Source organism: Bos grunniens, chromosome 21 (assembly GCF_055505025.1).
Source record: "Bos grunniens cultivar Pamir isolate PY7600 chromosome 21, Bosgru_T2T1.0, whole genome shotgun sequence".
NCBI classification, from domain to species: Eukaryota; Metazoa; Chordata; class Mammalia; order Artiodactyla; family Bovidae; genus Bos; species Bos grunniens.
This window is the reverse complement of record NC_141185.1, coordinates 54,081,895-54,620,079: the sequence shown is the minus strand read 5'-3', so window position 1 is coordinate 54,620,079 and position 538,185 is coordinate 54,081,895. Positions and strand designations below refer to the sequence as shown.

Sequence of the window (538,185 nt, the reverse complement as noted above, 5' to 3'; positions counted from 1 at the left end):
CCCCTATTTTACCAAGAACTGGAATGAAGTTACTTGCCGGCTTCCAAAGACCCTGATGCTGGGAAAGATTGAGGGAAGGAGGAGAAGCAGGCAACAGAGGATGAGATGGTTGGTATCACCGACTCAAAGGACATGAGTTTGAGCAAACTCTGGGAGACAGTGAAGGACAGGGAAGCCTGATGTGCTGCAGTCCATGGGGTCGCAAAGAGTCAGACACAACTTAGCAACTGAATAAAAAAACAAGGGCAATGCTACAAACATATTTATCTTTTTAAAGCAATTGAATCTTTTGATGGAGACAAGAGATTGAGCATGAATCAGAATACAGCATTTGAGAGAGCATGGAAAAGAAAAGAGAATGGAAGGATCGTGTCATTACTGACCAAGATAGAGGCAGGATCATCCAACCTTTGTAGTTATGCAACGCATTCTATAGAACACTTGTGAGCTTTATTTGTGGAAGCGTGTTGGAAGTTCAGGTTTGTCATAGGGGCTTCCCTGGTGGCTCAGAAGGTAAAGAATCCACATGCAAGGCAAGAGACCTGGGTTTAATCCCTGGGTTGGGAAGATCCCCTGGAGAAGGGAATGGCTATCCACTCCAGCATTCTTGCCTAGAGAATTCCATAGACAGAGGAGCCTGGCAGGTTATGGTCAATAGCGTTGCAGAGTCAACATGACTGAGCAACTAACACTATAGTTTCTTAATAATGTGTCTCTCCTGCCTCCAGCTAGAGCAGCACTCATTTGAAGATGATCTGAATGAATTCTTGCTAGGCTTGGCATCACAAAGCCTACAATCATTGACATTTGCACTAGTGTGGTCTGGGAACTCAGGGTTAGCAATTAAACCTTTCTGACCCTGTATCCTCATCTGTAAAATGGGCAGGCAGGCTTCAGTAGTTGTGGCACATGGGCTCGGGATCAAATCCATGTCCTCTGCATCGGCGTGTAGAGGGTACTCTACAATACGGTTGGAAAAGCAAACAAAATAAGATTCATGAAAATTACTTGAGCATCCTGCACGAGTGTTAGTTATTATCCCTGGAGGAAAACCACTCTCCTCTCTTCCCCAGTGAAATGCCCGGCCTTAAGCAGGTGTATTCCTAGTTCCTAGTTCTCTCTCAAAGGGAATGGCAAAGGATACATGAATCATCAGGCAATACAGCATGCCTTTGCTTTCCTCATAGTCATCTTTCCTTCTTCTCCTCTTTCTACTGGCAACATGGCCTTCTAAAGACTGACAGTGATGCTGAGTGATTGGCTCACTTCTTCATGACCAGCCGGAAGTACTCTTTCAGAAATGGAAACACGCCTCCTTCCAAGATCCACACTGAAGGAGAGAAGTTGGGTACAAAGATAATAGAAAAAACAAAATCACAGGCAGGACTTCCCTGGTGGTGGTTCAGGGATTAAGAATCCACCTGCCAATGCAAGGGATATGGATTCGATCCCTGGTCCAGGAAGATTCCACATGCCCTGGAGCAACTCATCCTGTGTGCCACAACTACTGAGCCTGCCTGCTCTGGAGCCCATGAGCGGCAGCTACTGAGCCCGTGTGCAGCAGCTACTGAAGCCTGTCTGCCTAGACCCCGTGCTCCACAACAAGAGAAGCCGTCACAGTGAGCCCGGGCACTGCAACTAGAGTTTCCCCCACTCACCACAAGTAGAGAAAGCCTGCACACCGCAATGAAGACCCAGAGCAGCCAAAAATACACGAGCATTTTTTAAAGAATTTTTTTTAAAAATCAGAGGCAAACTGTCCAGTTATATCTGACCTTAGGTCATGTACATGCCCTCCAAAATCTCAGGGGCAAACACAGCACGCCTGAGCACGTGCACACAGGCTAGGCATCCTCAGTGTGAAAGGATGCCCCCCCATCCCATCTCACACCCCCTGTCAAAGCAAGGTCTCCAGCAACTGTCAGTGACAGTGGGAGGACCAAGGCTGGGACAGAAGCCCAGGTGAGGTCATTAACCAATAGTCATGGAACCAAAGCCTCATTGACAAAGCCAAAGCAAGGTTAGGAATGGGCTGAAGTCTTCTCAGTACAAGAGCAGGACTTCCTAAACTGTGACGCTGCCCCCAGTGCTCACGGGGTCTTGCCTCTCAGAGGACTGACCCAATATCAGCATTCCTGGACATGCTCAGGCAAAGTCTGTAAGGATAGGAAGCTTCACTTCCTGGATGACTTCTCCAATACCTTCCAACATCTGTCTTATTTCCACAGAAGACTTAGGAAGGAGGAACAGGATATCACACAGTACCCCTTATATGTGAAATCTAAATAGAAATTATACAAATGGACTGACTTACAAAACAGGAAGAGACTCACAGACAGAGAATGAACCTACGGCTGCCAGGGGACGGTTGCGGGAAGGGATAGTTAGGAGTTTGGGAAGGACAGGTACACACTGCTGTATTTAAAATGGGTAACCAACAAGGACATACTGAACTGCACAGGGAATTCTGCTCAATGTCATGTGGCAGCCTGGAAGGGAGAGGAGTTTGGGGGAGAATGGATACGTGTATATCCACCTGGTTTGTGTTCTCTTCTGTTAGTAATTTTTAAAATGTCTTGCCTTATTCCTATTTCCTCTTCTAGTTTCTGATTTTATTTTTTCTTTCTGTTCGTCTCAATTCTTATACTTTTTAGTGGGGGGGAACTGAGTTGTGCTAATAATCTGAAAAAAAAGAAGTTCAATATTTTGAAAAACCTCAAAGACACAGACTTTGGAATGCTAAATCCTTATCCCGGGAGCTTCTTTGAAGAACATGCCAAAGCTCTTGTCGTCTTCTGCCAATAATTTTGATTTGAAGCCATGCATTAACCTACCACTCATTTCCTTGCCAAGGAATTATTAGGGTGTCTCGAATACATTAACCTTACATATCCTAGGATTCTGCCATGGATTGGACAGCCTCTAGCTCCACACCTTCCAAAAGCACAATATTCAGAAGGAAATGTACAGTTTGACTCTTCCCAGACTTTTTCAGAGATTCAAAAGCCCCAGTTGCCTTTTTATTTTGTCTACCACCATGTTGAAATACAAGGATCAACTCTGGGGCTGAAAAATATGTGAATATAGTTAGAAATCCCTTAGGGGAAAAAATGGAAGTAAAGGATTAACCAAGGAGAGCCATTACATAAAGGATTAATTCTCTCTTCTGAGTGGTCCCACATGAAGTCTTTCTGCCCACTCCCAGCTCCCCTGCAAGCCATCCTCAATCAAAGCAGATGTCTGTACAGGGAGAAGAATGTCTGTTTTAAAAAAAGCTTTTTTTTTTTTTAATGTGAACCATTTTTTAAGTCTTTATTGAGTTTTTTTACAGCATTGGTTCTGTTTTATATTTAGGGTTTTTTTGCCCTGAGGCATGTGGGTCTTAGCTCCCAACCAGGGATCGAATCTGAACACTTGGCACTGGAAGGAGAAGTCTTAACCACTGGACCACCAGGAAGGTCTCAAGAATGTCTCTGTTTTTTAATCCCTGAAATTCAAATTCTTGACCTGAAATTATGAATCCTAGTTAATGATAGGCAAGACCTTGGATTGTAGGGGCCTATGAAGCAGAGTTTGGAAAACAGATCAACAGAATGGATTTGCCAGTGGCTTTGGTTATATGTCCAGCATAATTTTTAAACACAGTAAGTTAGGTCTATCGTTTTTTGCACGCCGCCAACTGAGTAGCACCTTACATTGTGCCTTACTGGGGATTTTCCTATAATCAGAGCCTGAGTGAGGAGTTCAGAACATGATGTCTGAATACGTAAGTGAGGGAATGGAGACAGTGAGACAGGGAGGGGGACAGAGAGGCTGCATTTTCAGTCACTGCAAAGCAGCAAGGCCGGACTCAAAGCGAGCTCTGGAGGGTGTACGAAACACGCCACAGCAGTGCGCTTGCACACTGACCCACTGCCTCCCCTTGTCCCTTGCACAGGGCTGCCCCAAGGGATGTAACTGCTCCCAGCCCCACTTCTTGCTGCTATTATGCAGACTGAGCCAGCTCACTTGCGGCAAAAAGTGGAAAGAGGCTCAGCGCATTGGAAGTGGGATGTAGACCCCGCCAACGGAACTGGATACATACCTACTCAACTGAGCCGCAGCAGAAGTCAGACGTGGATGGCCAGGATGTGACCAGTAATGCAAAAGAGTCTGCAACACGTAGATGCATATCATAACCCCTGTGTGCTCCTTCGACCTCATGACTCCTATGCAAACTCTATGGAGAGCAAGTTAGTTACATCTTTTCAAATAAAGAATATACACACTTGATCAGGAAGTTCCAATTCTAGGGGTTTGCCCTACGATTATTCATTCTTGCTCATGTGTGAGACGCCATATGTACAATGATGCTCACGGAAGCATTATTTGTGATGGCAAACAATTGGGAGGAAAAACCTTAGTGTTAATCTATATGGGACTGATCAAATAAATAATGATATGTCCATGGAACTGTGGAATCAGGGTGGTAATTAATTGTATTCAACAAGCTGCATGAAACTGTCACTAACAAATCAGAATGGACACTCAATAAAGAAGAGGAGAAGCCCACTGACGTGCCTGTACTGATGCACAGACTGTCAGTCAGGAACGGCAAACCACGTAGCAGGTTAAAAAATGAAACCTCCCTGCAGTCCCAGTGATACTCCTCCTTCAGGTCATTGTTCTGTTAGGAAGTTCAAGCAGAGGGACTTCGCTGGTGGTTCAGCAGTTAGGAATCCACCTTCCAATGCAGGGGACCTGGATTCGATCCCTGGTAGCGGAACAAAGATAACAAGATCCCACATGCTTCAAGGTAACTATGCCCATGCACTGCAACCACTGAGCCAGGGCACCTCAACCAGAGAGCCCACGTGTCCCAACTAGAGTCCCGTGCTTTCTGGAGCCCACGTGCCGCAACTAGAGAGAAGACCGCACATCCCAATGAAAGATCCCAAGTGCCATAACTAAGACCCAACACAGCCAGAAATTAATAAATTTTTTTTTAAGGGAGAAGCTCAAGCTGAAAGTTCAAGCATCATGCCCTCAGTTCCCTTTGCTAAATTGTTTGCCTTGAGAACAGCTCAGGCTTCGGTAGCACAGAATGTGTTGTTGCTTATCTGAAGGGTGAATGGGAGGATATATTTAATATATTAGGCATATTATGCAGTTATTAGTAGGGTTTGTTTTCCTCCTGTCCCAGTCTCCATTTTATTCTAGATGTCTAAGCAGTTGATCGAATTAAAAGCCAGAGTCCTGCGTGTGAACAACCAGACTTCACAGAGTTAAACTAATTTCTCAGCAGGATCACATCATCAAGAAGACTGATAAATCACACTCAGTGGGATTTTTTTCTTCTTCCTGATAGCTTTCTTCTCAACTTTAATCTGCAAACAAATTGTTTCAGCCTTAAGAAAAAGCGTTGGGAACCTGGACTCCTACTTGGACTTCCCCATGGAAACCAAGATCCTGGAGAACTATGTCCAGATCCCTGTGAAACAAACCTCCCCATCTGGTCTCCTTCATTCTCTGTCTTTAAAGGCAGACAAAACTCACCAACCAAAACCACACCATGCTTTTTATTCATTTATTTTATTTTAAACTTTTTATTTTGTATTGAAGTATAGCCGAATAACAATGTTGTGATAGTTTCAGGTGGCCAGCAAAGGGACTCAGCCACACATATACCTGTATCCATTCTCCCCCAAACTCCCTCCCACCCAGGCTGCCACATAACATCGATCAGAGTTCCCTGTGCTAGACAGTAGGTTCTTGTTGGTTATCCACTATAAAGATAGCAGTATGTACATGTCCACGCCAAGCTTTTTAAATCTCAGAAGGGATTCACCTAGGATCCCATGCCTACAATCATGGTTTAAATCCAAAGTGAAAAAAAAAGCAATTCTGGTCCTAGATTGAATCCTAGTCCTGTAGGCAGTTGGTTATCCCTATAGGGTCTCTCCAGCACCTACTCATGAGCCGTCCCCTTTTCGGCCTCAGTACGTGTTCAGCCAAGTGTAGGATATAAACACAGTAGAATGTACCCAAAACAACCATTATAGTTTAGACTGACAAGGAAGCAAAAAGCAGTCCCTACCCAGAGTTCTGTCTGACATTCTGCTTTCTTTCCCAGTCTGGAGAAATCCCTAGAGATAAAAAGGAAACCTCCCATATCAGGGTTAATTCCAGGAGCGGTAAGGATTCAGCAACAGTGTAGGAGTTACGTCTGTGTCCATTAAAAACATTCTTCTGCAGCTGGACATTTTATTAAGGACTGTGAATAATTCCATAACACAAAGGCACTTGCCCCTCTGTTTTCCAGCCATGGAGATTAGAGTTTGGATCCATGGTAGCTTAAAACAAAGCCCACAGTGAGAAGGCTCGTTCATCACAATGACAAGGACTACAGTAAAATTTCAAGGAGTTTGATGACTTTCAGTTCTGTTCAAAAGGCAGAATGTGATGATAAAACTTGTTGATTCCCGACTCTTCACTAGGGATATGGAGACAAAGGGGCCATGAGGAGTTCCGGGGCTTAAGGAGGAAGCAAAGGGGCTTGTGGGGAAGTAAGGTTCAGAGCAAACAGGACAGATGTGTGTGCTGGCATCTCTTTGGAGCGTCCAGACAGGCTTGTCCTATTTCCCTGTCTTGTCGCTGCTGTCATTGCTCAGTCACTAAGTCATGGCCGACTCTTTGTGACCCCATGGACTGCAGCATGCCAGGCTCCCCTGTTCTCTACCATCTCCCAGAGTTTGCTCAAATCATGTCCACTGAGTCAGTGATACTATCCAACCATCTCATCCTCCGTCATCCCCTTCTCTTCCTGCCTTCAATCTTTCCCAGCATCAGTCTTTTCCGATGAGTCAGCTCTCCCCATCATGTGGCCAAAGTGTTGGAGCTTCAGCTTAGGCGTCAGTCCTTCCAATGAATATTTACGGTTGATTTCCTTTTGGACTGACTGGTTTGAACCTTGCCCATAACTGAAACAGGGATGCTAAGCTCACATCATGAACTCTGGAAAGTCCAAAGTGTAGAAACACGGGTTAGTAATTTGCTGCCTAGATTTCGTAATTAATGCATGGGGAGATGCAAAAGAAGGGTTTTTTAAATTTTTGTTTTATAAATAAAATACTGTTTAAATTAGTAGAGGCAAATTTTTCTCCCATTAGGACCCTTATTTTCCATTTTTCATTAAAAGAATATTTCAGGTAAATAAAATGCCCCACCCCTACCCATTATATTTCCTTCCCTTTCCATGTCCCCCATGACAATTACTCCCAATTTGATGTTTATTTTTCCCGCTTATGTCTCCATATTTTTCCTGCATATTTCTCATACATATGTGTATGTATGTACTACTGAACAACACACAGTACTATTTCCTGTGCTTTTAGCTTTTAAAAAGTATGTGTTTTTCATTCTGCATTTGGTATTTACCCATATTGGTATGACTGCTCCAATTTAATCTGGCACCATTTAATAATACATTTTATGAATCTGCCACAATTATTTATCCCTTCTCCTGCTGGTGTATATTTGTTTCCAACTTTTCACTATTACAAAACTGCTACAATAAACATCAATGAACATCTTTGTACTTGTCTGTGCACATGTGAAATGGCTGTGACATGTTTTTAATAAAACAATACATCTTGGAGAACTTTCTGTGCCTGTACATGCTGCTATAACTCATCTTTTTAATGTCTAAACAGCATCCTAGAAAAATACAAATCACTAAAATGTATTGAAACGTGGATTGCTGGACCTTTAGATTGCTTCTCTCTTTAAGATGTAACAACAATGCTACATGTCTCTATGAGCTCACATGACAATTTCACTATTCTGTGTACCTATAATTGCAATTACTTGGTCAAAAAGTGTGTGGGGGGACTTCCCTGGTGGTCTAGTGATGAAGAATCTGCCTGCTAATGCGGGGACATCCCTGGTCCAGGGAGATCCCAGGTGCCGAGGCACAACTGAGACCATGCACTACAACTCCTGAGCCCGTGCTCGAGACCCCATGCTCTGCAACAAAGGAAGCCGCCACAGTGAGAAGACTGCACACAGCAACGGAGACCTGTTGCAGCCAAAAGTAATGAATAAATCATTTTACAAGCCTGCTACCCCCCATTCTCGCTCCCAACCCCACTCTCCCCAAAAAAGTGTGCATAGGCTTTCAATTTTGCCACCTACTGCCAAATTACTCTCCAAAAGAGCTTCACTCACTCACGCCAGCAGTGCAAGGGGATAGCCACTGCTCCACCACCTCACCATCTCCTAGTACTGTCAGTCTTACACATTTCTGCAACTTGATGGATTTGAAATGACATCCCATAATATCTAATTTCATTTGCATGATTACTTGTAAAATTGAACTTCTCACGCATTTATTGACCATTTGGTTTCCATCTTCCACTGACTGTGGATCCGTATGCTTCATCCTTTCTACTTCTTGGGCAACCATCATAAAAGTCTGTTTCCAATAATCCCTGTATCTATTTACTTTAGAAGAGGATAATCCATTGAAAGCTTGGTTGAGAAAGTCTAAGTGCATAACAAATAAATGACTAATAAGTAAAATAATTCTAACATGTAGTAAGTAAATGAATTATTTTCAATGCCTTGATTGTTTTGGCCATACTGTGCAGCATGTGAGTTGATCCAACCAGGGATCAAGCCCATGCCACCTGCAGTGGAATCATTGAGTCTTAACCACTGGATCACCAGGAAAGTCCTCTAATAAGTAAATAAAATTAACACAGATGTGCTTCTCCAAGCTTTGGAAACTTGACCATGGTGGCTGTTCTATAAGTAAGAGATATCTACTCAGATGCATGTGAGTAGAAATCCAACATTGCTCATGTTCCCTTTGCTAAGGGAATTGGGGGAAAAACTAGCATTATCAAATATTGACTCTGTACACAGATCTCAATGGATATCATCTCATTTAATAAATCATCTCATGTAATAAATGCATGAGAAGACTTACAATTTTACAAGCAGAACTGTGAAGGAAGTATTATTTTCCCCTTTTAGGATGAAGAAATAGACTTAGAGAGATTAAATTTTTATCCTGAGCAATGCAGGAGACCTGGGTTCGATCCCTGGGTTGGGAAGATTCCCTGGAGAAGGAAATGGCAACCCACTCCAGTATTCTTGCCTGAAGAATCCCATGGACGGAGGAGCCTGGTGGGCTACAGTCCACGAGGTTACAGAGAGTCGGACATGACTGAGCAACTTCACTTTCACTTTCATGAACCTGGTAATTAGCAAAGCCAGTATTCAAACTCAGGTTTATCTGCCTCCCAACCACATGCGCTTGCTACCGTACAAGAGAGTCATAATCATTATGGATACTCTAGTTTGAAGAGAGGGTTGGCATTTGGAATAATAGCCATTCTTCCAGGAATGATTATTTAGGGAGCTAAAGATGATGTCCCAATTTTTCTGAATCTAACCATTAGGAATCTTCAGAGGCACCCTTACCCCACCACTCTTTTCCTGAATGGAAACCGCAGCCATCATGTTATTGTTCAAACATTGTACCCTCTGTGGGGGGTTGGTATGCATTCTCATCTCCTTCCTTTCCACCTCCTGTCCTCCTGCTAGGAAAGGAGTGGTTAGTTTTTCAGGAAGCAATACCAGCTGCTTCCTCACGGGCTTGATGATGTGACAAGGCATTCTAAGGAGGAGAGATGAATCTCTTCTCCTCCTTAGTTTTGTTTCAAAGAGCAGTAGAATTTATCCTGAAAAAAATGTAATTAAGCACATACTCATTGAACATATTACACATTTTTTTAACCAATACTCTCTTTCCCAACTACAACTGTTGGATGATTACAGAGGGAAACCAAGTTGAGCCTCGACAGTATGCAATTAAGAGAACCTTACAGGAAGTTCTGAAGTAGTTTTAATAGCTCTTAAGATTCTTTGAACTCTGACAGACTTCCCATGAGTTTTAGGACAAAGCAAGTCCCTCTGTGTTGTATTAATGTATCATCACCTGGATATGATTTCAGCCAAAGCTCTGTTGGACAGTTCCCACTGCGTCTTCCCATCCCCCACCCCACAAGCCTTTTCCCACTTTCTGCCTTTAGATCCTTTTTTTTTTTAAATTTGTTTATTTTAATTGGAGGCTAATTACTTTACAATATTGTAGTGCTTTTGTCATACATTGACATGAATCAACCATGGGTATACATGTGTTCCCCATCCTGAACCCCCCTCCCACCTCCCTCCCCATCCCGTCCCTCTGAGTCATCCCAGTGCACCAGCCCTGAGCACCCTGTCTCATGCATCGAACCTGGGCTGGTGATCTATTTCACATATGATAATATACATGTTTCAATGCTATTCTCTCAGATCATCCCACCCTTGTCTTCTCCCACAGAGTCTAAAAGTCTGTTCTATATATCTGTGTCTCTTTTCCTGTCTCACATATAGGGTTATCATAACCATCTTTCTAAATTCCATGTATATGTGTTCGTATACTGTATTGGTGTTTTTCTTTCTGGCTTATTTCACTCTGTATAACAGGCTCCAGTTTCATCCACCTCATTAGAACTGATTCAAATGTGGACTTTCTGCCTTTAGATCCTTTCTGAAGTCAAGGAAGCTTGTTCAGCCTTTGTACAGAGCCAGAAATTCAAGACAGTTAATACCTCTGGAGGCAACCTCCACCCAATAGGAGATTAAGTCAATAAGTAAATGTCCCATCTCTGGCCCTTCAAGTATTCTACATCCTGTTTACCCATAGTGCTACTCTATTCAACAAGGAATGCACCCTTTCTTGGATTTTCTTCCTTCCCTTTCTCATTCTCCCTATTGTCTCAATACCCTGCTCCTGGAAGCACCTCCCTAATAAATTACTTACACTCAGGTCCTTTTCTCAGGTTCTGCTTTTGAGACTACCTGAAGCAAAACCCCCAAAGTTTCACACTTATCTATGTATCACTTTATTTTTTTTTTATTTTTTTTTAAACCTTACATAATTGTATTAATTTTGCCAAATATCAAAATGAATCCACCACAGGTATACATGTGTTCCCCATCCTGAACCCTCTTCCCTCCTCCCTCCCCATACCATCCCTCTGGGTCGTCCCAGTGCACCAGCCCCAAGCATCCAGCATCGTGCATTGAACCTGGACTGGCATCTCATTTCATACATGACAATTCACATGTTTCAATGCCATTCTCCCAAATCTTCCCACCCTCTCCCTCTCCCACAGAGTCCATAAGCCTGTTCTATACATCAGTGTCTCTTTTGCTGTCTCGTATACAGGGTTATCGTTACCATGTTTCTAAATTCCATATATATGCGTTAGTATACTGTATTGGTGTTTTTCCTTCTGGCTTACTTCACTCTGTATAATAGGCTCCAGTTTCGGGCATACACACTATGTATCACTTTAGATATAACCTCCTCCTCCAGGAAAACTTCCTTGGTTTCTTCTAAGTATAAAAAAGGTGTAGTTGAACTTTTATCACATCATGTTTTTATTGGTTATTCATTTTTTTTAATATATTTCTAACTAGATAGTGAGCTTCCTAAAGATAGAGACCATATACCATTGCATGCTTAGTCCTTAGCACAATATTGGGCACATAGTAGACAATAAATACCTGATGAAAAACAGAGACAATAATGTCTAGGCACTGGGCTAAGAACTTAAGAGGCATATACCAAGATGACAACATTCAACATTCCCTTTGGTCAAGAGGATTCAGCACACTGGAAGTGACAGATATGAAAACAGATAAGTTGCAAAGCTACAAGTTTTGCTTTCCAGTGGAGATATGAAAAAAGCATTGCTTAAGCTCTATCTTGAAAGACTAGGACAAGGCTCTCAGGAAAGATATTTGAGCAAGGACTTGAAGAAATTTGGTGTATCTTTATGAAATTAATCGATAAAAAATAATTTTTTAAAATAGCTCACATTTGTTAAGGTTCCTCATGCAAAGAACTTTTCTGGTATCATCTCATTTAGCTTCCATAGACAGAGATTCAACAGTTCCGTTTTCCAGTTAAAGAGATTGAGGCTGGTAAGGTTGAGAATTTGTCTCAATTTGCACAGGTAGCAAAAGGTAAAGCCAGGATTCCATGTTTATTTAATGTTATTAATGTTTATTTAATGTCCAGCATTTATCATAACCATCATCCCAGGTGGTGCTAGTGGTAAAGCATACACCTGCCAATACAAGAGACACAAGAGATACAGGTTCGTTCCCTGGGTCAGGAAGATGCCCTGAAGAAGGAAATGGCAATCCGCTCCAGTACTTGCCTGGAAAATCCTATGGGCAGAAGAGCCTGGCGGGCTACAGTCCGCGGGGCCACAAAGAGTCAGACACGACTGAGCGACTGAGCACGTTTATCATAACAAAACGTGCTACTCTAGAGGTTACAGTTCAAGATGTTGATACAAGAGGATCACAACTCCTACACATCGGGTGAATGAGACAAGACTCACAGTGAAGCAGGTCGGAGAGGCTGGGACACAATCTTGTCTCAAACCCCAACCCCAGCGCTGCCACCTACATTTGGGAGGGAACCCCAAACCTGGAGCTTCTCTTTGATGCAACAAGGACTTTGAACCCCACATAAGGCATCATCAACGTTTAAGACCTGCATCTCAGAGATGAGCCAAAAAAATCAAGCTTTGGAAACTAACAGGACTTATATCCATAAGATATAAGTCCAGGGCAAGGGAACAGGAAGATGGGATGAACCCCAAGGCTACTGCAGTCCAACAAAGAGTTCTTAAAAGACTCATGTTCAAACTCACACAGCTCGGGCTCGTCACAGAAAAGGCTGGTCCAGGGCACCCAAATTTGTGTGGGAGAGGCTCACTGGCTTGTCTCAGAGCTTGGACCTGGAAGGGGCATGCTCTCCAGACAGGTGTCATCTCTATATGCTCTCTCTCTGCCTTGTTCCAGCTGGGGAGAAACTTTTTTCTTAACTTTAAGATTTTTTCTCTCTCTCATTCTCTTTTTTATTTTCCCATCAGGCACCATCTATCTTCCTGTCCTCCTGCCTTGCTCCATCCAGAGGATACCATTTTTTTTCCTTCTTTTAAATTCTAGGCCTCTTTTTCTTCCCTTTTTTTATTGGAGTATAATTGCCACACAATGTTATGCTAGTTTCTGCCGTACAATGCAGTGAATCAGCTATCCGTACACATATATCCCCTCCCTCTGGACCTCTCTCCCACCCACCCCCACCCCTCCCCCTAGGTCATCACAGAGCACCCGAGCTGAGCTCCCTGTGCTATCGAGCAGCTTCCAGCTAGCTGTCGACTTTACACACGGTGGTGTATATATGTCAATGCCACTTTCTTAGTTCATCCCATCCTCCCTTTCCCTTGCTGTGTCCACATGTTCTCTACATCTGTGTCTTTATTCTTACCCTGGAAATATGTTCATTTGTACATTTCTTTAGCTTCCACATATATGTGTTAATACACAATATTTGTTTTTCTCTTTCTGACTTACTTTACAAGGTACAACAGTCTCTAGATCCATTCACATCTCTACAAATGACCCAATTCCATTCCTTTCTATGGCTGAGTAATATTCCCTCCTGTGTATATCACCCATTCTTTGATCTGACTTTTCCTGAAAAACAAAAATATATACACAGGCGTAGATGATTCTACTTGGAGTCATTCTTAATTCTTCGAGCATTTCTCAATTATTTTAAAACAGTCCTCAGTTGAGTTCAGTCGCTCAGTCATGTCCAACTCTTTGTGACCCCATGGACTGCAGCACACCAGCCTTCCCTGTCCATCACCAACTCCCGGAGTTTACTCAGACTCATGTCCATTGAGTCGGTGATGCCATCCAGCCATCTCATCCTCTGTTGTCCACTTCTCCTCCCACCTTCAATCTTTCCCAGCATCAGGGTCTTTTCAAATGAGTAATGTCCCCAAAGTATCCCTTATATATATAATTCAGGTGATCGTTGGTGGTCTTTCTTTGGCACGTGTGTGTGTGGTGTCAAACACACAGTCAGAAACAGAGAGAGAGAGAGGTGTGCACAGATGCACATTTTAAGAGGTTCTGAGGACTGTCTCTGTCTCTCCGTTTCTGGCTGTGTGTGTGACACATGTGTGACACACATGTGCCAAAGAAAGCTCACCAACGATCACCTGAATTATATATATGTGATACTTTGGGGACATTACTCAGTAATTAGGAGATAATGCAAAATATTTTAAGGCTAAATGTTCAAGTCTTCAAATTTCCTCTCAAAATCTGATCAACTCTGCTGCAGAAACAAATCGTTTCAGCTGTTTCATTCTCAGTAGAATCATAGTACTATTTTGTGGACTTCCTACAGGTGAAATATGCTTATTATGACCTATTACAGAAGTCATACAAGTGGGAAAGAAAGAAAGAAGGAAGGAAGAAGACAGGAAGAGAAAGAGAGAGAAGGGGGAGGAGGAATAGGGAAGGGAAGGAGAGGAAATGAAGCTACTTTTCTTCTAATGGGAGTAAGCGAAGCTGCTGAATAAAGAAAAATAAATGGGAGGGGAAAAATTCCAATTTCCAGGTTTCTTTTCCATTAAAAGAAAACAGGAAACTTCTTACATTGCCTCTGTTCTGCAGAACGTCAGACAGGAGGGGAAATTCCAGAGGAGGAAAAAAACATCTTTGCTCTTACTTGAAATGCAGCGTGGATAGATGAAGACGTCGAGATCTTCTAATGGTTCAGAAACAGCATAACTGATTAAGCGGATCCTGGAATTAAATGACTACTTCACCTTATGTTCTTTAAAGGACTGGCCCAGACTCAGAAGGCTGAGAGACTAGTCGCAGAGTGATGGGCAGTTATCAGTACCATATCAAAGGTCTGTTAATGGGATCTTGGGAAGAGAATTGGGCTGCGAGTTGGTTTAGTTGAAGACCGTTAAGAACCTCTTCCAGTAAGACGATAATCCCCACAGAATTGAAGAAAGTGACTTCACTGCATAAAACATGACCGCAGTTTATGGCACACTTTCTTGCAAAGATCTCAGGCAGCCCCTGAGGAATTGATAAATCTGTAATTCCACGTTAATTGACACAAAGGGTGCTGTTTGCCAGATGACCTCACACCTAATTGAATTAGGCGGACACACTTACCACATATCACATGTTTATTGCATGCATTATCATCATTTAGCATTTATCACCCTTTCCCAGTAGCCTGTAACAGCTAAGAGGGCTAGTTCTAAAACCTGATAGACTCAACCCCTATTGAAAAAAAAACAAAAGCATAGCTCTGTGAGTTTAATCATCTTTAAAAAGCAACTAAAAATAGCACCTTCTTCAAAAGGTTGTTGTGGGTGGGAGAGACTAAAGCATGAAAAATATAATACCTGGCATATGGGGGACATTTGTAAATATCATTATTATTTGCATTTTTTTGAAAGCAGCCTGGATGGGTTTATTAGCTAGACTTTGTTCCTTGTGCAAAATCAGCTAATTATTTTCAACCACCTATTTTGTATACAATGCTTTCATATATACTTCACTGAAGTAGATATTATTATTCCTTCTTAAAAGCCAAGAAAATCAAAGTTCAGGAAAGACAAAAGAATTGCTGTTCATCATTTGACTATAAAGTTGTTTGATTTGAGCTCACGTCTTCTGACTCCACAGCACAGACTCTTGTACTATATTCTACATTACAGTGGAATGACTTTTTACACACATGAATTTTTACAGTCCATATCTATGCGTGTTCTGATAAGCCAGTTCTCCCAAAACCAAGCCCTGTTTCATCACATTTGCCGGTTTCTGCGGTATGCATATTCCCACTGTGGCCAATTTCAACAACCAGCTTGGAAAATTCTTTGGTACTTAACAGTCTGCTCTAACTAGTCATTATAAGCCAGCTCCAGCCCACCTCTGACCTTTTTCTTTTATATAAAACTCACAGAAACAGGGAGTGGAAAAGTGGTTTCCAGGGGCTGGGAAGAGAGGAATAGACAGGAACGGGGAGAGATTGGTAAAGCTTTCAGTTATACGACAAGTAAGATCTGAAAAATCTAATATATAACACAGTTGACTACAGTTGTTAACACTGTATCGTAGGATTGAAATTTGCTAAGAAAGAAGGATTTAAATATTCCTACCAGAAAAGGGGGGATAAATATGTGAAGTGATGAATGAGTTAATTAACTCAATGGAGGGAATCCTCTGGCAATGTATACATATATCAAATCATCATGGTGTACACTTTGGATATCTTACAATTTTAATTGTCAACTATACTTCATAAGGACCTACTGTGTAGCACAGGGAACTCTATTCAAGACTCTGTAATGACTTATATGGGAAAAGAATCTAAAAAAGAGTGGATATATGGGTCCCCGGTGGCTCAGAGGTAAAGAATCTGCCTGAAATGCAGGAGCCCCAAGAGACGTGGGTTCGAACCCTGGGTCAGGAAGATCCTCTGGAGAAGGGCACAGCAACCCACTCCAGTATTCTTGCCTGAGAAATGCCATGGACAGAGGAGCCTGGTGGGCAGCAGTCCATAGGGCTGGAAAGAGACTTATATGACTGAAGCAATTAAGCACACGGATGTATAACTGGTTCACGTCACTGTACACCTGAGACACAGCACTGCAAGCAATTAAGCACACAAGCACACGGATGTATAACTGGTTCACGTCACTGTACACCTGAGACACAGCACTGCAAATCAACTATGCTCCAGCAAAAATTAGAAAAGAAGCTGTATCTCAGGACTTCCCTGAGGGTCTGGTGGCTAAGAGTCTGCACTCCCAGTTCAGAGGGCCCGGGTTCAATCCCTGGTGGGAGAACTAGATCCTCCATGAAGCCACAAAGATCAAAGATCCTAAGTGCTACTCCTAAGAAGCAGTGCAGCCAAATAAATAAGCAATATTTTAAAAAACTATACCTCAATAAAGCTGAAAAAGTGGGGTAATAATTAAATATTATTAAATTTCTGTGTGTATATATCCATATCTGGTTAGCACTGAAGTCAAACTTTAGACCAGTGGTTCTCAAACTTGACTCCACATTACGGCCACTGGCACACTTTTTCAACGCCCTGTTGGCCTATGCTGAGCCCCAGACTAGTTCTCTCAAAACCTCTGAAGATCAGACTCAGTCATCCCATATTTTAAAGTGCCCATGACTGAGGGAAGTTAAAGCTTGCCTATTGCTGGCCATGATCCTTTGCTGAGAGCATGGCTCCCTGGCTGTCTCAGACCTTGTGGGTACAGCCTTGGAACCCGCCTTAGAGGTGAAGTGTGTTAGAGGGGCCAAACCCAAACCAGGGCAGAGCCAGCCTATAAAGCAGAGCCAGGAAACATCGGAGAACAAGGCAGGGAAGCTAGAGCAGTGACTCAGAAAAAGGACAGGCAGCCAAGAGCAAGAGACAAGTCCGATTTCAGACACAGAAGATGGGCCAAGGAACTGAAGGGACACAGATGCTAAGTAAAAGACAATCAGATGGGAGTGGCTAAGCCTTGGGGTGGGGATTGTACCAATTGGTTCAGCCTTCTGCCCAGCCACTACTCACAGGGCACCCATGGGCAGCTCATTTAAAATCTATTTGCCTCCATTTCTTCTCCTATGAATGGGAGCAATAGGATCTTCACATAAAGGATTTAATGATGTAAGGGTAGCACAGTTTTCATATAGCAGTGTTAGTTTTAAAAGCTGGTCTAATTACTGGTCTGAAAGGCAACTCTGCCTCAATCAGGAAAGGCTTTTTAAATTTTACTTCATTCCATTTTTTAAGCTCAAGTGCACAGATTTGATTGTCCGCTTAAATACATGGCACACTTTTCTCATCCATCCATCTGTGGGTCTCTTTTTATTTATTTTTTTTATCGGTGTATAGTTGCTTTACAATATCGTGTTAGGTTCTGCTGTACCATGAAGTGGTTGGGCTGAGCTCCCTGTGCCATACAGCAGGTTCTGTGGGTCTCTTTCTAAATCGTTTCTCACTTTATTTCTTGTTCTAATCCCATTCTCTTTCCCTCATAAGCACCGTCCTGCCTGTATCTAGTATACATACTTCTAACCTACATGTGTTTATTCTTTTCTCTTCCTATCTATGGAAGTTATGGCTTGTGGGAGAATCCTTTAAATTTATGCAAAGAGCATCCTTTAAATTTACACAAAGAGCATCCTATTAGTTTATTTGGTGTGACATATCAAAATACCACCCAGATGTAGTGGCTTAAGCAACAGACGTTTCTCACACTTCTGGAGGCTAGAAGTCTAAGATCCAGATCTAAGCCAGCAGGGCTGGCTTCTTCTGAAGTCTCTGTCCTGGGTTTACAAGGGGCTGCTTCTCTGTGTGCATCACATGGTCTTTCCTTTGTGTGGGTACGTATCTGGCAACTACATTTCCTCTTCACAAAAGGACATCAGTCAGGTTGTACTGGGGCCCAATCTAAAAACTTCTTTTTAACTTAGTAACCTCTTTTCAGACCTTATCTTTACATCTGGTTACTTTCTTCAGTCCTGGAGGTTAGGGTTTCAGCATATGAATCTGCTGCTAAGCTGCTAAGTCACTTCAGTCATGTCCGACTCTGTGTGACCCCGTAGACGGCAGCCAACCAGGCTCCCTTGTCCCTGGGATTCTCCAGGCAAGAACACTGGAGTGGGTTGCCATTTCCTTCTTCAATGCATGAAAGTGAAAAGGGAAAGTGAAGTCGCTCAGTCGTGTCTGACTCTTTGTGACCCCGTGGACTGCAGCCTTCCAGGCTCCTCTGTCCATGGGATTTTCCAGGCAAGAGTACTGGAGTAAGGTGCCATTGCCTTCTCCATATGAATTTGAGTGGACGCAATTCAGCCCATAAGCATTACTGTTTAACTATAGTCAATTTTTGTAGTCCTGATCTTTCCTGGTGGCTCAGATGGTAAAGCGTCTGCCTACAAGGTGAGTGGACCCGGGTTCAATCCCTGGGTCAGGAAGATCCCCTGGAGAAGGAATTGGAAACCCACTCCAGTACTCTTGGCTGGAAAATCCCATGGACAGAGGAGACTGGCAGGTCCTGGCAGGTCCATGGGGTCACAAAGAGTTGGACACAACTGAGCGACTTCACTTTTGTACTTCTGGTATTAGCGCAGGTTTGTGTGCCCCATGGGCAGTGAGGCGAAACACACCAAAACGTCGGATTTTGGAGGAGAGAAAGGTTTCCTGCAAGGTCATGCAAAGAAACGGGTGATTTGTACCCTAAAATGCCCTGAAGTCCGTAAAGGGTTTCCAGTTTCAGCAAGACATTTTTGAAAACCAGGTAAGGGAGGCGGGGTCACAGAGTGGGTAATCAGTTCATTCACAATGCTCTGATTGGCTGCTGATGAGGAAACAGGGCGGTGTCGCAGGATTGAACTGGATCAGTCCTTAGGCTCCCAGAGGCCTGGGGCTATGTGCTCCTGGTTGCCTGCATGCGTGCTTAGTTGCTCAGCGTGTCCAACTCTTTGCGACACCATGGACTGTAGCCCACCAGGCTCCCCTGTCCATGGGATTCCTCAGGCAAGAATATTGGAGTGGGTTGCCGTTCCCTTCTCCAGGGGATCTTCCCGATCCAGGAATCCAACCTGCATCTCTCGCATTGCAGGCAGATGCTTTACCGTCTGAGCCACCAGGGAAACTCCATGTTCCTGTTTATCAAGTAATTAAATCTTCCATTTGGTGGAGAGTTTTCGCATCTGCAGAGCAACTCAGGAAGTGTGCAGCAGATAGTTGTCTAGGTTCTTCAGAGAGGAGCTCAATTAGGGGATCTGGGGTGGGGTGGGAGGACCATCCCAGGAAGGCCTCATAGTGTCCTGCTCAGTCACCCTGGCACCCAGTGAGCCACCCACCACCCTGGGACCATGCTTTCTTGTACCCTCTTTGTCACTGATTCCAGACTTGGCAAATAACTTACCCTGGCTAATGTGACATTAGCCAGTATGATCAAGCAAAGGCTTGGTAACTGCACTAGGGGTTTGCCTTCTCTGCTACCCTGTGAGAAAGCCCAAGCCAGGCCACAAGCTGGTGCTGACATGAGGCCCTCAGACATAAGAAGCCAACATCAGTGACTAGACGGACAGGTAAACCCGTTGCAGGCAACCTGGTAACAACTGTTCCAATCCCCTACTGACAGCAGGGGAATGAGTGAACCCAGGAGAGACCAGCAGAGCTGCTCTGTTCATCCCAGCCCCAAATGCTGACTCTCAGCCTCCAGAGCTAATAAATAGTAGTTAGAAGGCAGTGAGTTTGAGATGGCCTGTTAGCAGCAGACCTCATGGCAGCTATGCATCTCATTCTGTTCCTTTCTTTTTTCTCTCATTTAACATTATGTAGTTGAGATGTTGCTATTTGTAGATCTGTTTCACTCCTTCTCTGGCTGCAATGCAGCATTCTGTCATATGCACATGTCATATTTTACATATCCATTCTTCCACGGAGTAACAGTTGAGCTTCCTCCAATTTTTTACTCCACACACATCCTTGGAGACATCTCATTATCTGCCTGTGTGAAAGTTTCTGTGCACATGCTACTCAGAAGTGAAATTTCTGGGTTGCAAGGCATATGCATACTTAATTGCACTAAATATGGTTGCATTGGCCTTCAGAATAGCTATAGCAATTTACATTCCTTCCAGAAGTGAAGGAGGGTACTCTTTTTTAGGGGACTTTTATGTTTCCTATTAGAGTAGGAATCCTTCCCTGATGGTGGCTAGCTTTCAGCCTGCAAGAGAAAGTAAGTATAAGCCCTGAGTTGAGACAGAAAACAGTGGTCCAGAAACCAAAGATCAGCTTCTGCCATAGGCAGATCTTAACACTCATATAATTTATAAAGTCTAACATATACAGTTTAGTTAATAAAACTGTACCAATATTAGTTTATTCACTGTAATGGACATTACAATTAATGGATAGTTTTGAGGATTAATAGGTAGTTTTACAACATGTAAAACTATACAGAGAAACTAAAAATATATAGTGATTATTTAAAGGGAAGGTTAGAGGGTGTGTTCACAAGGGCCATGTAGGTATACTCTGGGATGCCTATAATGCTCTTTCCTTACCTGAATAAGGGGTACTACTACTACTAAGTCGCTTCAGTCGTGTCTGACTCTGTGCGACCCCACGGACTGCAGCCCACCAGGCTTCTCCGTCCATGGGATTCTCCAGGCAAGAACACTGGAGTGGGTTGCCATTTCCTTCTCCAATGCATGAAAGTGGAAAGTGAAAGTGAAGTCGCTCAGTCGTGTCCGACTCTTAGCGACCCCATGGACTGCAGCCTACCAGGCTCCTCCATCCATGGGATTTTCTGGGCAACAGTACTCGAGTGGGGTGCCATTGCCTTCTCCAGAATAAGGGGTAAGTGTGGGTTAAACAGATGTTTGGCTTAATAATTTTCATTAAGTTTTTTGGGCTTCCCTGGTGACTCATCAGGTAAAGAATTCACCTGCAATGATGAGATGCAAGGAACCTCGGTTTGATCCCTGGGTTAGGAAGATCCTCTGGAGAAGGAAATGGCAATCCACTCCAGTATTCTAGCCTGGGAAATCCATGGAGGAACTTTATTACTACATATTAATATATACATATCTATTTTATGTACATTTATAACCATAAAATTATTTTTCAAGTGGAATGTAATGCACTGCAATAACAAGGGAGATTTTCTCTGCAGGATGAGATTATGGATATTTTTCTTTTTCCTATGCTTTAAAATATGTTCTATTTTTTTTTACCATGCATGTGAATGCTATGTATTACCTGAGAAGAGTAAACTCTGCCTATTAAAGAAGGAAAGAAAAACAGACTATCAAAGTGCATCTGGCCAGAAATATCCTGTTTCTTTCCATTTAGAGCTTTGTGTGTGCTAAGTCACTCAGTTGTGTCCAACTCTTTGTGACCCTTTGGACCATAGCCCGCCAGACTCCTCTGTCCATGGGATTTTTCAGGCAAGAATACTGGAGTGGGGTGCCATTTTCCTCCTCCAGGGGATCTTCCCAATCCAGGGCTTGAACCCACATCTCCTGTATCTCCTGAATTGCAGGCAGATTCTTTACCCGATGAACCATCAGGGAAGACGATCTACGGCTTTATGTTGTGCTAAAAGTTGACTAGAAATATACCAGTTAAGGTCATCTAATTGCATGTCAAATGGAAATGTAAGGTAGCATATAATGCAGGAAAAATCTAGAACTGCTATAATAAAGTTTTCTATAAATCATTTCAATGCTTCAAAAGATTGTTTTCATAATTCCCAGTTCAGAAATGAGCTCACAAACAACAAAAATACAATGACTTTGGAGAAGACGTAATGACCCACAGAAAAGATAGCCAAAAAAATTCTTATCATTTCACAGCTTTTTCAGAAGCAATTAAGCATCTGGCCTGGTACTTTCATTTGCAGTGTTAAATACCAGAGGGAAAATAATAGATGAAATAGACAACAGCCCCTGCTTGATTTTGTGCAGGCATTTCAAGGGAGCCATTCACAAGACATATCTCCTTAGAGAAGTCCAACGTGGAGAACTTTCTGATTGTATGTGACCTTTACAAGTCATGTTAGCCTCCCTGGACCTCGGTGTCCTTGTCTGTAAAATGAAGGCTAGGAAGTAATGATCGCTACGGATGCTCCTAGTATTAAAATGTTATGACTGAATCTACCCAACATACAGGAGGACAGATCTTGCAGGAAAATCAATGCTGAAGATAAGAGATTTGACTATTCTGTAACATTTTAGTCTATATCTTCCAATCTATGTTCATTTTAATATGACACTTTTTAAATACTTTCCTACTATTTTAATACCATACTTTTCAGCCTATGTTTCATTTCAACTCATGTTCCTCCTCAACAACTTCTATTGATATTTTAAGTAGGAATAGAAATAACATGACACCTATTTAGAAATGAGAAAAAATGAAATAAATATTGACATCATGCAACAGACAGCACAAAATTTCAACGGGTTCTGAAAATGTAGGGTCTAGGAATATATATCTGTAGACTCTTACGCATTCTGGTTCTCAAGGTTTGGGGACTGTGTTTCTTTTTTATTCTCACCTGTAAAATGAGAAGGTTGAACCAGGTTAGATGATCTCTATGATTCTCTTATTTTATGACTAAAGCAAATTCACATTTTCCAGTAAACAGGCAAGGTCTTGATTATAAATGGTCATCTTATATAGCTCAGAAAACTGTAACGTGTGTGGAAATGGACTAGAAGTCACTTATTTGGAAACGCTTCATGGCCCCTAAGAACCCAATATTGTGCACACGGCTCTCTTCTCTGTCACTGAATTGAGTCAACAGAGACCCATGTTCTGATTCCAACTCGTGATCGCTGGGACCTCAGTTTTGAGATCTATAAACTTAAGGGCTTGAAAACACCACACACAGACCACAGAAGTTTTGTTTGACAGTAATGTGATGCCTGCTCCATGTTTTACAAGACAATAAGACCAGATAGGTATCATTCTCGGTGTGATATAGGGCTCAGCTCTGACCACCTGAAAGTTTCCAGCATTTACATGACCTATTAATAGACTCCACTGCCCCTCTCAGGCACTGGACTCTGTATCCCTGCCTTAACTGTCTTTCAAGAAATCGTGATTCTGGCGGTTTTTTTATTCTGTGGCCCTGGCCTTTGTGACAGTGGGTCTCAGACTTCAAGGGGCATCAGAACCATCTACAAGGACTGTAAAAACAGAGGGCTGGACTCCAGATTCAGACTTCCTGATTCATCAGGCCTGGGGTGGGACCCTAGAAATTGCATTTCTACCAGGTCCTTGGTGATGTCGATGCTGTTGGCCCAGGGACCACACTTTGGGATGCTCACTGATCTCACAGATCACTGTACTGATCTTTGGGTGCTGCTACAAGAGTAGGTAGAAGTAATAGTCAGCAAGTTTTTCTTACTGAATGTGACCTGGCTCCCTTCACTTTTTATCCATTAAAGAAATCTGCCCTTGTTCCACTTGACTGTGCTTAAAATATTTGAAGATTATTTTTCTGCCCAGACCCACACTCTTATGGTCATTTTCAAGCAGGTTATGATAAAAAGATGCCTGGTAAAATTTATTTTTCTCTAGTGTTGTGGAACAGCAGTGATTGAGTATGTCAATAATAGCAATTTCATTAAAAAATAAACGCAAGTAGTGAGGCTGTTTCCTATGGTTCTTAAATTTCTCCAAATTCTAGGACATATGTTTGAAAAACTGTCAGTATGCTACACTGTACATTGCGTTATTAGCTGTTAATTTGAGCATATCATCTCTCTGCAGGTGGATTCCACCAGTAATTATTGCTTGTCGTTCTGACCTGTCCAACTGCCTGCGACCCCATGGACTGTAGCCCACCAGGCTCCTCTGTCCATGGGACTTCCCAGGCAAGAACACTGGAGTGGGTAGCCAGTCCCTTCTCCAGGGGATCTTCCTGACCCAGGGATTGAACCTGCGTCACCTGCATTGCAGGCAGATTCTTGACTGTCTGTGCCACCAGGGAAGACCCAACTATCACTTACCCCTGGGAAAATTTTTTAAACTTCCCATGCCTCAGTTTCCTCATACAACTGTTTTGAGGACCAGAATGAGCATACATGTGTGCCTGCACACACACACACACACACACACACACAACACAGAACAGTGTTTTGCACAGAGTAAGCACTTACATATGTTTACTTATATGTAATAAATATATGTGTTTGTTCTTATTATACATTGCATAAGGGAAAGAACAACATAAATAGATACGTTTAAATAAATGGTTTCTTGTAAAGGAATTGATTTAAGTATATTCAATTAATAATAGGGGCTAATAGCTCACAGACTTAAAAATCTACAATCCTCACTTCCTAGGAAAATGGATTGATTTAACAGATCTAATGAGCTCAGTGTTTGCTCGTAAAGAGGACAAGCTGCTGATTTCCATGGGTATTTTTCATTTTCCCAACACCCTCGCCCTTCTTCCGACACCACCTAACACATCCGATTGCTCCATTCAGATGGCTGGCAGGTGAGCCCCCTGTCCCAAGGTAAGTCAACCAGAGTGCTGGCATGGAAATCTAAAAACTAGAACAGAGAAAGTCAGTCAGTCCTTGAGTGGTGGTTTACCATAGTGTGGGAGGCTAGGACTGGATGTGTATTCTAATTTCCTATGACATACCCTAGAGAAGTGAAGGAAACATTTGTACCTAAAAAGGAGGAAGAAAGAATGTGGTACATAGAGAAAATCATACATAAAAGAAATAGAAAGCCAATTCTAAGAGCATCTGTGTTTCTGATTCCAGGTTTGATGAGAACTGATAACACTTATGTTCTTAGGTTCTGTGAGACTCCCAATATCTTTTCAATAAATCTCATTTCTTCTTAATTCAGCTAGTGTGATTTTCTTCCACTAGCACCTAAATGATCCTAAACAATAATATGTCCACACAAGGCAACTGCTCTGGAGGTCACCATTCATTTAGGTGTAATTGACGCTATACCCAGAACTCTCCAGTGAACTTTGCACTTTGTTGTTGGTCAGTCGCTAAGTCGTATCTGGCTGTTTGCGACCCCATGGACTGCAGCACTCTGGGCTTTTCTGTCCTCCACTATTTTCTAGAGTTTGCTCAGACTCGTCCATTGAATCAGTGATGCTATCTAACCATCTCATCCTCTGGTGCCCGCTTCTGCTTTTGCCTTCGATCTTTCCCAACATCAAGGTCTTTTCCAACGTGTTGGCTGTTCGAATCAGGTGGCCAAAGTATTGGAGCTTTGACTTCAGCAACAGTCTTTCCAATTAATAGTCAGGATTGATTTCCTTTAGGATTAACTGGGTTGATCTCCTTGAAGTCCAAGGGACTCTCAAGAGTCTTCTCTAGTACCACAGTTTGAAGGCATCAGTTCTTCAATCCTTAGCCTTCTTTATGGTCCAAATAGTCAAATGACATAAAAAGTATAGGCATAAAGGTACTTGACTGAGATGTAATACCCAAGACATTCACTTCTCAAAAGCAAAAAAAAAAAAAAAAGATTTTGTGAAGTTGCAGAAGGTCAAAGTTTGACTCCTACGTAAGGCCTCAGTTAGCAGAAGAATTAATGAAAGAAACAGGCTTAGCCTAGGCATAACCAGGCTCACACTTCAGTTCAGCCCTGAGATTCTGGCTTCAGGATAAAAAACACATTCAGCTTTCAATGAGTTTTGTAAATTCAAGGTCTGTCCTATCAAATGAGGAAGGAATTCCGTAACAGACAACCTTGATCTGAAAGAAGAGGGAAAACAAATTCTAAGACCAAAAAAAAAAAAAAAAAAGCATATAAAAGACAAAGCTCCTTTTTGGATCTTCTTGAAAAGTCATTTTCACTCTCTTGACAAAGCAATCAGAAGACAAGCTTGCAGGGTGAGACGGGGATGGATGAGGAGCTGAGGGCCAGGCTTGGAGCTGCTCCCAAGAAGGCAGTGCCTCTCCCCTTAACAGACCCGAGGCTGTGCTTGTGCTACAGTTCTCATTGTCTAGAATTCTGTTTGAAGCTGCCCTAACAGGCACTTCCTGCAACTGACAAACCATAATCTGGGTATAATGGTTTCTTTTTTATCTTCAAAGAAAATTTACCAAAAATAATCAGGAAGTCTTGCCATGCAGGTCACGCTATAATTAGTGTTAGACTGTAGCTAATATGGCTTTAGACTCCAATTTTCAAAGGGAAAACAGGGCTACCCATTTGCTCTGATTGATATGCTCTGTCTCGCTGCCCCAGCTGACTGAAGACCTGAACTCCAGAACAAGTTGCACAGGGAGGATTTGAAGAAAACACAGACCTCCTAGGCTAGGATCTTGCTGTCAGTCCCGAGGCCTGTAAATGAGTATTTAGGCAGTATTAACCTTTCAGCTTCACTTTATGATAAACATCCATCATTCATTTATTCCCACTTTGTTGGATCGCTGCCTTCACAAGTTTGACTTTAATTGATACTTTTAATTGGTCTCTGTAGGATGTGAAAGTGCAAACTTTCCCACAGATTAAAAGAGAGTGTAGTCTGTCCCAGAAAAGCATTAGAATGGAGTGGGGGAGACCGAGATCATGACAGGGCTGTAGTTGGAGGTTTCCTTAAATTTTAATACCTCCATAAAATATACTTTCTTCTATCAGTTAGTTAGGGGGAAAATAATCATCATGGTATGACCCTCTTAATATAAGTGTTGAAGTGTCTAGAATATTAGGTGGTTTGTAAACCTTGTACATGTGCGTGCTAAAATGCTTCAGTCGTGACTGAATCTTGGCAACCCTATGGCCGGTAGCCCACCAGGCTCCTCTGTCCATGGGATTCTCCAGGCAAGAATACTGGAGCGGGTTGCCATGCCCTCCTCCAGGGGATCTTCCCAACCCATGAATCAAACCCACGTCTCCTGTGGCTCCTATATTGCAGGTGAATTCTTTACCACTGAACCACTGGGGAAGCCCTCGTAAACCCTAAGGTGCATATATGAAGGAGGTGATAGCTATTCTTTTCATAAGAGTTCTCTTCCTAAACTAATCAATCCTTAAAAGTGATGCTCCTTCAGGAAAGACACCGGGGAAGACGTCTACGAAAACTTAACTCTTATCCCTGGTTCCTAAAATCAAGGCTAAAGCTCCAACTCCACCAGTAACAACTTATATGACCTTGAAGAAGTCACCAAATTTTTCTAAACTTCACTATCATCATTCAAACACACACACACGCACACACAGAAAGAACCAATGCCTTCCTGCAAGGTGAGCTGCTACGAACTCATCCATTCATTCCTTCAACCAGTAATTGTAATCCAAGGTGATAACAGCATTTGATGGGTTTGTATACAATCCTGGGGCACAAAGAAGAAGCAATCGATTGCATCCAGAGCCATTGGGACAGGGTGCTCAGGAAAGGCAAACTGGAACTTGGAAGAGTCATCACGTCAACCATGCCTAGGGTCCATGTGAGCAAAGAGAGGAAGTCAAAAGAGCCGTGTGGGTTGAGAGAATAAGGCCAGGACCTCATCAATGGAGCCTCTCATGAGGGGAAATTGAGGGAGCAGAGGCTGGAAAGGGAGGTCGGGTCCAGATTATGCATCCTGGGAGTCAAATGACAAACTTCATTGTGGAAAACACTTTCTAAATGGAAAAATGAACATGTGATGTGCTCAGCCACTCAGTTGTGTCCAACTCTTTGTGACCGCACGGACTGTAGTCTGCCAGGCTTCTCTGTCCATGGCATGTCCCAGGCAATAATACTGGAGTGGGTTGCATTTCCTCCTCCAGGGGATCTTCCCAATCCAGGGATCAAACTGAGGTCTCCCACATTACAGGCGGATTCATCTGAGCCACCAGGGAAGCCCACATATTAGCCATGGTGAACCTCAATTTCCTCATCGATAAGCTGGGGTTGATAACACCCACTTTGCAAAGATGTTTTGGATGGTAGGAATCATTTATATAAAATGCCTGGCACATCCCAGGTGGTCATTAAGTGATAGCCATTAGCATATTTTTATTGGCAATGACGTATCTGAACTGCCAAGATCAATGTCTGGCTCAAAAGAGGTGTTAATAAATCCCCTTCATTATTCTCAGAGGTGGGAAGGGCAGTTTTTTTAATTAGCCTTATTTGTAAAGGGGTCAGAATTCCACTTTCCCCAGCAATTCTCCTCATCTGAAAATTTCCACTCTCAATCCTTCCATGAGTCATGGAAAAACTTTTCCAAAGTGTGTTTTCAAGCAAAATAGTTCTGTGGTCTGAATATGTGTTAGAAACATTCATTCTCATGCATGTTGAGTTGTGTCTGACTCTTTGCAAAGCCATGGACTATAGCCTGCCAGGCTCCTCTGTCCATGGAATTCTCCAGGTAAGAATACAGGAGTGGGTAGCCATTCGCTTCTCCAGGCAATCTTCCTGGCCCAGGGATCAAACCCGTGTGTGTGTCTTCTGCTTTCCTGCATTGCAGGTGGATTCTTTACCACTGAGCCACCTGGAAAGTATTAGAAACACATACACTCACAAACAGCCATGCTGCAGTTCTCAAACTTCTGTGACCACAGAACACAAGCATCTGTAGAGATGGACTCAGTTGGAGAAAAGGCAAATCAGGACTTGATCTGCATTCAGATGTCTTATCCAAAAGGAGATAAAACTTGAACAGCTGACAGTAGCAGTAGTGATAATATCCATAATTCACTGTCTATATATGCTTAGAATATTACATGCATTGCCGCATTTAATTAATGTTCATTACAGTCTTAGTAATAGCCTCATCTACCCAACACTATGTGCCAAGAACTCCAAGCATTTTAATAATTGTTCAATTCTTGAAATAATCCTATGAGGAGAGAGTCATTAGTATCTCTGTTTCACAAGTGGGATAACTAATGTGCAGTGAGATTAAGTGATTTGCCCAAGGTGACTACTTCTGAAGGGCTGAATCAGGAATCAAACCCAGGCAGCCTGGCTCCAGAATCCATGCTCGTAACTGTTGCATCACATATCCATCAATCCAGGGATCCATTGTTGGATGTGTAAACTGAGGCACAGCAATAGAAGAGACTCTTCTCAGGTGGCTCAGCCATAAAGAATCTACCAGCCAATACAGAGATGCAGATTCAATTCCTGGGTCAGGAAGATCCCCTGGAATAGGAAATGGCAACCGCTTGAGTATTCTTGCCTAGAAAATTCAATGGACAGAGGATCCTGGCGGGTCCATGGGATCACAAAGAGTCGGACACGACTAAGCAACTGAGCGTGCACACACACACTTCCCTAGGAAATCAAAAGAAGCTCGTGAGAACCATGATGAATACTCAGGGCATGCTCTGAAGTTTCTGGGCAAAGCTAAAAGGAGAAGTAATTACTTCTGCAGAGTGGGTTATGATGCAGTAGGGAGTTCAGTACACGTAAGGAGCCAGTCTCTCTTCCACTGGGCCATGGATTACAATTCACAAAAAGTGTTTAACAGAAAACCCTCAACAAAAGAAGTCTCTTCTTCTGACTGGACCAAACCCCTAGTTTTTTTTAAATATATATTAAATTTATTTCCTTTTAATTGAAGGATAATTAAGTGTGAAGTCACTCAGTCATCTCCAACTCTTTGTGACCCCATGGACTGCAGCCCACCAGGCTCCTCTGTCCATGGAATTTTTTAGGCAAGAATACTGGAGTGAGTTGCCATTGCTTTACAGTATTGTGTTGGTTTCTGCCAAAATCAACATGAATCAGGCATAGGTATACCTATGATCCCTCCCTCTTGAACCTCCCTCCCACCTCCCTCCCCATCCCACCCCTCTAGGTTGTCGCAGAGCCCTGGCCAAACCCCTGGTTTGCCATGAGTCTTCTGGAATCTAGTCATGGTACTATTCTCAGCAATGTGGCTTGATGCATGCACCCCAAAGAGACCAGTGGCTTGCTGCCTGAATAAAAGTGAAAGTGTTCGTCATTCCGTCATATTTGACTCTTTGCAACCCCATGGACTGTAGTCCGCCAGGCGCTTCTGTCCATGGAATTCTCCAGGCTGAATACTGGAGTAGGCTGCCATGCCTTTCTCCAGGGTATCTTCCCAATCCAGGGATCCAATCCAGGTCTCCCGCATTGCAGGCAGATTCTTCACCATCTGAGCCACCAGGGAAACCCATGAATACTCGAGTGGGTAACCTATCCCTTCTCCAGGGGATCTTCCTGACCCAGGAATCAAACCGGGGTCTCCTGCATCACAGGCAGATTCTTTACTGTCTGAGCCACCAGAGAAGCCCCAAATCTACCCTAATTGGAGAAAACCTGCCCAGGTGGTGGGGTCTACCTGCTGCTCCCTGTTGCAGTTTTAACACATCCTCATTAAATCAATTCTAGGTCCCCTTCGCTTACTGCTTTTCAATTTAACAATTGAGCTGATATGGCTCCTCTGTTGAATTGACAAAGCCACAGACTCAGTCCTACATTGACTAAAATACTATAGAGCACAAAATCAACTCAGTGAGACTGAAGCCAGGCACCCCGTGTCATTGTCATTGACAGCATCTGCGGATGGCTTTGTCTTCCTCCCACAAGCACAGTCACACTAATAGAACATGGGGGACTCTATTACTTTTCCAGCATGCTTGCTTGTCTTCTCAGGGAAGAGAGGATTTATGGGTTCTCTGGGGCCTCCAGGCCCTGAGATCCACCGCACCATCACTCAGCAGGTGCCAACGCTCTGAAACCAACGGGACACCAGCCCAGGTAAATGATGTCAGGCTGGAGGCTCCAAAACCTGTCCATGAAATAGTTTACCTCCTATGGTTCAGTCAGATGATGAACTATCACACAGTTACACACACACACACACAAGATTACTAGAAAAATAGTGTAGAAGTATAAAACAATGCTTTGATGTAAGAAAATTCTAAAAGGCAAAATTCAGAATGGCCCGTGTACTCTGGACCCCATGTGCAAAAGTATTTATGCAAGTGATATGCAATCCTTATACTCTTGTGTAGAAAAAGAAAATTTTAATTACTGCATATGCTTTTTTCTTAATATTTATTGATTTATTTCTATTGTTCAGCTGTGCTGCGTCTTCGTTGCAGCACGTGGGACCTCCAGGCTGCGTTGCAGCACGCAGTATCTTTTAGTTGCGGCATGCAGGCTCTAGTTCCCTGGCCAGGGATCAAACCTGGGCCCCCTGATTTGGGAGCATGGAGTCTTAGCCACTGGACCACCAGGGAAGTCCTGCGTATCCTTTTTTTATTTGATCAGTTTGACCAACACTGCGTAAGATTCTGAACATAAAGGAATCACATATTCCATGAGAGCTTTTCGAGGAAGTTAATAGCCATTCACTATGGACTATATGCCTAGGGAAGTACATACAATATTGCAAGCAACCCTTGAAACAAAATTGCAAGGTGGGTAATGTTATCTCCTTTCAGAGAGCACAAAGTACCTTGCTGATGAATGACTGCAACAGACAGAATTATGACCCTGAATCTTTACTCCATCTCCAATAGCAGGGTCACACGTCCAGATCCTTGGCCACATAAGCTGACAGGGGCCCTGGACTCTGAGTTCAGCCTCCACGACTTGTTTCGGCTGATGAGATGTTAGTCCATGGGATCCACAGAGACTGAAAGCTTTTGCAGTTGGACAGGCTCTCTTCCACCTCTGCTACCACTAGTGCCCTGGTTCCAAGGAGGCACGTGAAGAAGAGCCACCCTGGCTGAAGCAAGCCCAGGCTACCCCCTATCCACCCAACTCCCACACTGTCCTGCAGACACTGGAGCTTAATCAGTGCTTATTTGGGTACGCTACTGAGATTTTGCGATCAGTGTCACTTAACATTATTGTGGCCATGGCTGACTGAATCCGTGGCTAAGTCAGAACTTAGGCTCAGACCTCTCATTCCACTTCCATTGCCTTTTTGGTGCTGTGTTGGTTTCCTAGGTGGTGCAGTGGTAAAGAGCCCGCTTGCCAATGCAGGAAGCACAAGAGACTTGTGTTCAATCCCTGGGTCAGGAAGGTCCCCTGGAATAGGAGATGGAACCCACTCCAGTACTCTTGGCCGGAAAACTCCATGGAACAGAGAAGTCTGGCTGGTTACAGTCCATGCAGTCACAAACAGTCGGACACAACTGCATGACCTAGCAAGCACATATTACCATGTAGTCTGAAACTTTTACTAAAACTATACTTGATACATGGGAAATTGGGCTGAACCAAATGAGATTTGAACAAGCTTGTCTTTATCATCCTTTTTCTTTTCCCACTATGACCTTTCATGCCTAATATTCAAATTGGGCTGGTAAACAGCCTACAAATGACAATGAATTCTATCAAACATATTCAGTGCAAGCATTGCTCTGGACTCCTAAAGCGGGGCCAGATTTGGCTGGGTAGAAATTTTACATTGTAACGTCTGCAGTTAGGTAAACAGAATCATGGTCATTAAAGATTTTACAGAGAAGGAGTTGTATTGAGAAATAGCTAGATAAATGGTGCTACATCCAAACAATGGAATATTACCCCCTCTGTTTTATACATTAAAAAGCTAAATATGCATATGCATATTTGCTCATTTTTGCATCAGCATAGAGAAAAACATGAGAAGAATACACACTGTTACATCGGTTACCTCGGGGTAGATGGGGAGCACGGGTGTGAGTGAAAGATGATCAGTTTATGCAGCTTTATATTGCTTTGCTTATTACCATAATCTTATATAACTTCTAAGCCATTATTTGGCAATGTTTCTCTTCCTCCCTACCCACCGGTACTTCCATTATACATATGATGCTGTGTTGGATGGTCACCCCCCACCGCCCCCCACATTTCTTGGAGGGTCCATTCATTTACCGGTGGTGGGGGGAGATGCTGTGCTAGGACTTCACGGCAGCGAACTGGCTTCTCTAGTTGTGGTACGAGGGTTTCGTTGCCCTCTGCATGTGGATCTTGGTTCCCCGGACCAGGATCAAACCCATGTCCCCTGCATCAGAAGATTGATTCTTAACCACTGGACCACCAGGCAAGTCCCAAGTTCCATACATTTTTATCCATTCTTTTTTCTCTCTATTCTTCACCTTGCATAGTCTCCACTGAGCTTTCTCCAAGTTCATTGATTCTTCTTTCTGCCACTTCAAAACAAGTTTAGGGGCCCTCTGGAAAAATTTTTATTTCAGCTATGTTTACTTTTCAACCCCAGAATTGCCCCAGAACTTGATGATGTTACAATTTCTATTTTTTTAATACTCTCTATTTGTAATATGATCCTGCCTTCCTTTACTTCTTAACTCATAGTTTCATTTACTTCTGTAATCATATTAATGTTTACAATGGCCATTTTGACATTGGTTGCTGTCGAAGCTGACTTCTGGTCACTCTCACAAGCAGTTTCTATCTGTCTTCTTTTTTTTTCCTGGTGAATGGGTCATACCTTCCTATTCCTTTATATGCTTTATAATTTTTGTTGGTAAGTAGACATTTCAGATTATATATTGTAGCAATAATCTCTGGGTGCTGGTATCCCCCTCCAATGCTTGTTTTCATTATTCACTTATGTGAAATAAAATTCATATTTTATGTCAAGACAAGAAGAATTCAAACAAAAAAAAAATTGTCCCTTCCCTTTGGTCTCCTATCTCCCCCCAACAGTGCATTATGTGTCTACATTAGGCATGACCAAACCTCCCCCGTTGGCAGAAATACCTGCTCCAACATAAAAAGCTACATTTCCTAGCACCAACAAGGCAACTCCTTAAAAGACAGCATTCCTTCTTGATCTTGTACGGGACAGTTTAGCTCTGGATTGTGTAAACTGTCTAAAATACGTCCTTTGACGTACAGCCCCCATCTCAAAAAAACTTAGGTAACTGTGCCTTGACTTCTAACAGGTGGAGAGTTTCTCAGACTTTCTAGATGCTCTTCCTGGGTTATAATGTTCAAATTTGGCTCAAATAAGATTTTCCATTTCTTTATTAGATCCATTGATTAAAGTTTCATTGACACATTTATTTTTTAGTAACTAACTAAACTTTAGTGAAGGCCAGCTTCCCAGGTGGTGCTCTTGGTAAAGAACTCACCTGCCAATGCAGAAGATATAAGAGACACAGGTTCGATCCCTGGGTCCGGAAGATCCCCTGGAGGAGGGCATGGCAACCCACTCCAGTATTCTTGCCTACAGAATCCCATGGACAGAGGAGCCTGGTGGGCTGCAATCCATGGGGTGCCAGAGTCAGACACGACTGACATCATACATGCACATTCTTCCCATAAACAGAGAATGCTAAACCTCTGGTGTTATTCTAAGGGAGGTGCAGATTTGGGGAGACCCACAGTCACCCTAAGATGACTATGGTGTTGCCAGGGCTTACTTTCTCTTTCCCTGACCTCACCCGGCTGTTAAACTCTATTAACTGCCTATTGATTACTTTATTGCTTTCAACAATGCTCTAGGCCTTAAATTGCTCTGTGAACTAATCCAATCAAATCAAGGCTCCTTTGGAGGAATCATTTCTGATGTTCAAGTTTGATATTTATTCTGACCCTGGGAAGGTTCTTCCCAGCTGTCTTATTCCCCAGTTCTCTCCTGCAGTGTAGCCTGACTACAACCTAAACTGTGTCTTCATTAAATCCATGAGTATCCATCCAGTTACCATTTATCATGACCTTCACTATTCTTGGGGCTTCCTCAATGGCTCAGTGATGAAGAATCCACCTGCAATGCAAGGAGCCACAGGAGACGTGGGTTCAATCCCTGGGTTGGGAAGATCTCCCAGAGAAGGAAATGGCAATCCAATCCAGTATTCTTGCCTGGAGAACCCCATGGACAGAAGAGCCTGGTGGGCTATGGTCCATGGGGTCGCAAAGAGTTGAACACAACTGAACGACACACCACTGGTCTTGAGAGTGTGCTTAGGTTTGAACTTCTCCACACTCCACTGCAACTGGAGTCAGTTCTTTGAGGAAGAGATTAGGAGCTGTCTGTCTTGTGACCGGCTTCTCTCCCAGGTAAAATCTCGGAGCCACCTCTCTAGAACTAGAGGTGAGGAAAATAGCAAGCTTTGCTCTGAGTGACAACCTGCTCTATTTGCTGACCACTCGGTTGGGGGTTGAAAGAAAGGTACAATCTGAAGTCCTCTCGATTTGCCTCTCCTGGCCTGGGACCACGATCTCACAAGCCCTGGCAGGCAACAAGGCCCTGGGCTTCCCTGGTGGCTCAGGTGGTAAAAAATCCACCTGTGATGCAGGAGACCCAGGTTTGATGCCTGGGTTGGGAAGATTCCCTGGAGAAGGGAAAGGCTACCCACTCCAGTATTCTTCCCTGGAGAATTCCATGGCCGGAGGAGCCTGGCGGGCTACAGTCCCTGGGGTCCCAAAGAGTCGAAGACGACTGAGCGACTAACACTTACCTATTTAGTCACGGCATAGCACACAAAGATAGGCCACTGTCTAACAACTGGGGACTGGGCAGAGGAAGGAAGCCCCGCCTCCAACCTCATGCCGGGACTTAGCCTCAGCATCCGATATTTGGGAAGCAAATACTGAATACAGAAATGCTGGAGACTGTCTCTTCCTGGGAAGAAAGCCCCCTGACTGGAAGCAAGGGAGAGAGGGAGTTTTGTGTTCCTGGCTGCAGCATCTGGAATGGAGTCTCCATTTGGCTGAGCAGAAGTCATGAGAAAGGGGGTTCAAATACTACAAACTCTCTTTTTTATCAAATTTTCATAGATTATCTTGCAACCCTGCTTTTTCTCTTGATGTTTGCTCAAAGGACCATTTACAGAAGTTTTACATGATTGGCATTTTTTAAGTAATTCTCACAAGTTTCAATGGTGAACAGATCAGTGGAGCTTCTGGCACGATTGTACCAAAAGTCTTTGTTCAGTCAATGAACCTGAGATAGCATTCATAGTTCATGAAGATGTAAAGTGCAAAGAAAGCAGAAGGTCTGGGAGATGCTGAACTCCAAACCTGACCATTTACTGGTGCGGAAGCTGAGGCCCAAAGTCAATGGTCTATCCTGCTCATCCTTCCTTTCATTCTCTCTCCCCACAGCGGGGATGAGCTTGGGAGCTGAGGCAGATCCACAAGAGATGTGGCAACTGCAGTCTTGGAGGAAGACGAAGGCAGGAGGGTGAAAATCGTCATGACATCCAGCTCGACCTTCCTAGTTCAACAAAGGAAGGGGAGATTTTACTCCTCTGGCCCCGAGACCCCAACGATGCCAGCCAGATCAAACATCACTGTATAGTCAATTCCCAGATTTCCTTGGAATTATTACATGGAGTCACTGCTCCTTTAATCTTTTATTACTAAAGATAACTCTGCTTTGTTTGACAAAAATGCATCTGGAGTACAGACTCTTAAAAGAGAATATGCCCAGATGGTAGCAGTATTTAAGGAAATACAGTTTTCCAATATGAGAACACGTAACCCTCTCTGATTTCATTTGTATGATTTTCCAAACCTCCCCCTGTCTTTTTTGCCCATATACAGTTCAAGTTGCCAGGGGAGGTTTGTGAGGTAGTCATGGTAACCAAGAAGCCTCATTATGCTGCCCACCCACCCTACACACAGGCACACACTTCACACACTCTTACCCACTGACCATCACTTTTTCAAACTCTGAAAATCATTTATAACGCCAAAATGAGTTTGAAATAACAAATCACAAAGTTGTATGGAGCACCACATGTTGTATTTTTGTGGCTCTGCCTAATTACTATTCACACCATAGGTAAAAATATATATATATAAATGGGATTCAGGAACAGGTTGCTGGCAGTTGAGGACTTCCTCCTTAATGGAGAAGAGAGTGGGAGTTTGTGCGCTCCCCTCTCTGCTAGGAGAAAAGCTGAAATGGGAGATGGCTTTAAGGCATGTTCCTTCCCAGTTATTTTCGCTTTCCTTGCAGTAATAATTATTCTCGGCTAATAATGTTGGTTTTTAAAGCAGGTAATTAGTGCTTCCAGCACTGTAATTGAATTTCCTGAAAGCGAAGACCTGCATGCTACAATCCAGGACTCCAGTAGTTGACCATGAACTGCACCTCAGTGATAAGAGGCAAGAATTTCCCCGCTTCTGCTCAGGGGAAACCTGGTCAGGTCATACCTACTGGGAGGTCCAGAGCTCTTGAGACCAGTTTCAGAAGAGCTTTGATGGATAGGTCTGCATTCAGGTGCAGGAGACCGAGTCAGTGAACAGATCCATCAACTGTGTCTTAAAATTAAGCCCTGGGGACACTGAGAGTTTGGCCTAGAGAAGTGTGTGGAGTTGGAGATTGCAGAGTCTGTGTTTTGGGTGAAATCTGAAGAGCAGAGGAACTGCTCCTGAAAAAAGAATATCATTAACCAGAGAGTTGGTAATAATAATAATATACTAGTGGTGATACTCCCGTGCGCTCACCGCCTCTCCAAAGCAGAAGACGAGGGACGTGTCCTCACTCTGCACTGGGGCTCACTCATGCCCCGGCTCCCTGTGGAGACGTGTTACATGCAAGACATTCTCCCGGAGGAACGATCCCCATCCCCTTCTCACCCTCAGTCTGCTATTTCCCTAGCCTGGGTTACCCCACAGTAGAGCCTGAGATAAAGGCATATGTGAGAGTAGTTTATTTGGGAGGGTGATTCCAAGGGAGCAAGACTGAATGACAAGAAGAGTAAAAAGGAAAGAAAGAAAGAGGAAAGCGGTGCACTTGTGCTGTCTAACTGGTCCTTGCTCTTGAGCCACTTGATTGCAGGGAGTCCCCTGAGAAAACAGGGAACGTGTTTCCACGTCATCTGGGTAAGAGGGAGAAGGCATCTACCCTGGGCTCCGTCCCGAATGGCTCCAGGGCGTCCCCATAGGGGACCGACTCCCTCCGTACCAGAGGTCAGCACTGGTGGGTCCTGGGACATGCTTTGGGTGTGCCCTGCCACGGACTCCAAAACTCCCTCAGGCAGCAAGTGTGTGCCCAAGTGCTTCAGGCACGTCCAACTCTTTGCAACCCCATGGACTGTAGCCCGCCAAGCTCCTCTGTCCATGGGATTCTCCAGGCAAGAATACTGGTTGCCATTTCCTCCTCTAGGGGATCTTCCCAACCCAGGGATCAAACCCACATCTATTTCGGCCCCTGGATGGCAGGTAGATTCTTTACCACTGAGCCGCCGGGGAAGCAAGGCAGCTAGTGAGGGCTGAGGAAAGCTTTCAAAGCCTGTGTGGATTGATGCCCAGCAGCCATGATTGAAATAAGAGGTCGGGCCAAGAAGACTCACGGTGATGCCTCAAGGTATTCAGTTCACTCTTTAAAAGAGGAACAGTCAGGGCGTAGAGCAGCTGGGCCAAGTCCCAGACTCCTTGGTTACTCATCGGGTGTGACATGGTAAAGATGTGACTGTCTATTTGTTTTTTAAAAAAATATTTACTTATTTATTTGGCTGTGTCTGGTCTTAGTTGCAGCATGTAGAATCTTTGCTGGAATTTGTGGGCTTAATTGCTCCAAGGCATGTGAGATCTTAGTTCCCCAACCAGGGATGGAACCTATGTTCCCTGCATTGCAAGGTGGATTCCTAACCACTGGGCCACCAGGGGAACCTCTCGACTATCCATTTCTGACCCAGGGATGAAGTTTCCCCTTTCCTTCTCTAGCATCTTCTCCAACAAGATGGAGAGAAGATTATACTGTGAAAAGCAAAGGAGAAAAGGAAAGATATAAACATCTGAATGCAGAGTTCCAAAGAATAGCAAGAAAAGAAAAGAAAGCCTTCTTCAGCGATCAGTGCAAAGAAATAGAGGAAAACAACAGAATGGGAAAGACTAGGGATCTCTTCAAGAAAATCAGAGATACCAAAGGAACATTTCATGCAAAGATGGGCTCAATAAAGGACAGAAATGGTATGGACCTAACAGAAGCAGAAGATATTAAAAAGAGATAGCAAGAATACACAGAAGAACTGTACAAAAAAGATCTTCACGACCCAGATAATCACGATGGTGTGTTCACTGACCTAGAGCCAGACATCCTGGAATGTGAAGTCAAGTGGGCCTTAGAAAACATCACTACAAACAAAGCTAGTGAAGATGATGGAATTCCAGTTGAGCTATTCCAAATCCTGAAAGATGATGCTATGAAAGTGCTGCACTCAATATGCCAGCAAATTTGGAAAACTCAGTAGTGGCTACAGGACTGGAAAAGGTCAGTTTTCATTCCAATCCCAAAGAAAGGCAATGCCAAAGAATGCTCAAACTACCGCACAATTGCACTCATCTCACACGCTAGTAAAGTCATGCTCAAAATTCTCCAAGCCAGGCGTCAGCAATATGTGAACCGTGAACTTCCTGATGTTCAAGCTGGTTTTAGAAAAGGCAGAGGAACCAGAGATCAAATTGCCAACATCCGCTGGATCATCAAAAAAGCGAGAGAGTTCCAGAAAAGCATCTATTTCTGCTTTATTGACTATGCCAAAGCCTTTGACTGTGTGGATCACAATAAACTGTGGAAAATTCTGAAAGAGATGGGAATACCAGACCACCTGATCTGCCTCTTGAGAAATTTGTATGCAGGTCAGGAAGCAACAGTTAGAACTGGACATGGAACAACAGGCTGGTTCCAAATAGGAAAAAGAGTTCATCAAGGCTGTATATTGTCACCCTGTTTATTTAACTTATATGCAGAGTACATCATGAGAAACGCTGGACTGGAAGAAACACAAGCTGGAATCAAGATTGCCGGGAGAAATATCAATAACCTCAGATATGCAGATGACACCACCCTTATGGCAGAAAGTGAAGAGGAACTCAAAAGCCTCTTGATGAAAGTGAAAGCTCAACATTCAGAAAACTAAGATCATGGCATCCGGTCCCATCACTTCATGGGAAATAGATGGGGAAACAGTGGAAACAGTGTCAGACTTTATTTGTCTGGGCTCCAAAATCACTGCAGATGGTGACTGCAGCCATGAAATTAAAAGACACTTACTCCTTGGAAGGAAAGTTATGACCAATCTAGATAGCATATTCAAAAGCAGAGACATTACTTTGCCAACAAAGTTCGTCTAGTCAAGGCTATGGTTTTTCCTGTAGTCATGTATGGATGTGAGAGTTGGACTGTGAAGAAGGCTGAGCACTGAAGAATTGATGCTTTTGAACTGTGGTGTTGGAGAAGACTCTTGAGAGTCCCTTGGACTGCAAGGAGATCCAACCAGTCCATTCTGAAGGAGATCAGCCCTGGGATTTCTTTGGAAGGAATGATGCTAAAGCTGAAACTCCAGTACTTTGGCCACCTGATGCGAAGAGTTGACTCATTGGAAAAGACTCTGATGCTGGGAGGGATTGGGGGCAAGAGGAGAAGGGCATGACAGAGGATGACATGGCTGGATGGCATCACTGACCCAATGGACGTGAGTCTGAATGAACTCCGGGAGTTGGTGATGGACAGGGAGGCCTGGCTTGCTGCGATTCATGGGGTCTCAAAGAGTCGGACATGACTGAGCGACTGATCTGATCTGATCTGACTTCTATCTGTCTGAAATTGCCTGTGTCCTCAGACATGAATCCTGTCTCCCTCTGACCTGTTAGAATGCACAGAGCTGACCCAAGCCTATACTCTATGATTCCTTGGTTTGAAGGGGAAAAAAATTGTTTCATGTTTCGTCTATTCAGTTCAAATAACTGTCCTGAAAGACAAATGGACAGAGAGGATTCCAGCAGGTACAGTACAACAGGAGAAGCAGGATACCTTGTCTGGCCTGAAGGAACTGCACTTTTCCAGAATGTCCCCCATCTAAAAGTGAAAGTGAAGTCGCTCAGTCGGGTCCGACTCTTTGAGACCCCTTGGACTGCAGCCTACCAGGCTCATCCGTCCATGGGATTTTCCAGGCAAGAGTACTGGAGTGGGTTGCCATTTCCTTCTCCAGAGTATCTTCCCGACCCAGGGATCGAACCCAGGTCTCCTGCATTGTAAGCAAGACGCTTTACTGTCTGAGCCACCAGGGAAGTCCCCCATCTAAAAAGGAATCTATAATTGGGCATGTTTTCAGTTTCCTCCATTGAAGGACTCAGGATCACGGAACACACTCTCCTTCCGTGTTCCTAGATTTCTCATGATGACCTCATTCTTGCTTCTGTGGTCACCACCTGCTGTCCCCTTCTGACCTGGATTCATTCCACCTCCTGCCCTCCTCCTCACCGTCTGTGCTCTTCTCTTACCTTCATCTGATTCATTCTCTCTCTCTCCTCTTTATCCATCCTTTTTTACTCAGGGTAGGTTTCCCCAGGCAAAATCCTATATACAGTGCAAATTACAATTGCGAGCTCGATGCAAATGCAACATTGATTTTTAAACAAGATTATGTAAATTGTGGGTAGTCCATTCGTATGCTTGCTGAAATATCTTTAACAAAATTATGAAGTTCTTTAATATGAGGCAGGCTCAAATAGGTAAATACGTAAAATGATCAAATCATGAAAACATGTGATACCAAAGCAGTCTGTTGGTATCACAGACCCTGCATCCTGATTCTAGGAAACCCTAACATCCGAATTTTGGAAGAGACATACTTTCTGCTGAACTTCACCCAGGCCTCTTACATCGCTTTTCCACATAAGAAACCTGAAACTCCCTCAACCATTCTTTCTGGGGTGCATGGCTTACAGCGGCACGTTTCCTGTATGTTTCTAAGCTTCTTATAAACTGGATCTCATTTGCAGTAACCACTTACGTTTCTTAGGATTTTCTCCAGGCTGTTAATATAGGATTTCAAGTCACATTAAGAGCTTCTCCTGGAAAACTGTAATTCAAAAAGATACATGAACAACACTTAGGATGGATAAGACATGGAAACAGACTAAACGTCCATTAACAGACAGATGGATGAACACTGTACACACATACACAGCTGAATGTGTGGATGTGTGTGTTATACACACACACACAATGGAGTTTACTCAGCCTTAGAAAAGAATGAAATGATGTCATTTTCAGCTACACAGATGGACCTAGAGATTATCACACTACACGAAGTCATCGGAAAGGGAAATACAAATACCATTATGATATCACTTACATGCGGAATCTAAACTACGACAGAAATGGACTTCTTTACAAACCAGAGACAGACGCACAGCCCTCAAGACCAGACTTGCGGCTGCAAAGGCAAAGGGGAGGTGGCGGAGGGAGCACTGGGGTGTCTGGGATTAGCAGATGCAAACTGTTCTATGTAGAATGGATAAACAAGGTCCTATTGTGTAGCACAAGGAGCTATATTCACTATCCTGTAACAAATCATAATGAAAAAGAAAAAGAAATAATTTCTCCTGGTTTTTTCAGAAAGCGCACAGGGGTGCCACTTGTCGGGACACAAGTGTTGCCCTCATGCTCTTCTGCACACTCTGGCTCCCACTTTTGATGTTTAGCACGTCCTGTTAATACAAAGCCTCTCCTCACTGTCACCATCACCGAGCCTCTATGCACAGTCCTGCAGCCTGCTCGCCCAGGGCTCCCACCCAAGTCCGGGGAGGTGGCCAGTGACCAGTCTCCAAGACGACATTGTCTTCCTGCCCTTCCTTCCCCGGAACCTGGTGCACACAGCTGACCTCTGTTCTCCCCCTGCCAAAACGAACTCTTACCACGCCAACCAATGCTGGAAAGGTCCGTCTCGTGAAACACACCAGGACTCACACTCAGACACATCTTCACGTCCTTCACCCACCTGTCCTCTCTGGTCTTCTTTCAACGCCTGCTCATCTTTAGGTGGGGAGTGTTCTGGAAAAGCACGGTTCGTTCAGGCCAGACTTACTGCACCCCGATTTCCCTGTGGCACTCTCCTTTCTGGTCTCCTCTCTCTCCACTTGGCTCCAGGGAGAGTGATATGCACTGAATAGATGAAACATGCAACTATTTTGCATTTAAAAAAAGGTGAAGTTTCTTTTCGCTTAGAACTAAAGATTCAAGTAGAGGCAAAGGGAGGGAGACAACTAACATTTGCAAACATCAGATGAGAAAAAAGGGAGGTCCAGAGAGATGCCCCGCTTGCCCAAGCTAACCATCTAGCAAATGACAGAGGGGCTTCCCTGTGGTCCAGTGGTTAAGACTCCACGCTTCCATTGCAGGGGGTGCAGTTTCAGTCCCTGGTCAGGGAGCTAAGAATAAAATTAAAATTAAATAAATAATAAAGTAAAGAACCAGGACTTGGATCCCTCCATCTCTTTCTCTCCCTGATTACTTTCCTTCGTAGTTTTCATCGGCCTGACTGAAGTTTCCTGTCACCACTTCGTGGGCATCTTAGTTAATATCTGACTATAAAACTAGACTCCACTTTCTCTATGACTACTTCCCTTTTCTTTTTCCTTTAAATTATCCCTGAGTCCAGATTTCCCTCCACATTATGTTTACAGACCACCCGCTGCTTTTTTCCTTTGAAAGAAGCCAGCCGTGGGGGGAATAAGCAGAGGACATCCCGTCAAGTGTCTCCAAGTAAGTTTATTGAACCTCGCATGCACCCTCTTCTTTGCATCCTACCCAGATTCACATGCGGAAGATTCCATTTCCGTGTTTTACTTTGGTTCTCACTGTAGGAAATCAGAACTTGGAGGGACCTTACAACCATTGGTCCGCCTCTTCTATTTTAAAGATGATGAAACTGGAGCTAAGAAACCAGTCCAAGACCTCCCAGCCCTTCCCTAAATCACACAAGTTAAGAGTGGAGCCAAGAAACTGGGCACCCAAATGGAGCTTCTCTGAGTGTATCCAACTTCCTTTATGTGGATCAGATATGCTGAATAGACTTGCTCCTGCGAGCTCTGCTGGGATGGTGACTGCATGTGCTTAAACATGGTTAATGTCAGGAGCTGCTTCCCATACATGCATGTGTGCTAAGTTGCTTCAGTCATGTTCAACTCTGCGCGACCCTATGGCTGTAGCCCACCAGTCTCCTCTGTCCATGCGATTCTCCAGGCAAGAATACTGGAGTGGGTTACCATGCCCTCCTCCAGGGGAATCTTCCCAACCCAGAGATCAAACCCGTATCTCTAACATATCCTGCATTGACAGGCGGGTTCTTTACCACTGTTGCTGCTGCCAAGTCGCTTCAGTCGTGTCCGACTCTGTGTGACCCCATAGATGGCAACCCACCAGGCCCCCTCGTCCCTGGGACTCTCCAGGCAAGAACACTGGAGTGGGTTGCCATTTCCTTCGCCAATGCATGAAAGTGAAAAGTGAAAGTGAAGTCGCTCAGTCGTGTCTGACTCTTAGTGACCCCATGGACTGCAGCCTACCAGGCTCCTCTGTCCATGGGATTTTCCAGGCAAGAGTACTGGAGTTGGATGCCATTGCCTTCTCCATCTTTAGCACTCCCATATGTGGAAAAGCTCAACTTTTGAACAGATACATTATAAATATGGGCTCCCCTCGTAACTCAGAAGGCAAAGAATCCTTCTGCAATGCAGGAGACCTGGGTTTGATCCCTGGGTCGGGAAGATCCCCTGGAAATGGCACCCCACTCCAGTATTCTTGCCTGGAGAATCCCATGGACAGAAGAGCCTGCTAGGCTACAGTTAATGGGGTCATAAAGAGTCAGACATGACTTAGCAACTAAACAACAACGTCAGTCATCTGCTAGGGTGTTGCTAAGTGTTTCCACATGTTGTTGTTGTTGTTGTTCAGCCACTAAGTTATGTTGTTCAGTTACTCTATGCAACCCCATGGACTGCAGCACGCCAGGCCTCCCTGTCCTTCACTGTCTCCCAGAGTTTGCTCAAACCTATGTTCGTTGAGTCGAGGACGTCATCCAATCATCTCATCCTCTGTCCTCATTCCACATGAACATTTAATAAATGTTTGCTCAGTCTGAATCTAGACAGTTGCCCCCAACAAGTAAGTCCTGTTTCAGACCTGAGAATGTTACAAATGACTGAAGAACACTCTGATCCCTTGAGAAATTATTCTGGAATCATCTCCACTTTCACATGCATCCTAAAGAATAGAGGGAAATGTTTGTCATTTTACAAAAGCTGTCACATTGCACTTGAGGTGACCAGGACCGAAAGCTAACCACCCTCAGAGAATAAATGTCATACATCTTCAAGGTAGCTACCGCCCTCTAGTGTCCTGTGAAAACAGCAAAAAGTATACTTCGTGGGTGTGCTCAGTCATGTCCCACTCTGCGACCCCACAGACTGTAGCCCTCCAGGCTCCTCTGTCCATGGAATATTTCAGGCAAGAATACTGGAGTGGGTTGCTGTTTCCTACTGCAGGGGATCTTCCCAACCCAGGGATCAAACACGCCCCTCCTGGGTCTCCTGCATTGGCAAGCAGATTCTTTACAACCACCACCTGGGAAGCTCTCCCCATCTCTAAAAGGAAGAAAATAACATTCAGACCTTTAGTTTTTTATAAGGAGATATATCATATCTCATGTCATACAGAAAGCTTTCCATACATGTTTGCTAATATTAGGATCATGAGGTATTAATAGTTTAATGTATTCACCAAATCAAATCTTTCTACTACATTAACACACTAAAGAACAAAAACGCTTAGGTCATCAGAGCAATTCCACTTTCCAGAGACAGTCAGATGGAAAAACACTTAAAGGGAGAAGGAAACTGGAGCATGAAAAATGTGAAGAGAAAACAAAACTGACTTTGGTCATTTCACAGCCTCGCTTTAATCATTCAGTAGGTGCATTCATGATGTATGGTATTATTTACAGACTTCTCCAGACAGCTCTAAATGCACATACAGCAAAGCTTTATCCAGCCAGCTGTCGAGTCATTGTAAACCGGATAATGAGTCTCTTGGCCCATCACGTGCAGAATTCCTTTTCTTGGCTCACAGCTTGTGGCCCTGTGTCCTCCTTGTGGCCATGGGATTGGTCAGTATCTCACGCAACTGTGAAACAAACCCCCTCTTCGTCATCTCTGCTTGAAGCTGCTTCCAAAGAGAGATGGCAGGCTTCTGAAGAAGAGCTCCTTCCTCCGTGGGCCGTGGTTCAGCACATTTCATCAACAGCAATAATATTGCTTTCTATGTATGTATTAGTATTGTTTTATGCAGTAATATTGCTTTCTTGTATATACCTTTCTATAAATTCCTTCTATATCTACAATGCATTCTTTACAAATCTTAGAGCACTGTGCAGGACTACACTGGATACTTGGCAAGATTGTTTCTATTAACTTTGTTCCAGGCACCCAGCCAAGAGCCATAGTGGACATAACTACTCAACTTGTCACATTGGAAAAGTTAGAAGTGCCCCACTCAGTCAAAGGACTGAAATAGCCATGTTTATAGCAGTGACTATAAAACATATTCAAAACTACTGGTCAAACATTCAAGGAAGATCGTGATGAGTCACACGTCTGGATCCTGTGACCTTCCCCCAAAAATGGCCCCTCTCTAGCTCCCCTCCCACCAGAGGGAATAAAACCTCTTAATCCCCCAGCATTGCTTATTGCAGCCCAGAGGCTTAGTTGGGACTTTCTAAATTTAACCTACTACTCCGGAATTTTTTTAAAAAGGTTCTTAAGCATAAGTCAGTACGGGAAGATGGAGCAAAAAACTTGAACTTCTTTTCCTAATAACTCAACCCGCTTTATGTACGTACCTATCGCATCAAGAACAAAGAAGTAATAAGAAAGATAAAGATACTGTACTCAGACTGTTAGGGTTGGGGACCTCCAGAATTCAGACTGACCAAAAATCTGGGACCAAATGGAAATGCACGGATCAGCTATCTTTAAGTCTGGCCTATATGAAATGTAGCAGAATTGACAAGTCTGTGTCTAACCAGTTGATAAATATTTCACACTTTTAAACTTTAAAATAGCCTTTAGATCTTATCATATAAAGTAAAAATAGCCTGAATCAAAGCTGACTAATTGGTGGCATGTGTACTAAACAATAATCGATTTCCTCTCTACACATTGTGAGCATGTGTGTGCTCAGCTGTGTCTGACTCCCTGTGACCCCATGAACTGCAACCCGCCAGGCTCCTCTGTCTATGAGATTCTCTAGGCAAGAGTACTGGAGTGAGTTGCCATTTCCTCCTTAAGGGATTCTTGACCAGGGATCGAACACATGTCTCCTGGGCCTCCTGCATTGCAGGTGAATTCTTGACCATTGATCCATCAGGGAAGCCCCTAAGTTGTGGAGGGATATTTTTAATGTATATATGGATATTTTTATGTATATATGTCACAAATACTTCTATCTTACTTCTCCAAAATTTAATTTTTAAAAGTTGAGCTACCTTTCAAAATCATCAATTAAACCTATTGGTTACATATTTGTCTCTTCAGGACTACTTATATAATGTTCTTTTCCTGCCTCACTTGTTACACCACATATTCTAACATACATCTCAGCAACATACCATTTATATTCTGATAGAAAATCTTCAGCTTATGGTTTGATATTTCAACCGTAAAGTATGTAGAATGCAGGTTTCTGATGGTATCCTTATTAAAAATCATTAGCAAGAATATGGGCAAATTCGCTATTAGCAATAGCTATTTGTTAAAGTTGTTATATTTTAACAATATTTGTTAAAGTTGAGTTTTCTTGATTCATCCAGACCAACTCCAAATCGGAAAGAAAGCTGTTACCACAAAACAAATTTTAAATAAGTAGAGTTTTGCCACTTCCAAATACTTTTGAGGTTGAAAGAATTAGCTTTGTGATTCTTTGGAAGAAACGCTTTTGTAAATAAGGGTTATTTATATGCTATGTGCAGCCTGGGTGGGAGGGGAGTCTGGGGAAGAATGGATACACGTATATGCATATATGAGTCCGTTTGCTGTTCACCTGAAATTATCACAACATTGCTAATCGGCTGTACCCCAATACAGAACAAAAAGGCTTTGTGAGATAGTTCAAAGTCAAATTTTCCTGAAAGGCTATTTTTTTTGGTCTTTTGCACATATCCTATTGAATTCACACACTCTGATTTAGATTTAAAGAAATCTGTATTGCTGAGATTATATATTGTAGGTGTAATATTCATTGGAAGGACTGATACTGAAGCCAAAGCTCCAATACTTTGTCCACCTGATGCAAAGAGCCAAGTCATTGGAAAAGACCCCGATGCTGGGAATGACTGAAGGCGGGAGAGAAGAGGGTGACAGAGAATGAGATGGTTGGATGGCATCACCGACTCAACGGACATGAATTTGAGCAAACTCCAGGAGAGAGTGAAGGACAGGGAAGCCTGATGTGCTGCCGTCCCTGGGGTCGTAAAGAGTCGGACACGACTGGGTGTAGGTGAGAGGTGAACAGGATAGCTGGTTTCGAATAGCCTGCTTTCCTGAGTGACAGTCATGGAATTAAACAGACCTCCCTATCTAGCCAAATGACCAAATGTGGTGTAGGGGGTATCTCCTGAAAGAACTTTAATTTGCAGAGGAGTACATATTTATGGTCCCTGAAATTCGAAGACATTTGAAGCCAGCAGGGCCAGAAGTGAATGGATAGCCAAGCATGTCCTTTCAGGGGACATGGTGAAGAGTCCTCACTGCCCAGCTCATGGCTCGAATCTCCCGGAGTGTGTTACTACCATCCTGCTGAGCACATCCCCTGCTCATCCTGTAATTAACAACTATATAGCACTATATAGCACCATTTACTTCTCCATTTACTTTTGTGGATAGCTCTAGTCTTTGTTTCAGCTCATCATCAATCTTTTCAGAAACTTCAGTGCTGTCACAAAAGCTATGCATATAAATCTCCCCACCGTGCTTCTGCAAATTAAATAAAATGTGTTTTAAGCTTGCCTCAAATGCAAAGGCTTCATGTGATTTATTTCCACACAGTTCTTAGGGCTGTGCCGAAGCATGACTCAGCTACCCGCAAAAGCCCAGACTTTGAACATGGGGACAGTCACTTAGAGGCGGGGGCCTTGTAGAGCGTGGGACACACGTACCCATTCTGCAAATACGTGTTGGATGAAGTCTAAGTGGAGGAATTCTTCATATCAGTCTTTCTCTTTTTGAAAGAAATCTCTTCGCCTTTTTCTAGAGCTATTTCCATGCCAAGTTCAGGTTGACTGTCGCTGATCAAGTTCATATCTAGCCATCGCTTCATGGACAGCCATCAGTTACTAATGCAGTGCCCCCAGTTGATTGTCCCTGAACTTGAGGATGATGGTAATCATTTTTTCATGGCTTCTAGTTTTGAGAGTTTCTTTCTGATTTGGGCAAATTTTAAATGATCAGTACAATAGAACTTCTCCAACAAATCAAATTGGCAAATTGTTGATGCTGCTCTAAATATGATCCAAGGACTGAGGCCATCCAAGGACTTTTGACCACCTGGGAGTTGGTCAAAAATGCAAATTCTCAGATCCCACCCCAGATGGGGTGGGGCCCAGCAGTGTGAGTTTTAACTGCCACCCGCCCCTTCCCCCCACCGCCCCCAGGTGATTCTGACACATGCTAAGGTTTAAGAAGCATTGTCCACCTCTCCCTTCTCTTTTTCTCCCTTAGTGCCAAGATCTTCAATTTGGAGGACACGTGGCAATGTTTCCAGGTAAAGGTGGCATTTCCCAGCCTCCCCTGCAGCAAAGGGAAGTCCATGACATACTTGTGGAAACCACCAGAAGGGGCATCCAGGACAGCAGGTCCAAGAAAGGCTGCCTCAGCTGGGAAGTGTGGCCCCTTCGCCTATTGCCTTTCCTTGTGCTTCCCACCGAATTGTGGATGTGAGGGCCAGTGCTCCAACAGCTATCTCAGTCAATGAGACAGCTTTGATGATGGAAACAGCACTGAAAACTGAGCAGCTGAAAGGCAGAAGTCTGTTCCTAATAATCAGATTACAAAGCAGCCACACTGGCCATGGCTTTCAGTTCTGCATCCCCAGAATTGAGTGTGGAGACTGGCACACAGTAGGGGCTCAGTAAGGATTTGTTGAATAAACAAAATGAATGACTGAATGCATGCTTGCTCAGTCACTCAGTTATGGCCAACTCTTTGCAACCCCGTGGACTGTAGCCCGCCAGGCTCCTCTTTCCATGGAATTTTCCAGGCAAGAATACTGGCTCGGGTTGCCATTTCCTTCTCCAGGCGATCTTACGGATCTTATCGACCCAGGGTTGGAGCCTGTGTGTCCATGACTATACACTAAACCCTTTCATGTTTATACTGGTCCTTCCACTTTTTCTAGGTAAAGCAATCAAGTGGACTTTCAGTGAATAGTTCCCAGGTAAGTGTTGGTCATATTTTCCCATTCCTCGAAGACTATGGGAGACTCTGTAGTAATATATCAGTGAGCAACTGGTCCAGAACTAGATCAACTTGCAACCCACTTGTAACCACTGCAAGCACTATGTGTCACCTTGGTCACATCATTTAAGCTCTCAAGGTCCCCACAGGCAGCATAAGAAGGAAATGATTGTCAGCATCCCGTCAGCACATCCAGTCAAAGATTCCAGAAGAGACTTCAGAGTCTAGAAATAATCTTTAGTCTCAGTTCTTTAAGGCTTGATTACAATTACTTTTATTATTATTTTTAATGAACTAATACAAGGGGCCAGGAAACCCTGGGAAAGAGATTATTTATTACATGACCTCAGGGTTGTGCGCTATAAACGTCACAAGTAGGCACACCCCTTTCACTATTTATTTCCAGTAAAACAAAAGATCGAGAAATCAGCATCAAGAGATGACACAGTACAGCTGAGACCATTAAAAGCAACTCCTCCAAAACTGGGCATCATAAAAGTACATCATGAACTGCAAACAGATTTGCTCAACGAGGGACAGCTCATCCTTCTGATTCTCCACGAATGCCATAGGGAGTTTCTCAGGGTAGAATGTGAAATGAAAAAGAAGCGCCTGGCCAGGAATGCTGTACATTATCCCCCAATGACCTGCCAAAGGGACTATTTTTAAAGATGCATTTATCTCAGCAGGAGTGACAGCATTTAAGAAGTGGCCAGGTCCCAGTGCCAGACAATCTTGCGTGGGAAAAGTCTGCAGAGCATGACTGTACCTCTACAAAGGCCTGGGTGATGGATGGGATGTGAATTGCCCTTGGTTGGCTAGATGGTTGGTGTATGGAGCCATAAGGATAATGCAGAAGTGAAAACTTGGGAATCAAACGGAGTTTACCCCAAATCGTCACAGCCATCCCAACACTCAAAAAAGAATCAGGCTTTAGATTTACAAGATCCATCCTAACTAGAAATGCAGGCTTTTGCTGCCTTAAAAATTTCTTAAGCAGTAACTAACTGTTCATCAAATTGTACTATCCCACTGAAAAATCATGTTATAAGGGAGGTAGTAATCCCAATTTACACTGTTCTCTTTTATGAACCTAGCCAGTGTATTTTGTATCACAAGCAAGTATATTACAGCTATGTTACATTGATCCTCTCATTATTGATGTAGCACTGATGTTAGGTAACTCCTGTAACAAACTGAGAGAAACACTAATACACAATGATACATTTACACATCTGGGGGAGTCAGGATATCAAACCAGAGTCGATGAGTCTTCCTTCCCTGCACAGAAAAAAAAAATGGTGATCCAATTATCAGTGGACGAGAGAAGCAAAGAAAACCTTTTAATCATTAAAACTGATCGCAGATCCAGGATAGAGAGGTGCCAGGAATTTACTCTTTCTCCTCTCCACCTTCTATCCCAGAGTATAACCAAAGGATGGCTGGAAGCTATCACGGGGCCTAAGTGTGTCTCCAAAACAGAAAATACACTCAATGCTGCCATCTTTATTCTTCTTTAAATTTTTGAGGTTTCTGGTAGCAAAAGCCTGGCACTTTATAGAATTGAAAGCATCACAGATCAAAGGGCTAGTTCTTGCAGACTGACATCCATCTGGCCTCAGGGTTCACCTCCAGGACCCAGGGCTTATAGCTCACAGTCCCTTCCATGAAAGACGGTTCTGATGGGTGAAACAGTTGTTCTTTTTCCATGGATTCAAGACTTCAATCTATTACTGACCTTTGCCGAAGCAGTTTGTCCTGAGTTCCTCACCCCACCCCCACCCCACTCCCATTCACGTTTCATGCTAGACCTCAGGAAAGTGTTCCTTGTGAGGACTGAAGAAAAACAGATATGACAACCCCTGCGCTCCCCAACTCCCATGCCAATGTCTGCTTCAAAAAGAAGCAGAACCGAGACACACAGAGTAGATTTCCATGGGTCTGACCATTATAATAAACACGGTCGTGTCTCACTGCCAAGTCTATACTTTGAAGGCCTGCGGCTGCCTTTCCCCACCCCGCCCTCCATCCCCCATGCCCACCACATCTCATTCCTGCCTACAAAGACGATGGCAGGAGCCACGGAACACTTCCCGTGTTGCCTCTGGGGGAGCAGGCACGTCAAATGCTAGGATGGATGATGGTGAGCTTGCGTTTCACCAGCAGTCTATGTAAGAGAGGAAATAATTCCTCCCCCACGAGAAGAAAAGAGCCAGAACGAGATGAACAGTGCAATGTGAGCTCATGAAGTGCATCCTCCCGCCAGCAAGTTAAATGGCTATAAGAAATTGTGCTTGCACTTCACTCCATCAGCCCCAATTTCCTGGGACCTCAAACACCAACTCCTCTCCAAATATGGCTAAATGCTGGCAAATATTTGCAGACACCATTTCTGCAAATGAAACCCAAAGACAATTATGTACAAAGTTAGTTTACAGAATGCCTATCCCCTTAAGTGTTTTTGACTAGATCAAAATAGGAATAAATATTATTCTTCAATTTACCCCCTAATCATCATGGAAAACTTAGGACTCTTGGAGGGGGTGACATAGATTTCTACAGATATTGCTCAAATATTTGGTTTCCTATATCAGAGTATCTTCAATGCTATTGTGCCAATTTTCAAATGGAAACTATGAGAAGTAACACTTTAACTGCAAAAATATATGTATCATATGTACTTCAGAATTCAGATGATGACTCAACTTCCCCACCAAGTTCATTTGTTAAGTCCTTGGGCTCCGAGGAACTTTACGGAGGAACATGAGTGTTTCTCAAGTTCATTTTGAAATGCAAGAAAGTCCTTGTACCTTACTTGCAGAAATACACACCCCTTGCTTAGTGTGTGTTCCCACTGGGGGGTGCTCTCCTCCTTGGGCTGGGGACACTAGAAGCCAAGCATGGAGTTCTGAGATTCTACGGGAGGACAGCTCAGGAAACCCCCAAATCAGTCACCTGAGTTACAAACATACAGACAGCGGAAATGGGTGCTAAGCTAGGGGTCACAAGTTCAACTTTTCCTCCTGCGCTATCCAGGTGTCCACCAGACAGTGACAGACAGGAATTGAGGGCACTGCTGAGGTTCCCAGACGGGGTTCTTCCAACACTTCCTTTCCCCGGTAGGTGGTTCACATCAGGACCTGTTCTCGAGTCTCTGGCAGTCGAAGAGCAATCAGGCCACCCCCAACGAGAGAAGTGGCCGCCAGAAGGATGGGGACCACTTTGGTGATCCCAACGAAAGAAGCGAAGATGGTGTTTCCCAGGATGGCGCCAAATTTGCATAATCCATTGAGGATGCCAAAGGCTGTTGCCCTGTAAAAGAAGGAGAAAGTAAACCATTCTGAAGGATACAAACTAGACCGCCTTAGATGTGTGGGACTGGGTTCTTTCTTTCCCTTGCTAAAGAAGTAGAGTGCAGCCTGGACGGGAGGAAGTCTGGGGGAGAATGGATGCATGTGTAAGTATTGCTGAGTCCCCTCGCTGTTCACCTGCAACTACAACATTGCTTTCTAATCAACACATTCTTTTCTACCACAACACGAAATAAAAAGCTTTTTCAAAAAAAATAAAAAATAAAAACCCTGTCGGAGTGAATCCCTCAAGCAAATAATAAGAATAATAAAGAAGTATAGTGAAGGTGTGGGAGGGAATTTTTTCCCCTAAATATCAGAGTAACACATTCTTATTTTAGCCTAATTTGGCAACACAGAATAACATAAAGATGCAAGAATTTGTAACTTCACCACTGCAAGGAATCACCATTATTAACATTTTGGAGTATTTCCTTCCAACTTGAGTTGTTCACAGGCTTCCCAGGTGGCGCTAGTGGTAAAGAACCCACCTGTCAATGCAGGAGACATAAGAGAGGCAGGTTTGCTCTCTGGATCAGGAAGATTCCCTGGAGGAGGGCATAGAAACCCACTCCAGCGTCCTTGCCTGGAGAATCCCATGGACAGAGGAGCCTGGCAGGCCGCTTCCATGGGGGTCACAAAGAGTCAAACACGACTGAAGCAACTTAGCCTGCACACAAGTACCTGAGTATTGTGACATATTGCAAGAATGAAAAAGGATGAAGCAGAAAGTGTAAGTGTTCCCCATTAATAACTCCTCTACCTTCTTGAGGCAAAAACAGTTCTGCCTAAATAGCAGATCTCCAGATATAAGACTGTATTTCCCAGACTCCTGTGCTTCTGAGCCTAGCCATGTGAGTAAGTTGAAGCCAATGGGATATAAGTACAAGTGGCAGTTCCTGAGAAACTTCCTTAAGAGATGTCAAGAGTGGTCTTTTCCAACTGCATAGCACAGGGAACTCTAGTCAATGTCATGTGGCCATCTCGATGGGAGGGGCATTTGGGGGAGAATGGATACATGTAAATGAATAGCTGAGTCCCTCTGCTATTCACTTGAAACTATCTCAGCATTGCTAATTGGCTATGTGCTGTGTGCTTAGTTGCTCAGTCGTGTTCGACTCTTTGTGACCCCATGGACTGTAGCCAGCCAGGCTCCTCTGTCCATGGGATTCTCCAGGCAAGAATACTGGAGTGGGTTGCCATGCCCTTCTCCAGGGATCCTCCAGGGGATCTTCCCAACCCAAGGATCAAATCCAGGTCTCCCACATTGCAGGCAGGCCCTTTACTGACTGAGCTATCAGGGAGGCCCAATAATACTGGAGTGGGTATCAGATCAGATCAGTCGCTCAGTCGTGTCCGACTCTTTGCGACCCCATGAATCGTATCACGCCAGGCCTCCCTGTCCATCACCAACTCCCGGAGTTCACTGAGATTCACGTCCATTGAGTCAGTGATGCCATCCAGCCATCTCATCCTCTGTCATCCCCTTCTCCTCCTGCCCCCAATCCCTCCCAGCATCAGTCTTTTCCAATGAGTGAACTCTTCGCATCAGGTGGCCAAAGGTTGCCAAAGTACTGGAGTTTCAGCTTTAGCATCATTCCTTCCAAAGAAATCCCAGGGCTGATCTCCTTCAGAATGGACTGGTTGGATCTCCTTGCAGTCCAAGGGACTCTCAAGAGTCTTCTCCAACACCACAGTTCAAAAGCATCAATTCTTCAGTGCTCAGCCTTCTTCACAGTCCAACTCTCACATCCATACATGACCATAGGAAAAACCACTCCAATATAAAATAAAAAGTTTTGTTTTGTTTTAAAGAGTCCTTTTTCCTTCCATCTTGCTTCCTGGAGTGTAGACGGTCTCACTGCAGACCATGACTGAGGTCATGAAAGAGGAAGAAACAAGATAAAAAGAGCCCTCAGTTCCTATCTGCCTACATCTGTCTTATTAATATCTGGAGTCTCTCACTCATGGCAGAACCTAATCCTAAATGGTATTAACCACACTTCCCAGTGATAACTACTGTTAACCATCAATTGTCTTCTGACTCCATTTATGTATACAGGCAATACTCTAAGCACTATTGGAATTTTCCAGGTAAGAATACTGGATTGGGTTTCCATTTCCTTCTCCAGGGGATCTCCCCAACCCAGGGACTGAACCCTTGACTTGTGCGTCTCCTGAATTGGCTGTCTTTCAGTCGTTCAGTCGTGTCTGACTCTTTGCGACCTCATGAACTGCAGTACCCCAGGCTTTCCTGTCCTTCACCACCTCCTGGAGTTTGCTCAAATTCATGTCAACTGAGTCAGTGATGCCATCCAACCATCTCATCCTCTGTTGTCCCCTCTCCTCCTGCCTTCACTCTTTCCCAGCATCAGGGTCTTTTCCAATAAGTTGGCTCTCTACATCAGGTGGCCAAAGTACTGAAGCTTCTGTTTCAGCATCAGTCCTTCCAAAGAATATTCAGGGTTAATTTCCTTCAGGATCAATCGGTCGTATGTCCTTGCAGTCCAAGGGACTCTCAAGAGTCTTCTCCAACACCACAGTTCAAAAGCATCAATTGATGCTTCAGTGCTCAGCCTTCATTATGGTCCAATTCTCACATCCATATGTGACTACTGGAAAAACTATAGCTTTGACTATACAGACCTTCGTCACCAAAGCAATGTCTTTGATTTTTAATATGCTATCTAGGTTTGTCATAGCTTTCTTTACAAGTCACTAAGCTACCTTAGAAGCCCATGTTCTGAGCACTAGTCCGACTCAAATTAAGTAAACTGTCTGTATTTCATACCACAAGTTTATAAAGAATATATATATTTTTACTTTAAATTCTTTTTACATTTTTTCTATAACCATGCCACACTTTATCTTTATCCATTTTTTTCCAACTCCAACCCCAGTCTTTTTGTTTTCAGAATTTTTTGGATATTTTCATATGTGTATTTCTCCAAATAAACTTTACAGTCATTTTTTTCGAGTTTCCCAGGGTGGGAAAAAAAAAAATCTCATCGAGTTGTGAATGAATGCTTCAAAAGCTGAAAAATACTTAACATTTTTGTGAGGTTAAATCTTCTTAGATACATATTGACATATATTTAAGTTTTATTTCATATCTCTCAGTAAAGTTTTATGATTTCTTCACATAAGCTTTTCAGTTTTCTCATCAAATGGATTCTAAAATATTCTATGATTTCTTCCATTATTAATGAATTTCATTTTATTTTTAATATTTGATCTTTTTGAAGATCTATAAATTCTTATGTCAGTTTTATTATTGACCATTTTACCAAATTATTTTATTGTTTCTATTACTCTCTTTGTTTAATTCCCTTAGGTTCCCTGGATTTAAAACCACATATCACTGAAACAGTAACTTTCCACCTCTTATTTTTTGTAATAGAAGTTCTTTGATTAACAGAAGAGGTTTCAAATACAGTATTCTGTGCTTTTCCATAGCTATCTGTAATCCAATACCTCTGTTGTCAATCTTGGGAATATCATTATTTTCTGCAGAATTGCATTTACTTGCCTTCCACAACACTTCACACTTATTTCTGGCCCAAGAGCCACTCACATGCAGTCCTGAAAAATCCCCCCTCCACATACTATGAATCCATTTAAAATACTGAGAAAGTGACATGGAACAATCTCCAAAATACATGCCTGTGAGAATAAAGCATGGCATAGAATGTTAGCATGTTCTCATCTTGGTTTTGAAGGGCGGGATGGTAACATACACACAGAGATGGTAGCAAAACACACAAACACATACACACACAAACACATACACACACGCATTCCCATTCATGCAAAGAATATTTCTAACGAGTACACGAGAAACTGGTAGCAATTGCTGCTTCTGAGAGCGGAACTAGCAGCCTATGGTGGAAAAAAGATTGAACTTTTCATTGTAAATCTTGTTTTTCCACTGTCTGATTTTACACTGTCTGTGTAACTTATCTATTAAATAAAGAAAAAATCCACAGAAGAAAAAAATTCCCCCTCCATGAGAAGAAATTACCTGCTAAGCGATGGGCCTTGATTCTATGCCTTTAAATCAGACCTCTTCCTAAAGAGTGTGCATGAAAGAAAATAAACGCTGCGTGTTCCTGCCACATTCTCTGCAAATCCTAACCATCGTGCCTCATGCCACCTTTATTTCTGCTCCACGCTTTGTCTGTCCAGCTCTTCCCCTGTCTCCTTCATGTCCCACTGGCAGGCCTGTTCTCACCTCCCTTTGGGTGGCACATACATAGGTTTGGCCCTGGCTCCTCTCTCCTGGACAAGGTTTGCCCTGGTCCTTTACATCTTGCCATCCAACCCACTCTATCAAGCCTTAAGCCTTCCCAAGCCCAGGCCTATGCCAGCCTCTGGGCAAGAGAAACTCAACAACCCAAGAGACATTTGGTCCATCGAACTCCAAGAAGACCAAGACGGCCACAGTGGAGGATCTCGGGGCAGGCTGACTCCTGGCTAAAGAAGCCCAAGCAAGTCCCAAGGGAAGCACAGAGAGGAGCTGACCTCTGGTTGGTGGGATACAGCTCCACTGTGATCACATCCAGCGCGTTCCAGGCAGCAATGCTGGTCCCGCAGAACAGGCACTGCCAGCCGATCATCGCAGACTCACTGTTGCCGAAAAACAGGAAGAAGCAGCAGACGGCCGAGATGAGCATGGAGCCACCTGCCCAGGGAGATCAGAGGAGAAAGAAACATGAAACCCAAGTCAGACAACACCTGCAAAAGCAGGTTCATCTCCACACACAGAGAGCACAGCTTGGACCCCCACATGGCACCCCAGCCATGGAATTAGAGCCTTCTGCATGGGTCATGTCACCAGAATGAGCCCCCAGGAAGGATTTCAAGATTCTCCCTCCCTAGTACTGTCCAGTGGTCATGTATGGATGTGAGAGTTGGACTGTGAAGAAAGCTGAGCACCAAAGAATTGATGCTTTTGAATTGTGGTGTTGGAGAAAACTCTTGAGAGTCCCTTGGACTGCAAGGAGATCCAACCAGTCCATTCTGAAGGAGATCAGTCCTGGGTGTTCTTTGGAGGGACTGATGTTGAAGCTGAAACTCTGATACTTTGGCCACCTGATGCAAAGGGCTGACTCATTTGAAAAGACCCTGATGCTGGGAAAGATTTAGGGCAGGAGGAGAAGGGGACAACAGAGGATGAGATGGTTGGATGGCATCACCGACTCTATGGACATGGGTTTGGGTGGACTCCAGGAGTTGGTGACGGACAGGGAGGCCTGGCGTGCTGCGGTTCATGGGGTCACGAAGAGTCGGACACAACTGAGCGACTGAACTGAACTGAACTGAGTACTGTCCAGCCCAGAGTAACTGAAGACAAGGCAGAGAGGGTGGATCTTAGTTCAGAAACTAATATATGCCAGACTTCCTAAGGTGCCTGAAATTCATCAATGTCAGAAGACTCCATTCTTGGGACTTCCCCGATGGCTCAGTGGTAACAAATCTGCCTGCCAATGCAGGAGGCACAGATTCAGTTCCTGATCCCAGGAAACTCCCACAGGCCACAGGGCAACTGAGGCCCTGCTCCAGAGCCCCTGGGAGCCACAAATACTGAAGCCTGTTGCCCTAGAGCCCGTGTTCCACAACAAGAGGGGAGCTCCCCCTCGCCGCACCTAGAGACAAGCCGGCATGGCAACGAAGACCCAGTACAGCCAAAAATAAATAAATAAATGAAAAATTTTTTAAACCCAGGACTCCCACATTGCAGGCAGATTCTTCACCAGCTAAGCCAGCAGTATAAGTGAAAGTCGCTCAGTCTTGTCCGACTCTTTGCAACCCCATGGACTGTCCATGGAATTCTCCAGGCCAGAATACTGGAATGGGTAGCCTTTGCCTTCTCCCAGGGATTTTTCCAACTCAGCCACCAGGGAAGCCCCTTAATTTTTAATTGAAGGATAATTACTTTACAATATAGTGACAGTTTCTGCCACACATCAACACGAATCAGCCACAAGCATACATATGTCCTCTCCCTCTTAAACCTCCCCCAACTTCCCTCCCCATCCCACACCTCCAGGCTGTCACAGAGCATAGGCAATCATCTTTTTTTTAAGACTCCATTCTCATGGAGCTCAAGTTCAACTGGACACCGGTTACAGAAGAACACCTGATCAAGAGCCCCGCTGCGCACTCTTATGTATGCCACCTGCATCCCAGACATCTAAGCTACCCTCCTCAGCCCTGCCCTGTGCCCCAGGAAGCTAACCCCTGTGGACGGCATGCCTGCAGCTGGCTCCCTTGTCAGTTGCAGGGAGGAAGGGCTCGGGGTATTTCATGCCAGTTCCCAGCCTGCTTTATAAGCCCTTTTTGGGGCAAATGTTCCATCCCTCCAGGACTATAGTTTCTCCCGGATGCCTCCTCCTCCTTGGTTCTAGCTCTCTCTGGGTTCAGTTACTGCTGTTTTCTCCCTCTGTCCCTAGAGATAGAGCCTGCTGCCCACTGTCACTAGTATCTGGGGGTCTCATCAACCTCATCTATCCCCATAACCCTGCCCACACATTTAAATGCTGCTCCATCGTACAGTCTTCACCAGAACTATCTTGGGTGAATTCCTTTTCCCACCAGGACTCTGGGTGATACAGTTAATAACAAGAGATCCCCTTGAAAGAAGGCTAAGTCACACCCTACCCAAATTCAATACATCCAGCCCAGAAGAGCTGGGGAAGTCTTGAGTGGGTGCAAGGCAGGGATCAAGAGTATGTCAGGAAATATGGTGGGAATAGTTGGCAGAAAGGAAGAAAATAAGCAGGTCCCAACCAACCAGCTGGGAAACAGAGAGGAGTCCCCACCAGGGATCAGGAGCCTGGAGGAGGGAGTTCTTCAGGTTGCGAAGGAACCAGAATGCTGGTCTGGCCTCCCCTGCAAGTGCCTCCCTGGGTGGGGTAGGGGGGACACCTGTGCCTGGAGCCTCGCCATCAGACCCGGAGCCGCTGAGACTCATGCCAAACCCTGCTGACGAGCTGGGGGACGGTAACTGTCCAGCTGCATTCTGCTGATTCTGGGGAAGGATAGGGCTGTGGCTGGGTAGCATGCTAACCTCTTTCCAGCAGTGAGGAGAGAACTAGAGTGGGAGGAGACTGCTATCTACTGGACCACAAGTGCCCTGAGAACCGTATCGTCAACATGCATGCATTGCTCAAAGTGGCCAGCCGTGGGCTTTGGTGTACAATGTTTATTGAACACAAAATATTATCATCAAAGAAATCATAGGGAACCATTGCTGTTGTTCAGTTGCTAAGTCATATCTGACTCTTTGAGACCCCCCTCCCGCCGCTCGCTGGATTGTAGCCCATCAGGCTCTTCTGTCCTCCAGTATGTCCTGGAGTTTGCTCAAACTCATGTCCATTGAGTCAGTGATGCCATCCAACCATCTCATCCTCTGTCCCCCTCTTCTCCTCCTGCCCTCAATCTTTCCCAGCATCAGGGTCTTTTCCAGTGAACTGGCTCTTCACATTAGGTGGCCAAAGTACTAAAGTTTCAGCTTCAGCAACAGTCCTTCCAATGAATATTCAAGGTTAATTTCCTTTAGGATTGACTATGTTGAGTCTTCCCACTATAGATCCCCCTGGTCCCCAGTGCTTCCACTCTCATCATTAGTCCTTATTCTCCTTGTTTTGGAGAGGCCTGAGGTCAACCCCAGCTGCCCCTGTGTGATCTTGAGTCAGACACTTAACCTCCCTGAGCTGTCTCACTTTCCCTATCACAGGGTTACAGTGAAGGTTAAATATATTAATATTTACAAAATGCCTGGAACAAAATCTGACCTCTAATAAGCACTTCCTAAGTGTTAGTTCAATGAAATTTCTAGTTTATGTCTATCTCTCCAACAGATCATTTTTTCCTTAAGCACAAGGATGCTGTCTGTCTCAATTAGCATCGTATTCCCATTGCTGACCACACAGCCTGGTGGAGAACTGTCCTGGACAAATTAATGTTTATTAAACTGAATAAATGAGGAATAACAGGCTCATCAGGAAAAGTTTCTTCTCTGCTGTTAACAAGGCACAATTCTGGCCCGAAGAGGGCACAGTGGCAGAGTAAGCAGGATAAATGATGCTCCAGCAGACTTGACTGGGGGTTGTCTGAGGGTCTTGGGAAAGGCAATTTCAAAACAGATCACTCCACATCACATCGAGACATTAACTGAGTACTGGGTAGGTACTGGGCCCTGAGAATATAGCAGTTAATACTCTGTACACCAGACCTTTTTCTAAAGATACAAAAAGAACACTGTATGAGCTTTTAACAGTCTTGCTCAGAAATGAAACAGACATTAGTAAAAGATGAAAATATGAAGACAAAGGTCTATATATTCAAAGCTATGGTTTTTCCCGTAGTTATGTATGGATGTGAGAGTTGGACCATAAGGAAGGCTGAGTGCCAAAGAATTGATGCTTCTGAACTGTGGTGCTGGAGAAGACTCTTGAGAGTCCCTTGGACAGTGAGGGGATCAAACCAGTCAATCCTAAAGGAAATCAACCCTGAATATTCATTGGAAAGACTGATGCTGAAGCTGAAGATCCAATACTTTGGCCACCTGATGCAAAGAACTGACTCATTAGAAAAGACTCTGATGCTGGGAAAGCTTGAAGGCAGGAGGAGAAGGGGACGACAGAGGACAAGATGGTTGGATGGTATCACTGATTCAATGGATATGAGTTTGAGCCAATTCCAGAAGATAGTGAAGGACAGGGAAGCCTGGAATGCTGCAATCCATGGGATCTCAAAGAGCTGAACACGACTGAGTGACTGAACAACATATAAAGAATGATGAATGGTAAGTATTAGCTGCAGATATCCAGTTTGGGGAGTACGACTAGTTAGCATTGGAGAACTCTATTTTCAGCTGGGATGCATTCATGATGACAAGAAGAGACTCCATGGAGAAGGAAAGAATATGTGCTGTCTCCCTGCCCCGCCTGCTCCCTGTGCTCAGCCCTCCCTGCACCCTTGGTTGAGGGGGGCGGTCCATTCTCGTTCACAGGGGCACCCCCCTGCCCCCAACCCTTCATCCACCCTCATCTCCCAAGAACTCTTTCGGAGCTGACACAGAATTCACTATTCAACCCTAGGACTTAAAAGACCTGTGATAGAAATCCACTTCCCGGGGACTTCCCTGGTGGTGCAGTGGCTAAGAATCCACCTGCCAAGGCCGGGGACACGGGATCGGTCCTCGGTGCAGGAAGACCCCACATGCCTCAGGGCAACTAAACTTTTCCATCACAACTACGGAGTCTTCGGGCCCTAGAGACCATGCTCTGCCACAAGAGAAGCCACTGCAATGAGAAGCCCACGCACACAGCTAGAGAGCAGCCCCTGCGCTCCAGAACCAGAGCAAGCCCGCAGGCAGCAACAAAGACCCAGCATAGCGGAAAATAAAATAAACAAAGAAATTTTTAAATTAAGAAAAATATTACTAACCTGAAGCTATTATATATGGAATGGATAAACAAGGTCCTACTGTATAGGACAGAGAAATACATTCAGTACCTTATGAGAGAGCTTCCTTGGTGGCTCAGTGGTAAACAGTCTGCCTGCCAATGCAGGAGACTCAGAATCGATCCTTGGTCCAGAAAGATCCCCAAAACCATGGAGCATCTAAGGCCATGTGCCACAACTACTGAGCCTGTGCTCTAGACCCCAGGAGAGGCAACTACTGAGCCCACGAGCCACAGCTCCTGAAGCCCAGGCATCCTAGGGCCCGCGCTCTGCAGCAAGAGAAGCTGCTGCAATGAGAAGCCTGCGCCCCGCAACTAGAGAGCAGCCCCCAGGCCCTGTTGCTCTGTGTGCAGCAACAAAGACCCAGCACCACCAAAAATAAATAAATAAATCATTTTTTAAAAAAAAGAACAAGAAATTCACTTTCTTGTATGAAGATTGCTCTTTTCTTCTCCAAAACCGTGGGGTTTTTTCCCATAAAAATAGACCTGTCAGAGCCACTCCAATTGATTTAGTTCAAGTGCCAAGTAAAAATGTATGGCTTCAGTCGCCTGTTTTTCTTCTCTAGGTTGTTATTACACAGACTGACAGAGACTGCTTGAAACACGCTATTTGTCTAGCTCATTACATACTAATATTTCCAAAGTTTAAAAAAAGGGCCAGTGGCAGACGTGTCACACACTTACTCTCACTGGAGCAAACAGGTATTATTTTAACCTTCGTGGAAGAGAACCTCAGAGCAGTTGAGGAAGTCGTGCAGACTCACAAAGCCAGGGCCAAGATGGCCAGCTGACTCCCAGCCACCAGTCTCTGACACCACGCCACCCTGCAGGACCTTCCTGCTGAAAAACCTGGTGCCTCCAACTCATCCAGGAAAGAGGTCATCTTAGCTGATTCTGTCGGTCCCACAGCGCGACTCAGCCATGACTCAGTGGCAGACACCGAGCTGGGCACAGACATCACAGAAGTTGATAAGCCACCATCTTCCCGCATCAGGTTTCGGGTCTAACCAGAACACTGTGGCTGAAGAGGACACAGCTCAATCTGCTATGCCTGAGACATCACCATCATCTCGACGAGATTAAAAAGCAGAAACCACAGGCATGTCTTGGGCTCACCATTCTAAATATCCATGCAACTACTTATTGACAAAGAGACTCTGCAATTTATTTTGTGTCCTTTGAGGATCTTGGAATTAATTTTCCCTGACAACTACATCCCTGGGGCCGAACTCATGGCATGTGTATCAGCATACTGTCTGCTCCCCCTCCCCTGGCCTTGACTCATATTCTTTCTTTAATAATTTTATTAATTTATTTTTGGCTGTGCTGAGTCTTCGGTGCTGCGTGGGCTTTTCTCTAGCTGCGACAGCGGGAGCTACTCTTCATTGCAGTGTGAGGGCTTTGCACTGCGGAGGCTTCTCTGTTTCAGAGCACAGACTCTAGGCACGCAGGCTTCAGTAGTTGTGGCTCCCAGGCTCTAGACCACAAGCGCAACAGTTGTGGTGCATGGACTTAGTTGCCTCAGGGCATGTGGGATCTTCCTGGACCAAGGATTGAACCCATGTCTCCGGCATCGGCAGGCGGATTCTTTACCACTGAGCCACCAGGGAAGCCCCTTGACCATATTCTCCTGTATACATTTTCCCTGTGCTGTGCTCAGTCGCTCAGTCGTGTCCAACTCTTTCGTGACCCCATGGACTGTAGCCTGCCAGGCTCCTCTGTTCATGGGATTCTCCAGGCAAGAATACTGGATTGGGTTGCCATTCCTCCTCCCACCACCGATCCAAGGATTGAACTTGTATCGTTTGCATATCTCGCACTGGCAGGTGGACTCTTCACCACTAGTGCCCCCTGGGAAGCCCCACGTTTACCCTGGCTCTGGGTGTATATATATTTTGTTTCTTGTTCACCATGCCTGGCTTGTGTTTTGGTAACAAACTGCTGCAAATCTGGCAGAATGAAGCAAGGCAGACATGAGAACCTGCAATGCACCGAGCGCTAGGAGATGCTTTGGGTGCACTGTGTTAAATTCTCACAAACCCCTGCCAGCTCATCATAAGTCTACTTATCTATAAAATGAGGCCCAGGGAGGTAAAGCAACATGTCCAAAGTCAAAGACTGGATTCCAACATGAGCCTGTCCAACTCCAAAGCCAGAATGTTATTACTATTAAATAATAAAAAGTAACGAGATTCATCTAAGATGATCAAATGAAACTGATGCTCATTTAAAAGCATTTTAGTGTATTTTTCCACCAAGAGGAATACAAAGTGGGTACAGCAGACGTATTTAACATCCTGCTGCTGCTGCTGCTGCTGCTCAGTCGCTTCAGTCGTGTCCGACTCTGTGCGACCCCAGAGACAGCCCACAAGGCTCCCCCGTCCCTGGGATTCTCCAGGCAAGAACACTGGAGTGTTGCCATTTAACATCCTACTAAAGTGCTAATAGAATTGCTGAATCAGGAAACGAAGGCTTGTGCCTGACCTGGACTACGGATCTCAGAGATCTCCAAGGTGCCCTGGGGTTTTGCAGACTTGGTTCTATACCAGGAGAATCCATCTTACCTCCGTGGTTTCCTGTGCAAGTTTTCTTGAAAAAGAAAAAGGGAAATCCCACTGCTTTCCCTCCACTTTAAGCCTCTGCCCTAGCCCAGTAGAATACAGACGTGACATCCCTGACAACTCACCAATCATCTTGAGTCTTCCGACTCTGTCCATGAGCAGGGCAGAAATGATGTTCCCAGGCAAGACAGACAGACTGCCAAGGAAGCTGACGAGGTAAATCAGGAAGTCGTTGTCTTGCTCTAAGTCCATGTGGCAGCCCTCCTTCTGCTCCAGAAAGGTGACGTTGATAAAATGACAGTTGATGAATTTATGTTGATAGAGGTCTGCAGACAGAAGGAAACATGTGGCTCATGTGAAACAGGGATGGAGGGGGGAGAGTGCTGGGGAGACTGGGGGCGGAGGCAGGGATTGGAGTTACTCCCCTTCCTTGGGCAGGCAGCACCACCCCCTGGCCATCAGACAAAGTCAAGGAAACACGTGGTGATGACAAACCTAGACAGCATATTTAAAAGCAGAGACGTCACTTTGTGGACGAAGGTCTGTATAGTCAGAGCTATGGTCTTTCCAGTAGTCCTGTTCAGATATGAGAGTTGGACCGTTAAGAAAGCTGAGCGCTAAAGAACAGATTCTTCCAAGTTATGGTGCTGGAGAAGACTCTTGAGGGTCCCTTGGACTTCAAGGAGATCAAACCAGTTGATTCTAAAGGAAATCAATCCTGAATATTCATTGGAAGGACTGATGCTGGAGCTGAAACTCCAATACTTTGGCCACCTGATGTGGAGAGCCTACTCACTGGAAAAGATCCTGATGCTGGGAAAGACTGAGGGCAGGAGGAGAGGGGAGCGACAGAGGAGGAGATGGTTGGATGGCATCACCAACTCAATGGACGTGAATTTGAGCAAACTCTGGGAGATAGTGAAGTACAGGAAAGCCTGGCGTGCTGTAGTCCACGGGATCGTAGAGTCAGAGTCAGACGTGACTTAGGAACTGAAGGACAACAGTACCAACAGGGGGCAAGGTGGGGATGTAGCAAGAACTCTTTAAAAATGTAACAACTTGTGTAAGTTTCTCTAAGCAAGGAGAAATGAAATGAACATTCACTGAGGGACATGTGCAAGTAGAACATCTTTCAAGTCAGGTAACAGCCCTGTTTGGATCAACAATATGACGCTGAGGCCCACCCTGCCTGGGGTACTCCTTCAAGGATTCCCAGCTTACAAGAGGCAAATGACCAGAGAACTGGGTCCAGATTGAGCCAGTCACTCCAACGCCCTTGCAAAAACCTGAGCATGCTTCTAAATAAACACCATTGGCTCAGTGGTTGTGGAGGTTAGGCAGGAAATAGATGACTAGGTAGAGTAAAAATACTCTGCATGATGTTACAATGATGCATATTATCCATGTATCCAAGCCCATTGAATGGCCAACACCAAGAATAAAGACCTTTCCCTCCACCTATTGCTCTGGAAGTCTGTTCCTATCTGTAACTAAACTTTGAGATTTAGAAGCTTTGGCAGAAATGTGTGAGGAAAGAGGGAAAATGTGGAGTGTGGAATTTTAAATTCTAATTTACTCTTTTGTGGCAGGTGCTTCATAAATGAATGCACTAATATGTATGTGGAATCTAGAAAAATGCTACAGATGAACCTATTCACAGGGCGGGAACAGAGACACAGATGCAGAGAATGGGCGTATGGACCGAGGGTGGGGGAAGGGGACAAACTGGACGGTAGCACTGACATATACACGCCACCACGTGTGAGACAGGAGCTGTGGGAAGCGCTGGACAGCACGGGAAGCTCAGCTCAGGGCTCAGGGCTGACCTAGAGGGCGGGGTGGTGGGAGGGAGGCTCCGGAGAGAAGGTACGTATGCACGCATGGAGCTGACTCAGGCTGTTGTGCAGCAGAAACCAGCACAGCTTCGTAAAGCAGTTATCCTCCAATTCAAAACTTTAAAATTTAAAAACAAAAGCCTTACTATGCAAAAAAAGAATAAACCTTACCGTGAACTATGGACTTTGGGTGATGATGTGTAGGTTCATTCATCATAACAAAGGTACCACCCTGGTGGGGGATGTTGATAATGGCGGAGGCTATGGTATGTGACTAGGCAGCATATGGAAATTCCTGTATCTTTCTTCTAATTTTGTTGTAAACCCAAAACTTTTCTTTAAAAAAAATAAAGTCTTAAAAAGTAATAATAAGCATTCGCTTTGGAACCAGTTTCATGTTCTCTGGTACCTTCTAACATCAGCTGTTCTAGAAGAAACATCACTATATAGGCTCTCCACAAACCTGGGTTTGGGAACTGGCTCAGTGGCTGGCCCTCGTTAACCCCCCTGAGCTTCTGCCTAGAAAGTCGGAGGAAACACCTAATGATGTCCACTGCTTCCCAGCTCTGATATTTCATGACTACAAGTGTTTGCAAAATCCCAATCTCCCCACATGGCACAGTGGTAGAGAATCCACCTGCCAATACAGGAGATGCAGGAGACCTGGGTTCAGCCCCTGAGTCACGAAGATCCCCTGGAGGAGGGCATGCATTCCTGTCTGGGAAATCCCGTGGACAGAGGAGCCTGGCGGACTACAGTTCATGGGGGTCGCAAACAGTCGGACCCAACTGAGCTCTCACTCACTCACCTACCACGTTAGATGTTGCATATCTATGGCATATTAAGTTTAAAAAAGCAAATGTCACAACAATATGAGCTATATAATCAATTTACTTTTAAACAAACATGTATATTACCTATGTAAATAAACAAAAGGTTTGCAAGGACACTGTTACATAGCAGCTCCCTCTGGAAAAAGAGGAAACACTATCAGAAATCAAGTGCCAGATGGAAACAAAGCTTTATTTCAACTCTGCGTCCTTCCTAATGTTTGAATTTTTGCAATAATCATATATAAGTGTTATAGCTTTCTTAAATGCTAGGAAGACTAGTAAGCACAGACCCTACTAAATGAATTGATATGTTGGCCATGTCTCTACACACACGTATAAGTGTGAACATGCAGACTTGATTGCACCTGTGTATATATAATGGGTGCCGGTATGTAGTGTATATATGTTCGTGAATTGTGTGTAGTGTGTATGAACATCTGTGTCATATCGTGGTGTGTGGGAACATATAAACATATATAGTGCGTGTGTGTGTGCTAAGTTGCTCCAGTGTTATCCAACTCTTTGCGACGCTATGGACTATAGCCCTCCAGGCTCCTCTGTCCAAAGGGATTCTCCAGGAAAGAATACTGGAGTGGGTTGCCACGCCCTCCTCCAGGGGATCTTCCTGACCCAGGGATTGAACCTGTGGCTCTTATGTCTCCTGCACTGGCAGGAGGGTTTTTTACCACTAGCACCGCCTGGGAAGCCTATATATATATATATATAGTTCATACATACGAAGTATACAGACACATAAAGTTACTTGGGCTTAAGTGTCACTAAATTCTGTGAATATATATATTCATAGAATTATATATATATACATATAACGTTAATGAAATAGCAGATTTTATCTTGGAAACTCCTAAAATATTTTACATAAATAAAATGTACTTGCTGACATTGAAAGAAGAAAAAAATAAAAGATATGCCAAAGATGAAATGTACAAAACTCCCCAATATTTTTTTAAGTTCCATAATGGACTATTTAAAGACCCAGGGATATTTAGAGACCAGATATTGAATTGCTTGAGATTGGCGTCATAAAGGGGAAAAAGATGTTCTCGCATTAAACTGTGCCATGGTGCCAATGCCAGGGAGAAAGCATTGATCCGGACACAATGCAAGTATTTCAGAGGAAGACTCACAGACTTTACAGCTTAACAATTAAGGGATGAAGCCAAGCTTCCCCCACTTGTTATCTGTGGCCTTAATGTAAGTTGCTTAAGCCTCTGTTTCCTTAGTTGTAAGATGTGGATGTTGCTACATTTCTTACTTGAGACAGTATCGGTGAAGCCCCTGGTAAAGCTTAGTTAGTTTCCTTGTAACCCAGCTCCACTTGGTATTAATTCATAACGAGAGCAGTAAAAATAATGAGGAGTGAGAGAGAGGTGGAATTTTGTGATTTTTTTTTAATCATGGAAGTCTGAAATGGTGTAATTTTAAAATATTCTTATCTTATTTCATGCATGAAGCTTGAAAAGATGCAGTTTTTCCTTTTCATGTATTATCGTGAGAATTTTATAAGTTTCAAATTATGCTAAGTCTTCAAGAATGCACTTCAGGCATAAAATGTAACCCTCTTGGAATGCTATTTTTTTTTAATCTGGGTCATAATTTGTTCCTACCAAAGACCCTGAGCATACACTTGTTGAGATCAGAACACTTGCCCAGTGCTTCTATTTCTATTTTACGTGAGATCTTTGGCATGGCAACTTCTTTGTGCCCTGCCTGGGGCAAGAACCCAAGACTCAGCACACACACCAGTGAATACTTTACTATTCCTAAAGCTTATGGCTGAGCAGTCGGACAATTTCTAGACACCAAGCTTACCCTGTTCACGCTCTTACCTGTGTTATAAAAGATGGTCGATTCAATGGTGCAGTTTTTGAAATAGGTATCAGTCGATGTAACATCCTCAAAATAGCACTCGTCAAATAACGTGTCCTCAAAGAGTACATGTTTAAAGTACATCTTTGTGAACCTATGGGGAAAAGAAATAGCCCCCAAATGATTCATCCAGGAAAAAAAAGGAGACTTGAGACTCAAACACAAAACACAGAAAGGCAGAAGAAGGAGAAGTGCAAACTAAAAGGTTCTAGCACATTATTTTCAACCCAAACTAGTTCCCCTTTTCTTCACCGTGTATTTATAAACAGAGAGGAGCCTCAGGACCATGGGAGCTGATGTTTAGTCCAGGTACACACAGGATTCTAGGCATCAATCTATGATTCCCAAAAGCAGATTCATGGATGTTCTGCATCAGAATCATGGAACCATGAAATAGCATGACATGAAAATATTCATAATATCTCAGTTTAGGAGCTTTAAAAACAGGAATATCCCTTAGCTGGTCTTGAAAGGTTTAAAGGCAATAGATGTATGAGGGCCTCAGAATTTTTGTTTTTAAAATTGAACCAACAAAAATGTGGGGGAATACAGGCAATGTCGTCCACACTGGTGAACATAATTGGTGCAGGCTCTTTGGAGAGCAGCTTTGCAAAATTTGAAATGCACTATCCCTTTGACCTAGGAATACCACCTCTACCAATCTGTCATACACATACTTGCTCATGCATTCAAAGAAATCCATTCACTGATCTTCACTGCAACATTGCTGATAACAGCAATGGCTTACTAGAAAGATAGATGGAGAGATAGACAAACGATAGATAATAGGGGACAGGTAAATGACAGGAGAAACAGATAATAGATTACAGACAGGGTAGACAGATGATAGAGAGAATGGATAGATAGATCGGTACCACACATAGCCATCCACCTAATTATTATAACACCTACAGGTGCTCAGTTGTGTCCAACTCTTTGCGACCCCGTGGACCATAACCCATGGGGTGGCGCAGTGGTAAAGAAACCACATGCCAATGCAGGAGATGCAAGAGACCCAGGTTCAATCCCTAGGTCAGGAAGAACCCCTGGAGAAAGAAATGACATCCCACTCCAGTATTCTTTGGGAAACCCCATGGACAGAGGAGCCTGATGGGTTACAGTCCATGAGGTCGGAAAGAGTCAGACACGGCCGAGCAACTGAGCACCCATAGCCATTGTAATAATCAGGCAGATCTGTGTGTCTTAATCTGGAACCATGTTTAAGATGTATTGTTAACTGAAAAAAAAAAAGAAATGCAGCGTGATATTTATAGCATGTGACTTTCTTTCGTGTGAGAAAGGATAAGGCGACACACCTGCAAGTGCATAGCACACACCTGGAGAGAGTGCCGCAGACACGGGCAGGTGTGTGCGGCTCTGGGGAGGCACACGGGGGGCTGAAAGGGAAAGTGTTAGTCACTCAGCTGTATCCGACTTTTTGTGACCCCACAGACTGTAGCCCACCGGGATCAGACAAATTTTCTTTATACCAAGTGTATATAATACTTTTTCACTTAAAACCGAAACAGTCAATAAGAGGTAAAACCTCTGGATGATTGTGAGGCACAGCCCACATCTGGAGCTGTTGCACGTCTTCAACTCCTGCTGCTGCTGCTAAGTCACTTCAGTCGTGCCCAGCTCTGTGCGACCCCATAGACGGCAGCCCACCAGGCTCCCCCATCCCTGGGATTCTCCAGGCAAGAACACTGGAGTGGGTTGCCATTTCCTTCTCCAACGCACGAAAGTGAAAAGTCAAAGTGAAGTCACTCAGTCATGTCCGACTCTTAGCAACCCCATGGACAGCACTTCAACTCCTACATAAACTTAAAAGGAAAAAGCAACAGGACACTTAAAAACATAGACTCACACACAGGGACATCAGCCTCTACTGGTTATATTTCCCAAGGTTGGTTAAGCTATTAAGTGAGAAACCTTTGGCTGTGTCTTTATTTGTGAAGAATCTCAACCCTATTCATTCATTCATCTGTCAATTCATTCACTGATTCAGTCTTAAACAAAAGTTTTACCGAGCGTGGTATTAGGTGCTATGAGTACAGACAGAAAAGACATGGTCCCTGCCCTCAAGCCTAATGGGAAAAAGAAACGGAGCCAACAGACAGTTCCAGTTCAGTGGGGACCCAGTGACCGAGGCAGCACAGGGCACTGAGGACGGCTGCTGCTCTTCAGCGCCACCAGACCATTCCATCCACGAGCACACACGATGGCCAGCGGCCCTTACTCTTCACTATCAGCTATGTTCTGCTGAGAACCCTAACCTAGAACCACATCTTACTAGCTTTGACAAAAAGACCTCTCAGCAGTAAGAAGGCCTGGGCCAGTGCTTCTCAAGGAGACGTCGCCAGAACACTTGCATCAGAATAAAATAGGGAGACACGCTGGGAGAGTAGCATTGGCGTATATACACTACCGTGTGGGGGCTCAGATGGTGAAGATCTGCCTGCAGTGCAGGAGACATGGGTTCGATCCCTGGGTTGGGAAGATCCCCTGGAGAAGGGAATGGCAGCCCACTCCAGTATTCATGCCTGGAGAATCCCATAGACAGAAGAGCCTGGTGGGCTACAGTCCATGGGGTCGCAAAGAGTCAGACAACTGAGCAACTAATGCTTTCACTTTTCATGTGTAAAACAGATAGCTAGCAGGAAGCTGCTATGAAGCACAGGAGCTCGGCTGGTGTTCTGTGATGACCTTGAGGGGTGGGATGTTGGGGGGGCGGTGGGAGGAAGGCTCAAGAGGCAGGGGATTTATGTATACATAAGGTTACACAGCAGAAACCAACACAACATTGTAAAGCAATTATACTCCAATTTTTAAAAGTTAAAATAAACTGACGTAACTTAGGTACCAAAAAAAAAAAAAAGAATAAAATAGGAGGTTATTACGAAAGATGGGAGTTCTCTTCATTCCAACCTGCACCTCTTGAACTATAATCACCAGAGGAAGATGCCAGATTATTACACTTCAGAAAATGTGAGAATCCCTGATCAAGAAAGTCAAATTGTTTTCAACAGTTTTTCTTAGGGTTAAATTTGAATCGGCCTCCAAAAGCTACCGCTGAACTCTTCCTATTTCTATGGAAAAACTGATCACTAAGCCTTTTGTTACAGGAAGATGGCTCTGATTTCAAAATTAATGTAATTTGTATGCTGACTGTATTTACTCAGGAAAGCTATTCCTGGAGCCTGTCTCAGGTCTTTGCCCTTCTTAATATATCCTTCTCTTTAATACAGTAATGGGCTGGTGATGTGGCCTCCGGTGATATTTTAATGTTCTGCCGAAGGTGGGTGAGAAAGAAGGGCCATAAATCATAACAGGTCTGACACCGGCAGACCTTAAAATGTATCTCCAAGTGAGTTATAAAAAGCCAAAGTTATAAAAGGAGAGTTAAAAGGAGAAAAGGCCAAGGCATATTTTATGAGTCTTTTATATAAATCATCTCCTCCGATCCCTAATTTATATACTGAACTGGTCCAAGATGCTTCACTCAGGAGGTCTCAAAGGCTGAAAGAAAAGTTAACAGAAGTAGCTTGTGGAACGCTTCCTTTAAGGAAACAGAAGCCATTGGTGATCCAGAGCCTGCGGTGGAATTATTATTACAAGCACTTTATTTCAGTTACCCTCAAGCCCAGTGCTTCATCCACCAGGTGATCTAAACTACGCCAGAAGTCGCACCTACGCAGTCACCATGATTTCGACTTGAATGGGCTCACGCTCAAGAAACTCAAAACTAAAGAGGGAACAAGAAAACTGACAATTAAAATCTGGCGTGATAACTATCAAGCTCAGACATACGTAGGACTCCCCTGGTGGTGCAGTGAATAAGAGTCCACCTGCCAACACAGGGGACACGGGTTCAGGCCCTGGTCGGGGAAGATTCCACCTGCCGCGGAGCCACCAAGCCCTCAGGCTGCTACTGAGCCCGTGTGCCTGCAGCCTGTGCTTCACACAAGAGAGGCCACGCAGTCAGAAGTTCATGCACAGTGAAGGGCAGCCCCCACTCGCAGCAACTAGAGAAATGCTATGAAGAAAAACAATGAAGACAGCGCGACCAGATGTAAATTGTTTTTTAAAAAAGATTAGAGATAAGCTACAAGATCATTGCAAAAGGGTACTTATGATACAGTCAGGTACAGCATGATATTCGCTTTTCCTTAAGGATAAATAAAAGCTATCCAAGCCAAGACGCAGTGCAAGTGAATTCCAGGCAAAGGGAATAGCATATGCTAAGGCACAGAGGCATGATATATAATGTATACCCTTCAACTGACTTTTTCGTTAAGTGTAAAATTCTCTTTCACATCATTTATATCACCTTTCAGAGAGAAAATAAACAAAGGGTCTATTTTCCCAAAGCTCACACACACGGACCGTCCTACAGTAAGCCTTCCACATACAGTGAAATAAAAGAGAAACTTTTTCAGGAAAGACCCGGAACTCTAATTTCTCACACATTATCTCATATCAGGTCCTAATCTGAGATGAAGCAAAGCAGGAATGAGAAAACTGTCCACGTCAGGGGACTTCCTTGGCAGGCTAAGGCTTTGCCTTCCCTGGTCAGGGATCGAACCCACATGAGGATCATGCGGCCATGGCCAAAAACCCAAAACATAAAACAGAAGCAATATTGTAATAAATTAATAAAGACTTTTAAGATGGTCCACATTAAAAAAAATCTTTAAGAAAAAAAGAAAATCACTTCAGAAAATACATGCTTGGGCTCATTTTGCTTAAAGAATGAAGGAAACAGAGGGTCTTTTGTTTATAACTTCTATGCAACTTCTTAAATTCTCTGTATAACTCTAAATAACTTCTTAAATTCTCCACACATAGGCATCAGGCTTTAACTTCACCTCTGACACCACCTTTCAAAAAATGAAGAATAGAGTTCAACTTTTAGCACTGTCATTAAAAGATTTCAAGCAAGTCTCTTCTCTGCAGGCTTGTATTTTAAAATCATTAAAATAACATTATTGAGGAGATGACTTTTTCCAGCTCTAGTATTTGGTTTTATAAATGAGAGGTATCTTTACTATAAGTAGCCTGGGAAAGAAGAGTAGAGTGGAAATGGCCATCAAATGGTTGAAATACTATTTCATGGAGAAGCAGACGTATATGATGGGAAATACCGGCCCTGCATCTGCCAAACAGACTCTCTAAGGACACGTCCTTGTGCCTCGGGGGATCTGCCAGTAAATCCAACTTACTCTCTCCATCTTCTCTTAAGCTTACGGTCACCTAAGTGCTGAAATCACCACATCTCACCCTGTCTCTTTACACGGATCCTAGAACATTTTTAAAAAGAGGGTATAACTGAAAAGGAGCAAGATACTATGGTCCTTGCCTCCCATGTCCTCAGCCTCCCTTTTGTCTGTGGAAAAACTTTAGCCAAAGAATAAGTTCCATCAGAGAAGTGAAAACATGCAGAAACAAAGGAAAACAGTCAAAGGAGACCAAGTAATAATAGTTTAGCCATTACGCATAGTCAGGGACCCTTAGCTCCTTCTCAAGGACTATTCATAATATTCTGAGCCGTGTCCTGTGAGCTGACAGGACACGGCTCAGAATAGTGTCTGACACCCTCACCAGGTGGAGAAGTTGACGGCATGAAGACCAGACTGTAGCCGTGATATCAGCTGTCAGAATTCTAAGAATCAGCCTCAAAGAAATGGAAACAAACCAATCCTGGAACTGAAGATTAACTGCACTTAAAACGGTCAAGATACCACTGGTCAGACCCCTGATGACCAATTTCAAGGTGACTGTTGGCTGACTGTACTGTTTCTCCATATAGCCCCCTTCCTCCGTCTGTAAAAGCTCTTGCCCTCTGATTGTCAGTGGGGGCAGCTTGGCCTTCAGACAGATGTCCACCTCCTCCCCTTGCCCCAACACTGAGTTGCCGGCATCCAAAAGAAAGCAAACTTTGCTTTCCGCCAACCTGGCCTCTGTATTGGCTTTTGAGCAGTGAGCAGCCAGACCCCACTTTTGGTTACATAACCTTGGTGTGTGTGTGTGTGTGTGTGTGTGTGTTAGTTGCTCAGACGTGTCCCACTCTTTGTGATCTCATGGACTGTAGCCCACCAGGCTCCTCTGTCCATGGAATTCTCCAGGCAAGAATACTGGAGTGGGTAGCCATTCCCTACTCCAGGGGATCTTTCAGACCCAGGGATCGAACCCAGGTCTCCTGCATTGGTGGCAGATTCTTTATGGTCTGAGCCACCATGGCTCAGCTACATAACACCACATAACCTTGATACCAAAGATCAATAAGAACAGTATAAGGAAAATATACACCAATCCTATTTAAATGCAAAAATCCTAAATAGAACATAAGTGGTTCTGTGTGTGTGTGTGCACGTGTGTGTGTGCACACATGCATGCTCAGTCGTGTCCAACTCTGCGACCCCAGGGACTGTAGCCTGCCAGGGCTCCTCTGTCCGTGAGATTTTCCAGGCAAGAATTCTGGGGTGGATTGCCATTTCTTACTCCAGGCGATCTCCCAGACCCAGGGATCAAACCCACGTCTCTTTCATCCCCTGTGCTGGCAGGCAGAGCCTTTACAACTAGTGCCATCTGGACGTTAGGCACCATGCAGACTATTTCCACTGTGCTCTGCTTATTTATCCATACTTCCCTCTCCCCTAACCTCTGGCAACCACTGATTTGCATAGTTTTGCCTTTTTCGGAATGACATACAGCTGAAATCATAAGGATGCAGCCTTTTTAGCGAGGTTTCTTTCACTTAGGAACATGCATTTAGGTTCTCAAGGCCTTTGTATGACTTGATCCCTTACTTCTTTGGCACTAAATAATATTCCAGGGCCAGTATGTACCACAGTTGATTTATCCATTCACCTGCTCAAGGACATCTTGGATCATTGCTAGATAATAGGGTAGTTCCGGCAGATGGTATATGGGACATCCCTGTGGCTCCCTCTCAATTTCACTGTGAACCTAAACAGCTCTGAAAATAATCTTAACAGAATAATAACTTGAAACCCAATCTGAAATATTTGCACAATTTTTTGTAGAAAATAAAAAATAAAGGACATGTGTGTTGCCTCCACATTTTGACAGTTATGAACAAAACAGCTATAAACATCTAAACAACACAAAAAAGAATATTAGTAAATCAAATTTGTCGATGTATTGCTACTTTAAAAAAATCACATGGAATGATCAAGATATATCCCAGGAATTAAGTACAGTTGAATATCCAGAAACAATATTACTTTAATCTATCATATTAATAGGTCCAAGGAGAAAGCCATATGATTGTCATAATAGATGCAGAAAAGCATGTGACAGATTCAATATGCTTTCATGATAAACACCCTCAGCATACCTAAAAGAGAATTTCCTCAACTTTATAAAGAAGACCAATCAAAAACATAGCAAGTATCATACTTCAAAGGAAGACACCCAAATTACCCCCACTGAAGTCAGGATACCCATTAGCACTGACATTATAATCAACACAATACTGTACATCAACTACACCTCAATTAAAAATATTTACAATAAAAGAAGTAAATGGCCTAAAAATAACAACAAAAAAAACTAATTGCAAAATTTATAGTATGAAAATTATACATTCACATCTATAACAAAGAGAAGACTAACACAAGAGAAGACTCTACACATGGACATCACCAGATGGTCAACACTGAAATCAGATTGATTATATTCTTTGCAGCCAAAGATGGAGAAGCTCTATACAGTGAGCAAAAGCAAGACCAGGAGCTGACTGTGGCTCAGACCATGAACTCCTTATTGCCAAATTCAGACTAAAATTGAAGAAAGTAAGGAAAACCACTAGACCATTCAGGTATGACCTAAATCAAATCCCTTATGATTATACAGTGGAAGTGAGAAATAGATTTAAGGGCCTAGATCTGATAGATAGAGTGCCTGATGAACTATGGAATGAGGTTCGTGACATTGTACAGGACACAGGGATCAAGACCATCCCCATGGAAAAGAAATGCAAAAAAGCAAAATGGCTGTCTGGGGAGGCCTTACAAATAGCTGTGAAAAGAAGAGAAGCGAAAAGTAAAGGAGAAAAGGAAAGATATAAACATCTGAATACAGAGTTCCAAAGAATAGCAAGAAGAGATAAGAAAGCCTTCTTCAGTGATCAATGCAAAGAAGTAGAGGAAAACAACAGAATGGGAAAGACTAGGGATCTCTTAAAGAAAATCAGAGATACCAAAGGAACATTTCATGCAAAGATGAGCTCGATAAAGGACAGAAATGGTATGGACCTAACAGAAGCAGAAGATATTAAGAAGAGATGGCAAGAATACACAGAAGAACTGTACAAAAAAGATCTTCACGACCCAGATAATCACAATGGTATGATCACTGAACTAGAGCCAGACATCCTGGAATGTGAAGTCAAGTGGGCCTTAGAAAGCATCACTACAAACAAAGCTAGTGGAGATGATGGAATTCCAGTTGAGCTATTCCAAATCCTGAAAGATGATGCTATGAAAGTGCTGCACTCAATATGCCAGCAAATTTGGAAAACTCAGCAGTGGCCACAGGACTGGAAAAGGTCCGTTTTCATTCCAATCCCAAAGAAAGGCAATGCCAAAGAATGCTCAAACTACCACACAATTGCACGCATCTCACACGCTAGTAAAGTAATGCTCAAAATTCTCCAAGCCAGGCTTCAGCAATATGTGAACTGTGAACTTCCTGATGTTCAAGCTGGTTTTAGAAAAGGCAGAGGAACCAGAGATCAAATTGCCAACATCTGCTGGATCATCAAAAAAGTGAGAGAGTTCCAGAAAAGCATCTATTTCTGCTTTATTGACTATGCCAAAGCCTTTGACTGTGTGGATCACAATAAACTGTGGAAAATTCTGAAAGAAATGGGAATACCAGACCACCTGACCTGCCTCTTGAGAAATCTGTATGCAGATCAGGAAGCAACAGTTAGAACTGGACATGGAACAACAGGCTGGTTCCAAATAGGAAAAGGAGTTCGTCAAGGCTGTATATTGTTTATTTAACTTATATGCAGAGTACATCATGAAAAACGCTGGACTGGAAGAAACACAAGCTGGAATCAAGATTGCCGGGAGAAATATCAATAACCTCAGATATGCAGATGACACCACCCTTATGGCAGAAAGTGAAGAGGAACTAAAAAGCCTCTTGATGAAAGTGAAAGTGGAGAGTGAAAAAGTTGGCTTAAAGCTCAACATTCAGAAAACGAAGATCATGGCATCCAGTCCCAGCACTTCATGGGAAATAGATGGGGAAACAGTGGAAACAGTGTCAGACTTTATTTTTCTGGGCTCCAAAATCACTGCAGATGGTGACTGCAGCCATGAAATTAAAAGACGCTTATTGCTTGGAAGGAAAGTTATGACCAACCTAGATGGCATATTCAAAAGCAGAGACATTAGTTTGCCAACAAAGGTTCGTCTAGTCAAGGCTATGTTTTTTCCAGTGGTCATGTATGGATGTGAGAGTTGGACTGTGAAGAAGGCTGAGCGCCGAAGAATTGATGTGTTTGAACTGTGGTGTTGGAGAAGACTCTTGAGAGTCCCTTGGACTGCAAGGAGATCCAACCAGTCCATTTTGAAGGAGATAAGCCCTGGGATTTCTTTGGAAGGAATGATGCTAAAGCTGAAACTCCAGTACTTTGGCCACCTCATGCGAAGAGTTGACTCATTGGAAAAGACTCTGATGCTGGGAGGGATTAGGGGCAAGAGGAGAAGGGGACGACAGAGGATGAGATGGCTGGATGGCATCACCGAGTTGATGGACGTGAGTCTCAGTGAACTCCAGGAGTTGGTGATGGACAGGGAGGCCTGGAGTGCTGCGATTCTTGGGGTGGCAAAGAGTCAGACACGACTGAGCGACTGATCTGATCTGATCTGATCTATAACAAAGCGTGGTATTTACCTAAAATTTAAAGCACACAAAAGAATGCTGTACAGTGTTTACAGATACATAAATATATGGGAAAGTATAAAAACACACATGCGTGTAAAACACTGAATTTATGACCGTGGTGATCATTACTCCTTGGGAGGAAGAAAAACAACATTAAAAAGAGCAACCGAGTGAGTGATGTTTAATCTATATTAAAATCTGAAGTCAGTGTGAAAGTCGCTCAGTCGTGTCTAACTCTTTGTGAACCCATGGACTATACAGTACACAGAATTCTCCAGACCAGAATACAGGAGCAGGTAGCTTTTCCCTTCTCCAGGAGATCTTCCCAACCCAGGGATTGAATCCAGGTCTCCCACATTACAGATGGAATCTTTACCAGCTGAGCCACAAAGGAAGCCCACTGGAGTGGGTAGCCTATCCCTTCTCTAGGGCATCTTCCCAACCCAGGGATTGAACCCAGGTCTTCCGCATTGCAGGCGGATTCTTTACCAGCTGAGCCACCAGGGAAGCCCGAAGTCAGTGCATCACAGTTTATGATTTTACAAAGCTAATAAATAGGGTTGCTCTGAATAGGGTTGTTGTGTTATTCTCTACTCTTTGTATATTTGATATATTTCATGATGTAATAAAAAAGAAAAGAAAGGAGACAAAACAATTGTTATTGGCAGATGACAGGGCTGTTAGAGCTAATAAAAGAGCTCAGCTCAAACATCCCCAGATCAATAGGATTTCTGTTGATCTGCAATAATAACCTGGGTAAAGGTCTGATGGAAAAACAGCCACCCCATTTTTAGTAGCTATTTAATTGTAAATGGGCTTCCCACGCAGTTCAGTGGGTAAAAATCCGCCTGCAATGCAGGAGATGCAGGTTTGATTCCTGGAGAGGGAAGATCCCCTGGAGGAGGCCATGGCAACCCACTCCAGTATCCTTGCCTGAGGAATCCCATTGGACAGAAAAGCCTGGAGGGCTACAGTCCATGGGGTCACACAGAATTGGACATGACTGAAGCAATGGACTACGCATGCATGCACAGTTGTAAAATATTCAGGAAGAAGCTCTATAAGAACTATGCACAACCTAGATTAAATTTCTAAATTATGCTGGGGGTATTTTAGTAGTGGGCTTCCCTGTTGGCTCTGTGGTAAAGAAGACATGGGTTTGATCCCTGGGTCAGGAAGATGCCTTGGAGAAGGAAATCACAACACACCCAGTATTGCTGTGGGGGAAATGCCATGGACAGAGGAGCCTGGCGGGCTACAGTTCATGGGGTTGCAAAAGAGTCAGACACGACTTAGCAACTAAACAACAACAATAATTTCAGCAACCCTGAAGCATGATGGACATTTTATCTCAATATTATGACTTTCTGATGTGCAATCAGAGGCTTACACAGGTCATAGAGGGTTCAGTTAGTCACTGACCCATCAAGGCTTGGAACCTAGATCCCCAAGTCTTGGCTACTTCCTCAGACCTGAAGCCAGAAGGTACGTTTAACACATTTCCCACCCTTGGCAGCTTCATGGGGCGTTATTGCCCTGAAACACAGCCACTGCAGATGAAGAAAATTTTTACTGATGCCTCACTAAAAATAGCTTTTAACTGTGTGGGTAGCATGTCACTATGATGCGTGAAATCAACCTTCTCTCTTCTAGATTGACTTTCTTTCTCTTTGCTCTCCCTGCTAAAAGTAATCTTCCTCATGTGTGGTAGCTAATAAAGTAAATAATTTTACCTAGAATTTTAATCAGCAAAGTGTGGCTAAAGTCAAATGAGGACTACTGGTAAGAGTGGGGACAATGCTAACGAATGTGAAGAATTTAACTTGTCAAGACTCAAGATTCCCACAGGTGAGGTGTTTTCTGGTTTGTGACCAGCAGATGGCAGCATAACTCAAGAAAAACAAACAAACCCACGTTCAATTCCTTAGTTTCAAAGGTTCCTAATCTTTTTTGAATTGTGGTGCTGGAGAAGACTCTTGAGAGTCCCTTGAACAGCAATGAAATCAAACCAGTCAATCCTTAAAGGAAATCAATCCTGAATATTCATTGGAAGGACTGATGCTGAAACTGAAGCTCCTTGGCCACCTGATGCAAAGAGCTGACTCACCGGAAAAGACCCTGATGCTGGGAAAGATTGAAGGTGGGAGGAGAAGGGGATGACAGAGGATGAGATGGTTAAATGGTCTCACGGACTCGATGGACATGAGTTTGAGCCAACTCCAAAAGATCGTGAAGGACAGAGAAGCCTGGTGTGCTGCAGTTCACAGGGTCACAAAGAGTCAGACACGACTTAGTGACTGAACAACAACATATGATATTATCTACGAAATAATCAGCCTTGTTATCATGGTCATCACCATCGCCATTATAGTAACACCACAATAGAGTGTCACTGAACAGAGGCAATTTCACAGATAAAGTCTCTTTTAATGAATTTGTCTCTGCATGGAATAACATCATATCAGAGGGACATCTAGCCATCTATAACATCCCTTACTTTTCAACACTTCCAAAGCATTCTAATAAAGAAGGGCAACATTTCTTCTTCTTTTTTTTGGCGGTGTGGGGGGCGTCGCTGTGCTGGGTCTTCCTGCAAATCACAGGCTTTTTTTTTTTTTTTTTCCTCTAGTGCTTAATTGCCTCAGGACATGTGGGATCTTACTTCCTGGAGCAGGGATCAAACCTGAGTCCCCTGCATTGGAAGGAGGATTCTTAACTGCTGGATCACCAGGGAAGTCCCAAGAAGGGCAACATCTCTTCCTTGGCAATGCCAATGCAAGATCTCTGTGTTTACACTGAAGAGCCCTGACAGTGAGAAATCCCAGCGGGGATTACCATCCACCACCAACCATCAGCCTGGGAACTGCCATCCTTGGAGTGGCCACTCTCAGCAGATTCCAGTGACCCAAGTGTCCCCAGCGAAGGCATGTGCACACGTGGGCGTGTAAACGTGGAGATGTTTGTGACTGAGCCTCGGCATTTTAAAACATCATCTGAAAATCTGAATTCCATGTCTACTGATAGTCACGCCTAACTTTCCTTCCTCAAAGGCCTTATATTTATAGAAATAACATTCCTCTTTTCAAGTCACACTTTCTTTCTCATTCTAAATAACAGAGAACATTTGCTAAGGTCTGGCCAGTAACATACGGACTAGATGGCCCAAGGCCCCCGCCTTGGACTTCATCCAGACTCGTACCTCTTTCCCACAGCAGCTAAGAGTCAATGGGCACAGCCACTTGGACACATAGCTGGGTGCGGGCTGGAAAAGTAGAACTGGCATTGGAGGAGAGAATCCCTGGTGAGAATTCTTGCACAGGTGCATGAATGAGGGGCAGCATCTATCACCGACACTGAACTGCCTGGGCTGTGGGGTTTCTGGTGTAGCCCTCCCCTGACCCAGTGAGCTTGCTAAGGATAATTCAAGACGGCTAACAGCAGAGGTGGAGATGCTCAGCTTAGCAGATCACGTGGCTTGGAGGGAACTTTGTGCTGTCCTGACCCATCTGGGGCCATTGGAGGCAACCTCAAGGAGGCATTCTTAAAGCCCAGAGGTCTGGACTATCCATCTCAGTGTTCCAGGAGTAGAAAGAGGAGGGGTCAAACAGACTGAAGACAAGGTCTGTCTGCGAGCTTGCTGTTGTGTCCAACTCTTTGCAACCCTATGGACTATGTAGCCTGCCAGGCTCCTCTGTCTATGGGATTCTCCAGGCAAGAATACTGGAGTGGGTTGCCATTTCCTTCTCCAGGGGATCTTCCCGACCCAGGGATCACCCGTCTCTCCTGTGTCTCCTGCACTGCAGATGGATTCTTTACCACTGAGCCACCAGGGAAGCCCTGAAGAGGATATGGGCAAGACTTTTTTAACACTGCTCTAATTTTTTTTTCCCCAAAGGACAACAACACTCTTGATGGCAAAGGGCCATGCCGATAGACACTTGGAGGTAGGATCTTCCTGACCCAGGGATCAGACCCACATCTCCTGCATTCCAGGAGGATTCTTTACCCACTGAGCCGTCGGGGAAGCCAATAATAGGTGAAAGAATATCATAAAATAGAGTTATATTAGCCTTGGGCTTGCTGCTGAAGAAGCATCCAGAATCAAAGAAAAAGCTCACCAATCAGGCTGTGAGTTGGTGCCGGACCTCTGGGCACTCCCTCCCGGCAGGCATCATTGAGGGGCTCTCTGTGCATCACCAATAAACGTGTGAGGTCTCAGACAAGACAGCCTGGTTGACCCTCCTTGATCAATCAACCCTAGCCAGGATGATGGGGGACCGCACAGTATAGACAGGGCCACCAGGGGGCACTGTCGAGTCTCTGGCAGCCTAGGCAAAGTGTGATATTCTATCAGTCTCAGAGCTCAATCCCCACCATATTGAATTCTTATCTGGCCAATGCCTCCCTCCCCAAGACAGTACCCACACACACTCCTCTCGATCTAAGGAAAGTCCATGGTCCTGCACTTACTTGTCATTCACAAGTTTCCCGTGTTGGTGAATCTGATTTTCCATTGTGAAGTTGATTGTGACACCGTACACGTGCTCGTCGTGAAACACCTTCATTTTGGACTTGTACGCTTCATCTTGAAAATACCGGATCATGTCAGGGAACCAAACTGTCAGTCCATAGTAACTGTAATGGAGAAGAAAGAATATTGGAGCAGCAACACCATCAGAGTCTGCATTTCTGATATGATGTAAATCAAGCCCATTTTAAATGAGTCCATATGGTTCATTAGAAAATACAACTTATATAAGTAGACCTAATGGAAAAAAGTCACAATAGTCTCTACAGATGCCAAAAAGGCACTTGATAAAAAACAACATGCGTTCTTGATTAAAACAGCAATAGATTAGAAATTCATGTGTGCTTCCTTAGCATGGAAAAATACATATAGTGCTGGTGGTTTAGTTGCTAAGTTGTGTCTGACTCTTGCGACTCCATGGACTTAGCCCACCAGGCTCCTCTGTCCTGGGATTGCCCAGGCAAGAATACTGGAGTGGATTGCCATACCCTCCTCCAGGGGATCTTCCTGACCCAGGGATCAAACCCAGGTCTCCAGCCTTGCAGGCAGATTCTTTACTGACTGAGCCACCAGGGAAGCCCAAAATATACATAAATATATCCCAACTCAAAAGGAAGGATCTTCTGATGGGGAGAACACTGTGGCCACTCCCACTAACATAAGAAATAAAACCAGGATACCCATATCCTCACTACTATTTAACACCATGTTGTAGTGTTAGCTAACTCAGTTAATTAAGTTAGTCTTAACTAACTCAGCTACATAAGAAAAAACATAGGAATATAAAGTTACAAAGCAAGCAGTAAAACTATATTTGCAGATGGCATTTTATACCTAAAACCTCAAGATCACCAACTCTAAAAGATGGCCATGAAACACAAAAATCATGCTCCATCCCACTCATAACCCGAAAAGTGAAAATTAAAACCACACTGTGTTACCATTCTCGCCCACCAGACTCAAAACCTTGAAGTTTGCAAAAACTCTGCTGGTGAGGCTGCAGGTAAGCAGGTGCTCTTATGCATTGCTGGGAAGAGGACGGCATTTTGCAATACCATCTTCAGGTGAATTGGTCAGTGCCTACAACAATTACTGATGGATTTATCGCCTTTTGACTCCATAATTCTATTTCTAGGAATCTATTCCACTGATTAACTTGTCCAATACAAAGGAGCCCACAAAGAGTGACTCACTGTGGCCCTGTTTGCAACAACAAATGTCTGAAAACTTCCTAACAATCTGGGAACAGGGTCCTGGTTGAATAAAGTGTAGAGTTGTACTGTGGAGAGCTATGCACACATTCTATGCTACTGTAAAAAAAGAATGTAAATCTCTATCTAGCGGTATGAGAGAGCTCCAGAATATATTGTTGAATGCAAAAAGGAAATGCAAAACTGCTTTCTTGCAGTTCCTTCTCATAAGAAAACAATAAAGAAATTTGTAAATATACATACATTTGCTTAAATTTACAAAAAGAAATACTAGAATGATAAATAGAAAAATAAAAGATAATTACATAGAGGACGCAGAAGAGAGTAAATAGAGGGGGAAGGAAGCGAGACCAGATCTCTCTGAGGTTCCAACACTGGAAAGCCATTACCTACTTGACAAAATTAAATTAGACATAAGGAAATCTGTTAAAACTTTCAGTGAATTGGATCCAAGGGTCTACCATTCTAGCTTCTGAAATGTTCTGTGTTCTCGTCTAGCTTAGATGGGACAGGTGGACATGAGCAGTCTGCTTCTACATTTATCTGTTTGGTAAAGAGACTGTTTGGGCTCCATCAATATCTATTGGAAGACACTTGGTTAGATATTGGAAAAGGCAGGTCTTCACACATTCCTCCCATAATCCAAGAGGTCATTAAAGCCAATTGAATTCCTTGGGTTGAGGGGAATGAGTCTTTGGCCATGGGCGGTGGTGAACAAAATAACTTCATAGATGAAAGTTTAAAATCTCACCAAAAGATTTCAGTTGATAATAGCAATTTATTGAGCACTTACTGATGTGCCAGAAACAACTGCACTTTATCCATACAATGAAACAGCCTCTTAACACTATAAATGGGCCCCAAAACTGGCACGGAAAGAAGGGTCATGTTATCTGGAGGTGAATAAAATGACTAGGGTGAGAGACTACTATTTAAGAGAGGAGCCAGCTAATCATCGATCACATTATATTTCATTTACTTTATTGCTGTGGATATTATTGCAAAGGTTCTCTGTTTTCTGCATTTAATATTCACAAGGACACAGACAGCTGCTGACCCAACATTCATTCCCTGCTTCTTCCTTGGGAACAGGAAGTTGATTTTGTTTGGGTGTCAGTGCTCAGGAAAGCTAACGGTATCATCAGCTGAGAGGCAAATCTTGATTAGTCTGAAGTCATCGGGAAATCACATCCCGATCACCAGTGGCTAGTTTAGCCCTAAAGCATGTGACACACACATTTGGCTAATATAATGTCGGGGTGGGGAGTCTGCTGGCAGCTTCAGAGAAAGTTTTGAAGTGAAAGTGTTAGTCGCTCAGTCATGTCGGACTCTTTATGACCCTATGGACTGTAGCCTGCCAGGCTACTCTCTCCATGGGATTCTCCAGGCAAGAATACTGGAGTGGGTTGCCATTTCCTTCTCCAGGGGACCTTCCCGACCTGGGGATCGAACCCCAGGTCTCTTGCATTGCAGGCAAATTCTTTAACATATGAGCCACCAGAGAAGATGAGAAAGGTTTCCTTGATGTTAAAAAGTGGAGCTCAGGGACTTCCCTGTTGGTCTAGTGGCTAAGACTCCACATCCTCCCAAGGCAGGGGTCCAGGTCAGGTAACTAGATACCACACATCATAACTAAGACTTTCCAAGCCTCATCTAAAATAATAATAATAATAATAATAATCCCCCATGCAGCAACTAAAGATTCTGCATGCTATAATGAAGATCAAAGATTCCACATGCAGTAACCAAGACCCAGCAGAACCAAGTAAAAAGAAAATTATTTTTAAAAAGTCAATCTCAGAGAAAGGCAGCCTCTTCCTTGTTGGGACACTTTTCCATGTCCGAGAATGCCAAGAGCAGTTGCAGACATCTTGCTGGCAGATGAGAACTAGCCTGAGGCTGAATCCCCACCTGGAGGCTGCCTCTCCATGGAATTCTTATTACAAAGGATCAGAAATTTCCTTGTTGTAGAAGCCACTAGAGTGGGTTGCCTGTCATAGCCAAAAGCATCCAATCTGACACAGACTCTATATGAGTTAGAACCAATGGTAACCCTCAATGTACAGATGAGGCATGGGAAGCACAAGAAAATTAATGAACTTTTTGTTCAGTTGCTAAGTTGGGTCTGACTCTTTGCAGCCCCATGGACTGCAGCACACCAGGCCTCCCTGTCCATCACCAACTCCCGGAGCTTGCTCAAACTCGTGTCCATCGAGTCGGTAATGCCATCCAACCATCTCGTCCTCTGTCATCCCCTTCTCCTCCTGCCTTCAATCTTTCCCAGCATCAGGGTCTTTTCCAATGAGTCAGCTCTTCGCATCAGGTGGCCAAAGTGTTGGAGCTTCAGCATCTGTCCTTCTAATGAATATTCAGGGTTGATTTCCTTTAGGACTGACTGGTTTGATCTCCCTGCTGTCCAAGGGATTCTCAAGAGTCTTCTCCAGCACTACACTGTCTACGTTTGTCATAGCTTTTTATTAATTAATGAACTTAAGGAAGACAGAACTTACCTTAAAGCCATGGTAAACCAGACCACGGCCAGAATCAGCGTGTTCATCCTGTAGGGCCCCATCACACAGTACAGAGCGTTTTCCCAGACCTATAACCCACAGCAGAGATGGGTGGTTAGAGGCAGAAACTTGTGACTTGGAAGAACTCCTTTTTAAGATTCTCTACTAAATTGCCTAGGAACCCATGGAGAGAACAGGCAGTAATGTCTTCCAGAGGCAGCAATTCTGCTCAAGGAACAAGAAACCCTCTTCTGTTCTTATTAGCTGGTGTCATGCTCTAACAGTCCTGCAGCATCCACGAACACAATGATGCATGTGACCAAAAGCACAGTGAGTGGGGATGTCAGGGTGCTGAATAGCCTTGAGCTCTTCTCCCCGCCAATGGGAATGGATGCTATTTCAAACACTGAACCACCCTCCACCAAGAAGGTTATCCAGGCTCAGCTGACTCTGGCCGTTGACTACCTGAGTGTTTGACAGTTGGCTTGTCTCACAGGACCACTTCTCTGGAGAAATGGCCTTGCCCTTCATAAATATTTTCTCAGAGATCACTTAAAGGGGTCCTTTCTTTCACTCCCTCCCTCCTTCCTACAGTTTATTTAAAGAGAAAGTGCCATTGGAGTGGCATATCAGCAAGAATTTTCACCTGGTCTAAGACTCCCAGCACTGTGGGACAAAAATTGATCCTGAAATGTCTCCCAAATATGGATTGAATTTTGGGCCAAGAGGAGGAACTGATAAGTGGATTGCTGCCTGTCATACTGGTAAACAGAGGATGTCACCTTCATCAGTGACTTCAGCCATCACCAGAAGGCGAGCTGGTGAACCCTGAGGGAACTCAGAAGGGAAAACAATACCTGCCTTTTAGCAGCCACCAGACTGCAGCCTCTCCCCATGGTGAGCCCTGAGGAAACTCAGGATATGAAAACACAGGAAGGACATTCCCCAGATAGCTGAGGTGCATATAAAAGGAATAATTTCAGTGAGCCCAGACTTTTGCATCTTCCCAGGCATGGAAAAACACTAAATTCTTTAACGTGACATATCTAGTTTCCTTTCATTAACAATAAACTTTTGATGGTCAGACTACCTGCCCTTTGTTGCAAAACTCCTATATATCTGGCTTCCACCATCCTCGCCTCCTTGGATAGTTCTCTCAGAGTTACTTGAGCTGCTACCTCCTGGGCTTGAAGTCCTAAAAATTCCCACTGAATAAAACATAACTCTCAGACCAAAAGAAGAAGAAGAAGGTGCTAGAAAAAACGATGCTTTCTCAGACTAGACATTGTGTCTACATTCAAAATCTCTGCCTTTGGAAAGAAGAGCAAAGAAAAGAAACTAAGGATTAGACACTTTGTGGTTCAGGGCTCACAGAAGTTGCAGGTCGGTGTGGGCTAGGACCCAGCTGTTGCTTCCTGCCCATCACTGTGCCCTGGGTTGACAGGCGTGTTCAGAATCGCTATTCCTCATCCACTGTCATTACAACTCACCACAGAGCCTCCCTCTCACCCACCCCAGGTCTCCAAACATACCTGCTTGAAAGTGGTCTTGAATCTGACCAACCAGCGTTGATACCAAGTTCCTGTTGAACTCTGGATCTCAATGAACTCATCCATTTGCTTGGGAGTTTTAATGTTGGAAACCTGTGAAGCAAAGACGGGCTAGAGAATCTCAACCTTACTTTGACTTTTCAATTTTTAGTTGACTGTAACTGACTTTATTAACTTCCTTAGGGCTAGAGGAGCTTTTGGTGACCCTCTAGTTCAGTAATTCTTAACCAAAATTATACACAGCATCTCTTAGCGATCTTTCTCAGGTAGATATGTCCCACTGCAGACAAATGATTCAGAGTTTTTTTCACTCAGTTATGGCTTTGGGAAATACACTGAGGTCCTGTCTATATATTACTTGCCCATAATAGAGTTGACTGCACCTTAAAATTCACAAGTCTATCCTTAATGGGCATTAACATCAGAGAAGTCTAGAGCCTGCATACACAACAGTGTGTGTGTGTGTGTGTGTGTGTGTGTGTTCGGAGAGAAAGCTTGCTCTGGAAGACTTTTTTAATTATTTTTTTTTTTTTGTCTGTGCTGGGTCTTTGTTGCTGCACGGGCTTTCTCTAGCTGTGGCAGGTCAGGGCTACTCCCTGGTTGCGGTCTGTGGGTCTCTCATTGTGGTGGCTTCTATTGTTGTGGAGCACAGACTCTAGAGCATGAGGCTTCGGTAGTTGCAGCTTCTGGACTCTAAAGCACAGGCTCAATAGTGTGGCACATGGCCTTAGCTGCTCCACAATATGTGGGATCTTCTTGGATCAGGGATCAAACCCGTGTCTCCTGCATTGGCAGGTGGATTCCTTGCCACTGAGCCACCAGGGAAGCCCTGTGTAAGACATTTTTTAAACACAGCAGAATAAAAGACATTAAGTCCTCCTTCTGCACAGCAAAAGAAATCACCAACAAAATGAAAAGACAACCTACTGAATGGGAGAAAATATTTGAAAATCATAAATTTGACAAGGGACTAATATTCAAAATATATCAAGAACCCATGCAACTCCCAGCAAAAAAAAAAAAAATCCAATTTAAAAATGGACAGAGGATCTGAATAGACAGTTCTCCAAAGAAGACATAGAGATGGCCAATAGGCAGGTGAAAAAAATGCTAAGCATCACTAATCATCAGGGAAATGCAAACTAAAACCACACTGAGATATCACCTCATACCTGCTAAAATAGTTATTACCAAAAAGACAAAAAATAACACGTGTCCATTAAGATGTGGGGAAAAGGATACCCTTCTGCATTGTTGGTGGGGATGTAAACTGCTGAGGCTGCTATGCGAAATAGTATGGAGGTTCCCTCCAAAATTAAAAATAGAACGACCATATGATCTATGCATTCCACTTCTGGATGTTTATCTGAAGGAAATGGAAACACTAAATCAAAAAGATATCAGTACTCCCATCTTCACTGCAGTATTATTATAAAGGTGAAGATATGGAAACAACCCAAGTGGCCATTGATAAGTGAAAGGATAAAGATGTGATACACACACACACACACACACACACAGGAATACTAACCAACCATAAAATAGGAAATCTTGCCATTTGCAACAACGTGGGTGGGCCTTGAGGACATCATGGCAAGTGAAATAAATCAGATGGAGAAAGACAAGTACTGCGTGATCCCACTTATATTTGGGGAATCAACCAAACCAAACAAAAACAGAAAACCAAGCTCATAGATACAAGAACAGATCGGTGGTTTCCAGAGGGGAGGGGTGTGGGAGGGTTGGACAAAACAGGAGAAAGGGATCGAAAGGTACAAACTTGCAGCTATAAAATAAGTCCTGGGATGTAATGTAGAGCATGGTGAAAACAGTTCAGTTCAGTCGCTCAGTCGTGTCCGACTCTGCGACCCCAGGGACTGCAGCACACCAGGCCTCCCTGTCCATCACCAACTCCTGGAGTTTATTCAAACTCATGTCCATTAAGTCAGTGATGCCATCCAACCATCTCATCCTCTGTTGCCCCCTTCTCCTCCCCATCTCAATCTTTCCCAGCATCAGGGTCTTTTCCAATGAGTCAGTTCTTTGCATCAGGTGGCCAAAGTATAGGAGTTTTAGCTTCAGCATCAGTCCTTCCAATGAATGCTGCTGCTGCTGCTGCTAAGTCGCTTCAGTCGTGTCTGACTCTGTGCGACCCCACAGACAGCAGCCCACCAGGCTCCCCCGTCCCTGGGATTCTCCAGGCAAGAACACTGGAATGGGTTGCCATTTCCTTCTCCAATGCATGAAAGTGAAAAGTGAAAGTGAAGTCGCTCAGTCGTATCTGACTCTGAGCGACCCCATGGACTGCAGCCTACCAGGCTCCACCGTCCATGGGATTTTCCAGGCAAGCGTACTGGAATGGGGTGCCATCGCCTTCTCCAGTGAATATTCAGGGCTGATTTCCTTTAGGATGGACTGGTTTGATAATAGTTAATAATATTCTATATTCATTACTTGAAAGTTGCTAAGAAAGTAAATCTTGAGTCCTCAACACAATAAAAAACATTTTGTAACTGTGTGGTGACAGATGGTAAGGAGACTTATTGTGGTGATCATTTTGCAATGTATACAAACATCGAATCATTATACAGAACTCCTGAAACTAATACAATGTTACATGCCAATTATACCTCAATTTTTTTTTAAAGGGACTTCTCTGGTGGCTCAGATGGTAAAGCGTGCCTACAATGTGGGAGGCCTGGGTTCCATCCCTGGATCAGGAAGATCCCCTGGAGAAGAAAATGGCAACCCACTCCAGTCCTCTTGTCTGGAAAATCCCATGGACACAGGAACCTGCTAGGCTACATGCATGGGGTCACAAAAGTCGGACACGACTGAGCAACTTTTTACTTCACTTTTAAAAAAGAGACATTAGGTCTTCCTTGCTACCCCTGGTTTTCCTGTTGGAAATCAAAGAGATAGGGAATGGGAATAAGGCTGTGTGTAACAGGGAAGAACAGAATCTGACTTCATGTTGGATATGTTTCTTTAACCTTTGCTTTCTGTGGCTTTTGTTTCTAAAAGGATGCTGTCTACAGCTGTAAGCTTTCCCTGCCTGGGGAACTCTGCCCCTCTACGCGCATACTAAGTTGCTTCAGTCATGTCCAACTCTTTGTGACCCTATGGACTGTAGCTGACCAGGCTCCTCTGTCCATGGAATTCTCCAGACAAGAATACCGGAGTGGTTGCCAGGGGATCTTCATGACCTAGGGATGGAAACTTCGCCTCTTTCACCTCCTGCATTGGTAGGTGGATTCTTCACCAAGAGCCAGCTGGAAAGCCCACCCCTCTACTGACTTTAAACTAAAGTGTCTTTGTTCAGCTCACAGGGAAACACGCCAACCCTGCCCACCTGTGAATGGCTGCAGGGAAGAAGAAATGAACACATCCCCTCCCCAAGGCTGGCCAAGCCAGGAGATATTTTGCCAGATTTATGGTCTTTTTACTTTACTTCCTCATCTCCTCCCTGTCTCTATTCTATAAAAGAAACTAGCACCCAGAACCCTATAAGATGGTAGTCCACCACCTTCTTGGACACCCAACTTTCCAAATAAAGTCTCTCTTCCTTGTCTCAACACCTCCTCTCCCAATTTATCGGCCTGTTGTGTGGTGAACAGACCAAGCTTTGACTCAGCAACACAAGTACCCTGGAAAAGTGTCCATTTGTCCAATGTCAGCAGGTAGCTCCAAGGAGCAGTCCTGACTCATTAAGACAGTGATTTTCAGTTTAATCAGTGTTTAAGACAACCACTGAATTCTGTGACTAACAATCACGTTAAGGAGATTTCTGACCATACAGACTCTTAGCCAAGTTATCAAGGTCTGTGCTCGCAGACCAAATCAGAAGAAAATGGAAGAGCCTACTCAAAAAATTCAAAAACAGTTTCTAGCACCTCTTCCAACAAATCTTTCTTCTGGGGAGAAAAGGCTTTAGTCATAAGAGCATCTCCCATTCTTACTTCAACCAAGGGACTAAGGATGTAAAGAGACAAAGGAAGAGAGAGAGAAGTGAGGCTTAATATTACACAGGAAAATACAGTCACTGAAATAGAAACAAGTGGTTCTTTAATTCCCCAGCACCAAGCCCCGGATGGCGCGGCTTCATTTTTCTAAAGCTTGAACACAGTGGTTCTTAACTCTTGCCTGGGCTGGATACCCCTTTGAGAACCTAGTAAAAGCACAGGTGCTCTTCCTAAAACTGCAGGTATATAAGCACAGCAGAGCCTCCTGAGCTGGCCCTGCCACTCCTGGGTGTGTGGCCTTTGCAATCGCACTACTGCCTGGTCCAGACAGGGACACAGGAGAGGGAACCCAGATGGCCCGCATCATGGGACTCTTGGCTAGAGCTGATCTTCCTGTTATTAGATAACCCAAGAGGGCCAAGAACACAGCTGAAGCCAAAAGGGGCTGAGTGGAAGTGTTAAAAAAGTGTCAGTTGCTCAGTCATGTCTGACTCTTTGCAACCCCATGGACTGTAATCACCAGACTCTTCTGTCCACGGAATTCTCCAGGCAAGACTACTTAAGTGGGTTGCTGTTCCCTTCTCTAGGGGATCTTCCCCATGCAGGGACTGAACCCAGGTCTCCTGCATTGCAGGTGGATTCTTTACCATCTGAGCCACCAGGGGAAAGCTGACCCCAAATCAGGAAACACGTTACGATTCACATTCAGTGGGACCTCCCTGGCAGTCCGGTAGTTAATACTCCATGCTTCTACTGCAGTGGGTTCTGTTGGATTCCATCCCTGGTCGAGGAACTAAGATCCCACATGCCTTGTGGTACTATCAAAAAAATGCAAATTTTGTCTTTGCTTTCCTCTTGGGGAAAATAACACCCTATTCCTTAGGGATCTGGGAGTGGATGTGTTGACAGCTGCAAGCACAATTACTCTAATTTACAATTAACTAGGATGTTTGGCTTTGCTTTGGTCTAAACTATAATATGATCTGTGTTTGCCCCAGCCCTGCAGAACAGCAGTTCTCAAGGGAATATTTCAACACCTCTCCTTCGCAAAGGTATCCTAGGGACACCTGCTAGGGGGACATTTCAGAAGCTTGTGAGGCAGCAAACAGGGCTGGAGACAGAGGTGAAGCCAGGGCCCTGTAGGGGAGGAATAAGTTCTCCTCTACTGTCCTAGACTCCCTGACTGGGTCTGGAAGCTAAACTGGCAAAGACAGATTTAACAGGAGTAAGGACTTCCCTGGTGCTTCAGTGGCTAAGACTCTGTGCTCACAATGCAGGGGGCCTGGATTCAATCCCCAGTCATGGATCTAAATTCCTCACCTAAAAGATTCAGAGTGCTGCAACTGAGACAACACAGCTGATAAAGATTAACAGAAGTAAAGCACCCACATTTTACTAAATTTTTACGTATCTGTGGGAGCCTTCACAAGAGAATGAAGTCCCAAAGAAGTGACCAGTGCAGGAAGCTTTTATACTGTGTGTGTGTGTGTGTGTGTGTGTGTGTGTGTGTGTGTGTTACTTGCTCAGTCATGTCCAACTCTTTGTGACCCTATGGACAATAAGCCACTAGGTTCCTCTGTCCATGGAATTCTCCAGGCAAGAATACTGGAGTGGGTTGCCATTCTCTTCTCCAGGAGATCTTCCTGACTCAGGGATGGAACCCAGGTCTCCTGCATTGCAGGCGGATTCTTTACTATCTGAGCCACCAGGGAAGCCTTAGAAACAATAAATTTGTGAAGAACAGACAAAACAAAGGGATTTGGGTGAATAATGGTGAAGAAGTAATTAGGATGATAAGGGTTTGTTTAACAGGGTTTGTTTATATAGCCTTCTTAGTCTGAGGAACAACAGCCATAGCTCTTGAGAACAATGTCTTCTTTCCTCCTGGTTCAGGGAAAGCATCTTACACGTGGGAGATTTATGGCCTGTTTCAGGGAAGAAGGGGGAGCAAGGGGAGGTCAGAGTAACCTTTCTGCTTCTTCTGTTCTCTCCAGCTCCTTCAGCTTATGAGATACAATACGCTGAGGTGCCATAATCTGGGGCTGTTATATCCTGAACCCCATCAGCTCAAAGGCACTGAGGAGGGCCACACCCAGGGCTTCCCATGGGCACTGAATCCAGCCTGCCCGACGCTCTTCCTCAAGGCCACTGAGTACATTCACTGTGATACATCCACGGAGCGGAGCACACAGGAGCAGAGCAGGCGACCCCAGCCAGTGGGGCTGAGTATTCACTTCCGACTCCAGCCACAGCCCAGCGGTCTGAGGTTAGTAACACTTTCCAGTCATTTGTTTTTTCCTTTTTTCCCTGCCCCATCCAGTTATCCGTTTCTACATAATTAATATGATCATCAAGTCAGCATGATACCATGCAGGACCCTGTGGGGCTCCTGGGCATAAGGCCTTTCTGTGTCCCCCATTTCTTTGGTTACAGGAAAGAGCCTTCATTCAGCCTCCATGAGCTTCCCTGACTTCCAATGGGCAGTTCCAAGCAGTCGTTAATTAGGGAAGGGCTGAGAGATCAGGGAGAAACAATAGTGCGGCCTTGGAGCAAGGTCCTGTTTCCACATCAGTGGATACACGTAATGTCTTTGAGCTGTTTTACAGATCCTGAAATCTCCTCCAGGTAAGAGAAGTTAACTATTAATGATGATATGCTGCCCACAGCATGTAGACCCCAGACTAGTTGGACCTGAAGGTTGATGATGCTGACCAACCCATCACCCATCAGAAGAACGTCCAGGAGCTGATCACACCCTCTTTGAGCAATTACTATGAAACTTCTTACTATCTTCCCCAAGTTGGGACACACATTTCTGAGGGCATTGGTGTGCTGTGGCCCCCCTTTCCTGACAAAGCAATAAAGCTATTCATTTCTACTTCACCCAAAACTGTCTCTGAGATTCAATTCGGCACCTGTGTACAGAGAGGCTGAGCTTTTGGCATCAGTTACGGAAATACTGAGTCCATAACCTTTCTAATTCCCTTTTCCTGTGGAGGGGTGAAAACTACTAAAAACGGAGTTTATGCCCAAGGACTTGGTGACTGGCATGCATGTTGGAGAGAGACAAAATTCCGGGTCTCAGAGCCCTCTGCTCACTGATTCCTGCCTGAGCTTTCTTCTGGGGCATGCACACCCTTCCTGAAGTGAGGAATTCTGGTCCTGAAGTAAGGGCTCAGTTTCACCATTGGAATTCAGAGTTTTGATTGATTTTCAGGCCAAGAAAGATCTCATTTCTTAAAAGTAAGCTGTTTATGTTAGAATGGGTTGTTAAAAGAGAAAGTCAGACCACTTGTCTAAAAAGGGGTCCCAGGCAGGCAACCTTGTGGTTGGTTTATTTTATTTAATTTTTATTGGAGAATAGTTTATTTATAATGTTGTATTAGTTTCTACTATAAAACAAAATGAATCAGTCACATGCATGCAAAGTCCCTTCAGTCATGTCTGACGCTGCAACCCTATGGACTGTAGCCCACCAGGCTCCTCTGCCCATGGGACTCTCTGGGCAAGAATACTAGAGTGGTTTCCCATGCCCTCCACCAGGGGATCTTCCCGACCCAGGGATCAAACCCAAGCCTTCTGCAGCTCCGGCACTGCAGGCGGATTCTTCACCACTAGCACCTCCTGGGAAGCCACACATACACATATATCCCCTCTTTTTTGGACTTCCTTCCCACTCAAGTCTCCACAGTGCATTAGGTAGCCCTCCCTGTGCTCTACAGCAGGTGTTCATTAGTTATCTATTTTATACAAAGTATCAATATGTGGTTAGTTTAGAAGTGATCCTTCCAGAGGTAACCTGGGGAAGACCACCCTGTGTAAGGTCCTGCGTGGGATAAGCAGGGCAAGACAGAGGTGGAAGGTCAGGGAGATTCATAGTTACAGGGACAGATGTACAAATGAAGTGCACAGTGATCTACGCAAAGACTCCTCTCAGGAGGGTTCAGGGCTATTGTGGGACAGATACCGCACGCTAATAAACTGCTTCACATGTGGGAAAATCCTTGGGAAATGGGCTCAAACTCAAAAGACATAAGCTTCTTTGCATGAGTAAAGGAGAAAGATGTGTTTTATTCCACAGAGAGGACAGGGGAGGGGAGGGGACTAAAGAAGGAGAAAAGACGACGGGGGTGGGGAGAAGGAAGGAGGAGACCCTGTACTCTGAGAGGTCGATCCTCCGTGACCCTTCAGTCCATGAAGTCGCACAGAGTTGGGCACAACTGAATGATTAACACATACACATGTATAGGAAAATTTTAAGCTAAATGTTATACTATAAAACTCCTAGAGGAAAGCACAGGCAGAACACTCTCTGACATAAATCACAGCAAGATCCTCTATGACCCACCTCCCAGAGTAATGGAAATAAAAGCAAAAATAAACAGGGCCTAATTAAACTTAAAAGCTTTTGCACAATGAAGGAAACTATAAGCAAGGTGAAAAGGTAGCGTTCAGAATGGGAGAAAATAATAGCAAATGAAACAACTGATAAAGAATTAACCTCCAAAATATACAAGCAGCTCATGCAGCTCCATACCAGAAAAATAAACAACCCAATCAAAAAATGGGCCAAAGAACTACAGACATTTCTCCAAAGAAGACAGACAGATGGTTAATAAACACATGAAAAGATGCTCAACATCACTCATTATCAGAGAAATGCAAATCAAAACCACAATGAGATACCACCTCATGCTGGTCAGAATAACTGCCATCAAAAAGTCTACAAACAATAAATGCTGGAGAGGGTGTGGAGAAAAGGGAACCCTCTTACAGTGTTGGTGGGAATGCAAACTGGTACAGGCCTATAGAGAACAGTGTGGAGATTTCTTAAAAAACTGGAAACAGAACTGCCATATGACCCAGCAATCCCACTACTGGGCATACACACCGAGGAAACCAGAATTGAAAGAGACACGTGTACCCCAAAGTTCATTGCAGCACCATTTACAATAGCCAAGACATGGAAGCAACCTAGATGTCCATCAGCAGACGAATAGACAAGAAAGTTGTGGTACATATACACAATGGAGTATTACTCAGCTATAAAAAAGAATGTATTTGAGTCAGTTCTGATGAGGCGGATGAAATCGGAGCCTATTATACAGAGTGAAGTAAATCAGAAAGAAAAACACCAATACAGTATGTTAATGCATGGAATTTAGAAAGATGGTAACAATGACCCTATATGCAAGACAGGGAAAGGGACACAGATGTAAAGAACAGACTTTTGGACTCTGTGGGAGAAAGCAAGGGTGGGATGATTTGAGAGAATAGCACTGAAACATGTGTATGTGAAATAGATGACCAGTCCAAGTTCAATGCATGAAACAGAGCCCTCAAAACCAGTACACTGGGACAACCCAGAGGGACGGGGTGGAGAGGGACGTGGGAGGGGGGTTCAGGATGGGGGACACATGTACACCCATGGCGGACTCATGTCCGTGTATGGCAAAACCACCACAATATTGTAATTAGCCTCCAATTAAAATAAATATTTTTTTTAAAAAGGATGATTCTGAACACTATTAGACACATGTAGAATGTCTATGAGTGCTCTTAAATAATTTATATTTATATGTAAATATGGGTACATCTGGCTATCTCTATATGAATACAGCTAGTTTTTTCCTTTGCTATTTTTGAGCAATTAGTGGTACCAAGAAGGAGTCCATCAAAATACAAAAAATAATTATGATGAAGTAATATGATGCAGAATATCAGGGGCTTTATTTCCTTTTTGACAAATTTTCCATGATGTGCTTATGCAGTAAAATTATTTTTTAGCAAATCAAAACAGTGAAGAGGAGAGGCCCCCTCCGGCTGGCACAGGTGACCACGCACTCACCGTGAACACCTTCTCTGGGGCCCCCTTGGCCCTCATGTTGGTGTCGTGCACGTGCTTGAGAATCATCCAGGCTTCGTCGTGTTTGCCCACCTGGTAAAACCAAGAAGAGAGACATGAACAATCCTTTGCTAATTAGAGGTGGAAAACCCAACAGAGACAACAGGGTGCTGATGCCCGCGTCTTAGGCCACTGGCCAGGGATGCGTTACAATCTGCGGCTTGTGAAAAACCAACACAAGCTTCTGTTGCAGCCCATCCTGGGAGGCTAACCAGGCTGTGCCTTCAAGGTGTAAATACTGGGTATTATTATTGTCATAGGCTGTGAGTAACTACTTGTAGTTTTAAGGTTGAATAGACTGCAGGTGGGAGCCATGATCCTCTCTGGACGATTAAAGCCAAGACCCAACACATAACAGGTTCAATTGTGTCCCCCACGCCACTTCGATATGTTAAAGTTCTAGCCCTCAGTGCCCCCAGAAGGTGACTTTATTTGGAAGTAGGGTTGCTGCAGATGTAATTAAGATGAGGTCATCCTGGGGTAGGATGGGCCTCTAATCCAACATGATTGGTGCCCTTACAAGAAGCAGCCCAAGTGAAGACCTAGAGGCACTCAGAGAGAATACTTTGTGGTGACAAAGACAGATTGGAGTGAAAGAGCTGCAAGCCAAGGACCACCCCAAATGTAAGCAACCCACCCAGAACCTGGAAGAGGCAAAGTGAAGGTTGCCCTATGGCAGTGGCCCCCAACCATTTTGGCACCAGGGACCTGCGTCATGGAAAACAATTTCTACATGGACCAGGATGCAGAGGATGGTTTTGGGAGGATTCAAGTGCACTTCATGTATTATGCACTTTATTTCTATTATCACTACATCAGCTCCACCTCAGATCATCAGGCACTAGGTTCCAGAGGTTGGGGACCTCTGCCCAAGGACTTCTGAAGGAGTGTGGCCCTGCAAACACTTTTGGCACTTTTAGCCAACACATCTGGGAGACAACAAATTTCTGTAACTCTGAGACACTCAGTTTGTGTTCCTTTGTTACAGCAGTCCTAGAGAGCTAATACACATCAAAGCTTCTGAAATAAGCTTGGATTAAAAAAAAAACAAAATCTTTTTGCTGCATCTGCCCCTGACCAATGGGATGAAAGAAAACATTCAACAAGAAAGTCTGCGGAAAGTTAGAAGGAAGTTTGTGAGTGGACTCTGAGAACTCGGGCTGTAAGAGCCTTGGAGTCCTATCGCCCCTCCACCAGCCCGACCCGTCTGACCACTGCAAGCAGGAGAGCCCCCACCACCACCACCATCCAGCTGGAAACCTCACAGGACTGTGGGAGCAGCCTTCTGGAGGAGAGAGGTCCTGCAGAGGCAAGAGTCCTGCAGGGCTGGGGAGCAGAGAAAGATCGACAACCCAGTTCACTGCTGTAACATGGAAGAAACTCCATGCAGCTTTTTGTTTTGTTTTGGGCACTTTTTGTTTTGTTTTGTTTTGTTTTCTGCCTCACAGCCTGTGGACGTTAGTTCCCTGCCCAGGGATTGAACCAGTGCCTCCTGCAGTGGCAGCACGTTGGGGAGGACCACTGGACTGCCAGGGAAGTCCCGCTCATGCAGCTCCGAAGGTCAACAGGACCTCTGGGGAGCATGGGTACCAGAAGCATCTTCAAGAGGGTGCCCTCCAGCTCCACCCAGACTCAGGAAGCAGTGCCGCTGATCTGCACTCTGTGAGCTCGGCTCCCTCCAGCTCTGGCAGTCCTTGCACCCTGGGCAGGCCACCATCATGACGGGTTTAATGACAGGCCAGGTCAAAGCCGACCTGGGACCAAGGGGCTAGGAGAGCAGGCCTCACATGGGGTGGGGCACTGACTCACCTCCAGCAGAAACCTCGGGCTCTCTGGCAGGAACTTCAGGGCCACCATGGACACGGTGCAGGGCAGAGCGCAGACGATGACAAACACTCTCCAGCTGTGGAAGTGGTAGTTGCTGCCCATGCTGAAGCCCCAGCCTGTGAAGAAGCAGACAGACACACAGCACTAGTTACAACAGCCAGGACATGGAGGCAGTGCAATGTCTGTAGACGAATGAATGCATAAAGATGTACTATCTGTTCATAGTGGAACACTACTCAGCCGTAAAAAGGGACGAAACTGGGTCATTTGTATTGATATTGATGGGCCTAGAGTCCATCATACCAGGTGAAGTAAGTCAGAAAAGAGAAAAGCAGATATCATATATTAATGCCTATTTGTGCAATCTAGAAATATGGTACAAATGAGCCTGTTCACAGGGCTGAAAGAGACACAGACACAGAAGACAGACATGTGGCACAGAGGGGAAGGGGAGGGTGGATGAACTGGGAGAGGAGCACTGACATATATACGCTCAGTTCAGTTCAGTGGCTCAGTCGTGGCCGACTCTCTGTGACCCCATGGACCACAGCACCTGTCCTCCCTGTCCATCAACAACTCCCAGAATTCACCTAAACTCATGTCCATCGAGTCGGTGATGCCATCCAACCGTCTCATCCTCTGTCATCCCCTTCTCCTCTTGCCTTCAATCTTTCCCAGAATTGGGCTCTTTTCAAATGAGTCAGCTCTTCCCATCAGGTGGCCAAATTATCAGAATTTCAGCTTCAATATCAGTCCTTCCAATGAACATTCAGGTCTGATTTCCTTTAGAATGGACTAGTTGGATCTCCTTGCAGTCCAAGGGACTCTCAAGAGTCTTCTCCAACACCACAGTTCAAAAGCATCAATTCTTTGGCGCTCAGCTTTCTTCATAGTCCAACTCTCACATCCATACATGACCACTAGAAAAACCATAGCCTTGACTAGACGGACCTTTGTTGGCAAAGTAATGTCTCTGCTTTTTAATATGCTGTCTATGTTGGTCATAACTATGACATAATATGACATACCTATGACAACAAAATATGCTATCTATCTATGTTGGTCATAACTTTCCTTCCAAGGAGTAAGCGTCTTTTAGTTTCATGGCTGCAGTCACCATCTGCAGAAATAGATAACTAGTGGGAAGCTTCTGTATAGCACAGGGAGCTCAGCTCAGTGCCCTGTGATGACCTAGAGGGGTGGGACGGGGTGGTGGTGGGAGGGAGGCTCAAGAAGGAGGGGACATGTGTATACGTACGGCTGATGCACTTCATTGCACAGCAGAAACTAACACAACATTGTAAAGCAACTCTACTCCAATTGAAAATCAAGCAGTCAGAGTGTCTCTGACACTTGGTCTTAGAGCGACCTTCAAGAAAGTGAAAGTGTTAGTCCCTTGGTCCTGTCTGACTCTTTGCAACCCTATGGACTGTAGCCTGCCAGGCTCCTCTGTCCGTGGGATTCTCCAGGTAAGAATACTGAGGTGGGTTGCCATGCCCCTCTCCAGGGTATCCTCCCAACCCAGGGATCAAACCTGCATCTCCTGCATTGCATGCAGATTCTTCACCATCTGAGCCATCAGGGAAGACAAAGGAAAGCCAGAGCAGGGCCTTATGTGACCTAGGGTTTTGATGGGGGATTACTCTCACCCACGTCAAAGAGCAATGCCAGCTCTGGGTGATTCCAAAGCACGGGGCTTAGGACAACAGTTTGAAAACCACTGTCAGTCATAACGCTAATTTTTTTTTTTTAAGAAACTGAGCTTCTATATTCAAATGAATTCATAATCATTGAAACAGAGAGGTGACTAGCTCCAACTCAGCTTTCATTATATTCAACGTATTCCTAAAACTCATTTTTGGAAATTGCCTTTAGAATCTACAAAACGTTATTTCAAACATCTTTATAAGTAGCAAATTTCCCTCTTTCAGGGAACAATGACACAGTGGAAAGTGCCTGGATTTCTGCAGTCACATAGGTCAGAGTTCAAATCCTGGCTTTCTCACATCGTTATTGTTATGTTGGTGAGTTTTCACAGCTGTAGAATGCAGCTAATGTTACTTCCACAGAGTCACTGTGTGTGAAAACTCCCCAGCAATCAATAATAACTCACCTGCTTTGAGGGTAGCTTTGATTTGTTTAGAAATAGTTACATGACATTTAGTGCCAAAGATGGTGAGTAAAACGGGTGAATATCAGCAAAGATCAGCAAAAGAACTGTTTTCTTTTTCTTTCATGCCATTCAAAACAACCTCTGAAGACAATTCCAAGCGCATTTCTGGTTTTGGTCTTGTTTTTAAGGTTCTTTTTTTTTTTTATGGGGACCATTCTTAAAGTCTTTATTGAACTTGTTACAATATTTCTTCTGTTGTTTGTGCTGTGCTTAGTCACTCTGTTGTGTCCAACTCTGCGACCCCGTGAACTTAGCCTGCCAGGTTCTTCTGTCCATGGGATTCCCCAGGCAAGAATCCACTGCAGTGGATTGCCATGTGCTCCTCCAGGGGATCTTCCCAACCCAGGGATCAAACCCAGGGCTCCCCCATTGCAGGCGGATTCTTTACCACCACCATGAATACTGCAGGGAGAAGGCTATTCCTTCTCCAGGGGACCTTCCCAACCCAGGAATCAAATTGGGGTCTCATGCACTGTCCGTGGATTCTTTATCAGAATTTTGTTGTTTATGTTTTGGATTTTTTGGCCTCAAGGCATGTGGGATCTTCGCTACCCAACCAAGGATTAAACCTGCACCCCGTGTATTGGAAGGCAGTCTTAACCACTAGACCGCCGGGGAAGTCCCCCAACTAGCATTTCTTAAAAAGACCTAACTTTATAAATAAATATAGTGATTTCTAAAGTTCAAAGGGTAAACATTATTCTGCTGTAAAATCTCTATTCCATTTACTTGAAAAATACACTAAATGGCTAACTCCAGAGGTGGGAGGTTTATGTCCTTAAGTCTATTACTTACCATTGCAGTTCAATTTGTTGTACTTGCCAGAGACTCCTAACTAATATCTCTTGTTTCTGCAGATATTTCTAACTCTATTTTCAGAGTGAAGGACTGGCCAGAGAGAATCCCAGGTGGAAAAACACGGGACTGTGGCCACTTTTACACAATGGCCACAGAACATAATACACAGAATACATCCAGCCTTCTCAATCGGAATCAAACCTCTTTATGCACCGCCCATCCTCCTTCCCATGTCACTGGGGTTTGCTTGTTTATTTTAATTTTAATTAAAAAGCCTTTCCTTTCTCCTGGGAGTGACAACTGGAAGAGGAAGACAAAACCATAGAAAGATTTACACATTCTCAGCTCATGTTCAAAAACCATTCTGGCGTAATTAGAAATAACCACATAGCCATCCAACTCAGGTGGGTAACAAGAGAAGAACAGAAACAAGTATGTTTAGAGAGTACTCTGCCTCAGAGAGATATTTTTTTCTTAATGATAATATGTGCAAATTATCCAAAATCCATTATTCCCTCATGCCTCTCTGGTTTTTACGGTGACTTAGTAAACTGCACTTCATTAGGTACATCTTTGGGGCCTTAAATTAAATAAAATTAAATAGCGAACTACTTCCAAATATATGGAACAACCGCTAATATGGAGACATGGATTGTCTTGTTCACTGATCTTTTAGCTTGCCCTACTTTTTCTCCATCAGGATCTCACAAACAGCTGGTGCTGCTGACTACAGTGGGAATTAATCTTCCATAATATAGCCACATTTTTCAGGGCTGTGCCCATGACTTCCCAGAAAAACATTCTGAGCTTTGTAATTTTCTTTCTTAATGACTCCGTCACCCAAATTCCTGGTGCCAAGACCTCACATCATTTCATTCCAGCAAAAGCAATTAAATGGTTTGTACAAGCTACGTACAAACGTTCCGTCTCCTTTCTGGATCACCCTTGCATTTGTCCCTGCTGAGTGGGGGCGATGTGAGCGGATTAATGTCTTAGGCCTATTAAAAAATATCATCAAATAACTGGTTCACTGTGGACAAAACATCTGGTCCTGGTAAAAATGAGGCTTAAAATAAATAGTCACTCCTGTTACACTGTGATTCTAGTCTACCATATTTCTAGGATGGTTTGCCCTCAAGTAAATGTGCATTTCAAGCCTTCAAGCCTAATCATCCAAGAAGCCATTTTTAAATGGCATGTAAAAGCCACAGATTTCATACAAGCATCAGTTCAGTTCAGTTCAGTCACTCAGTCATGTCTGACTCTTTGTGACCCCATGGACTGCAGCATGCCAGGCTTCCCTGTCCATCACCAACTCCCGGAGTTTACCCAAACTCATGTTCATCGAGTCCATGATGCCATCCAACCATCTCATCCTCTGTCACCCACTTCTCCTCCTGCTTTCAATCCTTCCCAGCATCAGGGTCTTTTCCAGTGAGTCAGTTCTTCGCATCAGATAGCCAAAGTATTTAAGTTTCAGCTTCAGCATCAGTCCTTCCAATGAATATTCAGGACTGATTTCCTTTAGGGTTGACTGGTTGGATCTCCTTGCAGTTCACAAAAGCATACAAATAGGAAAATATCCCGTCCATTTGGAGTAGGATATTTAAGCACAAGCCCTGTTATCAGCCAGCAGCCTTATGGCCCCTCTGCCATGGGCATCCCATTTAGTCCTGATCAACAAGTTCCCAACCCGAATTAACTTATTGCTTCTTTAAAAACCAGACACCCAGACATTGGCACGTGTTAGTGGGTAAAGTGAAGTGAAAAAATGACACAGTTTGTAGTGACTACTGAAGGCTGCTACCCACCTCACAAAATCTTTCCAGTCCTTCTCCACTGGGTTGCAGACTTGTGGTTTGGGTGGGACTGACCCCACCCACAACGCCAGGGACGGGGAATGAAGTATATGAACCCTCAGTATCTGGCATCCTCTGGAGTTTAGTGATTGGCTGAGGTGAGCATATGACCTAAGCTGATCCAATCAGAGTGAAGCCAAGAACCTTTGCTCATTGGTTGGTTGTGCGGGCCATCCCCTTACAGAACAAGCAGTCTGCAAACAGGGCCAGAATTGCTAATACAGCTTGGAGGGAAGCCAGCCCAAGTACTAGAATCATCTCCAAAATTTTCTTGACATTCTTTGCATCCTAAGAACTGCTGGCTGTAAAGGCTGGCACAGATCAGATCTCTAGAGTCAATTCCCTTTGCTTCTTTCTCCCTTCATTTTATAGATGAAGGAACCAAGCCTGGACAAGCTAGAGTGACTTGTCCCAAATTACAGAGCCCTGCTATTTTGACTTAGCTTTTATCCAGAATCTATTTGTTCCCCTCCCAGCAAATTTTTCTAATTCAATTTATATGTAGAAATAGTTTCTTACTGTTAACACATTTGGACCAATGACCAGGGGAAATGATATTATATTAATAGCAAGGACAAAAGCAATTCCTTGGACCCATGTAACCAACAGCCTGGATAATTAAAGTGTGCCTTTAGGGGAAGGGTAGAATGCAGAGCCTAATATGGGGAATAATACAGTTTTGTATCTAAAATTATGAAAAACTGCCTGTGTGCACGTTTAGGCACTTCAGTCGTATCCACCTGTGACCTGATGGACTGTAGCCTGCCAGGCTCCTTTGTCCATGGGATTCTGCAGGCAAGAATACTGGTGTGGGTTGCCATGCCCTTCTCCAGGGAGAACTGCCTATGGTAACAGAATTACCTGGAAAACGTCAACTCTTTATTTCATTGTTTCTGTTCATATTTCTTTCTCTGTTTCTAATACAAAATCCAGTGGGATATGGTCTCAAACCCATTTCCTCCAGCTTCAGGGCACACAGCTAGGTTACACTGCCCGGCGTCCTTTGCCGTAGAGTGTGGTCGCATTACAGATGTGGGGCCAAGGGGATGTGAGCAAAGAGGATGTGATCCACTTCCTACCCTGCCCTTCAAAAGCACCCACATGCAACTGCCCATGCTGTTTTCCTGAACCAGCATGTAGGTTACATGCTGAAGAGGGGAGAGCACAGGCTGGGAGGAACCTGAGCCCTAAGATTACTGAGGAGCAGAGCTGCCCATAGATCAGAAAGACCAGCCAGCTTTGAAGGAGGGGAAAATATCTTTGGTGTCAAACCAAGATTTCAGGGTTGATCAGGTTCTCAGGGTAATATACCCAGCATCTCCTTAACTACACCAATCCAAGAAGATTGCTTCTTCTTAAAAAGATAATGCTGAAGCCTCCATTAGTCCAGAACAGACAACAGAGAGGTTTAGATTTAAAACAAGCATGCCAAGAGACAAAGGAACCCTCCTATGCTATTGGTGGAGATGCAAATTGGTACATCCTCCTATGGAGAACAGTATAGAGGTTCCCTAAAAAACTAAAGATAGAATTACCATATGATCCTGCAATCCCACTCCTGGGCATTATCTGGAGAAAATTCTAATTCAAAAAGCTACATGCACCCCAGTGTTCATAGCAGCACCATTTACAGTAGCCAAGACATGGACCTAAATGTCCATGGGACAGATGAACGGATGAAGAACATGTGACATATATTATGGAATACTGCATGCATGCATGCTAAATTGCTTCAGTTGTGTCTGACTCTTTGCAACCCTATGGACTGTAGCCCACCGGGCTCCTCTGTCCATAGGATTCTCCAGGCAAGAATACTGGAGTGGGTTGTTATGCCCTCCTCCAGGCTATTTTCCCCACCCAGGGATCAAACCCACATCATCTCCATGGGGTCGAGAAGAGTCAGACACAACTGAGGGACTTCACTTTCACTTTCACTTTCATGCATTGGAGAAGGAAATGGCAACCCACTCCAGTGTTCTTGCCTGGAGAACCCCAGGGACGGCAGAGCCTTATGGGCTGCCATCTATGGGGTCACCCAGAGTCGAACACAACTGAAGCAACTTAGCAGCAGCAGCAGCAGCAGCAGCAGCAAGAACCTACTATATAGCATAGGAACCATTCTCTATATTTTGTAATAAACTATATGGGGAAAGAATCTGAAAAAGAGTAACTGACACAATCCTGTACACCTGAAAGTAACACAACATTGCAAACAAACTGTACTTTAATAAACGCACACACATACACACAAGCACACACACGCCCCAAGGAGGGGAATGGGTGGAGAAGTGTTGGCTAACTTCAGGGGCAGTTGTCTGCTCTTCCCTATGGTCTGCAGGATTCTAGATGATGGCAAAGCCTACACCCATAATCTGTAGTTTGCCAAAAATAATTTTGAAGGATGTTAATGGCATTACCCAGAATACTCCAAAGGCATAATCAAATTCAAAACTGCTGCCTTCTCCCTACTTTACTCTTAATAAAATCCAATAGTGAAAGTTAATGTTGCCAAGTCTCTGTCCAGAAAATCCAGTTTTCACAATTAACCAAGATAATAAAATTGTCTCAGCTGAAACCAAGACCTTGTCTGTAAGGGCTGCTCCATGTCTGCAACCAAAAGAGGGACAGCAGGAAGTAAAATGGAAAATGCATGAGAGCACTGCGCTGCGAGGGAGGGGGCGTCAGGATTCAAGGTCATGCCAAGGCCAAGTCATCAATCTGGCCGAGTCACCAACTTCTTGGCCTCTGCTACACCATCTATAAAAAGGAGTTACTGAGCCGAATTCATTGTGAGGAGGAGAACTGGAGATGAAGTTTGCCTTAAAGGGCTTCCTGGGTGGCTCAGATGATAAAGAATCCACCTGCAATGCAGGAGACCCAGGTTCGATCTCTAGGTCAGGAAGATCCCCTGGAGAAGGGAATAGAGCCTAATTTGCTGTGAGGAGGAGGGCTGGAGATGAAAGTCAAAATCCCTTCAAATAAAAGAGAGGAAAGGAGAGAAGGAGGGGGGAGAAGAGGGAGGGTAGACTGTATTATTTCCAGACAGACGTGTACTGAGATTAGCAATGTGTCTCCAGTGCTGGAAGTTCTTTAGAAAGATCAAGGTTGTACTCAGGAACTGTGTATGAGAATGTGGGATTAAGGCTGAGGACAGGAAATGCTGTTCGGATGCAGGTGTCTCGGAACAAAGGCCCCTCGGCCCTTTGAAGCTTTCTGCACTCACCGTAGTGCGGGATGATGCTCCAGGCCATGGCAGATGCATAGATGCCACCAGTCATCCAGAAGATGCCCAGCCAACTGAGATGCTCTCCTCGCTTCTCCCGGGACAAGAATTCAGAAAAATAGGCAAACACGATGGGCAGAGCACCCCCAATACTGCAGAGAGAAAATGCCAGAAAGGAAGAACCAAGTCAGACACTAAAAACAGTCAGACCAGGAACCCAATTGCCGCGTCCCGCCCTTGGGCCAAGTGGTGAAACAACCCAGTAAATTCCAAAGACCAGCCTAAGGCAGCGTTAGGTTCTTTTGACCTTAAACACTGACTCTGCAACCTAACCCCTTTCTAAGATTCAACCTTAACACGGGATCGTGGAAGTCACACAAGAATCCAAGAACTTCCCTGGTGGTCCAGTGGTTAAGACTCTGCCTTCCATTGCAGGAGGCATGGGTTCAACTCCTGGTTGGGGAATAAGGCACCGCATGCCGTGAGGTACAGCCAGAAATTAAAAAGCAGAATTCAGTTCAAGGTTTTCTGGAGGACCACTCAGAGGCAAGGTACCAGGATGGATGGATGGCAGGAGGGGCCGGCTGAACCTCTGTGATTACGTACCCTATGCCTGAGATGAGTCTGCAGAAGAGGAAAGCTCCATATCCCTGTACGAAGGAGGAGAGGGAGGCAAAGGAAGCGTTGATGGCCAGGGAGATGCTGAGGACTCGCTTCCTCCCCAGCTTATCAGCCAGGCCCCCCAGGACGAAGGCTCCCCCCATCATTCCTAGGTAGACTATCAGCCCTGTGAGGAAGAGAAAGAGAGAGGGGAGGGTGGAGAGAGGAGACAAGAGATTAGAGACCGTGCAGTGTTTTAGAAAACCTGATGCCCATCTTAATGCATCCTAGAAATTCTGTGTCACAGACATAAAAGGTGGAGTGTGACAGATGTCGGCGGCAAATTAGACATGTTGGACAAATGCGACTTCTGAGGAACGCTGTTCAGAAAATAACAGCCTCACCAGGTTGACACATATGTACACGTGCTAAAATAGATCAACCAGAACTGGGTTTGACGTACCTTTCTTTGAAATGCGTAATGTGCAGCTGAAGGAAATTCTGTCATTTTTATTTTTAAACAAAAAAGTGGCAGTGCCTCAAATGTCCTTACCTGTGGGGTTATGCTTAAAGACAAATTTCCCAGGAAAAAGTGTGGTGAGGCAGGTATGGGGACCATTGGGAGGGCAAAGACGAGACTGATAAGAGCAACTACCAACAAGACAGTTTATTTTAGTAAACACCCAAGAAGGGCCTTTTCCAAGCCACAGCCAATGTTCAGATTTTTTTAAATTGGACTGTAATTACTTTAAATGTTGAGATTTCTCAGGAGAATGTAGAAGAGAGCAGCCATGAGCTAGCCTTTCTCCAACAGGCGTAACTACTACGTGCTTTGTAATACAATCAGTTACCTGGTAGTGGTTTAGTCGCTCAGTCGTGTCCGACTCTTTGTGACCCCATGAACTGTAGCCCGCCAGGCTCCTCTGTCCATGGGATTCTCCAGGCGAGCATACTGGAGTGGTTTGCCATTTCCTCCTCCAGGGGATTTTCCCCACCCAGGAATCCAACCCAGGTCTCCTGCATTGGCAGGCGGATTCTTTACCACTGAGCCACCGGGGAAGCCCCATCGGTTACCTTAAGATATAGTAATATAAATACACTGTTGTAGACACATTTATGGAATTCCAATGAACCCAGCATCCTCAGAGAGGTGGCAGATCTCTAGAAGCACACAGATAATTCTTTCCAACTAAAAACTGAATACTTACTATTTATCAACGACTGTTGCTAAGAATATATTGATACATTATATACTAAACCCAAGAAGGAAATTCTGGAGAACGTCTTTCATACAGTGGAAATCCTGAATACAAATTAGTTAAGTGTCCTTTTGCTCAACCTTGACTGTAAATCAGATGAAGAAGATCATTTATCTTTCATGGAAAGGAAGCTTCTCCTGACCCGTGGATGCTTTATTTAGGCAGATGTGTGCTGGGAAGGGCCCCCGTACAGCCAAAATCTTCATTAGCTGTTTAATCAACTTGAAGGGAGGTCCCCAAAAGGAGCAATGGAACTACGCTCTGCTTTACCTTCCCGGTGGCAGGTTTCCTTCTTTTATTATTTTATTTATGAGATGAAAAGAAGATAACTTTGATGCTGCCAATGGTTTTCACTAACTAGGATTTCCTTCACTCACACGCCTCATCATTTTTCACCTCCACACAACTCAAAGCCATGAAATAAGCCATTTCCTTTTTCCCTTCCATATATGACATCAATCAAGGAACCATGCCTATGAGTCTACAAGCATTCATTCAATGCCTGTTATTAGTTAAGTGCTATTTGGTGGTGCTAGTGGTAAAGAACCCACCTGTCAGTGCAAAAAAATAAGAAACTCAGGTTCGATCCCTGGTCAGGAAGATCCCCTGGAGGAGGGCATGGCAACCCACTCCAGTACTCTTGCCTGGGAAATCCCATGGACAGAGGAGCCTGGCAGGCTACAGTCCATGGGGTCACAAAGAGTCGGACATGACTGAAGTGACTTAGCCCATGTTTTCATTACTGGGAATACAGCAGGAGACAAATGTATGAAAATCCCTGCCTTCGTGGCCCTTACATTCTAGTTGGGGAAAGAGATGATAAGTGAGTGAATGAAATATACAGTAAGTGGGTTACTGAAAGTGATACAGAGAAAAATAACACGGAGGCAGAGACAGGGAGAATCAGAGTGGGAGGTGACGCTTCCAAACAAGACGGTTCGGAGGTCCCTCGGGAACCGGGACACTTGGGCAAAGACCTGCAGTGAGTCAGATGTGGGGACGTCTAGGGGAAACTGCTGCGCCTATGCTCCTGGGCTCAGGGTTTTTCTCCACTGCTATTTTACCAGTTTCTCAGCCCACAGCTTAGAAAATATAGTGAGCAATCTCCCACTTTATTAGGTCATTGACATTTGTGTTTGAGAAAATAAGCCAAGACTTGCAAACCCAGCTCAGGCCTGGGTCATGCTGTATTGTAATGATGTCTGGTTAGTGTTCCCACTAGACTCTGAGTTTATCTGCCTGATTCAGCCCTGACCAGCCAAAGGCTTTCAGCATCTGGCTCCTGGCAGACTTAATCTTTCCCAGTTCTTAGCCATTGAGTGTTATGTCTCAATGCCTTACTCATTGATGCTGCTGCTGCTGCTGCTGCTAAGTCGCTTCAGGCGTGTCCAACTCCGTGTGACCCCAGAGATGGCAGCCCACCAGGCTCCCCCGTTCCTGGGATTCTCCAGGCAAGAACACTGGAGTGGGTTGCCATTTCCTTCTCCAATGCATGAAAGTGAAAAGTGAAAGTGAAGTCGCTCAGTCATGTCCGACTCCTAGCGACCCCATGAACTGCAGCCTACCAGGCTCCTCCGTCCATGGAATTTTCCAGGCAAGAGTACTGGAGTGCGGTGCCGTTGCCTTCTCCGACTCATTGATGAGACTGTCTTAAAACAATCTTCTGTGGCCATGACCCATCTCTATCAAGAATGAATTGGGGGCTTCCCTGGTGGTCCAGTGGTTAAGAATCCACCATGCAATGCAGGGGACACTGGTTGGATCTCTGGTCTGGGAAGATCCCACATGATTCGGGGCAATTAAGCCTGTGTGCAGCAACTACTGACCTGCCTCCCTAGAGCCTGTGCTCCCCAACAAGAGAAGCCACCGGGTCGGGCGTAGCTTTCCTGTTACTCTCACCAGGCACACTAGTCTGCACGACTGGCTTTGCGCCTGGTCCATGCTAGTTTCCTACCAGCATCTGATGCCCCAACCAATCAGAAAAGTCACAAACTCTGCCCCTGCCCGACCAGGCCTTCCCCAGGAAAGAACCAGGTTCTAATTCCTCAGATTGAAACAACCTACCTAACACGACACCCATGGCCAGAGCCCCACTTATGAGATGCCCTGCCCTTCTTCTCCCCTCCCGGATAGACCCCTGGTTGGCCTCATTTTAGTACAACTCCCTGCCTAGATGCTGGGAAAGACTGTGGGCAGGAGGAGACAGGGGTGGCAAAGGAGGAGATGGCTGGATGGCATCACCTATTCAAGTGGGCATGATGAGTTTGAGCAAACTCTGGGAGGTAGTGAAGGACAGGGGAGCCTGGTGTGCTGCAGTCCATGGGGTTGCAAAGAGGACATGACTAAGCGACTGAACAACAACTGCCTAGAATTTCCAGCATCCCGTTCAGCCAACAAATGACTTGTGTTGGTCTCGTGATACCTGGTTAGTAAACATTTGGAATAAAGAAAGAGATATTGAAAGGGAGGAAGGGAGTCAATGATTTAGAATCCCTGATTGTCCAGTGGTTAAGAATCTACCTTGCAATGCAGGAGACACAGGTTTGATCTCTAGTCAGGGAACTCAGATCTCACATGGCCCAAGCAATTAAGCCTGTGAGTCGGGCTAGAAGGTCCATGAGCCTCAGTGAAGATCCCATGTGCTGCAAGTAAGACCAGACACAGTCAAATAAATAAATAGATATTTAGGGGAATAAAGGAAGGGAGGAGGAGGGAATTCCCACCCAAAATACAGCTCCATGAGCAAAGCAGATGATACAATGGCTTTAAGCCACTGAGTTATACAGGAATAGATAATGGGGTAGCAAGTATATACTTCAACCAGTAATGCTGAAGAAGATGAAGTTGAACGGTTCTATGAAGACCTACAAGACCTTCTAGAACTAACACCCAAAAAAGATGTCCTCTTCCTTATAGGGGACTGGAATACAAAAGTAGAAAGTCAAGAGCTACCTGGAGTACCACGCAAACTTGGCCTTGGAGTACAAAACAAAGTAGGTCAAAGGCTAACATAGTTTTGCCAAGAGAACACATTGGCCATAGCAAAGACCCTCTTCCAACAACATAAGAGAAGACTCTACACAGGGACATCATCAGATGGTCAACACTGAAACCAGATTGATTATATTCTTTGCAGCCAAAGATGGAGAAGCTCTATATAGTCAGCAAAAATAAGACCAGGAGCTGACTGTGGCTCAGATCATGAACTCCTTATTGCCAAATTCAGACTTAGATTAAAGAAAGTAGGGAAAACCACTAGACCATTCAGGTATGACCTAAATCAAATCCCAGCAGAAGTGACAAATAGATTTAAGGGACTAGATCGATAGTCAGAGTGCCTGAAGAACTATGGACAGAGGTTCGTGACATTGTACAAGAGGCAGTGATCAAGACCATCCCCAAGAAAAAGAAATGCAACAAGGCAAAAGGGTTGTCTGAGGAGGCTTTACAAATAGCTGAGAAAAGAAGAGAAGGTAAAGGCAAAGGAGAAAAGGAAAGATATACCCATTTGAATGCAGAGTTCCAAAGAATAGCAAGGAGAGATAAGAAAGTTTTCCTCAGTGATCAATGCAAAGAAATAGAGGGAAACAATAGAATGGGAAAGACTAGAGATCTCTTCAAGAAAATCAGAGATACCAAGGGAACATTTCATGCACAGATGAGCACAATAAAGGGCAGAAACGGTATGGACCTAACAGAAGCAGAAGATATTAAGAAGAGGTGACAAGAATACACAGAAGAACTATACAAAAAAGATCTTCATGACCCAGATAACCACAATGGTGTGATCACTCACCTAGAGCCAGACATCCTAGAGTGTGAAGTCAAGTGGGCCTCAGGAAACATTACTACAAACAAAGCTAGTAGAGATGATGGAATTCCAGCTGAGCTCTTTCAAATCCTATAAGATGATGCTGTGAAAGTGCTGCACTCAATATGTCAGCAAATTTGGAAAACTCAGCAGTTGCCATAGGACTGGAAAAGGTCAGTTTTCATTCCAGTCCCAAAGAAAGGCAATGCCAAAGAATGTTCAAACTACTGCAAAAATGCACTCATCTCACACGCTAGCAAAGTAATGCTCAAAATTCTCCAAGCCAGGCTTCAGCAGTACGTAAATTGTGAACTTACAGATGTTCAAGCTGGTTTTAGAAAAGGCAGAGGAACCAGAGATCATGCCAACATCCGCTGGATCATCGAAAAAGCAAGAGAGTTCCAGAAAAACATGTACATCTGCTTTACTGATTATGGCAAAGCCTTTGACTGTGTGTATCACAACAAACTGTGGAAAATTCTAAAAGAGACAGGAATACCGGACCACCTAACCTGCCTCCTGAGAAATCTGTACCAAGTCAAGAAGCAACAGTTAGAACTGGAACTGGACATGGAATAACAGACTGGTTCCAAATTGGGAAAGAAGCACGTCAAGGCTGTATATTGTCTCCCTGCTTATTTAACTTATATGCAGAGTACATCTTGAGAAATGCCAGACTGGATGAAGCACAAGCTGGAATCAAGATTGCCAGGAGAAATATCAATAACCTCAGATATGCAGATGACACCACCCTTATAGCAGAAAGTAAATTACAGAAGACCTAAAGAGCCTCTTGATGAAAGTAAAAGAGTAGAGTGAAAAAGTTGGCTTAAAGCTCAACATTCAGAAAAATAAGATCATGGAATCTGGTCCCATCACTTCATGGCAAACAGATGGGGAAACAATGAAAACATTGACAAACTTTATTGTTTTGGGCTCCAAAATCACTGCAGATGGTGACTGCAGCCATGAAATTAAAAAATGCTTGCTCCTTGGAAGAAAAGCTATGACAAACCTCGATAGCATATTAAAAAGCAGAGACATTAAAAGGTCCATCTAGTCAAAACTATGGTTTTTCCAGTAGCCATGTATGAATGAATGTGAGAGTTGGACTATAAAGAAAGCTAAGCACCAAAGAATTGATGCTTTTGATCTGTGGTGTTGAAGAAGACTTTTGAGAGTCCCTTGGACAGCAAGGAGATCTAACCAGTCCATCCTAAAGGAAATCAATCCTGAATATTCATTGGAAGGACTGATGCTGAAGCTGAAGCTCCAATACTTTGGCCACCTGATGCGAAGAACCAACTCACTGGAAAAGACCCTATTGCTGGGAAAGATTGAAGGCGGGAGAAGAAGGGAACGACAGAGGATGAGATGGTTGGATGGCATAACTGACTCAATGGACATGAGTTTGAGCAAGCTCCGGGAGCTGATGATGGACAGGGAAGCCTGGTGTGCTACAGTCCATGGGGTCGCAAAGAGTCGGACATGACTGAGTGACTGAACTGAACCAATCTGAAGTACTCAACACACTTAAAAAGCCTAATGCATCCTATAACAGCAGCAAAACAGCAAACACAGACTCAGCACTGGCCACTAGACAGGAGACCCGGATTTGATCCCTGGGTCACAAAGATCTCTCAGAGAAGGGAATAGCAACCCACTCCAGTATTCTTGTCTGGAGAATCCCATGGACAGAGGAGCCTGGCGGGCTACAGTCCATGGATGCACAAAAAGTCAGACATGACTGAGCAACCAAGCACACACACACACGTGTGTGTGTGTGTGTGTGTGTATGTATATATATATATATATATATATATAGTTGCTGTACAGCAGAAACTCACACATTGTAAAAGCAACTATACTGCAATAACAATTTAAAAAATAAAATAAAATTGAATTTCAGATTTTAAAAAGAGTTAGTCAGGGTTCCACCTTGGTGATGGGATATATCACAGGCGGGAGCAGACAGCAGGTGCAGAGACAGGGAGGCAGAAACAGCAGCTGATGTGCGAGGGCAACCACCTGCGAGGAGTTCCGTGTGAACAGCGTGCAGCACGCATGGGACACGTGGCGGGAACGGGGCAGGTGAGACCGAGGCCCGCTCATAAATGGCACAGAGGGTGTGTGTGTGTGAGAGAGAACATGCGTACACATGTATGATTGCATGCACATGTGCTGTCTACATGCCTGTGGGCCTACAAGTGTAGGAGAAGGGGAGACAGGAATCAGACAAATGGTCAGGACATTTGGTAAGAACCCATCTATACACCCGTGGAGAAGGAACTGGCAACCCACTCCAGTATTCTTGCTTAGAGAATTCCATGAACAGAGGAGCCTGGTGGGCTGCTGTCCATAGGGTCACACAGAGTCAGACACGACTGAAGTGACTTAGCATGCATGCATACACCCCATACCCTGGCCCCACCCCAGAGAAAAACACCAGAGTCCAAAAGAAGTTCTATTTTTCTCTTACTTCAATAAAGCTATCTTCAGCACTTCTCCAGTTTCACTATGTACACAAATCACGGAGGGATCTTCTTAATATCAGATTCTGATTCTCAGTTCAATAGGTCTGAGTTGGGGCTTAAGATTTTGCCTTTCTAGCAAGACTGGTGCTGCTGACCCATGGACCACACTCTGAGTAGTGAGAGGCTAGTGTACACCTACCCTCAGGGAAACACAGGGAGGGGTAGCAATGAGAATGCTGGTCCCCAGAACCCAAAGATCTTGTTCACTGGTTGCATAATTTGAGAGACATCCTCTCACCCTCCAAGGGCCTGACCACCACATCTGCAAACTGATTATTGAGGTAGCTAACCTCCAAACTGGGCTTCCCAGGTGAGACAGTGGTAAAGAACCTCCTGTCAATGCGGGAGATGCGGGAGACACAGGTTTGATCCCTGGATCAGGAAGATCCCCTGGAAAAGTAAATGGCAACCTGCTCCAGTATTCTTGCCTGGGAAAACCCATGGACAGAGGAGCCTGGCGGGCTACAGTCCACAGGATTACTAACAGTCAACTGAGCATGCAACTTCCAAGCTGCCTTCCCATTCGTTTGTAAAAAATATAAAAAGAGAAATATGAAATTCTGTGGATTTCTCAGGAAGAAGATTGTCAGATTATAAAAACAAACCCAAAGCAAAGAATAATATCCCACTGTATGGCTATACCACTGTTGACCTGTCCATTCACCTACTGAAGGAGATCTTTGTTGCTTCCAAGTATGAGCAATTATGAATAAAATTGCTATAAGCTTCAGTGGGTGGGTTTTTGTGTGGACATACATTTTAAATTATTTGGGTAAAGCCAAATGGCTTTTGAATTCTCTTAACTTTTCTATGCTGTTTGCTTTAGATATGTCTTTTGTAAGCATCTTATAACTGGAATTTTTAAAAGCTAGGTTTGTGCTGGGACTTCCCTGGAAGTCCAGAGGTTAAGACTCCATGCTTCCAATGCAGGGGGTATGAGTTTCATCCCTGGCCAGGGAACTAACATTCCCCTGTGCTAAACAGAGTGATCAAAAATCTTTTTAAAAATAAAAAATAATTTTTAAAAAGGCAGTTTTGTGGAGAGGTAGAAAATGAAGCAAATATATTAAAATATTAATTGTAGAATCTAATTAGTAGGTATATAAGTGTATATTGTAAAATTCTTTATATATGTTTGAAATTTTTCATAATAAATATTGGGGGAATAGTGAAAAAGTAAAAAACAAACATGAATGGATGATTAAACGTTTGTGATTGTCACACAGGACAGATGGGTCAGATGTGGCCCTACGTCGCTTCTGGGCCACCAGTTTGCAATCTCAGCAATAAACATTGAGCCAAGTATTAAGCTATTCCCTCTTAGCTCCAAAGCCACCCTTCCAGCCCCTCCATTGTCCACAAACGACATGTGCTTTGCAAGCCCTGCCAGTAGGGGGCACTAGAGGGAGGCTTAAAGGCTGGTGAAGGGGCAAGGACCTATGCTTTCTGCTCCTGCAAGTTTCACCTGAGCAACACTTTTTCACGCTGGCTGCAGCAGTTCCCTTCCGCCTCCACAGCAGCGGAATCCAATAAGAAGAACCATTGGAGAATGGTTCTTGGGGGAGAATGGACACATGTATATGAATGTCTGGGCTTCCCAGGTGGCTCAGCAGTAAAGAATCTACCTGTCAAGCCCGAAATGCAGGTTCGACCCCTGGGTCGGAAAGATCCCCTTGAGAAGGGCATGGCAACCCTGGCACCCCACTCCAGTATCCTTGCCTAGGAAATCCCATGGACAGAGGAGCCTGGCGGGCTACAGGCCATGGGCACGACTGAGGCACTAAACTAAGGAAGTAAACAATATGTAAGGCTGAGTCCATTTGCTATCCATCTGAGACTGTCACAGCATTGTTAATCGGTTAGGCTCCAAGACAAAATAAAGTTTAAAATGTGTCATAAAATTAATTATTAAATTTATTAAAAGCAGAACCAGCCACATCCTGCCTCCCCTCCCCTCACACAGCACCAGTCAGCCAGGACCCCTCTCCAGAGATCTGAGCTGTAACCCCATGGGAATGCTTTCTCTCAGTTTCTAAGTTACCATAATTCCAATTTACTCCTTCTTGCCATCCCTACCTCAGTATACGTTCTATAAACAGTTCACTTATATGTACTTAATTAATAGTTTTTTTTTTTTTACATTAAATTCTCTCTGTTCCAATAACTGGCATAATTTCTGTCTCCTGACTATACCCTGACAGATTCAGACACATAGGCAAATTGATGAATCTTAGAAATTAGACATTGAGTTCAATGCCTATGCTATACCGGGTGAGGAGGCTGAGTGCCAGAGAAAGCTAGGGGCTCACGGAGGCTCTCTGCTGGCCCTGCATACACTCTGGTCTCCTGGACCCGAATCTGGTACTTTTGCTACTAAACCTCACTGTCCAAGCCAAAGAAGGAACTCGAAAGAACAAGAAGAGCTTCTCAGAATGCTGTGGCAGGGAATCAGGATATGTGGCCTCCAAATGTGCCATTTTGATACAAGGAGTGTTTCAAGCAGAAGACAGCTGAGAAAGAGCAGACTCGAAAAAAAAGAAAAAGCTCCCTGTTCTCCACTGTTGCTTAGTCTCTTCAGTCGTGTCCAACTCTGCAACCGCATGGACTGTAGCCTGCCAGGCTCTTCTGTCCATGGGATGCTCCAGGCAAGAATACTGGAATGGGTTGCCATGCCCTCCTCCAGGGGATCTTCCCAGCCCAGGGATCCAATCTGGGTCTCCTGAACTGCATGCAGATTCTCTACCACTGAGCCACTAGAGAAGCCCCTGACCTCCCCTACATTTGCCTAAAAGCAGGCAGGCCATCTATGGGGTCGCACAGAGGCAGACACGACTGAAGCGACTTAGCAGCAGCAGCAGCAGGCTTAGACTCTAAATCATCGGAGACTCTTATCAACCCCAAGACACGACAAAGAGGAAAAATATCACTTGAAACAATTCTGTATTATTAATGGTTTGCTCCATATGTTTACCTTACCACAGTTTACCACTCTTGGAAGCCTAAGACCCTTTTTCTGTGTCTTGTCGCTGCTCTACAATGTATTGTTCTCTGTGAAGATGCTATCTAAATTGTAACCATCCCTAGAGGTACTCACAAGTATATGCATTGTGCATGGTAATGAAGTCTGTTTGTATTTCTCTTGCTAATCTGTCTTTTGTTAGTTTAAATCAAGGGCTCCTTGTCACCGAACCTAGGAAGGTAGAAGTTCTTCCCTGCGCTGTCTTGGGAGGCCATGAAAAGGAAGAAAGGAAAAAAGATGAACTTATCCAAGGAGAAGAAAAATAGAAAATTCACAATGCCTCTGAAATGGCTCTGCTGTTAAACTCATTTAAAAATCTGTCTTCCACAGAAGAAGTTAAGACAATAAATCTGGAAAATTAGAGTGCATTGGAGTTATCAAAAATTACTTTAGCATGAAGCTGATAAGGGACTAGTTAGAAAGCTGTTAATAAGAAGTCTACCCTCCTTCAACAAGCTCAGTGGCATTTTAAGGCAATGTCACCCCTAATAACACTGAGCTTTTGAGATAATTAAAAACCATGATTGCAAAGACTTCCCTGGTGGTCCAGTGGCTAAGACTCCACGATCCCACAGCAGTGGGTCCGGGTTTGATCCCTGGTCTGGGGACTAGATCCCATGTGCTGCAACTAAAGAACCCACATGCCACAGCCAAATAAATAAATATTAAAACAAACAAAAAAGATTGCTACTTTCAGAGTAGGGGGGATGGAAGTGAAAGGAGAGGGGTGCGGTGAGTAAGAAGGGCTTGCAACTGGCAAATAAAATGGACTAGGCTTCCTTGGAAGAGGGAGGAGCCCATGCTGGTAAGTTCCCATAAAAGGAAGAGCCCAGTCTTCACACATGACACTTCAGCTGGTCATGTCATAGTCCTGGCTCCATGGACGACCAGCAGCATAACCACAGGCACTGCACTCAGCTTCTCTGACCACTGCGCCTTCTTTGTAAAATTCAGACACAGAGTTATCTCGCAGAGTTATGAGGATTTTGTAAGACAGTGGGTTGCAAATATGTAACAGGATGCCTGACTCAAAAGTGATGCATTACCTGTAAACACCAGTTAAATATATCTGGTCTATTGTGTCATTTAAAGCTTGTGTTTCCTTATTTCTTTTCTGTCCAGATGACATGGGGTGGGGGGAGGGGAGAGTAGCATTGACATATATACACTCAGATCAGATCAGATCAGTTGCTCAGTCATGTCCAACTCTTTGCGACCCCATGAATCGCAGCATGCTAGGCCTCCCTGTCCACCACCAACTCCTGGAGTTCACTCAGACTCACGTCCATCGAGTCAGTGATGCCATCCAGCCATCTCATCCTCTGTCGTCCCCTTCTCCTCCTGCCCCCAATCCCTCCCAGCATCAGGGTCTTTTCCAATGAGTCAACTCTTTGCATGAGGTGGCCAAAGTACTGGAGTTTCAGCTTTAGCATCATTCCTTCCAAAGAAATCCCAAGGTTGATCTCCTTCAGAATGGACTGGTTGGATCTCCTTGCATATATACACTACCATGTGCCAAATAGCCAGCTAGTGGGGAGCTGCTACAAAGCACAGGGCGCCTCAGCCCCATGCGCTGTGATGACCTAGAGGGGTGGGGTGAGAGGCAGGTGGTGGGAGGGCGGTCCAAGAGGAAGGGGATATATACAGACACATACCTATAGCCGACTCACTTCACTGTACAGCAGAGACTAACACATCATTGTAAGGCAATTATACTCCCTCCCCAAAACTATTCAAACACAAACTTAAAAAAATAAATGCATAAGTGATCAAAATTGCTGTTGTTGCTATGAGCAGTCCAGCTTAGAATGGGGCTGGGAACTGAGAGAGCCATGGGATTGGAAAAATGACAACAGGTCGGTGATATTTTAAAATCAAACCAACCAAATATCAGAATTTGCAGAAAGGATCAAGACAAGCAGAAGAAACTTATTTATAGTAGCATGCCCTTTAACTGTACCTCCCTGTCTCCTCACCTGGAAAGGAAGCCAGATTCCAATAAAATGTTTTTTAGGACAGAAGTTTTTTCAAGTTTATTCTAACAAGACTTTGGCAGGGGACTTCTCCTCTGCCCCAATTCTCTTTCTAAAGTTCCCAGATTAAACATCATGTCCTAAGAGAGGCAAGCCTGATGTTCCAAACTGGGACTCATCAAACTTTCTCTCCAAAGGGTCAAAGAATAAATATTTTACTTGCAAATAATTTACTTTACAGATGTCTTGTGGTCTCTGTGACATATGCTTCTTCTTTTCTTTCTTTATAATCCTTTAAAAACGTAAAAACAAAAAATACAAGTCCTCTACATTCAAACAAGTACCGTTTCGCAAGCATGTTCATAAATCCAATTTGCTCACAAGTTCAACCAAGTTAGCCTAGGTATCAACTAACACAGTCAGCTATACAAACTGTACTGTAATAGGTTTATAATGCTTCTCACACTAGTAACACATAAGAAACACAGAGATAAAGAAAACGTTTGTGCTCTTACAGCACAGTGCTTGAAAAGTAAAGTAGTGCAGCACAACAGCTGGCGCCTGCGGGCTGGCATCAGGTGACCAGGCCCAAAGAGTTAGTGATGGAGGAGGGAGAAGAGGTGGGAGAGGGCAGAGCCGAAGGGTGGTCAGCAATAGGAGACGGAGGGCAAGCTGCCATGTCACTCGTGCCTGATGACGATGGAAAGCATATTCACATCTCTGAAAGTTCACAGTTTGAAGGGTCATATGTAGGGGATTGAGTGTAGCCCACAAGTCACAGCTTGCTGGCTCCTGTCCTGTTCCAAAGGAAATTCTGTCATCTCTGCCAGTCCTTCCACACCCTACCACCATTCTTTTATAGAACTTATGTCCATTTGCTCCGATGTATTTATTGGTTCAATGTTTGTCTCTAGAGGTGCTCTTCACACCGACAGAATATACCCTCAGCCCCAGAGGCAGCAGGCTGAGGAAACAAACAATCAGATTGTGCTGGCTTAAATGTGATGGGAAAGAAGAGCCCCCTGCAGAATAATCTTCTTTATTTAGCAATTAACCAAGAACAGCGAAGGCATTTCTCTCTCTTTTTTTTTTTTTTTTTTTTTTGCTTGAATGCATTGAAATTAAATGCATTAATATCCAAGGAAAATTCTGAGCTCCCTTTTTCTGAAACCACTCCAATATTTATTTGACTGCATGCATATGCTTTGAAGGAATAAAAATCAGCCTCTCCAAATGGAACCATTGCCATTCCACTTTATTATTCAACCAATATACTTTCCTGAAGGGTAATGTTCTCTTGGACGAGGGTCTGGAAGTCAGTGGTAGCTGTGATAAAGATTGAACATATAAGGGAATCCCCAGGAGAAGTCTCACTTTGCTACTAAGGCATGGAAGAACATCAAGATACCTATGCGCATACCCCTATTAAACCAGATGCCTTGGGTAAGTTGGCCAAGTGTTTTGTTTATATGACATCTGAATGCTTGGAAACTTCTGGGATGAGTAAATCCTTTCTCTTGAGTCGAAGTGCTTAGCACGGAAAAAGTTTGGAAGTTTGGCTTTAACGATTGGTCTAGTGGAAACCAACCTGGCAGTCACTGTAGTGAACTCTCCCGCTACTTTGTGTGCAAGTGCTCAGTCCTGTCCGACTCTGCAACCCCCTGGGCTACAGCTCCTTCAGTCCATAGAACTCTACAACCCCCACCAGGCTCCTTCAGTCCACAGAACTTTCCGAGCAAGAATACTGGCATGGGTTGCCATTTCCTCCTCCAGGGGATCTTCCCCACCCAGGGATCAAACCCACATCTCTTACGTCTCCTGAACTGGCAGGCGGGGTTCTTTACCACTAGTGCTGCCTGGGAAGCCCCAGTACTTTATGTGTCAGATAAACTCAAGTGAATGAATCTTTGGAAGTAGGTTAACTTGCCCTACTGAAGGGAAGTAGGTTAACAGTCTGCTGAAAATTGAAACTCTCCAAAAGGTCACTAAGACATTTGGAAACAATGTTTTTCTCTAGTTGCAAGGAGTTGAAAGTCTAGGGGTTGCTCTCTAGGTGCAGTGGGCGGGCCTCTCACTGCAATGGCTTCTCTTGCTGCAGAGCACAACCTGGGGGGTGGGGCACAGGCTTCAATAGTTGTGCACAGGCCTACTTGCCCCACAGCATATGGGAATCTGACCAGACCAGGAATCAAACCCATGTGCCCTGCATTGGCAGGCAGACCCTTAACCATTGGACCACCTGAGAGGTCCCACAATTTTATATCTAAGTAAACTGTTCCAATATCTGATGGAAGAAATCCAGGTTTATATTTGGGTGATTCATCAAATGATGAATTGTGTGCCCCAAATGATGGAGTGTGCTTAGCCGCTCAGTCATGTCCAACTCTCTGTGAGCCCATGGACTATAGCCTGCCAGGCTCCTCTGTCCATGCGGATTCTCCCAGGCAAGAATACTGGAGTGGGTTGCCATGCCATCCTCCAGGGATCTTCCTAAACCAGGGGTCGAACCCAGGTCTCGCACATGCAGGTGGATTCTTTACTGTCTGAGACACCAGGGAAACCCAGTGATGGAGCCGTCCATGAGAAAAGATGCATCAATACTACACAAGGGTACCAGGGCTGGAGGCACGTGTCGCTCCGCCTAAGGATGCGATGCAATCATTCATGCTTGGTCCTTCGGCTATAGAGAAGCCACAACCCCATGGAAGAGCAGAATCATCTGTCTTGGAAGGTCTAGGATCAGGATGTGGCCAAGAGACCCAGAGGTAGGGTCTGCAGGTGGATTGGAGAGTTAGAGGGACAGGGACACTTGTTACAGTAGCGTAGCGTAAGGATAAGGTCTTTTTAATAGATATTTTAATAGTCATTCACAATCTTTTTGGGGGTCTGTGTTGGGTCTTCATTGCTATGCAGGCTTTTCTCTAGCTGTGGTGAGTGGGGGCTACTCTCCAGCCGTGGTGCACAGACGTCTCATTACAGTGGCTTCTTTGGTTGTGGAGCGCAGGCTCTAGGGTGTGCAGGCTTCCGCAGTTGTGGCTTCCAGGCTCTAGAGCACAGGCTCAATAGTTGTGGGGCATGAGCTCAGTTACTCCACGGCATGCGGGATCTTCCCGGATCAGGAATTGAACCCAGGTCTCCCCCACTGGCAAGTGGATTCTTTACCACTGAGCCACTGGGGAAGCACATAGATAAGGTCTAATCCCAGGAAGAGGTTCTTTCTCCAGCCATACTTATGGGAAATTAAAGACCCTGCAAGGAAGCCCAGAGACTCCATCATCCTAGGTGGTGATGCAAAACCAAGCTCAAGCCACAAGGCAATATTCTGAGCTGGTAAGGATACCCAGGCCCCAGATCCCTGGCCATGTCTTTGGTGAGTAGAAGACAGGTGTACAGTCATGGTGGAAGCAACAGTAACAGAAAACATTCAGGATACCAGTGAGGTTTCTGCCCAGGGCTCAGACTAGCCCTGGGGCAAAGGGGTACCTGGCGTGTCCCTTAATCGCCTCTCAGGCTGATAGCAAGAGGCTTTAAGAAATATTCCTTGAGGATGCTGTGAGAATCCTAACATTGCCTTGTTCACATCCCCCGACACTAGAGCCATCTTAGAAAAGCAGAGATTTCCTTTTGTACCTCTCAGTGCAAGTGAGAAGACGTGTCATCTGGGCTAAAGCTGTAGAGGTGTGACACCTCGGACAGCTCTCCTGAGGACCATGAGCATCTCAGCCGTGACCACTACCCATGAGACTCGCAACCCCTCCTCCACTCCACCACAGCCCAGTTGTGGCTGCCACTGTGTTCACGTCCAGACAGTGGAACAATGTGCCTGATGACACCCAGGACTGGTCCAGGAAAATCACAAATAGAGCTTATTAACTGTAGAGTATTTTGGCTCCACGGTAAAGAATCTGCCAATTCAGGAGAAGCAGGAGACTCAGGTTCGATCCCTAGGCTGGGAAGATTCCCTGGAGGAGGAAATGGCAACCCACTCCAGTATTCTTGCCTGGGAAATCCCATGGACAGAGGAGCCTGGCGGGCTACAGTCCATGAGGTTTCAAGGAGTTGGGCACAACTGAGTGACTGAGCACATGGCTGAGAATTAGAAGCTGAGATGGGAGTAGCTGACATAAAATCAAGAAAAGAAACCACAATCTTCATGCAGAAATTTGCTCAACCCCATTATCTATATGTCAGTGAGTATGGGAAGAGGGCATAGAGATTAAATAAGCCCAGCCCAGTCCTCTGTTTCAAAAACACTCAAATATAGCTGAAATAAATAGGTGGACACAAGTTAAGTGGTAGAATAAGGCAGGGCCCAGAGAAAGGCCACAGCAAGAACTCTGGCAAGGTGATGGCAGGAAAGAGGGTGGGGGGCAAACTTGGCTGCCCTAGAATAAGCAGACGGTTGGGGTGATGGAAGATGGTTGGAGGGGGAGCAGCGGACCGAGCATCACACAAAGAATCAGAAGGGGATGAGGCTGGTTATTGGCAGAGGTCAAACTCATGACCTTCCAAAACGTGGATGTCTTCAAAGACAGGCCACCTTGTCTTCAAAGAACATTAGCCTCTATATTAGCGCAGAGTTGATTTACAACCGGGACTGGAAAAGATCTGTCTTTCTGTCTGGGACACCTAGAGGTCTGGCTCTGACTCATGGCCAAGATAAGGGCAATGAGATTTATGATGTGCTGTAAAGTCTGAAACTCCCATGGCAATCCCTACAGCTGGTTTGTTTACTCATGGTTTCAGTGGCATAACTGGTTATTCAAAATGGCAGAGCAAAAGCCAGAGGGATGAGCAAATCCCACTGACAACTTCTGCCTTGAAGTCTTCCCAAAGGGAAGATTTCTTGCACAGATCTTCGTGGTTTTACCTGGAGACAGGTTCATATAAGAATAGGACCCTAGTGACTATGCCTGTATATCTTTTGAACGTCCAGTGCTTGCCTACATGCTTTTTCTCACTTTGAATAAGAGCCTGTGTGACTGTGGGCTTCCCAGGTGGCGCTAATGATAAAGAACCCACCTGTCGATGCAGGAGACATGAGACACAGCTTTGATCCCTGGGTCAGGAAGATGCCCTGGAGGAGGGCACAGCAACCCACTCCCAGGATTCTTGCCTGGGGAATCTCATGGACAGAGGAGACTGGTGGGCTACAGTGCATGGGGTCACAAAAAGTCAGACACGACTGAGAAAGTGAACTGAACTGAGCTAACCAAACAATTATTTTCATCCACTGTTTGAGAATCCTATGTGACAGAGATCTGGGCAGGTTTTAATATTAGTATGTTAGGAAAGTGAGTATTCATGCTTTTGTTGAAATAAAATGTATCTCATGGATAGACCTCTTAATTTTTTTATTCTTATGACAGTTACTCTTTTCTCTTCACCTTTGGTGGCTCAGAGGGTAAAGAATCTGCCTGCAATGCCTGCAATGCAAGAGATCTGGGTTCGATCGCTGGGTTGAGAAGATCCCCTGGAGGAGGAAATGGCAACCCACTCCAGTATTCTTACCTGGGAGATTCCATGGACAGGGGAGCCTGGAGGGCTACAGTCCACGGGGTTGCAAAGAGTCAGACACGACTGAGCAACTTAGCACACACACACAAATGATGCTCTTTCCCATCTGAGTCTTCACACTGCTTGTTTCTCCACCTGGCATGTTCAGATCTTTGCATGGCTGGCTCCTTCCCATAGTCCAAGCCAAAGCTTCCCTGGCCGCCCATCCACAGGGGTCTCTCCCTCCAATAGACGGAATCACAAAGGCCAGTTAGAAGGCCACTATAAACCTAAGTGGGTGACACTGACCACTTGGGGCAGGGTGATCAGTGGAGCTGGATTCTGGATGTATTTTAAAGGTTGGGTCAAGTAACTTCCCTGGTCCCGTGGGTAAGAATTTGCCTTGCAATGCAGCGGATGTGAGTTCAATCCCTCGTCAGGGAACTAAGACCCCACATGCCACAACTAGAGACTCTGCGAACTGCAACAAAAGATCCCACTTACTGCAGCTAAACCCCAACTCAGCTAAATACTTAAGTAAATATTTTAAAATTTTAAATAAAGTCAAGAGAATGGATGGCTTATGAAGCAGAGATTAGGCCAGTTCAGTCCAGTTCAGTCGCTGAGTCGTGTCTGACTCTTTGCAACCCCATGGTCTGTCCATCACCAACTCCCGGAGCTTGCTCAAACTCATGTCCATCGAGTCGGTAATACCATCCAACCATCTCGTCCTCTGTCATCCCCTTCTCCTTCTGCCTTCAATCTTTCCCAGCATCAGGGTCTTTTCCAATGAGTCAGCTCTTCGCATCAGGTAGCCAAAGTATTGGAGCTTCAGCTTCAGCATCAGTCCTTCCAATGAATATTCAGGATTGATTTCCTTTAGGATTGACTGGTTGGATCTCCTTGCAGTCCAAGGAACTCTCAAGAGTCTTCTCCAACACCACAGTTCAAAAGCATCAATTCTTTGATAATCAGCCTTCTTTATGGTCCAATTCTCACATCCGTACATGACTATTGGAAAAACCATAGCTTTGACTAGACAGACCTTTGTCAGCAAATTAATGTCTCTACTTTTTAATATTCTGTCTAGGCTGGTCATAGCTTTTCTTCCAAAGAGCAAGTGTCTTTTAATTTTATGACTGCAATCACCATCTGCAGTGATTTTAGAGCCCAAGAAAATAAAGTCTGTCACTGTTTCCATTGTTTCCCCATCTATTTGCCATGAAGGGATGGGACCAGATGCCATGATCTTCATTTTTTGAATGTTGAGTTTTAAGCCAGCTTTTTCACTTTCCTCTTTGACTTTTATCAAGAGGCTCTTCAGTTCCTCTTTGCTTTCTGCCATAAGGGTGGTGTCATCTGCTTATCTGAGGTTACTGATATTTCCCCTGGCAATCTTGATTCCCGCTTGTGCTTCATCCAGCCCAGCATTTCAGATCTCCAAAAGAGTGAGGAGAGAGAGGACTTTCTCTGGCTGAGTATTGACACGTTCCAGTGTTAAAAGGTCCGGAAGATAAAGAGAAACCAGCAGTGGAGAATGAGAAGGAGTGGCCAGTGGAACAGCAGGAAAACTGGAGGCAGGGATATCCCAGATGTCCAACAAAGAAAGTGTATCAAGGAGGCAGGAGGGATCACCTCTTACAGTGGCTGCCGGCAGGTCAGGAACACGGAGGACTGAGATTGGACCACGTGGGGGTAATCTAAACGAGAACAGTCTTCTGAAGCGCTGGGGGAATGGGAAGTGAGGACTTGGATTTAGAGGGTTTTACTAAAATGGAAGGACTTGGATTTAGTGGGTTTAAAAACAGAAGAGATGTGTGTGAAGTCACAATCAGAGAAACAGTAGCATATTTGTGCACTGATGGGAATGACTCCAGAGAGAAAAGTCAGTGAGGGAGAGGAGGGTGAAAATTATGAAAGTGGTTGCCTGGAGAAGTGGAAGGGGACAGGCATGAAGCCTGAGAATGGACAGGTGAGCCCCACGGCTCGTCCACGGCCACAGGAGGAAGGGGGAAGACCCGAGGCAGCTAGGAAGCTGGTGTGGCGGTGGGCACTGTGGGAGCCCTTTCTGGACGCTCCCCTGCTTTCTCAGTGAAACAGGCACTGAGGTCATTATGCTGAGCAGGTGCTGGGAGTTGGAGAGCAGAGGGTGAGGCACGAAACAGGCATCAAGGAGCGTGGGCAGGTGAGTGGTTCTGGGAAATGAAGGATGATGCTGGCGGCAAAGGGCCCCCTTGAGGTTCTTGACGATGAATTTAAAGTGAGGCCAGTGGACGACGTGCTGTGTAGCTCACCAGCCGCATGAGGATGCAGACTCATGAAGAGTAAGGTGCAAGCAGAGCTGGTGAATGCGACAAACTAGAGAAGCACAAGAAACTGATGGTCTGTGCAGGGAATGGTTATGGTTGGAAGACTGGATAAGGTGAGTTACAAAGACAGAAGCGGGCACTCGATGTTGGGATTTTTGGAGGGGTTGGGGTTATTGATAATAATAAGACCTAGGGTAAGACCAGGACAGTAAGTGGTTGAGAGGGGGCTATCACTGCAGAAGACCTTAAGGAATAAAGAAACGTGGACATTGGAAAATGCTTATGGAAATCACCAAGAATTACAATGAAAAGAGCGACAGTAAAGCTGCAACTAAAACCCTCCAGGGGGACTTTCTTGCTGGTCCAGGGGCTGAGACCCCTTCGCTCTCGATCCAGGGGACCCGGGTTCCATTCCTGATTGGGGAACTAGATCTCACACGCTGCCACTAAGAGTTCACACAATACCAATAAAATATCCCACCTGCCTCAGCTAAGACACAGCACAGCCAAATAAATAAATAATAAATCTTTCAAAAAGAAAGAAAGGGCATGTCCAGAGTTCTCCTTTATCCATTCTCCTTCTAAATACTATAAGGTTGTAAGTAATGGCTTTTGCCTTTTACCCGGTGTTACAGATTATAAGATTTCCCTTTTTAGGACCCAACGAGAGGTGAGGAAGAGAGGTCAAGGAAAGGATGGGACTTCTTTGGGCTAATTGCTGCACATCACCAACGGAGATTGATGTATGCCTCTGAGTCAGCAAAATCTCCAGTGTTGAAACAAAAGATGCTCACTCTGCATATTTGAGCAGTCTGGGCCAGTCAGTCCCCATGGAGAGAAAGGCATTTACATTCAGTCTGCTCATGGACCCCAGAGGACATGTCAAAAGGTGTTACATTTCCAAGACCATCTATCTGACTCTCCCATCTCTCTCCCTTGCCCTGCTAATATCTGAGACTCTCTGGAAATTAAAATTCAATTAGTTGCAAAGAAAAAAACCAACTCATCTGGGCTTGTGCTGTGGAAGAATTAAAAATACAGAGCGATTTTACAGCCACTGGCCTGCAAAAGGGTATTATAGCTGTACAGTCATGAGCTCCACATTGGATGTCAATGTTTTGTTTGTTTTTAATTTCTAATTTTCTCTTTATTATTGCTATTCAGTCACAGAAAAGATTAACATCTCTCTAAGAAGTTTATTTTAGCATATGCCATATGTTGATACAATCGACATAATAATTTTATATGAAGAGAATCCATTGCAGAAGTAACTAAGGAGGTGCCCTTACAAAAAAACAAAGGAAAGGCAATAAAGAAATTCTTTCATATAAAGACTTCTGATGTGCATGATTTTTTCAAAATATAAAACCTTAATATTAGAATAAAACAGAACACCAAGGATTAGGAAATGTTCCATGCAGATGCTTGGCATATGTGGTATATGTATGGGTTGAGTTATAATAAAAATACTTATGTATTACAGTCAATTCTTATATAGAGCTAGAAACAGAAATTTTCAATCAAGCATGACTGGACTGACATTTTCTGTCTTCAATTACATGATGAATTACAATTGTATGGCAGTCACTTCTGGCCAGCAGTGTCATGATAAATGCTTCGTAAGATATAATATCTCTCCTTGTTCACTTGCAAAACATGGGTGCCTTTTTAAAATGTTCTACGAGTTCTGATGTTCCACGCTATCTGATGTGATTCCTGGCAGGGGGAGGGTGGAGAGGTCCTTGGTGCCTCCAGAGCTCCCTTGCTCTGGAGCATTTCTTGGGACCCTTTTCATAGGAGGATGGCAGTGAGGTGCTTCAGCAATACAGCGGCCTCTTCTGGGCTGACACAAGTGCCTAAGTATCAGATCACTGCAGGCCCCTTGCCTTCCTGATCCTGGCTGGGATGTGGACTACATCACCCTCCAGCTACAGAAATACGCTGTAAATGACTCCAGCACGCTGATGGAGGACCAGTGCCTAACTGGCAACTGCATCTTGACAGAGTGATGCGTTTTGCATAAAGGTAGCTCAAGGTTACGTACGAAGTGGGCACATAGGAACATGTCCCACAGAGGGAACGGCAAGGTAGAGGAGAAGCAATGGACTTTCAAGGCAGACGTAGCTGGTTTCAACTCCTAGAGCCGTCACTAACTAGTTTTGCTGCTGCTGCTGCTAAGTCACTTCAGTCGTGTCCAACTCTGTGCAACCCCATAGACAGCAGCCCACCAGGCTCCCCTGTCCCTGGGATTCTCCAGGCAAGAACACTGGAGTGGGTTGCCATTTCCTTCTCCAATGCAGGAAAGTGAAAAGTGAAAGTGAAGTCGCTCAGTCATGTCCAACTCAGAGACCCCATGGACTGCAGCCTACCAGGCTCCTCCGTCCATGGATTTTCCAGGCAAGAGTACTGGAGTGGGGTGCCATTGCCTTCTCCAGACTAGTTTTGACAAGTTACATTAACTTCTTAGAGACTAAGTTTTTTCCAAAAAAAAAATTTTCTTTAAAAGGATGCAAAGAATGCTTCCTTTGTAGGTTGTTCCAAGCATCAGAAATGTCATATTTAAAATAGTATAAAAGAGGTGGCGCTGGTGGTAAAGAACCCACCTGCCAATGTAGGAGACATGAGAGACACGGGTTCAATCCCTGGGTGGGGAAGATCCCTGGAGAAGGAAATGGCAACCACTCCGGTATTCTTGCCTGGGAAATTCCATGGACAGAGGAGCCTGGCGGGCTGCAGTCCACGAGATTGTGAAGAGCTGGACATGACTGAGCACCCACACATTCCAGTACACAAGAGTTTATCAGATTGTAACCATTGCTGCTGGTAGTAGCATGATTATTACAGTTTGCTTTTAATTTAAAAGAAAGGTAACAGAGTTTGCATCAACACTGGGAAATAATGGACCCTTTTTCATCAGTTCTTTGTTTTCTATGAAGAAATCCATATGTGAGAAAATAAGCCTTCCAACCTCATTGCTAGAAAGTCCCCCACAGTGAACACGAGCGGCAGTGAGCGATGACACAGGACAAGAGGCCTGCCTTAGCAACCACATGTGTCACTTAAGGCCTCCAAGCAGCACTTCCCTCACCCTGTAAACTGGGGATTTACCATTCTGATTGCCTCTCAGCGTCATTTAAAGATCAGATGTGAGTATCTGTGAAAATCACTGATAACCCCTGAAGCACTGTGCAAATGTAAACAAGGTCTTTGGGTACAGCCCCATTTTTTTCCTGCTGGTCAAGGTGTGTGCAAACATCCCATCCATCCCCACGGACACAAGAAGGAAGCCATCTGGGGAGAAGTCCTACACAGCACAGTAAGCACAAAGCCTGACAACTCAGCAGCTCCTGCTGACCCCGAGTCTCTGTGTCAGCCGCCTAATTCCCTATGCTGGCTGCACAACACAGTCACCAGACTGCTGCTGGTGATCCCAAAACGCTCCGCCACACCTCACCCGCAGGACTCTGACACCATTATTCTAGGACAGGGCTTGGTTGCTTTTTCCGTTTTTTAACAGCTCTTCAGGTGACTCAAAAGGGCAGACAGAGGAGAGAACCACTCACCTGGAGCACTGGTTCTCAACTGGAGGTGATTTCATGCCCCCAGGGGACATTTTGCAATATCTGGAGTCATTTTTGGTTTTATATATATATATATATACACACACACACTTGGAGCTTCTCTGGTGGGTCAGTGGTAGAGAATCTGCTTGCCATACAGGAGGCGCAGGTTTGATCCCTGGGTTGGAAAGATCCCCTGGAGAAGGAAATGGCATCCCAATCTAGTATTCTTGTCCAGGAAATGCCATAGACAGAGGAGCCTGGTGGGCTACAGTCCAGGGGGATGAAAAGAGATGGACACGACTTAGCAACTAAACAACAAATCACACACTTGTACAGAGAGTGCGCTAGGTATATGTATATGTATGTATTTATGTATATATATCCAGCACATGCCTGACCCTGCAACTTGCCCTCCATTCCTAGTAGATATAACAGTCTACTTAGGGATTTCTCCCACACATTCCTGCTGTATTTTCCACGATCTGAAGATTATATTTTCAAGTATGTGAGTTAAGCTGAAGCTCCAATACTTTGGCCAGCTCATGTGAAGAGCAGACTCATCGGAAAAGATCCTGATGCTGGGAAAGACTGAAGGCAAAAGGAGAAGGGGCAGCAGAGGATGAGATGGTATGGGAGCATCACCGACGGAGCGGACATGAATTTAAGCAAACTCCAGGAGCCAGTGAAGGACAGGGGAGCCTGGAGTGCTGCAGTCCGTGGGATCACGAAGAGCTGGCATGAGTCAGCGACTGAACAACAATGACAAATGTGGATTTAGAGCTCAGTGGACTTTTTCTAGTTCATTAAAGTTTTCCATGGTAGGGGCAAATATAGAGGAATCCATATAAATTAATAAATATCATATTTTTATTCCAAAAATTGGTAAACCATTAGTTAGCAAACATCTTTTATTTAGATCTTGAGAAGTGTGCTTACAACAGTGGAGGGAAAAAAAAGTCCTTCAAATCTTTGCAGGAATCATAGCCAAAGATGTTCTGCAAGCAGTGTAGACAGAATGTACTGAGACATCTTTGCTACAACAAGAGTTCAAACCAGTTAGAAGTGGAACCTCATCTGTTGGAGATGGATCACAAGGACAGAATGAGTATTAACTGATTACATACTGTGTGCAGACCCTGAGCTGGACAGTTAGCACAGTGGCATGGTAAGTCGATTCAGTCATGTCCAATTCTTTGTGACCTTATGGACTCTAGCCCCCAGGCTCCTCTGCCCATGGGATTCTCCAGGCAAGAATACTGGAGTGGGTTGTCACACCCTCCTCCAGGGGATCTTCCTGACCCAGGGATCAAACCTGTGTCTCTTACGTCCCCTGCACTGGTAGGCAGGTTCTTTACCACTCTCAGTCAAGTCTCCCAACAGCCCTGAGAGCTAAGGATTCCTCCTAGTCTCCCTCTGTCCCCTCCCCTCCTTCCCCTTCCCCTCTTTCCCTTTCTCTCCTCCTATTTATTCTCCCTCTTTCTTTACACAATGCTATTTACTCCATACACACAGAACTCCAAACAGCTTTGATTCAATCTTGATTAAAATCAGAGTAGAAATCCAGGATCTGTAAATTTGAACAAGTGGTTAATAATTAGCAGTTGTTGACACAAGTGTTTTCAGACTGAGGTAAGCTCTATCCTTTGATGTAGGACTTAGTTGAAAGGCACGTGCACACACACACACACACACAATAGCAGAGACAAGTGGAAAAAGTGCCTCACTCAAAGCTAAATCCATATTTAACATGTAGCCGACATCATAAAGATGATGATTTTGTTTCAAGACCTTCTCTTTGCAAGGATTTCTTAACCCCCAATGGTTAACTGTGAAATTACTTTTCATCTTGAAATTATGATGCTGATTTGGGGACTGGTTGATTAGCTGGTGGGTTCGTTGGTTTTAGAGGAAATTGTTTTTCTTCATTGTATGTTTGTTACAGAAAATTGAATTTACTCACTAGCTTTGTAATAGTCAACCCTCTGACTATGAATTCACTGATTTTATTACAATAAACACAACCAGCTGTGTAAAAATGTAAACCTCTTGAAGTTAAGAGAGCTTGTCTTCTTTGCATAAGTCATCTGTTTCTTCCTTGAATAAATTAAATAAGAAAAAGTGATGCTTATAGCAGAAATATTTTAAAGCTCCACATAAAAATCTCAATTTTTCAAAACACTCAAACAGCCTCTACTATTTCCTCTACATAATAGTCCAGGAATTGCATATTTCCCCTTGGACTACTCCAATAACCTTCAGCCAGCTCTCCCATCTGACAATTCATTCTTCATCAATGTGGGGATTTTGCTAGTTGCTAAATATATCACCTCCCATTAGACATTCCAGAACTGGGGAAATAGCCACAGAGTGGATGTGGGGACCTACCAGGCCCACTGTGAGATGGACCTGAGCCAAAACTGCATTGACCACCTGATTTCCATTGCTCCTAGTCTGACTGATAGACCACCGTGACGTTCTGAATCTCCTGGAATTAGTGTCAGTCCAGATCCCATAATCCTCAAAAGGTCTGATTGTTTCCTTTTCCCCAGTGCCTGGTAGAAAGCCAAAAGTCCCCTGGGAGAAACTGGGAGAAAGATTAACCAGAATAAATTTTGGGCAAGGGTACTGTGATCCTTTCCTTAAGGAGACCCAGCCTCCCCTTCATTCACGGATTTGGGGCTTATCAACTGGCTCAAACCTGGGAAATGATTGAGGAACTGTGACTGTTTTTTGAGACAGGTTAGATTTTTGCTCCCTTGACCTGGAATCTTTCTGTTTATACAGCTCAAACAAGAATTTAGTAAGCTTCTATGTATTTCATCTGGGGATCCCTCAGTCTCCAGGAGCCGGGCTGTCCCGGTCCCTGTCTGGCTCCGTGGTCCATTACAGCAACACGCCCTCCTTGACTTTGGTGGTTAGGTGATGCCGCTTGAGCCCTGCCACCCAGGGTCCCATGACTCCTCCTGCACTTAGGCTCCTCACTGCAGTGGCGGAAGTCCCCACTGTGAGGTCTGGCTTGCATTTAAGAGTGATCACAGAGGACTTCCCTGATGGTCCCATGGATAAGAATCCGCCTGCCAATGCAGGGGACACAGGTTTGACCCCTGGTCGGGAAAGATTCCACATGCCAGGGAACAACTCAGTCCATGCTCCACAACTGCTGAGTGTGCATGCTGCAAGTACCGTAGCCCCCGCCGCCAGAGCCCGTGCTCATCAACAAGGGAACCCCCACAGTGAGGAGCCCACATACCACAAGGAAGAGCGGCCCCCACTCACCACAGCCAGAGAAAGCAACACACAGCGACAAAGGCCCAGCACAACCAACAAACTAAACACTAAAGTTTAAAAAAAGGTTGCTTATCTTATGTAAAAAAAATAAGAGTGACCATGCTGCTGCTGCTAAGTCGCTTCAGTCGTGTCCAACTCTGTGCGACCCCACAGACGGCAGCCCACCAGGCTCCCCCGTCCCTGGGATTCTCCAGGCAAGAACACTGGAGTGGGTTGCCATTTCCTTCTCCAAGAGTGATCATAGAGCTCTTCAAGGATGTTAGGAGGTGGCCTCACAAATTTATTTCTCATAGACACAGTGAAAGATACATGCTGTGGACCCTCCCAAGATGGGTGCATAGGTTTTAAATGACAAGTCCATTCTAACATTCCAATCTCCCTAAGCCTCTGAATCTCTTCCTCTACATAAAGCCTAGGCAGGTCTGGCACTCAAGTTTATACACTGTGACCCAGCGTCTGGTCCATGTTTTAGCTACCCAACTAACCAAACCAGTAGAGCCCTTTTTAACTCCTCAATCTTCAATATTAAATGTTGATTTCTGTTTAGCAAGTCCATATCAATTAATGCAGCCCGATTCAATTTTATTTTCCTTCCCCATTACCCCACACCCTTAATATCCATTCCCACACATGTTTCCTGAACTTCTGTGTAAATCAGAAAACCAAGTAGTTCTTTTGCAGTGTAACAGACCTCCTCACAGGCCTCCCAGGTGGCTCAGTTGTAAAGAATTTGCCTGCCAATGCAGGAGACACAGGTTCAATCCCTGGCTCAGGAAGGTCCCCTGGAGAAGGAAATGGCAAGCCACTCCAGTATTCTTGCCTGGGAAATCCCATGGGCAGAGGACCATGGCGGGGTACAGTCCATGGAGTCACAAAGGGTCAGGACACAACTGAGCATGCATGCAATGCAAAGACTTCTTCATGGGTCTCACTTTGACCCTCACTTTTAAGGACCTGCAGTAACTTGAGTCTAGTTATACAAGTCCAGAGGAAAAGAGGGGGTTGAGGTCCTCAGGAGAATCAACAATGTCTTGCAAGGCAACTGCCACAAGGGAGGCAATTATAGCTTCCTCATCAAAGCAGGGTTACACAGGTGGAGAGGCTGCATCTACTGGCGAAGAAGACGCACCAAAATTTAGAAGTTCAGTGCCCTCGGCTTCATCAGGGTCTTCCCATACATCCCCATGCCAACCTCCAGGATCTCATTTCTTGCCTATCAACAGTAGACATTCTGTGAGGCTGGGAATTCAACTCTGCACTTGTAATTCAGTCACTTAGAGGATGGGATTCTGGGTTTGGTTGTCAGCAGCCTCAGGAGATAAACGTCTCCTTCAGGGCAGACACAGAAGATTCGGAGTCACTTATGCAGTGCTTGGTGCTGGGAATTTGAGCCCTGAATTCATTCATTTCTTTTCCCACTTTGTCAATGACATTAGGAGCAACCAGCCAATCTCATACTCATTAATTTGACAAAAATGTTAGTCTAACAAAAATGATGTCCCAGATCCTTGTCTCTTTTAAGTATCTGAACATGAGTATCCAATGAAATGTTGTATATCCCTGTGGCCACGTCATGCTGTGAACACAGAAGTGCTCTCTTTGCCACAGGGAATAGAGTCGATGCTGCCTTTAAATCTAACTGGGTCACAGGACCAATTCCAGAAGCTCCAGAATCAACTCAGTAAACATATCCTTCAGATTCTGTTCCCTTAGAACCACGTCCAGTACCAAAATCACTGAGTAGAGTTGTCATCTTAAATCAGCTTTTCACTCTCTTCCTCAAAGTCATTTAATAGCTCTCCATTGAAAGCTCTTCCATTGACTGTGCAATCAAGCCCTCACTCCAAAACATGGCAATCAGTGTGGACTCTGTTAAGGGTCTATTCTAAAGAATCCCATGATCTAAAAAATCATAAAAACAACTGATACAATCAAACACAAAGAGATTATATGAAAATTCCTAGTGGTGGATTTCACCATAATGAGTATTTGTTTCCATGATACTAAGTAAGTACTTATTGAGCACATGTTGTGTGCCAGGCTCTGGGGTATAGGCGGCCCCTCGTTTTAGGAACTGACACTCTGAATTCAGGGCTAAAGATAAAGCAGCTCATAAATCAAGTGTTCTGCCCTGATGCTCACTATGAATTTGCATATAAAACAATTAAAGGATAATCTTTCATGACAGTAGAGTAATACATCCATCTCTGAGCCCCTATGGAAATTCAGTGCACACTTTATTCTAATGAATCCACTCCGTCTGACATTGCTCCACGTCCTCCCTTAGCTCATACAGACATCACGCCCCAGGGGTCCCCTATTAGGTTCTAAATCACTGTCTGAAGCTGTAGGACTCCCTGAGCCTTCCCACTGCTGATGGCAAGAAAAACTAACAGCCAATAAAATACCCACAGAGCAACTAGACCCTTTCAGGAAATCCAAATTCTGAAGGCAAAAGTGGAACTGTGGCCTAAAAACAGAGCTCTCTTTCTTCTCCTCAGCATGAAGGTGGGAATCACCCACAGTTCGAGCTTAAGGAGTATTTTTTACAATTATAGGAAAACCTTGGTGGTAATTTACCAAATTCAGGCAGAGAAGGACACTGTTGGTTTGTTTCATGTGTCATGAATAAGTACTGTCCTGCTGCTGCTAAGTTGCTTCAGTCGTGAACGACTCTGTGCGACCACAGAGACAGCAGCCCACCAGGCTCCCCCATCCCTGGGATTCTCCAGGCAAGAACACTGGAGTGGGTTGCCATTTCCTTCTCCAATGCATGAAAGTGAAAAGTGAAAGTGAAGTCACTCAGTCGTGTCCGACTCTTAGCGACCCCACAGACTGCAGCCTACCAGGCTCCTCCATCCATGGGATTTTCCAGGCAAGAGTACTGGAGTGGGGTGCCATTGCCTTCTCCGAAGTACTGTCCTAGCTATAAGGAAATAAGGATTAGAGATGCCAACAATTTGATGTCATTTGAAAAAGAAAATGTCACGCCAGATAGTCCTTAACTTCCTATCTTCAAGTCATATTAAATGATTTTTTCCTGTATATAACCAGAAAATACATAAATAGTAACTAAAAGGGATTAAAAAGAAGTGTAGATTCATTCATCAACCACCTAAAATCATGGAAGTCTTCAAGAGGAAGACTCCAAAATCAGCACAAGGACACACAGCCACTGCACAGAAGAGCAGATGTAAAAGCAGGCCGCTCAACTCCACAACCTGCCAACCTCAGGTTCTGTCCCTTACGCTGTCTCTGTTTCCTTCACATCTGAGTAAAAGGGATAACACTGAACACTGCATTGCACAACTGCATAGTTTGGTATTCTATGTTTCTCGTGTGAACTTTATTTTCACCATTAGAGCAAAACTCACTGAGGGCTGGGACCTGCCTGCCTTGCATTGCCACGAGAGAATACTACACGGAAATGTTCAGCGATCCTTCTAAAAATAAGAATAACGAATTTAATTAACAGATGAGTGCCTTCTTCTTGTCTTAAAGGGAACTACCCGCTTCATAAGAGAAAGGGCTGAAGAAAAACAAATATAGTATATTAACACACATATATGGAACCTAGAATATATGGAACCTAGAACGGAGAAGGCGATGGCACCCCACTCCAGTACTCTTGCCTGGAAAATCCTATGGACGGAGGAGCCTGGTAGGCTGCAGTCCATGGGGTCCCTAGGAGTCGGACATGACTGAGCAACTTCCCTTTCACTTTTCACTTTCATGCATTGGAGAAGGAAATGGCAACCCACACCAGTGTTCTTGCCTGGAGAATCCCAGGGACGGGGGAGCCTGGTGGGCTGCCGTCTCTGGGGTCGCACAGAGTCGGACATGACTGAAGTGACTTAGCAGCAGTAGCATGGAACCTAGAAAGATGGTGCTGATGAACCGATTTGCAGGGCAGCCATGGAGACGCAGCCACAGAGAAGAGACTTCACACGGCGGGTAGCGGGAGGAAGGAGAGGGTGGGAGGAACAGGGAGACTGCCATGGAAACATACACACTGCCATATGTAAAACAGACAGCCAGCATGAATTTGCTGTGTGACTCAGGGAACTCAAACTGGGGCTCTGCGACAACCTAGAAGGGTGGCGTGGGGTGGGACGGAGGTTCAAGAGGGAGGGGACCCTTGTACACCTATGGCTGATTCTTGTTGTTGTATGGCTGAAACCAACACAATATTGTACTTATCCTTCAATTAAAAATAAATTTAAGAAAAGAAATAACTGCTGAAACTGTAAAAAAATAAAAAAGAAAAGAAAAAGAAACAGGGTTGAGCCTTGAATGCTAACATTTTTCATGGGGCTTTTTCTTCCCCAAATGAGACAGTTTTAGATGTGACCCACTAAAACACAACCCTTGAAGGAAGCAAACTTTCATCTTTCTAAAAGCTCAGCGAAGTGGCACAGCGGCACCTAGATATTTTTGTTACCTGGCCTGGGGATGCTTCTTTTATCTTCTGAATGGATTCATCCATTTCCAGGAAGAAAAATAACAAAATAGTTCATGATTTGAGGTCTGAATTTGGGAGTGGGAGGAGTTCTCCCTCTGAATTCTTTCCCTGGAACATTAACTAGGGTCAAGTCTAGAGGCATCACTTTCAGTGTCTTTTTTCCTTTTTCTTTTTTGGCGGAACTACATGGCTTGAGAGATTTCAGTTCCCCCACCAGGAATTGAACTCGGGCCAGGGCACTGAAAGTACTCAATCCTAACCACTAAACCACAAGCAACTCCTCCCGTTTTTTTTCTTTTTTAATAACAAGAGAGTTAAGAGAATGAGAAGACAGCTTACAGACTGATAGAAAATATTTGCAAAAGACATCTGATAAAAGACGGTTATCCAAAAACTACAAAGAACTCTTAAAACTCAATAAGAAAGTTAAAAAGCTAATTTAACAACTCCAGTATTCTTGCTTGGAGAATTCCATGGACAGAGGAGCGTGGTGGGCTACAGTCCATGGGGTCACACAGAGTCAGACACGACTAAGCGACTTTCACTTTCACTTTCGAAGACCTTAACAGACACTTCACCAAAGAAGGATGCTTGTTTAGTCACTAAGTCATGTCTGACACTTCTGTGACCCCATGGACCGTGTAGCCCACCAGGCTCCTCTGTACCATGGGATTTCCCAGACAAGAATACTGGAGAGGGTTGCCATTTCCTCTTCCAGGGGATCTTCTCAACCCAAGGACTGAACCCATGTCTCCTTCATTGGTAGGTGGGTTCTTTACCACTGAGCCACCAGGGAAGCTATACAGAAGGTATACAGATAGCAAATAAGTATATGGAATGATGCTCCACGTCATAGGTCATCAGAGTAATGCAAGTTAAAACAGCAAGATACCATATCACACCTATTAGAATGACCAAATCCAGAACACTGAAGACATTATATACTGGTGAGGATGTGGAGCAACAGAAACTCTTATACACGCTGCTGGGAATGCAAAACGGTACAGCCCCTTTAGGAGACAAGTTGGCAGTCTCTTACAAAACCAAACTTATTCTTCCCATACAATCCAGCAATCATACACCCTGATACCCAAAGGAGCTGAAAACTAACTATCCATACAAAAACTTGCACATGGACATTTATAGCAGCTTTGTTCACAACTATCAAAACTTGGAAGCAACCAAGATGCCCTTTGGTAAGCAAATGGATAAATAAAACTGTGGTACATACAAATAATGGAATATTATTTAACCCTAGAAAGGCATGTGCCCATGCAAAGACAGGGAGGAAACCTAAATGCATATTATTGAGCAAAAGAAGCCAATTTGAAACAGCTACATACTATATGAGTCCAATTGTATGAAATTCTGGAAAAGGCAAAACCTTATGAAGACAGTAAAAAAAAAAAAAATCAGTGGTTTCCAGAAATTGGAAAATTGATTTTAAAAAAAAGTAAAGAAACAAACTTAGCAATAATAATTACAACATCTTGAGCACCTATGATGGGCAGCCACCATTTCAGGCAAGTTAAATGCATTAAACTCATTTAGTCCTCAAAAATCCTATGAAGTAAGATATCCTTAGCGGCTCCATTTTGCAGAGAAGGAAACTGAGCACAGAGAAGCTAAGTAATTCCCAAAGTCACTCTCCTAAGAACTGGAGGAGGCAGGGTCCACTTGGCTGCAGGGTGATCTCAGTGCAACTGTGCCAAGTTGCTTCAGTCATGTCTGACTCTTCTCAACCCCATGGATTGTAGTCCACCAGGCTCCTCTGTCCATGGGATTTCCCGGTCAAGAGTACTGGTGTGGGTTGCTGTTTCCTTCTCCAGGGGATATTTCCAGCCCGGGGATCAAACCTATGTCTCCTGCATCTCCTGGTTTGGCAGGCAGGTTCTTTACCACTGAGCCACCAGGGAACTGCAACTCACTATAAATGCTGCAGGGAGACTATAATAATACAAAGTAACAAGAACTAACAGTAGTTTAGTGGCCATGGAGCTTACCAGCTTTATCTCATATAATCCTTGCAACAGATGTATCATTACCCTATTCCATATATAGGAAAACTGATCATTAAAGAAGTGATGACTTGCCCAAGACCACTTGCCAAGAAAGATAAATGACAAAGCCATTTGCCAAAACCTTGTTGACAGACACCAGTGTCCACACTGGCAACGTTCCCCACACCATGCTACCTCTCTGTTGGAAGAAATTTGTGGTGTTCAGGTACCCTATGGGGTGCCTGACAACTGGAGAGAAGTCTTCCCCATGGCATGACCTCCTTCCTAAAGACCATGGATGAAAGGAAAGGCTGTATGGTGTAGCAGAATGAGCACAGATCCTAAAATCAGAAAGACCTGGGTTGAAAGTCCAGCTCCAGCAATTACTATGTGCCGTTGAATACAGCTCACTGAGTCTGCTTCCTGATATGTACAAATGGGACGAAAATTCCTATAAGCACCATGGTGACTACGAAGCTGACATGAGAAAATGCATAAAGAAGCCAGCCTGATGAGACTCTCCAGTCACCCACCTCCCTGGATCCATTAAGGGGGCCCCACAAGTGCATATGGGAGTCCATCTCTGTCAGGGGTCTGCCCTTTTTGGGCTGAGTCATAGCATCTTCATCGTAAACACTGAAAGCAAAACTTCACAACGTGGGTTCTCCAGATTGGGACCATGTTTCCTCAATTCCCAGCATTTGCCCTGGGAGCCAGCTCTTAATGACGTTGTTGGGTACCAGGGTAGTGGAGAGACCAAGAGGGCATGAAATCATTACCGACATGCCAATTTGGACTAATACGAATCTAGGGTTTCAGTTGAGAATACCACAAAACAAAATAATGGTCTTGGAAATGTTTAGATCAACAGGCAACAGTTTCGTTTTGTCAGGGAGTTGGGATTCATTTTGATTTTGTCCTTTTAAAAAAGTCTATTGAAACTTGAAGAGACAGCAGAATTTTGCTGACAAAAATAATAATATTTTTTTTATTATTTTAAAATAATAAAAAAAAACTCTGGGTGACATCTTGCTTCTTGAGTCATTTCTTTTGTTTGTATATACTTGGTCTCTTTTGGTTCCCTGATAGCCATACCTGACAGAGATCTCATAATTTTAAAGGTCCCTTTAACTTTAATTAAACAGGAATAAATAAAAAACGTGGGTGTGTTTGGTTTATTACACTTAGTGTAACTTGTTTCATCCATGTTGTAGCTTGTGTTAGAATTTACTTCTTTAAGATTGATTATTTTTTTACATTTATATTCATTAGGGATAGTGGCCTGTATGCTTCTTTTTTAAAAATTTTATTGAAGTATAACTGATTCACAATGTTGTGTAAATTTCTATTCAGCAAAGTGATTCAGATATATAGGTCTCTCTATATATAGACAGGTATCTTTTCATATTATTTTCCATTACAGCTTATCACAGAATATTGAATATAGTTCCCTGTATGACCTTACAATGTATCATCCTATATATAACAGTTTGCCTCTGCTAATCCCAGGCTCCCATTCCTTCCCTCCCCTACCTCCACTTCCCTCTGGCAAATACAAATCTATTTACTACATCTGTGAGTCTATGAAACCATTTTTAAAAGCCTCCAGGGACAGTTTTTTATGCAGATGTTTTCTCCATTTTATACCCTAGTCCTATTTATTGTGGCTGTAAATCAGGGGCCAATGAACTATAACCCACAGGCTAAATTCAGCCTGCTACATTGTTTCTAAATAAAGTTTTATTGGAACACAGTTGTGTCCATTTGTTTGCATATTGTCTATGGCCTCTTTTTTGCTAGAGGCAGAGTTGAGTAGTGGCAACAGAGACCATCTAGACCTGTAGAGAAAATGTTTGTCAATCCCTGCTCTAAAGCAGGCAGTGGGGCCAGAATGGCACAAAATGTTTGAAAGCACGCATCCTTACCATAATCAAATAATTTTCTGTTTGTTAATACCTGTTTGTCCTACTTTATATAAGTTCTTTGAGAGGCAAGGACAACATCTACCTTGTTCAATATTTTTTCTCCAGGGCTGGAGCAGAAAGACTAAAACATGGTATACAAACAAGAAATATCTGTTGAATGCATGAACTAAATTTCTGGGTGGATTTTGAGTTCTTGAGGGTCATAACGGTTAAAATATTTCAGTCTTGAGTAAGAACCTGACTCATGGTAAGTTCTCTGACACTGTACTTTTGCTAAACAATCAATTGTATGGACTGTGAATTTAGAGAATGAATATGTTTTGTAGGACATTTAATGACCAAGACAAGCCCTTGTCTATATTCTGATGAATCTCTTCTATGCCACACTATTTATGCCCACACTCTCTCTAACTTCACAAAATTCTCTGTGCCTCAAGCCCTGATATCTGAAGTCTGGCTCTGATGGTGCTAGTCTCATCAAGGATTTGCCAAGCTCCCGTCCTCCATCCCACGGACTCCATCTGTGCTTCACAGTGTGGCTCCCAACAGCCTGCAGGGGCTCTGCGGGTGGCTCAGCCCAGCATTTATCGCCAAGACACACGGGCGTTCAGCCCACTAACACTTATATACAAGAGAAACCAGGAGCGGATGTTAATGGATTCTGGAAAGTCACAGAGAGGACTGAGTGGAAGAGACATGCACACACACAAAACGAATTTGTTATTTGGATATGGAAGATGATTTAATATAAAGAAGAAAGAAATCAGACTCTCAGGGCGGAGGAAAAGGAAGTATAACCTTTAAAATCTGTGAATCCCTATATTGTATGCCTGTAACTTATATAATATTGTACATCAGCTGTACTTCAATTTAAAAAAAAAAAGACTTGGAAAAAAGAACTAAAGTCTTGAGAGTCAATTCTCAGTAGGAACCTAAGCTCCAATATCTATTAGCTTTGTAAACCTGTGCCTATTAAATTCTCTGAGATAAAAACACCTTCATGACAAAATGGATGTAAAATGATGGTGCTGCAAGGACATTATGGTAGATTTAAGACGCCTAAGAGTGACAGGTGCTATACAAATTATACCGCTCTTTCCCGCTTCAGATTTTCACGCCACAGGGAGAATGAGCTCTGAAAAGTTCTACTTACCAAGCATTCCTTTCTTGGAACTAGAGAGACACATGTCCTTCTCGGCACTGGGCAGGGCAAAACTCACCACGAACACTTCCACCCCATCAGCCATCAGGGCCAAACCCAAAACAAAAAAGAGGGTCCACTGGAAGCGTCCGTGGCCACACTCATCAATGATGGTCTCGTACTGGTGCGCCAGCTGCTCCTCGTCTTCCATCCGCTCGGCCAGCAGGTCTGCCTGGCCCCGCAGGCCGTCGGCCCTGGAGGACGCCATCTTGGCCTGCTTGGCCTTGACGTCATCCGGGTGAGGGATGCCCTGGTACTCGCCTTCGTAGATCTCGTCTTCCTCATCGTGGCCTTCCGTAACGTCACTCTGCGCATCCTCTTCTGGATTGGACTCATTGCCACGATAGTAGCCATCGCTGGGGGCGTAGCCCTCATAGTTGTCCTGGTATTTGTAGTCATCCATTTCTCGGCTCTGGGGCTGCCTGCTTGCCTCTTGAGCTATATTCCCTTCACTGTGATAGAGGTTTGGGCTGTTTCAATAACCATCATCCATGCCACGTACAGACGTTTAAATGTAGACTTCCTGGGTGAATGTGACACCCTTTGTCTTTTGCATTCAGTGGCTATTGGAAGTCTTTGAAAAGTTGCAAAGTCTGGCCTGGTCTCCTTCAGCAGTCCAAAGGTGTGTTGAACGTTGATCAGAAATGGGTCCAGCTGTTCTCCTTGACAAGGAGCCCACAGGACTTGGCAGCTTGCTGACTGGCCTGATTTGTTCTGCCACTGAAGGTTATGCTCTGGAGTGAAAGAAAGAAAAGACTGTTATGAAATGTAGAAATTCTGGCAAATTACTCTCAGAATTGAACAAATATATTTATTAGTGCCAAGGTTTCATGTGTAAGGTGGAGGGCATCTTGATTAGACATCAGATTCATATCAAATGGATGAGCCTCAAATCAGTGAGAAAGAACAGTGGTCAGAGAGCCCTTGGAAGCACTGATTAACCCATGAAAGGGGTCAAGTCTTATATTAATACAAGAATGAAATGTAAAGTGGGCAAGACGTTTTTCAATGCAAGATGATTTTGTGTTATGGATTTTCTGTTAGAATTAATCAAGCTTTTGGCAACAGGGCAGGTTTATTACAGTTCAGCTTCTGTTATGAGAAGACCAGCTTCTCTAACTGTCAAGAAGTGTCTGTGCAATTTTATACCTAGAAATGTATGGCTAAGAAATATCTAGGACCATTTTTCCCAAGGCTCAGCTTACTTTTGATACTCAGCGTTGTGGTTCCAGGGCTACTCTGATGTCCTTGCACTTGCCTTAAATAGGTGAGAATAGTTCCTGAAGACCTAGAGTCAGAGAGCTTGTGTCTGAAATTCGATCCTGCCACGCAGTGGCAGTGTGATCATGCGCATGTTTCTGAGCCTCGATGCTCTCATCTGTAAACTGGAGATAATCAATAGCACTTAACTCGTGAGGTTGTGCATAAAGTGCTCAGGATAGTGTCAGACTCGCTTGGTAAGCACTTTTTAAGCTTTTTTCAAACTTTTTATTTTACACTGGAGTAGAGCTGATTAACAATATTATGACAGTTTCAGGTGGACAGGAAAGGGACTCATCCATATACACAAGTGCATCCATTCTCCCCCAAACTCCTCTCCCATCCAGGCTGCCACATAACACTGAGCAGGTTTCCCTGTGCTATACGGCAGGACTTTGTTGGTTATCCATTTCTAATAGAGCAACCCTATTTAAACATTGATGTTCTTTTGCTCTTTTTTCTTCCTAGCTCCAATTCTGGGAACCAGGACCCAGTATTGTCAGACCCAAGACCTTACCTTGTATCCCAATTCCAATCACTGGGTCCATCTGTTGATTTCCATGCCCAGCAGTGAAATATTGTTGCATGCATGTATGCATGCTCCATCACTCAGTTATGCCTGACTCTTTGCAACCCCATGGACTGTAGCCCGCCAGGCTCCTCCATCCATGGAATTCTCAAGACAACAATACTGGAGAGGGTAACCATTCCCTTCTCCAGGGTATCTTCTCAACCGGGGGATAGAACCGGGTCTCCCACGGTGCAGGTAGATTCTTTACCATTTGAGCTACCGGGGAAGCCCAGCAGACCCTGTCTTAATCACGTCCCTATAACCCCAGTGCTCACAAGGTCTGCAACCACCATTTAACGATGTCCCCTGGGCACCAGAAACTGTGCTAAATGTACCACATCCTTTATCCCTAATTCCTACAATGATCAGAAGGAGAAGAAAACTGTGCCTGTATCTTTATCTTACAGATAAATAAATTTGTATTAGACCATGCCAGACTGAACCATGTCAAATTAATATTCTAAATCTGTTTTTATTATATCTGTTTAGGACCACAGGAGGAATATAAATCACATGTAAACAGCATGAGAGCTTAGCAGAGTGCTATAAAAAATGGAGAGAGGATGCCAACTGCCTGAGATCTGGTGTGCTATTTTCATCCTGGGGGTTCTGCAAAAATGTCATGAACCAAAAATGATAGATATGCAATTCCAAAAGCACGTGTGGGAAATACCACTCGGGGCAAAGGTCCTGGGACTCACTTTGTGGAAAGAAGCAGATCTTTGTCAAAACGAATTCCTCTCGTCATACCCAGTTAAATGGACCGCTGTGAATGTCAGATGTCATGGAGTCAGGAAGACTATCATGTGTTGTGGGTTTTCTCCTCTTTCACTGAGAAATGCCAACTCATTTTCTCAGCAAAGTATTTTCTAGAGAATACAATAATTAATCATTTTCTCTGTTACAGATTGAGTTGGGAAAAAATGGTATACTGAAACCCTAACTTCCAGAACCTCATAATATGACCTTTTTAGGAACTACATCATTACAGAGGTAATCAAGTTAAAATCAGGTCATTAGGGTGGCCGCTAATCCAAGATGACTTGTGACCTTATAAAAGGGGGGAATCTAGATGTGGAGACAGACACGCATAGAGAAGATGCTGCCTTCTCTCTGTCAGTGGAAGGGTACCACTGACAAGACAAGGGATGCCTGAGGCCACCAGAAGGTAGGAGAAAGACATGGCTCACAGCCCTCAGAAGGAGCCAACCCCCCTCAGAAGGAACCAACCCCCCTCATCAGGACTGATCAAAACCAACACCTTGATTTTGGATTTCTAGACTGTGGCACTTTGAAACCATCAACTTCTTTGTTTAAGCCATTCAATTCATACTGCTTCGTTATGGCAACATTAGGAAATACATACATTTGAAAACATTAGCAAGTCTAGTGTTTATCAGCTAAACAGCAATAATAAAACAACCAGAAGAGCAGCTACTAAGATAAGCATGTTACCAGCATTATCTCATTACCCTCACAGCCAATAAAGGAGCAGTACTATTCTATCCATCTCACAGATGGAGACACTGGGGGCCAAGAGGATTCAAGAATGTGCCCAAAGTAACACAGAGAATCAATATCAGGGCTTGGATTTGAAGCCAGCCTCAAAGAGCATGTTAGGGATGTTAGGGATGAGCTTCTGATTCCCAGGTTCAAGATTGTTTGCCCATTCTCAACAAACATTCCCCAAGATCCTTGGTGCTTAAGGCAGTGTATTAGGTATGACATGACTTGATCCCCACTCTCAAGAGGTCTACCCCTCATGAGACAGTCAAACAACACAAAGCATCATGCATCATAAAAATGACAATCTTGATTATCAATAACATTATCTTTCATTTATTGGGTGCTTTGTGGCTTTGACCCAGGTACAGTGCTGAGTTTTGTAGTATCTTCCAACCAGGGCAAGAACCCTATGAAGCAGGGGCTGTTTTTACACTCAGTTTACAATAAATAAGACTGAGGCTGAAGAGGTTGGACAGATGCCAGTGTCCCGGGTTGTAGTTCTCTCAGGGGATTCAGAGAAGGGAGAGATCACTATAGGCTGAGTTCTGCCGAAATAGCATCCTAGAGGTTAGGGGCCTTCCAAGGGCAGGCAAGCGCTCAGAGAAGCAAACAACAGAGAAGGGGGCACTACGGGCTGGAGGACAGAGAGAAGCAAAGGCACAGAGTCAGGGATGGCTTCACTTGTGGCAGCAGTGAAGCATCCGCCCACAGCAGAGGATCCAAAAGGGGGCAATCACAGAAGATAGACTGGGGAGGTAAATAGCAATCAGTCTGAATGCCCTGCTCAGGGACTGGGAATTATCCTTTGAGCAAAAGGAGCCCTGAAGATGGTTGTTGAATTGAGTAAGAGTGGTGTGTCATGTAGAGCGGGAATCTGGAAAGATGTTGCTAGTGGGGATGCAAATCCTGATTTTTAAGTGAAAACCCAGAGACAACGAAACCAGGTAGAAGTTTTCATCTGTGTGTGTGTGTGTGTGTGTGTGTGTGTGTGAATAGCCCAGAGGTCAGGTTAGGCCTGGACAAAGGAGGTGGCCTTCAGACAAGAAGAGAAGGATAAACACAAGGAGAGGTTCACAGGAGAACGAGTGATATATTTCCTGGCAGGAGAGAAGAAACAGCAAGGACAACTGGGATGATGATGACTCTAGGGAGGCAAATTCTGGACTGGAAATCCTACAACTGCTATGCAGTTAAGACAAGCAAAAATCTTCTTTCAGGCCAATCCGCCTTTTTGGAAGGTGAAGTGAAAGTTATTCACTCAGTCGTGTCCGACTCTTTGTGACCCCATGAACTATACAGTCCACGGAATTCTGCAGCCCAGAATGCTGGAGTGGATAGCCATTCCCTTCTCCAGGGGATCTTCCTAACCCAGGGATCAAACTCAGGTCTCCCACACTGCAGTTTTTACCAGCTGAGCCACCACGAAGGTGGCAGGATATATACCAGGCTTCCCAGGCGGCACTACTGGTAAAGAACCCACCTATCAATGTAGGAGACATAAAAGATACAGGTTCGATCCCTGGGTTGGGAAGATCCCCTGGAAAAGAAAATGGCAACCCACTCCAGTATTCTTGCCTGGGAAATCCCATGGACAGAGGAACCTGGTGGGCTACAATCCCTAGGGTCTCACAGAGTCAAACACAACTGAACCGACTTAGCAGGCATGCATGCAGGGTATATAGCAGAGTGGTTCAAGAACACAGCCCGAGTGTGGTGCTGAGTCCGCGCGGCGGCGGGACCAGTCCAGGCGTCTTGTGCGGCTCTGGGCCTCTCAGGCTCCGCGGCCCAGAGTGCACCATGGACAACACGGAGTTAAAAAAAAAAAAGAACACAGCCCGAGTGTCAAGGCACCAGGTTCAGATCCTGACTCTGCCACTTCCTACTACCTGTGTGCAAGCTACTGGTCACTCTGTGCCTCGGTTTACTCATCTGTAAAGTGGCTGCAATACGAGTGCCCACACTGGGGATGTGAGAAGATAATACATGAAGACTGCTTAGCACAGTGCCTGGCACAGGTGTGACCAACATAAATTTGAATTATTATCATTGTTGTTGTTACGATTATTATCTGAGCATTGATAAGGAAAATGTAGCCAGGATCTCAGCTTGAGCTTTGCTGAACTCCACTTGAGATCTGAGGCCCATCTGGACTGGGCTGGGGAACCAAATACAGAGAAAAACAAACTGACATTTAGTTATTCAGGAAGACCATTGCTTCTCAAAAATGGCCTAGCACAAATCTCTTAAGCACCCTCCTTTAACTCTTACATTCTATTAACCTCTGCATCTGTGCCACCTGATTCAAAATCACTGTGTGGTAAACACTTGTTCGTAATTAAATATCACAGAGAACAAAGCTAAAAATATTACAATCAAATGATGTAATGCTTCCCAAAATGTGTTCTGCAGAACATTAGGCCTTTTAATATGCTCATTTAAGGGAAAAAAGAATTTCAAGAGAAAATGAGTTTAGGAAATGTTGTGTATACTCTATTCACCATTTGCTTTCAGAGACTAGTAATTCACATGGCTATGTTAAAAGCTGTGAGAAGACCTGCATAAAGATCCATTTCATACCACAGTGAGCTACCACAACATACACATCAGATTTGCTCCAATCAACAGACAAACGACAGCAAGCATTAGCTTGTATGTGATGAACTAGAACTAGAACCCTCATACATTGCTGGTAGGAATGAAAAATAATTCTCCCACTTTGGAAAACAGTTTGGCAGTTTCTTAAAATGTTCAACATATGCTTACCAAACAACCTGTTGATTCCATCCTAAGAATCTACCCAAGAGAAGTTAAGACATAATGCCCACAAAAAGACTAATACTTGAATGTTAAAAACAAAATAATTTACAATAACCCCAAATTGGGAACAATACAAATGTCCATAACTAATGAGGGATGAACAAAAGGCAGTCTATCGATGCAAGGGAATAACAATCAGAAAGAAAAAAAGAAAAACTCTACTGGCACATATTACAACACGGAGGAACCTCAGAAACATTACGTCAATTAAAAGAAAGCAAACACAGAGGGCCATGTACTGTGTACATGTGTGTGTATCAGAGCAAATCTGATATAGATTCCGTTATATGAAATCTCCAGAATAGGCAAATTTCAGTTCAGTTCAGTCGCTCAGTCGTGTCGAACTCTTTGAGACCCCATGGACTGCAGCACGCCAGGCTTCCCTGTCCATCACCAACTCCCGGAGCTTGATCAAACTCATGTCCATTGAGTCGGTGATGCCATCCAACCAATTCATCCTCTGTCATCCCCTTCTTCTCCCACCTTCAATCTTTCCCAGCATCAGGGTCTTTTCCAATGAGTCAGTTCTTCAAATCAGGTGGCCAAAGTATTGGAGCTTCAGCTTCAGCATCAGTCCTTCCAATGAATATTTAGCACTGATTTTCTTTAGGATTGACTGGTTGGATATCCCTGCAGTCCAAGGGACTCTCAAGTCTTCTCCAACACCACAGTTCAAAAGCATCAATTCTACAGCGCTCAGCTTTCTTTATAGTCCAACTCCCACATCCATACATGACTACCGGAAAAACCATAGCTTTGGCTAGATGGACCTTTGTTGGCAAACTAAGTCTCTGCTTTTTAATATGCTGTCTAGGTTGGTCATAGCTTTTCTTCCAAGGAACAAGCATCTTTTAATTTCATGGCTGCAGTCACCATACTCAGTGATATAATAAAGTCTGTGACAAATAAAGTGACAAAATAAAGTCTGTCACTGTTTCCATTGTTTCCCCATCTATTTGCCATGAAGTGATGGGACTGGATTCCATGATCTTAGTTTTCTGAATATTGAGTTTTAAGCCAATTTTTCACTCTCTTCTTTCACTTTCATCAAGAGGCTCTTTAGTTCTTCTTCACTTTCTGCCATAGGGTGGTGTCATTTGCATCTGAGGTTATTGATATTTCTCCTGGCAATCTTGATTCCAGCTTGTGCTTCATCCAGTCTGGCATTTCACATGATTTACTCTGCATATATGTTAAATAAGCAAGGTGACAATATACAGCCTTGATGTACTCCTTTCTCGGTTTGGAACCAGTCTGTTGTTCCATAACTGTTGCTTCTTGACCTGCGTACAGATTTCTCAGGAGGCAGGTCAGGTGGTCTGGTATGCCCATCTCTAAGAATTTTCCACACTTTATTGTGATCCACACAGTCAAAGGCTTTGGCGTAGTCAATAAAGCAGAAGTAGATGTTTTTCTGGAACTCTCTTGCTTTTTCAATGATCCAACAGATGTTGGTAATTTGATCTCTGGTTCCTCTGCCTTTTCTAAATCCAGCTTGAACATCTGGAAGTTTACAGTTCATGTACTGTTGAAGTCTGGCCTGGAAAATTTTGAGCATTTCTTTGCTAAGGTGTGAGATGAGTGCAATTGTGTGGTAGTTTGAGCATTCTTTGACATTGCCTTTCTTTGGGATTGGAATGGACAAGAAAACCTTTTCCTGTCCTGTGGCCACTGCTGAGTTTTCTAAATTTGCTGGCATATTGAGTGCAGCACTTTCACAGCATCATCTTTTAGGATTTGAAAGAGCTCAACTGGAATTCTATCACCTCCACTCGCTTTGTTTGTAGTGATGCTTCCTAAGGCCCACTTGACTTTGCATTCCAGGATGTCTGGCTCTAGGTGAGTGATCACACCATCATGGTTATCTGGGTCATGAAGATCTTTTTTGTATAGTTCTTATGTGTATTCTTGCCACCTCGTCTTAATATCTTCTGCTTCTGTTAGGTCCATACTGTTTCTGTTCTTTATTGTGCCCATCTTTGCATGAAATGTTCCTTTGGTATCTCTAATTTTCTTGAAGAGATCTCTAGACTTTCCCATTCCATTGTTTTCCTCTATTTCTTTGCATTGATCACTGAGGAGGGCTTTCTTATCTCTCCTTGCTATTCTTTGGAACTCCGCATTCAAATGGGTATGTATATCTTTCCTTTTCTCCTTTGCCTTTCACTTTTCTTCTTTTCACAGCTATTTGTAAGGCCTCTTCAGACAACCATTTACCCTTTTTGCATTTCTTTTTCTTGAGGATGGTCTTGATCACTGCCCCCTGTACAATGCCATGAACCTCTATCCATAGTTCTTCAGACACTCTATCAGATCTAATCCCTTGAATCTATTTCTCACTTATACTGTATAATCATAAGGGATTGATTTAGGTCACACCTGAATGGTCTAGTGGTTTTCCCTACTTTCTTCAATTTAAGTCTGAATTTGGCAATAAGGAGTTCATGATATGAGCCACAGTCAGCTCCCCATCTTGTCTTTGCTGACTGTGTAGAGCTTCTCCATCTTTGGCTGCAAAGAATATAATTATCTGATTTCAGTGTTGACCATCTGGTGATGTCCCTGTGTAGAGTCTTCTCTTGTGTTGTTGGGAGAGGGTGTTTGCTATGACCAGTGCGTTCTCTTGGCAAAACTCTGTCAGCCTTTGTCCTGCTTCGTCTCGTACTCCAAGGCCAAATTTGCCTGTTACTCCAGGTGTTTCTTGACTTCCTACTTTTGCATTCCAGTCCCCTATAATGAAAAGGACATCTTTTTTGGGTGTTAGTTCTAGAAGGTCTTGTAGGTCTTCATAGAACCATTCAACTTCAGCTTGTTCAGCGTTATTGGTCAGGGCATAGACTATGATACTGAATGGTTTGCCTTGGAAATGAACAGAGATCATTCTGTCATTTTTGAGGTTGCATCCAAGTTCTACATTTCAGACTCTTGTTGACTATGATGGGTACTCCATGTCTTCTAAGGAATTCTTGCCCATAATAGTAGATATAATGGTCATCTGAGTAATATTCACCCATTCCAGTCCATTTTAATTCACTGATTCCTGAAATACTGATATTCACTCTTGCCATCTCCTGTTTGACCACTTTCAATTTGCCTTGATTCATGGACCTAACATTCCTGGTTCCTATGCAATATTGCTCCTTACAGTATCGTACTTGACTTCCATCACCAGTCATATCCACAACTGGGTGTTGTTTTTGCTTTGGCTCCATCTCTTCATTCTTTCTGGAGTTATTTTTCCACTGATCTCCAGTAGCATACTGGCAAATTTATCAAGACAGAAAGCAGATAAGTGGTTGCCTGGGGCCAGAGGTGGGAGAGGGGAGTGACTGTAAGTAAATTTGAGGAAAGTTGAGTGTTGGGAATATTCTAAAACTGGATTATAGTGATGGTTGTTGCAAAACTATAAATTTAATAAAATCATTTACTCCAATGAGTGTATTTTACATCATGTGTATTTTAATAATAAATTATATATTAAATATAATAAATTAATTGTTCAGTCATGTCTGACTCTTTGCAACCCCATGTACTGTAGCCTGCCAGGCTCCTCTGTCCATGGAATTCTCTAGGCAAGAATATTGGAGTGGGTAGCCATTCCCTTCTCCAGGGGATCTTCCTGACCCAGAGATCAAATCCAGGTCTCCTGCATTGCAGGTGAATTCTTTACCATCTGAGCCACTAGGGAAGCCCTATTATGTTAAATAATTTTATAACGTATATTAGGTAATAAAGCTCCTATTCTCTCCCTTTTACTTCCTTCCAAAATCTATTTAACAGGATTTAATTGATTGAAACCAGTGTTTCCCATGATTATGGACCTCTTTTTTCTTGGAACCTGTATTAACCTTTATGGAATATAGGCTCTTCTAAGGGGGCTTCTCAGGTGGCTTGGTCATAAAGAATCCATTTGCCAATGCAGAAGAGGCAGATTCAATCCCTGGGTTGGAAAGATTCCCCGGAGTAGGAAATGGCAACCTGCTCCAGTTTTCTTGCCTGGAAAATCCTATAGTTAGAGAAGCCTGGCAAACTACAGTCCATGGGGTCTCAAAGAGTTGGACACAACTGAGCAACTGAGCATTCCTGCAGACTCTTCTACATAGTGAAGCACTGATTTTGTGCTTAGAACCTAAGTTTTATTCATCTTAGGATTTTGTCATGCATTGAAAGACCACTTGGCAGGTATCCCAGAATCTATCTGCATGCAGGACCCATTAGAAGTAAGAATTAGCTAAAAAGAAATAGCCTGGTTGTAGCCCAGTGGGCCACAACCACAACCTTCCAAGATTTTCCACCAGCTTCAATCAAATCAAATGTGGTACATTAAAAGCCCAGACTGTAGCTCCTTGGATGCAAACAATAATAGACAATGTCCCCTTAGCAAAGATACCAGTAGACTCAGACCACCCCTGGGAAACTGAGCACACTCCTTGGACTCTTTAGCAGGAGTCAGTAGCAGTGCCCTTCAGCTGATATTGGCCTTCACCCCAAAGATGCAGAGCAGAAGAACATGACAGATAGCCCACGCTAAGGAAAACGAGTGCACCAACACAGGAGATGGCTTGAGGACTCCTGAAACTATTTGGCAGAAATTAATGGGGGACTGAGACAAAGAGGGGTAAAGCCTGAGAAAAATGTTATTTAGAACCTTGGTGTAATTCTATCTTACATGAACAAGGATAGGAAGGTCAGCAAACTCAGTTGAGTTCACTCAGTCGTACACAGATGAGCACTAATGAGATAGCCAATGTGTCAATTAGCTTTGCATACACCTCTTACTTCACTTCCCATCCTAACTGTACAGGTCATGCCAATAATGAGTCCAAAGAGAAGGCAGGGGATTCAGTACAAAATATTGTCAGTAGTTTAAGAGAAAGACCACTGGACCCCAGGATACAGGATGTGAACTATATAGTCTTATGCCTGCCATCAAGTCATGGTGGGAACCTGGGTGAGGCATTCAGATCCATGTGTCTAAATGACAGGCTGCCTTGTCATATCTACATAATATATATGTATATATATATACATATATTATTGGAGAAGGCAATGGCACCCAACTCCAGTACTCTTGCCTAGAAAATCCCATGGATGGAGGAGCCTGGAAGGCTGCAGTCCATGGAGTCGCTGAGGGTCAGTCACAACTGAGCGACTTCACTTTCATTTTTCACTTTCATGCATTGGAGACGGAAATGGCAACCCACTCCAGTGTTCTTGCCTGGAGAATCCCAGGGACGGGGGAGTCTGGTGGGCTGTCGTCTATGGGGTCGCACAGAATTGGACATGACTGAAGTGACTTAAATATAATATATATATATATATATATATATATATATATATTATACTGTAATTGTGTATTTCATCCAAGAGATTGTGAGCAATTCTAGGATAGATGAACTCTGGATTTTACTAACTTCTTCATCTCCAGCACCAGTTACAGAGTCTGCAGAAGATCCTTGAAAATATTTGCTCAATAAAGGAGGTTAACAGTTATTCAGTGCCTAGAGGGTTAGAGAGATCACAAGTTATATATCTGCTCATGTGCTCAATCAGATCCGGCTCTTTGTGACTCCATGGACTGTAGCCCACCAGGCTTCTCTGTCTGTGGAATCTTCCAGGCAAGAATACTAGAGTTGTTGCCATTTCCTAGTCCAGGGGATCTTCCCAACCCAGGGATCAAACCTGCATCTCTCACATCCCCTGCACTGGCAGGCAGGTTCTTTACCACTAGCACCGCCTGGGAAGCCCTAACTCAGTGCCTGCCTGAAAGCAAATCAAAAATGACCCACGGGCCACAATTCCCCTGCCTTTGCTATAAACAGACCAGCTGGCTTACCTTTATCAAAGAAAAGTCTGATCAGTTGACATCCTGAAGATGCCACCTTTTATAAGGAGTCATTTACTCTTTTACTTCCCTACTGGCTTTTTACTGACACCGAGGTCTCAGTTGATATGGCCCAGGATGCAATGATTCTAAGGACAACTTGAGTTATTTGTTATGAACTACAGAAGATAAAACATGTTTTAACCACCTGCGATGCTCCCTGAAATACACTGCTTGATGTTTTTGTAGGAGGTTATATCTTCTATGAGCAGGAAATACCAAGACTTAATCTGGCTGGTATTGGAAGATGTTTTCTCTGAGGTTTCCAACAATCACTGTCCCACTTAAAACAGAATGAGCTCATTAGTGTGATATTAAAAGTACTTCTCTCCTCTTAGCTGAATCATCCTGCTATTCTACTGTGTTAAAACAGAAAGTGAGTTTCCAAGGTGTGAGAAATGATTATTAAGAATCAAACCACATGATCTTTTCAGTTAGAGGGAAATAACAAATATTTTAAAGTACTATCAAATCCTTTAGAGTAATGTCAGCCTTAATTTGACTGTTGAGAGGTTCTTCATTTTAAATACAAAAGCAAAATAAAAATTTATGGAGAAGAGTGCTAATCCAAGCATTATTTAGAACATCAAGCCTGGAAAACAATCCCTGTATATTAAACAACAAGGGCTACGTGGTTCAGTGGCAAAGAATACACCTGTGAATGCAGGAGACATGGGTTCTATCCCTGGGTTGGGAAGATCTCCTGGAGGAAGAGATGGCAATCAATTCCAGTACTCTTGCCTGGGAAATCCCATGGACAGAGGAGTCTGCCAGGCCACAATCCAAGGGTTTGCAAAGAGTTGGAAGTGACTTAGCAATTAAACAACAACAAAATAAATGTTGGCATACTTATACCGTTAAATATTATGGTGATATAAAAATTATAGGCTTTGAAGAATTTATTAGGAAAAAATGATCACCCTATACTAATAGATGATCACACTGTAATAGTAGTTGAATATGGTAAATCATATATTTAAATCACTATGCCAATAGTCCCTATAACATTCTATGTTGTAAATATGTGTTTATATTATACAAATGTATTCCTATCTGGTGGGATGGTCCACTAAGATGTTAATGTTGACCTGCCTGCTTGTGCTCAATCCCCAGGTAGTGTCCAAGTCATAGTGACCTTATGGACTGTAGCCCGCCAGGCTCCTCTGTCCATGGGATTTTCCAGGCAATAATACCAGAGTAGGTTGCCATTTCCTCCTCCAGGGGATCTTCCCACCCAGGGATTGAACCCATGTCTCCTGTGTCTCCTGCATTGGCAGGTGGGTTCTTTACCACTGAGCAACCTGGGAAGCTCAATCAATGTGGACCCAGTGATCCCTGAACTGTTAATTTTCTCTCTCTCAGATAAGAAAGCCTTCCTCATTGATCAGTGTAAAGAAATAGAGGGAAACAACAGAATGGGAAAGACTAGAGATCTCTTCAAGAAAATTAGAGATACCAAGGGAACATTTCATGCAAAGATGGGCTCGATAAAGGACAGAAATGGTATGGACCTAACAGAAGCAGAAGATATTAAGAAGAGGTGGCAAGAATACACAGAACTATACAAAAAAGATCTTCATGACCCAGATAACCATGATGGTGTGATTACTCACCTAGAGCCAGACATCCTGGAATGTGAAGTCAAGTGGGCCTTAGAAAGCATCACTACGAACAAAGCTAGTGGAGGTGATGGAATTCCAGTGGAGCTGTCTCAAATCCTGAAAGATGATACTGTGAAAGTGCTGCACTCAATATGTCAGCAAATTTGGAAAACTTAGCAGTGGCCACAGGACTGGATAAGGTCAGTTTTCGTTCCAATCCCAAAGAAAGGCAATGCCAAAGAATGTTCAAACTACTGCACAATTGCACTCATCTCACACGCTAGCAAAGTAATGCTCAAAATTCTCCAAGCCAGGCTTCAACAGTACGTAAACCGTGAACTTCCAGATGGTCAAGCTGGATTTAGAAAAGGCAGAGGAACCAGAGATCAAATTGCCAACATCCCTTGGATCATCAAAAAAGCAAGAAAGTTCCAGAAAAACATCTACTTCTGCTTTATTGACTATGCCAAAGCCTTTGACTGTGTGGATCACAACAAAGTGTGTAAAATTCTTAAAGAGATGGGAATACTTGACCACCTAACCTGCCTCCTGAGAAATCTGTATGCAGGTCAAGAAGCAACACTTAGAATTGGACATGGAAGAGGAGACTGGCTCCAAATCAGGAAAGGAGTATGTCAAGACTGTCACCCTTTTATTTAACTTATATGCAGAGTACATCATGTGAAATGCTGGACTGGATGAAGCCAAGCTGGAATCAAGATTGCCAGGAGAAATATCAATAACCTCAGATATGCAGATGTCACCACCCTTATAGCAGAAAGTGAAGAGAAACTAAAAAGCCTCTTGATGAAAGTGAAAGTGGAGTGAAAAAGTTGGCTTAAAGCTCAACATTCAAGGAACAAAGATCATGGCATCTGGTCCCATCACTTCATGGCAGGTAAATGGGGAAACAGTGGAAACAGTGTCAGACCTTATTTGAGGGGGCTCCAAAATCACTGCATATGGTGACCGCAGCCATGAAATTAAAAGACACTTACTCCTTGGAAGGAAAGTTATGACCAACCTAGATGGCATATTGAAAAGCAGAGACATTACTTTGCCAACAAAGGTCTGTCTAGCAAGGCTATGGTTTTTCCAGGGGTCATGTGTGGATGTGAGAGTTGGACTGTGAAGAAAGCTGAGCACTGAAGAATTAATGTTTTTGAACTGTGGTGTTGGAGAAGACTCTTGAGAGTCCCTTGGACTGCAAGGAGATCCAACCAGTCCATCCTAAAGGAGATCAGCCCTGGGTGTTCTTTGGAAGGAGTGATGCTAAAGCTGAAACTCCAATACTTTGGCCACCTGATGCTAAGAGTTGACTCATTGGAAAAGACTCTGATGCTGGGAGAGATTGAGGGCAGGAGGAGGACGAGAGGGCTGGATGGCATCACCGACTCGATGGACATGAGTTTGAGTGCACTCTGGGAGCTGGTAATAGACAGGGAGGCCTGGCGTGCTGCAATTCATGGGGTCGCAAAGAGTCGGACACAACTTAGTGACTGAACTGAACTGAGCAACTGAACTGAACGACTCCTCTGTGTTCTAAGGCCAAATCAGGGTTTTTCAAAGGATACCCCTCAAACCACCTCCAGGAGAATCACTTGGTGCCAAGTAAATACACTCTTCGATCCTATTTCAAACTTTCAACACAGAAGGGGGACAGAAATCTATTTTATTAGCAAGCTCTCCAGGTAGTCCTTGTGATCACTCAAAGTCAAGAACCTCTGGCTGATGCTCTTCTTACCCCTCGAAGTGGTTAACAATTTGTTTGAGATTCAACAGCAAATCCAAAGCCAGCCTCAGCCAAGTCTTCAGACAATTAGTTCCTTCCAGGAGCTAAACTAAAAGCTCCTGGAAGAAGGAGCGGGCAATAGGAGCTGGTGCTTTGACTTGTAGGGGACGTACCCAAGCCCTGAGAGAGGGGCACTCGCAGAGAAGGAGCCTGTGAGTTTCCTAAGAGAAGACAGAGCCCTGTCTGTCCAGCAGGCAGCACTGTGAATGAAGTATAGGCTGTGGGTGCCCAAGGAGGCTATTAATCCTGCACCCCAGGATCAGCAAAAATGGTCTCTTGCAGTAAAAAAAAAAAAAAAAAAATCAAGAATTGCTGGATGGTGCCACTGTATCCATCCAAACCAGAACCGCCCAGCAGATGGCAGAAAACCTGATCTCACAGGCAACACTGAGTAGCAGAAAGGACCAGGAGAATCTCTGTGGCTGTAGCCACGGACCAAGAACCAGGCATCCTCACAATTTGAGAGGGGCCTTAAGTAGTCCCTGGTGACTCAGATGGTAAAGAATCTGCCTGCAGTGCAGGAGACTGGGTCCCATCCCTGGGTCGAGAAGATCCCCTGGAGAAGGGAATGGCTATCCACTCCAGTATTCTTGCCTGGAGAATTTCAGGACAGAGGAGCCTGGCGGGCTACATATAGTCCATGGGGCGGCAAAGAATTGGACATGACTGAGCAACTAACACACACACACTTAAATAGTTCAATGGCGTGGGGAAGGGAGCCCTAACAAAGACTGATCACCGCAATCTTACCAACCCTACTGTTATATGAGTAAGAAAAACAGTTTTAAAGGTATTTCGTGCCTTGCTGTGATATCGTAAAGCAAATTCTTGGCCGTACACCTGCAGATTCTAGTTCTGCTCCTTACAAGCTCTGAGAATCTGAGCAAGCCATTTAATCTTTAAGCTTTGGTTTCCTCATGTGTGAAATGAAGAGAAAGTGAGTTCCTATTCATCGGGCCTTTATGAGAATTAAATGAGTTGATAGATTCAAAAAGCTCAGTACAGTGTCTACCACCAAGAAAGAGCTCAATAAAAATGGCTATTATTATATAAATGAATAACACAGAGATAGGCATTTCTACTGAAATAAGAAATGGCAACCCACTCCAGTATTCTTGCCTGGAAAATTCCACAGACAGAGGAGCCTGGCCGGCTACAGTCCATGGGGTCGCAGAGTCGGATGAGACTGAGCACGCCCACGGTGCATTTCTACATACCCACTAACCTCTGCAGCACTGCATAACAGAGCTAGAAGGACGGTGAGAGCCAGCGCAGACTGTGCATTTCTACATACCCACTAACCTCTGCAGCACTGCTTAACAGAACTAGAAGGACGGTGAGAGCCTTCAGCGCATCCCACAAACAGCAAACCCGCAGACTGTGAAGTGATATTTTCTAGGTTTTTAGCACCGCACTTGGCAGCAGCCCCACCCTGAGTCCCTGGCTAGAGTCCTGACCACCTCCCCCCATCACTCTGTACCACTTGCTCTCCCCCCCGGGACACCCCCCCCCGACCCCCATCCCTGCAGTCACCAGATGGTATTTTGCACCTGCTGTGGTTCAGAGTGGCTCCCTCAAAATACACCGTATTGATTACTTTGAATTGCAGTTACTTAAGAAACAGCCAGTGCAGGAGGGACACTTTGATCATCTGCGGTCCAGTTGAAAGCAGGAAATAAATCTCTCATGTGAAAAGTACATCTGAATTTAGAAGAACACCCTTATCGCCAGAGACAGGGAATTCAGGCAGAGAATTCGTGAATAAACCCTGTCACTTCTTTAATTGATGACACCAGGCCTAAATTCTAGATTCTTCACTGATTAAGCACCTAAAACCTAAGTCTCTATGTTGTGCCAATTCTTCCCAGATGTACTGTTACCTTGTCTAAAACATATAAAAGCTGCCTGCTTTGGGCCACTTCTTAGGTCTCATTTCTACCAGACCTCTATATGCTTGAATTAAAACTTGATTCTTTTTCTCCTCTTCATCTGTCTTGTGTCAATTTTATTACTAGTCCAGCCGCAAGAACTCAAGAGGAATTGAGGGCAAATTTCCCCCTTCCTGATACTCCCAAAGGACTGTTTCCCAAGGCCAGGCTCCCAGAGCGGGTGATGCTACCTTTGCTGGTATCTGATATGATTTCAAAACATCCCAGATGAATGGATAAAGAAGATGTGGCAAATATATAAATACAATACAATATTACTCAACCATTAAAAAGAATAAAGTAATTCCATTTGCAGCACCATGGATGAACCTGGAGATTATTATACTAAGCGAAGTAAGAGACAGAGAAAAACAAATCTCACATGATATTGCTTATATGGGGAGTCTTTTTAAAAAAATTATATGAATGAACTCATTTGTAAAACAAAAACAGACTCACAGACTTATAGAATGAATTTATGGTTACCAGAGAGTAAGGATGGAGAAGGAAATGGCAACCCACTCCAGTGTTCTTGACTGGAGAATCCCAGGGACGGGGGAGCCTGGTGGGCTGCCATCTATGGGGTCGCACAGAGTCGGACACGACTGAAGTGACTTAGCAGCAGCAGCAGCAGAGGGTAAGGAAGGAGAAGGATAAATAGGGGTTTGGGATGGACATGTACAACACTGCTATATTTAAAATGGATAACCAACATATATACCTACTGTACAGCACAGGGAACTCTGTTCGATATTACATAACAACCTAAATGGGAAAATAATTTGAAAAAGAATAGATACAAGTATACATATAACTGGACCGCTTTGCTGTATACATAAAACTAACACAATATTGTTAATCAACTATGCTCCAATATAAAATAAAAAAATTTTTAAAAGATAGATGTTCAACCATACCATTAAATAACATTAATTGCATGAAGAAAAAGTGCATTTTTAATGTTCTTTCTATCCCTTTTGATTGTCAGAGAAAAAGTCTCCTTTGGGGGCCAGCACACCTCTGTCACCTGCTTGCTAACTTGTTAAACTGCCTTTTTAACCAAAGTGAAACAAGCCTTAGATTCAGAGCTTTTAGCGAGGGTTAAACATCAATAACCTAATATTGTATTATCCTCACTGTTTTTGTTTTTCTATTACTTATAAAGTTTTATAGAAAGAATGCATCTGAGTTATCATTCTATTGGATAGAACAACTGAACAGTACTTATAAAACATAACTGTCCTTGAGTAATAATTATCAAAGGTTTTAATTGTACAATATTGACAAATATAGAACAAAATACAGTTATCAAAGGACAACTGCTCTACAATACTGTGCTGGTTTCTGCCATACGTCAACACGAATCAGCCACAGGAATATGTATGTCCCCTCCCCCGTGAACCCTCCTTCCACCTCCCACCCCATCCCACCCCTCTAGGTTGTCACAGAGCACTGGCTCGAACCCCCTGCGTCACACAACGAATTCTCACTTGTGTCTCTTTTACATATGGTAATGTACGCACTCCCAGGCTACTCTCTCCTTCACCCACAAGTATCCACAAGTCTGTTCCTCTGTGTGTGTCTCCACGGCTGCCCTTATGTTGAGGGTCATGCATGAAGAATGCAAGATTGGCAAATACCACTGAGACAGAAAACACTGCCTTCAAAGCAGAATGAAAGCAACATTTTGTTACCTGAGTACTTCAAGTCTATCATCTCTGTTTCAACTTCACCACACTACGAGATAGTTAGGCTTGCTTTTCTATTCCACAGATGAGAAAACAGACTCAGAGAGTACAAGTCACTTGCCAAGGTCACAGAGCTAACTTGAGAGTCAAGATTCAAAGTTTCCACCTGGACCAAGCTTCCTCCCCCACCCCTTAGTGCTTTTTCTGCTGCCAGATGAGTACCTCTTGGAAACCAATGCTGGTTTGATGAAAAATTAAATGTATATGGAAGTCTACTGACTACCTACTGCTAGGAGGGCCTGCCTGCCTGGTAACACAGACGCCCTGTCTCAGGCCCCTGGAATCCAGGCTTCCTCTATTCTGTAACAGAACACTCCTTCACAATTCCACTTTCCTGTTGCTGTGTTTTATTTTTGGTCACACCCCACAGCATGTAGGGCCTCAGTTCCCTGATCAGGGATGGAATCTGTGCCCCCTGCATTGGAAGGTGGAGTCTTAATCACTGGACCACTGGGAAGTCTCCATCCCATTTTACTTTATAATCAGACACACTCAACAAAGACTGTATACTCTAAGCAACAACTGAAAACGTCCGTGTATGTTCACTTAGGAACATATGTGCCCTAAGTAAACTCAGAGGCTGACAAAACTACGTAGCAAATTTGGGTAACAGAGGGGCTCAGATCTTTGGCGGGCATAATGATTAAATTGCCGTAGGACAAGTTAACAGGAGAAAAATAAATTTAACTTGATATGTACAGGTGCCTCATAAAAATATGAGACTCAAAGAGACGACTAATGCAGGCAGTGTTTATGCCTTGTAGGCAAAGAAACAACAAATACGTGAAGAACCGGCGTGACAAGGGGGTTTGGACTTTGGGAGGTAAATTAGTTAAGAAGTAAGAAGGTTTGCTTAGACAGCCTTCTTGGAGCTAAATTTCCTATTTCTTGTGAAAAGGATGCCCACTACCCTCCTGGTGCAGGGGAGTTACTTTTCATGCGAGAGATTTATTTCCTGCTTTCAGGGGAACAAAGGAAAATCAAGTGTTCTTCTTGTACTGGCAGTTTCTTAAGTAACATTGATTCAAAATAATCAATATGCCAAAGTGGCATTTTCTGCTTCCCTTTGGTATCATCAGGTTTTTTAATAATGGGAGCTCCATGGAGGCCAGTGAGCCCAGAGGGAGCTTGGAAGGCCTTGGGGAGGATGGCTGGAGATAGATGTGGAAATGAAGGTAAGGCAAGCTCAAGAAGGGCCTTGAGTGACGACAGAGGGTGCTGGACTCACTGACCCCTCAAAGCTGAGGTGTGACGCAGCGCAGGTGCATTTCATTTTACTTTAATTTCTGTTTTTTTAAATATTTCACATTTTTTAATTTTTTACTATTCCACCACAGAATGATGTGAAATATCTATATCTGCATATCCCCCCCATCAGCTCTCTTTAATTATTTTGTTGCTGATTTCAATTTCTTTTTTAAACATTTTATTTTATATTGGAGTATAACTAATTAACAACGCCATGATAGTTTCAGGTGTACAGCAGAGCAACTCAGCCATACATGTACACATGTATCCATTTCCCCCCCCCAATCTCCCCTCCCATCCAGGCTGCCACCTGACACTGAGGTACATTTTAAACTAGCCTTTTGAAAAATAAGTGTTTGCTTTGTTTTTCCTGAGAAGCAATATTTCCTTTGGAAAGGAAAGTAAGAGCTATTAAATTGACACCCTCTGTGCTGCTCACATCTACCTGGACACTCACAGAACACGGCACGAGCTTTTATCTAAGGGAGCACTGAATGGTGCGTCTCACTGCCGGTGGGCTTCCATTGCCCAGAGCAAGAAGAGAGATTAGAACCTGCTGGGCATTTCAAATATACCTTTTTTCCTTCCCCAAAATAGATTTGATTCAAAAATCATTCTACTGGTTGAAAACACAGCTTAAAGATAAGGAACAAATAGTTTAGAGTGTCAGACCAATAGCAGAATTGAATATCAGCTTGAAGACTTCTGTGTCCATCATCAAGAAAGCCAAACCCCCAGGGTGTCCTTCTTGTGTAGTTTACGGGTTTTGCCCACTGAGCCCATTAGCTTTTACAACTTGACACTGTGCCAGAGAAATAAGGTCTGGAGACAAGCCTCCAACCCACTGACACCGCCTCAGAACATCTCTCACCTGAGTTACCCCAAAGGAGTCGGCTCACCTCCCTATGGCCTGAGTACCATCTCTTAAGTGGTTTCTCAAGACCTTCAAACCACTGCCCTCAAATTTGGCCTTGAAGGACCAGTGCTAAGCAACACCCACTCCACCTCCCCAGCTATATTTTCTTTTCTCATAACTCCTTCCTAAGGGGATTAGTCTCACTGAACTCTCATCATCACTGTCACTCACCTTGCGGGGGTGGGGGTGGGGTACCTCCTGCTTGGTTGGTCTGTGCCCAGAGCTGGGGATGCTGTGTGTGTGTGTGTGTGTGTGTGTGTGCGCGCGCGCACGTGCACGCGTGCATGCTCAGTCACTTCAGTCGTGTCTGACTCTTTGCAACCCCATGGACTGTAGCCCACCAGACTCCTCTGTCCACGGAATTTTCCAGGCAAGAATACTGGAGTGGGTTGTCATTCCCTCCTCCAGGGGATCTTCCCAACCCAGGGATCAAACCTGCGTCTCTTGTCTTCTACAGTGGCAGTAGGATTCTCTACCCATGGTGACACCTGGGAAGCCCACTGGGGATGTTGAGAGGAATATAACAAGCTCCTGCCCTCATACCCCTTATAGTCTAGTTCACAGATATTTTACTGAACCCCAGAACAACAGATTTCTGTAAGGACAGGTTTCTTCACACATAAGATCATCTCCATCTTCTGGTGAGTTACAGTCTTTAGAAGTAGATCCCAAAAAGTAAAAATATAGAACTGGCATTTAACTTAAATGATTTGATACTCTAGTACAGGGCCATTGGTGGAAAAACTGGATCTCTTCCTAAAAGACTAAAAACTTTGTGGATACAGATTGGTGAGGAAAATGTGAGAAAAAGTGTGGCAGATGGAAAAATGAACAAAGGTGATAACGAGGAGGAGCCAAGACCGCCCAACGTGCCCCCAAAGGCAAATCAGAGGAAAAGGAGCCGGGCTGAAGGAGTTTTCCTTCATGTCTTGCTTTACCTCTTCTCTTGTCTTAGCCTCTGTCCATTTTTTTTCCTAAAAACTAGCCTGCTCTTCTACCATATGATCTCGCAATCCCACTTCTGGACATATAACTAGAGAAAAACGTGGTCCAAAGGGATACATGCACCCAAATGCTCATCGCAGCACTGCTTACAATAGCCAAGACATGGAAGCAACCTATATGTCTATTGACAGAGAAATGGATAAAGAAGATGTGGTACATATATAAATGGAACATTACTCAGGCACAAAAAAAATAATGAAATAGTGCCATTTGCAGCAACATGGATGACCTGGAGATTCTTGTACTAAACAAAGGAAGTCAGACAAAATAAAACAAATATCATATTATAGTGCTTTTATGGTAATCTAAAAAAAGATACAAATGAACTTATTTACAAAACAGAAACAGACTCATGGACTTAGAGAATAAAATTGTGGTTGCCAGGAGGGGAAGGGTGGGGGAAGGGATCGTTAGGGAGTTTGGGATCGATAGGTTCACACTGCTGCTGCTGCTGCTGCTGCTAAGTCGCTTCAGTCGTGTCCAACTCTGTGCGACCCCATAGACGGCAGCCCAACGGGCTCCCTCGTCCCTGGGACTCTCCAGGCAAGAACACTGGCGTGGGTTGCCATTTCCTTCTCCAATGCATGAAAGTGAAAAGTGAATGTGAAGTCGCTCAGTTGTGTCCGACTCTTAGCGACCCCACAGACTACAGCCTACCAGGCTCCTCCGTCCATGGGATTTTCCAGGCAAGAGTACTGGAGTGGGGTGCCATTGCCTTAAAATAGATAACCAAGAAGGACTTACTGTATAGCACAGGGAACTCTGCTCCTCATCATGTAACAACCTAAATGGGAAAAGATTTTGACAAAGAATAGATACATGTATGGGCTTCCCTGGTGGCTCAGAAGGTCAAGAATCCGTCTGCAGTGTGGGAAACATGGGTTTGATCCCTGGGTTGGGTGGATCCTTTGGAGGAGGGGATGGCAGCCCACTCCAGTATTCTTGCCTGGAGAATCCCATGGACAGAGGAGCCTGAGGGGGCTACAGTCCACCAGGTCACAAAAAGTCAGACACGACTGAACGGCTAAGGACAGCACAGCACAGCACAGACACATGATAACTGAGTCACTCTGCTGTATAACTGACACTACCACAACATTGTTTTGTTTTCTTAACGTTCTTGATTTTATTTTATTATTTTTTTAATATTTTATTTTTTTAATATTTTATGTTTTTACTTCACAATATTGTATTGGTTTTGCCATACATTGACATGAATCCGCCATGAGTGTACATGTGTTCCCCGTCCTGAACGCCCCCACCTCCCTCCCCATCCCATCCCTCTGGGTCATCCCAGTGCACTAGCCCCGAGCACCCTGTATCATGCATCGAACCTGGACTGGTGATTCGTTTCACATACAGCTATCCCCAACACAAAATGTTTTCAGTGTTTACAAAATTAAAAAAAAAAAACTTTCTAAAATGAAAAAAAATACAAAAAATAAAATAGATAACCAAGGGCCTACTGTATAGCACAGGGAAATGGGGTCCTTATTATATAACAACGTAAATGGGAAAAGAATTTGAAAAAAGAATAGATACAGGTATATGTATAACTAAATCACTTTGCTATATGCCTAAAACTAACACATTGCTAATCAACTATGAAAGTGAAAAGTGCAAGTGAAGTCGCTTAATCATGTCTGACTCTTTGCGACCCATGGACTGTAACCTATCAGGCTCCTCCGACCATGGATACTCCAGTTTAAAATAAAAAGTCATTAAAAAAAAAAATCTGCTCTTCACCACATTCCAGCCTTATGCTGAGCTAAGTTGCTTCAGTTGTGTCCGACTCTTTGCGACGCCACGGACTGTAGCCCACCAGGCTGCTCTGTCCATGGGAGTCTCCAGACAATACTGGAGAGGGTTGCCATTTTCTACTCCAGGGGATCTTCCTGACCCAGGGATCGAACCCACATCTCTTCTGTTTCCAGCATTGGCAGGTTCTTTACCACTAGCGCCACCTGGGAAGCCCAATCATGGACACGGCCCCTCCTCCAGGGTTGCCTGCAAGTAGCTGATTCCGCAGCTCAGGCCAATGGACTTATCACACACCACGTGACCAGGGGCCCCTGATTTCTGCTGCCCGGTTATGGCTGCACCCTGGGTCCCATCATCCTGCTGCTCTCCCCACTGCTGGAAACCTCCCCCACACTTCTCACTTTGAAGAAACTCTTCCTGGCTTATCTTGCTTTTGTTAGTCCCCTATGTTTCCCAAAAATAATATACATTTTTTAATTTACCCCAGTACACTTTTTTTCTTTTTACACTTTTTAAAATCACTTTAATTGAAGGTTAATTACTTTATAATATTGTAGTGGTTTTTGCCATAGATTGACATGAATCAGCCATGGGTGTACATGTGTCCCCCATCCTGAACCCTCCTCCCTCTTCCCTCCCCATCCCATCCCTCAGGGTCATCCCAGTACACTGGCCCTGAGCACCCTGTCTCAAGCATCGAACCTGGACTGGTGATCTATTTCACATATGGTAATATACATGTTTCAATGCTATTCTCTCAAATCATCCCACCCTCGCCTTCTCCCACAGAGTCCAAAAGTCTGTTCTTTACATCTATGTCTTTTTGGCTGTCTCACATATGGGGTCATTATTACCATCTTTCTAAATTCCATATATATGCATTAATATTCTGTTTTTCTTTCTGACTTACTTAACTCTGTATAATAGGCTTCAGTTTCATCCATCTTATTAGAACTGATTCAAATGCATTCTTTTTAACAACTGAGTAATATTCCATTGTGCATAGGTACCACAGCTTTCTTATCCATTCGTCTGTCACTGGACATCTAGGTAGCTTCCATGGCCTAGCCCCTGGTCTTTGCCACAGCACACAGACTTTCTCTAGTTGCGGCGCACACAGCCTCCTCTTGTCGGGATCCACGGGCCCTGGAGCATGAGGGCTCAGTGGTTGCTTGGGCTCTCTAGTCACAGCCCATGAGCTCTCTAGTTGTGGCACACAGGCTTAGCTTCAGCACGTGGACTTAGCTGCTCCACAGCATGTGGGATCTTAGCTTCCCAACCAGGGATAGAACTCACATCCCCTGCATTGGAAAGCATATTCTCAACCACTGGACCACCAGGGAAGTCCCTACCCCAGGACCTTCTAATTCTTGCCTCCGGCTCCTAATTATCCTGGGATGACTCAGTCTTCGGTGTGACTGGCCCCGTGGTCCTCCTCTGCACCCCACTCCAGGGTATGACATCTCTGTAATTAGTCTCCTCCTTCTCTCCGTCCTCGCCTCTGATTCAGCTTTGGCAATGTATACACTTTGTAATTAGAAAGGGCTCAGATGTTGCCAGGAATGCAAACAGATTTAGTGCTAGAGTCTAGAGTTTTATGCAGTTCTGGGCTCCACTCCAGACCCTAGAGTAACAGCGAAAGAAAAGGGGAGAGGAAGGGACCCTGTAATGAGCTTGTAATACATGTCAGGAGCTTTCTCACACACAAGTTCATTTCATCCTCTTGAGGACCTAAGGGGTGGATCTGGGTAACAAGAGTTTAGAGAGGCCAAGAGGATTGCCCAAGGTCACAAACCCAGAGAGAGACAGTCAGATTCACACCCAGGGCTATACTTGGCAGCCGCGGCTGTGGTCTTTGGGCTTCTCCACATTTTTACAGAATGTCACAGATTATCTCAGTCTGACACCCGACAAGCCTGGCTACTTGGGTGATAGAATTCCTTGACATGGCTCTTTCCGCTGTTTGACTCTCCTGCTGAAATGACTCCAACCTATTTGACCTATTTGGTAAGGAGAGATTTCAAATGATGTCAACACCTTAAAGAACTCTGTTTAAGCCACCCCACGCAGCATCCCTGCCCTCACTCACCCTTGGAGCTGACTGCCTGGATTGTCAGCACCTTGAAGGCAGGGTCCACCTTGTATTTGTCTCCCAGTGCCAGGCTGCAGAACACTGCACGCAAGGCAGTGTAGCCCACTAGGCTCCTCTGACCATGGGATTCTCCAGGCAAGGAAACTGGCGTGGTTTGCCATTTCCTTCACCAGGGAATCTTCCCGACTGAGGGATCAAACCCGGGTCTCCTGCACTGCAGGCAGATTCTTTACTGTCTGAGCCACCAGGGAAACCCCACTTAATAAATACTGTGTTGCAAAAGAAAAACAAAGAGAAGACTGGGTTTCCACTGATGCCCCTGAGCATCGGTCAAAACCCAAATAAATGATTCATCACAACATCCTTTCATCTGCCTGTGGACACCAAAATGAACTAGGAGGGCTATGTCCTGAACTCCTGAGTGAGACAGAAGGGAGGAGGAAGGGAAGAGGGAGCCATACTGGCTGGCAGGTAGTGCTTTTTCTTAAAAGATGCGTCTTCCTTGTCCTCCTGTTCCTAAACTGCCTTATTATTTAGAGGGTTGTCATACACCCTCTATGGGGAAAGATGAATTTTAAGAAGACCTGGCAGGGATATTTTCATGGGCTCCTCAACAGCTACTAGAATCATCCCAGAAACAGATGGCACATCATGGCAACATGCCGTGTGAAGGACAACTCCTGCTCCAGCATCATCCAGGATCCACCCCCAGAGCTGCCGGCTGCTACCACTGGGAGCTGTGAAGCTAAAGATGCCACGTCTTTCTGTGTTCCCTGAATGTGCTACTGTCTTTAGCACATTGATCTTTGGAAACTTTCACCTCTGAAATCAACTAACCCAGTGTTGTTTTCTTTTCAGAAGGGAAAAAAAAATACTTTCCTCTTCATCATAAACCACACAGTCATGATTCACCCTAGAGATCTAAGGGGGAGAAAGGTAATCTGCAAGCTGGTATGCACGTATGTACAGGCTTCCCAGGTGGTGCCACGGTAAAGAACCCACCTGCCAGTTCAGGAGGAACAGGAGACGTGGGTTCGATGCCTGGGAGGAGGAAATGGCAACCTACTCCGGTATCCCATGGACAGAGGAGCCAGGAAGGCAACAGTCCACAAGGTCACAGAGAGTTGGACACAACTGATTGACTGAGCATGCTTGCATGCGTGCATGTCCATATTTATAGAAGTGTAGATAAGAATATTTTTTCAAAATGGGAGAGGTCTCTGCTGGGGAATTTGAAACCAGCTGCATAGACACCAGTCAGTTTCAACTACTTCAGAAATGTTGCCATTGCTTCATCAGGGCTCAGGGACCCTGGCTTGACTGGGAAGAACCCAGACAAGCTTGACCATCAGGAAGAGCCCTGAGTCAGACCGAATATGGGTCAAATGAGATGATTGGCAAGAGACAACCTGGAAAAATTTCATCACCATAAAACCCGAGACTGCCAGCCACATGGCAGAGCAGTTCTCCTGGGTTCCCTCACTCTGATGCTCTCCAGCCAGGAGCCTCTTCCCAATAATGTCTCTTGCTTTGTCAGCACATGTGTCTCCTCAAACAATTCATTTCTGAGTGTTAAACAAGAATCCTCTCTCCAGCCCTGGAAAGGGTCCCCCTTGGTGCAAAATATGGCTATATGCATGGAGAACCTTTGGGAAATATTAACCAAATATTAACAGTAGTGACCTCTGGGAAAGGGGATCATGGGCACTGTATCCAGACAATAAGGCTTTCTGGAAGAAGAGGAGATAAGGGGGCAGCAGCAACAGGGAACCTGTGAGCTTCTTTCTGAAGCATGTGAATTACTCCAGAACACAAAAATTCGGGTCCATACTTCAGCCTTAGGTCAACTTGGTTGGCAGATGTTTGGCAAGTTTATTTAACTCCTCTCAACCTCAGTGTTTCCCACCTTACAGGGTGATGGTGAGGAGAAGAAGAACTTAGGGCTTCCCAGGTGGCACTAGTGGTAAAAAAACAAAACAAAACAAAACTGTAGGAGACATAAGAGACATGGGTTCAATCCCTGGGTCAAGAAGATCCCCTGGAGGAAGGCATGGCAAACCACTCCAGTATTCTTGCCTAGAAAACTCCATGGACAGAGGAGACTGTCTGATGGGCTACAGTCCATGGGGTCGTCAAGAGTCAGACACAACTGAAGCAACTTAGCACAGCACAGAAGAAAGGTGAGTGGATAGATAAACACAGCTGATGTGTGTAAATCTCCATAAATATTACATGATCTACTATCGTAACTCTCAACACATCACAAATGTGAGTTAGCTTTTCTTTTAAACCAACATCCCTACTCAAAACTAAAAAATGTTAGAAATTTAAAAGACACAAAGGCAAAACCTTCTGTCCAGTAGAACTTTCTGGGCTGCCTGTTACAGTAGCCACCGGCCACCTCTGACTATTGAGAACAGGAGATGTGGTTAGGGTGACTGTGCTTGCATGCAGTCACTCAGACTTGTCTGACTCTTTGTGGTCCTATGGACTGTAGCCCACCAGGCTCCTCTGTCCATGGGATTTGCTAGGCAAGAATACTGGAGTGGGTTGCCGTGCCCTTCTCCAGGGGACCTTCCCAACCCTGGGGTTGAACCACATTTCCTGCATAGGCAGGCAGACTCTTTACCACTGGGCCACCAGGGAAGCCCCTCTGCCTTTGTACACCTTTTCTTTCTTGCAGCTCAGCAGAGCTGCATTCTATTGCTAGATGAGATGCTGCTGTGTGGCTTTTAGAGCTGATGGTTGGAATCTAAATATTTAATATTTACTGCAGTTGCACAGACTCCAATGCAAGTCAAGAACAATGCAGTGTGACATTCTCCTGCTGTACTAAAGAACCTTCAGAAGGTGTCCTTAACACTCAGTGCGGGGACTTCCCTGGTGGTCCAATGGTTAAGAATCCACCTGCCAATACAGGGGACACAGGTTCCATCCCTGATCCGGGAAGATCACACACACCGCAGGGCAGTAAGCCCACAAGCCACAACTGCTGAAGCTTACGTGCAGCAATGACTGAAGCCCACACATCCTTGAGCCTGTGCTCCACAACAAGAGCAGCCACGGCAGCGCAAAGCCCACGCATCTGCAACAAAGAGCAGCCCCATTCACCGCAACCAGGGACAGGCCGCACGTAGCGATGAAGACCTAGCCAAAGAAATGAACAGACGCTAGGAGTGGCTATGATGCCAGGCAAAAAACCAAAAGGCAATCAGCAGACTGTAATCTATACGAAATGCTGTGTATCCCAAATTGAGAGGTGGTTGCAGGGCAACTTAACCATCATGGCTGTTATTTTCATAGGCATTGCATTGCTACCGATCTGAGGGATGTGCCTGGCTCAGGATCTGCTGAGTGATATTGAAGCTGTCAGAACTCACTGGTACAGCATCTGCAATATCTGCTTCAAGACACTGGACAGGCGCAGACTTCCTGACCATCCGTGTGCCCAACTGACATCCATGCTGCACAGAACGTAATCAAGAAGCATCTTGCAATCCCACCTGATGGAGCTGCCAAGAATGTAGCTTTGTAGGGATAAGACTAGGAAGTGCTGCTCACTGATAGAACCATTTAAAAAATAACCAGTTTAAAAAAAAATTGAATTGCTTTTTATAAAGCCAGTTAGGTCTTCAAATTTATTCAAGTTGAATTTTTGTTATTTAACAGTGCCCTGTATAGAAACAAAGCAGATTAAGGGCAACAGGATCCTGGAGCAGTGAGAATGGGCTGTTTCAGGCAGAGAAATAAAGGAAGACCTCATGATAAATTGACATGTGAGTAAAGAATTGAAGGAAGTAAAGTCACGAGCCGTGTAGATACAGTCAGCACTCTCCTATCTGCAGGGTCCACACCCACGGATGCAGAATCCACAGATATGGGACGGTTGGCTGTACTACACCATTTTATAGAACAAGGGACTTGAGCATCCTCAGAATTTGGTATCCAGGGAGGATCCTGGAACCAATCCCCTGAAGATACTGAGGAACAACTGTAGTTGCAGAAAGTAGTTCAAGTAAAGAGGGCAAGTGCAAAGTCAGGAGCCATGAGAGATACAGAGCAGAGGTGTGATGCGATTTGACAAATTTTAACAGGATCACTCTGGTCAGTGCTGTGTTGAAAATAGACTGGGGGTGTAGACAGGCGGTGGGCAGACACCCCACTATGTGGGGTGCAGGAAGGGAGGGAAGGGAGCAGGGAAGCCACAGGGAAAGGCTGGTCTTGCCATAACCCAAACCAGCAAGAGCAGTAGTTTAGGCTGAGATGGTTATGACGGAAGTGGTAGGAACTGTCAGACCTGGCTCTGTGTTGGAGGTACAGCCATATGGATTTGTAGATGGATTAGATGCTGGGGGTGACCACAAGAGAGGAGTCAGATGACTCCGAGACTTGGCACCCAAGCAGTGGGAAGGATAGAGTAGCCATGAACTGAGATGAAAAAATCTCCGGGAGGAGCAGCTTTGACTGAAGATGGAACAGGACCAGGAGATTACAGGGAGGCAATATGGCATGCTGGTGATGGGGTTCAGGGGCAGACTGTCCTGAAAGATGCCACTTTGGCATACTGATTATTTTGAATTGATGTACTTAAGAAACAACTGCTGTGAAAAGGACACTCTGACCCTCTTTAGTTCCCCTGAAAGCAGGAAATAGACCTCCCACATGAAAGGCACCCTGCTTATACCAGAAGGAAGAGAGACATGCCTATCACCAGAGATGGGGAGTTCAAGGCTGAGAAGGCTGTGCCAACAAACCTTGTTACTTCTTCACTAATTTACTACCCAATCCCAAACCCCTTTGTCTTGTCAATTCTTCACAAATTTAGTGTCTCTGTCTAAAAGGCATGAAAGCTGCCTGTTTGGGTCATTTCTTTGAGTCCTTGTTTATTTTTTAATGGTTTCCATGTACATACAAAATTAAATTTGTTTTTCTCCTGTTAATTTGTCTTGCATGCGTGTGTGCTAAATCGCTTCAGTCATGTCTGATGTTATGCAACCCCGTGGACTGTAGCCCGCCCGGCTCCTCTGTCCATGGGATTCTCCAGGCAAGAATACTGGAGTAGGTTGCCATGCCCTCCTCCAGGGGATCTTCCCGACTCAGGGATCGAACCTGCAACTCTTATGTCTCCTTCATTGGCTGGTGGGTTCTTTACCACTAGCGCCACCTGGGAAGTCCCATAAAAAACATACTATTTTAACCATATTTAACTGTACACTTGCTTCCTCATCAGCAAGTGAGCTTAAAATTAATAGCCTTTAGCCCAGAGTAACATGCCAAGCCCTCATCCCCATGGTGAATGTCCAGAAACTTCTACTGGGCCTCTGCTTCATTACCTGGCTTATCTACAGCCCCACCTGGGCACTGAAACGCAGGTCCCTCAATGGTTCTTCTCACCTCTTACTGCTTGTGGTACTGATTCAACACTAACAGGCTTGAAAACAAACAAGGACCATCACAGCCTGCAAAGTATTTACTCTGCTCCCAGAACCTGAGCACCTAACACCTGTTCAGAAGCACTACTTGCTCCCACTCCACGCAGGGAGGTCTCCAGGAGACAGAATAATATGCTTTGCTATCAATCGCCCACATCCTCATCATCACCACCAATATTCTGGTCCCCTGAGCATTCTGGCCTAGAGCATTGTTATCAACCTTTTTTTACCTATGCTCCCCCTCCTTCATAGGCTTCCCCAGTGGCTTAATGGATAAAGAATCTGCCTGCCAATGCAGGAGACACAGGAGATGTGGGTTCGATTCCTAGGTCAGGAAGATCCCCTGGAGGAGGACATTGCAACCCACTCCAGTATTCTTGCCTAGCAAATCCCACGGACAGAGGAGCCTGGCAGGCTACAGTCCAAGGGGGTCACAAAGGGTCGGACATGACTGAGTGTGTTAGGAACACTTTCACTTTCACTTCCCCCACCTTCAACAAATTCCACAGCCATTCATTTCCTAGCCCTCATTCTTCCCCTGTGGGTGTGATGGCTCCATTAAGAGTCACATTATTTTCTGAAAAATTTTCCCCTGAGATATGTTGAGTTTAGCTCTGTAATATACATGGGGGGAGAAAAAGAAAAAAGTATTATATTCAATATAGAAAAAAAATTTTTAAGTTTCTTGGTTTTATTTTTTAAATTTTACTTATTCATTTATTTTGGGCTGTGCTGGGTCTTCGCTGCTGCCTACCGGCTTTCTCTAGCCTCGGGGAGCAGGCGCGCCTCTCTAGCTGCGGTGAACAGGCTTCCCATTGCTGTGGCTTCCCTTGTTGCGGAGCACGGGCTCTAGGCCCACCGGCTTCAGTAGTCATGGCTCATGTGCTTATTTGCTCCATGGCATGTGGACCTTCCCCGACTAGGGATCAAACCCATGTCCCCTGCTTTGGCAGTGGACTCTCAACCACTGAACCACCAGGGAAGTCGAGAAAATATATCTGCTGATACCAAATATTCTGTTTCAAACTGTAAATATACATGCAAAACCACAGGAGGTTCAGCCAGTCCTAAAGGGCCATTTCACGTCTTTAGAATCACTATGGCTTATGTCCCCTCCACCAGATCAGGCCCCAGCACGCAGCAAGACTAACCTGGGTCAAACCAAAGTTGGCCACGTAGCTTTAATATTTATAATTAAGGGACTTCCCTGGTGGTCCCTTGGTTAAGATTCCGAGTTGCAGTGCAGAGGACCCAGCTTCGATCCATGTTCGGGGAACTAAGATCCCACAGGCCAAGAAGCAACTAAGCCCACAAGCCACAACTCCTGAGTCCACAGCCCAGGAGCCGAAACTTCATAGTCCACGCACTGCGATGGAAGATCTCACATGATAAAGACCCCGCGTGTGGCAACTAAGACCCAATGCGGCCAAAGAAATGAATATTTTCTAAAATAAAAATTATAACTAAGATCTCCAGCCACCCTCCTTGGGCAATATCACCTCAACCAGGTTACTGCTTCCCCACCAGCGTCCCCACTCACCCCTTACGGGGTGCTCAGCTCCTTAGGTCTAGGTCCACTCACCGACAGCACAAGCCCTTCTAATCATTAAGGTCATATGCTCTGCATTTCACTTAAGAAAATTGTTTTTTAGGTTTCTGATACAAACACCATACTCCATTTTGACAAATATGTTTGCTTCCCCTAACAGATCTCCAAACACACCCCCTACGCACACACATGCCTCCTGGATGAAGACCAAAACCTGTCAATCGGGAAGACAAAGCAATTAGGAACATTTTAATGCCAAAAGTAATGTTTTCTTTGAGTAGACCTGGGTGCCTTGATTAAAGCATCGCCTTTTAGGATTTTATTGTGTTAATGAAATTTCTCTTCAAATACAGAAATGCAAAGAGAAAATAATATACCATAATGAAAAAACATGAATTCATGGCCCAGACACATCTAATCTTAACTTTGACCTTGTGGACTTCTTGCTTTCAAAACAAAGAAAGTTGTTTGGATAAATTGAAGCTCCCCCATGTAGACCTTTCCCATACTGTAACATCTCTCTCTCTTCCTCCCAGAGATTCACAGGTTTTTATTATTGTTCAGTCACTAAGTCATGGCTCTGCAAAAGTCAGACTCTTGCAACCTCATGGGCTGCAGCACGCCAGGCTTCCCTGTCCTTCACTATCTCCCTGAGTTTGCTCAAACTCACATCCATTGAGTTGGTGATTCCATCCAACCACCCCATTCTCTGTGCCCCCTTCTCCTCCTGCCCTCAATCTTTACCAGCATCAGGGTCTTTTCCAAAGAGTCAACTCTTCACATTAGGAGGCCAAAGTATTTAGACATAAATGACAATGTATCTGTTCATATAACAATGTAACAATGTATCTTCCTACATAACAATGTATCTGTTCAATATGTTTTGCATGATTTTTAAACTTTATATAAGTGGTGTCCTATGGTAAATATCCTGGTTTTTTAGCCCAACATTATATTTTAGAGAGTTAGCCATAACATATATGTAATTCTAATTAATTTAACTGAGGTATAGTATTCCTTCATACCTTTCTCTGTAATGATCCATCTCTTTAAGGTGATTTAGGTTTTTTGTTATTAAAAACAATGATCATGGCACACACTACTGTATTTAAAATGGATAAGCAATAAGGACCTACTGTACAGCACATGGAACTCTGCTCAGTGTTATGGGCAGCCTGGATGGGAGGGGAGTCTGGGGGAGAATGGATGCATGTGCCTGCATGGCTGAGTCCCTTCACAGTCCACTTGAAACTATCACAACATTGTTAATTGGCTATGTTGCTGTTTAGTTGCTAAGTCGCATCTGACTCTTTGAGACCCCATGTACTGTAGCCCTTCAGGCTTCTCTGTCCATGGGATTTTCCAGACAAGAATACTGGAGTGGGTTGCTGTTTCCTTCTCCAGTCCGCTATACCCCAGTACAAAATAAAAGTTTATTAAAAAAAAAAACAAAAAACACAATGATCATGGAACTTCCCTGGTGGTCCAGTGGTTAAGACTGTGCCTTCCAGTGTTGGGAGTTACATGTTTGATCCCTAGTAGTCAGGGAGCTCAGATCAGATCAGATCAGATCAGTTCAGTCACTCAGTCGTGTCCAACTCTTTGTGACCCCATGAATCGCAGCATGCCAGGCCTCCCTGTCCATCACCAACTCCCGGAGTTCACTCAGACTCATGTCCATCGAGTCAGTGATGCCATCCAGCCATCTCATCCTCTGTCATCCCCTTCTCCTCAATCCCTCCCAGCATCAGAGTCTTTTCCAATGAGTCAACTCTTCGCATGAGGTGGCCAAAGTACTGGAGCTTCAGCTTTAGCATCATTCCTTCCAAAGAAATCCCAGGGCTGATCTCCTTCAGAATGGACTGGTTGGATCTCCTTGCAGTCCCAGGGACTCTCAAGAGTCTTCTCCAACACCACAGTTCAAAAGCATCAATTCTTGAGCGCTAAGCCTTCTTCACAGTCCAATTCTCACATCCATACATGACCACAGGAAAAACCATAGCCTTGACTAGATGAACCTTTGTTGGCAAAGTAATGTCTCTGCTTTTGAAGCTAGGACCCCACATATTGCTATTGCTATTGCTAAGTCACTTCAGTCGTGTCCGACTCTGTGTGCCCCGTAGATGGCAGCCCACCAGGCTCCTCTGTCCCTGGGAATCTCCAGGCAAGAGGACTGGAGTGAGTTGCCATTCCCTTCTCCAATGCATGAAAGTGAAAAGTGAAAGTGAAGTCGCTCAGTCATGTCCGACTCTTAGTGACCCCATGGACTGCAGCCTACCAGGCTCCTCCGTCCATGGGATTTTCCAGGCAAGAGTACTGGAGTGGGGTGCCATCGCCTTCTCCAGGAGCCCACATACTATGTGGCAAAAAAACCAAAACATAAAATTAAGTAATATTGTAACAAATTCAACAAAAACTTCAAAAATTGTCCACATCAAAAAGAATCTTAAAAAAAAAAACAATGATCACAGCATTCCTTTGCATTAACTGATACTGACTCTCTGGGAAGAAGTGTGATACTTTGATATGGCCATCCTTGCTCTGTCATGGATCAGAGGCAGGGCATATGGCCTTTCCGGTTCGCTTGCATCTAAGACCAGCATCTGTGAGCTGAAGGTTGCATGGCTGACAGGCTAAGAAGAGGGGCAAAGTCCCACAGCCCCGGGGCTGGGTGTCAACTTCCCCCCAGCAGGTGACATGCTGTGTAAACATCAGTCATCATTGCTATTTCCATCTACCCGGACCTGTGCCTAGCTAGACACTCCCAGCTGTCACCCCACAGTGCCAGTCCTGAATGGCACAGTGCTCATTTTAGTGCAATATCATTCCAACAGCAAGTTGCATGGGCCCACCTTGCTCAACAGGCAGAAAACTTCCTTGGATCTATAAGCAGAGGACAATTCACACCGTTGCTGAATGTTCTTCCTCCCTATCTCTGATGTTTATCCAGGGCATGTGCGTCAAATGCATATTTCCCTACAGAGTCCTCTCCACCCTCTGACTGCAGGATCAAATCCAAATTCCCTAACATAGCATCAAAGGCCTTGCAGTCAACGTCAGCCCCCCATCTCATCTTTAGCCACATCCCACATCCTGCCCCTCAGTCTGTGCCTCCCCCCAGCCGACAGGACCCTACACACCCATGCTATGCTATGCTAAGTCACTTCAGTCGTGTCCGACTCTGTGCGACCCCATAGATGGCAGCCTAACAGGCTCCCCCGTCCCTGGGATTCTCCAGGCAAGAACACTGGAGTGGGTTGCCATTTCCTTCTCCAATGCAGGAAAGTGAAAAGTGAAAGTGAAGTCATTCAGTTGTGTCCGACTCTTAGCGAACCCTGGATTGCAGCCCAACAGGCTCCTCCATCCATGGGATTTTCCAGGCAAGAGTACTGGAATGGGGTGCCATTGCCTTCTCCGCCTACACACCCAAGGGGTGTCCAATTAGCCTAGCAACCCCAATCCAAGCATCACTTCCTCTCCAAGGCTTTGGGGAAGCCCATCCAGACATAGCAGATCACTCCCACATCTGTGTTCCCATCATCTTTGGAACCTATGGAACTCTGTAATGCAATAGCACTTAACAACATCTTTTTTTTTTTTTTTGTCATGCCAGTATCTTGTTAAAATTCATGAAATGTACTTTTCATTTTCCTACTCTATTTTTATAACCATTTTTTAATTGAAGTTAATTTACAATGTTGTGTTAGTTTCAGGTGTATACAAAGTGATTTATAGATAGGTTTTACATATATATGTAAGATTATATATATAGAGAGAGAGTTTATATATATATATATATATATATTCACACACACATGGGCTTCCCTGGTGGCTCAGATGGTAAAGAAGCTATCTGCCATGCATGTATTCTTTTTCAGATTCTTTCCATTTTAAGTTATTACAGGTATTGAATATAGTTCCCTGTGCTATACGGTAAGTCTTTGTTGGTTATCTATTTTATATATATATATGCATATGTACATATGCATATATATATATATATATATATATATATATAGTGTGTATTAATTCATCCCAAACTCCTAATTTATCTACTCCCCCTCTCCCCAACGGCTGCTATCCCCTTTGATAACCACAAGCTTGTTTTCTATGTCTGTGAGTCTATTTCTCTTTTGTAAATAACTTCATTTGCTTTATTTTACTAGATTCCACACGGAAGCGATATCATGTGACACTTGTCGTCCCCTGTCTCACCTCACTTAATATGACTATCTCTAGGTCCATCCGTGTTACAGCATGTTATTTTAAGATGCTTTGTACACAGCGTTCATCTCCTCTAGACCGTGAGCACCGCATCACAGGGGTCCTAATTTATGTTATGCTTCATTTTATATTCATGCCTGGCCCTGAACATAGAGTTAATAAATGTTTCACAAACACATCAAATGTGATTTTTTTCCATGATACATTTCTAGCAGGAAGAGAAGAATTTTAGTATCTTGGCCTGTGTGTGAACTATTGATTTATTTTTGAAAAAAAAAAAAAGACTCTCAGCAGGAGATCTTTAATAAATTATTATGAACATAAAGTCTAAAGCACTTAAACAGTTTCCCTTGTATGGATATTTTCCTTGCCTGCAGACTTTTTTAAAGAGGTAGACACATTTTGTTCTAGATGTAACAGAATAGAACAGAACCCTAATATACTTTGGCCTCCTCATGCAAAGAGCCGATTCATTGGGAAAGACCCTGATGATGGGAAAGATTGAAGGCCAAAGGAGAAGAGGGTAGCAGAGAGTGAGATGGTTAGATAGCATTACCAGTTCAATGGACATGAATTTGAGCAAACTTTGGAAGATATTGGAGGACAGAGGAGTCTGGCAGGCTAATGTACACGGGGTCGCAAAGAGTCAGACATGATTTAACAACTCAACAACAACAACAGAGATGAAGCCCTCCCCCGGGTCCACTGATCCCCAGGCCCTTCAATCCCAATGCCGACAGAAGGTGTACGTATATAAGAGCGCCAGCATCTGTAAAACAACTACAGCAACAACAGCAAGCAAATTTCAAGGACTTGCATGTCAGGCCCTGAGTGGTGCTTTATCTGCACTTCAGCATTTAACCAGCCCAATGCCTTACAGCTCGTGATGGCTCACTACAGGGTGCTCACATTAAACCGGCTGTGTGCATGACGGTGTTTCCACAGCAGGTGAGTATTTGAATCAGTGGACTCAGTAGAACTGTCCTCCTCAGAATGGGTGGGCACATTAAACCGGCTGTGTGCATGACGGTGTCTCCACAGCAGGTGAGTATTTGAATCAGTGGACTCAGTAGAACTGTCCTCCTCAGAATGGGTGGGCACATTAAACCGGCTGTGTGCATGACGGTGTCTCCACAGCAGGTGAGTATTTGAATCAGTGGACTCAGTAGAACTGTCCTCCTCAGAATGGGTGGGCACATTAAACTGGCTGTGTGCATGACGGTGTCTCCACAGCAGGTGAGTATTTGAATCAGTGGACTCAGTAGAACTGTCCTCCTCAGAATGGGTGGGCACCATCCAGTCCAGCCCACTGAGAGCCTGGCTGGAACGGAAGATGGAGGAACAGGGAAGACATTCATTTCCTGCCTGCCTACTTGAGCTGGGACGTCAGACTTCTGCCCTTGGACTAGGATTTACACCATCGGCTCTCCCGGTTCACAGGACTTCAAACTCGGGCTGGAATTACACCACCCACTTTCCTGGGTCTCCAGCCTGAAGACAGTGGCAGATCACAGGACTTCTCAGCCTCTGCAGTTATGTGAGCCAGTTCCTCATAGTAAATCTTCTCTCTCCATCGATAGATAGATAGGTAAGATGGGCAGATAGATGATAAATAGGAGAGAGAGATAGATAGATAGATGTCTATGTGTTAGTCACTCAGTTGTGTCCGACGCTTTGTGATCCCCTGGACTGGAACCCGCCAGGCTCCTCTACCCAACAGGATTCTCCAGGCAAGAATATCGGAGCAGGTTGTCATGCCCTCCTCCAGGGAATCTTCCTGACCCAGGGATCGAACTCACGTCTCTTATGTCTCCTGCATTGGCAGGTGGGTTCTTTACCACTAGCGCCACCTGGGAAGCCCAGATAGATAGATAGACAGATAGTTATAGATAAATATGGCTTCCCTGATAGCTGAGCTGGTAAAGAATCCTCCTGCAATGCAGGAGACCCCGGTTTGATTCCTGGGTCGGGAAGATCCTCTGGAGAAGGGATACATTACCCACTCCAGTAATTTTGGACTTCCCTGGTGGCTCAGCTGGTAAACATTCTGCCTGCAATGTGGGATACCTGGGTTTGATCCCTGGCTTGGGAAGATCACCCAGAGGAGAGCATGGCAACCCACTCCAGTATTCTTGCTGGAGAATCCCCATGGACAGAGGAGCCTGGTGGGCTACAGTCCATGGGGGTGCAAAGAGTTGGACACGGACTAAGCCACAGCACATAGATAAATACAGATGAGGTAGAGACAATATAGCATCCACCTGTTTGCATACATATAAAGAGAGCATATATAGATGTATATAATATTGAGAATACTGGAAAATATATATTATATATATATAATACTGGCAAATATATAATATAATATATATAGATATAGATATAGATATATATACACACAAAGGGCATGGCAACCCACTCTAGTATTCTTGCTTGGAAAACCTGTGGACAGAGGAACCTGGTGGACTGCAGTCCATAGGGTCACAAAGAGTCAGATACAACTGAGTGACTGAGCACACATATGTGCTCGAGTGCACACACACACACACACACACACACTGGACCACCCTCCACTCCAGAGGGCCCTACATATCCAAGGAATATATATATTCTACCCAAAGGCGTTGTTCCTACTTATCTAAACAGGAAATGAAGCTCATGAGACCCAGAGATGCAGGTTGCCAGACCAAGGTCGTGCCTTTGCGAGGCAGAGTTAAGGCAGAGCGACACGTGCCCTGCTCTGTCCCTCGCCCAACACGTCATGAACCAGGGCCTCCTGCCTCCCCATCCTACCGTTCCTGCTTCACCAGGAAATGTCTTCTCTCCCCACCTCCCCTAGTACAAGACCCTAATTGAAACTGCCCTTGACTGACCCCAGCTGACTTTGCCTCAGTTCGATTCTCTCCTGTGCTGGCCATCCACTCCAGCATCTCAGTGCCTCAGCCAGGGTCCTGTAAGAAAGCAAGCCCCCTGATGATCAACTGCAAACACAAACGTAGGTTTACAACCCCACATTTACACTGTAGAAGTAGGGGGAAATTTTGCGGGTCCTTATTGGAGAAGGAATGGCACCCCAGTCCAGTACTCTTGCCTGGCAAATCCCATGGATGGAGGAGCCTGGTAGGCTGCAGTCCATGGGGTCCCTAGGAGTCGGACACGACTTCACTTTCACTTTCACTTTTCACTTTCATGCATTGGAGAGGGAAATGGCAACCCACTCCAGTGTTCTTGCCTGGAGAATCCCAGGGACGGGGGAGCCTGGTGGGCTGCCATCTCTGGGGTCGCACAGAGTCAGACATGACTGAAGCGACTTAGCGGCAGCAGCAGCAGCAGCATGGCTATTATTCAGGTTTGATAAACCTAAACATGCTGGAATATGGAGGAAAACAAAGAAAAATTTTTTTAGCTTGCTCTCTCTGAGATAGCAATAAGCACATTCAGAGCAGTTAAATCCTCTCCAGTGATCTATTTTGTGATGATTTTACAAGCACCCTGATAATTAATCCTCAGGTTAACATAAAGGGGCAGATATGAAAGTTGAGTGCTTCCTAGAATGAGGAGCTTTGAGAAGATTAGAGTTGCTTTCATTTTGTGTTGGCAAAATGTCCCTGTGCTTTTCTCACATATTTGGAGGTCTTCAAAGGTCTTAAAATTTGTAGAATGCGTAGGGTGGGTCCACTCTGAGATCTGCCTCTTGCTTTGACCTGGTAAGTGAAGCCACCGTCTGCTCAGCCTCAAGAAAGAGAAGGAAGTACAGACAGTCTGGGTTTTCCTATGGGGGTTCCCTGGCTCTGCTATTATTAATTTTTAAGTCTCCAGCTTGGAAAATGTCAGGGCAAAGCAAAGTGAATCCTGCTTCTTTGGAAATGAGAGGTTAACTATATGCATCAAGATCAACGGGTACATTTCTCAAATAATGTTTGATGAGGTACTGCTCCATGGTGGGGTGCCAGGCGGGCACAGCAAATAACCCCTCTGCAAGTTCACCTCCTGTATCCCTTACAGGGGCTCCTTCCCATCCTGCTGCATTCTCAGGCTCACCTTTCCTGACTCCCCCATCACTTCCAAGAGCTGGACAGGGCACGATACCGAGCAAACGCAAATGCCTAAGAGACAGATGTCTCACTGAGTAAAAGTGAGCACTATGTTTTACCAGATAGAGAACAAATCAGTGACCTGATTTGCTTTTCCACTTTAGAGAAGAAAAGCAGGGGAGGGAGGGGAATAGCGTACTGTGTAAATGCAGCCACAGCCTGAAAATGACAGGTTGGAACATTCCAGGCCAGCTCACTGCATCAGGAACAGCCTCCACCCTACCCGGCCTCTGGAGCCTGCCAGAAGGTGCCTGCAAGACTGTGCAGCTTTGTTTGAAGGTAGGAGTCACACAGCGGTCCCTAAGGCCCATCTCAGAAAAAGCAGCTCCTGTCCATAGCAAGAAACTTTCTGTGATTTTTAAAAATAGAAAAAGAAAATGAGTTAATTCTGTGACCTTGTGAAACAAAAGGAAATGTTACCTACTCTCCCCTTTTCTTCTCATCCTTTCTTAAAGGGAAGAATTTTGTCAAATATTTTAAAGCCATAGGAGGGGTAACTCAATGACCATTGTATTCAAGGTCAGAGAGGCCAAAGGTCATTTCCATGATGAACCTTGGCCCTCACAACAGAAGAAGTCAAGCTATCAAATTAACAAAGACTTAGAGAAAGAAAATGAATTAAGACAGTCTAGAATTTTGGTAGTTAAACTTTCCATTAAATGCAAAAGTGAAATAAAGATATTTTGAGTCATTCAAGGCCTTAGAAGGTTTCTAACACAAAGACTCACTTTGAAAATACTTTTTAAGAGGAATAGTGCGGCAAAAAGAGAAAATAAATTCTAGAAGAGTGCTATATACAAGGAAGAAAAAGTAAATATACCAACAAATTTTATTTTCTAAATAACTGACGACCCAAATACATACATATTTATGTATGTATGTATATGTGTATACCTTGAACTAAAGATCGATGCTATCATAGGGGTGGACAGGGAGGGCCAGACCAGAGTGAAGTGAGACTATGACAATGTATTGCTTTGTTTGTAAAGATAAATGCAGCTTTAATGATCAGAGGTAACCACAAGGAAACTAAAACTACAACTTTAAAAATCTGTAAAATAGAATTCAACATATGTATTAGAAAGCAGGATGGGAGGGGAAAAAAGATAAAAGGTATGCAAAACCAAAACAGAAAACAAGATAAAGCAACAAATCCTAATATAATAATAACTACAATTGAAGTTAGACAATGTGATTGAAATATCCTCAGGTTGCATTTTGAAAACTATCCAGCAAAAGATAAGATATTTGTTGCCTATAACAGATTTATTCAAAACAAAAGTTCATGGAGAAATCACGTAAAAGAAATATTTTGCACCACTTGGCAAAAAGGACAAGAAAAATTTTATCTGAGCTATTGCAATAGAGGAGAGAGACTCCACTGTTGAACTGAGCTCAACTCCAAAGGCAGCAAAGACAGTTGAAGCGTTACAGCCAGAAAGAAGAGCGAAGGAGTCAATAGATGGAAAATCACTAAGAAGAACCTAGCAAGACAATAAGGGTGGGGAAATTTTTGCAAAACTGGCTTAATAGGATTCTGCTAAAGGCAGGTGAAGGACTTGGATATCAAGGATGCAGGATGAAGAATTTGATCAGACATGAAGGATGGGGAGGTTCTCCCTAAACTCACTTATAAAGATTTTTAGCTGAAACTGGACTCTGAAGGCCAAGGTCAAACTCTAGACTATTAGGAGGAGGCTGGATGGCATCACTGACTCGATGGACGTGAGTCTCAGTGAATTCCGGAAGTTGGTGATGGACAGGGAGGCCTGGTGTGCTGCGATTCATGGGGTCGCAAAGAGTTGGACACGACTGAGCGACTGATCTGATCTGATCTGAACAAAAATTTGGTCAAAGTGGGAGTCTGCCAGATGAAAATAAAGAAATGGAAAAATAAGAACCCCCCAAAACCTTAATATCAGACTAAATAGAATGTAAGGTAAAAAGAATCATAAGGAAAAAAGACCTATGATATATACTGGTAGAAGCAACACTAGATCAAGAAACTATAATAATCATGAACATAACGCTCTAAATAACACAGTATCAATGTACATGAAGCATAAAAGATAAACCACAGGGAGAAGTAAATAAATCAATGATTATATCTGGAGATTTTCTAATACTTCCTTCTCAGAAAAAGATAAAGCAAAGAAAAAGTCATGTTGAAGAACTATATGTGTGTATATGTTTGTTGATATATATGAAATATTAGCAAAAATTTACAATGTACAGGCCACAACAGAAGTTTCATACAGATTTAGTTTCTGGCTATAAAGCAATAAAATTAGAAATCAACATCGTATGTCTGAAAACTAATAAAGAAGAAATAAAAATGGAAAGTTGAAGACACTTGGAACTGGTTAAAAAGAGAGCACTACAGGAAGCATTCATTGCCAAAACCGACAACAAACATCACGCTTCTTGAGAACATCTGACATGTGTCATTTGAGAACAGGAAAAAGTGCACATTTTACCACAACTGTATAACATAGTACTGGAGGTCTCCACCAATTCAACTACGCAAGAAAAAGAAGTAAAGAAAAAATAGAAAACATTGGAGATGAAAGGGCACAACAATTATTATTCGTGAATGATAAGATCATTCGTGTAGATTATTCATATAGATGTAACAATTCAAGGTTTATGGATAAAAGATCAACATATTAAAATAAGTAGCATTTCCCTTTATTAGCAATAACTAACAAGAAAATACAATATGAAATGAGATAATCTACACAATAGCTGCTGCTGCTGCTACCGCAGCTAAGTCGCTTCAGTCGTGTCCGACTCTGTGCGACCCCATAGACGGCAGCCCACCAGGCTCCCCGGTCCCTGGGATTCTCCAGGCAAGAACACTGGAGTGGGTTGCCATTTCCTTCTCCAATGCATGAAAGTGAAAAGTCAAACTGAAGTCGCTCAGTCGTGTCCGACTCTTCATGACCTCATGGACTGCAGCCTACCAGGCTCTTCCGTCCATGGGATTTTCCAGGCAAGAGTACTGGAGTGGGGTGCCATTGCCTTCTCCTATAAAAATCTAAAAAACTCTCAAGGAGTTATTCTAAAAATGAGTCTATAAGGCCTGTATGGGAAAACCTAAAATTTGACCCCAAAAATTTTAAAAGTCCTGAATATATGGAGAGATTTATCATACTCCTATAATGACATTACAACAGCATATATAAATGGGGCATTTTATTAGAATCACAATGTGTTGGTGAGTTAATTTGGAAAAAATTGACTTCTTTATAAAGTCAGAAGCATTGAAATGCATATAAACATGTATGGATATATGTGTTCATGTGCTCAGTTGCGTCTGATTCTATGACCCCAAGGACTATAGTCTGCCAGGCTCCTCTGTTCATGGAATTTTCCAGGCAAGAATACTGGAGCAAGTTGCCATTTCCTCCTCCAGAGGATCTTTCCAACCAAGTGATCAAACCTGCGTCTCCTGCATTGGCAGGCAGATTCTGCCAATTCTACACACACACACAGTCACACAAGGGTTTCCTTGGTGGCTCAGATGGTAAGGAACCCTCTGTGATACAGGAGACTCAGCTTTGATCCCTGGGTGGATCCCTGGAGAAGGTAATGTCTACCCACTCCAGTATTCTTGCCTGGAGAATTCCATAGACAGAAGAGCCTGGCGGGCTACATTCCATTGGGTCACAAAGAGTCAGGCACAACCGAGAGACTAACACTTTCAACACTTCCTTAAAAATAGCACTAACTGAAAAGCAAGAAACAAAACAAAACTATGGTGTAAAGTCATCCATGTTTGGTGCATATAAATATATATATATAAAACAATACATTTCAAAAACATACATAAATGGACTTAAACACATTGGAGTAAATCCCTCTGGGAGGAGGTAAATAAGGATGGAGCTAGGAAAAAATGTAAATGACTAAATAAACACGAAACACAGAGCACCTTTCCAAGGACCAATCACAACAGTGTGCCATAAATTAAATATGGTCCAAAAACCGAAGAGAGGTGAGAAAAAGGCATTTTCAGATAAAAAGGAAAGCTAACGTAACTCTTGCCTGGAAAATCCCATGGACAGAGAAGCCTGGTAGGCTGCAGTCCATGGGGTCGCTAAGAGTCGGACACGACTGAGCGACTTCCCTTTCACTTTTCATTTTCATGCATTGGAGAGGGAAATGGCAACCCACTCCAGTGTTCTTGCCTGGAGAATCCCAGGGACGGGGGAGCCTGGTGGGCTGCCATCTATGGGGTTGCACAGAGTTGGACATGACTAAAGTGACTTAGCAGCAGCAGCAGCAACATAGGGAAAACAGTGCAGATAAACCAGAGCTTAGTATCAGAATCTATCAAATCATGAGAACAAAAAGCAAGACAACCTGGAATATATGATGGGTCAGAGAAATAAGGTGCTTCTATGGTGGTAAACTGACTCGATGGACGTGAGTCTCAGTGAACTCCGGGAGTTGGTGATGGACAGGGAGGCCTGGCGTGCCGCGATTCATGGGGTTGCAAAGAGTCAGACACGACTGAGCGACTGATCTGATCTGATCTGATGGTGGTAAAGAACCTGCCTGCAGTGCAGGAGACCTGGGTTCCATCCCTGGGTCAGGAAGATCCCCTGGAGAAGGAAATGGCAATCCATTCCAATATTCATGCCTGGAGAATACAGACAGAGGAGCCTGGCGGACCACAGTCCGTGGGGACACAAAGAGTCAGACAGGACTGAGTGACTTTCACTTTCATAGAAGTAAAAGCTTTCAAAACAAATTTAGTTTTTCAAAAAGTCTTTAAATAACTTTCACTATTCAGGCCACACATTCATGTTCAAAGGAATTTGGCTTCCAAATTCTCTGGGTTCAAGAAGTTAACGCACACACTGAGTTGACAGACTTCTTCCTGGTATCTCTCTTGGCCTCTGTAAAAGGTAGGTTGTAAATCTTTAATAAATTTGTCTCTGATGGGTCTCTATAGTTATTCCTTTTAAAATGAGGCAAGTATAGGAAAACTTACTGACAAAATAACTAAATGAAAGCTAATATGTAGTCTTAATAAAATATGTTAAGCTTTCTCTGAGCCACTTGGGAAGCCCCTTTCAACCCCAAATGTATTAGTAATTTGTATTTGAATATTTTATGAGTATAAAATGACTTAATTACTATTGTTTATTATGGTATTAAAGCTTTAAAATTAAACCAAAATATACTAAATCAAACTGAGTTTAACTTTCAAAACTGTGGTTCAGTTCTTCTCAAAAGCTCTAACACACCAGTCTGAAAAGAAATATAGTCAGTGTTTTGCCAAATGAAAATTCACAAATTCCAAGTGCTACTTGAAAGTGAAAGTGAAAGTCACTCAGTCGTGTCCGACTTTTTGCAACCCCTTGGACTATACAGTCCATGGAATTCTCCAGGCCAGAATATTGGACTGGGTAGCCTTTCCCTTCTCCAGGGGATCTCCCCAAATCAGAGATCGAATTCAGGTCTCCCACATTGCAAGCAGATTCTTTACCAGCTGAGTCACAAGGGAAGTCCAAGAATACTGGAGTGGGTAACCTATCCCTTCTCCAGTGGGTCTTCCCGACCCAGGAATTGAACTGGGGTCTCCTGCATTGCAGGTGGGCTCTTTACCAACTGAGTTATCAGGGAAGCCCCCAAGTGCTACTTCCTAGAGGATAAAAACAGAAAATTATTGAACCAGTTATAATTTACATTCAGTAAAACTTACACAAAATCCACTTATCTTTGCAGTAAGAAGAAATTTGTATTTGTTGCCACAGAAAAAAAAATTGAAAAAAAAAAAACGATTTCAGGATTATCACTATTTTTCTAGGTATCAAATCAATGTCTGTTAACAGATGGTACCCTACAAACCACATGAAAATTTACTTTAAATAAATACTGTGAGGTAGTTTTAAATACTGGATTACATATGAGAATGAGATGCCTTCTAGAAAACAAACCCAAGGTCACTGATTTCATAAGCCGAAGCACTTTTTCAGCACCTTGGACAGTGACCTTTACCTGCGGTTTTCCGATGATCCTGGGGCATGCTCTACTCTGCTGTCAGGTAAAGAACTATTGATTAAATGTGAGACTCTGAAATTCACCTCTTATGGAGAAACATTTAAGAGCATTATAGAATTCATTTTACCCATGCAATAAATCTACTGAGAAATGATAAGGAAGAACCCACTTGCAAATATGGAGAAGTATTTCCTCAAGCAGTCACATCAGATAAATTATTAACCTCCAACAATATGCCACAAAATGTAATGCTGGTGGATTTTTTAATGCAGTGTTCACGCATCCAGGGATGGATGCTTGGGAAATGTTAGTGCCTATCAGTTTTTCTTAAAAGCATGTTGTGTGCGTGACTCAGGCCTTCTCCAGTGCTCATTAGAAGAACAGAATGTGTTCAAGCAATCATCTTTCTAGTGCAAAAAAAAAAAAAAAACAGTGTAGTTTTAAAAGATAAACAAGCTCCTCCAAATAAATCTCTTCTGTGTATTCGACTGGTATGTCATGCTTCCAAGTTAATTGCCTAAAAAAGACTTGAATCTCCTCTCATTTTTTAAGGTTTATTAAGCATCTAGATTGGAGAAGGCAATGGCAACCCACTCCAGTACTCTTGCCTGGAAAATCCCAAGGACGGAGGGGCCTGGTGGGCTGCAGTCCATGGGGTCACGAAGAGTCGGACACGACTGAGTGACTTCACTTTCACTTTTCACTTTCATGCATTGGAGAAGGAAATGGCAACCCACTCCAGTGTTCTTGCCTGGAGAATCCCAGGGACAGGGGAGTCTGGTGGGCTGCCGTCTCTGGGGTCGCACAGAGTCGGACACGACTGAATCGACTTAGCAGCAGCAGCAGCAGCAAACATCTAGAATCTTTTCACGTTTCTATAGCTTGTTCAGTAACTCCAGGGGTAGGTATGATTACCTCCTCTTAAAAATCAGAAAACCAAGCCTCAAAGAGGTCAAATGCCTTAAAGGACACACAACAAGCAAATTGTGGAGCTGGTCTTTGAAATTAGCTTTGACCAATTCCATGTTTATAGTTATGCTTTTCCTATCGTTCATAATGCTGCCCCACTAAAAAGTTTTACATATACTATTTGCTCTGTGGCTTATCTCACTTACAGACAAACATAAAGAAATAAATTTAAATTCCATCATTAGTCTTATTTACATAAAAGAAAACACATTTATGACAGTGATCTGACAAATAGGTCTCCTAAGGATCTGTTGTTACCAGCTTTGGATGTAAAAGAAATCAGTCTTTGCCTTTGTCATTCCCCATCTCACTAATAAATAGCCAGACTGGCCACAGCCTAATTTTTTTAGAAGAAAATAAGTGGGTAATTCCACACTAACACCCACACCTTTGTTCAAAGAAGGAAAAATACCACAGTGTAATAATCCCTTATAAACAATCTTCTTGTTTATGATGATAAAGAGAGAAGGAGCAGAAGTCCAAACACAGCCTCAGACAGGCAGCAGTCCATCAAAAGAGGGGTCTAGTCCCACCCCACTGGGGTGTCAGGATACACTGATAATAAAGCACCAGTCAGCCTCATGTTTGATGGACTAGTGCTGAGTGTGTGATTCAGAGACAGGCCACAGCCACGTGACCTCGGGCAAGTTACTTTACCCCTGAGCTTTAAGTTTCTTCACCTGGAAAAAAAGAGATAATGAGAACTATGTTGCAGAGTATTCTGAGAGTTCAATGAGTCCCTGAGTCCAGGGTAAGCTGAACAAATGCTAGCCATTATCATCACCCTAATCATCATATTTCTTTTCCGGTTCAGCAGTTTGACCTTCGAAAGTGCTCAGTACAATTTTCCTCAGAAAACCTCAAAGGACACTGACTTGTGGGCATGAAGGGCAGAAATGTCCGTGTTCCATTCTACTTATTCTCGTGTGTTTTTCTGGAGAAAATCAGAATATTTTCTCAAATAGTTATGAGCTTTGGACCAACAAGAGCGAGATGCTTACCGTCAATGGACTAGAGAGAGTTGCATAGCTTAAAGGCTAAGCATTCCCCCCTGTTTAAATGAAAGAAAGGAAAATATCATCCATATCATGGATGCCAAAGAACTACCTGCAAAAATTCAAGATTGCAAACAGATACATATCCACAAATGTGCTGCACATCTTTATAAATTAGAAATCAAAGTAATGTTTTCTCAAACATCTTTTAGTTGATATTCAACTTAATGGACAGAACATATGTTTCAGAAGGAAGCTCCAGTGACAGGATAAAATGATTCCCAATATCATACCTCTTTAAAAATGAAAGAAACCTTTAGAGATATTTGCCTGTTAAGCATTTTTATTGGAATACAGTTGATTTATAAATACTTATCTTAACTGAAGTAGATGCATAACAATTTTATTATACTAACATTAATCAACCAAGAATATATGCAGATTCTGTCATGTACATTTATGCCAAAGAGTCTGAGAAATCTCAAAACACTGTGGTAACATTTTGACTTAGAGTTCTTAAGCAAACATTTGAGGAGACAAAGGGCAGTTGCTTCTGACTGTTTGAATTCTGAATACAGTAGTGAAGGTCAGATACAAAGTTGGATGCCAATGATAAAATGAAGCATATGGCTTTGAAGTAACAGATAAGTCGTGAGTAGGCACTTTCAAGCTCACAAAAGAAGCAGCAGCTGACTAGCAGTGGAAAAAAACAAGGTAAAGAAGAAATAAATTGTGGAATAGAAAGTACTGGGTGATGAATCAGAAGGCAGTATAGCTTCCAATAGCAGGACCTTGGGAAAGATGCTAAGAAAAAGGGACAATTTAAAGAGCATAACCAGAGCCAAGAAGTAACTGGTATCTGTCCGTGAACTCTCACAACATCAGACATCCACTCGTGATGCCCAAATGAGGCATTCATAGGTAGCGTTTATTGGAAAGGTACTGTGTGCTAAGCATTTTACAAGCATTCTCTAATCCTAGGAGGTAGGAACCAATATCATTCCCATTTTTCAGATGAGGAAACTAAAGCTCTGAGAAGTTAAGTGACTTGACTAAGGACGTGCAGCAAATCATTGGTACCCAGATATGACCCCGGAAATGAAACTCAAGAGTCCATGCTTTTAACTTCAAAATTATATTTCTGGATCAACAATGGAATACATTTCTTGAAAGTTAAAAAATTCATACAGTTCAACCTAATGAAATGAAGGAGAACAGGAGTGTGATGGGAGAGGGTTGAGAGGGAGAGGATAGATGTATACTTATGGCTGAAACCAACACAACATTGTTAAGCAATTATCCTCCAGTTAAAATGTTTAAATAATAATAAATTTTAAAAGAAAGAATTCCACCTGCAACCTCTCTTCCTTCGATAATAAAATCTCATTATATTATGACTGATCCAAGTTCTCACCAAGTCATACCTTGGTTAGAATGGACATCACAGGAGAGTCTCAGAGCCTTGCAAATGAGAATTTCATAGCATCAGGAACCTTCTTAAGCTAGGTAGTGTTTTCTCCCGTTCCTCTTTATACATACAAAAGAATACTACTTCTTACTAAAGTTTAAAAAATTTTTTTATTTCAGCTCATTGTCTTTAAATAATGACTTACCCAATTAACCAGTTAGGTAACAGTGAACAAATGGAATACTCAGTTTGATGACCATCATGAAGCTGTCACTTCCTTGAGTAAAGGAGTTGTCAGATGTCACTCCTTTCATGTGAGAGTCATGATTGAACCTGTGGTGGATTATCTGTAAATTAATGTAGAAAACTTCACAGCATTTGGTCTTTTAGAAGGAGAAACACTTTAGTTCAAGCTAGACTGTATGTCTCTGCAATCTATATCTAGATATGATAGATAGACACATATATATAGATATATAAATACATACATACAAGGGCTCAGTCACTTCAGTCATGTCTGATTTTTTGTGACCCCAAGAACCATAGCCCACCAGGCTCCTCTGTCCATGGGATTTTCCCTGCAAGAATATTGGAGTGAGTTGTCATGCCCTCCTCCAGGGGATCTTCCCAACCCAGGAATAGAACCCACATCTCCTATGTCTCCTGCATTAGAGGCAGATTCTTGACCACTGAGCCACCAGGGAAGACCCAGATACATACATACCATACAGTTAAATAGTGGTAATCAGGAAATTTAAGATATGGGTGAATAAAGGAAGAGATTGGCTGGAAGACTAGAAGGACATGACCATTGCTTTAAAAAAAATTTTTTTTTCATTTCTTTTTACTTATTCAGCAGACTTGAGCCACCACAGACTGTCAACACAAGGGGAAGGACTAGAAGAAAGAATTTCTAGAGGAAGATAATTTCTCAGTGTAAGTATTTTTAAGAGCTTAATTCTAAAAATAAAGAGAGAAAATGGACCCTTGGAAATCTGTGCTTTTTCTTCTTTGATTTTGAAATACTTAGACATCTCAGATGTAAGGTAATCTATCTGTGTCTATCTTTCTAGAACCACATTACCACTGGCCTTCTGATTTAAATCGTATCCAAATGAAAAACTTGCTGACACTGCAAAATAAATTCAAGTGGGAGAAACAGGCCTTGTATGAAACAGAATAGGAATGTTTTTCCTATGATTAATTCAAAGCAAGGATCAGTTCAACAGGGAGTGCTTTCCTTTTTAGAAACCTCGCAAGGCCTGGTGTGTGACCGTCCATCTACCTGCCACTGTGATGGGGGCCTGCAGTGAATGAAGGGCTTGCTTGTGGTGTTTGGCACTGGCACACAGTAAGTGCTCAACTAATATTTGTTGAATGCACGAACAACTGATTAACCAAATAAAACATGCCTCAAAAACCTCAAAAACTAGAAGCTCCGATTTCAAGAGTCTGAAATGAGATCCTAAATGTATCAATCCAGTGATGATGATACTCTTCAGCCCCAGGTTGTGAACGAAATCACCCCAGAGGCCAATCGGCTGTGGCCATTCTGAGCCGCCACTCTGTGCCCTGTGCCTAGCCAGCCATCCTGCCAATGCATGCCACTGACTGCAGGGGCATCCAGGATGGGTCACTGTGGAGTCAGAGCTGGACAGATAATTCCAAGGGCATGTTTTTGTGGCAGAGGTCATGAGGACCTCTTTGGGTCCCTCATTTCAAGGATTTCATTTGAAGTTTCTTGTCCGTACCATCTTTTGAAATCCCATTCATAAAAGAAAAAAAAAAATCCACAACTCTGCCAGATATTAGTAACCACAAATCAAGCTCAAAAGCACATAGAAATGTCAAGTTTGGAAACTGCTATGGAGAATTATCATTCATATGTATGTCCATGGGCTCAAAGAGTCGTCCGATCAATTCACAGTTACTCTGAACAGCCTCTATGGAGCACCTCTGTGCCAGGCACGATGACAAGGCTGAAGAGACTGCAGACCCTGTCCTCATGAAGTACATATTCTAGGGGAGAGATAGACACTGCAAATATATAATCCTATAGAAGCAAAGGAGAAGGTGCCGGGAGCCGGTGAGGCATTCCACTCGTGACAAAGGTCATGAGGAAGGAGGCTCGGCATACACAAAGGCGGGATCGAGCCTCAGGAGTCCCCCTGGATATTCTCGAGCATCTACCCCCAAAAAACCAGAGTCTGCCTACTTTATTGCTTTGTGCTCTCACCTCTGACTTTACTGGGGGCTGTCCCCCACCACCATCTCGCTCTCTCTGTCAAAGAGTTAACTTACAGCTCCAATTAATAAAGTTCCTGGGCAATTAGGAGTGTTTAAATCCAAACACCTCAGATAGCTCTCTACCTCGCCTGACAAGCTTACCCGGTCTCCTACAGCTATGCATACGATTGTTTACGGTCTCTCAGCCTCGAGAGGCACGGGAAGCTTAAGATATTCAAATAGCTTAGAGCCTCTCAAAGAGTTAGAAACTGTCAGAATAAAGTAGTAAAGGATTTCATTGATGAGCCAATGCTTGCTGCCAAGTTTCCACATCCCCTGAATTGTATCCTTGAATGTGTATTAATTAATATAGTTGGTATGTAGAAAAAATAAGTAGTGGCCTTGGTGTTAGCAACTTTAGACCCTTAAGGTAATAATTCTTTCCTTTGTTGTAAACTCATGACACCTCTGCCCTATAGGAATGCAATTTTATCTAACACCTTTGGAAGATGGCACCAAACCTTAAAATAATTACTCTTAGAGAAAATAAGTCTTACAGTTGATAAACCTTTGTCAAGAGTCATAAAATGTTAATAGGCCTTCTGGCCAGAAGATGATGTAAATCACCTAAACCATTTGTATACGATAAATTTGCAGGAAAGAAACCCTAGTTTTTGATAAGGATCAAAGACTGCTGACTTTGAAGCCCCTATTATCCTCTATGTGTAACTTAGGGTATAAAAGCCCCTGTTGAAAATAAAGCTTCGGGCCTTGCTCACCAAAGCTTGGTCTCCCCATGTCATTTTTCTCCTTAATTTCCAGCTGACTCTCCATCTGGAGCGCGGAGGTCCTCTGCGACCATTTATTTGCCTGGGCTTCTAAGACCCACTCGAGAAGGTGTCTAAGGTGGGGTACCTTCTGCTATTCGAGAGGGCGCCTGCGGCCTCCGTGGTCAGAGCTAACCTGGTGTCACAGGTTATATTGATTTTCCACGTAAACCAAGCTACTCAGCCTCTTTTCTCCACTGAATTTGCCTACTGAGCTATCCTCATTCTATTACTCTTTATATCTTTGATAAATATTTAAATAAATAGGTTGCCAACACCATCTCCCCTTCGAATACCCTGGATCAGCTGCGGTGGACCCCAGCAAGAAGGGACTTCCTTCTCCTGGTGGTCCAGTGGTTGAGACTTCATCTTCTAATACAGGGGGTGCGGGTTCAGTCCCTGATCAGGGAGTTCCACGTGCCTCAGGGCCGAAAACCAAAACATAAAACAGAAGCAACATTGTAACAAATTCAATAAAGACTTTTTTTAAAAGGCAAAAGAGATCATTTACAAATCATTTGGAAATGGAGATCAAAAAGGAGGAAAAAAAGGAGATCAAAGCAAATCATTTGGAATATCTAACATGAGGACTTTACTGAGTTGGAGGAGATGGCCTTTGGGTAGGCTTTGGGTAAGGCAGAAGACTAACAAATAGCTATGATCACCATGTGATCCTGATCATACAAATCGAGATTACTTAGATAAGTTGGAGAAAGTCAGCCTTCACTTGAATTACCCAGACACCATGATTTTATTTTCTATTGTGAACTACTGAAACATCAAGTGGGAAAAATCAGAGCAATTGACCAAACTATCAGCCAGAAAACATTTTTTGCCTTAATTATATAGACTCTTCAATAAAAGCAGTCTGATAACAACTGCATAAACAGCTCTTGGGTTCTCCACCTCAGTTAGTGCCTTTACATCCAGTTTTATGACCCAGCGTAAGATTTATGACTTGTTCTAGGTCAAAACTTGGGGGTAAATTTCTTCAAAACTCTTTGCACAACATGGTAGATTCCATCATAGGTTATTGCCTCACTAGTAGGATGTCAATGAGCCTTCCCCGCAGACTAAGCTGCACTGTTGGATCAGTTCCATTGTACTTCATAGCCGTTTTGCTATATAATTCTGTGGGCATTCATCAAGATGACAAAGGAAATGAATACTCCAGTCCCAAAGCTGTGTGGATGTCAGTGAGCAAACAGATCCAAGAAGTAAACAAGCCAGATCCACATTCACTTGTGATTAGCAGGAAAACAGAGGGGGAGGAAACTGACTATTTGCCAAGGACAGGATGGAACGCAAATTGAATTTTCCTCCTGGCCTTTGAAAATGTTGACATTTTCATCTGCTCATCATTTCTGCGTGTCTTACATTCACAACTTGCTTCACACCCCAAATAACTGCCTGGGGCCAAAAAAAAAAAAAAACTGCAATTGCATCAGGACTTATTTAACTGCTGGTCTTGTAAAGAAGTTACTGTGTCTACTGTCATCTTTTGTGAAGAGTCTAGAACACCTGACATTCACAACATTGTGAACTCATAATGCTTAAGAGAAATCTAAAGACTGCTGCTAAGTCGCTTCAGTCGTGTCCGACTCTGTGCGACCCCATAGACGGCAGCCCACCAGGCTCCGCCATCCCTGGGATTCTCCAGGCAAGAACACTGGCGTGGGTTGCCATTTCCTTCTCCAATGCATGAAAGTGAAAAGTGAAAGTGAAGTCACTCAGTCGTGTCCAACTCTTTGCGACCCCATGGACTGCAGCCTACCAGGCTCCCCTGTCCATGGGACCTTCCAGGCAAGAGTACTGGAGTGGGTTGCCATTGCCCTCTCCAAATCATGGCTCATTTATCTCTGTAGCCCCAGTACTTAACACAGAGCAGAGCAGTCTCAAAATCCCATTAACAAGAGGTCCACTAAAACCCTTGAGCAGGAAAGCAAAGTAGGAGGCAAACTGTGGTCTCCAGAGTCAGACAGATGTGATTTTGAATCTTGACCTCTGTTTCCTAGCCACATGGCCCTGGAAAAAAATGACTTATATTTTTTAAACCTTAGATTCCTCATCTATCAAGTGGAGATAAGCATCTCCAACATCACAGGGAGAAGGTAGAAAGCAAATTAGATGAGGCACATAAACATCAGCACTTACTAGGAAATAAGGAAATGTGTGCACTCCTTCCTTTACTAAAACGACCCAATGGATCAACTTGTAGCATGTCAATGGTGTGGAATTTCTCTTTTATCTTTACTAGTGGGGCAAGGTAATATGATGGAGTAGACTGTGTTCCATTTGATAGGACAAATAATTTCTTGTCAAGTTACTTTTTTCCAGACTTGCTTTATCCTTGCCAGAACAGCACACTATATATTCATGTCTGAAAAGTGATCCCAGATGGTGACAGAGATATAGGGCTGATAAAGAGGATGCGATCCAGCCATAGTCTCAGAGACCCTCCCCATCATCATTATCACCTTCTCTGATGCAATGAACACAGAGAACTCCATAGTCATCCACCTGCCCTTGGCATCTCTTCTATGAATTACAGATGAAAAGGTCTCCCAGAGGGAGACGACTGGGTCTGAAATCACCCTCACTCTGCTCAGGGTCTTTGACTGAAGCTGACTCCTACATTTGGGATGCCAGTTGGCTCAGATGTTTCAATGCTAAGAGACTGGTCCATCCAGTGACCTGAATCATCTAATGAGTTACATAGAAATGTCACAAATCTGGAGAATTATCTTAGAAGAAGCTTTTCTTCTGCTATCACTACAATCAGCTTCCTTTTGCCACCTGAATGAAAACACTCTCCACGGGCTGCTCCCTAAGGTATAAACTGCCTAAGCTAGCCAGCACTCTTAGGCATGAATAGTGAAAGTGAAAGTCGCTCAGTCATATCCAACTCTGCGACCCCATGGACTATATAGACCATGGAATTTTCCAGGCCAGAATACTGGAGTGGGTAGCCTTTCCCTTCTCCAGGGGATCTTCCCAACCCAGGGATTGAACCCAGGTCTCCTGCATTGCAGGTGGATTCTTTACCAGCTGAGCCACAAGGGAAGCCCAAAAATACTGGGTGGGTAGCCTATCCCTTCTCCAGCAGATCTTCCCAGCCCAGGAATCTCCTGCATTGCAGGTGGATTCTTTACTAACTGAGCTATCAGGGAAGCACTTTTAGGCATGCTGGATCCCATTTAGTGTTGAATATTATTTAATAAGCAAGGAGATCAAACCACTCAATCCTAAAGGAAATCAACCCTGAATATTCATCAGAAGGACTGATGCTGAAACTGAAGTTCTAACACTTTGACCACCTGATGCAAAGAACCGAATCATTGGGAAAGACCCTGAAGCTGGGAAGGAATGGAGGGCAAGAAGAGAAGGGGGAGACAGAGGATGAGATGGTTGGATGGTTGCACCGATTCAATGGACATGACTTTGAGCAAACTCCAGAATATAGTGAAGGACAGGAAAGCCTGGTGTGATGCAGTCCATGGGGGTCACAAAGAGTCAGACCCAACTTAATGACTGAACAACATTATTTAATGAGAAGATAAAGGAAATTAGGATGTGGTGGTGAAGGGGGCTTATGCCATTAAGAGAATGTGATCTTTGGCTTAAAATTAAGTCATTTTCACCCAAAATTAAGTGATAGCACAGTATTCAACGTTCAATTTCCCACTGGGAATGGAAATAAAATATAAAGAGTACCTACTACATGCCATCAGACAGTTAACACAACCATCATTGCATAACTGTAACACTGGTGTTTGCAAAGTTCAATTATTAACCCCAAAGAAACGTGAAGAACGCAAGTAACTTGCCTAAACCACAAAGATAGTGAAGCTGAGATTCAAAGCCAGGTTTCTCACCTCTCAAGTCTAACTTCCTTAATCACAGACTCTTCTATTGTTCAGTCTTTAGTCCAAATGTACCCTCTTCACAGAGACCCACAACCCACCACACCAACCAAAAAGTCTCCTTTCCCCAGAAAATAATTACTCCCGAGCACATTACCTTCTTTTTCCTTTCACAGAACTTAATACAATGTGGCAGCATCTTGGTATTGATTTGTTCACTTGTTGATTATCTGACTTCATTAGGAAAAAAATGACCCTTCAAAGGCAAGCTCTTACTCATCATCTCAGTATATTTGCCAGACATTAGTGATATATATAACCTTTATTATGAGCTACATACTGTCATCAGTGTGTGTGTGTGTGTGTGTTAGTCGCTCAGTCACGTCCGACTCTTTGGGACCCCATCAACTGTAGTCTGCCAGGCTCCTCTGTTCTTGGGATTTCCCAGACAAGAATATTGGAGTGGGTAGCCTTTCCCTTCTCCAGGAGATCTTCCCAACCCAGGGAGCAAACCCAGGTCTCCCACGTTGCAGGTAGAATCTTTACCGTCTGAGCCTCCAGGGAAGCCCATATTAATCCACTTAATCTTTTGAGGTGAAAATTCTTATTTTCCTCTTTATCTTATAGGTAGAAAACCAAGGTACAGAGAGGTTGAGCAGCTTGCACCGAGTCACACAGGTTAGCCATCTTGACTGACAGTCTCCAGAGTCTAAACTCTTAAGTGCTCTGCTCTCTGACTTCTATGTGTTACAGGAAGGGTGGGAAACATCTTGGAGGGAGGCACGAAAGAGAGGCTCTGGAGAGCTTATTTATATCACCTGCCAGCATCCAGGCCCTTCTACCTGCTTGTGCTTCCCATCCTTTCCCTCCATTCTGAAGACCCCACGTGCCAGAAGAAGAAAATGAAAAGACTCGCTGAGGATGAAAATGCTCTGTGAGGGGCTCGCTCAGGGGGACCAAGGGAGGCTGGCCACAGCATCTCCACCCTTGTGGCTCTTGTGCATAGCGTAACGCCTGGCACACGGGGCATCTGGAAAGGAACGGAGAAGGGGAACTCCCTCACTGGGAAGGGTTGAGAAGAGATTTCCTAAAAGAAAAAAAGAGGACATGCAGCTGTTTGCGCTCCTGACTCCTTCTGTCATATGAAGTGTAATTGACATATGATACAATTGCATCAATTTAATGCTGTGATACTAACGTAGCTTGATGCATTTTGATGTTTAACCACCACCAGAAATATGATATTTCTATCACCACCCCTCAAAGCTTTCTCACCACTGAAGACTTTTAAGCAAAAGAGTAACACAATCAGACTAGTGTATCAGAAAGATGATCCTGGGGCTTCCCTGGTGGCCCAATGGCTGAGACTCCACGCTCTTACTGCAGGGCATCCAGGTTCCATCCCTGATCAGATCGGGGAACTAGATTCCACATGCTGCCACTAAGACACGATGAAGCCAAATAAATTTGTTAAATAAATAACTAAATACTTAAAAAAAAAAAAAAGACAATCCTACAGTGGGTGCAGACAGCAGGTGGATTAAAGAGGCAATGGTATCATTAAAACCCAGTCATTTTAGCTTCTGATCCTTGGAGCAAGATAGATTCACTGATAGGCAGCTACTTGAAAACACTCCCTGGAAGTGTTAATTCACAGATTTTGCTAAAATGCCAAAAGAAAAGAGAGGGCCAAACGACAGAAGTGGTCTGTGTGGGTTAAGCACAGAGCTTTTCCTGAGAGCAAGAGATTGTTGCCCGATCAATAAAGCCGCAGCATTCCGTACGCATCACGAGGAGAGATGATGGCCATTTAAGCTGAGTCTGAGTGTTTTATGACTTTGGGCACAGCCTCAGAGTCCCATTCCAACCAACTGCTCTGAGAAAATTAGCTGCCAACTTGACACACGACCGGCAGACCAGGCGAGGGTAGTATTTGACATAAACTGCAGTCTAGCGCTCAGAGTGACTGCAGAGGCAGGAAGGCAGCCTGGCCAGGATGTTCAGGACCACACTGACACCAGCCTGGTACTCCCACCAGCTCAAAAGACCAAACACACCCAAACTGTCTGAGCTTAGACCTGAAGATGGGAAGTTCATCGCATGGACTGCTGACTATATACACGTGCAAAGTCACTTCAGTCATGACACTCTGACTCTTTGGGACTTCATGGACTGTAGCCCCCCAGGCTCCTCTGTCCATGGGATTTCCCAGGCAAGAATACTGGAGTGGGTTGCCATTTCCTTCTCAAGGGGATCTTCCCAACCTAGGGATATAGGCACATATCTATATGTGTTGGCAGGAGGGTCCTTTACCACTAAAGTTAACTACAGGGCTTTCCATAAAAACTTAATTAACCATATTAGCTGAGGACTATGGCACTAATGCTAAAGAGGATCTCCTGCCAATGCAAGAGATAAGAGATGCCAGTTCAATCCCTGGGTTGAGAGGATCCCCTGGAGGAGGAAATGGCAACCCACTCCAGTATTCTTGCCTAACGAATCCCATGGGCAGAGGAACCTGGAGGGCTACAGTCCATAGGGTTGAAAAGAGTCAGACACGACTGAAGAGACTTAACACATAATTATTTCCATTTTAGAAGGGATTAAACAGAGGCACGGAAAGTTCAAGCCATGTATCCAATGTCATACAGCAAAGCCAGGACCCAAACCCAGGAAACGCAGCTCCAGAACCCAAAGACTGATCCCTAAGCTTCCCCGCCTTTGCATAGCATAACAGTTTAAGAGCACAAGTCTCCACATTGGACTGAGATACAAATTCTGGTTCTGCTACTAGTTAGCTGCATGACTTTGAACTAAACCTCTCTCCATCACAGTTTTCTCATCTGCAAAAAAAAGGCAGAGTTGTGGAGGATTTAAATGTGCTGAAACTGCTGACACAGAGCGAGTCCACAGTGAAGACTAGATGGGATAGTATTAGTTCAGGAATTTACAAACCACATTCCAAGATACATATTATTCAAGTTTCACTGTCAACTACCTACCTCAAAAAACCTGAACACTAATGAATTGTGCTGGTTTTAATTAGAGCCTTATTATTGCATTAGATCAGTAAAACTTCCCCAGAAGCATGTATTCATTTGACAAATGTCAAATATTTATAGCCAAGTGCTGTTCTTGTTTCTGAAAATGCAATGATGAGCGCAAGGTCTCTTACATAAGAGACCTCACAGTCAGGGACAGTTACGTTTTTTAACAATTAAGTTTCAATTAAGTTTCTATAATGTTCCTTTTAGAGGAGGAAATGGAAACCAACTCCAGTATTCTTGCCTGGAGAATTCCATGGACAGAGGAGTCTGGGGGGCTACAGTCCATGGGGTCGCAAAGAGTCAGACACGACTGAAGTGACTTAGCATGTACGCACACACGGAATGTTCTTTTTAATTCTTAAAAAAATCTAACAAACCAACATGTTTACCTCTTAGAAGGCTATAAGAGCAATTAAAAAAAAAAACCAGGGTCAAGCATCTTTATCTTTTGTCTGGTATTAGACAAACCATGTCTATGGACACTTCAATCTCACGAGATATCTATTGAATTAATCAAGGGTTTTTAGTTTTGGTGGTCAGACTCTGAAAACATGGACCTAGGAGACTAATTTCTTTAATCTTTGATGATTTTTTTAAAGCTGAGCTAAAACAAATCACTGGGTAGTCTTTCTAGGTCCCCTTTAATAATCTGAAAGGAACTGAGGAATTTCTCTGGCAGTCCAGTGGTTTAGACTCCGTGCTTCCAATGCACAGAGTATAGGTTCCATCCCTGGCCAGGCAACTAAGACCCCACATACTGTGCAGCACAGTGCAGCCAAAAGAATAAAATAATAACAATAAAGAAAATTCCAAAACTGAAAAGAAAAAAAGAGAATAAAGGAGCTTATTCTCCTTAGTCTTTTTAAAACATTTCTCCTATTAAAGTTTTATTTACACTTTTAATCGTTTCAATGAAAAGAATGAGCAGGTTAAGCAACAGGGAAACTCCAAGTTGGGATGTGATGAATGACCCTGCAGATGAATGAACGTCTGATGGCATCTTTCTCAAAACTCAGCTGAAACGTGACCTCTTCCACAGAGAACTTCCCTGATCATCCAAACGAACGCAGCCCCACCCCCAGGGTATATCCACAACCCTTTTGTTTCTACCTATCACTTATCACCCCCCGAAATGACCCCACTTGTTTATCTATTCCTCGGTTCTTGCCTGCCTTTCATATATTAGACGGCAAGCTCTGTGGCGCTGGGATTCCATCTGCCTCCCTCACTGCACCCCCAGCAGACAGAAGGCGATTTGTTCAGAGAATAGATGCAGGGCAAAGTGAGCGTGTTCCTTTGAAAGGGTCTCTCCTCTTAGCTGCAGTAAGGAAAGAAAAGCACGTACAAATTCATAAATTCTGGGGGTGGGAGGAATTGGGAGGTTGGTATTGATGTATAGACACTATTGACGCTACGTATAAAATAGATAACTAACAAGAGCCTACTGTACAGCACAGGGAACTGGACTTAATGCTCTGTGGGACCTGAATGGGAAGGAAGTCCAAAAGGGAGGGGATATATGTATAGCTGATTCATTTTGCTGTACAGTAGAAACGAACACAACATTGTAAAGCAATTATATGCCAATAAAAACTAATTTTAAAAAAGTCCTGCATTGTCCTTAAATAGCCTATAAAGCAGGGCTGGGGTGGGGGTGGTCTTGCATCCATTCATTCACTGAGCAGATACTTACTGAGAAACTACTATATACCAGGCACAGGGCTAAGTGCTGGGTAGGAGAGGGAAATACAGTCCAGGTTCTTAAGGAAGCCATTATGGAACAACCTCAAACCTGGAATGTCTGCAAAGTCTACACTGATGGGCTTATTTCAAAGAGACAGAGCATATGTACAGCCCTGGAAAATAGTAAGCACTCAAGTACTGTTGAGAAAGAAGAAGATGACCATGGCAATGATGGTGATTATTACTGCTTTGTATGCAGAAAGATAAAGGCACCTTCTGTAAACATCAGATGAGCAATAACTAGTTACTGGGATCCTTGAAAAATAGCAATAGTCTACCCCCAGGCTAACTAGGAGAACTCAGTATAGGTTCCTCCTGCAAATAAGAAGAATCACCACAGCCAAGACTATAATGATATATTTCACTTTCTTATCTAAAGCTGCAGCCACATCATCATTTATATTATTAATAATCTACCTGGGACATCCAGTTCTGGGGAAGATGGAATGCGTACACTCTGCTCTCTATCTCTCCCACTCATTACTGATAAAATCTCTGGACAAACTAGATAAAGCAACTATATGAGGATTCTAAAAAGTAAATAACAGCGGGCTTGCTGGGGAGGAAAATGAAAACTCAAAGAACCAATATAGCAGCAAATTTCCTGGTTTAATTTTTTAACTCCCAACTCTCCAGGTTAGACTTAGATTTAGGAGGACCAAATTCCAGAGCTGAATGGCAGCCACAAACAGGAAAAAAAAAAAAAATCTCCAAAAGAAACTTTCTTTTTCTGGCCAGGAGACTGGAAATGTGGGGTGAGGGGGCTGGGAGGCAGTCGTTGTAGGAACACCCCTGTCTCTTTTCCTCTTTTCCTCTCTGCTCCTGTCCCCAGCAAGCCCCACAATGAGCCTGCCCCTCTACAGGTGAAGCACTGTCACCATACAGGTGCCAAAAACAGAGAGAATCCTGCTCTGTGGCCAGAAGAATGGGATTATTATTATTATTTTTTTTTTTTGAAGTATAGTTGGTTTATGGGCTTCCCAGGTAGCTCAGTGGTAAAGAACCCTCCTGCCAGTGCAGGAGACATAAGAGATAATGGGTTCAATCCCTGAGTTGGGAAGACCCCCTAGAGGAGGGCACGGCAACCCACTCCAGTATTCTTGCCTGGAGAATCCCATGGACAGAGGAACCTGGCTGGTTACAGTCCATGGGACTGCAAAGAGTAGAACATGACTGAAGCAACTTAGTAAACATGCATAGTTGGTTCACAGTGTTGTACAAGATTCTGGTATATAGCAAAATTCAGATAGATATGGATGGATAAGTGTGTGCATATAGTCTTTTTCAGATTCTTGTCCATTATAGGTTATTACAAGATCCTGAATATAATTCCGTGTGTTATGCAGTAGGTCCTTGTTGATTATCTATTATATATATGTGTGTGTGTGTAATCACTCAGTTGTGTCCAACTCTTTTGCAACCCCATGGACTGTAGCCCACCAGGCTCAGTAATGGCGCCCCAAAAGATGTCTATGTCTTAATCCACAAAACCTGTGAATATGAAGTAGAAGGGGGGCTTTCCTGGTGGTCTAGTGGTTGAGAATCCGCCTGCCAAAGCAGGGGTCACTGTTCCATCCCTGGCCCGGGAAGATTCCACATGCCATGGAGTAACAAAGCCCCGTGCACCAAAACTACTGAGCTTGTGCTCCAGAGCCCGTGAGCCACAATTACTGAGCCCCCACACTGCAACTACTGAAGCCCACACACCTACAGCCTGTCTTTTGCAACTAGAGAAGCCACTGGAATGAGAAGCCCATGTACCGCAGTGAAGAGCAGCCCCTGCTCACCGCAACTAGAGAAAGCCCAGGAACAACAACAAAGACCCAACACAGCCAAAGATAAATAAATCTTCTTTTTTAGTGAAGTAAAAGGACAGTAAATCCCTTACATGATAAAAGGGATTCCACAAATGTGATAAAGTTAAGATCTTGAGATGGGAGATTATCCTGGATTCTCTGGGTGTGTTCAGTGGACTCACAAGAGTCTTTATATAAGAAGAGCAGGAAGATCAGGGTCAGACAATGACGATAAAATCAGAGGTTGAAGATGGAGAAAGAGGCCATAGGCCAAGGAATATAGAAACTTCCAGAAGATGAAAAAGACAAGAAAATACATTCTCCCTGAAAGCCTCCAGGAGGAACGTGTAGCCCTGCCAACACCTTAGACTTCTGACCTCCATGACTAGAAGAAAATAAATGTGTGCTGTCTTAAGCCAATAAATTTGTGGTAATTTGTTACATCAGCAATAGGAAATGGATGCATCATTTCAAATTACTCAACAAAAAAAAGAAAAATCTCATTAACTCTCAAAGAAAATACAACAGTTGCCAAATCTGAGTAAATTAGATGTGGAGATTATTAGACAAGGACTTTAAAATACCTACTGCAACAACGTTCCATGAAGGGAAGGCAAACACCCTTTGAGTGAATTAAAAAAGAGACATTTTCAGGAAAACAATAGAAACAACCAAAACAAACCAAATCAAATTTTACAACTGAAAACTATAATAAAACTGAAGTTTAAAATTCCCTAGATGGGTTCAACAGAAGAATAATGATTCAAGAAAGAGTTAATAAACTAAAAGATAGATTAATAGAAATTTTCTAATCTGAACAATACAGGAACAAAAATTGAAAAAAAAAAAAAAAAACAGGTTTCAGGGAGCAGTGTAATAATATCAAAAGTTCTAAAAATCTACATCATTTTTGTCTCAAAAGGAGAAGAGAAGGAAACTGGTGCAGGGAAAAAAAAAAATATTTGAACAAGTAATGCTGGAATGCTTCTCCAATTTATAGGATATAAATTTACAGACTCAAGGAATTCAGTGGATCTCTAATAGGATTAAGCTCAAAGAAAACCAGGACCAGATACTCTGTAATCAAACTGCTGAAAACCAAGCAGAGAGGGAAAAAGAGAGAGGGAAGGAGGAAGGAAGGAACCAGAGGGAGGGAAAGAGAGAGGAAGGGAAGAAAGAGGGTTTTTATGATACATTATATTAAGAACATAACAATGGTTCTCAGCTGGGGTGATTTTCACCCCCACCCCCCCAAGGACATTTGTCAATGTCTGGTGACATTTTTATTTGTTGCACTGAGAGTGGGATGCCTTGGCATCTAGTAAGCCAAGGAGGCTGCTTAACACTCCACAATACACAGAACAGCCCCAAAACAAAGAATCATGCAGCTCAAACTGTCACCAGTGAATTCCAGAACCCTGGTATAAGAGAGCAATAATTCAAGTTACAGAAGATTTCTCATTAGAAAGCATGGAGACAGGAGACAGTGCAACAATATTGTTAAAGTGCTAGAAAAGTTCTTCACCTACAATTCCATATCCAGCGAAAATATCCTTCAAGGATAAAGGCAAAATTAAGACATTCTCAGATGAAGAAAAACAGAGAATTTGTTGCTAGCAGATTTGATCAAAAAAAAAAAAAAAAAAAACTAAAGGAAATATTAGGTGGAAGGGAAATGGTGGCTCAGATGGTAAAGAATATTAATAATATCAGAAAGAAATTGGAAATGGTAAATATCTAGGTAAATATGATAGACTATTTTTCTCCTCTTAAATTCTTTAAAATACATATGACTATTGAAAACAAAAAACTATACATTGTCTGATGGTATTTCGATGCTCGGTCTTTTATTTCAGAATAGCATTGTTGTAAGATAGCCCCCAGTATTCTCTGGCCCTAGTGAGTACACACCTTCTCCCAGTTATTCAAACAGAAATCCATGTATTACTATGAAGGGCTTTTGCAAATCAGTTCACCTTAGGACAGAGAGATTTCCCAGGTGCACCTGACCTAATCACATGAACTCTTTAAATCTGGCTCTTAAGTTCAGAGACAGCAAAAGTTAGAGATTCAGATCATAAGAAGTATTTGACAATGCTATTTTGACTTAAAGATGAAGGGGACATGAGACAAGAAATGCAAGTGACCTCTAGGAGCTGAGAGCAATCCCTAAGTGACAACTAGCAAGGAGATGGGGACCTCAGTCCTGGATATTATATTGATGTAGCAAAACATATTCAAACACATCCCTATTTACAGAAATTCGTCAGGTTTCTATTTCTTGTTATTTTCAAAGAACCCCAAAAACATACAAATGCATTTGTCTTGATATATCGGTACTATTTTTTTTTTTTTCTGGAAGACAGATTGCAAGAAGAGTGATTATTTTATCAAAAGCATGTACTATTTTTTAAATTTTTATACCTCAGTTCAGTTCAGTTGCTCAGTCGTGTCCAACTCTTTGCAACCCCATGAATCGCAGCACCCCAGGCCTCCCTGTCCATCACCAACTACCGGAGTTCACTCAGACTCATATCCATCGAGTCAGTGATGCCATGCAGCCATCTCATCCTCTGTCGTCCCCTTCTCCTCTTGCCCCCAATCCCTCCCAGCATCAGAGTCTTTTCCAATGAGTCAGCTCTTCGCATGAGGTGGCCAAAGTACTGGAGTTTCAGCTTTAGCATCATTCCTTCCAAAGAAATCCCAGGGCTGATCTCCTTCAGAATGGACTAGTTGGATCTCCTTGCAGTCCAAGGGGCTCTCAAGAGTCTTCTCCAACACCACAGTTCAAAAGCATCAATTCTTCAGTGCTCAGCCTTCTTCACAGTCCAACTCTCACATCCATACATGACCAGAGGAAAAACCATAGCCTTGACTAGACGAACCTTTGTTGGCAAAGTAATGTCTCTGCTTTTGAATATGCTATCTAGGTTGGTCATAACTTTCCTTCCAAGGAGTAAGCGTCTTTTAATTTCATGGCTGCAGTCACCATCTGCAGTGATTTTGGAGCCCAGAAAAATAAAGTCTGACACTGTTTCCCCATCTATTTCCCATGAAGTGATGGGACCGGATGCCATGATCTTCGTTTTCTGAATGTTGAGCTTTAAGCCAACTTTTTCACTCTCCACTTTCACCTTCATCAAGAGGCTTTTTAGTTCCTCTTCACTTTCTGCCATAAGGGTGGTGTCATCTGCATATCTGAGGTTATTGATATTTCTCCCGGCAATCTTAATTCCAGCTTATGTTTCTTCCAGTCCAGCGTTTCTCATGATGTACTCTGCATGTAAGTTAAATAAGCAGGGTGACAATATACAGCCTTGACGTACTCCCTTTCCTATTTGGAACCAGTCTGTTGTTCCATGTCCAGTTCTAACTGTTGCTTCCTGACCTGCATACAAATTTCTCAAGAGGCAGATCAGGTGGTCTGGTATTCCCATCTCTTTCAGAATTTTCCACAGTTTATTGTGATCCACACAGTCAAAGGCTTTGGCATAGTCAATAAAGCAGAAATAGATGTTTTTTCTGGAACTCTCTTGCTTTTTCCATGATCCAGCGGATGTTGGCAATTTGATCTCTGGTTCCTCTGCCTTTTCTAAAACCAGCTTGAACATCAGGAAGTTCATGGTTCACATATTGCTGAAGCCTGGCTTGGAGAATTTTAAGCATTACCTTACTAGCGTGTGAGATGAGCGCAATTGTGTGGTAGTTTGAGCATTCTTTGGCATTGCCTTTCTTTGGGATTGGAATGAAAACTGACCTTTTCCAGTCCTGTGGCCACTGCTGAGTTTTCCAAATTTGCTGACATATTGAGTGCAGCACTTTCACAGCATCATCTTTCAGAATTTGAAATAGCTCAAGTGGAATTCCATCATCTCCACTAGCTTTGTTCGTAGTGATGTTTTCTAAGGCCCACTTGACTTCACATTCCAGGATGTCTGGCTCTAGGTCAGTGATCACACCATTGTGATTATCTTGGTCGTGAAGATCTTTTTTGTACAGTTGTTCTGTGTATTCTTGCCATCTCTTCTTAATATCTTCTGCTTCTGTTAGGTCCATACCATTTCTGTCCTTTATCGAGCCCATCTTTGCATGAAATGTTCCCTTGGTATCTCTAATTTTCTTGAAGAGATCTCTAGTCTTTCCCATTCTGTTGTTTTCCTCTATTTCTTTGCATTGATCGCTGAAGAAGGCTTTCTTATCTCTTCTTGCTATTCTTTGGAACTCTGCATTCAGATGCTTATATCTTTCCTTTTCTCCTTTGCTTTTCGCTTCTCTTCTTTTCACAGCTATTTGTAAGGCCTACCCAGTTAATCTCCAAAAATGTTGAATTGATTTATACTCCCCAGACAGATTTCATTCCCTCACACCCTCACAGATAATACTAAGTATTATCAAATGTTAGAAATTTTGCCAATCGATAAGTTTTGTTTCATTTCCATGGCTACCTAAGCCATGGAATAATACAAATAATCCCTATTTGTATTGTCATCTGTGAATATCCTTCACTGATGAGACTACAAACAAAATTGTTTGTCTATTTTAATTTTTATGAGGTTTTTATAAAGAAAAATTCACTCATCTGTTACACATGATGCAAACACTTTACCCAAGTCTATTATTTACATTTTTACATTTTAAATGTGTCTTTCACCATGAATTTTGTTGATTTTGTGCTACCAAATGTATATTTTTCTTAGTGGCTTTCCTATGACTTGTTTAAGAAAATATTCTTCATCACAAGTTCATAAACAATATTTTCTGATATGTTACTCCGGAATTTAATTATTTTATACTTTTCCTTTTTTCACTCTTAATATTGTTAATAGCTTTCTCAGTTGATTATTTTCACACCAAAAACTCATAGCGAATGTATGAAGCTGTACATGCCTGCAGTCCCAGAACACAGCCCTCACCCCAGAGCTCTCCGTGCCTGTGTTCAGTCCGTCCTGCTCCTATTCCAGTCCCCAGGAAACAACCGGTCTCTATAGCTTCTGCCTTTTCTAAAAATTTCACATAAATGGAATCACACGATACATAGTATTTTGTGTTTAGCATCTTTCATTTAGCATAACGTTTGTGAGGCTAACCTAGGTTGTTGGATGTATCGGTAGCTAATCCATTTTGTTGCTGCATGGTATTCCACCGTGTGAATAAGCAGCTTTTTGTTCCCCCACTCACCAGTTGGTGACCATTTAGATTGTTTCCAGTGTGGGGCTCCTCCTAGGTGATTATTTCATATGAAACTCATTCTGATTATAAGGTTTGAGGTAGGGGTCTGTTTTTTTTCCAAAATAGGTAACGGTCCTTCCACTAATAATTAATGAATAATATTAACCTCAATAATTTGGATTACTACATTTATCACACATTAACATCCCATATGATCCTTGGAACTGTTTCTGGACTCCCTCTTCCAATCCACTCCCTCTTCCAGTCCATTGATTGTTTTGATCGTAGTAGCTTTATGTCACATTATAATATATAGTATGGTAGGTACCCTCTAGTTATTTTTCTTCTTTTTCAAAGTCTTATTAGCTATTTTCACATATTTAGTAGGTGATGTGAAATTTAGAATACATTTTTCAATCTTCCACCTCTCCAAAAAAAGATAACACAATGATTCTTACCAGAATTGCATTAAATGTTTACACTGGTTTCAGAAAAATTTTTATCTCTATGATGTCACTTGTCTATCCAAGAATATGGTATATCCCTTCATTTATTCCTTTGATTAAAATTTATATTATTCTGTAAAAGTGTAGAGTTTTCTTCATATTGCTAATATATATTCTTAATCATTAGATATTTTATAGTCTTGTCATTAATTTTTACTCCATTTTACTTTCAAAATCATTTTTAATGGTGGAAAAGGGAAATTTATTTTTGCATAGTCATTGAATTTCCAGTTAAGTTATCTCATTAATTATAATAGTTTTCGTTTAGGCTCTTAGATTTTACAGGTATAAAATGATTTCAGAAACTTTTAGCTCCTTCTCTTTCAATATATGTCATTTATTTTTATGACTATATTCTATCATTAGAACCCTCAAATTTTTTGAATGATAGCAGTAACAAATATCCCTGCCTTATTCAAAACTTGAATAAAGATGTCTTATGCTACTTGGTATAGAGCTTGCTGTTCATTTTTAATAAATTTCTTTGTACTCTTTATGAAGTTTTCTTCTCTTCTTACTTGACTTGATGTTTTGTCAGAAATTGATCCTAGTGGAGTTGAGAAAGCACCTCATCTACTGAATGTGCTCAGAGATGCAAACCTAGGGGAGGAGGTAGATGAGGTCCAGATGGTGGAGGACACTGGATGCCCAGGCTAGTGAACCTGTTCATCCTTCAAGCAGAGTGGGCAAGAGCATGGACTCTCAATTCAGATCCCAGGTTCAAAACCCAGCTCTGCCACATATCACCTCTCTAACCTGGGACAAGTTAATTAAGTCCTTCATGTCTCCGTTTCCTCCTCTCTAAAACGGGGCTGATGCGGTAGGAAGTGGGAAGGCAGTTCAAGAGGGAGGGTACATACATGCACCTATGGCTGATTCATGTTGATATATGGCAGGATCCAACACAATCTTGTAAGGCAATTATCCTTCAACTGGAAATAAATAAATTTTAAAAAGAATAAAATAGTATGTACACCATGGTGTTGTTGCAAGGAATACATGAGCTAGAATGTTCAAAATGCTTAGAACTCTGTCCAGCATATTGTCAGCAACAAAAGTGTTTGCTTTATTATTATCTTTGATCAGGGGAGAGTCCTGAAAAAAGCTAAGTGTTCAGAGCATTACTCTGGCCAAAATTATCTTGGAGCCAGGGAGCGATAAGGGATGTGTGATGTGGGGAGGCAGAGAAGAGAAGGAAAAGGGGAGCAGGAGGTCTGCCTCTCCCAAGGGCGATGCAGAATACCTCTTCAGATGTCATGCCTCTCTTGATCCTTTATGGAGATGAGCTAATGCAGAAACCCTATATCTCTGTGCACGCAGTGATTGTACACCCAATTCCCCCAGAATACAGATGGAAATGGGGGAAAGGAGAAAATTCTCCCTGAATCCTGGTCTCATTTCCAAGTTCAACCTGAAAGTCCCTAACAGGCCCTCATGACATCACTGTCTAATACACACAAAACCTTAACCACGCCCTGACTATGGCCTGATCAGCCCTACAGCTGGGGCCAAGTTCAGCGACAGAGAGCCCCAGGCACCCAGCGATGGGCTTGCACCTGCACTTGTTTACTTGGGGTTTTCATTTCCAGATAAAGCATCTGTCCCGGTGCTTTAGGTAAGCACAAAATTCACCATTAGCAGCCCACATCAGGGAGGCAGTGTCTCCATGTGGCTCACGAAGCAAGGGAGCCGGGGTTACATACGAGAACAATGGGATGAAAGGACATTACACCTGGAGATTTTCCAGGCAGTGTTACTGGCAGGTGATGCTAAACTTCTTGGGGATTTTGGTTGTCACTCCGGCTTGATGATGAGTGTCTATCTGACTTTGCCTTTGATTAGAGATTTCCAAGTAGGAATGAGCATGTGTTCCAGTATGCTTAAGCCAAGCTGATGGCCATCAAGGGTGACAGGGTAGAGCCATCAGCATTAATCTCTCCTGTACATCTTCCCATCCATAACCTGGCTCAAATTCTACTTCATGTTCCCCCATCACCTTGCCCTTGGCTTCAGCTTACAGGTTCCTACTCTGCTTCAGCCATCCTGTTCAGGGTTTCGGCTTGATTTTCCTGGACTTTTATACACATATATTTATTTATTTATGATTGTGCTGGGTCTTCATTGCTGGGCAGGCTTTTCTGTAGTTGCAGCAAGTGGGGGCTCCTCTCCAGCCATGGTGCACAGGCTTCTCACTGCAGTGGTTTCTTCTGTTATGGAGCCCGGGCTCTAGGCGCATGGGCTTTGCACTTGCAGTGCCTGGGCTCTGGAGCACACTGCAGTACTGGTGGTGCATGGGTTCAGTTCCTCACAGCCCTAGACCAGGGATCAAACCTGTGTCTCCTGCACGGGAAGGGTAGATTCTTCACCACTGAGCCACCGTGGAAACCCTGCTTTTTCTGAGCTTTGATTCTCCTGATGTTTAGACACTCCTGCCCACCTACAACTCCAGGGCTCACGTAGCTCCTGGTGTCTGGTGCTATGTCCTCCACCACAGCTACATCCCTAGGGATTATAATCCCCTCAGACCCCAAGCTAGTCCCTAAGAAGGATCATTGGGAACCAGAAGGCTATGTCTGAGGTTCAGTGTGCAAGTCTCTCATCAGACATTCCTAGGTGCACACACTCATCACATGATCTCACAAGAGAACCCGTCTCTGAGAGGTCCTCAGTGATCATACCTGGCCTCTCACTCCACTCCAGGGAAGGATGGTGATTTGTAACCTTCCCTGAAATTTGGCAGAGACCATGCAAGCTTTCTGAGGCCGCTCCTTTCCCTTGGGCACTGCAGCAAAGTCTCCATGAGACATTTTCACCAAGCCCAGCCTGGAGTTATCTGGAGGCACCTATGACATGAACGGGCTCCCAGGTGGCTCAGGGGGAAAGAACTCGCCTGCCAATGCAGGAGACATAAAAGACACTGGTCTGATCTCTGGGTTGGGATGATCCCCTGAGAAGGAAATGGCAACCCACTCCAGTGTTCTTGCCTCAAAAATCCCATAGACAGAGCAGTAACCCTGGTGAGTTACCAGTCCACAGGGCTGCAAAGAGTTGGACACAACTGAGTGCACACACACACACATAAGACAGCTTCAGCATTACTTGTCTACATTCTGGGGGCCTCTCTCTTGCTTCCACCATATTCTTGGCAGATGTCCTCTTTTAAGAACCCACCAGAGGTTCCTGCCGATTTTGCTTTGACCTTTGTCTCTAGCAGCCCTGCTCTTACAACCTTGACACAGTAGGAACTGACCCTCAGCACTCAGCTGGTCCCTCTCCCTCGGCCAATTTAGATAGACATCTCTTGTGTCCTAGATCTGATGTCTAGAACCTACCCACGAGCTGACTTTTTGGCAGATACATGACACAAGCTTGTCTTGGCATCCTAGCTCACATCTGTGGAGAACTCTGTATGTGCCTGACACAGAGTCAGTGGTTTTCCATGGATCAGCTGGTTAAATTCTCAGAGCAATCATGAGAGGTAATAACAACTACTCTTCCTGTGGGACAGACGAGGAAATGGCCTTGGAGAGGTTAGACATCTGCCCCACGGTCCTACACCCGATCAAACCATTGATTTGATTCCATCCTGGGACCGAGACTCTGTAGCCAGCAGTCTCAGAGCACAAAACCAGTTTCCCAGGGTGTGAGTCACAGAATCCTGTTGACACCACAGATGAGAGGAGTGGTACCCAAACACGGCCTTAATACTGAATTCTGGAATGAGATTCCTCTATTAACTGTCTTTCATCTTTCTGATGATATCGCAGAGAAGGCCTGGGTTTGGTGCTGAATGGGATGTGATTTAACATCTTTCTGACATGTGTTGTTAGCCTCTCCACCGCCACCCTGTTCTTTAAAGGCAAGGCAAGCCTTGAGCTCAGCAATTTGACAAGAAATCACCTAGAAAATAATGATACTAGTCATCCTCTTATTTCTTTTTTTATGGTTACTTTGAATTTATGCAAGTGACACTGTTTCTCCTTTTATGGTAGTTATTAAAGGCTTCATTTTGTGATGCATTTATTTAAGAAAAAGATATGAATCTACTTCTTAAAAAAAAAAAAAAAATATATATATATATATATATATATATATATATATATATATGTCGGTAAGAGAACATCTGGTATACCCAATATGGAAAACTCAGGAAGGTGGGGTATAGGAGACCCCAGATTGGGGATGTATCCTGTGCTATGTCACCCCCAAGACTGGGGCCCCCCAGCTGCCATATCAGCCAAGCTGGCAGCTCCCACCTAGCTGCTTCTCAAATATTGTTAATGGTTTGTGTTCATTTAGACTAGATACAAGTTTTCACAGGCTTTGGAAAAACTGAAGAACACTGATCCCCTAACCATCACATTTTCCTTCCCAGAACCCCAAACTTTTGAGAAAGTAAAAATAAGCTCAGACTGGGAAAGTAAAAATCTACCCCTGCTATTCATCAGGCTGGGCTAACAGATAAAGATAAAACCAGCTGCAAAGTAATAGGAAACAATATTTCTCCCAAGGACACTCTGACATTATAACCTTCTTTGAGTAACTCCTGCTTTCTTACATCCAGAAAAACCTTGATCTCTAAAAGCAGAGACTACCAGAAATGTTGCTACTGGAAATAGGATCTGTAGGAATAAAACATTTCACTCTCCCCTGGTGAATGATCTTAGCCACTCTGACACAAAGATGGAGCCTCAATCTCCAGCCCAGGTGCAGAACTTCAGAGAAGGGGGCTCTGAAGACAACATTCATATGTATCATAGCCTCATTGTTTCCAAGGGAACAGAAGCCTGGGGCGAATTTACAGTCCACACCTGACACCTTTTTACACAGCTCTGCTCAGCTTTGAACCTTTATTTCCATTTCACTTAAACTTCACCCTTCTCCAAAATCCTATCACAATTCTACCTTTTCCCACATTTGCTGAGAAGACTCATGGTTCCCCTGAAGTGCAGCGTCCTCAAAAGCAGTGGACTGGTAGAGCTTTGTCAGGCCACAGAGGGTGGTCTTGGGCTGATTGGGTTAAGAGGGTCGATACTTAACTTCTGTTATTCCAGGCTTTTCTGCTTATTGTTTACCTTTTCAAATAAACGTAGAAATCACAATCCACCCGCTAAGGGATACCAGAACAAAATTTAAAACCTGCAACTCGTCTATACAAACCACCTGGCCACACTACTCCACCTTTCTGGGCATCCACTGCTGTGACAGTTGTCTTTTTTGATGGGTGTGGTTTGGTTTTGTTTCAGTTAGGAGTTCTGGCCTTGATCAGTGTTGCAAATAAACACACAGGCTTATTTGTGGCAACATGGACAGACCTAGAGATTACCATACTAAGTGATCTAAGTCAGAAAAAAGACACATATCATGAGATATCACTTATATATAGAATCTAAAAAAAAATACAAATGAACTTATTTACAAAACAGAAAGGGGTTCACAAACTTTGAAAACAAATCTATGGTTACCAAGGGGAGAGTGGGGGAGGGATAAATTAGGAGTTTGGGATTTACATGTACATACTACAGGCATGCTAAGTCACTTCAGTTATGTCCAACTCTTTGCGAACCTATAGACTGGAGCCCTCCAGGCTCCTCTGTTCAGGGATTCTCCAGGTAAGAACACTGGAGTGAGTTGCCATACCCTCCTCCAGGGGATCTTCCCAACCTGCATCTCCTGCATCTCCTGCATTGCAGACAGATTCTTTACCACTATGATATATAAATTAAACTACAAGGACCTACTATAGAGCACAGACAGCTCTACTCAATAGTTTGTAATAACCTATATAGGAAAAGAATCTGAAATGGAATATATATGTAAGTGAATCATTTTGCTGTACACCCGAAACTAACACAACATTGTAAATCAATTGTGTGTGTGTGTGTGTTAGTTGCTAAGTCGTGTGTGACTCTTTGCTTCCCTGTGGACTGCAGCCTGCCAGGCTTCTCTGTCCATGGAATTCTCCAGGCAATAATACTGGAGTGAATTGCCATTCCCTTCTCCAGAGGATCTTCCCAACCCAGAGATCAAACCTGGGTCTCCTGCACCGCAGGCAGATTCTTTACTATCTGGGCCACCAGGGAAGCCCATATTATCTGTATAAGAATCTAATTTTTAAAATGGAGGTGGGGTGTGGTGGTCCCTCTAAACAAGTACTCTGGAGGCTAGTCTTCTAGTCCTGAGCTGCCACTAACTCTGCTACCCTGGGCAAGTCATTTAACCTGTGAGTATAGCAGGACCAAGCCAGGGGCAGCAAAGATTTCTAGGTTCTAATCTAATTCCAAAAATGTATCTCAAAGAGGAGGGTAGTAAATAGATGGTACTATCTTTAAGATATGAGGGGGTACTAATTCAACATTTTTCAAAGTAAGGCAACTTTTTCAGCACATGAATTGTCAAGCTTATTAATCTTTCAAGACTATTTCTGTCTTACATAAAAGCTCTTTTTAGAAGAAGGGGTCTAATGCAACTTACAGGAAATACCTTTAAAGAATATTCTGCACATTATTTTGTGTCTCTTGCTGTAACTTTGGAGTTGTTTAAATTGATTTTATTAAGTTTTGTGGGGTTTTTTAACATGGACCATTTTTACAAATCTAAATTGAATATGTTACTATACTGCTCCTGTTTTATGCTTTGGTTTTTTGACCCCAAGGCATGTGGGACTTCGCTCCCTGATCAGGGATTGAACCCATGCCTCCTGCACTGGAAGGTGAAGTCTTAACCACTAGACTACCAGGGAAGTCTCTGGACTTTAAGTTTTTATACTGAAGTCTTTATCACTATACTTTAATAATAATTTAATTAATTAAAACACCACACACAAACATACGCATACACATATACACACAGGCTTAAGTTTCCATAAGCCTGCTTAGCTGTCCGTGTTCCGTGTTAGCACGGAAGCAAAGCTCCATCCATGCCCATCGTGGGGCATGGCCACCACTTGTTACACAAGCCCTCTGGACAAAGACTCATCTGGATGGAAAGAAATCAACTCCCCTGCCCAGCAGCATGTGTCAGGGAGGTTTCTTTAAGCAGAATCACTCCGCTGTCTTGGGCAAGGGAAGAAAGTCTAGCCCAGGGAAGGATGGGGGTGCAAGGTCCAGATTCCTTCCATCTGTTCTCTATGTCTGCTTCCCTGCTCATACCCAGCTCTCTGCTCCCCATACCTAAGACACTGACTTGGCTTGGTAGCATGCTTGGCCACTCACCCATGACTATTGCAGACTCTCATGGCCTCAGAACTGGAGTCTCAGGACAGAAAATATGATGAGATTGTTTCCCTCTCAGACGTGCTTCACCCCTATGCTCATCACAGCAGACACAAACACAGAGCCCTGGTCCTCCCTTCAGCAGAGGCTACGGGTCAAGAGTAATTCTAAAGGCAAGGATGTTATGGAAACATTTATGTATTAACTCAGCTATTGCAGCTACCTGTGATCCCTGGGTTAGGAAGATCCCCTGGAGAAGGGCATGGCAACCCACTCCAGTATTCTTGCCTGAAGAATCCCATGGACAGAGGAGCCTGGTGGGCTACAGTCCATGGGGTCGAAGAGTCGGACATGACTGAAGCGACTTAGCACGGATGCAGCTACCTGAGGGCTTTATAGCAACACGTCAAGAGCATGGGTTACCCAGTATAAGTTGACTTGAATGGCTCAGAAATATGACACCAGATCCTACTAGCAGAGGGGGCAGAAGGAAGGGAAGGAATGGGGGGAACAGTGGGGGTGGGGGCGGGGAAGTACTGACAAAAGGAAAAGGGAGAAAAGGAAAGGAGAGATGAGAGGAGAGAGATCAGAGGGTCAGTGCAACTCATTCCCCCACAGGAAAAACCACTTTCCACCATAGCCCTGGATGCTCATGAGTCAGCACAAGAAAAAGTGTCGCAGTGAATAATTATACCATTATTAATTCATACTGTGGCTTTGAAAGGTCATTTTCCTGGGGGGGAACAGCTGGGTACCACCGAAAGGGCACCAGATTTATCATCAGGTGGCCCCAGACTCCACTCTGTGTGACTTTTCCAGCTTTCTGATTAGGGCAAATTCCTCCCCGTCTCTGAGCCTCAGTCCTTCTCTCTTGAGGACAGTCCGCAGCACCACCTTGCCCAAGGTTGAAGTTGAACATTACAAAAGATAATGTGATTCACCCTCCCTTTGGGCTCCAAACCCATCCCAGACGGGGAAACCCCCACTGTGGTCCAGACTGTAACATCGACAGTTCAGACCCTGGAGATCCTGTTTGAAGAATCTTTCTTTGGTAGGTTGTTCCCAGAGAAAATGTCATAAGAGCACAAGTTCTTCTTCTGAGATCGAGTCCCAGAGGTTAAAGCATCTGGGACTTAGAATCAATCCCCAGCTTTAAATATTTTAAAGGTACGTGGGATGGTACAGATGAACCTATCTGCAGGGCAGGAATAGAGATGCAGACATAGAGGATGGGGGACACAGTGGGGAAAGGGGAGGGTGGAACGAACCGAGAGATTAGGATTGATATAAATACACGACCATGTGTAAAACAGACAGCTAGTGGGAAGCTGCCATACAGCACAGGGAGCCCAGTCCGGTGCTCTGTGACAACCCAGAGAAGTGGGGGTGGAAGTGTGAGGGAGGTTCAAGAAGGAGAGGATATATATATCTATACATATTTGTTTTTGTTGTTCAGTCACTAAGTTGTGTCTGACTCTTTGCAACCCCATGGATTGCAGCATGCCAGGCTTCCCTGTCCATCACTATCTCCTGGAGTTTGCTCAGATTCATGTCCCTTGAGTCAGTGATGGTATCTAACCATCTCATCCTTGCTGTCCACTTCTCCTTTTGCCTTCAGTCTTTCCCACCACCGGGGTCTTTTCCAGTGAGTTGGCTCTCTGAATCAGGCAGCCAAAATATTGGAGCTTCAGTTTCAGCATCAGACCTTCCAATGAATATTCAGGTTTGATTTCCTTTAGGACTGACTGCTTTGATCTCCTTGTAGTTCAAGGGACTCTCAAGAGTCTTCTCCAGCACCACAGTTCAAAAGCATCAATTCTTCAGTTCTCAGCCTTCTTTATGGTCCAACCCTCACATCCATACATAACTACTGGAAAAACTATAGCTTTGATTAGATGGATCTTCATCAGCAAAGTGATGTCTCTGTTTTTTAATATGTTGTTTAGGTTTGTCATAACTTTCTTTCCAAGGAGTAAACATCATTTAATTTCATGGTTGCATATATATATACTTATGGCTGATGTGCATTTCTATACAGCAAAAACCTGGAGAAGGAAATGGCAACCCACTCCAGTATTCTTGAACTGAAAAATTCCATGGACAGAAGAGCCTGGCGGGCTACAGCCCACGGAGTTGCAAAGAGTCGGACACAACTGAGCACAAAGCACAACAAAAATCAACACAACATTGTAAAGTAATTATCCTCCAATTAAAAGTTTTAAAAAATATTTTAAAGATAAGAAAGCATCCAAGTGCTTTATCCCACCCTGTGTGGCAGACTCTATGGGTTGATGTAGCTGATGCTGTCTGAGCCCACCCGTATCCCTTCATCTTACTACTCTCGAGTTCCTGCCGGACTCCCCATGCCAGCGCCTATTTCCAATGCCCAAGCCTGTTTGCCAGTTCACAGGCAGATGGAAGTGTCTGGGACTCAAATTCCCCCTGCATCCCTCAACCAAGGCCTACTGGACGTGTGATAACTCCCACGGGTACTTGCTACTCTGGCTCCCAGAAATGCTCCAGCAGGATGAGGCTCCAGCTGTCCAAAGTGATAGTCAACTTGATAACACCCTCTTTCATGGTGTGATGGTTAACTTTAAGTGTCAGCTTGACTGGGCCATGAGGTACCCAGACATTTAGTTAAACATTATTGCTGGGTGTGTCTGTGAAGGGATTCCTGGATGATATTAACATTGCCTAGGTAGGGTCTCCCCTGGTGGTCCAGTGGTTAAGGATCCACCTTCCAATCCAGGGGACATGGGTTCAATCCCTGGTCAGGGAACTAAGATCCCACATGCCACAAGGCAAGTAAGCCCATGAGTCGCAACTACTGAGCCCGCCCACCACAACTAGAGAAGCCCCCACATAACGCAACTAGGGAAAGCCCCATGCCACAACAAAGACCCAGGGCAGCCAAAAAAAAGCAGAAACAAAAAAACAAAACAAAGTGTTGCCTTGGTAGCCTAAGTAAAGCAGATGACCCTCCTAAGTGAGAGTGGGCTTCATCGACTATGCTGAAGGTCTAAACAGAATGAAAGGCTGAGTAAGAACGAGTTCCTTCTCTCTGCGTGGATGTCTTTGAGTTGCAAACAGTCTTCTCCTGCCTTTGGATTCAGACTCAGACTGGAGCTTACAGTTTTCTGTCCTGGGTCTCCAGTTTGCTGACTGCAGAGTTTGTATTGTCTCAGCTTTCAACGTCTGTGTGAGTCAGTTCTGTATTGTGTGTGTGTGTGTAGATACGGATGTGTATCTGTGTCTCATTGGTTCTTCTCTGGAGAACTCTTACTAATAAGCTAGAATACTATTCTCTTTGCCTCACTTCCCTACCACTTCTACCAGGCCTTACTTCACCGCCCAGACACACTGCGTGTGTGTGTATGTTCAGTCACTAAGTTGTGTCTGACTCTTTGCCACCCCATGGACTGCAGCATGCCAGGCTTCCCTGTCCTTCACCGTCTCCCGGAGTTTACTCAAATTCATGTCCATTGAGTTGATGATGCTGTCTCACCATCCCATCCTCTGCTGCTCCCCTCTCCTTTTGCCTTCAATTTGTCCCAGCTTCAGGGTCTTTTCCAACAAGTCAGCCCTTTGCATCAGGTGGCCACAGTGGCTACAGCTTCAGCTTCAGCATCAGTCCTCCCAATGAATATTCAAATTTTATTTCCTTTAGGTTTGGCTGGTTTGATCTCCTTGCAGTTCAAGGGACTCTCAAGAGTCTTCTCCAACACCACAGTTCAAAAACATCAAATCTTCAGTTCTCAGCCTTCTTTATGGTCCAACTCTCACATTCATACATGACTACTGGAAAAACCACACCTTTGACTAGATGGACCTTTGGCAGCAAAATGATGTCTTTGCTTTTTAATACACGGTCTAGGTTTGCCATAGCTTTCCCTCCAAGGAGCAAGCATCTTTTAATTTCAGGCTGCAGTACTGTCCACAGTGATCTTGGGGCCCAAGAAAATAAAATCTGTCACTGCTTCCATTGTTGCCCCTTCTATTTACCATAAAGTGATGGGACTGGATGTCATGTTTTTAGTCCCAAACTCACTACTAGTGTTCAAATCCTTGTACCAGAATCTGCTTCTGAGGGGACTCAGACTAAGGCTAACCCAATAGCATTCCTGACCCCCTTCGCTCTGGCTGTCTCCCCCAATCAAGGCGGGAAATCCAGTCTTTGCTTTCCCAGCTTCCTGTGCAGTTAGAGGCAGCTGTGTGACCCAGCCTTGGTCAATGAGACAAATGAGTTCATCTACTGGGGGGAAGTAGAACTATAAAATGCTATTTGATTTCTCATTAAAATGGAGAAATCTGGAAAGAAAACTTTTGTCTCTTCCATTCTTCTTCCTGCCCTAAATACTGAGATCATATCTGGAGTTTCATTAACATTTCAGCAACCACAATGAATTAATAGCCCCTAAAGGAGATCCAACCAGTCCATTCTAAAGGAGATCAGCCCTGGGTGTTCTTTGGAAGGAATGATGCTAAAGCTGAAACACCAGTACTTTGGCCACCTCGTGCAAAGAGCTGACTCACTGGAAAAGACTCTGATGCTGGGAGGGATTGGGGGCAGGAGGAGAAGGGGACGACAGAGGATGAGATGGCTGGATGGCATCACTGACTCGATGGACGTGAGTTTGAGTGAACTCTGGGAGTTGGTGATGGACAGGGAGGCTGGCATGCTGCGATTCACGGGGTCGCAAAGAGTCGACATGACTGAGCGACTGAACTGAACTGAACTGAACTGAAAGTCGTATAACTTCATAGGACTATAGAGGGTGTCAGAGGATGAGATGGCTGGACGGCCTCACTGATGCAATGAACATAAATTTGGGCAAACTCTGGGAGATGGTGAGGGACAGGGAGGTCTGGTGTGCTGCAGTCCATTGGGTCACAAAGAGTCGGACACAACTGGGCGACTGAACGACAACAAAGTCCTATAACATTTGCCATCTTTAATAAGACCTAATATTATTAATAATAATAAAACCTAATGATTTCTTCCTAAGTACTATGTATATAACATTTTAACATACTAACTCTCCTTTGCCACATATAAGCAAGTAGTGAATTTTGCACACGGTCACCCAGGAGAGGCTTATGGCAGAATAGAGAGTAAATTGCCCGAACGTGTTCTTAGTCATGTGTCCCAAAGACGGAAGGCCTTCAGTAAAGAGGAGTTCTAAGCATGGACTGGGTGTCTTAGCAGAAAGGGAGAGTTGATTTCATGCTGGTTAAAAAGAGAATCCCAGGGGATGGGGAAAGAGAGAGGCTCCAGAGAGTGGAAGAGATGTATAGCCTGCCACCTGTCATGCTCTGCTTGTCTGCCGCAATGTCACTGGCTGGTGGCAAGACCCAGGAAAGGAGTGACTGCATGGCACATCCGGGCAGGCCAGCATCTCTGTAAAATTCTGCATCTGGCTCACATCTCAGGGAGCTACGGAAGGAGACTCCCAGACTAGAAGGACCGTTCAAGAAGGGGCAGCGCAATTGGACTGGCAAAACCAATACTTTGCCAATGAGGCTGAGGAAGTCTGAGCGATGGGTTCAGACTCCTTTAGGGACAGACAGGTTAAGAGCTCAGGGCTGTAACGTTTGTATGCACTCAGGCCCGAGCCAATAATCAAACAAGACCAGTTCATCTTTCATTTTTTCAATGAACATGAGCTCTTACTATTACTAGGCATTAAAGACATGAATCAAATAGTAATAGAACAAAGTCTCTGCTTCCAGGGAGCTTACTGTCTGACAGGATAAACACTCACAGACAACTTGTAGGCTCAGGCACTGAGTTACAGAACGGAGAAGCCTCCCCAATGTTACCTGAATTAATTCAGACAAAATGCGTGTTTTGTGCCCCATTTATAGATGAACAAGTAAGACTTATCAAAGCCCACATAGTCGCTAGGGGGTCGCATTAAGACTCAGACCCAGCTCTGACTGATTTCAGTGAACAAGTCCCTTCTGCTTTTCTCATCAACCTCAAATGCCCACAGGGAGCCTAGAGGAGCCTAGGGACCACTCTTTATACCCTTGACCCTGACAGACAGACTTTATCAAGTAGAATTAGTCTTGTCTTGCTATTCAGTGTGAATGTTTCCCAAAGCCAACTGCTCCATCTGCTAAAGCGCTAGGTGACTTCCTTGAAAACCAGTTCCGTTCATCACACCTTAAGGGAAAACAGCAACCTCCTGTATGCACACATTAATTAACACAGCAGAAATAGGCTTGAGTTAATTATAGAGGCTCCCTACATTAAAAATGAAGAACAGGCCAGCTGCCAAAGAAGGCTCAGTAGCATGGAACAACGCGAAAAAAGTGGGAAAAGCCATTACTTCTGTACACTGTGTCTCTGCCCAAGAGATGCTCCTGTTGAGAAGCACAAGTTTAGCATCTAACACCTTGGAGCTAACCACGAACTCAGAAAGTCTCTCTCAGCTTTGTCCATGTTACATATTCCTTTAAGGAAAGAGCCTTTGTCACTAGAAAAGCTGGGTGCATCAGTTATTAAGAAGGGCTTATATCAAGGAAAAATCGTATGTCATTTTCCCAGCATTCAATTTTTTTCATTATTTATTACTAGCATCCATCTATTTGGGGAAGAATGAGCCAAAGTTTTTTTTTTTTTTTTAATTAATGAAAAGAACTGGAGAGATACTAGGAAATGCATTCTCCAAGGCCCCAAAACGATATATTTACCACTGAATCCCTTGAGAAGTTTTTTCTGCTTCACATATGCCAAGGAAAAGTGTACTTAAGCATGCCACATGCCCCAAATCACCCCAGTCCTGTGTTTACCCTTCCACTTTTAAAAAAATAAATGTGATATCAACTAAGCATCTCATCTTGATCCCTCTAGCTAGTTCCTGCAGGTGTATAAACATTATCGAGCTTCTTCAAAGGAAACTCTGTGTGGTCTTCTGGCAACATGAACAAGTATCCCTAAAATAAACAACACTTTCCATTACAAAAAGAAGGTGCATCCCAGATATTTTAAAGCCAGCTCAGTGTTCTGTGTTCTCCAATAATTAAACAGATACTATGTTTGACCAGTTGCCCCTGCCCACATGAATAAAACACTGTGATTTAAAGACTACAAGACAGGGAAGACAACTACCCCCAAGAAAAGGTAGAATTTATAGAACCTTGTGATAAAGGGGATTTAAATTTTTATTTTAAACTTTTTATTTTATACTGGAGTGTAGGCAATTAACAATGCTGTGATAGCTTCAAGTACATGGCAAAGGGACTCAGCTTTACATGCACATGTATCCATTCTCCTGATTGGAGGGGATTTTTTTTTTTTAACTAAATAATGTATTTTAATTGGAGGCTAATTACTTTACAATATTGTAGTGGTTTTGCCATACATTGAGATGAATTAGCCATGGCTGTACATGTGTTCCCCATCCTGAATCCCCCTCCGACCTCCCTCCTCATCCCATCCCCCGGGGTAATCCCAGTGCACCAGCCCTGAGCACCCTGTCTCGGAGGGGATTTTAATGATAACCTGTTCCAACAGTCTCCAAACCTTGGTATGCATCAGAACTGGCTGGAGAGTCTATTTTATTTCCTTATTTATTTATTTTATTTTTTCTGGCCACACAGCATATAGGATCTTAGTTCCTCAACCAGTGATTGAACCCACGCCGCCTGCATTGGAAGGTGGATTCTTAACCACTGGACCACCAGGAAAGTCCCATGGGAGGTGTACATTTTGAAATGCCACTGAGCCATTCCAGACATGCTGAATCATTGGTAGTAAGACACAGGCATCTGGATTTTGAACATATCTTCTCCAAGTGATTCTGATGAGCAGCCCTATTTGGGAACTTCTCATCCAAACCATTATCCTCACAACAACATCCCAGCCAAGTGGCCCTACAGTCTTTGCTTAAATGCCTCCTCCCAGGACAGTAAGCCAATCAGTCTATCCCTGGATGGTACTAACCACTGGGAAACCAGCCTCCCTGGAATGCACCAGAGCTGGCCCTGCTCTATCATGTAAGTCAAAGAGACCTGCACCTGGGAAGGGGCAGATTTTTGTTGCTTTCACGTGAGAAACCATATAAAGACTTACACCAAGATCCAAACTGCAGGTTACAAAAAAATAAGGGTGGGTGTTCCCTGGTGGCTCAGTGGTAAACAATCCACCTGCCACTGCAGGAGACACGGGTTCGATCCCCAGTCCGGGAGGATCCCACCTGCTGCGGAGTGGGCCGCAACTATTGAGCCTGTGTGCCACAATTACTGAGCACACGTGCCACAGCTACTGAAGCCTGTGCACCCTAGAGCCCGTGCTCTGCAAGAAGAGAAGCCACCACAATGAGAAGCCCACATACCACAACTAGAGAGGAGCCCCTGCTCTCCACAGCCAGAAAAAAAAAAACCACACAGCAATGTAGACCCAGCACAGCCAAAGACAAATAAATAAATAAAATTTCTAAAAAATCAGGTCTAGCCTAAACTTTATTATTATCAAAAATAATTTTATACTGAATTAGTTTAGCATAAGGGTACCCAGGGGGTACTAGTAGTAGAGAACCCACCTGCCAATACAGGAGACCTAAGAGATGCAGGTTCCATTCCTGGGTTGGGAAGATCCCCTGGAGGAGAGCATGGCAGCCCACTTAAGACAAAATATCATTTCAGAACCAACCTTAAGTTCTCTATGGTAGAAGAGGAAGTGATTAAGAATACAATGCAACCTAAATGTCCATCAACATAGGAACGAATAAAGAAGATGTGGTGCATATATACACTGGAATATTACTCAGCTATAAAAAGGAACAAAATTGGTCATTTGTAGAGACATGGATGAACCTAGAGAGTGTCACATACAGTGAGGTAAGTCATATCATGTATCAATACAAATATGCAGAATCTGAAAAAAATCAGTATGGACTACCTTATTTACAAAGCAGAAATAGAAACACGAATGAAGAGAACAAACATACAGATACCAAAGGTGGGAGGTAGGAGGAATTGGGAGATCGGGGTTGACATATATACTATGTATAAAATAGATAAATGAGAATCTGCTGTATAGCACAGGGAACTCTACTTGATGCTCTGTGGTGACCTACATGGGAAGGAAATACAAAAAAGAGGGGATATATGTGCAGTTATGGCTGATTCACTTTGCTGTACAGTAGAAACTAACACGACACTGTAAAGTAACTATACCCTAATAACTTAAAAAAAAAAGACTACAGTGCAAAGAATACAGGTCTTTCCATCATACCTGGGTTGGATCCTGGATCTTCCATTTACAGCTCCATTTAAACCCGCTGAACTTCGGTTTTCTTGGAAAATTGGGACAAAATCAATAGGGTTGTCATATCACACGAGACACTGGCATTCAGTAAATGGGCCCTTCCCTTCCCTTTCCTTCCCTTCGGTTTTCTTTCTCTGCTCAATTTGTTGTGAGCTCTTATTTCTACTCCTTGCATCCTGTTTTTCTCTCCATTACTAACACCACCACCACCACTTACATTATTGTGTCCGTATTTGTTCAGCATCTCATGGCTTAAATAATTAGGTTTGGATGGGGGTGAGAAATAAATTAGCATCTTAAAAGAAAGTTCCATAATTCTATTCAGGAACTAATTCTCTTTGTTCAGGAAAAAATCTTGCAAGGTCACTTGGGGCAGCAGAAACCCTGAGAGCTTGGGTTAGCAAGAGAAAAAGCAGAAAAAGATGTAGTAAATTGTTCTGCATTTCAAGTGAACTGGGAGAACTAAGCATAAAAGAGTGAGGAGGGGACACAGAACAGTGAGACTAAGAAACAAGGAAGAGGAGTCTTAGAGATGCTTCAGATTCGAGTTTAAGTTGTGTCCCGACTATAATATAAACTCACGTCCATGTCCCCAAACTTAGGTAAAATTTGCTACACAGCAAAGTTTTGTGGCAAGGAAAGGAGCTTCACAAGACAGAGGAAAAAACAAGAATCAGAGTAAAGTAAAGCAGAGTAAAGTAATCAAAGTTGATCTTGCAATGAAAGCCCCCAAGAGCAGCAGGAAATCTTGAATGTTTCCAACCACATCCAGCTCTGAAGAGTCAGAAAGCCTCAGCTAACACCAAGGCTGCACTAAGAGGTCTGCAAAAGTCAGGACTTCCCTGGTGGTCCAGCGGCTAAGACTCTGAGCTCTCAGTGCAGGAGGCCTGGGTTTGATCCCTGGTCAGGGAACTAAATCTCAACATGCTGCAACTCAGAGCTCACATGCCATAATGAAGATCAAAGACCCAGCGTGCCACAACTAAGATCTGGTGCAGCCAAATAAATAAAAAATAAATGCTTTTTAAATATTTTTTAAAAGATGTCTGCCATCAAAAAGTCTACAAACAATAAATGCTGGAGAGGGTGTGGAGAAAAGGGAACCCTCTTACACTGTTGGTGGGAATGCAAACTGGTATACCCACTATGGAGAACAGTGTAGAGATTCCTTAAAAAACTGGAAACAACTGCCATACGACCCAGCAATCCCACGGCTAGGCATGCACACCGAGGAAACCAGAACTGAAAGAGACACATACCGCCATGTTCATCGCAGCACTGTTCACAATAGCTAGGACATGGAAGCAACCTAGATGTCCATTGGATGAATGGATAAGGAAGTTATGGTACGTATACACAATGGGATGTTACTCAGCTATAAAAGAAAAAGTATTTGAGTCAGCTCTAATGAGGTGGATGGAACTGGAGCCTATTATACAGAGTGAAGTAAATCAGAAAGAAAAACACCAATACAGTATATTAATGCATATATATGGGATTTATATATGTAACGATGATCCTGTATGCAAGGCTGCAAAAGAGACACAGATGTAAAGAACAGACTTTTGGACTACGTGGGAGAAGATGAGGGTGGGATGATATGAGAGAATAGCATTGAAACGTGTATATTACCATAGGAAACACAGATGACCAGTGCAAGTTCGATGCATGAAACAGGGCACTCAAAGCTGGTGCTCTGGGACAACCCGGAGGGATGGGCTGGGGAGGGAGGTGTTGAGGGGGATTCAGGATGGGGGGACACAGGTGCAGCCATGGGTGGTTCATGTCAATGTATGGCAAAAACCACCACAGTATTGTAAAGTAATTATCCTCCAATTAAAATAAATTAACTAATTTTTTTTAAAAAGACCTGCATCTTTTCATCTCAGCCCCCTTTATGCCACTCCTCTGCTCAGAAGCATTGAGGGAGCCTTGATTTTGACATTCGGAGGACCCTAGACAGAAATTCTTTTTACTAATTTCTGTCAGAAAGTGTCCAACTTTTAAACATATACTCTTTATGTGCAGTATCACTAATTATTAGAAAAAAGCAAATCAAAACTACAGTGAGGTTATCACCTCACACCAGTCAGAATGGCCATCATCAAAATGTCTAAAAATAATAAATGCTGGAGAGAATGTGCAGAAAAGGGGATTTTCCTACACTGTTGGTGCAGTCACTATGGAAAACAGCATGGAAGTTCCTTAAGAAAACTAAAAATAGAGTTATCATATGATCCAACAATCCCACTCCTGGTCATATTTCTGGAAAAAAAAACTGTAATTTTAAAATATGCAGGCACCCCAGCATTCACAGCAGCACTATTTACAACAGCCAAGACATGGAAGCTACCTGTGTCCATCAACAGATGAGTGGATAAAGAAGATGTGGTATACATACAAATGGTATATTACTCAATCATAAAAAAGAACGAAATAACGCCATTTGCTGCAACATGGGTGGATTTAGAGATTATATGAAATGAATTAAGTCAGAAAGAGAAAGACAAATACCATATGATTTTAAAAATGATATAAATAACTTTATTTTCAAAACAGAAACAGACTCACAGATGTAGAAAAAAACATGATTATCAAAGGGGAAAGCAGAAGGGAGAGGGATAAATTAGGAATTTGGCATATACACACTACTATCGAAAAAGCAAGAGATTTCCAGAAAAACATCTATTTCTGCCTTATTGACTATGCCAAAGCCTTTGACTGTGTGGATCACAATAAACTGTGGAAAATTCTGAAAGAGATACCAGACCACCTGACCTGCCTCTTGAGAAACCTATATGCAGGTCAGGAAGCAACAGTTAGAACTGAACATGGAACAACAGACTGGTTCCAAATAGGAAAAGGAGTACATCAAGGCTGTATCTTGTCACCCTGCTTATGTAACTTCCGTGCAGAGTACATCATGAGAAACGCTGGGCTGGAAGAAGCACAAGCTGGAATCAAGATTGCCGGGAGAAATATCAATAACCTCAGATATGCAGATGACACCACCTTTATGGCAGAAAGTGAAGAAGAACTAAAGGCCTCTTGATGAAAGTGAAAGTGGAGAGTGAAAAAGTTGGCTTAAAGCTCAACATTCAGAAAACGAAGATCATGGCATCTAGTCCCATCACTTCATGGGAAATAGATGGAAAAACAGTGGAAACAGTGTCAGAATTTATTTTTTTGGGCTTCAAAATCACTGCAGATGATGACTGCAGCCATGAAATTAAAAGACGCTTACTCCTTGGAAGAAAAGTTATGACCAACCTAGATAGCATATTGAAAAGCAGACACATTACTTTGCCAACAAAAGTCTGTCTAGTCAAGGCTATGGTTTTTCCTGTGGTCATGTATGGATGTGAGAGTTGGACTGTGAAGAAAGCTGAGTGCTGAAGAATTGATGCTTTTGAACTGTGGTGTTGGAGAAGACTCTTGAGAGTCCCTGGAACTGCAAGGAGATCTAACCAGTCCATTCTGAAGGAAATCAGCCCTGGGATTTCTTTGGAAGGAATGATGCTAAAGCTGAAACTCCAGTACTTTGGCCACCTCATGCGAAGAGTTGACTCATTGGAAAGGACTTTGATGCTGGGAGGGATTGGGGGCAGGAGGAGAAGGGGACGACAGAGGATGAGATGGCTGGATGGCATCACTGACTCGATGGATGTGAGTTTGAGTGAACTCCGGGAGTTGGTGATGGACAGGGAGGCTTGGCATTCTGCGATTCATGGGGTCACAAAGAGTCAGACACAACTGGGCGACTGAACTGAACTGATACATAAAATATTAATAGATAAACAATAACGTATAGCATAAAGAACTAAACTGAATATAATAAACTCTAATGGAAAAAAATCTGAAAAAGAATATATATATATATATATATGTATGTATAACTGGATTGCTTTTCTATACACCAGACTACACTAGCATTATAAATCAACTATACATCAATTAAAAATAATAATAAAATAAAATAGGCATACTCTCTTTCAGGTATAGCATTCACCTCTCTGAATGAAACTTCCTGTAATCTGTAGCAAAAAAAAAAAAATGTTGCTAACATGTGACCTCTGTTCAGAAGAAAACTATTTGCAACTCTGTAGGCTTGAGCCTCTAAGGAGAAAAAATATATAAAAATACATATGATAAATTATATATAAATGAGTTTTATATATATTCTATTTAGTGAGTAGCTACTAGATGTCAGACTCAGTCTTTTATTCCTATTCTCTCATTTAATCTTCACAAGAGCCCTCCCAAGTATATATTATTCTTACCGTTGTTTGGACAAGCTACGTGAGTTGCACAGGAATTTGGTAATTTACCCAAAGAGTCAGGTGGCAAGTGGCATTGCCAGCCTTACCCTGCCTGCACTCCTGTCCAGGCCACAGGCTGATCCCTCACTGGATGGAGACTAGGTTGCAAGAGTAAATTGCAAAGATGCTCCTGAAGACCTCAGGTCTTCTTGAAGAAGAGTGTATTGCTACTCTGCAACAGACCCTAAAATGATAGCAGCAAAAGATCTGGAAAAACATCATCTTTGCTAGAACAGCTCTAACTCAACATCGACTGCTCCAAATTCAAGCTGTGCCTTAGAATCCCCTAAGAAGCCTCCCCAAATTGGTGTTTTTCAGTGCATATCTACTAAAGCAGACTCTATGGAAGAAGGGGTGCAAAAAAGACTGCATTTTATTTATTTGGCTGTGCCAGTTCTTAGATGTGACATGCAGACTCTTATTTCCAGGATGTGGGGTCTACTTCTCTGACCAGGGATCAAACCCGGGCCCCCTGCTCTGGGAGGGTGGAGTCTGAGCCACTGGACTACCAGGGAAATCCCTCCAAGACTGTATTTTAAAGGTCTCCCCACAATGCAGCCAATTTCAGAAGTGGGGTTTAAGAAACACTGATTATATGCCACTCATGTATAAGAACTACCCCCTTAGTGTTGTAGGAATTCTAGCTTCCATCACAATAATAGGTCTATTTTTAAGAGAAGTTGGAGGAAGTGAGGGAAATTGTAGCATGAACGTATGTCCATTGAAGGCCGGATGGGGTTCTGTTTGCTGCCTGTGGCCAGAAGAAAGCAGAGAGAGGCTTCAGTGGTTGCTCATGGTAAAGAATCTGCCTGCCAGTGCAAAAGACATGGGTTTGATGCCTGGTCTGGAAAGTTCTCACACACCGCGGAGCAACTAAGCCCGTGCACCCCAACCACTGAGCCTGCGCTCTAGAGGCTGGGAACCGCAACTACTGAGGCCACAAGCCACAGCTACATAAGTCCCTGCGCCCTAGAGCCCATGCTCTGCAACAGGAGAAGCCACCACCACAAGAAGCCTGCGCATGGCAACTAGAGAGCAGCCCCCACTCACCGCAACTAGAGAGAAGCCCACGCTGCCACGAAGGCCCAGCGCAGCCAAAAATAAATCTGCTGTTGCTGTTCAGTTGCTAAGTCGGGTCCATCTCTTTACGACCCCATGGACCACAGCATGCCAGGCTTCCCTGTCCTGCACTATCTCCGAGTTCACCCAAACTCATGTCCATTGAGTCAGTGATGCCATCCAAACATCTCCTCTGTCGTCCCCTTCTCCTCCTGCCCTCAATCTTTCCCAGCATCAGGGTCTTTTCCAATGAGTCGGCTCTTTGCATCAGGTGGCCAAAGTATTGAGGAAGAGAGACTCTCTCCATGTGTTTATAAACTTCCAGGAAGCCTCTAATTAATGGGGAGAGCCCATCCTATTATGCTTGATACAAAGGTGCTAAACAGCCACTGAGACATGCCAGAAACTTGTTCAGGACAAGCGCAAGCATGTCTTAAAGAGAAGAGAGTGTGTTAAGCCACAGATATATCCAATTCATACCCCAAACTCAGTCTGGTTAGTACAGGAAACCCAGCAAAGAAAAAGAAACTAGCGTCAGCCATGTGCTACAATTTTTGTTGGAAGACAACCAGGAGAACAGACAGGAACGGCTGCAGCTTAGATCTCAGGTTAAGTGAGTACCAGACCTAAATGACCTAAATGAGCCAGGGCTGTTTGAGAACTTGGAGGAAAATTCCAGGAACTGACACAGAGGAGAGGCATACACCTAATTAAATCCTCCTTTGAGAAAGTGATATTTTTGTTCTAATTCTCTGGCAGAATCACTAGACCTTTGAGACAGAAAATGTTTACATAAAACGATAAAAGGCATTTGTATTAGTGTAAAGTCCTTCTCAACAGATAATTACTGAAAGACTGTCATTAGACTCTACAGAATTACCAGGTGCCACTTAAATGTTTATTATGGGGGAAAATGCAACTTTCTTCCTATCTGCTATTGTAAGAAAAATGTCATTGGTATTGTGATGCTCATTGGAATTTTGTTAATAGCTGATAACACCAGTTTAAACATGTTTACCTAGGCCGGTGGTTCTCAAACAGGGCTTCCAGGTGGAACAGTGTAAAGAATCCACCGCCTGCAATGCAGGAGGCAGAAAAGACGTGGGTTCGATCCCTGGGTTGGGAAGATCACTTGGAGTAGGAAATGGCATCCCACTCCAGTATTCTTGCCCAGAAAATCCCACGGACAGAGGAGCTTGGTGAGCTACAGTCCATGGGGTCGCAAAAGAAATGGACTCAACTGAGTGACTGAGTGAACCTAAGCACAGGCCAGGGGTTCTCAAACTTAGGCCATTAGACTCACCTAAATCGGAGGTCCCCAACTGCCAGGGTCTAATGCCTGATGCTCTGAGGAGGAGCTGATGTAATAATAATAATAGAAATAAAATGCACAATAAATGTTATGTGCTCAAATCGTCCCCAAACCATCCCTCCCTCCAGGTCCATGGAAAAATTGTCTTCCATGAAACCAGTCTTTGTGCCAAAAAGATTGGGGACCACTGACCTGTTCCAAAAGGACTTTTTCCAAAACAGCTTGTTAGGCCTCACCCCTGAGTTTCTACTTTATTAGGTCTAGGGGAGAGTCCAATAATTTATAATTCTAACAAATTCCCAGGATGCTGCTGGTCTGAGGACCAGATTTTGAGAACCACTGACCCAGAGCATGACATCAATTTCCAAATGATCTGGAGTGAAATGCAATCTCTCATTCCCACCAAACTCCAGAAGCAGAAGAGGTGGGTCTTCCTTCCACACTTGTTTGCCAGGGGGACCACTGGTTTCTCCAGGAAAATTCTTGTTTATCTCTTTTGCAGTAATCTAATATCTGCTAATTATTTTAGCAGAGCTTCCCTGGTGGCTCAGTGGTAAAGAACCCACCTGCCAATTCAGGAGACATGGGTTCCAGCCCTGAGTCGGGAAGATCCCGAGGAGAAAGAAATGGCAACCCACTCTAGTATTCTTGCCTGGGAAATCCCAAGGACAGAGGAGACTGGCAAGCTACAGTTCAAGGGGTTGCAAAATAGTCAGATACAACTTAGCAACTAAACAACAAAAATTATTTTATCACTTTCTTTCATCACCGAAAGTGTCCTAGTTTGGATGATAATTTTTATATTCATCCTAATACTTGTTCATACATACTTGTTTGACCGTAGTCTGTAAAGTCCCACAGGCCTAACTGGAAGATGCTCTCCTCCAGAGAGAATTTGTTTTTGCCTTCTCTGAGAACCAGGGACACTACAGACCAGGAATCATTTTAAACTGAGGTAGCAGCTTAAAAAGAAGTCTTAGCCCCAGCGGCAGGTTTTCCTGATTGCAGGGTGGACAGCGCTATCTGCCCTCAGGGGGCCCTGCCTTTCCTTTCGGGCCCCATGTGTACATCCTTTATGGCCCCCAGTTTCCAGCTCAGATTTTAAGTCAAAGGTGAAATTTTTCTTGCTGTTGCTATTATTTAAACTTGGAAGAGTCTTCTTGGAAATTTCCCTTACTTCTTTTAGTTTTTCACATTTTATCACAAAAATTTTCAAACACATTCAAAAGTAGAGAGGATAATATAATGAACTCCCATGTACCCACCAACCAGCTTGAACAGTGATCAACTCATTCCAATCTTGTTTCATCTACACCCACTCAATTCTCTATCCTCTTCCCCTCCTCACACATACACTGGATTGTTTTGAATCAAATCATATACATAATATGATTTCATTTATAAAGATATCAGTAGTGTCTCTAAAATAATAGGACTCTTTTTCAAATAATTAGTATTCTGTGATCACACCTAAAAAATAGTAATAAATTGGTAATACTATTTTCTTATAATTTTGTTAGTTTCTTTGTTCAAATCATGATTCAAAGATGCTCCATATCTTGTAATTGGTGGTTATCACTTGTCTTTAATAATTTACATGTTCCCCAGAATATCTGGCTTTTATTCATCATATCTTTTTTTTCTGGTGAAAATAGTTTGTTCTATAGATTTTTCTTTACAGTATGTTTTGCTATTTGCATTCCTATGGTGTCATTTAACATGTTCTTCCATGCTGTGTATCTCCCATAAGCTCACAGGTAAGCCTAAAGCTGTGCAGTCCAATGTAATAGCCCTTAGCTACATATGGCTACCTAGATTTAAATTAATTAAGACAGAAAGAGAAAGACAAATACCATGCAATGTCACTTACATGTGAAATCCAAAATATGACACAAATTAATTTATTTACACAACAGAGACAGACTCACAGACATGGAAACAAATTTATGGTTACCAAAGGGGAAGGAGGTGGAGGAGAGATAAATTAGGAGTTTAAGATTAGCAGATATATAAAAATATATAAACTGAGTGAAAGTGTTAGTCACTCAGTCGTGTCCGGCTCTTTGCAACTCCATGGACTGTAGCTCACCAGGTTCCTCTGTCCATGGAATTCTCCAGGCAAGAATACTGGAGTGGGTTGACATTCCCTTCTCCAGGGGATCTTCCCAACCCAGGGATCGAACCCAGGTCTCCTGCATTGCAGGCAGATTCTTTACGGTCTGAGCCACAAGGGAAGCCCATATTTTATAATAAATTTACTGCAAAATAAAGTAAAATTTACAGTATATAAAATAAATAAACAAGATCTTACTGTATAACACAGGGAACTATATTCAATACCATAAAATAAACCAAAATGGAAAAGAATATGAAAAAGATATGGATACATATGTATGTATAGCTTGCATGTATATATATACATATTCTCTTCATATTCTTTTCCATTATATGTATGAATCACTTTGCTATAGACCAGAAACCAACACAACCTTGTAAATTAACTGTAGTTCAATTTTTAAATTTTTTAATTTAAATTAATCACAACCCAGTAAATTTTAAAAATACATTTCCTTAATCACATTAGTCTCCTTTCAAGTTCTCAATGCCCACGTGAGGCCAGGGACTACTATACTGGATGGCGCAGATATAAAACATCTCTGTCATCACAGGAAGTTCCATTGGACACTGCTGCTCTTATTCATACTCAGATTCGTTTTTTCCAAAGCGTCTTCACAGGCAATGATATGGTAGTTCTACCAAGAAGCACATAACATCTTGTCTGTTTTTCATCATGTTAGCAGCCATTGTTGATCACTGCCTAGACTCAGAAATTCAGGGTGACGAAATTCCAGATCCATCACTCTTTTTACTTATTACCCGAATAACTCTATAAAAAGAAGCTGCTTCCCCTCATTTACTCTTTAATTGTCCTAAACTAGTTTGCATAGGAAAGGCAAGGTAACTATCTAATCCTTTCCCCAGTTCTCAAAACAAGTTGGCTCCCTAATCTTTTTTTAAGACAATTTCCTTTTTTATTTTTCAAAATTTTTATTTATGTATTTATTGGCCATATCAGTCTTAGTTTCAGCATTCGGGATCTTCTGTTGCACGGGCTTCTCTCTAATTGTGTAATCTGTAATCTGCAGCGTAGACTCTCTGGTTGAGACAAGCTGGCTTAGCTGCCCCACGACATGTGGAATCTTAGTTCCCCAACCAGGGATCAAACCAGTGTCCCCAGCATTGGAAGGTAAACTCTTACCTTCCATGGGACCACCAGGCAAGTCCCTTCCTAAATCCTCTAAAAGTGACCAATGACGCATTTTATTCTGAGAATCATTATGAACCTGTGGGTCTAAACGTATTTGGTATGTTTGAATCAGCTGATGTTCTTAGCTACAATTATTGGCCTTATATAAATAAGTTTTCATATTTTTGCCATCATATTTTTGGAATTAAATATTAGAAGACTTCTGAGTCTAAAAATAAATGTTCACATAATCTGTCCACCATCTCATGCCTGACATGTGGCTACTCCTAGTTATTTGCTGACCTTTTATCCACAGTAAATGCAACTATAAGTTTAAAATAAGTAACAGTTTTGTGGTAAATGTTTTAATGCCACTCACCTCTTCAATCTCACATTGAGAACCACACAATTTTCGAAATGACTGAGCTGGCTGGATTCTGATATAAGAGTGGCTTAAACACTCATTAATAATTGGGGTGATTAGTCATTAGTCTGGAGGGGTGTCCCATCATCATATTCAAGTTTTCCATAAAATGATTTAAAATTTTTCCAGAACCAGAAAGAAAAAAAAAAAAAAAAAAACATTCAATGACATGTAGAAGCTATCCCACCCAAATCTCTCACATCTCACCTGGAGAAACTAAGGCTCAGCAACAATCTGATTTTCCCAAGTTGTCCCAACAACTGGTATCTCAGTTGGGACTTCCATTCCCTGAAAATGAGAGGCACTTCTGATTTCTTTTTTTTTTTTTAATTGGAGGCTAATTACTTTACAATATTATAGTGGTTTTTGCCATACAGATCAACTTCTGCATAGGATTCAACCTTTCCTTAAGGAGTAGCCATTTCTTCCTGGTCAGGGGAAGTGGCCCACGACCAGGACAGGAGGAATGACTAGTCCTGCCAGAGTCATCTCTCTTCTCCTTTCCAGCCAAACATGCCAGTCTCCACTTCATCACTGCCAGCCCTGGATCCCTGTGAACCAGCTTCCAGATGCCTCTCGGCCCAGGAGAAGAACCAACCCCGGCTGTCACCACTCCCACCTTCCCCAGGGAAAGAGGAAGCCATCCCTGCTCCTGGAAAGATAGACGTGATGACAGCTAGAAAGGATTTGCCTACTGAAGCTTGGAGCGCCTTCTCACAGATTGTGGAAGGAATGGATGCTCCTACTTCGCAGTCCAATCAGGGCTCAGCGAATCTAGCCAGTGACGAAATGAAAGACGTAGGGGAGTGCTGGCAGCTACCCACAGGTCCCTTATTCCACTGCACAGTTCTCTGCCTGGGAACAAGCACCCCAAAGGGCTGGACCCTCTCACTGGTCTCTGCTGGCTGGGATCAACACATGGAGATAAAGCTTTCTCTCCAGGGGCTTCCCTGGTGGTCCAGTGATTAAGAGTCCGCCTTGCAAAGCAGGGACACTGGTTCAATCCCTGGTCCGGGAAGATTTCACACACCACAGAACAGCTAAGCCCGGGTGCCACAACTTTGAGTCTGTGCTCTAGAGCTCAGGTACCGCAACTGCTAAGGCCCACGCGCCTCAGAGCCCATGCTCCGCAACAAGAGAAGCCACCACAATGAGAAGCCCGAGCACCACAAGGAAGAGTAGCCCTGCTTGCTGCAACTAGGGAAAGCCTGCTTGCAGCAATGAAGACCCTACACAGCCAAAAACAACTAAGTAAAATTAAATAAAAGTTTTCTCTCCAAAAATATACCAAAGGTCCCTAGAGAGTAGAGCCCCTCAACCTGAAACCTTGCATTCTGGAATTGTCAGGTGCATGAACCCTGAATCAAAACTCCCAACAGCCCCCTGAGATCAGCCCACTCTCTTCCTACTTACTGAGGTTCACGCCTAAGCTGCACTGTCCACCTATAGCTGCCTGAATGCCTTCCACTGAATTATCTCCAGAGAACACAGGTCACTGTTTCATGTATCAGAGACCAGTGATTTACCCTGGGACTCCCAGACCCCTCAGGGATATTTACAAAGTTTTCAAAACGTGATAGTTTATATTTCTATTCATAGCTAACTCTGGAAAAAAAATCAAGTTCGTGCGTAGGGAAAGAGGAGTTGAATACCTAAAAAACTGGCCATGGGAGAATGCATGAGGGTTCTCTCATGCTCCCGCAAGGCAGAGATTCAGAGCACTTCCTTCTGCACATGGAATCATGACATTTGCAGCAATATGGACGGACCTCGAGATTGTCATACTGATTGAAGTAAGACAGACAGAGAAAAAGAAATGTCCTATGATACAGAGTGTGGATTCTAAAAAGAAATGATCACCAGTCCAGTTTTGATGCATAATACAGGATACTCGGGGCCGAAGCACTGGGATGACCCAGATGGGATGGGATGGGGCGGGGAAGAGGTTCAGGATGGTGAACACATGTACACCCGTGGCGGATTCATCTCAATGTATGGCAAAACCAATACAATATTGTAAAGTAATTAGCCTCCAATTAAAATATATAAATTTTTATTTTAAAAAAAATAAAAAGAAATGATACAAATGAACCTATTTACAAGACAGAAACAGACTCACAGACTTTGAGAATGAACTTATGGTTGCCAGGAGCAAGGATGGGGGAAGGGATAGTTAGGGAGTTTGGGATGGACATGTACACACTCTTATATTTAAAATGGAAAACCAACAAGGACCTACTGTGTGGTATAGGGAACTCTGCTCAATATTATGTAACAACCTAAATGGGAGAAGAAGTTGAAAAAGCACAGATACACGTATGTTTATAACTTAACTGACTCGCTTCGCTGTGCATCTGAAACCATCACAACATTGTTAATCAACTAGACGTCAACATAAAAGTTAGAAAACATTTCACGAGACTTCCCTGGTGGTCCGGTGGCGAAGACTCCATGCTCCCAGTGCAGGGGGGCCTGGTTCAATCCCTGGTCAGGGAGCTAGATCCCGTATGTCACAGCTGGAGTCCGCATGCCGCAATTACAGATCAGGCAAACCACAGCTAAGACCAGATGCAGGCAGATACATGAATTTATGCTTTCAATTTCATGAGGAGGATCAAGAGGGTGGCAGATAGGAGGAATGTGTGTCAAAGGGAAAATCTCTCTGGAAGGTAAAAGTGAAAAAAGAAGGGGGTTGTGGGGAAAGGAGCACCTGATGCAAGACAAGCGCCTGAGACGAGAGCATCCAAGAAGAAAAGAAAACGGCTGAGTGAAAAGCAATCCTCTACCTATGGGTCAGCAGCAACGCTAGGGCGGGGGAAGTGGTGAAAATAGGCCAGCGGTCAGCGCTACCTGCTGGGAACCTACAGTGATTTTTGGTGCAGAGCACTTTTTGTTGCCACTATTGTTTTTATTGAGTTTGTTTGAGGTTTTTTTTTTTTGTTTTTTTAAGAAAAAAGAGGAGTCAATATATATTGAACACTTCTGTGCTAGGAACTGGGCCTGGCATATGATGTGTATTACTCCAACAGGATCACGAAAAGCAGATTTCAGTTCAACCAATGAGGAAAATGAAGTTGTTTAAAGATAAATAAAACACTTAACTGCAACCTGCCCTCCCCACCCTCCGCCCCGTCCTCATTTTTCTAGAGTGGTCATCCTTGCAAATTGCTCCGGACAGTGCCTGTTAGTGCCTGACATCCTGGGGTCACTATTAAAGAGCACCCCCCTTTTCACTCTGGTGTCTGGGTTTGGATATAAATTAAATAATCGCCCTAGGTTGCAGCTACATGGTTGCTCTGTCCAATCCTCCAGGGATTTCTACAGGGAGGGTCTAGAATCAGAGCCATCCTCAATGGCCTCTTGCCTGAGCATCCTCAAGACAAAGGAGTTCCCGAGAAGAGAAGGAACCATGAGAAGAAAGTAGCAGAGAGACATGAGAAGAGTCCTACATTGAGAAATCGAAACACGCCTGACTTCTGGAACTTTCCTGAACACCATCATGATTCACACATGAGCCTTTTGGAGCTCTGAGAAAAGCAAAACCGCAGGTGTAATCCCAGCAGAAGCGGAGGTCACAGTGGCTGCTTTCAAGGGATGGCACACCTGGCCGGCTTAGGACACCCTCAAGGAGGAGGACGGGGGACTTGAAGAAACCCCGTCGTCATGGAGCCATGCCCTGCCCCACCGTCCCTGCAGCCTGTGGCTGGACACCTTCAGGGTTTGGAGTCCTGGCTCCGGACAGCACTGTTTAGATGGTTCATAGAAGCCCTGCCCCCACCTCCCACCCAGGCATGGTCTGCAGACCCTCACAGTGTCCAGGAAATTGACATCTGTGGGTTCAAGCAGGATGTCAAGGCTGCTGGAGACGTTCTATTTGTGCCTGCATCTGAATAATTTAACACTCCCTCCAAAATAGACTATCATTAGAATTTGTCAATTCCTGTGCAGACAGCCTCAAAAAAGAGAGAGAAGGGAAGAGAAAGTTCCCACATATGTTGCCTTAGAGTAGGGGAACAGGAGGCTGGGTTCTGCGTTGTTCTTTTTCCTAGAGTCACAGCCCGCTGCTCACTGGTGCGTCTGGCCCCCCGGGAGCTGCTTCCCTTATGCGTGTCCTTACCCCTAAACGCACGTCTACTGCTGCATCCACCAGATAGAGACGAAAGCCCTCACTGGTCTGTTCCCCCCCACCACCACTTCCTCTGTGTGTGTGTGTGTGTGTGTGTGTGTGTGTGTGTCTGTGCGCTCAGTCGTGTCTGTCTCTTCATGACCCCATGGACTATAGCCCACCAGGCTCCTCTGTCCCTGGGACTCTCCAGGGAAGAATACTGGAGTGGGTTGCCATTTCCTTCTTCAGAGGATTTTCCGAACCCAGGGATCAAACACAGATCTCTTGTGTCTCCTGAAATGGCAGGCAGATTCTTTACCACTGTGCCATCTGGAAAGCCTGCCACTTATCTTATGTGGGGCATATTCAGGTCACTTCTATGACGCTCAGTTTCTCCATCTGAAAAACACGGCCTCCAGGACTTCCCTGGTGGTCCAGTGGCTAAGACTCCAAGCTCTGAATGCAGGGGGCCTTGGTTCGATCCCTAGTCAGGGAACTAGATCCCACATACTGCAACTAAGATACAGCCAAATAAATAAATAATTATTTTTTTAATAACATGGCCTCCCTCATAGGGTTTTCATAGCATTAAACGAGCGAATTCCTCAAGGTCTGGCACACAACACAAGCCTGTCTTTAGTCTGCTGTTCCTTATCAGGCACTGACCTTAAATGAAACAATGCTAGTTCGCAAGAGGTACCACAGACAGGCACAATTTCCAGCCCTGCATAATTCCACTTTCTTCCCATTGCTTAGCGTGACCATGCTCATGGGAAAACAAAAACAATCAAAATAAAACATTTGTGTATATATACACAATACATACATGTACCTATATATACATGGATTACATATGTAATACACACATATATACGCACACACACACATACGGGCTCATCAGCTCAGCCTCCAGTCTGGATGCTCAAATCAACTGAGCCCCAGTTCTGCTTGTCAGTTTGTTGAGCCCCTGGTTAGTGCCTAATTATCCCCCATGAGGGCTGGTCCAAAGCTTTTCCATAAACCCCACCCACTTCCAAAACCTTCCCTCTTACTTCACCCCATTCACTGAGTCCCGCAGCCTTGTCTCCAAACGTCTCCACCCTCCTCCCATCCAGGCTCTCTGCACACCATCACGGCCTGAAGACCAGCCTCCCACTGTGCACAGCCCCACCTGCCCCCGTGGGGTCCCAGACTTGGCTCCATCCACCACCTCCTCCCCTGCATCTTCAAGGTCTTATTCTCACTTAGTTTTTATTCTGTAAAAATGCTCAAGCCCCGCACATCCTAAAAACACTTCTCCCTGTGCTCTTTCTCACTAAGTCAATCTACATCGTCTCCTTCCTTCTTCCACCACCCTGAGAAATGTCTGGGTTCGCTGGCCTGTATCCCCGCCTGCGTACTGGTTTCTTCAGCCCTGGAGCTGCACTTCTTGTTCTCAGGACTGCGCTGGCAGCGTCTCCTCCAGACTCACTGATTCTGTCCTAATTACCGTTCAGAGGTCTCTCGTGGGTCCCCATCCTCCTGGATCCCCCCTTGGGCAGACCTCTCCTACTCTGGGGTCCGTGACACCAGCCCTCTCCTGGCTCTCTCCCCTTCCTCCCTGAATGCCCTCTCTCTCAACCCCCCTGCCATCTCTCTCTCATTCCATGTTCATTATCTTCCACCCTCCTTTTTATTTTTCATATTCATTTATTTGGCTGCACTGGGACTTCGCTGCAGCATGCAGGATCTTCTAGCTGTGGCATGCAGGATGTAGTTCCCTGACCAGGAATCGAACTGGGTCCCCTGCCTTGGGAGTGTGGAATCTTAGCCACTGGACCACACCTCCTTTTTATATGGGAATATTCCCTAAGGCTCTCTCACGGCACTTTTCCCTTCTGTCTCTACTCTGTCTCCGTGGAAGACTATACAACCTCTTCCCCCACATCACATTTCAGCCCTAGCCAAGCACATAACTCAGCCCTGACCTTGTCCCCTGAATTTGCCATCAGCTCACGAGTCTGCCCACTAAGACATCCACCAGCCTCTGAAATGCTCAAATGGAATTCAGGATTCCTCCAGCAGTGCCCCATCCTCTTCCCAGTTGCCCTAATCCTGGAACTCCAGCAGCTGACTGCTCCCTCCTTCCTCAGCCCCACTCCCCACACCTCCTAGCCCTGCAGTCTCAGCATCACATCATCACAGTCCCTCTTTCCCCCTCCCCACCACCACCCAGGTTCAGGCACTGGCCTCCCCCACCTGCCAACACAGCAACGACCACGTGGCCTCAGGCCTGCAGCCCCTCATCTCCTAAGTACCATCCCCGCCCGCTCTGCTCCGCACTGTAGAGCCTTCCTTGAATGTCTATTGACATGCACTCCCTTTGCTTCCAAGAGCCTTCAAAGTGCCAGTCAGTGAGCTAAGCATTCTCCCCACGTCATTCCACTCTCCTAAGACCCCTACGTGGGCACCATTTCTGCCTCCACTCTACAGCTGATGAAGTAGAGCACAAGGGAAATCATGCTCATGGGCACACAATTAGTAAAGAGTCTAACCAGCAAACGAGCCTAAAACCACTTACTGCCTCCAACGGCAGACCAAATAAGACCAAAACAATTCCCTCCAAAGAAACCTTGGTAGAACCGAGTGTATAACACAGGGAATTCTACTCAGTGCTCTGTGGTGACCTGGTAAACAGGAAGGAAATCTAAAAAAGAGAAGATATTCGTATGTGCATGGCTGATTCACATTACCGTACAGGGGAAACTAACAGCCTTGCAAAGCAACTATTACTGTGAGTCACTCAGCTGTGTCTGACTGTGTCCGACTCTTCATGACCCATGGACCGTAGGCTGCCCCGGCTCCTCTGTCCATGGGATTTTTCAGGCACGAACACTGGAGTGGGTTGCCATGCCCTCCTTCAGGGGATCTTCCTGACCAAAGGTTCGAACCTGAGTCTCCTGAGTTGCCAGCAGATTCTTTACCATTGCCATCAGGGAAGCCCTATACTCCAATTTTAAAAAATAATAAATAAACGGTCCACGTCTAGGGAAAAAAAAAAAAAAAGAAGCCTTGGGTGGCTCCCTGCTGCCTACCAATTTCCCCAGCACCAGAGGCCCCCAGGGCTCCCCAGCAGCCACATAGCCGTCACACTGATGTTCCGTGTGTTGCTCCCTTTGGGTTCTGACCACCTCATGGCCACATCTGTGCCCTCAGATCATGTTCCAGTTCTGGGCTTTTCCCAGACTTTGCTGGCTTCACCAACTCACTTGGTTGCTCCCTCCTCCCCCTGTGCCAGCTCCTACAGACAAGAATTCCTCCTTCATTGGCACACCCGGCACTTTATACCTTGGCCACAGCCTTCATTTTCTCTGACCTTACATGATGGTCATGTACATGTTCATTTTCCCATTGCCTCGAGGGCAGATACCCTCAATGGACTTATTTCTGTAGGTGGCACATATCTGACCCATTGTTGTTGTTCAGTCGCTAAGTGATATCTGACTCTTTTGTGACCCCATGGACTGTAGCCCTCCAGGCTCCTCTGTCCATGGGATTCTCCAGGCAAGAACACTGCAGTGGGTTGCCATGTTCTCTTCCAGGAGATCTTCCCAACCCAGAGATCCAAGCCGAGTTTCCTGCCTTGGTGGACAGAGTTCTTCATCACTGGCCCAGGGCACATTAAATATTTGTTGAAATGACTTGATCCCAAGGATCTGCCATAGAAACTGTCACCATGATTATTTCACCCTTGTTTGTAAAGCAGTATGATGAGGCTTGCATAAGGCAATGTCGGGATCTCGTACTCAATTAAGTGGAAAATGGGGGTGGGTTCCAGACCCTGACCCACTAGCTGGTCCGCTCACTTGTTCTGGCTCCATGCAGAAAGCTCACTGCTTACAAGCTGCCAAATTAATTTTCAAGGAAAGAACAGAACAGCTTTCACATTCTGACACCTCCTCCTGCTCTTCCATCCCACCTTCTTGAGAACTGGCCTCTGAGGATGACTCATCGGTGGGAGAGGGTGAAAACAGCTCCCAGGAGGGGGCTGACAATCTCTGCTAGACAGAGAGTGGGGCTGGTGACAGCATGTGTCCCCGCCGGGTGGAGAGGCATTTTCTCCACCATCTCAGGTTTGATTTGAGCCCTGGGGATAAGGCTAAGAAAGATAAGAGCATTCAGAAGTGCACTCACCTTCTTTTATCTGTGGAATATGCTCGAATACCTGGGGGATGCTTCTCTGTGCAAATAGCACCAAATGTCATTCTTCCCTCCCTCCACTCAAGTCTCCTTACAGTCCGCAAAATGCAAGTCACTTTAATGCATCTAACGAGAAAAAGACAAGAAAAGCTCAAAGAACTACTCCTGAATCTGCTTGGCTTGGCAGAGTTAACATAGAAATCCGGACTATATCTCACAAGGGAATTATATTCAATATCCTGGGATAAACCATGATGGAAAAGAAGATTTTAAAAAAAAGAAGAAGAAGGTATGTATGTACATACATGAGGCATTTTGCAGTACAGCAGAAATTAACACAGCATTGTTCATCAAACATACCTCAATCAATCAGTAAAAAGAAATCCTGGTCACCACCGGGACTATTTTTGCACTCCAGTATTCAGGGATTAAAACCTGAACTCTGCCTACAAAGGCATCACGCAGAGCCTGGCACAACTCTTATACCAAACGTCTCTCTCCTCCTTCCCCTCAAGCACCCCACCTCCCCACTGGCATCTCAGCTCCAGACACACAAACACCCTTCTGGGCTGTCCCTGGGTCTATTCTATTCATCTGTTATGCCTCTAGAGTATTTCTTCTCTTTCTGATTCAAAGGTTATTTGTTCCACAGAAAGAGCTTTTCTTTTCCAAAATCAGAACAGGGTGGACAGTCTGCTTTCTAAACACCTACTGAGCCTTTCTGCTGGAAGATGATGCTGGACGGTGCTGCCAGCATGCGGGCTTGGAGCACAGAACGCCTCTCTGGCAGCCTCAAACAGAGGGCGAGGCCGAACGAGTTTGCTCTGCATCAGGCACGCAAAAGGCGCAGCTGATCTCTTTTCAGCCTGGCCTCTGCCCATTATTAGAACATCCCAGTAATGCTTAAATTTACCTCCCACTCTCCCCACCCCATCTCATGCACACTCTTCTCTTTTCTGTGAAGATAAGGCTAAGCAGCCAGGGGAAAGAAGGGTTGAGAACATCCAATGAGCATCTGCCATGCACTCAGCTCAGAGTTGGGAGTTTAACATTCATTTGGTCCTTACAAGGACCCTCCAAGGTAGGTACGGTTATTATCCCATTGTATGGAAGGAGGAACTGAGGCAGGCTCAGAGAGGTTAAGCCACTTGCCAAATATCACTCAGCTGGTGAGTGATGGAACTTAGCAGTTGAGTCCATCTTTCAGCTTCAAAGCCTGGTCTACAAGATTTCCTCTGTGGTCTACAGTACAAATGACCAGACTGAACTGCTTGAGAACAATATTCACATTTTCAACATCTCTATATTCCTCACAACACTCACCAAAGAAAAGCCACTCTGTGTGTAATGAAAGAATCCACGTGTGCGTAAACAGTTTAACAAAATAAGAGATCTGCCTACTTCCTTCTTAAGGTGGTCTGTACCCTGATTTTTGATTAAGTTTTACAATAAAGCCAAGTGCAGAGAGACCCCAGAAAGCAAGGATTGTTAGCTTTTGAAACAGACACGGCAATCCCTGGCACATCACATGAAGAAATAGACTTGTGTTCCCTGGTGGATGGGATGGTAAAGAACCCACCTGCCAATGCAAGAGACTCGGGTTTGATCTCTGGGTTGGGCCAATCCCCTGGAAAAGGGAATGGCAACCCCCCTCCAGTATTCTTGCCTGGGAAATCGCATGCAGAGAGGAGCCTGACGAGCTACAGTCCACGGGGTTGCAAAGAGTCAGACCGGACTGAGCAACTAGACAACAACATGCTTCCATTTCTACTTTCCTGCCCCTGGTTAGGAAATTATATTCCTTCTTATGAATGGAAATGCTAATGGAAATAAGTTTTGATGTCCCTGTCTGTTATATGGATTGGAAAGGAACACGGTGCAATGTCAATGATGGTGCTATTGGCGGAAATGGGTGCCAATCCCAGAAAACTACTCAGCCTCTGTGACCCTCAGTTTCCTGGACTTTCATGTGGGTTATGACAACATCCCCACTGCCTCACCAGGTTGGGATATCCAACTTCAAAAATTAGAGGGTGTAGCCAGTGTCGAGGCTGGGTGTCACTAAAGTGAACAACTGACCATCATCCAAGTTTTCCCAAAAGGGTGCTCTTAACTCAGTAAGGATAATTGTGGGGGGAGGATTTCCCTGGCAGTCTAGGGGTTAAGATTCCATGCTCCCCATCCAGGTTTGATCCCTGGTCAGGGAACAAACATCTTCCATGCTACATGGCACGGTCAAAAAAATAAAGAGACACAAATTTTTAAAAGAGCATAACTGTGGGAGGCAAAAGAATGACCTCCTAAAGCTGTCCACATCCTAATCCCTGGAATCTGTGGACATGCTACTTGACATAGCAAAAGGGACTCACAGGTGTGATTAAGTAAAGGATCTTATGATGCAGAGGCTATGCTGAGCTATGGGAGTGGACCCATTGTGATGACAAGGGTCCTCATAGAGAAGAGGAAAACAGGAGGGGGAAAGTCAGAGCGAAATCAGAGAACACTAAGCTGCTGGATATGAAGGTGGAGAAGAGGGCACAAGCCTGGGGATGCAGTCAGCTTCTAGAAACCAGAAAAGGCGAGGGATCAGGTTCTCTCCTCCAGCCTGCAGAAGAATGCAGCCCTGCAGGCACCTTGATTTTAGCCCAGGGAGACCCATTTCGAACTCCGACCTCTAGAACTGTAAGATAATTTATCATTGTTTAGCCGATAAGTTGTGTCCTACTCTTTTACAGCCCTCATGGACTATATCCCACCAGGCTCCTCTCTCCACGGGATTTCCCAGGCAAGAATACTGGAGTAGGTTGTCGTTTCCTCCTCCAGGGGATCCTCCCAATCCAGGGCTCAAATCTATGTCTCCTGCATTGCAGGTGGATTCTTCACCATTGAGCCACGCAGGAAGCCCTTATAAGATAATACATGTGTGTCATTTTTACCCACTATGGGGCGATTTGTTACAGCAGCAAAAGAAACAAACCTAATATCCCTGCCCAAGGTCTGGCTGTCACCCCAAATCAGGCTTCATCAGGCCTGCAACACAAGTCTCTCTCCCATTCCCCATTGATTCCAGACAGCAACCAGAAGGCCTGACTGCTTTGCAAGGAGACATCTACCGGTAAGTCAGAATCCTCATCTTGGCATAACCAGCACCCCCTATTTTATTAGGCAGACCAGCACGGGAGACCCATCTGTATTTGGAAGGAAGCTGAGAAGAACAGAACTGGAGGAGGCAGAGGTGGATGAGTCACCCTCTCTGGCCCCCAGCTCAGACCCTGGCACCTGTGCCCCCACAGTAGGCACAGCCTTGCCAATACCTGGGTCTGCTGGCTAGAATGTCCTCTTTTGGGCAGTATTTGGAAGGCACTGCCAGCATCGCCTTCTGAGAAGCTCGTTTTTCTGCACATACTTGACTGATCAACACCTCGTAAGAGTGTTAAATGTGTTCTTTCTTTAGAATGGCAACAATTAAATATGTCATACACTAGAAGCTTGGAAGGACTGATGCTGAAGCTGGAGCTCCAATACTCTGGCCACCCGAGGCAAAGAACCGGCTCATTGGAAAAGACCCTGATGCTGGGAAAGACGGAAGGCAGAAGGAGAAGAGGGTGACAGAGGATGAGATGGTTGGATGGCATCACCGACTCAGTGGACATGAACTTGGGCAAACTCTGGGAGAAGGTGAGGGACAGGGAGGCCTGGCGTGCTGCAGTCCATCAGGTCGAAAAGAGTCGGACATGACTTGGCAACTGGGCAACAACAACCAGTGCTAAAAGCATTCAGAACACAGCAAGCACTCAACCAATTTCAGGGATTTCCCTGATGGTCCGGTGGTTAAAGAATCTGCCCTGGAATGCAGGGACGTGGGTTCAGTCCCTGGTTGGGGAACTAAGATCCCACACGCCATGGAGCAGCTAAGCCTGCCAGCCTAAACTACTGAACCCACGTGCTCTGGAGCCTGCGTGCCACAACTAGAGCGTCCATGCACTGCAGCGAAAGATCCCCCATGATGCGATGAAGATCCCACGCGCTGCAACCAGGTCCGGATGCACTCAAGTAAATAATAAGTATATTTAAGAAAACAAATTTCAATTACTATCAGTATTATTATCATCATTGTTAATTTATTCAATCCAGTTATGTTCAAGTGCACTGGGACTGGGGGTTCTTTTCTTTCCTCTAGGAAACGTAAATTTCTCTCTCCGCTCTTTATCCCCTGGTGTTAAACTTCCAGCTTCCCAAGGGGAGCTTCACCTCTTGTGCTGACTGCCAGTGGTCATTATACAGAGGTCAGCTGGGATCGCCGTTGCATGATCTATAAGGTCCTTTTCAATAAATGGGAAAATGTATGTGAAACTGCAAGTATAGGGCCTGGCACAGAAGAGAAACTCAACAGTGTCTGCATTCTCACTTACTAACTCTCGGTTATAGGTTGACTTATGTTCCCTCATAATTCATACATTGAACACCCACTGCCTCAGAATGTGACTGTATTTGGAGACAGGACCTTTAAAGAGGTGACCCAGGAGGCACTAATGGTAAAGAACCCGCCTGTCAATGCAGGAGACATAAGAGACGTGGGTTGGATCTCTGGGTCAGGAAGATCCCCTGGAGGAGGGCGTGGCAACTCACTTCAGAAATCTTGCCTGGAGAATCCCATGGACAGAGGAGTCCATGGGGTCGCAAAGAGTCAGACACAACTGAGAGACTGAGCAGGAAGTTCAATGAGGCCCTCAGGGTGGACCCTGACCCAATCTAACCAGTGTCCTTATAAGAGGAGGGGCTTCCCTGCTGGTCCAGCGGTTTAAAATCTGCCTGCCAGTGCAGGGGAAACAGACTTGATCCCTGGTGTCCAGGAAGATTGCACACACCGTGCGGCAACTAAGCCCAGGTACCACAATTGCTTAGCCTGAGTGTCCAGAGCCTGTGCTCCACAATAAGAGAAGCCCATGAACCACAACTGGAGAGCAGCCCCCGCTCTGCAGCTAGAGAATGCCTGCACACAGCCACGAAGACTTAACGCAGCCAAAACTAACATTTTTAAATGCTAAATAAATAAGTGTTTTAAAGAAAGAAGAGGAGGTTAGGACATGCAGAGATTTACCAGAGATACACACACAGAGGAAAAGCGTGTAAGAAGACATCAACGGGCTACTGTGCCCAAGTCAAGGAGAGAGCCCTCAGGAGAAATGAACCGGCGGGCACCTCGATCTGGACTTCCAGCCTCCAGAACAGGGAGACTTTCTGCTGTTCAAGCCTCCCCTGGGAAAGACCCTGATGCTGAGAAGGCCTGAAGGCAAAAGGAGAAGAGGGTGGCAGAGGATGAGACGGTTAGATGGCATCACCAATTTGATGGACATGAACTTGGGCAAACTCCAGGAGTTAGTGATGGATAGGGAGGCCTGGCGTGCTGCAGTCCATGGGGTTGCAAAGAGTCAGACGCGGCTGAGCGACTGAACAACAACAACAAGCCTCTCCATCTGTGTATTTTGTTGTAGCAGCTCTGGCAAACTAATACCACTCCCTTTCAAGAACAAATAATGGCTGCATCCACTCCAGCATTCTTGCCTGGAGAATCCCAGAGACAGAGGAGCTTAGCGGGCTGCCGTCTATGGGGTCGCACAGACACGACTGAAGCGACTTAGCAGCAGCAGCAGCAGCAATGGCTGTATCTCTGGACAGCAGGAAGCTGTTTTAAGTCTGACTTAAAAGAGGTCTCTGATCCCTGTTTGGGCCTGGGGGCCTCTTTGTGTGAAGCAAGGGCACATATTTTCCCAGCAGGACTTGGCGGCCGCGCCTGGCACTCATGAGAAGGCGTCTCACTTCCTGAAGAAGGAGGTGTCATTATTTGCACAATCCCCCCCCAGAGCCCTTCATGAAGAGGAGAGCCGTGCATCGTGGCCTCACAGAGGAAACGCGGCGCTGGCACCTCGGATACGGAGAACTGTAAAATCGCAGATGACAGATTCGTGACTCCCCTGGGGAAATAAATAGCAAGAACAGATGGGACCCGAGGCTGGGAGGTTTCATGGAAATCTTAATAGCATTCTGATAATGTAATGAATGTGGTGAGAAGAGAAGAGCAAGCCAGTATCAGCAAGGCAAGACCCAGTCTAGCCCACCCTGAGGATTACCCAGGAGGACCATTCTGTGAGGAGGACATGCAGAGGTTGACCAGAGATAGCCACACAGAGGAAAACCATGTAATAAGACATCAGCTGGGCTGCTGTCCACAAGTCAAGGAGAGAGTCCTCAGGAGAACCTGCAGGCACTTCCATTTGGCCTTCCAGCCTCCAGAACAGGGAGAAGAGGAGGCTGGAAGAGGAGCCACAGGGTGAGGAGAGCACCACAGGGCTACATGGCAACCATTTCCCAGGGAATTTAAAGAGTGCTCTCTGAACTGGCTTCCCAGGTGGCTCAGTGGTAAAGAACCCACCTGCCAATGCAGGAGACATGGGTTTGATCCCTGGGTCAGGAAGATCCCCGGGAGGAGGAAATGGCAACCCACTTCAGTATTCTTGCCTGGAGAATCCCACGGACAGAGGAGCCTGACAGGCTACACCCCATAGCGTCTCAGAGAGTCAGACGGGACTGAGTGACTGAGCACAGCTTTGAACTGGCAAAGCTAAGTGCCTTACGATGGGGTACCCTCCAGAGCGATGCTCCCCCATTTGCCCCATGCACCGCTTCAGGCTATCTCTCTGGGCAGCAGTGAACCATGACCCAGTCTGCTTAGCTGCCCCACAGGCCATCTTCTACATGGCCCTGGGTGACTTCCAGGTAAAAGAGTAATCTAGGAACAGTGAGGGGACACAGGCCACGTGTGCTCAGAGCTCAGGAGGGTCTCTCCTGGAGATGGCTTATCTAGTGAGTCCAGCCTATTCCCAATTAATCTCTCCCTATTCATTTCTAGAGACTCTCAGTGAAGACATGCCCAAGGTAAAGAGTCCTGGACAAGGAATCTGAAGGTGTGGATCACAACTCTACCACGTGCCAACCATGAGACACTGGATAAGTGACTCAGCTTCTCTGTAAAGTGGGAATAATACTTTCTACCTTGTGGGAATTTTTGGTAAAGAGCAAAGGAGGTCTACTCCTTAGAAATGGCAGGCATTGAACACACACAAACTCCCCTCAATTTGTGTCCCACAAATAGAACAATGTACACAGTGTTTATTGCATGGATCTTGGCTTTCTTGGTATTCCTGGATAAACAAATGCAGGCTTCGAGGTTTGATGGCCCACAGGCACTGTCTCTTCCTCAAGCTTTTATTTAAACAGGTGTCTTGGAAAGTGCAGGACTGAGAATAGATGAAACGTTGGGGAAGATAAGCCCAGGTGCTCAGTATCTTAACTGGGGAATCCAGTGTTGTTCAGTCACTCATTGAGACAAAAGAAGCAACTGGAAGCAGCAGAAAGGATGGAGAAGGAGTCAGACCTGTGGTGCCAGCTCTGCAGCAGAGAACAAGCAGGGAACTGGTGTCCAAATGGCTCACAAGGCAAAAGGAGCAGAATCATTACCCATCAGAAGAAAGCTGAGCAGTTAAAGAGGCTCCAGACAGGGCAGCCCTGCTTTCCCAGCTGAGTCCTCAAAGAGGATGTTTGGGGACCCCACTTGTGAGCACCATGGCTTAAGTCGTGATGGGTGGCAGGGAGCATCTCTGATGAAACCTACTCTGAATCAGGCTTTGTGCTCATCTTAAATGTGTCCACAACACCCCTGGCCTTATACTCATGACATATATTTATAGTGAGTCCCCTACATATGAACAAGTTCTGTTTCAAGAGCGCATTGGCAAGTCTAATTGGTTTGTAAGTCCAACAAAGTCAGCCTAGGTACCCAACTAATGCAATCAGCTGTATAGTACTGTACTGAAAGAGGTTTATAATACTTTTCACAAAAATAATACATTAAAAAATAAACACACACAAAAAAGAAACATTTTTAATCTTATACTGCAGGACCTTGAAAAGTGCAGTAGTACAGTACAACAGCCGGCATGCAGGGGCTGGCACGGAGTGAACGGGCAAGAAGAGTTACTGATGGAGGAGGGAGACAAGGTGGGAGAGGGCAGAGCTGAAAGGTCATCAACAATAGGAGACGGAGTGCAAGCTGTGATTTCACTCAAGACTGATCCTGATGGCTCGGGTTCTGGTTCTTTGCTGGAACCAGATGCACCGTTGCATGAACCTTGAAGCGTGAAACTTGAAGATTCACGTGTAGAGGACTTAGTGTACCTGACATAGTGGGGGGTTGCAAATGGGGCCGTTTAGCACATATTGGGAATACAGTCTCTTGTAGTCAGGCTCCTGAACAAGCAAATGTTTTTCAAAATAGTTTATAAATAGATTCTTTCTTGAGGTGGATGGAGAAGGAGAGGGCATGGCAGAGAGGAAAAAAATTCCCTGACTGGTATGAGGACTTGTGAGTTTTAAGCGAATTGATGTTCTAATCTCATCTGTTTTCCTTTTTAAGCCAACTCTCTTTCCTTCTAGCTAGTGGGTGATCTGTTTGGTTTGCCCGGCTGTTGAGTCCACCTTCAGAAAGAAAATAAAAAATATAAAAAGGTAAAGGTGATCACAGAATATAATAGACGCAAAAGACAAAGAAAGGAGATTCTAGCCAAGAACGGTGGGTGACTCTGGGAGGAAAACAAAAATGTCAGAAACAGAAGCGACAACTGAAGGTTTACTCTGTCAGGGTGTAAAACCTTGGCTGCACATCAGGATCACTGGACAGTTTCTTTAAGAAATTCAATTTTCCAGTGCCACCCTTAGAGTCTGGCTTAAGTATCCTTAAGGAGAGTTAGGATATTGCTTGTTTTGTTTTGTTTTTAGATAAACTCCTCAGCTGATTCTAATACACAGCCAGGATTGAGAACCAAAGGACTGGATAAAAATTTGCCAAATATAAAGAAAATCTTCACTCTTCAAATTTATGTGCCGTGCTAAGTCCCTTCAGTCGTGTCTGACTCTGTGCAACCCTACAGACTGCAGCCTGCCAGGCTCCTCTGTCCATGGGATTCTCCAGGCAAGAAGGCTGGAGTAGGTTCCCATTTCCTCCTCCAGGGGGTCTTCCCTGACCCAGGGATCAAACCCTCGTCTCTTGTGTCTCCTGCATTGGTAGGCAGGTTCTTAACCATTAGCACCACCTGCGAAGCCCCTTCAAACCCATAGTGTTTACCAAATTTCAAGCAAAGTGCACCGCATCCTAACACTTTGTTAATTTCAAAGAGAAAATTTTAATATAAGTTATTAACATAAGAACAAAACTTAGTATTTTCATAGACAATTTCCCTGCCACTTTAAACTACAGGAGATAATTCGCCAGAATCTTAAGGGAGGGGCTACAGTGTAACTGCTCAGGCTCCAGAATCTAAAAGTCTTGACTAGGTTTCTCTGCCATTTACTGCCTGAATCCTCTTGGGTAAATTGGGAAGATTAAATGAGATATTATATTTAAAGTAACCAAAGCCTAGCATATAATCCTTAGTGAGGGTTAGGTTTTTTCTTATTATTTTCTTATTTTAATAGCTTTGTTATTTTAAAATACAAAGCTTCATAGAGAGACTGAAAATAAACATTGGATAAATAAAGAAATATACCATGTTCTGTAACACCAACTGTCACCAAATTAACTAGTAATGTAACTACATAAATATAAATCTAATTGGTAGTGGAATTAAACTGTAATTCCTATCCAAATTCCAACAGAATTTTTTTCTTAACTCAATATGATGAGAAAAACAACTTTTGTTTTTCAGAGCTTTTGCCCGGCATCTTACAATATAATAACCCTGTCCAGAGTCTGGACAATTAGAAAAGGATTGAGTTTAGGATTCCCTCTGTAAGTTCCTGCTTTGCTTTTTCCAAGGTCCCTTTTAAGACAACTAATTAGAGTTAAGTACATGAAAATTAGTGACCTTCATCCATACACACACACACACACACACACACACACACAATGGAATATTACTTGGCCATAAAAAAGGAAGAAGTGTGAATCAATTGAACTAAGGTGGATGGAACTAGAGCATGCTGTACAGGGTGAAGAAAGTCAGAAAGAGAAAAACAAATAACATATTAACGCATATATATGGAATCTCGAAAAATGATACTGATTAACCTATTTGCAGATGTAGTGATAGACCCATGGACATAACAAGGGAAGGAGAGGGTGGGACCAATGAAGAGAGTGGCACTGATGTATATACACTACCATCTATAAAACAGACAGCTAGTGGGAAGCTGCTCCATAACATAAGGAACCCAGACGGATGCTCTGTGATGACCTAGAGGGGTGGGTTGGGGAGGGAAGGCTCGAGAGGAAGGAGATATACACATAGCTATGACGGACTCACATTCCTATATGGCAGAAGCCAACACAACACTGTAAATCAATTATCCTCCAATTTTTAAAACATTAATAAAAATAAAATAACCACACAGAGTTAAGCCCATGAAAAATCAGCAGCTTCTGGCCCAACCACCTTATAAGTAACCGGTGCTTACTACACTGTCCTCAGTCTCCCGCTGGATCATGACCTGGGACAGAACACTACCCTTCCCCCCAATCACAACTGTGCCCACTCGCTTCCTTGGTGCAGGCGTATTGAAACTGCACCTTCAATCAACACCCACCCCTGAAACCCAAAGCTGGTGTTCCGGGACAACCTAAAGGGGTGGGGTGGGGAGGGAGGTGGGAGTGAGGTTGAAGGGGAAGGGGACATATGTATACCTATGGCTGACTTATGTTGATGTACGGCAGGAGCCATCACAATATTGTAATTATCCTTCAATTAAAAGTAAAAATTTTTTTAATTTAATAAAACCACCCCTGAAGTTCCCCTTCCCCAAAGTGGAAACTCAGATGCTGAAGGAGCCACTTGCCAATCCTATGCAGATGGTTTGTACCCCCTCATTCAGCAGGTCAGAGTTTGCATATTCTTAATTCAATACACCAGCTCTGGCTTCTCAACACATTTGGCAACATAACTCAGTAATTCACCTGGAAAAATAAATGGGTGAAAATACCCAAGTGAAAGTCACTCAGCCAGCTCTTTGTGACCCCATGGACTGTAGCTCACCAGGCTCCTTTGTCCATGGAATTCTCCATGCAAGGATACTGGAGTGGGTTGCCATTCCCTTCTCCAGGAGATCTTTCCGACCCAGGGATCGAACTCTGATCTCCTGCACTGCAGGCAGATTCTTTACCATCTGAGCCAAATACCAAAGGAACATTTTCAAAGTAAGATTGAAGAGGGATTTGTACTTCTAGACATTAAAGCAGAACATAAAAGTATAATAATTACAAGAGTTTGAGACAGAGAGATCAAATAGAGCAAAATATACAAGTGGGTTTTCAACTCAGTGGGGAAAGGAGTGTTCACTAAGTGGTACTGAAAGACTGATCAACAACAATTAAAACGAACTAAAATAGACTTGGGCTTCCCTGGTGGCTCAGTGGTAAATAATCCACCTGCCAATGCAGCAGGTTTGATCCCTGGGTTGGGAAGATTCTCTGGAGAAGGAACTGGCAACCCACTCCAGTATTCTTGCCTGGGAAATTATACAGATAGAGGATCCTGGCAAGCTACAGTCCATGGGGTCACAAAGAGTCAGACACGACTGAGTGACTGAACAACAACGAAATAGAGATTAATTCCCTACCTCCCACCATAAGATCATAATAAAGTGAAAATGATTAATAGCTCACATATAAAATTAAAATGGTAAAAACAGTCCAAATTTACAGGGTAAGGAAATTTTAGGGTAAGGAAAAACTTAAGCATGAAAAGAATGGAATTTTAACTGAAAACACTAGCAATATGAATACATAAAAATTAGATTGCTACATGGCAAGAAGACCATGTAAGTACAAAATTAAAGGCAAATAGATTGGGAACATGATTACAGTAATTATGAGTCACTGATTTAGTAACCTCAATACACACAGAGCTTTTACTAACAAATATGGAAAACAGTAACACTCAATTTTAAATGGACAAAGGACATGGAAAGACAATGCTTAAAAAAAAGGAAATACAATTAGTCAATAAGCAAAGTGCTCAATCATGTTAGCAATCAAATACAAGAAAAGTAACATCTTGTCTCAATGAACAAATTGACCATGTTTTTATTTTTTTCATAATTAAACATCAAGGATGCATTGAGGGGCATTCATACATTGCTGGTCGTAGGGTAAATTAGCACCATGTTCTGAAAAGTAACTTGGCAGTATGAGTAACTTTATAATACATAAGTTTTACTATTTCCCAAATCTTATTCAATAGCAAATACTATCAAGCTGATCAGAAAAAAATTAGTAAGCATAAAGAAACCAGTGACCTGGATGACAAACTTGAATAGTTCCTAATTTCACCAGTAGATTTTGGTAATTTCAAATTCCCTTGCAAACATGAGTCTTGGAATAAGTCACATTCTGTGTGTTATTAATATAATAGTTTACAACAACCAGAGCCAGAGTGGGGGTATTTGTCATCTGCTAAATTCAGGCAACTCAGCAAGTGACCCCGACCTAAACAGGAGAACGAATGGATTGCTCACTAGAACTTTGTACTCAGACTAGACCTCAGGCACATTTTATCCTTTTCCCTCATCCACTTTAACCACTGAATCTTTCCCTGAGATTAAGAAAAGATTTATCATTTAAAAAAATATATATATAGCTCACCACTGGGAAACTCTTATTCCCCTAGAAATGCCAACCGTTTGCTCCTTGCAAAAATATACTCAGTAGCAGCATTTTATTTTTGTTCTTTGGACCCTGCCTTATCCTAAAAAGTGGAGCATCCTGGGTGAGCTCCCCACAGAGGATCCCATCTGCTGCCGGCCAGACAGAGGCTGGGGATTAGGAGTAAGCGCTGGGAGCCCCAAGCAGATCAGCCAGCATGCCCACACCCCTGTGCCCTGCCTCCACACGGGGAGAGCTGATTAGCCAGTGCATGAAATGTGCCAGGCTCCAAGCAGAGTTGAAGGGAAGCAGGAAGGAGCTAGAAAGAGGGGCCGGAAGAGGAAGAAGGCAGCAGATCGATTCTGTCCATTCAAACTGGAACGTTGAGTGACTCAGAGGCACAACAGTAATTATGGTAACAGGGAGATGTCCCTTCTGGCATTGCTCTGGTCTATATCGGCCCCTCTAATGCCGGTGGTTCCCAGGTATGCTGCTTTCTTGGGGCAAGGCTCAGCTCACCCTAGCTTCTTGCAGCACTGAAGAGCATCTCAGAGAGGGGCAACTGGGTCCCAGCTCACACCCTCCAGCTGACCAAGCATCCATCCAGCCACTACTTCAAGTATTGGGCTGACCAAAAAGTTCATCCGGGTTTTTCTGCAGCATCTTATGGGGAGACCCGGATGAACTCTTTGGCCAACCCAAGAGATTTCCCCCTGCTGTGATTTAGCTACTGTTTAGGCAGGCCTGGGGCGCCTGCTCCTCCCCTAAGCTTTATGCTTCCTCCCAAGGAGCCTTCAGTACCTTCCAAAGCCCCAGTGAATGGATGAGAAAAAGGTCCTTTTCTTCCCTTGGCACTGCACCACCATCCATGTTTCCCTGCTGGTATGGGCTACTCTATTAAGCCTCCTACCTGCCAAAATTTCCAGACTCAAAGGAGGCACTCGGCGTCCTCACTGCTCTAAACTCCAGGGGACACATCAAGCCCTCCAAGCTCAATACACTCCAGCAGAACCACAGAGGGGTGGAGTGTCTGCAGGTATAACATGCCCCATGGCCCTCTTTGCAAGCATCTCCAGTCTGTATAAGGGACTCTCTCAAGGTCCCTTCACTTGACTTCATGGGGAGCAAACAGTCCTTCACCTCAAGCAAGTACTTTCTATAGGTGAAGATTCCAGAGATGATGCCTTCTTTTCCATCTCTATACCTATGTAGACCAGGAGGCTTAGAGTTGAGGGCGCCAAGGCCAGATTTGATACCTCTTGGGAACTCATGAGGGACCCCAGTTATTTGTGTGTGCATGTTCAGTCACATCCAATTCTTTGCAACCCAATGGACTGTAGCCCACCAGGTTCCTCTGTCCACGGGATTTCCCAGGCAAGAATACTGGAGCAGGTTGCCATTTCCTCCTCCAGGGGATCTTCCCAACCCAGGGACTGGACCTGTGTCTCCTGTGTCTCCTGTATTAGCAGGTGGATTCTTGACCACTGAGCCATCCAGGAAGCCCCCAGGTTATTTGTGGCTCAGTGTAAAAAGCAGAGTGCCTAAAACTTCATATTTTCAGATTTGCCCTCTGAATGCCTATTCTAGGATGATAGAAAATTTCCATAAAGAAGGCTGAGAGCCGAAGAATTGGTGCTTTCAAATTGTAGTGCTGGAGAAGACTTTTGAGAATCCCTTGGACAGCTGGGAAATTAAACCAATCAATCTTAAGGGAAATCAACCCGGAATACTCATTGGAAGGACTGATCCTGAAGCTCTAATACTTTGGCCACCTGATATGAACTCATTGGAAAAAAAACCCTGATGCTGGGCAAGATTGAAGGCAAAAGGAGAAGAGGGAAGCAAAGGATGAGAGGGTTGGATGACACCACTGATTCAATGGACAGGAGTTTGAGCAACCTCTGGGAGATGGTGAGGAGCAAGGAAGGCTGGCGTGCTGTAGTCCACGGGTCAGACATGACTTAGCAACCGAACAACAGAAAATTCCCACTCAACTTCCTGTTATATAAATAACTTGCTGTGATGGCTCAAATTATTATTCCCAATTCTTCTCCCCAGTGGAATACAATTATAATCCATACTCTTAGCCAAATAATGTTGCAGTGTGTTCCACTGTGAGAGATGTGTACTTTCTCACTTCGTTGATGTTGGGTTTGGCAATGTGGTTTGCTTTGGCCAGTGAAATGTCAGCAACAGGATATGCACAGGGGCCTTCAATTTACTTTTACAGTTAGGCATCTCTCATGTCCTCTTACCATTTGCTGTGAGAAAGACACATCCTTAGCAGCTGCCTGTAACATCCAAGGAGCTGGATGAGAGACACACAGAGCAGATCTGCACCTGACCTGCAACATGAAGGAGAGCCTTTCTATTTGACTGACAAACTCATGAGTGAGATAAATAAAGTTCATTGTGTCAGTCACTGAGAGATCAGGGGATGTTTGTTATGCAGCATTATTATTCTCAGGCAGTAATAGCTGACTGATACACTTGGTATCTGCCTAACATTATGCTGAGCACTATAGTGCATCCATGCTCAACTACTCGATTGTGTCCAACTCTGCAACCCCACGGACTGTAACCACCAGGCTCCTCTGTCTACGGGATTTCCTCAGCAAGAATACTGCCATTTCCTAGTCCAGGGGATCTTCCCAACCCAGAGATCAAACCCCCGTCCTGAGTCTCCTGCAGTCGCAGACAGATTCTTTACCACTGAGCCACCTGGGAAGTCTTGAGCCCTGTAGTACCTCACTTAATTTCTTTCTCTTCACAACTGTATGAGACAGAACCCTATTAATATTATCTTTATCCTATAGATAAGAAAATTGAGGCACAGAGCATTTAAGCACAATTAGTAAGTGAAGGAGACAAGCTTCAAATCCAGTCATCCGATCACAGTGGGAACATGAAACAGGAAGAGAAAAGTGCAGCTCTATGCTCTCCAGGGTCTGTATTCTGGGACTAACTTTGGACTCAGAGCTGCAAGACTCTCAGAATAAGATTGACTAGATCCCAAGAGCCAAGGCAACTTTTCCAGCTCTGTCAGTGCATGCAGAGAAAATGAGACAGGCTTCCCTTCCAGAATGCATGACCCATCCCTGAACTTTGAGGAGGGGAAGTCCCATGGGGAATTCTAACCAAGGAACAATCCTGCCTTTGTGAAGAGCAGTCATCCAACTGCTGGGATTGTTCTGCATGGGATTGCACTGCACGTCTCATTCTCTACCTTTTTAGAAATTCTCTCTAAGCAAATATCTCTGGCTTTTTCTTTTAAAAACAATTACACAATTGCCAGCTGCTAGGCTTATACAAGTAACCTGATAATAGCAAAGCAATATGCTGTCCAGTGTTCAAACACCGCCACACAACAACAAATCAGGCTGGAGTGCCAGTTCTTGTTCAGAGCCTGCAAACAGAAGCAGCACAAGTCAAAGCCACCCACTCTCCCCATATCAGGGGAACAGAGTAGCAAGACGTTTGGTCCCAAGATGGATTTTTTTGTCTCTTCCAATTTTCAGGATGTTCTGCGTGCAGGGAGAATGTGAAGTCACATTCTTTGGCAGAATAACTCGTCAGTGTGATTCAATGACTCACTCCCTTTTTTAACCAAAGTTAGTACCCCTGATGGCCAGCATTGGGGCTTACAGGTCTTCAAGTTACAGACAAGCCAGTAATTCAGAGGACAAGGATCGAGTCTTCCTTGCACACCACTAACCCCGATGCCTAGCATGGTGGGCAGTCAATCAATATTTGTTGAATATAGATGTAAAGGGGATTTCAGGGATGGAGGGGAAGCTACCTTTGAATTTTTCATATTCTAATTCTTAAAATGCAAGAATAGGGAAAGCATGGGACTTCCCTGGTGGTCCAGCAGTTAAGAATCTGCCTTGCAACACAGGGGACAGAGGTTCAATTCCTGGTCAGGGAACTAATATCCCTCATGCTATGAAACAGCTAAAGACCCCATGCCACAGCTAGAGTTTTGGGTGCTGCAAATGAAAGATCCCACGTGACACAAGGAAGACCCTGTGAACCACAACTAAGACCCAATTCAGCCAAATAAATAAATAATTTTTACAAAGAGTAAACTCAGAACCCCTTAGAAAAGAAGGAAAGATGAAGACATAGCCAGACTTTAATGTCTTTGAGACACCTCAACAAAACTAATACTTTATAATCTTTATTTAAGCAAAAGAAGTCAGCTCACTATCTGTGGCAGACACCGGGGTTTCCATGACCAATAACCAATTCCCCTTCTTTTGATAACAAATCCTCAATTTGCCTTTGAGGAACTCCTCTTCCCTCACACCATGTGGGACTCAAAGAGTGGTCTCCAGGACACAGATGTGACCCCAGTGGGGTCAGCCAGATTTTTTTGATCCCAGAAAAGGAATCAGGAGATGGGCACTCAAAGTCAAAAGTGGTGGGGGACTCAAGACCCTTGGAAGTGTTTCCAAATAGACCACCTATTACCAAAGGAGCCAGCTAGACTTTTCCCAGACATACTGGAGATTTCCCAGAACACAACATGGAATTTACATCAGGACTCCAGCACTTTATTCCATTGTTTCGCTCTTTCAGCTAAGCCCCTTCTCCTGAAACCTTCATTAAACACTAGCACAGAGCAGAAGAGAGAACTCCAGGCTGGAAACAGGGGCTCTGATCATAAATCTGCCACAGGAAATAATGTTACCTCCCCTAAAGGGGGCTCAGTCTCTCTCTCCATAGTATTAAGGGGTCAGGATTTAGTGATCACAAAGGAGCCTTGTGTGCTGGCTCAATAAAAACTGACCCCTGAAAGCCCCAGTTCTTGACAACACAAAACTCACATTGTCAGGGACAGTGAGGCTTGGAGTTTAAAGCAGTTAATCCCCAGGCTGGATGACTCGGACAAAGAGGATTAACCCTCAGATGAGAGAGCCATCATCCAAATATAGAGCAATCTCATGCACACACATTAGAAACAGAAAGCACCCCCACCTTCTCTTGCAAATTCCTGTTCTCTAGCCCTCTGGTGAGCTGATTATTAACCCTTCAGCACCCCAAGGCCAAGGTGGTAGACCCTCTCCATGTTCCTCCATCACCCTTCTCAATTCTCCAATCCAGGGTTACAGCATTTCTCCTTTGAAATGCACAGGTTGGTTTAAGGTATTCCAAGTTTGGGACTTCCCTGGTGGTCCAGTGGTTAAGAATCCACCGGACAATGGAGGGAACACACAGGTAAAATCCCCGATCTAGGAAGATCCCACATGCTGGGGAGCAACTAAGCCCGTGAGCCACAGCTACTGAAGGCCCTGAGCGTTAGAGCCCATGCTCTGCGACAAGAGAAGCCACTGAAATGAGAGGCTCTGCAACTAGAGAGCAGAGCCCTGCTCACCACAACCAGAGCAAGCTCTCGTGCAGGAATGAAGACACAGCCAGACAAAAACTAATTAATTATTTTTTTAAAGGTACTCCAAGTTTGCTAAGTAACTAACCATTGAGCACTTCGTCTGCCAGGGACTGGTAGACACCAGAGCTTTAGGGGTTTAAGATGAAACAGTGCTGGCTCCCAGGGAGCTTTCAGTCCAGAGGGAAAACGCCTACGGAGTGCCATGTGGTCTGCAAAGCACTATCTCCTCAATAAATGCACCCCAATAACCGCTGAAAGTAGATATTACTATGATCATTTTACAGATGAGGAAACTGAGGCTGTGAAAAGTTAAACTATTTGTCCAAGGTTATATAACCTATAAGTATCAAACCAAGCTGCTTGGCTTTAACATGCTATGGCACACAGAATGGGAAATGCCAAGAATGAACCCTAAGGTAAAGTACAGACTTTGAGAGATCGTGATGGGTCAGTGTAGGTTTATCAGTGGTAACAAATGTACCACTTTGGTGGGGATCCTATAACAGTAGAGACTGTGCATGTTTGGGAGCAGAGGGATGAGAAATCTCTGTATCTTCCTCTCAATTTTCCTGTCAACTTATAACTGCTCTAAAAAATGAAATATGTTTCAAAATAATAACATCATTTGTAAATGAAAATAATCCCATTGACAGCTGCATCAGAAAGAATAAATACCTAGGAATATATTTAACCAAGAAGGTGAAATACCTGTATCCTGAAAACCACATGATATTAACAAAAGAAACTGAAGAAAACACAAATAAATGGAAAGAAACACTGTGCTCACAGATTAGAAAAATCAGTATTCAATGTCTGTACTGACCAAAGCAATCTGTAACTTCAATGCAATCCCTATCAAAATTCCAACAGAATTTTTCAAAGAAATAGAACAAACAATCCTAAAATTTGTATGAAACCACACCAAAAAGTTCAAAAGGCCAAAGTAATCTTGAGAGAAGAACAAAGATGAAGGCATTTTCCTATACCACGAAACTATAGCATTGTCAGTATATTTTTGGTGTTGGCAAAAACATCAGACACATAGATCAATGGAACAGAATAAAGAGCCCAGAGATAAACCTATGCAGAAATGGTCCATTGATTTACAACAAAAGAGTCAAGAATATACACCGCGGAAAGGAAAGTCTCTTAATAAATGACATCAGGAAAACTGGACAGCCACATAGAAAAGAAACTTGGCCACTACCTTACACCATGCTTTTTTCCAAAGAAAACCACCAATAGTCACATGAAAAGATGCTCAATATCACTAATCACGAGGGAAATGCAAATCAAAACTACAATGAGCTGTCACCTCATGCCTGTTAGAATGGCTGTTATGAAAAAGATAAGAAAGAACAAGTGTTGATGAGGATTGTGGAGAAAAGAGATCCTTTGTACACTGTTGGTGAGAACGTAAATTGGCACAGCCACTATGGAAAACGTGCTATAGGTTCCTCAAAATCTGAAAAATAGAATTACCATATGATCCAGCAGTTCCACTTCTAGGGATTTATTTGAAGGAAATGAAAACACTAACTCAAAAAGATATATGTACCCACCATGTTCATTGCAGCATTGTTTACAATAGTCAAGATATAAAAGCAACCTAATGTCCATCAACAGACGAATGGATAAAGAATAGAATATTATTCCGCCATAAAAAAAAGAATTAAACTATGCCATTTGTGACAACCTTAAGGGCATTATGCTAAGTGAAGTAAGTCAAAAAAAGAAAAATACTGTAAGCTCTCTCTTATACGTGAAATCTACTAAACAAATAAACAAATATGCTCATAAATACAGAGAACAGTCCTCCTTCCTTCCAAGGACAGAAGGAATTGGAGAAATGGGTGAAGGGAATCAAAAGGTAAAGAGAAAAATAGATAAATAAATACATATGGTGCATTACTGAGCAACACCAGAAAATAGACTACCATTGTTTGGTAATTTGTTAACAAAAAACAAATTTTTAAAAACTCTTTCAAAAAAGAAAAAGGACCTCAAGTTGAGTATAAACGGCACAGATATCGAAACTAAACAGTGGCGACAAAGCCATATTTTAATTTGTTGGAGTTTTTTTGCAAAGCTTGAAGTCACCTTTTTTTTCCTGCTCCCTGCATCCTACAGCGAACCCCCACTGGCTGTCTGTTTTACACGTGGCTTGGGATGCGTCTCAGGGTTGCCCTCTCAACTCCCCCCACCCTCTCCTCCCTCTGCTGCCCACAAGCCTGCTCTAAGCATGTGTCTCCTCCACTGCTGCCCTGCAAACAGGCTCAGCAGCGCTATCTGTCTAGGTTCCATATGTGTGTGTTAGTACACGATATGTGTCTCTTACTTTTTTACTTTTTTTAAACTCATTTTTAATTGGAGGATAATTTCTTTACAACATTGTTTTGGTTTCTGCCATACACCAACATGAATCAGCTACAGGCATGCATACGATGTATGCCTTCTTGAACCTCCCTCCCTCTTCCCACCCTCTCCCACCCCTCTAGGTTGTCACAGAGCACCGGCTTTGAGCTCCCTGCATCATACAACGAATTCCCACCAGCTATCAATTTTATTGATTTTTATCAATTTTGTAAAGAATCTGCCTGCAATGTGGGAGACCCGGGTTCGATTCATGGGTCAGGAAGATCCCCTGGAGAAGGAAATGGCAACCCACTCCAGTATTCTTGCCTGGAAAATCCCATGGACAGAGGAGCCTGACGGGCTACAGTCCACTCAACCACCGCCACCATTGATTTTACATATGGTAAAATTTAAATTCTAAAGAGCATCTGCTCAATAATACATCTAGATGAACTACTCCATAATTCAGCACATATTAACTATCATTCTAAATATGATAAACAGTTTAGAAGGTAGAAAAAACCTATTCCTATTAAAAAGGTTTCCCCAAGGCCCCACTCAGAACTTTTCATCTGTATCTCAGTAGCTAGAATTAGAGTCATCTCTAGCTGAAAAGAAATCTGAAGAGAAAACATTTTTGGCTGAGTATATTGCCCTTTCCTCTCTGGGGGAAAAAAGAAGAAAAAAAAAAAGTGAGGTTCTCATGGTAATGAAGAAAAGGACAAAAAATACTGAAGAGGCAGCCAACAGTATTTTCCACATAAAAAATTATTTTGTCACAATGAAACAGAAACTGGCTTAAGCAGAAAATCCAGAAGGAAGGATTCCAGAAGGAGCTGATTCACTAAAACCATGACATATCATCCGGAGCCCAGGTTCCTTCCACATCTCTGCTCTGCCATCTCTCACGCTGGTTTCAGCCTCAAGCGGTAGCCAGATGGCTGCCACAATTTCAGGTGTAAAATGTACATGTGACAACGTCCAGAGAAAGAAAAAGGACTGTGTTTTCCGTGGGTTTTTTTTTTCCACTTTAGGAACAAAAAAACCTTTCCCAGACACTGCTTTGTTAACTTATTCTCGTTTCTCATTAGCCAGAACTGAGTCACACTTTTGAGCCAATCACTAGCAAAGTGAATGGGGTTATCACTTTTTTCCCGAGGTGAATCCTCTGTGTGGAATGTGAGCTCCCCAGCTCCACCAGTGTTCACTGTAATATTCTGATAGCATTCACCAGGGGAAAGTGGTGAATGAATTGTGGCCAATCTAGAAGCCCACCACTTCATACTAGAATAATAGATCAGTGGGATCCTAGAAGATAAAAACTACGAAATAGAAATACAACTGCGAAGTGTACTTTTGAGCAAGAATCAAATTTTTAATGTGCTACATTTGGGCCCCAACTACCTTCTACAACCTCAGAACACCAGCCTTTGAGAACACACTGGCCAGTAAGCATCTGGTCACACCTTTCATCAAGCCCTTTGGATTTCTACACTATAGCATCAGGGGCCAAAAGGCCAAATCTACCGGTTAAGTACTTCAAGTTTCAGTGGATGGTCCTAGCTATAATCTAGGATACAGATGATCAACATACCTGGAGAAGTCAGCCTTATCTGAGGCATATATGCTCCGTGGTCGTCAGGCACATGTCACCAAAGATGGAGCTTTTTTCCTAGAAGCTTTCCTCACTCACCCAGCACTGTTCTCAGTAAGATGTTCAACCACATTGCATAATACACAGAGATCCAACACTCTTAATTATTTATGTAATTTATGTGGCAAGAACTTCCCTGGTTTTCAGTATAAAAAATTATTATTATTTTTAATGATATCAAATGTTACAAGATATCCTCATCATTTTATAGAAGTCAGAAACAATGTGGGAGGAAAGGGAAAATATTGAACTTTAGTCTTTTCAGACTGCATAGGCTCACGGAAGAGTCATCAGAGGAAACACTGGCTATTTAACCCTGTGCCCTTTCCTGCATTTAAGAACCTCCTAGTTGCTTATATCCTAAATATAAAAGCTTACATGTGCCAACCCCCATTTCCCATTCCACTCTCCCCCAACCCCCTCCCCCTTGGGAACCCTCAGTCTGTTCTCTGTCCATGATTCTGTTTCATAGATAGGCTCATGTGTGTCACAGTTAGATTCCACATATAACTGACATCATATGGTATCTGTCTTTCTTTTTCTGACTTCCTAAAGAGCCTCTTGATGAGGATGAAAGAGGAGACTGAAAAAGCTGGCTTAAAACTCAACATTCAAAAAACTAAGATCATGGCATCCAATCCCATCACTTCGTGGCAAGTAGATGGGGAAAAAGTAGAAACAGTGACAGATTTTATTTTCCTGGGCTCCAAAATCATGGCACATGGTGACTGCAGCCGTGAAATTAAAAGATACTTGTTCTTTGGGAGAAACGTTATGACAAACCTAGACCGTATTTAAAATCAGAGACATCACTTTGCCGACAAAGGTCCATATAGTCAAAGCTATGGTTTTTCCAGTAGTCATGTATGGATGTGAGAGCTGGACCATAAAGAAGGCTGAGTGCCAAAGAATTGATGCTTTCAAATTGGGTGCTGGTGAAGACTCTTGAGAGTCCCTTGGACAGCAAGAGATTAAACCAGTCAATCCTAAAGGAACTCAACCCTGAATATTCATTGGAAGGACTGATCCTAAAGCTGAAGCTCCAATACTTTGGCCACCACATGCAAAGAGTTGACTCACTGGAAAAGACCTTGATGCTGGGAAAGATTGAAGGCAAAAAGAGAAGGTGGGCAACAGAGGATAAGATGATTGGATGGCATCACTGACTCAATGGACATGAGTTTGAGCAAACTCCAGGAGATACTGAAGGACAGGGAAGCCTGGCGTGCTGCAGTCCATGGGGTGGCAAAGAGTCAGATACAACTTAGTGACTGAACCATGACAACAACTTAGTATGATAATCTCTAGTTACATCCATGTTGCTGCAAATGGCATTATTTCATTCTTTTTAATGGGTGAGTACTATTCTATTGTGTACACACACACACACACACATAAGATATATACCACATCTTCTCTATCCATTCATCTGTCCAGGGACATTTAAATTGTCCCTGTCCAGTGCTTCTATGTCTTGGCTATTATGAATAGTGTTGCTATGAACATGGGGTGCATATATTTTTTTTGAATTGCAGTTTTGTTGGATATATGCCCAGGAGTGGAATTGCTGAATCATACAGTGATTCTGCCTATATAAAATTATTAGACTTTTTAAATACTGTGCAGTATAACTATTTTCAGTTCAGACCAGTCGCTCAGCCATGTCCGACTCTTTGCGACCCCATGAATTGCAGCACACCAGGCCTCCCTGTCCATCACCAACTCCCGGAGTTCACTCAAACTCACATCCATTGAGTCGGTGATGCCATTCAGCCATCTCATCCTCTGTTGTCCCCTTCTCCTCCTGCTCCCAATCCCTCCCAGCATCAGAGTCTTTTCCAATGAATCAACTCTTCGCATGAGGTGGCCAAAGTACTGGAGTTTCAGCCTCAGCATCAGTCTTTCCAAAGAAATCCCAGGACTGATCTCCTTTAGAATGGACTGATTGGATCTTGCAGTCCAAGGGACTCTCAAGAGTCTTCTCCAACACCACAGTTCAAAAGCATCAGTTCTTCGGCGCTCAGCTTTCTTCACAGTCCAACTCTCACATCCATACATGACCACTGGAAAAACCATAGCCTTGACTAGACGGACCTTTGTTGGCAAAGTAATGTCTCTTACTTTTGAATATGCTGTCTAGGTTGGTCATAACTTTCCTTCCAAGGAGTAAGTGTCTTTTAATTTCATGGCTGCAATCACCATCTGCAGTGATTTTGGAGCCCCAAAAAATAAAGTCTGACACTGTTTCCACTGTTTCTCCATCTATTTCCCATGAAGTGATGGGACCAGATGCCATGATCTTCATTTTCTGAATGTTGAGCTTTAAGCTAACTTTTTCACTCTCCTCTTTCACTTTCATCAAGAGGCTTTTTAGTTCCTCTTCACTTTCTGCCATAAGGGTGGTGTCATCTGCATATCTGAGATTATCGATATCCCAGCAATCTTGATTCCAGCCTGTGCTTCTTCCAGCCCAGCGTTTCTCAAGATGTACTCTGCATAGAAGTTAAATAAGCAGGGTGACAATATACAGCCTTGACGTACTCCCTTTCCTATTTGGAACCAGTCTGTTGTTCCATGTCCAGTTCTAACTGTTGCTTCCTGACCTGCATATAGGTTTCTCAGGAGGCAGGTAAGGTGATCTGGTATTCCCATCTCTTTCAGAATTTTCCACAGTTTATTGTGATCCACACAGTCAAAGGCTTTGGCATAGTCAATAAAGCAGAAATAGATGTTTTTCTGGAACTCTCTTGCTTTTTCCATGATCCAGCGGATGTTGGCAATTTGATCTCTGGTTCCTCTGCCTTTTCTAAAACCAGCTTGAACATCTGGAAGTTCACGGTTCATATATTGCTGAAGCCTGGCTTGGAGAATTTTGAGCATTACTTTACTAGCATGTGAGATGAGTGCAATTGTGCAGTAGTTTGAACATTCTTTGGCATTGCCTTTCTTTGGGATTGGAATGAAAACTGACCTTTTCCAGTCCTGTGGCCACTGCTGAGTTTTCCAAATTTGCTGGCATATTGAGTGCAACACTTTCACAGCATCATCTTCCAGGATTTGAAATAACTCAACTGGAATTCCATCATCTCCACTAGCTTTGTTCATAGGGGTGCTTTCTAAGGCCCAATAAGTTTAAATATTAAAATATATGTTAATAAATAGGAATACAATAAATTTTAAAATTAAAACAAAAGAAGCTCACATGAAACAGGCACCCCAGCAGTCAGCCCAGAGGTAGCTTTTTCATCTTTATGTTACCAAGAAATGCTCTTCTTGATCCTCTGTGATGTGTTCCCATAAGCTTATGAGGAATTACTAATTAAAATTTCAGGCTTTGTATTGGTGAAAGTAGGCTAACTGCTATAACAAACTCCAAAAATGTCAGTGGTTTAACATAGGCAGAGCTTATTTCTGGCATGAGACAGTGCCAAGCAGGGCCAGCCAGTGGATGGGAAAAGAGCTTGGAAGTGGGCATATGGAAGTTCACTGGCCGGCCCTGGGAACCCCAGTACCCATCACATCCATTCTCATCACATCAACAGACCTGTCACGTGGCCACACTCACTTGCAAAAGAGGCTGGGAGCTGGAGTCTCTGTGCCCAGGAAGAGTAGGAAGCAGTTTAATAAAGAGATTGCTGGTCCTCTTGGTCCCCTTGCAGCTCTCTCCTCTACTCTAAAGCCAGAAAACAGAACTTTCTGCTCTGTTTGTTCTGGGCAACTATGGTCTAGGACTTCTTTATAGTTCTTAAATATTTTCCACGCTATCTTGGATCTTTCTGTACACTGAAGATCTCCAAGACATCAATCACAGTTTCCACTGCTGTTGTTTCTCTAATTGGATGGATGTCTGTGATGGAGACTATATCAGCCTTATGATCCACACAGTTCACACACGGCCAGGCCTTGTGGATGAAGCAAAGGACAGTAATTATCTCGACATTCAAAGGACCATTTCAAGGAGCCCAGACAACAGTCCGCTTTTCTGAGTATGTTAGTGGATTTTGAGGGGGTTTTCTTCCTCTGCACTCCTAATAACATTTAAACTCCCAAGAGGAACTAACAAAACATTGTTAACCAATTATACTCCAACAAAAGTTAAAACAGAAAAACCCCAAGAGGTTCCAGTGTGTGTCCATGCCACCTTCCACCAGCCCCTTTGCCCGTCCTCAACTGCCAGCCAAAACCACCTCACCATACCAGTTTGCTTATTGTTCCCAGATCAACTGAACACTCTCAGGTCTAGCTTCTTCTCAAACTATCTCTGCTATCAGGAATACCATTCTCCTCCCCAGCGCCCTCCTGGAAAACTCCTACTCATCCTTCAAGGCCCAGTTAAGCAATGCCCCTTCACCCTGTCCAGCAGTTTTTCTGGGCCTCAGTCTTCTCTCCTTATGCAGCAATAATCATTGCTTATAGTCCATGCTCCCACAAACGTTCACTCAGTTTATATCTCTGTGCCATCATCATCTCACCTTGTAGTCTCATAATTAATGAGCTTCCCAACAGCAGAGCCTAGGCACTGCAGCCCTTATAAGACTTTGTAGGAAAATAGCTTCAGAGGCTGGGAATCCAGTTGGATCCAGTTCCTGGTTTAAACCCATTAGGAAGTAACCAGATATTTGCAAACTCCCTTTAGAAGCCTGTGGGTTGTAGCAACAGGAGCAGGAGAGGCTGGAGTCAAGGTCGTGGATTGAGACTCACTGCTGCACCTAACCAGCCTTCATGGACTTTGTGGGGAGGGAACACGGCACACAGCAAAGAACGTGTTCTGAGGTTAAGCAGCCTTGCATTTGAATCCATTCTCCCCTTCAATGCTAACATTACTTTGCCAACAAAGGTCTGTATAGTCAAAGCTATGGTTTTTCCAATAATCATGTATGGATGTGATAATTGGACCATAAAGAAGGCTGAGTGCCAAAGAATTGATGCTTTTGAACTGTGGTGTTGGAGAAGACTCTTTAGAGTCTCTTGGACAGCACGGAGATCAAACCCATCAATCCTAATGGAAATCAACCTTGAATTTTCACTGGGAGGACTGATGCTGAAACTGAACTTCCAATACTTTGGCCACCTAATGTGAAGAGACAGCTTATTGGAAAAGACCTCAATGCTGGGAAAGATTGAAGGCAGGAGGAGAAGGGGACAGCAAAGGATTAGATGGTTGGATGGCATCGCCGACTCAACGGACATGAGTTTGAGCAAACTCCAGGAGATGGTGAAGGACAGGGAAGCCTAGTGTGCTCCAGTCCATGGGGTCACAAAGAGTTAGACGCTACTGAGAGATTGAACAACAACAATAACCTTTGGGAAACTTATTTAATGCCTCTGAACCTCAGTTTACTCCGTGACAAAATGGAGACAATAAACTCCCACTTCACAGAGATTGGAAGAATGAAATAAAATGAAATCATATATACATCATAATCATCATTACTGTCACATGATCAAACTACAAGCTCCTAGAGGAACCACGTCTAATGCATCCATGTGGGTCCTCAGTACAAAGCTAACTTTGCTGCAAGATGAAACCTCTGCTGTCTCTATTTCTTTATCTGTAAGAAAATAAAACAGACTTATAAGCTGCCTATTTGAGGGTTATTGTGAGGACACCTGCTGTTGGAATATGAGGTGCCGAGCAAATGCTGAAGGTGATTCTTATAACACCAGCATGACTTTCCCCTCTATTTCCCAAATGGACAAGTCCTAAGCATTTCCTCGTCTCCCCAGTGTGAGAGCAGAGGGAGCAAATGAGAGCCCTGAGCAGGCTGCAGGGAATCTTGGGACATGCATAGGAAATCTGGAGGTGACAGGCTCAATCTGCAGCAGCTGCTGCTGTAAATGGACCTCAACTAATCATTGGACTGAGGATGCAGCATTTAATAGTATCTGCCATCAGTGACTCTACAGAGTAGGTAAAACCATCATCATTCCCATTTTACTGATTGGAAAACTGAGGCCCAGCATTGCTAAATGACTCACCTAAGATCTCAACTGAGTAAGAAGCAAGGCCAGGCCGGGAACCCAGGAGAGACTGAATCTAGGACTCTTTGTTTTCTCTACCCTCTCTAAGAAGCTCAAGAATCCAGGAATAATTGGAAGGTCAAGCCAGCCAGAAGAGAACTTACATGCCTGGAGAAAATGGGCTGAGAGTCCCAGGACATCCACCTGGCAGTGACACGGATGAATCTGAGAAAACTGATGGGAATAACCTGGCCTGTGAGAGCTCTACCTGGTCCCCCACACTGGGTCACTGTGGAAACAGGAGGCCCCCAACCCCGTGATGTGAGGCAGGGAGCCTGGCACAGCGATGCGCTGGGACCCCCAAATGAAGACAAAGTCACCCATCGTGGGGAGTGAGAGGAGAGCTCAGCTCAGCATCCCATCCTGTTTCCATGCTGCTCTGACCGTTTCTCTTTTTTGTCTTTTTTAATATCTATTTTTATTTATTTGACTGCACCAGGCCTTAGTTGCCACATACAGGATTTCTTTAGTTGCGGCTTGTGGGATCTAGTTCTCTGACCAAGGATCAAATCCCCGGCTCCCGGCAGTAGGAGCTCGGACCCCTAGCCACTGGACCACCAGGGAAGCCTCTGCTCTGACCCTTTCTAATCGACCTCTTTACCACTCCACGTGGGCTGATCCTCTTACTGCTTTCATTTTTTAACTTTTTGTTTTATATTGGAGCATAACCAATGGACAGTGTTGTAATAGTTTCAGGTGGACAGCACAGGGTCCCAGCCATAGGTATACGTGTATCCACCCTCCCCCAAACTCCCCTCCCATCCAGGCTGCCACGTAACACGGAGCGAGAGTTCCCTGTGCGACCACTTTAGTTTTGAAGCTACCACCTTTACTCTGCTTTCCTAGATCTTCCCTTTCCTTCAAGCTTAATTTTTATGCTTTGCTGAAAAATACTCAAAGCAGCCGCCTGTAACCCACAGACATTTAAGCAACCGTGGGTGGGCTGCCTTCATCACTCATCCTGGTGGGGTGGGGAGCGCAGGAGTGGAATTGAGTCCCTTCAGCCCTCCAGGGCCAAGGTCAGGAGCTCCTGACATGGCCGTGACCTCTTTAGCCCGGTCCTAGGGGCGCCCGGGACTCTGGTCTGGTGCAGGCCTCTCCCCGCCAAGCCGTTTCTGCTCCCTCAGAGCCGCCCACGTGCCAGCTGGGCTCCGATCCGCACCATCTGCTGCCCCCGATCAGGCGAGAGGCCACGGTCAGACCCTGCGCCTGGCAGGAGAGCAGGGGCCGCGGGCAGACCAGGAGCTCCGCTCACTGGGCCTGTGCTTGGGTCACCGGCAGGGGAAACCCCCAGAGGATTTCTCAGAGGGAGCTGCAGGGGAGCCGCCCAGGCTCTCAACTGCCTGGGGGAACCATCCGTCATGTTGCAGAGGGTTTCTCAGCGTGAAGGGCACCCGGGCCTCGTTTCCTGTGCTCTCTTTTTTTTTCTTAATTTTTCTAATTGAGGTACAGGCAGTGTACAAGATTATATAAATTTCAGGAGCACAACACAGTGATCCACAATTTTTAAAGCTTATGCTCCATTGACGGTTATTATAAAGTATTGGCTATATTCCTTGTGCTGCACAATACATACCCTTTAGCTTGTTTATTTTATGCCCCGGAGTTCGTACCTCTTAATCTCCTACCCCTCTCTGGCCCTTCCCACTTCCCTCTCCCGACTGGTGACCGCTCGTTTGTTCTCTATATCTGTGAGTCTGATTCTTTTCTGTTACATTCACTAGCTGGGTTCTTTTTTAGACTCCACATACAAATGACACCATGCAGTACTTGCCTCTCTCTGGCTGACTTATTTCTCCAAGCAGAATACCCTCCAAGTCCACCCATGTTGTTGCAAATGGCAAAATTGCGTTTGTCCCTGAGGCTGAGTGGTATTCCATTGTATGCATGTACCACAGCTTCTTTATGCAGTCATCGCTGATGGACACTTAGGTTGCTTCCATACCTTGTAAATAACGCTGCTGTGATCGTGGTCTCTCTGCTCTCTACTGTCTGATGAACTTAGCTTCTGCAGGCCTGACTTGGGCTCTGGTCCTCTCTCTAGTGTTCCCTGACTATAGGACCTTAAGCAAGTCATTTCCTTCTCCAGACTCAGCTCCTGTCTTTGCCTAGTAGGGACTTTAGATTCCTACAGTCCCTTCAGCTCTGAGACACTAAGATCCTCTAGTCCAAGTAAGTCCTTCCATTGTCCTGAACTTGTTCTGGGCCCAATAAGGAAACTGCCTATGAAACGTGAAAGTGAAAGTCACTCAGTCGTGTCCGACTCTTCCTGACTGGATGGAACTGTAGCCCCTCGGGCTCCTCTGTCCAGGGACTTCTCCAGGCAAGGATAACGGAGTGGGTTGCCATTCCCTTTACCAGGGCATCTTCCAGACCCAGGTATCGAACCTGGGCCTCCTGCATTGCAGGTAGATTCTTTACTGTCCGAGCCACCAGGGAAGCCAAAGGAACCTGCCAATGAAATACTTATTAAAACAAATTTGTACATTTGGAGGTATTGATGGACAGACATGTGTTCATTGGCAGGTTTCAGTAATGGGGAGCCATGAAAATACATGTGTGAAGTACACACATCTCCCCCAAGCTTACGTGACTTTTAGGCGCCAGAGCTCCTGCCAACACATGCATCATCTGGGTTTGACGTATGAAGCAGTTAATGGTCCCCAGCTCCCAGCTTGAACAGCCGACTGCTAGACCCGGACATCTGTGATGCAAGAAGGCCCCAGAAGTCTGGCCAAATTACCTTCTCCTGCATCTACATAGAACGGGAAGAGAAAGAAATGAGGTTGTTCCACCGCTTGTCCAAGAGTATCTTCATCTGTGATTTCCTCGCTCTGGACCTCAGGTTTCCCATCTATAAAGTGGGAATGGAAGAGAAGACATGGCCTGTATGTTCTAGCTCCTAAAAAAGTTCAATTTAATTGTGTTTCTGAGGGGTTACAGAGTCACTGGGCTTCCCTGGTGTCTCAGACGGTAAAGAATCTGTCTGCAATATGGGAGACTGGGGTTCGATCCCTGTGTCAGGAAGATCCCCTGGAGAAGGGAATGGCAATCCACTCCATATTCTTGCCTGGAAAATTCCATGGATTGAGGAGCCTAGCAGGCTACAGTCCATGGGGTTGCAGAGTCGGACACGACTGAGCGACACACACACACACAGAGTCTCTGGTTAGGGGAGAATTTTCAGTTGCCTTTTGGGGAAAAGAAAAAAGTTAATGCTACTCTCCCCACTGCTGCCCTGGACAGAAGCAAGCTCTAAAGACTGAAGGAAACAGGAAGTGCATGGAGCAGGAGCTTCCATAGAAACAGAGAAATGTGATAGGACCACAGGCTGAAGGAGGGAATCCACGGTGCAGGTTTTCACTGGACCAGGAGACACAGTGGGTAAACTGTAATCCATGGGCAGGACAGCAAGGGAGCTTTGGTCTTCACTCCAGAAGCATCTGAGAGCCCCACGAGAAACCTGATGCTCCTTGATCCAGAGGAGGCCAGAATGGCAGCAAAAGCAGGGAGGTGGGACAGAGAGAAACCATTGCTGCTGTGGTTGTACGTTAGTCACTCCATCGTGTCCGACTCTTTGCAACTCCATGGACTGTAGCCCGCCAGGCTCCTCTGTCCATGGCATCCTCCAGACAAGAATACTGGAGTGGGTTACCATGCCTTCCTCCAGGGGATCCTCCCGACCCCAACTCAGGGACTGAACCCACATCTTTCATGTTTCCTACGTTGGCAGATGGATTCCTTACCACGAGCGCCACCTGGGAAACCCTTAGCTGCTGAGTACTTACTAGATGCTGCAAACTCAGCACTGTCTCTCACATCGTCACATCTTGTCCAGGTCAAAGAGGAAAAACCAAGGAGCCTCAGCCAACAGAGCAACCACAACAGCATTTACTCATTCATGAATCAAATAGACTCGTATTGTGTGCCTACTATGTACCTGGAGCAGGAAAAACAGCAGATTTTCCAGTAGAAAACATCATGGGGCAGATTTCATGGGAGCAAAACTCAGAGGCATCTGATGGAGAGTTTCTGCACCTCCATAATCCAAATGACTCAAAAACTTTGATCAAGGAATTCTAACAAAGCATGAGACAAGACAGAGCTGAGCTGGGGGGTTGGTCTGTTGCAGAGAATGGAAGGTTGGTTTCCCTTTGAGGCACCTCAGAAATCTCTAGCTCATAAGTCTGATTATTATCCACCTGTCTCATTTTGAACACCATGGGCCTCATGCAAATAATCTCATCAGCACTGGCAACATTAAATGACAGGTTCTAAACTCTCTCTACACTTAGAATTTCCAGTTCTTTCATTAGATATAGTGATCCTTTGGGAAGCCCCGATGGATCAGCAGGTAAGGAATCCACCTGCAATGCAGGAGCCACAGAAGACATGGGTTTGATCCCTGGGTCAGGAAGATTCCGTGGAGGAGGAAATGGCAACCCGCTCCAGTACTCTTGCCTGGAGAATCCCATGGACAGATGAGCCTGGAGGGCTGCAGTCCATGAGGTCACAAAAAGTCGGACACAACTGATGACTAAGCGCGCACTCAGTAATTCTTTAATTAGTATTTAGACCAACTTATTGCCAAGAACAGGAGCATGAAAGAAACTGCAGACCCCTTGGGTGTTATTACTACTACCATCACCGCTGTCATCACCACCACCACCATCAGCACCATCATCATTTTACAGCTGAAGGAACCAGGGCTCAGGGAAATTAAATAACTTGCTACGGTTTACACAGCTAGAAAGTAAGGAAGATTGAGTCCAAACCAAGTTTTGTTTGATCCCAAATCCCACCGCTCCATCCAATCTCCAACATGGTCAAGCTTGGTATCCACACGTACAAACGGAGGCCAACTTGATATCCCTTTCTCATATTTCCTTCTCAGCTTTAGTTCTTTTCTTCCCACTGTTGTCCCTTTCCTGCTCTCTCTCTCTCTCTGTCTCTTTCTCTTTCTCTCTCTCTCTCTCTCTCACACACACACACAGAGGAAGCCATTTGCCATTGCAGTGACTACATTTTTTCCTCACTCCCACCCCCTCTAATATCACTGCAAACAAAACTCACACTCACACATATTCAGTCACACCACGGGGAGGAAATGGTCAGCACCTGGAGTTTGAGACTGAAGTCATTCCAATTAAAGTCACGCCAATTAAACCCCATAACTGTTCCTCCCCTTTTCCTATAAGACTATTGCTGATTTCTCTCCTTTTATAAACAGGAACAGATTACACAAGATGCTGTAGATGTGGGATTTTTCAAGCAAGCTGGTGACACTCTTTCACTTGGCACAAAATCGATTTAAATAAACATCTTCCTTTTTCAAGATTCTTTCCTGCTTCTGCTTAATCTTAAATTAAGAGGAGTACAATAATAACCCAAGAACATCACACCTCTGAATTTCAACCTCCTCTCCCGCAGGATTTTGTCTCCTTTTTTGAAAGTATGAGCTATTTTTTGGTTTCCACTTGTTTCTCCTTCTTACTTGTCATCACACATTGTTTTCTATAAGACATAAGCAATTGGAGCCTTCACATTTAAAGTCTGTTTTTAGTCCGTGGGATCCACAATAAGGCTCTCATGAGACCTTGAAAAGAAAAAGAATAACTTCAGGGAGTTACACTTCAAGACCCACTGAAACAAAGATCTGCAGTCACCTCCAGTGATTGAATGACTCCATTCACTCATTCAGTAAATACTCACTGAGCACAGACTATGTGTCAAGCAATATGCAGGGCACTGGTGGTACAGCAGGGACTGGGCTCAAGGAAGGGACAAATTAAGAATGCTAACGATACTCAAGCTTATATCTCCTTGTAGGACCTCTTCCTTCAACTCTAGACCCACATGTGTAAACTATCAAATTAACATCTCCCATTGGGTGTTCAGTTAAACCCCCCACACGTGTAACTATCAAATTAACACCTCCCATTGGGTGTTCAGTTAAACCCCACTACTCTTCCTTCTCCATTTCAGTAAAAGGCCACTCTTTCTAGCTGCTCAGGTCAAAATATGTAGAGTCATCCTTGAATCCCTAGAGCAATATATCCGTAATTTGATAACTGTTCACCATCACCACTAACTACCCTGGTCCAAACCACCATCACCTCTTGCCTGGATCATTGCAGTAGCCTCCTGACTTCACCTCCCTGTTTTCACCCTTAACCCCAAAAGTCTATTCTAAGGTCTAAAGCTCAGGTAATCATTGTAAAGCTTAAATCAGATAATGTCAGCGAGTGCTCAAAATTCTCCACTGGCTTCCCATCACGCTCAGAGTAAAAGCCACAGTCTACACAATGCCCTAGATAACCTTGTATTACCCAGCTTTCAGCCATTTGTCTGATCTCACCTTCTCCATCCTCACCCTCTCTACATGAATGCCCTTTCTGTTCCCAGGATACACCAGGACACTCTTCCCTCGGGGCCTTCACACTTGTCGCTTTTCCTGCCTAGAAGGGTCCTTCCCCAAATATCCATCTGGCTGACTCTCTTCCTTCATGTCACCCTGACCACTCCCACCCCTTCCTTCACCCTGCTCCTCATCCACTCAACCAGGCACTCCTCATCCTGCTCTCCCTACGTGATGTCCTCTCATCACATAATACATATTTACTTATTTACACACCATCTCCCCAGCTAGGATGAATGCGTCATGAGGATGGACCTTGCTACCTTGACTGGTGCACGTGTTTGTGTGTGTGTGCTCAGTCGCTCAGTCATGTCTGTCTCTTTGTGACCCCATAGACTGTAGCCTGCCAGGCTCCTCTATCCATGGGATTTTCTAGGCACAGAATACTGGAATGGGTTGCCATTTCCTCCTCCAGGGGATCTTCCCAACCCAGGGATTGAACCTGCGTCTCTTGTGCATCCTGCATTGGCAGGCAGATTCTTTACCACTGTGCCACCTGGGAAGCCCATGCCTGGCATGTAAGGAACACTCAGTAAATATTTGGTGGATGAATGGCTATCTAAAGATTCATATGTCTGAAGCTGATCAGCCATGGAAACAGAGAACAACAGAGAAAAAGAAAAGGGCAAGTTTCAGGCATTGTCCATTCAAGCAGAACTTGGGAAAAAAGGAGCCTTAGTCAAGGGGACTTTAAATATTAATGTCCCTATGGTATACTGAATGCAAAGACATTCCAGTTCCCCTCCTCCCTCCATATCCATGCTCTTTGCAGTGTGCCTTCGTAGCTCTTCCCATCAAGCAGTGTACTCCAGGGACTTCCCTGGTGGTTCAGCAGCTAAGACTCTGTGCTCCCAATGCAGGGGGCCCAGGTTCCATCCCTGGTCAGGCAACTAGACCCTACATGCCACAACAAAAGGTCAAAGATCCCACATGCTGTATCTAAGACCTGGTACAGCCAAATGAGTAAATAATTTTTTAAAGTATATTCTAGTCCCTACACCTTCACTCTGGGCTGGCCTTGTGAGTTGAAGAGAAAGTTTCAGTCACTCAGTCATGTCCAATCCTTTGCAACCCCATGGACTGCAGTCCGCCAGGCTCCTCTGTCCATGGGACTCTCCAAGCAAGCATACTGGAGTGAGTATCCATTCCCTTCTCCAGGGGATCTTCCTGACCCAGGGATCGAACCCTGGTCTCCTGCATTGCAGGCAGACTCTTTACACCTTCACTCTGGCTGGCCTTGTGACTTACTTTTGTCAATAGACAAAGATGAAACAACGGTGTGCCAAGTATAAGCTTAGACTTCAAGAGGTCAGGCAAGTTTCCACTCTCCCTTGGATTCCAGGGATACTATGTGAACATGTTGGGCTAGCCTGTTGGAAAATGTGGTACTACCCAGAGCAGAGCCAAGTTCCCCCGGGTAAGGCCACCCTCAAGCAGCCAGCTCTCAGCCACTCCAACAGCAGACAAAAAAAACATGAACAAACCCAGCTGAGATGAATCAAGCCCACTCAGACCTAAAGAACTGCCTGGCCAGCCCGTAAACACGTGAGAAAATGAGAAATGGTTGCTGTCTTAAGCCGCTAAGTTGCGGGGAGATTTGTCCTATAGTTCCTTGGTAAGGTCAGCCCTAATGTATGTGATCAGCCCCCAGGGGAGGCATCTCAGCTGCTCTGCTCTGAATATGTGCTCATCAGGAAAGCTTCTCCTTGTGATGTGGTTGTCACCAAGGGGATCAGCAAGAAGAAGACACCCTGCCATGCCACACAGGGTCCCAGCCACTGCAAATTCGGTCTGGGGTGAGCAAGGTCACTGCAATGTAAGTGGCTTTCTGAAGCAGCAAGACCTTGGATGGAGAAAAATCCACAGAGGTAAAAGTCACCTTCTAAAGGGGTAACTTGGGGGACACCCAGCCAGCCACCCAGCCAGGACCCAACCTTGTCAAATCCTGTTTCACAGAAACCTTGACCAGCTTCTCAGGCATCCAACCCCATTTCTATCCACGAAACACACTGCAACAGTCCCACAGCACTAGGGTCAGCCATGAGGGGGAAGCTCTCAAATCCCCAAAACCACGCTCTTTATTTTTTGTAATTGGGTCCAGTTGATTTCAAGTGTACAGCAAAGTGATTCTATCAGACATAATATATAAATACGTATATATATTCTTTTGCATTATAGGTTATTACAAGATACTGAATGCAGTTCCCTGTGCTATGCAGCAGGTCCTTGTTGTTTATCTATTTTATATGCAATAGTGTGTGTGTGTGCTCAGTTGCTCAGTCATGTCCGCCTCTTTGCAGCCCCATGGACTGCAGCACACCAGGCTCCTTTGCCCATGGGATTCTCCAGGCAAGAATACTGGAGTGGGGTGCTGTGCCCTCCTCCAAGGGATCTTCCCAACTCAGGGATAAAACTCGCGTCTCCTGCACCTCCTGCCTTACAGATGGATTCTTTACCATTAACGCCACCTGGGAAGCCCAATGTGTATATTTTAATCCCAAACTCCTAATTGATCTGTCTTCCCTCCCCTCACACTCTTCTCTTTGGTAACAATAAGTCTGCCAAAACCATGCTCTTTAAAGCAGCAGTCCCCAATCTTTTTGGCACCAGGAACCAGTTTCGTGGAAGACAATTTTTGTATGGACCAGACAGGGGAGATAGTTTCAGGATGACTCAAACGCATTACATTCATTGCACACTTTATTCCTATTACTATTACATCAGCTCCATCTCAGATCATCAGGCATTAGATCCCAGAGGTAAGGGACCCCTGCTGTAGAGGAACGATGTCCCAGAGGGGTGGAGCAGCAAATTGTGATCTTCGTCGTATTCAGCCTACAAGATGGAAGTCTCAAATAAGTGCACCATATAATATCATGTACATGCATCCCACGGTACACCAACAGTCAATGTATTTCCAGTTGATTCTAACATCTTTCCATAGCCATAGAAACTACTTTCATCCTCCAAGAATACAGACTAAAAACTAGCAGGGACAATACCTGCAGGACTATTCAGTAAAGGTGGCCCTTTCTTTCATTGCGAAGGAAATGTTCAATAGAAGCCCTAAAACAGTCCTTGATCTGGATGAAAGATTGCTAAACACTGTTTTGCACTGAGCTTCTCATCACCTTGGAAAGATTTATGCCTCTGCTGGTTGCATTTGCTCAGGCTGAGTGACCTAGGAACCTATGTCTCCCAACGAGCCTTCTTCTAAACATCGAGTGTAAGATGTCAGCCAATTCTTTCCACAAGTGCTCAGGATATTAATCTTCGCAACAAATAGAAATCATGAGAGGCAATACCCCAGTGACCCTGCCGGCTTACCCCTCTGGCCTCAAATCCTACTGCTGCTCCCCTCGCTCACTCACCCGCAGCCTCACTGGACTTCTTTCTGGGTTTTCGTATGAACACACCTCCCTCCTGCTTCAGGGTTTTGCAGGTGCTGCTACACTGCCCAGAATGCTCTTCCTCAGACATCTGCCTGGCCCGCTCCTCACTTTCCCAGGGGTCCAGTCAAATGTCACTCATCAGCAAAGCGTTCCCTGACCAAGCTATATTAAACAATAACAATCCTCACCGCGCCCTCTGGCAAGACTCCCCATTCCTCTTACTCTGCTTTATTTCTCTCCACTATAATGCATCATTATCTTGTTATTTATTTGTCTGCTATCTTACATACACACACACACACATATACACACACACACACAAGGTAAGCTCCTTGAGGGACTTCATTTAATTCAATTCCGTATCCCTACACATAGAGCAATTCTTGACACATAGTAGGTACTCAATGAATGAACTGCCATTTCTTAAGCACCTACTTTGTGTCAAGCAACTTATATATGATGATCATTTCCCAATAAACATATTTTTAAGCACTTATGATGTAATTATATTATAAGAATTCCACTGTTATCTCCATGTTACAGCTCAGGAACCCAAAGCTCAAAGCGAGGCTAAGAAACCTGCACAAGACACTTACCTAGGTCTGTTTGAGTATCAAAACCCACGGTTCTTGACGCGTGCCAATCTGCTTTTTAAATACCTCAGTGATGCTTTAGGTTACAAGACGCACGTAAGACGCATCTCTGGCAACATGTATAGCACAAGAGCTCTTCATTCTACCATTTTTCTATCACCCACCATAGATTTTGTCCAGGAAAAAAAATCCGTCAGATTGGATTTTTATTTCCCAGAGCACATTGGTTGGAATAGCTTTAGATTTCCTTTATTCCATCCATTTAGAGACATCCAGGTTCAGAGCTTTCCTTTTGATCTGAGCTGGGACAAGCACAGACAGGTCAGGGACCCAAAGGAGATGAAGGCAGAAGTTCATCTGCTCTGAGAATCCCTCAGAACTATCCAGAATCCTTGCCTTTGTGATGTACTGCTCCCAAATCTTCCTGGTTCTAGAACTTGGGGAAACAATCCATTAAAGAAACAAAAAGCCTGACCTCCTGTGCTGGACACTCTTTTCTCTTGGTTGTCATCTTGTGTCTGTGTCTACTAGTATCTGGTCACATACTGCAAACGCCAACCCTGCTGTAACTTACAGAGCTCTGCACGTATAGTAACCTTGATGCTGATGATGGGGAGACTGATGGGGGTTACTCACAGACCAAAGGACCAAGAGAGGGACCCCGTTTCTACTGAAATTCATGTAACATCTCACCTAGGAGAGCTTCGTTTAAAAAAAAAAAATCACTGCCACATTAATTCCTCTCTTCCTGCTCCCACCACTCTTTCCACATCTACATTGCTGAACTTATCATACCTCATTATTACAGGTGTTTCTTCTCCACCAGATGTGAGCTTCTGGGGAAATAGACTTTGTTTTCATCCTCTCTGCACCCCTCAGGGTTAATCCAGCCTCTGACACATAACTAGGTGCTCGACCAGTATTTGCTGACTCAAGAAAGATGCAGAGCGAGCCTGTGCTGTGCTTGCTGCACCCACTGGAGCAAGCAGGGTAAGTGACCTCTTCTGGAAAGGGCAAGAAGCAGAAACAGAAGAGACCAGGGTAGACCAGAAGGATCACTGAGCTGGCTAGGAAGTCTAATTCTCCCCTATAGGTATCTATTTCCCATCCTTCACCTGCCACTCCCTGAACCTCAAAACCACCCACATTTGCTTCTGAACAAGCTTTTTAAAAAATGAGCACGCACCCCACCCCACCCTACCGTTCTGCTCTTACCAGAGCCCCAGACACCGAGGTTAAGTTACCTTTAAAAGGAGCTAGTCTGCATCTGTGATTTCTGGTTTAAGGATCGTGTTTCAGCAGCCGGGCTGAAACCTGGACAGCAGATATATCTAACACCCGTCTGCGGAGGAAACGGCAGTGCCTCGCTCCTCCCTGGCTAAACGCACCCGCTCACCCATCCCTGCAGAACAAATCATGTTCTTTTCCTTGCGCTAAAATCCATCTATAAACAAATCCTCTCCGCGTCCCTAAGAAACGGCTCCCACGCGCGCGGAGGGCGCCCTCCACACACACAAATACACACTCACAAACCCCAACCCAGAGGTACCAGGTGAAAGCCTGGTTTCGATCTGTCCTTTAAGAACAAACCAACAACAACATCATTCACCACACACACACACACACACACACACATCCATCTAATTGCAAAGAACCGAAACTAAAAGGGGTGACTAGGAAGCTTATGGAAAGGGAGTTATCAACGTCAATAGCCTAAGTTGCAAAACTATGTATGGCGCTAACAGTTCAAACAGGATTTAAAAACAGCCCTTGGGGGATGCCCGCTTCAAAGAGGCGCGCAACCCCGCGCAGCAGGCAAGTGCTTGCTTTTCTGCGCCAGCTTTCCAAGACTCTCCCCTGTCTTTTGTGCCATTTACTATAAACAACATTCAGAGGTACCAGCGTGTACGTTTCAGCCCAAGCAGGCGAGCCTGGGAGCCCCCAGGGTCGCGCCGGCTCCGCGCCCCCGGCCGGGTCTGCACGCACCGGAGCGAGCAATGCCGTCCCCTACCTGGGTGGGAAATCCGCACGAGGCCGCCCCCGGGTGCGGGCGGAGCGGGGTCAGTCCGGGTGGCCCGGCCGGCTGCTCGGGAGAACGCGGCACTGGGGCGATCCCGGCGGAGGCAGGAGTCCGCGGGTGTCACACCTGCATCACGGCGCCCGCGCCGCCGCAGCGCGCAGCGCGCCCCCGCCACACCGAGCACCCAAGGCGGGAGGCTCCTGGGTCCTCTACTCAGCGGGATCAGATCCTAACCCGCTTTCTTCCCGGCCTGGGCATTAAAGGTATTGGCGGCGGCCACCTCTTCTCGCTTCTAAATCCCCTTCTGATTCAAGAAGGAGTGTTTGGGATAGCTTGATGGGCAGGGGACCCAGCTGGGGACCCAGGCTCTCTGGATTTGCAGACCAATACACGCTAAACTTCTTATTCCTCGAGTTTCGAGTTTCATCCCCTACTGATGACTGGCATCTCTTTCGCGCTCTCCACCGCGCCCGGCACCAGGGGGCGCTATGCACTCCACACTCCCTTTCACCAGCCCCAAACTAAGACACTTCGGAGGGCACGACTTGAATTCCTGGGAAGGTGAATCCTCGGATAGTGCATGCCTCCTCGGTCGTGTGGACTCTTTGCGACCCCATGGGTACAGCTCGCCGGGTTTCGCTGTGCATGGAATTTTTCAGGCAAGAATACTGGAATGAGTTGCCATTTCCTATTCCAGGGGATCTTCCCGACCAGGGATCAAACCTGTGTCTCCTGCATTGGCAGGCGGATTCTTTACCATGGGACCACCATGGAAGTCCGTCAATGCTTATGTCTGGTACCTAAACTTCTTCTTGCCTGACGACTCTGGTTAAGACCTCTCAGACAACATTGCATTAAAGTGGTACTGAGGCTGCTATATTTACAATGGATAATCAACAAGGGCCTACTGTGTAGCACAGGGAACTCTGCTCAATGCTATGTGGCAGCCTCCATAGGAGGGGGGCTTGGAGGAGAATGGATCCATGCTTATGTATGGCTGAGTCCCTTTGCTGTCCACCTGAAACTATCACAAAATTGTTAACTGGCTATCAGTTCAGTTCAGTTCAGTAGCTCAGTCGTGTCCAACTCTTTGCAACCCCATGAATCGCAGCACACCAGGCCTCCCTGTCCATCACCAACTCCCGGAGTTCACTCAGACTCATGTCCATCGAGTCAGTGATGCTATCCAGCCATCTCATCCTCTGGTCCCCTTCTCCTCCTGCCCCCAATCCCTCCCAGCATCAAAGTCTTTTCCAATGAGTCAACTCTTCGCATGAGGTGGCCAAAGTACTGGAGTTTCAGCTTTAGCATCATTCGTTCCAAAGAAATCCCAGGGCTGATCTCCTTTAGAATGGATTGGTTGGATCTCTATGCTGCTGCTAAGTCGCTTCAGTCGTGTCCGACTCTGTGTGACCCCATAGACGGAAGCCCACCAGGCTCCCCTGTCCCAGGGATTCTCCAGGCAAGAACACTGGAGTGGGTTGCCATTTCCTTCTCCAATGCATGAAAGTGAAAAGTGAAAGGGAAGTCGCTCAGTCGTGTCCGACTCTTAGCGACCCCATGGACTACAGCCTACCAGGCTCCTCCATCCATGGGATTTTCCAAGCAAGAGTACTGGAGTGGGGTGCCATTGCCTTCTCCGTGGATCTCTATACTCCAATATAAAATTAAAGGTTTTTAAAAAATAAAGTGGTGGTACTGGATATCTTTTTCAGGGGAAAAGTCTTCATACTATTACATATTTTAATTATAAAAGTGATAATGAAGAGCCTTATCTTATTCTTAATTTCTTAAAAAAGCATATTTTACCCTTAAGTATGATGTTAGCCATTGTTAAAAACTCTATCAGATGAAAGAAATTTTCATAATAAATATGTAGAATTTTGTCAAAAGTTTTTTGCTTCCATTGAGATATCCATAGTTTTACTCTTTCATTCAACTCATATGGGTAATTCCATTCAATGACTTTTGAATGTTAAACCACCTTTATATTCCTCAAATAAATTCCATGATATCATATTTTATATATAAATGGATTTGATTTGATATTTTAATATTTTTATATAAAAACATTCTATGTTCATGAGGGATATTAACTTAGAATTCTGCTTTTATAATGTCCCTGTCAAAGCTTTTATAGTAAGGTTGTGCTGGCCTCATAAACAAGCTGAAAAGTTTTTCTCATTCCTTTTATCTGGAACAGTTTGTGTAGATTGTGTATTCTTTCTTAAACGTTGGGGGAAAGTCATCAGTGAAACTATTAGAGCCTAAAGTTTTTATTGTGAGAAGGTTTTTTATTACAAGTTCAATTATTTTATTAGCCATTTGACTACTCAGATTTTCTATTTCTTCTTCTTTCAGCTTTGTTAAACTATTACTTTTCAAGAACTTTATCCATTTCATTTAAGTTTTTAAAATTATTAACTGCAGTGATGTCTCATTTTTCATTCCTGATTTTGGTGAGTTGATGGTTTTCCTTTCTTTTGTGCTACTCCTTGCCCTATAAACTTCCCTCTAAACACTGATTTGGTTACATTTAACCAATTTTAATATGTTCCATATACATTTTTGTTCAGTTTAAACTATTATCTAATGTAGACTGTGATTTCCTTGATCCATAGGATTATTTGAAGTATAATTTTCAAACTTTTACGAATTTGTTTTCTGTCCCATTTTTCATTGTTTATCATCTTCCTACTTTCTTCTTCTTCATTAATCAATGTCTTTAGCTAAATTATTATATATACTCTATTCACTTTAGTTTTCCCTTTTAGTATTTTTATCTTAGTTAGATGCTGTATTTCTATAGTGCAACTCTAATTGCAGTCACCTCATCACTTCCCTGGTGACTCAGACGGTAAAGAATCTGCCAGCAATGCGGGAGGCCTAGGTTCAATCCCTAGGTTGGGAAGATCCCCTGGAGGAGGGCATGGCAACCTATTCCAGTATTCTTGCCTGGAGAATTCCCATGGACAGAGGAGCCTGGTGGGCTAGAGTCCATGGGGTCGCAAAGAGTCAGACACAACTGAGCAACTAAGCACAACAAAGCACATCACTTATCACTCCCCAAAAAATGCAAAACGCCAAGCTCAACTCCATTTATTTTTTTTTAACTTTGTGCTAAAATATATATTTTAATTTAAAATTTTTAAAATATTTTTAAATTTACAATGACATAACTTCAAGTGTAAAGATTAGTAAACAAACTTAAATTTTTTTTGCTTTTCAGTTAGGCCAGCTGCTTTGTCCAAGAAATTTTTCTGAGCTATTCATTTCCCAGGCAGAAACAGAAACAGATCCAATGGTCTCTCTCTCTCTCTTCATATATATTTCAAATAACCCCTCTCAGATTACATGAGTGAATTTCATTACATCACCTGACCCTTAGATGTCAGTCTGATGCATTGTAATACCTGCTGTAGAGAATTCCCCAACGGTCCAGTGGTTAGCACTGCATGCTTTCTTTGCCAAATGGGCAGGTTCACTGCCAAGGGTGCAGACTGGGGAACTAAGATCCCACAAGCTGTGGCATGGCAAAAAAAAAAAAAAAAACAACCTTGCTATAAAATGGGGTTGACAGGTCTTAGCATACACCATCCCCATCATGGGGAGACAGATGACAGATGTGACTGAAGAAATTTCATATATAGATATGTATATGTTTCCCTGATGGCTCAGTGGGTAAAGAATTCACCTGCTGCCTACAGTGCAGGAGACGCAGATTCAGGCTCTGGGTTAGGAAGAGCCCCTGGGGAGGGCATGGCAGCCCACTCTAGTATTCTTGCCTGGAGAATCCCATGGACTGAGCAACTGGTGGGCTCCAGTCAACGGGGTCACACAGTCAGACACAACTGAAGCAACTTAGCATGCAAATATATATATATATATACATATACAGCAAACCCCACAACCCACAAGACATTGTTATTACTGTTCTTTTACAGCCAATGTTTTTCTATATATTATCATATATTTACCCAGTTCTTCATTCCTTCCCGCGTATTTATTGGAAGTTCCTTTACTTCAGTCTGAATAGGTCTTTTTAGTATTTTTTGTAGGGAAGAGACTAATTTTCTAGACTGCTAGAGACTAATTATTTCAGATTTTTTTCAATTAAAAGTGTCTTTATTTGACCTTTATTTTTGAAGGTCCCTTTTCACTATATATAGCATTTGTAGATGGAAGTTTTTTTTCTTTCATCCTTTTTAAGATGTCATTCTATTGTCTTCTTGATGTGTGCTGTATGTTCAGTCTAAAACTCTATTAGTCTAATTTTCACTTCTCTGAAAGTAATCTTTTAAAATTTTGCTTCTTCTAATATTTTCTTTCATAAGTTTATTCTGTTCCTACGTATGATTTTCTTGGGCCAATACTTTGGTCACCTGATGCAAAGAACCGACTCATTGGAAAAGACCCTGATGCTGGGAAAGATTGAAGGCAGGAGGAGAAGGGGACAACAGAGGAAAAGATGGTTGGATGGCATCACCGACTGGATGGACATGAGTTTGAGCAAGCTCTGGGAGTTGGTGAAGACAGGGAAACCTGGCAAGCTGCAGTCCATGGCTCGCAGAGTCAGACACAACTGAGTGACTGAACAACAACATGATTTTCTTTATTTTTTTCTGATACTGAGCATCTTGAATTTGTGGGTTAATGTTGTTTACTAGTTTTAGAAAATTCTCAGACTATCTTTTCAAATGTTGTTTCTGCCCTGTTTTCTCTCTCCTATACTCTTAGATTGAGAGAGCACATACATTACACATAATTAAATGGTTTTGCTATTATCCCTCATGTCTTATGCTCCATTCTTTCTATTCCCTTTTCACCTTCTTTGTACTTTAGCTTGAGAGTTTTCTACTGACCTGTCTTTAGGTTAACTAAATTTGCTTTCTGCTGTGCAGAAAGCTGAGCACTGAAGAATTGATGCTTTTGAACTGTGGTGTTGGAGAAGACTATTGAGAGTCCCTTGGACTGCAAGGAGCTCCAACCAGTCCATCCTAAAGGAGATCAGCCCTGGGTGTTCTTTGGAGGGAATGATGCTAAAGCTGAAACTCCAGTACTTTGGCCACCTCATGCGAAGAGTTGACTCATTGGAAAAAATCCTGATGCTGGGAGGGATTGGGGGCAGGAGGAGAAGGGGACAACAGAGGATGAGATGGCTGGATGGCATCACCAACTCGATGGACGTGAGTCTGGGTGAACTCCGGGAGTTGGTGATGGACAGGGAGGCCTGGCGTGCTGTGATTCATGGGGTCGCAAAGAGTCGGACACGACTGAGCGACTGAACTGAACTGATGACCAATTTGCTATTAAACCCATCCAGTGAGTTTTTAAGCCTAGATATTACATTTTTTCCAATGGCTACTTGATTAATTGACATAGACTTTGCTCCATCTTTCTATGTTCTAACATTTATAATAAAATCTACTAACTTCAATATAGGAATAATTTAGTCTAGTTTATTATCTTTTCTGTTGACTATTAGTACAATTTTTCTTGTCTCTTTGCATGTATCCCTTTTTTTAAATTTGTATGTCAGATATTGTGTGTAAAGGAAGTATTGAAAACTGAAATTATTGTTGCTTCTTAGAGATCATTTACCTTGCCCTCTGTTATACAGATAAGATGAGGGGTTACTCACCTCAATCCATTCAAAAATAAGCTTCCAAGGAACTGGATATTAGCTCTACTTAGACTAATTTCACCTATGTTTTCATATGTTTTAAAGATGACAGCGGTCATGTGTTTATTGCAGGACATTGCCTCAGGAAGGATTTTACTCATCAGCACTATGTGACTGCAAAATATCTCACTCTGCCTTTCCAATTCAACACCGAGCTTCTTATACCACTCCCCCACTCAGCATTCAGCAAAGATTCCGCCAGGCAAACTGTACATTTGGGGTTTCTGTACATTTTAAACAGGCATAAAGCCATATGGTGTTCTAAAGCTCTGCTGGTTTGTCTTCCCCTAGTAGAGCTCCTTCACCTGATCCTCAGCTCATGCTTGGACTCAGCAAATCTCCAGAAGGAAGAAAAGAGTAAAATCAGCTCACCTAGCAAGAGATCATTGGAAGGACTGAAGCTGAAGCTGAAGCTCCAAAACTTTGGCCACCTGATGCAAAGAGCTGATTCACTGGAAAAGACCCTGATGCTAGGAAAGATTGAGGGCAGCCAGGTGACAGAGGATGAGATAGTTGGATGGCATCAACTCAGTGATATGAGTCTGAGCAAACTCCAGGAGACAGTGAAGGTCAGGGAAGCCTGGCATGCTACAGTCCATGGAGCCACAAATATTCAGATAAGACTTAGCAACTGAACACCAACAGAAAGAGCTCTTTCTTATTTGGAATGTTAGTTCATTTAGTCCTTTTTGTTTCCACTATTCTCAGATATCTTTTAAAATATGATTTCTGGGACTTCCTTGGTGGTCCAGTGGTTAAAAATTCATCTTCCAGTGCAGGGGATTGGGAACTAAGATCCCACATTCCATGGGACAACTAAGCCCAAAAGCTGCGACTACTGACCCCACACATTCTGGAGCCGGTGCATCACAAATAGAGGAAGCCTGCATGCCTCAGTGAAAGATGCTACGTGCCTCAATGAAACCAAATAAATTAATAAATGTTTTTAAATAATAATAAAAAATAAAATATGATTCCTATAATTAATTCTTTTTTTCTAGTTGATGCAGAAGATTAATGACATGCCACCTATTAAATATTACTGGAAAGCAGAAATTGATTTGCTAACTGTTTAACTCTCACAACTGTTTTATGAGGTAAGTACATTTTTCAGACAAGTTGTGTAACTTGCCAAAGATCACTTAATAGTAAGTAACGACGCCAGGAGATGAACCTATGCTATCTCATCCTAAAACCAGGAGTGACAATGACCACGATGATATACTGCTTCTAATAAATGGAAATCTCCTTTTTCAATAGGTAAAGAAATGCTAATTCTGACTTCTAACTGAAAATCTGAAGGGAAGATCATTTTTAAAATTTTCTTTTGAGATTCGTTTTGAGTCAGATATGTAACTTACTTTAAATTCAAGGCACATCTCTCACCAAAATGTTTCTGTAGAAACTAAATTACCTTTTCTTATCCCTCAAGCCTCAAGAGATAAACCTCACTTAATCAAAAGCATTTTGGGTCCTATTTTCTTCAGGAAACAGGGGGACAACTGTCAGATTTCTGTGTCCTCCTCCCACAGAATTCTATTGTTAATTACAACAGTTCACTTTAGGAATACAAATGCATCTAAGGGAACACTTCATTTTATGTTTTCGCTTTGGGAAAGTAAGTACAGTGGACTCCTAAACTGCTTGCTTAGAACAGCAAAGGTTAAGGTAATTAGAGTAGAAATGGGGCACAGTCGATTTGTGTTTGGGAAGGGCCAATGCATACCAAATGAGAGCTGCCAGTGGTTTGTGACTGCAAGGGGTGAGCCACAACTGAAGCTACAATATGGAAACCAGCACATTCTGAAAAGCGCTTGTAGTCACTCTTTTTTTTCACTTAATTTTTTAAATTTCTATTTTATGTTGGAGTATAGAGAGTCCCTTGGACTGCAAGGAGATCCAACCAGTCCATCCTAAAGGAGATCAGTCCTGAGTGTTCATTGGAAGGACTGATGCTGAAGCTGAAGCTCCAATACTTTGGCCACTTGATGAACCGACTCATTTGAAAAGACCTGATACTGGGAAAGATTGAAGGCGGGAGGAGAAAGGGACAACAGAGGAGGAGATGGTTGGATGGCATCACTGACTCAATGGACATGAGTTTGAGCAGCTCCAGGAGCTGGTGATGGACAGGGAGGCCTGGAGTGCTGCAGTCCATGGGGTCCCAAAGAGTCGGACACAACTGAGCGACTGAACTAAACTGAAAAGACAGTTGATTAATAATGTTTTGTTAATTTCAGGTATGCAGCAAAGTGATCCAGTTATACACACATCCAGTCGCTCAGTCGTGTCCGACTTTTTGTGACCCCAAGGACTGTAGCCTGCCAGTGTCCTCTGTCCCTGGGATTCTCCAGGCAAAATACCGGAGTGCGTTGCCGTACACACACACATGTACCTTTTCTTTTTCAAGTCTTTTTTACCATTTAGGTTATTACAGGATATTGAGCAGAGTTCCCTGTGCTATGCAGTAGGTCTTGTTGGTTATTTACTTTAAATATAGTAATGTGTACATGTCAATCGCAACCTCCCAATCTATGTCCTTCCTCCCCAACCCTTTCCCCTGCTAAACATACATTCTTTCTATAAATCTGTTTCTGGTAGGTGTATACAATGGAATGGAATATTAACCAGCCATTAGAAAGAATGAAATAATGCCATTTGCAGCAACATGGACGGACCTGGAGACGACCATACTAAGTGAAGTAAACTTACAAATGAATATCATATGATATCATTTATATGCAGAATCTTTCAAAAGTGATATGAATTAACTTATTTGCAAAACCAATGTTTACTCTTTCTGGGCCTTTACCTAAGAGTAATGTGATAATGATAAAGTCTCTTCTGGCTGTAGCTTTATCAGTAGAATAACTTAAGATGCAAAGAATCAGAATCTCTTCCATTTGCTCTATAGGCAGGGAGGAATTCCAAACTTGACCATGGCAAAATTCAGTATGTGAACTACTGAGAAAGATTTAATTGTTGGCTCTTAGGAAGGAAAGTATCACCTGATACTGCAGAAAAACCAAACAATTCCATTTTAAAGAAAGCAATTGTCTGCTTGAAAGCAGAATTTTAAAACTAAATCTAAAAGAGGAAAAAAGGAACCCACAAAATCCCATCACAAGATTTTAAATATTTCCATTACCTTCTGCTGCTTCCCAGTCAACCAGAGAAGACAGTGATTTCCATGCACTGGATGCGTCTGGCAGACTTGCTGGTTCATTTCCTGGGTTTTATCACTCTGTGAATTTTGATGGTTCAATTATATTACCATCAAATGATGTTAAGATGCCAATCTTCCTGTATTTAAAAAAAAAAAGCCTTTAACATTACCTGCCAGAATAACAATCAACTTAACAGCTGCTTTTATCACATACTTACAATTTGAAAGCCATTCTATATATATTTTTGCTAATTTTTCCCAAACACTGCAAGTTATGCACTTTATTTTCATGTGCTAAATTTTTAAAAACTTAGAGTGGTCAGGTAATACCTTGAAGGCCACACAACTAATAAGCAAAAGGGTTAAGAGTCAAATTACAGTAAAATTCCAAAGCCTGGATTCTTCCATAAAATCACTCCCCTATAGGAATAATTTTAGTTTCAATCTAGCTGTCCTGTCTTATTCCTCCTCATGCCTGTCCCCACACCTCCCGTTCTACCCAAATTGGTCTGTTCCCTTGAATATTTTGTATTTGTTTTCTCTTCTGTATCATTACACACACAGCTCCTCATACTAATATTGTTTCTAATCCTCAACCCTATGAAAACCTAATTTATCTTTCAAGTACCTGCTGAGATTCCACTTCTTTCAATGAACCTGCCCAGACAACCTTACTTCCTCCCCTAGCTTCACATAGTAATCTCTCCCTTCCAGATATTTATATAGCATATATTCTCTGTACTATTTGTTCATTCATTCATTCAACAGATCTTTATTCACTTCAAGCTCTAGAAACACAGAGATGACTACAAGTGAAACCCAGTAACAGATGTATAAAGATAACATGTGTTGTTAAATATATTAATATATGTGTATGCATATATATACTATATTCAACCATATTAATAATAGGCAAATATTATTGAGTACCTACTATGTGCCAAGCACTATTCCAGGCCACTTAGATGTTCTAAGGTGTTTATCTGGCACATTCATCTCTCATTGATCAAAGGTTGGAGCGCTGAATGTAAATTTCATATTTGCACATTTGTTTATGTGGAAGCATCAGCTGGTGCTCCAGTTGGTTTAGCTGCCTCACAGAGGCTTCACAAAAGAACTGATGATTCTGCAACTGAATCATTCATTGGTCCTCAAGTTGGACGAGCAGGTTCCCAGAAGAATCCCATATCTAGTATCAGAAAAGCCCTGGGGCAGAAAGTAAAAAATACACTGTGTAGCTGAGGCAAGGTGCCAAGCACTTGAGTAGAGCTGACTCTTGCATCCAAGGCTGGATGGAAGGTAGACTGAGAGGATATGAGACGGGGCACAGGAGGTGTGCACACACAGCTCCAGATGTCAGACAGAGACATAAAAAGCACCTTCAAACTCAACATCATCGTCCTGTTGCTAGAATCTGGCTACCTCTGTATTTCCAATAATGGAAACACATTAACTTCCTTATTATTTAAGTCACTTCTTTCTTCTTAATCTCCCCTTTATTAAGAGGAAACCACTAAGAAAAAAAATTGCATATTTATAGTCTTTCCTGATAGCTCAGTTGGTAAAGAATCTGCCTGCAATGCAGGACACCCCAGTTCGATTCTTGGGTCAGGAAGATACACTGGAGAAGGGACAGGCTACCCATTCGAGTATTCTTGGGCTTCCCTTGTGGTTCAGCTGGTAAACAACCCACCTGCAATGCTGGAGACCTGGGTTGGGAAGATCCCCTGGAGAAGGGAAAGGCTACCCATTCCAGTATTCTGGCCTAGAGAATTCCATGGACTGTATAGTCCATGGGGTTGCAAAAAGTCAGACAGGACTGAGCAACTTTCACTTTCATATGAATTGTGGCATTGCAGGTAGCAGTAGGAAGGTAGCAGAGACACAGCATTTGTTTTCCTTGAATATAGGATTTGTTCACCTCACTATTTGTGAAGCCTTATTGGTATTGCCTTGGCCATGCTCAAAATGTGCATAAGCTACTTGTTTATGTGAAATAAAGCATGCTATCTTTTCTGTAACCTGAAGCTGAAATTTTGCCAGTTCTTACAGAGGGCATCCTCTACAGGAGAAACAGTATTTACAAAAGAAGGATGGGGGCTTTCCTGGTGGCTCAAGGGTAAAGAATCTTCCTGCCAATGCAGGAGACCCAGGTTCGATCTCTGATCTGGGATGATCCCACATGCTGCGGAGCAACTAAGCCCCGAGCCACAACTGCTGAGCCTGTGCTCTGGAGCCCGGGAGCCACAACTACCGAGCCTACACAACTACTGAAGCCCGTGCACCCTGGAGCCTGCACTCCACAACAAGAGAAGCCACCACAATGAGAAGCCCCCATCCACACCTAGAGGGAAGCTGAAACTAGAGAAAAGCCCACGCAGCAATGAAGATCCAGCACCGCCAAAAATAAATAAATAAACGCATAGACGCAAGCAAGAAGGTTGTTCAACAGCTCAGTTTTTCGTTCAAAAACTGGGGGTGACTTTCATGTACCAATCATCATTGCTCTCCTCCCTGGGGATACAACCCAGAAACAGACAAGATTCCCCATCGTTAAAGAGCATCATCTACTAAGAGAAACAGATAGTAAACAAGTGAGTACTCAAACGAGGGGACAGGTGAGACTGGAGTATATTTTTAAAGGATCATCTGGGACTGGGGTGGAAGCAAGGAGACTATTTAGATGTTGATGTAGCAATTTGGGTTAGAAGTGATGGTGGCCTGGACAACAATGGTGGGGATGAAGATGATAAGGCTATTCCCTTTACTGTGCATTGCAGTAAAATCTTTGAAGAAGGAAATATCTGAGGAAGAAAATGGATTCTAGAAGGAAGGAGAGAAGGGATTAAAATAAAACAGGCTAATGGATACGTGTCGGGGAGGACATCTGATTCAGCTGGAAGGATGGTTGCAGAGTGTGAAAGACTCACAGACTGAAATAAACATGGGTGATGAATTGAATCTACTCTGCTGTTGATCAAGAGGCATATGATTGCTAACACTGGAATATTCTAATTACTTTTAATTGTTGAGTTGTGTTTCTTTAAATACAACACCAGGCAAAGACTGGACTCTGTGGGACTCAATATACATAGAGTTACACAGGCTTACACAGAATGAAATTTGTCCTGTTTAACACATTTTGAAAGTGATTTTTAAATATTTTTACTCTTAGGATTTTTACTCATAAATCTTTCCCTCTGAGATATATTAAGTACCAGTTCCTGCAAAGAAAATTAGACACAAGGCAGTTTAGTGATGAATCAAACTAGCATTATGATCAAAGAGAGTCTCAGTAGATAGAATGTAGTTTAGAAATTTAGTTAGCGAAGTTTGGACCTCTCACATTAATCATTTCATAATTCATATTTTAATATTTTTACAGCTCATTGAGCAAGCCTATTTGCTTTCCCTGTGGAAAGATGCTTGGTACTTAAGGGGCCCTGGGATTTAGTAAGGGTAACTATATGAAATAAAGTACAAATGACAAGTGACTATTTTTGTGATTTGCTTTGCCTTTGTTCCAAACTCAGAAGAATGGTGAGTAGAGGGGGACACTGGATGACCATTTGAGCAGGCGGTGATTTCTTTACTTATTCAAAAATATTAGGAGCAACAAATTCTTCCTTAAAAATGCAAGTGTACTCAAGAGTGTAAGCTCCATCACACCTGTGTGTGATGACAGTAATGCCTCAGTTACCTAAAAGAGTGGGCCAGGGGGCACTAACAAAGAATAGAGGGGAAGACTTCCTGCTGCTGCTGCTAAGTCACTTCAGTCGTGACCGACTCTGTGTGACCCCATAGACGGCAGCCCGCCAGGCTCCACCATCCCTGGGATTCTCCAGGCAAGAACACTGGAGTGGGTTGCCATTTCCTTCTCCAATGCATGAAAGTGAAAGGTGAAAGTGAAGTCGCTCAGTCGTGTCCGACTCTTAGCGACCCCATGGACTGCAGCCTACCAGGCTCCTCTGTCCATGGGATTTTCCAGGCAAGAGTACTGGAGTGGTGTGCCATTGCCTTCTCCAGAGGGGAAGACTTAAAAACTTAAGAACAGAAAACTAAGGTTTTTTCCCATCTGTGCTACCATTTAGCTGGGTGGCTTTAAGAAAATCATGTGGCTTCAACAAATGATGTTGGGAAAACCAGATATCCACATGTAAAAGAATGAAATGCAATCCTTGCTTTACAACCTATACAAAAATCAACTCAAAATGGAGGAAAGACCTAAATATAAGCGTGAACCCTACAGAACTCTTATGATATTAGATTTGGCATTGATTTCTTGGGTATGTCACCAAAAGAACAGGCAACAAAAGCAAAAAAAAGAAAAAGATAAATTGATCTATATATGAAATTAAAAGCTTCTGTGCATCAAAGGATACTATCAACAGAGTGAAAAGGCAACTCACAGGATGGGAGAAAATATTTGCAAGTGATCTATTTCATCAAGGGTTAATAGCAAGCAGACATAAAGAACCCTTACAACTCAACAAAACAAAAACCAAGCCCAATTAAAAAATGGACAAAGGATTTGAACTGGTGTATCTCCAAAGAAAATATACAAATGTCAGTAAACACATAAAAAGATGCTCAACATCACTAATCATTAGAGAAATGCAAATCAAAACCACACTGAATTACCACCTCACACCCATTAGGATGGCTATCAGCATTTAAAGAAAACAAAATAGCAAGGGTTGGCAATGATATAGAGAAGTTGGAACTGTTGTGCACTGTTAGTAAAAATGTAAAATGGTGCTGTTGTCATGAAAAACAGTAAGGTTCTTCTTTAAAAAATTAAAAATAGAATTACCATTTGACCCAGAATCCATGTATGAGGATGCCTAAAAAATTGGAAGCAAGGATTTAAAGAGATATTTTAAAACACATTTATAGTAATATTATTGACAATAGCCAAGAGAAGGAAGCAACCATTTGGATAAGCAAATGGTGGTATATAGATATAATGGAATTCAGTCCTAAAAGAGGGAAATTTTGATACATGTTGCAACATGGGCGAACATGGAGGACTATGTTAAGTGAAATAAGCCAGTCACTAAAGGACAAATACTGTATAATTCCAGTTATATAAAGTACCAGAGTAGTCAAGTTCAAAGAGACAAAGTGGAATGGTAGTTGCCAGGAGGGTAGTAGAAATTGTTCCATAATTGGTATCAAGTTTCAGTTTTGCACGATAAAAAGAGTTCTGGGGATGGATGGTGGTGATGGTTGCATAAAAATGTGAATTACCTAATACTGCTTAACTGTATCGGAGAAGGCAATGGCACCCCACTCCAGTACTCTTGCCTGGAAAATCCCATTGATGGAGGAGCCTGGTAGGCTGCAGTCCATGGGGTTGCTAAGAGTCGGACACGACTGAGCGACTTCACTTTCACTTTTCACTTTCACCCATTGGAAAAGGAAATGGCAACCCACTCCAGTGTTCTTGCTTGGAGAATCCCAGGGACGGGGGAGCCTGGTGGGCTGCCGTCTATGGGGTCGCACAGAGTCGGACACGACTGAAGTGACTTAGCAGCTACACTGTACACTTAAAAGTGGCTAAGATGACAAAATTTGTTCTATGTATTTTATTACAATTTTTTTAAAATTTAAGATAACAAATAGAAAATGCTTTCACAGTGTAGGAAATACAGAAAGTGCTCCCAAAATAGCAAAATTTATACTTGTTATTTTTATTAAACTTCCTGAATTGAGGCCCAAGATGGTCCCAGTATGTCAACTGCCTTTCTGGGGAAAAGAAAGCATGTGGAGAAATTAAGTCATCAGAATTTTTAGAGTGCCTGAGACATCATTTGGTCTCATTTCCTGGAAAAAAACAGTTACAATGCCGTGCCAACTCTTAGAATTCCTATTTCTAACATGAAGGGTTTAGAATTCTAACAATTCATTAAATCATCTGTAAGTTCCTTCATCTCTCATATTCTCTAATATTTTGTAAATTGTGTTCTACAGTTCTAGTCTTCCAGGTGAAGGGCACGCTTATATCACTTGAGTCTGGATGCTTTGGTACAGACACACACACACGCACACATACACACACACCCTTGTTTCAAGCTGAAATGCCTGCTTTTTCTATACTTGGAGTTATGTTCAATATTTACTTTTACACATTTTTCTAATTAAAAAGCCTAAAAGCACTGTTTCTAAGGAAGCCAGTTAAGTGAATTTTTTAGATAAGTGAAATTTATCTTAGGTACAAAATTTTCATTTTAAATTCTATGTTTGATGAAAATCCTTTAAAAACTGACCCTTGGGACTTCCTTGGTGGTCCAGTGGTTAAGACTTCACCTTCCAATGCAGGGGGTAAGGGTTCCATCCCTGATGGGGGAGCTAGATTCCCCGTGCCTCAAAGCCAAAAAACCAAAATGTGAAACAGAAGCAATATTGTAACACATTCAATATACTTTTTAAAAAATGGTCCACATTAAAAAAAAAAAAAAAAAAACCTGACTTTTGTCCCACATCTTCTTAAAGAGGATCCTGAGGGGAAAAAATAATAATAATAAAAGAGGATTCCTTAGGGAAAAAGTAATAATAATAAAAGATTTCTGGACCATATTCTGCTTGGTAAAGCTTGGCCTCACTGACATGCAGTGGCTCAGTGGTAAAGAATCCACCTGCCAGTGCAGGAGACATGTGTCGGATCCCTGAGTTGGGAAGATCCCCTGGAGAGGGAAATGCAACCCTCTCCAGTATTCTTGCCTGGAAAATCCCATGGTCAGCGGAGCCTGCACGGCTACAGTCCTTGGAGTCACAAACGGTGGGACACAACTGAGCACAAGCATGTGTTACAGACATGCTTACGCCTGATACGCCACTAGACAACTGTAACTATGAGTTTCTGATCTCTTTCCAGGAAAAACACAGTTCTTGGAGACCAAAATGAAAATAACTCCTGCTAACCCAGTTCTTAATCTTGCCTCTCTTAGTGCCCCATCAGTCTTCACCTTCCACCCAGGACACTGTCCATTTTCCACGCCTCCAGCTTTGCATGAGCTGTTTCCTCTATTTAAGCTCCCTTTGTCAGCTTGGTCTTCATCTGGCTGAATTCTTGTCACCATTAAAAACTCAGCTCATGTATTCCCACTTAAGAAAGCCACCCAAGCTGGGTGAAGTGCTTGTCCTTTCCTCCCCAAATATCTTCTCCATCTAGACACCATGTATACACAAGTCCATGTATACACATGACTCCTCTGGGACCATGGGCTGTAGCCCTCTAGGCTCCCTCTGTCCATGGGCTTCTCCAGGCAAGAACACTGGAGCAGGTTCCCATTTCTTTCTCAGGGGGGTCTACCCTGCCCCAGGGATCAAACCCTCCCTCTTGGGTCTCCTTCTTTGGCAGAGGGATTCTTTACCACTAGCACCCCCTGGGGAGAAGGCAATGGCACCCCACTCCAGTACTCTTGCCTGGAAAATCCCATGGACGGAGGAGTCTGGAAGGCTGTAGTCCATGGGGTTGCTGAGGGTCGGACACGACTGAACGACTTCACTGTCACTTTTCACTTTCATGCACTGGAGAAGAAAATGGCAACCCACTCCAGTATTCTTGCCTGGAGAATCCCAGGGACAGGAGAGCCTGGTGGGCTGCCGTCTCTGGGGTCACACAGAGTCAGACACGACTGAAGTGACTTAGCAGCAGCACCCCCTGGGAAGCCTGATTCGCCACCAGAGACTTCTAAAACTGAGAGGCAACGAGGAAAAAGATTAAAAATGGAATAGAAGAGCCAAGAACTGTAGGACAACTACAGAAGGTACAACATCCAAGTAAAAGGAATACCAAGGGGAAAAGAAGGAACAGAAGAAATATTCAAAGCAATAATTATAATAGTGGCGGCACGGACACCCAGCCGTTAGAGTGGGCCTTCCTGATTGGCTGTTAGCTTCCCATCCCCACCAACGGTCGCCTCGCAGTGTGCCCCTCCCCGCCCCCCCCCCCCCATATAAAGGAGCCCGAATTCTGACTCGGGAAAGATGGTTCTCTGAGACGTTTGTCCGCCGTCTCCTCAGCCTGGTGCCTTTCCAAATATCGTCATTCCTTGCCCTAGGAACGCCTGTCCCTGTATACTGGTCTGTCAAGCAGCGAGCAAAATGAGCTTGGACTCAGTATCATAATGACTAAGAATTTCACCAAATTAACATCAGCCACCAAACCACAGATTCAGGAAGCTCAGAGAACAGATAGGATAATGGGGGAAAATATTAAGTATATAATATTCCAGCTGAGGAAAATCAAAGATAAAAATCTTAAAAAGAGCCAGAGGGAAAACATGCCTTCCCTCTAAAAGGACGAAAGGAAAAATGACATCCACCTAGTCCCTCAGAAACCATGCAAGCAAGAAGAGCGAGGAGTGAAATATTTGAAGTGTTGAGAGGAAAAAAATGAACTCCAACCCAGGATTCTGTATTCTGAGGTCCTCTTCAAAAGCGAACCATAAATACATTCTAAGGCAAACAAAAATTGAGAGAATGTATAGTCTTGCCTTGAAATGTTAAAAGAAGTTTCTTCAGAGAGAAGGTGTTGGTTCAAAACCAACAACCTGGTGGTCCAGTGGCTAAGACTCTATGCTCCCAATGCGGGGGGTACTGGTTTGATCCTAAGCCAGAGAACTAGATCCTGTAAGCTACAACTAAGACCCAGCACTGCCAAAATAAGTTAAAAATGTTTTAAAATAAATATATATTTTTTAATATTAAAAAAAAAAAAAACTACCTAGAGCTTCCCATGGAAAATCTGAAAGAGATTCCCAGACACAGAGGATGAAGAGAGCCGTAAGAAAGAGGCAGACACTCCAGCCTGGTAGGTGGCAGGTCTAACAAACAAGGGAACTTGGTACCAAGGCTGTGACCCCAGGACCATACCCCTGCCCCTCCCTCCAGGTAAAATGCAGAAAACCACAACTAACTTTTCAAGTCGTGGTACTGGAGAAAACTCTTGAGAGTTTCTTGGACTGTGAGGAGACCAAACCATGCATGCGTACTAAGTTGCTTCAGTCGTGTCTAACTCTGTGACTCCATAAACTACAACCCACCAGGTTCCTCTGTCCATGGGATCTCCCAGGTGAGAATACTGGAGTGGGTTGCCGCTTCCTTCTCCAGGGCATCTTCCCAACCCAGGATTTAAACCTGCATCTCCTGTCTCCTGCACTGGCAGGCAGGTTTTTTTACCACTAGCGCCACCTGGCAAGCCCAATGATAAGAGCTGACTCATTGGAAAAGACCCTAACGCTGAAAAAGATTGAAAGCAAAAGGAGAAGGGGGTGACAGGGGATGAGATGGTTAGATAACATCACCAACTCAATGGACATGAATTTGAGCAAACTCCGGGAGATAATGAAGGACAGGGGAACCTGGCGTGCTGCTGTCCATGGGGTCGCAAAGAGCTGGACACGACTTAGCGACTGAACAGCAATAAACCATGTCCTGTTCATGGCACAGGAACAAGAGTCCATCCACAAGAACACCCTGGCAAGCTGGTTCAGCGTCACAAGTGGGGCAAAGACCACCCTGCAGCTTGTTACCATCTCATTATAATTCTAACCTCTCTGCCATCCGCACCAGGATGGTTCCCCTGGCTTCCAACCCAGATGCCAAAGAACCACGCATGGGCAGAAAAGAGGTAGCAACTCAGTTCCAGGAAGACTCCTGCCTCTTAGAAAACCGATGCAGATGCCTCCCCATCATGAACCTTACCCTTAAAATCTTGCCTGAATCATTCACCCAGGTGAGAAGTTGATTTGTAACTAAGTTCCTGCTTCTCCAGCCTCTGGCCATTGAATAAAGCTTACATTGCTTCCATCTCAGCTTCGGTTTTTGTCCCAGTTGAATAGGGAAAAACCTTCCCCACCCAGGCCAGCTGGGGCTCCTGTAGGCATCCACGTGACCTAATTCAGTAATAATTAGGTTGAGGCTTATCTTAGGCGCCACAAGATAAGTCAATCTCCAGACCTGCCCACCAGAATCTTAAACTTTATGTAGAGGACTGAACAAAGTTCAGTCACACGTACCATCCAGATGGCCTGAACAACAGATGGCTTTAAAGCTGCATCTTTGAAAATGGCTTGCACTGTGAGAACGGTGGGCAGAGTACAGGCTTCAGGGACAGCGGAGGGTGGAGGAGCCTCCCACCTCCTGGGTCCAGCTCACGGGTCATCAAGTGGTCACATCCTCTGGATGAACTCCTCCAAGGGAAGGAAATTGATACGGGTCAGAAGCTCACATCCACATAAAGAAAGGAAGAGTTCGAGAGAAGAAATCTATGAAGGTAAATAAAAGCTTTTATGTTTCTTATTCTTAATTGATTTCACAGATAATAGTTTGTTACAGATAACGGTAGCAACAATGTACTTGATTCTGCATGTTTATTATATATATACAATATAATCATCATCATTTAGTCACTTAGTCATGTCCGACTCCTTGTGACCCCATGAACTGTAGCCCACCAGGCTCCTCTGCCCATGGGATCTCCCAGACAAGAATACCAGAGTGGGTTGTCAATTCCTTTCCCAATATATACAATATAAGCATATGCCATTGTATATATAAGCATACACACTTCCATATGCTTCTGTGTGAATGAAATAAATGACTGCAGTGATATAAGGTAGAAGCAAGGGTTCAGTTCAGTCCAGTTCAGTCGCTCAGTTGTGTCCGACTCTTTGTGACCCCATAAATCGCAGCACGCCAGGCCTCCCTGTCCACCACCAACTCCCAGAGTTCACTCAGACTCACGTCCATCGAGTCAGTGATGCCATCCAGCCATCTCATCCTCTGTTGTCCCCTTCTCCTCCTGCCCCCAATCCCTCCCAGCATCAGAGTCTTTTCCAATGAGTCAACTCTTCGCATGAGGTGGCCAAAGTACTGGAGTTTCAGCTTCAGCATCATTCCTTCCAAAGAAATCCCAGGGCTGATCTCCTTCAGAATGGACTGGTTGGATCTCCTTGCAGTCCAAGGGATTCTCAAGAGTCTTCTCCAACACCACAGTTCAAAAGCATCAATTCTTCGGCGCTCAGCTTTCTTCACAGTCCAACTCTCACATCCATATATGACCACTGGAAAAACCATAGCCTTGAGTAGACAAACCTTTGTTGGCAAAGTAATGTCTCTGCTTTTCAATAGGTTGGTCATAACTTTTCTTCCAAGGAGTAAGCGTCTTTTAATTTCATGGCTGAAGTCACCATCTGCAGTGATTTTGGAGCCCCCAAAAATAAAGTCTGACACTGTTTCCACTGTTTCCCCATCTATTTCCCATGAAGTGATGGGTTGGGAGGAAGGAAATAGGAATATTTTGTTTTCATAGGTACTTGCACTACTTGTGAAGCAGTATAGCATTATTTGAAGGTGGACTTCAGAATTCCCTAGCGATCCAGTAGTTAAGACTCCTGGATTTCATTGCTGTGGGTGTGGGTTCGATCCCTGGTCAGGGAACTAGGACAAGCTGGTTGGGTGCACCCAAATTAATTAATTAATTTAAAAGAAAGAAAGTGGACTTGGATTCATCTGTAAATATATGTATTGCAAATTCTATTTAGGCCTGCCTGCGTGCATAATCAGTTGCGTGGTCGTGTCCGACTTTTTGTGACCCCATGGACTGTAGCCTGCCAGGTTCCTCTGTCCATGGAATATTCCAGGCAAGAATACTGGAGTAGATTGCCATTTCCTCCTCCAGGGGATCTTCCTGACCCGGGATCGAACCTGTATCTCCTGAGTCTCCTGCATTGGCAAGCATATTCTTTACCACTGTGCCACCTAGGAAGCTCAATTTCTATCAAGGGCAACCCCTTAAATAAAGCTGAAAAAGAAGTAAAACTGATATGCTAAGAAAGGAGAGAAAATTGAATCATATAAAGTGCTCAAGTAAAACTACAAATAACGGGAAAAGAGTAGATGACAAAAATAGGAATAAAGAACAAGCGCAATGAACAGAAAACAGAAACAAATAGTGTAGATAGTAATCCAACTCTATCGACAAACATCTTAAATGTCAAGAGTATAAACACCCCAATTAAAAGACAGACTTTGACAGAGTGGATCAAAAAGCAAGACTCCACTCTATGTTGTCTACAAGAATCCCATTTTAAATATAAAGACAAGTATAAATTAAAATTAAGGGATAAGTAGGCAAAGCATGAAGGGTTTTTTTTTAATAATAGGCTTTATTTTTTTAGGGAAGTTTTAGGTTCACAGCAAAAGTAAGGAAGAAGGTACAGAGGCTTCTTATATATCTTCTGCTCCCATACATGCATCAGTCAGTTCAGTTCAGTCACTCAGTCGTGTCTGACTCTTTGCTGCCCCATGGACTGCAGCACACCAGGCTTCCCTGTCCATCACCAACTCCCGGAGCTTGCTCAGACACATGTCCATCAAGTCCTCTTCCATTATCAACAACCCCCACCGGAGTAGTACTTGTGTTATGATTAATAAAAGTACATTGACACATCAGAGTCACCCAAAGTCTATAGTTTACATGAGGGTTCACTCTTGTTGTACATTCTGTAGGTTTGCACAAATGTACAGTAACATGTATGCTTCATCATAGTATCATATACAATGATATTCAGTGTACATGTATTGATACAATGTATTCATTGCCCTAAAAGTCCTAAAATGCGCAGAGGATTTTTAAGGCAGTGAAACTAATCTTTATGACAGTCATATGGTAAATGCATGTCTTCATACATTTATCCAAATCCATAGACTATACACCACCAACAGTGAACCCTACAGACTTGGGTGATAGTGATGTGTCAGTATAAGTTATTGACTGTAACAAATGTACCACTCTAAAGGAGAATGTTGATAATTATGCCTATTGCGGGGGCAGCCACAATATGCAAATACTGCGAACTTTCCATCCCACTAGCGACTGAGCAACTTCACTTTCACTTTTCACTTTCATGCATTGGAGAAGGAAATGGCAGCCCACTCCAGTGTTCTTGCCTGGAGAATCCCAGGGACGGGGAGCCTGGTGGGCTGCCGTCTATGGGGTCACACAGAGTCGGACAATGACTGAAGCGACTTAGCAGCAGCAGCAGCAGGGAGTGGAAATGGCAAATTTTTAAAAATTTTAATATCTTTCTGTACTCTCCAAATTTACTGTAATAAGTGTGTAAACAGAGATAAAATATGTTAAAATCCTACCACTTCTCTTTTTTTTTTAATTATTTATTTTTTAGAGTATAATTGCATTACAATGTCGTGTTAGTTTCTGCTGCACAACACGATTTCCCTTTTTCTAATATGAAAGAGTAGAAAATTCAAAGTGACCCATTGGGCTTCTCCAAGTCATGGGTTGTTTGATGGGTAACACACTCTCATTCTCTGCACTGACTGAACTGGTTCTGCAGTAAAAACATTGAATAAAGGGACTATGACCCTCCCAGTTTGGCATCTTCCTCTGGCCTGTGCTCCTAGTCCTCCCACCCTGTAACCAAAAGGAGTTTGGGGCACTCATGCATAATGAAAAGCTTATTGATTTGGAAGGGGCTGATACTCTCCAAGTGTTTGCAGCAGAGTCAGTAACAGAGCATTAATATTTCACGGCTTTTCTGTTCATGTGTGAAGACAACTCTAGCTGGACTTCTGAGTCATAAGGGAGAGGGCAAAGGCTGCTAGGGACTGCAGAGTCTCCTCAGAAACTGCTGACCCCAAAGTGGCACCTCACTCCACATATATGGGTCATTGTAGACTCTGAGACACGCGTTAGATAGCAAGATGTATATTTAGCCAAGAAGCGTGTTTCCATGGCAATCTTAAACTCCTATGTCCGCCTTTCTTCCCCTCTCCAGTGTGTGTTAAGTCCACATGAAGCCCCTGTGGGCTTTGCCCATCTGCAAGGCAGCTGAGGCTTCAGCTGCTTTATGGGCTGCTAATAATCTTGGAAAGCAAGAGCAAAACCCAGACAATCATGTTCATAGTCCTTGTTTTGTGATTGCTTGACATTTTTTATGAGTCTGTTTTCAATTCAGAGACATTCACAAAGATTTCACAAGGCAGGTCATTGTAACACTATTTGCAGCAGCAAAACACTGGAAATCATCTGCATGTCCAACAAAAGGGGATTTTTAAAAACAAATTATGCTACCTGCACATGCCCTGAAACCATGAAAATCATTCTCCTGGAAAATATTAATCACAGGAGGAAATGTATGATTAGATTATAAAGTGGAAAAGAAGGCTATCTGAATCGGCCATGGAGTATGTGCCAGTTTTGAATGTCTAAGGGATGGGTTGGTGTTTCAGAGAGCTGATTTCACCAAAGAACCACAGCTGGGTCTTTCTGTGTGACCTCACCATGGCCCCTCCAGGTGTCCAGGGCCCGGGCTTCAGCTGGGCTCACAAGTGTTGTTGACCAGCAAAGTGGGCACTGGACCCATGAGGTCATTCAATTGAGACTAGCAGTGTCTTGGGGAATAGATGGACAGCACTCACTCCAGGTGATCAACATGCCGGAAACACACTGACAGATCTCTGTGGGTGATACTAGTGTGATGGTAGGGAGGGAACACCTACTTTGTTTCTTGGCCCTGGTAATACAAAAGCTTACTCCAGGAGGGGCGCAGTAGTCTTTGGGACTTGACACATTTCCCAGTTGCCAGCATAGATGGTGCTCTCTTGAGCAAAGATTGGGCAGCAGCTCGGTGCTGGGTCCTCTCAAGGCCACATAGTTTTTCTCAACTCCATCCACTTCTCTCCTCGCAAGTGCTCTGTGTCCCTGTAGAGCAGGGACTCTGCAGTGCAAGGGCTTCAGTGCTTCAGTAATTGTGGCACATAGTTATTGAACACAGGCTTAGTTGCGCTGAGGCATATGGAATCTTCCAGGACCAGGGATCAAACCTGTGTGCCCTGCATTGGCAAGCAAATTCTTAACTGCTGGACGACCAGGGAAGCCCACTCTTGCAATGTTATGCACTGAATTCTCCAGGACATAGACCTTCAAAATATTGACATCCCAGAGCTAGATATTCAAGGCTTTTTAATTCTGACAAAAGTTTCAAAAGGTAATGTTGAACTTTTAAGTACTGATAGAGTGGAGGGCAGTGAGGGATGACATCAGGATAAAATACAAAGTACAAAGGAATCCAAAATACCTAGAATAATATCTCAAATGTGTATCCTAACACATTCATGTGTGCTTAGAGTAAATATTGGAGAGCCATAAACCTGAACAACCATTACAGTCATTATCTCCATGTAGAGAGATTAGAGATGACTTTTAGTTTCTTCTGCTGCTATATTTTTTCAACTTTTTACATTGAGCTTATATTGATATTACAGTAGAAATATATTTTTTGTCAATATTAGCTTCCAATGGCAGCTTACAATGTGAAAAATTATATATAGTTAAAATTGAACTCTCTTAATTGTACACTAACTACAGTGCTCAGACTGATCAATTGCTGGTTGGTCAGTTACTAATTGCTGGTTGGTCAGTTATTGGTTGATCAATCTAACCAGTAATTCCTGTGGCATTGGAACAGATAGCTGTTTCTTCAGCTAAGCACCAGGTAAGAAAGTCAACTTGCATATAAAGTCCATGCTGTATGTAAAACACTAGAATCACATATGTATAGCTGATTTTGCATAAGTTGAATGCTTTTATAACATAATCACACTGTACTCATTTTTTAAAAGCTATATTAAACACTTATTACTCAATAAAAGGTATTAAAGGAAATAGAATAACTTCACTATCCAACAAAAAGAAAACTTGCTACTTAAGAGACTTATGTAATCCCTTTTTAATTCCCCTCCCCAAAATTTCCCTGACATTTGCCACCTATGATACTAATTAAATATAAATTAATCTATCCTAAATAATCTATATTTAATTTAAATATAAATTAAATAATTTATCCTAAATAATCTATCCTGGTCTGCAGAATGGGCATAATCAGACTAAAAAATATTCTCTGAATTCTACTTTCCAGCTAACGCTGGATGGTCAGGGACTGGAATTGGCCAGCCTGGCTAGAATGGGACTGGTCACATGATGCATGCAGAGTACATGGAAATATTGTCAGATCACAAAATCCCAGAGAGGGACAGCACAATGCAGAGAGGACCTGATCCAAGCCCCCTTTAACAGGTGTAGAAGCAGAGGATCAGAGAAGCCATACACTAACTGACAAGCTAGTCCAGAGGGGTGGGGACCAGAATCTAGGTCTCCTAATTGTCCATTCTGAGTGCATTCCAAAACTTCCTTTTTTCAGAGTAGAAAACCAAGAAACAGAGAAAGTGGATGATTTGAAAATGCATTGTGGGGCAACGCAGACACAGAGCACACAAGCAAACCTAGCACGCGGTGGAGCTCAGTGAACATTTGCTGAATGCAGTTCAGGGTATGCTGATGATCTTTTTTTTCAGATTTCACTTTTGAGCCAATATAGTATGTGCTTATTATAAAAAAAAATAACAAAAATATACAAAGAAAAAAATTAAAACTCAACCCCTTTTTTCCCACCTCTAGAGGTAACCACTGTTAACCACTATTTACAGTTTGAAGAAAAATTTTCCAGGTATTTTCCATATTTTTTTCCTGTATATATATATATTCTTTCTTGTATATTATATGTATGTATGTATATATATAATTTTAAAACAAAAGTTGACTCATACTGTATTCACCTTTACATCTTTTTTAGTTTAATAACTAAAAAAAGGAGGCTTCAAAATCACTGCAGATGGTGGCTGCAGCCATGAAATTAAAAGATGTTTGCTCCTTGGAAGAAAAGTTATGAGCAACCTAGACAGCTTATTCAAAAGCAGAGACATTGCTTTACCAACAAAGGTCCATCTAATCAAAGCTATGGTTTTTCCAGTAATCATTTATGGATGTGAGAGTTGGACTATAAAGAAAGCTGAGCACCAAAGAATTGATGCTTCTGAACTGTGGTGTTGGAGAAGACTCTTGAGAGTCCCTTGGACAGCAAGGACATCCAACCAGTCCATCCTAAAGGAAATCAGTCCTGAATATTCATTGGAAGGACTGATGCTGAAGCTGAAACTCCAATACTTTGGCCACCTGATGGGAAGAACTGACTCATTTGAAGAGACTCTGATGTTGGGAAAGATTGAAGGCAGGAGGAGAAGGGGAAGACAGTGGATGAGATGGTTGGGTGGCATCACCGACTCAATGGACATGGGTTTGAGTAAGCTCCAGGAGTTGGTGATAGACAGGGAGACCTGGCATGCTGCAGTCCATAGGGTCACAAAGAGTCACAGTGAGTGACTGAACTGAACATATGAAAGATGTTTTTCTGCATCAGTATACATGGATTGCTTGATTTGTTATAATGTCTGAATAATATTTGTTCATCTCTCTTACACTGCTATCCTCCCTTGACCAGGTGAGAAAATTTAAAAGAGAAGTATGGGGATGGACATTTTATAAATGGTGCTGAGAAATTTGGATAGTCATTTGGAAACATACAAAATTAGATCCACACTTCACAACTTATGCTAGAATAAATTTCAAATGGATCAGAGGTTTAAATATTAAATATGAAAACATGCAGAAGAAAACATGTGTGAATGTATCTAATCTGAGAATGGGGAAATCTTCACTAACCATGACAGAGAATCCAGAAGCTGTAAGGCAAGAATGGATCAATTTGATTACATTTTTTTTCTTAATGATCACATAAAATTTTTTTAAAAAGGAAAGGGCATCTGTAAATTTAAAAATCTACAGATTGATTTCGAGATAAATCAATCAATGTAATATATGGATTGTTTGCATCCTGTTTCCAACAAACCAAGTATAAACACGCCCATGCACAAGCATACACAAGAACACATAAGCTCATTTGCATGCACACATGTTTATAAGACAATCAGGGAAATTTGGGACATTGATCAAAAATTAGAAAATAAATAACTTCGCAATTTAATGATATTATTAGGTTTTTTTTTAAAAGATACATACCTTTTAAAGATACTCTGATAATATTTATGCATGAAACAATATATCTGGGATTTGCTTCAAAATAATCCAGGGAGTTCGGTGGGAAGAAGTAACTGGCAATATATATCAAATGAGAATGTCCATGGGTTTAATCATTATTGAATTTGTGTAATGAGTAAATGTGGCTCCCCAGCCTATACTCTTCTTTTTTGTATTGCTTAAAATCCCCCCAGTGGCTCAGAGGTAAAGAATCCTCCTGCAAAGCAGGAGACACAGGTTCAATTCCTGGGTTTGGAAGATCCCCTAGAGGAGGAAATGGCAACCCATTCCAGTATTCTTGCCTAAAAAAATCCCATGGACAGAGGAACCTGGAGGGCTACAGTCCATGGGGTCACAGAGTCAGACATGACTGAGTGACTGAGCAATTAAAAAGTCAAAATTCTTCACACTAAATGTTAAATTTTAAGACTGCTGATACAGTGATACAGTCAAGAAAACTCTCTTCTGGCTTTAGTCCTGCCACTTGGCAAATACAAGTTTCTTTGTATAATTATATCATACATTGTCTCATTATTCTGGAAACTTATAAATTACCCAGTTAGATTTCAAGTGCTTGATATCAGGAATAGCACGTTTTGTTCATCTTTTTCCCCCAGTGCTAGCTTGGAGTAGGATTAGATAGGGAAGTGTCTCTCAAATTTGTCTATATGTGGACCACTGGTTTTACGTAAAGCAGATAAAATCTATATTAATTTTTAAATACATTTATAAAATTAAAATATTACTAAAATTGTTAAAATTAAGATAATAACACTATAAGTGATAAGAATGATTGGTAGAGAATAGAACTGATAGATAAAAATAAGTGATTAAAAATTAATACAAATATTATAAATGATAAATTTGATATTAAAAACATAAAAATTTATTTTTTGAAGTGTAGTTTATTTACAATGTTGCAGTAGTTTCTGCTATGCAGTAAAGTGATTTAGTTATATATATATTCTTTTTCATATTCCTTTCCATTATAGTTTATTGTAGGGTATTGAATATGGGTTCCCTGAGCTATATTAGGGCTTCCCTAATGGCTCAGCAGTAAAGAATCTGCCTGCAATTTAGAAGATACAAGTTCAATCCCTGGGTAGAGAAGATCCCCTAGCGGAGGACTTGGCAACCAACTCCAGTGTTCTTGCCCAAAAGGTCCCACGGACAGAGGAGCCTGATGGGCTACAGTCCAAAGGATTGCAAAGAGCCAGACGTGCCTAAACAACTGAGCATGAGCTATATATCTGTTCTATTAATATATATAATAGTTTGCATCTACTAACCCCAAACTCCCACTCCATCACTCCCCCACCTCCCTTCCCTCTTAGCAAATCATGTCCGTTCTCTATGTGAATCCGTTTCTGCTTCATCAGATCAGATCAGATCCGATCAGTCACTCAGTCGTGTCCGACTCTTTGCGACCCCATGAATCACAGCACACCAGGCCTCCCTGTCCACCACCAACTCCCGGAGTTCACTCAGACTCACATCCATCGAGTCAGTGATGCCATCCAGCCATCTCATCCTCTGTCATCCCCTTCTCCTCCTGCCCCCAATCCCTCCCAGCATCAGGGTCTTTTCCAGTGAATCAACTCTTCGCATGAGGTGGCCAAAGTACTGGAGTTTCAGCTTCAGCATCATTCCTTCCAAAGAACACCCAGGGCTGATCTCCTTCAGAATGGACTGGTTGGATCTCCTTGCAGTCCAAGGGACTCTCAAGAGTCTTCTCCAACACCACAGTTCAAAAGCATCAATTCTTTGGCTCTCGGCCTTCTTCACAGTCCAACTCTCACATCCATACATGACCACAGGAAAAACCATAGCCTTGACTAGACGAATCTTTGTTGGCAAAGTAATGTCTCTGCTTTTGAATATGCTATCTAGGTTGGTCATAACTTTCCTTCCAAGCAGTAAGTGTCTTTTAATTTCATGGCTGCAGTCACCATCTGTAGTGATTTTGGAGCCCAGAAAAATAAAGTCTGACACTGTTTCCACTGTTTCCCCATCTATTTCCCATGAAGTGGTGGGACCGGATGCCATGATCTTCGTTTTCTGAATGTTGAGCTTTAAGCCAACTTTTTCACTCTCCACTTTCACTTTCATCAAGAGGCTTTTGAGTTCCTCTTCACTTTCTGCCATAAGGGTGGTGTCATCTGCATATCTGAGGTTATTGATATTTCTCCCAGCAATCTTGACTCCAGCTTGTGTTTCTTCCAGTCCAGCATTTCTCATGATGTACTCTGCATAGAAGTTAAATTCTGCTTCATAGATAGGTTCATTTGTCATATTTGAGATTCCATATATAAGTGATAGGGACTTCTCTGGTGGCCCAGTGGTAAAAAAAAAAAAAAAAAAAAAAAACTGCCTGCAATGCAGGAGACATGAGTTCAATCCCTGAGTCAGTAAGATCCCCTAGAGAAGGGAATGGCAACCTACTCCGGTATTCTTGCCTGGGAAATCCATGGGCAGAGGAGCCTGGTGGACTACAGTGCAGGGGGTCGCAAAAGAGTCGGACTCAACTTAGGAACTAAACAAGAATATAAGTGATATCATATGGTATTTGTCTTTTTTAAATTTTTAAAAACTAATTTACTTTTGGCTGTGCTGGGTCTTGTTACTGTGTGGGCTCTTCCTCTAGTTGTGGTGAGTGGGGACTGCTCTCCAGTTTCGGTGCACGGGCGTCTCATTGTAGTGGCTTCTCTTGTTGCACAGCACGGGCTCTAGGGCCCTTGGGCCTCAGAGGAAGTAATGCTATTTGTAATGCTAGGGCAACATGAGAGGAATTAGAGGTCATCACGTTAAGTGAAGTAAGTCAGGAGGAGAAAGATAGGGGCTTTGCTGGTGGCTCAGTGGTACAGAATCCACCTCCCGATGCAGGAGACACAGGTTTGATCCCTGATCCAGGAAGATTCCACATGTTGCCGAGCGACTAAGCCCATGCACTACAACTAATGAGCCTGTGCTCTAGAGCCGGGAAACAGCAGCTCCTGAAGCCTGCCTGCCCTAGGGTCTGTGCTCCACAGCAAGAAAAGCCACCACAGTCAGAGGCCCTCCAATCACAGCTAGAGAGTAGTCCCCGCTCTCCGTAGCTAGAGAAAAACCCACACAGCAGCGAAGGCTCTGCACAGCCATAAGTAAACAAATAAATAAATAAAATTTTCTCTTTCCCGCCTCTTCATTGGTCTTTCTTAACGTAAGGAAACAAGTTAATTGGATTTATACCCTGGAAGGAAGCTGACACAGTCAGTGGCTTGGCACACAGGTTCTGGATCTACATCCCCTAAATTGGCATCCTGTTTTGGCCACTGTTCAGCTGTGTGACTTTGTTTCTGTGCTTCATTTTCCTAATGTATATGATAGAGGGGAGAATAGAACCTACCTCCCAGTGTTGAGTTAATACATATCGCACAGCATTTAGATAAGTGCTCCAAAAAATCTCAACAATTCATTTTCAAAGTTGCAGTCACATCCAATTTTCCCACCTCCTTGAAACTGCGCCCTACCTTCATAATGAAGATGGCCCTGGAGATAATAACATTATACTCAGTGCCTATGACATATGAGCATTATCCAAGGGGCTTCAGATACAATAATATCTCATTTAATTGTTATAATAAATTCCTTGCTGTATACATTGGCAAACTATATACAGAAAAATAAGGAAACTAAGATTTAAAGAATTTAAGAAATTTTCCCAAGATTACACTTGTAGTAGATTACAGAGCCAAGATTTGAAATGGATTCTCTCCAACTGTAGATGTGTTTTTCCACTTGGATAGAGCTTGTGGTATCCTCCAACTGTTCGCTTAAATGTTCATAGACAATCTTATGGTATATTCCATAGATAGGTAGCCCCACCTAGCATGAATTTTTCTTTTTAATTTCCTGAGCACAACTTCACTCCCCATGGTTTCAGATTTGCAGATAGAGGGCCTACCTTATTGCAGCTTTCTCACATCACAGGAAGAGAGAGGGAGACAACATCAAAATGAACCTTCAGAAACAAATTTATTTCATGGAAAGAGGTTCATTTTCCTAGAAAAGAATAGAACTGCCTATGCCTGAAGCGCCTGGATTGTAGGCAAGCTAAAAATGTCAAAGATTAAAAAAAGAAATCCTTGGCAACAACCTCATCAATCAAGCAATGAGGTCTTACCAGTAAGTTCCTGAGAATCAGATTGAGAATTTTCCATCAAAGAAGCCACTGTCGGTTCCCCACATTTAATATTCAGGCTCGCAGTTTTCCCGTGCATGCTGTAGTTTAATGATCAGGGGGAAAAGTGACCCGAAGACCCGTGTTTTCCGTTGACATGTCACAGATGCTAACTCGTCCTCCAGGTCTCCACAGAGCCACCCACCCAGAGGGGAGCTTGGTCTTCACGGAATCTGCACCAGCTCAGAGCCCTGCTTACTAGTCAAGAAACTTGGGGAAACGCTATTGCCTGAAAGAACCATGGAGGGGCAGGTGCAGAGTGGGCACAGTCGTGCTCCCTGATGAATCCCCGTGGTCTGAAGTGGTTGGCCAGGTCTGAGTTCTCTGCTTTGAGAAAATAGCAGGGAAGCCAGTAGATTTTTTAAATTAATTGTTTTAGAGAATGGTTGCTTTACGATGTTGTGTTGGTTTCTACTGTACAGCAAAATGATCAGCCATACATATAGATACATCCCCTCTTTTTTGGATTTCCTTCCCATTTAGGTCACCACGTAGCACTAAGTAGGGTTCACTGTGCTATACAGCCTGTTCTCATTAGGCATCTGTTTTATAGATAGTATCAATCCTGTATATATGTCAATCCCAGTCTCCCAATTCCTCCCATCCTCCCTCTCCCCTTCTTGGTGTCCATACATTTGTTCTCTAAGTCTGTGTCTCTATTTCTGCTCTGCAAATAAGATCGTCTATATCATTTTTCTTGATTCTGCATATATGCATTAACATATTTGTTTTTGTCTTTCTGGCTTTCTTAACTCTGTATGACAGTCTCTAGGTCCATCCCCGTCTCTACAAATGACCCAGTTTTGTTCCTTTCTTTTTGGCTGAGTAATATTCCATTGTATATATTAATATGTACCACATGGAAGTCAATAAATTTAATTTAATTTAAAACTTAATGGACATAGCAATTAAAAATCATTTCCCAGTATAGTTTTCATTTGGCCCCACAACTCTTGAGGGTAGATACTGTTCTCCCTGTCTTCTAAATGAAGTGACTCTGTCCGGGGTGGTGAAGCAGTTGAGGAAGCAGCTAGGGTTCGCGCCCAGGTTAGTGTCTCTGAAACCTCTCCTGCCGCTGCCCTGTGCTCGAGTACATCCAGTGCCCGTCTGAGCTCCAGCTGTTTGCCAGGCACTGTTCTGGGTGCTCAGAGAACGGAGACAGGACAGCCCCTGAGAGACAGGACAAACAAATAGGCACATCAAGTCCTCCACAGTGATTGTCACAGAAGGGCGCTCAACTTCGGTGTAAAGCAGCGACACCAAAGCTGAGGCCGGAGAGAGGACCAGAAGTTGGTCCAAGAAAGGCGGTGTTCCAGGAGGGCTTTGCGCCCAAGACCTCCACCAGGACAGTCTCCAATTTGACAGCCAAATAATGTTCCTCTCCTATTCAGGGCTCCTGGGGCTCATTTCCTTCACAGTTTCCCAGTGTTGGACAAATATTTTTACAAGAACCATTTTTTTTTCTAGGAAAAAATATATAGTACACATATAGTATGTGTATGTGTATTTATATACATATTCATATGTTTGTGTCTATAGACATGTAGAAATAAAGATGTAGATATAGGCTCAGATAAACTACATACAGAAGGACAAAGGAGCAGTTAAATTCATCAAGTACCAGTTTTCTTTTAAAAAACAAAAACTTTTTCTTTTGTATTGTGGTATAGTCAATTAACAATGTGATAATTTCAGGTGGACAACAAAGGCACTCAGCCATACATTTACATGTATCCGTTCTCCCCCAGACTCGCCTCCCACCCAGAGTTTGTGTGCTATAACACTGAGGAGAGCTCCATGTGCTGTGCAGTAGATCCCACTGGTTATGCATTTTTGAGTACTGTTTTTCCATGTGGAACCTTAGCCAGTTTTTTCAATTATTCAATTATTTGCGTAAGAAACACTTAAAATGTATTTGCTGAGCATCTATGCCAACTTTGTGCTAAGCAGTTGAAGATACAGCAACAAAGAAGACTCCATTCTCATGGTACTCACATTCTACTGGGGGAAGCAGATGTAAGTAAACCTAAATAAGCAAGATACTTACAAATTAAACTAAGTATTATAAAGTAAATAAAGGGATGAGAAAGAGGAAAACACTAAGAGCACCTTAGGAGAATGTCTGAGTCGTCCTCTCTGAGGAGATGATGTCTGAAGTGAGACCTGGCGATTTCAAAAGCACTCCAGGTGGACAGGACAACGAGGATTAAGTCTAGAAGCAGAAAAGAGCTCTTTGTGTTGATGCTCTGGTTTCAACCTTGGCTGCCCATTTGATGACCCTGGAGAACATTCTAAAAATACCAATACCCGGGCTTCACTCTAATGCTTGGTATTTTTTCAGTGCTCCAGGTGATTTTAAAGTGCAATTAGATTGAGTATCACGGTGGTAAAGGATCAGAAAGGAAGCCAGTGTGTCTGATGCTCAGTGAATAAAGGGCATGTGTACATGCTGAGTCGTGTCTGACTCTGTGCGACCCCATGGTCTGTAGCCCACCAGGCTCCTCTGGCCATGAGATTCTCAAGGCAAGAACACTGGAGTGGGTTGTCACACCCTGTTCCAGAGGATCTTCCTGGCCCAGGAATGGAACCCAAATCTCTTGCATCTCCTGAATTGCTGGCGGAGTCTTTACCACTGAGCCATTGGGGAATAAAGGGAATTGAGGTTAAATAAACACACAAGTGCAAGTCTGTGCAGGACCTTGTAGACCCTGGGAAGAAATTTTAACTTTATTCTAGGGGTGAGGGAAAACTGTAAGAGTATTTTTCAGTATCGTGTCATTAAGCGATTTCCATTTCTATAAGATCATTCTGATTACAGAATGGAGGAAAATAGAGAGTATACTGTAGAGCCAAGAATGGAAGGAAAAGACCATCATGGTTGTTCAGGTTTAAGTGATGGTGGCTGAGACTGAGGAGGGGGCAGTAGAGATGGGAAGAAGTGGATGACCTTGGGCTAACTGCCTGGAGTTAGTTCAAACCTCACAGGTTTACAGCATGATCCTCCACAAGCTCCAGGGTTCTCAGGTTACCTGTACTTCTAACCAACTGGCTGCCTATTTGGGGTTCATTTCTTTTCAGGTTTAACAATTTGCTAGAACAACTTATAGATCTCAGGAAAACATTTTACTTGCAATTTTATAATATAGGATACAAATTAAGGCCAGCCAAACGAAGGGACACATAAGGTGAGATCTGGGAGAAGCCCAAAGGTGAAGTTTCCATGTTTTCGGGATGTGTCATCCTCCTAGCACATCAATGTGTATCACAAATCAGGAAGCTCACTCATGCCCTAGTGCCCAGAATATTTAAGGGGGCTTCATTATATAGGCATGATGCATTGAATCCTTGGCCACAGAACTGAATTTACTCTCCAGCTCCCCCATCTTCAGAGGTTGGGCTGATATCAGATGGATCAAGGCCCCAACCCTCAAATCACATAGCTATCATCCTGGCCAGCACTTGTCCTAAGTCATCTCATTAGCATAAAATCAGGTGTGGTCTAAGAGACCTGCCATGATTAACAAAGACAGTTCTATCACCTGGGAGATTCCAAGGGTTTAGAGAGTCCAAGGAATGGAGACGAAGACCAGACAATTCTTAATCACTGGAGTGGGACCTCTTACTGAGCTAGAGAGGCATAGCCTGGTGAAGGTCATGGTCTGAATCAGGAGGGTGGTTCTGCATGTGTGAAGTTTAGATTTCCAATTAGACAGTCACATGGAGATGTCAAGTAGGCAGTACAATGAATGAAAATGACCTCAGGGATGAGATTTGGGCTGTAGATATAAATACAGTCATCAGCATGCTAATGGTATTCAAAACCAGCATCCAGGGTGAACTCACTTAACAAGTTGACATTAATAGAGAAGCTGGTCCAGGTCTAAGCCCCAAAGCAAACCAATATTTGAATTATTGCTACCTACAACTCTGCTTTTGCTACTGTCCCACCTTTATCTGCTCAGACAGCAAAAAAAGAAAGTTTACCCCAATTGAGGCAAGTTCCATCTTCTATACAGTACACACAACCTGCTCAACAGTCATGTGTCCCAAAAAAAAAAAAAAGGCATGTGTCCCAAGAGTAAGGCTAGACCTTCCCACAAGGGACACTGGACTCGAGCAGGTGCAGACCTACCTGCTTATTTTAGAATAAACAGACAATAAAATAAAAAACAGTAACTCAAAATACTTGAAATAACTCAGAATAAACCAAGACATGTTCCTTTCACCAATGTGAAAGTATAAAAAGGATATAAGATGTGTTTGTAATTTCAACAAGAGTTTGGAATTCCAACAAAAAATGAGTTTTTGATTTCAACAACGAGTTTGTGATTCTTTTTATTGATAATGTCCACTTTCATACAGTAATTCTGACTAATTATACTGTTTAAACTTTTTTAAAAATGAAAAAGTTGCTATTCCTTATTGAAAAGGAATTTCAAAGTTGAAGCTTTTTTTTTTTTTTCAAATTTTAAAAGCTAACTACTGGAAATCCAATAGAAGAATTACTCCTTGAGAGCAGTGCCAACTTAGAACCCAGATCATCAGGGTAATAGTCAATAAGATCTTTATCCAAAGCCATCCCAAGGGTGGTAATAATTAATAATGAAAAGAGCAGTCAACATTCATAGAATTCTTATTATATGCAAACCTTGAGCTAAATGCTTCATGGACATGATTTTATCTATAATATTTTGTATGTATTGAATGTATGTTTTAATTTTTATTTAATAATGTTTGTTACAAAATAACCCTGAGAAATAGGCATTACTACTATCCCATTTTACAAGTGAAGAAATTGAGGCTTAAAGAGATAAAGTAACTTGCTTCTCTACAGTTTTTGCACCAAGGTAACAAGGCCCTGAAGGTAATAAACCCTGAAGCCAGGATACTAGCCTAGTTCTGTCTGAAGGTGAAGCTATAAGAGGTCCAGGAGTTGAAGGAGAGAGAGAGTCACTGATGCCCTTAACCATGTCTTGGGTATGTGACTGCCTCACTGATGCAGGTTCTTTCTAATGGAAGAGATTTAATTCCATGTGCAGATGCTGCAGGATTTCTTTGCTTTCCCAGCAGGTGGGAGCTGGAATAGGCAAGACTGACAGTCTCCCTCAAATACCAAGATGGCTGTTGTTGTTGTTTAGCTGCTCAGTCATGTCTGACTCTTTGTGACCCCATGGACTGCAGCACGCCAGGGTTCCCTATCTCTCAGAGTCTGCTCAAACTCATGGTCACTGAGTTGATGATGCTATCCAACCATCTCATCCTCTGTCACCCCCTTCTCCTCCTGCCCTTAATCTTTCCCAGCATCAGGGTCTTTTCCAATGAGATGGCTCTTCGGTAGATCAAACTCAACAATGTAGTGGTGCAGTGCTTTGTTCAATATCCAGAGCGTTTATTTTCAAGTAAATGCTTGTTTCTCTTCTTCCCGTCCTCGAGGTCTGTCTGGTTGAGAGGCACCCTCATTCTACCATCTTGCTCCAGAAACTCATCCCTGCTGTCCAAGAATGGGTGAGTGGGCTGGTCATAGAGTTCAGGTAGCCAGCATTGTGCTGATCACCTTTTACTTGCCGAACACCAAGATACTGAAATGTCTAGACCTTAAGACATCAGATTATCTATAAAAATTATTCCTCACGTAATGTTATTATATAAATACATTATAAATATAAATAGATTTTGTTGCTGTTCAGTTGCTAAGTTGTGTCCAAGTCTCTGTGACCCCACGGACTGCAGCATACCAGCTTCCTCTGTCCTCTACTACCTCCCCGAGTTTGCTCAAATTCATGTCCATTGAGTTGGTGATGCTATCCAACCATCTCTCCTCTTGTTGCCCCCTTCTCCTCCTGCCCTCATTCTTTCCCCACGTCAGGGTCTTTTCCAATGAGTTGGCTCTTCGCATCCAGTGGCCAAAGTATTGGAGCTTCAGCATCAACAATCTGTCCTTCCAATGAATATTCAGGGTTGATTTCCTTTAGGATTGACTGGTTTAATCTCCTTGAAATCCAAGGGACTCTCAAGAGTCTTCTCCAGTATCACAGTTCAAAAGCATCTGTTCTTCAGTGCTCACTCTTCTTTAAGATCCAACACTCACATCTGTACATGACTACTGGAAAAACCAAAGCTTTGATTATACAGATTTTTGTTGGCAAAGTGATGTCTCTGCTTTTTAATACATCTAGGTAGTAGATGTTATTATTATTAACTTATTAACATTATGAATGAATGATTTCTTTATCATTTCTATAGTAAAAATTCTTATGTATTAAGTGCTTTCTATGCCTCAGGCTCTTTACACAAATATTTTTATTTAATCTTCATAGCACTCAGCAAGGTAGATCTGATAATCCCCTGCAGAGAGTCAGATTTAAAATTTGTCCAAGGTCACACACTGGCAGGGCTAGGATGTCTGAATGCACGTCCTTTCTCACATAAATTCTGCCTCCAGTACACTGGGTATCAGTCCCTTAGCTCCAGGCATTGTTCAGAAGTATTTGTTTATCACTGATGTCAGTCTCTACCATCTGCATTCTGGCTTAGCTGCAGGTAATAAAGATCACCCACATATTTTATTAAACTGAATACATTAACATTATTTGAACAGCCATTACCACTCAGCGCACTGATACAGAGATAGCCTCAGCAGTTTATTGACATGCATCGAGTTCTTTGCCTCCATGCTAAGCCATGTCACCCTGACATGCTTTCGCATATTTAATTTTTTGAAACTCGTGTCTGTTTGTATCATTTTTCTGCCTCCTAACCTCGATGTTAGGTTGTAAGCTGCCACATACATCCTCCTGATGTTCTTTTGCCTGCTTCTAGAGAAGAGCTACTGATATTTTGTGCCTGATAATTCTTCATTTGGGTAGGGGCTGTCTTGTGTACTTTAGTATTTCTATCAACATCCCTGGCCTCTGTCTTCAAACACCAGTAACAATTCTCCTTTCCTTCCCAGTCAGGACAATCAAAAATCTCTCCAAAATATACAAATAGCTCATACAACTCAGTATCAAAAAACGAAAGCAATCCAATCAAAACCTGGGCGCTTGGGTTGTTCCCATGTCTTGGCATCAACACACGATTGACTTAAGAAGTTGCAGTGTATATATATACAATGGAATATTCCGTTCAGTTCAGTTCAGTTCAGTCGCTCAGTCATGTCCGACTCTTTGTGACCCCATGAATCTCAGCACGCCAGGCCTCCCTGTCCATCACCAACTCCCAGAGTTCACTCAGACTCACGTCCATCGAGTCAGTGATGCCATCCAGCCATCTCATCCTCTGTTGTCCCCTTCTCCTCCTGCCCCCAATCCCTCCCAGCATCAGTCTTTTCCAATAAGTCAACTCTTCGCATGAGGTGGCCAAAGTACTGGAGTTTCAGCTTTAGCATCACTCCTTCCAAAGAAATCCCGGGGCTGATCTCCTTCAGAATGGACTGGTTGGATCTCCTTGCAGTTCCAGGGACTCTCAAGAGTCTTCTCCAACACCACAGTTCAAAAGCATCAATTCTTCGGCGCTCAGCTTTCTTCACAGTCCAACTCTCACATCCATACATGACCACTGGAAAAACCATGGCCTTGACTAGATGGACCTTTGTTGGCAAAGTAATGTCTCTGCTTTTGAATATGCTATCTAGGTTGGTCATAACTTTTCTTCCAAGGAGTAAGCGTCTTTTAACTTCACGGCTGCAGTCACCATCTGCAATGATTTTGGAGCCCCAAAAAATGGAATATTACTCAGCCATAAAACAGAATGAAACATTGTCATTTTCAGCAACATGGATGGACTTAGAGAAGTATTCTTACTGAGGTAAATCAGACAAAGACAAATACTATATGATATCACTCGTATGTGGAATCTCAAGCTAGCTAAGTCACTTCAGTTGTGTCCAACTCTATGCGACCCCATAGATGACAGCCCACCAGGGTCCCCCCTCCCTGGGATTCTCCAGGCAAGAACACTGGAGTGGGTTACCATTTCCTTCTCCAATGCATGAAAGTGGAAAGTGAAAGGGAAGTCACTCAGTTGTGTCCGACTCTTAGTGACCTCATGGACTGCAGCCTACCAGGCTCCTCCATCCACGGGATTTTCCAGGCAAGAGTATTGGAGTGGAGTGCCATTGCCTTCTCCAATGTGGAATCTAAAGAGTAATACAATTTTAGAGTTTTTTCAACAGATATTTGAAGCAGCAGGATTGATATATTCCTTTTAACTAATTCCCCAAAGAAAATGAAGAATTCTCACATACAGTTTTTTCTTGAAAGACTTATAGTCTAACTGGAATTAAATAGATAAAATTAAAATGTATCCATAAAGAATATACATTTTCATAACCAAATAATGCATCCATTGTTGTACAAATAACAATACAGGTCGTTATGCTATAATGTTAGAGAGCCAACAAATATTGAATGATTAAGTAACTTACTTGTATAATAAACTGATAAATGAAATAAACATAGATTATATGGCACCCCACTCCAGTACTCTTGCCTGGAAAATCCCATGGGTGGAGGAGCCTGGTGGGCTGCAGTCCATGAGGTCCCTGAGGGTCGGACACGACTGAGTGACTTCACTTTCACTTTTCACTTTCATGCATTGGAGAAGGAAATGGCAACCCACTCCAGTGTACTTGCCTGGAGAATCCCAGGGACGGGGGAGCCTGGTGAGCTGCAGTCTATGGGGTCGCACAGAGTCGGACATGACTGAAGTGACTTAGCAGCAGCAGCAGCAGCATAGACACTCACAACTGGAAAGACCTTAAAAATTGTTTAGATAAGTTTGCTAAATTTTTGTTTTAATATACTAAGCCTTTTCAAAAAAAATACATTTCTTAAAAGTTCTCTTAGATTTTTTTCAAATAATTTTATAATTTTGCATCATGTATAATAAAGAAGTTATTCTGAGTAAAAATATTTTGTATTAGATCAGTGTATTGTCAAACATTGTACTATTAAGTTTATTAATAAAATATTTAATAATATTACAAAATTATTTTCTACTTAGATATTCAACCATGTTTAATTAACTTTAATTAGAGAACAAGATTAGCCAACAAATAATTTTTCTAATAAATAATTTTTGTCCTATAATATGTATTTGGTTTAGAGACTCTATATATAAATTTTAAAGTTAAATTGAACTATACTATTGTATAAAAAATAAAACAGAAACTCCTTGTTGCTCTGGTAGGCAGAGAAAAAAAAATTTAAGTTAAAAGATAATACAAATGAACCTACATACAAAATATAATCAGATTCACAGACATAGAAAACAAACTTTTGGTTATGAAAAGGGAATGGAAGGGAGGAGGATAAATTAGGAGTATGGTATAACAGGTATAAACTACTATACATAAAACTGAGGAGCAACTAGGATTTACAGTGCAGCACAGAGGATCATGGTTCAGTTCAGTTCAGTTCAGTTCAGTCACTCAGTCGTGTCCGACTCTTTGCGACCCCATGAACCAGGCCTCCCTGTCCATCACCAACTCCCGGAGTTCACTCAGACTCACGTCCATCGAGTCAGTGATGCCGTCCAACCATCTCATCTTCTTTTGTCCCCTTCTTCTCCTGCCCCCAATCCCTCCCAGCATCAGAGTCTTTCCAATGAGTCAACTCTTCATGGTTGATAACTTATAATAACCTATAATGGAACATAATCTGAAAAAAATAACTGAGTTACTATGCTGTACACTTGCACTACTGGAGGAGGAAAAGGCAACCCACTTCAGCATTCTTGCCTGGAGAACCCCGTGGACAGAGGAGCCTGGTGGACTGCAGTCCACAGTGTCACACAGAGTTGGACGCAACGGAAGCAACTTAGCACGCACGCAAACCTGAACTAACTAATGTTGTAAATCCACTACACTGCAGTTTAAATAAATGTCTCCAGACATTGTGTCAAATGTTGCCTGGTAGAGGGGGAAGCAAAATTACCCCACTACGAACCATGTTTTAGGTGTGTATACACACACACACACCCCTAAACCTCTAATGTGTTCCTCTTAAACAATGCTATTTAAAGGAGGAAACAGCCAGTCAGGTCTTTCAGACACAAACACAACATTGAATTAGATAAACTCAAGCAGTATTGTGAGGAGACTACTCTGAGTACGATGTATGAGCTTTAAGCCCATGAAGTCTGTGACATGGTTTTCTGCTCTGAGATCTATTTTATTTCATATACATTTTATTTTTAAATTAATTTTTATTGGACTATAGTTGCTTTACAATGTTGTGTTAGTTTCTGCTGTACAGAAGAGTGAATCAGCTGTAAGTATACATTTATCCCTCTTCTTTGGATTTCCTCCCCATTTAGGTCACCACAGAGCACTGAGTAGAGTTCACTGGGCTATACAGTAGGTGCTCATTAGTTATCTATTTTATACATGGTAGTATATATATATATATATATGACAATCCCATTCTCCCAGTTCATGCCACCACATCTTTTCCCTCCTTGGTGTCCATACCTAGTTTGTTCTGTACATCTGTGGCTCTACAGCTGTTTTACAAACAGGTTCACCTGTACTGCCATTCTAGATTTCACATATATGCGTTAATATATGATATTTATTTTTCTCTTTCTGACTTTCTTCACTCTGTGTGACAGTCTCTAGGTCCATCCATGTCTCTACTCAAGTATATACATTTTATATTTCTAGCACACTCTTCTCAAGAGCTGAGGTCTTCAATTAAGTGACCATACAAAAGAAAATTTACTACATGTATCACTAGGGTGATCATGATCACGCTCCTCTCATGTTACTTGAATAAATCTCCACTTCTCCTACAACTGAGAAATCCTATAACATTTCCATTCTCCCTGAATCAATACTTCTGTTAATTTTTTAAAATGAGTTAAAATGTTACTGTAAAATTTATGATTCCATCTCATATATTTGCCCATCTACTCATATGAACTACCTGATGTAATTCATTGATTGTTCTCTGCACAGATATTTTTACCTACTCAAATTCTAATTCTCAGACTTGCCCTGAGAATGTCTGAGAGACAAACAGCATGACGGTCTCCATCATTTAGAAACTTGCTGCCAAAGTGTATTTTCCCCTGCTGACAACGGCATTCCAAAGAATCGATTTCTCTCTCACAAGAACTTGGGCAATTTTTTCCTGCTCTTCAGATGTCATCTTGTCAGAAAATGAAGCCACTAGGAGTTATTTATATATGCAGTTGTTTTCACTATTTCGTTATCTGGGGTTGTTGACTGGAAAATAAATCCTTATCGATAGCACTGATGGAATTGCTGAGTCATAAGATGTCCATGTTTTCAACTTTAAGATATGATACTATTTTGTTCTCCAAATAGCTGAACCCATTAGAAATGCCAACAGCAGTGTTTTAGAAGTATAGCTACTTCTTCCACAAAGGGGTGTTTAGTTTTACTAATAATTTTGGAAATACTCAGACAGCAAAGAAGCTGCCTGCAATTAGGACACCTGGGTTCGATCCCTGGGTTGGGAAGATCCCTCTGGAGGTGGGAATGGCTACCCACTCCAGTATTCTTGCCTGGAAAATTCCACAGACAGAGGAGCCTTGGTGGGCTACAGTTCATGGGGTCGCAAAAAGTCAGACACAACTGAGTGACTAACCCTTGGAAATACACATGACATTGACATTCTTTGTAATCCATGGAGGATTTTTACCCATCTAAAGAATTTGCTGACAAACAGATATGCTTCTACTCTCTGACCACTCTGCTCAGGGGATGTTACATCTGTCAATCCATGGCTTGCATAAGTTCAAGCAGGAAGCTCCAGTGTGACTGATCTGAATCTCTATACCGTCTCGTTGTGCGTGCATGCTCAGTCATGTCCAGCTTTTTGTGACCCCATGGACTGTAGCCCACCAGGCTCCTCTGTCTGTGGAGTTTTTCAGGCAAGAATACTGGAGTGGGTTGCCATTTCCTCCTCCAGGGTATCTTCCCATGCCAAGGATCAAACCCACATCTTGCATCTCCTGGATTGGTGGACAGATTATTTACCACTAGCACCAGCTGGGAAGCCCTCCCTAGCCCCTGCACCAAATTTCTCCTTAACTCCAAATAACCTCTTTTTTTTTTTGCCATTCATTGCTAGTTGGAAAGTGACTGATGAGATTAAACATTGGATTTTTCCAGAATCCAAAATCATATATTTGAATCGTGAGTGGGGTTCCCAGGTGGCACAGTGGTAAAGAGCCACCTGCCAATGCAGAAGATGCAAGAGACTCTGGTTTCATCCCTGGGTCAGAAAGATTCCGTGGAGGAGGAAATGGCAACCTACTCCAGTATTCTTGCCTGGAGAATCCCATGGACAGAGGAGCCTGGTGGCTACAGTCCACAGGGTCACAAAGAGTCAGACACGACTGAGCATGCTTGCACACACACATACCTGTGGTAGGTAATCGGGTAACCAGGAAAGATGCGTGATCCTCCTCTAGAGTGCAGAGTCTGAGGGGGAAATGGCTGCCCAGGAAACATTATATTCCCCAGTACCTAGACAGGACCAGTTCTTACCAAGGAGATATGTGCAGAAGTGATGTTGTCTCCTGCAGGTTAAGGTGATTCAGACATACTTGACTTCCACATAATCCCTCTCCCAGGCCATCAGCTGAATGGAAAGAACTCTGGGCACCTGGTGGAGATGGAAGGAACCAGGACCCTGAATAGCCACATGGAAGGTGTTCCAGCTAATTTGGACTGGGAACTAAGAAATATATTTTTACTGTAAATTTTTATTTTATTGTAAATCCACTGAAAAAAATCAGTTTTAATCTGCCCCAGGAGCTAATATCATCCAAGTTAATACAGAAAACATATGCAACTAAAAGAGACTTTAATTTATATGTGGGCAATTTGAATTAGCCCTTTTAATAAAACAGGTATACATATTTGTAGTTTTCAAGTTCATAGAAGCAGGAGAAAGTGCCAAAAGCTAACATCTACTCCTTGGTGTTTATCCAAAGGAGTTAAAAACATGTCCACACAAAAACCTGCACATGGATGTTTATAGTAGCAGCTTTTATTCATAATTGCCAAAACTTGGAAGCAACCCAGATGTACTTCAACAGGTGACTAGATAAACAAACTGTGGTACATCCAAACAATGGAGTATAATTCAGTACTAAAAGAAGTAAGCTATCATGCCAGGAAAACTGTGGAGGAAACTTAAATGCACTTTACTAAGTGAAAAAAACCTATCTGTAAAGGATACAGACTGCATGATTCCAGCTATGTGATATCCTGGAGAAGACAGCTATGGAGACAATAAAGAGATCAGTGGTTGTCAGGGGTTATGGGGGATGAAAGTTAGAGCACAGAGGATTTTATGGCAGTGAAACTAGTCTGTGTGATACTATAATGGTAGATCCAGTCACTATACAGGTGTCCAAACCCATCGGATATACAACAGCAACAGTGAGCCCTAATGTAAACTATGGACTTGGAGTGATTATGACGTGTCAAAGTAGGTTCATCCATTGTAACAAATGCACCATTCTGATTGGGGATGTTGATAAAAGTGAAGCTATACATCCACAGGGGGCAGAGGTTTATGGCAAGCCTCTCTACCTTCCTCTCAGCTGTGCTGCAAACTAAAACTGCTCTAAAAAATAAAGTCTATTTAAAAATATGGGGACTTCCTAGGTGGTCCAGTGGTTAAGATGTCACCTTCCAATGCAGGGGATGTGGCTTCAAACCCTGGTCAGGAGGCTGAGATCCCACATGCCTTGCAGTCAAAAAACCATAATATAAAACAGAAACAGTATCATAACAAATTCAATAAAGACTTTTAAAATGGTCCACATCAAAAAAAAATCATCAAAAAAGTATATGAACTGAACTAAAGGGGGAAGTCAGAACCTCTAAATTTGCTCTTAGCCCCTCTTGGATCTCTTGGGTCATGAGAGCAGTAAAGTCCCTGGCCCAGTGCTGGACACGCAGTAGTACTATTAAATGTCAGTTTCCCTCATCTTCTCAATTCTTAATCTCTAATCAAATAATGGATGCCTCTCAGATACTGGCATGATCCACCGGAGAGAACATAGCCATTTACCACTTTCTCAAAAGTGAAGACAGAAAAAGGAAGCCTCCATGAGGAGAAGGCACAGAAACTTTTCTTGGCCGCAAGAAGGCAGAAATACCATCTGCTCCTGCATGATTCTGCTGTCTCAGGGCATGCTTGCTGATATTATTTTCATCATTTTACCATCATTTCATGGAAATAGAGCCTAGCTCACAGTTCATTAGAAGGCGCCAATCCTTTGGCCACCTGATGCAAAGAGCTGACTAATTGGAAAAGACCCTGATTCTGGGAAAGATTGAAGGCAGGAGGAGAAGAGAACGACAGAGGGTGAGATGGCTGGATGGCATCATAGACACAATGGACATGAGTTTGAGCAAACTGCAGGAGATAGTGATGGACAGGGAAGCCTGGCATGCTGTAGTCCATGCAGTTGCAAAGAGTTGGACACAACTTAGTGACTAAATTTTTAAACAGCAACAACAATGGATTTTACTTTGTGTTTCATCATTTTAAAAAATAATTTTGATAATATGACTTTTCCAATGTTTCCAAAAGCAGTCTTTATAAAGATGCCACCTTATCCCCCTATTTTTCCTTCAATTGAAGGCTCTATTTCTGACCAATATGCCAGCAGTTTAGCATGTTTTTCTAATCTTTATTGTTTTTTTGCTATGTGCAAATTCATCATGCATATACTATATAAAAAATAAATTCAGATAATAGAGAAATGCAAGGGAAATAGGGAAAATGGGATCATGTTATACATTTAGTTTGTCTGTTTGTTTTCTGGATTAATCTATTTGTCTTGGGCATCTCTTCATGGACATCCTTCCTATGACAAGCACCCTCAGTACCTTTAAAGACCTAAGATCTGGCTTTAGAGCTAGGAGTGAACACTGATATTAATTCAGCACTCCTTCAACCCTGGCTGCCTCCTCAGCCCAGCCCACTTCACATGGCAGGAACAGCCATTCCCCGGGGAACTCATCTGGGCATGCTAAGTCACTTCAGTCATGTCCAGCTCTTTGCGATCTCATGGGTCATAGCCCGCCAGGCTCCTCTGTCCATGGGATTCTCCAGGCAAGAATACTGAAGCGGATTGCATGCCCTCCTTCAGGGGATCTTCTCAACCCAGAGATCGAACCCATGTCTCCTTCATCTCCTGCTTTGGCAGTTGGGCTCATTACCACTAGCGCCACCTAGGAAGCACGGAAGGAACTCACTGGGCAGAGACGTCCGAAGAAAGGAAAGTTTTCTAGTTTTTGTCATGGTTGGCTCTCCTACAAGAGACTCTCTATAACAGGAATCTACAAGTCAATACAGCCGGGGAGAAGATGCTAATTACTTGAGCATGATGGCAACACTCCACATGCAAAGAAGCTGTCCAGCATGGAGCTTCTGGATGAGTCTACTCAAAGATTGAGAAAGAAGCTAGGCTAAGCCCCAGTCATGGGCAGGATGCACAGATGTGAGAATCTCTCCTGTACACTGGTCTCACAGCTTTTTTCCATCATAACAAATATTTAAATAGAAGCAACCTCTCTAGGAGACTGAAGTGGCATACAGCAGCTGCTCTCAGATCACTGTATTTCCTGGAGGTATCTGCCTCATTCCCTCAGATCCCTGGGCATTGGCCAGCAGGATGGCACGCCGTGGCCAGATTGCCTGTTTCAACAGTGACACTGTGTGGCAGAACCAGCGAAAACAACAAAGATCCTGGACACTGTAGTTTTCCAGTTTTCTTGGCTGAAGATGATCCTACCCAGGAATCACACCGTATCCCAAGTGAGATGAGGAGAGAGGCTGGTAGGAAAAGAAAAAAATACATTCTCAGTGGAGGTTAATGGGTGACCCAAGTTAAATATCAAAATAAATATTTATCTCTGGACTTCCCTGGTGGTGCTGTGCATGGGAATCAGCCTGCCAGTGCATGGGACATGGGTTCGATCCCTGGTCCAGGAAGATTCCACAAGCCACAAGGCAACGTAGCCAGAGTGCCACAACCACTGAAGCCCGCATGCTGTAGAGCCCCGTGCTCTGCAACAAGAGAAGCCACCACAATGAGAAGCCTGCGCACTGAAGCTACAGAAAGCCAGGGGAAAGCAACAAAGATGCGGTGCAGACAAAAATAATTTTAATAAACTAAATGTGTATCTCAAGCTGATGAGTAAGAAGAACAATAACTGCTTTCTGTTATACATCCTCTGTGCTACAGGCATGTGAAGTGTTTTGAATGTCATCTCATCTACTCTTCACAGCAAAACTTAGAATTTGCTTTTGTTATCTGGAGAAACCCTAAAGTCAAGAAAGTTAAGGAACTTGCCCAAGTTTACACTTCTAAGACATGCTAAAGTGGCTGCCCAAATCTAAAAGTTTTTACTCCCTGACTCATGTTCTTGTCACGATTCCGGAGAATCAGTTCAGTTCAGTGGCTCAGTCGTGTCCAACTCTTTATGACCCCATGGACTGCAGCACACCAGGCCTCCCTGTCCATCACCAACTCCCGGAGTTTCCTCAAACTCATGTCCATTGAGTCAGTGATGCCATGCAACCATCTCATCCTTTGTCATCCCCTTCTCCTCTGGAGAATAGGGGGAAATGAAAGTCACCACTGCCCCACAAAGGGAAGGGAGGAGTCCCTCATTACATTTTCTGATCCACACAGGTGTAGAGGGGTTGCTGCTGCTGCTGCTAAGTCGCTTCAGTCGTGTTCGACTCCATAGACGGCAGCCCACCAGGTTCCCCCGTCCATGGGATTCTCCAGGCAAGAATACTGGAGTGGGTTGCCATTTCCTTCTCCAATGCATGAAAGTGAAAAGTGAAATTGAAGTCGCTCAGTCGTGTCCGACTCTTAGCAACCCCATGGACTGTGGCCCACCAGGGTCCTCCATCCATGGGATTTTCCAGGCAAGAGTACTGGAGTGGGGTGCCATTGCCTTCTCCATAGAGGGGTTAGGAAAGACCTAAGAGATTCCACCAACCCAAGGAGATCATCCATACCGACAGAGAATCCCAATGGCAGACATCACCATATCCAGCCCAAACCTTACAAAATATCTATGCATTTTTCATGTCCAATTCCCCATTGTATCTGCTTAAATTAATAGCAAAATATATCAATAGGTAATATTCTTCTTACTATCCTATGTCATAGTGATTTTCTGGGCACAATGCCCAACTTGGTTTAATTTATCTTTATTAAGCTAGAGCTTTGTAAAGTATGGTTGACATATTAAATTGATGTGATCTAGCCATCTGCTACTAGCACAAGTGTGTGTGGCAATAGAAAGAGTTGTCACAGAGGAAATATTTTATTTTCTATTACCCCTTCTTAATAGCCCAACAAAATCAATCCATCCTCATCCTGACATTCAACTCTTCTCTGCACCCCCTCCTCCTCCTTCTCTTTGAGTCTTTGTCCCCAGGAGCTTTGATGGAACTGGGGATGTATTAATCTGGGCTCATTTGGTTGTAAGAAAGAAAAACACACCAAACTGGTTCATCGTAAATTGTGGGTATGCTCTAAAATAATCTTTTCTCAATCTTCCTCCATAGGAACATAATGGGTTTAGAAAGTAGCAAGGGTCCAAGATTTCCATAACAGACACAATGTTAGTGAAATCAAATCTCAAAGTTTAAAAGCCAAGGTGGAGTTGATGGAAAGCAGGATTCAGGAAATGGTGAGTGGGTAGAAGGGAGAGGAGTGAGAATAAACTTGCACAAAATGGGAAGGAAAGTGACACCATCGTAAGTAAAAGTAGTCAGGCTGCTCACTGCTCAAAGGCCAGTAAAGAGGCCAGGTTAGTGGAAAGGAAGTTTGCTTTATTTCTGATGCCGGCAGCTCAGGGGGATAGAGGCAGACTCCAATCCAAAGGCCGACTCCCCCTCAATGGCAATAAGGTAGCAAGAGCTTTTATAGGCCGACAGGGCCTACGTGCAGAAACAGCACAGTCAGCTCTGACCGTCACCTTGAAGGTGGTCATCAGTGGTCAAACCAGTGTCATCTTGATTAAGTACAGTTAGTCTTCACTTCCAGGGTCAGTTTGTTCCCATGTCCTTGAGACCAGTTCTCAGAATTGTGGTAGCGTATGTCATGGCTACAGTCTGGTCATCATGTAGTTAACTTCTTCCATGTGGTGGGGGTTCCCCTGTCTACAAGACAGCTCACAGGATATGGCTCAGAATATTATCTATTGCTCTTGAGAAGGAACTAAAGGTCCTTGACTTTGCTTAATGGCTAAATTATTAGGTCTCCTTTGACTGTTTTCCTTTGTTTCTGCATTTTCTCACTTCTCTGATTAGATTTATTCTCTGGCTACATATTTTCTTTGGCTAAAGTTCTTCCACAGGCAAAAGGCAGACTGAGGATATGGAGGGGTAAGGACCTGCTCCATTTTAGCATTAGCAATTAATGGAATGAAAAGGTTGAAATGGTAACAATAGATGGAGGGAAATGATGGTATAACTGGAGGAAGCAGGGAAGATAGATAATGGGACAGGTAGTAGTATGCATTTGTTAGCTACTGCTGCATAACAAACTCCCCCAAAACGCCATGGCTTAGTACAACCATCATTTATTATCACTCACTTATCTGCAGATGAACCAAAGTTGAGCATATCTAAACTGGATCTGGGTGGATGGCTTTGCTTCCCTCTGTGGGTCTACAAATCAACTGGGAGAACTTTGCCCTACATCTTTTTTTCTTCTGAGATCAGTAGACTAGCCAGGCATATCAGCATGAGGGCAGACCCTACTGCATGAGCACCTTTCTAATCCCTGCTTGCCTCATGTCTGCGAACACCCCATTAGTGAAAAGATGTCACATGGCTGAGCCCAAAGTCAAAGGGTGAAGCGTAGAGGTGGGAGGATCAGCAGAGCCCCATGACAGTGGGCATGGAGATGGGGAGGCTGAAGAACTGCAGTCAATGAGGGCAGGAAAGATGAGTGCCTGTAGAGAAGAACCAGATTATCATATAGATGAATTAAATACTACCAATGCAGAACTGAGAGACAATACTCCACAGGATGGATGGTGTAGCAGCACAGATCAAATTAACATTTAGAGAACTAAAAATTGAAGCAGAATTGTTTCCTTCTGGAGATCAGTATCAAAATGGGGAGGGGTGGGTTAAGGCTTACGAACCTTTTATTTTGCCGTTTGAATTTTTAACTGTGTATAATTATTAAATATATTTTTAATATTATTTATTAATTTGGCTGCTACAGGTCTTAATTGCAGAATGAGGATCTTTAGCATGTGGGATCTAATTTTCTGACCAGAGACTGAACCTGCACTGGGAGCGTTAAGTCTTAGCTGCTGGACCACCAGGGAAGTCCCCAAATATTTTATCTAAAAAAAATTAAAAACAGACACTGCCAGCTATATACAATATAGCAGATTAAAGATTAAGAAGAGACAGTCCTCCCCCTCCATAAGTTCACAGTCTTGTGTGGAGGGTAAAGCTACAAAGAGAGACGGTGCTGTTCCGCAGGAGAACACAATGCTGCTGCTGCTGCTGCTAAGTCGCTTCAGTCGTGTCCGACTCTGTGTGACCCCATAGACTGCAGCCCGTCAGGCTCCCCCGTCCCTGGGATTCTCCAGGCAAGAACACTGGAGTGGGTTGCCATTTCCTCCTCCAGAACACAGTGCTAAAGCAGCACAAAGGAGAAGGAAACTCAGCATGTTAAGCATGGATCAGGAAGAGTGAGCGGGACTGAGGGCTTCTGAAATAGCCTGAGAACAATCTCTCTCTTACCCAAAATCTCTACAAATGGAAAAACATGTGTTTAACCCCATAGCTATCCTAGAAATCAAAGAGGAGTACCCTTGGTGGGTGGGTAACTTGGTAAAATAGGAAACTACAGCTCGAAATATGCTCAGAAAGTTTTGACACCGCTTTTGGGCAAATATCCACAAGGATTAAAAGCAGACTCAGATATTTGAACACCCGTATTTATAGCAGCATTATTCAAGACAGCCAAAAAGAGGAAACAACGCAAGTGTGCATCAGTTGATGGGTGGAATAAGTAAAATGTGGTATATACATACAATTCAGCCTTTAAAAGAAATCAGAATTCTGGCATATGCTACAACACGGATGAACTTTAAGGACATTATGTTAAGTGAATGAAGTCAAACACAAAAAGACAAATACTGTATAATTCCAATTATATGAGGTACCTAGGAGAAGGCAATGGCACCTCACTCCAGTATTCTTGCCTGGAAAATCCCATGGACAGAGGAGCCTGGTAGGCTGCAGTCCATGGGGTTGTTAATAGCCGCACGCAACTGAGCGACTTCACTTTCACTTTTCACTTTCATGCATTGGAGAAGGAAATGGCAACCCACTCCAGTGTTCTTGCCTGGAGAATCCCAGGGACGAGGGAGCCTGCTGGGCTGCCGTCTATGGGGTTGCACGGAGTCGGACACGACTGAAGTGACTTAGCAGCAGCAGCAGCAGCAGGGTCATCAAATTCATAGAACAGGAAGTAGAATGGTGGTTGCAGGGGTAGGGGGCCGGCGAGTTGCTTGATTGGTAGAGTTTCAGTCTGAGAAGATAGAAAAGTCCTGGAGACGGATGGTGGTGATGGCTGCACAACAATGTGAGCGCACTTAGAGTCACTGAACTGCTCACTTAAAAATGGTTAAAATAATAGATCTGTCCTATGCATATTTTACCCCAGTTTACAAAAGAAAGAAAACTGATCATGAAACTGGGTAGAAGCTATAGAGAGCTTCCAGGCTGGAGGCATGGTGTGAGAGGACCAGGGCTGGGCAGAGCTCGACTGTCACGGGGTAGTAAGGCGGAGCCCCAGGAGGGGCCTCATGTGAAGTACATGGCACGTCCCAGTGATTCAGGAAAGCGTGGAGTGCTCAGATGCAGAGGCAGGGAAGTACAGAGAGCTATCATTCATACTGAAATAAATCACCAAACAACACTCCACGTTCCCATAGCAACACACATGTTTGTGTAAACACATAGAAAAGGATCTGGAAGCTTACCACTAACAGTGGTATCTCTGGGGAAAGTAAAGGAGAATTTTAGCCGTCTCTGAATGTTTAGGGTTTTTAAGTCCAAGAATATATTTGTGCATTTACATAAGCACTTATTTATATGCAGATAACAAGCTTGCTTCCCAGGTAGCTCAGTGATAAAGAATCTGCCTGCCAATGCGGGAGAGGCATGAGACAGGTTTAATCCCTGAGTTGAGAAGATCCCCTGGCGAAGGACATGGCAACCCACTCTAGTAGTCTCGCCTGGGAAATCTCACAGACAGAGGAGCCTGGCAGGCTATAGTCCATGGGGTCCCAAAGAGTCGGCGCGACTTAGCGGCTCAACATGCGTGCACACTTAAGTTTAGGCGAGAAAAAGATGGCGCACCACTGTCTCTGTCTTTCTTTACTGAAGTGTAGTTTGCTGTACAATATTATACAAGTTACAGGCGCACAATATATTGATTCACAAGCTTTTAGCGTTTATTTATTTCACTGTGCTGGGTCCTAGTTGCCGCACGCAGGATCTTTAGTTGCAGCAAATGAGATCTCGTTCCCTGACCGGGCCCCTGCACTAGAGTGTGGAGTCTTAGCCACTGGACCACCAGGGAAGTCCCACAATTTTTAAAGTTTATACTCCATTCATAGTTATTGTAAAATATTGGCTATCTTCCCCGTGTTGTTTAACATATGGTGGTTTAGTTGCTAAGACAAGTCCAACTCTTGCGACCCCATGGACTGTAACCTGCCAGGCTCCTCTGTCCATGGGATACTCCAGGCAAGAATACCAGACTGGGTTGCCATTTCCTCCTCCAAGTACAATATATCCTTGTAGCTTATTTTATTTATTTTTTTTTAAACAATCACTCGTTTATTCAACACACATTATTATTGAGTCACTTCAGTATGCACGTGGCTTTTCCAGGGCACCGGGGAAGCGGAAGGTAACAGACCAGAGTGTAGGTGCCGTTGGCCTGTGCGCCCCGGGAGGGTAGCTCCGAGCTGTTTCGGTGCTCAATGGGTCCCGGGCACGGCGCAGGGCACACTGCAGGCGCTCTGCAAGCGTTCCCTGAAGGAATGCGCGAATCGAAGTGTCACGCCCGCCTGTAGCTTATTTTGTACCTAACGGTTTGTACCTCTTACTTCCCTACTCCTTTCTTGCCCTCCCCCTTCCCTCTCCCCGCTGGTAATCCCTAGTTTGTTCTCTATATCTGAGTCTTTGTCTTAACCACATATATTAACCATAACAACAGTATCTATTTTGACAACATCCACCAAACGTTGTAGTTCTTCAATTCATGCTCTGTCAGTCTACAGAGACTTGATTTCCCCCAACAGGGACATCCCCTGGACATTTTTTTTCTTTTGACGGTGCTCGGTCTTCATTGCTGCACAGGCTTTCTTTAGTTTTGGCGAGCAGGGTTGCTCTGTAGTTGCAGTGCTCGGGTTTTCACTGCGGTGGCTTCTCTTCCTGTGGAGCACAGACTCAGCAGTTGTGGTGCACGGGCTTAGTTGCCCCGCGGCACATGGAATCTTCCCAGGCCAGCGATGGAACCAGTGTCCCCTGCATTGGCAGATGGATTCTTTGCCACTGGATCACCAAGGAAGTCCCCCTTGACTTTCACTGGGAGACATATAATGTACTGCTCTCCACCCTCCAATCCTCACACCAACACTGGGCATTGTAAGCGCAGAACACTGAGGAGCTGCTAACCTTCTCTGCCTCTGTCCTGCAGATATGTCCTGTCCACGCCACAGACATCAGGGCATCTCATCCTCTCTTGAACTCTCTCTTATTTTGATCAAGATGTTTTGTGAGAAAAGTGGAACTAGGAGTCAAGCAGGCTTCAGCCTTGACTCAACCACTTATTTACTGTTTCGAGTTGGCACTTTATTTAAATCTCTGTGCTTCTCTTTCCTCGTTTCGAAACTAGTAATGGTAACAACAGTGGCTGTTATCATAGGGCTGCTGCAAAAACTAAAGGAGAGTACAGATACTTAGGATAGTCTGCATGAGGAAAAAAATAGAAAAGGTTATGGAAAATACTCAGAGATCAGCAGCAGATGGAAGGTAGCCTGGGTACAATACTTATTTCTCCAATTAAATTATAAACTCGTCCAGGTATTGTCCCTTGCTTCCCCTAGGGATCTTTTAGGGTTGTCTTCATTGGTTATCTCACTCTGGTATGTAATGAAATGCTTGTCCCAGCAGATGGCAGAAGAGGACTGAGTCAGAAAAACCATCCAGGGCATTTCAACAGGCACAGCAAACCAAGTTAAAGCATTCACACCTCCGTGTACAGGCTGAAATAACTCTAGACTTTGATTTCCTGATCATCATGGATTTTTCCTAAGTTTGGTCTGGAAAATCATGAGAGCAGCAACTGTATCTAAAATACTCAAGAACATTCATGGGCTTTCCTGGTGGTCCAGTGATTAGGAGTCCTGCGTTGCAATGCAGGGGACACGGGTTCAATCCCTGGTCCAGGAGGATCCCACATGCTGCGGGCAGCTAAGCTGCAGCTACTGAGCCCACACCCCCTAGAGCCTGTGCTCTCCACAAGAGAAGCCGCTGCAACAAGAAGCCAAGCACTGCAGCTAGAAAGTAGCTCCCACTCTCCACAACTAGAGAGAAGCCTGTGCAGCAGCAAAGATCCAGCACAGCCGAAAATAAAAGTAATATATAAATAAAATTATTTAAAAAAAAAAAAGAACATTCGTTCTCTGAACATCTCTGAGATACTGGAGACCCTCAGTGTTCTGTGTGCTCAGTGGTGTCTGACTCTGCGACACTTTGAACTGTACCCCACCAGGCTCCTCTGTCCATGGGATTCTCTAGGCAAGAATACTGGAGTGGGTTGCCATGCCCTCCTCCAGGGGTTCTTCCCAACCCAGTGATCAAACCTTTGTCTCCTGTATCTCCTGAACTGCAGGTGAGTTCTTTACCTGCTGAGCCACCGGGGAAGCCTCTGGAGACACGCAGATGAATACAAAATATTCCCTGCCCTCATCCCCACCCCCAGGGAGTTCACAGTTAGCTGAAATCAAGCAAGGAGATGACAGCTTGCATTTTGCCGGTCTGTCCCATCATGACAGCAACTGTTTGAACGTGACAGGATGCCAGGTTTGGGTTGCCTGCTTCACACCATCTTAGAGACATGGATGGCCATCTCTCCCCAGCCCCACTGTCTCCAGCTCATCATCTCTGGCCCCAGTTACTGCAACCACCTCTGAACAGAACCCCCTTCTAGTCTCAGTCTTATCTCAAACTCATCCTCAGGGTAAGCTTTCTGAAATACAAATATAATTCTACTATACACCGTCTATGTAAAAAGATTCAATAGCTCCTCACTGTCCTCATAATAACCCCCATACATTTTATCTTCCTTATAAGGCTTTGCATAATCTGACCTCCGCTTTCCTCTCCTGCTTCGTCTCTCTTCCTCTCCCCCGCGATGTATCAACCCAAGAAATTACTTTCAATTTCCCAAATGCTTTTTATTCCCTGCTGGTCTGAGCCCAAGTTGTTTTTCTCTCTGCCTAGAATACCTTAAAACTAAAACCCAGGAGGCAAAAAAAAAACAAACAAAAGAAAACAAAACTTAGGGTTTCCTTGGTGGTCCTGTGGTGTTGGAGAAGACTCTTGGACTGCAAAATCAAACCAGTCAATCCTAGAGGAGATCAGTACTGAATATTCATTGGAAGGACTGATGCTGAAGCTGGAGCTCCAATACTTTGGTTGCCTGATGCAAAGAACTGACTCCTTGGAAAAGCCCCTGATGCTGGGAAAGATTGAAGGAGAATGGGATAACAGAGGCTGAAATGGTTGGATGGCATCACCAACTTGATGGACATGAGTTTGAGCAAGCTCTGGGAGTTGGTGATGGATAGGGGAGCCTGGCGTGCTGCAGTCCATGGGGTCACAAAGAGTTGGACATGACTTAGTGACTGAACTGAACTGCGGCTAAGACTCTGCAGTCCCAGTGCAGGGGACCAGGGTCTCATCCCTGGTCAGGGAACTAAAATCCCACATGCCGCAACTAAGAGTTCACATGCCAAGATCCCCCATGCCGAAAATAAAGATCCTGCACGCTACAATAAAGATCAAAGATACCACGTGCCACCGCTAAGACCCAGTGTAGCAAAAATAAGCTAATAAATACGTATTTCAATAATATTTTTAAAAAACTCATTCCCTCTGACCAGCTATTCTACTTAATCTGGCTAACTAGTATTTATCATTCAGGTCTCAGGGTAGATGCTATTTCCTTTGGGAAATGCTCCCTGATAGCACAAGACTGGATGGACTAACCCTCCAGGGTACCCCATCCACCCTCTGCTTCCATTTTCGTAGCATTTGCCATAGTTCTTTATACTAAAAATGTGTATATAGTCCCCTGATGACTCTAAACTCCTTGAGGGCGAGGATTCTCTCTTGTAACGTATCCACTTTTCTTGGCACAGTTCCTAGTACACAGCAGCACACAATCAAAATAAATTGAGTAGATGAATAAATACATCATAAAACACAGTTGACACCATTGAAGGAATCATAAGATTCTTAGGATATGAGATTTTAGGAAAGCAGATCTTCTTGTGTATGCCAGCCGCAATTCCTTTTCATCAAGTTGTCAACCATACACCCTCAAGACAGGTTGTTTTGAGGGAGATAGTCTGGAGACAGATGATTTAATCAAGCTTTTCATCTACAGCAAAGAAGTTCTATAAACTTCAAAAAATAAAAGTTAAAAGCAGGACTTCCCTGGGGATGCAGTGGATAGGAATCTGCCTGCCAGCGCAGGGGACATTGGTTTGATCCCTGGCCCAGGAAGATTCCACATGCGGCGGAGCAGCTGACCCACGTGCTACAGCGCCTGAAGCCCACGCACCTGGCACCTGTGCTTCCACAACAAGAGAAGCCGCCGCAAGGAGAAGCTCCTGTGCTGCAACTAGGGAGCAGCCCCTGCTCTCCACAACTGGAGAAGGCCCACCTGCAGCAACGAAGACCCAGTGTGGTCAAAAATAAATAATAAGAAGTAAAGCAGTGTCTACACGTTTAAAAAAAGTAGCAATACAAAAAATTAAAAATTACAAAATTGTAAAAAAAATTTATAATTTATAATAAAATTATTTTTTTAATGTGTTATAAAATAAATAAAAGGCAAAGCAAAGACTTTAATGAAGCGACTACTCCTCACCGAGTTTCCTGCATGGGCTGAGGGAATACACAAGGCTTGGTAAAGGAGACTGACTAGCAGTGGTGAAAAGCTGTTACCACCCCCAGGGCCTCTTGAGACAAGAGGAGGAAATACTGTTAAGAGTCCAGTGAGAACAGGAACCCTGGCGGAAGGGCTGCTCAGTGGGTGCTGTGCTTCTGGAAGGATGCAACTACAGCCACAGGTCGCCAAAACCGGAAGACAGCAGAGAAGAAACACCCAGGCCTCTTTTCACTCCACCATTCATCTCCCCCAACACCCTGCCCTGCCCTCGACAGCTCTCATTGGCTGAGCCTGCAAGCCCTCTGGTAAGGGAGCTGAGTGACGCAGTCCACGGGACTTAGCAGGACTGAGCACGAATCTGGAAGGGGAGGAAAACAAAGAATAACCCACATCCTTATCTAAACAGGCATTCTTGAGAGCAGGACTGTATCTTTTCTGTGTTCTTGGGAAAATGTAATTAAATATAAAATATAGAGTTTAGTGTTTAATCTTTTCAATCCTTAAATACTTATAAAATACAGAGAAGTCCAGAAATAAATATAACAGATACTCACATACCTATTCAAATTCAGATGTAACACATGAATTTTTTGTCATGATTCTTCAGAGTTGATATCATTGTTTAAAAAAAAAATTGCAGATGAAGTTGGGAGCACCCTCCTTCCTGCCTCTAATCCCTCCCCTCTCCCATCTGCTCTGGAGATAATCACTAAATTGGTATGTATTCCTCCATTCACAATTTTGCTACATACACTTGTATCCATAAATGATATATAATATTGTTTGTATAATTTTGTAATTTACAAAGTGATCCATGCTGTGTGTGTCGTTTTGAATCTTATTCAAAAGCAGAGACATTACTTTGCCAACAAAGGTCCGTCTAGTCAAGGCTATGGTTTTTCCAGTAGTCATGTATGGATGTGAGAGTTGGACTGTGAAGAAAGCTGAGCACTGAAGAATTGATGGTTTTGAACTGTGGTGTTGGAGAAGACTCTTGAGAGTCCCTTGGACTGCAAGGAGATCCAACCAGTCTATTCTAAAGGAGATCAGTCCTGGGTGTTCTTTGGAAAGAATGATGCTAAAGCTGAAACTCCAGTACTTTGGCCACCTCATGCGAAGAGTTGACTCATTAGAAAAGACTCTGATGCTGGGAGGGATTGGGGGCAGGAGGAGAAAGGGATGACAGAGGATGAGATGGATGGATGGCATCACCAACTTGATGGATGTGAGTTTGAGTGAACTCCGGGAGTTGGTGATGGACAGGGAGGCCTGACGTGCTGCGATTCATGGGATCACAAAGAGTCGGACATGACTGAGCGACTAAACTGAACTGAATAAACACTTTCACTATTTTTAATAAATTCCTTTAATAACAATATATGCCAGCAAGAATCATAACAATTTCTACCCAAATTGTTAAATTTCTAATTCTGTTTCAATAAAAATGTTCTCTCCTAAGGTAAAAAAAAAATTTTTTTTAGGAAAATGTTTTTGTCAAACTTTATATTAGTTTACATGTTTACTAATTGCCTTGTTTCTTATTTCTTTTTTCTGCGCTATATTTCCTTCTTCTGAAAGTGCATCTTTTAGTAATTCTTTCAGCAAGAAACTGTGAATGATCGTTTTAATCATTCTGTAAGTGCTTTCTTGTATTGTTTATTTTGGCTGCATCAAGTCTGAGTTGTGGCGCTGGATCCTAGCTGCATCACGTGGGGTCTTCACTGCAGCACATGATTCTCTAGTTGCGGCGTGCAGGCTCAGCATTTGCAGCGTGCAGGCTTAGTTCTCCACAGCATATGTGAGATCTCAGTTCCCTGACCAGGAATCGAACCCAAGCCCCCTGCATTGTAAGGCTAATGCTACACACTGAACCATCAGGGAAATCCCTGTGTTTCTGTCTTTCCAAATGTGTTTATTTCGCCCTCATCCCTGAATGATAGTTTAGCTAGGATAAAATTACTGCAGTGAAAATTGCATTCCTTTAGCAGTTTGAAAACACAGTTCTGTTGCCTCTAGCCTCTACTCTTGTTGATGAGAAATCTGCTCCCCACTGATGTATCTCCTTTGTAGATAATCTGTCTTGTCTCTCTGGTACTTTGTTTTTGTTTTTTGGAATGTTTGGAAATAGTTTCAAATTAAAGAAAAATTGCAAAATAAAAAAGTATTAAAAATATTTGTATACCATTTCCCTAAATACATCCACTATTAACCTTTCACTCCATCTGCTTTATTGTTTGTTCTCCCTATATATCCATACATACACACACACTCACACATGTAGCACATATTTTTTTTTCTGAATAATTTGAGGATAAGTCATGCATATCATGCTCTTTATCCCTAAATAATTCAATGTACATTTCTTTAAAGACATCATCTTGGATAATCTCAGTATGGTTATCAAGGTTTAAATGATACATTTTTATTTAGTCTTTCATTTTTGTTCTGATTTGCTCAACTGAGCCAGTAATGTCCTTGACAGCATATTCTCCCCTATCCCCAGTCTAATCTCAGGTACTACATTTAGTTCTATTTTGTGTCCTTAACCTCCACGAGTCTCTACTGCTTACATATCTATAAATCTGGACTGTTTCCTTGTTCTTATGACATTGACAGTCTTATTACACCCCTTCCCCAGTTGAGTGTTCCTCTTTGTGGGGGGCCTTCTGATGTTTCTTCACTAGATTCACATTATACGTTCTTGTCCGGAGCTTGATTACGAGTGATGTACACTCAAGAGTATCACATTTGGAAGCGCATCATACTCGAAGAGAAAGAACGTTTTCTCTTTGTGATTTTAACAAAATGTGCAAACTTCAATTGATTTTATCTTAACTGTGACTTGCTATGATTCAACAACCTGAAGATTCATATTTTATTGGTGTTTTCATTAAGCTAAACCCAGAAAGCTATAAGAAAAAAAATCACTTTATTCTTTCTTCAGTCTCTTCAAGCTTTCTCTGCAGTTCCTTCCCCATTCCTACATGAAATCTTAGACAATAACTTAATAAGTACTTAATTTAGGATGGTCCAACATAATATCAAATGATAAACTTATTCAGAATCAAATCTTTCTTGCCATGGCTCAAGAAGCAGGCGTCTTTTCCCACTGTTGGTCAAGGTGCAGCTCTATCCCCGGAGTACAGCCGCTGTTTGTCATTCTGCTGCCAGTCAGGAGCACCTCCAGCCATGGCCTCTTGATTTTAGATTTCTCAGGCATCAGGTATATATATTCCCTAGGATCCTCCATCTTCAGGAGACACATGTCAAGCTTTCCAGATACCACCACTGAAGTCTTGGTTTAAAATGAAGGGAAAGTATCTTCCTGCTGCTTCTCCTTAAGTGGTCATAAGAACATAGCATATCAGTGAGTCTTTCCTAAAAGCTCCCTCCCTAAGTCTTTTCACCTCTAACTTCTTATATAGATCCAAAGGAGACAATTGGCTCATACTGTCAGAACTAGTTTTGCAAGCTATTAGCATGTCCCGCATTTGTGACCAAGAAGCAGCTAACTTTAAAATCTGGGTAATACTCACGACCTACTGAGTATGTTCTTGATCTTTTGATCCCAGGAGATAATAAAAATGGTCTTATTTTCACATCCAGCTAGTCATGTTGTTGTTGTTCAGTCGCCAGGTTGTGTCTGACTCTCCGCAACCCCATGGACTCCAGCATGTCAGGCTTCCCTTTCCCTCACCGTCTCCTGGAGTTTGCCCAAATTCATATCCAATGAATCAATGATGTCATCCAACCATCTCATCTTCTGTCACCCTCTTCTCCTTCTGCCTTCAAATGTTTCCCAGCATCAGGATCTTTTCCAATGAGTCAGTTCTTTGCATCAGGTGGCCAAAGTATTGGAGCTTCAGCTTCGGCATCAGTCCTTCCAAAGAGTATTCAGGGTTGATTTCCTTTAAGATTGACTGGTTTGATCTCCTTGCTTTCCAAGGGACTCTCAGGAGTCTTCTCCACCACCACAGTTCAAAAGTATCAATTCTTTAGTGCTCTGCCTTCTTTATCGTCCAGCTCTCACATCTGTACATGACTACTGGAAAGACCATAGCCTTGACTATACAGACGTTTGTCAGCAAAGTGATGTCTTTGCTTTTTAACACACTGTCTAGGTTTGTCATAGCTTTCCTGCCAAGAAGCAATCATCTTTTAATTTCATGGCTGTAGTCACCATTTGCAGTGATTTTAAAGACCAAGAAGACAAAATCTGTCACTGCTTCCACCTTTTCCCCTTCTATTTGCCATGAAGTCATGGGACCGGATGCCATGGTCTTAATTTTTTTAATATTGAGTTTCAAGCCGGCTTTTTCACTGTCCTCCTTCACCCTCATCAAAAAGCTCTTTAGGTCCTCTTTGATTTCTGCCATTTGATTGGTATCATCTGCACATCTGAAGTTGTTGATATTTCTCCCGGCAATCTTGATTCCAGCTTGTAACTCATCTGGCCCAGCATTTTGCATGATGTGCTCTGTGTATAAATTAAATAAATTGGGTGACAATAAACAGCCTTGTCATGCTCCTTTCTCAATCCTGAACCAGTCAGTTGTTCCATACAGGGTTCCAAGTGTTGCTTCTTGACCTGCACACAGGTTTCTCAGGAGACAGATAAGGTGGTCTGGTATTCCACAGTTTTTATGAGTTTTCCATAGTTTGTTGTGATCTACATAGTCAAAGGCTTTAGCATAGTCAAGGAAACAGAAGTAGATGTTTTTCTGGAATTCCTTTGCTTTCTCTATGATCCAGCAAATGTTGGCAATTTGATCTCTGGTTCCTCTGCCTTTTCTAAACCCAGCTTGGATGTCTGGAAGCTCTCAGTTCACATAATGCCAAAACCTAGCTTGGAGGATTTTGAGAATAACCTTACTAACATGGGAGATTAGTGCAGTTGTCTGGTGGTCTGAACATTCTTTAGTACGGCCCTTCTTGAGTATTGGGGTGAGGATTGACCTTTTCCAGTCCTGTGGCCACTACTGCGTTTTCCAAAGTTGTTGACATGTTGAGTGCAGCACTTTAATAGCATCATCTTTCATGATTTTAAATAGCTCTGCTGGAATTCCATCACCTCCACTAGCTTTATTGGGAGAAGTGCCCTCTTGACTTCACACCTCAGAATGTCTGACTCTGAATGAAAGACTATACCATCATGGTTATCTGGGTCATTAAGATCTTTTTTGTACAGTCTTGCCTGGAGAGTCCCAGGGACAGGGATGCCTGGTGGGCTGCCGTCTCTGTGGTTGCAGAGTTGGACACGACTGAAGCAATTTAGCAGCAGCATCTGTGCATTATTTCCATCTCTTCTTGATCTCTTCTGCTTCTATTAGGTCTTTACAATTTTTGTCCTTTATTGTGCCCATCTTTGGATGAAATGTTCCTTTGATATTTCCAGTCTTCTTGAAGAGATCTCTAGTCTTACCCTTTCTGTTATTTTCCTGTATTTCTTTGCACTGTTATTTGAAGAAGGCCTTCTTGTCTCCTTGCTGTCCTCTGGAGCTCTGCCTTTAGTTGGGTATATCTTCCTAGTTAGCCATGCCTTTCATCTTTTCTGGGAAATTCTCAGTCTTTATCTTTTTCAATACTGCTTTCCCCAATTCCTTTCTCCTTTCTTTCTGGAATTTTAACTGGACATGTAACACAGGTCCATCTCATTCTATTATCATCCTATTTCAAGTTCATGACCTCTGTTTCATTTTTTCCCACCCCATAATTTTTCTGGGTGGCATTCCGGGTAATTTCTTCACAAAAACCTTGTAGTCCACTGAACATTCCTTCAGTTGCATTTAACCTATTATTTAACCCTCACCACAGAGGGGTTTTTTAATTTCAACAACTATTTTTAATCAATAGGAGCTTAATTTGCTTTTTTTCCAAATATACCTTTTCATTTTTCATAGAGTCCCATTCTCCCATTTCACTTTTTTTGTCTAAAATCTATTTGATTCTTCTAAAGATTCTAATGTTATCATCTCTCTCAGACAGTTACACAATTTCAAGTCCCTAGAGTGCTAATCCTTCCTCAGTTGTGCCAACCAACCAGTCCACATGATGGATAGCTTCACCATGTGAGTTGTCATTTTTTTGTCGTGTGTGTGTGTGTTGGCCGCTCAGTCATGTCTGTGTGTGTGTGTTAGTTGCTCAGTCACATTTGACCCTTTGCTACCTCATAGACTGTAGACCGCCAGCTCCTCCGTCCATGGGATTCTCCAGACAAGAATACTGGAGTGGGTAGCCATTCCCCTCTCCCAGGGATCTTCCTGACCCAGGGGTTGAGTGCCGGTCTCCTGCATTGCAGGCAGATTCTTTTTTTTTTTTTTTTTTTTACCCCGGGTGGGACTGCAGGCAGATTCTTGACTGTCTGAGCCACCATGCACCTGAGGTTATGAAAGTGTCCCTTCAGAGGAGTTTGCATTTGCTTCTGTTGACTAGTCACAATTCATTGGTCTGGAGCCATTCTATCTATAACACTCTTACACTGTTACAGCTACAGACTATTTGGATTCAACACTCACATGTGGCACAGGAAAGATATTTCTTTTTTTCACTGAAGACTTTTTTCCTACCCAGAATATTAGGCATGGATTTGCTTCCTTACTGCTTTTGGGGAAATGATAGGAGGAGGTTTCTGTTTCCTTTTTTGGAGAAAGCAGCCACTCTCTGAGATCTGATTATGTGCAGGAGGCTCAGTTTTAGTTATTTGTGTCATAAGCCTCCTGTCACTGCAAGGGAGTTTAATCCCTTCCCCCAAATTCCTGGGGTCCATATCAAAGGCTGGTCTATTTCTAAGTCACTGTAGCATTGGCTGGTACACCTAATGCTCCCCTAATGCTCTCCTCTTCATTTCTGCCATCTCATAATTCCATTTTTTTCCTTTGAGTTTGCTGTATTTTTACTTTTCCCAATGTTTTATTCCAAAAGTTTTCAGTAAGTTAAAAGAATAGTATGCTCAACATTTATATGCTCTTTACTTAGATTCATCTTAGGTTAGAAGAGAAAGGGAGACTTCCTGTTTACTGAAGTACCTGTTAATGCTTTTGTCAACTTTTTCTGTTGAGCTCCTTTTCTTAACTGACTTATAAGAATTCTGGATGCAACTCATTCATCAGTTAGGGGTGTGGTGAATGCCTTTTCCCACTCTGTAGCCATGTGTCTTCACTCTCTTAATGGTACCTTTCAATACATAGACGTTAATTAATGAACTTAGGCTTATCAACCTATTCCTTTATGGTTAATTGAGATGTCTTTTTTTATTCTTCATAAGAAATTGCTCTTTACCTTTATTCTACGCATTTGCAATAGAAGCTGGGGATACCTCTTAGCTCAGTCCAGCGTTTTGCCAAAACCTACTATACAGCTTGTAAGGAAAACTCCATAGAAAGAGCAATAAACAATCAAGGAGCTTAAAGTTTATCCCTCATGACACCATCTAGAGTATTAGTATGACCTACTGACAATGACGTACCCCTCGTGTTGTGTGTAGCTCTGAGTTCAATCATTCTGTCACTCTACTACATGTCTTCAAACCAATTAAATATCAACTAGTTTCCCAGGGGCTTTGTTAGTTCAGACCCCAAATTTACATCATACTTAATGAGAAAAAATTTAAGCATATTTACCTTTGGATGTACTTCCTAGGGTAGGGATTAGAGAAATCTGTTGTCAATATTATTCAGTTATTATGACTGATGAAAAAGTTTAAAAGAGAAGAAAGTTCCTTCACTTCCAAGAATCTGTTTTCTCCTCCAAAGGATGATCCTATAATTTATTATCTAAGACAAGACATTTTGATAGTGAAAGGAAGTGCTCTTCATTGCTATTCTGGAATAACCGGCATAGACTGGAATGGTCCCCGGCACCTCTGCATGTGGTTGCTCTGCCCATTTGTAAAGTGGGGGGGCTGTACTCGATGATCTCAGAGATTCCCTGGCCTCACATTGTATTACCATAGGAGGGAAAAAAAGGAAATAGTTGCATTTCTTTAAACTCATTTCCTACTCTGATAAATAGGGATGTTGCTTCTTCTGTTACACAGCCTAATTTTTAATAATCTATGCTATAGTGAAAATTTTAATAATTTAGATAAACGTTCAGTTTGAGAAATATAAAATTAAGACAGGCTAATGTTCCCTTTTGCTTTTTTACTGAAAACATATAAGCAAACTCCAGCATGAAGTCTGATCATGGCTCGTAGTGAGAGGGCCAGTCCTGTGTCCGGAGTGTTCTCTGTCTCCTGGGTCTATCTCTGGTGTGTTCACTGGGAACCCAAGTCCCTCAGAATCCCAGTTCTTACAGCTGTGTTCTCCGTGGTGCAGACACCTCTGGCAAACTTTAAAGTCTCCTCACAAACTCCTATGAAATAATGTTAAGTGAAGAAAATAGAAGAGGCACAGAGACCAAAAAATGAAAAAGTCCAGAGAACAGAATAAAAAGCATAGAAACAGACAGCAGACCCACTCCCATATGAACGGTAACTTGGAACTTGATAGTGATGGCGTTTACAACCACTGGGGAAAGAAAACGCAGTTTAAAATACAGTACTGGGCGTCTCCCCGGTGGTCTAGTGGTTAAAAATCCACCTTGCAATGCAGGGAACTCAGGTTGAATCTTTGGTCAGAGAACTGAGATCCCACATGACAGAAGGCAACTGAGTCCATGTGCCACAACTAGAGAGCTTGAGCATTGCAACGGAAGATCCTGCCTGTAGAAACTAAAAGCAGACACAACCAAATAAATAATTATTAAAAAAATAACATATAGTACTGATGTATTACTAATCTGTTGCTGCATTCAAAATTATCCCAAGATTTAGCAGATTAAAAGAATACACATCGATTTATCTCACAGTTTTGAGGAGTCAGGAAGCTAGATACTCTTAGCTGGTTCCTCAGCTTCCAGGATATCCCTCAGGAAATCCTGCTGGTCCAGTGGATAAGAATCTGCCTGCCAATGCAGAGGACACGGGTTCGATCCCCAGTCCGGGAAGATTCCATATGCTGCAAAGCAACTAAGCCTGTGCGCCACAGCTACTGAGCCCACGTGCCTCAGTGACTGAAGCTCTTGCCCCCGAGAGCCCACATTCCACAACAAGAGAAGCCACCGCAATGAGAAGTCCATGCCCCGCAACAAAGAGAAGCCCCCACTCTCTACAGCTAGAGGAGGCTTGCACACAGCAATAAAGATCCAGGACAGCCAAAAATAAATACATAAAGCAGTGTGTACATGTCAAAAAAAAAGTCAAAGTGGCAGCTGAGGCTGCCGTCATCAACTCAAGTTTCCACAGGGGCAGGACGCACTCCCAAACTCACCCAGCGGTTGTTAGCAGGATTCAGTTGCTTGCAGGTATGAGATGAGGATTTCAGTTCTTTGCAGGATGTTGACCAGAAACCATCCTTGTGTCCTGGTCATAATGTTCCTCACCACCACAGCCTCTGGCTTCCTCAGAAGCCAGAAAAAAAGCAACAGGCTAATGTTCCAAAGCCTGTCTTAGTTTTGTATTTCTCAAACTAAAAGTTTATCTAAATTATTAAAATTTTCATTATAGCATAGCTTATTAAAAATTAGACCGTGGAACAGACGAGGCGACATCCCTATTTACCAGAGTAGGAAATGAGTTCAAAGAAATGCAACTATTTCCTTTTTTTCCCTCCTAGAGTAATAGAATGGGAGGCCAGGGAGTCTCTGAGATCATCAAGTACAGCTCTCCACTTTACAAATGCAAGCTAAGAGGGCAAGAAAGAGAAAGTGGCAGCAAGAGGGAGAGTCCTAGCAAGGTAGAAATCACAGTCATTTGTACCCTGATCGTGGCAATGACATCTCATTACTCTTGTATTCTATTTAGGAGAATATCCTCATATTGTCAAATTCTAGTCATGAGGTCTAGCCCAAATGCAAGAGGAGGAAATTACACAAAGGAACAAGTACCAGGAGGTAGAAGACGTTGCAAGCTATCTTAAAAGTCTGCCTACCGCTGGGTCCTACCATTAGTCCAAAATTCTTCTTCCTAGTTTTTCCCAGGAGACCTAGCAATGCAAACTGGACTCTCAATGACCCCTTCTGCTATCCTTAGTTCCACATGTGGCTATCCAGACACACCAGTTCCTACTTTCCAAAGTTATTCTCCTATCCTCTTCCAGTCACGCCAGCAGATTTAGCCTGTGCTTTCAGAAAATGAAAATGGCAGACAGACAAAAGGAAAGCCTATCTCAAGTTAGAAAAAGCATTAAGGATGCTGCTGGTTTCCAAGAGAAATTCTATCCCCTTGTGAAAATAAAATCCTTGTTCTGCTTGTCCAGTCCACTTGACCCAGAGCCCAACAAAGGAATATTCCTGTTCACACTCACTGAAGCCGCACTGTCTTCCTGAAGGAGTTACTTGGCCCTAGGCTGTAGCTCAGCTCCTACAGAGTGACTTAAAAGGAAAACAACAGTTCTTGGTCCAAAGCAATAAAGAGACAAGTGAGTCATAACAGTCTGGATTCTCCACCAGCATAAGCAGTTCCATGAATCGCCTCTATAAAAACCCTGCCTTTCTATCCCAAGCTGTTCCAAGTGCCAAAACCTTCCATTCAAGAGTTTTATAACTCAGCCCTGTGCTCACAAATGTCACTGCACATAAGAGGGCCTTTGATCTCTAGCCATACCCAAGCCCATAGTCTGCAGCGAAGCGTGGTTTGATAACTATCTGAAGAGAAAAGCGCTTGGGTTTCCTCTCCTTTCTTTCTATTCTGCTTTTAATAGGCTGCTTAGCTTCAGGCATCTGCCCTCTGCCCTCCTAGCTTCCATCTCAACCAGAAGTGAAACAGGCCCGTGGTTACGTGCTCTGAGAGCTCATGAAATAACAATGATGGTAGCAAATACTCGTAGAGGGCCCATATGAGCCAAGCGTTGTCTTAAGGAGTTTATATAGGCAATCCTACGTAGGAGGTTTTCACAGAGGAGAGGGAAGCACAGAGAGGCAGTGACTGCATGACAGTCAGTTAGTAAGGGATTTGAAACCAACCGGTACTTCCCCAAAGTATGTTTGCTGCTTTACTGTACACAAGCCTTCACTGAGAAGGCAAAATATGAAGACAGAAATGTGGGTCTATTTACTGTATGATCCTGCAATCCCACTCCTGGACATACATCTGGAGAAAACTCTAATTTGATAGGATACAAGCACTTCAGTGTTCACAACAGCACTATTTACCATAGGCAAGACATGAAACAATCTAAATGTCCATCAATAGATGAATGGATAAAGAAGATGTGGTACATACACACAATGGAATACTACTCAGACATAAAGAAGAGTGAAATAACGCCATTTGTAGCAAAATGGATGCACCTAGAGATTATCATACGAAGTGAAAAAAGCCAGACAGAGAAAGACAAATATCATACAATATCACTTATATGTGGAATCTAAAAATAATGATACAAATTAACTAATATACAAAACAGAAATAGACTCACAGACTGAGAAAACAAGCTTATAGTTACCAAAGGAGGAAGGGTGGGGAGAGGGACAAATTAGGACTTTGGGATTAACATGCACATATTACTATATATAAAATAGAAAGCCAACAAGGTACCTACTGTATAGCACAGGAAACTCTACTCAATATCTTGTAATAATCTATAAGGGAAAATTTTTAAAAAGAATAGATACGAATATGTATAACTGACTCACTTTGATGTACACCTTAAACATTGTAAACCAACTCTACTTCCATTTAAGAAAAAAATAAAGAAACTCACAATATGAATTCTTTTCTTTAATGTGAGTTTCCCTTTAATAAGGAAGAAACTTTGAAATAAACTCCTTAGCTGTAAAAGCACTTTCTTCTTCCAGGTACTGTATCAGAAATGCCTTCAGTAAGAAGACTAAATGTACAAACCTTTGAACTAAAGTCATGAGCTGATTAATCAAATTGAACTGAAGACTAAACTATGCTTCGCGATGTATCTGAAGCAGCAGATTTCTTCTGTTGAAGTTTTTCCCTCCTGTTCAGTATAAAGATACAGGGCTCTATTATTGTCAAATTTCTTTAGTAGAAGAGGCTTTCATGACTCATCTGAATTAGAAGCCTCTATGTTTTTAAACTATGTTTTGTTAAGTGTGGAAATTTATGAAGTATGGCTAAGTCAGAACAGAACAGCAGTTCATAACTAAGTCCTAAGATGTATCATTTCAAGCATAACTACATTCAAAACTTAGATATTAAAAATTAAGTCCAAGAGAAGCTTCTATCTACAAAGAGCTGCTATAATGAAAACTACCTTCCTACTCTCAAGCCAGGTTAAAGGATGGATCTAAGCCCCTTCCTGGGAATAGGAGTAGGCATGTGTACTGTCCCCGGGCCCAGGGTTGGTCACATGGTTGTAACTGGGCCAATAAGAGCCCCATAATTTTGCTGGAATGATTGAGGAAGACTGGTTTTTTTTTTTTAAATAATTTTGTTTATTGATTGATTTTTGGCTGCAGCAGGTCTTCATTGTAGCGCCAGGGCTTAGTTCCCCAACCGGGGATTGAACTGGCATCTCCAGCTTTGGAAGCTGGGTTCCCAACCACTGGACCAGTGGGAAATCCTGAGGGGGGTTTATTCTGGACTTTCTAAGCAGGTGAAATACAGCTGTCGCTGCTCCGGGCCATCTCACTGGGGACAGCCTGCCTGTGAAGGGAGCCAACGTGGAAGGAAGCAGATAGAAACAGACGTCCTAATTTTCTTGGAGCATTTGGATCCAGGTGTACCTGAATCTGGAGAAGGCAATGGCACCCCACTCCAGTACTCTTGCCTGGAAAACCCCATGGACAGAGGAGCCTGGTAGGCTGCAGTCCACGGGATCGCTAAGAGTCAAGACAAGACTGAGCGACATCACTTTCACTTTTCACTTTCATGCATTGGAGAAGGAAATGGCAACCCACTCCAATGTTTTTGCCTGGAGAATCCCAGGGACAAGGGAGCCTGGTGGGCTGCCGTCTGTGGGGTCACACAGAGTTGGACATGACTGAAGTGACTTAGCAGCAGTATCAGCAGCAGCAGTACCTGAATCTCCTCCTATGCTGTGTGGTTCACCAAGCCTATAAATTCCTTTTTTTAAAAAATGTATTTAATTGAAGCACAGTTGATATATAGTGTTGTGTTAGTTTCTGGTGTACAGCAAAAATGATTCAGTTATACATATATACTTATATATATATATGTATTCTTTTTCACCATCTTTTCCATTCTGGTTTATTGTAGGGATCTGAATCTAGTTTCCTGTGCTATTCAGTGGGACCTTGTTTGCCCATTCTGCATATAATCGTTTGCATCTGCTAGTCCCAGATTCCCCTTCCATCCCTCCCCCACCCCGAAAACCTTTGTGTTTAAATCTGTGAATTGGGATTCTGCCCTCTGCAACCCAGAGTCCTAAACAGGACAGAGGAAATAGGTCAGCTGCCACCTCCTGCTCTGTTACTACTGACACCACAGGCCGAAAGAAATGAACACTCGTGAAAGTTGAGCATTTCAAAGGCACACCCATATCTTGGGTGTGTCCACGAAAGCAATCCAACAGCCGTGCACCCAGCTGGAGCTGACTTAGCTCCTAAGAAGGCCCACCCTACGGCTAAGGGTCATGCAAAGACGTTCTAGAGAGATAATGCAGTAAACAACACCACACACACACACACACACACCCATTAGGCAAGAACACCACGTACGTTCTTCTTAAGGGAAATAACCACAAGCAAAGGATGGTTATGAGTCAGTAACTGGCTATAATTAGGGGCTTTTCCCCCAACTAGTAATATCTGAATTAAGGTGGAGAGTATAGCACAGCCCAGCAGGCTGTAAAGAAGTAACCACATCTTGCTTGATGTTTCCATGACTCAATTCCTGAAGAACAGGTCCCTGCAAGTTAGGGAGAAAAAAAAAAAAAACCTTCATAGAAGAGTTTAGTACCTAAGTAATTGGGAGTTTCCACCTCTATCAGAGTCAAAATAATTCCACCTTCAGTAGTCCAGTTTGGAGCCCAACATCTCTCAAGCAGCCACTCTAGAAATGTCCCATCTGCTGGACTTTAAGTCTGTTTTTTATTTCAAAACCTTTATTAATATATGTATAATACACAGAGAGGACTGTATAGAAATTATAGGTACCCTTTAAAATAACAGACCCTTTAAAATAACGACAACCCATCCACCCCCTGGGTTACGAAGCATATTGTGCTCTGTCACTAAGTTGTGTCCGACTCTGTGCGACCCCAGGGACTGTAGCCCACCAGGCTCCTCTGTCCTTGGGATTTCCCAGGCAAGAATACTAGAGTGGCTTGCCATTTCCTACTCCAGGGCATCTTCCTAACCTAGAGATCGAATCCACGACTCCTGCATCTCCTGCATTGGCAGTTGGATCCTTTACCACTGAGCCACTTGGGAAGCCCTAAAAAATATATTACAAGTCATTTTAAACACCACGGTGTGTCCCTTTCTAACTGCATCCTGTTCCATGGCACTCAGGCTTCCCTGATGGCTCAGAGATAAAAAAAAACTTTGCTTGCCAATGCAGGAGACACGGATTCAATTCCTGGGTCGGGAAGATCTGCCATAGAAGGAAATGGCAACCCACTCTAGTATTCTTGCCTGGGGAATCCCATGGACAGAGGAGCCTGGCAGGCTATAGTCCACAGGGTCACAAAAAAGTCAGACACAACTTAACGACTAAAACAACAACCCTGTCACTCTTGAGAGAATAACCACGATCCTGATTTTAATGAAAACATGCTTCTGCATTAAAAAAAAATAACTGTGATGTGATTGTACATCTCCCTATACAACATATTATTTCATTTTAGAAAACTCAGTCTAAGCGTACCCTGGAAGGGGCAGGCAATATCGCCTGTTTTAGATGAAGGCACCCAAAAAAGCAAAGCTGAACTGAGTTTCTGAGTCATAGTCTGGCTGTAACTTCCACCCTTTCTGGTAAAGGTAGAAAGGCCAGGTTTTGTTGGTGAGTCCTCAGAAATGCAGAGCTTGCCAGAGCTGGGGCATTGGGCAGGGCTGAGGTGTGGCCAGGCACAGGACATCCAGCATCTAAATGGACTATTGAGTGCTTTCTGCTTCCAAACCCAGTACTTATCACCAGCTGTCAGGAGGAAGTGGAAACAGAAAATTTCTGTACGGTGAAATGAATGTTCTCAGCACATCTAAGTGGTTGTACATGTAAGCATTTCATTAGAATGTGGTCAAGATAAGCCACAATCAGAACAGAATATGAAATTCCGACATGTTGTTCTCAAGTTGAAAAAAAGAGGAAACGGCAGTGGTGGTCTTGCTGATGGCAGCCCTCACCTGACTCTCAGGTCCACTCCTCCCCCCTGCACCAGCTGGCTAATCCCGTGCAGCTCGAATTCTGGAATCTTCTCTCACCATCCTCCAGGGGACTCCTTCTCAGATTCTCTAACTGGATACCCTAATTCTTCTGTCCCATGTCTTTCCTGATTTGTTCTTTCATTTTTAGTGGAGTGCATCCTTCTTGAGATGAGCTTCTTGAAAAAGGTTTTGCTATTGTTCAGTCCCTAAGTCATGTCCAACTCTTTGTGACCCCATGGACTGCAGCACGCCAGGCTTCCCTGTCCTACACTATCTCCCTGAGTTTGAGCAAGTTCATGTTCATCAAGTGGGTGATGCTATCCAACCTTTATGAAAAAAGGTTGCATGAGACATAAAGGTCTCAAGACTGTGTGTGCCTGAAGATGTAAAATCTTTGAGTCTCAAACTTAAATGATAGTTTAGGTATAGAATTCTAGGATGGATATCATTTCCCTTCAGAATTTTGAAGGCATGGCTCTATTATCTTCTTACCCTCAATGTTACCATTGAAGAGTCAAAAGCCATTTTTGTTCACAATCCTTTTAATTAATTTATTTTTTCTCTTTAGAAGCTTGTAGAAACTTAGTATTTGTTGCCAATGTTCTGAAATATCACAATATGTGCCTTGTAGTTAAGTCTGTTTTTATCCATTTTGCTGTACATTGAATGGACCATTCCAATCTGGCTACTTATGTCCTTTAATGCAGGGTAAATTTCCTAAATTATTTTCTGATAATTTTGTTTTCTCTGTTCTCCCATTCTGGAAACTCATATTATTCAGATAGCGCATCTCCTAAACGAATCCTTTAATGTTCCTATATTTTTATTCTTCTTCCCATTTCTATATTTTTACTGCATTGGGGGGTGATTTCCTTTTTTTCTGTGTGTGTTGCACTCAGTCTCTCAGTCATGTCCAACTCTGTGTGACCCCATGGACTGTAGCCCACCAGGCTCCTCTGTCCATGGGAGTCTCCAGGCAAGAATACCAGAGTGGGTTGCCATGCCCTCCTCCAGGGGATCTTCCCCACCCAGGGATCAAACCCACGGCTCCTGCACTGCAGGCAGATTCTTTACCGCTGAGCCAATGGGAAAGCCCTCCTTTTCTTCTACTGAGTTTTTTTTTTATTTCAATAAGCATATTTTGTCATTTGAGTGCTTCTTTTTTATAACTTCATGTTCCTTTTTCATAGATGTGGTATCCTCTCCTTTCCTTCTAAGAATTTTAAATATTGATTTTTTTTTTTTTACTACATTCTTCTCCCTGTCCTGTCTCTGTATTCCCTAAGTTCTTATTGTTTCCTTTTTTGTTCATGTCAGCCTATCACAATAGTGACTTGTCTTAGCTATCTAATGTCTTTTGACCATCTACTCTGAATAACCAGGAGTGAAGAAAACCTGCTTGGAAGCTCTGAGCATTTGATGAGCTTTATTGACTCTGAGCTTCACTGTGGGATTGTATGGATGGTCCCTTTAGGGTATAACCCTGATCTCAATTTGTTAGACTGGTCAATATCTCGAAGAACAGCCTTCTAATCTCCTCCTGCCTGGAGGCAGACCCTTGTCCAATATTCTGGACACCAACTAGAGGAACAGGTCTCTTCATTCTGAATTTATTGTACGTACAGTCACTTTTGGAGTAGGAAATGGCAACCGGCTCCAGTATTCTTGCCTGGGGAATCCCATGGACTGAGGAGCCTGGTGGGCTACAGTCCCTAGCGTCACAAAGAGTCAGACATGACTGAGCGACTGAGCAAACACATACAGTCACTTAATTACTCTGTTTCTGGTACAGTGTTGACATGGTGTAGTGCCCCCACCCACAGATATGTCTGAAGTACCCTATGCAGAGGCCCTCTGTTCTAGCCTGAGACTAAATGTTCAGATCTCTGTCAGGATAGATAAAGGGCAATCGTGAGTGACAGGGCAACATAGCTTTACTGTTCACAGTTTTTCAAGTTCAGAGTCTTCAACTGCATTTCTCTTGCTCGAAGTAATTTCTTCCCATTGACTGCTGAAAAGCTACACATGAATGTAAAATATGGTGAGTGTTTACATTAAGCCATTCTGCAAATGCCTTTTGCAGAACCACCCCTACAAAGATCGTGAGAAATGTGTATGAACACCTTCTCCAGCTGAGGTAGAATTCTTGGCTGTAAGTAGGAAAAAAGAAAGTGAAGTGAAAGTCGCTCAGTCATGTCCGACTCTTTGCAACCCCATGGACTATACGGTCCATGGAATTAATTCTCCAGGCCAGAATACTGGAGTGGGTTGCCTTTCCCTTCTCCAGGGGCTCTTCCCAACCCAACGATTGAATCCAGGTCTCCTTCATAGCAGGCAGATTCATTCCCAGCTGAGCCACAAGGGAAGCCCAGGAAAAAAGCATTCCTAGGTTAAATGTTGCTGGAAAAATCTCTCTCATTATCCAAGACAATTCCATCTGTAATTGCTTCCCATGTCTTCTGTCGTCAAAAGGTCTTCCTGTGGTTTTTAAAAAAAAAAAAGCTTTTCTAGGGATTTTTTGGCTAAGTAGTCCAGGTCCGTATAGACATGGTTAAGATGTTCGTGTACATCATCTCATTTGTTCCTTATAACAACAGTCCTGTTAATTAACAAGGTTGGGTATCATGATTACTGTTTTTACTATTATTGTTGTTGTTCAGTTGCAAAGTGGTGTCTGACTCTTTGCAACCCCTGGACTGTAGCCCACCAGGCTCCTCTGTCCACAGGATTCTCTAGGCAAGAATACTGGAGTGGGGTGCCATTTCCTTTTCCAGGGGATCTTCCCAAACCAGAGATCAAACCCAGGTCTCCTGCAGCTACTGCGTTGGCAGGTGTGATCTTTACCAGCTGAGCCACTGGGAAAGATCCGTTACTGTCACCCTTTCAGAAGTGAAAACAGGCTCAGAAAGGTTGGAGGACTCCTCAAAGGCCAGATTACCTGCAAGATACTTTCTTTCCTCCCCCACTCCTGCCAACTATGAACAAGATCAACCTTCAGAGCAGCAAGAGAGTTGAAAGCTGTCTCACCGTGGCAATTCCCTTCGGTCTCTGTGAGTGATAGCTTGGTGGCTTCCAGAGTCCATTGTGATTAGGCACAATGTGCCAGCATATAGTGTATCCAGATGAACCAAAAGGCAAGATTGGGATTAGATATAGCAAGTCATGCAAGGACTTGGGCATACTGGGCTCCTGGTTGCTTCTAAGGAGCTATTGCAGCCAGGACAATGGGAATCTATGGCAGTGCCCATGTTAATAATCCTGTGGTTTGTACTTGAAGGAGCTGAGTTCTCTGTGTTTTCTAACTTAGATCTCTAACTACACTCACTACCTTAGCCACACCAGTGGGATTCATAGCAAGTCAAACTTGATTCACAGAGGGTCAAATTTGTTAAGTTTTAATAATTCTGTTCATAACTTATGATTTTAATGTTTTGTTTTTGTTTCAGCTTTATTGAGTGTGTATGTGTGTGTGTGTGTGTGTTTCTGTGTGTGTCTATACTCAGTTTCTTAATCATGTCTGACTCCATGTTCCTCTGTTCATGGGATTTTCCAGGAAAGAATACTGGAGTGAGTTGCCATTTCCTCTTCTGGGGGATCTTCCGCACCCAGGGATGGTACCCGCATCTCCTGTGTCTCCTGCATTAGGCAGGTGGATTGTTTACTACTGAGCCACCAGGGAAGTTCTTGTTACATATAATTGACAAATAAAAATTATATGTATTTAAGGTATAAGAAGAACTATACAAAAAAGATCTTCACCACCCAGATAATCACAATGGTGTGATCACTCACCTAGAGCCAGACATCCTGGAATGTGAAGTCAAGTGGGCCTTAGAAAGCATCATTACGAACAAAGCTAGTGGAGGTGATGGAATTCCAGTTGAGCTATTTCAAATCCTAAAAGATGATGCTGTTAAAGTTCTGCACTCAATATGCCAGCAAATTTGGAAAACTCAGCAGTGGCCACAGGACTGGAAAAGGTCAGTTTTCATTCCAATCCCAAAGAAAGGCAATGCCAAAGAACATTCAAACTACCGCACAATTGCATTCATCTCACACACTAGTGAAGTAATGCTCAAAATTCTCCAAGCCAGGCTTCAACAGTACGTGAACCAAGAACTTCCAGATGTTCAAGCTGGTTTTAGAAAAGGCAGAGGAACCAGAGATCAAATTGCCAACATCTGTTGGATCATCGAAAAAGCAAGAGAGTTCCAGAAAACATCTATTTCTGCTTTATTGACTATGCCAAAGCCTTTGACTGTGTGGATCACAATAAAATGTGGAAAATTCTTCAAGAGATAGGAATACCAGACCACCTGACCTCCTTGAGAAATCTGCATGCATGTCAAGAAGCAACAGTTAGAACTGGACATGGAAGAGCAGACTGGTTCCAAATTGGGAAATTAATACATCAAGGCTGCATATTGTCACCCTGCTTATTTAACTTATATGCAGAGTACATCATTTAAAATGCTGGGCTGGCTGAAGCACAAGCTGGAATCAAGATTGCCAGGAAAAATACCAATAACCTCAGATATGCAGATGACACAACCCTTATGCCAGAAAGTGAATAAGAAGTAAAGAGCCTCTTCATGAAAGTGAAAGAGGAGCGTGAGAAAGTTGGCTTAAAACTCAACATTCAGAAAACTAAGATCATGGTATCTGGTCCCATCACTTCATGGGAAATAGATGAGGAAACAATGGAAACAATGACAGACTTTATTTTGGGGGGCCCCAAAATCACTGCAGATGGTGACTGCAGCCATGAAATTAAACGATGCTTACTCCTTGGAAGGAAAGTTATGACCAACCTAGACAGCATGTTAAAAAGCAGAGACATTACTTTGCCATCAAAGGTCCATCTAGTCAAGTCTATGGTTTTTCCAGTAGTCATGTATGGATGTGAGAGTTGGACTATGAAGAAAGCTGAGCGCTGAAGAATTGATGCTTTTGAACTGTGGTGTCGGAGAAGATTCTTGAGCGTCCCTTGGACAGCAGGGAGATCCAACTAGTCCATCCTAAAGGAAATCAGTCCTGAATATTCATTGGAAGTACTGATGCTGAAGCTGAAACTCCAATACTTTGGCTACTTGATGCGAAGAACAGACTCATTTGAAAAGATCCTGATGCTGGTAAAGATTGAAGGCAGGAGGAGAAGGGGATGACAGAAGATGATATGGTTGGATGGCATCACCGACTCAATGGACATGAGTTTGAGTAAATTCCGGGGGTTGGTGATGGACAGGGATGCTTGGCATGCTGCAGTCCATAGGGTCACAAAGAGTTGGACACACCTGAGCAACTGAACTGAACTGAACTGAAAGGCGTAAGAAAAAAAAGATACATGCAACAAGTAAAGCCAAAATTATAATCCAGGTATCCTGCCCCACAGGTACCGCTGTCTACTACCTGTATACTACCACTGCTGCAGATAAATTGGTATGGTCTTTGGGATGTAGCCACTGAAATTTTCCCAGACCAATTTTACAGAGGAGAAAAATTGTCATGCACCTTGAATAAAGGTTGTAAGCTCTTTTCACAATTTGTACTTTCCCTGGGAGGCAGAATATATGAATGTTTCACTTCAAGCCCCTGGAGCTCTTGCCTTTGAACTACAGCATTGAAGCCATCCTATGATGTGGTGACTGAGGTGACAGGATGCTCAGTGGAAATTTATCCTGCAGACAATTACTGTGAGTTCGTGGCCAGACAGGCGTTTCCATTTTCCTCTGTGCCTCAGCCAGGCCGGCGTTGCCCTAATGTCTGACTTCTTCATTTCCAAATTAGCATGACCAGCACCAAAAACAAGTTGCAACCGTCCTGTCCTTTAATTTTTACCTAATTACAAAGTATATGATTAGTATTAGGAAAGGCACAGATTTTATGGCCCTTCCAAATCCCTGGTTCCTTGAGTTTAACTATCTGGATTTCACTAAAGATATTACCTAGAAACATCTAATGAATAGGGCATGTCCAAAAAGCCATGTGTAAATTACTTTTTTTGCATATATTTCCCCATAGGGTAATTGTATTGTGCTTTTTAAAGGCATGACTAAGCCAAGAAATAAGTTGGTCCCAGGTCAGCACACCAAAGCCTGCTAGACTTGTTTTTAACCCATAATCTACTTAAAGTATAGTGTTAATACTAGAATATCAGATACATTTGGTTCTGAGCACTTAGTGTTGGTTTTTTATCTATTTTTAATGGAAGGATAATTGCTTTACAATATTGTGTTGGTTTCTGCCATAGATCAACATGAATCAGTCATAGGTATACATATGTCCCCTCCCTCTTGAACCTCCCTTCCACCTCCCACCCCTTCCCACCCTTCTAGGTTTTATAGGAAATCACATTCTTCAAGTAGAAACATCTCTAACCAAAATAAGGAAAGGCAAGAGCTCTAGTAATCAGCCTTTTGTGTCTTTTATCACCACTGGGGGGCTGTGCCAGGCAGCACGTGGAATCTTCCCCAGCCAGTGACTGAACCCACGCACCCTGCTCTGGGAGCACAGTCAAACACTGGACCACCAGGGAAGTCCAAACTGTGTTTTCCTGCATATCAGCTCATTCCATTTTCAGAACAACTAAATCTCCAAATGGTTACTAGTATTTAGTGTGCATTAATAATACGTTCAAAAGCACATAAGTAACAAGTGGTGAAGCCAGAATTTCAACCCAGGTTTATCTGCTCTTTCTTCTAGGTTTAGGTACCACTCTAGATTTATGGTCCAAATATTCTGAACTGAGAACAAATTGTGCCCACTGGGGTGACATGAATGAAGGCTGGTACCTCAGTCTATAGAGCAGGGCATCTCAAACTTGACCATGTACCAGAATCACCTGCAAGGCTTGTTAACCAAGATTTTCTGGGCTCCACCCACTCATGTGTTTCTAATTCAGTAAATCAGAGTGGCATCTGAAATTTCACATTTCAGACAAGCTCTCAAGTGAGGCTGACACTGCTGGCCCAAGGATAAGAATTCATTGTTTTGCCTAATAAGTCATCTCAACAAATAGCCAATCCCTGAAGCATTGACCTTCATAGCTGGTAACATGGAATGAAATTCACTTAACTCTTGAAGATCTATAATTATGGTTAATACACAATCAACCCTGAATATTCATTGTAATTGCTGAAGCTGAAGCTCCAATACTTTGGCTACCTGGTGGGAAGAGCCAACTCACTGGAAAAGACCCTGATGCTGGGAAGGCTTGAGGCAAAAGGAGAAGGGGAGACCAAGGATGAGATGGTTAGATATCATCACCAACTTAATGGACATGACTCTGAGCAAACTGGGAGATAGTGGATGACAGATGAGCCTGGAGTGCTACAGTCCATGGGGTTGCAAAGAGTCATATACGACTTAGCGACTGAACAACAATGATTCCTTAAAGTACTCAGACTTCATTTATTTGAAATGTTCCTTTTGTTTAAATAACAATATTTCTCTTTTTTTTTTTCAGTTTCTGCCAGACAACCTTTTATTACCTCAGAAAAGCAATGGTAGGTACTACAAAATATATTCTGACCAACTCTCAACTTTCTGAAATTAAATATGTATAACCACTGTAAGGTTTTAATGAACAAAACAGTTAAATACAAACTTTCATATGCAAAATAGATTACTATATAACTGGCAACAGCAGAGCCAAATACTAAATTGTCTTGTACAGATTTCAGTGGATAAAAAAATATTTTTGAAACTTACACCTTCCTATGATTTTAAACCAAGAACAAAAAACATGGTTTAAGTCTTTCTTGATTCTAGGACACATTACAGATATCAGCTTTTGGAATATTAACAATAACCAAAGGACTTATTGAGGGGTACATGGTTGTTTGCCCCACTTAACGTAACCCAAGTCCAGTCTTAATATCTGGGGGTTTCTATTCTATCAGTTGTCACTTTCTTAATATTTGGGGGTTTTCCATTCTTTATCATTCATCACTCTTTGCATTCGGGGTCCACTACCTCCACTTCACATCTTTGAGTTTGCTGTTTCTTCTCTACTGTGGATTAGAAAACTCATACGTTGTAAGAGGCAAGACTGAGAGAAAACAGCTCTGACAGAGGTCCTGAGTTTCTTGCCTATGAATCAAGTGCTTTAGTGTCCGGCCGTTGTCACTTCATTTTTTTTTTTTTTTGGTTGTGTTTGTCTTCGTTGCTGTGTGAGGGCTTCTCACTGTGGTGGCTTCTCTTGTTGCAAAGTACCAGCTCTAGTTGCGGCTCTTGGGCACTTGAGTGCAGACTCAGCAGTTGTAATACCTGGGCCCCATAACATGTGGAATCCTGAATCAGGGATCGAACCCGTGTCCCCTACATTGGCAGATGGGTTCTTCACCCCTGGACCACCAGGGAAGTCCTATGACTTCATTTTTGACAAGCTCCCAGGCGATGCTGTTGCTGCTTGTCTGGGGACAAACTTTGAGAACTCTTTAAGGCTTCCCTAGTGAGTCGTCTCTACAAATATCTCTTACTTCTTCTAAAATATTTTCTCACTGAGGGCCAGTTTAACAGCTTTCAAGTATAAGTCCACTTTGAGAGGATGCTTGGCCCAAGCCTTCCAGCTCCTTCCTTTCTTCTTCTGGATGAGCTCTTTCAGGACCCTACTTTTATCTTCTGAAATTTTCCAAACATTTAATATAGGATAATATTCCCTGGCCATATATTTGTGACATCTATTTATTGATCGAATAAATAATATATCAATACACAAATATTGTTGAGCATTCCCTGTAATAGCAGTCCGCAACCTTTTTGGCACCAGGGACTGGTTTCGAAGAAGAAAATTTCTCCACGGGCTAGGGGTTGGGGGGTGGGGGTTGATTTCAGGATGATTCTCATAAGGAGCCCATAACCTAGATCTCTTGCATGCGCAGTTCACAGTAGGATTTTTGCTCCTATGAGAAACTAATGCCACAGCTGATCTGAGAGGAGGTGGAGCTCACACAGTAATCTGAGTGATGGGTGCGTGCTAAGTCACTTTAGTCATGTTCAACTGTGACCCTATGGACTGTAGCTTGCCAGGCTCCTCTGTCCATGGGATTCTCCAGGCAAGAATACTGGAGTGGGCTGTCATGCCCTCGTCCAGGGGATCTTCCCGACCCAGGGATCGAACCCTCATTTCCTATGTCTCCTACATTGACAGGCAGGTTCTTTACCCCCAGCGCCACCTGAAGCAATTGTAAATACAGATGAAGCTTTGCTCACTCACCCACCGCTCACCTCCTGCTGCGCGTATCCACTCCTAACGTACCATGAATCAGTACTGGTCCATGGCCCCAGGGGTTGGGGACCTCTGCCCTGTAAGACAGGTACTATTTTGATACTTTCATTTGTCTCCTTTAATCCTCACACCCATTGTATGACCTAGGAATGAACAGCCCATTTTCTAAGCTGAGGAAACTGAAACTCAAGGAGATTAAATGATCCACTCATTCAAGGTCATATTTAGTAAATGGCATAGCTGGAATTCCAACTCATATCTTCAGATCCCAAAGCCAACATGCTTTACAACAGACTCCAGCTACTGCCCCCCTGAGAATAAACTGGAATGCAGAGGAAGCTGGCAATTTATAGTTTTAAATGAGACAAACTCATGGCAAACATAATGGCCACTCTACCCCACACCCGTGGCAGACAGTGTTATTTCCTGCTGCAAATGGAATCCTCAGAACCCTTTTCAACCTAGTGTCTCTAGTAGCCAGAACCTATCCACTGGAATAGGCACAGAGTACAAACCGATACGCCTTAGCGTCACTAATTTGGACATTTCATTTTGTGGTATCCCACTTAGAAACATTCCACCTAGGAAGTGGAAAATAAGATGCTATTTGAAAAGACAGATAAAGCTAGAAAAGATAGACATTGAGTAGAACTGACAGAATATTCTTTATCTTAGATCAGTGTTTCTCAAACAAGGGCAATTTTGGTCCCCAAGATGTTATCTAGGAAATGTCTGGAGACTTTTTTTGTTGTGACAACTGGGAACTAGTGGCGGGGGCGGGGCAGGTGCTACAGATTTCTAAATGGTAAGAGTACAGATGTTGCTAAACATCCTATAACACCCAGGACACTCAGGTTCTCCCACAACAAATATTTATCCAGCCCCAAATTTCAACAGTGCAGCAGCTAAGAAACCCCGCCCTTGATCACAGCATAGGAAGAGAAGAGTGAGCAGAGCCCCTTGCAAATGCCTGCTGTATCTCTCACATTAGTAAAATAAAGTTGAGGGAACTGAAACCATGGTTCCGGGTCTCCTTCTGGTTGCTCTTACACAAAGTGCAGAGGCCACACAGGGTTCAGTGACAGCTAAGCTGCAGATCCTTTCATTTTCTTCCAGCCCAGATAACCTGAAGAAGCCTAAGATGTTACCCATACATCCTGGATCAACATAGCTTCTGGCTTTGCTTTCCCAGTTTCTCTCCAATCAAGACAACAGGAAAGAATATTTAAAAGAAAAGGGAAAGTGAAGGGCAAGGGGAAGAGTAGACCAGACTCTCCAAGGAAAACTCCTCCACAGCCAGTTCTCCGTGCAAGCGCGTCCACACTAAGCCCACGAGCATTCAGTCCTTTTGTTCCTATTTTTCCACAACCTCACCATTCTAAGGGTGGTGTCCGGAGCAGCAGAATCGGCACCACCTGGCGTCTCCTTAGAACTATAGAATCTCAGCCCTCCCCAGACCTCCTAACACAAAATCTGCATTTTAACACGATCCTCCAAGTGATTCGTGTGCATATTCATGTTTCAGAAGTACTGCTCTAGGGTTTCCAACAGGCAAAATAAAACTGCAAAGTGAACAGCTGCAAAACAGATGCAAAGCAAATCACGTGGTGTAACATATGACTTCTCCAGGGGATTTATGACCCTCTGTGGACAGTAACTTGTAATACAGAAAACAGAAATTTGAAGTAAGAATATGCACAAAAAGTCAATGCCATGTTATATCTTTGTAATTGCCCTAAAGGGATCCATCTTGGGTTCAAGAAAATGTAGTACTAGTACCTTAAACAGTTTCACATACCCAGTGAGTATGCAAGCGTTTGGGTGGTTTTTTGTCTTTTGTGGTTTTTTGTTGTTTCGTTTTTTGTTTTGTTTCTCAATAGGGAACAAAGATAGGATTTACAATGATCTTCCAAAAATCAGAGGATTTGGTTTGATCGTTGTGTCTAGCACATTTCATAATACCAGAATTTTGTAACAACTGGCAGAAAAGAGTCAGTGCTGCATGTTTTTAAATAACCTAGAAAATAGATTAAGGCGAATGGAAGCAGTTCAACTTCAGGTCCTCTTTCAACTTATTCAAACAGGCTTGCTTCACTCATTCAAGAAATACTAGGTCCCAGGATCCTTGCAGAGGAGGGCCTGAAGGCATGCAGCGACCAGTGCTGCAAAGCATTGCCTGAGATTAACCGCAACAGACAGCCCCTGGATAACTGAGGGGGAGAGGGGAACCGAGCTGGGAGAGGAGCGGGAGGAAGGGCGAGGGGAGGAGCTCTGGATGCAGCGTGGATAGGCGGGTGGAGCCCAGAACGGCAGGCGAGGGGCGGGTGGGGTCCAGCCTGACTCACACGCTTGCCGACGGGACCCGCCACAACTCCGCCGGGTTAGGGTTTTCCGAGGACCACGTCACGCAGTCCCGCAGCCTCTTGCCCACGTACCCGTGGCCGAGTTGCACATGAACCATCATGCACAAGGGTGTAAACTCGGGAGTGCAGGTGTAGGAGAGGCCGCTAGAGGCCGCGCGCTGTCCCTTCCCCGAGGAAGCGTAGGGCCGGGGCAAGCGTGTGTGTGGCTGGCTTTGTTCCGCCCAGCACTGCGGTTCTGTCCTAACCTCCGCGCTCCGCTTGCGACTGTCTCGGCGTTGACCTGCGAACGATCACACACCAACCTCGACGTCAGAGCACCCCGTGACCCCCGCATCACAAGGCCTGGCTGGGATGCTGGGTGGTCCCTCGGAGCCCCTCCTCAGGCTCCTGGCTCTCTTCCCAAGGCTTCCCCTGGGGCAGAAAGGTTGATTCACTGATAACAGGCATCGGTCCCCTCACTTCAGGCAAGCGGCCTCCTTCCACCCTGCCCCCCGCCCCGGCGGAGGCACTTGAGCCCTGGGACTGCTCCCCAGAAAGTCAGGCAAGAGTTGACTACAAGCAGAGCCGATGTAGAAGAGACAAACCAGCAAGGGAATGAAGCAGAGGTTTCTAGAGGCTGCCCCGCCCAAAAAAGTGTTCAGGGGCCACTGAATTTTTAAGGTCACCGAACATTTTTACTTGGAGAGCCAGGACTCAGATAAAGTCACGACAAGGCAAGCAGGAGAAGGTTGCACCTAAACTGTTTCCTGAGAACCTCGGAGCCAGTGGCTCACAGCTCTGCTCCAAAACAGAGAAAGACCCTGGCACTCCCATAGGGAAGGAAGCTCACCCAACATTTGTGGGCACTCCTCCAGGCTCTGGGCTTTCTGCTTACTGTTGCTCAGGGACCTAGCAGGCCATGGGGGGCAAATGTAAATATCTTCATTGCCCTGAAGTCAACATCCAGACTGGAAGATGTTAAGTAATTTTCCAGGATCAGCTGGTAACAAAGTGGCAGAGAATCATGCTTGTTTCTTTGATTTAATTTATAAACTCTAGTGGGTTTCCTAGGTGGTGCTCAGTGTGAAGAGTCCACCTGCCAGTACGGGAGACACGAGATGTGGGTTCGCTCCCTGGGTTGGGAAGATCCTCTGGAGCAGGAAATGGTACCCCTCTCCAGTATTCTTGCCTGGAAAATTCCATGGGCAGAGGAGCCTGATGGGCTGCAGGCAATGGGGTCACAAGGAATTGAACACAACTGAGCGACTGAACACAGCACATAAGCATATAATACAGTCACATCTTTCAAAATCATAAAGGCTAGAAAGAGATACAATAAAAGTCTCTCATCTAGTTAGGGAGTTGGGGATGGACATGTCTACACTGCTATATTTAAAGTGGATAGCCAACAAGGACCTACTTACTGTCTAGCACAGGGAACTCTGCCCAATGTTATGTGGCAGCCTGGATGGGAGGGGAGTTTGGGGGAGAATGGATACATGTATGTGTATGGCTGAGTCCCTTCCATGTCACCTAACTACCACAACACTGTTAATAGGCTGTATTCCAACGTGAAATAAAAAGTTAAAAAAAAACCTCATCCCCACTGACCCGCAAATATCCAGTTGTCCTCATCTTGTCTATTTTGCCACATACACAGGGGACCACTGTTGTGTGTCCCTCGTCATAGATACACGTTCAGCATTTCTCTGTACATATACCAGTTAGTGAGAACTATATAGTCTTATTTTTCTTCCATGTGTACACAAGCATGGTACACGATATCTATTGCTCTGTGCCTTGCTTCTTTCACTTCACAAATTATCTTGTAGATCTTCCCACATCAGTGCATGAAGACCTTCCTCATTCTTTTCCTTTTACAGCTGCACAATATTCCATTGTACAGACATACTACAGTTTAATTAACCAGGGCTTCATTCTTGGTTACTGGGTGGTTTCCAATGTTTTGCTACTGTAAAAAAAAAAAAATGTTGCAATGAATTTGTTTTCCGTTGTTAAGTCCCGTCTGACTCTTTGTGTCAAGAGGAGCCCGCCAGGCTTCTCTTCTCCCTGAGGTTTTCCAGGCAAGAATACTGGAGGGGATTGCTATTTCCTTTTCAAGGGCATCTTCCCAACCCAGGGATCAAATCCACGTCTCCTGCATTTGCAGGCAGATTCTTTACTGCTGAGCCATCAGGGAAGTCCTGCAATGAATAACTTGTACCTACGTCATTTTGCACATGCCAGAACCAGGAGCCCACATCTTTCTAGCTCTAAGCAGTTTATGTTCCCTCCACTCCAAAGCTGACACAGGATCAATTATATGCCAGCTCTGATAGATAAATGCTCATATCTCTGTCTTCCCCCAACCCCCAATCTTCCTATTTTCCTTTTCTCGTTGTGAAGCCTATTTCTATTTGCAACAGCTACAGAGAGTCTGGACAGAGAATACTTGCCATTTTATCTCTTTCTGTGGTTGCTTCATTTCATTCTTCAAATACCAAGTGTGACTGTAACTGGAGATAAAATCTGCAGATGTTGTTCTGCATAAACATGGAATTTCTGCTACCAGTTGGATCACACTGTTTCATACATGTGCCAGGCAAGTTCAAAGCCTGCATACCACAGCCCACACCAGGCTTGGATCCCAGCTTGGAACTGGAAGGAGGATGAGCTTGAGGCAGTCTACTGCTGAGAGCCAGCATCCATCATCATTTCTGGCTGTTGACTTAAAGGGACATGAAATGAACGGCAACATCAGGAAGGCCCAAGGAAGACTGCCTTCCAGAAAAGATAAAGTGTATCACCCAGCCTTTCATCTCATCATCTGTGGTCATTTTGTCATCTCTTTTTATGTTTAGATTTCAGGTTTGCCTTTGAAGGTAGCTTTTTGTTTCTCAAAACAGGATATGGCGATTAGAGAGAGTACTGGGCAAGGTGGGTGGGGCAGGAAAAAGAGAAGCTGGGTTTTTTTTTTTTTTTAATGCATGTGACTCCAGCAACTGTCTGCATAGTTCACCAAGATGGGTTCACCCTGTTTCAGATGCAGGTTTGAGCCAAGTCCTCGTTCTGGGGAGCTTGCTGCACACCAGTAACTGTGTTGATGAACGGCAGAAGACCCAGATGCTCTGGTCTAAAAGGAAAGTCAGGCCCATGCCAGATATTATGAGTGCAGAACAAGAGATCAAAGTGACGTGAGCCGTGATGTAGTAGAGAAGTACGCCCAGGGTCTTATCGAGCTCAGAGAAGAGGCGCTTAACCCAGAGTAGGGAGATGGGGAGATAGGGCAGCAGTTCAGGAAGACTTCTTTGGGGAAATGGTGCTGAACAGAGTCCTGAGGAATAATAGGAGGAGCTCCAGCAAAGAACGTGAGCAGAGAAAACAGCATAAGCAAAGGCCCAGACGAAGGAAGGAGTAGGGACCCTATCAACCTGATGGAACTTTATTATTATTATTACTATTATTAATGTGGACCATTTTTTTAAGTCTTTATTGAATTTTTTTACAACACTGCTTCTATTTTATGTTTTGGGTTTTTTTGGCTGCGAGGGATGTGGGTTTGTAGCTCCCAACCAGGGATCGAACCCCTGCCCCCTGAATTAGAAGGAGAAGTCCTTACCACTGGACTGCCAGGGAAGTCCTTAAGTTTTTTGTTTGTTTGTTTGTTTTTGTATTTTTTTTAATGGGATAGCAAGCTAGTAGCCCACATAGAGCAAGTTTCAAAGGTGAAAACTGAGATAAATTTGAACTCGATTCTACAGTCCTTAAATATTAGCCATTCCTTCTGTTCTTACCTTAATTGGATGGATCTTCAGCAATAAGCTCCCCCCAAATCTTCCCCAACCTCAGAACACGTCAGGCAGACAGAGTTCCAGGCAAGCCTTTCTCAACTGCCTCGGCCCTTCTGTCTCTTATCTCTGACCCGTGACTGTTTTCTTGTAATCACAAGGACAGCCAGAGTTTACCTTTTAAAAACTGCCACCAGCGCTCTGAACTTAAGGCAATTCCTTTATCTTTCCTTCCAGCTGTTTATGCCAGGACAAGTCAATAGCTTTCTGGAAGCCTGTTTGACAATACTTTACCTCCAAGAATGGAGACACTGGAAAGCTTACAGAGCCAGCATCATTCTGTGAATGGAACAGGTGATGTTATCATCAGCATAATCTCCAGGTATCATATGTCCAGGTATTGGTGGATATGCTAGATTTGGTTGAGGAATGCATGTGTTAGAGATTCTCTGCAAAGCATGGTTTTTCAGATGGTCTTCTGATAATAATAATACCAGTAACAGTAATTAACATGAATAGAGCACTTCTTATAATCCAGGTACTGTTCTAAGCCCCTTAAAGATCACTCTTTAATGGTTTTATCTGCTTTAATCCCAAGACTTCCTTCTTAAAACCTGACACACTGCCTTATTAAGATTCAAGTGTCTTTGGGTTCAAATCCCAGCTCTGCCACCTACTATTTTTTGTAATATCTTTAAACCTCAGTTTCCTCATCTATAAGTGAGGGTATTAATACCTTCCTCCCAGAAATAAGTAACATAATATAAAGTACCCGAGACATAACAAGCTCACTGTGAATGTCCCTTCCTTTCCCCCAAACAGCTGATGCTGTTATTGAAAATGCTTCTAGTCTCCTTTCTTTTTATGCTTCTGTTTTCAATAATTTCAGACAGAAGACATAGTCAAGTGTTTTTTGACAATGACATAATTATATCACATCATTCTTCAACACAGAAGAAAGCAAACCTATATATTTATTTATTTTTTTTTTTGCTTCTGGGGTCTATAGTTCTTTAACAAGACTATGAATACAAGGATAGAATATGTGAGGACAAACCCTAGTGCCAGTTAAGGACGCATTTCCTAATCTGAACTCCACCCATTCAGGGATCTGAGCCCTATCACCCCCCCCACCACCCCTACCCCCATCCCCACTCCTGCCCTCATGAAGTCATCAGAAAAGGAAAGAACCGCTTGGGCTCTGAGATCCTGTCCAATTTTAGCTCTAGGTGTTAGGGTCATGTGGAAGTGGCAAGTTTTTGAAATGCTGACATGCTGACACTTAAGTGCATGGCTGGATCCTGTTATAGCTCAGAGAAAGTATATAAAGAACCTGGCCCTGGGTGAGATTTCCAGAATGAAATAATGCCCAGCATGATGTAAGTGGTAAGGCTTAAGGATGGAAAGCCTGGGGTTCTCTGCTTCACACTTCTCAGCTGTGTGACCTTGGGCATGGATGAATAATGTATTGTCACCTTAGACTCCATCTCTGGGCTCACCTATGAAATGGAGATAATAGCATCCTTCTCATGGCATCACTGTGCTGCTCAACTAATGTCCATTCGCTTCCCCTTTGTGGTAAAAAATTTACTCCACACAAATCTACAGGGACTTCCAGCTCAGCCCAGCTGCAACCCCGAACACTTAGTAAATTGTTTTAAGTCCACTTCCACATACTGTTTCATGTTTTTTTAAGGGGTCTGTGCTGGAATTATTTCCAAGCTTGCAGCATTTGTCTGCCTGTGGAGAAGGAACAGGTTTCCTCTTAGCTCCTACTCGAATAGTCTCGCCTCAGTTGGCGAGAACTATTCCACGTGAACCATGGCACAGCAGTCACTCCATCACGCCCTCTGCTTCCCATCTCATTTCCACCATGACAGGCTTTCATCTTTCTGGAAAATGCCTCCGTCTCCAACTGGGACTCTCTTAGTCCCTTTATTGCCCGTGACGGGGACTCTCAGCCTCTATCTGTTTCCTCCTCCTTGGCCTTTGCTTTCTCTTGCATTTCCTGAGGCGTTCCCCTCTACTTTCAATGACTTTCTGGATTTCTCATTTGCTTTGTGTTGTTTTTTCCTTTGCTGCTGAGAGGGTTGAAATCCCACTCTCTCCTTTTTCTGTTGTTCATCCTGCTATATTTATTCCCTCATTCCTTCTCTCAAAGTAATGCAAGGAAGAACTGCCTTGAACATACCTCACAACCATTTAACTGGAGACATTACGGTGAAGAAATATAAGGAGCCAAGATGACAGAGAGGGAATGCATGGAGTCAGTGTCTCTCCACACCTAGGATACTCACCAGACGCTGCTGGGGGACCTGACCTAGAAGGGTACAATGAGAGGGTGGGAGGGAGGCACAATGGGGAAGGGATACATGAATACATATGACTGATTCACGATGTTTTACGGCATAAACTAACATAACATTGTAAAGTAATTATATTCCAATTTTTTTAAAAAGAAATACAGAGAAAACAGAGCTTCAACATGATGGGCTTCCCTGGTGGCTCCTGATAATAAAGAATCCATCTGCAGTATAGGAGATCTGCATTTGATCCCTGGGTGGCGAAGATCCCTTCGAGAATGGAATGGCTACCCACTCCAGAATTCTTGCCTGGAGAATCCCATGGACAGAAGAGCCTGGTTGGCTACAGTACATGAACTCACAAAGAGTCAGACACGACTGAGCAGCTAATATATACACACACATATACAAAATTATAAACATTTTAAATGATGGGATAATCAATATTAAAAATTTCAATAAACTTACATCTTGGTAGAAATAAGTGTTGGTGAGAATGTGGAAAAAGAGGAATCCTTGCACATCGTTGCAGGGAATGTAAGTAGGTGCAGCCACTGTGGAGAATAGCATGAAGGTTCCTCAAAAACATTAAAAATAGAACTACCATGTGATCCGGGAATTAATTCCACTCCTGGGTATTTATCTGAAGAACAAAAATACTGATTTCAAAAGGTGTCTGCTTCCTATGTTCATTGCAGCATTGTTACACTAGCCAAAATATGGAAAGAGCCTAAGTGTAAATCGGCGGATGAATGGGTGAAAAAATGTGGTATATGTATTGAGCTATTTAAAAGTGAAATCTTGCCATTTGTGACAACATGGATGGATCTTGAACGCATTATGCTAAGTGAGATCTAAGTCAGAAAGACAAAAACAAATACCACATGATCTCACTTATATGTGGAATATAAAGAAAACCAAGCTAAATTTATGGAGAAGGCAATGGCGACCCACTCCAGTACTTTTGCCTGGAAAATCCCATGGACAGAGAAGCCTGGTAGGCTGCAGTCCATCCGGTCACTAGGAGTCGGACACGACTGAGCAACTTCACTTTCACTTTTCACTTTCATGCATTGGAGAAGGAAATGGCAACCCACTGCAGTATTCTTGCCTGGAGGATCCCAGGGACAGGGGAGCCTGGTGGGCTGCTGTCTATGGGGTCGCACAGAGTCAGACACAACTGAAGTGACTCAGTAGCAGCAGCAGCAAGCTAAACTTACTCCTTGGAAGGAAAGTTATGACCAACCTAGATAGCATATTGAAAAGCAGAGACATTACTTTGCCAACAAAGGTCCGTCTGGTCAAGGCTATGGTTTTTCCAGTGGTCATGTATGGATGTGAGAGTCGGACTGTGAAGAAAGCTGAGCGCTGAAGAATTGATGCTTTTGAACTGTGTGTTGGAGAGGACTGCAAGGAGATCCAACCAGTCCATTCTAAAGGAGATCAGTCCTGGGTGTTCTTTGGAAGGACTGATGCTAAAGCTGAAACTCCAGTACTTTGGCCACCTCATGCGAAGAGTTGACTCATTGGAAAAGACTCTGATGCTGGGAGGGATTGGGGGCAGGAGGAGAAGGGGACGCCAGAGGATGAGATGGCTGGATGGCATCACCAACTCAATGGATATGAGTTTGGGTGTGGACAGGGAGGCCTGGCGTGCTGCGATTCATGGGGTCGCAAAGAGTCGGAACTGAGCGACTAAACTGAACTGAAGCTAAACTAAATGAACTCCATGAGAATCTTTGTATTCTGACTAGATGTATGTGTCTCCAGTCATTTTCCCCCGTTTTTCCTGAACTGAAACCCACCATGGCTTCATTCGCATCCCATGCACAGTGTTCTCACTCAATTAGCCTCCCAGAAGGGACCCTGATGGTGATGGTGATGGTTTAGTTGCTAAGTCATGTCCAACTCTTACAACCCTATGGACTGTAGCCTGCCAGGCTCCTCTGTCCACAAGATTCTCCAGGTTGCCATTTCCTTCTCCAGGGGATCTTTCACATCCAGGAATCAAACCCGGGTCTCCCACATTGCAGGCAGATTCTTTACTGACTGAGCTACGAGGGAATCCCTAAGAGAAGCCCTAACACCAAATACAAAACATATCCACACATCCACACACTTCCCTTTCACCCCTCTGAGTTCTTTGCACCCAACCCAAGTAGTTGTTCAATGTACCTTGTCCTTAAATATGGCTTTATGACAATCTTCTGTTGTTAAACAAAACATCATTTGTGGCCCCATACCCTTTTTCCCTTGTCATAGGACTGTGTTATGGTTACCCTCATCCCCTCCACAATGCCAACACAGAGCCTGCAATGCAGGAGACCCCATTTAGACTCCTGGGTCAGGAAGATCCGCTGGAGAAGGGATAGGCTACCCACTCCAGTATTCTTTGGCTTCCCTTGTGGCTCAGCTGGTAAAGAATCCACCTGCAATGCGGGAGACCTGGGTTCGATCCCTGGGTTGGGAAGATCCACTGGAGAAGGGAAAGGCTACCCACTCCAGTATTCTGACCTGGAGAATTCAGGGTCGCAAAGAGTCGGACATGACTGAGCAACTTTCACATGTTTTTTCCCTGTCGTAGGACTGTGTTATGGTTACCCTCATCCCCTCCACAATGCCAACATAGAGTGCCTGACTCATGGCAGGTGCTCAATGGATGTTCATTTCATGGATAACTCTGACTCAGCTAAATTTTGTTTCCCTTTTTTCAGAGAGAGTCTGGAAGTCTCTGAAGAGGTAGCTAAAGCTTAAAAAGAGAAAGAGAGACAACTGACTAATGCTATAGGAGTCCTGTAGTCTGAGAGAGGAAAGGCCTAACAGTAGAGCCTTCACAATGGTAAATCCCTGTTTTCAAACGTATCCACTGTGTGTCTGGAGGCTGGAAGGAAGAAGACTTCAAAAACAGGAGAACGAATTATGAAATGAGATCAACAAATCCTGTAACTACAAAACATTTACTCAGACAGGCCTCCTCTCTTATCCTAGAGACCAGAAAGGAAATAACTCCTCCCTTTGGAAAATAGGACTCGAACTTGCAGAGACACCCATGGCCTTGGCCCAGAGCTCTAGAAGACCTAAATATATACTATATCGGAGGCTGTGTGCACAAGAGGCAGCCCATAAAAGGTGAATTTATGGATGTGAGAAAGAGATTGACAAGTGTTCTCTTCTAAACAAGTCATAAACTTCCAGATTCTAGACAAGCAGAGCTTCCCTAGAGAACTATAATAATAATATCAACCACAGACATGTAGTAAATTCTTTCTGTGTGCAAGGCATAGCTGTCAGTCTTTCCATGTATCAAGTCATTTCATCTGCATAATTGTTTTTTTAATATATTTTAATTGGAGGATAATTGCTTTATGTTATTGAATTAAAGTGTGTTAGTCACTCAGTCGTGTCCAAAACTTTGCAACCCCATGGACTGTAGCCCCCCAGGCTCCTGTGTCCATGGAATTCTCCAGGCAAGAATACTGGAGTGGATAGCCATTCCCATCTCCAGGGGACATTCCTGACCCAGGGATTGAGCCTGGATCTCCTGCATTGCAGGCAGATTCTCTCCCATCTGAGCCATCAGGGAAGCCCACAGCATTGAATTGGCTTCTGCCACATGGCAGCATGCGTCAGTTGTAAGTATCCATATGGCCCCTCCCTCTTGACCTCGTCCCAGCCCCTGCCACATCCCACCCCTCTAGGTTGTCGAGCACCGTGTTGAGCTCCCTGTGTTGCACAGCACCTTCCTGTTAGCTCTCTGTCTTCCACATGGCAATGTGTACGTTTCCAGTGCTGTTCTCTCAGTTCGTCCCACCCTCTCCTTCCCCTGCTGTGTCCAAAAGTCTGTCCTCTATGGCTGTGTCTCTATTCCTGCCCTGCAAATAGGTTCGTCAGCACCATTTTTCTAGATTCCATATGTATGCGTTAGGATATGATAGTTGTTTTTCTCTTTCTGAATCTTTCCGAAATCTACATCTGCACAATCTTTGATGTAGATTATTTTATTGGGTTGGCCAAAAAGTTCATGCGTCTAAGATGATATGGAAAAACCCAAACAAACTTTTTGGCCAGGCCAATACAGTCTTCACTTTCTAAACGAAGAAATTTAAGAACAGGAAAGTAAAATGACTTCCCCAAGGTCAGACAGCTAGTGAGTGGTAAATGTGAGACGTGGAGAGAGAAATGTAAAGACTCGGTTTAGAGAAACTTGGGTTGGAATCTTGGCCCCATTATCTGTTAGCTGTGTGACCTTCTGCAAGCTACTTAAACTCCCTGAATCACATGTGCCTCATTGGAAAAAATCAGGTTAGCTGCATCATCGGGTTGCTGTGAAAGTTGGGTGAGTCCTGGAACTTTGAGTTTCCTGTAATTGAAGGACTAGTCATTTGGATGAACCCTCCTACTGAAAATAACTAAGCATGCTGGATAAATTTTCTTTTCATCTCTACAAAACCATCAAAGAACAGATAAAATATTTTTTAAAAAGTTCCAGACCTAAATCTAAAAGGCTGCAAGAACTCAAGAGAAGTAAGCAGAGGGTCAGCACCACTTTTCTTCTGAAGGCATCTGTTAGTCTGGATCATCTGAGCTGTGAAAATGAGCTGTGGTTTTACTGGCTTCTCAGGACAAGGGGGAAAGAAGTCAAGGCCAGGGATTGCCAGAGCTTCCACAGGCACTTTTTCAAAAACTGGTGAAACTGAAGTGAACCAGCCCTTCCCATAATACCCACCCTTGATTGCAGAGAGTGAGGTCTTGATGTTCAGCAAGAGTCAGGAGGAAAGAAGAGAGGACAACTGTCTCTAAGGGGTTGTCACCATGGGCTGGCATTTTTGCAGATGCACTGCCTAAATCTGCATTGCTGGTGGGGTTCAAAAGCTGTGCACTTAAAATTGTACTGCCTGGGACTTCCCTAGTGGCCCAGTGGTTGAGAATCTGCCTTCCAATACAGGGGACTCTGGTTTGATGCCCAATTGGGGAACTAAGATCCCATACGCTACTAAACCCATGTGCCACAACTAGAGAAGCCCAAACACTCCAACGAAAGATTGTGCAACTAAAACCTGACACAGCCAAATTAATTAGCTAATTAATTTTTTAAAAATTAAAAAGAAAAATACAGTGAGAAAATGGGAGGAGAGGTAAGAAAAGTAGGGTGGAGGTCGACAAAGGCAGACACAGTTTGTGTTCTGTGCTCCACTGACTGGCTCCCGGTTCTTCACGCAATCACCTACATACACCTGCTCAACTCTGCACCAGCGGGGCCTTCCACTGTAGGCATCCCCATGGTCTCTGCAGTTGGATGGCCTAGGTTCGAATCCCGACCCTGCCACTTCCTGACTGCATGATGTTGGGTAAGTCACTTAATCTCTCTGTCCACTTTTCCCATCTGAATAAAGGGGATAGTCACAAAACTTCCTTGTGGTTTATTGTAAGGATCAGATAAGTTCATGTCTAAAGAATGTTTACAGCAGTGTCTGGCATAGAGGAAGTATAACTATATGGTAGCAGGGAGGGTGCTGATAATTAGGATGATTTTTTTTTAATTATTTGGCTGCACTGAGTCTTAGTTGCAGCATGTGGGATCTAGTTCCCTGACCAGGAATCAAACCTGAGCCCCCTGCTTTGGGAGCTCGGAGTCTTAGCCACAGGACCGCCAGGGAAGTCCCTTAATGAAGATCTTCTGAAATGATAATTTGCCCCTTATTTAGTTGGCAAGATTTTACTAATCCTTTACAATTTGGGTCACATTATCTGCGCTGTCAGGCCTCTCTGTCTTGGTGTACCATAACCTCCACATATATATCTCTCCTGGGATCTTTATCCCAGCTATTTGCAGTGTCTGATTGACTTCTGTCTCCCCATGGCACTATCAGCTACTTCATGTGGGAACTAAGTCACATTTCATTGTATTCCCAGCTGCTAGTACAGAGCTTGACACATAGTAGATGCCTAGTTAATATTTGATGAGTGAAAGAATGTACTGATGATTTCCCCTTGCCGTAGTGGAACAACTTCTCCTATAGGAACTTTCTTTTTTTTTTTTAGTCTCCTGTCATTTATTCTGCCTTCAGTTGAAACAGAAAACAAAATTCAGCTTGTTCTCCCATTTGAATTGTTTCTCTGGAATGCAGTCTTCTTACGAGCAGTCCCAGTATCTTATCTACTTAATTTAGATCTGCATGAGACATAGATTGTCAGGAAAATGACTAAACTGCCATAAACATGGTATTGGCAAACAAATTGCGCCCATGAGTCATGAGATCATGAACTGAGGTGTTCCTAGATTCTTCCTGTGGGGATGTGGACTTGAGTTGACTTCCTGGTGCTGCTTTGTTCATGGATCAGAAGGCTGGCTCTACAGTCCCAGATCCACTCCATTTTGACTTTGAGCAAAATGTATTCTCCCTAAAGTTCACTTTCCTCCTCTGCTAAATGGGTTTACTAATACCTACCAAGTAGAGATATCATGAAGCCAAGAAGGTCATGCAAGACATGTGAAGGGGCTTTATCAATGGCCATGTGCTTTAAAAATGTAAAAATGGCTGATTATATTTGTGCTAGAAAATTCCCAGTCATATTCTGGGTGGCCGGTTCTCACCCTTCAGTGGGTGGCTTCTCGCAGAAGAAGCTTTCTATCAGTTTTATAAACACAGCAAAGAGCTTCACCTGGGAACAAAGAGACCTCATAAAACTCTAGAGACATCTCTGTTTGGAGAGTTTGGCAAGTGACTGAGCTTGGTTCCAGAGAAAACAGCCCTGAGGGGACCTGATCGGGGAGCACGTAGGAGAGTTCATGCTTTCCCCATGACTCGACTCGCTCTGACGCATCCATCCACAGTAACAAGTGGAAAGAGGTCGTAGACTCTCCCAGCTGGATGTTTGAGAGCAGAGGGAAGCCGCTGTGAAATGACATGGCGAAAATCAGCTCTGAATGTAAGAGAACAATTTCAGCTAGAGATTTAAAACGATCTTTCCCAACCAAGAAGAGTCAGATCGCGGTGGGGCAAGAGCGTTGGAGGCATCACAGGACATCACCTCCAAGTCATTAAAGGCCAGACTCTGCATCCTGAATTTAGTGATGTATTTGCTCATCCTCATTGTTACTTTCACAGAACTCTTTCCTGCCCCTTTTAGAAAGTCAGAGAAATTTCATAAAGGAATGAGGCAATTTCATTTTGGTATTGCCTGGGTCCATTAAGACCATATCCTGCAGCCAGGAAACAACTCACACGTTCGTGAAATTACAAGATACTAGAAGTTGGAAGGAATTTGGAGAACATTAATTGGATTGAACATTAATTGATTGAATTAATTAATTAATTGATTAATTAATTGAACAATTAATTGAACATTAATTGCCCAGGGTGAAGTGGCACACCCATGGGCAAGCAGTGAGTGGGACCAGAATGCGACATCTTCACTCCCAGCCCAGGGCGACAGAACCACATCCTCTCAACCTCCTAGAGCAGAAACCTCGAGAATCCAGCTGCTTCCGTTTGCTAGCTGTGGTCCAGAGATAGGGTGGATCTAGGTTCTAAATGCACTCTTTTATCTAAACAACCTAGGAACGCTGCCAAGGCAATTCATTCTGAAACCTGCTACCTAAGTAGGCTACATGATGTCATCATCTGTCTAGAAAAACTTCCAGTCATTACACTCATTGGAATTGCATCAAGCATCAAATATATTCACCCACTCAGTCTTTCTCCTTACCAAGCAGGCTTTTTCTTCTTCGTAATTTCTTCCAAACTGTCCTAGACCATAAAGGAGCTGGAGAAGACCACCAAGAGTTGCTGACAATGCTCAAGATCCCAGTTTAACTTTTATTTAACTGAAAAACAGGAAAAAATAAATTCAAGTACTTCTCTAAGCCAGATGTGTTCCATTCATCCCAGTTAATCTTCACAAGAGTTTGATAACTACAATTGCCAATTAAGGAGAATGAAGCAGGAGGTAAAATAACCTCCAAGACACAAATTCATTGAGTGATAAGGCCAGTGTGGAGTCCTTCCGTCTCCAGTGGTACCTGATCTGTCGTACTGAAGGTTAACAAACACAGTGCAGTTCCTGTGTGTGCGTGCTAAGTCGCTTCAGTTGTGTCCAACTCTGTGCGACCCCATGGACTGTAGCCCGCCAGGCTCCTCTGTCCACGGGATTAGGGCTGCCATTTCCTTCTTCAGGGCATCTTCCTGGGCCAGGGATCAAATCCGAGTTTTATATGTCTCCTTCATGGAAGACCAGTTCTTTACTCCTAGCGCCACCTGGGAAGTCCCTGAATCATACCTGGATTTAACCTAAATTCAAGTCCATTCTGGGCAAGATAAATCTGTCCTTTGTGCTCTAGAGAAAAGCAGTATGCCAACTTCACCAAACGCTAAACTAGTCTAAGATAATTTAAAAAATAACTCTTTAGTTAAGTGATTACTGTGTTCCAGACACTGGGCTAAGCCTTTTAAATTACTTACTGCCCGGCAGTCATAGAAGAGAATTACATGACGGGCATGCCTCGTTTATTGCCCCTCACTTTACTGCACTTCATACGTAGATACTGCGTTCTTTACAGACTGAAGGTTTACAGCAGCCCTGCATCAAGCAAGGCTACTGGCACCATTTTTCCAACAGCATTTGTTCACTTCATGTCACTGTGGCCCATTTTGGTAATTCTTGTAATATTTCAAAATTTTTCATTGTAATTATGTTTGTTATGTGATCTGTGATCTTTCCTGTTACTATTACAAAAACTTATGACTTGCTGAAGGTTCAGATGATAGTTAGCATTTTTTAGCAATTAAGTATCTTAATTTAGTGCTTCTCTGGTGGCTCAGTGGTAAAGAATCCACATGCGGTGCAGGAGATGCCGGTTTGATCTCTGGGTCAGGAAGATCCCCTGAAGAAGAGAATGGCAACCCACTCCAGTATTCTTGCCTGGGAAATTCTATGGACAGGGGAACCTGGCGGGCTACAGTCCATGGGGTCACAAAAAAGTCAGACATGACTGAGAGACTGAACACACACACACAGAGAAAAAAAGGAAATCACCCCCAAAATGCAATTAAAATGTAGAAATGGAAACAAGAATAAAAATATAAGAATATTCAAGAAAAAAAAAAGAATATTAAAGGATTAATTTAGGAGATCCGTGACTTAGCGATTAAAAAATAAAGGAATGTGTTTCTTTTTAGTCATAATGCTGTTGCACACTAACAGGCTGCAATCTAGTGTTAACGTAACTTTTATATGCACTGGGAAACAAAATTTCATGTGACTCGCTTTATTGCAATATTCGCTTTATTGCTGCAGTCTGGAACCAAATCAATAGTATCTTCAACCTTTGCATGTAATTAGATCATCCCTACTGTTGTTGCTGTCCAGTCACTCAGTCGTGTCTGACTGTCTGCAACCCCATGGACTGCACCATGCCAGGCCTCCCTGTCCTTCACTATCTCCCGGAGTTTGCTCAAGCTCATGTCCAGTGAGTCGGTGATGTCATCTAACTATCTCATCCTCTATCATCATCCCCTTCTCCTCCTGCCTTCAATCTTCCCCAGCATCAAGGTTCCTATTGTTAGAAGTCTAAATTACCCAGCCAGTAAGAAACAGAGCCATATGCCCAGAACCAGCATGCCATGATGTCACCTAGTTATAGAGAATAGCAGAGAGGAAGTTCTATTCAGAAGCTTTGGCAGGCTTGGGAAAATGAAACTGCAGACCAGTGTCCAGACATAGAAACCTTGTCTTCGGCATCCTCTATCCTGGACTGTGAGGGTAACAATCCAGTGACCTAAGCTCCAACAAGAGGCCACACCATGACTTGCTCTTTGCTGAAATAACAGCACCTAAGAGACTTCTCACAGACTCGATGGACATGAGTTTGAGCAAGCTTCGGGAGTTGGTGATGGACAGGGAAGCCTGGTGTGCTGCAGTCCATGGGGTTACAAAGGGTCGGATACGACTGAGCGACTGAATTGACTGAAGAGACTTCTAGCTCTTGTTCAGTGCAACCCTACCCAGAGAAAGGTAACCTTGCCCCCTTGTAATAGTCGCCAGAAAGTTCACACTTCAATAAAACTACAGGGATGGTCCCCACCTTGTATGGATGAGAGTTTCAACTCTTCTTCCAACCAGTCTGTCTGGGGAGACTGTTTGGATTTGTTTTGGTTACCAGCACTAGTAACAGGTCAAAACACTGACTTGATTGACCTCATTCAGTTGCCTAAGAGCCTCTTGACTTGTTATCTCATTATCTCCATACAATCTTTCCTTCTGTGCAGGTAAATGGACATGTAGGAGATGTTTCATTCTTTCTCTAGGCTTCTGCTGGGGCCCTTTCTCCCTGCTAATCTCTGTCTTTAGAAACTTCCCTGGTCTTCCCTAATGGTCCAGTAGCTAAGACTCCACACTCCCAATTCAGGGCACCAGGGTTCCATCCCTCGTCAGAGAACTAGATCCCACGTGCCACAATTAAAGATCCCGTGAAGCCAAATAAATACATTTTTTTTAGGGAAAAAATAAAAGGCAAAAAAAATCTCCCTGACTTTTCACACCCAGCTCTGGTCACACCTTCATTCTATCTTGGCATTTGGCAAACAGGGTATTATTTTTTGTTCACGAGTTTTTAAAATTGCTTCTTTTGCATGTTTTATTTCTCTTAAGTCAGAAGCTTCTCAAGGGCAAGGATCTTATCTTTTATTTACTTGGTTTCCCACCCCTGACACATAGCATTCTCTTCACACATGACAGATTGCCTGGCCACCTTTTATTTCCTCTGGCCCAGCCTCCAAAATAACGAAAAACATCACACAAGCAAATAGGGGAAAGGTCTGGGCTTTCCAGTCTATAGAAAAATAGATAATTCTCTCTGGGCATTTCGTGTGAGTTTCTTGATTGCTAATCAGATTTCACTTAAGCATTAGTGGCTTTCAAAAACAAACAGAATTAAGACTTACTGAAGACCTCAGTGTGCCAGGTTCTCACACACATTATTTCAGTTATTCTCACGACAGCCATAAAGAGCAATAAATGTTTTTCTCATTTTGGAGATGAGAAAAATGACTCTGAGATATTTAAGTTATTTTCCCAAGGCCTTCTGGATTCAAAGCCCAATCTAATTCCAAACCCTATCGTCTTCTACTCAACTGCACAGCCCCCAGCTACGCCCCAGGGCTGACTTGCCCGACCTGCTCATTCCTCTTCATTGACAGGCTTATCTGTAAGTTGCATAACATCGACTCCGAGGGAGAATGATAATGGCCTCCTGATAAAAGGGAGTAGGGAAGACGAAAAAGTTTTTCTGAGACTCCACTGTGCGCCAGGCCATATGCTAGCTGCTTCTTTTTCTTCTTTGATAATCTTGTTGTTCAGTTGCTCAGTTGTGTCCAACTCTTTGCGACACCATGGACTGTAGGGTACCAGGCTCCTCTGTCCATGAAATTTTCCAAGCAAGAAAACTGGAGTGGATTGCCATTTCCTACTCGAGGGGATCTTCCTGAGCCAGAGATCGAACCTGCATCTCCTGCATTGGCAGATGGATTCTTTATCGCTGAGCCACCAGGGAAGCCTCTTTGGTGTCTTAGCTGTTCATTTTTTCAAAATGCTATTTGATGAAGTTTTTTAGTTTAATATAGTTGAATCCATCAGTCTTTTCCATTATGATTTAAACTTTTTGTATCTTGTTTGAGAATTCCTTCTTTACTTTCATGATCATAAGATATTCCTACAATTTCAAGTTTGTTTTTTTTTAACAGAGAAGATTCAACTTTGACTCTTTCATGCTAGATCTGTTTCTTTGGCCGCTTTTGTTGTTATATTCACACAAAACGGCCTGCTGCAGAGAATCCTGCCCCTTTGCCTGACTGTTAAGCTAACATGCTTTCGTTCAGAACCCTGGCCACCTATAGATGGCAGGAAGGAAGGAATGAACATATTTCCCCTGCCTGAGGCTTGCCATTCTAGAAGTACTTGCTAGAGTAAATGGATTTTTTACTTTGTTTTCTTACCTCCCCCCATCTCTGATACATGAAAGAACCTGGCATCTGGACCCTGAAGTGAAGTGAAGTGAAGTCAGTCGTATCCGACTCTCTGCAACCCCATGGACTGTAGCCTACCAGGCTCCTTGGTCCATAGCATTTTCCAGGCAAGAGTACTGGAGTGGCTTGCCATTTCCTTCTCCAGAGGATCTTCCCCACCCAGGGATCGAACCCGGATCTTCCGCATTGTAGGCAGACACTTTACTGTCTGAGCTGATTATTTTGAGACATTACTCTGCCATCTTCTCAGTCAGTTGGCTTTCCAAATAAAGTCATATTCCTTGCCTCAACACCTCATCCTTGGATTTACTGGCCTCTCTGGGGCAAGCGCTGCCAGCTTAGACTCGGTAATACGTTTCCATGTATCCCCTCCCCTTTGCACTGCCTTCCCGTTCAGATCACCACAAAGCGAAAACATGGAATGCTTCACATGTTCAAAGTTCAAGGTTGAAATTTGCATGTCATCCTTGTGCAGAGGCCACGCTAATCTTCTCTGTATCATTCCAGTCTTAGTATATGTGCTGCCAAAATGAGCACTATGCCAGCCCCAGCTTCTTTATACACATTTACCCTTCCTAGTCACCTCATTGTGCAAATAAGAAAACCCAAGCTCAGGAAGTCACATGACTTGCCTTGATTACCCCCACAAGTGTGTGTTAAGGTCCAGGGGGTTAGGACCATCTAACCCAAAGCACAGACATGGAACTTCCAGGAAAACAGTGATGCTCTACTAAAGTAATGGGCTCTGGGACTTCGCTAGGGGTCTGGTGGTTAAGAATCCACTTGCCAATGCAGGCAATATAGGTTCAATCCCTGGTCTGGGAGGGCACATCCCACATGCCTCAAGGCAACTAAGCCCATGCGTCACAATTGCTGAGACCGTGCCCTAGAGCCCGTGCTCCACAATGAGAGACACCATTGCAACGAGAAGCCTGCACACCGCAGTGAGGAGTAACCCCTACTCGCCGCAACTCCAGAAAGTCCACAGTGAGAGACACCATTGCAACGAGAAGCCTGCACACCGCAGTGAGGAGTAACCCCTACTCGCCGCAACTCCAGAAAGTCCACAATGAGAGACACCATTGCAACGAGAAGCCTGCACACCGCAGTGAGGAGTAACCCCTACTCGCCGCAACTCCGGAAAGTCCACGCAAAGCAACGAAGACCCATCACAGCCAAAACCAAATAAATACATTTTAAAAATAATAATTATAAGAAAAAATAAAGTAGTAGGCTCTGTTTTCAGAATTTAGGACTGAGATTTTGGCAGGTTGTCAGGCCCAATCAGTAACGTGGTATTCCATGTAAGTGGAATAAAACTCTGAAAGCCACAGACTGGTGACATTGATGATGTCAGGCACTTATTATGATAATGTGGCTCTCTGAAGACCACAAGAGGAAATGCATGCGATCCCAAGCCAAAACCACACAGCCAGCCATCTTCCAGGGGCTGACTGCCCATGAGTGTGCTGCCCATACATCTGTATGGTGGCAAGAGACCCCAGAAACCACCAGTCCCACTGGATAAGTTTAAACAGCTATCCACAGGCCATCTCTTGGGGAGAAATCTCTTCCGAACCATCCTTTGGACATGGAGTTCACTGGATCAACATTGCACACAATGGAATAACACAAATCATTTTAAAATCAGAGATATAGCGAATACTTATTGCATTCTCTGCTTAGCAGTCATTCATTTCCTTCCTGAAACACCCCAGGTTTCCTCTGAGCCCCTCCCTTCCCTGCTGTCAGTAAGCTGACTCTCCCAAGGACGCCAGGGGCAGGCAGGTGACCAGGCCCGGCGAATCAGAGCATTGTGTTCTCTTCTGGATCACAGTTATATGTCCAGATGAGCCTGCAACCTATGATATCCAATGAGACTTTTGCTTGTGCTATAGGTAGGAGACCCTCTCTTTCCTTCTGGGTTTTCACCTGGCAGGATGTTGACTTAGAATTGAGAGCAGCCAGTTTTCCTCTGTGCAGAGCTAGAGAATGAAGTCACCACAGAGGAGGGACTTCCCTCGTGGTCCATTAGTTAAGACTCCATGATCCCAATGCAGGGGACTCGATCCCTGGTCTGGGAACCAGGATCACACATGCCTCAAGGCAACTATATATATATAGTAGAGCTAAACCATATATGTAGATATTCATATATATATAGCTCTACTATTAAAAAAAAAATCACCACAGAGGAAAGCAGAGATACTGCTGTGGACTGAATGGTTGCACTCCTGTGCCAAACTCGTATGTTGAAATCCTAACCCCAGTGTGACGGTATCAGTTAATGGGGCCTTTGGGAGATGTTTAGGAGCCCTCATCAATGGGTAAGGCTCAATGCCTTTATGAAAGAGACTCCAGAGAGCTCTTTTGCTCCTTTTGCCGTGTGAGGACACGGTGAGAAGACAACCATCTATGAAGCAGGAAGCCAGCTCGCATCAGACACTGACCTGCCAGCACCTTGATCTCAGACTTCTAAGCCTTCAGAACTGAGAGAACTGAATGTCTGCTGTTTAAGCCACCCAGGTGGACTTCCCTGGTAGTGCAGATAAGAATCCACCTGCCAATACCGGGGACATTGGTTCGATCCCCGGTCCAGGAAGATTCCACGTGCCGTGGAGCAACTAAGCCCGTGTGCCACAACCTCTGAGCCCGTGTGCTCCAGCTAACTGAAGCCTGAGTGCCTAGAGGAGCCTGCACTCCACAGCAAGAGGAGCCACCAAGATGAGAAGCCTGAGCACCGAAACAAGCTTACCACAACTAGAGAAAAGCCCATGAGCAACAGCACAACCAAAAATAAACTAAACAAAATAAGCCACCCAGTCTATGGCATCAATATTTCTGTTATAGCAGCTCGAACAGAGTAAGACAGATACAAATGAAGAAGGTCCTAATGACCTTGCTTTGCGGTTGCACCCTACGGGTTGCGTCCTAACGACATTGTTTGACCCTTAAAGCTGACCTTGACTTTTCAATTTCCTGAGCTAATAAATTCCCACTTTTTTGCTTAAGTCAGTTTGAATATATTTTTGTATTACTCGCAAGAGAAAAAGTCCTGACACAATGTCTTTTAAAAACAGAAGTCCCTCTCGGGGGAAAAAAAGTCCCTCTCCCTTGAGTTTTGGGGGCCTCAGAGTTAATGACAGTCTGATAGAACTGAATCTTTTTCATATCTTTGCTTAACTGTCTCCTCAGTAAGGCCTTTCCTGACTAGTCATTTCGATTATGACTTCATCCAACCCAGTAACCTTGTCCCCCTCCCTGTTCTGTTTTTAAGTTTTCACCATGCAATACACTACTTATTTTACTTGTTTTCTTTGTTGTCTGTCTTCCATAACTAGAATGTAAGTCATAAAAGTGGATTCTTTTTAGTCTATTTTATTCATTAAAGTCTCCCTTGGGCTTCCCTGGTGGCTCAGATGGTAAAGAATTCTCCTGCAGTACAAGAGACCTGCATTCCATCCCTGGGTCTGGAAGATCCCCTGGAGAAGGGCATGGCAACCCACTCCACTGGAGAATCCTATGGAGAGAGGAGCCTGGGGGCTACAGTCCATGGGGTTGCAAAGAGTCGGACACAATTGAGCAACTAACACACTAGACTCAGACACACCTGGGTTCAAATCTGGACTCCCCAGTGAATGGTTCCTTGCTCTACATAAGTTTCGATGAGATTCAGTTTCTCACATATAAAGTAGGGTGGGGGTAATAATCGATACTCTGAGGATTATTGGAGATCAGATGAGATGATAAAATCCTTGCCTGACATACTGTAGGCTCCCATTATAGGTTACCTACACATAGGGCAACCGACCAGAATGAGAAAGAGAAATCACTAAAATGATACATCAAAAGATCCTGCTCATCCTTTGTGAATCCATGATGACTGAGGAACAACCAAGGGTATGTATTTGACTTAGTATCACAACCAAGAGCTTTGTCCACTGTTAGCATGTCTACCCGGTTTTAGAGCGACTGATCCAAGAAAGAAGGCTTTGGATGGTGTGGGAATTCCTATGGGTCACAAATGATAAATTGCTGTCTCCTGGCAAAAGATGATGTGACTTGTATTATCTGCTTATGTATTTAATGCTGTGGATTGAATGTTTGTGTCCACCCTGAAATTCCTATATTGAAGCCCTCTCCCCACAATGTGATGGTGTTTGGAGATGGAGCCTTTGGGAGGTGATTAGGGTTAGATGAGGTAATAAAGGTGGTGTCCAGGCTTCTCTAGTGACCCATTGGTAAAGAATCCACCTGCCAGTGCAGAAGACACCGGTTCAGTTCCTGGTCTGGAAAGATCCCACATGCTGTGGGGCAACGAAGCCCACGAGCTACAACTGCTGAGCCTGCACTCTCGAGCCCACACTCAGCGATAAGAGAAGCCACCGCAGTGAGAAGCCTGGGCAGCACGACTACAAGTAGGCCCTGCACACGTAACTGGAGGAAGCCGGAGCACAGCAAGGAAGACCCAATGCCATCAAAAATAAAGTACATTTTATAAAAAAATAATAAATGGCTTCAGTCTTAATAAAAGGCTGAAGCAGACGCTCCAATACTTTGGCCACTTGATGCGAAGAGCCGACTCATTGGAGAAGACCTTGATGCTGGGAAAGATTGAGGGCTGGAGGAGGAAGGGATGACAGAGGATGAGATGGTTGGACAGCATCACCAACTCAATGGACATGAGTTTGAGCAAACTCCAAGAGATGGTGAAGGACAGGGAAGCCAGGTGAGCTGCAGTCCACGGGGTCACAAAGAGTCAGACACAACTTAATAACTGAACAACAACAAAGGAGGGCTTGCCCTTTATCTCTCTCTCCCCCACTTCCCCATCAAATGAGGACACAGAATGAGGTGGCCATCTGCAGGTCAGGAAGAAAGACCTCCCAAACACCTGACTGTGCTGATACCCTGATCTCAAGCTTCTAGCTGGCAGAACTGTGAGAAAATAGATATCTGTTGCTTAAGCCACCCAGTCTAAGACATTTGTTATGGCAGCCCGAGCAGACAAAGACACTTGGGTACTCTTCCTTTCTTGTTGCATACACAAAAAATGAGAACCTGTGTAATTAAAAGTAAAGTGAGAATAAAAAATGCCAGGGGCAAGGAAAGTGCACATTAGCAAAGAAAGTGTAGAGAAAGGGGAGGAGCATGTAGTTCATTGGGTAATAGAGAGTTCTAGCACTGAGATTTACATTTCTATGAGCTTCCAGTTGGCCAAAGAAAAGACATAGAGGGAGACATTGTAAGGGTCAGCAAAGGGCAGTTTCCCATTGGCTTAATCTCTAGGGGGTTAGAAACTTCTAGAGTTCAAGAGCAGCATCAATTATTTAGCAGTGTATAAGGTTTGGCTACTTGACTCCATCATTATATGATTGGGGCCTTAACAAGCTCAGGTGAGTAGATTCAAATGAACATGTTGAACTTTAAGCATTGCCAAGGGAGCTCCCTGGCAGTCCGGTGGTTAAGACTCAGTGCTTTCACTTCCGAGGCCCAGGTTTGATTCCTGGTCAGGGAACTAAGATCCTGACCAGAATGTGATGTGGCATAACCAGAAAAAAAATGAAGAAAAACAATTGTTGAGAAGTTATCCAGTAGGCTGAGGCTTCCCTGGTGGCTCAGATGATAAAGAATCCACCTGCAATGCAGGAGACCCAGGTTTAATTCCTGGGTCGGAAAGATCCCCTGTAGAAGGGAATGGCTACCCACTCCAGTATTCTTGCCTGGAGAATCCCATGGACAGAGGAGCCTGGGGGGTGGGGAGGGGGCTACGGTCCATGGGGTGGCAAAGAGTTGGACACAGCTGAGTGACTATTACTTTCACTTTTTCTATCCAATAGGCTGCCTGCTTTGGCTTATCACATTTAATGAAGTTTCTCTTTTGGTAGCAACTTCTTTATTATTTTTTATAAGTTCAAAAAAAATTTATTTGGCTGCACCAGATCTAAGTTGTAGCACGTGGCATCCTCAATCTTGTGGGATCTAGTTCCCCAACCCCCTGGAACCCAAACCCCCTACATTGAGATCGTGGAGTCCTAGCCACTGGACCGTCAAGGAAGCCCAGGAAACTTTTTAAAAATAGACTCCTCTTTGTCCTATGATAATGAATGTGAGTTTTTTAAAGAACAGTTCTCACCATGGAGCCCTTTAGATCCTATCCTAGTTACTCCATGAACCTTTCTGCAACTCACTCTCCTCGTAGGAATAAGCAATCCCAGCTCAGGAAGGTTAAGTAATTTGCCTGCAGGCTTCCAGCTAATACGTAAAATAATGGGAACCCAACAGCTTCTGCTCTTTTCATTCCATCAGTGTTCCTCACGCTTTATTCCTGTATGTGTCTTCTTCACTATCTTTGTCTTACCCTCTAACATGCATGATTGTTTAACATTTTTCAGCAAATTAACTCTCTGTATTATAAGTTTAATTTTTCTTTAAGCAGTATTCATGAAATTATGAATTTGATGTGCTTGTTATGTGTATGTTATATTAACAATGCTATTGTGTGTGTGTATGCTCAGTCGCTTAGTTATGTCTGACTCTTTTCGACTCATGGACTGTAGCCCGCCAGGCTCCTCTGTCCATGGGATTCTCCACGCAAGAATACTGGAGTGGGTTGCCATTTCCTCCTCCAGGGGTCTTCGGATCCAGGGATTGAACCCATGTCTCTTTTGCAGATTTTTCATCACTGTTCCATCTGAGAAGCCCTATATTGACAATATTATTAATACACATTAATTATATAACCTATTAATTTTTAAATTTAAAGTCATGTGCATATGACCTAACATATTCCTCTAATGGTGTGCATATTCAACCTTTGGAAAACCTTACACAGTGTCCAGAAGTGGAAAAATGTGAACATTTCAATGAACAATACTGTGTGTTGTTGCTGTTCTGGGTTCTAGAGTAACAAGACCAATCTTTAAGCAAGGCTCATCCACTGTCTCTGAAAGCAAAAAAAGGCTGAGACCCCAGAATGTTTTGAATAGCCACAATGTTATCACAAGAGACGTGGCTAGACAAAGTCTGCAGTGAGGGGATACAATCACTTAAATAGCTAGGTTTTTGCTCTTCTGTTCAAAATAAACATTTCTTAATAGTTACACTTCAAGCAATGCCATGAATAAAAATCAAACAAAAAACCTTTGGACTTTGATAACTACAAGCAGACTAATAGCAAATCATATTTAAATAAGGCCTTCATAAGTGCATCATGATGAAACAGAAGCAATAAGGTTAATTAAGTCTTTATGTTCTATTATATACCTAGGGAACCCAGCCTCTTTAGATTAAACAATATTAAAGATAGAAGGGCATGTGGTAAGTTGCATTTATCCTCAGTGTATCAACGAAATACTCTTCTTGGATTTTCACTGGTTGCTTTTAAAGTTGGTTTGAGCAGTAATCCCAAGAAAGGAATCTTTTGATCTAACCAAATGAAGGAGTAACCCGTTAGCGCTCAAGCAAGAAAGACATAGGACTTCCCAGGTGGCACAGTGATAAAGATTCCACCTGCCAATGCAGGAGATACTAGAGACTTGGGTTCGATTCCTGGGTCAGGAAGATCCCCTGCAGGAGGGCATGGCAACCCACTCCAGTATTCTTGCTTGGGAAATCCCATGGACAGAGGAGCCTGGCAGGCTACAGTCCATGGGGTCACAAGGAGCTGGACATGACTGAGTGCACTCACACACAGAGGAAGGTATCATCTGTTTGTGCAGTCAACAGCTACTGCATGGTTGCCTAGTGAAGCTAGGTATTGCTCTAGGCTCTAAGATACCCTAATAAGATATGGTCCCTGACCTTGGGGAGCACATAGCCTAGTTGGAGAGACAAACAAATCAAACAGAATGATCATGCTGTGTTGTGTGGCTACAGGTATTGGGTTGGGCAAAAAGTTTGTTCGGGTCTTTACATAAGATGGTACGGAAAAACCTGAACAAACTTTTTGACCAACCCAATACTAGGGGGTCCCAGCAAAAAGGAATTATATACAGCCTGAAGGAGTCAAGACAGGCTTCACAGAGAAGAGAAAGGGGCAGAGCTAATTGCTTATGGGTGAACTGGAATTAGCGATGAGGCAACTCCAGGGAGAAGGACTAAATCACATTTGGGAAAGCACCTTAGTGAAGGACTACAGGATGGAGTTGAGGACCAGGTCGTGTATGGTGAACAAGTCATTCAATACGGCTTGAATGAAGAAGGGGAGAAAAAGTTCAAGCTGGAGATGGACCAGGTGATGACAAGCCTAACTGACTAGTTTATCCCGAGAGTTATAGAGCCATTCGAATGGGGTAAGCAGAGGAGACTTGGGTTGCCTGATGGCGGCTGCCAAGACTCCTCTGTGAGGGCTGCTCATCTCCATTCCTGGGACTTTCCCTGGACGCATTTGGCAACAGGGCAGCAGCTGCGATTCCTGACGGCTGGAAAACAGGGTCTCTCTGGCATGTTATTCGGGCAAGTGTAATTACGGATAATGGGCCTCAATTTGCCCATCAGGAATTTGCACAGTTGGCTCTGTCACTGGAATTTCAATATTTCACGTTGTGCTTGTGTACCAGAGTTAGACAGCAGGAGAAGTAGAAGCGGCCGTGGTTTCTCAGCAGTTCCGTGCGTTGACTTTGGAAATGGTCCCGGGCCTTTGTGAAGCAGTGGTCCTTCCTTGAAGAGCAAGCCTTGCCCTGAGCAAACCCATCCCCCCAGAAAAGGTTTCCAGCCGTGCTCCTCAAGCACCGGGTCTGGAAGCTGAGCAGACAGGACCTGCTGGTCCAGCGAGGCCGAGGTCCTCTCCTGGAGTCCGCAGCTGGTAAGGAGGACTACGTCCGCTAAGATCCTGGTCTGTAACCAGGCTGACACATAATTTAAAAAAACAAAAAAGATGCTTTGAATGTGAATATTTCAGCTCCACTTAGGGCAGTTGCCTTGGAAACTCTTGCTTCATTACTGTTTTTCTTCTTTAGGCTGCCTTCTGGGGCAGGGTCAACCAATTTTGTTTTCTACTATTCCAATTTTGTGTTCTGTTCTTGTCCCAGAACTGGCCTTACTATCCATTCTACACATATTAATATAGTATTTGGCCATATATCAAGTCATGTTCTAAAGGCTTCATGTGTATTAAGTCATTTATTTCTCGTAACAAAAGTATGTGATAAATACAGATAAGGAAGTTATTATACCCATTTTACAGATGAGAAAATGAAGCCCATAGTAGGGGAAATCAGATTTGAACCAGGCAGTATTGTTCCAAAGTCTTACACCAAACTTCACTTGAATTTCATACATTCCAACCTGTGTTTTCTTAATATCTGAGATATTTTTTTACTGAGCAACTTTTTTTTGGTGCTAGGTATTTTACATGTGTGACTTCCTCCAGACAACTGAAAAGGACAGATACAGCTAACTGAACTAAGCCATAGTGATTTAAGCAACTTGCTCGTGATTATGCTGACAGTAAGTGGGAAAGCCGCTGGCCTCTGAGCCAGACAGAGCTCCTTATCCCCCCATCTATTGCTTCATTCTCTCTTGTACTGATTGTTTGGGGTATTTTGACAACTTGAGTCTGCCCTAGGACCGAACCACCATGATGACCCTAGACACAGCCCAGGCCCCACTCAAGGGGAGGCTATGACAATCCACCACAATCTCAGAGAAAGGAAATAGAAACCTGCAGTTACTCTGTGAGGCCTCATTCTCACTGCTTTAAAGGGCCTTTTAATAAACACAGCTCTAACAATTATAGTCTCCATTTATGAAATGCTTTCTAATGTGCCAGGAGCGTTATATATGATACTCCTAAGCAGCATGACAATCCTACAAGGTCAATATTATTACTGCTATTTTACTGATGAGGAAACAGAGGCTTAAGGAAGTTAAATAATTTACCCACCATCACCCAATTATTCAGATATGCTGACTCCAATATCCAGACGTTTTCTCCTATACTGGCTTCTTGCGAGCTAGATTCAGAATAAACCTTTCCAAGGGCTTAGAGAAAATACAGAGGGTGAAAGGAAATAGATTTAGCACGGATTGGGGACATTTCTTCGTTTATTTGGCTTTGCCAGGTCTTAGTTGTGGCACGCGGGATCTCTGGTCGTGGCATGTGAACTCTTAGTTGCGGCGTATGGCATCTAGTTCCCTGGCCAGGGATTGAACCCGGGCCCCCTGCATAGACAGCACGGAGTCTTAGTCACTGGACCACCAGGGAAAATCCTGGGGGATATTTCTTTTTTTCCTTCCTTCCTCTCTCCTATCCTCCCTTCTTGCTTTCCTTCCTCTTTTCAATTAAAAATGACACAGTGGTTAACAAAGCTAACAGAAGCCCTGGACTTGGCCTCCTGTCATCTTTAAAATCCAAGTTCCACCCATGCACAATTATGACCGCTGACAATAAAATCCCAACCCAGTGTGAATCAGCACAAAGAAAAAGCAAAAGAGGGCAGGGCTGGGGCTTGGTGCTTAGAGTTAGCCCCAAAGTTATGAGTCAGAGAAGTCTTAGGATAACCTCCTGCCAAATTAATCCCAGGCCAGGGCTTGCCAAGGTGCAGCTGCTCTCACAAACTCCAGAGGACCAAAGTGGACTGCCCTGGGGAGAAAGAGCAGTTCTACTGGGCTGGAGAGAGACCACTGGACAAGTCATAGAAATTGTTGTCATTGACTGAATCCCATTGGTGCTACTGTGGCAGAAGACGGTCCTACAGTCACATAGGTGGCGGTGTATCTGTTTAATTCTCCTCTGCACTGTACCCAGATACTCGGTAAAGGTGTGTATAATGCATTCAAAATGGAGGCACAGATTTGTTTGTATTACTAATACAATGTTTGCAATGTGGACGAACCAAAAATAAAATGTCAACACAATGCTTGCGTGCTATCCTAAAAACAATGGCATGGGTTTGTGAAAGCAAAAGTCGCTCAGTCCTGTCCAACTCTTTGCGACCCCATGGACTATAGCCCTCCAGGCTCCTCTGTCCTTGGGGATTCTCCAGGCAAGAATACTGGAGTGGGTTGCTATGCCCTCCTCCAGGGGATCTTCCCAATGCAGGGATGGAATCCAGGTTTCCCACACTGTGGGCAGATTCTTTACCAACTGAACCACCAGGGAGGCCCAAGAATACTGGAGTGGGTAGCCTGTCCCTTCTTCAGGGGATCCTCCCAACCCAGGAATCAAACTGGGGTCTCCTGCATTGCAGGCTGATTATTTACCAATTGAGTTACCAGGGAAGCCCCCACATGGGTTTATAGAGACCTAAACAAAATGAAAAAATGTTTGTCATAGTTTGTCCTTGGTCTGGGTTCTCCACATCACCTCCAGGTCCACCTCTCTCTCTGAATCTGAACTTTGTGAGTAAATTCTTGGGTCAGAAGGTGTCAGAATCACCTTGTGCTCCAACTTCAGACAGACCTAGGCTTTTATAGAGAGACTAATCTGCACTTCTTTCAAAACACAGAAACTAGGAAATTTTCTCATATCCTTCTAGAGAAAGAAGAGGGAATTATCCATCCATCCTTGTGGAAAGAGAAGAGGACTTTAGAATCATTAAGATCTGGAAGCAAACTCTGCTATTTACCATCTGCATAAGCATTGGGCAGTTTATTGATCTGTAACAATGAAGAAAATGAGACTTAACCTTGGAAAGTTGTTGAGAAGACTAAGTCAGAACGTACATGTTAAAATGTCCAGGATGATGGCTGGCTTGTAGTTAATTAGATCTTCATCACCCAGTCTCCTTGGCTGACCTGTGCTTCTTTCTGTATTCCCAAGTCCTTATGAGAGTCCTAGCACCGTCTATTCTTTATGATACAGGAATCGTTGTTCAGAAATGCACCAAAGGCCACTCTAGCATTCTCTCTTGTATTCCAGAAACAAAAACGGGCAATTCAATTGTTCTTTTATTCCATAAAATGATGAAGCACATAGTCTGGGTTAGGGACTGAACTAGGAGCTGGGGATGTATAAATGAGCTGTGGACCTTGGTTTAGAGGGGGAAAACAGACGAATCAGACTATACTTGGGATATCAATAAGGACAAAAGTAGAGTTTGTGCATATCCCAGAAAGAGTATTTAAATGGGATTCTCAGGAACTGCTTGAGGGTGTGTGTATGTGTGTGTGTCTGTTGAGAAGTTAGGCATGAAGGAGAGGGGGGCAGGTGGGAGCCTAAAAGGGCAAGCAGGAGCAGACCAGGTGAGGTAGGCAGGTGGGATTGGCTCTGCAGGTAGAGAGAACAATGCCAAGGCAGAGTGTGAAACTACCTTGGATTCTGATGATCAACGGGACCAGAGCATATTAGGGGGTGGGGCCCGGACAGGGGGCAGGGCCAGGGCAGTGCCTGGAGAGTTGGGCAGAGGTCAGATTGCAAAGAGCCTGGGGAGCTATGCTATGCAGTTTTTGGCTTTTAACAGGACATGTACAGTGAGTCCTTGAAGCATTCCAAGTAGAAGGGTAACATGATCACATTTGCTTTTCTAAATTGCCATAACAGGGACTTCCCTGATGGTTCAATGGTTAAGAATCTGTCTTCCATTGCAAGGGACCTGGACTCCATTTCTTCCAAAGTAGGAACTAAGATCCCACATGCCATGAGGCAGCTAAGCCCCTGCGCAGCCACTAGGGAAGCCCATACACTGCAACTTCTGAGCCTGAGTGCTCTAAAGCCGCAGCTAGAAAGAAGCCTTGTGCCACAACAAACACCCAGCACAACCAGAAAAAGTTGCCATGACAACTTACGCCCACATATTTAACTTGTTTTTAGGAACTTATGACATTACCTACCCCACTACCCTTCCCAGGCTTCCCAGGTTGCTCAGTGAGTAATGAACCCACCAGCAATACAAGAGACACAGGAGATGCAGGCCAGATTCCTGGGTCGGGAAGATCCCCTAGAGAAGGGCACGGCAACTCACTCCAGTATTCTTGCCTGGAGAATCCTGTGGACAGTGGAGACTGGAGGGCTACAGTCCATAGGATCGCAAAGACTGAATCAACTGAGCAAAAAAAAAAAAAAAAAAAATCCCACTACCCTTATCCCATGGAAAGAGAAAATTATATCTTCAAAAATTAAAATTTTCAAAGAACCACATGCTAGGTGGGATTTTGGTTTTGTGTTGAGGGTGCTGTTGGGGGTGGAAAAGACTGGGTTTGAATAGGAATATTGACTTTATGCAGCTTCCCAGGTGGCGTTAGTGGTAAAGAATCTACCTTCCAATGCAGGAAACACAGCTTGGATTTCTGGGTCAGGAAGATCCCCTGGAGGAGGAAATGGCAACCCACTCCTATATTCTTGCCTGGAGAACCCCATGGACAGAGGAGCCTAGCGGGCTACAGTCCATGTGGTCACAAAGAGTCAGACACAACTGAAGTGACTTAGCATGCACACATCACATCCCTTCCCGGACTACTGATGAATCTGTGTCTCGGGTACTAGCAGGCGGATTCTTCACCACTGAGCCACCAGGGAAGCCCCGAGTCCATGGTTCTTATAAAATGAACAGGAGTTTTGAGATTTTTACCAAATCTGGAGACAATGATATTTACTCTAACAAATGAATTCTCAGAGGCCTCTCCAGAGTGAAAAAGCAGGAGGGCTGTAACCCAACCCTGAAATTTATTAGCAGAATCAGTTTACGACTGTCAAGTCTCACTCTTAAGGCACCCCAGTGCTTGCCTATTTCTGGCCCTAACTAACTGAAGCTGTTAGCTTCTCACTTTCAAAAGCATTTAGCTCATTCAATTAAAAAAAGATTATGATTATGAGAAGTCTAATCATAATCTGAAAATCTGATGACTTCATTTTTTTTGGTAAATCCACAACATTCGTGATGACTTGTTTTTAATCATTGTCACTTCTCTTGATCAAATCAACTATCAGGGTTTTGGCGTTTCAAGGGCAGTTTATCCTACGAATCAGGACCCATTATCTGAGGCTCTGTCTCTGTAACTTCAGTACAACACGCCCACATATCATAAAAATCCCAACCTCAACAGCAGGCAAGATCTGGAAAGCAGACTTAGAAAGTGGATGAAAAAAGAAAGCACAAACTTTCTGTGTTGCAATCCTATATTGCCCTCATTCACTGGAAGGCTTTTCTAATGTCACATTTGTCTTGGCAGATGAAGTGTCACATACTAAGCAGATGATAAGTGGCATAACTCAATGGAAGCATTTGGGAGAGCAAGTCAAGAACAAATAAGTAGCTGGAATGTGTAACCACCAGCTCAGACAGGCAAGGTCCCGATTTGGCCACCCGGCTGAAGTTAGACGGGTTGGAGCTTACTCTCTATTTTTTTTAATTGTATTTATTTATTTTTGTCTGTGCTGGGTCTTCATTGCTGCACTGGCTTTTCTCTAGTTGTGGAGAGCGAGGGTACTCTCTGGCTTCAGTACGAGGGCTTCTCATTGCGGTGGCTTCTCTTGTTGCAGAGCATGGGGTCTCGCGAGTGCCGGCTTCAATAGCTGCAGCTCCCAGGCTCTAGAGCACAGGCTCAGTCGTTGCGGTGCACAGACAAGTGGACCCTTTACCACTGAGCCACCAGAGAAGCCTAGGTTTAAGATTACTTTTAAAATCAGTCTCCCCAGGAGTGCGCGCATGTGCACGCACATGTGTGTGTGTGTTACACAGCTGTTGTCTTTCTGTCACTGAATACTTAAAGTAGAAAATCAGGAGGTAATGTCATACTTAAAATGAAGAGAGAAACTAAGATCTTCAAGAGAAAAACAAAAGGAGGAAAGCAGATTTCCAAACTGACCTGATATCCACTTCAGGAGACCGGCTAAAATTACTCCAGCTACAGTGTCTTGTGTCCACAGGCTTTGTCCCTAATGTATGCTGAGGCCAAGGCCTCTGCAAGCAGCGTTTCTAGTCACAGCTCAGCTAGGAATTATACACCCTCCGGGGTCTGCAGGTCAAGATTTAAGCGCGTGAACAAAGGACCTCTTCAAACTAACGTGACAGAGACCCATCCCGTCCGAACTGAAGCCAGAAAGGGGAAAGAAAACAAAATTAAATGGTTCTTTCATAAATTTCATTCAAGTTTCACAAGCTGAGACACAGATGTGAAATTTTAAAAACATTCTCCGATGCCTTCATTCTGGATGAGTAGGTTTCTCCATTTAGGCAGTTTTGGCATTTGCGAGGCACTTGCTTTGTGTGAGGGTCAACGAGTGTGGGGACAGGAGAGAGAGAAGAGGGCGGTGGAGGGCCAGCTTTTGGCCTGTACCTGGTTCCAAGGTTTCCTAGGTTCCCCAGATCTTGGTTTAAGTGCTCCATTTAACTGTGAGAGCAGCTCCCAACTTAAAATGAGACCCAGGACTATCTTCCGGTGTGTCAGTCACTAATCTGACTCTTCCCTAATTGGGAGCTTCACAGAGGTGGTGTTCTTGAGCTAATTCTTAAGACTTATCCAGGCAGTGATGCAGTGGGAGAGTTTTGGGGTCGAGGCAGCTGTAGCAACAAGGGTGGGAAGGAAAAACCAGAGGAAATGTTCTGGACATGTGAAGATAAAGGACTGAAAGGACTTGGCATCAGTCTGGATGTTCGGGGCAGGGCAGAGGGAGATGTTGGAGGTGACTTGCAGGTTTAAGTCTAGTGGTGACGTTTATTGAAGAATGGAATAACAGGAAAAGGGATGAATTTGGAATGGGAGGTGGTTGTGACAGATATCTGTTGATTTTGCCTTCCCAGCATCTATCTCACATCCTTCTATCCATGGTACTTCAATCTTCCTTCAAGCAAACGCCCATCCTGTATCCTCTATTTATGTGGTTCAGGTGTAACTGACGCCATCTTCAGTTCAGTGGGTAGACGCATGACCCAGGCCTGACTAATCAGGACTTCATCTCCCAGGCCATCAGGACTCTATACTTTTATATAAAATTGCTAATAGATGCTAATGTAATGGTGGGATGGTGGAACTTTGAGCTGTGTTCTCATAGTGATTTATAAGATTAAGAAATCACCAAAAATAGGTAGATGGTGTGATTACAGGGGAGCTAGGAGAAGGCAATGGCAACCCACTCCAGTACTCTTGCCTGGAAAATCCCATGGACGGAGAAGCCTGGTAGGCTGCCGTCTATGGGGTCGCACAGAGTTGGATATGACTGAAGCGACTTAGCAGCAGCAGCAGCAGCAGGTCTACTTCAGTGACCTGTTTGCAGTACTATGCTGCCAGTGCTATTGATTCGGGGATGGGCATGTGATCAAAGCTGAGCCAATGGAAGATAGTCCTGAGACTTTTGATCAAAGTGTTGGGAGCTCTCATCTCAGTGGGGGTCCAAAGCTCATGAAATGGGGGCCTGGAGCTTCTGGTAGTTACATTGTTACTATAAGAGAAGAACTTTCTGAGAAAGAAACCAAGATAGAAGAGAGCAGAGCCCGGAGAAGGATGGTGAAAGACAAACAAGGTGATGGGGAGGACAGATGTCTGCTAATGTCATCACTGAATCACTTGGAATCAGACTCATTTGGAGTCTGTCACTGGATTTAATTCTCCTTTTTCTTTTTTTCCTTGAACCAGTGAACCAAAAAAGTCTTAATGAATATAAAGATGTTATTTTTTCCTCTTTTTTTTTATTTTTAAAATTATGAATGCAATATAACACATTTACTGGAGACTTGGAAATTACAGAACAAATGTACATAGAGTTCCACTTTATAGTACAATTATTTTTTAAGTAGGTAAATTAAGAGTTTTAGCTGAAGTTTCAATATCAAACTCTCAAAGATTAATATAATAAATATACATAAAAGTAGAAGAATACAGTAGACTTGAAAAGCACCATGAACCAATTCAACAGAGTTAAGATTTATACAATTTTCACACAACAGTAGGATACAAATTTTATTCAAGTTCCCATAGACTGTAAACTAGGAGACATTGGAACATATTCAGGGACATAAAACAAGGCGCCAAACTTCACGGTCTAAAGGTATTGAACTCGTACAGAGTCTGCTCTCTTATCACTGTGGAAGTATGTTAGAAATCAACGTAAGGATGCCATTTTAAAACGTTTATTTATTTTATTTTTGGCTGTACTGTTTCTTTGTTACTGTGTGCAGCCTTTCTCTGGTTGCGTTGCATGGGCTTCTCACTGCAGCGGCTTCTCTTGTGGAGCTCTAAGCCTGTGGGTTTCAGCAGTTGCAGCTCTTAGGCTCAGTAGTTGTGGCAAACGGGTTCAGTTTCTCCACAGCACGTGGAATCTTCCTGGACCAGGGATCGAACCTGGTCTTCTGCATTGGCCGGTGGATTCATAACTATTGGACCACCAGGAAAGTCCTGAAGAAGCGATTTTTTGGACAGATCTATTTTAGGTTCTGGGAATCACCCAGACAGTTCAAAAAACAGAGCAAAACTAGTGCCGTGGACACTTTTCTGGAGCCTGAAGACAGGGTTTTAAGAGTCGTTCATATGGTTAAAAACAAAAAAGCAGTACTAAGAGCTAAGTGTCACATTTTTGCTTAGTGCCAGGTATTGTTCTAAGGGGCCTTGTATTTATTCTTTCATTTCACCTCACAGAAACTATGTGAGTAAAAAGCTGTTATTTGTATTTTACTGAGGAGGACATTAGTACACACACTGGGAAGGGACGTTAAGTAGCTTGCTGTGGTGGCCAGACTCCAAGACTACTCTCATGAAACCTGCCTCTCCTTATTCATGCCATTATTCCCTTCTCCCTTCCCCCTAGCCCTTGAGCAAGTCACCTAGTGACTTGCTTCTATGAATAGAGAAAGACAGAAGTGATGGTGTGTGACTTGGAGACAGTCATTAAAATAGTACAGCTTCTATGCTCCTCTCTCTCATCACTCATCTCGAGGAAAGCCATGTTGTGATCAACCCCACGAAATGCCTCATGAGGTGAGAAACGGAAGTCCCTAGTCAATGGCCATCAGAGTGAGTTTGGAAGTGGATCTTCCATCCCCAGTCAAGTTTCCAGAGACTATAACTTCTACTGATAGCTTCACCTCTTGAGAAACTCTGAGCCAGAACCACTCAGCTAAGCCATTCTCAATTCCTGACCCTCAAAAACTGTGTAGATAGTAAGTCATTATTTGTTTTAAGCTGATGGGCTCATGGCTAATTTGCTACACAGTAGCAGATAATTAATACAGATTTTGGTACCAAGAATGGGGTGCTGATGTAATAAAAATCTAAGATGTCCACATTGTTTTGGAAATACAGCTTGAGTGGAAACTAGAAAAGCTGTAAGGATTTTGAGGAGGGTGTTAGTGAAAGCTTCAGTTCAGTTCAGTTCAATCGCTCAGTCGTGTCTGACTCTTTGCAACCCCATGAATCGCAGCACGCCAGGCCTCCCTGTCCATCACCAACTCCTGGAGTTCACTCAGACTCACATCCATTGAGTCAGTGATGCCATCCAGCCATCTCATCCTCTGTTGTCCGCTTTTCCTCCTGCCCCCAATCCCTCCCAGCATCAGAGTCTTTAAGGGCCACAAACACACAATTTGTAGAATTATGGACTTCGAAGAGCCCATCAGTAAAAGTGTAAAGAAAAATGGAGAAAACCTTATTAGAAACTGTATAAAAGGGAGTCTTCATTATGCATAGCAGTGAGTTTAGTAATATCATTGTCTTCAGTGATGTGGGTGGTAGAAAATGTAACTGATTAACTGGGTGATCGAATTAAGGAGATTTCCAGCCAGTGTGTTGAAGGTGCCACCTGGTTTCCTCTAGCTGCTTATAATAAAATGCAAATGAGAGGGATACACCAATGGAAGGATTGTTAAACCAAAAAGGAACCGAAGGGTTTGACGAATCACATCGTGAGTAGATGCCAAATGATATCAGCATTTAAAAATGGCTTCCGAGAAAAGATCAAATCCAGAGTACTATTGGGAAAACCTGGTCCAGAGATAAAGCCCAAGGTGTGTCTGTAAAACGCTTTGTTAATACTTGGAAAGCTTAAAGGTTTTGCTCACAGTACTATTCAGGCAAACAAAAAGCCCTTTAAGATGTTAAGGGTGTGACTAACAGGTCCTCTCAATCAAAGAATAGGACTTCTAAGAAGCTTAAGGGTATTGTCTTTCCCTAGGATTTAAAAGTAGAGAAGAAATATATCAAAGAGATTTGTGAGTGTGGCTTTATTTTACTAGAGTGGACCCCCAACAAGATAGCAAAGGATGGGAAGCCTGGCATGCTGAAGTTCATAGGGCCGCAAAGAGTCAGACACAACTTAGTGACTGAACAGTAACAACAGCAATCAGCAGAAATACCATGAGATTGGACTAAAAAAGGTGAAAATTGTACAAAATGTAGAAAGGATCTTGGGCTCTTGAAATTCAACAAGACAGAACCAAACTGAGGAAACTACTTGGTTTCAGATACACGCTACATTTCATTAAAAAAGGAAAGATAACTCAGACCATGGAACCAAGAACTAGGAGAAACATTCCTGGGCAGAGATAAGACTGAGTCCAAATCTAGGTATCCATAGTATTTTCCAAGATGGATTTCAGAATTGCTATGGGCCAGTGATGACTTTGTGCCTCCTAATTTCTCCCTTTTTGAACAGGATGTCTGTAACCAATATCCTATACCTGTTATGCATTGGGTGTGTACTCTGGGGTGGGGGGAGGAAGATGACTTGTCTATTTCATAGAACTCACAAGTTTAAAGATTAAGAGCTACGCTCAAGGAACTATACTTAAGGTCTACACCTGAGAAGCCATATTCATACCCAGACTTCATTTAGGTTATGAAATTCTAGACTTTGATGTTACAATGGTCTAGAGACTTCTGAAGACCTTAGGATGTGATGAGTATATTTTTCTCAGCCTTGGGATATAATGAGTACATTTTTTATGTGAGAAGAATGTGAATCAGTGGGAGATAAGAGAACAGACTCTAAAAGCTTCCAAAATGACTCCCAACGGAGCTCCTAATGGTCCCCATCTCCTGGAAATCAGTCCTTCGTATAATCTCCCTTTCTTAAATGTGGACTGGACTTAGCACCTTGCTTCTCTTATTTATGTATTTATAGCTGCTCAGGGTCCTCACTGCTGTGTGCAGGCTTTCTCTAGTTATGGGTGAGCAGGGGCCACTCTCTAGTTGCGGTGAGCAGGCTTCTCACTGCAGTGGCTACTCTTGCTTCAGAGCACAGGCTCTAGGGTGCTTGGACTTCACTAGTTGCAGCGTGAGGGCTTAGTTGCCCCGCAGCATGTGGAATCTTCCTGGAGCAGGGACTGAACCTATGTCCCCTGCATTGGCAGACAGATTCGTAACCATGAACCACCAGGGAAGTCCCAGCAAGTTGCTTCAGATGAATATAAGGAGGAAGGCATGTTGGTACGTGACTTGGTGACTATGTCATAATAAGCACTGCTGCTTCTACTATCTGTCTCTTTCTCTCTGTGTGTCTCTCCTGTTTTCTCTGTTTCTCATAATTCACTCTGTAGGAAGTCATACAGTCAGCATTCCTATGGAGAGGACCAGGTGGCCAGGAACTGAAACCTATGGCCAACAGCCAGGAGACTAAACTTGGAAGGAGATTCTCCAGCCCTAGTCCAGAGACTGTGGCCCCAGCAGCCAGCTTTACTGCAACCTCAAGAAAGGCCTGGAACCAGAACCACCCATCTTAGCACTTACAGAAAATGGCACCCCACTCCAGTACTCTTGCCTGGAAAATCCCATGGACGGAGGAGCCTGGTAGGCTGCAGTCCATGTGGTCGCTAGGAGTCAGACACGACTGAGTGACTTCACTTTCACCTTTCACTTTCATGCATTGGAGAAGGAAATGGCAACCCCCTCCAGTGTTCTTGCCTGGAGAATCCCAGGGACAGGGGAGACTAGTGGGCTGCCGTCTATGGGGTCGCACAGAGTCGGACACGACTGACGCGACTTAGCAGCAGCAGCAGCAACCCTCAGAAACTGTGCAGATAAAGAATGTTTTGCTATTTTATAGCAAATCTTGGGATCATTTGTTACACAACAATAAGCAATGTACTTGCCAAAGGCATAAACTCTCTGATTTCATATAAATGAATATTAGGGAAGACAAATCTAAATTGTCTGGGACCATAGGTGGTGGTGGGGCTTGACAAGATGGGTCACGTGAGAACTCTTGAGGATCATAAAAAATGTTCTATTTTTTTTGTTTATGAGGGCAGTTACACACCTTGTCACACTAGCTGAATTGTACACTTAAAATGGGTGTTATTTATTAAATGTTTATTTTCCATAAATAAAATTGACTTTAAGAAAAGAAGGTTGTTAATGAGGAAACGGAATCAGTGACTATAGGTGAAAAAATATAATGGGGAAGGAAAGAAGATGGGACAATGTCTTAAGAATGTATTTGTGTTGGGATTTATCTTTTAAGGTAATAAAAACTTGAATAAGTTCGAAGGCAGAGGATAAGGACTAAAGGTGTAAAACAAAAAGTTTAAATTATAAAATAAAGTTCTAGATGGGACAAATATAGCTTATATTAAGTAGGATTTGGGGGCGGGGGGTGGATAATGAAAAACTTCCTGGAAAAGGAAGAGTTAGAAGCTTTGACAGGGACTTGGGTTCAGGTAAAGAACTCTAATATAGTTTTTGTGCAAATTGACACTGGAAGTCAATTATTTTTGGATTGTCTTCTAAGGTGTTAAGTCTTATTCTGTAAGCAACTGGGAGCGATTATAGTCTTTTGATAGGGGAAGCAACAGGTTAGAGCTGTGCTTTAGGCAAACCACTCTGTAGCAGAGAGAAATATGGACTAGATGGGAGATACCAGGGGCAAGGAAACCCATTACAAGACTATTGAAATCATTCAGTCACAAGTTGGCAGTTGATCACGAGAGAAGCAGAAAAGAAAACTTGGCTTTTTGATTTGTAAAAGAGATGCATGTGTGTTAAGTTGTGTCAGACTCTTCGTGGCCCTATGGACTATAGCCTGCTAGGCTCCTCTGTCCATGGGATTCTCCAGGCAAGAATACTAGAGTGTGTTGCCATGCCCTCTTCCAGGGAATCTTCCTGACCCAGCAATCAAACCCGTCTCTTACATCTCTTGTATTGGCAGATGATCTGGGAAGCCCTGTAAAAGAGACAGAGGAATATGAAAAGGCAGAATTTTGGAAATGATTAGATGGAATTGAGGGAAGGGAAAAGCAGAAAACGGAGCAGTTGAGGAAGAGAAGGAGACTTCACTTTTGGAATAAAGTCTGAGGTTCAATAGACTATCCAAGTGAAATGGTGTTTGCAGTGGGTGGGACTGCAAGTAGAAATCTCACAGCAATAATTGGATTAGGCTAGAGTTGAGATTTAGGAAGCATCCTTTTTCCTTTATTGATGAAAGAATCAAGACTCTGAAATGGATAACAGTGTGGGTGTATCAGTCATCTTGGGCTACTATAACAAAATACTGTAGACTGGAGAAGGAAATGGCAACCCACTCCAATATCCTTGCCTGGGAAATTCCATGGACAGAAGAGCCTGGTGGGCTTCGGTCCCTGGAGTGACAAAGAGTCGGACACGACTGAGTGACTAACACTGATGATAGACTGAGTACCTTAAACAGGAGACATTTATTTCTCACAATTCTGGAGGCTGGGAAGTCCAAAATCATGGTGCTAGAAAGTTCAAAATTTGTTTGCTGGTGAGGGCCCTCGTCCTGGCTTGCAGATGGCTGCACATCTCTGTATCCTCATAGTGGACAGAGGAGACTCTGGTGTCTTTTCTTCTCACAAGGGCACTAATTCCATCATGGGGGCTTCACCCTCATGACTCTTTATATTTAATTATCTCCCAAAGGAGATATCCCCTTTATCTGATATCTTAATGATACTTCCTCTATCTTCAACATGTGATTTTTAGGAGGCTCAAACATTTGGTTGACAACAATGGATAAATCATAAATAATGCTTCAGACTTAACCACGTGGCTCAGTGATAAAGAAAGAAAGGGAAAGGGAAGTCATTCAGTTGTGTCAGATTCTTTGCAACCCCCTGGACTGTAGCCTTCCAGGCTCCTCAGTTCATGGAATTTTCCAGGCAAGAGTACTGGAGTGGGTTGCCATTTCCTTCTCCAGGGGATCTTCCTGACCCAGGGGTTGAACCTGGGTCTCCTGCATCACAGGCAGATGCTACTGCTTGCTAATTTAGGAGACACAGGAAATGCGGGTTTAGTCTGTCAGGAAGATTCTCTGGAGTAGGGGATGGCAACCCACTCTAGTACTCTTGCCTGGGAAATCCCATGGACAGAGCAGCCTGGAGGCTACAGTCATGGGGTCACAAAAGAGTCAGACATGACTAAACATGCCCATATACTGTTCTTTCTGGAAGATGAATTGAATGAATTCCAGGGATCATTTCTTAAAATGTTTCCTTAATGCAATATGAGATATTAATGCATTTTCCAAGAGAAATGGGTTTCATGATGAAAGAAGTTTGAGTATTAAAAAAAAACTAAACAGATTTTTAAAGGCAGTTCTTCTCAGAGTCTTCATACGTAATGGTACTATGCACAGTGAATTCTCAAGAGGACAGGACTACAGAATATAAACCATTTCTCACATTAGCTTAAATAGACAGTGGTTTTTCTTAGGAAGAGTTCCAGAAACTTATGTTTTAGGGACAGCATTGTAAAAAGAAACTAGTTTAATTATATGAATATAACATCACCTATGTAGTATTCTTATAAAAACAAATAAACCACCCTCTTCTACCAAGGAGGGATCAAATCCATTTATGCAAGAAACTACAAACAACGTAGACTCCTGAAATAAGTCAATATCATGGAAGACAAAAAGAAAAAAAAAGGGAGGGGGGAAATGTTTCTAAATTATGTGAGTCTGTGCTTAGTTGCTCAGTCGTGTCCAACTCTTTTCAACCCCATGGACTATAGCCTGCCAGGCTCCTCTTGTCCATGGGGATTCTCCAGGCAAGAATAGTGGTGCGGGTTGCCATGCTCTCCTCCAGGGGATCTGCCCAACCCAGGGATCGAACCCAGGTCTTCCACATTGCAGGTGGATTTTTTACCATCTGAGCTATCAGGGAAGTTCTGATATGAAAGTCTAAAGAGCTACTGTTAATAAATGCAATGAATGAGCTTTGTTCAGATCACTTAGGGGACAAATAAGCCCAGCTGTAAAGATCCTTATTGGAACAACCGGTAAAGTTTGAAAATACACTGTCATTAGATAATACAAAGTAGAGGAAAAATAAGATTCTGACTCAGTTACATTCTATTCCCCAGGTCTTTCCCAAAGTACTTTGGTACCTGGGAATCTATAGTGTAAGACCTGCAAACATGACAGTCATAAGTGGTATGTGCCACGTGCTCAGTCGTGTCCAACTCTTCTGTGACCATATGGGCTGTAGCCCACCAGGTTCCTCTGTCCATGGGATTTCCCAGGCAAGAACACTGGAATGGGTTGCCATGGTCTCCTCCAGGGCATCTTCCTGACCCAGGGATCAAACTCGCATCTCCTATGTCTCCCGTACTGCTGGTGAATTCTTTATCCACTGATGCATCGGGGAAGCCCAAGTAGTATGTTAGTTCCACGTAAAAAAATAAAGAAAGAAAAGGAACTTCCCTGAAGACCCAGTGATTAAGCCTCTGCACTTCAAATGCAGGAGGTGTGAGTTCAATCCCTGGTCAGGGACTAAGATCCCACATGCCCCTTGATTGAAAAAAAAAAAGAAGAAGAAAAAGAAAAAAACTCTTTTAAGCTGTACTGACACTGTAGTTATTGGGAACACTTGTGTGTGCAAATAAAGACTTCTTTAAAAACCCCATACAAGTTAGGGAACAATATTGTATTAAAGATAAAAATCTTTTAAAAATCTGCCCAAGAAAACCTAAGTTTTTGCAAGATCGTAAATCAACTATGTTCCAATAAAAATCCGTCCCCCCCCCCAAAAAAAAACCCCAAGTTTAGGTCTCTCATGAATTGCTGGCGTCCTTTTTCATTAAATAGTGTTTAAGGCTCAAAAAAAAAAAAAAAAAAAAAACCCTTGGTGTTTCTTTAACTCCAGCTTCACAAACCTACCATTATAAATAATTGGGGATAATTATGAGAGCAGCTGAATAAACTGGAAAAGCCCAGGCACAAAGAAAAAAACCATAGGATGAAATGTGCAGTGCTGGAGTCAGCCCATAAATCTCTCTGCAATCAGAATAACAGTTCCCCGTCTTCTCCAAACTGGAACGTATGTTTAAAGCAAACACCAAAGCCAACCTAACCAGATCAAAATTATGCTACCCCCCAAAGTGAGTCTGGTTTCCTTTTACAGTTATAGGGAGAGAATCTCTGGGCCCTCAGATTAAATTCCCCTGACTCCAAACTGAGAAATATGGCAATAGCTTTTGTTGGAGGGCAGAATGTCCCTTAATCCTAAAGCTTTGGGGGCTCCCTTTTCTTCCATCAACCCAGCAGCCCCCCAACTCTTCTCCCCTGGGAAATACAATGACTTCAGAAGCTTACTTTGATACCGTGAGCAGACTTTAGCAAACCTGTTGCTGGAAGGGTCATATGGAGAAAAGCAGGGGTTCCAGAAATTAAATAAATTGTCTATCACTAAATGGTACATCTGGCTGATATTAATTAAAGACTGGGAAGCCCTTTGGGGCAAGAGAGTAGGTGGCTGCCACATATATTGAGAGAGAGATCAATACATGACAATATGTACTTTTTGTTGGAAATTACCATTAAGATTGTGACAGAGTCCAGATTTCCTGAATTTCTCTAAATAGCACTTTTTTTTTTTTTTTGCGTGATCAGGTCTACTCCTAGAGTCTTTGCTTATCGTCTGTAAAAAAAGAAGTGAAGGAGGGAGTTAAAGCTGGCAGAGCACTTGCATGGCACCAGGCAATGTGCTAAGGGGTATGCGGAGACTGTTTTCATGTATTGGCCATTGTGTGGCTAGTGGGTGTGGGTGATCGCTTTACAAAGAATTTGAGTGTCCAGGATCTGAAGCCAGCCCTGGGATGCTTCTAAAGTTCTGGTCTTTCTGTCTAACACAAGAACTTAAACCAGGACTTAAATCAGCACTCTAACACCTTCAGCGAAAGAGGCGTAGTGAAGGCATTACGGTCTGTTGTTCAGCTGCTCAGTCGTGTCCGACTCTTTGTGACCCCGTGGGCTGCAGCACGCCAGACTTTGCTGTCCATCACCATCCCCCAGTGTTTGCTCAAACTCATGTCCATTGAGTCAGTGATGCCATCCAATGTCAGGGTCTTAAATGAGTCAGCTCCTTGCATCAGCTAGCCAAAGTACTGGAGCTTCAGTTTCAGCATCAGTCGTTCCAATGAATATTCAGGGTTGATTTCCTTTAGGGTTGACTGGTTTCATCTCCTTGTTGTCCAAGGGACTCTCAAGAGTCTTCTCGAACACCACAGTTAAAAAGCATTGATTTTTTGGCGATCAGATTTCTTTATGGTCCAATTCTCACATCCATCCATGACTACTGGAAAAACCATAGCTCTGACTATACAGACCTTTGTTGTATTATGGCCCAGGCACATGTTATGGTTGGAGCAAATGCCCAGAGGGACACTCTATCAGAATCAGTCAACCTGAGCTGTGTTGTCCAGCACAGTAGCCACAGCCACATGGGCACATGTGGGGTTTTGAACATTTGAAATGAGGCTAGCCTGGACTGAGATGTGTTGTAAGTATAAAACACATATTGTTTTCTTTTGAAGACTTAGTATGATTTAAAAAAAGAATACCTCGGATTTCCCTGGTGGTGTGTGCATGCATGCTCAGTCGGGTTCAACTCTTTGTGACCCCATGGACTGCAGCCCACCAGACTTCTTTGTCCATGGGATTCTCCAGGCAAGAATACTGAATCGGGTTGCCATTTCCTCCTCCAGGGGATCTTCCTGACCCAGGGATCGAAACGGTGTCTCCTACATCTACTGCATTGGCAGGCGGATTCTTTACCACTAGCCACCTGGGAAGCCCTCCTTGATGGTGCAGTGGATAAGAATACACCTCCCAACACAGGGACACAGGTTCAATTCCTGGTCTAGAAGATCCCACATGCCTCAGAGCAACTATTAATAAGCCCGTGCACCACAACTATTGAACCTGTGCTCTCGAGCCCAGGCGGGATCCACAACTAGTGAGCCCACGAGCAGCGACTACTGAAGCCCACGTGCCTGGAGCCTGTGCTTTTCAACAAGAGAAGCCACTGCGATGAGAAGCCCTTGTACAGCAATGAAGACTCAACGCAGCCAAAAATAAACAAACTAAAAAGGAATACTTCTTCTCAGCCATAAGAAGGAACGAAATAGAGCCATTTGCAGAGATGTGAATTAACTTGCTGCTGCTGCTAAGTTGCTTCAGTCGTGTCCGACTCTGGCGACCCCATAGACCGCAGCCCACCAGGCTCCCCCGTCCCTGGGATTCTCCAGGCAAGAACACTGCAGTGGGTTGCCATTTCCTTCTCCAATGCAGGAAAGTGAAAAGTCAAAGTGAAGTTGCTCAGTTGTGTCCGACTCTTAGCAACCCCATGGACTGCAGCCTACCAGGCTCCTTTGTCCGTGGGATTTTCCAGGCAAGAGTACTGGAGTGGGTCGCCATTGCCTTCTCCATGAATTAACTTAGAGACTGTCAAACAGAGTGAAGTAAGTCAGAAAGAGAAAAACAATTATTTTATAATATCGCTTATATATGGAATCTAGAAAAAGGGTACAGATGAACTTATTTGCAAAGCAGAAATAAAGACACAGATGTAGTGTCTGTGTCTATTTATGGATACCAAGGGGGAAAGGGTGTGGGATGAATTGGGAGATTGAAATTGACACACATACAATACTAGCATAAATTAGGTAACTAATTAGAACTTACTGTATAGCACAGGGACCTCTACTTAATACTCTGTGGTAATCTAAATGGGAAGGAATTCCAAAAAAGAGGGGATATGTATACATATAGCTGATTCACTTTGTTGTACAGCAGTAACTATCACAACATTATAAAGCAACTATACTTCAAAGAAAAATTTAAAAACAAACCAAAAATTAACCCTTTCTAGTTGAAAATTGAAAAAAAAGAATATCTCATTAATAAATTTTCGTCCGTATCACATGTTGAAATGACCATGTTTACATTTGTTTAAATATAATACCATTAAAATTGATTTCATCTGTTTCTTTTTAAATGTGGCTACTAGAAAATTTTAAATCACAAATGTGGCTCACCATATATTTCTACTGGACAGGTTTGGGCTTGATATTGAGAAAGAAAATTTCTCTCAACCACCCAAGAAGTGAAAAAGTGTTAGACTGCAAAACCTGCCGCCTGGAGCCCAGTTTCTCTTCGAGATTCTCCTGTTCCCCACCCTCATCGCCATCCCTCACTGAAATCCAGTTTAAACACATGGTATGAAGGTGATCTTCCGAGATAAAAATCTGTTCTCATCCCGGTTCCATGGCTTAAAATCCTTCGGAGTTTTTGCCCTGGCCTTTCAGGCCATACTCCTTAGCAAAGCAGTGTAACCTGGCCTTGGCTGACTTCTTCCAGCTTCACTTTTTACCCCTTATTGCTCTAGTTTCCTGTGTGTGTTGTGTTTCTGATACCTCTTCCTTTTCCTGGGAATGAACTCTCTGCTTGCCACACATACCCAAACCTCCTGCACTAGCTATATCAACCACTGTCCTTTAACTGGTGGATTGTCCTCCAAGACCTAGTTTTACAGTCGCTCCTGTTGGTGCCTCCCCTGAACTTTCACCCTCTTAAGTGTTCTTCTCTAAGCCCCCTAACACCCTACATCTGCTTTTGTGGAGGGTGTTCTGACTTCCTGCTGGGTCGATCGTCTGCCTCCCTCATTTGACTCAGTTCCTTAAAGCCAGGAACCTTGTTCTTCATCTCGAATCCCAGCACCAAGCCTAAGCCTGGTACCCAGTGAACATTCAATAGCTACTTGTAAATGAATTGAGAAGCAGGTCAGAGAACTGACCAGGGATCATCCACTCCCAAATGGTGTATCAATTAGAACTCTTGTGGATGCAAGTGACAGAAACCTCCACTCTGACTGGTTTGATTGTCTTACAGGATTGAAAAGCCTGTGTGTTGTTCTAGCTTCAGGAATTGCTGGATTCGGTTGTCCAATCAGTGTCACTGAGATGTTGGGGTTTTTTTTTTTTTTTCTATTTCTCTACCTCTCCACTGTGCTGGTTTTCTGTGAAGAGATTCTGTCCTTAGGGCAACGAGATGGCTGATAAGCTTATCTTCCAGTTTCCAGTTGAGAAAAACAATGTTAGCCACCTTGATAGTTTGAACAGAGGGTAGAATTTGCTCCTGCTGCCCCTAATTGGCCTGTCTGGGGGTCATGTGCCCAAGTCTAAACTAATAATTGTTGACCTGTGGATGAGAAACATTGATTGGCTCAGGTTGAATCATATGATGAAGCAATGGAATTGAGACTGTGGTGCTGGTGACTTCACCCAAGCAACAGACTGAAAGCAAAAGCTCCTAAGGGCAACAGCAGGGTACTCTTTGTATTCAAAGGGAGTAAAGAGACCGCTGCAATGAAAAAAGAGCCCCGAGGCAAGTTGGTTCCAGAGTGCCTCCTTTTGCACAAGTAGACGTTTTCGGGACCACGGATCTCAAGAGAAATTCATCTTTTTACAACGGCACTGATTTTGTTTTTTTCCCTTGCTTTTGCATTTTCAAGGGACCCTGTAAAATGGGGGTTTTTCTTGTTAGATGTCCAGGTATCATGTGCTGAGCTGTGCTCATTCGTTTCAGTCGTGTTCAACTCTTTGTGACCCTATGGACTGGCCCACCAGGCTCTGTCCGTGGGATTCTCCAGGCAAGAATACTGGAGCGGGTTGCCGTGCCCTTCTCCAGGGGAATCTTCTCTACCCAGGGACTGAATCTGAGTCTCCTGCATTGCAGGTGGATTCTTTACTGCTGAGCCATCAGGAAAGTGAAGTCGTTCAGTCGTGTCCAACTCTTTGCGACCCCATGGACTGTAGCCCACCAGGCTCCTCTGTCCATGGGATTCTCCAGGCAAGAATACTGGAGTGGGTTGCCATTTCCTTCTCCAGGGGAATCTTCCCAACCCAGGGATCGAACCCAGGTCTCCCGGATTGTAGGCAGATACTTTAACCTCTGAGCCACCAGGGAAGCCTTGTGTAAATCAACTGGAGAGCTATGTAAGTTGACTAGAGAGACAGGTTAGAGATAGTTGAGAGACACAAAATCCTACTGCTGCTTGATAAGACCCTGGTATCTTTCCTGGCTTGAAAACTTACTCAGGAATGTGAGAGAATGACTGAACTCCCAATCTCTTTCTGGTGAAATGGGGCACACTGAATGGAGACATTTGGTGTCCCTCGGAAGAACAAGTCTTTAGTATCAGGGACCGTCAGTTCCAGGGCACCTCACAGTAACTCCTTCTGTACAAATTCATTCATGCAAAACTTCTGAGTGCCTAACTATTCCCATTGGCAGTCTGTTAGGTAGGAGAGAGAGAGAGGTAAACAAAACAGATTTTAGGGAGCTCACATTAGAGAGAGCCAATAGAAACACAAATAAGATACTTTCACACTGAGATAAATGCTATGAGTAAGTTTGGGTGATATGAATGAGAGGGACTAAGAGTGAGTTATTTTAGATAGATGTTTTCTCTGAGGTGGGATGAGAGCTGGTGCCTGGAGGATGAGAAAACGCCAACCATGCAAATCACTATTTAGGACTTCCCAAGAAGACGGAGAGTGTAGCTGGGAAATGTGAAGTAGTGCCTTGCTCCTCAAGGGGAGATCCCAGACCAGCAGCATCAGAACCACCTGGGAGCTTATTAGACATGCCGAATCCCAGAACCCGCCCCAGCCCTACTGAGTCAGAATCCACATTTAATGAAGTGGCCCAGGTGATTCGTAGGCATGGTAAACTTTGAAAAATGTTGGACTCTTGATCTTTTCTGCAGCTCACTGGGAAGGTATAAAACCTGCTGAGGCAGGGAGTAGGGAATACTGCTGTCAGCAGCCACTAGAAACGGGAACATTTGCTGCTGCTGCTTCTGTAACAGACCAGCCGGGCTGCGGGAGAAGATCATGAGGTTTTCACGTGTTAGAGTCCTAGAGGTTTTCTAGGTTAGTTCCCTTGCTTTACAGGAGACTGAGGTTCTTGGAGAAGGCGTGACCTGCCCAAGGTGGGTGCCTCTGGGCAGGATCTAGGATCTAGGAGTTTCCTTTCTCTGGGCTACCTTTCAAATATTGACAGGACAGATTAGAGTGAGAATGGAGGAGGGGATGATAAGGTGATTGGGAAATACTTTCACATGCAGCACTGGAAAACAGCTGGCCTTGGTGTTTCATTCTGTGAGGCAGAACTAAGAAAATATACATGAGAACCAGGTTCATTTACAGGGAAGCAAATTTCAGCTCAAGGCTAGGAACCTTTCTAAGATTTAGAGCCAAACAATTGAAAGTGCCTCATACAGGCAGTCAGTTAGTTCAGTCTCTCAGTCATGTCCGACCCTTTGCTACCCCATGGACTGCAGCACACCAGCCTTCCCTGTCCATCATCAACTCCTGGAGCTTGCTCAAACTCATGTCCATTGAGCCGGTGATGCCATCCAACCAACTCATCCTCTGTCGTCCCCTTCTCTTCCTGCCTTCCAATCTTTCCCAGCATCAGGGTCTTTTCCAATGAGTCAGTTCTTCCCATCAGGTGGCCAAAGTATTGGAGCTTCAGCTTCAGCATCAGTCCTTCCAATGAATATTTAAGGTTGACTTCCTTTAGGATTAACTGGTTGGATCTCTTTGCATTCCAAGGGACTCTCAAGAATCTTCTCCAACACCACAGTTCAAAAGCATCAGTTCTTCGGCACTCAGCTTTCTTTATGGTCCAACTCTCATATCCATACATGACTACTGGAAAAACTATATCCTTGACTAGATGGACCTTTGTTGGCAAAGTAATGTCTCTGCTTTTTAATATACTATCTAGGTTGGTCATAGCTTTTCTTCCACGGAGCAAGCGTCTTTTAATCTCATGGCTACAGTCACCATCTGCAGTGATTTTGGAGCCCAAAAAAATAAATGGTGTTTATTTATTACTGCCTGTATGGGAGACCGGAGAAGGCAATGGCACCCCACTCCAGTACTCTTGCCTGGAAAATCCCATGGACCGAGGAGCCTCGTAGGCTGCAGTCCGTGGGGTCGCTAGGAGTCGGACACGACTGAGTGACTTCACTTTCACTTTCCACTTTCATACATTGGAGAAGGAAATGGCACCCCACTCCCGTGTTCTTGCCTGGAGAATCCCAGAGACGGGGGAGCCTGGTGGGCTGCCGTCTATGGGGTTGCACAGAGTTGGACCCACACCCTGTGCCGTCAGGTGTTTTAATGGTGTTTAAAAAAATAAAGTCTCTCACTGTTTCCCCTGTTTCCCCATCTATTTGCCATGAAATGATGGGACCGGACATGCCATGATCTTAATTTTTTGAATGTTGAGTTTTAAGCCAGCTTTTTCGCACTCCTCTTTCACTTTCATCAAGAGGCTCTTTAGTTGTTCTCTTTCTGCCATAAGGGTGGTGTCATCTGCGTATCTGAGGTTGCTGATATTTCTCCCAGCAATCTTGATTCTAGCTTGTGCTTCATCTAGCCCAGCACTTCGCATGATGTACTCTGCATATAAGTTAAATAAGCAGGGTGACAATATACAGACTTGACAGTACTCCTTTCACAATTTGGAACCAGTCTGTTGTTCATGTGGGGTTCTACTGTTGCTTCTTGACCTGCATTCTTGATTTCGCAGGAGGCGTTTTCCTTCCCAGGGATTTGGGGTGGGGAAGGCTTGTCTGGGGCGAGGGCTGGTGAGAAGCCGACTGGCTGGCCTCAGATTGCTGGGGCCTATGGACAGGACCGCGCAGGGTGTGGGGCCCGAGGCGGTTGGGGCCCATTCCTGAACGCCCCCGCCGAGACTGGAGAAGAAAGAGCCCGGAGCTGCAGCGATAACCGGCCAGAGGCTCTGTCTCCCATACAGGCAATAAGTATCCACAAAACCCCCACTCTGGTAGGAGCTTTACTGGATCAGGGTTTCACAAAAGATAGTTGTTTGCATCTTCACATTTTTGTGGGCCATATCATTTGTAAGTATTTTAAATTGACATAAAAATATGAATATGTGTAAAGTACACTAATCTTCATTGTACACTGGATGAATTTTCACCGTAAGTCTATACCTTTGTTATCTACCATCCAGATCAAAATACCAAACGTGCCCAGCACCCGCCCTACACTTTCCAGCCAATAATGCTTCTCTCTCTAGATAACCACTATTCTTGCTTTGATTACAATCAATTTGCACATTTCTGAACTTATATGAAGTTCATATAAAGTGTGTCCATTTTTTACTTAAAGTTTTTCTCTAAGTAGATTCATTTTTACAACTTATCTAAGAAACAACATCAATGAAATCGTTTGATGTGATAGATGTTTCCCCCCAATATACACTAAAACACACAACTTGCAAAATGAGCTTCTTCGTGTACCAAGAGACCACATTTTGCTTCTCAAAAGCCGCCAGATGATTTTTTAGGTCCTTGCAACTTGAAGATTTGAGGTGAAAAGCCCAAAGTTTATGGAATACCCTGTCACAATCCCAATGCCATCATAGGCCAGCGACTCATCTAACTAAAACACTTGTTGAATACCTAGCAGCGACTCTCAAGGCACTGCACTCCACTCTCTGGAAAAGACCCCACTTTCTGATTTCCAGGGGAGGGAAAGAGAAGAGTAAATCATTTCAGGGTGTGTTATGGTAAGTGCTGCAGCTCAGGTGAGCACCCTGACACAGAGGAAGGGCGGTTTCCGGAGTCAGGGAGCAGAGGAGAGGGTGGGTGAGCATATCAGTCGGCACCTCTACCAGCCACCCGACTTTGATCACTTTGCCGCAGCGCAGCAGCTGCGGTCAACCTCAGCCTTCCTTAGCAACCTGAGGGGCCGCACAGGCGCCTTCCTATTAGCCGGGAGGGGTTTGATGGGCAGCTCTGCCGCGCAACCCCGGAGCGCGGCTCCTGGCGCCGCGCTCACTCACGGGCGGGCTCGGAGGCATTACCGCCCCCCGGGTGCCCCGCCCACCTCCCGAGCGGCGCGCGGCGCATGCGCAGGCGGTTTGGGGGCTGTGTGCAGGGCTATCGCCGAGCCGGAGCAGCTGCGGAGAGGCTCCTGGGCTCCGCCGAGGTCGCCGCTCCCGCTCCTCGCTTCGGCCGCCGCAGTTTCCAAGCAGCCGCTGGGGGAGCGGCAGCTTATTGTCTTTCTCCGCGGCCAAGGTGCGGAGCTGCTCCAGCTCGGCCCGCGGGGGAGCCCCGGGAGCCGCACGGTGAGAGCGCGACTGAACTCGGCGGAGTTGGGGGAAGTTTTGCGGTTAGAGGAGGGGTCGCGGCGGGGAGCGTGGGCCGCTCCGGGCTGGGGCGCGGGGCTACCCGGGCGCGGCCTGGGATGCATGGGCGCCGGGGATCGTTCCCCGGCTTTCCGCGCCTCCGCCCGGGCCTCCCCATCACGCATTGTCTGCCCTGGCCGCTCCCGCAGCCCAACCCCGGGGCCGCCTCCGCTCCCGGGCTGGGGGGGCGCGGCCGATCCCGCCCGGCTGCGATGCCCCCCCTCCCGTGAGGCATCACCGCGGGGCCCGGACCCCCGGTCTTCCCCGGGTCGGCTCCTCCGGGAACGGGGGCCACAGTCGCTCCCCCGCGGGAACTGCGGCTGCTCCGCTGGTCCCACCGGTCGGGGAGCCGGCGAACAAGTGCCGTGGACGCGAGGGAGCGGCTCTCGGGGGCCGCGGCGAGCGGTAAACACGCCGGGCCTGGCCGGCCTCGCGGGGGCGCCCTGGGCGCTTGCTCCCGGGGGCGCGGCCGGGGCGCCCGCGAGGGGTCGGAGACGTGCAGCCCGGGGGGAACCCGCCTTGGGACCGTCGCCTGAGCTCCGCTCTCGTCGAGTTCAAGTGCAGCCAAACTTTGAAACCAAACAATACTTTTTTTTTGGGTAAATACCACTTACTGAACCCCTCTCCCTTCCCCACTCTCCCCCCCGCCCCGCCCCCAAAGTCAACCAGTAGGTTAAACTTTTAAAATAAATATGGGGGAAGTCCTCAAGAGTTTTTCTATCAGAAGAAAGGATAGGGTTGTTTTTTTTTTTCTTTTTGGTAATAGTGCTTAGAGCAAAATGACTCCATAGCATTTAGTTTTCTAGATCTTAACTGTGAACTCAGGAGTTCACAAATGTAAGTTGGATTGAGCAATATTTGGTGTTCAGTCTTAGCTTTAACACTCCTCAGTGAAGTTATTTTGAGAGTTTGTTGCCGCAGGCATACGGAACTAAAGTAAAAAACAGTGCCTTTTTTTCTCGTTCAGCAACCCCCTCCCCCGTTTTAGTTAGTTTCATAAGTAGCTTTTTCTATTTTTTTTTTTTTTTAAATCGTTGGATCGCCCAGATCAGGATAAACGATGGAAAAATCACTTGGAAGAATCATTTTCTGCAAGTTTGTAAAGGAGCTGTGATAAATCATTGTTACAGTCCCATAGCCTTCCGTGGTCTCTTGGGAATTTGCAGATGGCAAGCCCTGTCGTCAAGCTTTGGGTGCTTCGTTCTGCTGAATTCAGTTCATTTGGCTTATGAAGTCAGAATGATTCTGTTTAAATCCCCACGGTGGATCCAGCATAAATGTCTGTCAGATTGCATGGTGGAAGAAAATGACCAGAATGTGTTTCTATCAATTGTTTGTATTCCTTTGCCGTCTAGTAAATTAACAAGAAAACTTCGAACCAAACACCCTGCGGGTCAGTTTGCGTTTCAATTGGTTTCTCCTGCTGAGTGACCGATGTGAGGTGTGCCCTGGGTTTTTCTGGTTTCCTTGGCCTCATTTTGCAACTGTGTTCACCTGACAAAGCTAAAGAAAAATGTCCTGATGGCATAAGCTTGGATTTTTGAAGTACAGCCACAAGTTTGGTTTTAGGAGTCATAATCCGTGCCCTTTGGGTTTTCCTTCCCAAAGTTGTGCAGGTTTAGATGGCTTGTGTGTAGGGGTGGGGTGGGGGCTGGGAGGAGGGGTTAAGAGAGGTTGGAAGGAGTTGTCAGGGAGGGACAAAATGTAAACAAACACTGCTTAGAACCTTAGGTGACAAGCAGATCAGTTCCTCTGCCTCTCTGATAGCATGTTATACATACCTTTGTTTTAGGGTTTCTTGCACTTCATTATTTTTGCCTGACGACTGGCAACTGCATATGTGGTATATATATATATGGACTCCTCTTCCAGCCTGTTAACTCCGGAGGGCTGTGATGAGTCTCAGCTGTGTGCCGCCTTGCCCAGAAGGAGTCTTAACACAGCGCAGGTGCTCAGGAGGTATTTGTATTGGGTGAAGTGGCTTGGTTGGTGCTTCACCCGAATATGGGACCCAGGGAACCACTGAACCTGGGGACTCGTTAACGGTGGCAGCTTACTCGCAGGCCTGTAATGCGATTTACTGTACTTCATACAAGGATGTCTGACCTTTCCTGTTAACCCGTTAATTACTTCTTGAAAAGAATCGTGGTTTAAATTGTGTGCTGTGGATTTTGTAAACTGGTTTCTGATTGGGAAAATTTCTCCCTTTTTTGTTAAAATGACTAAGACTGCCGGACACATCCATTCACTCCCCTGCCTGTTGATACCTCTGTTGTGACTTGGGGAGGTAGCACAGTGTCGAAGAATGCACATTCTTTGGAATTAGGTAAACTTGAATTCAAATCCCCACCCTTCCGTTGACAAGGTGGGTAGCCTTGAGCAGGCAGGTCCCTTATCCACTCTGAGCTTCGGCTTCCTACCGTGTAAGGTATAGTAACATACTTTAGAGCATTCTTAGAAATAAATGAAGCTGTGTGATGATCTTCATAGTATGCCTGTTATCTGGTAGCTGTACTGACAGTGATTTGGGTACTTTTTTGTATGGTTTAAACCATGTTTAAAAGTCTGATGCATCTGAGCATAGTGGTTTAGCTGTTTATCATAGAGGGAACGCTTCTCAGGGCACTCAAAACCTGTGCTATGGGACAACCCAGAGGGATGGGATGGGGTGGGGAGGGAGGTGGGGGGGGTTCACCGTGGGGGACACATGTACACCCGTGGCTGATTCATCTTGATGTGTGGCAAAAGCCACAATTCAATTAAGATAAATTAATTTTTTTAAAAAGAAGAAATACATCGTGGCTGTTGTGGAATAATATTTGGTATTCCTACTGATACTAGTATATATAATTATTTGTTATGTTCTGCTTTGTTAACTCTATAAGTAAAAGTACTGCCCCTAGTATAACAATTAAAAAAAAAAGAGGGAATGCTTCTGGGAATTGAGTCTTAAATGCAGTTTTTTAGAAGGTGAAGTTGAACTGAACGTTAATAGAATTAGCGGTTTTATTTTTATCTTCTAAATCAGTTGTTAATCTTTGAGTGGGCCTGGCAGTGTGGCTCAGTAGGACAGAACTCTGCATTTATAGTGTTTAGGAAATGGTCAGAAATGGGTTGTTTTCAAGACTTGGAGTAGGGTATCTGAGTTAGTTAATTCCAGCTCTTCTTCCTTATTTTACCTTAATTTTGAAAAGTAGTTGATACGGATTATGACTACATTTCTCACACTTGCTTAAGATGGAACTGGCCTGTGGGTTAACAGGTGGTATTACTTACTCTTCAAAAACACTTCTGAAGGTGCCACCATCTGTGGGAGGAAGCAGTGATTTAAATCAGTTATACCAGCGTATTTTGAAAATTCACAATACCAAGTGGAATAGATACATTCTAGAAATATTAACCTGTCATGGCATTTCTGTATATTGAATCTTATCTTTCCATTTTTTAATAAAATAAAGGCAAAAAGTTAATCCTGAAGGATTACAGTAAACCTTTAAAAATTATATTTGACCGGACTCACAGATTGAGGGGAAAAACCAAAGCTGACAAAGCTAGATGAACCCACTTGGACTTTTGATAATCCCCTTTTAAAGTTAATGTTGCAGTGCGCTTGAATACACAGGGTTATTACTGATGGGGACAAGCATCCGTTTGGAAGCTGTGCTCCCGTCACTGTCAGGCTGTCTTACCCGCCGTCCGTGGGGAGAGAGGAGGAAGCTCTTGGTGGAAAGAAGTTGGCTTCCTTCATGTGTCTTCGCATTTGTGGTTCTGTAGCCCACCTCGGGGTTGATGGGGACAGATTGAGTAGAAGATGGGTAGGTAACCCATTTTGGTCCGTCCTTGCTCAAAGAAGGCCCCAGTAGACCTGATACCGAGATACGATGATTGTTACGAATGTTTGTGTAGGACAGTGGTGTGTTTTCCTTTTACTTATTCAGAGCTGTGTTCAGAGCCCTGGAAAGGTGGATATCAGTGTGCGTGATGTGGCTTTTGGGGTGGGGAGAAGGGAACAGTGTGAGGGATTTACCATTTATGTCACTCAGTAAGCTCTCCTATTAGTAATCAGTCCTTTTGAATTTTTGCTTATGATCCTATCGTAAGCCTGTGTTTGGCCACAGAAATCGTCTTTACCACTTCAAAAGGCTAATTATTCCTGAATGGTTAGGAATTAAGTATGTTGCACTGTAATGAGTTAGTCTTTTAGACAACTGAAGATGTCAAGCAAGAGAAAAGTACCTTGGAGTTATGCAATGTAGTGTTCCATCAGCCCAAGGTAATTGCTGGTGATGTCTGCTGAAAGCATGTGATACAGGACCGCATGGCTGACTTCCTGAGCTTCACCAATTATTGGCAGTGCATCCTTGAGGAGGCCACTTCGTGTGTCTCAGACTTAGCATCCTTACTTATAAAATAAGGACAAATTGGATATTGTCATCTAATCTCCTGCCCTCTACTGTCAATGAGAAACTCCGGAGAGAAAACACTATACAAGTGCTTTGTCATGTTGTAGTTTTGTTGGTTGGCTACTGGTTTGGATAAAATTCAAATCTTAGTATAAAATGGGAAAACATCTAATGAAGTTTGTTGATTTTTTTTCTTTGTAAATATTATACCATTTCTTTTGCCATTCTTACTTAGGAAAATGGATACTGCTCACTTTTGCCTCTTTACAGATTTCCTTTTACAGCGTATTTGTTATGGGATATTTTTCTAAATTCAGTGCTTGCTGGGAGACCCACATTACTCTGAAATCACAGGAACTGACATTGGATCCCAGTACTTGAAGTCAGGTGAAACCACAATAAACAGTGAGCAAAGAATGTCAGAGTGTTTCAGAAGGGTACAAAAGAAGCTAGCCTAGTCACTGTCTGATCTTCACTGACTCATTTTCTTAAAAAAAGGTTTACTCCAATCAGGGAATGTGCCTCTTATGTGTCAGATGTTATACAGTGTGTCTTACATTTTATATATGGCTGAGTTGTGTGGCATGTAGGATATTAGTTTCCGGACCAGGGATTAAACCCTACATTGGGAGTGTGAACTCTTAACCACTGGACCACCAGGAAAGTCCTACATTTATTTCATTTTTGAAACAAATCAATGAGGCAGGATTATTGATTCATTTTAGGAGGGCTTCCCTGGTGGCTCAGATGGTAAAGAATCTGCCTCAATGCAGAAGACCCAGGTTCGATCCTTGGATTGGGCAGATCACCTGGAGAAGGAAATGGCAACCCACTCCAGTATTCTTGCCTGGAGAATTCCATGGACAGAGGAGCCTGGAGGGCTACAGTCCATGGGGTCGTAAAGAGTCAGACATGACTGAGTGAGTAACACTTTCAGGAGGAGGAAACACCCAAGAAAATGATTTGACAGTGGTCACATAGTTTTAAATTTTGGTGTTAAAATTTGAATATCTGAAGTCACTTTATTCTGGCTGCAAAGGGCATGCTTTTCATATCACTAATATCACCTGAAAAGAGTACAGTTTGTAAACAAATCAGGTTTATTGAGTTGTTTATATGATAAAATGCACCCATTTTAAGTGTACAGAGTTTGACACGTTTTGACGAATATATTCATGCATGTAAAGGTATAGAATGTTGCCGTCAATCCAGAAAGTTCATTTGTATTCTCCAGAGAGTTCTGGCTTCGCCCCTCCCTCTGCTGCCTAGCTCACCATAGGCAACCACTGCTCTGCTGTCTGCCACCAGTTTTGTTTACAGACTATGGCCCACAGACCAGATCTGCCCTACTGATTTTTTTTTTTAATTAAGCTTTATTGGGACACAGCAGTGTTGCTTTGTTTCCATATTGTGTGTGGTTGCTTTGGTGCTACAGTGACAGCAGTTACAAGACACCCTGTGATCCACAAAGCTGAAAATATTTACTAATCTCCCAGAAAAAGTTTGCTAAGCCTTGTTCTATGTAACTAATTATAATGATGACATTTGAACAATTCTGTAGTATTCAGTGCATATTCAACTTTTCCTGTTTGTCCTCCAAATAGCTTTTTGTAGTTAATTAAAAAAAAAAAATCAGGATATTATTCCATTGCGTGTGTGTGTGTGTATATGTGGGCACACGCACAATCGGACATAGTTCTGTAAATAGTGTCGCTGTGAACATTGGGGTGCATGTGTCTTTTTGAATTAGAGTTTTAAACTTTTCAAGTTAGTTGTCTTCTTATTATCCTGAAAGTAAAAAGACTTCGCTCTGTATTTTTCTCCTAGAATTTTTATAGTTCAAAATTTTACAGTTTAGGTTTATGAATCACTTGAGTTAATTTTTCTCATGGTGCAAAGTGTGGATTGAGATTGATTTTTTTTTTTTTTTTTTGCATGTGGGTGTGTAGTTTTTCCAGCAGTGTTTTTTGAAAAGACATCTTTCTCCACAGAATTGCCTTTGTACCTTTGCTGAAAGCCAGTTGATCATGTATGTGTGGGTCTGTTCCTGGATTCTGTCGTATTGCTCTGTCTTTCATTATTCTTTTACCACACTGTTGATTACTGTATCTATATAGTGAGTCCTAAAATCAGGTAGTATGAGTTCTCTAATTGAGTTATTTTTCAGAATTATCTTTGATTATTCTAGTTGTTTTGCCTTTCCAAGTACGTTCTATTTACTTATTTTTATTTATTTTTTGGCTGCACTTCAAAGCTTGTGGGACCCTAGTTCCCTGACCAGGGATTGAATCTGGTCCCTTGACAGTGAAAGCGTGGAGTCCTAACCATTGAATCTCCAGGGAATTCCCCCCAAGTATATTTTAGAATCAGCTTGTTGAGAAGAATCCTGACAGGATTTTTGATTGGCCCTGTATTGAATCTGTCACTTAGGGTAGAATTGACAGCTTAGTCATATTGAGCCATGAACACATGGTTTATGATGTTCTATTTATTTCGACTTTTTTTTTTTAATTTTGTTAGTGTTTTGTAGATTTTAGTAATTGGATCTTGCATGTTTTTAAAATAATATTAATATGTATTTCATATTTTCTGGTGGTGTTGTGAATAATGCTTTTAAAATGTCAGTTTCCTGTTGTTGATTGCTAGTCTGTAGAAATAGGATTGACTTTTTTTATGTGACCCTTTGTCTTACAAACTTGCTAAACTTACCTGGGCTCTTGTTCGTAGACAGTAATGTCATTGGCGATACAGGGAGTTTGATTTCTTCTTTGCAGTCGATATGCCTTTTATTTGTTTTTCTTTATTGAACTGGCTAGGACCTGCTGTGTGATGATGAATAGGAGTTTTGAAAGTGGACCTTTTCCTGATGTTAAGGGGAGAACATTCGTGTTTTCCCATTAACATGATGTTCTTTATAGTTTTTGTTTTTGTAGTTGTAAAGGTGTTCTTTATCAGGTTGATAAACTTCTGTTTCTAGTTTGCTGAGTTTTTATCACGAATGGGTACTGAATATTGTCACAGGCTTCTTCTGCATCTGTCGAGGTGATCATATATTTTTTCTTCTTTAATCAGTAGATATGGTGAATTACACTGCTTTTTCAGTGTTGAACTAGCCTTGTATTCTTTTGATAATCCTCAGTCATGATGTATTTTTAGATATTGTTGAATTCAGTTTGCTGCTGTGAATCTTTTTTTATTTTCTTTTTTGTCTATTAATGTTCCTTTAAAAAGTTCTTGGTCATATGTGTAATACTCATAGTTGATAAAGTCCTAGCTCATTAATTCCATTATTTGTTTCTATAGGCCTTTTCTTTTTTCATTTTTGGGTCACATCTTGGTAATTTCTTGTTAAATCCTAGAAATGGTGAATTTTAATTCGTTGGTTGCTGTCGACTGGTCCAAGTTAGATCAACCCTGCTGCTGCTGCTGCTAAGTCACTTCAGTCGTGTCCGACTCTGTGCGACCCCATAGATGGCAGCCCACCAGGCTCCCCCGTCCCTGGGATTCTCCAGGCAGGAACACTGGAGTGGGTTGCCATTTCCTTCTCCAATGCATGCAAATGAAAGTGAAGTCGCTCAGTCGTGTCCGACTCCCAGCGACCCCATGGACTGCAGCCTACCAGGCTCCTCTGTCCATGGGATTTTCCAGGCAAGAGTATTGGAGTGGGGTGCCATTGCCTTCTCCGTAGATCAACCCTAGCTGTATCCTTTTACTCTAAGACTTGTTTCGCCCCATTATTAAGGCATGAAGCCGCCATAGTTTTCATTGAAGAATGGTATGTTCTCTGTTCTCGCTGGTCTGAGTCTCTGCCAGCCCTGTGTGAGCTCTGGGGTTATGTAGCATATAGTCCTTGGGTCATTCTTTGCCTGCCCTTGTAGATTTACAGTATGCACACACAGCTTGTTATTCGTTATTAGACTCAGGCAGGCCTCTGTGCTGAATTCTGGAGATCCTTCTTCATGCAACTCTCTCCTTTCTAGTACTCTGGTTTTTAGCTTCCTGAGCCTTCTCATGCTCTTGGACTTCCTACTTGACAAGCCTGCCTTGCTCTGCTTGGGCTCCTCAAAGCACATGGTCCAGGATGTGCCTCCAGGCTGAGAAGGCTGGTGCATGTGTGGAGTTCCCCTCTTCCCAGTCCTGTGCTGCTGGTGGTCCAGTGACTGAAAGACGTTGCCATTTTGCCGTCCATTTTTTTGGTTGTTGGTGGGGGTGCGAGCAGAAAGGAGTCTGGAGCCAGGTACTCCATCACGGTTGGAAATTGAAATCCTTTGAAAGAGTATAATTTATTGATGATGCTTAAAATCTCCTTACAGGAGTCTCCAAGTCTTTGTGGGTGTAAATATCAAAGAAATATTTGTTAAATGTCTATGTAGCTAGCCTTTACTCTGTAGGGAATACAGAAGAAGTCATGTCCATCTGTTTGCGACCCCATGGAATGTAGCCTGCCAGGCTCCTCTGTCCATGGGATTTCCCAGGCAAGAATATTGGAGTGGGTTGCCATTCCCTTGTCCAGGGGAATCTTCCCGACGTAGGGATCGAAGCTGGATCTCTTGCTTGGCAGGCGGATTCTTTACTACCTCTATAGAATATACGTGAGATTAATCAAAGATGTGAAATGCTCTAGTGATGAGCAGAAAAGTGGTGTGATACTTGCGTATAACGATTCGTTCTTTTACATCTTTGTTTCTTAACCTGTATTTATATTTCCTTCTATGGCACAGGATGGAGTGAGTCAGTGGGTACAGAGTATTGGCTCTTTCAGATGTGTTTGGCGACTTATTTGCTCTGTGGCTTTAGATAAATTGTCTCTGAAAATCAGCATTCCCTTTTGTAAAATAGGCACGTGACATACCTTGTTGGGTTGTTTATTAATTTATTCAGCACATGTTTGGGTGCCTTCTGTCGTCAAGCACTGTTCTAGGTGAGGGGATTTCAGTGACAAAAGGCAGTTGCTTCCATCAAGGGGCTGACATCTTAGCAAGAGAAGCAGAACATAAACAGGTAGAAGGCCGGTCATGATAATTGAAGGAAGAAGATGAAGAGCATTCAAAACATTGGGGGAGGATGTCAAACTTTCTGAGATGAGGTTTCTGAGAGAGACCCGAGCGAAGTGACGAGAGCAGACCTGAAGGGCTCTGGATGTTCCGAGTGGAAGGGGCAGCAGGGGCAAAGGACTTGAGGGGAGAGTATGAACAGGGAGGCGGAGGATGGGGCCAGAGAGAAGAGCGATACATATGCAGGTATACACATATATATACATAAGATATATATGCAGGTAGTTGTTGCTGTTGTTGAGTCGCTGAGTCGTGTCTGATTGTTCCCCATGGACTCTCCAGACTCCTCTGGCCCTGGAATTCTCCAGGCAAGAATACTGGAGTGGGTTGCCATTTTCTTCTCCAGGGGATCTTTCTGACCCAGGGATTAAGCTTTGTCTGTTTCCCTGGCAGGCGGGGTTAAGCAAGATCTGTTCAGTTCAGTCGCTCAGTCGTGTCGGACTCTTTGCGACCCCATGAATCGCAGCACGCCAGGCCTCCCTGTCCACACCCAAACTCATGTCCATCGAGTTGGTGATGCCATCCAGCCATCTCATCCTCTGTCGTCCCCTTCTCCTCCTGCCCCCAATCCCTCCCAGCATCAGAGTCTTTTCCAGTGAGTCAGCTCTTTGCATGAGGTGGCCAAAGTACTGGAATTTCAGCTTTAGCATCAGTCCTTCAAAAGAACACCCAGGACTGATCTCCTTTAGAATGGACTGGTTGGATCTCCTTGCAGTGCAAGGGACTCTCAAGAGTCTTCTCCAACACCACAGTTCAGAAGCATCAATTCTTTGGTGCTTAGCTTTCTTCACAGTCCAACTCTCACATCCATACATGACCACGGGAAAAACCATAGCCTTGACTAGATGCACTTTTGTTGGCAAAGTAATGTCTCTGCTTTTTAATAAGCTACCTAGGTTGGTCATAACTTTCCTTCCAAGGAGTAAGCATCTTTTAATTTCATGGCTGCAATCACCATCTACAGTGAGTTTGGAGCACCCCTCAAAAATAATAAAGTGTGACACTATTTCCACTGTTTCCCCATCTATTTCCCATGAAGTGATGGGACCAGATGCCATAATCTTAGTTTTCTGAATGTTGAGCTTTAAGCCAACTTTTTCACACTCCTCTTTCACTTTCATCAAGAGGCTCTTTAGTTCCTCTTCACTTTCTGCCATAAGGGTGGTGTCATCTGCATATCTGAGGTTATTGATATTTCTCCCGGCAGTTTTGATTCCAGCTTGTGCTTCATCCAGCCCAGCGTTTCTCATGATGTACTCTGCATATAAGTTAAATAAGCAGGGTGACAATATACAGCCTTGACGTACTCCTTTTACTATTTGGAACCAGCCTGTTGTTCCATGTCCAGTTCTAACTTGCTTCCTGACCTGCATACAAATTTCTCAAGAGGGAGGTCAGGTGATCCGGTACTCCTATCTCTTTCAGAATTTTCCACAGTTTATTTTCCACCCTGTCCAACACCAACTCCTGGAGCTTGCTCAAGCTCATATCCATCGAGTTGGCGGTGCCATCCAACCATCTCATCCTCTGTCATCTCCTCTCCTCCTGCCCTCAGTCTTTCCCAGCATCAGGGTCTTTCCCAGTGAGTCAGTTCTTCGTATCAGGTGGCCAAAATATTGGAGTTTCAGTTTCAGCATCAGTCCTTGAATATTCAGGACTGATTTCCTTTAGGATCGACTGGTTGGATCTCCTTGTAGTCCAAGGGACTCTCAAGAGTCTTCTCCAACACCACAGTTCAAAAGCATCTTTTCTCGGTGCTCAGCTTTCTTTATAGTCCAACTTTCACATCCATTCATGACCACTGGAAAAACCATAGCCTTGACTAGATGGACCTTTGTTGGCAAAGTAATGTGTCTGCTTTTTAATGTGCTGTCTAGGTTAGTCATAGCTTTTCTTCCAAGGAGTAAACATCTTTTAATTTGATGGCTGTAGTCACCATCTGCAGTGATTTTGGAGCCCCCAAAAATAGTCTGTCACTGTTTCCATTGTTTCTCCATCTATTTGCCATGAAGCGATGGGACTGGATGCCATGGTCTTCCTGTTTTGAATGTTGAGTTTTAAGCCAGCTTTTTCACTCTCTTTCACTTTTATCAAGAGGCTCTTTAGTTGTCCTTCGCTTTCTGCCATAAGAGTGGTGGTATCTGCATATCTGGGGTTATTGATATTTCTCCCGGCAGTCTTGATTCTAGCTTGTACTTCATCCAGCCTGACACTTTGCTGATGTACTCTGCATATAAGTTAAATAAGCAGGGTGACATATACATCCTTGATGTACTCCTTTTCCCTATTTGGAACCAGTCTGTTGTTCCATGTCCAGTTCCAACTGTTGCTTCTTGACCTCCATACAGATTTCTCAGGAGGCAGGTAAGGTGTCTGGTATTCCCACCTTTTGAAGAATTTTCCACAGTTGTGATCCACACAGTCAAAGGCTTTGACATAGTCAATAAAACAGAAGTAGATGTTTTTCTGGAACTCTCTTGCTTTTTCAGTGATCCAAGGGATGTTGGCAATTTGATCTCTGGCTCCTCTGCCTTTTATAAATCTAGCTTGAACATCTGGAAGTTCACGGGTTCACATACTGTTGAAGCCTGGCTTGGAGAATTTTGAGCATTACTTTGCTAGTGTGTCAGATGAATGCAATTGTGCAGTAGTTTGAATGTTCTTTGGCATTGCCTTTCTTTGGGATTGGAATGAAAACTGACCTTTTCCAGTCCTGTGGCCACTGCTGAGTTTTCCAAATTTGCTGGCATATTGAGTGCAGCACTTTCACAACATCATCTTCCAGGATTTGAAATAGCTCAACTGGAATTATATCACCTCCACTAGCTCTGTTCGTAATGATGCTTCCTAAGGCCCACTTGACTTGCATTCCAGGATGTCTGGCTTCTAGGTGAGTGATCACAGTATTGTGGTTATCCGGGTCATGAAGATCTTTCTTGTATAGTTCTTCTGTGTATCCTTTCCACCTTTTCTTAGTATCTTCTGCCTCTGTTAGGTCCGTACCACTTCTGTCCTTTATTGTGCCCATTTATCAGTGATCTTTAAATGTGATGCAGGGGTGTATCAGGGCTTCCCGGATGGCTCAGATGGTAAAGAACCTGCCTGCAATAAGGGAGACCAGGGTTCTATCCCTAGATTGGGAAGATCCCCGAGAGGAGCGCATGGCAACCCACTCCAGTACTCTTGCCTGAAGAATCCCCATGGATAGAGGAGCCTGTTGGACTACAGTCCATGGATTTGCAAAGAGTCGGACATTTCTGAGCGACTAAGCAAACACACACACACACACACAGGGGTTGTGTGTGTAATTTTTACACACAAAGTAGTTTGGAAGGAATTTATCACAGAGTGTTAACTGTAGTTTTGTTTGTAGAGTGAGATGACGGTAGAATTTTTTTTTTTTTACCTCCTAAATGCTTTGCTATATCTGTATCTATCTCTGTATATGTTTTAATTTTTCATTTTCAAGTAGAGGTGATGCTTGGGAGCGTCTGCCCGCTTGGTGAGTCTCTGGGCTGATGCAGTTTCTTTGTTTGTGGTTGTTCACACTTCGTCCTCCACAGATGGGTCTTTGACTGTGGTCTGTTGTCTTGAAAATTTGAGCCGTTGATCTCCAGCGGGGACGTCAGGGGAGAGTATGGGTGGTTTTGATAGAAGAGTTCACAGCAGCTCCTGTGAAAATTGTTAGCACATGTTCTCCCCACCAAGCTAGTTGTGGCACCAGTTGTTCAAAGGGGGTGTTGTGTTGTGTAGTGTTCGTATCGTGGTGGGCAGGTCACTTCAGGTGAATTGACTCAAGCTTGAATGTTTTTCCCTTAAATCTGAATGATAACTTTCCGTACCAGCTTAGATCGTTAGAAGCATTCCTTTTCCCAGGTGATAACAGTGCCAAAGGTGGAGTTTTTGCAGATTTGACATTTTCTGTCGTTGATGAATCACCTCTGAAAATACAGCAGTAGAGTTTGAAATATGTCTAAATCAGTCCACGTACCTGGTGTTGCCCGTTGAGTTCTGCCCTGTTTAAGGTAGTCGTGTTTCTGGAGTTGGAGAAGAGACCCGTTGTGGCATTGTGCGGGAATCATTTCTTTTACTTTTATGATCTGTCTGGAGGACAGCGGGTTTTTTTTTTTTTTTTTTTTTAATCTTGCGTTCTTTGTGCGGAGAGGCTGGGCTCTTTGTATTCACAAAGGAACTCTGCTTGTGGCTTTGTCGTTTGGGAGTTATTTAGGAGGAAGACGGGACAGCTCAAGTTTGAGAAGCAGAGTTCTAATTGTTCACTTGGTCACATGCAGCCTTGGGGCCTGGCCGAGGTGCTTTCTGCCTTTGAGGATTAAGAATGTATATGGGTCAGTGGACAGGAATGACCAAAAGTTTTTGCCTGGGTCCTCCTGCTAAACGAGTGCTGTATGTGTGCTTAGAACATAAGCTAGTGTGTATTTAAAGGACTTTTTCATTCTAGAGAGATCTTTTGCTAAAGATCAGGCCATTTCCCAAGAAGTGTCTTCTAAAAAGTGAAGTCACTAAAGAGAAGAAGAAACTGGTACTGGATGCCTGCATATATATTACTGTGTGTTGATTTACATTCTCTCAATTCTTGACGGTAATCCTGTAAGATAGGTTTTATCCTCCCTGCCTTTTCGATGAGAAAAGTATGGTTCAGAGCTTTGACTTTGCCCCTCTCAGGTTAATGGACTATAATTTTCATCCAGGGCTTTGTGACTATAAACATACTCTAGTTTTTATTATATATGGCATAAGTCACATTTTTTATTCATTCTGATATAATTATACCCAACACAGCCGGCTTAAAATTCAAGCTTGTTCTTGTTGTAAATAGAAATCATTGTGGTCTGCCTTTCAAGTTTTCCTAGAATTCCTAAAAGCTTGCTGGGCTTCCATGTTTATACCTTGAAAGTAGCAGAAACTTGCCTGGAGAATTGTATTTTACTTCAGATGCAGGGGCTTTGTGGATCAGCATTAATAATTAACATTTACATACTCTTTCACGACTTCAAAGTGTTTTACAAACAGTTAATTAGTTCATGTTTAACCTATATTGGAAGTTGAAAGACCAGTTTTTTAGGTTCATTTTTAGCACTCCTGAAATGTTAGGAACATAAGCCTTCAGTAAGAAAAATGTAGGTACGAACTGTGAAACATGAAACATTTCTCCCGAGTCCCTTAGTTTTGCGCCCAGCTTAGCTCACGCCAGGAGTGTTTTTTGGGGTGGTATGCACATCTTTTGCTTAATGCCAGGGGATGGAATTATGTGGACTGTTAAATACAGGGTGCAAAGATCTGGATGATTCTGTGAACTGTGGTGCAGCTTTCTTTCCTGCAGTCCCTTCGATGTGAATGGTCCTTAATTCCTGTGGGGTTTTGAAGTGATTGCGAAGTGACTGGCACAGAGACTCTGGCAAGTGAACAGAGTCGTTATGCATGCTAATTTCTGGGAAAAATTCTTCTCCTTTTCACTCCTGGCTTAGGAGATAATAACTCTGTAACTAAATACCTTGCTAGTTTCCTCACTTGTCACACGATTCCTTCTCCTCCCCCAATAAAATGGCATTTAACCTGGCAAAGTTGTATAGCTGCAGAAAGATTGGAAAGGAAGATGATAGTCAGTTCAGCTGTGTTTCTGTCACCTAACTAGCTGTGTGACTTTGAGCTGGTTACTGCTCTTCTGCCCTTGAATTCTTTTGTTCTGTGAATAGTGTGTTGAAGTCACCTTTCATTGAGTCCTCGCAGGGTGGCTGGCAGGATGCTACAAAACATACGCCCTTGGACATGAAATGGAACAGGTGGCATTTTCACATCAGTGAAGATTCTTCAAAGTTGCAGTGTGACTTCGTTCTTCCTACTTCGGTTTAGATAATTAATTTTCTTAACTATTGTTGCCAATCACCCTGCTGTACTTTAAATATCTCCCTTCCACCGCCCTTTGTCTAATACAGAACAATAAATAGAACCCTTTGGTAAATATTGTGTCTGCGTTATTTCCTTAAGACAGGATGTGCAAGTTCCTTGTCATCATTGCTTTATAGCCCTGTCAGTCAGAGGAACCTGTTGATGAATCCTTGTTGAGCTGATCTTGCCCGAGAAACCTTAGTCTGTGATGACAGAAAGGAGAAGGATTCTGAGAGCTTGGCATGTATACGTAGCAACGTTTTTATTATGGATGTGAATCTGTCCTTTTAATGAGGCTAGGTAGGAATGGCCCTGAATTTTTTAGTCTGTCAAATCATGTTTTTCAAATCTTTTTTTCCACTGCCCTTTTCCTTCACTGAAAACTTACAAGTGAGATGAGTTGGCCTTTGAACCTTTTTATAATGTTAAATACACCCAGGTTTAAGCTTTTCATCCTGTTTGACCTAAATTTTTGGTAACTTGGAAGGAATGTTTGTTATACAGCTGAACCTTACTGTGAACTTTGAGCAATTGAGATTGACTTAGAAATGTTGGAACCCACCATGTTGTTTTAGAGGATGCCTGCAGGGTAACACGTTAATTAATACTTTTTTGAAAAAGGAGTCTTTTTGGGCCAAGTTTTGTATAAATTGGGCTTCACTGGTGGCTCAGATGGTAAAGAAACCGCTTGTAATGCCGGAGACACAGATTCGATCCCTGAGTTGGAAAGATTCCCCTGGAGAAGGTACTGGCTGCCTGCTCCAGTATTCTTGCCTGGAGAATCCTGTGAACAGAGGAGCCTGGTGGGCTACAGTCCACAGGGTCTCAGAGAGGCAGACCCAACTGAGCAACTAACACTTGTATAAATTAGACAAGATAGAAGTTTTGGAAACTTCAGATGGTTCTGCAAAAGACCCTGTTGCTGGGAAAGATTGAGGGCAGGAGGAGAAGGGGACGGCAGAGGATGAGATGGTTGGGTGACATCACCGACTCAATGGACATGAGTTTGGGTAAACTCTGGGAGCTGGTGATGGACAGGGAGGCCTGGTGTGCTGTGGTCTATGTGGTCGCAAAGAGTCAGACGTGACTGAGCGACTGAACTGAACTGATGGCAAGTATCATAAACTACAGAAATAAATGAAGTTTTCTAAGATACTACGCCAGCAACTAGGTGAAAAGAATGTTCTTCCTGTTTTTTGAGTATCTTGGATTGTACTGTTTTCGGTGCGTTCTTTAATTTTTATGTATTTTCTTTGCCCTCTGTTTTCCCTCTCCCAGTTAGTTCAATAGGATTCATTGTCACATTGCTCACTGACTAGGTGGGCACAAGGTAAACCCACGTATCTGTATTTCCTCCTCGATTATAAGGTCGGGGAGGACAGACTGTATCTGCTTTGTTCGTTGCTGTATTCCCAGTACGTGGCATTGTTCATGACACATAGCAGTTACTCCTCAGGACATTAACTATATATTAATAACGTGCTTATTATTGATATCCGGTTGGCCAAAAAGTTTGTTTGGTTTTTCTCATATGATGGTATGAAAACTGAATGAACATTTTGGCCAACCCAATATTAATAAAATCTATTTTTTGAGACTAAATGAACAGATTTCTTTTTTTTTTTTTAATCCCAGCATCAACTGTAGTTTGATTATGGTGAGTTAAATTAGCCTTTTGGGGGGAAGCGGAGGGCACCGTGTTAAATGGAAGATTGACCAGCGTTGTGACCTGGCCTGGCAGTGGTGTTTGTTCAGCTCTTCCTTGTTTTCTCTGTCTGTTGCTTTATATTTTAACCTGTTCCGCAGCTTCGTCACTGTCATATTCGTGTGGCTCACACGTGGGTGTAGCTGTGGGTTGCCTGCCTAATTTTTTAAAAATGTGTTGAAAAATCATATTCACAATAGAACACAATTGATCCCTGCAGGCCCATTACTCAGATTCTGGAGAATTAGTGAAATTTTGCCATTCTCTGCCACATCCCTTTTAAAATTACATACTGTGATATAATCTGTATAGAATAAAACAATATGTTTACTCCAGTTGTTTTGAAAGTTCCTACCAGACTTATTTTCTTAACAGTGAATTTTACATCAGACTTTCACTCCAGTGTTTAATGCTTGTAAACCATGAAATGTCTCTTAAGTCATGGCATGGTATGTTTCCAGGATACAGATCAGACGACTTTAACTCAAAGCTAGTGAATGCTGAGTAGAATTTTTTTTTTCCCTTTCAATAGAATCATTTCAGAAATAGGATCATAAACCTTCTATTAAGCACTTTTGTGTGCAATCTGAGGTTTCTGTGAAATTAGACATGGAAAATTAAACAGAGCTGCACAAGTTACTGATCTTTGCAGTTTCTGAGTTCTCCCTTAGGTTTTTTTCCCCCTTCTTTGGATGACTGTTTCTCAGATACTAGTACAAGAATGTTACAATCTATACAAAATTATTGTTGGATTCATATCAGTAGCTTTTCACCACCCCCCGTAGAATTTAATGGTTCTTTTTTTCTTTTGAGAATCTATTTTTTCTTCCTAAAATGCATTCCTATTTATTTTGATTTTTTTGTGAAGGAAATACTTTTCAGGTAATTGAATATCTTCATAAATTTAGTACTTCCTTAAGAATTCATTTGGCAGTGTACATAAAGGTAGTGTTGATTTTAGAGTTGCTTCCTAATTCAGATTGTCATCTTAGAAGCTTTCATTTGAAGCCCGAGAACAATTGATCCACTGTTTTTCATGGCCCCTGTTTGTATACATTCTGTCCTTAAGCTCCTGAATTCTCTGAAATACCACCCCCCTGCCTCTACCCCCCCCACCCCCAGGTGCTATTTGGGTGCTTTGCCAAAAGCACTTGTGGCTGGCTGTCTAGAGATTTACCACTTTAATAGTTGCCTCTCTAGGATACGTGCCTGTAAACGGAGAATTTTCTTTCCTGAGTCTGAATAAAAGTAATGATTTACCTGTGAGATACCTCAGGACCCAAACAACCAAAGGAAACTCGGAGGAAAAATTGTATCTGTCCTGTCCCTTCAGTCTTGATGCCTGTGGAAATGTACAGGGCCCTGTTGCGGAAGACAACAGCTATCATTTAGTGGGAGCCTCTTGAACTGGATATCTTAACGTTTATCAGTTCTCACCTCTGCAGGGTGTTCGTATGATTTTGCCAGAGAAGGAGATTGAGGTCCAAGGAGGGTAATAAATAAATTAATTGTATTAATAGGTGTACTTAATCAGCAGACATTCAGGGTAACTTACTAGGTGCTGGGGGTCCAGGGGTGATCAGAAATAAAGACAACGTTCCTGTTCTTAAAGTGCTCTTGATTTTGTTTCTTAATTAATGTGTGATAGCAACAGTAATAGTAACAGCTGCCATCATTTGTTACAGCTTTCCCTGTGCCAGGCTTAGTCCTCTGTGTTCCTTACAGCCTTATTTCATTTTAATCCCCAGAGCTCTAAGAGGTGGGGTCAGCTACGCACAGTTAATGGATGAGAAGACTTGAGGCTCAGAGGGGCTGGAGAACTTGCTCAGGGTCTCACAGCATGTGGAAGAATTAGGACTTGAATGCCGGTCTCTGACTTCAGGGCCCAAGCTCTTCATGCATCAAGAACATTGCTACCAAGAGTTGAAATAAGTAATTATGTGAAAGGAACATCCACTGTGAGCTCTGATTTTGGCAGAACTTTGTGTAACTTTGACTTTGCCAGTAGATTTATTTTTAAAGTTCAGTTTCTGGTATATAATCTCTTATTCTAGAAGTCATCAGAGTTTGCATGATTCATGAGAGAGATTTTTTGTTTTATTTTTACTAACAGCAGTAATGTACAGTCCCTGCAGAAATTAAGGAATTATCCATAAACAAAAAAGTACACATAAGAATAAATGACACTGCCTGGAAAATATTTTGGGTACAACTGGTGTTTTTCTTCCCAAACTAAATTTGTAGAAGGTGTATGTGCATTTATGTATACCGTATGTGATTGCATTTTATATGCTCTTAAGTATAAACAGATTATTAAGTATATTTCACAACTATACTTTTACACAATGTCAAGTGAATATAATGGCTATATAGTATTTCATTGTATGGATTTAGGTTTATCCTCTGATCACTCATTGCCTTTTTAATTTTTTTTTCCATTTTTTGACCATGTCACACCTCTCATGGAATCTTAATTCCCTGATCAGGGACTGAATCCATGTCTTTGGCAGTGAGAGCCTGGAGCCCCAACCAGTGGATCATGAGGGAGTGCCCTCATTACTTTCTTAGGAGTGGTGTTTCTTTTCTCTCCCCTCTGTCCCTCCCTTCCCCCTTTATCCTGTTGTAAACACTGCTGTGATGAACAGCCATGTACATAATCTTTGTATTCTTGTTTACTTATTTCTCACAGAAGTGGAATTGCTAGAGCAAAGACTGTATGTTTCAACAGCTTTTAATAAATATTGTTGTCTACAGAAAGCTCATTGTCATTTACACTCCCACTGGCAGAGAATGAGTGCCTGTTTACCCTTCACTTCTCATCCTTTCTTTTTTGCCTGCACTGTGTGACTTGCAGGAGGTTAGTTTCCCCAAGCAGGGATGGAACCCAGAGATTGAAAGCTTGGAATCCTAACCACTAGGCCACCAGAAAACGAACTCTCCGTAATCTTAAAGCTGTTGTTGTTTTTTTAATCCAGTGTTTAAAAGGAAGTTTTAAATGCCATGGTAAAATTACTAGTAGAAGTACTGAACTACGGGCAGCCAATTATAAGTAAAAGAACTCTATTTCCGAAAGAACAGAAAGAAGCTCGTGAAACATACTCCCTACTCTCTTAAGCACTGAGAGTTAATCTAAGATTGGTTCTCAGTATTAAAAGGCCCATAAGGGAACTTTCAAATAAAGTCTCTGATGGTCATGTTCTTCGGCGGCACCTTAATTAGCAGTCCTAATTAACTCCAGGAATGAGGTGCAGACATGTTTCAGATAAGATTTGTAGAGATGATATAGAGTTAGGTAACCTTCTGCATACTACACAGAGACGCAGCGGGTGACAGAGGGTGAGATGGTTGGGTGGCATCATTGACTCAGTGGCCATGAGTTTGAGCAAACTTTGGGAGATGGTGAAGGACAGGGAAGCTTTCTTGTTCAGGCACTCAGTGGTGGTCAACTCTTGGCAATGCCAGGCTTCTCTGTCCTTCACCATCTCCCGGAGTTTGCTCAGACTCATGGTGTGCTGCAGTCCTCGGAGCTGCAGAGTCTGACGTGACTGAGCGACTGAACAACAACTACACAGTGATCCATGAGAGGATCTGTGGCCACTCTGGTGCACATCCAAATGCATATAAAAAGCTTTAAAAATCAATATTGTGTCTAACAATGGACATGCAGAATTTGCATATGTGCTCCAAATCACAGTCATGTGTTGACATTGTGGTTTAACCAAGAAAATAAAAATCAAATTAAAAATTGGTCCATTCTCTTGACGTACTAATATGGCCACATAGTTTTCTGTGAGACAGATGAGTTAACTGGTCTCACCTATGATAACAGTGATTTTTAATAAGGTAACATTTGTCAGAATTTTCAGTACTATAGGTAGGAAGAATCAGTTGCATAGCAAGTTATAAGTCAGGTAGATTGTGTAAGTTGGTCTCGGGCGCTGTTGATACATCAAAGTGTGTCAGTTCTGTTGGGCATTCTTAGCAGTATTATGTGGTTGATCTTTAGCCTAGTCCTGGTTATAGAGAAAGATTTGCTGGTTGACTTAGTAGATAAATCATCCCTAGAAGAGTTGATTTATGAAAGCTCTATAACAGTGTTGCCTGGAACCTGTAGATTGTTATTCAGTTGCGGGAGAACAGCTGTGATCTTCTTGGAAACACCCAGTTTTTTATGTAGCATAGCTGATTCTTGAACTGTTCAGATTTCATCGATGTGTCTGGGTGTTTTGGTTTCATAGGAACCCTGTTAAGTGGAGTTTTGAGGACATCTTCTCCGCTGACCTGGATTTTCTGAGGGCTACAGCTTTGGAAATCTTGCGGGGTCAGAAGAGTTTTCACCTTCTTTTCCCTGTTACAATCACATTGCTTGGACTTGAGTCTTAAAAAGTGTGCCATCCTGCATTCACTGTTTTCTCCCCCTTGGCAACTTGAGTCATTTTAATCCTAGCTTTTTCTTGACACACTGCCCTTTGGGAGATAAAAAGGGGAGTGACAACATTTAGCAGATCAGGCGAGGACTAGGATCTCAGCCTGTAACATTTCAGAGGATTTGCCCCTGGAGTCTGGGTTACTTTTTCTTTCTTGGCCTGTGGTTTGGGGCGTTAACCTAAAAGGCCTGGTAATACAGCAGTGCTAGGAGTTACGTGTTTCTCTGCAGTTGTTCTGGGACACATGGCAAGGTTACTGGGAACAAAGTAGTAAGAGAATAGACATGATATAAATAAACTGATTTACCAAACAGAAACAGACTCAGAGAACAAGCTTACGGTTGCCGGGAAGAAGGGGTAGTTAGGGAGTTTGGGGTAGACACGCACATACTGCTCTATTTAAAATGGATAACCAGCAGGGACCGCTGTCTAGCACAGGGAACTCTACTCAATGTTATGTGGCAGCCTGGATGGGAGGGGCATTTGGGGGAAGAATGCATTCAGGTATATGTGTGGCTGAGTCCCTTTGCTGTCCACCTGAAACTATTACAACATTGTCGATCGGCTGTACTCCAGTACAAAATAAATAAAATTTTAAGATTAAAAAAGTATTAGCAGAATGTAATGTGAGAGTAATAGAGTAATATAAAATTAGTAAGAAAGTAAGGATGTCAGATATAAAATTTGAGAATCAAAACTGTTGGACTGTGATGTAGGTAAAGGTAAATTTTGATGCAGAGCATTCTGTAGCTGAGAAAAACTTGATTGTTAAGTGGACAGACAGGAGATTCGGGATTCAGTAGATTTGGGTTCCAGACTTAGTTTTTTTACTGACAGTCTGGGGCAAGTCACTTAGACATACCCTTCCTGTCCCCAGTTTCTGCCATTAAAAGTGAAGTGCATCCATTTTTGTTTTTTAGTTTATTGTCTTTTTTCAAAAGATATTCTCAATCCCTCGGGATTCCTTAGAGTTACATCAGGGGTCCAAGTAGGGTTGGGGCGGCCATGAGAAAGAGACCAAATTGTTCCCCATAGAGTAACTCCACTTGAAAAAATTTTGTGGGTTTCTTCTGACAGTTCCTTTGAAGAAAGTCCCATTGCCACCATCAATTTGGAAACATCTAGACTGAAACATGTTGAAAATGCCGTTGGATGCTAAGAAGCAGTGTTTCTGAATACTCTTGCATAGTCTCTGTTCTTGGTGTGACTCTCAGAGGTAGGGAGATGCTGGTTCCGGTTCAGTTGTGAAGTCACTGTGCAGAACGGTGGATAAAAGTGTGCTCTTTGTCTCTGCTGTGATGCCCCCTTTATGTGAGAGGCTTCTCAACTACACAGTTAGAAATCCAAAGTGCTTTTTACCTCTCCTAGCTTGGAGAATCTTAATAAAATGGTAAAGAAAACTGTATTCCATGCTTATCAAAACGTTTGTACTGCCTGCCGCTTCTTTGAGCATCTGCCTTATGGCGTTTCATGTAGGTTGTCTCCTTTAACCCTGGGGTGGCCCTGTGAAGCAGCTGGGGTTAACTGTGCTGTTGGTGTGGACCATCCAGCTTCACGGAGATCGTGTGGCTTGGCCAAGCTCCCGCAGTTAGCAACGGGGAGAGCTGGGGTTTGAAAGTAGGATTGCGCTTCTAAAATATGTGCACGCGTTGTTGTTAGCTTGCCTCTCCTACATTTAGAGTAGACTTGTAGCCGAAGAAATTGTAGCACCGTGACTACTCATGGTTACTCATTAGTGAAATCAGGCAATATAAGTAGTTGGCAGCTTTCATTGTTTTTATTTGTTTTTGCCTCGCCATGTGACTTGTGGGATCTCAGCTCCCTGACTAGGGGTTGAACCTGGTCCATGGCAGTGAACGCTTTGAAGTCATGAGCACTAGATCTCTAGGAAGCTCCCTTGCTGTTCTTAACCTGCTTTGGATTATGCCAAGGACTCTTAATCAGAGGGCAGAAATGGTTTGATCAGACTGAATATATATATTCCTTATCCATTATCTCCTTCCAGATAAGGAATAAGTGAGACATTTATCAGATTAGAGCAGGATGAAATAGTCTGTATGAAAGCTTGGAAATGATTCCTGAAAGAATAATAGATGTGAAGACAAACAGACTTCTGCAGTAGGTGATGCTGAATTCTTCTATAGATTACATTAGTTCATAATCAGCGTGAGATTCATGATATCCATAAAGCTAGGGAAATTTGGTGATAACTTGATGCCTCGAGAACAAGTTTACTGTGATATTACTTAATTGTGAAGAAACTAGGCTCTTTTTTTTTTCCCCTTCAAAATGTAATAATTGATTACTGGGCATTGTAAAGACACCACCTGGTGATGCTGCTCACCAGGGTTTCTAGCTCTTCCTTACTCATGTGAGAAGATGGATCACCCAGTCTCAAGTCCACCTGTGACCGGGTGTCCTGCTGCAAGCAGTGAAATTGAGCAGAAATGACACACGTCACTTTGGGACGAAAGCATTTAAAAGCCGCTGTGAAATCTTCTCTCTTTCCCTGCTGTTGGGATCCCGCCACGTGGCTAGTGCAGAGGGAATGCTGAGTTGAGAAGGACAGTCTCTGTGAATTTCCTGGGACCCGTGCCGATGAGCGAGAAATGAACTTTGAGTCCCGCCTGCACCACCGTCGGGCTGTCTGTGTACTGTAACCTGGCCGGTGCTGATGTTACTGCCTGTGGGTCACCGCATGCGTGTCAGTACTGACTGGTGTAGAGGACTGCCGAGGAGAGGCGCTGACCGAGAGCAGAGCCAGGTTCGTGCGGACGTAGGGGAACTCGGTGACACAGCAGCCAGGCTGCTCTTTCAGCTGTCACCCATTGTATGCTCTGTCAGTGTAATGCTTCCAGAAATACAGCTTCGGTGCTGTCACTGCCCTGCTTGAAAACATTAATAGCTCCTCAGTGCCCACAGAATAAAACCTCAGTCCGGCCCACCACACGCTTTGAACCTGTTCTCTTGCCGTGTTGAACTGGACATGCCTTTGCCCATTCATGCGTTTGAGACACCCTTGCTGGTCACTTTGCCTGCCTGTGCTGAGATCTCACTCTGGGAACACACAGAATGTTCCTTACCATCTCCGCATGTCCACATTTGACTCGGCTTTTACATGCGCCTTGAAGGATACTTCCTGTTGAAACCCTGTTTCATTCTTAGTAGTGGTGTAGAGTTTCTCCTTCTGACTTCTCAAGCCTTTCAGGTGTGCCGCTGTCCCGTGTTGTCAGTTTTTCCGCTGCGTCTCATTCCCTCTCCTGGGGGTTATGGCACACCTTTCCCTAGCTCCTAGCATAGGGTAGGGACTCAGTGATATTTACCGAGTGAGTGGCTGTTAGAGGGTGATTGTGTTGAAAACTCAATGATTAATTTGCTTTTGTTTGACAAGTGGTGTTATTGTTCGTTACTTTGCTTTCTTTGCTTGCACTTTCCGCCTCCTGGCTTCTGGGGTTAAGTAGTAGGACCCTATGTGGCAATGGCATTAAAAAAAGAAAAGCATATCTACAATGCTGTATCCTAGAACACACTGGACACTGAGTCTTCTTTGCCATTGTGTGAGGTCTGCCTTGTGTTTTCTTAAAGAGTTACCTTAGCACTTCTTGATGTGACATGTGGGATAATTCTAGGGCATAAGAATGTGTGGGTCAATGTTTTAACCAGCTCAAACTTTTTTGTCTTGATGTTTTGCTGTCTCTATTGACGATCTCCTGAAAAATATGTGCCACTGATTCAGAATTTTGAAATGGGTGGTGAAAAAGACCCAGATCCTCCTCTGGTTTGGCTGTTAGCTAACTGTGGTAGTTTTGGTCATGAACTTGGTATCCACAGAACAGGTGGGCTGGACAAGACTCTGTGATTCTTTTTCTGATTTTGCAGAGGACCAAGTACTTTGAATTCTGATCTGGTGTGGATGCAAGAATTGGAGACAGCATCCTGCTACAGTTGGGACAGGATGAGGGAGCCTGTGGATTTATGGATTTATTGAGTGCTTACTCTGTTCTGGATGCTGTCTGTTCACTGTCTTGTGAGGGAGTTTTTATTTCCATGTTTCAGTTAAGGAATTGGGGGCTCCAAGAAGCTGTGAGCATCCTTGTGTAGGCCACACAGCTGGTCAGAGCGGGATCCAGAACACTGGTCCAAATCAGTCTCACTCCAAAGCCAAGGCTCACTTACAAAGCCTGTTGTAAATTGCAGGCAGTTCTTAGTTTTGCTAACAGAGTGGCCTTTGGGGCAGAAAGAAGGAGGGTCTGGATGTGTCTTGAAGGACGCACTGCATGTTGCATATGATAGTTGGTAGAATAATCTCAGAATACAAAGGAGAGTGACTGGATAAACTCTTTTCCTGGATCTTCTGTTACCCTGTGTACCTTGTTAGAGTGGAGTCGTGGCCTTTGTTCTTGTGCTTTACGTCCTGAGAGAAGGAACTTGACTGAAGTCCCCACAACTTCGTGTGGGTTTTAAGTTTTGCTTGCTCCTCAGTAGTGTTTGCGACGTTGGGCTGCATACAAAGCCTTTCCGAAATGTAGTTTTTGTGTGTGTAAAATGGAGTAAACAAAACCTGCTATAGCATGCTGCTGGATTCCGTCTGTAGTTGCAGCTGTTATTGGGGAAAAAAGTTTTCAGCACAAATCATGGTCCAGGATGATGGAAGATAAGAGAAGACCTACGCAGAAGGCACTGACTTTGGCCGTGTGCGTTCCTGTTAAGAAGTAAGTTATTTGTGTCTTCCTGTTTCAGGACACAAGGGTTTCCTAGTGCCATAGTAAGTTGCTTGCAACTTGTTTCATTGCGGAGTATTGTAAGTACAATTAAATGTAATAATCAACATCTCAGAGCAGAACTTAGACACTTTGAGGGGAAAGTATATGAGCATGAAACTAACTTTCTAGGGGTAAATTACCTGGGGATTCTGTTCAGCAGACATTTGAAGCATCCTGTTATGTGCCAGGCCCTGAAAGAACCAATGGAGAGTAAGACACAGTCTCATGTCACTAAAAGTGCATCTCTAGAGGGTAAGCATCTTGCTCACAAGACAAAAATTAATGTTATGCCAGTTGTAAGTAGTATTAGCACATTGAAGAAAATGAGCAAAATGAATGGAACCAGCCACTAGGAATGCAAAGATAATTTTTTTTCTTGACTGCGCTGCACAGCCTGTGGAAACTTGGTTCCCCAGCCAGGGGTGGAACCCACACCCCCTGCCTTAGAAGCCTCGAGTCGTAATCACTGGACCACCAGGGAAGGCCCGCAGATAATTTTTGAGTGAGATGGAAACTTATGGTATGAGAGTGATACCTAAAAAGCTCTAAGGGACACAGGTGAGGGGTGGGATATTTGGATTGGATCTTAAAGCGTGCATGTAGGAGTTGGCCAAGCGTGGGTTGAGGAGAGAAGGAATAGAACAGTGGCCCTGTGGGACAGCGTCGGGTCAGAGAAGCACAGCCGGCCCTATGCTTGTGCAGTGGGTGGCGTGTGTCATGTGGGTGGTTAAGGTAGAATGGGTGGAGTGTCTCCGTGTCACGCTAGGAATTGAGTTTGTCCTCCTGAAGCTAAAGGGAGGAGCCTCGGTTTTTATTTTGGATGATTCGTTCTGGGAGCAGTATGGGTAGTGACTTGGTGACAGGGGAGCGCTGCCCCCAGAAGAGGGGGAAGAGACAGTCAGCATTGTCTGTGGCAGCAGTGCTGAGGGGCTGGGTGGTGCAGAGAGGAGAGGGGCGTCAGCAGATCCACTGGGCGTTGTCCAGGTCGCGTGGATTAAGCTTGGTGAGTAGGTGGTGGGACGGAGTGGGTCCAGGGTGACTGGACGGTTGCAGCTCAGGCTGCGGGTGAATGACTGTGTACTGAGCGGCCTGATTCACCCTGGCATGGTGGGTATGGAGGAGCAGGTTTCCTAGAGGAGGTGACATTGGAGCCGAGCTTAGATTACCTCTTTCCTTGGTTTTTGTTCTTGCTTACGCTCCTTTAAAGGTCATTTATTCATCCAGAAAACACTGTCAGTTCACTGTGTGCCAGTAATCTTTATTTTTTAAATTAAAGTAGTTTTGGTGAAATACACATTGCGTGAAATCTGCGATCTTAACCATTTTTAGGTGTGCAGTTTGGTGGTGAGTGAAAGTCATGTCTGACCCTTTGTGACCCCGTGGACTACACAGTCCTTGGAATTCTCCAGGCCAGAATACTGGAGAGGGTAGCCTTTCCATTCTTCAGGGAATCTTCCCAACCCAGGAATTGAACCCAGGTCTCCCGCATTGCAGACGGATTCGTAAGTGCATTTACGTTGTTTTGTAACCATCGCCACCATCTGTTTTCTGAAATGAAACTGTACCTATTAAACAATAACTACTTGTTTTCTCCTAACCCCCAAGCCCCCACCATTCTACTTGCATCCTTTTAGTTTAGCTGTTCTGGGTACTTTATGGGAGAAGGCAATGGCACCCCACTCCAGTAGTCTTGCCTGGAAACTCCCATGGACGGAGGAGCCTGGTGGGCTGCAGTCCATGGGGTCGCTAGGAGTCCGACACAACTGAGTGACCTCACTTTCACTTTTCACTTTCATGCATTGGAGAAGGAAAGGGCAACCCACTCCAGTGTTCTTGCCTGGAGAATCCCAGGGACGGGGGAGCCCAGTGGGCTGCTGTCTATGGGGTCGCACAGAGTCGGACACAACTGAAGCGACTTAGCAGCAGCAGCAGCAGGTACTTTATATAAGTAGAATCATCATAGCGTTTGTCTTTTTTGTCACTGGCTTGTTTCACTTAGCATCAGGTCCTCAAAGTCCACTTGTGTCTCAGAATATCCTTCTGAGGCCGAATAGTATTCAGTGTATGGATGTACCACGTTTTCTTTCTTCATTCATCCACCAGTAGACTGTTCAACCAATAGAGTTGCTTCTGCCCGTTAGCTGTTGTGAATAATACTGCTGTGGACATGGGCATGCAAATATCTCTTGAAGTTCCTGCTTTCAGTTCTTGGAGTGTATACACCTATAAGTGGAATTGCTGGATTATATGGTAGTTCTATTTTTAATTTTTTCAGGAACCACCATACATTTTTCCCATGGTGGTCAACACTGTCTCACATTCCCATCAGCAGCGCCCAAGAATTCCGATTTCTCCACGTCCTCTTGTTTCCCCCCCCCTCAGTAGTAGTCATTCTAATGGGTGTGAGGTGGTATCTCATTGTAGTTTTGATTTACATTTCTCAAATAATTAATAATATTCAACATCTTTTCATGTATTTATTGGCCATTTGTTTATCTTTCTTGGAGAAATATTCCAAGTTCTCTGCCCATTTTAAAAAATTGGGTTCTTTAAATTTTTGTAATTGAGTTGAAGGAGTTCTTTATATATGCTGTATATTAACCCCTTATTGACTGCAGCCATGAAATGAAAAGACGCTTGCTCCTTGGAAGAAAAGCTATGATCAACCTAGACAGCATATTAAAAAGCAGAGACATTACTTTGCCAACAAAGGTCCGTCTAGTCAAAGCTATGGTTTTTCCAGTAGTGATGTATGAATGTGAGAGTTGGACTATAAAGAAAGTTGAGTGCCAAAGAATTGATGCTTTTGAACTGTGGTGTTGAAGACTCTTTAACAGTCCCTTGGACTGCAAGGAGATCCAGCCAGTCCATCCTAAAGGAAATCAGTCCTGAATATTCATTGGAAGGACTGATGCTGAAGCTGAAACTCCAATACTTTGGTCACCTGATGTGAAGAACCGACTCCTTGGAAAAGACCTTGATGCTGGGAAAGATTGAAGGTGGGAGGAGAAGGGGATGACAGAGGATGAGATGGTTGGATGGCATCACCGACGTGAGTTTGAGTAAGCTCCGGGAGTTAGTGATGGACAGGAAAGCCTGGCGTGCTGCAGTCCATGGGGTTGCAAAAAGTCGTACATGACTGAGCGACTGAACTGAAACCCCTTATTGAATATGTGATTTATAAATGTTTTCTTCCAGTCTGTTCTTGTGTTTGTGGCCTTTGATGCAGCCAGTATTCTTTTGGGTTTAGTCACTCTGTTGTGTCTAACTGTTTGTGACCCCATGGACTGTAGCCCACCAGGCTCCTTTGTCCATGGGATTCTCCAGGCAAGAATACTGGAGTGGGTTGCCATTTCCTCCTCCAGAGGAATCTTCCCAACCCAGGGATCCAACCCACATCTCCTGCATCACCTGCATTGTTGGCAGGTTCTTTACTGCTGAGCCGCTGGGGAGGCCCGGCATTGCACAAGCAGCGTTGGATAAGACTGCTGGTGCGCCAGCCTGAGCCTTGGCGGGGGTGCTCAGGTGAGTTTGAGTAGTCATGGTAACTGGAAAGTTGTGTGCTCTGAGTGAAAAATAATGTCGGTTTTACTTAACGTTCTCCATGAAGCAGGAAATTTTCACTTTTATCAAATCTCAGCCTTTATAGTACCTTTCTCTCCCCGCCCCCACCAGTGCTGCGTGGCGTGCGGGATCCTAGTTCCCTGACCAAGGAATCAGACTTGTGCAGGTCAAGCCTGGAGTCCCAGCCACTGTGCCACCAGGGAAGTCCATATGGTACCCCATAGATAAAGGATTCATTCAGAGTGAAAGACCGATGACTTTAATAGAGGGCTTACCACTAACCTATGAGGAACTACCTACCATTGTCAAGTTTTAGTATAATATCAAAGGAAAATACTCACAATTATTTGAAAAGGCTAAAAAACTCTCTTCCTAGCTGTGGATCTGAAGCTGAATTTTTTTTCATATACTTCAGTCAGAACTTCATATGTTACGTTGTTTGAATGCAGAAGCAGACATGAGAATCTAGTAGTTATCTTAAGCCAGATGTTAAAGAGATATAAAATATATGCGAAAATATAAAACAAGCCACTTTTTCATGAGACTTATGTTTTGGGGAAATACAGTTATTTTTCATAAAAGCAGGTTATTTTAATATTTCATGATTTCGTTCTGTATAGTGAGTTTGTTCTGTGTAAAGTTTGAGAACACTGACTGTAGGTTACAGGTGGGAATTAGCTTCTGAGGGAAATCTTTAGATCCCGGCGTATCTGGAAATCCGTACAGGAGCCACACACAAGAAGAGAGAAATAGTTTCTGTTTTATTGTGCCGAGTTTCTGGGCACTTAACATGTGTCTGGCCCTGCGCCAAAGTACCTATATTAATTACTTCCTCTAATCTTTATCTTGCAGTGCATATATTTCCCCAGTTTTACAAATCAGGAAGCAGAGGCACAGAAAGACAGAGAGGTTAAGTCATTGGCTCACACTTATTCAGGAGGTTAAGTAGCACAGCCAGGCTTTGGGGCTCGCTCAAGTCTGATTCAAAAGCCTGAGCTCTTTGCGATTCTCTACCACCGCACAGAAAGCTGTGTGTCATGAATCAGCACCATAAACATGCTGCGGATCAGTTATTGGAATAAAAGTGCATTATCTTTTTTGGGGGGGCTGTGCTGTGGCAGGCAGGATCATCTTAGTTCCCCGACCAGGGGTCAGACGAGTGACCCCCTGCAGTGGAAGTTCAGAGTCTTAACCACTGGACAGCCAGGGATGTCCTGAAGAGTGCATAATCTGGAGATGGCTCATGGAGGGCTCCAGGTTGGCTAAAGGTCCTGCCTATGGTTGGTTTTTTTGGTTTGTTTTTGAACCCAGGCCGTAGTCTGCTGCTGTTTCATGGAACCAGATCCTTAGAAGGTGAGCAGAATTTCACAGCAGACCCTGCCTGGAAGGCTGTAGGCTTTGTGTGTTTGTTTTATTTTGAAGATTGGTTTATTTTTGGCTGTGCTGGGTCTTCGCTGCTGCACATGGGCTTTCTCCAGGTGCTGCGAGGAGGGGGCTTCTCTCTGGTAGTGGCTCCCGGGCTCTAAGCACCGGCTCAGTAGTTGTGGCTCACAGGCTTAGCTGTTCTGTGTCATGGGGGATCGTCCCAGACCGGGGATCGAACCCGAGTCTCCTGCACTGCCCGGCTGATGCTTCACCGCTGAGCCACCAGGGAAGCCCGGCTTTATGTCTCATAGGTAGTAGTCGTTAGTATGTGGTATAGCTCAAGGTGGGGGAGGCTCAGGGCGGCTGTAGTTCAGAGACCCTCGCTTGGGCTAGTTGCTGCTCCTGGTTTCACTCAGGGGTACAGGAAACTTTGGTTTGGTTTGGTTTAGTCACTAAGTCGTGTCCGACTCTTGTGGCCCCATGGACTTTAGCCCACCAAGCTCCTCTGTCCATGGGATTTTCCAGGCAAGAATTCTGGAGTGGATTGCCATTTTCTTCTCCAGAGGGTCTTCCTGACCCAGGGATCGAACCCAGGTCCTTTGCATTGCAGGCAGATTCTTTACCGACTGAGCTATGAGGGAAGCCGCCAGGAAACTTTAGGTCATCAAAGTGTCGTTTTGGATCAGAGGTTGGTTTCCCCGCTGGCAGAAGAGGAAACGGGAATGGGGTTGAAGGCGGTAAATCAAGGATAGTGCTGTGTGTCTGATTCCGGGCTCTTGGGTGTTACTTGCTGAGAGCATCGGGTGACCTCAAGACAATCAAGTGTGAAAGCAGATTGACAAAAGGGGGAGCCAGCGCACCCAGGCACCTCGCACAGGAGCTGCATTGTTGTGGTTTCCATTCCGGATGTGTGCGGCCCGCTCGTTGGGGATCACCCGCAGATCCCTTGTTTCTGCCTGGTGGGACGGTTTGCTGCCGGAGAGGGCGTCACCAGCGCTTGTACTCTCACCTCGGTGTCCCAGATGCTCGAGCAACTGGGCATGCTACTGTTCAGATACTTCAACATTGTCTTTGTAAACTTGTTCTGAAATTAATTAGAGGAACAGTTTTATTTATGCTCCACATTGTAACGCTTTATTAAAGAGTGTGTATATTTTACTTTGTGCCTGTGTGCTCAGTCTCTCAGTCGTGTCCAACTCTTTGCTACCCCGTGGACTGTAGCCCACCAGGCTCCTCTGTGCGTGGGATTTCCCAGGCAAGAATACTGGAGTGGGTTGCCATTTCCTTCTCCAGGGATCTTCCCTACACAGGGATCGAACCCAGGTCTCCTGCGTTGGCAGGCGGATTCCCTGAGCCACCGGGGAAGCCCCATATTTTTTATACTTTATTATAATTAGTAAGCTCTCATTGTTTTCTTTCTTTTTAACCCCCTCCAAGGAAATGGAAATGAGTATCTGTTTTAGCCCAAAAAGCCTGGAAAGGAGGTGTACTTCTTTTTTCGTATTTTGGTCTTGACCAACTCTAGTTTTATACCCAGGTTTCTCATACTGTGCCTTCAAGCCAGTCTTACTTTTGCTCAGCATTGCTGTGGCCACATGTAATTGGAACTTGTCTTTTGGACTTTTGTATTATGTAAATAGGCTTTTACAGGGGGCAAATTTAAACTGTTGCGAAGATTGCCTATTCATTTCTAAAACTGTATTTTGTGGTGGAATTGAATTGCTAATTGTGTTGAAGGAGTTTTAAAATGAGGGGAAGACAAAACAAGAACTTATGAATAGTTGCACAGTTTAAAAAAAAAAAAGAGGAGGAGGAAAAGGAACATTGTGCTTTTTCTCCTCTGAACTGGTCAATAGCTATTTATTCCAATGATCATTAACAGAAAAGATTCCCAGACATAATGAAAATGAGTTTTAGTGAGATGTAGCTGATTATATATAGAACGAAGATGGAAAATGTACTATAAATACAAACGATACGGCTTCAGAGTGTTCCTTTATTTAGTAATTTGGGAAGAGTTAGGGAGCTCCAGAGTTGGATAAGCAAGTTGGTGGACTCCGTGTTTCGTTAACTCTTATGTCAGAATGCCTTTTCTTCATGTGGATGGGTTTCTAAGATGAATGGTTAATTTGTTCTTGGTTCTTTTCAATGACCATCTTTGAGCAAATGACAAATTGAAAAGATGTCCTAACTCTGAGACTCTTGGCATCTGTTTGAATCTTTTTCTTCATCCTTCCCGTTGTATTCGGGAAGTATATGACTGGATGAGACTTGCATGGCCTGGGAGGAGGGTTAGTTTTCTGTTTTCTAAAGTTGATGCCAGGCTTTGTGTTACATAGGTTTTCAGCTTTTTGATGAAGGGAAAAACCTACTTGGGAGAAAGGCTATATTATGTGAGCTTTCTTGGTTGAGTTCTCTGGAATTGGGATGTTTCGTGTGTTAATTTAGTTTTAGATTTGGGGTGGTAGGGAACTTACTCTAGAAGTCTGATCATTTTTTTCTTTGCTTAGTCTTCTGTGAAATTTCAGAGAGCAATGACTTTTTAAAGTGAGATATGCATAGATGGAAGATTAGCTCTGAAAATGTGACAGGAAGTTTCTGAGAGAACTGGTGCTTTGACTAAGCTTGGAATTTGTGGCTCGAGATAGTTATAAACAGAAAGATGTTGAGTCGGTATGGTAAAGGGCAGTAGCAAGATTTGAACAAAGGTGGAGACATGATAGAACAGCTGTGTCTGCTTTGAGAAGGGAAGTAGAGATGACTTTGAACAACACTGATTGGAACTACATGTGGATTTTTTCAGTAGTAAATATTATAGTATTACATGGTCCACAGACATCGAACCGTGGATACCGAGGAACATATATGGTGGGCCGACTATAAGTTCTGTGTGGATTTTCAGCTTAGCCCAGGATCAGCGCCCCTAACCCATGCTTTGTTCAAGGGTCAGCTGTTGCAGTCTGAAACCTCGAGAGTGTTAAAGAAGAATAGGACGAGATTATCCTTTTATAAACTCAGGAGTTCACTGGACTGCCAGATACTTAAGAGATACTATTCTGAACAACTATTTGTTGTGCAGTTTATATTTAGCTCTGTGATATGTGCTTGGGGAAAGAGTCACAAAAGAAATATATGTTAAAATTACCTCAGTAATTTTGGAGGGGTACTTTGTAAGCAGCCTAATTAGCTTTGGGTTTAAGCCTCACTTGTGGGTAGCCAGGGACTGTGGCAGACTGGTGCCTTTTTATTCATTCTGTTAGTCTCCCCTCTCCCTGCTATTAGTTCACTTGGGAAATCATCCATCTCCTTAGTGTAAAATCACACCTTATACCCCTCGCTGCGAGTACCATGGTCACGGCTGGTAGCCACAATAATTCAGGACCTTCAGTGGTCAGTGAGTGTGCCCGAGGTTCTTAATTTCTTCTACGGCTGACTAGTTTTCAGTGGGGAAAAGGAAATCTGAGAGCATTTGGGTAATTGGCTGTGACCTGCAAGACATATGAAGTATCACATCACATCATGATAGATTATGGGAACTCTGGTGTCTGTTGGAAAGCTAGCGTCAAGGTCATTCTCCAGAAAACTGACCCATCTGAGGACCAGTGTGTTCGCTCTAGTCCGTTCTCACCAAGACCACAGTTTCCTTGTCTCTTCCTCTTCTTCCTTCTCCACTTAAAGGTAAATTTTAGGCATTCTACACACAGGCTTCCTTAACAGTTTACTGGAACAGGGAAGATGACCTGTCCTCCTAGGGTTATACTTACTAGAATTGGCATTTGTTATCTGTGGTGGGGTTTGATATGTTGGTATCGTAGAGATGTGTTAGATTTCAGTATGAGATATGGGATTTTATTCACCAAACGGTCTTGCTTCCTTTCTTCCCAGAAGATTTTATTAATGCTTAGCTTGAACAACTTAACTTGATTTTTGTAATAATTTTTTCTTACAAGCTTGCTCATTTACTAACAGCAGGTCACTTTTTCTTGCTGTTTTTTTTTTTTAATGCTGAGTTGGTCCTAGAGTAGTATTAGAAATATTCATGTTCATTCTAGGTAGGGGTGAGGTCTTTCCTCCCTCCTAAATAGATACCAAGTAAGTTCCAGTAGTTTTAGACTTTGAAATTTTAGAAACCTCATTTTGTGTGAGATTTTGACTGCTTTTTTTTGTCTTAAAATTTTTGTGTATGACCAAATGAATCTTTCTGATATGTTTTGGAACAGCATTCAAACAACAGACCTTTAGGTATTTATGTAAAAATAAACCAGAAATCACAGAAATATGGTTTTGGAGCATTGGTCAATGTTGCTGAGTTAATCAGTATGGTTGAGGGGTATTTTTCAGACACAGAAATATTGAAATGCAATGACAGGTCACACAGTGTTAAAAGAGCAGTCCTTTGTTAACCCATTGACAGGCTTTTTGTGATGCTTATTTGAGCGCAGTGGTGTCAGAGGCAGGATGTGTTACGTATGTTTGTTTGCTTGCTGCCGTTCACTGCCTTTCTCCTGTGTTCTAGCCGTTATGTCCTAAGTACCCACTCACCCTCAGCCATGACCAGTGAAGAGGATGACATTATTGTAATTTCATAGAAGGAGGAATTAAACCCAAATATTGGTCAGATGTTCAGATTGCACAAAACCAAGGGAGTTATTGATCTTGGGAATTAAACCTAAATCTGTCTGGCTCCAACTTAGCACTGTCTGATAGAAATACAAAGTGAGCCTCATGGAATTTAAAACTGTAGTAGCAAAAAACAAGTGATGTTAATTTTAATATTTAACTCAAAATACACAAAAATATGATTTCAACATATAATTAATATGGAAATTGAGATATTGTACCTTTTTTTGGCACTGAGTCTGAAAGTCAATGGGTATTTGACACACAGAGCACATCTCAGTTTGGACTGCCCCCCCTCCTTTTTTTTAATGGGGACCATTTTTAAAGTCTTTATTAAATCTGTTACAATATTGCCTCTGTTTTTCTGTTTCAGTTTCTCGGTCCTTGGCCCTGAGGCAGGTGGCATCTTAGCTCCCCCCCAGGGATCGAGCCTGCAGCCCCTGCACTGAAGGGTGAGGTCTTAACCACTGGCCCACCAGGGGAGACTAACTGCCTGGTGTGGCTGGTGCCCCTGGACTGGATGGTGCAGTCCTAGCGCTTGTGATGTTGCTGCTGTTCTGGTTCAGCGTCAGCCCAAGCTGTGCATGTTTTTGATGTCAGCTTAGAGCTACAGTCGTAGCATTGACTACTCAAGCGTATTTCTGGAGGTTTTCAGGAATTCAGTCACATACTTGTCCTTAATAATAAAGACCACAAGTGGCTAAGAACGCTTTTAACCACAAAAGGGGAACAGCTGAAATAGTGTACATGGGTTTAAGGTAGATAATTAAATTCAGCAGTCTACTTTCAGTGTCTACTGGGTGTCAGGCATTGTTACATGTTTAGAGATTAAAATAAGAAAATAGACTCTTACTCAAGAATCTCACTCCCAAGAGTTTAATTAGAACAGTTGTTTCCAGAAAGAAAAAAAAAATTTCCCCATCTGATTGGTATTGATGGGAAGAGTCCAACTGTGTATCTCTGTGTGCATTTTAACAAAGTATTACCTTGAACTGAAAGGGTTAAATTGCGAGCCCCAGAACAAGTTTAAAAAATGCTGTTCTCCTTCTGATAGTCTGTGGCTTGCCATTATGTTGCCACATTTCTGTTCCTGATAAATTGAACTGTGGTCATGCTGATTAACTTGGTGTGCATTTCCCCCTAAGCTTTTCATACAAGTATCCTCTTGAGTGTGATTGTATGTCAGTACTGAGCTGGATATCATCATGTGGAGGGTTGTTTGGTTGCCAGGTAGATGGAAGTAGAGGTGCTTCATCATTTACATTTCAAGAGTTGGTTGCATTCTGGTTTACTTGAGTTGGGAAGGAGAGTAATGTTTTTCCAAATTCACTCTTTTTTCTGGTGAGGGGAAAGGGGAAATGAAGAGAAACGATGAATTAATCAGCACTTATTTGTTGTAGCAAAAAGTCAAAAGCTCTTAAAGATGATATACGTCTTTCGTCCGTGGTAAACATGCACGTGTGTCATGCTTCGCTTGCTAAAGGCCACTGCCGCCAGGTGCATAGGGCGCTGAGAAGGTCACTTCATGTTCCCTCTGGGGTTATAAAGTGCAGCGGATGGGAGAAAGAAGACATACCGTTTATATTGCCATGTCACTTCTGGATGCCACAGGGTGTCTGGCCCTCGAAACAGCGTCTTTACAGAGCAGTGGTAGCGTCAGTACGCAGACTGTTGTCACTTCATTTTTATGATGATCTGCAGAACAGCTTCTTGGAAAGTCTCAGTTTAGTCCAGTCTAACTCTTCCTGCTTGAAGGAATGGATGTGGAGACCATTGCCCAGCTAGTCAGTTGACCACCTGCTGAGACAGTAAAGGCCAGTACAAGTTGGAAGTCGATACTTAAAACGCATGCGGTGACTGGGATGTGGAGGGGGGAATACCTCACTTTACCAGAGTACGCCGCCAGGAAATGCTGCTGAGGGTAAAAATGAAGGGCTAACGAGTCCACTCTGTTACGTAAAAGGAGAAGTTACCTGAACAGCATGGAATTGTAGGAAGAGAAGCTGAAACATAGAATAATTTTTCTTTTCACTCCTTTCTTTTTTTTTCTTTAAGGGACTACACCTAAAAAATGAGATTTCACACTTAATAGGGTTATGACTCATTGCCAGTTTTTCACAGATTAGGAATCTTGAAATATATGGAAGTCTGCAAGCCATTTCCATTCTCATTAAACAAAGGTGCAAATGGACAGTGACTCAGAAATCCTGACGATAATGATTTTGATTATGTTTATTTGGTTTCTTAAGTTTTTAAAAAATGGTAGTTGAAAAATATATAGCACAGCAGTCTCATAAAGTAAACAAGTCTTTTGTGAGATCCCTAGGTGTCAGAGCCTGACGCACATAGAATTGAGGTCAGTTAAGGGAGAATGTTGCTTTAGATTGCCTTAGAGCTCTTGTAGTGTGCTAGAGACTCTTAAAGGGTGGGCAGAGCTAAACCTAAAAATAGATGGAGGCTTATCTGCACATTTGAACTTTTGGAGCAGCTGGAGCGGGTCTCCCTATCCCTCCCAGCCGAGTAATTCTCACTCTCCGTTAGCAGCTTCTTTGAGAAGTCTTCATGGGCTCTGAGGGCATTTTTGAGAAAGGTGTGAAAGGGGCTTGGGCTGGGGCGCGGAAAGTGGATTGAGTAGCATGGAACGTGGGATGCTTTCTGCCACTGTCAAATAAGAGCAAGATTTGATGGGAGAAGTTGCAAGAGAGTAGCTGATGTTTTGATGGCGGAGAGTGTGTGTGTGTGTTCACGTTCACATTCTTTTTTTCTTTTCCCTTTGCCTCTCTCTCTTCCAGTCTAATACTCATTTTTGTATAGACTTTGACAATGTAATGGACGAGACAAAGACTCCCCTCTCAAGTGAGTTGCAAACTTTCATAGGTGCATGGAGGGTCCTGGAGGGAACTTCTTCCTTGGTAGGTTTATTAATACTGTTTTTAAGCCTTTGAGTCAGAGCTCATTTCTCAAGTTACGGCTTTTCAGTTTGGATGCACTGTTCAACAGCTGCATGTTGACTAAGGGCCTCTTTGTTCTAGTAACGCCACTGCCACTGCTCTGTGAGTGAGGTCTGCCCTTCCCTCACCCCCTTTTCATATCCACCTCCCAGAACACCCTGCCTGGCACTAAAATAGGAGCTCCTCCAGCACACATCAGTGTTCCTGAGGCCTTTGTTACACTGCAGCTGAAGGACTGGCGTGAGTAACACACGTGATGGTGGGCCCGACCATTGCTTCTCTCCGCAGATGGTTTACCCAGTCATTTGAATGATTACTATATACCAACCAGTGTGTGTGGTCCTGGGGATCTTCATTTTGGGGACCTGTTCTCACCCTCAGGGTGTTTGTATTTTAGTAGGAGAGGCTAGACTAGTCACCCAATGACTACAGTGTGGAGGTGCTATGTTGCGGTTTGAAAGTGTGCTTTGGAGAGTATAGAGGGGGCCACTTTGACCCAGTTTTTCCATGCACTGAGAGCATTGGTGATGGTTTCCTGAAGGTGATGTTTCTTCTCCCTTGTCCTGAAGGAGGGGGAGGGTTAGCTGGGGGAGAGTTGGGTTGGGGTGGGGCAGGAGAGGCTTGGAGGCGAGGAGGCCTGTCCCTTGCGGAGCAGAAGTGCTGTATTGCTCTCAGGCTGCCTACCAGTTTGACTCCTGTGTAAGGAGTAATGGCTTCGTTTGGCTTTCACTCGTCTTGTAATGTGAACAAGGTTCTTCCCAGTGGCACAGGTTTAAGAAAGAATAAGTTCTTTATCAGTCTCCAAGCTGAGTTGTGCTATTACTGTGAAATATACATCGAATTTCAAGGCTTAGGAAATAAAATAGGTAAAATGTACCATTTATTGTTTTATGCGCTATACATGTTGAAATGTTAATATTTTGAATATATGGAGTTAAATAAAATGAATTATTAAAATTAATAATTAATAAGTTCTTTTATCAATCCTGCTTAACCTAGTCAAACCAAATCAGTCATTGCATCCTTCCCATTATATTCCTGTACATGATTTTAAATTAAGGAGAAAACCCATTTCCGCTTTCTTATGGGTTAGAAGTTGTGTTATTGTACACTTATATTGGCAGCAAGTCCACTGCAGGAATGTGGGTGCTCTGTAGTCAAAAGGATAACTGAAAAATGCTTAGTGTCATATTTTCCTATATGATATTGATACCTTATTAATTCTAATATAGTGCATAGCCAGTGTACAAGTGAGCTACTTGAATATTGTACAATGTTGTATGTTCGGGTTTATTGTATTTTTATTGAAATTGCCTTTATGTTACTTATAATGAAAAGCCTGATTACAAGCAGTAATTTGGGGAGCATGTTTAAATTATAAAAGATAAAAACTTTCAGTTCTTGGGAAGTAATTCGTGGAGTATCAGACAGTATTTTGTTCATTTAAAAAAAGTCCTCTAGAGACTTTAGCCCTTGGAAGACTTGTCATCTTCATTTCAGGACAAAGCCTCTTTCAAAGTATTAATATTAACTGGGAGGACAGATATGTTTTTGGGGGTGAGAGATAGTTTTGGTTTTTAAAAATAGCCCCAAAGATATTTAGAAACAAGATTCAATAATAAATTGCATAAGAACGGTTTTGTGCAAAGAAAGAAAATAAGAGACGTATCTATAAATATCTAATGCTATTTGAAGATTGTTGTAAAGGAGAAGATCCAAAAATGCTTTGAACAATGGCCAGTGCTGGTGGAATAAGAACTGTTGCTTCCAAAAGGACTTTGAATGGGACGATCCATGGTTCATTGTTCCGTTTCCAGTTTTGAGTGCTTGGTGTACTAAATGGCTAATTTGGAAAGAAAGTGTGGTGGTTCTCTCGAAGGCCTCCCTTTTCAGTTAGAATTCTTTGTTATCAAAATCTTTTAATATTCTGTATTGGTTTACTGAGCAATATTAATGGGTAGTTTCCTTAACTAATGGAAATGTAAGGTTTCACTGTTGTGTGGGGCCTTGATAATTATTAAGCCAAGTGCTAATTAAAGCAGAGGAGCAGTGTTCAGTGATCATTAAGATGAGAACTTAATCATCTTACAGTGAATGAATGAGCCTTTACTGTTGGGGGCCTCTGACATTATCATCAAGGATCGTATGAGACTAGGTAAAAATCTAAGAGTTAAGTTTTTGTTTAGGCAGTTTCACTTGTATGTATTAAGTTAACATAGTCTGTGAATTTTTTTTAGCGTTAACTAACAGTTGTACATATTGCATTGGCAGGCGGATTCTTTACCTGCTGAACCACATTTTGTCATTTAAAGTCCTAAGAGGAGAGACTTCTAGCCACAATTCTATCCCCACCCCTAACGGTTTTTTAAAGGGCGGTGCCCTGCAGGAGATTTTGGCTTTCTTCTCTGCCAGACCCTCTCCTTCATCACCATCTCTGAGGAGTTTTCTTTTTGGTAATTCTTGTGTACATCGTTACTCTGAGTAGAGATTTAGACTGCACATTTGAATTCTTGTTTCAGCACGATCTTCTGGTTTACATTAAAATCTTGTTCTTCATGCTTTAATAGTAGAGAATCCTGGTCATCAGAAATGGTAGGATTTGTTTTTCTTCCTTCTCCCAGTATAGGATGTTTGGAGAAGGTTATTCTATCCTGAACTAAAAGCCAGTTAGGGTGGTTTTAGACAGGGGCATGAGAGGCATGCAAAGATAATGACTCCTTTAGGCAAAAATCTGTAGCTGTTTGCGTTTTTTTGTTTGTTTGTTTGTTTTTATTCCTTTGAAAATCCTAGTGAAGTAAAATTGCTTTTAAAGTAAAGCGTTTGGCATAAATGTTTGGTAAATGCTAAAATATAGTTTTAAAACTTGAAGACATCACCGAAACCGTTTTGTCCAGTTTGTTCACTTCATTGATGAGAGAACTAAGGGTCAAAGGAGTGAAGAGAGACTGAAACAGCCTGCCAGATCTGATAAGACTAATTATATAGAAGTATGTGTAAAGATCTGCATTTGGGTCCAGAAAACCAGTTGTTCAGGTATAGATGGAGGAGGTCTTGATTTAATTAGAGTATTAATTGGCCATAATAGGCATATTTTAGTCATGAGTGACATGGCCATCAGAACCTCTGAATTCACCTTGAGTTGAAATAGTCATCTTGAATTGCAATAGTAAAAGCATGTCCAAAAAAAGACTTTGGTGGTGTGTTAGAGAGAAGACCGCTCCTGAAGATTCAGGCTATTCAGGTACTTAGCTCTGGGTTATCTGCTTTCAGAGAAACATCGACAGATGAGTTGTCTGACTGTCCAGTTGATACTCCTGAGCGCTGCCTGAAACCAGGCACCCCAGGCAGCTCCCCAGGCGATTGACTTCGGGTGGGGTTCTGGCCACCCGAACAAGGCTGGGTTCTTTCTTGTTTTACTTAAGAAGATTCTCTAGCCTTGTCTACTGCCTCAGGATCACAGTAACAGCCTTTTACTTTTCTCCAGGCTTGCTTAGGACCTGGTACCCTGATTTAAAGCTGTGACGGATAGAAGATTGTTTAGCAGTGTCTTGTGGAGTCAGGCCCTGGACCTCAGTGAAGATGAGGCCTCTTTGCTTTTTTGGGGGGTGATGGCTGGGGCGCACGTTTTAAATGGTCACTGTGGGTTTGTAGTTATGCTGTTAAGGTTTTATTTCCAGAAAGGACTTTAGAGATTCCTGGACATTACCATTACCTTTTAGCTTCCCCGGGGCTATGCATGTATCAGAGATGGTAGCTGAGGACAGCGCTGAGGAATGACACAGCTACAGGAGTCAGAACATGACAGACACCCAGAGGACACATTCACATGATGCCGAAATGACCACACAGCCCTTTTCTGCAAGATAATCATCGTCTTTTATTATCTGACCTTACGAATTTCCACCTGAGGAGGAAGGGAGCTAATCTGCATTGAGCATCTGGATACGAAGCCAGATGCTTTACAACTATCTCTTTATCTTCTAATAATGGTCTTACCCCATTTACAGGGTAGGATAAAGAAACTGGCTCATGAACAGAGTCACGCCAAGTAGGTACTGGAATTCATTTGTGTCTTGACTCAAAAGATCTTCAGTTCAGTTCAGTTACTCAGCTGTGTCTGACTTTTTGCAACCCCATGGATTGCAGCACAGCAGGCTTCCCTGTCCATCACCAACTCCTGGAGCTTGCTCAAACTCATGTCCATCGAGTTGGTGATGCCATCCAACCAACTCATCCTTTGTTGTCCCATTCTCCTGCCCTCAATCTTTCCCGGCATTAGGGTCTTTTCCATTGAGTCAGTTTTTCACATCAGGTGGCCAAAGTTTTGGAGTTTCAGCTTCGGCATCAGTCTTTCCAATGAATATTCAGGACTGATTTCCTTTAGGATTGACTGGTTGGATCTCCTTGCAGTCCAAGGGACTCTCAAGAGTCTTCTCCAACACCACAGTTCCAAAGCATCAATTCTTTGGCGCTCAGCTTTCTTCATAGTCCAACTCTCACATCTGTGCATTACTATTGGAAAAACCATAGCCTTGACTAGAGGGACCTTTGTTGGCAAAGTAATGTTTCTGCTTTTTAATATTGAGTCCCGTTTATTTTATGAGCAAGGAAGAAATATTTTTCTTATTTAGAATGGCCTAACAACCACCATTCTTTTCTATCCAGTTTTTTTCCTTTTATACTTCTTAGGCCCTTTATCCATGTTTTCCCTTTTTCCCTGGTGAATTTTCTTGAATTTTTAATGTTTTTGAGTTTCTAATTTAGAATTTTCCCGGATTATCTTCCCGCTTCCTGTCTCCCTTATAAGACGAATGGTCCATCTGGGAGTTGTTTTTCAGGCCAGGGAAGAGGGAAGCATGGGAGGTAATTCCCTAAACTGCTTCTTAATATTTTGTTTTTATTGGCCTAATTTCCTTTATTGACTGAGCATCTGGTATGGACATGATGTGGCCCGACATGCCCTCTGGAGATTTAGGATTTAGTTTGGGAGCTAACAGGCTTACTGGTGGCTCAGTGGTAAAGATTCTGCCTGCTAATGCAGGAGACATGGGTTCGATACCTAGGTTGGGAAGATCCCCTGGAGAAGGACATGGCAACCCACTACAGTATTCTTGTCTGGGAAATCCCATGGACAGAGGAGCCTGGTGGGCTGTAATCCAGGGGGTAGCAAAGAGTCAGGTGTGACTTGCCGACTGAGCACACACGCACGCATTGGGAGCTAACGTGGTAAGTGAAGGCACTTGGTTGATTGTCTAACAGCCAAACAACCCAAAACCAAACAATTGTTTAGAAGGGGAAGGGGCATAACTTAATATAGATATTACAGAGAGGCCGTGGTTCTCAATCCTGACTTAGGATCAGAATATTGGGGAAGATTTTAATTCACTAGGTATGGTGTAGGGCAGGAATCGGTGCTTCTGATATGCACAGTGATTTATGCCATTGAGGAGAATCTCTTGTATCACTAAATTCTCAGAAACAGGTTTGTCTTTCTCTTCTGAATAAACTTTTGCATTTTCCTGTAGCCTGTACTTTAAGTTGAATCCGGGTGAATTTTGGCTTATTCCACTTGTCTAGTTTGTAGATCTGTGAATGTGATCTGTGGCTCACTTAACAGAATTTCCAGAGTAGGATAGAGGTACATTCCGTCTTTTAAGGAGTTAAATGTAGAATGTAGTGAGGTAGACTTCGTTTATTTGTATATCTTTTGGGATTAAATTCATCTGTTTAATAGCAAAGCATCATCATATTCTGTAAAGTCTCATTAATTTGGACTCTTAATTTAAATTTGTATTTTGGAGACAGACGGCACCACTGTTTACTGAGTGTGCTGATTGCATGTTTTAATATTGTAGCAGGTCAAATAGAACCTCTTTTTGATAATTTATTGCTTCCCAATTTCCATTTATCTGCATTAAAGTAGTAAAGCTTTCTAAATTTAGTCAAAACTATTAAGGAGCTTATCTTTCCAAAGCAGTTTGAAACTGGTTGAAGTTGTGAACTGTTTTCTGTACAGAAATGTGCTGACACTTTCTCTTTAATTGTAGAGAGATGCTGTGTATGACTCAGTCTTTCCAATCAGGGGAGATAAGTGATATGTACGTTAGTGGCTATTGGTGGGTTTGTTTCTTAAAAGCAGTACGTTGTGTTTCACTGAACCAGCCTGTCTGATTTCCAGCTGTACAGCGTGTCTTGCAGCTCTTAGTCATTCCTGCACTTGGGCTTGAAGTGGGACTGTGGGCCTTGGCCGTGCTTCTGTTTTTCATCCTGTTTTAACATGTCTGACAGTCACTGTTGATCTGGCCGCCTCCATTCCTGTTCCTAATCATTATACGTAACAACTAGCATTTGAATACTTACTGTTTACCAGGCTTCGTGCTTGATGGCTTTACACTTCCTAGCTTAACATTCATAGTAATATTAACACCTGTGTGCATAGTACTGTTCGCCATATTTTGCTCATGAGAAAGTTTTGTGGATTTAAATGTTTGCCTTAGGTCATAGAGGTAACAATTAATGCAGATTCACATCTGTGCTGGGAACCCGGAGTTGGAACTTGGCTGTACCAGGACCACACTGGTCTTCATCTTCGGTATTCTTCTGCTCAAATTGCTAAGCATCAGTGCTCCTTCAGGAGCCGTCTCCTGGTGACACTAACAGGGAGAGATTACGGTCAGTGGTTAGTCAGCCTTTTTTTTTTAAATGATCACTGGGGATTGTGATTCCAGGGGGGATGGAATAGCCAGCCACAAGTGTATTACTTCCCAGACATTCACACTGATGGGGTCGAGGGTCACGCTTAGTCCAGGACAGTCACCATTAGAAAGTTGTGTAGAAGTACGTGCTCAGTCCCTCAGTCGCGTCCAGCTCTGCGACCCCATGGACTGCAACCCACCAGGCTCCTCTGTCCATGGCACATTCCAGGCAAGAATGCTGGAGCTGTTTGCCATTTCCTTCTCGTTTAGTAGAAGCATATTTGTTATAAATGTAGGAGTTGGGTGTATCAGTAAACTCTGCACTGCCACTGGTTATGCCATTGTAATGGTTAAGAACTCAGCTGGGGAGCTGAGCTGTTTTACATTCATATCTTACCTCTGCCAGTCCTGTGACCCCAGACAAACGATGCAACCTTTCCAGTCCTCGGTTTCCTTACCTGTGAAACAAGGGTATTACTAGTACCTTCCTCCAAAGAGAGATTTTGAGGATGAAATAAGATAGTATGAGTTACCCAGAGTATTTTGCAAATAGTAAGCTTCACATGAAAAGACTGATGCTGGGAGGGATTGGGGGCAGGAGGAGAAGGGGACGACAGAGGATGAGATGGCTGGATGGCATCACTGACTCGATGGACTTGAGTCTCAGTGAACTCTTGGAGTTGGTGACGGACAGGGAGGCCTGGCGTGCTGCGATTCATGGGGTCGCAAAGAGTCAGACATGACTGAGAGACTGAACTGAACTGAAGCTTCACATATTGCCTTCCTGTTGTGAGCCAATAGGAGATCATAGTATTGTAGTACTAAATTTAAATTATGTAAAAGCTCTGAGGTGGACATGATCGGGTTTGTCCTTTAGGGTTAAGCAGACTCATGTCTGTGGCCTTAAGGTCTTCTCTTTTACAGCCTTAAATAGTCATTTCAGGAATATAACAATTCCAAGTTCTAAAGTATTTTGAAACACTTTAGAGTGGCTTATGTTTAAAAATATTCTTGTTAATATGATAGTGAAGTAAATGGTGAGGAAAAGGATTACTAGGTTCTTTTAGTAGACTGGCTGTAGGATAGCTGAAACTCGAAAAAGATGAAGTAGAGCTGTTGTGTGTTCACTTGGAGGGCTGCAGGGAGGAGCGATGCCCAGTGACAGTTACTGACCAGAAGGAAGGGTTGATGGAATCGTGCCAGTTGTGGGGTTTGCTGTATGAAAAAGATGCCTTTAAAGTTAAAATGACTTTGAGAAATAGCATTTATCTAACCAAACTCTGTCTTCTCTGTAATATTTAAACACATCATACATTTTCAAAAGAAAGCCATTAAAGAAAACTGTCTTGCCATAAAAGGTGGGGATGGGAAACCGTTTACTTCTTAGCAAAGTCCTCTGAGCCGCGCAGAAATTCACTGTAGGATCTCCGACTTAATGATAACTTGCAAATGACTTAATTGGTGATTTTTTTGGTTTCAATTTCCATGTTTGAAATTATGAACATAGACTGTTTAAAACTGTTTAAGGAGCAGCATACTTATAGTATATATTGTGGTCAGTCCAGGGAGAAGGAAACGGAGAATGAAGTAGACAGCAGAGCGCTGGGAGCTGTTGGCTAACTCTTCTGTAGAGTGGTACGTATATTCATAGCCTTCATCAGATGAGAAAGTGACAGAGTGCAGTGTCACCCCCATCTTCAGGCTTTTTGTCAGTTAAAGGATAAACTTGTGTAGCATTTTTACAGTTGCAGGAAGAGTGACGATTTTGCTGGTTGTATCTGAATCAGCTGATGAGCTGGAACAGGACGATACCTAAGAATCTTTCCAGCTCTAGGATTTTTATGATTGTTTGTCATCATCTGATGGAAATAATGACTGAAATAGCTGAATACTTGAAAATTTCGAAAGTTCAATTGATAGACTTTTTTTTTTTTTTAAACTAATTCTGAATTTGGTTAAGAGGCAGTTTAGATCAGGAGCTCTTTCCAACTCTGTTTCTGGAATTCTGTGTTTTTGAGTATTGAATGTTGCATACCAGATTAGTTCTCTCTCTTTTCCTTTTCAGTAGACTATGTACTTTAGTTAAGAACAATAGAAAACAGCTTTACTTTTAGCTGTCTTAACTCATTCTAGCCTCCTTTCTAACTTAACCTAACTTCATAGTTTATTTTGGCTGCAAAATCCTGCCCACTTTTTATCTGTTGTAAAAATGTATTTTTCCTTCAATGAGGGGAAAAAATGCAAGCGAATGCATATTTATTTTGGATTATCTTTTCCTCCCATTATTTTCATAACCCCTTGCCATTGCCTCTGCCAGTTTTAAAAAAAATTGATTGAATTTGAGGGTAGCTGAAGCACTTTTTAATGTAGGAGTGGTTTGTGAAATGTGGGAGAATTCTAGCAAGTTCCCTCTCAAAGCATCATCCAGTAGCAGTTTACTGGTGATAGAGTACAGCTTACTAGTATCCCAGCTTACTATTCTGGAATAGTTCTAGGTTTTGAAAGAGTCTGCTAGAGTTTAAAAGACACTTGCTCCTTGAAAGGAAAGCTATGACAAAACTAGACAGTGTATTAAGAAGCAGAAACATCACTTTGCTGACAAAGGTCCATACAAAGCCGTGTTTTTTCTAGTAGTCATGTACGGATGTGCCAGTTGGTCTGTAAAGAAAGCTGAGTGCTGAAGAATTGATACTTTCAAACTGTGGTCCTGGAAAAGACTCCTAAGAATCCCTCGGACTGCAAGGGAATCAAACCAGTCAATCCTAAAGGAAATCAACCCTGAATTTTCATTGGAAGGACTGTTGCTGAAGCTCCAGTGCTTTGGCTGCATAATGCGAAGAGCCAACTCATTGCCGAAGATTCTGATGCTGGGAAAAGACAGAAGGCAAAAGGAGAAAGGGGTGACTGAGGATGAGATGGTTAGATGGCATCATCGACTCGGTGGGCATGAATTTGAGCAAACTCAAATTTTGACAGTGGAGGACAGAGTAGCCTGGTGGGCTACACTTGAGGGGTTTGAAAAGAGTTGGACATGACTTAGTGACTAAATAACAATAAGAACAACTAGAGTTTTACTTTAGTGTAGAAATCGGGAAAAATTTGACATCTGAAAAAGACCTAGGTGTATGTAAGCCTCATTATACAACTAGATTTTCGTTCAGTTTGTAAATTTGGACTTTATGAAGCTACTCTAAGGTGAAAAAGATGGTTTACAATCCTGCCAGTGTTGCCGCAGATTGATCTGTATAATGCAGAATCGTATTACTCCAGAACAGCAGAAAGCTATTGAGAGAGAGCTCTGGGAAGATTTCCAACAACTCTGCTTCTTATGCTTCAAAGATCTGCCATCATGTGCTGGTGGTGGCACTCTCTCCTCCCCCGCCACCTCCCAGTTATAGAAGTGGTGCATAGAATTTGGTCAGTATATGAAAGAGTTGTTAATCACCTAGGTAATGTTCCATTACCTAGAGATAGTTAAGATTTTGGTTTTCTTCTAGGCTTTTTCTTCCTTGTATGTGGTTTTAAAAAAAAAAAAAAATACTGTTGATCAGATTATATAAACTGTTTTCTGCCTTTTTTCATTTAATTGTGTGTTCCCATGTAATACAGTTTTGACTATTTTAAGGGATCACATAATTCTATTGCTTGGAGTTAACATATTTAACTAATTCTGTTAGTAAAAAAAAAAAAATCTTTTTTTTCCAAAGTAAGTTTTTCCTCAATTTGATCCTTATTTCCTTGTGCTACAGTAAAATTACCAAGTTAAACTTTGAGAGTTTTCAGGTTTCTTTATACACATCATAAAGTTGTATCTAAAATGCTTTGACTGCTTTATATTTCATACCTGTCATCTGAGTAAGGGAATATTTTGCCGCATCTTTGTCATCAACAGGTGCTTTTGTTTTTCTTTCTGTTTCTTGTTTTACAGGTGGAAAAAGGCAGTGAAGTTATACCTCTTTTAGAAATGCTGTGATTGCCTGGTCAGTTCATAAGCTCCTTGGCCTTCGTTTTGGTCTGAACCCAGTTCTGGGGACTTTATGATCATCCCTTCAATATCATTACCTAAGCTTGAGTGTGTGTGTTAGACCACATCTGGAGTGGGTTCAATAAAACCCTGCTCCCACTGAATAGTTAAGGGTCTCCCGCATTGGAGGCAGACGCGTTAACCTCTGAGCCACCAGGGAAGCCCTTGCATTCACATCACTGAATAGTTAAGCAAACATTTGCAAATTCTCCATGAAGGAAAAAGAACACCCAGCAGAGCTGTCCGTGTGGATGGTGTCCTGTGCTGATCCCTTGTATGGTTAGCAGTTGCTTTTGGAGAACCAGTTTGTGCATCCAGAAGAGCCAGTCCAGACTTCTCTGCCCGTCCCCTCATGTCTTTGCTTTTGACTGGAACTCAGAGGTTCGAAGCTAGTTGACAGGTTACATACAGACTTGCTTGTTCAACTTCAGCTCCGTATTTACTAGATCTATTTTTGTTTTATAGGTAAAACTCTGTATTTCAGTTTCTCTCCTTCTGGAATTTCGTCCCGTGTACTGAAATGCTTCACTTATTGTAACTGACTGTATTGTAAACTCACGATCCTACCCGGGGGGGACTTGACTTTGATACTGTGGAGAGCACTGGTGCAAAAATCTTCAACAAGCAGTTGTCTTAAGAATAAAAAGAGCAATTCTTCTAAATTCATTGGTAGAAATGGTCCCATCTGATATCAGATGGGTGAATCTTTTCTTAAATTCACTAGTTTTCAGTTACCTTTAGGTTGGTCAGGCGCACTCACAAAGATGTCAGTAGGGTGGCACATCAGAGTTCTCACACACTTTTCATTTGTCCTAGGAAAACTGCTTTCTCAGTCATGCACTTATTCTTCTCATATGCAGTTGGAAGAAGGTTACTTGCAACTCATTGGCCAGCCTCTAGCAAAGTAAATGATGGCTATTCAGAAGCCGAGGGTTAAGTTTAGGAATGGCTTAGTGTGGTGGAAATTGGAAAAAAAATTTTTTTTTTTAAACAGTGGTTTAAACAATGCAAGTTGATTTCACTAAAGGGACTGCAATAGCGGTTGTGAGAGCCAACAGTATGATAGCAGGAGGAACTGCAAAAACATACTTCAGTCTGAGCTCAGGCTCATGCCATTTGCAAGTCTGAACGTTCTGTTCAGGTCTTTATGTGGTTATGTTTTCACACATGTAAATCATCAGGAGTGGGTTGCTGGGGTAGGCTGTTTTGCAGAGTGGCTATACCGTCTGACGTTCCCACCAGCAGTACTAGAGGGTTTCATTTTCCCCCCACACTGTTGCCAACAGTTGTTCTTTTAAAGTAACAGCATTTACTCTAAATTTCATGTGATTGGTATATGGACTCTGTTAGTCGTTTTCATTGTAGCCGTCTGGTGGGTGTGTATTGGTAATGGTTATTGACGGTGAGCATTTTTCCCTGTACTCAGTTGCCATTTATTTTCTTTGATGAAGTACCAATTGACCATTAAAGTTTTTGTTAAGTTTTAAGAGTTCTTTGTATATTCTGGATACAAATCATATATTTGATTTGCAGATATTTATTCCTTCTCTGTGGCTTGTCTTTTCATTTTCTTACTGATGTCTTTGGGAGAGGAAAAGTTTTTAATTGTGAATAAGTCTAGCTTGTCACGTATTCTTTTATGCGTTCTGTACCTTTGACGTCATATGTAGGAGATCTTTGTTTTAGCCAGAATCATGAAGATTTTCTCCTCCTTTTCTTCCAGAAGTTTTACACTTTGACTCTGGCTTTTGCCTGTGATCCATTTTTGTGTGTGACGCAAGCTAAGGGTTTAAGTTCCCTTTTTTTTTTGCATGTGGATACTCACTCCTAGCGTCATTTGTTGAGAAGATTCTTAATAGCGGCTTTAAGCTGTGTTGCTGCCTCTCTGGGATTCACGAAGGAGTAGCAGCCTTCAAGGAGGGAGGCAGTTTGTCTTGAGTCTTGGCCTTGTTGTGAGGAGATCTTGTACCATAGTTTGCTTGATTCTGATTTTGTCTATTAAGACATCCACAGTCTTTGTAAGCAGTAGAGTTTTAGGCAGCTTGGCTTTAGTTAAGATGATGCTTGCTCTGTTATCCTCTAAGGGTGATTATGGAATCTTATTTTAACACACAATTTGGGTTGGATAAGCCTGGGATAGTACAAGCTAACTTGCACATTTGTTAAAACTAGTTCTAATAGGAGAGTGATGAAACCCTACTGAAAACATTTTTTCTTTTTCAAAACAGTTGTTTCTAACTGTGTAAGTGAAATAGCTTATTACAGAAACTTGGAAATTATCAAAGTATAAAGAAAAACATTTCTTTCCTCACCACTATCAACCTGGTTTTGGTACCGCCAGTTACTTTAAATTTCATGTGGTTGGTATATGGACCCTGTACAGCGTAGTTTTGGGCAGCAGTATTTTGGTCTCCTGATGAATTCAGGCCTGTCTTCTTGCATTTCTCCTGGGAAGTGAACAGATGAAGAACTAATGCTTGGTGAGAATCTGTTGTGAGCCAAGCCTTGTACCCCATAAAGCTCCATGAAGTATTAAAATTACATGATATGTTATTTAAAATATTATTAAATTTTAAACAATTCAGCTTTAAAAATTTATTCCCCCTCTCCGACTTCCTTACCTCCCCTTTGCTTTTTTAGTCTTGGGTTAAATTATTTGCCCAGTGTCTTTCAGTGAGTGTGATCAACCTGAATATCGGGGGGAAAGTGTGAGCATCATTCATTTAAAATAGTTAACCTGCATTTTCTTTCATGGTTGGAAAAGTTTTAAAAGCAAGAGGATGAAATAGTCCTTTTGTTCCTTTTCTTGTCCTGCTCATGTGGCCTCCCTTTTATTGTTGTCTGTCAGAATTAGAAGTTCCTGGTCTCCTTATGTCCTGCTCAAATTAAGGCTTCCACTCTCTCTGCCACTCCCTGCAGCTCCAAGAGCCTTAGTTCTAACTTTGGTATTTGTTAACTAAATAGAAAGATAAAGAAGAGAGCTAGGATTTTTAACAACGAAAATCTCTTGAATTGGATTGATTTCATCAGTAATTTTAGTTAGCATTAACTAATAACTAGATGTTGTCTACCAGGCAAGCCTCTCCATTTCTTCATCTCTAAAATGAATCAGGTACTCCCCATAGACTTTTCTAGCGTACGTTAGCTAGACTTTTGTGTTAGTGGAACCATGAAATTTAATACATTTCTGTTGATAGGGTTGGGAGTAATTGCCATAAGGATCAGTATTGAAAGAACCTCTGTCTTTTCCTGCGTGTGTGGGTGCTCAGTTGTGTCTGAGTCTCTCTGACCCCACCAGCCTCCTTTGTCCATGGGATTTCCCAGGCAAGAATGCTGGAGTGGGTTGCCATTTGCTCCTCCAGGGGCTCTTCTAGACCCTGGGTTTGTACCCACATCTCCTATGTCTCCTGCATTGGCAGACAGATTCTTTACCAGTGAGTCACCTGGGAAGCCCCTGTTTTCTCCATAGTATCCTTAATTCTCAAATCATCATACTATTTGCATTGGAGTTAATGGGTAAAAAGTGTCAATTCCAGTGTACTCTGTGTCGGATACTTGTAATCTTGGAGTCTCGTGTTTCTTCCTTCTTGTTTAGGAGGTATTTACGACTGACTGTCAAGGCCTTCTTGACAGCCAGAACTTCCCATTGACGCCCTCATTTTATCAGGTAGCATAGGTTACTCTAATCTTTTGCTTATGCTGTTGCCATAGTATCCTGTCTGGAAACAGAAAGGTGGTTGATAAGTTTGTACAGGAATCCAGATTTTTCCCCCTCATTGACATTTGCCAGCAGATATATTTTTTTTTCTCTCGTGATTCAGGCCAAGGCCTGGTGGTATAATTAGTGCTAAGGGCTGGGGGTGGGCTGGGGGGAGGTGGCATGTTTGGACTCTGGACAGTTAAAAGCAGAGTCTTTTTATTAACCCACTCTGTTAATCACTAAACTGTTTTGTTGGTGATTTAAGACTTTCTGCTTGAACCATCTGCTTGTCATAGGAATTACATTTATTCCTGACAAATGTTATGTTTGAGCTGAACAGATAGGACTAAGACTGGAGCATCTTCCTGCTTCTTGGTGTATCAGACTCATTAAAACAAAACAGAAAGCAACCAAAGACAGTGGGCTCCAGCCACTCTTAACATATTTAGACCAGTGAATCAGAGTGAACAGTGATAAAAGGTGGTTCTGGAGATGCGGAAGAGAAATTCTAAAGGAAATAAGCAGGGCTCTTATTCTAGTGCCAGTGAACCTCTGACTTGGTTGCAGGAGGCATCCACATGGGAATAGGAAGTTGTTGAGAGTAAAACCCTCAGTTTGCACTGATTGTTGTTTTTGGTCTTCACGTGTTCAGAAGAACTGGGGGAAAAAAGCTGTCAGTGGTTGACTGAAATACCACCAAGCTCAACAGTGTCTGTCTAGGATGTTGGAGGGGAAACGCGGAATCTGGTTCTACCTTTTTCAGAAGACACCGGCCTGTGTAGGCTTTGTGGAAAAGGTATTACAATTTAGGTACAATTTAGTGAGGTTAACACGGAATCCTGCAGCACGTCCTGGTGATGGGATTTTGTTCTGGGCGGGCTTCTGCGTTCCATTTTTGAACCTCTTCCTTTCCGGCCACGTTCTCTCCCAGCCCCTGTGCCCTGGAGTGTTCTGTTACCACAGAATAGTTAACTGTTCCTTTTTTTTTTTTTTTTTACAAAAAAATTAATGTCTTTTTTATTATTACTGTTTTGACATGCACACACTGCTATATTTATTCATTTGTGGTTAATTTATTTTTGGCTGTGCTAGGTTTTTGTCGCTGCGCACAGGCTTTCTCTAGTTGTGGCCAGCGGAGGCTACTCTCAAGTTGCAGAACAGAGGCTCTAGGGCGCCTGGGTTTCAGTACTTGAGGCACACGGGTTCAGTTGCTCCGTGGCATGTGTGACCTTTGGGACCAGGGATCGAACCTGTGTCCCTTCATTGGTAGGCTGGTTCTTATCCACCGGGCCACCAGGGAAGCCCTAGTTAAGTCTTCGTGTGGCACAATCATCAGTCATCAAAGGCAGAGCGTGTTTGCACAGCGTCCTGCATACTGTGTTCCCGTCTCACATCTTGCCTTCTCTTGCAGGATTTGAGACTTGAACTCTTCCCTACTTTTCCCTCACCTTCCACATGCTTTCTCAAATCTCTTGTCTTCTGATCTCTGATAAGTACTGGGAAATATCATCTGATCAAGACAGTTCTCTGGTATGAGCCTCTTTGAGGTTATTTACATTGTTTTAATTGGCTCAGACGGTAAAGCGCCTGCTTTACCATGCAATGCGGGAGACCTGGGTTCAATCCCTGGGTCGGGAAGATCCCCTGGAGAAAGGAAATGGCAACCCACTCCAGTATTCTTGCCTGGAAAACTCTATGGACAGAGGAGCCTGGTAGGCTACAGTCCATGGGGTGGCAAAGAGTCAGACACGACTGAGTGACTTCACTCACTCACGTTGTTTTAAAGATGTCGGATAGTTTTAATCAATACTCAGCATAGTTCGTGGACCTTGTTTTTGAAGTCCGCACAACACTGAAGAAAGTGGTAATAGCTTGGCACTTTACCATCTCTAAACCAACATTTCTAGAACTCACAGTGGAAGTTACGGGTTATAATGATACTCCTGAGAGTCAGCCTAGAGAAAACTTGATTGATATGTTCTTTTTTTGGAACAGAAATGTAAACTAATATATCTTAGAATTTTTAGTAATTGTTGATGCAGGAAATTTGTTATTGAAGGTAGTCTGTATCTTGAAACGTCATTAAATTCTGTTTTCCTGTCTGCTTGTCATATTATGAAGATAGTTTATATAGAAGTATAGTCTGTATAAATTCATGTAATTACATCTTCCTTTGGGCTCCCAGAGCACTGTAATTTACCTTAGACTGACTTGGGATGAGAGATACTAACTGTGGAAAAAGAGCCAGTTTATAATTAAATTAATAAAGGTACTAATGGGACAGAGCCAAAGAGTATTTACATTTGTCTTATTGTAAATGGCGCTACCTGATGTTTTTTTCTCTATGTATTTGGCTTCCTGCTGCTGCTAAGTCACTTTAGTCGTGTCCAACTCTGTGCGACCCCATAGACGGCAGCCCACCAGGCTCCCCCGTCCCTGGGGTTCTCCAGGCAAGACCACTGGAGTGGGTTGCCATTTCCTTCTCCAGTGCATGAAAGTGAAAAGTGAAAGTGAAGTCGCTCAGTCATATCTGACTCCCTGTGACCCCATGGACTGCAGCCCACCAGGCTCCTCCGTCCATGGGATTTTCCAGGCAAGAGTACTGGAGTGGGGTGCCATTGCCTTCTCCGTATTTGGCTTAGTTATAGAAATACCATGATTGATGTGCAGCCTAGAATTGCTAGAGTTGCAATGACAGCAGGATCTAAAGATCTTGATACAGTTTGGCGCTCTCAAATTTGACCTTACTGTGAAGAAAGCAAGGAATCCTTGGGAGGGTTTCATCAGAGAATTGCCACACAAATCGTAATCACATTGTGGAGAAGCTGAGCCTTGTGATAACTGGTGGTTATGCTTAGTGGTAGGGATTACAGTAGGGAAACTATATGGTCCAAGAGCTAGGGTTAGGATTTGGGTAGGAGGAACAGATACGGAGACAGTGTAAGCTCCAGTGCTTTGGCCACCTGAAGCAAAGGGCCAACTCATTGGAAAAGACCCTGAGGATGACAAAGATTGAAGGCAAAAGAAGAGGGCAGCAGAGGACGAGGCAGTGCTGAGATAGCGTCACCAACTCAGTGGACATGAGTTTGAGCAAACTCGGGGAGATAGTGGAGGACAGGGACTCCTGATGTGCTGCAGGCCACGGGGCTGCTAAGTCGGACACGACTTAGAGACTGAACAACAACAGCAGCAGAGGTAAAGCAGAGCTTGTTGAGAAACTGTAGGAGGTGAAGGAGAGGGAAATCAGAGCACGGGAGAACTTGAGGGGAGGCCATTAATGCGGGGGAAGGACTGAGTGAGAGTGTGGGAGATGGGTTGGTAGGGAGCGTTCATGGGGAATAGGATGTCTGGCAGGCTGTTGGCAGTTCGGAGGGTGTGGAGCTTTTAAGTTAGAGCTAGGGAGTCGATGTCAAGAGCACCGTGCGTGTGAGCGATGGTTGAAACTGAGGGAGTGGGGTGGGAAAAATATTTGTTGGCTGCGAGGGCTGTCTGGAGGTAGCGAGTTGTTGCCTTTTCTTCCTCCACCTTTTGCCCAGCCCTTCCTAAAGCGCTGGGCTCTGATGAGAATTCATCTTAAAATCCATCGTATCGTTAATCATTGTATAACTAGATGACAGAATAAATATTTGGGTTTCAGAATGTGCTCTGTGGAGGCAGTCCTGCCTGATGAATAAGAGCGTAAACTCTAGAGCCAGAATGCCTGGGCTGTCTACTTACTGGTGTGTGACCTTGGACAGTGTCTTCCACCTCTGTGGCTCCACTGCCTCTTTTGTAAAGCTGAGATAAAAATGATTATCACAAGGGTTAAATGGTTTCTTACGTTAAAGCCCTTATACCAGAGCTTGATATGTCATAAGCTCAAGCTGCCCTTAACTAGCTATTGTCATCATACACTTTGATATGTGTTCTAAATGGTTCCAGTGGTGATCGGTACATTCAGAGTCAGTAACTCACAGTTAAAGATTACTCTCCCCAGATCTTTTTCCCTTGCCAGTAACTTTAAAAACTAATGCGCAGAAATGGATTTGAATTTCTTTTCCTCTTTTCGCTTGCTGCGTTTTGGGCGAAGTTGGAGCAGCTCTTTGTCCCTCTTGGTTGTAGATGAGATAGGAAGTGTAGCCACAGCAATAGTAGATCTTGAGCCTGTTGCTTTCTTCTCCTCCCTCCTCATTCTGCTCTTTCTGTCTGTGTGGATGCTGCTGTCAGCCCCTACATGGGCTGTTTGGGCTTGAAGATGAGCTGCTGTTCATTGAACTTTGTACTTTTAATCCTCCAGTCAGCTGCTGGAATCACTAGAAATTTCAGAAGGAGGCCGGTTAAGTAAAAATAATATTTTGTGTTGGGCAGACTGGCCTTGGTAATGTGGGAGGTTGGGTGGGTGGTCAGGGTTTGAGTCCCACCTGGTTCTACTGTTGAACACGTTACCTTTTAGGGCCTTATTGTCCTTCTCTATAAGAGAAAAGGGACGGGGTCTTCATTATTAGCATTTCCATCGAGCTCTGATAATGTCATTCCTAGAAACAGGACTCAAAAGTTAAGTGTATCCTAGCAAGATGGCACCCCATTCCAGTACTCTTGCCTGGAAAATCCCATGGATGGAGGAGCCTAGTAGGCTGCAGTCCATGGGGTCGCTGAGGGTCGGACATGACTGAACGACTTCACTTTGCCTTTTCACTTTCATGCACTGGAGAAGGAAATGGCAACCCGCTCCAGTGTTCTTGTCTGGAGAACCCCAGGGACGGGGGAGCCTAGTGGGCTGCTGTCTGTGGGGTCGCACAGAGTCGGACACGACTGAAGCGACTTAGCAGCAGCAGCAAGAAATGTAGAAAATAAGAAAGCGGATGTAACAATGTTTAATGTTTTATCTTTTTATTAGCGGATGTCACCATAGCTTGATCGTCTGGTGCAGGAAAGAATCAGGTTTGGGGAAAGGCACACGTTCACAGCTTCGTGGTGTTTGAGGGGAACATGCTCAGTATTTTGGCATGTGCTTTTGAGAGGTGTACCTGAAATGTGGGATAGTTACTCAATGTTAGCTCAGTTTTCAAGGAGTTTTCATGAAGACTTTTTCTATTGTGTTGCTCAACTGGTATTTTTCAATATTGACTCAAATGGAGAAGTCACTTAAACAGTGCTCCTGGCAATATATACCATTAATCAGTTAATCAGCACCTGGGGATCCACTGTGTAACTGTCATAGAATCGAAAGTCTCGCCGGCGCGCATGAGTCTGTGATTCTCTCCTTACTCCTCTCAATAACTGGCATCACTGTCAGTCTGTGTCATGTGACACAGAAATCTAGAAATCATCCTTGATCCTCCCTTTTTCTTACTCCCTGTTTATATTACATTTATCAGCAGATCCTGTGTTTAGTATCCATGTATCTGTCATCTGCCCCCTTCTTTCCATCTTCGTCACTCTCCCTCTAGCGCTGGCTGTTCCTGCTTACCTGAATTACTGCACAGCATTCTAGCTGGAGTCTCTGTGTCCACTTCCTGCCTTCTTTCACGTCTTCCCATTACATAAGCAAGTGAGCCTTTTAAAATAAAAATCTAATCATGACCCTTACTTTTAAAATAGAGACCAAAGTAGTTGGCAGTAGGCCCTATATGGTCTGGCCTCTACACTCCTTTCCAGCCTCATTTCAACCCACTGAACGCTCTCCGAGGCTCATTTCACTTTTCTTGTTTGATCTCCTAACAGCTGTCAAGAAATTGAGCCAGATTACTATTGATAAAGGAGAAATTGTTGGTTATCCAACGTCACAGGTCTTTTTCTACATATGTTGACAAGGTAGGTTTCTTCTGTCTTCTCTCTGTTCCTTTGGGAGTTTTGATGTAAATTCTGGGTGTTTTTGAAGTAGAAGTGCGGGGTTCATTTAAACCCATATTAAATTTCATCTCAGTACATTTGGTCTCTCATGTATTTCTTGGTCCACCCTTTTAGTCTTTCAGGGTCTGTGGATCTTCAGTCTTAACTTTCAGTATATCAGTGTTCTTAATGAATCTCAGGTAGTCAGTATATTGGATCGTTTTATCATGAGCTATTTCAAGCCCTTGGTAAAAGTGTTCATCAGAATTGGACAGAGGCAGGGTAGGGAAGAGTTGCAGTTAACTCTAATAGAACCTTGTTCCTTGTAGTCATTCATTTGGTTATTCCTTTTGCTTTGTTGTTGAAACTGTTGTAGGGTTAGGATGGAAACAGTGGATTGTGGGGCACATTCTACCCCTCCTAAAATGTTTCCTCAAATTCCTGGAACATGCTATAGCCTGGAAGCATACCCTGTGGCTTCCGAAATACAGACAATATCATGTACCGGGAGATGGAGAATTTTAGTCACCGTTTGCTTATATCTGAGGCTGCCAGATTTCATTTTGTTCACAGCATTATCATGGGAGATTTGGGCAGGTGTTTTGTTGAAATTCAGACCCACTATCAATCCCTAGGATGAAAAAAATGATGCTAAAAAAAGCAGAAACCAAGCCACAAACTGTCTTGGGTGTCTTAATTGTGGCTATATGCTGGGTGTATTTCCCCAAGGCTTACAAAACATCCCTTTAACAATCTGTGTCTGATATTGAGATAAGATTCAATAGATTACAGTTTATGGAATCTGCTTTCTTACTGCAAACTGCCATTGTCTGTGTTTAATCTCCAATCTCTTTTATTCTTTTTTAAAAAAAATTTATTGGAGTATAGTCGAGTAAGTGTTGTTTCAGGTGTACACACAGAAATTCAGTGATACATATACATGTATTCACTCTTTTTCAGACTCTTTTCTCATGTGGATTATTACATCTCCTTTATTCTTGCATCTCCTTTATTTTAAATAGTCTTTCAGGACTTGGGAAGTCTCTCTTTCTAGCCTGGGACAAACTGCTCTAAGTCAGACACTTACAGTGTCTCCCTGTCTTGGGCTGTTAATTTTTGTCTTTGCTGTAAGTAATGAAGCCTGACGTTCATGCTTATGGGGAGAAAAGGAGGAAGTAAACTGGATAAGGAGCTCTTTTGTGTACCTCCTTTTGTACACCACCACCTTGAACAGTGGGTCTTAGATCTTCCATCCTTGTCTTGTTTCAAACATAGAAAACCTGAAGAGCCTTTTTGTAGTCCCAAGGCATTTTCCCAACCTTCAGGTCATTTTTGGAGTAAAGAATTTTAGGCTTTGTGCCTTTCTACTCTAAACAGTTGTAAGTTCACCCTTCTTGTTGTAAGCAAAAAATCAGAAGTGTTTGATTGTTCAGTCACTCGGCCATATACACTGAACATTTTAGTTAAACAGGCCTTTCTGCTTTGGGGAGGAGATGACAATTAATAAGGTGTTAGAGATGAAAGCTAATCCTGACCACTCCTCCTTCATCAGAATCCAAATAATCAGGACCGCGCTGCCTCAGAATCCGGGGGAGACTGCCTCATTTTCTGTTTTCTTCTTGCTCAGGTTGGCAGCTTTCTTCCCTACACTGAGTCTGTGGCTCATGTAAGACCACTGCTGTGAGCTCCTGTTGTAATCAATTCCCTCAGAGTTCCGTGAAGGTTCCAGCTCTGGGGAGATGCTCCTCAGTCCACACAATACTGTAATCTATAGTACCTACTGTGTGCCAGGCATTCTACGTAAATTTGCTTGCTTAATCCTCCAGGAATTCGAATTCTCCAGGTCAGAATACTGGAGTGGGTAGCCTTTCCCTTCTCCTGGGGAACTTCTCAACCCAGGGATCAAACTCAGGTCTCCCACGTTGCAGGTGGATTTTTTACCAGCTGAGCCACAAGGGAAGGCCAGGAATACTGGAGTGGGAAGCCTATCCCTTCTCCAGAGGATCTTCCCAACCCAGGAACTGAACCAGGGTCTGCTGCATTGCTGGCAGATTCTTTACCAATTGAGCTGTCAGGGAAGTCCAGTCCTCCCAACAGCTTTGTAAGAAATGTATGGCCCCCCTTTTATTGACTCAGGACTGGAAGCTTAGAGAGATTAAATGAGTTGCCCCAGACCTCATTGAAATAATCTGTTTGATTCTTGTGTGTTTCTATCAGTTTTTAAGAAACTGACTTACCTGAAATAGTAAGAGGCATACCTGGAGTTCTAACCTAGGTCTCTTTGACCTCCAGAGTAAGTGATTTTTCTTACTGCTGCTGGGGGCCTACTGCATGCGGTATGTTGCTTTGTAGGATGTGAGATGGAAGCGAACACATTCTTGGCCTCTGAAGACATTTTGAAGAATAATGGCAAGGGGAGCCATTAGGAGTTTTAGGGGAGGCTCTACCTTTCTTTTGGAGAAGGAAATGGCAACCCACTCCAGTGTTCTTGTCTGGAGAATCCCAGGGACGGGGATGCCTGGTGGGCTGCCGTCTATGGGGTCGCACAGACTTGGACACGACTGAAGCGACTTAGCAGTAGCAGCTACCTTTCTTTGGGAAGCAGTGGGCTGAATCTGTGCTAATGAGTGTGCGGAGTTGGATCCGTAGTTGACGCAGCTGGACGTTACCTGTCTCAGCACCGTGTTGTTGCAGCCGTCTGTCTGTCACCCTCTGCTTGGTCACGGCTCAGGCCTTGTCCACTGCTGACCTGCGGGGTGATAACAGAATGGTTGGCCTGTATTTTAGGCTCTTCCATTTACAATGTCTGTCTTCACATACAGAACCCCAGCCCCTGGTGGAGGGTGACTTTGATTTTTTACCTATGTTGCTAAATTGTCACGAATGCCCTGTTTGACTTTTCTAAGCCGAGGGGTCAAGAAAAGAGATTTGAATGTTTGCCAAATAGAAGTAGGTTAATGGACGAGGCCTCTGCCTTAAGCAGTTTTGAGGAAAATACTAACTTTTAAGTATTCCTTAAAAATAAATATCCCCTTTATTTTTGGTGATGCCCATTATGGAAATCTGGAATATGCAGAACGTATGGACTTATTATGGAAGTATTAGAATATGAAGTAGAAGAAATGAAAATTACCCATAATCGCACCTTCCAGGAATAATCACTGAACGTTTGAGTCTATTCCCTCTGTCCCTGCTATATGTCTGAGAAAGCTGCATTTCTATATTCCGATTTTTATCACTTTACATTATAAGGAATTCACACACTATTGAGTTCCTCATATGGTTTAAATAACCTTAATCATTTTCCTGATGTTAAATAGGTTATTCTAGATTTCTTTTGTCATGAAGAGTTGGACTTGACTGAAGTGGTAGAGCGCGCATGCACATGATTGTCATGAACTCCATTGTCAAGAGCTGTGACTTGTCTGTACTAAGGGTGCTGCGAAGCCAGCATGTCTAGTTAACTCGTGTATTACCCCCAAGTTACCACCTGCTCATCTGCTTTTTCCCTAAAAGCACCATCGTACCAGTTGTCAAGGTAAAAGTAAGTCTTCCTAGACTCCTGATTAGTCTTCACTACTAAGGATATCTGATCACTAAATTCTAGCTAGGCTGCCTTTCACAAAATCTGTTTTCTGCTTGCCATTCTTCTTGTTATATTTAAACTCACTAGTTTTTGCCAGGACAATTGCAGTAGTCTCTCAACTTCCTACTTAGAGACTATTACCTCTTCAAGGCTGTTTTCACATAATGGCTGGAATTTACACTTTGGCATACATATCACGCTCTTTTATTGCTTACAGGCTTTAATAGGGTTCTCATTGCCTGGAGAGTGAAGACTGAATTTCTTAATAGTCTAGAATTGTTTCTTCATATCTTTCTGATCTTACCTCCTGTCTGTCTCTCTTTCACACCCAAACATACCACGACACGTACTCAGTCAACAGACACTCATATAATCACAGTGCTTGTGTGAACTTTTAATACGCATACCATTTGCACATGCTGTTGGTCTGCTGGAGACTACACAGCTCCTCACATAGCTTGTTGTGGTTGTTTAGTTGCGAAGTTGTGTCCGACTCTTTTGTGACCCCATGGACTGTAACCCGCCAGGCTCCTCCCTCCATGGGATTCTCCAGGCAAGAATACTGAAGTGGGTTGCCATGCCCTCCTCCAGGGGATCTTCCCGACCCAGGGATCGAACCCACGTCTCCTGCATTGGCAGGCGAATTCTTTACCACTGAGCCACCAGGTTAAGCCCCTCAGCTTTACGTTTCTTATAGCATAGAGCTGAGTTCACTCGTGTCACTGTTCATGCACCGTGGCAGCCCATGCTGGCCAGAAGCATCTCTCTTGCTTCATGTTTACTGACTGAACCTTTTATGAGACTGCCTATGATAGACAGACTGATGGCCCCCCTGAGATGTCCACATCTTTTTCTGTCTGTGAATAAGTTACCTTACGTGGCAGAAAGGACACTGCAGATATGATTAAGGACCTTGAAGTGGGGAGAGTACTTTGAATTACCCAGGTGGGCCAGTCTAACCACAGGGGTCCTTAAAAGCATAGAACGTTTCCTGACTGTGGTGTGTGTGTGTTAGTCACTCACTCATGTCCGACTTTTCTTGACCCCATGGACTGCAGCCCTCCAGGCTCCTCTGTCCATGGAATTCTCCAGGCAAGAAAACTGGAGTGGGTTGCCATTTCCTTCTCCAGGGTGACTGGCGAGAGGGGGATTGAATAAGGGTCAGAGAAGTTCGATTTTGTTGACTTTGAAGGTGGAGGGAAAGGGCTGCAGCCGAGGGATACAGGCACCCTCTAGAAGCTGCAAAAAATGATGGGACAGATATTCCCCGAGACCCTTCAGAAGGGGGTGCAGTCCTGTCCTCGCGCCACTTTGGTCTGTAGCTGGGGAGAGCCATGTTACTGGATTTCTAGCCTACAGAACTGTAAAGTAAGACTTTCTGTTGTTGTTTTACATCACTAGGTTTGTGATAGTTTTCTCATGGAAGCATGAGAACTATCACCCATTGTGTCTTATTGTGCTATATGTCTGCTTTCATGTCTTTTTCACCAGGTTCAGCTCTGTGAGAGCAGGACTATGTTGATTTCACCTCTGTCCTCAGCATGTAGCACGAGTGCCAGCAGGCTGAGCACACAACTGGCTGGTACAGCGGCGGCGCTGCTCTGTCAGGCCTGCCTCTGGCGACCCCACAGTCTGGAGCCTGCCAGGCTGTCCGTGAATTCTCCAGGCCAGAATCCTGGAGTGGGTAGCCATTCCCTTCTCCGGGGGATCTTCCCAACCAGGGGATTGAACCTGGGTCTCCTGTACTGCAGGCAGATTCTTTACCGTCTGAGCCACCAGGGAAGCAGTACTTGTGGCCTTACATCTTCTAGGATTTTTGCCACATAAATTGCCCAGGCCACTTTTTGAGTTAATGTTTTCTCATTTTAAATAGTTTTTCTGTCTCCTTTTCCCTGTTAACTTACTTTTCTCCTGCTCCTGTTTTCTCCTCTAGCTCTCTCTTTTTTTTAATATTTGGTCAGGGGCAGGAGGGTGCACACAGTGTGGCCTGTGGAGTCTTAGTTGCCCAACCAGGGATCAAACCTGTGCCCCAGCAGTGGAGGCGCAGGTTCTTAACCACTGAGTCACTAGGGAAGTCCTTCTGTTCCTGTTTTCTTTAACTATGGTGGTTCCTTTCCTGTTTTTTTTTTTTTTTTTTTTTTTTGCTTCCAGTACAGTCTGTCTTACATCATTTGCAGGTGACAATTTAGAATAGCGTTGTCCCTTAGGAGAGATACTTGTATAGATAGTCTTAATCAGTCCTTCTTTACAGGTAATGTGTACTTCTTTCTCACAAATCTGAACGGAAATTTTACTTAAGTAATTTCTATAAATGAAACAATCACTGATTTTCCCACTCTTTTTGTTAAACTGCATTCCGTGTAAACCTAACATGAATTTCCGGTCCACTTAGCCTGTCATTTATCAACCATAAATTCTTGGTAAAATATAGGAACAGTATAAGGGTACTAGAGAGCAACCAACAGAGTGGATTCTGTAGGGCAGTTGACTTGTGGAAGCTTTCAGTCCGTGGGTGATTTCTCATTTTTAAGTTCATAGGAAAGCCCCAGTATTTATATTTTTGGCTTGTATCACCAGAAGGCACAGTTCAGAACAATCATAGCCATTGAACAGGAAGGAACAATTCAGGAGAGGAGAGAGCCCAAGAGGAGGTGCCCCAAATTCTATGTAGAAATTGTATTCAGACCCTGCCTGACCCCTGATCCGTGCATGAACAGGGCAGCCAAGCTAAGGCTTAAACTGTAGATGGGGGTTGCCATCCAAGAGGCAGAAGTTTGTCGTCTGAGTTCAATTAGCTCCCTGCTAAAACAAACAACAAAAACAGATTCTTTGGAGGAATTACATAATTCCAAGCCTCCGTAGTATCCAGGATATGTTCTAAAATTATTCAAAATGTGAAGTAACAGGAAAGTGACCCATTCTCCAAAGAAGTCTAATCAGTGGAGATTGATCCCAGTATGTCCCAAATCTTCGGTTGAGGGGAGGAGGGTTTTTAAGCAGCTGCTGTTACTATACTCAGTTATGTACAGGGAGATCTACTTGTAATGGAAAACTATGAAATCTCAAAACCAAAATAGAACATATGAAGAAAACCTGTCTGAAATAAAAACTTTACAAGATAAGTCTAACGAAAGAGGATAGACCAAAGAATCACCGAACTTTTAGATCAGCCGGAAGAATCCGAAGACCAGAGAGCTGAAAGATTGAAACGGAAATGAACAGAACCACTGAGCCCTGGGGCAGTTTTTAAAGGGCCTGTAATACGCGTGCAGTTGAAGTTCCAGAAAGAGAAGAGGAGGAGAATGGGACAGAGTTATTTGAGGGAATATGGATACCAGTATTGACTAAATTTAGTGAATTAACCAGAAATCATTACTGTTTGACATTGTTTATGAGAAGAAAGGGAAAGGGGATGATGGCCATAGAGCCCAGGAAGGATTGAGGTTGTCTCGCCCTCCTGTCTCCCGAATGTCGGGTCTTACCTCACCTGACTGATGTCATCCCTAGGGCGTTTGTTTCTGGGCCTTTCAGGTCTACACCGTCAGGAGATCAGGAGGTTAAGTTGCAGCCAGGACTGAACTGCAGAGTGGGACGATCGAGTGGTTTTTGAAACTCGCGACGGCTGCTTTCTTGGGGAGGTCTGCAGTGAACACTGGGTCCTTTTGTGCGTGCACTTTGCCTTTCTTCTTGGCTTTCCTTTCCTGCTGCCCTCTTGTTTCTGAGAAAAGAGCCCGATGCACGTGAGCTGGACTGGCTATGTCAAAGGCAGTGAGTCCTGTTGAGATCCCAGTCAGCTTTGGCAGAGTCCAGCCACGAGGGAGACCTTGGTCGGGTCTTTGCTTTCCTCTCCTAGATGCCGATGCTGGGGGCAGGGCTTGGACTCATTTGGTAATGAGTCAGTGTTAATGTGCCTCGACTGAAATGTGGAAGCCACAGTCCTGTAATTCTGACCTTAACCTTTAAAAAAAAAAAAAAGCCTGCTAGCATGCTCACATCCATCTAGTGTGCACTGGTGAGACCGTGCTGATTGTTCAAAGTTTGAAATACTGCCCCAAGCCCTTGTTCCCATCTTCCTTGCTCTGTCTGCCCATGGAAACCACGCTCCCCCTGAAGCTGTCCGCCGCTGACTCACCCACCTGTGACCCAGCAGCCGAAGGGGTCAAGTCTGGCACGAGGGCTAGGTGCCTCTGCTAGGCTTTATCAGACTAGTGAGTTCCTTGGCCATAAATTTCCCAACCTCGGCCTGTCTGTCCCTCTAGTTCCCATGTCCATCCATGTGAGTGCAGCAGTATGTGTCCTATATAGGCGTTGGAGATTTGGGGAGATAGTGTGGTCTAAGGATTAAAAAGGAGTTTTGGAGTCAGACTGACCCCAGAGTCTACCGGTTTTGTGCAGGATGTCTTTAGATACGTTCCTTGAACCCTGACGTCCATTTTCTTGTAGAATAGGGATAATACTCATCGAAGCTTAAAATAATCTGTATATGCTAATTAATTTAATTTAATTGATTTAAATAAGATAATATGGCAATAGGCTTCTTGGTTTCATCATAGCTGTTAGGTCATCTCTAATTTTGTACATTTTTGTGTAATTCTGTTTTATTAATTAATTTTACAGGAGGACTCTAAAACCGATAGTTTTTCTCATTCTTACCTATCTTTACAGAGAGCTGACTGATGATGTTCAGAGGTACAGTTGGGTTGCCCAAGAATATGCAGTGATTTTGGAGCCCAAGAAAGTAAAGTCTACCAATGTTTCCATTGGTTTCTCCATCTATTTGCCATGAAGTGATGGGACCGGGTGCCATGATCTTTGCTTTTTGGATGTTGAGTTTTTTTTAAGACAGCTTTTTCACTCTCCTCTTTTACCTTCATCAAAAGGCTGTTGAGTTCTTCTTCACTTTCTGCCATGAGGATGGTGTCATCTGCGTACCTGAGGTTGTTGATACTTCTCTCTTAATTCCAGTTTATGCTTCATCCAGCCCAGCATTCTGCATGATGTACTCTGCATATAAGTTAAATGAGCATGGTAACAATATACAGCCTTGATGTAGTACTCCTTTCCCAATTTGGAACCAGTTTGTTGTTCCGTGTCTGGTTCCATCTGTTGCTTCTTAACTTGCATACAGGTTTCTCAGCAGATAGGAAAGGTGATCTGGTATTCCCATCTCTTGAAGAATCTTCCAGAGTTTGTAGTGGTCCATATAGTCAAAGGCTTTGGCGTAGTCAATAAAGCAGAAGTAGATGTACTCTGCTACCATTCAGATATAGATTAAGTACGAACCTCTTTCAACCCAAGGACACTGTGACTATTAAGCAGCATGTATTAAATAACACAGAGGATCTGTTTTAATAACCATGCATATAAACTTTGGCCAAGACACCTTCGATCCTAAACAGAAAGTCTCAGAATACTAGCCTGGGGATTATAGTTTGTTATATAGGGGAATAAACTGATGCCTAGAGAGATTAAGTGGCTTGTACAAGGTTTTTCTAAATTCTTACCTAGCTTACAGATTTTTAAAAGTAGCTTTTCCCTGTTCAAAATGACTTCTCTCCTGCCTCTCTGCCTTTGCCGTTACAACTAATGAAGTCGGTGTGCCTTAATCAGTTTTTTGGAGATATTTGTCTTCCTGAGTTGTAGGAGTTCTTTATATATTCTGAATGCATGTCCTTTGCCAGATATGTTTTCCAAAGAACAGAAAGAAGTTACTGATTTTGTTAGCAGTTATCGTTTTTTTTTTTTTTTTTTCTCTTGTTAGTGTTTTTTTGTGTTCTGTATAAGAAATCTTTGCCAAACTGAAGGTCACGAGCATTTTCTCGTGTGTTTCCTGTGAGAAGTTCTCTCTCTCAGATTTAGGTTTGCGGTCTGTTGGAGTTAACTTCTACAGCTGATGTGAGGTAAGGGCTGACATTCACTGTTTTGCTTACGGATACCCACTTGTTGCAGCACCATTTGTTGGAAAAAACCCATCTTTTCCTTCCCGAATTACTTTTTGTGTGGGCCTTTTTCTGGGGTATCCTGTTTCTTTGGTCTTTATCCCTCTCCTTAGACCAGTACTAACCCTGTGTTAGTTAAGATAGCTTGATAGCTTTGTGGTTAAGTCTTGAGGACGGTAGTGTAAACCCTCCAACTTTGTTCTTTTTCAAAATTCATATGGATATTTTAGGTCATTTGCATTTTCACGTGCATTTTCAAATCATCTTGATTTCTGTAATGAATACTGCTTTTTATTGTTTCATTGGAAATGCATTAAATCTGGAGCTCTATTTGGGGAGAGTTGGCATTAAACTATGATGTGTGTATGTTGGGGTTTTTTTTATGTTTTAAAATATCTTATGTATTTTTTGAAAGCATATTTTAAATTACAACATTTTGTTCAATTTATACTTAGTATTTCATGGTTTTGGTACTATTGTAGATATTTGGAGTTTCAACTTCCAGTTGTCTGTTGTAGCATGTAGAAATACAATGGATTTTGCTAATGAGGTAGTGTCATTTTTATTTTGTTGATGTGGTGAATTTGCCAAAGCTAAACCAACATTGTATCGCAGGATAACCCAGTTGGGTCGTTGTGTATTATCCTTTTTCGTATTTCCGGACTTGAATTAGTAGCATTTTATTATTAAGGGTTTTTGTGTCCGTGTTGATGAGAGGTTTGGCTTGTATGTTTTTTCTTATAGTGACTTTGTCTGGTATTAGTATCAGGATAATGTAAGTAAAGGAAGTTAGAAAACCCCCACACACCCCTCCACTTTTTGATATTGATGTCTTTTTTTTTTTTGCTTATCTTTTTGTACATGTCACTGATGTCATCTGGGCCAGTTTTCTTTGTGATACATCTTAGCTAAGAATTCAAGTTCTATAATAGAAATGGGGTGATTCTGGTAGATGTGCTGCTCATGGTAGTTTTAATTTTCCTGTTCCCTGATGACTAATGATATTGAGCATGTTTTCATGTGCCTCCTAGCCATTCATGTATCTTCTTTAGTGAAAAAGGGCCATTTTTAGTTGGGCTCTTAATATTGAGTTGGAAGAGTTCCTTAGAAATCCTGGATGTGAGTACTTTATCAGATATATGATTTGTGGATATTGTCTTTGGCTTCTTAGAGGTAAAGCTATGAATCTTAGTCAAATATGAAATGAACATGTGTTGAAGATTTTATCTAATTCATTTATTAATGAGGTATCCAGCAAGATGTTAAATGTGATATGTGATTGCACATATCTAGTAATTTTTTATTGTATATTACACATTCTGGATGATATGTTTAGAGACTTCTCTGTTTTTTATCTTCTTAAAAGTGTTAACTTGTTCTGGCAGGCAGCTAATTGAATTGGACTTAAACTCCTACTTTAATTTGATCTCTGCTCAGTTCTTTCAGCCTCAGAGATTTGCTTTTTGCCGGAAATCTTGCGACTCAGTATATGTACAATTCAGGGGTCTACCAAGGATTTGGGGAAAGCTTATATGCAGATTTTAAGAATGCAGCTTTCTGCTCTAGTTCTGTCTACTGTCTTAAGGGATCTAGGAAGTAACCATCATTGAAAAGCAAAGTAAAAGTGAATCTTTGACTCAGGGCTTTTCTCTTTCTTCAGCTTTCTGTCTGCTTTTATCTCCTTCCAGTGCCTTCAAACGGTAGCTTTTGTATTTTAGTCAGTTACAATTGCTTATCCAGGAGCACATCTTCCCTGGTGCCTTAGTAATGAATCTGGCTGCAGTGCAGGAGATTCAGAGACACGGGTCCGATCCCTGGGTCGGGAAGATCCGGTGGAGGAGGAAATGGCAACCTGCTCCAGTATTTTTGCTTGGAGAATTCCAAGCAAAACTTGTAGCCCACAGAGGAGCCTGGTGGGCCACAGTTGATGGAGTCGCAGAGTCAGACTCGAGTGAGCTGCTAACATGCTCACTTCCACTTTTGTGAGAGGAAGTGAGCAAGGAAAGGTCTTTGAGAAGGGAGGTGATCGAGAAAGGAATTGGATAGCTTAGGTAAGGGGGTTAGTAAGGTGAGGTTGCATAGAGTCAAGACACTGAAGCCACTGAGCATGTATACACGCAGGCGCAGTGATCTAATATAGGGTAATTGGCTTTTATTTTTTTGTCAACTTTTTAAATAGTGACACTCTTTTTCAGTCATCTGCAGTTAACTTTCCATAGTATATATCTTTTAAAGAGGGACTGGAAGCCTAACTCAAGACTTCAGATTTTTGAAAGTGAAATAAATAGGTTGATTTGCTCTGTAAGATTTAAAAAATGTTTTCCTTGCTTCCTGTCTGTTTTGACCTGACTCCTTGAAGGGCAGAGCTTGTCTTCATAAGTGCAGCTGATGCTGGCCCTGAGTGGGGTGTTTCGTTGTGTTTGTTAAAGCTCCAGGCCTCAGGCTGTTAGCCCATAAGGAGTGTCTCCTTGGAGATTTCATAACTGAGTTTTTAGATTCCCCAGCCCTTTGGTGTTCTTTTTTTTCTCTTGGACTGGGTGGGGAAGTATTCTGTGGGTGGCTGCATTCTTGACTTGCTCCTTGCTCTGACCTGGGATGGGCATCAAGGTCTGTAATGGAAGGTCGCAGAGCCTGTCTCTGGTCTGTCCATTTTGCTTTTAACTGCTTTGTGTTTTAATTTTGTGTTCACTTGAGTAGCAGACTTCAAGACTGCTAATCAGATGTATGAAAAGTCAGTGTATGCGCCAGGTATGGATGGTATGGATGGTATGGTTCTCACTGGTACTTATGGCTTGTAGGACTTAGTATCGTACCAGCAGAAATGGGGCTCTTCACTGGGACTGCAGTTTCGAATGGGAAAGACTTCCTGTTCATTCTCTTGAAGCCTGGGCGTTGGTTTTGAAGCTTGATTATTTGCTTTATCAGAGTTTTGTTGCATTTCAGGGAAAACATTCTCAGAAGTTCCTGTTGCTTACGTAACAGGAGCTGAATTTTGGGGGCCAACAGATTTTAGCTGGCGGATGTTAGCCTGTGTTTGTGTAAAAGGGAGTTTGTCCATTCCCCACCGATTCTCAAGCTTGTAAACATTTCCATTTGGAGGTGGGTAGGAACATGTTGGTCTGTTGAGTTGCATTACTTGTTGGGTGATTGCGAAGCTGACTTTTCCTGTAGGCCATTACCTACTCCTGTGGGAAAACAGAATAAGGCACGTCTATAAAGTAGTCGAAAACGGTTGAGTTTTGCGGGAGATGAAACAGATGAATTAGTTACAGAGAAGTGCTGAACAAGTATGTCTTTGCCTTCTTCCTCTCCCATCAGTCTTTTATTGGTGAGGCACTGCTTCTACCACCAAGCATTTTCCATTTAAATTCTTCTCATTCTCACGGGGTTTAGTCCCCAGCTCACAAAATCACCTTTCTGCCTCCTTGCTTGTAGACCTAAGGTACCCAGTGTTTCTATTCATGAAGTTACGATGTGTTAAAGAGACATGGATCTCTTCACTTGTGAAGTGGATTAATGTGAGGATTTGTAGGTGCTTGACACAGTTAGAAACTCTTCGTTAAGCGCCAGTAAAGATGATGGTGATGGCAGTTAGCTCTGCATAGTTGTTAAGCTGTAGGGTGTCAGGAATGTAGAATTTATGGGGTTTGCCTTTTGGGTGAGCCAACAAGAACACCCGTTGAGGAATGAAGTGGGAGAACCGTGCGGTACCTGTCAGTGAGGGACAGACACACTGCGTGCTTTCGATGAGTGTGAATTCGGCAAGCCAGTGCGTGCTCCTTACCACCAGTGTTATTCCCAGCATACTCTTCAGAGAGAGAGAACGGGGGAGGAAGGAGTATTTTTCTTTTCAAACGCCCTTGGTTGAATTTCAGAAGTGGATTTCAGATGCCAGGAAGCAGCTTGTAACGAGAGGATGAGGTCAGTTGGTATAATTGGAGCTAGTTGATAATTCCTTTACTCTGTTCTCTGAACATTTAGTGTTTCTATTTCTGTAGAAACACATGAGCTAGAAAATGACTAGGTCTCTCCATAGATACGTCGTGTGTCCAACTGGAGAGGGAGGCGCACAGGACGAGGGAGATGAGGGTCAGAGCCCAGAGCCAGCCTCAGCCTTCATCCCTGCTGAGCCTGCAGTAGGTCCCGCGGCCATTGCGTTCTGTTTAAAAGCCTCTGAAGGTTATTTTAGAAATGCCATCTTCAGTTTGATTGTACCAGCACTTGGGCAGGGGAACAGAGGGGAAGAAAGAGGAACCAGGAATATATTTTTAAAACTCTGGAAAAAAAAATCGACCTATGAGCTTCTACCTCAAGGGGCAGGGGCTGAGACCGCTATCTTGCGGTTTTCACCATCTTACTTCCTGCTCTGCCACAGAGTCAGCTGTTCCTGGCCCAAGTTTGCTGGTTGAAATCACCCTTTTCATTTTATTCAAGTCACTTAGAGGGAGAGGTGGCACCAACTGAGGTTTCAACTCTAAGCTTCCAAACAGGTGGTTAGTCGAGCGGCCTCCATGTCTCAGAGATTCTGCTGTTGCTGCAAGTAAGGAGTCAGGGTTCTGCTTTGCAGTTGCCTTCACCTTGCATGGCTTTCTCGGTGGGTGTCCGGAGCCAGGGGTGCTGGCTGGGTTCGTGCCTGTGAAGGACGGTGTGTATAGAGAGAGCACCTGTTCCGTCACCACTGTACAGAAAAGCTGCCCACGTTTGACTGACCTCAGTGCCCTCCCCTGGGGGCCCTGTTACTCTGTCAGCTCAGTCCTTGTATTCATCAGGGGGCGGGGTGTTCAAGGTGTTACCTCTTCTCCCTGCCCCCCGGGGTCTTTGCAGCAGCCGTGGCTGTTGTGGCTGTTGAGTCTTTCGGAGCAGAGTCCTTGTCCGTCTTCTCACCGCGACAGATCCAGCACCAAGCCCGCTGTTGCTGCAGTGGGGTGGGGCCCCCGGGGGCCTGTGTAATTTATGCGGAGAGTCAGAAAGTCAAAGATCTCAGCTCTCAGGCAAGTTTATTTGGACTGTTTATAGTTTGTTGCTCTGTCCACAGTCCCTTGTCTAGAGTACACTCACATTCTTGTTGGCGTGAACTCTTTCCTCTCGGTGCCTTTCCCATGCCTTCTGTCTGGCATCCTTTCCGTCCGTCTTCGCCATCCCTTCCACATCAGAGTGGCTTCTGGACAGGCTGGGCCCTTGACACCTGTACAGGGACCTGCTCACCTACCCCACCCCACTCCCACTCAACAAAACCTGCAAAGCCACAGTTTTACTTTTGGGACAGTACGTCAGGCAGCCTTTTACTCTTTTTCCTCCATGTTAATTTACCTTTTGATTGTAAAGATTTTCAGGAAAAGCAGCCAAGTGAAGCATTGATGGTGATCAGATTATTAGCATTTGGGTCATTCTGTGATAATATTGATTGTATGAAACACACACACACACACACACACACACACATTGTATTCTGAAATGTAAAGGAAAGGGTACTGTGTAGTAGAGCTTGACTTTCTCTAGCTGTTTTTTGTACATTCTAAATATATTAAGTATTTGAAGTTTCACAGTGCATAGCGGTACTGTCTTTTTGTACATTAGCTAGAAGCATCAATTCATTGTCATGCATTCTGTTATGCGCCACTTGCCTCCACACATAGCTAGAAATGCTAAATGTTTTAAAGCAACGGTTTTCTTTTTTAACTTAGTTCAAGTGGGGAAATTAATTTTCCATTTCTTATTGTGTAAGTTATTAATATATGTGATCCTCTACGAGTTTCCTTTTAAGAGGAATTCAGAAAACTCGAGATTCAGGGAGTAATCTCGGAAGTTTCTCTTAGCCCTGTTATTTCTAATTCCAGAACAAGTGTAATATCACCTAAATTTAGCCGGGCAATTAACATTTGAAATCATTAGCATTAAACCGTTTTCAGTGAACTGATCAAGTGAGGAGAATTTGCAGAGCACGTTGTCACTGATTTTCAGTTCAGCCGAGATCTCCTCTTACCAATTCTTTACCTTAGTTGTCAAACACCTGTGTTTGTTTTGTGACGCTGTGTGTCCAAATTGAAAGTGAGTTGGCTTTATTAACATCCGAACAGAATTAGACACAATTCTTTTAAAGCACCATTTTCAAAATGCATAGGCACTTCCTCCTCTATTGTGGACCCCGAGAGTGCAGTGTTACACTCACCTTGAGTGTGACTTGGGGAGAGATCACTGAGAGAGACCTTCCCATAGAGTGACAGGGCCGGGATTGTCAGAACGTGGGTACGTGTTGGTCTTCAAGTAGCTGAATTCTCTGCTGAAACTGCTGATCAAGTTATCACAGGTTCTACAGTATGTTACGGTTCCATGTGGCTTCCAGATTGTTAGAAGGAGGGGTGATAATTTTCATGTGCTTTTAGTTGACTGGCCCTAGTTGTTTCTTCCTAAACTAAGTTTATCAGTAATTAAAAAAAAATTACTCTCTGCTCATTGTATGATATAAAAACAAAATGACTCCCCAAGGGATATTTTATGAATAGAAATTCTCCTTTAAAAATGAAAGTCTTCACTTAAGTTAATAGAGTGATTTTTTTTTTTTTAAACCCACTGCTGCTACTGCTGCTAAGTCACTTCAGTCGTGCCCGACTCTGAGTGACCCCATACACGGCAGCCCACCAGGCTCCCCCGTCCCTGGGATTCTCCAGGCAAGAACAGTGGAGTGGGTTGCCCTTTCCTTCTCCAATGCATGAAAGTGAAAAGTGAAAGTGAAGTCGCTCAGTTGTGTCCGACTCTTGGCGACACCATGGACTGCAGCCCACCAGGCCCCTCCATCCATGGGACTTTGGGCAAAAGTACTGGAGTGGGGTGCCATTGCCTTCTCCGAAACCCACTAGTGGGCTGCTGAAAAGTATTGGAGTTTCTTTGACTCTATAAAATTTTCATGTAATTATGTAATACACAAATTTCTTTTACTCGAGGTCTTTATTGTTCAGAAACCTTCCCTCCCATTTTGCGATGGTTAAACAAACAAACGGTGTGTTTTCAAATACCATTATTCTCAAATACCATTATTTGAAGACCTACTACTGGAGAATCATAATATTGAAGGCAGTTATTTATCCTCACCGTATGAGAGCCATTTGAACAATTTAAAAGCTATCGTTGACATCCTTAGCATCTGCTTCTGATACACTCTTCTGCCTGCCCCTTGTGGGAATGATCCGATAGTTCTTTTGTCACGCACCGTGACCAAGAAGGCGGTCTGCGGGTCACTGTGAAATGATTTCTAACCAAGTAGCCACTCCAGGCCTTGGGATTTGTCCAGGTGAGGTCCTCCAGCTTAGTAATGTCTGCATTTGTGTGCGCGCCCGCTGGCCTGGATTTAGTCTTTCCAAGTAGTTTATAACTGGTTTGGCCCATTGGATTGCTTGCTTTTTGGATGATACAGGTTGGGGAGGATGAAGGAAGTAGAAAGGCCTGAACTTGGCAGTCTCTTTACAGGATGTCTCTTTTAACCCCTGCTGAGGTTAATTTACATAAAACCCAGCTGTGTGTGTGTGCGAAGTTTTCTAAATTTAAAGTTTATTCTTATTACCATAGTGATAAGATTGTCAGCACTCCTGAATTTACGGTCTTGCTCTCCTCTATCTGGGCGTCCTGGCAGCTCACAGTTCCGTTTCCTTTGGGTAACAGGATGCAGCTGGTGGCTGGATTCTCACCTGTGGAATAGCCCTTCGGAGCTCTCTCCTCCGTGTAGGTCTCTGCAAAGCAGCAGAAACCATTTTTGCAGGAAACCACAGGCCTGTGTTAAACACCAAGGGAGCATTGAAATAACATGTGTGAGTGTTCCTCTTCCCGAAGGTACCAATCACCGTGGAGCGCTGCCTTCTGCCCTCCCCTTGGCTTTAAGGTTCTTATTTAGTTAGCTGATGCTCACTCCCCCCTTCTCTGGTGTCTGTTACCTCTCCGGCCAACTGAGCCAGTTGAACCAGGCTGGATTTCATAATGAGCTACTAGGTAAGCCTTCTGGGACTTTCAGATATTTGGGGGAAGATTGATTTTTGTTCTTACATGCTGTGGACCCTTGGCCATCAAATGGTATGGGGAAGCTCATTCGTCTGTCTGTGATGGTCATGTCAGTCAGGCGTCTCTTTAGTATTTACTGGGTGCTCAGTACCGTGCCAGATGCTGTCAGGAGCCGTGGTGGTATGGAGGAGGAGTGCTCCAGAGGACTCTGCTGTGTGGCAGGCCAGCATAAACAAGCCGAGGGGAAAAGGCAGGCATGGAATAAAGGGGGAGAATACCAGTGTGTGACTTACTGCTGACTGTGTGGATTAGCCTATCAGCAGTAATCAGCAGGGCGGAGGGCATTATCTTGAGCCAGAAGAGTGAGCACTGGGCCGAGGGTGGAGCATGCAGAGGGGGTGTAGGAGCTGCAGGGCTGCTGTGGGGGGAGAGCAGCGCTCAATAAGGCGGTACAGATAGTGCACCGAACAGTATTTGGAGAAGTCAGGGTGCGTCTCTGGGGGAGCCTGGATGACCTCTCGAGGTCACCGGGGATGAAGGGCATATTTAATAGAGTGAGGTGTCTTTTGGGGTTCCCATTTCTCTCATCAGTACCCTTCATTTAGAATTCAGGGTCAGCACGGCAATTAGGATGGCCCAAGAGAAGTGCTCCTTGAACGTGATGTGAGATTAATGCTGAGAAGACTAAAGACGTAACTCGTGCCAGGCAGTAACGATAGGAACGTAATTTATTGAGTATTTTCTCATTGCTTAGTATCGATAAACATTTCATATGCGTCTTTTATTCTTAGGTTTCCCCATTTTACACATGAGACTAAAGCTTGGCAGTTAAATAGCTTGTTGGAGGCAGTGCAGCCAGAAGTGTAAGAGCTGTACAGCTCAAATCCAACTCTGTGTCCTCCTCTGAATTGTATTGCCTTTCTCATTTTTATTCCTGCAGTATTTTAGTTGTTTTTGTTGTTCAGTCGCCATGTCAGGTCCAACTCTTCGTGACCCCATGGACTGCAGCATGCCAGGCTCCCCTGTCCCTCACCATCTCGTGGAGTTTGCCCAAGTTCATGTCCATTAAATCGGTGATGCCATCCAACCATCACATCCTCTGTCGCCCCCTTCTCCTGCCTTCACTCTTTCCCAGCATCAGGGTCTTTTCCATTGAGTTACCTGTTCGCATCAGGTGGACAAAAGTATACAGTATTCTAGTAGGGGCTGCTAAAGAATCCTTAAATGCTAGAAGGTTGTCTTCCCAATCTAGATGGGCACTTTTCAGCCATCTGTTCCTTTAATATCTTTATTATTCATCCAAGTGGCTTATAGAAAGACGGGGGAAAATAAATATGATGCTGAATTTTTTGCAGAGGAAATGTGCCGAGCTTATTAACCTCCCATTTGGCAGCTGCCCGTCCCAAGTGGCCCGCGTGTGTGTGCGGATGTGGCATCTGGGCCTGATCCCTCGGGTTCAGGGCTCCCCCTTTAGAAGAACAAACATGGGTTAAATGTACTCCCCAAACTGTGATCACTTCCTGTTTTTAGGCTTTTCTCTCCCTTTCTTGGTAGCTCAGTGATAAAGAATCTGCCTGCCAATGCAGGAGACTTGGGAGATCCCTGGATCGGGAAGATCCCCTGGAGAAGGGAATGGCAGCCCACTCCAGTGTTCTTGCCTGGAAAATCCCGTGGACAGAGGAGCCTGAGGGGCTACAGTCCATGAGGTCACAAAAAGTCGGACACAACTGAGCATGCACGCAGTGCTCCTTTTTATGAGGCCTGCAGATCTTAGCACCGTTGCCTGGAACTTCCTAAAGAGAAGAGGCTGGTGCCCCCAGAGAACCTTCTAGGAGGTAAGAGAGGGCTTACCACTGTGTAGGCAGAGAGGAAGCTGCAGAGTGAAAGCAGCATTTTAGGAAGGTTGAGTAAGAGCCGCACATGGAGCATGGAGAGATTTTCTCAAGGTGATAAGGCCTGGCGCTCAGGTCTACAAGCAGAGACAGGCAGACTGGCGGTGATTCCTGCCTGGGGAAGGAGGTGATGAGGGCTGCTCTGGGACCCCTTCTAATTATAGAGTTCATGGCTCACAGGGTTTGGCTCGGTTTTGGGGTGAGGATCCCAGGGCCCCTGGACATTGATTGGAAAGCCGGTCTTTGCCTGCTGCACCTCGGGGAAGCCACTGTGGGGTTCTAGCCTGGCCTTCCTGGTTGTAACCCACAGCAGATACGTGGACTCTCAGGGTTTGAATTTAGGCTACAGGAGATTACCTTCCAGTGGTACTTTTTATGAGTCTTTGAACCTGAGTTGTGAATGATCAGACATTTGAGCTGAGCTTAAAAAAAACAGAAGACAAAGCAAAACCAAGAAAATGATAGTAATAAAAAAGCAGAGATTTGTTGATGCCGTGTCATCGTACGGCCGTCATTTCTTTGGGCTAGCACTGTGTCACAGTGGTTTGTGTATTTTCTTCTGTCTTCCTTCTCGGCAACTTGGAGGCATGTGAATTTACACAAGTGTCTCTCCTGACTTCTTCCCTCACCTCCTGCTTGCTCTTCTCATTCTTCTGCATAGTTGTAAAGAACTAACTGCGCTGTCTTGTCTTTGGCTATTCTGTTCTTGTTTTCTTTCCTTTCTGTGTTACACATCTCCTGCTGTGTCTACTTAGTTAAACCTTCCCTAGCATTGACTGAAGCGACTTAGCAGCAGCAGCAGCAGCAGCATTGGCCTTCTACAATAAGCTATGTCTGGGCTCCACCTTCTAGAGGGTTTATAGCTCCTTCCTGATCCTTGTAAAGTTTTTATTGCACTAATCATAATGTACTGTAAATTAAGTATTTAAGTGTGTGTGTCACTTGTGATACTGGTAGGGGCCATGTGTTATTTCCCTATCATGGATTGCAGCCTTGTCGTGGCGAAGGGGCTTGTGCAACTCAGTGAAGATTTGAGTCATGCTGTGCAGGGCCACCCAAGACAGACGGCTCCTAGTGAAGAGTTCTGACAAAACACGGTCCACTGGAGCAGGTATTATTGGCCAGTCACCCCAATATTCTTGCCCCATGGACTATAAAAAAATATGATACTGGAAGGTGAGCCCAGGTTGGAAGGTGTCCAGTAGGCTACTCAGTAATTCCAGCTGAGTTATTTAAAACCCTAAAAGATGATGCTGTTGAAGTGCTGCACGCAGTATGCCAACAAATTTGGAAAACTCAGCAGTGGCCACAGGACTAGAAAAGGTCACTTTTCATTCCAATCTCAAAGAAGGGCAATACCAAAGAATGTTCAAGGTACCATACCGTTGTGCTCATGTCACATGCTAGCAAGGTTATGTTCAGAATCCTTCAAGCTAGATTTCAGAAGTATGTGAACTGAGAACTTCCAGATACACAAGCTCGGTTTTGAAGAGGCAGAGGAACTAGAGATCAAATTGCCAACATTGTTGGATCATGGAGAAAGCAAGGGAGTTCCAGAAAAACATCTGCCTCATTGATTATGTTAAAGTCTTTGACTGTGTGGATCACAACAAACTGTGGAAAATTCTTAAAGAGATGAGAGTACCAGACCACCTTACCTGTCTACCTGAACATCCTGAATGCAGAACAAGAAGCTACAATGGACTGGCTCACAATTAGGAAAGAGTACAATTAGGCTGTATATTGTCACCCTGCTTATTTAACTTCTATGCAGAGTACATCATGTGAAATGCCTAGCTAGGTGAATCACAAACTGGAATCAAGATTGCTGGGAGAGATATTAACAACCTCAGATATACAGATGATATCAGTCTAGTGGCAGAAAGTGAAGAGGAACTAAAGAGCCTCTTGATGAAGGTGAAAGAGGATAGTGAAAAGGCTGGCTTAAAACTCGGCATTCAGAAAACGAAGATCATGGCATCTGGTCCCATCATTTCATGGCAAATAGATGGGGAAACAATGGAAACAGTGACAGACTTTATTTTCTTGGGCTCCAAAATCACTGTGGACAGTGACTGCAGCCATGAAATTAAATGATACTTGCTCCTTGGTAGGAAAGCTATGTCAAACCTAGACAGTGTATTAAAAAGTAGAGACATTGCTTTGCTGACCAAAGTCCATATAGTCAAAGCTATGTTTTTTTCCAGTAGCCATGCATGGATATGACAGTTGGACCATAAAGAAGGCTGAGTACTGAAGAATTGATGCTTTTGAATTGTGCTGGAGAAGACTCTTGAGACTCCCTTGGACAGCAAAGAGATCAAACCAGTCAATCCTAAAAGAAATTAGCCCTGCCTGATAGCTCAGTTGGTAAAGAATTTGCCTGCGATGCAGGAGACCCCAGTTCGATTTCTGGATCAGAAAGATCGCTGCAGAAGGGATAGGCTACCCACTCCAGTATTCTTGGGCTTCCCTTGTGACTCAGTTGGTAAAGGATCCACCTGCATTGCGGGAGACCTGGGTTATATCCCTGGGTTGGGAAGATCTCCTGGAGAAATGAAAGGCGGCCTATTCCAGTATTCTGACCTGGAGAATTCCATGGACTGTATAGCCCATAGGAGTTGCAAAGGGTCGGACATGACTGAGCAACTTTCACTTTCACTTTATTCATTGAAAGGACTGATGCTGAAGCTCAAATACTTTGGCCACCTGATGCGAAGAGCCAACTCATTGGAAAAGACCCTGATCCTGGGAAGGATTGAAAGCAAAAGGAGAAGAGGGTGGCAGAGGATGAGATGGTTAGATAGCATCACTAACTCAGTGGACATGAATTTGAGCTAACCTTGGGAGATAGTGGAGGACAGAGGAGCCTGACGTGCTGCAGTCCATGGAGTCAGAGTTGGACATGACTTAGCAAGTGAATGGTAGCAAAGCTGTATTTGTCCCTAAAGCTCAGCATCTAGCTGTCCGTGGACTGTTTTAAGGGCTCAGTAATATGAGATTATCTACCATTATTAAGTCTTTACCTGCCAGGCAGATGTTATAAACATATATATAGAAAATGAGGCCCCAGTCACTAAAGACTATGGTGAATTTTAGACATATGAATTTTAGAGCAAGTTCTAAGATGAATGTGAGAAAATCAGAGTTTTAAAATTAAATTAAATTTCTTTATTTTAATTAATTGACAAACTGTTGTGACAAAGTTCTGATTTGTTTTATTCCACGATAATTACTTTGATTGTGTGTGTGTGTTTGCCATAAATTCTGGGTCATTCTGCCTACTGGGTAATGCAGCACTGATAAAGAGTAAATCAAATGAGTGCGGCTGTTGGGTTTTTGTCTCAGTTTGCTGTATCCTTTTGTTTTCCTGTTGAGTATTGCCCTCTGTTAGACTCTGTGTCCTGACAGCCTCTCCGAGGCACCCCCTTCCCCTCCCACCCCTCTTCTGACTAGTGCTTTGCTTTTATCTTGGTGTGTAGTAAGCACCGTGTCATGAGAGGGTGGGATAGAGCAAGGCTCACTGTGCCGTGACAACCAGACACCTGATCTGAGTCTCAACACTGTTTCCAAAAGTGTGGGCTGTGATTTCAAAGGAAAACATCACAAGGTTAGGTTTTTTGATTTGGACTCTGATGGTGGAAGTAGGCAGGGAGGCGCTGGGCAAGAATTGGCATTATCTGAGAACGTGCCAACAGATGATCATGTGCCCTGAGGTTTGAGCATCACTGCTTAAAGCTCACTGCTCAGTTAATCAGTGAGTGAATCTTTAAACAGAAGAGCTTGGACATATACGAGACTTCCATAAAGTTTCCTCAGTTCCTTATTCATAAAATATACTTGGTATGTGTAGTATTTTTTTTTTTTTTGGTAGAACTTGACATCCTCACCAGGAAAAGCCTATCTACCCCTTTACTGTGCTTCCTTTTCTGTTGTTCAGAATTCCTGGCTCCCGCCCTCAGCCAGTGCATGATGTGTTTATAGCCAGCAGCCCAGACTCCTTAGGAATGAGGGAGAAAGTCTTTTGAATCTTGTTGTTTCCCTTGAGGAAGACCTGAATGCTGACCGTTCTGCAAGAATCCAGAGTATGCGTTGTCATTTCCATGTTAACCCCCACCCAGATGTTTGTGGGTTTTGAAGGATTTATTCTAGCCCAGTCGTAGCCAGGTCCCTGGCCATGGAAATTCATCTGAAGCACACTTTTCCATGGAAATACCCTGCAGGTAGAAATACTCTATCTATGCCTGGCTGCATCCCAAACAGCTGTCCTTGCCTTAATGAGACTGGGGTGGTTGTGTTTAGGGGGCAGTTTGCACATCTTTTTTGTGGATTTAGATGCTTCCCTGTTGTGAATGGCAAAAACCAGGCCGAGTTTGTTAGGCGTGGACAGCTGGTCCTTAGGAAAAGAGAGTTTTCAGTATAATTACCTGCTGTGGTGTTGGGGGCACCTGTGACTTGCCCGCTGCCCCTCCTTGAACATTTGGCTTTAACAGGAGCACCTGTTAAAGGCTTCTTTAGTGTAAAGTGTAACTGTGACCGAAGGATAGTGAGTTTGGTTTATGTTTACAGACGTATGGGTGCAGACGTTCTTGTTTTAATTGCTTTGCTTTTTATCAGCTCTAGGGACCTCTAGTAAAGCTGGTAGATTATTCAGTTTGACATTGAGGGGAAAAAACAGGTCTTTTTACTCCTTTCTAGGTCTGTTGTAACAGGGGACTTATGCCTTTCCTGTATTGAGACATGCTTTTTTTTTTTTTTAAGATGGAAAATATCTTTGAGACATATAAAACTGTTGAATGAGGACATAATGTTTCTTTGGATTATTGAGTTGGTTTTTTTTTTAGCTTTTGACCAGGAGTTGGCATTCTGTGATCCACTGGCTGAACCTAGACTTCTGCCTCTTTTAGTAAATAAAGTTTTATTGGAACATGGCCACACCCAGTCATACATATGGCAGCAGAAACCCTGTGCCTGCAGAGCTTAAAATATTTACTGTTTGACTTTTTACAGAAATGTTTGCTGACGCTTATTAAGGATTCCAATTTTTATTTAGGTATGTATTTTTTCTTCGGAGCGGGGGGGTTTACCTGGTAAGATTTTGCATTTGTTTGCTCAGGCACATTGCTTGTTGGAAGTGCTTTCTGTCCTGTCCGTCCCGTAAACTAGTCAAACAGGCTTATTGTGATCCTGTGTAGTGACTGAGTTTCTGCACTGTCATTTTTCAGGTAGAGCGAGGTGCAAAACATTCCAGAACTTTTGGTAAACTTGGTCAGCGCTGCACGCCCAGTGCTGGTATATTCTGATGATGGGCTGTGCTTTGCATCCTGTGAGGAAAAGGCTGATACTAGTGTATGTTAAAGTACAGGAAGGGATCGTTGCAGCAGTCTTTGCTTCTCTAATCAGCAGCACCCTGAGACTTTTTTTTCTTCTTGCTGTCTTTTATATTTTTAATAGGAGGATAATTGCTTTTTATTGTGTTGATTTCTGCTGCATGAATCAGCCATAGGTAGACATATGTCCCCGCCCTCTTGAACCTCCCTCACACCCCTCTAGGTAGTCACAGAGCACCTGATTTGAGCTCCACCGTCAAAATGGGAGAAAACAATTGCAAATGAAACAATTGACAAAGGGTTAATCTCCGGAATATATAAGCAGCTTATGCAGATCAACAGCAGAAAAACTAATAGCCCAGTCAACAAATGGGCAGAAGACCTAAACAGATATTTCTCCAAATAGATGGCCAATAATACATGAAAAGATGCTCAAGGTTGCTCATTATTCAGTTCAGTCGCTCAGTTGTGTCCGACTCTTTGCGACCCCATGGACTGCAGCACGCCAGGCTTCCCTGTCCATCTCTAACTTCTGGAGCCTACCCAAACTCACGTCCATCGCGTCAGTGATGCCATCCAACCATCTCAACCTCTGTTGTCCCCTTCTCCTCCCAACTTTAATCTTTCCCAGCATTGGGGTCTTTTCCAGTGAATCAGTTCTTCGCATCAGGTGGCCAAAGTATTGGAGTTTCAGCTTCAGCATCAACCCTTCCAATGAATATTCAGGACTGATTTCCTTTAGGATTGACTGGTTGGATCTCCTTGCAGTTCAAGGCTGCTCATTATTAGAGAAATGCAAATCGAAATTACAATGAGGTATCACCTCACACCAGTCAGAAAGCCCCTCACCAAAAAATCTACAAATAATAAATGCTGGAGAAGGTTTGGAGAAAAGGGAACCCTTTTGCGTTGTTGGTGGGAATGTCAATTGATAACAGCCATTATGGAGAACAGTGTGGAGATTCCGTAAGAAACTAGGAATAAAACTACTTGCCGGCAGTGTAGGAGACCTGGGTTCGATCCCTGGGTTGGGAAGGTCCCCTGGAGGAGGGCACAGCAACCCCACTCCTGTACTCTTGGCTGGAGAATCCCATGGACAGAGGAGCCTGGGAGGCTGCAGCCCATAGGGTCGCAAAGAGTTGGGCACGACAGAGCACGCACACAATGAGGGGGCATGGACGCAGCCTCGATGTCCACCCTGAGACTTCTTGCATCTGGGTGTTGTGGCAGGGTGTGTAGATTTGCATGATTGACACAGCTGCATTAAAACTGGGGGAGCCTGTTTTGACATAAAGTGAACATGTTCCATTTATACAGCAGCAAAGTGTTCGGTTTTTCTTGGAGCATTTTGAAATAAAACTCAAAATGTGAGAAGAATAAATAGTCTTACTGCGCTTGTTATTACTATTATTTCATACACACCCGAGTTTATGACTTCCCCAGAACTGTAACAGGTTACTATGGAGTGGCAGAGTTGGTAGACATACCTAACACCGTGTCATTTAAATCTTTGCATTTTGATAGTTCCTTTTCTTCATGGTCTCTTTCAAATGGCGTGCAGCCTTTACTGGCCCCACAGTGTCAGTCACGTGTTGTGCTTGTGAAGTCATTCACTAGTTTGATATCCGAGACAGAAAACATTTTAGGATTTTCTCTTAAAATTCCTTGATCAAATGATTGGATAGACATGGTGCTTTTAATTTTCCTCTTGATAAAAAGTCTGTTGACAAAGCAAAGACTCCAGTGGTCTCCAAACTGGGCTTGGGGTATAGGTTGGTTTTCAAGTGCGTTTGCTCTGACTGAGAAGATTGCCTTCCTGTACTACGTAGTCTCCTTTTTTAGAACACAGTTCTCAAGTAAATTAAGTCTGTTTAAATGTGTGAAATAAGTTGATGCACTGTATATAGCGAGTGTTTGATGGTTTAGCATCAGAACTCTTGAGTTCTCGGTTTTAGGACCAGTTTGAGGGTCTTTTCATCTATTAATTTGTATTACTTGCTTTCTTAATCTCTCTCGCTGTGGGGGTAAAACTCACCCCAGGAGGCCTTCCCTCAGCCCCGTATTTAAAACTGTATCCTGCTCATTGCCTGTCCCCTCTTCACTGATGCTTTCCCGTGGCTCTCACTAGTGCTTTCTCTCTGTTGGTCCTCAGATAAGCTCTGTTTGTACTCTCAATGCCTTGAGCAGGGTGCCCAGCACACTGTAGATGCCCAATGATGGTTGAATTAATGAAGTCGAGGAGAGTCTGTGCTGTCTGTAGAATGAGGGCTAGAGGCAGGCAGGGTAGGTCGGTTGGTGACATCAGACTGGGCTTGAATTCTAGGTTCATCCACCTCTTATGGTGATATTAAATAATTCAATCATTGAAAGGAAACACCCCCCTCCCCAACCAGTGAGATGGGAAAAAAATGGGGAAAATAGTGTTTTTTAAAAGGGGATTAAAATTGGTGTTGGAGGGACTTCTCTGGCGGTCCAGAGGTTAAGACTTCGCCTTCCATCGCAGGGGTGTTGTGGGTTCGATCTTTGGTCGGGGAGCTTAAATCCCACATGCTCGTGGCCAAAAAACCAAAACATGAAACAGAAGAAAAATGGTAACAATTTCAATAAAAACTTTAAAAGTGGTCCACATTAAAAAAAAAAATGATACTGGTTTTCAGTTCGGTTCAGTTGCTCAGTCCTGTCCAACTCTTTGCGACCCTGTGAATCACAGCATGCCAGGCCTCCCTGTCCATCACCAACTCTCAGAGTTCACCCAAACTCATGTGCATTGAGTCGTTGATGCCATCCAGCCATCTCATCCTCTGTCGTCCCCTTCTCCTCCTGCCCCTAATCCCTCCCAGCATCAGGGTCTTTTCCAATGAGTCAACTCTTTGCATGAGGTGGCCAAAGTACTGGAGTTTCAGCCTCGGCATCAGTCCTTCCAATGAACACCCAGGACTGGTCTCCTTTAGGATGGACTGCTTGGATCTCCTTGCAGTCCAAGGGACTCTCAAGAGTCTTCTCCAGCACCACAGTTCAAAAGCATCAATTCTTCGGCGCTCAGCCTCTTCACAGCCCAACTCTCACATCCATACATGACCACTGGAAAAACCATAGCCTTGACTAGACGGACCTTTGTTGGCAAAGTAATGTCTCTGCTTTTGAATGTGGTATCTAGGTTGGTCATAACTTTCCTTCCAAGGAGTAAGCATCTTTTAATTTCATGGCTGAAGTCACCATCTGCAGTGACTTTGGAGCCCCCAAAAATAAAGTCTGACACTGTTTCCCCATCTATTTCCCATGAAGTGATGGGACCAGATGCCATGGTCTTCGTTTTCTGAATGTTGAGCTTTAAGCCAACTTTTTCACTCTCCTCTTTGACTTTGATCAAGAGGCTTTTTAGTTCCTCTTCACTTTCTGCCATAAGAGTGGTGTCATCTGCATATCTGAAGTTATTGATATTGGCTATAAAGCTCTATAAATGTTAGTCCTTGCTTTCCCCTGGTTTGTCAGCATTGAAGAAGCATAAAGGCAGTCTGAATTTAGCAATCGGATGCTTCTAGGGTCGTTACCTTGATGACTTCTGACAGATTTATTCTTCCAGCAGCCTGTGTTGCCAGCATAACAATGAACTGTCCCTTTGACCAGTGTGGGTGGACAGACAGTTTGTCAGCCCTCTTTAATCCTCATATCAGAACAACTTGTATGGGTTCTGGCTTTGAAATAAGTTTAGGCGAGTCCACGATTCCAGATAGTTCAGAGGGCATCATGAGACCTTTCGCCCAGGTGCAGTGGGCGCGTCAGAGAAGTTTGTTTGGGTTCCTTGTACACAGCAGTCATTCTGGGTCTTCTGGCAAATCAAGAAACATCGGAAGGCTGGTAGGTCACTAGTCTGTCTCCATAGATTTCTCCAAACCTTACAGGTCTGGTTACAAGGTGTTACTTCTTGTTTTGGTTTCCACTGATGTTTCTTCTGTTGGGATGGTCAGCAATACTTCATAAGTCAGTTAAAGCAAATGGATTTGGTTCGTGCATTTACAGATTCTTTCAGTCTTTTGTCCCAGGCAAGTCTGAACAGGACCTAGAGAGCTGATTAAAAGACTAGTGAGCATGGTGCTTAATTTTAAGTTAAATGGGTATTTAACGCGTTGAGAAAGTACTCTGTCTTCAGTCTTCCTTTTCTCCTGTTTTTTTTTTTTAATCATCCATGCTTGCTTTTTGAATCTGTTGGTTAGAAAAACAAAGGTTTCCTAAAAAAAAAAAAAAAAGAAAAAGGTTTTCTAAAAGAGTTCACTATTGCTCCATTTCTCAAGTTTGGTTTTCAGTGTGGATTTTTGTAGGTGATTTTAGCACCAAAGGGTACAGAATCATTAAATGAAGCCTGGCAGGAAGGAAAGAGTGCCCTAAGCCGTGTGTGTGTGTGTGTGTGTGTGTTGGACGCATCTGTTATTGTGTGTGTGTGTTGGACGGGTGGAGATGTAGACTAGAGGACAAACAAGCCTCGTGTGTGTGTTTGGAGGGTCTGTGTGTGTGTGTGTGTGTGTGTGTTGGGAGGGTCTCATTGTGTGTGTGTTTGGCGGGTCTGTTAGTGTGTGCGTGTGTGTGTTGGGCAGGTCTCTTATTGTGTGTGTGTTCGTGTGTGTGTGTGTGTGTGTTGGGCGGGTCTCTCATTGTGTGTGTGTTCATGCGTGTGTGGGTTTGGCGGGTCTGTTATTGTGTGTGTGTGTGTTGGTGGGGTGGGGGTGTGGACTAGAGGGCGAATGGGGCAGGCAGGGGAGGTGGTCAGTCCCTGTGGGGCCACCTGGCTGTGGGCACGTCTTGCAGCAGAGTTAATGAAACCCATGGCCTGCTACTGGTTGGAGATGATTGTGCGTGGGAATCTGGTTATGATTTATCTTTTTCCCTAGAGGTGTGTGTTAACTGTTTTTGGGGTGAGCCTTTGATTCTTAGACTCACAACCTGACTAAATTGGCCGATTTGTAAAAAAGTTTTAATACTGAGAGGATTCTGTTATTTGAGCTATGTGCGGTTGCTCAGGCGTTGCTTTTTATTCTAAAATTTGGTCTTTGATTTCTAATTTACACTGTTGGCATTTTGATTATTAGGTTTTTGTGATCTGGTCTGGCATCTTGCCAAGTATGGGATTTTATCTTTTTCTTTTTGCACCTTGAATGCTGTTCCTGTACTTTTTTTTTTTTTTAAATACTGCTAGATCGTAATTGATCAGTCCCCTATTATGAGCAAGACACTCAAAATCTATTAGAATGAAATTACTTGGGTCTTCTTCTCTGATTCTTATGAAGATGGGATTAGCTTATTCTGAGATTGGTTTATTTAACAAAAGATTTGTCTGTCTGAAGTAATTCTGGACTACGATGACTTTAGCTTAGATGAAATCCTGGTCAAATCACCAAAGTGAGCTTCTCAGTATTCACAAATGTATTATATAATGCTGTAAGTCTTCTCTAAAGTTCTTCCTAAGATTTTTGTGAGAATTCATTTAGAGGGGTAATGACAGGGAATCCAGCCACTGATTTTCAGGAGACCAACAGCTTCTAGTGGACGGAGGCCACCTGTAGCCCCTCCTCTGAGAGGAAGAGGGCTGTCTCGTGGTCTCCCCTCCGCCCTGAGTGCCCTAGTGGTAACTGGGGGAAGCATCTTATGAGTTTGGGAGATTATATAAAAGGGTAACTTGCACACACACTGTTCTTTTTTTGGTAACTGCTTTTAAAATCCTGTTGGTTGGTTGTTGAAACATCTCCTATGACTGCAAAGACTTTTGTCTTTGTTTTTCAATCAGAACTTCTTTCTCCCCACTTGTAAAGATGGAATCTGGGCCACAAGGCATGCTGCAGTCCTTGAACTTCTGTTTCCAAACCTCTGAGGAAAGCTGGGTATCTGTAACCCCAGACTCCTGATTTTGCTCATGTGACCTTGCTTGACATCTAGGACTTTTCCAGTGGGTTTTAAATTTTTGATGATAACTTTTAATTTTATTCTCATCTATTTCTCTCTTTTCTGTTCCAGTGTCCTGGGTCATGAAACTTAATCCACAGCAAGCTCCATTATATGTGAGTAAATCACCAGATTTCATTTTATCCTTACTTCTGCTGTTGAATTTTTATAATAAACTCAAAAATGTTCTCCTGTGATTATCAAAGGAATGTTGAACCATCTACATATGAATATATTGACATAATGCACATCAGAAATTGAATTTGATTTAGTGAATATTAAATGATGAATAATACATGATACTGAGTGGAGAACAAGTCACACCTGTAAGCCTTGTGTGGTAGACTGATCGGGTAGATATGATGCATGTATAAAGCAGTCGCATTGCCCTGCAAAATGACTCTACAACTTCTTTTAACCTACAGTTCGTTTCTGTAGAAGCAGTGTGTCGAGCTTCCTCCTGCCGTTGCTGTTACTCTGTGCCACGACTAGGGGGCGCTCTGTCACTGGCAAAAGGGCTATTTTCTTTTAAGAACCTGGGTGAAAGCCATCATCTCCTTAGAAAGTGAGGAGGTTATAAGATGAAATGTATAAATGAATGAATTGAGGCTGAAAAAAGTAAATTCTAGGTGTTTTTGTTTGTTTAAAAAAAAAAAAAACTGTTTTAAGAGTGAGTTAGCCGAATCGAGGTGATGAAAAGTGCCTGGTTGGTGAGCAGCTGTCTTAGAGGTGTAGCTCGGCTTGTGAGGGGCCAGGGGGTTTGCTGTTCGCGTGGTCTGGAGAGGTGATAAAAGTGTTTTTGATGGCGCAGGACTTCAGGCAGATCCTTAATCATGAAGGTTAAGGATCGTTCATTGGCTGAAAATTGCTCAGAGTTTGTTGAGGACACAGACCAGAAGGTAGAGGGTTGGGTGGCAGTGAGCGTGGTGTGCAGTGAGCAGGCAGAGTCTGGCCCCGCTGGGTTTGTGTTCATGGGGATGCGAGGCAGATCTAAAGAGGTGGGTGATGCTCAGCTGTGGAAGCACACTAAAGTGTGCGCAGTTTATTTCATGACCACTGAGGGGATTTTAATGATGTTCAAACTGGCTGTTCCTGTTTTGTGTTTATTTTTTTAACCATGCTGTGTTAGTAAAAGTCATATACTTTCCTAACATAGAGCAGTCATATGATTGCTCTTCATACAAAGCAAAACACGTGTTCATAGGCGATATCTTGCATTCTTAAATTCCTTCCAGGCCACTTGGAGACCATTTATTATGTTCACCAGTGGGTTTGCACATGAATTGAATACCTTGGACGTAAGAAAACAACTGAGATAAAGTTCACACACTGTAAAATCCACCCGTTTAAAGTGTACAGTTCCACGGTTTTAGTGTATTCACGGTTGTGTCATCTTCAGGGCGCTTTTCAGCAGCCTAAACAGAAACCCCACATCCCTTTGCAGCCGCTCACCAGTTCCCCCTCCCTCAGCCCTGGGCATCTGCTTTCTACTTCCTGTCCTTATGGTTTTACCTGTTCTGGAAATTTCATATAAATAGAGTCATGCAGTATCTGGCCTTTTGTGACTGGTCTCTTTCACTTAACAGCTTATATATAAGGTGTATATCAGAGTGAGTATAAGTACTTTGTTCCTTTTTATTGACAGATAATAATCCATTATATGGACACATTATGTGTTATTTATCCAATCCTCAGTTGATGGGCATTTAGGCTATTTCTACTTTTAGGTGAATGCTGCTGTGAACAGCAGATTTTTGTGGAGGTGCCCAACTTTATTTTTCCCCCATTGATTTTTCTTGGTCACTTTTGTTGAGAATCAGTTGGTTATTAAATGTAAGGAATTACTACTCAATTCTGTTCCTTTCATTTATGTCATCCTTCATTGGTTAAGTTTCTTTCAACAGTGATTGATAGTTTCCAGTGTACATGTCTTTAATTTTTGTAGAATTTATTCCTAAGTATTATATCCTTTTTGATGCTATTGTAAATGATACTGTTTTCTTAAATTCATTTTTAGATTGCTCATTGCTGGTGTAGAAATGTAGTTGATTTTTGTGCATTGATCTTTTAATATACAGTCTTGCTGAACTTGTTTATTAGCTAGTACTTTTCTAAGTGGATCCTTCAGGATTTTCTATATCCAGGATCATGTCAGCTGCAAATGTGCTGTGTGCGCTAAGTCGCGCTTCAGTTGTGTCCAGCTTTGCAACCCTGTGGAGCATAGCCTGCCAGTCTCCTCTGTCTATGGGATTCTTCAGGCAGGAATACTGGAGTGGGTTGCCATGTGCTCCTCCGGGGGATCTTCCCAACCCAGAGATCGAACCTGCGTCTCTTATGTCTCCTGCATTGGCAGGGGGGTTTTTACCACTAGCTCCACCTGGGAAGCCCTGTTGAAAATAGACATAGTTTTTGTCTTTCCGGTCTTTTTATTTTGTTTCTTTTTCTTGCCTAATTGCCCTGAGGAGAACCTTCAATTCAATGCAGAGTTGAATAAAATAGTGAGAGGAGACATCCTCTCTTGTTTCTAATCTTAAAGTGAAGGCATCCAGTCTTTCACTGTTAACATTAGTATGACGTTAGCTGTGAGTTTTCATACGAGACTTCATCAGGTTGAGGAGGTTCTCTTCTATTCCTAATTTGAGTATTTTTATCATGGAAACTGCTGAATTTTGTTGTTGAATATTTTCTTCTGTCTGTTGAGATGTATTGTGTGGGTTTTTTCTTTCATTCCATGATTGTATTATGTTGATTGATTTTTAATCATTAAACCAGCCTTTCTTTCCTGGGGTTAATCTCATTTGGTCATGGTGTATAATCCTTTTTGTGTGTTGCTAGATCTGGTTTGCTAGTATTTTTGTGTCTGTGCAGGTTTTCTCCTGGTAGTTTTTGTCTGCTTTTGGCTGTTGAATGAGTTTAGTTATGGGCTGATACGACTGCATAGTTGTGGCAGGCAGAATAATGGTTCACGTGTGTCCACGTCTTGATTCCCAGAACCTGCGAGTGTTTATCTCATGTGGCAAACGGGGCTTCACAGATTGCAGTAAGTTAAAGATCTTGAAACCAGAGTTTATCCTTTAATTATCTGGATAGCCCAGTGAATCACGGAGGTTCCTAAGTGAGAGAGGGAGGCAGAGATTTGTAGATACCATGCTGCTGGCTTTGAACGAGGAACGGTCCATGAGCCAAGGACTGCAGCCTCTCGAAGCTGGGAAAAGCAGGCGGACAGCTTTCCTTTAGGACCTTCAGAAGGAACACGGACATCCTTGTTTTAGCCCAGTGAATGCCGTTCAGGCCTCTGACCTTAAGAAGTATAAGATAGTAAAACCTGTGCTGTTTTAGCCTCTGAGTTTGTGGTAGTTTGTTGTAACAGCAGCAGAAAGCTAATACAGTGGTAGTTTGGGAGACTCAGTAGTGTGCGGGATAATGTAGAAGGAGCGCGCAGAGGCCGAGAGGTCAGTTAGAAATTTTCTTGTCTTGCCATCATTGAATCTGAGAAGTTGAAAACTAACAGAGGCTATAGATGATACCTGCTAAAACAAGAGGATGTAATGTGGCTGTGTCTGAGTAGGGCCTCTTTTAGGGGTGCTCGGGGAAGGGGTTTGGGAGTACCTCTAGCTAGGGGGCAGAGTGGACTGGCCATTTAGGCTTAGACCTGAGTGACCGGTACGAGCCAGCTGTGTGTGGATCTGGGCCCAGTGTTCCAGCCCAAGGCAACAAGTGCAGAGCTCTGCAGCCAGGGCTGGGCTTGGGCGGAGAGGGGGCGGGGTGTGTCCTCTCCTGGAGGAAACTGGAGACTCAGGGAGGAGACAGGGAAAAACCTGACCTGGAAGGGTTTCACAGACCCTTGGGTGACTCCCACAGGCCTGCCTTCTCTCACAGCTGAAGCCCACCTCTGAGTGTCCTCTGAACCCCAGCCTCTGGCTCACAGTCAGGTCTGGCCTCTCAGGGACAGTGGATTTATCGTGAGGCAGAGCGCTGGGCCCCAGGCAGACTGCATTCTTAGGCAGTTGAAGCATATTGTTTTGGATTCCCCATTTGAGGAGAAACAGTTTTTTTTAAGATCCCGTGTTTTGATGTAAATGGAACATCCTTGAATGGAAGAATGTTTTAAAGGAGATCCGACTCTCATTCGTCCGAGGACAGTGGGATTAAAAGTTTCTGCTGTTTTCTTTCATGGATGATTCACTTTTGGGGAGAAAAGGAAGTCTTTCCAAAAACCTGCTGTTGTGAACCTTCATGAACGACGTGTGACGCGATTTCACAAGTGGATCTTTCGGCCTCTGGTTTTCTGTGACTGCTTCACCAGCTGGCGTAGCACTCAGCTGCATCTCCCATAACCTTTCTGGATGACAGCTCCTTAAAAACAAGAGTTCATATTTGTATACTGCCTCCAGGTGTAAAATGCACATTTGCACACAGAATATCATTTGATTCTCATTACAACCTTGTGTAATCCGCCTGCAGTGCAGGAGACCCCAGTTCAATTCCTGGATTGTGAAGATCCGCTAGAGGAGGGATAGGCTACCCACTCCAGTATTCTTGGGCTTCCTTTGTGGCTCAGCTGGTAAAAGAATCCGCCTGCAGTGCAGGCGGGTTTGATCCCTGGGTTGGGAAGATCCCCTGGAGAAGGGAAGGGCTACCCACTCCAGTATTCTGGTCTGGAGAATTCCGTAGACTGTATAGTCCACAGGGTCGTACATGACTAAGCAACTTTCACGTTCTTCTTTCACAATCCTGTGAGGGGAGAGGAAGCTTCCTTCTTAATACTTGAAGAAATGAGAATCCAAGATGGTTCATTTAGTATATGCTTTACCCAGAGATTGTAAATCTCAAACCCGTGGTCTTTCTTCCATATACCAAGCTGTTAAGCAAGGTTTGCTATCCATAATTGTTACCTAAAACATGACAAATCTCACTATGCTTTATGTGATAGAGACTTGCACAAATAGGCTTCCCTGGTGGCTCAGACAGTGAAGAATCCGCCTGCAGCCTGGAAGACATGGTTCGATCCCTGGGTTGGGAAGACCCCTAGAGGAAGGCATGGCAACCCACCTTGCTTGGAGAATCCCAAAGACAGAGGAGCCTGGTGGGCTACAGTTCATGGGGTTGCAAAGAGTCAGACGTGACTGAGTGACTAAGCACAGCACAACACAGACTTGCTCGAATAAAGTCCTTTTTAAACTAAGTAACCCAAGTTTAGTCTTCCATTTCTCACGTTTTAAAAACATTTTTAATGTTTTATTTGAAAGTGCACATTTACAGAAAAATGACACGAATGCAGCTTCACTTCCGCTCACCTTTTATTAACATTTAGGTGTGACCTAAATGTGATTTTCTTGCCATTTTCTTTATTACATATTTTTTTGAACTGTGTGAAAGTTGCAGGCATCATACTTCCCCCCCCTAAATATTTCAGCATGTATCAATAGTTCTTAAAGACTGAGACATTCTCTTTCATGATGACAGTACAGTTAACAAAACAGGTATCATAACGTTTATGTAATACTCTTATGTAAGTCCATCTCCAGATTTCTCTGATCATCCCAAAATGTCCTTTAAAGCATCCTCCTTACCACTTCTCCCCAATTCAAGGTTTAATCCGGGATTGCACCCTGTATTTATTTACAGTCTCGGAGGGATTGGGGGCAGGAGGAGAAGGGGACGACAGAGGATTTTGGACGGCATCACTGACTCGATGGATGTGAGTCTGAGTGAACTCCAGGAGTTGGTGATGGACAGGGAGGCCTGGCGTGCTCCAGTTCATGGAGTCGCAGAGTCGGACACGACTGAGTGACTGAACTGAACTGAACCGGATCCTTTGTCTTTCCTGGTGCCGACATTTTGGAAGAGATCCTTTGTCTTTCCTGGTGCCGATATTTTGGAAGAGAATTTGGCCAGTTAGCTAGTTACTTTGCTGAATTTTTTCTGGATTTGGTTAGGAATACTACATAAATTCAAGTCAACTTTGCTTTTTTTGACAGAACAATTGCCTTTTCAAAGTTGCTCATTAAAAAGTAAAATAAAGATGCTTACTTGTTTCCCAGGTTTCATTATTAGATTTACCTTGTGTGAGTCCTGAATCAACAGTGCTGTCCTCTTTGTGATTAAAACCATTGCTCACAAGGAAACTGATAATGTCTTTATTGTGCACCTCTAACTTTTTACAGCTCTAAGGTGATGTGTACAGCATCCTTGCAAAGTGTAGCAAAGAATGTCTGACTTTCTACTAGATATGTGTTCTGTGAATAAATAACCTACTTGTTCCTTTAACCAGTTGAAAAGGCACGCTAGACATAGAGTCCCGAATCACTGTCTTTAGTCCTTATGGGACTTATGGTCTGAGCCACTTCTACAATAAACGACATACAGCAGATAGTTTTTCTAAGCATAGTATGTACCCTTTGGCTGTAGAGCCCTTTTCACTGTCAAGATAAAAGCATATACTTACCCCAGAAAGGATAGGGGGTGAGGGATGCTATCAGATGATAAAAGAAAAAGCCAGGCATATGAAACAAAAGTTGGTATTTATAAAACAAACCAAATAGGTCCCGCCACCACCCCCACACACGAAGCACTACCGGACCCAGCAACCTAGCAACTGGCCAAGAGCAACAGTAAATAAATCCTCCCCCAGACCAACAGCTGAAAAGGAAGCAAGGTTTTAAACTTCGGAAGGAGGAGGAGGAAAGGGTCTCTTTAAATGCCTCTTATCTAAGGCCCCCAGGCTTGTTCTAGAAGAAATCTGGGCAGACCAGCCCTGAAGGTTTTCTTCTGTCATCTGACAGCAGCCCTCACACCCTGTCCTTTCTGGGGCACATGGAGACAGTAGGGGTCAAGAGTAAGCAGATCTGGATTATTCCAGAGGAAGTCACTTCCTTTCCCCGCTCTGACTTTACTTTTCTGGAGAAAAAGCCGTGATGATGCCCCCAAGTGACTGCCCCACTGTTGGCGCCCCGCGTGGGAATGAACTTTGTGACCGAGGTCAGGACTGCAGAACAGTGAGATGAGTCAGGGGAATCATTGTATTTTCAGGGCGGTTGACCTCACTCTGCTGGAAGAGTGAAGAAACTGAGCTACTGCGAGACTGACGGATTTGCCCCAAGCTCCATGGAGGTCGTGATGGTTCAGGTCAGGTAGCAGGATCTGCAGGTAACTAGCCCAGCCAGGGGCGGAGGTTGGAGTTCAGGGTTCAGAGTACACGCTGAGCCCTTGTGGTAGAAGTCTGGGAAGACATGGGCTATGTGAGAGAAAAAAGGGAACAATGGGAATGCTGGAAGGAGAGAGATATTTGAAAAGATAGCATTGAGCTCTCTTTCAGAGTAGTGTTGGTCGCTCAGGTTGTGTCCGACTCTTGTGACCTCATGGACTGTAGCCTGCCAGGCAAGGATATCGGAGTGGATGGCCATTTCCTTCTCCAGGGGATCTTCCCAATCCACAGATCGAACCCAAATCTCCAGCATTGCAGGCAGATTTTTTAACAAGTAAAAATAAAATGTGGGTTGTAACACTTGAGTGTAGAGAAGTCATTAATAACCATTCTGGTGAATTACTCAGGCAGATACTTATCTTTATCCCTAGATCTTCTACAGGAGGATGGGGGTGGCTCTTTAGCCCTGGACCTGTGAAAGGAAGAGGTAGCCAAGGCTCTTGACTGACTGAGGCATTTCTATGTAAAGCACAGCTCCTGCAGGTTTTTTTTTTTTTTCCCCCTGGTTTTCTGTGTTAGAATAATGTCCTTACTGGTTGCCAAAGTGTTCCAGTGGGCGTTGGGCACTTGATGGTTAATGAACCTCCAGAATGGATGGCTTGGCTCTGACACTGACTCAGAAGGTTTATCTTGGATGCTTGATGATTCACTAACTAGAATCACCGTAAGAACACATTTAAAGAGGAAAAACTTGGGGTTCATTTTTAAGATCCTTCAGTTATAAACTTGCTGGTGTCCCCAAGATTTGTGGTCAGGTGAACCCATCTCAAGGTCTCCTTCAAGAAAACCAAAAGCTCCCATCCGAAAACTACATACTCCTTTAAAAGCAGAGAGATACATGTAAGATACAGGTTATGTATGGAATACTTATCATTACCTGCCTTATGACTGGGATGAAACCCACATTTATTAAATTTTCAAGGGGAAGAGCTATTCTAATTACAGAACAGATGTTCAGAACCCCAACAGATCTGGTTTATTATGTCCTTTCGCATTTCTCTTTTTCCACAGCACTGAATGTTTTTGCCTGTAACTGCTTCTGGGAGGAGGAAAAACATCCTGATGTATCTTTGGCAATGGATTCCTTTCTCCATTTAAAACTTACAAAACAAAACAATATCCAGTGGTTATAACTATTTCTATTAGAATAGGGACCAAATTTTTAGATGATGTCGCTCTCTGTTCTGTCAAGTAAGGGGAGGGTGGATTAGGATACAGGTATTGCTTGAGACTCATTGGAAAAGACCAGATGCTGTGAGAGACGAAGGGCAGGAGGAGAAGCGGGCAACAGAAGACAAGATGGTTGGATGGCATCACCGACTCAATGGACATGAGTTTGAGCAAACTCCGGGAGATGGTGAAGGACAGGGAAGCCTGGCGTGCTACAGTCTATGGAGTTGCAAAGAGTGGGACACAACGTAGTTACTGAACAACAGCAACTGTGTGTGTGAATCAGAACTGACCTCAGTGCCAGAAGATGAGAGTCCACATGGAGATGTCATGCTGAGAAAGAAGGGGGTTTAACATGAACAATTAAAAGTTTGTTTTTGCATAAGTATAGTTGGCATACATAATGACAGTTGAGAAAAGTAAAAGTGTTAGTTGTTCAGTTGTATCTGACTCTATGTGACCCCATGGACTGTAGCCCACCAGGCTCCTCTGTCCATGGAATTCTCCAGGCAAGAGTACTGGAGTGGGTAGCCATTCCCTTCTCCAGGGGATCTTCCTGATCCAGGAATCACGCCAAGTTCTCATGGTTTGCAGGGGGATTCTTTACTGTAGGTTACCTCCAACTTTAATGTCCTCGGTTGCTCTTTGGAGGGAAGAGGATCTACTTGGTAGTGGCAGCATTTTATCTCTTCCTGATAAATGTGTTTCCCTAGCAGGAGGTGAAATAACAAGGCTGTCCCTCTTGCTTGGCTCTTGTGTTACATGTTGCTCCTACAATGAGAGCTTTATCAGCTTTCTGATCTCTTAAATTAATTACCTGTCTTTGCTTCAACAATACACGTCTGATGGGTCAGCTGCAGTGTTTTGTAGACTGGAGGCTCTCCAGCCAGGTCTGAGTACTGATGGGTCAGCTGCAGTGTTTTGTAGACTGGAGGCTTTGCAGCCAGGTCTGAGTACTGATGGGTCAGCTGCAGTGTTTTGTAGACTGGAGGCTGTCCAGCCAGGTCTGAGTACTGATGGGTCAGCTGCAGTGTTTTGTAGACTGGAGGCTTTGCAGCCAGGTCTGAGTGCTGTGTTTTAAATAATGACAGCTTTGTTACTAGTGCCAGAAGAAGTAAGGAAGTCAAGTGTTCCTCAGTTTAGCTTTTGATGACTTTACAGAGCAAGAGCTTCAGTTTCCTTCTGTTGGCCTTGTTAGCCCATCTGCAGCAACTCGCTTTGAAGTTTACAGATTTTGCATCTGCAGATAGCGTTTTCTTCTTTTTCCTTGGCATTTTCCGAGCAGGTGGAGATACATAAAGGCCAAAAGCCTTCTCAGGGTCTCTCTGCAGGGTGCTTTTACACTAACTTGATGTTTCCCAAGCATCTAGATATTTGGGGAGCGGAATGGTGGTGGGGACAGGGCAATTAGAATTAAATTTTCCATTTGGTTCCAATGAAGAGAAGTCTTGCTTTCCAAAGAAGATCAAGTTGTAATGCTCTATGTCCGTACCTCACTCATCAAGCCGTAAAGCACTTGCTAAGTGAATGGAGGACATGGTCTTCGAGGAATAGATTCTTTCGCAGGAGCTCACATGCGTGAGGAGTTAAATGACAGTATAGGTAATATGGGCTCAGATGCTGGATTTGTTACACAGGCAGTGATGGTTCATGGCAAGAAGAGGGATGAGATGTTGGCAGAAATGATAGGAAGGCCTTCAGGAAAAATGGGGTTCCGTTAGCCTGGACAGATGGAGAAAGGAAAGAGCAGAATGAGAGAGGGGCATAGAGTCTGCGAAGTAAGGTGTGGACATGGCATTATCAGGGGTGGTCGGGGCCTGGCTTGACTGGAGAGGACAGTTCCCGTGGTAGAGTACGTGGAGAGGAGATTGCATAGATCTGCTCTGTTCATTAGGGTAGCCACTGGCCCCGTGGAGCCATGGAAATTAATAAAAGAAAATTTAAAAATCAGTTCCTCCATTGTAGAGAGCTTAGCTGCCATGCTGGCTAGCAGCTGCCACGTTGGACAACGCAGATAGAATATTTCCATCAGTGCAGAAAATTCTGTTGGCCAGCACTGATAGAGGGAGTATGGCATTTTACAAGCAGGATAGGGAACAACTGGAGGTCTTCCGACTAGGCAGGGGGTCGCACGGTGGAAGCAGTGCCCAAAGGACATGGAGGAGTGGCATGGAGAGAGCAGAGGAGGACCGCGGGGGCCTGTCGAGTGGGTGGGCCTGGTCACCGTTTGAGCGTGCGGGATGCACGGAAGGACGAGAAAGTGGTTCCAGAGAGCAAGTGGATTTTGTCTGACAGAGTGGCGAAAGCATCAAAGAGCCACAGGTATGACCTAAAAGAAAATCCTAAAGGATTTTCCTAAAAGAGGAAGAGGGATAATGTAGAGCAGCGCTAGGTGTGCCATGATGGATAGAAACCTTAAATATATAGGTAGTTTTTAAAGACACCCATCTCCTTTATTTTGTGTAACATGAAAGCATATGATTGTGTGGCTTCCTCTGGCGTCTCTGCACCAGCACTTGGGTTGGTAGCTCTTTCCTTTGTTTGCTTAGAAAGAGGAGAACAACACTTACTGAGTACCTTTCATGTAAGGTGACTTACATACGTTATCTCTTCATCCGCCTGAGGCCCGTGTTATAAGAACGGTTTCACTCCCAGTCCCTTAAATTGCTGCCACCCTCTCTTAACCTGGGAACTCGAAGCCTGATGCTTGTATCACATTCTACATTTAGAGGTTGTCGTCAGTACTGGATTCCACTTGCCGTCGCTTCTTCAAATGTAAGCTGGAGATCTTGTAAACATTGTTTACTAAGGGCAGTCATTGGTGTGAGGAGTTGCCCAGACTGACTTGCAGTTGAATTGTTCTAGAGCAGTGGTTCTCACTGATGCTCATGTGGTCCCACCAGCATGAGCATCACTAGGAGCTTCTTAGAAATGCAGATCTTCAGGCACCATCCAGACCTACCGAATCAGAATGCTTGGGGTGGAGCCCTACAAACTGTGTGAGTGTGTATGTGTTCGCCCCCCACTCCCTTATGTGAGAGGCTTGTGGAATCTTGGTTCCCCGACCAGGGATCAAATCCTCATCCCCTGCAGCAGAAGCACCCCCTCTTTGCAGCCCCATAATCCTAACCTCTGAACCATCAGGGAAGTCCTCATTAAAAAAAAAAAGTTTAATGATAGTTTTCATGTAAGTGAAAGTCGCTCAGTCATGTCTGACTCTTTGCGACCCCGTGGACTATACAGTCCATGGAATTCTCCAGGCCAGAAAACTGGAGTGGGTAGCCCTTCCCTTCTCCAGTGGATCTTCCTAACCCAGGGATCGAACCCAGGTCTCCCGCATTGCAGGTGGATTCTTTACCAGCCGAGCCACCAGGGAAACCCTGTTCATGTAAGTTCACTGATAAAAATCTCAGACTGTAGACTGTAAACAATTCCAGTTATTTGGGTGTGGTGGTCATTGATTCCGCAACCTTCTGAAGTGTTTCATACATAAACTGGCTGGCACATTACCCTGCAAGCCACTTTGAAATAAGCCCTCCAGATGATTCTGTTGCAGCCCAGTGTTTAAGCATGAACCAGTAAACAAAAAGGATGGTTTTAAAAGCCCCGTTCCTGCGGATAAAATTGGACAGAAACTTGATACTTGAATTGTTTTTGCTGCTCTCATGTCAGCTTCTGTCGCAGCACCTTGCACATACAGGTTCTCAGTGTTTTTGGTTAAATAGAGTTAAAGCTGTTCAGGGCTTTCCAGGTGGTGCAGTGGTAAAGAATCCACCTGCAGTGCAGGAGGCGTAGGAGACTCAGGGTTGATGCCTGGATCCAGACGCTCCCCTGGAGAGCAGGGCGTGGCAACCCAGCCCACTTGCCCGGAGAATCCGTGCCCAGAGGAACCTGGCGGCGGTGGTCCGTGGGGTCGCAGAGAGACACAACTAAGTGCACGTGTGGACACACCGCTCTTCCAGAAAGCGCTTGGCTGCATTCATGGGCGGTAATAAACGGTAATAAAGGTCTGATTAGGGTGAGATTTGGGGTGGGGGAGTGGTAATATTTAAGATCCCCAAGGGCAGACCACTCAGATGAAGCGACCCAGGGGACTTTGTTACCTGGAACCAGTGACACTGTGTCACTTTGACCTCTGAGATAGGTCAAAGGAAACTTGGGAATGATGCTCAATGAAAAACTGCATTTCAGTGTAAATAGTCTAATACTTCTGTGTTGTGTATGGTCTATTTATTTGGAACTCTGTGTTTTATTCTTTCTATACTAATCTCATTAGTTTGACAAGCCTGTGATTGGGAGGAATTGTTTTATTTTACAGGTGGGGAAAGATTTATATTTTAAAGTTTTAGTACAAGCTATTAAGTATAAGATAAGCTATAAGGATATATTATACAAAACGGAATATAGCCAACATTTTATCATAACTGTAAATGGAGTATAACTTTTAAAAATTGTGAATCATACATTGAGAAAGGCAATGCCAAAGAATGCTCAAACTACCGCACAATTGCACTCATCTCACACGCTAGTAAAGTAATGCTCAAAATTCTCCAAGCCAGGCTTCAGCAATACGTGAACTTGCAGATATTCAAGCTGGTTTTAGAAAAGGCAGAGGAACCAGAGATCAAATTGCGAACATCCCCTGGATCACGGAAAGAGCAAGAGAGTTCCAGAAAAACATCTATTTCTGCTTTATTGACTATGCCAAAGCCTTTGACTGTGTGGATCACAATAAACTGTGGAAAATTCTTCAAGAGATGGGAATACCAGACCACCTCATCTGCCTCTTGAGAAACCTATATGCAGGTCAGGAAGCAACAGTTAGAACTGGACATGGAACAACAGACTGGTTCCAAATAGGAAAAGGAGTATGTCAAGGCTGTATATTGTCACCCTGCTTTTTTAACTTCTATGCAGAGTACATCATGAGAAACGCTGGGCTGGAAGAAGCACAAGCTGGAATCAAGATTGCCGGGAGAAATATCAATAACCTCAGATATGCAGATGACACCACCCTTATGGAAGAAAGTGAAGAGGAACTCAAAAGCCTCTTGATGAAAGTGAAAGTGCAGAGTGGAAAAGTTGGCTTAAAGCTCAACATTCAGAAAACGAAGATCATGGCATCCGGTCCCATCACTTCATGGGGGATGGGGAAACAGTGTCAGACTTTATTTTTTGGGGCTCCAAAGTCACTGCAAATGGTGATTGCAGCCATGAAATTAAAAGGTGCTTACTTCTTGGAAGGAAAGTTATGACCAACCTAGATAGCATATTGAAAGCAGAGACATTACTTTGCCAACAAAGGTCCGTCTAGTCAAGGCTATGGTTTTTCCTGTGGTCATGTATGGATGTGAGGGTTGGACTGTGAAGAAAGCTGAGCGCTGAAGAATTGATGCTTTTGAACTGTGGTGTTGGAGAAGACTCTTGAGAGTCCCTTGGACTGCAAGGAGATCTAACCAGTTCATCCTAAAGGAGATGAGTCCTGGGTGCTCATTGGAAGGACTGATGCTAAAGCTGAAACTCCAATACTTTGGCCACCTCATGAGAAGAGTTGACTCATTGGAAAAGACTCTGATGCTGGGACGGATTGGGAGCAGGAGGAGAAGGGGATGACAGAGGATGAGATGGCTGGATGGCATCCCTGACTCGATGGACGTGAGTCTGAGTGAACTCCGGGAGTTGGTGATGGACAGGGATGCCTGGTGTGCTGCGATTCATGGGGTTGCAAAGAGTCGGACACGACTGAACGACTGAACTGAATTGAACTTATATTGTACGTCAGCTATACTTCAGTGTAAAAGAAAGTTCTAGTCTATTCATTATAAGATTTTTATTGTCCTCTTTGGAATTTGCTATGACAGCAAAGGTCCATCTAGTCAAAGGTATGGTTTCCCCAGTAGTCATGTTTGGATGTGAGAGTTGGACTATAAAGAAAGCTGAGCGCCGAAGAATTGATGCTTTGGAACTGTGGTGTTGGAGAAGACTCTTGAGAGTCGTTTGAACTGCAAGGAGATCCAGCCAGTCCTGAATTTTCATTGGAAGGACTGAAGTTGAAGCTGAAACTCCCAGAACTTTGGCCACCTGACGTGAAGAACTGACTCATTGGAAAAGACCCTGATGCTGGGAAAGATTGAAGGCAGGAGGAGAAGGGGTTGACAGAGGATGAGATGGTTAGATGGCATCACCGACTCAATGGACATGAGTTTGAGTAAACTCTGGGAGTTTGTGATGGACAGGGAGGCCTGGTGTGCTGCAGTCCATGGGTTCGCAGAGAGTCGGACACGACTGAGCGACTGAACTGAACCCAGGCACTGGATTCCCTTTTTGGTCTGTGGGATCCATCGATCTGATTGTGGACTTATTTTCTGCCATTCCTGTTATCGTCTTCAGCTAGTTAAAAGCCTGGGGTGATCTTAACTTCCGCTGTGCATTGACTGTGTATTCCTCTGTACTCACTTCCTGCATTCCTCACTTCTACTCTGATTAAAGATGATTCGCTTCTTGATCTCTTACTTGCTGTAGTTTATGCGTATGCAGGAGAAGGCAGCAGAAATGCAGGTTGTATGAAAATGGTAATCCTTAAGAACGAATTTTTGCCTCGCTAAAAAGTTTGTGACACATTGACTCCATGTGTTTGACTTAGTGTGAATAGAATGCTATATTTCTAATTAAAAAAATAAGTAGGCAACAAGCAGTAAAGATTTACTGTGTTGCATAGGGAACTATAATCAATATCTCTTAATAACCTATAAGGGAAAATAATCTGAAAAATAATATATGTGCATATGTATAGCTGAATCACCTTGCTGTGCACTTGAAACAGTCAACTACACTTCAGTAAAATGTATATATTAGGGGAAAAAATGGTAATCCTAAGGGGCCTCATTTTTTGTTGCTCTTTAATTTGGGGGAGGGCTGAAAACATGTATTTCTAATCAACTTCTGGGTGATGCTTTGGTTCTGGGACAACACTTGGAGGGCCCGGGTCGAGAAATGTTAACTTCCTTGTAGGTGTGAAGTAGATAGGGGGAAAATTCCTGCTCTAGTACTAATCAGCTGTGGGAGCCTTACAGTCTTCCTCTGTAAAATTCAGCAGGGTAATGCCAGAATTATAGGTTTTCTGTGAAGGCTAAATGTGATTTTAAAAATGACAGCCATGGGCAGGAGGTGGGAGGAAGATTCAAGAGGGAGGGGACATAATGTGCACCTCTGGCTGAAAGTGAAAGTCGCTCAGTCGTGTCTGACTGTCTGCGACCCCATGGACTGCAGCTGGCCAGGCTCTCTGTCCATGGAATTCTCCAGTCCAGAATACTGGAGTTGGTAGCTGTTCCCTTCTCCAGGGATCTTCCCAACGACAAACCTAGACAGCATATTAAAAAGCAGAGACGTTACTTTGCCGACAAAGGTCCGTATATTCAAAGCTGTGGTTTTCCCAGTAGTCATGTATCATTGTGAGAGCTGGGCTATAAAAGAAGGCTGAGAGCTGAAGAACTGATGCTTTTGAACTGTGGTAAATTTTGTTGTTATCTGAAATGGTAGACTATTTCTTCTTACTACTTTATGATTTTTAAGTATTGTGGATCATTCAGTGTCCATATAGCTATTTAATATCAGAATGTTTAGTCAGCTTTAAGAAAGCTTCATAATTTACCTTTAAAGCTAATCAAATTTTTAATTTTTTTCTACATTTCTGTGTTGACTGCTTTTCAGAGGATGTCATAAAACCAATCTTGCCATCCAGTTAAAATTCTTCACCTGTAATTAAATTAAAAAAAGTAAAATTTATTACTTTCTTTTACTTTGAGAAATATGTTTTACTAGAAGAGAGTATAAAGCCAAGCAAAGACATGGAGATTCTGAAATGTGGGGTATTTTTGTTTACTTTGAATGAGTGAGGACCTGTATTTGATGTCTGCTGTATGCTAGGTACTTGTTAATATACTAGTACTTTGGATTAAACGGTACCCTAATCTCTGTAAGACAGTGATGCTGGTTTGTTACAGTTAGCACTTGATGCAAGAGCCATTATTAAATTATTTCATGCACTTCAAAATACGTGAATATAAAATGCAGTTTCTACCCTTGTGGAGCTGACAATTTTGTGGTTCCCCAGAAGGACTTGAGTGGTTCCCAGAAGAATCCCAGAGCTGACAGCCACTGAGGCTGGAGTTCTGAGTCACAGGACTTAGGGCCCATGGTCTTCCCTCCAGAGTGATGCCCCCATTCTGTATTTGCATCTTCCCTCCTAAAGACGGTAAAGAACCTGCCTACAGTGCAGGAGACCCAGGTTCAGCCCCTGGGTCAGGAAGGTCCCCTGCAGAAGGAAATGGCCCCTCCTCCAGTTTTCTTGTCTAGAGAATTCCATGGACAGTCCATGGGGTCGCAAAGAGTTGGACATGACTGAGCAACTACCGCTTTCCTAAATCTTGGTGTGGTTGACAGTGTCCCCGTTTCCAGCTTTGATTATCTCTGTTCATGGTCTCGTGGTCTGTCGTATCCTGGGCTGGGAGTGAGATCTGAGCAGGCGCCCTGGACCCGCTGGGTCCCCCCATGGAGACATTGCCCGTTGCACAGACAGGAAAGGAATTGGAGGCCTTGGCCTCCATGCCAGGAGGGAGGCACAGTGTCTGATATCAGCAAGCAGGCCATTCACCTGAGGAAGGAGACCAGGTGGCTCCTCAGAAAAGAAAGGCGGGGCTGGTTTCATGCGTCCCCTCCTGGGCATCGCCGGCCAGGTGAGAGGAGGATGTGACAGGTGAAGGGAGCCGTGTGCCCATGCGGTGAGACACCCGTAGTAAGAGTCAGGCTTCAGCCGCTGGTGTGTCCTGTCCGTGTGTTGTGTGCTTGCAGTGTTTGGCGCTTCCCTGGTGGCTCAGTCGGTGAAGAATCCACCTGCAACTCAGGAGACCCGGGTTCGATCCCTGGGTAGAGAAGAAGGGCATGGCACCCCATTCCAGTATTCTCGCCTAGAGAATCCCACGAACAGAGGAGCCTGGGGGGCTACAGTCCATAGGATCGTGAGAGTCGGACACGACTTAGCAACTAAACCACCACTAACAGTGGGAGGGGCTCTGGGAGGCAGAGGTGGCTGGGGAGCAAGGGCCGTGTTGAGGGGAACCTCGTTTCCTGCAAGTTGAAGGGAAGCAATCGTGAGTTAAGACGTCATCCTGTTGGTCGTCCATGAGTCTCAGGGGAGTAACTTGACCAGATTGTATTTTGGAGATTTGTCCTGTTGCCTCGTATTGTTTGGAGGGTGAGTCTGGAAGCCTGGAGACCCATTTTCATAGATGCCTTTAGAGGAAAAAAAAAGAGACCTGACCAAGAAATAGCCAAGGAAGCTACACAAATAAGTGTGAGAGGTGGGTAGAGCACAAGTCCAGTTGCCAGATTTTAATGATAGAATGCCCCCACTTCAGTCCTCTGCTTCCTGGGAGGGCAGAGAAGGAAGAGAGAAAGGTTCTGTCAAGAATTAATTTTAAAAAATCCTCATGGTGTCTGCATTTTAACCAAAGACCTGGTCCTGTTAGCAAAGGGGGACTGTCTCTTTAAGTGTTGACCCAATTACTCGAGCAGTTCCAGAGAGTTGTGAAACATTTGTGAGAGGGTGAGGCTGTTTTTTAAAGCCGACAGCCAACACCCTTCGACCAATTTAGCTTTGCTTATTAACAGGAATAGACTGAGAGGCAGGGCTGTACATTGAAACAAAAAGCTCATCCTCTTAGAATTGTAAAAAACTTCTTTTTAAGGAACACTTTCCATTAAGGGGTCCATACACTAAATGATTTCCAAACTTTTTGTAATTTTGATTCCTTTACCAGCTGAAGTTTCAAGATGCTTCCATGTTCAGAGAGAGTAGTCCCTAAAACCAGTTCAGAGCACTCTAGACAAATTGAGCGCCATCTACTGGTTTTATTTTGACGGAGTATGTCGGTGGTGCTTGGAAATCTTATTTATGTATATCTTAATGTTGCAAAATTATGAAGCTGAAAGACAATATGAATTTTGACCATAATTAGTAATAATAATTAATAGTTTAATGTTAGCATTGGGAAGGGGAGTGCCTTTTGGCTGGAATATAGACATATGATCAAAAATGAAAGCAGGTTATAGGGATTTCACTGACTAGTACCTTTATCTGGCAAAAGATTAGCCTGGTTGAAATAAAAACTAACCTCAAATGTCAAATAAAATGGTTACAGTACTTTCTAACATTTGTTGTTGTTCAGTTGCTCAGCCGTGTCCAACTCTCTGCAGCCTCATGGACTGCAGCACGCCAGGCTTCCCAGTCCATCACCAGCTGCCTGAGCTTGCTCAGACTCATGTGCGTTCAGTTGGTGATGCCATCCAACCATCTCATCCTCTAGATGCTGTAGTGTTCTCCCCAGATGCTCCACCACTGTTG

The 538,185-nt window shown here is 43.6% G+C and overlaps 2 protein-coding genes, 1 long non-coding RNA gene and 1 other non-coding gene across 37 annotated transcripts in view; 1 reads left to right on the top strand and 3 right to left on the bottom strand.

Annotated features, from left to right (window-relative positions):
• Positions 1-50,864: 50,864 nt before the first annotated feature.
• SV2B (synaptic vesicle glycoprotein 2B) lies at positions 50,865-293,591 on the bottom strand. 2 transcript variants are annotated; one of them, XM_086364760.1, is made up of 13 exons: positions 293,111-293,591; positions 147,411-148,192; positions 110,625-110,805; positions 110,019-110,170; positions 101,948-102,081; positions 100,082-100,171; positions 90,254-90,364; positions 88,722-88,810; positions 84,943-85,107; positions 70,509-70,642; positions 66,116-66,316; positions 58,478-58,637; positions 50,865-53,918 (listed from the first exon to the last, which is right to left on the bottom strand). In XM_086364760.1, exons 2-13 carry the CDS (start codon positions 147,859-147,861, stop codon positions 53,735-53,737), a joined length of 2,052 nt encoding a protein of 683 aa, XP_086220886.1. In that variant the 5' UTR covers positions 147,862-148,192; positions 293,111-293,591; the 3' UTR covers positions 50,865-53,734. The 2 variants fall into 2 exon arrangements, with proteins under 2 accessions (XP_086220886.1, XP_086220887.1); XM_086364761.1 differs by lacking the exon at positions 293,111-293,591 and adding an exon at positions 252,578-252,709.
• A 102,250-nt stretch (positions 293,592-395,841) lies between these two features.
• On the bottom strand, positions 395,842-395,948 carry LOC147349743 (U6 spliceosomal RNA). Its single transcript, XR_015150800.1, has one exon. It is a non-coding gene; the product is annotated as a U6 spliceosomal RNA (small nuclear RNA).
• Positions 395,949-429,342: 33,394 nt separating this feature from the next.
• AKAP13 (A-kinase anchoring protein 13) overlaps positions 429,343-538,185 on the top strand; it is a 322,778-nt gene continuing 213,935 nt past the window's right edge. For 27 of the 32 annotated variants that reach the window (XM_086364736.1, XM_086364735.1, XM_086364733.1 and 24 more), the window contains exon 1: positions 429,343-429,687. In XM_086364736.1, coding sequence (XP_086220862.1) covers positions 429,346-429,687 — 342 coding nt within the window. In that variant the 5' untranslated portion in view covers positions 429,343-429,345. Of the gene's footprint in view, positions 429,688-457,335; positions 457,509-506,177; positions 506,242-519,478; positions 519,523-538,185 lie in introns of those variants that run through there. The other 5 variants (XM_086364738.1, XM_086364734.1, XM_086364730.1 and 2 more) reach the window with 3 other exon arrangements.
• LOC147349742 (uncharacterized) lies at positions 475,049-495,921 on the bottom strand. 2 transcript variants are annotated; one of them, XR_015150114.1, is made up of 4 exons: positions 495,810-495,921; positions 491,406-491,485; positions 475,599-475,659; positions 475,049-475,159 (listed from the first exon to the last, which is right to left on the bottom strand). It is a non-coding gene; the product is annotated as an uncharacterized LOC147349742 (long non-coding RNA). The 2 variants fall into 2 exon arrangements; XR_015150113.1 differs by having other exon boundaries at positions 495,805-495,915.

Coding starts and splice junctions, on each gene's coding strand:
- SV2B (XM_086364760.1), bottom strand. CDS start 147,861: ATGGATGACTACAAATACCAGGACAACTATGAGGGCTACGCCCCCAGC. Junction 88,811..90,253: donor TCAAGACCACTTTCAAGCAG/GTATGTTTGGAG, acceptor TGTGGGTTATAG/GTCTGGGAAAACGCTCTGTA. Junction 58,638..66,115: donor CGGAAGACTCAAGATGATTG/GTGAGTTGTCAG, acceptor CTCCCTGGGCAG/GTGGCTCCATGCTCATCTCG.